The sequence below is a fragment of the Gobio gobio genome, assembly GCF_949357685.1.
Source record: "Gobio gobio genome assembly, chromosome: 6".
NCBI classification, from domain to species: domain Eukaryota; kingdom Metazoa; phylum Chordata; class Actinopteri; order Cypriniformes; family Gobionidae; genus Gobio; species Gobio gobio.
The window spans coordinates 34,275,866-34,799,403 of NC_137102.1; the positions used below are offsets into that span (position 1 = coordinate 34,275,866).

Here is a 523,538-nt window from a genome sequence, read left to right on the forward strand (position 1 = left end):
TGTGGCACTTGACCATGCTTCGGATTTTGATGCCTTGGGAGTGAGAAAGGGTTGACAATGCAGGTGCATTGCCTGAACGAGGGACAATTCAAGGCAGGTTTTGCTAAAAAGTTAAATCTCAGTACCAACTGTTCTTGATCCAGCTTATAGTCTCCGGAGCGATAGTAACAGATAATGGATATAAAGTTGACCAGTTTATTAAGCACCCCCTGAAAAGGCATAAGGTCTGTATATATTTGTTTACTGTAAGTTGTAAGGAGTGTTTTTGTGTAATTCACTGTGTATGCTGATGATAATGCAAGGGAGAGAGAGTGTTTATGTATTAGACTTTAGATGGATTAGACTTAGACTTTAGATGCGCACTTCTTGTACTGTGTTTTATTCTGCTCTTACTGTGATTTTCTTGAGTGAAAACAGACGCTTCATCTTTAAGTGTGATGAACAATAAACTTTATAAAATTCATCAGTAGGTTTTGGACATCATTCGGACAGGGTCCGCAACAACAGGCTTGTACGAAGAGTGAAAAGCAACATGGCAACATAAGTTAAAACTTTAAACAGAATTAAACTAAACTATACCAGCTCTATCTCCATGCAGCAGATATTCTCTGACTCTGTAGGCATTATAGTCATAATTCTTGAAAGAACAGGCCGGGAGCAGCTCATTTGCATTTAAAGGGACATACAAAAATGGTGTGTTTTTACTCACCCCCAAACATGGCATGGCAATTTTCCCCCATGGCAATTTTAACAGGCTTTAATCTGTTGGGTATTTTGAGCTAAAATTTCACATACACACTCTGGGGACATCAGAGACTTATTTTACATATTGTAAAAAGGGGCATAATATGTCCCCTTTAAAATGCTTGCTCATGGGCACTCAGTTCCACATACTGGTGGGTTTAAGTTGATCCACCTTTGCCACATTTTTTACTGGCAGAGGGTACCACAAGAATGCACATAGTCTCAAGCCTTTCAGTAGTGATTATCCAGCCACGTTAAACAGCCAAACCTTGATGCTGACAAATACACTGACAAATAGCAGGAGGGGCATAAAGATAATTTTGGAACCTGAAAACAAATCCAAAGATTAGCCTAAGATCTTAAGACAGTGTTTGGTCTTACCATCAGGGGCAGGAAACACTCAGCTTTAATGTTTTGAGTCAGCTTTAATGTTTTGCAGCTTCATTGGGCTTTCCATCTATGGTCATGTTATTAGTCTGCTATACCGTGGGCAGTTTATCTTATGTAATCAGTACAGTAGGATATCCTGTTTTAGAATTAAATGTACTCAAATACCGAAAGAAGAAATATTTTTTGCTTGCTCCTTGTGCATACTGTGCTGAGCTAATCATTTCTAAAATACCGCCGCTGTCGTTATGTGTAAGCAAAAAAAAGATCAGCAACTACAGCTAACATGTCAAAAAACTATTTAAAGGAGATTCATCATTAAACATAATTTTAGCATTCTTGTCATTACCTTACTATGTGTTTTGTGTGCTAATTTCATTGCTGTGGCTACTATCTAGACAAAGCCAACAAACTGGGGATAGTTTTAGGGTGTTTGCCACTTATTTTCTAAGAAGTATGCGCAATTAAATGTTAGTCTCGGAAAAAAACATCCATCCCTCTTGTGAGTGTGTCAACCTTATCTGTGAATTAAATTCATGAATCAAATATTTCTGAAACAACATTGCAGAATTAGTCTCAAAACGTATTAAACGCACATATTTTTTGACAAAAGCAAAAGCTGCCCCCCAATGCCCTCTCTTGGTGACGGGCCTGCCATGGAGAATGACTTTAGTTCTGAAAACAACTCGGATGTGGAAAGGAGTTTGACGAGGCCATGGAGAAAGGCACTTGGTGAACCTCAAAGAGGTTCTGGCATCATGTATCAGGCACTTATGCCTGCATGATAGGGGTTGCATATAGTCAGACTCCGGTTGGATGCTGACAAAGGATCTTTGTCACTGCCCTCAAATTCAATACACCCCAAACTATTCTGCTTAATATTTTTGAGCAAAATTAGATGGACTTCAGGCTCAACCTGGAGGTTACAGTAGATATGAGTGATATGAGTAAAGCCCTAAACCACTTTAGATCCATTTTGTTTCCAATTCATACCACAACTTTAAAATATCCTTTAGCTCAGATAGGAAAAATTGGCCTATATATATACGTGTGTGCGTGTGCGTGCACGTGCATGTATTTATATTCCTGTTTCTTGAGTAAAGAAAACGCCTGAAATACTTGGTACCAAATTAAAAAAAAATATACCTTATATCTTTTTTATAATACGTTGCATCATTATTGATGCAATATTGATAATAAAGTTGAATCGTTGTCAAAGCAGTATATTATTTCAAATGTGACCAAAGCAAGATGGACTGACAGCACAAATAATGTATTTAATAACATAGGGAAAAATTTATTTTTGTTTTGTTTTGTTGAGACAAATTCTTTGGTAAATGAAAACAATAAAAGTAACTCTCTCAAAAAGTGAATGTACTTGTACTTGTTTATCAAAAGTATAGCTGTTGAGCTCTGAGTTTCATCTCCACTGGACAGAGAACTCTCAAACCTCAAGACACTTAAATGTTTATGACCTAAGTATTATGTCAACATGTTCTTGGGCCATGACACCAAGTGTGTGAATAAATAAACTATTTAAAAGGAAGTAAAATAATGAGAAGATTTTTACTCTTGATCAGAAGTTCTCCCTAGCTCTTAAAAATACAAAGTTCAGTCATGAAACTCTATTAATCGCCGATTGGTTCTTTCAGTTCTACGACACCAACCAATCGGAGGTACTTCCTCATTTACGTGGCTTTACTTATACTGTATCCTAGCAGCTATCCGCACGCTGCGCAATTATGAGAACTCCGATAATATATTTACTATTACTATCTACAATCTACTTACTTGGAATGTCTCATCTGGAAGTCGATGAGATATTATCCTTGGTAGACCAAGCTTTCGATCCAGACCCTGATTCTGATATAGAGAACCCAAACTCTCCTTTCACTGGAACGATCCAGGCAGATCCTCACAGCTCCATTCGCCGGAGCGCTCGTCTGGCACAACGCCAGGCTTCTATTAACGACTGGCCAGTGCATAAGATTCTGGAATACCTCTTCAATCGTAACATCACGCCAAAAACTGGATTATCCCACCAAGAACTTTTCGCTCTCTTCCTCTCTATTCCCGAAGCCACTCAAAGCCAGCTTCTTCCTCCTCCATCCAGCCCTGCACCGGCCAAAGCTAAGGCCAAGCGCAAAAATACAACTGCACTTGCTGCTACTCCTCCAGCAAAAAGGCGCAGCGACCTCTCGGATGACAACGATCCAGTTCTTTCTGTTCTCCTTCAAATCAGGGACTCCATCGGGAAACTGGAGAACAGAGTATCAACCCTGGAAAAGAACGGCCCTTCTCCTTCGACATCCAGCGCTCTTCCAACAGATCATCATACGGTCGACGTAACACCGTGCATCATTCCAGCTCCACGGCACACCCTCCCTTCAGTGCTGCCAGCTCCATCAAACGGGTCTCCCTTCTTTTCTTCAGCAGCAGCAATCCCTCACAACCTGAGAAACCAGATCATTGCAGGTAAAGATATCAATCTCGTGAAAATCCTGCTTTTCTCTACTAATGCAATCGATAAACGCATTGTTGATTGTGGAGACATTTCTGTCGTCCTTAAAGATTGCGACCCAAGACTGTCCAAAAGTTTATCTCTAGCCGAATTCAACATAGCTTTTGGCGTTTACAGAGACACCTTATGCGAAGTTTTCCCCGATAGAAGAGCTGATTAGACACTTACCACGCCGTCATTTCCGACCTTGCGCTTAATTATGGCGACTCACTCTTCTACGAATACCATAAGTCTTTCTCAGCAAAAGCAGCTTTGTATAGCTCCCGTTTTAACCAAAAACTCGATCGGTCAGTTATAGACCTCGAACTGATCAGCCAGCACTTCACCGGCCACAGGGCGATTTCGTGCTCAGTTTGCGGTTCCTTCTCTCACACTGAAAGCTTATGCTCCAGAACGGCATACCTTCAAACCCAGCGAAGTTCCGTCAACTCTGCAAAAACACCGTCTGGGACAAAAAACATATTTTTCTCTAAACAGGTGAATGATACATTTAATTCTGCTGTTCCTCTATGTATTAACTTTAACGAATCAGTGTGCCCTTACACCAAATGTAGATTTCTTCACTGCTGTTCTTTGTGTGGCGACAGTCATCCTAGAAATGTTTGTCCCCGCAGGTTCAAGAACCTGCAACATTTCAAAAGATGAATAAACATCCTTCTACTCCTGTCAACAAAGAACTGTCAAAAAATGTATCTTCTCATCCAAATCGCTGTTGGGTTAATTTCCTCATTACAGGTCTAACCCAAGGTTTCCTAGCTGGGCTCAGTCTAATTCCTTCCTCCATACACGTTTGCAAAAATTTTCTGTCAGCCACAAATCAACCTGAAATCGTTGATAATCTAATTCAAAAAGAGCTAGATAAAGGATATATATATGTCAGGATGTGAGAGAGAGGACCCAAAAGGCGAAGGCAAGTTAAACAGTCCTTTAATTGAGAATAAGCAATATGGCCGCTGAGCCGTCTAACATAAAGTCTTTCTCAAACAATGCAATGAGGCAGTAGACCCGGGTAGATGACCGGTCCGTAGATTAGAACAAAGGAGACTGGCTGACGGCCGTAGACAGTGGGGACAAGACAGGATACGAGAGGTCATAGCAGGACGACACATCTGCAAACATAATTAATAATCTGGCAGAGAACAAAGGATAGACAAGAACTAGAAATAGAGACGCTAATCAGAGGGGAAAGGAGGGACAGGTGTGGAATGAATGAGCCTAGCAGTAGTAACGAGGAACAGCTGAGACTAAGTGTATGCGTGCAAGTGCCCGGAGGGAAGCGTGAGTGTGAGAATGACCAGCAGGGGGGGAAAGAGAGGGAGAGACAGGATCATGACAATATAATAGGTCCTTTTAGTAAATCTCTGTTTCCTACCTTCCGCATTAATCCTATAGGTATCGCTACCAGGAAATATTCAGGAAAGAAAAGATTAATTATCGATCTCTCTTCTCCCCACAATTCTTCTACACCGGGGGCCCTATTTTAACAATCTGAAACGCAAGTGTCAAAGCGCGATGCGCAAGTAACTTTGTGGGCGGGTCTCGGCGCTGTTGCTATTTTCCCGGCGGGATAAATGGCTCTTGCGCCCGGCGCAAATCTAAAATGGGTTGGTCTGAAGTAGCTTCATTATTCATAGGTGTGGTTTGGGCGTAACGTGAATAAACCAATCCGAGCGTCATCCCACATTCCCTTTAAAAGCAGGTGCGCAAGTTCCATTATGGATTGCTATTATTATGGCGTATTTACCAGGCGCACGCCAGGAGCGGTTCACAGCCGAGGAGACTGATGTTCTTGTAAGAGCAGTGAAAGACAGAGAAGTGAAGTTGTAATGTTGTACATTATGGTAAAGGTGATTTCACAGTCTTTTTTTTTTCAGTCTTTCAGTTTTTTCAGTTTTTCAGTCGATTTTTTTTCCTGGTTCTTGACGGACAAACCAATTTTTCAGATGTCCTTATATACATATATGTCTTGCCACTATTGGGCAAACAGGTCTTATCCTTAATTATTACAATTAGCCTGAATAATTTGTAAGCTAGATTTATGCCTTCGTGGCACACCACAATGATTTCCGTCATCTCATGTGTTAATATTTTTTTAGTGTAACAATTTATGATTTGCAAAAATAACTGTTGCATCTGTGTAGATTACATGAGCAAAGTGTATGCGCGTTGTGCACGCTATACATTATGGTCAAGCATGCGCCCTTAAAATAGCATAATGAACAACGCGCAACGCGCCACTGACTTTAGACTAAGTTTTTTCTGGTCATTGGCGCAATTGTTTAATGGAACAGCAAAATAGCACCAGGGATTGTTTGCGCCGGAACACGCCTCCTTTTTTGCGCTGAACCGCCCAGGGAGCGCAAGTTCATTCACTAGTTTAGCGACGTGCTTCTGTGGAGGGAAAAGCGCGCTTTGCGCGGGTGCAAAATAGGAATGACACATGCGTCGGTGTACAAAGTCAATTGCGCTGGGTGCAAGATAGGGCCCCTAGTATTAACAGCTTAATTCCAGAGGATATATTCTCTCTTTCGTACGCTACCATAGATCATGCCATTCAATTAATCAAAACAGCAGGTGAAGGCGCATGGTTAAGCAAAGCAGACATAACAGACGCATTTAAAATCATGCCGCTACATCCTTCACAATGGCACCTTTTCGGTGTCAGATGCAGATCTAAAATGTACTTTGCAGTGCGTTTAACTTTCGGCTGCCGCAGTAGCCCTAAGATTTTCGATTGTCTCTCGGAAGCTTTATGCTGGATTCTGCTTAACAAATGTAAACTCCCTTTCGTTTTACATTTATTAGACGATTTTCTTGTGGTCGATTTTCCCAATTCTCCCGCTGAGCACTCTCTATCTAAACTTAAGATAATTTTTTCTAAGTTAAAAAAGCATCCCTCCCAGAAGAAAAGCTCAAACGCATTCGCCAAATTATCTCAGAATTCCAAACTGTTCGGTCTCTTTCGAAACAAGATATGCTGTCTTTATTAGGTCACTTTAATTTCGTGTCCGATAATCCCACCTCCTCCCCAGCGCCACCTGTAGAGATCTGCTTGGGGTTACATCATTCTGTAGCAGCCTTCCTTGTTGTTATCTTGACTAAGCTGAACATTTATGTATTTGCTCAGCAGCAGCAGCAGCAGCAGCAGCGTAGCAGATCTCGTCCGCCAAAATCAAGTCTATGTACATTCCATGCTCTATGCTAATAAAATGCTGGTTGAATCTATTTCACTCCGAGAGTTGTCATGATTGAACAGTGTTTATCTCTGCAGGAGGAACATTCCTGGCAAATGCTCTAGTTATTTATTAAAAATCAAATAATCTTGCTTTCTTAGAATTTTAGCATTGCAACAAACAACATTTCACAATCATACTTTCAAATGTACAAGCTAATAGACAATACATATACACAGGACTGTAAATACAGACTATAATTACAAACAATAGACTAAGTATAAAACAGTGCAAGCATGCTTAATAATGACATCTAACTGCATGGGACCTATATTGGTCCGCAACACTGTGGAGCTGTTTCGATCTCTTTCTCAGAGGTTTCATGTCACTTTTGTCCAATCTAGAGTGAGATGGTTTAATTTGCCCTTTGACATGTCATTCCTGTCTGACAGTGAGTAAGAGGCTCTGGTCTGTGATAGCAATAAACCAGTGTTTTTGAAAAAAGTTGCCAGCCACTGCCAGCATTTTTGATCATTTTCACAAAAGTTTCATGGCCCCCAGAATATTTCGTAGTATGAATATCTGAACATGCAATATGTCAAAAGAAAGAACAGACCCTCTGCTTTTAAACAAAGAAGCCAGTTTTATTCTAGTTTAATGCATTAGTTTTTATCAACACTTGAATATGGGTAATAGCATGTCTTTGTCAAAGACTACATCCAGATCGGGTTCAGAATGATGATCAAAACACAGATGGAGTAGATGGAGTCCATTAACACCCCCAAAACTCCAAAGTCCTATAGATCGTCCTGGGTCAACATATCATTCAGTATTATTAGGCAGTTTTGATTCATATGATGTTTAATGTTGATCACGTTATTTTAAATATGCATATGATTACATATGCTATCGTTTGTTTCTGCTTCTTCTTTTCATGTGTTTTGATCCAGAGATTCAATACTCTTTCAGAAGATGTGTAATAGGTGTTACAATGGACAATATGTCCATTAACATATAAACTAGGGATGCACCGATTATTCGGCCACCGAAAATTTTCGGCCGAAAATGGCCCAAAAGTGCATTTTTGGTTTTCGTCCGAAAGACTTTTATCACCGAAACAATATGGCCGAAATGTTGTAATGACGCAAACAGAAACCGCGACCTGCACGTGCTTGTCTGAAGCAACACGTCTGCGGTGTGGACGTATTTCAGTATAGCTGAGAAACACCCACGTCTGCTCCATGTACAAACACTGACAGTCAGCCAGAGCTCATGCTCTCGATGAGAAGAGGACCAGACTTCACTGTGAAACCGAACGGTTTCCCAACGCAATCTTTAACAGTGGGCATGTTTTAAGCGCGGAACACACTTAAATACGATTTCCCACACCAACATCGATCAACATGTATCACGAAATTCAAACGATAAATGCCGTTTTGACACTCTTTAATGTGGCATCACTGATCACATCACAGTTCAAGCCGCGGCGCGCGTGAACGCGATCATCTGTGAGCGCGATAGATCATTTCTTCCTTAAGAATAAACATGAATAAATAGCAAAGGTGTGTGGAGGATACATAACAACTTACTGTCACGGATCATATGTGGTGTAATCGCTCAGTCAGTGTTTCAACGGCGGAAAGACCTCAATATAACTGAGGCTAAACTAAAAAGTCATGTAAGTTAGCATCACATTTAACGTTACCTCAGGCAGTCATTCAGTGTCCACAGCTGTTAGTTCACTTGGAAAAATCAACTCTTTCACTAAATATATGACCTATATTAGCCGTTATATTCATTATATTCTACTTAACCTGTTAATGATATCTTGATTATTTCATGCATGTTTAAATAAACCTGTCATGAAAATGACAGACACAAATGATCATATTTCAACAACGAATTAGATAAAAAAATATTTTATAATTACATTTAAGTTATTGCAAATACTGCCTTATGTGAAGTTTACATGTTTGCGTACTATGTTATTTGAGTGTTGATTATTAGACCTAAAAATAAATAGCAACTGAATTTAGGCTAATAGTTTGTTAACCTTTAATATTAATGTGCAAGTAAGGGCTCCCTATATAGTTTACAGCAATATCTTCAATAAACATTTAGTTATAATATAATTTATTTAAGGACAGATGTTTTTTTTTTCAGTAAACCAATACAAATAAATCCCTATTCTACAGTTAACATATGGGCTATGGCAGTCTTTGTTTTGATACACTATTATGTTGAAGGCCTACAGAGAAAATAGTTGTATCTTTAAGCAGTTGCACTTGTTCTGAATGCACTTTCTTGTAGTAGTCCTACAGAGAAACATTTTAAATGCACTAGACCTAAATGCACTTTGTTTTTATGAGAGAACATTTCATATTAAAACCTTTCTGTAGGCCTGTACATTATTATTTAATGTACACATGAGTGGGGTCAAGTTAAACATTTTAGTTTGAATTTTATTTTATACTGTGTTGCAATGTGCTAAATAAATATTGCCATAATTTGTAATTGATTTATTCTTTGAAACTTTAATATTAATTTATGCAATTGCAATGCCTTGATTTTAGCAAAGTTGGCATAATTTATTTCGGTGTTTCGGTTTTCGGTTTTCGGCCTTTGTTTCCTCTTTTTCGGTTTTCGGTTTCGGCCAAGAATTTTCATTTCGGTGCATCCCTAATATAAACCATTACTCTCAGAAAAAAAGGTACTGTGGAGGTACAATTTTGTTCCTTGGGGAACAAAACGTAAAACTGTGTCCTTAAATATCAATAATTAAGCAGATCAATTGTTTTGGGAGTGATATGCAATGCTTTAATTGAACAAATTATAAGATTAGATACTGCAATTAAGAATTTGTTAGATTTGCAATCATAAGAGACAATGAAGCAACTTAACACAGTATAGGGGTTGAACTTAAAATAGACATGCTCCACAACATTAGCTGCATCAAACAGATGTGCATTTAAAATGTGCATTTAAAATTTTATTTAAAATGAATTAAAAAGCCATAACCACAATGACATATTACTTAACAATTAGTTAATAGTGATGTGCCTCAACAAGTGAAGTCATAACATAATGATACCTTTGCAAATCGTTATCTAATGATTAATTAAAGCAGACAACTGGAAGTTGAAATACATGGCTTTGACCCATTGTGATAATTAACAGATTAATTTACATTTATTAATTAAAATAACATGTTATTAGGGAATTAATACATTGTCATATTTAATTAATATAAATTAATGTATTACTTAACCTATTAATCATATATAATGTTAATTAGTTGCTGATGCAGTAATCATTAATAAATGATTTAATTCTTCATGAGTCATACATTAACTCTTGATTATCTGTGCATTAGTTAAGCATGAATTAATGCATATTAGTGCACACGTATTGTAAAGTGTTACCGATGCTTTCATTGTGTGCCGCGAAAGAAAAAAGTTTGGGAAACACTGAGCTAACGTTAGTGTGGCAAACCTAGTCAGATTTTCCAAGTCTATCCCCGACTGGATCATCCATGACCGATTGACAGCATGCAGGGAGAACCAGCTTACTAGCTTGATTCTCTCCTGCACCCACGTTTTTTGTTGGTTTGGAAAGCAAGTGTAATAAATACTTGGAGCGGGCATGGGGAAATTTATTGGAGTAAAAAGTAAACTTTGTCTTTAATATTGTAGTGGAGTAAGAGTGAAAGTAGATGCAAATAAAACATACTCAAGTAAAGTACAGATCCCCGAAAAAAATACTTAAGTAAATTAACAAAGTGTCTTTACTTCATTACTTACCACCACTGATTACAGAGCAGATTAACCCAGTCCCTAACTATCTGTTACCTACACGTTACAGAATTGCACTTTTATTCCATGTCACTGTTCAACCGTCATCAACCTTATCCTTCTCCTCCCTTTTACACAGAGCCTGGTGAGGTTTGTGATCTGTGCCAGAGGGGTCGTTCACTCTTCCCAGACTTTCACCTGTACACAATCACACAGAGAATTAAGGAGTCAATATACAGTACATTATGCTCAACACCAACACTCACTATTGTCTAATCTCACCACCAAGGACTTCCTCGAATATGCTGCATTCCCAGTGGATACTCTTTTTGTTTGCACTTAGATCTTCTCCATATCCAAGTCTTGCTACACATATTTTATAACTACCATTGCTGTAATGCTAATCCATTGTTGCATAGCAGGGCCAAATCCGGCCCGCCAATCATCTCCATCCAGCCTGAGGGCACCCCAACCTCCTTCCTCTTTTCCTGTTGGTGCGGATAAATTTGGTTAGATACGTGGCCGCAGTGGCTCCTGTAGGTGTTTTCCGAGCTAATATTTCAGCAGTTATTATGTGTGTCCCGTATTTCTGTCGACTGAACCAGATATTTGTGAATTAATCATTCTTTTAACTCGATTCTTTCTTTTACGTGAATTGGCCAAATGCGCAGGCATAACAGTCTGAAACTATTAGGATTTGTTCGGACCGCTCTGTCACTGAATCATCTGAAGTGATTTCTGAATTCGGCCCTCGAATTAAGCTAATTGAATAGCCCTGTCCTGTCATCTGTTCTCTTCATCTGCTCTGGTTCATCTGTCATCTGTTTATTCTCAAGTTGTTACTCAGCTGTTCATCTGCTGTTTACAATAAATACTCTGCATCTAGGTTTGTAGCACATCCTTGTGTCATTCACTGCCTGACACTGCACATGCTAAATGCACATACTCTGCTTTTGAAAAATCAACCATTTGGAATTATACTGCAAAAGTATAAACAAATGATTTGTATCTTTCACAAATTTTGTCAGATGGAATGCAGCTGAACAAGGAGGTTGTGAAAGGGGGCAAGAGATCAGTTCAACTACTCTCCCGGTCACGCTAATTGCTATGCCTGATGATACTGACAGAAGCCATGGATGAACAGTGAGGTCAGACTCCTGCTGAAGGCACGAGACATCGCATTCAGATCTGGTGATGCTCAAGTCTATAGCTCATCCAGGTCTAACCTGAAAAGGGGCATCAAACTGGCCAAGCACATCCACAAGCTAAGGATTGAGGATCACTCCAAGAACAACTCTGACCCCCCGACGCATGTGGCAAGGCATATAAGCCATCACAAGTTACAAAACTACTAACTCCTCCCCCCCTGTCACGACACCTCCTTGCCTGATGAGCTGAACCACTTCTATGGCCGCTTTGATAGGGTCAACAAGGAGGTGGTCATCAGGTGGTCATCAAGGCTGTGGTCTCTGCAGATCACCAGCCCCTCACACTCTCCACCATCGAAGTGTGTGCAGCACTGAGCAGGACTAATGGGCATAAGGCTGATGGTCTCCCCGGACAAGTACTCAAGGCCTGTGCTATGCAGCTGACTGAGGTTTGGACTGACATATTTAATCTGTCACTAGCCCAGGCAGTTGTCAGGAGCACAAAGGATGCCATCTCTATGGCACTTCACACTGCCCTGTCCCACCTTGATAATAGTAACACCTATGTAGTGGTGGAAAGAGTACTGAAAAAGCATACTCAAGTAAAAGTAAAAAATGTAGTGCAAGTAGAGTAAAAGTACCTGTCCTAAATACTACTCAAAGTAGGAGTAAAAAGTAGCCCTTTTAAAAGTACTCAAGAGTAGTGAGTAGTGAGTATTATGCTATGAATGTTATTCCACCTTATACTCTGCAAATTAAAAATGTAGCTTACTCTTTTATGGATGATTCTCAGTAAGAACAAAAAAACATGAGTTCCCTTTCAGTCGGTCACTACGACGTACGTCGATATTACAGACGAATTGGGATCACTTTAGAGAGCCCCTATCAGCTTCGAGATTTAGAGAACAGGCCAATGGGCCATTGGCGTGCGAGATTTGCATCTCGCGCTCCGCCCCGCGGGTATAAACAGGAAGCAAGAGCATCGCACTGACGTCATTCACTTCGGAGCCGAACGGCGTTGATGAAGCAAGCCTGCTTTTCTAAAAGAAAGCCTATCTGCAAGAGAGATGCTCCAGAGAACGAGAAGGACGCTCTGTGTTGGCGAAAAGGCACAATCAGCGCGACCGCATGTTCACCGCTGCATCAGCATAACAAACTGCTGTTCTCACAGCAACTGTCGGTTTGGTGAGGGCGTTTGTTTCAGTGAGTGCACCACAGGACTGCACTTACCACCTGTGTGTTGCCGCGGTCTTCCCCTGGGTGCTTCAGCACTGTTTAAAGAGCGTTTCCTCACAAAAGAGCAACACGGGTGCGACACTGCGTCTTTTTCAAGACGTCATTCCACTCGTGCGTTTCTGGATGCGGTTGTTTCCTGTCCTGACGGCCACGATCCCTCTCGCATAAACATGTTGAGACTGTGTCGTGGGTGATCTGGGTTCTCTCAGGGGAACGGGATCACGTCGACGCGCTGGTCATCTCGCCTTCCGCGTGAGGGTTTGAGTGTTTGAGTGTTCAGCGCGCCGTGTGCCGTCTGGGTGCCGGGTGACAGCGCGGGTTGCCACGGCAGCTCAGCGCGCGTCACTCGGCGCCTACGCATGTTGAGACTGTGTTTGTGGGTGGTCTATGCCCTCTAATGAGATCATAGCCACGTCGGCGCGCTGTTCGTCTTGCCTTTTTCATAAGGGCTTGAGTGTTCAGCGCGCCGTGTGCCGTCTCACGGCCACGCCCACTGTCTCACATGTCTGCTGGTAGCTTACAGATGGGATTGCTGGTCCTTAAAAAAGGGACCTAGCGTTTCGTTTGGGGCTCTAGCAGAGGACAGATGTCAATCGCTGCATCGGAGAGAGGGCTGTTATGTGTTGAAAATGAAGATGATGCTGAGATTCCCACTATAATAGTGGGCGCTCGTGCTGAATCCGATTCATACTCGACAGCCATACTTTCCCGGGTGGCTGAGGCATAGTGCAACGCATAAATCGCCTTGCCTGCCCCTTGCCTTTCCCGGATGTGCGTTGGAAGGCTTTTGCATTGTGGAACTATTGGTGCCAAAATATGGAACACCAATAGGGCCATAATCTGTATAAAGTTTTCCTCTATCTCACTACCCTCATCGGTGGGGTGGCAGTGCCACTGGCAGGCCACCTCCGCCCTGCTTAGGGCACGAGGGTAGTTCTCAGCCGAGGTTGAGCTGCGCACAGCGCTGGCCCTTGGCTAGATGATGTCCAGAAACACCATTGACCCGGATTTGGTTCGGAACTGAGGAGGGCCGGGTGAAAACCATTAGTAATTCTGTTCCGCCACTGAGGTTAAAAACAACCAGTGGTACCCAAAAATATATATATATATATATTAAAAAAAAAAAAAAAAGAAGAAGAACAGTTCCAATATCTCTGGGTCTCGGGAGTTCAGGAATGGCAGCGTGTGACGCTACAAGCCTCGCCGCCCTCATTCCCCTCCCCACAAGAGGGCGAGAATGGCAGTGTGTGACGCTACAAGCCTCGCCACTCTCATTCCCCTCTTCTCAGCGGTGTGTGGACGACAGTGCGCAACGCTATGCCTCGCCGCTCTTGTTCCCCGCTGAGGAAGGAGGTGAGGCAGACCGTGTGCAACGCCACAAAGCCTTGCCACGCTCAGCCCCTCCTTCATTTGGAGAGCACGCTGGGCGGTGTACAACGCTCCCATGCCTTGTCAGCCTCTGGTGCCTCTCCAAATCGCCAGCAAGGGGTGCCGGCTGTGGGAAAGCACTCAAGCGGCCTTCCCACACTCGCACACCCCCTCAGCGGATGCAGGTCGTGTGTCAGACCCAGACCCCTACACGGACCACTCCCATGTCGTCCTGGGGTCCCTGCATTCCGCCTCGCTGCCCTGCTGCGGGTACGTCTGTGGTACCGATGACCCCGCTTGTTTGGTCTCTGGGGGCCTGGATAGCGCTCCCCAGCCCGTCTCGCTGGGTCATCTGTACCATCAGACTCGGCTTGCGATTCAGTTCGCCCAGCGTCCGCCCAAGTTCGGGGGCGTTCACTTCACGTCTATTGCGTGGGTGGATGCCCCCGTGCTTCGGGCGGAGATCGCTGTCCTACTGGCGAAGGACGCGATAAAGCCGGTCCCTCCAGCCGATATGAAGTCCGGGTTCTACAGCCCGTACTTCATTGTACCCAAGAAAGGCGGCGGGTTACGGCCAATCTTGGACCTGCCTTACTTGAACCGTTCCCTCCACAGGATGCCGTTCAGAATGTTAACGCAGAAACGCATCTTCAGGTGCGTCCGTCCCCAGGATTGGTTTGCAGCGATCGACCTGAAGGACGCGTACTTTCATGTCTCGATTCTCCCTCGACACAGACCGTTTCTACGCTTTGCTTTCGACGGACGGGCATGTCAGTACAAAGTCGGCCCGTGTCGCCCTGTGACTTCACGAAAGTCGCGGAGGCGGCCATTGCTCCCATGAGAGAGCGTGGTGTTCGTCTCAACTATCTCGTCGACTGGCTGATTCTTGCCCAGTCGCGGGAGCAGTTGTGCGAACACAGGGACATGGTGCTTCGGCACCTCAGCCGGTTGGGTCTTCGGGTCAACTGGGGGAAGAGCAAACTCTGTCCTGTACAGAGGATCTCTTTTCTCGGGATGGAGATCGACTCGGTCGCCATGACAGCGCGCCTCACAGAGGAGCGCGTCCAGTCGGTGTTGAGCTGCTTGAATACGTTCAAACGCAGTACAGTGGTTCCACTGAAACAATTTCAGAGGCTCCTGGGGCATATGGCAGCAGCAGCCGCAGTAACGCCGCTAGGGCTGCTCCATATGAGACCGCTTCAACACTGGCTACACGACCGAGTCCCAAGATGGGCGTGGCACAGCGGGTCCCTCCATGTCCAAGTGACGCCGAGATGCCGCCAAACCTTCAGCCCGTGGTCGGACCCTTCATTTCTACGGGCAGGAGTGCCTCTAGAACAAGTGTCCAGGCATTCTGTTGTCTCCACGGATGCCTCATCCACGGGCTGGGGTGCCACGTACAACGGGCTTGCAGTATCGGGTCTGTGGACGGGGCCCCAACTGCAATGGCATATCAATTGCCTGGAGTTGCTGGCAGTTCGTCTTGCTCTCAGCCACCTCCAAAGGGTCGCTCAAAGACAAGCACGTTCTGATCCGGACAGACAGCACTGCGGCCGTTGCGTACATCATCAAACAGGGTGGTCTACGCTCCCGCCGCATGTCCCAACTCGCCCGCCATCTCCTTCTGTGGAGTCCGAAGTATCTGAGGTCCCTTCGTGCCATCCACATTCCGGGCCCGCTCAATCGTGCGGCCGACGAGCTGTCACGGTTGCCCGTGCTGCCCGGGGAGTGGAGACTCCACCCCCAGGTGGTCCAGCTGATTTGGAGTTGCTTGGGGCCGCACCAGATCGATCTGTTTGCCGCCCCGACACGACCCACTGCCAGTGGTACTATTCCCTGACTGGGTGAACCCTCGGCACGGATGCCCTGGCACACAGCTGGCCCCAGGGCCTACGCAAATATGCGTCCCCCCCCCAGTGAGCCTTCTTGCACAGACACAGTGCAAGGTCAGGGAGGACGAGGAGCAGCTCCTCTTGGTAGCTCCGTACTGGCCCAACAGGACTTAGTTCCCGGAACTAGTGCTCCTCGCGACAGCACCTCCTTGGCCCATTCCTCTGAGGAAGGACCTCCTGACTCAGAGACGCGGCACCCTGTGGCACCCGCGTCCGGACCTCTGGAAACTCCATGTCTGGTCCCTGGACGGGATGCGGAGGTTCTAGGTGACCTACCGCAAGCGGTAGTTGACACCATCACTTCCGCCAGAGCCCCCTCTACGAGACGGCTATATGCAGAAGGGAAAGGCTGTCTCCAAGCTGAGGATGGCCCACTGGATAGTGGATGCCATCGTCTTGGCTTATGAAGCCAAAGACGTGCCCCGCCCGCTCGGGTTCAGAGCCCACTCCACTAGGGGTGTTGCTTCTTCCTGGGCGCTGGCTCGTGGCGCCTCGCTGACAGATATTAGAGCTGCGGGCTGGGCGACACCTAACACGTTCGCTAGGTTTTATAGCCTACGTGTAGAACCGGTGGCTTCTCGTGTGCTCGCTTCCCATAGTCAGCTTCACTGAAGTGCCCGTTCTAAGTGTCGGCTTGCTGCGCCATTCCCTTCCCTATGGAACGGATACGTGCGCTTATTTTCTCCAGTCGAGTTCCCCAGGATTGGCGAACCCTGTTGAGTCCTCCGCACCCCTCGGCAGTCGGATGTGGCGGAGCCAGGTCTGGCACTTGTATGCATTGGTGGAACTTGTGTCGGACTGGGGTCCGTATGTCGTGACCCCTACGGCGGTCCCATACGTGTATTCTCCACGGTACAGCTCCCTACGGCGAGCTTTCCCTGTATAGGCCGGGGCCACCTCTGGGACTTCTGTATGTTGTGCTGCCCACGGCTAGCCCATACGTGTTCTCTCCACATGGTAACTCCCTCCGGGCATGATGTGGCTCCCGCAGCGTCCTTCGGGCACGCTTTCCCAGCGTTATCCAATAAGTCTGCTGAATGGGTCTTGCGGAACAGCAGTGTGACTCTCCCTGCGTGAATCTCCCCGCCCGCATCAGAACGGGGTCTGAGGGGCTCTCGCTGGGCGCTGGAAGTGGTAGTAACTGTGGCGTTTTCCATAGGAATCCCAATTCGTCGGTAATACTGACGTACGTCGTAGTGACCGACTGAAAGGGAACGTCTCGGTTACGTATGGTAACCCTCGTTCCCTGAAGGAGGGAACGGAGACGTACGTCCCGTCGCCACAGTTCCTTACCATCACTGCATGGCCGAGTCACTAGTTCGGCTCCTCAGTGAAAAACGTCAGTGCGATGCTCTCGCTTCCTGTTTATACCCGCGGGGCGGAGCGCGAGATGCAAATCTGGCACGCCAATGGCCCATTGGCCTGTTCTCTAAATCTCGAAGCTGATAGGGGCTCTCTAAAGTGATCCCAATTCGTCGGTAATACCGACGTACGTCTCTGTTCCCTCCTTCAGGGAATGAGTGTTACCATACGTAACCGAGACGATCAACAGTATTTCAATATTTCTCCAAGTTTTATTTTTGACTGCTAGCACTAAAAATACAGCCATGTAATATTTGAGAAAGCAACCAATAATCTGGTAACATTTATGACAACAAGTCTGTAGAGGTTTTCTTGCGGTTAATTAAAAAAGATTGCAAAGCGTTGTACATTAACAATTTTATGTTAAAAAAAGCAGTTCTTTCTTTTCAAGACGCATTCATTGTACTGCTTTAATTTCAATGGATGTTTTCTCTGTTAAAAGAATGAGCCACACTTCAGAAATCAGAATCGGGTAACTCACAATTTTCACCACTGATTATTTTTGCTTGTAATTAAAAATATAAACCTGATTTAAATATAAATCTGATGTTTTATGAAAGTTATTTGCTATATACATGGACTACAATTTTAAATCGCCATTTGAGAACACATTACATTAAAATATGCACTTGTAATGAGTGTAAAATCAACATTGTAATTTTCACTCAAAATCTTTTCTTTATTATTAAAAACTCTGATACTCTTATTTTGAATATATTTTTAGATTTTCATTGGATTGTCTTTTGATTTAATTATGCTGGTATGTATATTTTTGGAGTTTTATATATGATTTGTAATGAAGTGTACCACCCCTTTAAAAAACACTTAACTTTGGACGCGTTCTCTCCTCGCTCAGTTGATAAACTACGCTGATATGAAGATGTATGTTGGCTCACGGAGCAATTTCACGATTTAAGTCATCATACAGTAACCAGCAACAACCCCCTTTCATAAAGCGCACGTGCCTCTCACTGTAGGCTGGTCGCGACTTCCTGCGCTATGGTTGATATGACGGGAGTCACACACGTGACGCATGGAGACAGGACTTATTATTCGCCTTGGCCAATCACATTGACAGGACAAAAATAAACATTAAAGCTGCGAGCAGCAATGACGGGCCCAAGCCGGTGGCATCGCCACCCCGGTGGCATCAGCTTAACTGTGCACGGCACGCAATAGGCATTTAAAAAGGAGAGCATTTTAAAAATCACTCGAATATGCCACATTTACAGCAGCAGCTGGTGCCATTATGACCATAAGCCACACCCATGATGTACTTTAAATATAGATTAATTGTAATGTCATAGGATCTAATAGGTCACTTTCAAATATGTGCAAAGTTATCTTTTGTGGCTCAAAATTTTGTAAGTCCAGAAGGCGAGTATTTAATTCAAGGTGTTTGTATAGTTTTTTGTTATTTAATTTTTTTTTACTTTATCTTTACACTTTCACACTAAAGTGATAGTTATTTGTGAGAGCCTATGATATAAAAGGGTTAAATTATCACCATCAAGAGAGAAAGTGACACACACACACACACACATAGTGGGAGAGAGAGAGAGAGAGAGGACACCCCACCCCACACACACAGAGTGAGCCTGAGAGAGTGAGGGGGAGCAGAAGGACAAAGGCACAGTGAAATGCAAAATAAATATTTTAAAGAAATAAATATGTTGATCTAAAAAATAGTACATTCATTTTAAATTCATCCAGGTTAAATTACCGAACATACAATCTTAATTTAATTTAAATCGAATGATTTAAATGATTTAATTTTATCGAATGATTTTATGATTTTACAAAATGAGACAATTTCTGTTTCCCTTTTTTGTCCTTATTTAATCCCTCACCATAGCAGCACCGTTTGAGATATCCTTTAATCGTTATCAATATAGCATCTTCAGTGTCTTTGTTTCATGTTGACCGAGTTTGGTGTCGATTCCATGCATCTCCTACGAGGAATTTATAAAAACTCAGAGCCTTTTTATTCAAAATTTTAACATTAAAAGTAAAATATCTCACCTCCTGTTGGTCGGAGCTAATGACTGTAAATTAGAAAGTTGTCCGGCTTGAAGAGTACAATATATATACCGAGTTTGGTTTGGTGACTGTAGATAAAACTAACCACCCCACTTTTGTTAACTTCGCAAAGGCCTTTAGATTAGACTGATCAAATATGATGTTGATCTGATTAAATCTCTAGGAGGAATTTGTTAAAGTACAACGTCTGGCAATGGCAAAAAACTGCACCAATTTAGGAAAGAAAATTCAAAATATCTCACTTCCTGTTGGTTTTTCAGATTTGACGCCCAGGGACTTTTTTGTAGGTATTGGGCTGTTGAATGCGTCTATCGAATTTTCATACTCATATATGAAACGTAGCTCGAATGGCGCTTAGTTGAAATTTTGTAGGTGGCGCTATCGAGCCATTTTGCCACGCCTAATTCTGAAACCCATATCAGACGTAAATTTTCACCACTTCTGATGCGTGTGCATAAATGTTTCATGAGTTTTCGAGCATGTTTAGGCCTTCAAAAATGCAATTCACTTGGGATAAGAAGAATGATGGGCTGAGCAATTACAATACGGTCCTCACACCTCAGGCCCTAAATATCTGGTTTCCTGTTGTTCGGAGCTAATGACTGTGAATTATAAAGTTGTCCGGTTTGAAGAGTACAATATATATACTGAGTTTGGTGACTGTAGATAAAACTAACCCCCCCCCCCCCCCCACTTTTGTCAAAAGATAGCGCTACTTTATTCAAAAGATGACGCAACTGAGCTCCTGAACCACGCCCGTTTTTAAGACTTTGTCCATATCTACTGGATAGTATGTCTGATGTGTGTGTCGAGTTTCATGTAATTTGAAGCATTGTAAGAGTCTCAAAAGCATCGAAAAAGAAAATTATAGTTTGATGTGTTGCCATGGCAACAATATTTAGATTATCAAGAAGTGCTTACCAGGTTTTCATCTGCTATGTTTTGACATCATACTGATGAAGTTTGAAGTAAATCGGGTAAAAATAAGATGATGATTATAAAGCATTTTGAAAATGACACACTTCCTGCTGCCAGTTGGTGGCGCTATAACTTTGACTCACAATAGTGACACCCATGTGATCGGCCTCTTAAAACGAACACACAGCTGAAGTTTCATCCAAATCAGTCAATGTTTGCAGAATTTATAACACACTTCCTGTTTCACTTTTCTCGCCATAAATTTGTCTCCTCGCCACGGCCAAACCGTTAGAGATATCACAAATCTGCTCGCAATTTAGCATCCTCAATGCCTTGACCTCATGCTGACCGAGTTTGGCCATGATTGGGGGAATCTTCTAGGAGGAGTATATCAAATTCCAGAGCATGCGTTTTTCAAACAACCCATAATAGCTCACTTCCTGTTGGGCTGACGTATAACATAGAGCACAAAAGTTGTTCGGCCAGATGAGCTCCATATGTGTACCGAGTTTCATACATGTATGTGCAAGTGTGTTTGATATATGGACCAAGTTTTCAGACCCCACTTAAGGGGGCGTTGTCGAGCCCCCCTGCCACGCCCGGGTACCAGCTTTGGTCTGGCCTTGATGGCCGCAGATTCCGATGTGTGTGCAAAGTTTCAAGAGTTTTTGAGCATGGTAAGGGCCCCAAAAGTGCCCGAATAGTCGAAAAAACAAAATTGTCCTTAGAAGAACAATAGGGCTCTGCCCCCTTTCAGGGCTTGGGCCCCAATAATGTAGCGACTGCAGGTTTAGGGAAAATAGCGCAGTAAAAGTAACGATACAGCACTTAAAATGTACTCAAGTAAAAGTAAAAGTACACTGTTTTTAAACTACTTAATAAAGTACAATTCCTGAGAAAAACTACTCAATTACAGTAACGAGAGTCTTCGTAATTCGTTACTTTACACCACTGCACCTATGTGAGAATGCTGTTCATTGACTTTAGTTCGGCTTTCAACACCATCATCCCCTCCAAACTGATCATTAAACTAAATGAACTGGGCATCAATACCTCCCTCTGTGACTGGATTCTGGACTTCCTAACCAACAGACCTCAGTCTGTTAGGTTAGATAATCACACCTCCTCAACCATCCCACTGAACACCGGTGTACCACAGGGTTCTGTGCTGAGCCCTCTCCTTTACTCCCTCTTCACATACGACTGCACACCTGTACATGAATCTAACACCTTTGTGAAGTTTGCAGACGACACTACATTGATTGGTCTCATCAGCAACAACGATGAGACGGCCTACAGGGAGGAGGTCCAGCACCTAACATCGTGGTGCAGTGACAATAACCTGGCTCTCAACTAGGGATGTGACGGTGAGGAAATTTTCCCACCGGTTAATTGATGTGTGACAACACCGGTAATACCGGTATCACCGGCGGAGGCTTTTAAATCACTAATTCTATCTAACCGAAAGTAACATGCACACGACCGCTCTGAACTGAAAACGCGCCAGTGCGCGCACACCGTGAATGACAGCTCGTCTGTAAATGCGCGCTCTGTGAGGCCATGGGCGCGTCTCAATCAGTTCCCTAGTTCAGAATCAGTAGTCAGGGCACTGATCAAGCATTGATCAGTCTATGATTGAGATGCACGCCATGAATGCACACTGTTAGTTCGCCCGTAAAGCCTCGTTTATACTCGACACGCCCGCACGAGCGCGAGGGTGCGCGCGGCAAAAATAAATGCGCGCAGTCAGCGTAGCGCGGAGGCTCGCACTGCGGAGCTAGGCGAAAGTAAACAATGCGCGCTCTGTGCGGCCGTGCTGCCCGTGCACATTTTACTTTCGGTTTTTAATTAGCGCCAATTCGGCTGCGGGTTGCTTGAATTGTGGGTTCATTAGCCTATTATTTTTAATGAAAAACACAACAACAAAACAAATGACAAACTCCCTTAAATAGGCGCTTTTACGTTTCGCTTTGAAACCAAATCTTCCGCGATCATCTCAGTCAGCTCCTCACTCTTAAATCTGATGAATGACTCCTGCCGCCTCCGAGACTCACGGTCGGATCCTGCTTTATTAAGCAGATACGTTCAGTTTTTATTTGTATTGTCTGTTCTCTAACTGAACTAAATTATTTTATTACTATAAAAAAAAAATCAAAAAGACGGTGGGCGGTGCCACGGTGGGCAAGTGATGTAACCGGTGTTGAGTCTGGACACCGGTAACACCGGCAACACCGACTATCGTAGCAAGCCTACTCTCAACATCGAGAAGACCAAAGAAATCATTGTGGACTTCAGGAAGTCTAAAGCTGGCACACACACACCCATTCTTATCAACGGAACTGAGGTGGAGCTTGTCTCCAGCTTCAAGTTTATAGGTGTCCACATCTCTGAAGACCTCTCCTGGACTCTTAACACCTCTACCCTGATCAAGAAGGCTCACCAGCATCTCTTCTTTCTGAGGAGACTAAAGAATGTCCACCTGTCTCTTCAGATCCTGGTGAACTTCTACTGCTGCACCATTGAGAGCATCCTTACCAACTGTGTCACAGTTTGGTATGGAAGCTGCACTGCATACGACCGTAAAGCACTGCAGAGGGTGGTGAAAACTGCCCAACGCATCACCGGTTCCTCACTCTGTTTTTCTTATAATATATTGTAGGGATGCACGATATTTATCGGACCGAAAAATTTATTATCGGGCGATATGAGTGAAAATGACGTGATTTTTATTGCTCCGATAAATAAAATAAATCCGATAACTATATCCGATAAAGTACGCTTGGTGGTAAATCAGTCAATCAGTCTGATTTATCCGAGTGTGCGTTTCAATCAGCTAGTTCAGTAGTCAGGGCACTGATCAGAGAGTCAACCCATTGTCTGATTGCCTGATCAGTTCCCTGACTACTGAAATAGCTGATTGAGACGCACCCCGAGATTCGTCTGCTTTCCAAGTGTAAGCGAATGTGTCGCGCAGCTCACAAATGCATCTGTGAACATGTCTTCACCGGTCTGGGAGCTTTTCTCTGTGGCAGCGGAGGACAGTGCTATTGCTATTTGCAAAGCATGTTCAACAAGGATTCCGAGAGGAGGAAAAAAGGCGTCAAGTTTTAATACAACAAATCTTATATCTCACTTGAAAGGCCGTCATCGCGGCGAAGCTGTATTAAAGGGGCCGGCTACATACTGCAAGCGTGGCGTGAGCGTCTCAGCTCAGCTTGCAGTGTGTAGCCGGCCTAAAACACGAAGCGACGATCCCCATTCAACTGGCATTTGAACATGTAAAAAGTTTTCCAGAGACAGCGAAAAGGCTAAAGCCATAAACGACAAAGTAATGGATTTCATAGTCATTGATGACCAATGCATTTGATCTATTATGTATTTGAAAAACACTTAAAGATACCTTCCTCATCCCTCATATTTCTTTTGTTAAACTATATAATTTCAGAGAAATCTCAACAATGCCCTATGCCCTTTGGTTGAGGATGCATTTTTTCCCCCCTTTTTTTTCTTGAGGTTGACAAATGAAATGGCAATGCATTTTATTCATGTATTTGATGTATTATGTATCCTCATCCTCATGCACTAAAGGTTAATATGCAGTTAAAATTTAAGTTTAAGTATAAATTTGTTGTTAATGAGTTAAGTGAAGATAAACCATAATTCTGTCATAGTTCTGTTAAACACTTTCTGTTACTAAGTATTGTGGTGTCTTACACAAAAAATAAAAACATTTGAAGAATTAGGACTGATATTTGCCATTATAGTTAGGCCAAAGCTACTAAAATATCAGTTTCTTCAGTGCATCTTAGATTTTCTATTCTCCTGGGTGCACAAACTGTAAACAATATGGAAATGATCATATACAAATATGAACTGGTTTGAATGGTTATCGGTATCGGTAAAAAAAATGAATATCGTGCATCCCTAATATATTGTTAATACACTGTATATATCTTTATTACTCTTATTACATTGCACATATCCGTACATGTTGTTCATTCATCGCTAATATGACATAGCCCTATTTATTATGTTATATTTATTTATTCATATTTATACTTATTTATATTACTCTAAAGCACCTTCTGTAAACCAACTATACTGTACTGTCATATACTTTATATATAACATTGCACTTTTCTGCTTTTTTTGCACATCTGGTTAGACAACGACTGCATTTCGTTGTCTCTGTACTTGTACTCTGCACAATGACAATAAAGTTGAATCTAATCTAATCTAATTGGGCTTTTTTCACCCTTAAACCATTTATGTACAAACAATCCAGGTCACAACCCAAATGGGCCACTGGGAAAAGTCCTTTAAAAATCATATCTGTAGGGGTACAACAGCTTGTCACTGTTGCAGTACCCTTAAAGTGGTCATGACATTAATTTGTTTTATTATTTTAATATGTTCATCAATATTCACAATGTTAATGTTTTTTGCACACAGTCATATAATTGCAAAAAATATTATTTTCAACCCCTATTCTGGTCCTATGTCTACTACAGAGATCCATTTTAGGCTGCTTATCCCTTAAGGCTTGACAGTAAACAGCCACTGTTGTGACTGACACAATTGCATAGGAAAATATATCAACACCCTCACTATTGCATGTGAGTAAGGTGTTTTAAAAACCATATAAAACCTTCATCTACAGACTATGATCAGATGTTTTCTTAACTGCTCTTATTTTTGTTGTGTTTTTTGTGTTATTGAAAGGAAAGCATGCAGCACATATGTACATATTCAGACCCACTTTATATTATATAATTGTCTTTAACTGCTATGTACTAACATTGAAAAGAATCATTTGATACAATTTACAGTTATACTTTATTTTAATGTGTCATTGTTACAGTGTAATTATATATTTAAGTACTGAGTAATATTAATGAATGTAGTGCAAAACGTCTAAGGTTACGTATGTAACCTCTGTTCCCTGAGAACAGGGAACGAGCGCTGCGTCTAGCTGACGCTATGGGGAACGCCCTCGGCGTGACTGGTGTCTGAAGCTACTATCGAATCACGGCAAAGTCTTTGACCGACGTCAGCCTATGACGTCATCAACGTGCGACCCGGAAGTATAAAAGGGCGCCGTGCCAACACATACACATCTTCTCGTCTGAAGGGACTGTATGGCAGATAGGCCCTGAAGCATGGCAACGCGGCGCAGCGCTCGTTCCCTGTTCTCAGGGAACAGAGGTTACATACGTAACCTTAGACGTTCCCTTTCGAAAGGGAACTCTCGCTGCGTCTAGCTGACGCTATGGGGAACGATATACCAACGCCGCCATGCTGAGGGGAGTGTCTGCCCATTGGCAGTGACAACTGTCAACTCAAGTAATTCATAGAAAAACCTGAGCGATTCCCCCTCAGGTCCTGGGCTGACAGTGACAGCACTCCCTACGGTCATAGCCCAAGCTATACAACTAAACGGAACCCTAACGCACTGCGTGGAGTTCCATCTAGACCGCTCGAAGGCCCGGGACCACTACTTCCAATGAAGGGGTCCCTTCAAGGGAATGTGGCTAGGGGACCCGAAGGAACCCCAGCCAGTCACTACTCGGGAAAAAGTTCTCCCGAGTGCCACCAGGGAGGCCTGACCTGGTGCCCTAAGTGTTATGGACACTTCGGTTTAGCCAACCCTGTCTGTTCAAAACAGAGCCTCTGGATGGTGCCCAAAGGGCGTCCAAGCTAAGGGATTGAAACACAGGCAGTCTTACTTAGCCCGGAACTCAGAGACGGGTTATCCAAGAGAGCAACACTCAGCGTAGTGCTTTTCAACCCTTGCTATCGAGGGGAGTCTGCCTGCTCAAATCAAGGATCTACCAGGTGCTTGTGTTTCAAAGCAGTAGGGAGGCCGAAAGGGCCTAAGGACTGATCTAACAGGGAGGCCTCATGAGAGGCCTACGACCGTCTGACCAGGCTCAGGCGGCTGAGCACTCATAGACGACCCTCATTGAGGGGAGCAGCTGAGCCTGCCTGGCGAGTAACCTCCAGCTATAGGCCCAACTACCACAAGTTCTCACAGAGAACTGGTAATCAAAGTGCCTAGCTCAGGAACTTCAACTTCAAGGAGGCCCTGTGGGCCTACTACTTGATAGCGGGTATTCCAGGGAGGCCTATAGAGGCCTACTACCTAACCGCAAGCCATACTGGAAACCCAAGCATCCAGGCTCGGGACTCCGTCCTCAGGGAGGCCTTAGTGAGGCCTACTACCTGACAGCAATACCGCCTGCTGAGGTTACCCATGTTTTCTCAAGGAGGCCTAATGGAGGCCTACTACTTGACAGTCAAGCTACGCAGGCTAGTCGGGCATCCTGTTTAAGGAACCCGTCCTCAAGGGAGGCCTATTAAGGCCTACTACCTGATAACCAGCCTTTAGGGAGGCCTGGAGAGGCCTACTACCTGATTGCAATACGTGCTAAATGACTGGGTCCCAGGAACACCTTAGGGAGGCCTGATGGGGCCTACTACCTCGTTCGAGTGACCACCATCTGGGACTCGACAGTCAAGCTACGCAGGCTTTTCGAGCATCCTGATTAAGGAACTCGCCCTCAAGGGAGGCCTATCAAGGCCTACTACCTGATAAGCAGCCTTTAGGGAGGCCTGGAGAGGCCTGCTACCTGTTTGCAATGCGTGCTAACTGTTTGAGATGACTGGACCCCAGGAACACCTCAGGGAGGCCTGATGGGGCCTACTACCTTGTTCGAGTCAGGGAGGCCTGTTAAGGCCTAGAATTAACAGCAGGCTTTCAGGGAGGCCTGATGAGGCCTACAACCTGCCTCTGAGAGCGACCACAATCTGGGAACTCACCCTCAGGAAAGCCTAGTAAGGTCTTAGAGTTAACAGCAGGCCTTTCAGGGAGGCCTGATGAGGCCTACAACCTGCTTCTGGTAGTGATCACAACCTGAGAGCTCACCCTCAAGGAGGCCTAGTAAGGCCTTACACCTACCAGCGGGCCTTCGGGGAGGCCTGATGAGGCCTACAACCTGATAGCCTCCAGGCTAGCTGTCCTGATGTGCACATCGGTACATATCTCCAGTGAGGCCTGTTTGAGGCCTTCCAACTGATAATGCGCCTTGTTCAAGAGGCCTACTGAGGCCTACAATTGACAGCCGACCTTCAGGAGAGCGTATTTACCCCTATTTAACCTGATAGCCAGCTAGGCTAGTAGTACCTTGATGCTTAAGCATTGTCACCTGCCTTACTAGAGGCCTGATAAGGCCTACCACTGTCACCGTTTACTCTTGAGAACGGTGCAATCCTTCCTGCTAACTGGGACAGCCATATTTGAAAAATGTGGGTTGTCGTAATATTAGACCGTACGGCTCGTTTTCATGGAGGCCTGCTGAGGCCTAACACATGATAGCTACCCATTACTATGGGGACCCGTTCCAGGGAGGCTTGTAGAAGCCTACAAGCTGTACGAGTTTCGCAAAAAACGAGAAATAACTGCCAGACAAACAAACTGACTGCTATTAAAACCAACGACTCTCAATGAGAGGAGGCCTCCGATCTAAGTACAACAAAAAGGTGACGGTGCCTCAGCAATGCGCCTCCTTCATCCACATACCAACTGACGCCGTAGCGCTCAGTCGTAACAGTGACAAACTAATCCAACCTGCAGTGGCTTTAGGGAACCGAAGACACATAGTAACCCTAGGCGGTAGACAAACACTACATTCTATCAGAAAAGTGTGCTACCGCCTAGTAATCAGCAAACATTTCAAAGAAAAGAGCGGCGGCCTAAACACTACTCTCAAAATGAGAGGAGGCCCATTTTCTGATAACCATAAGCGGTGGCCTATCTGGCGCCATCTTGACCAACCAGGGAAAGCCAACACACGCTCACAAACATAGCCCAGATAATGGTGCTGTGTTAAAGCCTAACTAAGCAGGGGAATAGACAGTTCTCTCTGATGAATATCCAACTCTATACAGGAACCTGGGGTCTGTAAGAAATACATATTTTTAGTATAACACACAAAAATGACCACTCTCACCTGCGGCATGCTGAGCGAAGACTCATTGTGCGGTTCTCACCACCATGTTCTACCGCCCTTGAATGCCTGAAAGGGGCGTTCTCACTGAGCCAGTCCGGGCGGGCCATCAGAACATAGTTCTACTCACCATAGGCCCGCCTCAGGCCTGATGTAAGAAGCGCCTGGGTAAAAATTTCATAAAAAGACATTAAAAAGGAAAAAGGAGAGGGCTATGATGTAATCGCCCTTAAGGGAAGTGATCCATCACCAACTCCTTCGTTGAGAACGTTTGTCCTGGATCACCTCCCTTAGATCCTTTTTCCCGCGGGAATCCCATCTCCTCTGTACCCTGCTCCTCCAAGGAGGGGGGGGGGGGCACAAGAGGAGACGCTAGACCGTGAAGGACCGTGAAGGACCAGGTCCCGCCTGCCTGGGTGGGGGCGCGGATCTCAGCGGTATGCATGTTTTATTCTTAAATGCCGCTGAGCGCGCCTTCGCCTCCCTGAACTTTCCAACCACCGCCTCCACGGAGGTGCCGAAAAGTTCAGTAGGCGAAACCGGCGAATCGAAGAGAAAACCCCTTTTCTCTCTCCCCGATATCAGCCAGGCCCAACCACAGATGCCTCTCCGTAACCACCATAGCCGCCATAGAGCGGCCGATAGCAGCAGCAGTCTGCTTGGTGGCCCGGAGAGACAGATCTGTGGTGCGGCGCAGCTCAGCAACCGCCTCAGGGGACAGCCCGGCCCCCTGGTCGAGATCCTCCAGCAGGTCCGCCTGGTACGCCTGAAACACCGCCATGGTGTGAAAAGCAGCACCAGCCTGACCCGCTGCCGTGTATGCCCCTGCCATTAAAGCACAACGTGATTTAGAAAGGCAGAGTTTGAGCTCTTCAGTGTTGATGCCCACGAGATGCGAGAAAAGTTCGCAAACTTTCCTCGCCAGTCGGTAGCCTCGACACATATCCATATTCCCCTATCCCCTCGACATCAGCGAAGTTAAAACGCTGATGTTGATGAACATTGGGTAGAATATGGATTCTTCCATGCCCTCTCGATCTCTGTAAGAAGATCAAGAAGGAATGGAAGGCTCATCTGAGCTGATGGTTTATGGCCAAGGAGAAATCGATCGTGCAATTTATCACGAGCGATCTCTCCTCTAACGCGCCAACATGGCAGCAGCAGCCTGCCCGCAGCACGTTCCATAACATTCATCAGCTCAGCATACACGGTCAAGGTGGCTGAGAGGATTCATACCACTCTCACCAGCCATCCCTAAGAGCACTTGCTGTTTAGTCTCGTTAGCCGCCAGATCGTCGTGACGATCTGCGAGCTGCATCTGAGAACCCATGATGTATGCCAACGCTCAGCCTCAGCTTGAGCGGGACAGCATCATCCAGTCCCAGATGCCAAACTTTCTTCCCTCAGGAAAAAAGCCAGACTAGAGTGGAGCGATCTCAGATTGAAAACCGCTCACACTCACACACAAACAACTTCAAATGAACTTGACTGTGCATGCTCTTGATCCCAGGCAGTAAATACACACTCGTGTGTATTAATAATTGAATTTGTTTTACCTTAACTCGTATAGCAGTTCAAACAGACAGTCCCTGAAGACGAGAAAGATGTGTATGTGTTGGCACGGCGCCCTTTTATACTTCCGGGTCGCACGTTGATGACGTCATGGGCTGACGTCGGTCAAAGACTTTGCCGTGATTCGATAGTAGCTTCAGACACCAGTCACGCCGAGGGCGTTCCCCATAGCGTCAGCTAGACGCAGCGAGAGTTCCCTTTCGAAAGGGAACAATTGCTACACGTGTTTGTGTTTGTGTGAGTGTAAGTGCACTGTATTCCTGTCACATAAGGGTTCAGTCACTAGCTATGTTTCCAAGATCCATTTATTTTTATGTGAATTTTGAAATATTGCATAAAATATGCAGGATGCAAACATAAAAATGTGCATATATTCTGATAATGAGCACAAAAAACGTAATTAAAAAGATTTTTTTGGTAAGAAGACGTGCACATAAACTATGATGGAAACACATTTACTAAATAAATCCCTCAATATGCAACAACAAAACTCACGTGACTTTGCCTCAACAGAGAATGTGATTGATAACTGGACTCATTCAAATCAACATAGGGGTTGGTTGTAACAGTGTTCCTTGAAGCAGAGACCAGGAGACTTAAATAGGTTCTTCAGCAGGATTCTTTATTGAGAACACGTGCTGTCTTTCGGCTGAGGTCATCAAGTCTTCCAACAAGTCTAACTTAGTCATACTTAGAAGTGAGAGGTTATTATGTGAGTATAGGTGACCATAAGTCTGAGTGGACATCCATGACATGCGGAGTCCCACAAGGGTCAATTCTTGCACCACTCCTATTCAACCTGTACATGCTGCCACTGAGCCAAATAATGAAAAATAACAAAATGGCTTACCACAGCTATGCTGACGACACCCAGATCTACTTAGCCCTATCACCTAATGACTACAGCCCCATTGACTCTCTATGTAAATGCATTGATGAAGTTAACAGTTGGATGTGCCAAAACTTTCTTCAGTTAAACAAAGACAAAACTGAAATCACTACATTAGGAAACAAAGATGAAATTCTCAAGGTGAACGCATATCTTGAGGCTAAAGGTCTAAAATCAAAAAATCAAGTCAGAAATCTTGGTGTGATTTTGGAGTCTGACCTGAGTTTCAGTAGTCATGTCAAAGCAATAACTAAATCAGCTTACTATCATCTAAAAAATATTGCAAGAATTAGAAGCTTTATTTCCAGGCAAGACTTAGAGAAACTCGTTCATGCTTTTATCACCAGCAGGGTGGATTATTGTAATGGTCTTCTCACTGGCCTTCCCAAAAAGACCATTAGAAAGCTGCAGCTCATACAGAACGCTGCTGCCAGGATTCTGAGCAGAACCAGAAAATATGACCATATCACACCAGTCCTCAGATCTTTACACTGGCTTCCAGTTACATTTAGGATAGATTTTAAAGTACTATTACTTGTATATAAATCACTCAATGACCTAGGACCTAAATACATTGCAGATATGCTGATTAAGTACAAACCCAACAGATCACTCAGATCATCAGGATCAAGTCAATTAGAAATACCAAGGGTTCACTCAAAGCAAGGAGAGTCTGCTTTCAGCTATTATGCCAGCCGTAGCTGGAACCAGCTTCCTGAACAGATCAGATGTGCTCCAACAGTAGCCACTTTCAAATCCAGACTCAAAACACATCTGTTCAGCTGTGCATTTACTGAATGAGCTATGCCACTATACGTCCGACTGATTGCACCTTATCTTATGCATTTACTGAATGAGCTCTGTGCTTTGTCCGAACTGCTTGCACTTTAATTATGTGTTTCAATTTAACCCTGTTTTATTTTTAGTTTTTACTTATACTTTTTATTTTTTAGTATTTTTTATTTTGTTAAGGCTATCTGGGTGGAAGAGGTTGAGAGACGGGGGAGCGATAAATCAAAATCCCTCCGGTGCGAGGACGATCCGTTTAGATCTGCTCTGACGGATAGATCTGTATAGCCTTGGTGGTAAGAGGAAGGACCGTGTAGATCCGCTCTGACGGTCGAACAAAGTAGAGATAGCCCTGGTGTTCCTGTCCAGGAAGATTTGTCTGTAAGGGTAATGTTTAAATGCACAGTTACCTGACAAATATTTTTTTGAGTACTCCCTCCGGTGCGAGGAAGACCCATTTAGATCTGCTCTGGCGGGTAAAACATCTAGAGAACGCCCTCAAGTTAGGCCAAGAAGATTTGTCTGTAAGGGTACTGTCTAAACGCACAGTTACCTGACAAATATTTTTAAAGTAAACCTGACTCTCCATTTTCTTCCACCACAGATAGGGGATTTCATCTTTATTTTTTATTTCCTTTTAATTCCTATTATAACTGTTATACTATATATATATATATATATATATATTTTTTTTTTTTTTTTCACTTATGACTATTTTAACTTAATTTCTATGTAAAGCACTTTGAATTGCCACTGTGTATGAAATGTGCTATACAAATAAACTTGCCTTGCCTTGCCTTAACTGGGAGCTGTACATTGTATTTTATAGGCATTCAGTGGGAAGTCCTTAAAAGTGTTCGTTCACACAGTAGCTCTTTTTGACCTGTCAAACTTACAGTTACATCTAACCCTGTGTTACAACACGTGTTAACGGTCTCCCCTAACAAATGTCTGCAGAAGGTGCCAACAGCCTGGTGATTGTTGTTGTTACACTTTACAGCATGATCAAATCCTTGTTTGAAATTGGGCAAACAGCATTTAATTCAAATGTCCACTTAATCTTAATTATTTGGTCAATTCTTCACGACTGAAATGCTACAGCCACTGTAATTTCTTGAACAGACATCAAAACATGCCAACGTAGAGCGAGGGTTTAAAATTGTATTTAAAAATGGCTATGAACAACAATTTGCATATTTAGAAAAATATTGACATATTTGTCACGATTATGTTCACTCTGAATTTGTTTTCTGTCTTTGCTTTCTCTTTTAGTTAGCATTACAACTAGTTACTTACTAATAAGTAACCATGGTTTCTGATTTGATTCATCATTCTGTTCAGCTATGTGTGATTCATTAACTTTGTTTGTCTCTTGTATTTAAAGGTAGAGTAGGTAAGATTTGGTTAAAAAACTTTTTTTACAAATTTGTTTAAACTTTCTTTATATATCAATACATAATTAAAATTTACTCTGAAAAAGAAAGTATAAAAATTGAGTGTCTGTAGACCTCTCACGACTGTTTTAAAGACAGCACATTATTTCCATTCACTCCACCTTCTCCCTTCTGGGCTCTTTCCAAAGCCACGCCCCCAAAACACATGAACGCGCTACGCCGACTGCTCAGCTGAAAGACGCATTATTTACCTGAGACTAGCGGAGAAGAAGTGCATGTAGTGACATCATGTCAGAATCACATGTAATAAAAAATCTAACTTTATCATTATGAATATAAACAAGTAAGATGTCTTTTAGTACTCACTATCAAGCTAGAATAACGATACTGGTAAAGTTGAAAATACACACACAACACAGTGTCTATGACACACACAGATACAAGATAAAAACATCAGTAAACATAGGTAGAGAATATAAAAACAAACCAAGGGCTGAAATAAACGTGCAGGTAAAGTTCCCGGTGAACATGGTAAAAGAGTTTAGACAGAGGGTAGTAGCTAAAGCTAACTTAGTTCTAAAAAAAGTTCCTGGATGCGGTGTACTAGCTTTTACACATGCATTTTGTTATCTAAAGTTACATTTTGCGAAATTCAACACGACAGCGATCAACTTGATCTAAGCATATTGAGTATTTATCATCTCTACTAATGGCTCGCTAAGTGTATAACATTGTAACTTTATGCTAAGTAATGTTATGTTAGCTATATTAGGCAGCTATGTGTGCTAGTGATACATGCTTCATGAAAACATAAACCAAAAAAATGTATAATCAGAATGAAAGATTACCTGTCCAGCAGAAATACAGCCTCTTGAACTCCTCAAATCAAACGGGTGCGCCAGGATTGCCAGGTTTTCACAACAAAATCCGCCCAATAGCTACTCAAAACTAGCCCAAAACAAGCCCAATTGTGTTTCTCTGGTAAAAATCGCATTTGGGGGGTAAAATATGTCTTTTTGGTAGGGCTGCCTGCTAAAATTCGCAAATCCCGGGGCAAAATATCACATAATTGGGGTCGCTTCAATCCGCGGACATGAAAAACAACCCGCGGCAACAGTGTTGAAGTAGCCCGACTTGGCAACACTGGGGTGCGCGCATGTGGGCAGATCCTGTAGCAAAAGGGGTGGTAGCCATGGTAGCGAGAGAGAGTGACAGTCGCCCAAGCCAATCACCTGTTTCATCCCAGACGAAAAAATGAGCGGTGTTTATTGCAGATTAAAAAGTCTAGAGTCACTCGATTTTTATACTCTCTTTTTCAGAGTACTTACATTTTAATTATGTATTGACATATAAAGAAAGTTTAAACAAATTTGGACAAAAGTGTTTTAGATCATTCTTACCTACCCTAAGTTCCTGTGATTCTGTTTGCATTTGTCTGGTCTTGTCTATGTACTGTATAGCGGTTGTTACCTTGCCTGCCAGCTTCTGAGTTACACCGTGTGGATTATTCATCAAATACTTTTGAATCTCACCTTCTTCATCATGTGTGCTAAACTACCATTTATGACAGTATTATAAGTAATAAGCAACCCAAACTCACAACATGTGCAGAGATGGAGCTAGTTAACCAAGATGCCAAGACGCACTCCAAGCATGTATATGATAAAAGTCCAACACTTCGCAATAAAACACATAATGCGTCAGACCCTATACTCGTGATTTATCGGGAATTATCGTGATTTATCGTCCCCCGCACTCCACTAAGGACAGCATTTCACTGAACTGATTGGCAATATTGCGACAAATTACGACCGCTTCCTATTGGTGGGCAACTTTAATATTCATGTCTGCTGTCCGTCTAACCCCCTATCACATGAGTTTCTTAATATTATCAATGCTTTTAATCTCTCCCAGTGGATCAGTGACTCTACACACATTTTGGGTCATACGTTGGACCTTGTACTTGTATGGGTTTGATGTGACTGATGTTGTGCTCTCAGATTTTATGATTTCTGATCATAAGCCTATATTATTCACACTATCCCTTCCAGAGCTCTCTCATTCTCCTAGTACAACTGTAAGTCTTTCTCGCTTCTACTCTCCTCAGTTTAGCACAAGTTTCAACTTGTGTTTTGATGAATGTTGCTCACAATAGAACTTGGATCAACCATTATCTGACTTGGATGCTGATCAACATCTGAGCCTCCTGAACTCTGCCTGGCTTATGGTAGCAAATGCAACTGCCCCCCTTAAGCCTCATAAACAGAAAACTAAATCTGTACTGTGGCAAAACTCTGCTACCCGTCTCTTAAGACAAAACTGCAGGAAGACAGAACGTAAATGGAAACAAGACAGGCTGCATATCTCTCTTCAAATGTTCAGACTCTCTTACATCCGACCAGACTGCAGCCAAGTCTGCAAAAGCTGCATACTTCTCCAACCTAATTGAAGCTAATCACTCTAAACCGAAGGTTTTGTTTTCAATTATTCAATCTGTTACCAATCCTTCTGTGAACACCCTGCCTGTGGTTTCTGATGCTCTCTGTGAAAACTTCTTGAGATACTTTAGTGACAAAATTACGAACTTAAGACTTGATGTCTGTCCCACCTTAACGTTAGACAATTCTCCAATCATGTCACCCGCCTCTGCATTTTTGGACGCTTTTGAACCCGCCAATCTCCAGGAATTGAAGGAGGTGATTGACAATCTTAAACCCTCATTTTGTCCTAGTGAAATTATTCACCCCAAATTTTTTAAATGTATTATTGATTCGATTGGGCCTGGTCTGTCATCTCTTGTTAATAAGTGTCTCCAAACGGGCTCTGTTCCTGCCGACCTTAAAGTTGTTACAGTCACTCCTCTGCTCAAGAAGCCGTCTCTGGACCCCACTGTCCTAAAAATGTTTTGCCTTTCATTTCAAAAGTTTTAGAGAAAATTGTGCTGAATCAACTTCAACACTTTATGACTAGCAATTCTATTTATGAGGTTTTTCAGTCTGGCTTTAAGTCTGCTCACAGCACTGAGTCCGCCCTTCTGAGAGTTGTAAATGACATCTATATCTCCACTGACTCTGGGGACTCTGTGGTTCTTATTCTTTTAGATTTATCAGCTGCTTTTGATGCCATAGACCGCTCCTTACTATTATCTAGACTTGAGTCTTGGGTAGGTCTAAAAGCAAACGCTCTGAAATGGTTTCATTCATACCTATCTGATAGAACATTTATAGTGAAATTGGGTAACTTTTCATCTTCCGACGCTCCTCTGACCTGTGGCCTTTCTCAAGGCTCTATTTTAGCTCCCTCTCTATTCTCTCTGTACATGCTGCCTCTGGGCTCTATTCTAAGAAAGCATGGTGTGTCCTTTCATTTCTACGCAGATGACACTCAAATCTATCTTCCAGTAAAGAAAACAACTCCACTGCGATCACCTCTCTTCTCCAATGTTTAGAGGAGGTTAAATTATGGCTAGCCCAGAACTTCCTCTTCTTAAACGAGGACAAGACTGAGGTGATTGTATTCAGTCCAAATGAAAACTCTCAGTGTATAAGCCCTGAGATAGAAAGTTTATCTGCTTTTAGATCGACACGGGTGAAGAACCTAGGTATAACCTAGGTACAGACATATCTCCTCTGTTGTTGGATCCAGTTTTTATCAGCTTCGTCTACTGTCAAAAATTAAAAACGTTCTCTCCCCAAAAAACTCTCGAAATGGCTGTTCATGCATTTGTTATGTCGCGTCTAGATTACTGTAATTCCTTATATTGCGGTATATCTAAATCTCAAATTACGCGACTTCAGCTTGTCCAAAATGCTGCTGCCTGACTGCTTTTAAAGTGTCGTAAACATGAACACATCACTCCGATTCTTAGATCCCTTCCCTGGTTGCCGATTTGTCAGAGAATAGACTTCAAAATTCTCCTCTTCGTTTATAAATCCCTACATAACAAAGCTCCTGTCTATTTATCTGAACTCCTTCACTCCTATACTCCACCCAGAAGCCTCCGTTCTTGTGATCTGGCTTTGTTGGTCGTTCCACGCGCTAGAGTAAAACGTAGAGTTGAGCGTGCATTTGCGGTGGCAGGGCCACGACTTTGGAGAAGTCCTGCCTTTAGAGATTAGGCTGGCCCCTTCCTTGTCTATTTTCAAGTCCCTGCTAAAAACTTTTTTATTTTCCTTAGTGTACTGATTACGGTGATATGTTAAACTTTTCTATAGGTGGTTTTTATATTTTTATGTGGTTTATTTATATGTATGTGTGATATTCTTGCTCTTCTGTAAAGCACTTTGGTCAGCCTGGGGGCTGTTGGAAATGTGCTATACAAATAAAACTGAATTTGAACTTGAACTACTCGTTCCCAAATGCACTGAACAGGCAATATGTTAACCTAGAAGTGCCATTATCATTGCATATCTGCTCTCTGTACACAAACAGCTGCTGTTTTAGAACTAAGCAGTGTTTATTTCAGATCTATTTCAGCAGTTTGCTGCATTAAGGACTTTGGCATTCCAGACTTTTGGACCTCTTATTTACATTTTCTCCATTAAAAAATAGTTTTACATATTATTTAGCGACAACAGAAGACTATGTTCCCGAAATCTCTCAGGGAGATCGTTGAGAGTTTTTTTTTTCTTCAAAAGAATTCAGAGGTCTGTTGCAGTTTATATGCCAAGCATTTTGATTCACTCAGGAAAAGGTGTTGCCAAATAATCTGACAGTTGGATCATTTTATTTGGTTTCACAATGAATGTTTATAAACAAATGCAACAATAAACACAATAATGGCACCACTGAGGCGAGGTCATTACATTCACTGTATGCCAACATTGTTATCTGGAGACAATTCTGCAAAAAAAAAAAAATTTTCTTACAAATTCTCTAAAAATAGCTTTCTCTGAAGAATTAGCTACACTCTAAATAAAAGAATCAACACTTTAATAAGATTTTTGAGATGTTATAAGATTTCAAAAGATAATACAAAAAAGATTTGCACACTGTTATTCTCCCTTTCTTTAGAAAGAATTAAACGTGGCAACATTTCGGACAGTGAAACGTTGCCACTTTTAATCCTTTCTAAATAAAGGGAGAATAACAGTGCAGATTTTTTTTTGTGTTATCTGATAAATTTTTTTGATCTTGCACCTGGCTAAGATGCTTTGGATGTGCTTACCTTGACCCTTTTTTATATAAAAAAGCCTCCAACACAACCACACAAACACAGAGAGAAAAGAGACGATGAATCTATGAACCATGACAAGATTACGCTTTGAGGGAGATCGGTTTCACCATCCAGAGATGTATGAAGTTCAAGAATCATGTTAACGGATTAGGTAATTAATTAGTTTTTGTTTTACCTGTACATTTGATCACACTATTTTATGTCATCATAATGAATTAGCTGCAAGGAATGTGGAATGAACAGGAATGTAATGCTATATTTGTCACATGTCTGTCCTGTCTTGTGTAGCACATGTGGTGTTTTGTTATTTAGGTCATATACTCCTGTCCTTGTCTGTTCCCTCCCCTCTTGTTATTTAATTAGTGTTTGATTTTCCCACTCAAGGATATTTGTTTTGTAGTTCTGTTCATTTGATAAATCTTTTGTTCCTCTGCAATTGAGTCTTCATTCCTTTTCTACCCATACATAACATAACGAACCGACCATTAGGGGACTCAGCAGGAGTTGGTTTTTCTTTGTTTTATTTGGCTATCCCCGTCCTCCCCCATGGAACCCGTAACATGGCTACATATTATGCGATATGTGAACTTCGGAGGCCCCAGCCATCTGAGGACTCGAGGACGGAGAAGGAGGGTCCCGAGTCCGGTGGTCCCAGTTCCGGTGGTCCCAGTTCCAGTGGTCCCAGTTCCGGTGGTCTCAGTTCTGGTGGTCCCTAGTCTGGTGGTCCCAGTTCCGGTGGTCCCAGTTCTGGTGGTCCCAGTTCCGCTGGTCCCAAGTCCGGTGGTCCCTAAACGGAGGAGGAGGAGAAAGGCTTCCTCCGTGGCAGTTCCGGTAATCCCGAGTCTGGTGGTTCCAGTTCCGGTGGTCCCGAGTCCAGTGGTTACAGTTCCGGTGGTCGCGAGTCCGGTGGTCCCAGTTCTGGTGGTCCTGAGTCCGGTGGTCCCGAGTCCGGTGGTGCCAGTTCTGGTGGTCCCGAGTCTGGTGGTCCCAGTTCCTGTGATCCCAGTTCTGGTGGTCCCAGTTCCGGTGGTCCTGAGTCCGGTGGTCCCTAAACGGAGGAGGAGGAGAAAGGCTCCCTCCGTGGCAGTTCCGGTGGTCCCGAGTCCGGTGGTTCCAGTTCCGGTGATCCCGAGTCCGGTGGTCCCAGTTCTGGTGGTCCCAGTTCCGGTGGTCCCGAGTCTGGTTGTCCCAGTTCTGGTGGTCCCGAGTCCGGTGGTCCCAGTTCCGGTGGTCCCGAGTCCGGTGGTGCCAGTTCTGGTGGTCCCGAGTCCAGTGGTCCCGAGTCCTGACACGGCCTGGAGGGCTGTGCTGGGGTTTTCGTGGTGGCAGTCCTACGTGCCTGGGAGGAGCACAGGGCTTCCTCTGGAGATTCGGGGCCTGTTACTGGACAACCCGCGGCCGTCTCGGAGGAGTGTCCAGAGCCACCCAAGGTTATTGCCTTGCCGTGGCTAGCCCATGCACCGAGTCCGGGTAGGACTCTGTCCCATGCACCTAGTCCGTAGAGGACCCCGCCTCCGGAACTTTGTGGGTCGTCCTGGCCTCCCGAACTCTGTGGGCCGCCCTGGCCTCCCGACTCTGTGGGCTGCCCTGGCCTTCCGAACTCTGTGGGCCGCCTGGCCTCCCGAACTTTCTGTCTCCCCCTGGTCTGTCCTTCCCGTCCTGCCCTGGTCTGTCCCTCCCTTCCCGCCCTTGTCTGTCCCTCCCTTCCCGCCTTTGTCTGTCCCTCCCTTCCCGCCCTGGTCTGTCCCTCCTGTCCCGCCCTTGTCTGTCCCTCCCTTCCCGCCCTGGTCTGTCCCTCCCTTCCCGCCCTGGTCTGTCCCTCCTGTCCTGCCCTGGTCTGTCCCTCCCGCCCTGCCCTGGTCTAGTGGAGCGTCTGGTAGCCGTTCCGTAGGGAGGGGGTAATGTCACATGTCTGTCCTGTCTTGTGTAGCACATGTGGTGTTTTGTAATTTTGGGCCATGTGCTCCTGTCTTTGTCTGTTCCCTCCCCCCTTGTTATCTAATTAGTGTTTGTTTTCTCCCACCTGTTCCCTTATGATTAGTTACCCTTTATAATCTCCTTGTGTTTAAACAGATTGGGTGATTGTGCTCTTCTAGGCTTTTCTATGTTCAATGTATTATTGCACCGTTGAGCAATATGATGATTTCTTGAATGCAATGGCCAATCGTCCGTGTTTAAAACGCCAGAGTTTTTGTCCAGTGCTGAGATCTTTATAATTTAACATGTAACAAAAACATGTAGACATTATTTAGGCTAAATAAGATGTTCAGTACAGTCAGCTTAATTGATTAGCAGAACTTTGTGAGATCGCGATGAATTAAGATGAGCCTATGGGAGTTTTTATGCACGCTTTCTAGGCGAATTTGATGAAAACACGTAGGTTTTGCTGCATTAGGTAAGGCAATGGTTAGCCTATTTATTATTCAAACTGGCTGCCATGCCAAATACCGCATATGCTTGCCTGTTCATATTATAGTGGTTTGTAAATAACCACTTTAATAACAAGAGTGTCGCTGATAGGTGACACGTGAATTTCATGACATTCTGTTTAAATTACCCTAGAGTTGATTCACCTCCATCTATGGACGGATGCGTGTTTTTGTAGTTTACACAGAGATGATAAAGGTATTGTTTTCAAAAACTTGCATTTTAAAACCCATTTTGAATGACCAAAAAGCTATTTATTTTTTATTTTTTTAGTTGAAAACAGTGTTGTGTAGTCATCTTGTCTCTCCCCTATTGTTTGTGTACTCGGATAACCTTTAAGACAAGCTCAACGTTACCATCCTATTCCAGTATTGCCAATTGCTCTCTATTACTCATCTTAACTGTTTGTGGACTGTGTTCACATCATTAATTTTGAACAAGACACAACTCTAACCCTTTATTGTGGTTTTTAAGTGGATGATTCATTGCAAAAAATTTACCATTAAATGTATTGTTAACAAGGACTGTCCAACTTTATCTTTATTTTAGAAAAAGTGGGATAGCTGCTTTCACATAAATGTAAACACTTTTTAAGTATTAGCCTGTTGTGATGTTCGTGGGATGGTAAGGAAGAAGACAAAGAGGTCGGCTTACTGGAACTCGTGGGGGTTTTATTAACTCAGTTTTACTCAGGTTATAATAGCGTGCACTTCGCACAAACATAAGGTTTCTCATACAGTATCATAAATTCTCAATCGTCGGTTTCTCTCTAGCAGTTCCTCTCTGCTTCCTCCCCCAGCCGAGTTCCAGTCTGTCTCCCCGGCCCAGGTCTCTCCGTCTCCAGCTCTCTCTCCTTCTCTCTCGTTTCCTCCCGATCTATGTACTCTCTCCACGCCAATTACTGCAACAAGAGACAGGTGTTCATCATTTGTGCTTGATCCACTTATGTGCCGCTAGTCCTCTGACTCTCTCTCCCGTCACAGACTTTGCTAAACCACGCCCCCCTCGCCACATACCCCCACCGCCCGACTCAGGCCGGGGAGCCATCCGGCCTGCAGCCTCCCCCCCCCCATTTCTGGAAAGGAAGTCAGCCACAAACATCTGCGCCCCCGGCCTGTGGACCACCTTGAACTTAAACGGCTGTAAAGCTAGATACCAACGGGTGATCCGCGCGTTGGTATCCTTCATGCGGTGGAGCCACTGCAGAGGGGCGTGGTCCGAACAGAGAGTGAACTCCCTCCCCAGGAGATAATAATCCGACCGAATTACCTCATAATCGAGATCCCCCACTCGCCGTGTGACCACAAACGGCCCTTGCCACTTGGCGAGTAATTTTGAGCTAGAAGTTGGGAGTAATATAAGAACTTTATCTCCCGGTGCAAATTCGCGGAGTTTAGTTCCCCTGTCATAAAGCTGGCTTTGTTTGTCCTGAGCCTGTAACAAATTCTCCATAGATAGCCGCCCCAATGTGTGGAGTTTTGTTCTCAGGTCCATGACATACTGAATTTCGTTTTTCGCTGGCGAAGGTCCGTCCTCCCAAGCTTCTCTGAGAACGTCTAACACCCCGCGGGGCTGACGTCCATAGAGGAGCTCGAACGGGGAAAACCCCGTGGAGGCTTGCGGGACCTCGCGCAAGGCAAACAACAGGGGATCCAACCATCTATCCCAATTTTTGGCGTCTTCCTGTACGAACTTTCGAATCATTGTCTTCAACGTGCGATTAAATCATTCCACCAAGCCGTCCGTTTGTGGGTGATAAACGCTGGTGCGAATCGATTTAACGCCCAATAATTCATAAAGTTCGCGTAGTGTACGTGACATAAACGCCGTGCCCTGATCAGTGAGGATCTCTTTCGGGATCCCCACTCGGGAGATTAATCGAAACAACGCATCCGCAACACTTTTAGCCGAAATACTGCGGAGGGCAATTGCTTCGGGATATCGTGTTGCATAATCCACCAGGACTAATGCAAAACGATGCCCTCGTGCAGATCGTTCTAATGGTCCGATGAGGTCCATATCAATTCTCTCGAAGGGGACCTGCATCAATGGAAGAGGGCGCAAAGGCGCTTTTGGTACGGCCGGCGGATTTACCAGCTGACATTCACGACACGACACGCACCACCTGCGCACATTCTCGTGAATGCCCAGCCAAAAGAACCGGACCATTAAACGATTCAGTGTCGCCGCTTGCCCTAAATGCCCTGCCATCGGATTAGAGTGAGCCGCCTGGAAAAGCATTTCCCGACGGCTCTTCGGAACTAACAACTGAGTTGTATCCTGTTTTGTCTGAGTGTCTTGGACCACTCGATACAACCTGTCTTTTATTATGGCAAAATAAGGATAAGAGACCAGTTGGTCAGGGTGGATGAACTGACCGTCAATCGCTCGGACCTGAGCAAACGCATTTTTTAGGGTCTCATCCTGGGATTGTTCCAGAGGGAAGTCATCACGTTCGGTGAGGTTTAGCCTCTCCACAACGCTCGGTCCCTCTGAAACAACCCCCGGGGGTCCCGGTTCAGTCTCTCCCACCTGCACAACCGCTCTCTCTCCCCGCCTTGTTTCCCCCCAAGAAACATCCGCACATAAAACCCCTAATAATTCTCTAAAAGCCGGCCAATTAGTTCCCAAAATCAGTGGATGTCGGAGGTGCGAGCTAACCGCCACCTCCACTCTATGCTTTTGTCCCCGTAATTGAACGACGGCAGTCATCAGCGGATAATTCACCACATCCCCGTGCACACACCGTACCTTAACCATGCGGCTCCTATTCAATGCCAACGGCTGTATCAGGCTTTGATAGATGGAGGTTTGGTTACATCCTGAATCCACCAAAGCCGGATAGGTACCCCCCTGGATACTCACTGGTATCTGGTACAGCCCGTCTCGATCGAGGGCAGCCTGTGGCGCGTCGGGGACCCGGATCAACGTCCCCACCTCCATCACTGGACAGCGATCTATGAAGTGGCCCGGGTCCCCGCAGCGCCAACAGGCCTGCCCAGGCTTCCCCGCCGCCCTGGTGGCAGCAAGTGGATCAATGAATTGGCGTGGAGAGAGGGAGGAAACGGGACCCGCAGACAAGTGCCACTCCGTCGGCTCCACGCCCCTGGGTGGCGCTTGTGCTCCCAAGAACCGCTCCGGGAAACCTCCAGCCCTTCCCCGAGCTGCACCCCGGTTCTGCAAGCCCCCCCTCGTCCTGGGAGCCGGAACCGGCCTGTAAAGAGACGGGGAAGAAACAGAAGGGGTGGGGAGAGAGAGTGAAGCCGCCGGAAGGGATTCGCCGACCCCCGGGCACGCCACCAGCTGGTCCTCCGCCAGTTCGATGGCCTTCGTCAGCAACGCCGGCCGGTGGCACTGGACCCACCGCGCGGTTTCCCTGGGCAGCCGCGCAATGAACTGCTCCAGCACCACTCGTTCTACGATCTGGTCGACGTCGCTCTGGTCGGCCATCAGCCATCTGTGGCAAGCATCCCGGAGCTGCTGGGCCATCACGAAGGGCCGGCCGCTCTCCCCCAAGGTCAGCGATTGGAACCGCTGACGATGTTGTTCGGGGGAAAGACCGACCCGTTGGAGGATGGCCCGTCGAAGGTCGTCATATACCAGGAGGTTCTGGACTGGCAGTTGCTGGGCGGCGATCTGTGCCTCCCCTGACAGCAGCGGGATGAGGCGAACTGGCCAGTCCAACCGCTGCCACCCACACGCTTCAGCGGACCGTTCGAAGAGGTCCAGGAAAGCCTCCGGATCATCCTGCGGTCCCATCTTGCTGAGCTGCATGTGGGTGGCCTGGGCCGGGGAGACAGACTGGAACTCGGCTGGGGGAGGAAGCAGAGAGGAACTGCTAGAGAGAAACCGACGATTGAGAATTTATGATACTGTATGAGAAACCTTTATGTTTGTGCGAAGTGCACGGTATTATAACCTGAGTAAAACTGAGTTAATAAAACCCCCACGAGTTCCAGTAAGCCGACCCCTTTGATGGTGTTCCCCCGGCCGGAACCTCCCGGTCTATCCAGCTCCGGATCAGCTTGCGGTCCTGCTGCTGGGTCAGGAGGAGCGCCTGGAACCGCCGCTCCTGCTCCTCTCTAACCTCCAGCATCGTCTGGTGGTGTTCCTGGTGCAGGCCCGCGAGTGACTGGATTATCTCCGCAAATGGCGTACCGGTCGTGGACGGGACTTGCATGGTGGCGGCTCTGGTCTTCTTCCTTTTCTGGGTTTCGGCAGCCAGTGTTGTGATGTTCGTGGGATGGTGAGGAAGAAGACAAAGGGGTCGGCTTACTGGAACTCGTGGGGGTTTTATTAACTCAGTTTATGAGCCTCCGGATCATCCTGCGGTCCCATCTTGCTGAGCTGCATGTGGGTGGCCTGGGCCGGGGAGACAGACTGGAACTCGGCTGGGGGAGGAAGCAGAGAGGAACTGCTAGAGAGAAACCGACGATTGAGAATTTATGATACTGTATGAGAAACCTTTATGTTTGTGCGAAGTGCACGCTATTATAACCTGAGTAAAACTGAGTTAATAAAACCCCCACGAGTTCCAGTAAGCCGACCCCTTTCAATGGTGTTCCCCCGGCCGGAACCTCCCGGTCTATCCAGCTCCGGATCAGCTCGCGGTCCTGCTGCTGGGTCAGGAGGAGCGCCTGGAACCGCCGCTCCTGCTCCTCTCTAACCTCCAGCATCGTCTGGTGGTGTTCCTGGTGCAGGCCCGCGAGAGACTGGATTATCTCCGCAAATGGCGTACCGGTCGTGGACGGGACTTGCATGGTGGCGGCTCTGGTCTTCTTCCTTTTCTGGGTTTCGGCAGCCAGTGTTGTGATGTTCGTGGGATGGTAAGGAAGAAGACAAAGGGGTCGGCTTACTGGAACTCGTGGGGGTTTTATTAACTCAGTTTTACTCAGGTTATAATAGCGTGCACTTCGCACAAACATAAAGGTTTCTCATACAGTCTCATAAATTCTCAATCGTCGGTTTCTCTCTAGCAGTTCCTCTCTGCTTCCTCCCCCAGCCGAGTTCCAGTCTGTCTCTCCGTCTCCAGCTCTCTCTCCTTCTCTCTCGTTTCCTCCCGATCTATGTACTCTCTCCACGCCAATTACTGCAACAAGAGACAGGTGTTCATCATTTGTGCTTGATCCACTTACGTGCCGCTCGTCCTCTGACTCTCTCTCCCGTCACAGACTTTGCTAAACCACGCCCCCCTCGCCACATAGCCATAAAGCTAACTTTCTCTAATTTCCTCATTTTTAGAAGACTTACATTATAGTGTAAAACAACATGTCCACACTGTTGAGTTATTACTGGACATGAAAAGGTTTATTATATATATCAGAGCATCTCCAAAACTGCAGCTCTTGTGGGGTGTTCCTGGTCTGCGGTGGTCAGAATCTCTCAAAAGTGGTCAAAGGAAGGAACAGTGGTGAACCAGTGACAGGGTCAGGGTCAACGCTGGCCCTGGGGAGCGAAGGCTGGCCTGTGTGGTCCGATCAAACAGACGAGCTACTGTTGCTCAAATTGCTCAATAAGTTAATGCTGGTTCTGATAAAAAGGTGTCGGAATATACAGTGCATCACAGTTTGTTGCGTATGGGGCTGCATAGCCGCAGACCAGTCAGGGTGCCCATGCTGACCCCTGTCCACCGCCGAAAGCACCAACAGTGGGCACTTGAACATCAGAACTGGACCACTGAGCAATGGAAGAAGGTGGCCTGGTTTGATGAATCACGTTTCTTTTACATCACGTGGATGGCCAGGTGTGTGCGTCGCTTACCTGAGGAACACATGGCACCAGGATGCACTATGGTAAGAAGGCAAGCTGGCGGAGGCAGTGTGATGCTTTGGGCAATGTTCTGCTGGGAAACCTTGGGTCCTGCCATCCATGTGGATGTTACTTTGACACGTACCACCTACCTAATCATTGTTGCAGACCATGTACACCCTTTCATGGAAACAGACTTCCCTGGTGGCTGTAACCTCTTTCAGAAAGATAATGCACCCTGCCACAAAGCAAAAATGGTTCAGGAATGGTTTGAGGAGCACAACAATGAGTTTGAGGTGTCGACTTGGCCTCCAAATTCCCCAGATCTCAATCCAATTGAGCATCTGTGGGATGTGCTGAACAAACAGGTCCAATCCATGGAGGACATTGTTTTTTTGTTTTTTTTTAAACCTCCTAAAAATTCTTCCTAAATCAGGAAATCTTGATCCTAAATCTTCCAAAACATGGTGGACTTTAGCAGGTTGGGTGTTAGCTTAAAACATCCAATCTGTTAAAGTCCACCATGTTACACGTTGCATAGTAAAAATGTCATGTAACAGGGTGGACAAATTTCCTATACCACATTTGAAATATTTGACTGTTATTAGGTTATACTTCAGCTTGAGGCCTGAGCTTGACCATGCAGTGTATTTTTTGATAGACTGACAACAAACTTGCTTAGTCTAAAATCCACCAAACTGTTGAAGTGACCCTCAGTCTTGACCCTCAGATTAAAGAATTATGCAATACTCAAGCATAACAATTAAGCTTTAAGCCACTGAATAATACTGCATTACTGCCTCTTATGGACCCCACTTTCTGACACCTTGCCAAAGAGGATGCAAAATGTTGGAGCCAACAAAAACAAAGAACTGTGCCTCCTCAATTGTATACTGTTTTAATGAGTTAAACACAGCAGATATTACTAATGGGTACATAATTCCTATAAGTTTTGCATACCCAGCCCAGGATCTTTACGTAAAGTCTTACACCCTTTTAGATTTCTAGACAATGTGAAGACAATGGATGGAAGGGTTGTGATTTTAATTGAGTCCTTCCTATTCGACTCATTATAGTGTATCTGCTTTTCACATCAAACCTGAATTAGTAGACATTCCTAGAACAAAAAATAACCAGTGTTCACCTTCTGATGAAAAATGGCTTTATGACATGAGAGTGCAAGTGAATTTCAATGTCCTACAAAATCGAAGAATGAAATATTTCTTTATATAAACCATTGGTAGACAAAATGCTATGTGTACAACAATAGGATGCCAACAATGTTTATAAAATGCTATGGTAAAACACAAAAACAACAACTGTTAATTTGTTAGCTGTTCCCAACACTTTACTATAGAAATAAACACAAAATGAAAGTTAAGCAGGCAGCCCCTCACGGACGGCTGCCACACACACATAAATCGGAGGTAATTAGAGCTCCACGTCGGCAGCGACTGCGGAGAAGAGGCCGGAGAGGAGGTGTACGACAACGGCTACGGAAAAGAGGCAATCGACCCCCACTGCTATCTATGATCCTGATTAATGTAAGGTCGCTGAGGAATAAGATGGACGAACTCTGAATTCTAACAAGGGAATGCTTTGAGTACCGTGGGTCCTGCGTTATGCTTTTTACCAAGACTTGGATACATCCAGAGATCCCTGATGGTCTTGTTGAAATTGAGGGGTTCTCACACGTTCGCTCTGACAGGAGCTAGCTGTCGGGAAAAAGCAAAGGGGGCGGGCTTTGCTTGTACATTAATGACAAGTGGACAGCACACAGTTCGGGAGAAAGTCTGTAACTCTGATGTAGAACTGTTATGTGTAAGTCTTAGGCCATTCTACCTACCACGTGAGTTTGGTAACATCCTTATCTGCTCTGTTTATGTACCCCCCAACGGCAATGCCCCAAGAGCCACGACACAGGTGGCAGACTGTGTTCATGAACAACTACAGCACACCCCAAATGCCCCAATTTTCATCATGTGTAATTTAAATATTGCATTGCCAGGTTTAGAATAGTATATTAAATGTAATACCAGGAAGAATAGGACTTTGGACAAATGCTATGGCAATTTAAAACATAGCTAAACCACCTCTGTCAAATTCTGACCATAAGACTGTTTACCTGATTCCTACATACAAGACAGCCCTAAAGAGCTGTAAACCCTTGGTTAAATCCATCAATGTATGGTCAGAAGACAGCATTGAAACACTGAAAGGTTGTTTTTTATGCACCAACTGGGATATTTTCACTAGGGAGTCAAACCTGGACAATGCCACAGAATTTACCACAGATTACATACAATTCTGTGTTGACACTATTATCCCAAAACGTAAAATAAAAATCTATCCCAACAACAAACCATATATCACAAAGGAGGTGAAGGACTGTTTAAATATGAAAAAACTGGCATTTAAGACCAAAGATCATTTACAACTTTTGTTTTGCATTTACAAAACTGTACAAAAAGAGTTGAACCAGAGGCTCAAAGAAGGGAAGGAACATCACAGGGAGTCAATAGAGGAAAACCTCCAAACTATGAACAAACAAAAAAAACTAAGGGACTCAATGAAAACGGCCAACAACATAAAACCCACAAACAAATATTTGCATATTTGCATGTTGTAGATGAATTGGCTAAAGCACATGAATTGAAATTTTTTTATAAGAGGTTTGACAATCATAATGTTTCAGCTGAATGTGACATGGTGCTTGATAGTATTGCTATTGAGGATGCTGATAGGCTAGAGATTAACACTAAATCCATTAATAAGGTCTTAAAGCAAATCAGTAGGTGCGTTTACATGGAGCACTGTAATCGGTTTAAAAGTCCAATCCAAATAAAAATACTCCATATAAACACCTCAATCGGAATAAAAATGGCCAAACCGAATGAAATTGTAATCGGTTTGAGAGGGGTGGGATAAACCTTTTCATGAACCGATCAAACGAAAAATTCCACCATGTAAACGATCTGATCCGATTACTTTGAGTGCACGTCTTTCTGTGACGTGATATACAGCGCGCGCCTCCTCAACTGAAGAGCGCGCGCCGCGCTCACACAAGGCTAATGTTGACAAGAGAGGAAAGTTCATTTTTCTGAGGTATTAAACTTTTTATTTCGTAACATGTTATGAACATGATATTGGAATAATGACAGACATACCCTGGCTACACCATCTTATCTTGACAGCGTTTGTATAGGCTTCAACTGCGCCTGACAGTAGTGACAGAATCATTTATTTTTTTGAGGTGATTCTTACATTTTACGACAAATAATAAATAGCTTTCATAAAACTGTACAAGTCCTGGTGGCCGTTGAGAGCTGCCATTTCAACGGGGAACGGTTTCTCGTCAGTTAAGTTAGCTATAAAAAAAAATTCAACAACTGCTTCAAATTGGTTAAGTAACGTTACCCACAGTCTACTTTAATTAATTTTGTTAATATTTATACCTTTGTGATTATGGTATCTTTCCTTAATCATCTGAAATATATATGTTTAGTACTAATGATGCTGAGCACGTCTTGAATGCTTCATTCATGTTTCACCGTATATCCTATGTTTTTAATAATAATTTGAGTGCATTTTATTGTTAATTTTGTGTTTTTCAAAATAAATGAATTGAATTCATTTTTGATTCCGCATTCATCATTCACAGCTGTTGAAATAGCCATTGTATAGGACATAAATTAGGTTAAACTACTGCATGTCCGCCCACAGAAAAATAAATAAACAAAAAAATTACCAACACAGAACTTTTGATCCACGATACGTAACGAATCTGAGGCGGCAGACAAACTGTGTGCGCATGTCACAAAATGATTCCTACTGAAAGTCAGCACATGTAAACACCAGATCGGTTTAGATAACGTCTCATGTAAACAGTCCACCGAATCTTTCAATCGGAATGATTTTAATCGGAATGAAAAAAAAGTGTGCATGTAAACGTGGCTACTGTCAATAAGGCCACAGGCCCAGACGGCATCTCTGCTTTTCTATTAAGAACATTTGCAGATGAACTGATGCCTGCATGGTGTCCTATTTTCCATAGGTCCCTGCACTCTCACACTGTACCCACACAATGGAAAAAGGCAATCATAACTCCCGTCCCTAAGAAATCCTTCCCACTGGAGAATGATGATTTCAGACCTATTGCTTTAACTTCTGTTGTGATGAAGTGCATGGAAAAGCTCATTGTGAGCAAACTACAGATGGATGTAGGCCCACAGTTAGATAGATCCCTATATGTTTGCATACAAACATTAGAGAGGCACTGTTGATGCGATCGAAAGCTGTAGCTTATATGGAGAAGGCTATGAAGTGGCCAATGATAAGGGTTGATGACATTAATGCTCTGCAGTCCTTTTCAATCTTTTTAAGGGATTGTTGCAATATTATGGAAAATTTGCAGCATATGGAGGAGATGAACGTGCCATCCAATCTTCGCCTGATAATGATGAAGTTGCCATATAAACTGAGGGAAAAATGGAGGTCTGTCGCCTGGGAGCTGCAGGAGCACCGTGGTTATAGAGCTATGCTCCCAGATCTTGTGGCCTTCATTGAGCGTCAGGTAAAGATTCTGTCTGATCCTCTCTTTGGTGACCTACAGGGTATTCCACCAGACCCTTCCTCTAAACCCAAGAGCAGATATACTGGAAGAGGCCAAGCTACTGTTGCTGCCATCAATACTGCCTTCGGACCAACCACATCAGCAGCTTCGCACCAACAGCACAGAGGGCCGGCTTCACAGAAAAATGATGAAGAGTCATGCTGTGTGTGTAAGAGCCAGCATTCAGTGGAGAAGTGTTCACAGCTTGATGAGATGACACACAGGGAGAAATTGGAGGCTTTAAAAGTAGGCAGAGTGTGTTTCAGCTGTCTGAGGAGAGGTCATATGAGCAGGGAATGTGACAAGCCCTTGACATGTGATATATGTAAACGCAAACATCCAACTGTCTTACACATAGAATCTAAAGTACAGGAAGTATCAGTCAATAATGCACTTGTGTCATTGGAGACGTGTGGCCATACTGGGGCCGGAAGTGATGAATGTGTTCTTCTATTGTGCCTGTACAGGTGAAGGCCAAGTCCGGAAGTACGATTATGAACACCTATGCCTTTCTAGACCCTGGGAGTTCAGCTTCTTTCTGTACCCATCGTCTCATGAGAGAACTGAAGAAACTTGGTAGCGTCTTATTCGTCTTGTAAAAAGGGTCCTCTCTTCCACGCTCCGACTTAGGGTTGGGCGATGTCCCCTAAATTGGCAGTTGATGATGTTTACAGTAAAACATCGTGATGGTCGATGATATCGTCGTTTTGGGGGGGGGGGGGGGGGGGGGGGGGGGGGGGTTTATACTTAAAACTATAATTTCGTTATTTTTACTAACCCAAATAATGAATCATCCGCTATAGGTTGCACGTGAGGGGAAAAAAATAGGTTCCTTCCACTAAGAGTTGAGCTCTTTTAAAAAAAAAATTATATCTCTTTACATAAATACTATTTTCTACTCTTAAAAAATAATTTCGTTATTTTACTAACCCAGTGTTTTGTATGTGAATGCTGTTGCAACTTGCACGTGAATATTACTACAGGAGTGAAGCACAAAGCTTTTAGCCTAGAAAGGAAATAATGGTCAGATAGCACTTTTTCATTCTGCTTTGCAATCTGGATCTGGTCACTCGATTTTCCGTGAATTTTAACAATAGGCCCAGTCCATTTTATCCCAATGGACATGGACATTTCGTTTCTTTTCCTAAATCTTCACTCACGTCGCCATTTTCGCAGGGGATTATAATCGTTTCTTCCTTTCGTTTGCTTATAATTAAGTCTATTAACTATTCACATCCTTTACTGCGGTAAAGTATAAAAAACACTGAAGGACGAATACCTTTTTACTTCAAATTGTATTTAACACAGTTTGTTCTTGTTATTAAACTTGGTTAGGCGCGTCAAGAATAGCGGTCTATTTGAAAAGCGCATTTCACACACACGCCGCGGTGATTTTAGTTTCGTTTTCTCTGGCAGTGAATAATCAAACATTGCCTAAATGTCTTGCCCTTGTGGAAGATAAAATCCGCTCTTCAGAACTTTTACAACAAGTGTTGCCTTGCAACATCAGGAGAAAACTTGAAGATATTCGAGAAGGTGTCTATCCAGCTCGTGTCCCACATTCCTCTCAAAGCGCAGAGCGGTAGGCCTATATGACGCATCTTTGCAGGGAAATAGTATGAATAAAATATTTTTCTAACTAATATTTAATTTTCTTATATTCTTGAGGTAACGATTATTTACTGAAAATCGTTTAAATGTTTTATAGGCTGTGTTGTTTCACTGACGGAAGTGCTAAAATAAACACGCATGCATATGGATGTTTCAGCCTCAAATTATTTCAAAATGTAGGCTATGCATATATCTGGCATAGACTACAGTATTTAAAATAGCATAGGCTATATGCATTAGTTACATTCTCAATTTAATTTACAGAGTAATTCCTGCTAAGTTTTTAGTTTAACTAATACTATAGAAGAGATTAGTGTGTGTCGCACTCGCAACGGGGGCGTGGCATCACGATGGTCGCGCTCCATCGTGATGTCGGTCTGCCATCACGATGGACGATGATATCGTCCATCGGCACAACCCTACTCCGACTCCAAACACTGGATGATGAAGGTTTTTATACTATTCTTTGTGAAGTTGAAGCCATTCTCAATAGTCGTCCTATAACAAAGGCCTCTGATGATGCAAATGACCTCGAAGCACTTACACCTAATCACATCCTGCTCTTAAAGTCAAAGCCACACCTTCCTCCTGGGCACTTTAGTAAGGATTACCTGTACATGAAGAGAAGATGGAGGCAAGTGCAGTTTCTATCTGACCTCTTTTGGAAGCGCTGGGTGAGGGAATACTTACTGCTGCTCCAGGAGAGACAGAAGAGGACAAGACCAAAAAAAAGCTTCTCCATTGGAGACATTGTGGTCATAATGGATCCTGTCGCTCCACGTAGGTCTTGGCTGATGGGAAAAATTACGCAGATGTACCCTGACAACAAAGGCTTTGTCTGCTCGGTTCAGCTGAAGACAAAGACGGGTCAGCTGGACCGGCCTGTAACGAAGATCTGTCTTTTGATGGAAGCCAAAGTGTCATAGATGAGATCCGGACTAGATGACCTTACCAAAGATGCCCTAGGCTCAAGAAAAGATTTCACTTAGATTAGCTCAGCACAAATGGCTCCTTTAGTTTAAATTAGGTAATATGGGTAATTGTGGTCAAAGTAAATATTCACAATTATGGGTCCGTTGTGTAGGAGCCATTTAAATTCACTTTTAGACAGGTTAATTTAGTTATTACTTATTTTAGCCACTGGGGGGAGCATTGCACTAGGTGTGGCACTTCACTGGGAGTTGGGTATATTTACAGGTGTGGTAATTAGTTAGGCAAACTGTAGTTCACTGACAAGCTGAGCCATATCGCATTAATTATCGCAGGCGATACATCCGTGATAATTAATGCGATATGGCTCAGCTTGTCAGTGAACTACGGCTCTGTGTAGTAAATGCCGCTCTATCTGAAAGCAGGTGATGGCGATTTACTACTAATCAAGGAACCGGCTTTACTGACGAGATGCGCCTAACAATGTCATGCGATATATCGCCCAGCCCTAGTACCACGACATTCTCCGCAAATGTTAATGCCAGGGAGTCTATGTTTTTTGAATTTGCATCTCTTTGTTCTGCAGTCTTTCTTGCAACTACAGGAGACTACATCTAGTATTTCTGGTGGTGCCGCAGGCTGATCGGTCATTATTGGCATAAATCATCCCAAAACCCCCATTCTTTTGGGTCCATACGTTCACTTCCCCCTTTCCACTCCATCATTTGGTAAAAGACCCAAAGACTATGGAACTTTGCAGCTGTTGACGTTGGAGGGAGAGTTTGAGGTTCCACTGGAGATGAATTCTGAGTTACTTTATCACAGAATCAAAATTTCACCTGCTGCAATGATGATGCCTTTTCCCATATTTTCCAGTGACTGGCTGAACACCTTAGCTTGTTCGAGAAAGCTAGTGTCATTCTTTACTTTTTTCAGTGCCATTCCCTTTCCTATGCCAAATAGACGAGACATAGAACCACAGCCTAAAATGGCATGGATAAAGAGGAGATTGTCACACACCTTGGGACCAAGTAACTCCTTTGTCTGGTTTATGCACCATATCTGTCTTGTTTTTGTTGCTTTCTTTGGTTCTGGTGCCAGAAACAGCTCCTGTGCATTCAGATCAGCATGATGCAACAAGAGTACTAACAAGTCTGTGTCATCACCAACTAAGACTGTGTCTTTTGTTCTGGCAGAGGCGATGGCAGTTTGGACAATGAGCACATCTGCATTGTGCTTTGCATGGTCTGTGATACACCCAGCCCTCTCAAGTTTATCACTGAGATAAACCAAGAACCGTTGATTGTTTTCCTTATTGTTAAGGAACTGGTCCTTTTTTAATTGAATGATCATGTCACCAGAGAAGTGTACAGTCACACCGAGAGTAACAACTGTTTGACGCAGTTGAGTGGCGTCTTTTATTGCTGGTTCTTCTTTGTACCCATCAAAGACTATGTAAGTAGCCGTACCATATTTCTGTGTGACATATCTGACATACATTTCACTCACACTGTCATAAGTGGACCCTTTAGATTAGATTAGATTCAACTTTATTGTCATTACACAAGTACAAGTACAAGGCAACAAAATGCAGTTTAGGTCTAACCAGAAGTGCAATAGCAGCAAGTGCAGGATATACAACGGTTGCATAAGTGCAGGATATACAATGGATGAATAAGTGCAGGACATGGATATGTACTGAATATATATATATATATATATATATATATATATATATATATATATATATATATATATATATATATAGAGAGAGAGAGAGAGAGAGAGAGAGAGAGAGAGAGAGAGAGAGAGAGATGGTTATAACTATAAACAGAATTTAGAGGTGAATATGTACAATGAATAAATATACAGATGGCTATTATTATAAACAGAATTTACAGGTGAATATGTACTATGAATACAATATAATATACAGATGGCTATTACTATAAACAGAATTGTACAGATAGAGGTATACGATGGTATGTTAGGCTAAGATGAGCAGTATAGCAGTGGATTAAGGTAGTGCAATGAAGTACAGAAGCTATCCGAGAAAAAAAAGTGTAAAAGTGCAGTGGAAGTGATTGCATATTACAGTTAGAAGGACAGTGCAAAATGCAAATATAAACAGTTTTTTTTTAAAACACAATTCCATTAGTGCAAATAACAAAGTGAAGGCAGATGTGAGGGGGGAGAGGAGAGTTAGCAGTATATGAGGGAAGTGGATCAACGGGGGTTCAAGTTCAATAAAGAGACAGCTCTGGGGAAAAAACTGTTCTTTAGTCTGCTGGTCCTGGTCCGGAGGCACCTGAAACGCCTGCCGGAGGGCAGGAGAGAAAACGGGAGAGTCGAAGATGGTCCATAAAACTGTCGGAAATTCGCAAACCAATATCCAAAATCTCACAACGGGTGTACGATGTAAAGGCACAACTGTTCTGTTCAAACAGACCCGAGATGAGTAAGAAAAATACCGCAAAATTGCAGAATCTGGAGAGACACCGAGCCTCGCGATGTACTCACGCCGTCATCTTGTGGCCATGGTAGACGATGTAGTAATGCACCCCCATCAAGGACATGCTGGACATCACTGCTGGGTTGTCTTTGCTGCTGCTCAATAGATTTCCAGAGGACATCTGCAAGAATTGCCTTGTTTGCCTGTAGGGGGAGATAATATGATTCAAACAAAGCAGGCGGGTGACTGCAGAGTTCATACTTGAACAGTGATGGCAAATCTTCACAACGGTCTCTCACTGCTACAAGCCGCTGGAATAACAGCTGTGGATCCACTACCACTGTCTCTCCTTTGATCTTGACAGTTGATCTAGATGCAAGTGTCACTGCTTGGTCAGCTTTACTGAAGGTGAATTCCTCCACTGGTTTCCCTACCATAGACTCCAAAATCTTGCACCCAATTTTATGCATAGGTTAACTTAAATGGACAAAACTAAACTGAATGGACATGAATGTGTTAGATATTTGGCCCCTGTTTTTTTCTACTTGTGACTTTATGGCTTCTTGGCCATAAGTCAATTAGGCATAGTGTTGAGTTCATTTGCATATTTATAATAGATTTTTCCAAGAAACTTGTAAAACAAAAATGTTACTTATCATGTATACTTTCACTGTGTGAGGTTTGATTGTGATAGGAGTAAAAGAAACAAATAAGCCCATTAGGGTGTATTTTGGGCATATTCGATTAGTATATTGCTCATTTGCATATTCAAATTCATTTTCAAAGAAACTTCTAATACAAAATGTTTTACTTTTGATGTAAACTTTCATCGTGTAAAGTTTATTGTGGTAGAAGCAAAGAAAAAAATTAAGCCTATGCGGGTATATTTTGGGTAGCCTTTATTCGATTAGTGTTTAGCTCATTTGTATATTCAAATTCATTTTCAAAGAAACTTGTAATAGAGACAGAGCGACACGCGTCATAATCTGAAGACCACGCCCACCGGGGGGGAAAACAATCCAACGCTCACCATTGACTTTGCATTGCGGGAGGCTGCCTCCTTGTCAAAACAGAACAATGTCTAAAAGCTGATTTGTGACAAGGTGTACAGAAAACAAGCTAAAGAACCCAGAACCAAGTTGTCAGAAGCTGTCGACTCCAAAAAACGAGCGTTTAAGGACACAAAAGTGAATACAGGCATTTGAGACAAAGCGCAACGCGTCATTTTACTCTGAGAACTACGCCCACTCGAGGGGAACATAATCGGCGACAGGATATGCTAAAAATAAACATTACTACTACAAAAAAAAACCATTCATTATTTTTAACCATGTACAAATTATTATTTCACCAGCCTGTGTGAACCTGAAAGAAGCAGATATATTGATAAACTACATTTTATAGGTCTTTGTCAGTGCCCTTTTTCCTTACCTTCCTTTTGTTGGAGAAATTATCCAACTGAATGGCCCAACGTGAAATACCCTGACATCTACAACTATTTGATCGAATCACCAGGTTACAGCATCATTTAACCTATCTAACAAAGAACAAAACACATAGCTTAGATACCTTCAACCCTTAACTTATGTAATACTAATTAATGCACATAGCATCTGCTTTGTGAAAATTAGAGGGAAGCAGGGGTGCAGTTGATTACTACAATGATAGGACAGGTAGCTAGTAGAAAGTATAATATTAGCTAAGTTTGTTAGCAAGTTGCCTGGCTAAGACTGAGTTCCTCATCTTTCCCGCCAGTCACACTATGCAACATGACTTCACCATCCAGCTGGGTGCATCCCTGATCTCCCCTTCAAAATCAGTCAGAAATCTTGGAGTTACATTTGATGACCAGTTGTCCTTCAGAGATCACATTGCTAAGACAGCTCGCTCTTGCAGGTTTGCGCTCTACAACATCAGGAAGATCAGACCGTTCCTAACAGAACACGCAACACAGCTTCTTGTCCAGGCCCTGGTTATTTCTAGACTGGACTACTGCAATGCGCTTCTGGCTGGACTCCCCTCTTGTGCGATCCAAACACTTCGAATGATCCAGAATGCAGCGGCACGTCTGGTCTTCAACGAGCCCAAAAGGACCCACATCACACCACTCTTCATCTCTCTGCACTGGCTACCACTCGCTGCTCGCATCAAGTTTAAGTCGCTGACGCTTGCCTACAGAGCCACCACGCACTCAGCTCCTGCATACTTTGACTCGATTCTACGTCGCCACACCCCCACCAGAAGCCTTCGTTCAACCAAGGAGCGAAGGCTTGTGGTACCTTCACAGAGAGGCAAAAAATCCCTTTCCAGAACATTTTCATTCAACGTTCCCTGCTGGTGGAACGATCTGCCCACCGCCATCCGAAATGCGGATTCATTGACAACATTCAAAAGTCAACTAAAAACTCATCTCTTCCGTGAGCACTTAACCTCCTAAAAAAAAAAAAAAAAAAAAAAAAACTTTCCTTTCCTCTTTTCCTCCTCTTTCCCGCCCTACTCTAGCCTGTGCTACACTGAGAAATGTACACGGACTAAGTATTTCAGGCACTTGTTGCGCTCACTCGACTCTTCACGACCAATCGCTTATTGTACCCCCAAGTTGTAAGTCGCTTTGGATAAAAGCGTCTGCTAAATGCATAAATGTAAATGTAAGTTGAAGTTTGGGCCAATTGGTATTCGTCCACTTTGAAATGTACAACTTAATATGAACTTTGTCTTACCTTTTGCTAGGAATTTATACTCATACAACTATGAAAAACTACCGTTCATTGGATGCCCACAACTTTTTTATAAGTGGATGGGTGCAAGTTGTGTACCACCACAAACCAGCTAACTAGTTTTTAAGTCTGATGTAAAGCCATCCTGGAGGGTCACAGATCCATCACATCACACATGGGCTACTGTAAGGAGTAATGGAACAGTTGTGGCAGCCCATTGTGACTGCATGGCAGGTTGAGCTAAAAGCAGATACCAGCAAAGTAGAATTTTACACTTTGTTTTAAGACCCATTCCAATTAATTGTCTTCCTTTCCCTATTAGGCTTGGCGAGACATGTTCTCATGTGGGGGCTGTACTTTTTAAGCTAGAGGCATCTGTCTGTCTTGGCTACAACAAAGTGGCATGCACTGATCTTGCATGTCAGTGGAATAAGGTGTGCACTAAAAAAGTAGAGCCAGGCTTAATTAAAGACATTGAATTCTATAGTGACTCAGCCAAGTCAATACCACCTGCCAAAAGATGCAAATATAAAGGACCTGTACCTCCAGCTACAGAAGCCCAGCAAATTCACCTATTGGAGATGTAGTCCTCCACAGGAACCAGTGCAGTGGCTCTTAAAACACACAAAACATTTAAAAGATCAGCAAAGCCGTGGTTCCTAAACCTTGATGGTATATCAGATGATGATGTATTGAGCATCGACAGAGAAACTGTAAACCAAGCGAGCAGTGCCTTATGGCACAGACATAGAGTTGGGAGGGTCACAGGATCAATTGCACACAGAGTTCTCCACACCTCTCCCATCACTCCTGCTCCATCACTCATTCCCAGCAGGCACACAACGTCATAAGACGTTATTTGGTTACATTTTGGTTGCGACGTCAGGTGACCAAAATTCAACGTTAGCTCAACGGCTAATGCCAACGTTAATTTGACGTCCAATACCAATGTCAGCTGATGTTGATATTTAGTTGTTTTTAGGTTGTGTTGTAAATAACCAAAATCCAACATCAAACCAACGTCATATTGACATCAGATTCTAACATCATTAGACGCTGTTCCTTTGTTGGTTTTAGGTTGTGGTGTTGTCAGACGCGGCACGCAGTAGGCGGATGTTTGTATTGGTGCATTTCTACAGTGAGCTGAAATGACAAGAGTGCACATTTGGTAAATAAATATAAAACAACATTTATTCATCACACAACTATTTACAACACAACCAAGGAGGCTTTGCTTGAGTTGTTTCTCCGAATTTTGTTGTTTTTAAGAAAAAAAAACAAATTTTGTCTGTTTGGTATTGTCACCTTTACCGTTCTACATGGAGCTCACGCGTCCGTTGTTTTAAAGAATTTTTTTTTATAAGGACTCATTTTTTATATAAGGATTTTTTTCTACTTGCCCTACCAAAATTTTCACTGGCCTCACCACAAAAAAAAGTAATAAATAAAATGAAATAAGCCCAGTATTGTTTTTGATCCATGTAACCTTAATAAATAAGGTTATGACTCCAAAAACTACTAGCCTAACTATATATATTTTAAATATTGTTAAAGACAATCAGTAATAAAATAAGAACAAATAATCAAATTACGAGCAACAGCACAAATCAGTACATTAGAACAAACATACAAATTATGTAGGCTAATATAGGTCTAAACTAGATTTTCAGGTACACAAATAGTAATCAAATGTAAAATATTACTGTCTGCATTAGTCTGCATTAAATTATATATCACTGCATATAAATATAGATTAACCCTTATTAAAAGTTATTCCGTCAAGAGTCGTGAGTGATTTTTTAGTCTTTTGTTATCTCTACGATATTTTCCACTTTCCATGTTATACGGTAGGGGGCGCTATTACACATCTCCTGAACGAGTACAGCATCTCTTGATTAAAACAGGCGAAGAAGAAGAAGAAGAAGCAGCAACGACAACGATTACAGACTGGTGATATCACTGAATTCATAGTGTGAAATATCCTAAACCATTTCTTATGGTTCCATCTAATAATTGCTCCGTCAGTTGTTTGTTGTTTCTTCTCTTTTTTGTGTACATATTCACAACAGACCTAAGTAAATGTTTAGAGATTTTTAGGTTTTAGATTTTGGAATTGCATGTTATCACTTGTGTTGCCAGAAGATAAAAACCTGGCAATCTGGGTGAGCCCATGACCTTCCATCTAGCACCAGAGTAGAACCAGTGTGACATCTCCATTAGATATGACGAACCTGACAAAAACTATGACAACTGGTTCATAATGTGTTACGTATTATTAATTATTTGGACATTTAAATCCTTTTCTTTTTATATCTTGGTCATGCAGAACCCTACGTCAGATTGACGTCAGATTGATGTCAACATTCAACGTTGGACGGACGTTGCAATTTGGTTGAAAATGAAAATCGGGTTGACTTCAGAACCCAACGTCAATCTGATGTTGTGTTCTGACGTCAACCCTGATTTTCATTTTCAACCAAAATGCAACGTCTGTCCGACGTTGGGGTCCAACGTCAATCTGACGTCATATTGACGTCCGGTGCCTGCTGGGTTAGTACCATATGTCAACCTAAGAACAGAGCCATTAAGACCCCATGTATCCTCTGGGGGAGGAATCATGAGCGTGACACCCTTGAAACATATAAGATAGCATTAGGGATTGGCCAACCAAAACAAGGGACCTCGACCCAGATTTATCTGCATGACCAAGTGGGAACATCGCATGTCAACTTGCAGGTGAAGAGAGCTGGGTTCAGAGTCTCACTGGACAAACCATTCATTGGGGCATCTTGCGATGGCTATGTAATGTGTGACTGCTGTGGGCCAGGAGTTGTTAAGGCCAAGTGTCCCTACAACTGGGGCCAAGACATGGGCGGCAGTCTAGATCAGTGGCTCCACGACCCCAGAGGACACATGCAGAGTGCAACCGGTTTGAAAAACAATCACTCCTACTTTACCCAGGTATAAAATATATTACAAAAATGAACAGCTTAAATGTATTTGATTGCAAATTGCTCCAAAACATTTTCTCCAATGTTGAAGGTTGAAGAGGGGTGGGAAAGAGCAAGTTCGTTACAGTATGGATGTGTACAGTACCTGTCATTATTTTACAGGCACAGATGGAGATGTTTGTGACAAAGAGTTCCTATTGTGACTTCATAACATGGACTCCACAGTTGTGTGTACCCAGAAGTGAAGACTTCATCTGCGCTGCTGTGGGAACCATCACAAACTTCTGGACCTGCCACATTCTACCAAGACTGACTCTGAACAGTCAGGTACATGGTGCATTATCATCTGTTTTAGAATGGTCATGCATTTGCCAGATTATAAAACTCAAATACATATAGTATGTTTTAACATTTGACTTTAATTTCAAACACAATTTAAAAACAAATAAAACACATTGGCAATAAAAACTATTTATTTGAATATTCAGTATCTACTTCATCATCCCTCTCACTGTACACATATTAATTACACATACAATTAATCTATAATTGTATACATTGCTTTTTTATATTAGTACTTTCCCTGTGATTAGGGACTGGAGCACAACCCTGGCACAACCCTGGCAGGTGTAGTAGTGGCAGTATTGCAGGTACTGAGGCAGGGAAGAGTGGAGCAAATGAAAAGAATGCAGTCAAAGGCAAGAGAAAGGGCAGCAGAACAGGAAATGGTGGCAGTGAAGGCATCATGACAGGTACCAGCAGAGCAGGGGAGGAGCAAAGTGACAGCACTCCAGGCATCATGGCAGGGACCAGCAGAGGAGGAGCAGAGGGACAGTTAGACCTGTAAAGAAAACAATTCATGCTAAAGTTCATGATATATGAGCAATAGTTTAGGGCACTGTAAATAAGCACTATTGACCTCAGCAGGTACGGGGATTGTCATTTGCTATCCATCTGTTTAGACATAACTGTCAAAATAAAATCCAAATTAGCGATCTGCATTGTCCCAAACTGTAGCCACGTGTATAATTTTATTGTTAATTTACAGAGGTGTCAAGTAACGAAGTACAAATACTTCGTTACCTTACTTAAGTAGAAATTTTGGGTATCTATACTTTACTGGAGTAATTATTTTTCAGCCTACTTTTTACTTCTACTCCTTACATTTTCAAGCAATTATCTGTACTTTCTACTCCTTACATTTTAATAATAGCCTCGTTACTCCTATTCCATTTCGGCATGTTTTCAATCCGACTTATCAAAAAAAAAAAAAAAACTAAAACTATCCAGATAAATCGTGCCATCCGGATAGAATGAATTTGATTGTGGTTGGATGAGAAGGATAAACACAAACCATTCCGACACCCTATTGGTTGTACGCGATCAATCACGCCTGCACCTGCACAAATCACACATCATGTTGCCAGATAGGGCGGGTTCTCGCCGACGAGCACGCACTTTCAGCCAATCAGCGATCAGCAGGCAGACGTGCTCATTCATGACTTTAGCCGGGGTTTTAGTGTGATGACTCGTAGCTGTATATTCCAGTGATCGCTATGCCAGTGGCATAAATATACAGTAAGTTGAATCTACAATAAAGAGTGGGAGAGTGACTCAACTCTCAAACGTGAATTACACCTGTGACTCAAAGACTCTTTATAAATATAACCGTGACTCCTGTCCATCGTCATATACACACTTAGGACATCTGCAACTAGCAACCCCGACAGCTGCTGAAAGAGGTTTAAATCAACCATTAATCCATTTTGACTGCTAAGTGCACGTGCCGTGTACTTCACGAAAGACATACTGTAGTTTTGTCAAAGCAAAGTGCAACACAAAGGTAAGCGCATTGTTATTATTTTTTGTTGGCGGATTATTGTACAGTATCAATGAATTACGCATTTTGGCAGTGGTGTATGTATTAACGTGTGAAATGCCTGTTAATTACATTGCTTTTTCCAATCTCTATATTGGGCACTATTTGCACATAAATTGGCTTCTTAATGTTGACAATGAAAATGATGCATGTGTTTTTCTGAGGGATTTCTGTTTTGACAGTTTCTACCTGGACATATAGTCATATTTGATCCGTTTTACTGGGAAATAGATTTTTTTTTATCATCAATGTTATGTTTTAAGGAGATAAAATGGTAACTTACCTATAAACCTTGATTGGTATGGCAATAAATAATATCTAATTATTTTGGCAGTTAAAGTTTTTTTTTTTTCTTGGAGTGACTAGTTGCCTATAAGTATTGTAAAGGTGCAAAAAGTCAAAATTCAGAAGCATGTTATCAATAACCATTTTTTTTTTTTAAATTTAAAGTACATTTGGTGAGTTTTTGGGCTGGAAATCGTCGACCCAATCTGGCAACACTGATCACACATTCAAATAATGGTTATTGATAACATGCCTCTGAATTTGAACTAACCCTTTAATGGCATTTTCCCCCCTTACATTACTTTTACTTTTATACTTTAAGTAGTTTTGAAACCAGTACTTTTACACTTTTACTTGAGTAAAAAGCTTGAGTTGATACTTCAACTTCTACAGAAGTCTTTTTAAACCCTAGTATCTATACTTCTACCTGAGTAATGAATGCGAATACTTTTGACACCTCTGTTAATTTACCACACTGCTGGACATGTTAACTAAAGCTGCACACACATGAACAATCTTGTCAATTGTTGCTTTCATACATTAGTCTCTTCACCAGCCACATCGGAATTGGGCCATCCAGGATGTGGAACTGTCCTTTCAGGACCCCAATCACTCTCTTTTTTTTAAAAAAAGGAAAAAGAAGACATCTCATCTGTTTTTTGTTGTTGTATTTTATTGTTCTTGTAATTCTAATGAATTATTTCACATATAAAAATATTGACAATGTGAATAATTCACAACCAGTCTGTAGTTCTTACCTATGTGAATTCTGATATCCGTTTTCACACGTGACTCCTCAACATCTTTCCCAGGCAGCGGTTTCCGGCGAGTGAAAGCTGGCATGACCAAATGGGCACTGAGAACAGCAAAATCTTCCACAAGAGTAAAACCCCTATCAGCCAGTATATGTAATAGAATTACAAGCTCAATTAAAAAAAAAACTCAATTACAATTGATTAAAAAAGGTCAGGTGTGGAGTGCAATAAGTGAGGAGACAAGAGATGGAGATGCGTCGAGTCAGCTTTACTCTCCACTTTATACCAAACTCAGAACTCAACAGCGAGCGAGATCAAATATCACAACAACCGTTTTAACCGGAACACACATATCAACCACTTCTCCCTTAAAGGTACAGTCCCTTAGTGAATGTCTCTAACAGTCCTCTTTGTGGGTCACCACACAGGCCCCCCTAGAATTCACCCATAAAAACAGGGCCAGCCGAACACTATTCACTAGTGCAAAACAGAACAGTCCGGCTCCTAACAGTCCCTTCAAGAGTCAACGTATAGGGGGGGCGGACCTGGCGGCCATACCGGCTGCGCTTAACAGGAGGAGGGCAAAGGGAAAAAGGCGGGGCAGGGACTGCACCAGGGGCCGGGGTCGAGGCTGCCGCAGGGGGGCGCCCTTGCCGTGGGGGCTGGGCCAGCTGAAGCAGTTCACCAATATCCACATGAGCAGGCTTGAGATGGTCTATAGCCACCCGCTCAGGCCTGCCCCCCATATCCACAAGGAAGTTCTAAGACCCGCGACCAGGACACGGAAAGGCCCATCGTAGGGGGGCCGCAGTGGGGTATGATGGCCATCGTGGCGGATGAAAACCTACTTGGCTGACGGTAAATCCTTGGGCATGTAGGACTGGGGAAGGCCATGGTGAGATGTCGGAATGGGAACTAAAGCGTCTGCAATATCCCGGGACACGGCACGATGGGAGGCAACCGCCTCTGGAAGAAACTCCCCAGGGATGCGCAGAGGCTGGCCGTACACCAGCTCGGCCGATGAGGCTTGAAGATCTTCCTTGGGGGCGGAGCGAAGGCCAGGCATAACCCATGGGAGGCGGTCAGCCCAGTTGTTGCCCGTAAGGCTGGCCCTGAGCGCGGCCTTCATGTCGCGATGAAACCGCTCTGGGCTCTAAAACTGCAAGGCTGGCGACACTGCTTGGCCTTGGCCCCAAACCTGGAGTGGTAGTAACACCACCCGTCCTCACGCTGACGGCGGGCCGTCACAGCAGCTGCGGTGTCCGGGTTGTCCACCAGGGGTTGAGGCAGGGCAGACGTGTGCTGGGGGGGCAACAGCGCATGGACAAACTGCTGTCGGTTGGCGAGGAAAATCCTGTCTGCCTCCACCGCCAGCACCCGGTAGTCTCTGGAGGAAGGGAGGGAGGAACTGGCCAGTGCGGTGCGCACGGGTGCTGGAAGCTGCCGCAGGAAAATGTGGCCGAAAAGGAATGATGGATCCGCTGCGCCCAGTACAGCCAGCATCCTCTCCATTAACTCGGACGGCTTGCTATCGCCAAGGCCATTCAGGGACAGCAGGCGATCTGCTTTCTCCAGCTCTGACAGTTCAAAGAGGCTCAACAGGAATGTTTTGAGTGCGTTGTACTTGCCGTCAGCTGGAGGAGCCTCTAACAGCGCCATAGCCCTGGCTGTCGTCGAGGCATCTAAAGCCGCTACCACATGGAAGTACTTTGTAACATCATGTGTTATTCCTCTCAGCTGGAACTGAGCCTCAATGTGTTGAAACCACGGCCGTGGATTGTGCTGCCAAAAGTCCGGTAATTTGATGGTGGCCACATAGATTGCGCCGACATTAGCCGCGCCGCTAACAGTGGCCGGCGCTGCAGCCGCAGCATTCTCACCACCGTCGTTGTATGACATAATTCAGCCGTATCCAACTTGCGTGGGGGTCACCAAATGTGGAGTGCAATAAGTGAGGAGACAAGAGGCGGAGATGTGTCGAGTCAGCTTTACTCTCCACTTTATATCAAACTCACAACTCCATAGCGAGCGAGATCAAATATCACAACAACCGTTTTAACCGGAACACACATATCAACCACTTCTCCCTTAAAGGTACAGTCCCTTAGTGAATGTCTCTAACAGTCCTCTTTGTGGGTCACCACACAGGGATATTTTCAGAAGTAATGTCAACACCTACATCTACATAAACTAGTACATACCTGGTCTCCTGGCTTGTGGTAGTTGGAGGATAAAAAGCCAGACTGCCTCACAATATGAACATTAGATGCCCGACCCCCTCAGCCTTTTGAAAGGAAGGTGATGCATCCAGATGGATGACAGGCAATTAAATATTTAGCTGTTGTCCACTTCTTATAGTTTGAGTAGGTCTTGGCACTGAAACACAAAAATCATTGCCAAAATCGTAAGTTCTATAACAGACATGCATTTTTGAATTTTTACAAACGTGCTTGAATTTCTGATTGTGGTACAGTGATAGATTGAAAAGTCAGTCTACTAACCGGCTTTCAGTTTCTTTGGACGCTCGATCCTTATTTCGTAACAATCGATGATGCTTGTCAGGTGAGGAAACTGGAATCTCATTTCCGATGGTATTGTGTCTCGGATGCACTCTCTATCAGGCCAGCGTACTAGGAATGTCATTTTGGCATACATGACATCTACCCACTTTGTGAACACACATAAAACTGTTGATCTATTTAGCCCAAACATTTGAGCCAGAACAGGTGTTTTTGGCGCAGCTTTAGCAGTGTAAGAAATAACTGGTCTTCTGAGGTCAATTTGCAGAGCCGAGTGAATGTAATGAATAGAGCAAGAAATGTATGAATCGCAACAAAAGTGGTCCATAAAACACCGGTCATTAATTTGCATTGTTCATCATCCTCTTTCAAACTGCTTGCTTTATACCGCTGTTGTGCCCCATCTCTCTCTCTCCTGGCAGCATCCCTTTCCTCTCTTAAAAGCTTAATCTCTTGTTAAAGTTGTTCTGTTGAAGGCTGGTCAGGTAAATCTGAGGTGGGTTCAGGAGGGTTTTCAGTGGTGGGCAGAACTGTTGTGGTGGCACCTTGAGTACGTTTATTTCTGTTTTGCAGCCTCAGTAGTGAAGTGGCTGCTTTTACGTACTTGTGAGGCAATAATGTTGGTATATAGTCTGGATGAGACTCATCATCACTTTTGGAGCCTGAAACAACATAAATCTAGGTAATAATAGCTTAATTAAAAAAATAAAATACAGTAGTAGTAGTAGTAGTAGTATTTGAGTTTATTGCCATATTAGGATCACTGGCTATTACATGGCAGATACATATTAAACATTTAACAACATATTTTCATAATTCCAATATAAGAAAAACAAACATTTAAAAAACAAAAATAAGAACGTACAAAATGAGTAAAATTTTATAAAAGATTCTTTAAATGTTGGATTTTCTGGATCCATAAATAAATCCTTAAAAGTTTATCCTGATAAAAAAAAATGCTACAGCTTAGCTAACAGAAATATAATACATAAAGCTGATATTGGATAGTTGACTTACCAGTGACAAAATGTTTACTGCACACGTAGACATACTGAGTGTCAAGGATCCCACAATTTACCCATTCTTCCGGCTGAAGCTTCACGTTGTCACGGTCGTATCGTGCTGCAGTGAAGAGGCGATACGGGACTTCAACAAAGACAGGTATTTATTCAAAAGAACGCTGGACAGAACACAAAGCTGCATCAACACGACATGTAAACATAACTGAGACCAGACAAGGAATGAATGAACACGAGGGAACTAAATACAAACACTGATGACTTCCTAACGAGGGGCACAGGTGATACAGATAAGGATAACTAAACACAGCTGAACAGAACTAGACTAACGAGGGTAACCAAGGAAACAGAGAAAGTGGCGGAAAACATAGACAAAAGGAACATGTGACTAAAGCAAACAACATGACAGAAACACAGATATGTGACACACGTCTTATTGCCTGTATCCACTTTTGTCTCCTTAAAGGCTGGCTTTACAGCAGCTTTTAGGCATTGTTCTGTTTTTTGTTATAATTCAGAAATGATTAATGGTTTTTTTAGTAGTAATAGTAGTAGTAGTAGTAGTAGTAGTAGTAATGTTTATTTTTAGCATATCCTGTAGCCGATTACGTTCCCCTCGAGTGGACGTAGTTCTCAGAGTAATATGACGCGTTGCGCTTTGTCTCAAATGCCTGTATCCAATTTTGTGTCCTTAAACGCTCGTTTTTTGGAGTCGACAGCTTCTGAAAACTTGGTTCTGGGTTATTTAGCTTGTTTTCTGTACACTTTGTCACAAATCAGCTTTTAGACATTGTTCTGTTTTTTTTTTTTTAAGTCCGAAATGACAAGGAGGCAGCCTCACGCAATGCAAAGTCAATGGAGACTGTTGGTTTGTTTTTCCCATCGGTGTGGGCATGGCCTAAATACGCTCTGTCTCTATATAAAAATGTTTTACTTTTCATGGATACTTTCATTGTATAAAGTCTTATTTTGATAGGAGTAAAGGAAAAAAATTGCCAGATTGGGGTGTATCGTTGTCTGGCCTTACTGGCACACATCTTAGATTGATGATAATTTAACATATTTCCTCAACTAGGATTTCTTAGGACTTTTAGTATGTTGTTCTGGACACCCAAAAAAAATTATTTTACAATTAGTTCTATTTTTGGCTCCAAAATTCGTTACTTTGCCTGGACTAATCGAGCAGAACCCTTTGAAGCCCTTTGAAACTGTATTGATTTGGACCTTCAACATTTTGGTTGCCATTGAAGTCCATTATATGGGGAAAAAACCTGAAATGTTTTACTCAAAAAACGTAATTTCTTTTCCACTGAAGAAAGAAAGACATGAAAATCTCTGATGGCATGCGAGTGATTAAATTTAGAGATCGACCATTAGTGGATTTTACAGATACCGATAACTAGGTTGGACCGGACTTGCCGATAATCGATTAATCGACCGATCGTTTTATACTGGATTTAAAAAAAAAACATAATTAAAACAGTGCTGAACTTTGAAAATGTGCTAAATTAAAAACATATAAATATGAATCTTAAAATGAGAAGTTCTAACAAAACAAATTCTTCAGAAAATAATTTAAACATTAAAATATTACAGATCAAATTTGTTTCTTCACCTATAATCTAGAAACATGCATGTACATTTCATAGGTAACACTATGCAAGTCCCTATGCAACAAGGATGTGTTAGCTTACATGAACTATGAATTATGCATACATTTTTACAGCATGTATTAATATGAGCAATACAATTGTACCTTGATCATTCATGTTAGTTCATAGATAAAAATTCAAACCATTTTATGTTGAAATGATCATACTAACGATGAACAATACTTGCACAGCATTTATTAACCTTAGTTAATGTTATAAATGGAATCTTATTGTAGTGTTACCATTTCATACAAATACGAACAGTCTGCTTTTTTAGAAGGTGATTATCAAATAAAAAACAAATGCGTTTCTGCTTTGTTTATCTTTCTGTGTCGGCAGCATGATGATACAGTTTGCTTTCTCACATCACTGAATTTATACATGCAACATTTAGGTCTGACTTGCGTGTGTTTTTATTACATTGTTTTAACTGCTTGAGGTACTGCTAATGTTAGCGTCCTCTCAGCCTTGATGACAAACATACACACTGCTGTTATTTACCTGTTAATGCAGCATCAAGAAATTAATTACTTTATAATGATTTGGAAACAAGTACTGTAGTGTTCTGTATTCATACCGTTTCGCAGATGTTTTAAACATGTTTTTAAACATCTGATGTGTCCGTTCAGCGCGCAGCCTCACGTGGTTTTTATTTCGCCTCTAGAGGCCGCTCTTGTGCTATATCATGCCAGCAGACCTTCTCAGAGCTCTTGTACTGTGTAATAACAGCGCTCCCGTCTCAGCCGCTCCAGCAACCGACGCAACACTGGAAAACTATCAGTGAGGATTTTTGCCGATAACCGATTGTTCCACCAATCAACTATCGGTGCTGATTATTCAGCAAAACCGATGAATCAGTTGACCTCTAATTAAATTTTCAGGAAATTTTCATTTTGAAGTGAACTAATCCTTTAAGGCTTACACTTCACCTTCAACAATACATTATTGGTAAAATAATGTTCTTTACTGAAACAAATGGAAAAGTTATCATTTTATATCAACTGAATATCAAATGCAATTTTCATTACATTTATATATTCTGAACAGTATATAATAATGTAATATATAGCTAGTAATATAACAGATAAAGTCATAGAACATTAAGACTGTGTCTGGGCTTACAAGTGTTAAATACAAGTTACAAGTACAAAGGAAGAGAGAAACACAAAGAATTTCCTCAAAAACTTTGTACAAGAGATATGAACCTACCAAGAAATGAGAGCCTCTGATTGCTTCTCTTCCCATGCCTACACCTCCTGGAGTGTGCCAGTTCTATTAAAAATGCAAATGTGAGATAGTAAGTGTGGTGTATCTGTCAATGACAGAAGTCACTCGCTCACTGTTCATTATTTTCATTAACTGATTTTACTAACATTTATTTTAGACATATATGGAGTTTCTACGTTAAGTAGTTTGAGCTGAATTAATTTTAAGCCTATTATTTTGGATAAAAGGGTTTAACAAAGCCAAATCAGAATGTTTGTGGAATATCAATACAGTGCTACCTTGCAATCACTGTGCTTTTGTCACTCTTAGTGTCATCCAGTCCTAAACACAAAGCTGCTGCAGCACATTAGGCTTGCAGATCTCCAAGTCTGACAATGTTCTTATTCATTCACATGGGCCACCGGAAAAAAGGTTTAGACACGTGCATGTTGGATGCCAACTAATAGTTCATAAATTCAAGTGCAATGCAGACAGCAAAGACTGGGACTACCGGTGAGAATATTCAGTCAATGAGAGGTGGACTCTCGTGTCGTGACAACAGAAATAGATTAGGGGAATCTCACAAAGACCATCTCTAGGGAGACTGAATTGTCCTCTTTCTCTAGCTCTGTGGCCATCAAGGGCTTTTCATGGGAAGGAAGCAATCTGGAATCTACTTCCCTCAATTGTATATTTCTTCTTCAAGCAAACAGAAGATGCAGCAAAGAGAAAGAGCAAAGCCAAAGCTGTGGCAATACTTGGGGTTACCAGTCATTCAGTTACATCATTAATACATTTATCGTCACTGTCAATGCATTATGAAGAAGCTGTTCTGAAAAAAACAACAACAAAAAAACAAAAAAACATAGCAAACATATGAATACTGTGAATGCATTGTAACATTCACACCGTCAAGATAATTAATTCAGTGATTTAGTTATTAATATATATACATTCCTGATATATAATATATATATATATATATATATTTTCCTGATAAATAATAATTATAATTTTGTCTGCCTGTGTCATGCAGGTTTGGGGTGTTGGAGCAACATTTTAATAGTCTACACACAAAATCCCAGGTTCACTCAATGGACAGCCAATAATGGAACATTGTTCAGTGAAAACCCAAGCTATTCAGTTCATCTTGGCAACAGAACTAGACAGGAAGTGCCAAATCAACATGGAAACCTTGATGTTAACTGACCATTTGCTTGCTATGTGTCAGTGTTTCAAAGAACCGTCTTTTTGAATTGCACTTGTCTTTGCAGATATTACACACTTAAAACACAAAGAAAAACACAGTCAGCATCAGATTCAAACACAGACTTGTGGTAGATATGAAATTTAGTGGAAGTGTTTGTCAAAGCATATTGCTCTGCTGTGACCATTAATGGCATTGTTTTTAAGTGAAAGCTAGCTGTAAACACCTCTGAATGTTCTCCAGGCTTTTCACTATAGTACAAACCAGTCTTTCACAGCAAGGGTAAAAGCCAAGTCAGTTCACTTCCTTGAGCCAGAGTTGTCAATGGTAGATAGAAACTTTGTCATTTCTGAAGGTAACTATTGGATCATTTTTGTAACTTTATATATTATATATATTTTCTAGATTTTTAATTTACAATAAAGCCTTGACACTATTGCCATTTACAGCATCCCATGCTTCATAGAAGTGTTAAAGTCTAAATTTGAAGAAAGAAAAAAAATGTCATGACTATCAAAAGTAGGCTACTACAATAATATATACAGTTATATATTATACAGTTCAAGCTTTGCTACAGTGACCCAAAGTATTTGGATATTTAAGATTCAAATTTAATTGAATATGATAACAAAATATACAGCCATATAGCGGCATCTGCTAATAAATGGTGCTTTGTCAGATTTTTTTTAATTAGCCTTATTTATTACTTATTTAATTATGGATCACTTATTATTAATTACTTATTTAGACTATGTATGCATTCCTCTCAAATTCACAGGTGTCCTAGTAGAGTAACCACAGTAGTAGAATGTAGAAGAACTATGAATGTATTTTAACTATATACATGATGCACTCTTGCTAAAGGAGCAAGGGAAATAGTGCTAAATAGTGAGGAAATAGTGAGGAAATTTCATGAATGGAGTTATTGCACCGGTGGCAACCTATCACGGTACCACGCTTGAATTCACTGAGCTCCTGAGAACGACCCATTCTTTCACAAATGTTTGTAGAAGCAGTCTGCATGCCTAGGTGCTTGATTTTATACACCTGTGGCCATGGAAGTGATTGGGACATCTGAATTCAATGATTTGGAGGGGTTTCCCAATACTTTTGGCAATATAGTGTATAGTCTATAGCCTATAGCTTGCATGTGACATTGTTTCTCAAGTTAAAAATTATCACAAAGTACTCTAAATGCTGCAAAATTCTATTTAAGCAAACAGTTTACTACTGTTGCTAAGATATAACTTATTTGCACTGTTTAATATATTTCAGCTGCATGTACTATCTTGAAGGTGCGGAGGCACCTTCCACACCCCCCCTCCCCTCCCCTCCCCTCCCCACTGGAACACAAAAACAAGAACCACTGTGAGAGTGGTTGCCCCTGACTGAATTGAAAGAGGCTACCCTGAGATTAATCCCTTTAGCAAGAGGCACAGCAAGATCCCCCATCCCCCGCAAGGGGTAATAAATGCATTTAACTAAGTGTGATTGTTTTCAGAAACATGAATTCACAAAGGCCCAGCCAGTAATATTTAGAAAGATTTACCAAACCCTTACACCTTGGAATACACCTGCCAGAGAAAATCTAATGTAATTTTTATTTTCCAATTAATTATACATTAGTGCTTTATTTTATTCTGCCTCCAGCTTTGTAGTTTTTTTTAAATGCCAAGGACACTCTACGACGTCATGGTGTTTTCAGAGCGCATTGTGTAGAGGAGAGATTAGACTTAGGATTCCCTTAGGAGCAGCCGCTGGTTGCTTCCTGATATAGGACACTGCATACAAGATGCATGCAGAGGAACTTCTCATTTCCTTGGCTCTCTCAGATCCATTGTGCCCCTCACATGTTACTACGTCATTAGAGCTTATATCTTCTCCTACCAGAGGAACTACCAACTGTTGCATTACTCGTCCATTGTTGGTCACTCTGGATGTGTTGTATTATTTAATTTATTTCAGTGGAACATAAAAGAATTAAGAAAACAACTGGAAAACGAAATTTTAAGAATCTATAAGACATTTCCATACAAAAACCACAAGGTTTAAAAAGGACACAATACAATCATAAAGTAGTCCATACAACTTGTGCAACAATAGAATGAAGCCATAAAATAGTTTTGTATGAGGAACAAACCAAAGTTGAAGTTGTTATTTACTTAAAATCTTCATCAGCCCTGCAGCTCTCAAATGTCATTATCCATTTAAACTGCATATTGAAATTGGCATTACAAGTCCAATGTTTTGCAATGCACCATCAATCTGAACAGTCGGAATTCATGTGACTTTTCTGTCACTCTAGATTGACATTAGTCACAGTTCTTCTAAAGATTTTACATTGATGATCAAAACAAAGTAGATTAAGTTCATCAACACCCCCCAAGCTTGCAGAGTTGTATACTTTTTTGAAGGTTCAACATTTCATATGGTAACATTAGGTAGTTTTGATTTATGTGCTGTTGAATGTTTGTGATCATGTTAGCTTTATTAATGCTTTAACAACTTCTGTCTGCTCTTTCTTGTTTACTCAGATCATCATCTTCACTTGTTTTTGGATCAGTGTTAATTTTGACAGCATATTTTGATTTAGTTTTAGTCATAGTCTTTTGACTAAAATGCCATTTAGTTTTAGTCCTATTTTAGTCACCTGAATTGTTTTTAGTTTTAGCCTAGTTTTAGTCGACTAAATATCGTAAGATTTTAGTCGACTAAATCTATAGTAGATTTAGTCTCCTAAAATCTAATGAGTTTAGTTAAATTGTAATACATTAAGCATTTAAGTATTACATAACCGACTGTCACTTGAACTGACATTTTGACATCATTTTGTTTTTGACATTAAAAATACACGAAAGAGCTCAAATCACTTTTTTGTTTGTTTTTAAAAACATCTATATAGTTTTTATAACTTTGTATTTCTGTTTTAGTTAGTATATCATGTTAAGCTAAAGCTTCAAATAAGTTTGTTTATTTATTTTTTAATTTCAGTTAACATTTATGTAATTTCAAGTAACAACGATTTTTTTTAATGGTTTTAACTATTATAACCCTGACACTTTATTGAATATGTGTTAAATACTGGTCTTTCCTCCTGACTATGAATTAAATGGGAATTAAATTAAATACAGTTTATTGTGTATAGCAAAAACTAATATATAATGCATGACTTTTAATTATAAACCAGCTGGAAATACACCGGGACTCTTATTTTGAAATCTCGCCTTACTATTGCAGTTGCAGGAGCTCATTCAAGTTCAGATGAGGAGATAAAATATGCATTGTTACAACCGTCTAAAACACATTACTATATAAACATCGTAAAGTAAACATTGTCATTATTCATCAGCATTAGTTCATAAACAATTGCCTGGCATAAATGTGTGTTATTCATTGATTGTGAGCCAATCTGGAGCGCTGGATTGGGGATGAGCCTGTAGAAGCGCAACAGCGCCATGTTTTCCAGCGGTTAGATCACGATCAAATCAATTCTGTTACACAGGACATCAGTTATTACTGGATCTCTTCCCTAATCGTCCCTCCCTAACATTTTTGTCTCGTTTTTATTTGTTGACGAAAATGACAGTTGATTTTCGTTTTAGTTTTTGTCATCCATCACTAGTTTTTATTTAGTTTTCGTCTCGTTTTCGTCAGTGAAAAAAGGTCGTTGACGAAAATTATGACGAAAATTATTCGTCAACGAAATTAACACTGTTTTGGATATAGAACAAATGTTTTTCCTTCTTTTGGAACAGTGCCCCTACCGTAAAGGTGAAAACATGGAAAAACAAAAATTGTCAATGGCAGGAAAGCACATTTTTATTAAACATGGCTTATTTCTGCTATAGGCTTTGTAAATTGAATCTATTAATTTGGAATAGCGCAAGCTGGGTGCCTGTGAGAGACGCATCTGCTCGGCCAGAATCATCTCGATGTTGTGCATCCTCGAATGCGGAGCCACGAGCAAAGTTACAAAAAATGCTGTGCACACCAGCACGCAATTTGGGGTCTTGCGCACTCAATGCACACAATTGCCCACACCACGTTGCCTTCGGGGGACATTTCAAGGTAGGAAGGCATCAAGGCACGTTTGTATCTAATGTTAGCTTCACGTCCTGCCTCCTGAGAGACCTTCATCTGATTGAGTTTCCTTCGCTGCCTTTGATATCCCACAATCCTATGCATTCCATTCGATGACAGTTGAGCTAGAAAAAGAAGGTGGCGAAAGTATGTTTTTGATCAACGTTTTCCACTTCTAATGTCATTTCCAGCGATAAATTACTATTGTAGTAATTCAATATTTTAGTTTTCACCAAAGCTCACTCTATTTTGCTGTATATCATTAAACTTACACTGCCTCAGAAGTCTGTCCGAAATCAGTTTCGTGAGGAACCTTTTGTCACGCGGATAACGCAGGAAACAGATGAGGATCCAATAGTGAGTGCAAAAGGTCTTTATTTCTGACACAAACTCAGAAGAACAAAAATGTGGCAGAATGAGTGAGCAAAGTCCAGAGCATGCAGGAAGCCAGGAAGACAGGAACTCTGCAGAGCGAGACGTGACACAGGGACGCAGTGGGTGAAGACCAGGCAACGGAAACTCCAGGAAGCGGGAACCCACACACGACACCAGGGAAGACGAACTGCACACAAGGACACTCAGGGACAACTGCAACGATCGACAAACACACCGATGGCAGATAAGGCAATAAATAGGCAGGTGAAATGAGGTGCAGCTGGTGGTGATGATGAAGATAGCAGTGATCAGTGACCATGCCTCCAACACAACCAAACACACATCTAAGAGAAATGAGCCAGTGAATCCATGAACCGTGACACCTTCATGCCTTACAAGTCATTGCCTGATAAGGCAGCGAGGCAACAAGTCAGCTGCCGAGGTTTTCGGATACAGCTGGCGAGTATAAACCAAGCTTTATTGAGAAGACAAGGATTGTCATGCATAAATTATGGTGCTTTTTTGACCCTTTCAAACTGTTTCACATTGTGTTTAACACATTTAGGCATGGGTATTTTCAAATATGGCCACTTGTACCATATTGCTTAAATATGAACATGTCAATGTAATCAGTAGAATTTAATATATTGCCCTTATGCAGTGATACAGGTGCATATGCAATAGCTTTAAAATTGAGACTTACTAAATTGACTGTTTGCAAAGACCCACCATTGCTATGTCTGACAAGCCATGGCACTCACATCACACACGTTGTCACATAGAGAAAATACATCACGGAGCAAAGAGGAGCCTTACAACACACCAACAGACATTTTTAAAGAAATTTAAACAACCAATACCGTTTTGTGGCTCTTTAATGTGTTGTGATCGCTGGAGCACCTCAGTTAAAGCTGCTCGCGAACCGATCATATCTTCCTTGTAGTTCATTGATAAGCATTATCATTGGTAACCACCCCACTGAGAGGAGGTAGAAGTGACACAGAGGGACTGATGGGGGGTGACGACGACTGAGTGGCAGGAATGACAAGAAGAATAGAGAACAGCACAAAAAACAACAAAAAACAGAGCATTCCTGATGGCAGTCTGAAGAGGTGGTGGGAGAGGGGGGCTGGATGGGGTAAGCAGGACTGAAGAGGATACACATTCTGGCAGGATCAAGGGACACAAGGAATTCATCTCTCCACACTCACATAAACTGTCCATTAGGTACAGCCGGTACTCAGTCTCAGTGGCGGGAGGGTGGACAGGTCTCACATCCATACCCTCAAACTCCATGAGGACTCCCACGCCAACTGATGCCCACAGTGATGCCAGTTCACAACCCTGGTCAGACTCTTTCTTCGGCTCCAGGGCAATATTGGCCACTGTCCTCCCTTCCTCAGACATAGGCTCATGTCGCAGCTGGCAGAAGCTTCCAGTCTGCGGGGGGCTCTGGAGTAGTATCCGTCAGGGTGGTGACAGGTTGGGCTCTGGGTCAGGCTGTGAAATGGACTGGGTGTAGACACTCTCCAGACACCTGATGATGGCCTCCCTCCAGATAAGTCCTTTGGTGTGATGACCACTCCAGGCCAAAGCAGCAAACTGCTGCAAAATCCTTAGTAGGTCCGGTCTTCTGTCACGCTGGGTTGCAGAGAACACAAGAAGAAGATCAGATTTAGAAAGTCTAATAATCCAGTAAACTCAAATCAAGGCAGGCGAACAATGACAACTCTATCATTAACAAGACCAGAAAGACTAAAGAACTTACATACTTACATATACATGAACTTATATACAAACGATAATGAGGTGCACACACCTGAAAAGAATAACAAATCAAATGAGTTACTATGACAACTAAAGACTGACGGACACTAGAACAAGAGCAAAAGAAAACTGGATAGAAACAAACTAAAGCTCCAAGAAAATGAAACTAAGACCAAAATAACTGAATATATAATTACATTGTAAACAATTGTATCTTTTATATTACAAACACAAATTGACCTTTTCAAATTTTGAAACAAAACTAAATGAAACAGGAAACAACCTTTAAAAGAGGAAACACTGAATTGACCACATTTTTTATCCAAAAAAAAACAGTGTTGCTTTTAGTTAAACTAAAAAAAAGTTTGAAAGGAGGTGTAGAACATGAATGTTTCTCTAACCCCATATCCTGTCATTGTAAGCATGAAACCATAGAGGCAGAGACCATCAAGCCATCTGGCTGCCTACTTATCCAAATATGTGAGATATTCCCGAGACCTAAGTGTAGTGCTGAAGAATAGTTTCTCTAAACGTAAGTGTTCGTCTCCATACGGTCTCCTAGCTTTCACCATGAGAGCATGTGGGCCTCCAAAACTTCTACATATAGGGTCTCAAGAGCAATTACCCGTAAATATATCTCTAATTATAATTGTGAGAGCAGCTTGAAGCATATAAGCTTTTAAGAACTCACAGTCTTTGATTACATGGTTATATTTTTGCTTATCAGAACATTCATCACATTCATTCCAGGCTATATTGAATGGAAAATCTCTTAGGCTATATCAGATGTTTTAGACACATTATTTGGATTTAGATGTGGTTACTTCTTCATTCTGTGATTACTACTGCAATAAGTTTTTTTTTGTGTGCCTGTAGAAAAATGGACATATCTGAGAAATATAAAGCTTGCAAATAATCTCCCCTATGACTGGTGTCTAGTTAATGAATAAATATAAATAAGGTTGGCAATAACAATAATAATAATAATAAAATCTCTGGAGGGAGCAGATCATGTATTGCAGATATTATTATAAAACTAATGGTACTTCAATCAAGGCACACTTTTATAGAAAAAAGCTTAATTGTTCCACAATGCATTGATGTAGTGCACTCACTGTCAGAACACCATGATGTTAATTCGAACAAATAGGGCTAATGGATCCACGTTAAAGCTGTGAAAATATTGAGAGGGCCCCATATCACATCAATCCACAAGTTTCCATGTTACTAGACTCCATGTCAGACTGTTTAGTTTAAAAACAAGAAACTAAATATGTCCTCAGCAATGTGAGTGATAACGTTTTTCCTACTTCTACCCCATGAGAGTGGGTTGAGTATGACACCAAAGCCCCACTTTGATTTATGAGAGTATTTTAAATAGGCTACTTGAAAGCAAATTTTGTAGCAATTAATGTTTAAGCCTTATTTATTCAGTGTTTGGCCCTTTCCCAGTATTTTGAATTGACAAATATATTCCGCAAAGTTTTACTTTACTAACAGTATAATAAAGTTGCAATAACCCAATTGAGGATGTATATTATGTACCTCAGTCAGGGTATGCATAACACCACATTTACTCAGACTAAAGTAAAAAAAAATAGGTTGCAAGGGATAGATGTACATTGTATAAATTAAGGTCATAGGACACATCTAATTTTTACAACCCAAATTTTCTGGATTTTTTGTCTACTTGAATTTTTGGCGGCACGGGCTAAACATATTTTTTTCAATACAATGAAAAGGTCCATATCAGAACCATATAATGAAAAGGTCCCACAGGTCCATTGATCAGACTTAAACTTGGCTAACCATTCAACTAACTATCAACCTTTGCAGAACACAAGTTTTTTTTGTAATAAATCCTGACTTTTTAAAATGTATTTAATTGGTTAGTCAATACAATATATAATTAGGCTCGTTTGAGATCAAATGACCCCTATTTCTCTCTTCTCATAGTGGATCAGACACCTACGAGATCAAAGGCAGATATTGTGGGATTCGCACTTGTTGCTAATAAACTGGATGTAATTTAAGATCTGTTGCTTTTATATGAAAATAAATATGAGGATGACACCCACAGTACTTCTTATTTAATTCCATCATAAAGACGTGTTTTCCGTTCATTTTTATTTTAATACAGACATGTATTTTAGTTTTTTTAGAAATATGAAACAATCACATATCCTATAGAGATCACTGTGACAGAGTTTGGGAATATTCACAAATAATTTATACACATAAAAACCTGATATCAGAGTTTCAAAATCAAATTTTTTTGAGCATTAAGTTGTGTCGTCAGCAAGTCGTTTCACATCGTGTTTTTGAGCAGCACAGTTGGTGAATTGACTGCGGAATCCCGCGCAGCCGGCGTGCCAAAAGTTTTTTTATTTATGTCACAGCAAGTCGGAACACTTTCGGACATATTTCTAACCGGCATGCATCTCACGGTGATCACTGGTGATTGGTTCGGTGCAGATTTTGCTAATCTCAAATAAGCCTACTGTCACGTCTGTTGGGGTTTTGGTTCATGTCTTATGATTCTATAGTGATGGCGTCACGTTTAACACAAAGGAAAACTGGTGCGAGGACTCAAGTGCAGGAGAATAGAAATTTATTATGAAATAAAACAAACTCAAAACAAAACCCACGAGGGGGAAAAAACATAACATAACAGAAAACTGAACATACCAGGGAATCACAGGGAACGGAGGACGTAGACATTACAACGTAACCACAAAGACTATGAGCACATGGGAACTATATAAAGGGGAAGAAATCAGGAGGGAACAGGTGGAAGAAATCAAACACTAATCAGATAACAAGGGGGAGGGATCAGACAAAGACACGAGCACAGCCCAAAACAACAACACACCACATGTGCTTCACAAGACAGGACAGACATGTGACATTACCCCCTCCTTAAGGAGCGGCTACCAGACGCTCCACCAGAACAGGGCGGGACCGGGAGGACAAACCAGGGCGGGACGGGAGGGACAGACCAGGGCGGGGCGGGAGGGACAGACCAGGGCGGGGCGGGAGGGACAGACCAGGGCGGGGCGGGAGGGGAGGGACAGACCAGAGAGGGACGGGAGGGACAGACCAGAGAGGGACGGGGAAGACAGACCAGAGAGGGAAGGGGGAAACAAAAAAGTTCAGGCGGCCGGGGCGGCCCGCAGAGTTCAGGTGGCCCGCAAAGTTCGGGAGGCCCGCAGAGTTCGGGAGGCCAGGGCGGCCCGCAGAGTTCGGGAGGCCAGGGCGGCCCGCAGAGTTCGGGAGGCCAGGGCGGCCCGCAGAGTTCGGGAGGCCAGGGCGGCCCGCAGAGTTCGGGAGGCCCGGACACGGCAGGAACCGCCGGGATGGTCTCTGGCCTTGGGTCCACTGGAACTGGGCCCGCCGGAGCAGGGACCACCGGAACTGGGTCCGCCGGAGCAGGGACCACCGGAGCAGGGACCACCGGAGCAGGGACCACCGGAACTGGGACCACGCCAGGGGAAACCCTGTGCTCCTCCCAGGCACGCAGGACTGCCGCCATGAAGAACCCCATCACAGCCCTCCAGGCTGTGTCAGGACTCGGGACCACCGGAGCAGGGACCACCGGAGCAGGGTCCACCGGAGCAGGGTCCACCGGAGCAGGGACCACCGGAACAGGGACCACCACCGGAATTGGGACCACCACCGGAATTGGGACCACCAGAACTGGGATCACTGGAACACGATCCACCGGAACTGGGACCACCGGGGCACGATCCACCGGAACACCATCCACCGGAACTGGGACCACCTGCTCTCCTACCCCCGAAGTAGGATCCTCTCCAGTGGAGGTGTCTGACAAGGTAGACCTGCTCTTCCTCCTCCGTTTCATCGGAGGACTGGGGCCTCCACTGACAGTCGATGGAAGGGAACTGTCAGTGGGCTGGGATTCTGTTAGCCGCAGATGTTCCGACTCACCAAGATGGTAGATGTGGTGGACAAAGTCCCAGAATCCCAGATGCCCCAGCTTTTCCATCTCCCCCGGGCTGAGAGGCATGTCCAAACAAATGTTCAATACCTCCTTAATCTCAGCCTCAGTGTAAGTCATGTGGTCTACTTTAATGAGGAGACTGCAGGCGAAGTCCCTCACGTCAGCCCCCTGCTGACGGATGTAGTTGAAACTCACATACTTGGCAATTTGCAGGTAGTTGGAGGGAGATGAAAAAAGGAAGCTTCCCATCTTCTGCTGAGTCCTCTAGTGGTGGTTACGTTCTGTCACGTTTAACACAAAGGAAAACTGGTGCGAGGACTCAAGTGCAGGAGAATAGAAATTTATTATAAAATAAAACATAAACTCAAAACAAAACCCACGAGGGGGAAAAAACATAACATAACAGAAAACTGAACATACCAGGGAATCACAGGGAACGGAGGACGTAGACATTACAACGTAACCACAAAGACTATGAGCACATGGGAACTATATAAAGGGGAAGAAATCAGAAGGGAACAGGTGGAAGAAATCAAACACTAATCAGATAACAAGGGGGAGGGATCAGACAAAGACACGAGCACAGCCCAAAACAACAACACACCACATGTGCTTCACAAGACAGGACAGACATGTGACAGATGGGTGCTTTCAAAACATGCTTTGTGAAGCTTCAAATCCTTTGCAAATTATTTGTTTCGAACAAGTGATTCAGAGTGCGTATTAAAGTGCCAAAGTCGCGTTATTTCAGGAAACAAGGTTGTTACTTCATAACTGTTTCAAAACATTTAGGAATTTCAGTGGTTCTAGTGTCTTTGTGGTTGTTTTTTTTAAGTTTATACATTTGCAAACATTTTTAAGAGACGTGTTTAAAGCTGCAGTCCATAAGTTTTGCCTCTTTGTCGCCATCTCAGTTTGAAACCAGCAATTGCATTAACTTTACGTGGGTTGTGCATCGGCACAGCTTCTCAGCGTGGATGAATCTAATGTTTTGAGGAGTATGTGTGGCTGCCTGTCAGTCAACGCATCGTTGTGGATACTGTACTTCTTGGAGTATGACCAAAATAAGAAGGGGGTTGGGGGGATTTTTATTTTATTTTTATAAAGCATAAAGAAACAGAACAGTGAACGAAAATCTAGGTCTAATTCTAGTTGGGAAATAACCATTTTGGGACTATTTGCAAATGATATTTGCATTCATTTGCATCAAATATATTGTTAGCCCTGAGATTCTTCAAGTTAGTGAATAAATATATAGATCCGCTGTCACTATACAAAGTCCCTAGTGGTCTGGTGGTGGAATTTTTGGTTTTTTTCTTAATTAAACTGAAAGATGTTCATCAATGATTGTATATTAAGAGCAGGGACACGTTTGTGTGCAGTTTGTTTTGTGATTTCACCAGAAAGAAGAGTCTCCACTCTCTCCGCAATGGCATTAAGCAGCAATAGATTGACGTGCATTGTCAGTGTGAAGAGCCAAAAGAGAATGTAAACCCTGCCTACTTTGATTTGATTGGCCATCTCAATCATTTTGACATTGACGAGCGCTGTTAGACCGGTGAGGCCGACCAGACTAAAAATATAACTTTTAACCTTTTTGTTATCCTAACTTTCAGAGAGCTGCATAATGAAGTGCAGCAGAGCAGTGCAAGAATTTTTTTATTTTTTTATTTATTTATTTTTATTCTCATTATTGGGGGGGACTTGCCCCTCAATGTCTATGGTGGTTACGGCCCTGATCTGAACAAGTAAGTAACATGTCTGTCACTTTTGTTCTGACCAACAAAAAAAATAAAGCATTACAGTAAATCACGCTACCAATGGTGATTAAATCTAACGATCGCTTCGCTAATATCACATCAAACCGTGCAAATTATTATAATTGTTATACATCAGCATTTGGTGACTGCGTGTATTTAGTGTGTATTAGCATTACCTGTAGATTTCAATTTCTGTACAGTCTAATCTTTTGCTTTTGACTACGGGTGAATCTCCAGTTGTCACTGATGATTAGGGTTGGGCATCGTTTTGATTTGAACGATTCTGATTCCGATTCCGATTCTTAGTTTCGATTACGGTTCTTTTCGATTCTCGATTCCGATTCTTTGAGGGGTGGAGTCACAACATGTCACAGGCTCATTTCACAGAGGAAATTTGCATTTTGATTCAATAATGAGTTTTAGTTTTGGGACTTTCTCCGCTGGCATTTTCACTTGCTTTGCTGCAAAGGTGAATGGAGTTTCACACCGAGTCCCGGCTTAACAATAGCATTAACAGCAGTCATATTAGGACTGCTACTAGCGTGGGCAATTTGCGTATAGCTACATTTATCTACGAGGGGGAAAAATAATTTCAGTAACGTTGTTGTTCACCACAATTCGCAATTTGGTCAAGGGCTTTGTTATTACACTACAATCACTTACCTGATTATGACGAGGTGGGATAATGTTAGTTCACCCTGAAATGAAAATAAAGCCATCTTTTACTCACCCAGCTGTTGTTCAAATGCGCGTGTTCCTGTGTGTGCGCACTCCAAGCCGCAGTAGCCTCGTGCAATATTGTCATGACAACCGGTACACAATATTCACTTAAGGAGGTTATATTATTAGTATTATTTCTTATCATATACGTTATAGAAAAGACGAGAATCGCGTTTTTTTCTATTGAGCTTGATTTCTCAAAATGGATATGTGTGTGTGTGTGCTTATCCTGTTTGCAATGACAACAGTGCAAGTTATTATAGTAGGCATGAGCTCCGGCGGCTGCTGACGGCTCATAGTGCACACATAGGAGCGCGCTCAGAATAACGGCCGAGCTCAGTGTTTTGACTGAATAATACGGGTTCGTTCTCGCAAAACCTTATAGTGTGCCCCCTGAACACTTTCCATATGGCGCGCGTCTCCCTGTATCGTTGCGTGATACATTTGTTTATTTTTTGTAATGTTTTAGCTGATCGCCATTCACTGCCATAATAGGAAGGAGCGCGTGCAGGAACAGTATTTTAAATGTCATAGGACATAGGGCACTGGGACAACATCAGGGTAAGAAAAAGAAGGCTTTATTTTCATTTCAGGGTGAACTATCCCTTTAATAGCGTTGGTTAGCGCAGGGTTGCCCGAGGAGGACAGACCTGCGCAGCATTTCAAACACGCTACACTCGTTAATTTATACACCACATATTTGTAGTACATCCTCCCGTGCGAGAAATAAGTTTGTCATTTGTGTTGCACTGTGCCGACCCAGGCTTTTTTTTTTTTAAGTGAAATAAAGCCACACTTTTGAGCGCCGCTTACCGTGCTCCATGGCTGCAACAGAACAAACGGGCGCGCCAAGCACTTCCGAAAACTTGCGCGTTTGGAACCGATGATCGGAATCGAAAACAAAATTTCTAAACGATTCTAATGGCATCGTTATTTTTTAAACGGTTCCAAGTTGGAACCGGTTCTCGATGCCCAACCCTACTGATGATTGTCGTTTGGACCTTTCTGGATTACAATCCGCCATCAAAATGATAAGTTTAATTATTTCAGCTGTTATAAAGGCTATAAATGATCCGCCACCTGCAGCATCCTCACATGCGATAGCCTACGAGCTAGACTTTTTTTTATGTATACAGATATGATGTAATGACGCAAAGATGAACGGCGCCATGATCGATTTTCCCCGATGGAAAGCGTCTCTGGTTACGTATGTAACCTATGTTCCCTGAGAACAGGGAACGAGACGCTGCGTCAGCTGACGCTACGGGGAAACGCCTCCAGCGTGACAGGTGCCTGAAATCACAATCACAAAACGTCAATCCTATTGACCGGCGACAGCCTATGACGTCATCAAGGTGCAAACAGGAAGTATAAAAGGGCGCCTTGCCAACATGACAGTATCTAAACGTCTGAAGGGACTGTTTGGCAGGCAAGCCTTGAGGCATGCCAAAGCGACGCAGCTTCTCGTTCCCTGTTCTCAGGGAACATAGGTTACATACGTAACCAGAGACGTTCCCTTTCGAAAGGGAACTCACACTGCGTCAGCTGACGCTACGGGAAACGATATACCAACGCCGCCATGCCGAAAGGAGTGCATGCCCACTGGCAATGACAGCTGTCAGGACAAGCAAATTCAAGTGAAATGCCTGAACCTCTCCCCTTCTGGTCACATAAGGCTGTCAGTGACAGCATTCCCTACGGTCAAAGCCCAAGCTATAAACCTGAGAAAGAACCTTCGCATACCATATGAAGTCCTACCCTGGCCGCTCGAAGGCCTGGAAGCAGCCCATTCGACAGAAGGGGTTCCTTTAAGGGAACGTGGCAAGGGGACCCGAGGGAACCCGTGCCAGTCACTATTCGGGAAGAATTCACCGAATGCTACCAGGGAGGCCTGACCTAGCGACCTCTATGTGGGACACGTCAGTTCGGTCAATCCCTGTCTGTTTAAGTACAGAGCCTCTGGTACTTGCCTCCGGAGAGACATCCTGCTAGGGTACTGCAAAAAGGCAGTGTCCTCCACCAGCCGGACCTCAGAGACGGGCTATCCTGGACAGCAGCGCTCAGCGAAGTGCTTTCTAACCCTTGCTAGCGAGGGGAGTTTTAGCCGCTCGATCCTAGGATCTACCAAGCACTTATTTTAAAACGTGCTCAGGAGGCCGAACAGACCTACAGGCTGATCCTAGCTGGGAGGCCTAGAGGGGCCTACAACCGATGGATCAGTGCCAAGCGGCTATAAGCTCACAGAAGACTCTCTCTTGAGAGGAGCTCCCAAGCCTGGGAGGCCTAGTGAGGCTTACCACCTGTTTAGTCGTTGGGCGTTCCTCCAGGGAGGCTTAGTTAGGCCTACCACCTGACAATAGGTGCGCAAGAGATAGCTTTTTCACAGTGACTAGACTCATCTAGTGACTGCGAAACCGGAACATGCCCTTAGAGGAGGCCAGGTGAGGCCTACAATCCAATAGCGAATCCCCCAGGGAAGCCCGTGCCGCTTGCTACCTGTTAGCAACCCCTGCTACCACGTGTCACCGAAACTGGGGACCGGGGAACGATCTCAGGGAGGCCCGGTGCCTACAACCTGATGGCAGAATGTGCTAGCCTCCAGGGACCTCGGCCACCTAGAGCCCGGGAACACCTCCTCAGAGGAGGTCAAGTGAGCCTGCTTACCCCACAGCAGGCCCTTAGGGAGGCCTGGTAACGCGTTCCACCTACAAGCAGCTCGTGCCAGCCATCGAGGGACTGACGCCTCAGGCATGTGTAACCGGTGTTAGGGCCGAGGGACGATTACCACACTCCGGAGGAGCAGACACCTGAGGATACCAAGAGGCGGACAACAGAATGACTTTCAAAGGTAAGTTTTTTTTTTATTAATTTAAAACAATAAAAACAGTGCTGAGAATGTTCGTGGCTGGAACCCGATTTGGGAAGAGGAACTGGGGGGGATATTCCTCTTCTCTACTGACTCGTGGGTGGGACAGTAATTTCTTCGACTCGTCAGAAGGTGCTTGTAGGACGGACAGAGGCTTCTTCTCGCCTTCAACTTTCCCCACGGACAGAGCAGGTAAGTATTTGGCCCGTGAAGGTGTTCTTAGGACAGCCGATCGAATGAACAGTAGCTTCCTCACCTCTTCTGAGGGACAGACAGTGACGGTGCTCAGACTCGGCTTGTGGACGTGTTCATAGAACAGCCGATCGAATGACAGCAGCTTCCTCACCTCTTCTGAGGGACAGACAGTGACAGTGCTCAGACTCGGCTTGTGGATGTGTTCATAGAACAGCCGATCGAATGACAGCAGCTTCCTCACCTCTTCTGAGGGACAGACAGTGACGGTGCTCAGACTCGGCTTGTGGACGTGTTCATAGAACAGCCGATCGAATGACAGCAGCTTCCTCACCTCTTCTGAGGGACAGACAGTGACGGTGCTCAGACTCGGCTTGTGGATGTGTTCATAGAACAGCCGATCGAATGACAGCAGCTTCCTCACCTCTTCTGAGGGACAGACAGTGACGGTGCTCAGACTCGGCTTGTGGACGTGTTCATAGAACAGCCGATCGAATGACAGCAGCTTCCTCACCTCTTCTGAGGGACAGACAGTGACGGTGGATCAGGCAATAACAAGTGAGACAGGACCGTGGTAATTTACCCGCCTTTACTCTCGTTCCATGCGTAGCAGAGCGGCGTCGTTGGGAGAGTTCGTGAGACTGGACTTTCGTGGACGTGAGAGACAGTGCTCGTGGAGTGTGGTACTCGGGGTGCGTTGAGCTTTTTCCCTCCACACCGTACACTCAAGTGGGAACCTGGACACAGCTTTAGACAGATCAATTTGAAGGGATCTTCACAGTCATAAGTCAATATTCATCCATCAAAGTTTCAGAGGGAAACGCAGTCGTTTGATCTCACCACACTTGTGCATAAATCACTCTTATAAATCTTCACACGTGTGCACTTCACTCTTTCAGACACTGCAAACTCACTTCATCTCCACAGTGATTAATCGACTCGTTTCTCTTCTCTCTGTAGGGTGGATGACTCGAGGAATAACGTTTTCAGAAGATCAGCATGAACACAGCAACGATCCTCCCAGCTGTTCCAGTTACTGCTTCGTTCTGTCAACAAGATCACACACACTGCCCACAAACAAAGGTTAGTTGCACTCTGGTGATGGTCAATCTTCAACTGTGGTTTTCTCAACGGGTAATCAAATGAAGGGTGCACTTAACTTTTCCTCGGTGAGTCACTCAATATCCTGCAGTGGTTTCCTCTCTCACTTACTTCATTACGTTGCTGTTCGTGGTTTCTTCAGAAAACTCACTAAATGAGCATGCCTCGGGGAATCTCACAGTAGAACTCCGATCCGGCATTAAACCTTCAGCCTTTCTCTTTCATCGCCGCTGTCAGAACACACACACTGTGGCTACTCACAACCAGCTGGCCTTCTCACGCCCGCACCTGGGGCTGGCTCCATCCCAGAGGCTAAAGGGCCTCCGCGATAGCGCAGTCTCACAGGGCAGTGCCTACAGACATGAACCTAATCACATTGCCAACAGCAGTGTACTCAGCAAACAAATGCTTAGGAACCCTCTAAAGCGAAGGGAGTACAACTTACGTCACCTGCTTCAGGGCGGCCGCCTTACTTTCTCATACAGCGGCCTGCCGTCGTGCAAGGACGTCAGCCATTGGTAATGCTCGGGCCTCAGGGGAGCATTCAATCAAACCGCCATGCAGAAGGTTGCGATGTTCAGCTTGACCCGAGCCCTAAAGAAGGTGGAGCAGAGGACATAGAGCAGAGGGTAAAAACACATCATACAAAAATGTAACCCACTGGCCGTACCACCCTCCAGGATGAGGCCGGGGGCCGCCAGAAGGTGGCGGCCACACCAGCTCTGAAAGGCGGGGCACAGCAAAACTAAAGTCTTAGACCCGGCCCCACGACAACTGGCAAGGTCGCTGTCCCTGCTGCAACACCTACACAGCATTTCTTATACTTAAAGACAGGCCTGGGGCGACATTACCTGCTTTTAAAGGAAGCGCCCCCCATCCTTAGCAAAGCCTAGGCCAAGTGGTGTGGTGCTAAACCTGCACTAGATCTACCCAGGGCTCGGGAAAGAAATATTATCACCCCTTACATAAACAACGGGGCCCCGAAACCCACTTAAAAGCCTAACAGGGCTGGGCGCAGATCTCACTACAGCTCACGCATTAGTGCTTAACCCGGTCGTAAAGCTACTTTATACTTAAAGCTAGGAAAACAAACAACTCGCCCCCGCACGCCACAAGCCCGCGAGCAAGAGCGGCAAATACAAACACTCACGTAAGTGAGAGAGATAACACGGAGAGGCAGTAGATCTCTACTAGCTAAAGTATAGCATTATGCACAAACATATAATGTTGCAAAGAAGATCGTTCTTAGCTTACTCACGGGGAGCTGCAGGCCCTGCAATGTCCAGCGATGTTCCATAATCCCCCGAGCCCTCTCAGGAGAGCGAAAAACGGAGTCCTGAAAACATAGTAGAAAATGTTTCACCCTTCTCGAGGGGGACTCACCACTCGCTCCTCTCGGCGCTTCAACCCAGCCATCAAGCTAGTATACGACCACCATCCTGAGGGGGGCGCTTTCACCAAACAAACCAGGCGGGCCGTCAGAATCTTACATTTTCTGCTCATCATTGGCCCACCGGCCTGATGTACAGCGCCCAGGGGAAAGCACAGGAGGAAGGGAGCACACCCTCAGCAGCGCTCATCTGCGCTGTCTAGGAGGCGGAGTCCGCTGCCTACGCTGGTTCCGGTTACCAGCACCGGCTTCCTTCCTCTTCTTGTTGAGGGTGTCCCGCCTTCTCTGCGCACCAGTCCTCCACGGAGGGGGCGCTCGAGAGGCGACGCTGGTTCACTGGTCCCGTCTCCAGTCCTCAGACCGTGACGGGCCAGGGACACCCGACTGCCTGGGCCCGGTCCCGGACCTCAGCGGGATGCATGTTCTAAATGCCGCCGAACGCGCCTTCGCCTCCCTGAACTTTCCGACCACCGCCTCCACGGAGGTGCCGGAAAGTTCTGAGGGCGAAACCGGGGCATCCAGGAGAAAGGACTTCTCTTTCTCCCCGATGTCCGCCAGGTTCAACCACAGATGTCTCTCCATGGCTACCATCGCCGCCATCGAACGACCGATGGCAAATCGGTTTGTTTGGCAGCCAGGAGAGCGAGATCCGTGGTCCGGCACAACTCGGTCACCGCATCAGGGGTTAGTCCCTCCCCCTGATCGAGGTCCCTCAGCAGGTCCGCCTGGTAGGCTTGTAACACCGCCATGGTGTGCAAAGCCACCCCAGCGTGACCCGCTGACATGTACGCCCTGCCGTTCAAACGTGATGTTGTCCTAAGAGGTTTGGTCGGCAGGGTGGGAGCCCTCAGTGTCGATGGCCGCCCAGAGGCGAGATAGTTCGCAAACGTCTCGTCCACGGGCGGCAACGACACATATCCAGCCTCAGCCAGTCCCTCAACATCAGCAAAGTTAGCTCGCGGATGCCGATGGATGCGGGCTGAATAAGGCTTCTTCCATCCCTTCGAGATCTGTTGATGGAGATCTGGAAGAAATGGAAGACTCCCAGGAGCTGGGCGGTCATGAGCGGAGAGAAACCGGTCATCCAAACGATTAGGACGCACGACCTCTCTCCTCGCGCGCTGCCACGGCAGCTGCAGTCTACCTGCAGCACGCTCCATGACCTCCACCAGCTCCCCGTACATGGGACAGGATGGATGTGAGGTTTCAGCCTCAGCTGACTCACCAACCTCTCCATCCATCCTTTGCTCAGTCGGAAGAGCCGCAGACGAGGAGGAGGAGCCCGCTCCTCCTCCGATGTCTGCCCCTCGTGATCTGGATCGTCATCTGCGAGCACCACACCAGTCTCCAGACGACGAGCCAGATCCATCTGGGAACCCCAGGACTTCAGATGCCGCTCAGCCTCAGCTCGAGCGGGGCCGTCCCCAGATGCTGAACTCTCTCCCCTCGAGAAGAGAGCCAGACGAGAGTGGAGCGTTTTCAGGGGAAAACGTTCGCAGTTTGCACAGGAAGCTCCCTCGAGAACTTCCCGTGCATGCTCCTCACCCAGACAGTAAACACAGAGTGTGTGTGTATCCTCAGGTGTAAGATACCTGGTACACGGGTCCACACATCTGCGGAAGTGGCGTTGCTTGTGAGCACACTTCATTCTCTCGATTGTAAAACTTTCTTTGACGCTTTACGTGCTAGATAGGCAAACACTCCCTGAAGACAAAAAGATACTGTCATGTTGGCAAGGCGCCCTTTTATACTTCCTGGTTGCACCTTGATGACGCCATAGGCTGTCGCCAGTCAATAGGATTGACGTTTTGTGATTGTGATTTCAGGCACCTGTCACGCTGGAGGCGTTTCCCCGTAGCGTCAGCTGACGCAGCGCGAGTTCCCTTTCGAAAGGGAACTACCAGTACCACTCAAATTATAACACATTATTAAAAGCTTTAGTGAATCGGGCTAAGGTAAGGTGATCGTTTTGAACACTGGCTGGTTATGTACTTGCTCAAAAATGTATTTTGGAAAAAAATAAGTTAACTCTGAGTCTCTCTAACTTTAGTTAACCCTTTCCCCACCAAACACTGAATTTTCCGTTATTTGTGAGAAAACGCCTCCCTGCCAAACACAGAATTTTCCGTGTTTTCACTGTTATACGCTATTACGCATCTTCTAAATGAGTACAGAATCTCCTAAAGAAAATAACAGGCGAAGTAGACGCAAAAAAATAAGCGATCGCATGTAAGCAGATGCGTAGGTAAAATAACGTGATCATCAACATTAAACAGCATATAAATCAAAACTGCCTAATGTTACTGAATGAAATGTCAATCCAGAACAAGCTATTAGGGGTGTTGATGACCTCGATTTACTCCATCTGTGTTCAATCATCGTTCTGAATCTGATCTGGATGTAGTCTTTGACAAAAACTTGATTTTCTCAGCTTTTTGTTCAAAATGTTGCTTTTTTTTATGAAACCCATATTTAAATGTTGATAAAAAAGGAATGCATGAAGCTAGAATAAAACAGTTTTTTTTTTTAAAAAGCAGAGGGTCTGTTCTTTCTTTTGATATATTGCATGCTCAGATATTCACACAACATAATATTCTATAAGCCATGATTTTTTTTTTAACCCTGGCAGTGGCTGGCAACTTTTTATTTTTTTAAACTGGCGGGGAAAGAGTTAATAGTCTCTTATTAGTCTACCAATAATTAATAACCTTATTAGTCTACCAATAAAGTGGGTCAATATTTGTTCATGTTTAATTTTGATAAACATTAAACAAAATAACATTAAGATTACATGAAAAGAGTTTTTACTGTTATAAAAACACAAATTTGTGAGCATCAACTGAGCTCAGTGTGTCAGAATAAACTCAAAACAGCTGTGTCGTCATCAGATCTTGAGCAGCCACTCTGAAGAAGTTGCACAGAATGAACAAGCCAGCTGCTCTCTCGCTCTTGTAGTACTTCGATGGCATATACATTACAGTCACGTGGTGTCGACGCCATCTCAAGACATGAGAAGTATATGAGCGGAACAGGGAATCATAAGGTGAGTTTAACTTAATGCGGCACTTCGCAGACAGATTGGTGCCTGACAAATCAATGTATTCTGGTTAAAAAGAGACCTGCCTATTGTAATGTCATGTACCTACACACTATCTCAGAAAACCAGGTTGTCTATAAGAAGATGAAACCAAAGTGCAGACATGCTTGAAACCTGAAACTACTGTTGCTGAGCTGAGGTATTTTCTACAGTCTTTGGCTGAGCAGAGCAGTACTGACCACACACACATAGAAATTAGGCGGGTCGTTCAGTAGAAGACTGATGATGTGCTGGCGTGCCAATGCGATGTTGTCAAGGTGGAGACAATGGCAATTTTATGATTCAAAATGGAACATACACAATCCTTTCAACAACTTCCTTAGACAGGGAAAAGGAAAGCTCCTACTGTTTCCGACTTAAAGATGTTGATTGATGTGGGCCGCCACATTCCTCATACATTGACATGACCATTAATGTCTTGGACGAAAAGACCATACTCCATACATCACCAAGCCTTCAAACTCCTCATACAAGTTCTTGAATCTCCGCACCAGCCCAGGATCCCAAATAAAGCACATTGAGGTGGAGAACATTTACATTGGTTTGAATTCGGAGCTGGAGTTCAGTTTCATAGGGGGCTACATATCATAGGAGTTTCATATGAGATGGATAGCCTAATTGTTATATAATTCAGGTTATTTTTGGCCAAAAAGTGTTTATTTTTAAATGTGATTGATTGTACATTTTACCAGTATTTACCATACTTTCAAGACAAAAAATTAAATGTGAAAAATATGCAATATGAAAATTATTTTCAAATAAAATTATTTTCTTTATAAAAAAATGTTCTTTATACAATACAAAAGCCTTTTTCTAAAAGGTACATCTTGAAAAAGGAGAGTTGTCTTAAAATCAAGGTCGTCTTATATTCAGAACAATACAGTACTTTCAATATACCCTTTGAAACACATTTGTGGAGTACTAACTGTCAGGCCAGAGGGATGTGAGTTTTTGAGATTTGCTTTAAAATAATATTTTCAAACGTTAACACACAGGTAGGTATTTTGTTATTTGTCATACAAAGGTTTTATTTTAAGCCAACTTGTATTATTTGTTAAAAACAAAACAAAAAACACCAACAACAAAAAACACCAACAACGTGAAGTGGTTGAAATGTATTTTTATTATGGCATTGCCCTTGCTATATCACATTTTAGCAATAAACATTCGCTTTTTGTTCAATAAAAAAAAGTTTTTAAAAAAAATGTTGTGAGATTAATTTGTAAGGTCAGTCGTGGCCTAATGGTTAGAGAGTCAGACTGTCTCTGGTAACACGAAGGTTGCAGGTTCAATTCTTAATAGTGGCAGGAAATGACCCCAAAATCGCTCCCCAGGTGCCATAGCAAAAATGGTGTGTGTGTGTCTACGGTTTGCAGTGTGTGTGTGTGTGTGTGTTCACTACTCCTAATGTGTGTGCACTAATTGGATGGGTTAAATGCAGAGGACAAATTCCGAGTATGGCTTACCATACTTGGCCTTCACATGTCACTTTCACTTAGTTGTGCTTTCTGTAGAAAGTAGCAGCCATGAAAAATGTGTATTATAAGTTGCATTTGATGATAATTAAATCTGACAAAAGTAAACAAAACCAGTGTAAAATGAATATGCCTTGACAAAAGAACACCACCTGTTTTCAGATTATTCTGGAGATGTTAAACAACACTGTAGAGCTCCCTTGGTTTGTAGAACCAGATCTCACAAAAAAACGCAGTGATACTTAAAAAACAAAAAAACAAAACAAAAACCATAAAGACAACATTAGTGATGGGAGAAACTAAGATTTTTGAAACTTTGAATCAACTGAACCAATTGCTTCACAAAATGATACATTTTTTTGAAGTGCTTGTGACTCCTGCTGGTCAGAACAATGTAAATGCAGCAAAAACTCAGCCCAAACATGCATAAAAACACCTTTTACAAACCAAGTGTAAATGTTTTATTGAAGATGAATTCTATTAGATGCAATTAACAATCATCTAATAACATTAAATATAAGTGTCTCTATAATATGCTATTTTATTGTTAAATAGTAGGGCCTGTTTTATGGAGAGCTTGGTTAGTCAAGCCAATAAAAAACTATTAACAATTCATTTTTATTATACAAATATGTCATTAAATGTCTACAAATTTTAAATATTAATCTGAGATCAGGGAGAAACCATGTATAGACACAGGTTCATGGGTTCACAGAGATCGACTAGTTATGTGGTGTTATGCAGGAACCCTATTGTATTTGCAGTTTTACAGAATCACACTCCCTAATCAAACACACCTGATTCAACTCATTAGTAAAGACTACAGTATATCAAATGAGTGTGTCAGACACATAAAAAAAAAAAAAATTCGAATAACTTTGAATCCAGAAATTAACAGATTTTTCTAAAATATCAGTCATTTATATCAATGGGAATTATATACACTGAAACAGCCCTGGGGCCCGTTTCAGAAAGGATATTAAGTGAAAACTCTGAGTATGTTAACCCTGAAATGAGGGAAACTCAGGGTTTTCGGTTTCAGAATGGGAGGTAGGCCTATGTCAAACCCGAGAAAGCAGGGTAAGTCAAGACAGTTTCTGACTCAGAGTCAGTTACAAGGGTAACTTACTCTGTGAACCTAACCTGGTCGGGAGCAGGTTTTCTTTGGTAAACCCAGAGTTTATTTTGATCTCATCCCCCTTCTTAAAGTGCCAGCAGTGTTTAAATACTTTATTCATTCATTCAAACTGCACAAATGTATTTTGTCGTATTTCAAGTACAAATATCAAAAGATTATATCTAAATCTAAAGTAAGCAAAGTTTACTAAAAACAAATTAAATTATCTGCCACTTGACAAAAATACATAGTAAGAAAAGCATTCTTTGCAGTGCAGGAACATTCATTCATTGCTCATATTTCATCACGAGGACACTGTCAAAGTGACAAAAATGGTATGTCTTTTTATACAGAATCCTGACATTCACTAGATAAACCTCTAGAAGTAACCTAATAATTCGATTTTCCTTTAGGATTTCCAGTGGTTGGACGCATTGATGACACTCATATTCCCATCATCACACTTTCTGAAAATGGATTACTGTATGGGATGGAAGGATGCTGCCAGATGGTAGTAGCTACGAGATAAATGGCATAACCACCACCACAGCTGTTAAATACATTTATTTACAATTTTTATAGTCATCTTTATTTCCTACAAATACTTTATTCTTTTTCCTGTTGGATTTTGGCTGGCCTGAGTAGAAGTAAAATGTTAATGTCATTACCCTAATTAATAAATGTAACAGGTGGGATCAGAGAACATTTCATTATGTAAAAAGAGCATAGACCCTTTTCACATCTCCGGGTTTCTTAGAAGCTGAAGTTGTTATAGTTGGGTTAACTTTTATAGCGGTGAATGAGAGAATAAGAGAATACATTAAATATATATATTTTTTTTTTTTGTGTCTCCATTTGCTCAAATAGCAAAAGAAAATCGCCACAGTAGTGATTTTACAACTTTCAAAAAGAGGGAAAAAAAAAAAAAAAAAAAAAAAAAAAAAAAAATAGAGATTGATAACAGCAGTGAAAGATGTTCATTTTTACCATCACTCCCATAGACGCTATATTACTGTAACGTACTGCTCAGAGACAGAGGTTGAGAATCCAAATGCAGCTTTATTTGTAAGGGGTAATCCACAATCGTAGTTAAAAACAGGCAACAGGTAGTGATGTTACGTATGACACTGAAGCGTCGATGCGCGTATCGCGCATGCGACACATTTTGTAGTGAAGCTCCGTATCGGGGTGTGTAAACTGTGTATTGGTTTCCTAGAGTCACGTGACCGATGACAAATGAAGCCTCACTTTCTGTCCAATCACGTGCGCGTTTCACTTTGCGTGTCAGAAGCTTCGTTCGAACCCCCAGATCTTACTTAACAAGTGGGGGGATCCAAGATGGCGCTCTGATCAGTCACATTTTGAGGAGCTCCGCAAACTCAATTGTTTACTTTGGACTGTTATGCAGTTAGAAAGGCTTTAAGATAATAATTCTGTACCAGATCACATTTAGTTGTTGCACTAGCTGTCAAAAATGGGAAAATCCGAGAAAAGAAAAAGTAGAAATGGACCTCAAGCTGCTGCTAATGCTAACAAAACTGTTAATGAGGCCCGCCAAGAACCTTTGATGGACAACATGCACGACTATTTGCTCCAAGACACTGACTCCACAGAATTCATGCTATGCGAGGAAGAATTCCCATGTCTTCCAGAAACACCATGTAAGTCCCCTGCCATCAAACAACGCAAGACCGAGAGCGCTGACACAACTGCCATCCTCTCACAACTCGGGGAGCTTTCGAGACTGATAAATAATCGTTCGGATGCTTTGGAAAAGATGGTAGGGGAAAACTCACGTGTGATCGCTAGTATGAAAGAAACGATCAATGAAAATACCAGGCAGATCTCTGGAGTGAAAGATGTTATTGACTTTATGAGTGCCGAAGTAAAAGATTTGAAAGTCAAAATCGGCGCGACTGAGTCACTAACCAAAAGAGTTGAGTTTAACTCACACGAACAGGAGAAACGGCTTATGCACCTTGAGGCTTACTCACGAAGATGGAGTCTCAGAGTTCATGGGGTACCTGAAAGTGAACGAGAAGATGTCCGAGACAAGATCATCGACGTTTGCCAGCATCTTCTGCCAGACGCGAAAGACAAACTCCCGGATGTCGTGGACACCGTTCATCGCTTGGGTCGCAAACGGCTGAACGATAGCAAGCCCAGAGGAATCATCGTCCAGTTTACTTCTCGTTTTCAACGCGATGCGGTCTGGCGTGCAGCTAAAGATTCGAGTTTTCTTAAAAGCAACAACCTGAAAATATCAGAGGATCTATCTACAGCGGATAGAGAACGAAGAAACAAGCTATGGCCCGTCGTGGAAAAGGCGAGAAAAGAGAACAAACGAGCTTACTTTGTGGGTGGAAGGGCTTTTGTAGAGGGGTCTGAAATATTTCCTCCTGACTGATGTCTCTCGTTTATTATTAGCGTCTCTTGACATTAATATCGCGTCCACCCTTTTGACTGGTTGAAGCTCTTCGATGTTCTGGACTATCATCTTCAGTCAACAGTTCTTCCCAGGACACTGAAGACACTCATCTGGCGGTACTACACTCTTGATTATTATGCAAGACATTTAAAAATACTGCCATTCACATGGCTTAAATAGTTCTATTTTAGAGCGTTTTACAGTGTGTTGTGATGTATATTGCGACGTTCTAGCCTATACTTCAGACATGTGCTGTCTGGCTGGTATTACAATACAATCTCCTAATAACTTAAACGATCTGGTATTATACTTTTATGTTCTAAATTTAAGGTTTATTTAAAGTATTACTTAATTGGTATTTCATACTGTATTTCAGTATATTGTTCATATTTTTTGAGTTGCGGTTCTCATCCTAGTGTTCAATTCTTGACCGGTTAAAGGTTTGTACAACAAATTATTTGTTTTGCTTATCTAGGTCTATTCAAAAAAATATAATTTTTTTTCTCTTTTTTTTTTTTTCTTTTTTCTTTTTTCTCTTCAATTTTCCTTGTACGTCATGTCTTTATCTGTTGTTTCTTTAAATGCTAGAGGGCTAAGAAATCTCACTAAGCGAAAGGCTATTTTCTTATATCTCAAACAATTTAAGTCAGATTTTTGTTTTCTCCAAGAATGTCACTCAACTGTAGAGGATCTTAATTTCTGGAGGTCACAATGGGGACTGGACATATGGATGTCTCATGGTACGACGCATTCAGCCGGGGTATGCATTTTAAAAAATCAGTTTAAAGGGAAGGTGTTACTTAATGTAAGTGATTTAGATGGACGTTATATCTGTCTCGTTACTGAAATCTCAAATTTGACGTGTATTCTTGTTTGTGTTTACGGTCTTAACCAGCAGAAAGAAAATGAAGCCTTGATTAGTCATTTAGAGGAACATGTGTTAAAATTATTGACTAAATACCCAAATTCCATGCTTATATTTGGTGGAGATTTTAATGTGGCTTTAGATGGCAGCATAGACAGATGGCCTCCGAAACTCCCTGACAATTCTAGTTTATACTTGAAAATGTTTATGCAAAGATTCTCTTTGATCGATAGTTGGAGAGTATTGCATCCCTCTCAAAAGATGTTCACATGGAGTAATAATTCTCTCTCCTCCCAGTCCCGAATTGACATGTGGCTTATCTCTAAAGAATTATGCAATACCTCTACTGATATTTTGCCATCACCATTTTCTGACCACAAGAGCATCTTCATTCGTACCCATTTTCTTGCCCCTGATAATGTGCGCGGATTCTCCTCTTACTGGAAACTTAATAACTCCATTCTCTCTTACAGTGAAGTAGAAAATGAAATTAATAAGATAATTCACAAAAATTGGAATAAAGCAAAAGAGGAGAATAGTTACAGCAGCAATTGGGAATTTACTAAATATGAAATTAGCAAATATCTTAGGAAATTCAGTACTGATTTGGCAAAAAAGAAAAAAACTGATGAAAATTCCATTATATGCAAAATCACCAATTTGTTATCTAAAAATGTGGATGATTTACTTGATTGTGAAAAAGCAGAATTGGTTGAATTACAGTGCAAATTGGACAATATATATAAACATAAAGCGGAAGGGGCATTTATTAGATCACGCAGAAAATGGATTGAAGAGGGTGAACAAAACTCTGCATATTTTTTCAGATTGGAAAGACAGCAAGCTAAAAACAACCAAATTCAAAAACTAATGATTAACGGTAATATTAGTGATGACCCTAAAAGTATCGCAAAGTTCTGTGCTAAATTTTACAGTGATTTATACACTTCTAAATTTTCCGAACAACATATGAATGATTTCTTTAAATCATTACCTCATGTAAACCAGTTAAGTAATTTGGATAGTAATTTTTGTGACGCCTCTATCACATTGAAAGAGATAGAGGAGGCTATTAACTGTTTAAAAGCCAACAAATCTCCTGGAACAGATGGACTCAGCTCAGAATTTTATAAGCTATTTAGTCATAGCATAGCCCCATTCTTGTTAAAGGTGTATGAGGAAAGTATAGAAAAAGCATTACTTCCAGCCACATTATGTCAAGGATTAATAACTCTTATCCCAAAATTAAATAAAGATCCCCTCTTAATAGACAATTGGCGTCCAATTACACTATTAAATAATGATTATAAAATAATAGCTTTAGTCCTAGCAAAAAGATTAAAATATGTTTTGAACTCTATAATTGATGAAACACAGTCAGGGTTTATGCAGAAAAGACACATTTCTAATAATATACGGTTAGTACTAGATATGTTAGACTATTCAGATTTAATTGACAGTGATGGCTTCATTTTCTTTTTAGATTATTACAAAGCCTTTGACACTTTGGAACACACATTTTTATTTCAGGCTCTTCAAAAAATTGGCTTTGGCGACTCCTTTTGCAGGATGATCCAAATGTTATACATAAACGGAAACAGCTCAATTAAATTAAGTAATGGTACTTCACCTAGATTCTTTTTAAAACGAGGAGTTAGACAAGGATGTCCAGTCTCCCCTTACCTATTCCTAATTGCAACACAGTTCCTTAGCGCTCATATCAATAGTAGTCCCTTAAAGGGTATCACAATTGGCAACACTAAAATAAAAATGACTCAATTAGCGGACGATACAGCTTTATTCTTGAATGATTCGTCACAAATTCCAGTGGCTCTGGATATTCTTCAGTCCTTTTCTAAAGCATCTGGATTAAATCTAAATTTGAATAAATGTGAATTGCTACCAATTAAAAATTGCTCTCTTTCTTCAATTCAAAATATTACTGTTAAAAATAGGGTAACATATCTAGGTATACAAATTACTAAAGATGAATGTAGGTGTGCAACAAACTTCAAACCTATCATTACCAAAACACAAAAAAAATACAATTGCTGGTTACAAAGAGATCTGTCCTTAAAAGGCAGAACACTGCTCACTAAGGCAGAGGGTCTATCTCGTTTGGCCTATGCAGCTCAGTCTCTGTTTGTGGACAAGCCCACTTCTAAAATAATTAATGAGGTTTTAACAAAATTCTTATGGAAAAATAAGTCCCATTATATGAGAAAATCAGTCATATTAAACTCTTATAATAATGGTGGTTTGAACTTTATTGATTTTGATTCCCTCAACAATAAAAATTTAAATTATTATTTAAATTAAATTATTTTAAAATGAATTGGCTGAATCAGTACATAACCAAACCATCTTCTATTTGGAATGTCTTTCCTCAACTTGTTTTTTCACGACTTGGTGGCATTCATTTTCTCTTAATGTGTAATTATGATATATCCAAACTCCCTATCAAACTCTCCAATTTTCATCGCCAGGTTCTCTTAGCATGGACTTTAATTTATAAACATAACTTTTCACCGCATAGATGTTTTATTTGGAACAATAAGAACATTTTATTCAAGAATAAATCTCTATTTTATTATAATTGGTTCAGTAATGGTTTATTCTTGGTGGGTCAGTTGTTTAATAAGCAAGGTCTTTTGTTCAGATACTCAGAATTTCTTTCCCAATACCAAATACCAATAACCCCAAAAGAATTTGCCACAGTAATGGGAGCTATTCCCTCTGGTTTATGTATGCTTTTTAAAAACTGTAATTACATCTTCCCAGTATCTACTGCATCCTTTCCCAAACCTTGTGATACCCCTGTTGGTCAAATCTGTTTCTCTGAGTCGAAAGCTAAAAACTATAAAATAAGATCTTTATTTCTTAAGAATTTGATTTCTGTTCCACCTGTTATTTCCTTTTGGAATAATTTGTTTGTTAACCTTAATTGGAAAAAAATCTGGTCTTTACAGCAGAAATTCTTTCTTACAAATAAAGTGAAAGAAATTTCATTTAAGCTCATACACAGGTTCTATCCGGTTAAGAAATTTATACAAAGATTTAAATCTGACATTGAGCTAACATGCTCGTTCTGTTTGATTTCTGATGAAACAGTGGTTCACTTATTTTGGTCATGTCATTATACTCAGAAATTCTGGAATGATATTGGTGTATTTGTCAAGTGTAAAATTTTGCCAGGTTTCTCACTGCATATGAGGAACATTATATTTGGGTACTTTGACTCAGACCCCAGAAACGAAAATATTTGTTTTGCTATTAATTTAATTTTTTTCATGAGCAAATTTTACATACACAAATGCAAATTTACAAACTGTAAGCCTGTCTTCTCTCTCTTCTTAAAAGAAATGGAAAATTATTTAAATGTGATTTCAGTATCTACTAATAAGAAAGCTATAAAGACTGTTAGAATTTGCACTGCCTTTGATCTCTTCGTGTGAACTTTTTTATGTGATGTAATGGCCCTCTTCTTTTTATTTATTTTTTATTTTTTTTCATTATCTTTCTTCTTTCTTTTTTTCTTTCTGCGGTTGTCACATTTACTATTGTCGTAGTTGATATTATGTGATGTACACCTCTTTTTTGTATGGTTCCGTTATCAGCAATAAAAAAAAAAAAAAAAAAAAAAAAAAAAAAAAAAAAAAAAAAAAAAAAAAATCTTACTTAACAAGTCCTTGTTGCCTCAGTCTGGTTGATGGTTTTGTGAGGAGAGTGCTGTACTTTGAAAGTTAAATAATATATTACATTTAGATAAACATTTATTTGTCACTATTTACTATTTTTTGTTTGTTGGAGTTGTGTCTTTGTATTTTGGTAAAATATTTGCCTTACTGTCATTCCTACTGTTACACAAGCACTATCACTGCCAAGTGTCATAAGCACATTTAATTACAGATGATCCTATCACACAATGTCCTTATTTTGTGTGTGTGTGTGTGTGTGTGTGTGTGTGTGTGTGTGGAGAGAGAGTAGGCCTACGTTACATCTTATTGAATCATATAAGCTCATATTATATTTTATTGACACACTTTAATGGGTAAATTAATTTATTTACTGGACACATTAAACACAAACATAAGCTTTTATTTGTACACATAGCATTGAAACGATGGAGTGTGTTGTGGTTGCTTCATCTGACAGAGGTTCTTCCACAGACTTCTGCCTGCTTTATTTTAAATAAGCACCAGATGGCACTGTTCTTGACACTCTCGAAGCTTTGAATCTTTTCCCGAAACAGTCAGGGTAAAGCCTCACTGCTTCATGAGGCTTCATTTCCACATCACTAGCAACAGGTCATACACAGGCAAGCAGTCCAAACAGGCAAACAAGGCAGGAGAGACAGGCAAAAGGGTAATCCACGGAACGGGCAAGTAATCAAAGACCAAGATACATGAAACCAGGGAAACGCTCAGAATTGCAGTAGAAACACTAAACAAGACTTAGCAATGATGACAGAATGAACAGGCTATATATAGGGTGAGCTAACTAGGTAATGGGGTGCAGGTGGATGTAATCAATGGGTGTAGAAGAGTCCGGGCAAAGGATTATGGGAGATGTAGTCCTTGATGGAGTGACAGTCTGGAGTGGAGTGCCCTCAGGTGGTTCTCATGGGCACTCACGCAGCAGTAACTTTTTTTTTTATTTGATGCAAAAGTAATATAATACAAGTATTAGTGTTATAAATGTACATACATTTTCTTTTTTTAAATGAACATACAAAAAACTTTTATGATATTTACGACCGTTAAAACACGTCATCACAGTCTGTGAAAAGGGTCTATATGGCAAAAGCTGCTGCACATTGGACACTGAATGATATTTATTTAATATCTTAAATGTTTGTAAAGTCATTAAACCTACACCCATGAACATTTTATTCTTAAAGCTTTACCTGATTTAATTAAGTTTTTATTTTTCATTACTAGCTGCGGCCACATTCTTTTTTTGCCTTTTGGATACCATGAAAACTTAATTTAACTAATTAAGAATTAAACTTACATATTGACCCGGAAGTTTGCAAACGTCTTTTTGTTGGGCGCTGTTGCCATGGTGAATCATAATTTCGGAGCTCCATTGATTGTGGCTTTTCATAGTTGGGGTGCATGTGCTTAACTCAGAAGTCTACTCAGAGTTGATTGAACTACCTCAATTCAGCTGTTCTGAAACCCAAAACTCAGTAAAAAAAAATAAAAAATAAAAAATTCGGTGCAAAGTGCAAATAGCCGCTGCCTTTATTGTCCCATTAAGGCAGAATCCATTTAATAATTTTAATGAATATAATCATTATTGCATCCTCTTAATGTATAATACTGAGGTGCAAATAGTATGTATATGTCAAAATAAAGTATAAATTACATGTAATTACTATTTACATATATTGCAAAGAACTGCTACTTTTATATGGTGTTGAATATAACAACTTATATCGAATATATCAACTTAGTATGCTATTTAACTTAGTAAATAGCATCTACAGCTATTTAGTGTAAATATCATCTATCGCTAAGAAAACATGTTATTTTCACTTAGTGTAAATAGAATCTATTTGCTATTTATACTCGGTTTGAATAGCATCTATTGCAATTTGCACTTAGTGTAAATAGCAATTATCATTAAGAAAATATGCTATTTATCACTGAGTGTAAATAGAATCTATCGCTATTTACTACGGTCAGAAAAATCCCTGATTAGCTATAAAATAATTATGTATTCAACAGGAAATCTCTCAACAACTACAGTCAATAATAAATATGGTTTTACCTCAAATAAACCTTAAATAAACTGAAATAAGCCCATCGTAATTATTTATTATTGTTCATTGTGCAATATGTATAAAAGTAGATACGGCTATAGGAAAATAAACATAGGGGCTTTAAAAATATTTTCAAAAACTTCAGTATAATCAGAACTGATATACTTATCACTTTCATTCTCTATTATTTTTTGGAGAATCACGGTTTATTTAGACTTTTACGTCATTTATCACACCACACATGCACAACTGTTAGTGACAGCAGCCCAATAAACCTGCTGCTGTCTGTTATGTTAAATCATAGAACAAAAAGAGATAATCAGGCAAGTAAATTGACATAGATTTGCATGATATAAAATTGCTGTTATTTTTTTTTACCTATTTGTCATGACATGCTCAGAGACCCAAGAGGGTTGAGGATCCAAATGCAGTAGTCTAGTTTATTAAAGGGTAATCCAAAGATATAATAGAGAAGAAGAAAAAGGCAAAGGTCAAAACACAGGCAAACAGTCCAAACAATAACAGAGGCCATGGCAAAGGCAAAACAGATAAATCCAAAGGAACCGGGCAGAAAGTCAAAAACCATGAACATGAGAAACCAAAGACAGAGCGCTCAGAAATGCAGTGCTGACACATACAAGACTTCACAAAGAGTGACTGAGAGATACAAGTGTCAGGGTTCTGCCCTGGTAGCCTTGTCTGTGTTGTCATTGGCCGTTTCTCAATATGCGTTCTTGTCTGTACTTGTGTTTTCGTGGACTCGTGGTTCTCGTGAAACGTCATCAGTCACTGCCCATGTACTGTTCCAATTCAAAGTTCAGATCTAGCCATGTACTGTTCAAATCCCCGGATGTGTCCTTGATCCGCCCCTTTTATCAAGGATGTGTAAGACCGCATAAATTCGCTGCAAGGATCGGTAGCGAACCGCTGTGAAGGCCGCACGCGTGTTCAGTGTTTCAGCTGGAAAAATGGATTTAATTAAAATATTCTTTATCTGACTCCATTTATCATAGTTGTCGAATTTAGAAGAGAATGGCAACTGGTTGTTTGGTCATTTATATTTGATAGTCAATCATACATTTATTAATTCCGTTTTAACCCTTTGTTGCAATTATACCGTTCCGTATTGGAGATAGTTAATAATTACAGATTAATTCAGAAAGGATTAAAATGTAAATATTTATTAACAATCAAGTAAATGCAAAATGTCAATTACATCATAGACAGAAATCTATTTTAAAAGGAAATACAAATTCTAATTATGGTTACACTTAAAATAGTTTCAAATAGATGTAAACTTAAACCCTTAATTATACTCAGTAGGCCTCGGCCTAGAATGTTACCTGTGAGATAGAGAGAGAGAGAGAGAGAGAGAGAGGGAGGGAGGGAAGAGAGAAAGAGAGAGTCAAAGAGCAGCTCTCTCTGGAGAAAGCAGAGAATCAAAAGAGCCAGAGCTACAGTTAAAATCCTCTTTTATCCTCCTCCCTGATGTCACCAAACTCAAATATGACTCTTTTAAAACTGACCAATCAGACCAAACCGTGAGACGTTTGAAAGTAACCAATCAGATGAAACTTCTCCCACTGTACCAAAGGTGTGAAAAGCATTTAGCCAGCCAGCCATTCTTTTGTCCTTAGAAATCCCAAATGGCCCTTCTGATGGTGTTAAGGGGGGAGGTTAATAGATAACACCTATTCGAAAATTTTACCTGGTGTTTTCGGAGTTGTGAGATCCAGTAGATCACTCAGCCTTTCCTCGGCTATAGTCCTTCTGACGTTTGACGCTGGCTCTGATGTCTCTGTAGTGGTTAAACACGAGATATAATTTGTCTTGTGTAGACTTAACTTTAACATTGCAGTCTATAGCGCTGACTTTGTATGTTTGACTGAATTGTTTTCTTTATTTCTTTTACTTATACTTTTATAATGGTTATTATTCATTAAAACTGACATAACAAAGAGACTGGGTTGTATTTTATGTCATATTTAATTTTATTACATTAAAGATAATATATATATATATATATATATATATATATATATATATATATATATATATATATATATATATATATATATATATATATATATATATATATATATATATATATATATATATATATATATATATATATACAGTATGTGCATGTGCACACAAACTTATTGCCTGAAGCACATATTAATAGGTTTAATATTTTTTTAAATGTAAACAAAAAGAGGCAGGGTTGTGTTTTATATTTTGTTTTGTTATAAATATACATGCAGTGATTCTGTGTACAGAAGATAATCAAGATACCCGTTGTCTGAAACACATTTGTGTGGCTATTAACATGTTTAAGAATTTTTTTTTTTTTTTTTTTTATGAAAATGAAAAGAGGCAGAGTGCTGTTTTATGACATATTTAGTTTTATTGCATTTGTAGCTTAAAATATACATACAGATATAACCGGAGTAGCCAGAGTGAGTGAAACTATCAAGAACGCTGCTGTTCCATTTGCAGATTTACCGGACTTGTGTCCTCCCGTCCTCCGGAGTTTGTTCTCCTGAGTCAAACTTGGCAGGTCTGAACTACCAAGGACGCAAGTCCGAAGTTCACGTACTTGGTATTGATAAACCATTACCATTGTTTAATGTCTCTATGTTTGTTTTGTGTCTAAGCACATGGCTCTGTCTTTGTTTGTGTTTGCCATGTGCTCCTTGTGTCCCGCCTCATTGTTTTCCGTTACCACTAGAGGTCGACCGATAGTGGATTTTACAGATACCGATAACTAGGTTGGCCACACTTGCCGATAACAATTAATCAACCGATTATGGGTACTGGATAAAAATAAATGAATCAATCAATAAATAAATAAACATAACACTCTAAGTAAAACAGTGCTGAACTTTATTAGAAGAAAAAAAAAAAAACCAGTAATGAACCATGAAAATTGCTAAATTATATATGTAAATATGGATACATTAAAAAAGTTCTAACAGAACAAATTCTACAGAAAATTATTTAAACATTAAAAAATATTATAAATAAATGTTCCTTTAACTATAATAGAAAAATGTATGTAAATGTCATAGGTAACAGACAGCAAGTCCCATTTGTTAACAAGGATGTATTAGCTTATTTAGCTAGCTCACATTAACTATATGCATTAATGCAATATACATTTTACAGCATGTATTAATATTTGATCAATACAATTGTACCTTGATCATTCATGTTAGTTCATATTGCATGAACTAAGGTTAATCGATAAAACTAACAATAAACAATACTTATTAATGTTACAAATGGAATCTTATTGTAAAGTGTTACCATTTCATAAATCCAAACAGTCAGCTTTTTTAGAACATTTGGCAATTATCTAATCAAAACAACAAAATATGTATTAAAATCCAATACGTTTCTGATTTGTTTATATTTCTGTCGGATGCTTGACAATACAGTTTGCTTTCTCTAGTCACGAGCTGTTACATTGTTTTAACTGCTTGGGCTACTGCTAATGTAATCCTAATGCTAATGTCCTCTCAGCCTCGACTACAAAGTGCATACATTCTGCTGTTCTTTCCCTGCTAATGCTAGCCTGGTCTTACCAGACTCTCGTACATTTAATTTGTACATAGAGTCTGGCCACTCTCCATTGACAAGCATTTACTTCCTTGAAGGCGGGAACTCTGTTGAAGTTTAAAACTATCGGATCTGCCAAGAGTCACTCTGGATCTGCCTAACCAATCGCTAACGTTTGGTCGTGACGTATGTCACGCGCCGTTCGCCTTTGATTCTCACATTAACTGTGCACACCACCTCAGTGTCAGTGATAAAACCTTGTGCATCCGGATTGTGATTTATTCACGGTGGAGAGGAGAGTTTTGTGATCGGAACGCGCTGCTCTCGTGGTGCATATCTCGTGCAATCATAACATGATTGTATATGCTGTAAATAAAATGTCATATGCTTGGTATGATAAGAATAAATGCTGCCGTAAATAACAGCCCAATTCAAGTGTTTACGTGCTTTTCTTCTTTTATTTTTTGAGCAGTGATGAAATATTTTGCTCTTGTAAACACTTGCCAGCATTTAAAGAAATACAAGTCTAGAAATGCATCCAAATTACAGCTCACGCAACCGCAAGGTTCTCTGCAGTGGTCAAAAAGGATATAAACAGTGAATTTTTAAGTGATATATTCTTGAAAACTCAGAGATGTGGATTCGGAGAGCAATTAACCACACAAACACCACACAACCTTGGTGTTTGTCAAAAGCAGTCAGTAATTCAGCCTGGGATTTTTCCGTGGGTGGTGGGAGACGAACGGCTTCAGTCAACTCCTTCACCACTAACAGAGCGAGCTGAAAAATAGTTCAAGTTCAAGTTCAAGTTTATTTATTTCTAAAGCACATTTACTACCGGCTTTTGGCCGACCAAAGTGCTGTACAATAGTCACATACACAATACACATTGAACTAACGACATCACAATCCTCAATCTAAATATGGTGCCTTAAAAACACGATCAGGTTACACATTAAAAGCTACTCTAAACAAATGAGTTTTTAGCGCTGTTTTAAACTCAGATAGAGTGGAAGCCTTTTTCAGTTCAATAGGAAGATTATTCCACAGAGTGGGGCCCACCACTTCAAAAGCACGGTTTCCCCTCTTTTTCAACCGGGTTCTAGGAATATGAAGGAGGGATTTGTTTCCTGATCTCAGTTCTCGATTTGAAGTATATGGGTGAAGTAAATCTGATAGATAAGCTGGTGCAAGATTATTTAAGGATTTGTAGACTAATAGTAAAATTTTATAGTCGATTCTATATTGAACCGGTAGCCAGTGAAGGGATCTCAAAAGTGGTGTGACATAATAAAATTTTTTACCTCCCTTCAGAAATCGCGCTGCTGCATTCTGAACAACTTGTAATCTAGAGATTTGGCTCTTCGAAACTCCAGAGTACAGAGAGTTGCAGTAATCTAGCCTGGATGTTATAAAGGCGTGAATAGCAACTTCTAGAGAGGCATTAGATAGGAAAGATTTGATTTTGGAAAAAGAACGCAGATGGAAAAAACTAGAGCCCACTACTGAGGCAATTTGCCTATCAAATTGTAAATTGTTATCAATTACCACACCTAGATTACGAACTTTTGCTGAAATAGTGAAGTTTAAAAGATCGAGATTAGGTAAATGTTGCCTGCTATGTTCGGAGGGGCCAAAAACAATAGCTTCACATTTATCTGAGTTTAAAAAAAGAAAGTTTTTTGAGAGCCATACATTTACATCATTCAAACAAGCTGATAGATTACTAACAGCATCCTCATTACCGCTGGTTAAAGGCAAATAAATTTGCATGTCATCAGCATAACAATGGAAGGCTACATTATGTTTCCTGAAAATGGATCCCAAGGGAAGTAAGTATAGAGAAAAAAGAGTGGGTGCAAGAACAGAACCTTGTGGTACGCCGCATGATAGCTTGCTTGAAGAAGAAGTAAAATTACCAATTTTAACAGAAAAAGATCTGTTGGTTAGGAAAGATTTAAACCAGTTTAACACTACTCCCCCTAAACCCACATAAGACTCCAGACGGGAAATGAGAATTCCATGATAGACAGTATCAAAAGCTGAGGGCAAGTCCAGCATAATTAGAATGACAGAGACTCCTGAATCGGTAATCATTAAGATGTCATTTAAGACTCTTACAAGGGCTGTTTCAGTACTGTGTAGTGATTTAAAACCTGATTGGAAGATCTCGTGAATGTGATTAGTGGATAAGAAGGACTGAAGTTGCAGAGAGACAATTTTTTCCAACACCTTAGAAATAAAAGGAAGGACAGACACGGGGCGAAAGTTTGCTAGAATAGATGTATCAAGTGTGGGCTTCTTTTACTTAAATACTTTTCCCGGACCACAACATCATGGCCACCCAAAAAACTCAGCAGTGATTGTTCTTGCTCCGGGTAACGGTGTTCGTTTGTTCAGGGAAGAAGGAGGCGGGAACCGGCGAACGTTTAACAACTTTTAATCAAATAATAAACACAAAATGAAAGTAAAAGTGGCAGCCCCTCACGGACGACTGCCGCGCACATACATAACAAAACGTAAACAAAACACAACTTAAAATCCAGGCCTGGTCCTCTCTCGTCCTTCACCGGTGTCGCTCGTCCTTATATGCCTCCGTGCTCCCTCATGAGAGGACTCGAGACCGGTCTCATTCTCAATCACGCACACCAATCTCGCTCGCTCCTCCCATGTCTCACTTGCTCGTCCACCTCGCCACACTCCGGCTTTAACTTCTGGGCATTCGTCAGCGGTGCCTGTGCCACACCCTTGCATCTTTAACCGCCGCCATCACTGAACTACAACTCAAACTAGCGCACAACGTCATCGCTCTCAGCCACTCCCTCTGTTCACTGATTGGACCGGTAAAAATTTGTTCGGAGAAAACCTAAGAATATAACGCAGTCCCAGACGGTGCCTGGCCACTCTCCATTGAAAAGCGAGTGAGTACTCTGTTGAACTATTGGATCTACCCAGAGCCACTCTGGATCTGCCGTAACCAATCGCTAATATTTGGTATGTCTTGCACCGTTCGCTTCATTTTCTCACATGAAAATCCGTAAAAATAACTGCAGATTGTGCATGCCACCTGATAAAACCTTAAAGTTGTGCATTCGGATTGTGATTTATTCAGTTTTGTGATCGGGAACGCGCTGCTCACGTGGTCCGTAACATGATGGTATGCTGTAAATAAAATGTCATATGCTTGGTATGATAAGAATAAATGCTGCCGTAAATAACAGCCCAATTCAAATGTTTGCGTGCTTTTCTTCTTTTTATTTTTTGAGCGGTGATTAAATATATTGCTCTTGTAAATACTTGCAAGCATTTAAAGAAATACAAGTCTAGAAATGCATCCAAATGACAGCGCAACCGCACGGTGCTCTGCAGTGGTCAAAAAGGATATAAACAGTGAATTTTGAAGTGATATATTCTTGAAAACTTAGAGATGTGGATTCGGACAGCAATTAAATTACCACACGCCCTTGGTGTTTGTCTAAAACAGTAGGTAATTCGGCCGGAGATTTTTACGTGGGTGGTCGGAGATGGACGGCAATAAAATCACTGACTAGCCCCTGTAAATGATGACAATGCCTTCCGACCCCACGAGAAACAATTACCGTCCGAATAGGGATTCAGCCAACTCCTTCACCACTAATGGAGCGAGATGGAAAGGCTTTAACTTCGGGATATTCAGCAGCGGTGCCACAACGGAATGAATGGCTTCACTCGCATCTTTCTCTGCCGTCATTACTGAACTACAACTCAAACTAGCGCACAACATCAACGTCATCGTTCTCAGCCACTCCCTCTGTTCACTGATTGGACCGGTAAAAATTTGTTCTGAGAAAACCTACGAATATAACGCAGTCCCAGACGGAGTACTGAAGGAAAATGAAAATTGAGCGGAAGCACGTAGGTGGGCGGAGCCAGGCTAGTGGCCTGTGTCCCACCCACCACCTTACAGTACACACCCTAGTCCTAAATCTAAGTGTTGACTTGGGGTGAACGGCCAGCTTTACTAAAATATCCAATGGCGTTATGGGGGCACAAAGCTGGTCAGTTCCGCCCAGAGTGCTGCACCAGAGCTAGGAGCCAATATGACAAAAATGCCAATTTTCCACAGATTTTGTATTTTAAAATAATTACATCTGGGCATTAGTTTTGCTTTTAGCCATTTTTTTTTTTTTAAATAACTGTTTGTCGTTTTTTGGCAACCTAGGGTGTGGCCTGTGTACCCCCCAACCCCCTTACAGGAAACACCCTAGTCCTAACTCCAAGTGTTGACTTGGGGTGAAATGCCAGCTTGACCGAACAATCCAACGGCGTTATCGGGGCACAAAGCCGGTCAGTCCCGCCCAGAGTGCTGCACCAGAGCTAGGAGCTAATACGACAAAAATGCCAATAGACTTGGTCGGCATTACTCGGAACGCCCACAAAAAACGTCATATCCATTTATGCCGTGGGGAAAAACAAACCCATACAAATGAATGCACATAGACTTTGTTAGATGCTTTATCTATACTTTTGTAATGATTACGATTGATTTTGTCTTGGTTCAATGCCGGAAAGTTGATGTGTGGCTTTCTGCACCTCTAATAAGTTAAATCTAAAGTTTTATACTGCCGGATAACAGACGGAGCCGTTCGTCAATTCCAAAAGCCTGTGCAATACGTCCATTACAATTAAACATTTGCACTACTTGATGATTTATTATTGTAAAGATAAAAACATAAGAGATTTAATTACTGCAATCGCAAAAGTTTGTTTAACAAAAACGCTAATATGGTCATAAGTTTGTCACGGGACTCAAACTGCGTCAAAAAGCATTCAATTTATCTTTAAAGCAGCTTTCACGCAAGCTATCACATAGTGTGTGAGGCTATTAATGTACAAAACATTCAAAAGTCTTCTTTATTTCATTAAGGGAAGGGCTGGTCTCATGTTTGTGCTACAAGCTGATATAGTCACATTACATGTACTACACTTGAATGACATTTTCTCGTCAGAATACATGCTGCTTCCCCAAATATTATATAATAGCCTAGCCTACTTCATAAATCAACCAGTCTTTCGATGAAGACGGTTGCTATAAAAAAAGCAAAAAACGTTGCTATAGTCAGTAAATGAGAATAGTATTGTGACACTGACATGTCAACTCCAAATTTGCTTTGTAAAATGTAAATGCTGAACTAATTAATTTGTGCATGGCTGTACTATCAAGAAAAACAAATAAATAAACAGATACATGCATGCAAGACAACAGTGATGTATGTCTAAACTTTATCTAAACCTGTGTCATTGATGCCAAACAGCTCATCATATAACTGGATTTTAGGCTTTTGACAAATGTTTGTTAAACATAGCACTACGGTAAATTAACGTTTGACATTAAACTCTGCGCATTTCATGTACAGACAATCCAACCCAATACGGCTCAGTTTTTCTATGTATCTTGCTCTGTCAAGCGGCAGAAGTGATTCTAAATAGGCTATGCTGGGTTAACGCCATGCATTTCCAGTGTGGGGGAATGGACTGTTTTCCCCCACGCTGACTCCACCCCCACACCACGGCCCCAGCAATGACATGACACCGACCAAGTCTATTCACCACAGATTTTGTATTTTAAAATAATTACATCTGGGTATCAGTTTTGCTTTTAGCCATTTTTTTTTTTTAATAACTGTTTGTTGTTTTATTGTTAATCTAGGGTGTGGCCTGTGTCCCACCAAGCACCTTACAGGACACACCCAAGTCCTAAATCCAAGTGTTGACTTGGGGTGAACTGCCAGCTTAACCGAAATATCGAAAGCCGGTCAGTCCCGCCCAGAGTGCTGCACCAGATCTAGGAGCCAATACAACAAAAATGCCAATTTACCACAGATTTCATATTTTAAAATAATTACATTTGGGCATAAGTTTTCCTTTGAACAATTTTTTTTAAAATAATTGTTTGTCGTTTTTTTGGCAACCTAGGGTGTGACACCCACCCACCACCTTACAGGACAGAATAATTATATGCTGATTAGTTTTGCTCTGTCATTTGAAAATGTATTTGACTGCGTGTTATTATAAACTTTTTTTAATATTTTTTTTTGTAATTGTTTGTCGTTTTTTTGGCAACCTAGGGTGTGGCCTGCGTCCGACCCACCTACTTACAGGACACACCCTAGTCCTAAATCTAAGTGTTCAGCTTTGCAGAAATATAAAACTTGCCAATGTGTGCAGAGTGCACTGTTGTCCATTGCTACAACTGACTGTGCTATGGGCGCAAAGCTGCTCAGTCCCAGTTTTATAGGTTAGTTATTTCTAAAAATCGTACTTTTTGATGACTCCCGCCTGCTTGTCTTGTTCTTGTACAGATGTTCTTGTACTTTCTTCTTGCCTGAAGTTCTCATTGTGTAAATCAATGAGGCCAAGAAATCAATATAACATGATGAGATAACGGTTGAAGAAAAAACAACATTTGTGCACACAATGCAAGTTTTGAGCACTTGTGAATGTGATCCAAATAGGTACGCAATATCGAGAGACCATCTCGAAAGGTTTTAGCGAGACATTCTAAAGCACTGTCCTTTTATTTACTGTGTACTGTGAAGTCACAATTGACGTCACAACTGGTGACAGACACTGAGACACTGCATTTGATTCTCATTAACAGAATAGACAGCTAGACAGAATAGACAGGTACTGTACATTAAGGTGCTGTCGCGTTAATACACAGATCTAATTTACATACAATTTCTTTCCCAGTTGTTTACATTCACAGACACTATCGACTGTGTTTATGTGAACTTTGTGTGGTTTAACCTTGTGTGTATTGACATTTTAAGGGCAATAAGATGCGAAAGAAAACTTAGTTTAGTACTTATGACACACGCCTTGTGACAACAGGGGAATATTCCAGAAAGCAAGGTTATCGTACCGTCAAACATTCACTGAACTCTTGGTTTATTAAGCCAAATCTTGGTTGAGGTATGCTGGTTCCAAAAATGCGTCTGGGAGTAAGTTCAGCCAACCGATTAAAGGCGAATCGATGAGTCACCATGGAAACGGACACTGGCGCCTCATTTGACAACTAAACGCATGCCAGTCAGCTCAGGCAGCGCGAGAATCAAGAAGCGGCAGACAAAACATATAGGCATAGCATTGTTTTAGGCAAATTAAAACATGTCTACCAACAAGGGACAGTGGAGTAAAAGAGTCCTGTACTCACGCATCGTGAAGCAAACCACCAAAATGTAGTCGTCATGTGTAATCAATTGGCTTTCGCAGTATGTAAACTTATTTTGAAGAGACTGGCAGATCAGCGCTGCTAACCTAGAAATCTAGAGGGACCCAACCTTGCGGCAGCAAATGTAATTTGCAGCCAGGGTCGTCTAGCAACTCTCCGTTTGCTTGCGAGCAGGAAAACCAACCTCTGGTCAGGCCAATCACATCGCGTATAGAGTGGGTGGGCGGGCTTAATATAATGACGGCAGAGTTGCAGCGGTTCTGAGTGCTACTTAGAAGCTGGCGAAGAAGCTGGCGAACATCGGTCTTTCAAATTGGCTTTGGCCGTGACTCTGGAAGACTTGGAGTTAAGCTTTTCTTTGAGAAAAGAACAAAGAACGGCACTGAAGTCATTCTTAAGAAAGGAAGATGTGTTCAGAGTTTTGCCGGCCGGATACGGCGAAAGTTTCATCTATCAACTAGCTCCGCTTCACCTTCTTCGTTGCTCTGGTTGGTTGAAGCGCTATCCTATTGCGTGCAGAGGGAATTTGAAAGACAACCGTTTATCCTGTCCCTCGGATTGAGCCCTGACAATGGTGTGTTCCCAGACCCAACATCTTGATGTGGGATTAATAATTCATAATTTCTTTGTAGCGTTAATTTTATTAAGAAACAGAAAATAACTGTCAGTACAGAATTATGACAAACATCAAAGCGTGAGATGCACGCAGAGGAAATAATTCAACATTTTGTATTTTTATTTTTGTTTTTATTATTATTTTTATGTTAAACATTTTACAACACTTCATTAAAACTATAGTTTTAAAATAGTGAATGTTCAAAGCATTGTTTCCCACCATTTTTATTCCTGTGTAAATGCATTTATGCTTCAGATTTGGTTTCTTTGCCGATTTTTAAAGATGTCTTTATTACTTGTGTAAAATGTTACATGGTGAATATCGCCACCTAGTATTTGTTGGTTGCGCAATCATTTTTTAATATTTTCGTTTAATAATCTTTAATCGCTGAATAAAAACTGTTGTTTGTTTAATGCAAATTATATATTAAAAGACTGATTAAATTGTTTGTGCTTGCAAAGATATAATGGCTGTAAAAGTAAATTTTTTATGTTTAGTCATTTTGCTTCAACATTGCTTGAAAGGTAAGATATATATCATATATGTTTTATTATAGAAATACATAGCATAGGAAAGGTCCTGTTGCAAAACAAAAAAAACGTCTGAATGCAGATCAATAATGTGTGAGATGAGAATTTATATATTATACTTATTATACAAGGAATCTTCCAACTGGTAACTAAAGGGAGTTATCTGAAGAAATTGAAGATCATTTAATAATGAGTATAATGAAAAACAATAGCCTACCTCAATTAATACTTTTTTTTGGGTATTTTTTTTTGGGTCAATTGAGTGGTCCCACTTTATATTAGGTGGCCTTAACCACAATGTACTTACATCCAAAAATAAGTACAATGTACTTAGGCCCAATCCCATTTCTACCCCTTAGCCCTTCTCTATTCCCCCTTCGTTTTGCGCATTCACATGAAGGGGTAAGGGTGTCTTGATTCTCTTTTGGCTGGAGTGGTAGGGGTAAGGGGAAGGACCAGTTTATCCATGTTTGAGTGATTTGAACCCATATTAATAATAGTTAAATATATATATATCTGGTCATCCTTCATAACGCAGTCGATATTTACATCACATATCGTCTGTAAACTCTCGCGTTACCAAGGCAATGACTTGACGTATAACGTATGATCATTATCACAGCACCACAGTATAACAAAAACATCTGTACCGTCCGGCTCGGATCAGCACGGAATGGAACGGTTAATAAACAAAGAGAACAGTTTGACCCGATGGAAAAGTGGCTTCACAAGTAAGGTGACAAGATTTCTGAAATGGAAACCGGGGACTTTTCCCATTTGAGGGGTCAAAATCACTAAAAATCACATTTGTTATTATCTATTAATTAAAAACGGGGACAATATATTTTTGAATGTTTTTTGTTGTCTTTGTTGTTGTGGGCTCCCTAAATTATCATTAACATTAAGAATTATTATGATTTAGTTTGATTATTAAGATTTTTGGTCTGGTTTTAATACAATTCACCAAAACAAAAATCAAACAATGAAAACAGTAAATAGTAACCACTGTAAATCACAAGCCGTTCAAAACAATATTATAACGTGACTTAACAAAAACACATTACAAAAATAAAACAACATAAATATGATATGATGAATAAAACTATTTAACAAATATAATTGTATTTAATACTTTAATTTTCACAAGTTTATACTGTATAAATTATTATTTATTTTTTTACTTCAAATGTTTTGTTACGTTTGTGATTGAAAACAACTCTTACTATCTTTAATTGGTTTTGTTATTTTGCAGTTTAGGCTTATTTTAAGCATGTGTTTGAGTATGTATATTCTGCACATGTATGTGTTGCGAGTGTAATTGTTTAGGTGTTTTATAGTTCAGATGTGTATCACTGCTTTGTGACTGCGGAAGTTTGGCAAAGAACCTGGGAGTCATTTGCAAAAGTAGGTTTTACAAAAAACCTAAAATATCTCGAAATTGGCGCCTGAAGGACGAGCAAATCCGAGGTATGCATTTTTTCCGTCTCGAGCTAAGGATTCCAGCGATATAATACACTCGAGGCTACGCTTTACGTTTGAGGAGTTATGAGCCGTTTCGTACTTTTGATCGCTGTAGCGCCCCCGTCAGGCTGATCGGGGCGGGCCTCGGTGAGACGTCTGTAGCCGTTGTGAGTACTACCAGCCCTGAAAGTTTCAAGTCTCTACAACTTACGGTTTGGTCTGCCCGATCAGTTTTAGCTGGAGAATGATGCATCATGGGAAAATGAACAGTTACAATAGGGTTTCAGCCTGACACCTGACTTTGATTGGATTTTACTACCCCTTACTATCAATATTTTGACATTTGGGCTTCCCTTCGACCTCTGTTTCTGAACTTCAGACGCTGGTTTCGTCTCGATCGGACTAGCGGTTTCGAAGATATGAGCTATATTTTTTAAGCGCTAAATGTTATAAGAAAAATAGCAATTTTTTATATCTCCTGACCAGTAGGTGGCACTGTGCCGAAACGCAGAAAGTTGCTTCAGGTCATGCTTGTGATGACATGTACCAAGTTTGGTCTGAATACAATAAAGCGTTGCAAAAATACAGCCTTAAGGCCTGTTCACACCGGGATGATTTTCGCAGGCGTTTATCGCCGACGTTTAACGCCTCGGGACTAAACAGAGGGCGCCAATGTGAGTGTGCACACCGACGTGCAAAACGCCAGGCGTAAAAGTGTCATTTAAAAAAAAAAAACGCCTCGGGTTCGTTTTTTTATTTTGACGCGGCGCGTAAAAACTGGCCGACCAATGAGATCTGCGCTTTTGTTCACGTGCCTGGAGCTGCTGAAGTGACATTAAAATACGACTGGGTGGCGCTGAAGCACAAAACGGTCTTGCCGAGCACACATTGATACGACGAAGAAGTAGTATGTAGACAAAGAAGAAGATGAGCAGCTAATGCTGCTTGCCAGTTAGTAAAAAGTGTGTGAATGGTTTTGGCCATATACATAATATGTCTATGGTTTTGGCAAGCACGTAAATACTGTCTCTCTTCTCCTTCTGTGTGACAAGCGAGTGTCAGAAGCGTAAAGTGCCGCAGCACCACCTTGTGCACCGGGAGCGCATCTACTGAATGTGCACGTTCACTCGGCGCAGCGCCAGTGGAAATCGCTTGGGTGTGAACACTCAAGACGCGCTGAAAAACGTCACGAAAAACGCTGGCGATAAGCGCGCGCGATATTCGTCCCGGTGTGTACAAGCCTTTACGCCTGTTTTTGCAAGTGCTTTGTAAAATTTGTTCACACGTTTATCAATAACAATTTGACGAATCAACTTGAATTCCTTAACTTTTTGTCAGCACTGGCTGAAGATGATCTGGTTAAATTTTCATGCAAATTGGACGAACCGTCTAGGACGAGTTCGCAAAAGTAGGTTTTTGGGAAAATTCCAAACAGCGAGAAATTTATAATTACGTGAATTTTGTTTCTAGCCCTTAAGGTTCAAAAGTTATTAGCATAAACATGAGTACAAATTTGGACAGGTGGTGGTGCTAGAGGGATTGAGTTAGAGACACCGAAATTGCTATGGTGACAGATCAGACTGTCCTCTATTAGTGTGCCAAATTTCACAACTTTTTACCATACGGTTCTATGGGCTGCCATAGACTCTCATGGCGGAAGAAGAAGAATACGGGAACGGTTTCAATAGTTGCCTTCACACCTTCAGTGCTTGGCCCCTAATAAGGTAACAGAGTACAGGGGGGTATTCCAGAAAACAGGTTACGTGACATACCTGGGTATGTTTAAGAGCAAGTAAGCATATAACCTGAACATTTGGTTCCAAAAACGAAGGTAACTTTCAGGGTATGTAAGTAGCCATAGCAACTCACTCTCTGAACATAACCTGCTCCGGAGCAGCTTCAGTTCCAGGGTTAGTTCGTTTGTTCAGCGCATACGTGCTCTATTGATAAAGCTCCACTGGGCATAAATATCTTATATTATTACAGGTTATTTATTATTATATTTTTCAATGTTTTATAATATTTTTTTTTTTCTATTTTATTATTTATTATTTATTTTATTGTCATCTCACACATAATGAATCTGCATTTATATGTTTTTTTTATTTTCTTTTTGCAACAGGAAGTTTTCTTTGCTATAATGTATTTCTATAATAAAATACATATGTAATATGTCTTTTGTAATACTGTTTGCAACTAAAAACCTGAAAACATTTAGTGCTTTTTTTGGCCGTTCATTTACATGACAACAATGTTTTGCTGGCCTGAGAATGCAAACTTTGAAATAGGTTTCAGAGTGCAAGTCTTTTGAAAATTATATCCTTATCATTTCTGTATAAACTTCAAAAACGTGAATCTGTGGAAACGGTGATGGCATGCACATGCGCATTATGCATTTAGTTTATAGGTATGCACGTTTGAATGCATATGTGCGCAGACACGTAGTCTTTCTTTACAAAGTGATTAATACAGCCTGCATAATACAGTGTTTTTTAGTCGTTTCTGCGGATCAATGTAAATGAGAATCATTTTGATAATATTTGTATCTGTATGGAGGAAGAGGCCTTCACAGGGGAGAATCTAGTTGACACAGTCTCTGCTGACACTTCAGGGCTGTGTTGTGGTCGTGTCTAGGCGCAGGTCCTAGGAAATTCCATTAATTTTGTGAATTGGTAAGTTTCGTCAGGGAGCGAAGAAATATAGAGCTGAGTATCATCAGCCTGTGAAAACGAACGCCATGCTTCCTAATGATATCTCCCAAGGGTAGCATGTGGTGAAAAGCAACGGTCCTAGTACTGAGCTTTGCGGTACTCCATACGGAACTTGTGATCAGTATGACACATCTTCATTTCCAGCTACAAACTGTATACGACACAATATACAATATACGTCAGCATTTTGACACCCAGACGGAGCCAAGTATGCCAAATTTAGCCTCCAAGAAGGAAATGCAGGAACTAGCAGGAAATCTAACAACACAGCTGGCCAAAGAGACCCACAGTTATCTGGCTTTTTCATTAGCACAGACAACACGGATATAGCATAGCCATCCATTTTTATAAGAGGCGTGAAGCCGGACGTAGCTGCCATGCATGGGACAGGGAGGGACATTTCTGATGCGGTGGAGAAGTCCGCAAGTGTACAAAATGCAAAAAAGTAACTGCCACACAACTCTGATTACATATCATTATCCATCAAGAAGCTGTGTTGAAAGGTTCTGGAACTGGAGGATATAATGACCACGGTTATTTGTTGAATAAAACAGGAGTCACTGATAAACTCTCGCTGTTTTACTGACAGGTTCAGCGCGTGCTGCTCCAATTATTGCAAAGGGAGCTTTCTTTGATCGCTTTCTTTATAGAATTTAATCACTGTTAAATAACAGATTATTTTCATCCTACTAAGAGAAACAACACAAGTTGACGTTTAGTCACTGGTTTGATTTACTGACACACAGACAAAGAACATCTGACTACATGAACCATTACATTTCAGATCAGGCATTAGAATGAACACAGATACTTACATATTGCATTACTGTCGAGCCCAAGCACTGCACACTATTTTGTAATCCTCAACAGCATGTTTATTGCTCGGTAGCACAATCCGTTTAGCTCCATGAGTCGGTGGGCACGGCTACAGCAGCAGGTGTAGGCCTACATATTTATCTGTTGAGACGGCGTTTCAGCATATGATGATATCAAGGGTCCACATATTCTGAGATTGAGCGTTTTCTGGGCCTGGTCTCAATAAAAGCTTTTCTTTGACTAACAAGGAAGTTTTCAGCTCCGACAATTACAGGATATTCTTATATCACAATTAACTTTTATATATCAAAGGCTCAAGGGAAAGTGTATTTCTCAATTCATCACCCCTTTAAGAAAGACATTGCTCTTTTCATGCAAAGTAAAGGACAGCCCTTGCCTGAATTGTCTGATCCAAATTGGCTTTGTGATATTGCTATGTTCTTTGATAACTGAAGATCTCACCCCAACTGAATCAGAGGCTGCAGGGATGCAAAGTCATCTAGCACGCGGTCACTGTTAGTGGTATTCTAACAAAGTGGAAGCAATTGGGAACAACAACTCAGCCATGAAGTGGTGGGCCTCGTAAAATCACAGACCGGGGTCAGCGCATGCTGAGGTGCACAGTGCGCAGAAGTCGCCAACGTTCTGCAGAGTCAATAGCGACCTCCAAACTTCATGTGGCCTTCAGATTAGCTCAAGAACAGTGTGTAAAGACTTGACTTGACTTTGAATTTTACTATCCCCTTGGGGAAATATAGTTGCAATTTGTTTCAACATGTGTATACACAATACCAACAATATACATAAAACAATAAAACAGCCTCCACACACACCCACACTTCATCACCACTGAGACCTGCTCAGTAGACACTACAAAAAACAAAAAAAACCTCTCTTCCATTTAAGCATTTAACTGTTTGTGCCAGGAAGGATCCCCCCCCCCCTATTTAACAAAAAAAACAACCAAAAGAACACTGGAATTCTAAATCTCCGACCTGATGGTAGTCTCTCAAACTCATTAAACAGAGGATGCCTATTATCTAATATAATTTTCAAGGCTTTACTGAGACTTTGTTCTTGTTTGGCATATTTGTTAAACCTGTCGGAGAGATGCCAGTTAACTTACTTGCAGTACTTAAAACTTTTCTAAGTGAACTTTTGTTCCACTGTGACATTTCCAAACCAGCAGGTGATATAAAAAGTCAAAACACTTTCAATAAAAGAATTATAAATCAGTCTTGAGTATTGAGACACTTACATTAAATGACACCATCTTCCTAAGGAAGTATAATCTTTGCTGTCCCTTTTTGTACACAGCTTCAGTCCATTTATCCCACCAAAGTTTGTGATCAAGGACAACCCCGAGATATTTATACTAATTTTACACTCTGAATCGGCTCCCCTTTAATAGTAGTCACACTCATTGAAGACTGTTTTCTAAAATCAATACACATCTCCTTCATTTTTGAAATATTTAACTTAAGGTTTGACATGTCACACCAGGAAATAAATTAATTTAAAACAGGTTCATGATTGTCCTCATCCCCCTGAAGGAGACTAACTAATGCTGTATCATCAGCAAATTTAATTAAATATCTCTCTGGATGTGTACTTATACAGTTGTTTGTGTACAAGATAAGCAGTAAGTTTGTGTACAAGATAAGCAGTAAGGGTGAGAGGACACAGCCTTGAAGGGATCCAACATTAATAATCTGTTTCTCAGACAGTGAGCCACCCACACACACACACTCGTTGAACTCTGTTTCTTATAAAGTCCTGCAGCCACAATATAAGTCCCTCATTCAAGGAAAACTATATGGCTAGTCTTTCAACCAAAACAGACAGCAGAATATTATTAAAAGCTGAAGAAAAGTCAGCAAATAGGATTTCACAAGATTTCTGGGACCTTCAAGATGTTAATAAACAATGTGCAACAATGTTAAAATTGTATCATCCACACCCTTATTTGACTGATAAGCAAATTAAAAGGGATCCACTAAATGTTATGCTTTTGACACTACATACCTTTTAACAAGCCTTTCAAAGCTTTTAAACATCAAAGAGGTTAATGCAATTGGCCGATAGTCACTAAGCTCTGTTGGTTTATTCATTTTTGGAACAGGTATAATAGTTGAAGTTTTCCATATAGGCAAGTTGGTACTACATGCTGGTCCAAAGATATTTGGAACAGCAAAGTGAAAACCTTGAATAATTGCTCAGCAGTTATTTAACACTTGTCCACAGATGTTATCAGGCCCTGTGCTCTTGTATCTATAACAGCTCTGAAAGTTCTCTCATTATTATTATTACTATCTTCACTAGTACCCTCAAAACGAAGAACTGGTTTAACCTATTTGCTAATTCAAATGATCTGTTTCTTCCCTCTATGGCTGTCATATTTGTGTTATGCTTTAATTTACCAGCCACTCACCTAGTGTTACAAGTTTTAGATTCCGTTTTCAAAGTAAGATGATAACTTTGATGTTCAGATCCAAGTTAAATCTATATGGATTTGAAATCAAAATTAATAGTTATATCAGATGTGGAGAAATGATTTGAGTTTGTAATAAAAACAAAGGTAAAGAGAAGTTAAAACATACTTCAATATCCGCCCTGCCACTCGATCAGTAGGACTACTACTGAATTATTAGCCTACCATTTATATACACAATGGTGCGTTTATTTATTGATTTTGTTAAAAAAGACATTTCGGTGATTATGTTTCACGTTTCTGTAAAGATTCAAAACAAATCCCTAGTCATTTGAACTTTATACTGTTTGGTGACTGTGCTGCAACACTGACTGTAATAGTGTGCGCTCATTCATCTATGTGAGCGATAGATGGCAGTAAAACCCTTCTAATGCAGCTATATCAGATCTCTCTGAAATGGCGAATCTAAATCCATGCACTTTTACTTCGTATTCATTCAAAACAACATACATAAACTAAAAGCGGTTGCAACGATCATACACTGTTAAAATAACGGTGATCACAATCAGTCACTTTGATATTTAAATATGGAGAAAGAATACTTTCTGACTTGTTGAATATTTTTATACGTGATAAATCTGGTTGTGTTCAATTTGCTGACTAGTGTTAATTCACTGATGACTGCGGCTGTTTTATAATTCAGGAACATAAACATGGATGAACATGAATGACTGTGACGCACCAATAAAAACAAACGCCCCAGCGCATCATGGGAAATGGAGTTGTGTGTTGAAGATACGCATCTCCGATTACTTGCAGAGTTTACTAATATTTCTCTTCCCAAAATAAAGGGTAACAACGACTCAGTGACACTATAAATGTAGTGTTCCAACGTGAAAATTAACCAAATATGTACATGTTTTAAGGAGTTCAAAATACTGATGATCCAAAATAGCAGCTTCAGGGGCGTTAACTGTTTCTATTCTCGCGAGCCTTGCGTGCAGCGTCGCGTCTCCGAGCTCTTTTTATTTATTACAGTAAAGAAAGCTGTAAAGTTGTGAGAACGAATGGGAAAATTGTTTAAAACACACACATATATACAAACAATACCAGCTTCTGGATACAACAAGTGCCAGCCTTCTTTTCACATCACATCTCTGGAGCGTCAGCCTGAGGACGTGAACTCTCGCGATGATTTGCTATCCCTTCTAGCTTACAGTAATATTTCTTTCCTTTTTCCACATTTTTTTTAATCATCCAAAGAACACCACATATATACGACATACCAATATAAATTACAGGATGTGATTAAAAAAACAAAACAACGTTCTTGCTCTCTTGCATACTCGTTTCAGCTTTCAGGGCGACGTGAACTCTCGCGTGTTTCTCGCGCGCATCTCGCGAGATTTGCGTCGTTCGCTCTCAGACTCCATGATCTGATCCCGAGCAGAGCGGCGCGATCATAACTGCGTGTCCCGCGCGCGTTCATGAGCGTCGTACGGCGCTCATATCTCTGCTCAAATGGACTAAGAGTGATCTCGTGAGGATGGAGAGTGTTAAACTGAAGAAGAGCAGTGCTCTGAGTGTGGCCTTGAGATCCACAGCAGATGAAGAAGATGACGAAGGCCAGAGAGCATCGAACCCCCGACAGACGAGCTCAGACCAGCCCCGGACCAGAAGCCAGAGCCCAGCTGAACTTAACATGGTCAACAAAGCCTGTAAGAGCAGCTCCAGTCTGCTGCTGAGGAAGAGGAGGGTGAAGAGGCATGTGTCCGGTATAAATTCATCTCATAGTCGAAGTCTGGACCGACAGACCTTGCTGAGACACCGAGTCAGTCCTCAGCTGCAGCTGTCAGACCGCCAGTGGGTCCGCCAGGACCTGCGCCGGGGCTCCATCCACGTGCACGACCGGCTGCTGGCGTGGTCACACCCGGCCCGGCCAGTGCTGTGCACTGTGGACAGCACCTCGGGCGAGATAGCGCAGCGCCTGCAGCAGGCCGGGGGCAAGACGTGCTCGGTTCTGAGGCTGAGCGCTAAGAGCTACCTGTCCACCGATGTGAACGGGAATTGTGATGGAGAGTACCCGCTTAGGCACCTTCACACAGGGACCGAGAGCCTCCCGGACCAGCCTGGTGACCGGTTACGGCTCCTGCTTCTGGAGAAGGATCATCCGTATCACCAGCAGGAATACGACATCTACGCACACTCGGAGGCTAACGTGGACCGCACGTCCCCTCAGGATGAGGACTCCATGAAAAGGTTTGCGGGCTCCGATGTGGAGACCAGCAGTGCTTGTGATGACCTGAGCTCCGGGGCCCGGCTCAGCCAGCACCGGGACTCGCTCAGCGACGACATGATCCTGGGCACAGATGCCTCAGCATTCGACAGCAGTGCCGCCGAGGGTCTGGACACATACGGGAGCTCTTCGGATGAGCTGGAGCTGGACTGTCCAACAGAACCCATCTTGCCGAGGCCCGTATCAGTTGGGGCCGAGACGGCTCTCGCCATTGGTGCTGACCCGTCTGCTCTAGGGCACAGTCCGGATTCAGTAGGCACACCCCCCGATTCGGACTCCAGGCCGGCCCTGTATGTTCAGCTGCACGGCGAGGCCGCCCGGCGCCTGGGCCCCGATGAGAGGCCCCTACAAATCCAGAATGATTTTCTCTTTAAACTGGGATTTAAGGACCCGTGGAGGGTCCAGGAGGAGGGGATGAACACAGAGCTGGGATCACTCCTGCGCTTCTACGCAGGTAAATGACAGATGATTTTGCTGTTGTCTACTTCATGAATGCGGCCTGTGTGAGAGTCGTGGGGCTGATGTTTACATCATCCTCCATACATGAAGATTGCGGAGTTTGCTGTCAGCTGATGATGTGTGTTCATGAAATTGACACACCTGAATTTAGAGTAAAAACACTGACTGTGGCCCATGTACACAAGCTGCTGCGTGTGTTGACGCAGGCAAGATCGGTTCACCGTCTGTGTGTGTGAAGTCACAGTCTACTGTTAGTTATGTGACAAATCCCTTTCAAACTTCCTAGAGAATTTCATTGAGTTCTCAGTTGTTTTATTTAGTGTCAGGGTTTGTCTCTTTTTCACTTTGTATTACAAGCACTTCTCATGTTCATCGCCTCTTTAAGATGAATCGCTTGTTGTATTCGTCGATTTGGGAAAAAGTTCCTGCTAAATGAATAGTGTGGTCGAGAAGCTGAGAAGTGCTTTAGTTCAAAGTGAGATTTGCAGACTTTGGCAGCTTGGCACAAATCTGAGCGCAGCTGAGCTTCTGACACTGACAGGCCAGAGGAGACACGTGAGGTCTTTAGGCTATCTCAGGAGAAGACATTTCAGTTGTTAAAGGGATAGTTCACCCATCATTTACTCACCCTCAAGTTGTTCCAAACCTGTATGATTTTCTTTTCTTCTGCTGAACACAAAAGAAGATATTTTGCTAACCTGAAAGTTGATGGCACCCATTGCCTTCTATAGTATTTTTTTTACTACAATGGAAATCAATGTGTGTCTGGTTACCAACATTCTTTAAAATATCTTCTTTTGTGTTCAACTGAAGAAAGAAACTCATACAGGTTTGGAACAACTTGATGGTGAGTAAATAATAACATTTTAATTTATAGGTGAACTAGCCTATCCCTTTAAAGAGATGATTAAAATGGCTTTGAATACCTCCTTATACAATTTTTTACTTTACAAATTGCTCAAGCTTGTTTTAGAAACACTGAATATACACGTGCATGCATGCAGAAGATTTCACTTGAGAGATCAGCTCGCAGAGTTCACGTGACGTCAGGGTCGAGCAGTTGTTATATGACACGTGCATGTCAAAAATAGTGCCACAACCCTTTAATTATTTACTTACTTTAGAAACGTATTTTCTCAGCGTTACAAATGAATGACTGGTCACACTTTATATTAGGTGTCTTTAACTACTATGAACTGACAAAAAAAGATTGTGTTGATGTAATGCAAAACACTTGCTGCTATTGCAGCGGGATACGGGGTAAAGTTAGGAACAAGTTTAATGGTGCAAGGAAAAGGACAATGTGTAATCATTGATGTAATTACTGAAATGAATTACATCTGTAATTACATGCAGGTATACTTGTTGGTCGTTCGTATATATATATAAACTTGGGTCTCCAGCCGACAAAGTTTAAATCCCTAAATCCAAGTCTAGCTAGCACGCTTTCGGTAATGTTTACACATTAGGTCAGAATTTGGAGCATCTTAATACCAGGTGTAAACAGGGCCTAAATCTTACTACATAGTAGTTAAAGGCATTTAAAGGGATAGTTCACCCAAAAATGAAAATCAGCCCATGATTTACTCACCCTTAAAGGATTAGTTCACTTTTAAATAAACTTTTGCTGATAATTTACTCACCCCCATGTCATCCAAGATATCCATGTCTTTCTTTCTGCAGTCGAAAAGAAATTAAGGTTTTGGATGAAAACATTCCAGGGGTTTCCTCCATATAATGGACTTCACTGGGCTGCAAACGGTTCAAGGTCCAAATGACAGTTTCAGTGCAGCTTCAAAGGGCTTTAAACGATACCAAACGACACCAGACGATGAATAAGGGTCTTATCTAGCGAACCGATCAGTTTCTGCCAGAAACCGAGCAGTATTTATGCTATTATTTTACCTCTTAACAGAGGAACGCAATCGTCTCTGAGCTCCGCCATCACTTCCGGGGAGTGAGGTCAAATTCGATTGTGGTTCCAGGGGGTTAAAAAAGGCCTTCTGAAGTGAATCGATGGGTTTGTGTAAGAAAATTATCCATATTTAAAGCATTATAAAGTCAAATATCCAGCTTCCGCCAGACCGCCTTCCATATTCAACTTACACAGAAAGTGTAACACCTCTCACTGTTCAAAACGCTTACGTCAGACGTCATACTTTACGCCAGTTATGCTTGAAGTTGAATATGGAAGGCGGTCCACCGGAAGCTAGTTGTTAAATAAGGATATTTTTTTTTACACAAACCCATCGATTCACTTCAGAAGGCCTTTATTAACCCCCCGGAGCCGTGTGGAGTACTTTTATAATGGATGGATGCACTTTTTTGGGCTTCAAATTTTGGGCTCCCTTTCACTGCCATTATAAAGCTTGGAAGAGCCAGGACATTTGTTAATATAACTCAGATCGTATTCGTCTGAAAGAAGAATGTCATATACACCTAGGATGGCTTGAGGATGAGTAAATCATGGGGTGATTTTCATTTTTGGGTGAAGTTACCCTTTTAATATAATTTTGGACCGAATAACCATGCAAATTTTACTTTACTGAAGTGTTTCCAAAGTTGCTGTAAAGTTTGCATGAGAAATCAGTTCATGTGTTGTCACTGTGGCTATAAGATGATCGCATGCCAAACGTGACCCTACAGCTACTCTTTAAAACTTCAGCAGAAGTGAACAAGCATGAATTCACAATGATCCTCCATGTTTATGTTCCCATGGATCTCTTGCCTTCTCTCTCTCTCTCTCTCTCTCTCTCTCTCTCTCTCTCTCTCTCTCTCTCTCTCTCTCTCTCTCTCTCTCTCTCTCTCTCTCTCTCTCTCTCTCTCTCTCTCTCTCTCTCCCTCTCCCTCTCCCTCTCCCTCTCCCTCTCGTCGTTGGTAATAAACATGGCAGCGTTCTCTGCTCCCACGGATGCACATGACATGGCCACAAAACCATTGTGAGCCGCTCTTGTCGTTTGGACGCCGCTCTTGTTCCGGTCTGTTCATTATCATTCAAATGAAAGGCTGAATGCTGTGTTGGTGCAGTGGAGGGTGAAGAGAGAGGGGCGGCTCATGGGTTCTGGATATTTAGATGCTGTTCACCCGGCCTGTTCTTGGCTCGCGCTCCCTTTACCGTCTCACGCCAACGTCCATTGGCCCGTCGGCCAACAGTGGGCTGCAGGAAGCGCTTTCATTCCCGCCGCTGAGAAAAACAGGGCTGTGAGGAATACGGATGGGGGAAGGAAAGGGCTGTGGGATTTGTTGGGCAGAGCAGGAGTGGATCTTAGCAACTGTTGGAGCTGTTGTCTTAGGGTTAAGAGCTGATTTAATATGAGCTGCAGACAGATTCAGAAATTTACAGTGTTGCTTTAACCCTATAAAGCCTACTGTATCGTAAAAAAGGCCTCTAAATGATCGACATGATCAAAACGTTACTGAAAAACCTGTTGCACACAATTTGCTTCATGCCTTCTGTTCTCTGATTTATAGTTCATACTTTTTTGCAAGTAAAAGGCATTTTAGTATAATTGTAAAAATGAAATGGCCACCTTCAGCTTGTGGTTATTTTTGCTGTGAAATCTTTACTGATTTTTTTTTTTTAAAGCAAACATAAGATTAACTGATGTTGTTATTTCAAGATGAACACTTACTGGATTTTTTCCACCAAAAAAAATCCCAAACAAATCATGTTAAAATGTGGGTAAAAAAATTATCCATCAGGCTTTTGAAGAACATATATTTGTTCATTTCTCAATTGCTGTTGTATAGCATTGCATTGCATTGCATTATAAGTTTAGAAACTACAGAGCTTTTATCATAAAACTAAAATGTAAATGTAATACATTTAAATGAGTCTACATTTAAATATCTTACTAGTACATATTATTGGGAACTATTATATTATATTTTATTAATTTTATTATTGGGAACCTTTTATGTAAGGAGTCTGCTATACTGTTATAAAGAGCTCTTTTTTTAAAGAAATATTTGGTGTAAAGGTTCAATGAACTGTCCCATTTAAAAAAAAAAAAAAAACCAAATGAAATGTTCTATTTTTGCATAATAGAACATTTAAGTGTACCGGCATGGAAAATATATAATCATGGGTAATGATAAAGATCATCTTTGAAGTTCCTTTCTGGTGAGCCTGACGTGAAGGTTTGCATTGGTCTGGTATCTTGGCAGATGTTGGCTAGATTAAAGCTGCTGCCCTCATGTGATCTGGATTAATGGCCGGTCACCTGATAAGACCTATCAATCATCACTCTGCTGCAGTCAATATAACATACAGTGTTTCTGCAGTGTCTTCCAGTGTTGTTATCATTCCTGGCATTGCTGCAGAGGTGTCCGGAAGCACGTTCCCTCCCCCGTCTGCAGGCATGTGAAGTATGTACTCAGACTCTTAGGGAATGTCAGGCATGTACGGCTCAATGTGGCTGGAGGAGGAGACGCACTCAGTCTGAAGTGTGTAATACTATATAAACATCATGGAGCTGTAATTGCCCCACTCAAAGTAACTTTTTATCCTGCACATCTGTCAAAAGAACATGGTGCATTTCATTTGACGATGCATGATCATGAATTATATGATAAATGGGAAACAATTGTATTTCATTGAGTTGAATGTTCTCAAAGTCATTTAAAGCTACTCTGTGTAACTTTTTTAGTTTATTCTTAGCTTAAAACACTTAGTTCTTTCAAAAATATATGTGCTCATTAATGTATATTTACTTCTTTCAAGTAATAAAGTATTCTCGTAAGTTTATAATATGCCATTGAAAATACATATGGGTGAGGGGTTCGAATGCCGGTCGCCATGTTGCCCCTCCATCTTGAAAGTACATTAGCCAAAGAGGGACTTACCCGTAAATTCAAGCTTCGCCTTTCGCGTTTTAACACTCGATGTCACCGTGTCGAATGTGGACGAGGTCGAACTGGAAGTCATGTTAATCTTGGACTAAATCGGCCACCGTAGGAGTTAAAACTAAATCGGAATTGAGAGGAACAGAAACTAATATTCACTGGATGGTCATATATAGGGCTGTAATCAACCAAAGAAAATCTTGGTCGACTGAAGTCCTGAAATTTTCGACTAAAAATCGACTAAAATGACGTGAGGAAAAAAAAACGTTAAATTAATAAGCTGCACACTGTGCGCAGTACTTGGTAGCCTTGTTGTCTGCCTAAATTAATTATAAATAAACATAAAAAACTAGTAGGCTATTTGCAGAATATTAAATAGTTTTTGAGCGGATTATTTTGCACTGAAATGAGTCTGACACACGAGTCGGCTCTGACAGCGTTGCATCACGTGCACCTGCGCAATATCATAGCCTATGACTTCCGAAAATATAGTACTATGTTGTCAACTAGATATCATCACAAGAACTTTTGAGGAATATGCAACATAATTTAGACAATTGTTTTTGTCATATGAATTATAATAACTGACAGACAGTATCATTTCAGCCGCTCTGTGCAGCTCGAACAGGAGCTGAGCTCAGCTTCGCGGCTCAGACACGAATAGGCTATTAACTTAAAGCTTTTACTCTTAAACACAAAAGGCACGTCCACTTTAATAAAAAAGGAATATTTATTAAACAAGCCAGATCAAGAGCAGAAAAAACGCTCACAATTAAATAAATAATATACAAGAAAACTAGCCTTCTTCAATCTGTCTCTCTTCTCCAGTGGGTTGGGCTAATCCAAAAGAAGTGGAAACAACGGGGGTGTTCTGAAGGCAGACTGTTACCAGTGAAACAGGGGTGCTCTGAAAACACCCCCATTAGCAATTAGTGCTTTCCACCTGATGAAAATGAACGCGGCGCGGCAAAACTGATTAAATTAACGCAGCAAAACTAATGAAATGGACGCAGCAAAAAATCGACCAATCAGAATTTTGGTTGAGCCAGAACGTATCGACTAATAATCGACTAATCGACTAATCGACTGGGAGATTACAGCCCTAGTCATATACCTTTTCACCGCTAGATGGGGGGAAAACATGACACAGTGTAGCTTTAATGCTTTCTTTGTGATATGTTTTTGTCAACATGTAAAACAACTTTGTTAGATAAACATATAATATCCTAACCAAAGAAATTTTAACAGGAATGTGAACAAAAACAAAATCAAGTTTAATCAGAACAGAAACGCTTATTTGAAATCACCATTTATCGGTTAATAATGTTATTTTATCGTTCTGTTTAATATTTTAATTTGGCAGTCAACCAATCATTAATTCAAATAGTATGGCCTATGTGAAAATGCCCGCGCTCAGCTGTCAAGTCATCAAGTCTCTGGCATTTGCTTTTGGATCTCAGGAGTTTTTCAGAGGATATTTGACCAACCGTTAAAATATTATGAAAATGAATGGCTGGTAATATCCAGCGTGGTGTGTGTTTGAAAATTGCAATTTAGTGTAGAACCGCTACTATTATTTTGTTTAAATAATTTATGTATTGTAAGCTCCTCCCCTCAAACGCAGATGACAGTTGAGTATCAGTTGCACACAGACCGGAACTTGGTCATCTTTAGGTTTCAGTGCCATAGGGAAACATTGGAAGATCCAAAGCTCTCATCGGTTTGATGGTGTTTATGCTACAAAAATGTTAAAATGATGTGCCTGGGGTACTGTAACACTGATTCCAGGTATCCTGGTTGTCATACTCCAATTAAGTTACAATTAAAGTCAGTCCATGCTGACGTACAAACCTAAATGGCTAACTGTTCACATCATGTGTAACATTAGGTCAAAAACACAAACGAAGGTCTACAGGTCTACATCCAGTATAATGTAAAAAAAACAAAAAAAACATTCATTCTAATTTTTAGCATTGATTTCTTCTCTTTATGCCGCATTCACTGGGGCTCCAGTTAAATCATTTATTCATTTTATTATAAAACTGAAGAAAGACCTTCAAAGACCTAACTTTTTATGTAGCTGCCAATACTTTTTACATATATATGTCCTTCGTTATAAATCTGGTGAAGTGCTGTCATCTGTAATCCTGAGCTGTGTTAGCTTGTAGTGATTAGAAACCTTTGCATGAATGAATGGAAATATGAATGTGGATTTCGTGTAAGCAGTGCTGGGAACAGTATTAGTATTGGTGATTATAAAACAAAACACCTTTAAGCTCTCATTCCGTTTCTGTGTTCGTCTGTGCACCATTAGCTGTGAACTATTGTTCACACATTGTCATATTCTGAGCGCGATTCATAGTCCACAACACATGCTCAGCATGCCACACCTAGAGTAGACAGTAATGTAGTAAAGAGAGGCGCTTAGTTATGTGCATCCCGTCACCGTTTAAACTGGCCTGTCAATCATCTTGTCACTGTTAAAATCCTCTACATTCAATATAATTTAATTTTAGAAATTAATGTTGATCTGCCAGTCGTGGGTCTGTCATGCAGAGACTCTCCTCATGTGTTTGCAATTTGCATAATGATGCATTTAAAAGTTAATGAGCAAACATATCCTTATATATGTTCACATTGCTATTGTGATCTATCCATCTATATATCTATCATCTAATCTGTCTGTCTTCAAAATTCTAGCTTCTATAACTACTTCAAACTGATTTCAAACTTCAAGATTCTGAAACTTCTTTTTGCCTGGCTTTATCAATCCATCATCAGCATTTGTCTTGATAAACTTTATTTTATATCTAGTTCTTGATTGTTTTGTGCAGTATTATATGCCATGTGTTTAATTAGTATCTCTCTGTCGCTGTCTCTTCACCAACGTACACTCACTCGGCCTGTTACGTAATCGTGTCTCCTGACAAACAGCTCAATCCACTCAGGCACGAGTGTGTGTGTATGTGTGTGTGTGTGTGTGTGTGTGTCATGTACACACACGGTGTTATTTTGCTCTTTAACACTCTCACACATCTCATTTTCTGCGCACACAACAACTTTTTTTAATGGTTTGCACTTTGCAGTGTGTTTGTGTGTTCACAACTCTCTACTCCTAATGTGCGTGCACTAACTTTTAAATGCAGAAGACAAATTCTGAGTTTGGGTTACCATACTTGGCCTTCACATGTCACGTTCACATTACTTTCAAACTACTACTGTCAGTGTGCAGTACAGACATTTCCAGCAGGTCTCATAAAAAGGTTGTAGGTTGTTCTGAGCTCCAGCTGCATGATCCATTTTCTTGAATGATACTGTTGTGTAGCATTACTGTGAGTGTGACTGTGGGCTACAGGTGATTTCTTTATAAAACTGTAATTAAAACACACACCTTACACATTGTATTTACTTTCCTAAAGAGAAAAACATTTATACAAAGTAAAACGATTATTTAATATACTGAAAAGGCTAGTTTGGCCAAAAAATTAAATTATCCCATAAATTACTCCCAATTACTCAATTACCTCACAATTTAAATTATATAAACAAAATATTCTGGCTCTTCCAAGCTTTATAATGGGAGTGAATGGTACCTTAGATTTTGAAGCCCAAAAAAGTGCATCCATCCATCATAAAAATAATCCATACAGCTCCGGGGGGCTAATAAAGACCTTCTGAAGCGAAGCGATACTATTTTGTGAGAAAAAATATCCTTATTTATGACTTAATGATTATAAACTATTATCACTGGCTTCCGGTAACAGCTGTACGCAGGTCTTGTTCCTGCAGAAGTGTGACCTCTGACCCTACATATGACGTATTGACGAACGTGAAAGCGCAGAGTATAGAGCAAAACAAAACACCGGTCACAAAGTCTAAAATGAAATTTTTTAAAAAGAAATGTGGGAGGAGCTTGACTTTGTTGACAAGATAATCAGTTTTAAATGCTGACAGGATGCACATAACAACAGAGCTGTCTGTTAAAGACGCAATTATGACGAAGCAGTTTGTCCCAAAGCTTGTCTACTCAAAAGTATGTACTTTTTCTTCACAAAAACAGTACATTTAGGGCATAGTATAAGGGGAATTGCGACACAGCAAAAGACACACTTCAGTTGTAACAGATTACAGTCTTTACACAACAATCAATAATTTTGGTTCATAAATTTGGTCTTTTGTCTTTTGCTTAAATTTTTCTTCTGTACCACACATTTTAGTTTTACGGAAGGGATAATCTACAGCTAGCTGTGCATTAAAGATTTTAATGCACAATGCGGAGGCGAAGAACCACCCAGCGCAAAGCTCTGCTCTGTATACGAGTGACAGGCCTATGTGTGTGTGTGTGTGTGCGTTCAATGAAAACAGCGCATTAATATTGAACGGTGATTCAACTAACTTGTGCTTTAAACGATTTTATTGCACACCTTCCAGCCAATCAGAATCGAGTATTTAGACAGACCATGGTATAAGAATGAATAAGTTCTGAACTATGTAAATCGTGTGTGTGTGTGTGTGTGTGTGTGTGTGTGTGTGTGTGTGTGTGTGTGTGTGTGTGTCTGTGTCTGTGTGTGTGTGTGTGTGTCTGTGTGTGTGTCTGTGTGTGTGTCTGTGTGTGTGTCTGTGTGTGTGTCTGTGTGTCTGTGTCTGTGTCTGTGTCTGTGTCTGTGTCTGTGATCAGCGATCAGCGAGGTGCGAGGTGCGCAGTGGGCTGGTGATGTGTTTGTTGAAGCGCTGCAGTAGAGGCTCAGATGGTGTTTGTGTGTAACTGCTGTATTGAGCATCTGGATCCAGATGAGATTTCAGGAGATTCAGCAGCATCTGTGTGCTGAGCTGTCTGTCTCTCCTCTTTGTGAGAAACTTTAGAGGACACGATGACACTGTCTGTGGGGATCTGAGTGCACTGTGTCATCAATATATATGTACTGTAATTGACCTATCGGTAAGCCCCTCCTCTCGAACGCAGATGAGCCAATGGCAGTTGAGTATCAGTTGCGCTGGGACCAGAACTCGGACATCTTTAAGTTTCAGCGCCATAGAGAAACATTGGAAAATCCGAAGCTCTCATCGGTTTGATGGTGTTTATGCTACAAAAATGGTAAAACGATGCGACTGGGATACTGTAACACTGATTCCCGGTTTCCTGAGAGGATTTTCTGGTTGTCAAACTCTCATTAAAGGGTCATGAAACCCCCCTGCTGCAGCGGGGTTTTTTCACACCTTCGATTTGAAAAGGCTTCCAAAAAGGGGCGTGGTCGACTGCGAAAAGGTGGGATGAGTATTGTGTGGAAAGAGGGAATGGTTTGCATAAATAGGGGAGTGTCATTAGGCGCATTAAAATTAGCTAACTTGCAAACCGGCAATGCACAGACACAGGTGACATGGATAGCGATACCGACAGCAGCAGTGACAGCGGTTCTGAGACATGTTCTTGGTTCACACGTGGGCAATGCTTACAACAGAGAGAGGAGATGAGGGATGAGTACAGCGAATGAGAGAGCTCTGAGATCATAAGTGGCGTGCAGCAGGAACAGACAGAGATCGCTCTGAATGTCATTCAGCTCTTCAGATCAGCATAGGCTAATTCAGTGAGAAATTAAAAGAAATGTTATTCTGTATGACGAAATATTTTGCAAACGTGATAATAAATCTATATTTGTCCAAATGCACACTGTTTGGCAAGATGAACAACGCGCCGACGTGGTTATGGGCTCATGAGAGAACATGAACCACCCACGAACACAGTCTCTTCATGCTTGCGATGCGGAGTGGGGGGGCCCACGGAGATGTACTCGGCAGGGAAGCCTCACTGTAATCCTCAGGTCACCCAGGCTTATCAAGCGAAGGGACTCAACCCCATTTGAGGTTTCATAGTATCGACCACGCATCTGAGGCGGCGCGCGCTGGGTTGCCCGTGACAACCCGCGCTGTCCGGCAGCTAGAATAAATCTATATTTGTCCTAATAATAATTAATTACATTTATATAGCGCTTTTCTAGGCACTCACTCAAAGCGCTTTTACATAGAAGGGGGCAATCTCCTCAAACACCACCAATGTGCAGCATCCACCTGGATGATGCGACGGCAGCCATATTGCGCCAGTACGCCCACCACACACCAGCTGATTGGTGGAGAGGAGACTGAGGGATGATACCAATCGTATATATATATGGGGATGATTTGGAGGCCATGATGGACAGGGGCCAATGGGAAAGTTTTGGCCAGGATGCCGGGGTTACACCCCTACTCTTTATCGAAGGACATCCTGGGATTTTTAATGACCACAGAGAGTCAAGACCTCGGTTTAACATCTCATCCAAAGGACGGTGCTTGTTACAGTATTGTGTCCCCATCACTATACTGGGGCGTTGGGACCCACACAGACCACAGGGTGAGCAACCCCTGCTGGCCTCACTAACACCTCTACCAGCAGCTACCTAGTTTTCCCAGTTTGGTCTCCCATCCAGGTACTAACCAGGCTCAGCCCTGCTTAGCTTCAGTGGGAAACCAGTCTTGGGCTACAGGGTGATATGCTGCTGGCAATATGCACACTGTTTCACTAAGAGCCCGAACATATGCGGTTTAGTGCATGTCTGTGACCACAAATAAAATGGAGAAGACGTGGCTTTTGATTCTTGTTGATATTTCATTCAAAATATTGTTCATTACCTACAGATCGGTTATTTTGCACTCCTGACATAAATTAAGAAATTAATGTCAACGCTTGCAGGTTCGCCGTGCGATTCCTCAAGTTCATTTTACTTTACCGAACCTTTAGCAATGGCTTCCACAGACGGCGTCCCGGTTACAGCTCGCTCAGCGCCCTTACTTCGTATCAACGCGACCATCCGCCTCGGTTGTTCCACTGCGGATTATCAGTCATTACCCACACGAAAGTAATCCAGGGAGCACCTTCACGACACGCTGAAAGCAACACCTCACTTTCCTCCTTGACTTTTCCGCACGCTGCTTCCAAAACTTCCCCAACAATAATGATGGAAGACGAACCTGACAGAAGTGACTGTCTCATGCATAATAACTGAATTATATTTTATGCATACTACAGCGCAGTGATTGGATTGAATGAGCTTTGTCATGAATATATGTGGAGAATCACTCGAAATGGTCCACGTAAGCATGTTCGAGCAGCCCCATATTTGGGCCTACGGTACACGCTGACGTCAGCTTCTGTGACGTTGCTCAGACTCAACTTTTCAAACCTGAAGACAGAAATCGCTCTGAAAAATGCAAAAATAACTATTTTCACATATGAATAACATTAATGAGTACCTTTAGTGTTTTCAATGATTTGCAGCCTATACATATCTGTTTACATCTCAAAAAAGTGTTTTGGGGTTTCATGACCCTTTAAGTTGCGATTTAAGTTAGTGAGTCCCTGCTAACATACAAACCGAAAAAACTAACTGTTCTCATGTCATGTAAAGTTAACAGTGTAGGTCAAAAACACATAAACAAAGGTCTACATTTCAGTGCCTCTCCATATTAAACTGGTTAAATGTAAATTAATGTAATTTTACCCTGCGGTTGATCCTGGATGTTGTCATCTGTGATCATGACGACTGTAACATGAGGCTTCTCCCGTTTGCATTGTGATCTGTAAACCATCGCTTCCAAATTAATCTCACACCATATTTATTTTAAAAATCTTTATATATTTAAGTCCTCGACGAGAGGTGGTCCTTCTGTGTCACATACTTTATTGTAATTTATCGTCTAATTTGTTTTTGTATCTATTTTTTTATATTTCTGGGAGTTTAGATATGTTTAATGTCTACATTATCTGTCTTAGGGTGCTTTCACACCTGCTTCATTAAGGACGGTTGAATCGAACTAGAGTTCGTTTTCCCCTTTGGTGCGGTTCGTTTGGTCAGGTGTGAAAGCAGCAATCGCACTCTGGTACGCACCAAAAGCTGACCAAACAAGCGTACCGAGACCTCCTCTGGAGCGGTCCGTTTGTGGTGATAACGTGATCCGACCTCGAACAGACCCAACTGCAATGTACTGATCATTTTTGGACTAAACCAGTTGCCGTAGTCAGCTGCGCTGTGCATTGTCAGTGTTTCCCCTAGGTTTACAGCTTTGGGGGGGGGGGGGCTCCCGAAACTACTAGTGTCGCGGAGCGGGAGTGTTACGGATACGTGGTGTTGCCATAGACAATTAATTAATTTGGTAAATAAATAAAAACAACATTTATTTATACATCACACAACTATTTACAACACAACAGAGGTTGGCTTTGCTTGAGTTGTTGCTCTGGATTTTGTTGCTTTTAAGAAAAAAAACCCTAATTTTTGCCTGTTTAGGTTCGTCACCTTCTCCATTGCATTTTTACATTTTTACCATTAAAGTTCTACACGCAAATCCGTGTTTTTGTGTTTGTTGTTTTTTTGGGGGGAATATATTTCAGGGCTCAGAATTTTCACTGACCCCACCACAAAAAAAACGACAAATAAAATAAAATAGGCCTAGTATTGTTTTTGAGCCATATAAGCTTAATAAATAAGGTTATGACTCTAAAAACTAATATCCTAACTCATATATATTTTTTATATTGTTAAAGACCGTCAGTAATAAAATAAGAACAAATAATCAAATTATGAGCAAAAGCACAAATAAATACAGCAGAACAAACATATACAAATGAAATAAACAGTTATTTTCATGTAGGTCTAAACTAGATTGTCAGGTACAAAAATAGTAATCAAATGTCAAATATCACTGCATAGTCTGCATAAACACTGCATATACAGATTAACCCTTATTAAAAGTTATTCAGTCAAGAGCAGTGAGTAGTTTTTTTTTGTTGTCTTTTGTTATCTCAATATTTATATAGCCAATGACGATATTTTCCGGCTGTCCATGTGTTTTTTTCCCCTACTGTTATACGCTAGGGGGCGCTGTAGCGCATTTCCTGCACGAGAACAGAATCTCTTGATCAAAACACAGCCGAAGAAGCAGGAACATGCGTTATCATAAGCAGATGCATATGTAAAATAACGCGATCATCACCATTAAACAGCATATAAATCACAACTGCCTAATGTTATTGAATGAAATGTCAACCCAGGACGAGTTATAGGACTGTCAAGCTTTGGGGTGTTGATGGACTCGATCTACAGCATCTGTGTTTTGTTCATCGTTCAGACGTAACGTTAGTCTTTGACAAAAACGTGATTTTTTTCAGCTTTATGCTCAAAATGTTGCTTTTTCATGAAACTTGCAACATTCAAGTGTTGATTAAAAAAATAATGTATGAAGCTGGAATAAAACAGTGGGTCTGTTCTTTCTTTTGATATATTGCATGTTTAGATATTCTGTGGACCATTAAAACTTGTGAAAATGACCATAAATGCTGGCGGTGACTGGCAAATTTCATGTTTACGTTCATTTAAAAGTCCTAACCGACTATGTTTACGATGATACTCAACAAGACAGTCATTTTGATATAATTTTGTGTTTATATTCGCGCGCTGTGAGACACGTGGCCGTGTGTGTGTGTGTTGTTGCTGCGCCTCGCGAGTATCAAACTGAGAGACACTTTCTCGTCTATGAGCGCTTGAATATTTAAATTGGCAAGGCTTAAAAATGCGCAAATGATCAGTTTCCGTGAAGATGCAGCTTTGGCCCGAGTGTCTTTCACGCTGGCACTGAACCATCGGGCAATTCTTATTGTCGACCGTAATGACAAATATTTTTTGTCATTCATTCAGGGGGGGCGGGAGGTCGTTTTGGGAGGGCGGGGCGCCCCCCCAAAACAATGGTAGGGGAAACACTGATTGTGATGAGGAAGTGTTTGTTGACAGTTTGCACTTTAACATGGCAGCTCGCGGACAAACTCGTGGAGTAGTGAGGAGGTGCGGAGCCTCATAGAAATTTGGTCTGATGACAATATTAGGTCCCAACTTTCGAAAAGTCACAAGAACAGCGCGATCTTCGTTTGAAGTGACGAGCGATGCGCGCTCGCCGTTTGCAGTGCATTAGAACGTTGTTTTCAAGCCGCATCCGCGCTTCATTACAGAAATGTATTGTTTGCATATGTGGATGCTGTCATGTGACTGCATTTTGGTTCGTTTCAACTGGTTCGGACCAAAGCAATCAGTGTGGTGTGAAAAGGAACCAAAAAAGCTGAAAAATGCTACAATGTATAATTGTTTGCCCTTGGTTTGGACCAAATGAACCAAACTAGAGATGTGAAAGCACCCTTACTAAGGAGGACTCCTGTTTTGATGGTATTATAGTCTACGGGTAGTGAAAGTGAGAGCTAGCAGTTTATCGGAGTTGTTTTCTGATACAAAGTTTACAGTTTATTAGCACCCCCGAAAAGGCATACGGTCTGAATATGTTTGTTTACTGTTAGTTGTATGAGTGTTTTTGTATAATTTGCTGTGTATGTTAATGATGCAGCGGAGAGAGAGAGTTTGTGAATGAGACGTTAATATGCACTTCTGCTTTGTTTGTTCAACTCTTAAGGCCTGTTCACACCGGGACGATTTTCGCGCGCGTTTATTGCCGACGTTTAATGCCTCGTGACTAAACAAAGGGCGCCAAAATGAGTGTGCACACCGGCGTGCAAAACGCCAGACGTAAAAGCGTCATTTAAAAAAAACCCGCCTCTGGTTAGTTTTTTTTTATTTTGGCGCAGCGCGTTAAAAACTGGCCGACCAATGAGATCAGCGCTTTTGTTCACATGCCTGGAGCTGCTAAAGTGACAGTAAAACACGACTTGGTGGCGCTCAAGCACAAAACAGTCTTGCCGAGCACACATTGATATGACGAAGAAGTAGTAAGTAGACAAAGAAGAAGATGAGCTGCTAATGCTGCTTGCCAGTTAGCAAAAAGTGTGTGAATGGTTTTGGTCATATACATAATATATCTATGGTTTTGGCAAGCACGTAAAAACTGTCTCTCTTCTTCTTCTGTGTGACAAGCGAGTGTCAGAAGCGTTAAGTGCCGCAGCACCACCTTGTGTACCGGGAGCGCTATCTACTGAATGTGCACGTTCCTCTCGAATCATTTTTCTCAAATTATGTGTCAATTATTAAACATTAATGATATCTGCAATACATTTATTTTGGTTCTGTTCTGTTTACCCTAAAAGAGTGTTATCGCTGCGCTCCCTGCTCTTATTCATGCTATGCATAGATGGGCAGGGAATTTCTTGCCCAGAACAGAACCACACGCCAATCCAAATTGTATGCTAATTGTCAATCATCTTTGACGATAGTGGTTCTGACAGAATTCATAATTTCATTTAAAGGATTAGTTCACTTGATGAAAATTTCCTGATATTTTACTCACCCCATCTCATCCAAAGTGTTCGTGTCTTTCTTTCTTCTGTCGAAAAGAAATTACGTTTTTTGAGGAAAACAGTTTCAATGGGCTTCGAAGGGCTTCAGAGGCTCTGCACGATCCCAGACGAGGAATAGGGTCTTATCTAGCGAAACGATCTGTCATTTTCCCCCCAAAAAATGAATATACTTTATAACCTAAATTGCTCATCTTGCGCTGATCTGCGGCTCGTCACGGATTGCATAATCACGTTGGGAACGTGCGATGACTAATACAAACAACCTTTACCAAAAACATTCCATCTTCAACTTCAAAATCGTCTGACATCGTTGTTTTACCTTTTTTTTTTGCTAAAGGACGTTTGTATTAGTCTTCGCATGTGCGCTTTTTAAACACGGGGGCGGAACTTCTGCCTATGTCTAGCATGACCTTTCCGACGTGATTACGTAATCACTGGCGTGTGCAGAGAAGCACAAGATGAGCAATTTAGGTTAATACACTTTTATTTTTTTTTAAAATGACAGATCGTTTATCTAGATAAGACCCTATTCCTCGTCTGGGATCGCGCAGTCTCTGAAGCCCTTTGAAAGTGCATTGATTTGAACCTTCAACATTTTGGTTGCCATTGAAGTCTATGATGTGGAGAAAAACGTAATTTATTTTCGACTGAAGAAAGAAAGAAAGACATGAACATCTTGGATGAGATTGGGGTGAGTAAAATATCAGGACCTTTTCATTTTTTAAGTTAACTAGCCTAATCCTATATAATAACAGTCAATCATAGCATTTTTATTTCTGCTACCACTGTTCAGAGCAGCTAGAAGATCTGACTCTACTTATGAAGGTGGCACATTTTTAATATTTTCTGTCACATATTTAATATTTTAGCCACATTCAGCTGCAGTGAGAGGACATCATGTCTTCATGATGCTGTATAACACACACATGCCATGTGTATTCAACAGTGTACGTCATGATAGGAAGCTGTAAATCCTTTGGACAGACGACACTGTCACTCTGAACATCTGGCTCTTTCTGAAGAGTCACGAATTAGCAGGAGTTTCATTAGTCCCCTGGTGGTGGGACGTCCTTTGACTCTGAGTTTGAAGCATAGCTGCGATTGAGAACATGATGAAGCAGTATTTACTGTTGATCACAGAGCCGCTTTTCTCACTAACACGCTGTCCATATGAAATCAGTGTCATTTTTAGTCGTGATGGTATTCAGGAAAACAGCACTCTTGGTTCTGTGACGTTGCTTAACTGTAGGCTGTCATATGTTATAAATATAAAAACTCCACAATTTGTCATTTTAACCATGTGTTTTACCAACCATTTAACCAATGTTAACTGAGTTTCTTTCTATGAGCGGCGCTCATTTGTTGTGATTCTCCTCCAGAGGCTGCACGAGCATCAACAGCACAACATTGTTACCGTCAGTTTATTATGCATTATTATCCACTATCGATCGCCACTTACACTAAATGAATGCAGAATCATTCTTGCATTTTGGTGATTCCCTAGTTATTTTTTGTTATTGATGTTTTAATCAGGATACTTGTCCGGTCGGGCAAGTAAAATTCTCTTTCACTTGCCCCTTCAAAAAATCCACTTGTCCCGGACAAGCATTAATGACAAGCCCTGATACTATTTGTTATGTGTTGAATTCATGTTTGTAAAGCGTAAACGTGACGTCATATCACGACCATTGCAGTGTCCGAAGACATTTTGCAAAGTCTACACTTATGAAAATTATTCTGTGGTGAAGTAAATAAGAAAAACAAATGTAATTTCTACATGAAAAAGTTAGTTCAGGCAGTTTAAGTAAATTCTAAATTAGTACTCAATTTAAGCATTTAGAAATTAAAGCGTAAATATCAACGATAAAAAATTAAGTAGAACCTACTCAACTTTTCTGATACTGGTGTTCCCATCATGCACTGGGGCATGACTAATTAATAAGGTTGATTTATTTTTGTAGCTGTTTTCCAGTTAAATTTCCAGTTTTATCATTGCTTTTGTTGTTAGGTTTAGTAACTTGCGATTTTGTGACATCTGAGTTCATTTTCTACTGAAAATGGCACATTCATACTCAAATCGATCTATCGAATGTTACCGTCATTGTGTATTGTGTACCAAGTATTGAAGTCTCTGTTCGGGTGAGTGCCGAATTACTTACTTCTTTTATGTAGATATGGTGTCTACACAATATCTATTGTATTATTTACTTGTTTACTTGTTTATACAAGTGAAGACGAGCGGAGAGTATAGAAAACTATATTTAAAAATTAGTTAGCTAGTGAATACGTGCATATTAACAGCATAAACATGAATTAACCATGGGACCATGATATGATTAAATGTTAACAAATTAAGTGTATCAGCAATCACAAATCAAATAACAAATTTCTTAGAAATATATTTTACCTAGGTGATGAGGATCGCTTTGTGTAAGTTCTAGGGCCCACCTGTGCTTATTTATGATTTTCTGATGGTAAAAGCAAATTATAATATGTTGTATTACTTATCAATATATTATTAACGTTTTACAAAAGTCAAATTTAAATGCAGGGTTTTTGACCAGTGAATGTGTGCAAATGTGCAGTTTGTCCATCATTAAAACGGCGGCATCACATTACGTTTCCATTAACAGTTACAAAGTTTGTTGTAGCTAACGTATATGGGCACTCAGTTTTCCTGTTGTAAAATACATTTGGCCAAAATCTAATTTTAGAAAAGATATTTAAGCTATTTAAGTCTAGGCTATTGGCAATGACTATATGGCACATGCTAGCCCTCTCTCTCCTGTCCCACATGTCTCAGACCTCAAATACATAAAATATGAGCCTTTATAGACAGTGTTTCTTGCATAAAGAAAACGCTGTACTTATTCAAACAAGATTATCTTTATTTACCCTTGCAAGACTTTGTTCAGCTGCTGTGGAACTTCAGTTCATTCAGTCACGATAGAGGGGGCGGAGTTATGAGGTTTACTGACAGTTTGTGAATCCAAAAACATTTAGTCACAAGCTCTTTTTAATACCTTTCATTGGCTCAATATTTGTAAAACAGACAGACAGGCGTAAAGGGTGACCAATAGCATTGATTTATTGTAGAAGAAGAAAAGAAAAAAAAACACCACCACCACCACCATCAAAAACAAAGGGCACTTCGGAGTGTAAGGGCAAAAAGGGCATATGCTCTGTTGGGCCCTATCTGTGCACGTTCCTGGTCTGCTACGTTATTTCCAAAGCTGTGTGAACGTTTATTTGATTCTTAAAATGGCTGATAATGTTGGTTAATGTTTAACTGGAGTTTTGTCCTTCTCTCTTCTGTCATTCTACACTTAATTGAATTGATGGTGATTTTTTTTGGTAACACTCTAGTTTAGGGTCCAATTCTCACTATTAACTAATTTTTTATTAGCATGCATATTACTAGATTATTGACTGTCTATTAGTACTTATAAAGCACATATTAATGCCTTATTCTGCATGACCATATTTTACATCCCTTAATTCTACCAATACCTACATTTAACGACCACCTTACTAACTGTTATTAATAAGTTAGTAAAATGTCTGCAGTGGACCATCTTAATAAAACTTTTTTTATTGCAAAGAATAAACAGCATTTAAAATACAAATAACAAAAGGAAAGGAAAGGAAAGGAAAGGAAAGGGAAGGGAAGGGGGGGGGGTGATAAGTACTAAGAGGCAAACAAAGGAAGCATCAGTCTGTACGAAAGAGAAGTTCATAATGTTCTTACTATTATGAGTTTAAGAGATTTTACAGTTCGGGAATTTAGGTTGTTGATGTGACATGGCATTTTCACTGTCACACAAGATACAAGTCAATATAATTAGTATTGTCATCATTTAAAATGCAGTAAATGGTTAAACATTTCTTTGTCTTACATGGACCTGTTATAAGAACTGCTTTATTAAATCAAAATTTTTTGAGCCAAATCTCAAAACCGTCCTATGGTTTGACTGTCTCAGCATGGTTCAATAAATAACAAATTTGATCAATTAAAAAGAAAAGCATACACATTTTAATAAATACCTTAGGCATAATCTTACATGTCTATTTTAGTAAATGGCAATAATTTTTTTTGTCATCCATATATTTCTAAAAGCATAGGAACTTGACACATTTTGTCACTGAAAACCATGTCCTCCAGTGTGACACCATATCTTTAACCATGATTTTAATTCAGGCAATTCCACTGACAAGTTTAATTAGTTGAAGGACCCCATTCAAGGTCATGTTACTGAAGCCCCCTGTGAAGCCCATGACATGTACACATGGTAAGTTATTGGGCCCTATTTTAACGATCTGAGCACATGTTCTGAAGCGCATGGTGCAGGTGCACTTAGAGCGTGTCCGAATCCACTTTTGCTAGTTAAACGAGGGAAAAAACGGTCAGCGCGCGCATGGTCCAAAAGGGTTGTACCCAGTCTCTTAATGAGTCATGGGTGTGTTTTGGGTGTAACGTGCAATAAACCAATCAGAGTTTCTTCTACCATTCCCTTTAAAACCAGTTGCGCTGGCGGATTCACTATTTACATTGCGGAATTTGCTGCGTCCCCGTGTGTGCAATAAGCAGCGTGTACGTGCTTTGTGCACCCGCCTATAGTCGCATATTACTAACTCTAACACAAAAAATACTGCGCTAATGACTTTAGACCAGGTTTTTGTTGGTCAGTGGCAGACCGTTTTCAGTTGTGTTAAAATATCAACGCGCCAACAATGAGCCTGAACACACCTCGTTTTCAGACACCGTGGGGGAACAGATGGGCGTGAATGCATTTTAACTGTGTCGGGCTGAAACTAGCAAAAAATACTTGCGTCGCGCCTGTCACCGCATTGCGTCAAATGTATGATATGGCCCATTGTCTCAGATGTGTTCAAATATGTTATACTATCACTATAAAAGTGTTACGTTTTGTTGTCCTTTGGTGTGACACCCCTATATTCTTAATTGTTCCTATGTCATAGGACACATTTCAGTAAAAAATTTCAAAAAACAGTGAAAGAATTGACAAAGTTAGTGACCCCTTATATTTTCGCAAACATCAGACTTATTTTTTCTTTCTTCAAAAGTAGTGTTTTACAAAAAAAAACATTGTTTTACTGCATAGTCAGCTACCTATTTTCAGCAAGAAAGTTGTCAAATCTAGGTAAAGTTTTGAGAAATGTTGTTCTTATAGAAATTAGCAATAAGTTCAATTACAATTACTGTCAGAAAAATCTTTCAGTGAAAAGTTTAGATCACTTAATAAAAGGAGATAAATTGAATCAATATTGTTATGTGGTATCGTTAGATTGGATGACATAATCTGAACATGCAATATGTTGAATTTACACCACTGGTTATATGCTTTTCTGTCTTTTAATAGTGTTCATTTAGTGACAAACTGTGAAAATATGATGATTTAAGATAGATTCTTACTGCTTCACTTGCATTCTGAATCTCATTGACTTCAGCTACTGTTTGGTTGAAATGATGCTTCCTCTGATAATAAAATACTTAAATGTCAAGATATATCTAAAACCTTGTCCAAAGAATTAACAGTATGGAGGCATCAGCTATAAGATGCTTTGAAAAAAGAAAATCGTCAGATTGCGTAATGCAGCTGTGGTGGTGTGCCGAACCTCTCCAGATTGTGTCAATCATAGTCACAAGCCTTTTAAACTCCTGAAAGAAATTATTCAGGAGTTTTTAGCCCCAATATGTCACACAGGCGGTTTCTCCAGTGCATTAGGCCACACGAGCAGAACGTGGACAAATATAGCCTGGACACACACCCTCTTCTGCTTTCTGCCGGATACCCAGAGGACTGGATCTGCGTAACCACTCAAAACAGGATGAGGTGTGTAAAAACAGAGCCCATGTCAAACATCGGACAGACTGCCGACCCATGAACACAGGGTCTATGTCCTTGGAGTTATTCATAGGGCCGGGAGACATGTTAGTGGGGCGTTCCATTTACTATAGCATGGAATGATCCACTGTCAGCAATGCAGAAAATTCATATGAATTCCGGGTCAATGCGGTACCTGCTGATAGGCACTGCTTTCAAACACGTCATAAGTTTTTATTTACAATAGGGATGCATGATATTTCTGCAAACATGTCGGTATCGTCGATATATGTTCATTTTTAATGTTATTGTTTTCGCCCCATAAAGTAAATTTGGCTAAAATATTAAAGCCTGATAAATATAGGATTATTCCTTGGCGTACTGTTCGCCATGATGGTTTTGAATTTCTTGGAATATGTTTGGAATTACTTCGAAAATGAAGATATAGTTGCAAGTGCAACATGTGCAGTTCAAATCTATCATATAGGATACATACAATTATAATGACAACATGACTGTAAAAGAATGTTGTGGTTTCTCTGTACGCCTTTGTTTTAGAGCGTTATTTGTTACACCTTCATGACTAGCCCAGTTCACTTTTGCATTAGCAGCCTTTTGTTTTGTGCAATTGTAAGTTTTAATATTTTGTTTATTTTGTGTGCGTGTGTATATATATATATATATACCGGTGTGTGTGTGTGTGTGTGTGTGTGTGTGTGTGTGTGTGTGTGTGTGTGTGTGTGTGTGTGTGTGTGTGTGTGTGTGTGTATATATATATATATATATATATATTTATATTAGTGGTGGGCATAGATAATTTTTTTTAATCTAGATTAATCTCACTGTAATCTTGGAATTAATCTAGATTAATCTAGATTAAAATGGCTCATTGGAATTCTGCCGAAGGCATTCAGAATATGTGTACTCGTCATAGGTGCTCGTAAGTGATCGTTTGTCTTTTTGTAGTTTGAATAATAAATAACTTCTGTCCCTTTAAGACCTGACGCACGCATGGATCCCACTGTTCCTGTGAGCTGGTTACGACTGTGTTTACGTTAAAACTCACCAAGATGGGCATTGAGACATTTTTGAGTGTGTTTGACCATTAATAAGATGGAAAAAGGAGCTCATTTTTGCACTTGTATGTCAGAGGCGTCTTTATTACGGTATGTGTGTGTGCGCTTCAGATGCGAGCACGAAATCTGTGGGTATTAGTAGAATTAAAGTTATGTGCAACCCCGCGCAAAATTCAGACCGGGCACACCAATACTAACACTAACATGCTGTCATGAAGAGAAATCCAGTAGAACACCCGTTCGCCATGTTCAGAGGATTAACTGGACTTAATGAGAGGAGGCGGGTGCGTGTCAACTCGCTGTCGGTCGGAGAGGAGAGCGCAGCTGATATCGATACTGTAGAAAATGAGTATTGTATCGTTTCAGATATTTCAGTATCGATACATAGCGAAATATCGATATTTTTGACAACACTAGTAGGCATACAGACAGGTTCGAAGACTCGTTCTCTCGCCCCCTACAGTTAAATTCGGCTAGGTATACATCCGCGCTAAAATATCAAGTTGAAAGTCATCATAGCTTGCGTAGTATAGACCCAGCTCCCAACCCAACTTTGAGAACAGATTAACGGCAATATTTTTTTTATCGCCCGATAAGTCTCACGTTAAAGCCGATAACAGCCCACCACTAATATATATATATATATATATGTGTGTATATATATATGTGTGTATATATATATATACACACACACACACGCACACACACAAAATAAACAGAATATTAAAACTTACCATTGCACAAAACAAAAGGCTGCTAGTGCAAAAGTGAACTGGGCTAGTCATGAAGTTAAAAAAAAAAGTACAAAAGCTTTTTACTATGTACCGAAATTGTTACAGAGAACTGTGAAATTTGACTAGTATTGGGTACCGACTACTGACATTTTGGTACTGTGACATCCCTAGTTCAGGGTGTATGTCAGTCAGAAACGAGCTCTCACGCAGGAAGGGCTGTGGTTTCCTTTCGCCCTGGGAAAAAGCACAACACGCCTAAATCATGCTTAAGATCCATGTGAGGTCTGTCTGTCTGTAGATTTATAGGTATCTTTTTTTTGTTCTATTACTTCCTCCACTGTAACAGGTCACTACATAACACAATATATAACACTGTACCTAAAGCGCTCGAGGGAGACCATGAAGTAGCTGTTCATTTTTAACAACAACAATAGAAACCTTCATGAATACAGTAATGTAATACTGTGGTGAATCAGTATGTTCTCCAACATGAAGCTGAATCCTGCAGACTTGTCACTCACCCTACACATCAATGTCTGTATTTCCCTCTTCTGAAGAAGGTAATGTTCTTCTGCAGATCTGAGGTGTTGTTGTTTGTGAATAACACTGGGTGTCATGTTAAACCTTTGCTGATAGTAGTGCTGTAAATTGGGCTGCAGCGCTCCATGCGGCATACCGTGGGGTCCTGACCCACATACTACTGCTGCTTTTGGGTCAGATCTTGCTTGCTCTGTCTCAGAGGTGAAAGCCGAAATGTTGCTGAATAGTTAGTCAAGAATATGCAGAACATATTATACATTTGTTTCTCTGTGGCTGATGTAAACTCAGTCCATATAGAGCATTCTTATATAGAGAATCTTTACATATGAATGCAGTTCCCAATCTAAACTACTCTATTCTACTCTTTTCTAACACTTACTGCTTAATTTTTTTATCTTTATTAGTACTGACTGCCGGAGTATGCTCTTTCTAGCATCTTCTGCTTAATTGTAATCTTTACAAGTGCTGTCTGATTAATTATTTTGCTCGTAAATAGTAGATTGTATAGACTGTTCTATAGACTGCTCGTAAACAACTCCTGAATTCTGCTCTTAATAATAATGGCTGCTTAATCCTACGCATTACTAGTGACTGCTGAACTCCACTTTCTCTCATCTTTCACTGCTGAACATCACTCCCTTTTTTCTAGTTCTTCTGTCTAGAAAAGTCCACACATTACTAGTTTTAACTGCTGAACATCACTTCTAACTGCTGAAATCTGATACTTACTAGTACTGACTGCTGAATTCCACTCATTAATTGTACAGTCTGCTTTATTCTGCTCTATATTAGTACTGACTAGACTACTGAATTCCACTCATTAATAGTATTGACTGCTGAATGTCACTTCTAACTGCTGAAATATCATCTTCACTCTCTTTTCTAGTTCTGACTACTAATTTATTATCTTTACTAGTACTGACTGCTGAATTCCACTCATTACTAGTAGAGATGCACCGATTGATCGGAATTGGCCGATTTTCTGCATGATCGGCCTGATCGTGATCGGCCGATCAGTCTCGCGTGTTTCCGATTTTGAGCCGATCTGTCTACATGCGACGTTGACGTCAGAGCCACACTCGCGCTCACAGATCATGCAGAAAATCGGCCAATTCCGATCAAACGGTGCATTTGTAAAACTTGTAAGGTTAAAATAAACCGCGGGGGAACCACCAGGAAAGCGCACAACACGACAAACCTAATTAGACACTTAAAACTCCATCACCACGCGGAACATGCCCAGTTTGAAGAAGGTAACGTTAGTAAAGGTAAAACGGCTAAAGCTAGCCAGAGCTCAGAGCCAGCCACAGGTCTGCAGCCTCTCCTATCTTTCCTTGGTATAAGCAGCGAAAAGACCAAAGCAATTACAAAGAAATTATGGACTTCATGGCGCTGGATGATCAGCCAAACGCATAAACCGTCACTTCATGAGAATTTACCGTTTCAATTTGAGAGAACTGTCATATCATGAACACAGACACTCAAGGGCAACGGCAACCCGTCAAAATAAAAGTCGGTTTAAAAAATGTTTAATAGACCCTTTTCACATTTCCGGGTTTCTCAGAGCGGAAGTCGTCATATTTGGGTTAAATATTATAGCTGTGAATGAGAGAATACTTTTTTTGTGTGTGTGTGCCCATTTGCTCACATAGCAAAAGAAAAACGCCACAGTAGTCATTTCACAACTTTCAAAAAGAGGGAAAAAATAGAGTGAGATTGATAACGGCAGTGAAAAGGGAGAAATATGTTAATTTTTACCATCACTCCCATAGACGCTATTACTAAACACCCTCACTGCAGCGGTAACTTTTTTATTGTAATTTGATGCAAAAGTAATAAAATGCAAAGTATTAGTGTTATAAATGTACATATATATATTTTTAAATGAAAATACAAAAAACGTTGCAGGATTTACCATATTGATGACTGTTAAAACGCGTCATCACAGTCTGTGAAAAGGGTCTATTGACAGAATATGTATATGTAGAATATGTAGATTTAGCACCGGCTCTATATAATAATAATAATAATACGTCTCTACTACTAATAATCATTATGCTTAAATGGTTGATTATTTTTCACTTGATCTTTTTTTATAAACAATGTTTACTTTTAAACAGCATACAGCCTTTAAATGTTTATGTATTATTTACTGTGATTATCATCATAAATAATAAACTTAATACATTTAATAATTTTTTTTTAATGGTTAAATAAAATAAAATAAAATATATATATAAAACATTTAGCTGTGGTACCGAAATTGGTACCGAGTACCATAAAATTTTTATGGTATTGGTACCGACTACTGGAATTTTGGTACCGTGACATCCCTAGCTGGCAACATTTATTACCCAAATTACTAGGGCTGGGTATTGACACAAATTTCCCAATTCGATTCGATTTCGATTCACAAGCTTTCGATTCGATTCAATTTTCGATTCAATTCAATATCGATTATTTTGGATATGTATCAGGTATAATACATGGAACATTTTCTCAAGTAAAACAAATTTCTGAACTAATGTTGTAAACTATGGGAGTCAGTTGATACTACATTAGCCTACTAATATTGAAGGTACAAATTAACAGATTTGTATACAAACACTTAAATGACACTAAATTATGTTTTTTTATATATATATATAATAATGAAGTTATAATATTAACTTTACAATTACACAATCATAATTCTACTCCAATTAGGTTTTTGAAATATAAAAATTTAAATGGTGGCTGTCATAAAAACTCACCAGATTTATACATACATGCATTTAATATTGAAGAACATGGACAATGAATATCCTATGTAACGTGGTGTATATAATTAGCAAAATGCTCCTCTCTAGAGTTAATTTTTTTAGCTGACTAACGAGTTTATGGACACTGGATATGGTTTGGTTTTTCTGAGGTAAATGTGACGTTACATGATATTGTTTACAAGCCGTTTTACTTACATCTTTCTGCGGTTGAAACACTGATTGAGCTATTCTATGGCCCCGTTCACACCGCAAGTCTTAATGCTAATGTTTAATAATTTATTTTAGAATAAAAAAAAAATTGCTTTGAAGAAAAAGGGGATTTTTGTTTGTATATGCTGTCAATTATAGTTCTTAGAAAGAAAATCGGAATCGGCAAAAATCGATATCGGCCGATATCATCAACCAAAAATCGGAATCGGCCAAGAAAATTGCAATCGGTGCATGTTGTAGTCTGCTTTATATTAGTACTGACTAGACTGCTGAAGTCCACTCATTACTAGTACTGAATGCTGAACGTCACTCTCTCTTTTCTAGTTCTGCCTGCTGAATTCTGATGTTTATTAGTACTGACTGCTAAATTCCACTCATTACTAGTACAGTCTGCTGTATTCTGCTTTATATTAGTACTGACTAGGGATGCAACAATACAGTTAGTCCACGGTTCAATACATACCTCTGTTTTTTAACACCCCCCGAAAAGACAATAGGTGTGTATGTGCTTGTTTACTGTCATTTGTAATGAGTATGTTTGTGTATTTCGCTGTATTGTTTGTTATTGATAATGCTATGGAGAGAGAGTTTGTGAGTTTTTTTTTTTATTCAGCTCTTACGGTGATTTTTGGAGATAAACGGTTTCAATTCCTGAAACATCAGTAAAGTCTAGCCATCATTCGGACAGGGTCAGCTACATTTATTGTAATGTACTGAGTTGTTGAGAGCGCTGTGCTTTTAGCGCGAGCTTATTTGTATCTGAGAATTCTGAATAAACAGTCCCAGTCACGTCGACTCTCTGTCTTTCACCTTTGTAACACATGTAATGTACCATTACAGCCATCGAGATGAACGAATCGTCAAAGTGTGGATTATAGCATTATTTTATGATCTATTCCTATCACATGAAAGGCTGCAGTGATGAGCATTGAGTACACAGACAGTCTGTTGATCGCGTGAATGCAGTGATCTTGTCATTGCAACGCGTTTTCTCTCACAAAATGCTTTCACCACAACTAACAGCAAACACAACATCGACAGGAATACAGTAAGAGCTTCGCTGTGCTGCATAACAGCGTCATTCATTATAACGGCAGTTTGGGCAGGTATGCAGATACACTCGCGACGTGTGGTTGACAGCTCCGGGCATTATAAAGAGTGTTCCTTGATGCTTTCTGTAGTTTAATCACTTAAAAACGCATTTGTTTCATGCTACTAACAGAAATGATCGTTTAGGCCCCGTTCACACTGCAGGCAAAAGTGGCCCAAATCAGATTTTTTTTGGGGTCAAGTGACCAGGTCAGACTTCTTCAGAGGTAGTGTGAACACTCAAATCTTGCCCAGATCTGATTTTTTCAAATCAGATTTAGACCACATACATATGTGGTCCTGAATCAGACCCAGATCAGATTTTTTTCAATGCGGCCGCAGTGTGAACAACCAAGGCGGATTTGATGCGACTTTTAAGTCAATCTACGTCGACATTTGTCACAATTATGCGCCTGCGAGTTAGCCCTAGACACAACAGACACAGACAGTAACATTAAAAACTTGACTAGATATGGAGAACAGCGATGGAGCGAGTCAATGGAGGGAGAGTGAGGTGTTAGACCTAATTAGTAAATGGGGAGATGCTTCAATTCAAGCTAAACTAGAAGGATCCTACCGTAATCAGTGCCAAAGGAAGGTAAAGAGTCTTAAAGGTTAATTTAAAGAAGCAAATGATTCTAACAACCGAAGCGGTCGTGGTCGCATCACCTGCCCATTTTATAATGAGATTAGCCGTGTTATGGGCGATTAAACCCAGCTGTCAGCCGTTAAACCTGCAAAAGGCCAAAATAACCAATTTTGCTCTCTTTTCGTTCTTGTTCTCTTTAGCACCTGCTCATTAATGTTACGGCTAGGGCTGTCACTTTTGAAAAAAATTCCTGTTCGATTTTTGAGACACAAGTGTTCATTGAATCGATTCTAAAATCGATTTTAAATGACGTTTTCATTTTCAACGCTAAATATAGCCTACGCCAATCCACGGACAACTAACGGGCATTAGGATGAAAGTAAAGAGGGCGCTTGAGACGCACAAGTCAGCAATATTTCTGATGATTTATTTTGTGCACAATGACAAACAGGAGTGCAACATTCTGGGAAAAAAAACATTAAGCAGCGTGGACTGCCATAACGTCAAAGAAAAACATTAGCTACAGGCTTTAACATGGCTGTGTTTACGATTATAAATTCCACAACAACAACAAAAAATTGTAGCCCATGAAAAGAGGTTGATAATAAAGCTTAAAAATTTACTAGCCTACACTGAATGTGAAGTTCGTGTGGATAATAACTTAACATAATTATTCAACCGTTCAAAATGAAACTTTGAATGAACTTAGCTTGCGAACAGGCCAAGTGTTTTTTTAATTGACCGTAACCGACACTTAAGCTATGCGGGCGTTACTGATGAAACGTGCAAATAAGGCTCTATTACAAATTATTGGACAGGAAAACAAGTCTATCAACATTTTCGGGGTCCAGAGCAGAGCGTTTTTTTATTCACTATATGCCCAGCTGTTGAGAAGACGCGCTCCGACCACACTGATGTTCCAGGGACACTCAGGTACTTCATTGCCAGCTGCGCAAGGTGGGGGTATTTCGAACTGCCAATCTTCCACCACAAAAGCGGGTCGCTGTCAGCTGGCAAAGGTGGTTCCTTTTCATAAATCAACATCTCCTGTAAGAGGTCGCTTTCGACATCATTCACTCTTTCGTAGCCCCTAAGGGCATTTCGGGTTGAGCGAGCGGCGCTGAGAGGAATGAGAAAGCTGCTCTCCCTTCTGGAGGAAATAACGCTCATTCTTTTCTACGCACACAGCATTGTCACAATATGAACACATGCAAGTTTTAAAAACATATTTCAACATATTAATAATACCTGTTAATAACTTTTTTATTTGTTTAATTCGTTCAAAAATAATAGCGTACATGTTTGGTTAAAATCGATTCCCTATTTTCGTTTTCGAAACTTGTGTTGGTTGGTCCGATCGATTGTGCAATCGATTTTTGAACGTAAAGTGACAGCCCTAGTTACGGCTTCCATTACACAAACATTTTGAAATAAAAGCGAAAATGCTTGCTTCCTCCATAACCTCCCGAACTTTAGTGCAACAGCGTTCTGCGTCTGATGTCATTGTTATTGTTCTTTTGCGCATACGGGTTAGTTTGAAACCTCAAACAGTTCACACTGGAATCAGATATTGGCCACATTTTAATAGGTAATGTGAACAGTCAAACAAAAAAATCGGATCTGAGCAACAAATCAGAATTGAGCATTAAGACTTGCGGTGTGAACGGGGCCTTAGTCACTGGCTTGATTCACTGATGCATTACGCTTAGGGCATCAAGACGGCGATCATTAAACCAACTAGAAAGAAAGTCTGAGTGAACTTGAATGATTAGCTACACATCAGAAATCACTGATCACAGATCAGGCATTAATGAACACTGTTACTCACTGTTTGTCACGGTGCTGTCGAATCCATATCGTGAAATCTGTTTGTAAACCTGTGCTGGCATAAACTGAATCCCTTTTCTCAGAGTGCTCTGGGCGGGCAAAGCGGAGGAAGGGGGAGGTAACCTTTCCTGGTATGATGTCATAACAGGAAAATTCCAGATCAGCTCGCCTGTGCTCTCATTTTCTCAAAGGCATCGTTTTACACCAATCAAAATTTCTAGCCACTTGGGGACCATATACAGGCTAGGGGAACTCATATTAATGTTAAAAAACCTCATAAAATGAAATTTTCATGCCATGGGACCTTTAAGGATAAAAAAATACTATTTTTAATTGCAATACTCTTTCTTTATTTTACTTAAAAGACTTGAAAAACCTTACTTAAACTTAAAACTTTACTTAAAAAAAACCCTTGTACACATTCCTAGTGTATAGTATAATATAAAAAAAATATATATATAAAGATTTACACTGGCAGCTCAGAGCTGTACAGCAGCATTTAAGTATGAAATTGAATGAATAAATGTAAAAATAAAACACTACATAGACTTCACTATAAAATATACATTGATTCTTATTAAAGCTACTGTATTAAAGTTTTTCAGTCAAGAGCAGCGAGTGATTTTCTTTGTCTTTTGTTGTTTTGTTAATAGTTCACTCAAATGTCATCGATTACTCACGCTCAAGTTGTTTTAAACCTGAATAAAGTTCTTTCTTCTGTTGGACACAAAATATATTTTGAAGAATGTTGGAAACCAAACAGTTGCTGGTCACCATTGTAGGAAATAATAATATGGAAGTCAATGGCTACCATCAACTGTCTGGTATTCAACTGTCTGTGTTCAACAGAAGAAATGAATACAGGTTTGGAACAACATTAGAGTGAGTAAATAATGACATAATTTTAGAGGTGAACTGTCCCTTTAAGGACAAGTGGCAGCATGTTCACTAGGCTGCGCTGTCAATTTAAGACCTGCCCGCATCTAATATACAGACACACGCTGATTTTACTTTCTCTTTAGACATAACCGACTGTGTTTATGTGAACCTTTTGACTGTATTAGCGCTGTAAGACTACTTAGTCCAGTAATCACGTGTTTGACAGGCTTTTAGTGTGAGCGCTCAGAAAAACGCATGTGCATAAGCACGCGAATGAAATATTTAACCGGCAAGGCTTTAAAATGCATGCAAATAATGAACTTTCATGATTGTGAATAACTATATTCCGTGTTCCGTGAGTATAACTCTACCACTAACGTGTGATGTGAATGTATGTCGCGTTGTTCAGTATTGGGATGGAGGCAAATTATAGAATGTGTAGAAAAATTATTATTTAAATGAAAAAACTAAAAAAACGCAATTCACAACCACTTATTGAACCGTGAATCTCATACCGAACGGTTTAATATTATATTGAGAATTGTGGTATCCCTATTACTGACTGCTAAATTACACTCATTACTTGTAAAGTCTGCTTTATATTAGGACTGACTGCTGAATTCCACTCATTACAAGTACTGACTGCTGAACGTCACTCCCTCTTTTCTAGTACTGACTGCTGAAGTCCACTCATTACTAGTAGAGTTGTTCCGATTCCGATACTAGTATCGGCAGTGCTTGAAGTGGAAAAAATAAAGTGCCGGTACTCACCAGAGGGGGCGGGGCTTTGTTGGGGGCGTGGTTATGGGGGGATTGTTTAGTCAATAATTCAAGAAGGTCCGTATTTTAAAGCTCTTTCTAACTTGTTTTCAGCCTTAGAACTAACAGTTCTTGTAATTGTTTAACTATATCATTTGTTACAATAAGGGTTTATTTACAAAGCAAGACCATTGACGGCACCTCATTAGGCCTACCATGCAGGCCAATGTTAACTTTTTTCTTTCTTTTTTCTAATCAAATAGCAACACAGTTAGAAACTATAGCTACAACATGCGGCTGTTGTCATCGGTAGAAGTAGTGTCACTCTCGTCCTCGTCACCACTTGTGACCGTGACCGCGACCGCGGCACAAGTGCTTTGTATTTTAACCGAGCAGGTATGGTTGTGCGTTTCACATACCCTCTCTGGACCACATTGAGTTGTTGACACTAACTAGGCTTGTTTGAGATGAGCAAAATCTGCGCAGAACCGATCACCGGTGATCAGCGCAAGATGTGCCGGTTAGAAATGTGTCCGAGGGCGGTCCGCCTTGCTCTGATGTCATGCTGACCTATGTCAAAAAACTCTCGCGAGCGAAAGGCGGATGTGTCGGATTCTGCAGTCGAGCGCAGTTGTTCTCCACCGACTGCGCTGAGCAAAAGCATGATGGGAAACGACTTGCTGACGACACAGCTTAATGCTTATTGGTTTAAACAACCGTGATGAATGGTTCTTTTTTAAAATGTTTGATTTTAAAACTCTGATATATCATGTTTTTATGTTTGAATATTCCCAAACTCTCGGACAGTGCGATCTCTCTGTGGGTTATGTGATTGTTGTCATATATAAAAAAAGTATATAAAACGTTTGTATATACTTTTTTATATATATGACAACAATTTTTATTAAGTTTTTATTAAAAACTAGTATATAATTAAAGTAAAAATGATTGATAAACACGTCTTTCGAATGGAAATAAATAACAAAAACTTTAGGTGTCTTGTTCATCATATTTATTTTCATATATAAAGCAAAAGAACTTAAATTACATCCAGTTCATCAGCAACAAAGCGCACAAGTGTGAATCCCGCTATATCCGCCTTTGATCTCGCAGTTGTCTGATCCACTACGAGAAGAGAGAACTGTCCGTTTTGCCTGCACTTTTTTCACTCCTCTCCTCACTGCAGCCGCATAGTCTCGGCTGAATTTCAGGCGAGGCGCATCTCAAACAAGCCTACTGACAGCGGCAAAAGCGATGCATGCGCTTTTCACTTGTAAAACTCAAGGGTGTATGGGCAATGTAGTCTCTGCTCACAAATGAGCGTACCGGTACGCTAAAAGCACGCTCAGGGCACACGGAGAGGTGGCGGTACACTCAAGAGCTATATTTGGAAGTGGCGGTACTGAGTACCGGCGCGTACCGGCCCACTTAAATCACTGAGTATCAGAAATATCACAGATACCACAACAAAGTCAAAGTAAATTTAGAAAACACTTCTTTTTTTTTTTTTTTTTGCGTTTTCCATACTGTCCCAACTTTTTCTGATTTGTGGTTGTACTATACAACAAATAAAAAGCACTTAATAACTGGGAATAATTAGCTGTTATTAATAACTGGTAATATTAAATAAAATATGGACAAATGTGGTATTTTGTAGGGGTTGAAACTATTACAATATAAATAGTTATCTCTAATGTTCAAGAATCCCGATGTGCAAACTAAATCCAGCGGTGTAGATTCATCATTAATTGACGACGCTTTGAAGTGACGCTAAAGGGAGAGAGGATATATAATTTCACTTAATTCAATTCCTCCGTCCTCACGTCTTTTCCTTGCATCCTTCCCTCGCATCCTAAAGGGGTGGAGCTAAGACGCGAGGAAAGGAGGCAAGGAAAGGAAACGAGGATGCACAAATAAGAATTGAGAAGCACCCCATGTCTATGGTGTGGATGGCGGGCGGGTTCCCGCGCACACGCACACGCACGCACGCGTGATACTCGCTCGCTGTCTTTGTAATATCTGCTGTGTATCACTATCAAGCTAGCGGCAATCTCCCCCAGTTTCTCTTCGTCCATTTTTTTTTACAGTCTATGGTCACCTTTTTCCTGGTGAGCGAATTTACCCATGATTCATAGCGGGTTTGAACCGGAAGTCGGTTGTCCTTTTCCGGTTCGAAGCTTGTGTACGTTTGATAGCTTGCTATCTTGTTTGCTGTAAAAGCCGGTGTTTCTCCATGGATGAAGCACAAATGGACAAAAAACGGAGGTGGATACACACCATGGATGTTTTAAGAAGTCGTGACAACAGTACCGTAACAGTCCCTCATCCATCCCGTCTGACGGAGTGGCTATATGACATGAAGCAATGGCCATTTATAAACACCTAAATCGGAATAAAAATGCCCAAACCAAATGAAATTGTAATCAGTTTTAGAGGGGTGGGATAAACCTTTTCATGAACCGATCAAATTAAAAATTCCACCATGTAAACGACCTGATCTGATTACTGAGTGTACGTCTTTCTGTGACATGATATACAGCGCGCGCGCGCCTCCACAACTGAAGAGCGCACGACGCGATCACATCAGGGCAGGCTTATGTTGACAAGAGAGGAAAGTAAATTTTTCTGAGGTATTAAACTTTTTATTTCGTAACAAGTTATGAACATAATGTTGGAATAATGACACAGACATAGCCTGGCTATAGCATCTCATCTTGACAGCGTTTGTCCTAGGCTTCACTGCACCTGACAGAAGAATACATTTTTCTGAGGTGATTCTTACACTTTACAACAAATAATAAACAGCTTTTATAAAACTGTACAAGTCCTGGTGGCCGTTGGGAGTTGCCATGGCAAAGGGGAACATTCAAGCTGCTAGAGAGGACGTGTCGACATTTCTCTCTGTTTCTCGTAAGTTATATAAAATAGTAACTTACTGCATGTCCGCCCACAGAAAAATAAATAAATATTAAAAATACCAACACAGAACTAATGAACTTATTCTAATCAAAGTAATTTTGCCTTCTCTGTCGATATCATGGTACACTAGTAGAGGTTAGCCGCTGAACAGGAAACACAATACCGGAAAGCGGAAGTAGGTCAGCACCCATTGGTTGCTGGAGAAACAGGCGGATATGAGGACACGAACGCATAAACTGTCACTTCATGAGAATTTACCGTGTAATTTGTGAAAACTGTCATATAAGGAACACAGACACTCTTTTTTTTTTATTGACAGAATATATTAGGCTAACATCACTGTTGTACAGTAGATTTAGCTACGTCTCTATGTAACAATAATAGGTCTCTACTAATAATAATAATGCCTAGATGGTTGCTTATTTTTTACTTGTTTTGTTGTAAAGAGATTATTTTCTGATTAATATACAATTTTTTTTTATTCCTACATTTATTTGTTGCACTGTTTTTTATACAGTTATATTGTAAAACTAAAATACCTTTTTCAGTTTGCAAAGTTAGATTGTGGCTCCATTTGAAGTTCTTTTTCGCTTGAGAAAAATAAATAATATTACTGTCAAATGCATGTCAGATAATAAAAATACTGTAATAAATACAGTAGTTCACCATGTATTTGTTCATGTTTTATTAAGGGATAAGTCTGAACTTGAAGCACACCATAAAATAATTCTAGCTACCTCTAAATATTCTATCACTACCTCTTTTCTAGTTATGCCTCCTGTATTCTGCTTTATATTAGTACTGACTGCTGAAGTCCACTCATTACTAGGGCTGACTGCTGAACGTCACTCCCTCTTTTCTAGTTCTGACTGCTAAATTCTGATCTTTACCAGTACTGACTGCTGAATTCCACTCATTCCTAGTAAGGACTGCTGAATTCCTTTCATTAGTAGTTCCGACTGCTCAGCTCTTACAGCTGAATTCCAGGTGCCATAGTCACGGGCATTTGCTAATGTGGAAGATAGTAATTGATTTCACTCAGTTCATTTACTGTATAGAGCAATGCAGTCAATAATTTTGCAGTGTGAAATGTGATGTGCGTCTGAAGCTGCATTGGATATGTTGTTGACAGTAGGAGTGGAGCAGGGTAATCAGACTCATATTTTTCTCTGTTTTTCAGGAAAACCTCACAGCATTGAGAGCTCAGAGCGCATCCAGCTCTCTGGAACATATAACGTTCGGAAAGGAAAGCTGCAGCTACCGGTGAACCGCTGGAGTCGACGGCAGGTGATTTTATGTGGCACCTGTCTCATGGTGTCCTCAGTGAAGGCCAGCCATACAGGCAAGATGCACATCCTGCCACTGATCGGAGGAAAGGTACTGAACCCAGGCTTCTCATCCTGCTCATTAGGCAGAATGTATGTGATCCTACAGCCATCCCTCCTGAAGTGCACTGGGCAAGAGTAGTCAAAAAATAATTGATATTCTTCTGCATTTTTACAGTATTCTATGTATGGCTGAAAATTATTGATCAGAACTGAATGTTCATAGACCTTGGTGTAAGACAATTTAAATGTTTTATATAGGAACATAAATACAGTATAAATATAATAAAATAATCAAGGGATGTTTAAGATAATATTCACAGAGTTCCTTCACACTTTATATTGCCTGTGTGTGTTGAACACCAGGCTAAATTTATAAAGCATCTTACAAAAAATCCTGGTGACTTTAACAACGAGCAACACTTAAAACGAGTTCAGTGAGAGTACAGACATAGCGGACATTGGTTAGTGAGTTGTAAAGTTTTATGGTGGTTTTGAGAGTTGATGAAGTGCTAAACAAACAGAGGTGCGTTTAAAGTCTCGTACTCTGTCAGTGTTCATTTATGCTCTAGACTGCTAGACTAAATATTGAGTGCTGTCTGCCATGTTAAACATCTCTGCTGCTGTTGCTTATAGTTTGAATTCTCGATGTAAACAGACCTCTGACACTAATGAAGATGTGTTTTCACCTCACTGTATGAGGGAGCATGTCTCGTTCATGTGTAAATTTGAGTGTGTTTCTGTTGTTTTCAGGTAGAAGAGGTGAAGAAACACAGTCACTGTTTGGCCTTCAGCTCGGCGGGACCTCAGAGTCAGACTTACTATATCAGCTTTGACAGCTTCACTGAACACCTGCGCTGGCACCGACAGGCTGCTAAGGTGTGTTTGTGTGTGTGTGTGTGTGTGTGTGTGACCGCCTCTCTACTTCTACCTAGTACAAATAAGATGACCTGACACACTAGAGCTGATCCAAACTCTAGTGAGCTGCCTCACTTGCCCACATTTTCATACAAGCAAGCAAGCAAGTATCGTGGTATAGTGATGGAGTTAGACTTTGATGCAGACCATGATCTTGGATGTTACTGTCTTTCTGTAATTTGTAAATATTCAAAAACCATGGAACTACTGTGGTACTTTTCATAGTTTTTTTCCAGATCAGTGACTTCAGGGCTTTGTGTTTGAATGCTGCTTTAGGTCTGTGAAAAATTCAAACAACAAAAATGTGTACCAAGGTTCAATAAAATACTACTAATAATTTATAGGTTGACAGACAGTCTCACCAGGAATTCCAGGGACTTTTTGTGCAGATTTCTGTAGCTTTTCAAAAAAAATTTGTGATATCTTGCACCTTTTTTTGTGTAGATTTGCAGTAAAAACCCACCCATAAAATAATCATTAGGTAACTAAAAATGTATGGCTGAAAAAAATTAAGAATTTTCCTAAATGATGACGTTTGATTATTGCTTCTCTGATGATACTCTGATTTCTCGATTATAATCAATCTTCATTTTGATGATCCAAGATTTTTTAGGCCCCGTTTACACTAGTGTAGCGTTTTAAAATGAAAATGATCATCGTCTACACTGGCGTTTCCATTGCGTTTCAGAAACGATCTCTGTCTACACTGCATGACCGAAATTGCATGTCACATGACTGTTCATTCACACTGAGTATGCGCATGCAAGTGTAAACACTATACAGTTGCCTTGTGCGCATGTAGACAGCTGCAGTATTAAACAATACAGTGTTTAACTGCACAACGGTTGCTAAAAAGGACCGCAAAGTCAGCAAAGCATGCAGTTCACGGTCGTCGAGGCTGGTATGTTACAGAGCCGTTGAGAGAGACGGCCCAGGGCTGCGTTTCCCAAAAGCATTGTAAAACAATAGCCACCAACGGTCTCTACGATCAACTTGTATAATGCTTTTGGTAAACGCTGCCCTGGTCTGTTATTTCAGGTAGCATAATGTGGGCAGCCACACGATCGTTTTCAAAAGTGTCCGTTTTGGTCCATTTACACTGAAACGCAACCTAGGATTTTTCATACCAAAACGGGGTCTGCAGCATTTTCAAAAGTATAAAAACGGCAGAGTAGTGTAGATGGCAGGCGTAACCGCATTAAAAGAAAATGCACTATTGTAAACGGGGCCTTAGTCTATACTGTTTTCAGTTGATGTCGACATTATTTGTATTTTATGTCGGCATCCCATCCAATAATCACAATAAGCTTTGTGCCTTGTAACTTTTAAAGTCTCAGCTTTCGAATTCTGTTAATTTTATAATAATATTCAAACAATAAATGAGGTTTTGGCGCTTCTTAATGTGGTATGACGGATTGCTGTAGCGCCTCAGTTTTTTGGCTTTTAGTATGAATATATTGTTAGTCTTACTGTTATCTATAACAGGGCTCCAGACTAACTTTTTTCACTAGGAGCACAGTGGACCCCAACTGAAAATTTTAGGGGCACAACCAGAAAATTTAGGGGCGCACACCGTAAATCAACATGCTAACCAAATCTACTAATTTCCACTGTATTACTAATAGGGATGGGGATCGTTAAGGTTTTAACGGTATTACTACTCTTACCGATACTGCTTATCGATCCGGTACTTTAACGGTATTCTTATCGGTTCTTTTTATTATACTGTATATATTTTTTTTTAATGAAAAAAAAAACATAATTAAGAACATAATTAACATGGCTTTATAATCTGAAAAGTAAAATATCTATAGCAAAAGAAACATCAGTGTTTGAACAAAAATATAAAACATCTATTTGTAAATGGACCAATGTGCAGGCATTCGGAAGGTCTGCTAAAATTAATATTACTTAGAAATAACAAACCTACAAAGAAATCTGATAAAGTAGTGAAATGTAAAATAACACTGCATAGTTTTCACTGTATAAATTGATAGATTAATGCTTATAAAAGCTAAAGTTATTCATTCAAGAGATGTGAATATTTTCTATTTGCCTTTTGTTCGATAGAAAATGAATGGCTCAATCGTCAGCAGGTTAATTAGACGCTGCCCCTTTAAGACCGAATGCAGAACTAATAATATCATATTCTCCTATTTCTCCAAACGATTTACGCCCATTTAAGCTATAAACTGTTAAAGTAACTACTCTCCAATCTGGTCATTTTGACACAGGCTGTTTGTTGCTTATTTGATGGTTTAGACGCGCACACGAAGCCTAAAATATAAAGTCCAACTTAGTCTGTCCATTTCGCAGCACACACACATTAGCCGCCTTGAAGTTGGAAACAGCGTCTCTTGCGCGGATTATTGTGCATTTAATAGCTCTTTATTATCAAACACATCATGCAATTTAGCAACAGTAGAGACTGCAGTTTACAACAATCGCTGATTCTTATGTTAAGTTTAGGTTTAGGGAGAAATTACAGCGCAAGGCTGTGAAGGGAAGGATGTTGCGCTCGACGGAACACGGCTATAGGAATAGTTTCACCTCATATCATCTTTTTATAATTCTTGGAAGCCGAAATTGAAAATAAAATTAGATTAATATCACAGCACATCCCTAAGGTTTAAGCAGACTAAACTTTTGTTTAGTTCTCTTGGCCGTCGTCACTCATTAAGCTGACTGACGTTGTGTTAGCTGGTGCTCCACGTGAGAGAGGCTCGCTCGCTCTCTCTTCTGGATTGCGAATAGCAAAAATGCATCGCGGACAAATGGTTTAATAATATCTCATATAGAAACGGCTGGCAAAGATAGAATTTGCCAGATATAACGTCTATCAATTATCAATTATAAATAGTAAGTGTATTTTCTTAATTTCTCCAGTACCGACAGCAGGCAAATTTACTGGTCGCACATGTGTGACTGGATGAAAAATTCAGTCGTACACTCTCAAATTTTAGTCGCAAAATGCGACCATTTGGTCACAGCCTGGAGCCCTGTATAAGCTATAGTGTACTAAATTTGCATTCAGAAGATATAAGCATTAAAATTTCTCTCTCACTTCCTACAATATGGATCTATGATTTTCATGATTTTCTGTCCAATCAAATGCTCTCTAGAATCTGAAGCCCCGCCCCCTACGTTAAATTGGTCACTTGTTCACACATTTACTGTTTTCTACATGGTGAATGGCACATAGTGCACTATATAGGGGATAGGGAACGATTCAGACAGTGTAAATATGCTTTCCATTGAGGCGAATTAAGTCTGGTTTCACGTTATTGTCAACCACCGCAGCACACACCGTCTGTCCTGTCCAGAGACACGAGAGCACAGAGCAGATCATATGATCGAGCACATACCACAAAAATATTGGACCCATTTTAGTTCTGCACAGAATGTTGTATTTTAAAGTGATATGGAGAAGATCAGGAGGAAACTTCTGCGTTTTACTTACCCTAATTTGCAAAGCAGCCTAGTGTACATTTGTCACACGTAAACATGTTCTGAAAACATTCAGTAAACGTAATGGAAGGACCTAAATGGGACCAACAAATAATATTGTAGGTTGGTCCCCTAAAGATCCTGCAAACGTTATGGGAATGTAGTGTAGAGTAGAGGTCTTCACGGGTCCAAAAATTCATACCCGAACCCGAAGAGACCCGTAATGTGCTTAACGGAACCGACCCGGACCCGTCTATTATTTAAAAAGCTGGACCCGGACCCGTGAAGATCCGAGAAATGCCAAAAACGTAGTACCCGGAACCGACCTGGACCCGTCTATTATTTAAAAGCTGGAACCGAACCCGGCGTGAAGACACAGACCCGACTGGACCCGTTTGTCACATATTCCACAATAACTGATATTAACAAGTCAATAAACAAGTTATGAAAAATATAACTTTTTGTCTTACCTAGCCGTCGTCTCCCTTCCTTGTAACATTACTTGTGATGCATTACATCCTTGCCAAAAAGTTAAATCCATGTTATTCCTCTCTTGTTATTCCAAGCATGCTTAATTCACTCATCATTTCAGCTTTAAAAGTCCACTTTATGTCACGGTGACGGATGACAAATGCGTCTTTGCAGATTTGCATTTCGACTCGAGTTAACTCGCATAATAACTTTGACTGTTTGCCTTTTTGAACTATAATAACGATTGCTCGTTCGGTGGCTGCTGACGAGCCGAGCCTGACCACCAAAACTTTAAGAAATAAGACGGTTCATTCATATTATTATTAAAGTCAATCACAGCGGAAGCTCGGGTTGCCATAGAAATGACACGCGCTTGATACTGCACATGCGCGGTGGCTGGAGCAACCTGAAATATGAGCTTTTTTACGCAATTTGAGCATCATAGAAAACATTTGTGACAGTTCAACTGAGATTTTGTTGCTGATTTTAAATATATTATTTAAATATAATTTCAAATCAAACTTCAACAGTGCGTCACACGTAGACAGCACTTACTTTTTTCTCATGTTTGTCCACAATATGCATGAAGGATGCCCGGACAGAAGAGGTGCCCGTGGGTTTAACTTCTTTATATTCGTTGTTTTTTAGCTTTTTTCACACATCACTCATGAAGGTAACCATTATTATTACCGTGCGCTTGCAGAGAGAGCGAGAGAGAGAGAGAGAGAGAGAGAGAGCGAGCGCGTGAGGCGAGCGAGCAAGAGAGAGAGAGATCGCTCGTGTTTTTCTTCTTTCTTTTTTTTAAACCTTATTTCCCGGCTCACACTTTTCTTATCCTAATTTTACAGTTGCAAGTTACAAAAAACACACAAGCAGTGCTGACTGACTCTGATCACGGGCAGGTGTTCTCCGAGTCCGGATCGACTCGGGTATTGCACACAATGTTAAACAGACCCGGGACCCGTAGTAATAGATTGGGACCCGACCCGGACCCGGCTGATCATTTAAAATATAGACCCGAACCCGTACGGGTCCCGGGTCGGGTCCCGGGTCCACGGGTCTCGGGGGCTCCGTGAAGACCTCTAGTGTAGAGGGAACGTCCTATAGTAATGGTCCCCTAAACATTCCCAGAACGTCCTGAATGTTCCCCAAAGGATACGCCAAATAACATCCCCAACCCTTAAAAGAACTCCACATCGTGATCGCCTCGGAATGTTCTGGGAACATTATCAGGCAACGCCCTTGATACCAGCAGGGATTTTCTGAGAAAGTTCTGGGAACATCAAATTTCCAAATAAAATATGGTCTCCTAAACGTTCCGAGAACCCCTGAATGTTCCATGAAGGTCCGCCAAATAACGTCCCCCAAACCTTTAAAGAACTAAACATCATGACTGTCTCGGAACGTTCTGGGAACGTTACCAGGCAACTCCTTTGACACCAGCGGGGACTTTCTGAGAACATTCTGGGAACATCACATTTCCCAATAAAATATGGTCCCCTAAACGTTTCAAAAACATCCTGAATGTTCCGTGAAGGTCAGCCAAATAACGTCCCCTGACCCTTTAAAAAAAAGTCCACATCATGACCATCTCGGAATGTTCTGGGGACGTTACTAGGTGACTTCCTTGACACCTGCGGGGACGTTCTGGGAATGTAAAATTTCTAGTGGGGAATGAATCAGTAGAATCTTGAAGACTGAACGATTTAAATGTCAGGTCTTATTTACTCACATAGACTACATTTAGTTTGGAAACACACACCTCATTTTAAGCTTTCAAGAGTTATCAACAGACGTATGTCTGAAACACAGCTGGCCTGAGGATGTTTGTTAAACATTTATGTTGTGACTCATGTGACTCCGTTCTCACAGTGCGGTGAACTTTGCCCAGTGTCATTTTTCTTGCCGTTAACTTACATTTATCTACTGATGTGCGTCCGTTTCAGCTATGAACATACTGTAAAGGGCTCATGGGAAATAAATTCTGGCAGGATCTGGCACATGTGCGTTATTCTGATCATGGACTTCAGACCTCTGTGCTTCTGTAGCACATTTACATACACAGTCTCACCTCTTTACATACAGTGGGGAGAACAAGTATTTGATACACTGCCGATTTGGCAGGGTTGCCCACTTACAAAGCATGTAGAAGTCTGTAATTTTTATCATAGGTACTCTTCAACTGTGAGTGATGGAATCTAAAACAAAAATCCAGAAAATCACATTGTATGATTTTTAAGTAATTTAAGTTATTGCATGACATAAGTATTTGATACATCAGAAAAGCAGAACTTAATATTTGGTACAGAAACCTTTGTTTGCAATTACAGAGATCATATGTTTCCTGTAGTTCTTGACCAGGTTTGCACACACTGCAGCAGGGATTTTGGCCCACTCCTCCATACAGACCTTCAGGTTTCAGGGCTGTCGCTGGGCAATACGGACTTTCAGCTCCCTCCAAAGATTTTCTATTGGGTTCAGGCCTGGAGACTGGCTAGGCCACTCCAGGACCTTGAGATGCTTCTTACGGAGCCACTGCTTGGTTGCCCTGGCTGTGTGTTTCGGGTCGTTGTCATGCTGGAAGACCCAGCCACGACCCATCTTCAATGCTCTTACTGAGGGAAGGAGGTTGTTGGCCAAGATCTCGCGATACATGGCCCCATCCATCCTCCCCTCAATACGGTGCAGTCTTCCTGTCCCCTTTGCAGAAAAGCATCCCCCAAAAATTGTTTCCACCTTCATGCTTCACGGTTGGGATGGTGTTCTTGGGATTGTACTCATCCTTCTTCTTCCTCCAAACACGGCGAGTGGAGTTTAGACCAAAAAGCTCTATTTTTGTCTCATCAGACCACATGTTCTTCTCCCATTCCTCCTCTGGATCATCCAGATGATCATTGGCAAACTTCAGACAGGCCTGGACATGCGCTGGCTTGAGCAGGGGGACCTTGCGTGCGCTGCAGGATTTTAATCCATGGCGGCGTATTGTGTTACTAATGGTTTTCTTTGAGACTGTGGTCCCAGCTCTCTTCAGGTCATTGATCAGGTCTTTCCGTGTAGTTCTGGGCTGATCCCTCACCTTCCTAATGATCATTGATGCCCCACGAGGTGAGATCTTGCATGTTGCCCAAGACCGAAGGAGATTGACCGTCATCTTGAACTTCTTCCATTTTCTAATAACTGCGCCAACAGTCGTTGCCTTCTCACCAAGCTGCTTGCCTAATGTCCTGTAGCCCATCCCAGCCTTGTGCTGATTTACAATTTTATCCTTGATGTCCTTACACAGCGCTCTGGTCTTGGCCATTGTGGAGAGGTTGGAGTCTGTTTGAGTGTGTGGACAGGTGTCTTTTATACAGGTAACGAGTTCAAACAGGTGCAGTTAATACAGGTAATGAGTGGAGAACAGGAGGGCTTCTTAAAGATAAACGAATAGTTCTGTGAGACGGAATTCTTACTGGTTGGTAGGTGATCGAATACTTAGGTCTTGCAATAAAATGCAAATTAATTGCAAATTAAATACAATGATTTTCTGGATTTTTGTTTTAGATTCCGTCTCTCAGAGTTGAAGTGCACCTATGATAAAAATGACCGACCTCTACATGTTTTGTAAGTAGGAAAACCTGCAAAATCAGCAGTGTATCAAATACTTGTTCTCCCCACTGTAGTTCATACCGCAGCACCTTTAAAGAGGCTTGACATACAGCTGTTCAGATATTCTGGCACTCTTCATTGGTCTGATCTAAGCTACATTTGCCCTGAAAATGACACCTCATCATTCCATCACAGAAAGAGTGTGAAAAGCCCTAGTTGGGAGTCCTACTTTAGCACACTTTACTATGAACGAACCATCCTAAACAAACGCAAGTAGGGCAAGCCTGGCCAGCCTATTTTACTGTGCCGTTCCCAGAGACAACCTTGTGCCGTGAGAGCCGTCCTGCCCACCGGGAACCTCAGATTAGAAAAACCTCACAAGAGGGAGGAAAGGAGCTTTCAGGCTGCTGTGTTAATGTGATCGTGTCATGTTATGAGTGACATGTGCTGTGTTATTAATGAATGCTGTTCACTTCGTCACTCGTGAATGATCATTTACTAAGTGACTAGAGACACCATTTTCACCAGCTGTACCAGAAAACCATTGTTTGCCCAGCCAAAAAGAAAAAAAAAAAGAAAAAAAAAAGTCGCTGTTTGGATTTAAATAGGCAAATACTTAAGAGTCTATGACCTGGATCATTATTGCAGAGATTATTATGTTTCTAGCATGTTCTATGTTTGGCAACAGTTCTTCTAAATTGATAGTGCGTAGCTTTTCATTTCTTACACAACCATGTAAGGAGGACACATCATGGCCATATTCCAGGATGACAATGTCAAGATTCATCAGGATCAAATTGTGAAAGAATGGTTGGGAGGGAGCATGAAGAATCATTTTCACATATGAATTGGCTCCTCTGAGTTCAGACCTTAAATTTATTGAAAGTCTTTGGGATTTGCTGGAGGAGACTTTACAGAGTGCTGGACTCTTGCATTGACAATACAAGATCAATATAACATCACAATATATATTTCCATCAAAAGGTGCATCAAATTTTGGTCAAGATCTACTATTTCTCCCTCCCAACCATTCTTTCACAATTTGATCCTGATGAATCTTGACATTGTCATCCTGGAATATGGCTATGATGTGTCTTCCTACCTGGTTGTGTAAAAAATGAAAAGCCACACACTCCATCAGGGTTAGAAGAACTGTTCCCAAATATATAACATGATATAAAAATAATAATCTCTGCAATAATGATCCAATCACAGACACTTAAGCATTTGCCTATTTACCGTATTGTTCTGAATATAAGACAATGTTTGTTGTTTTTTCTGTGTGCTGCCCTCTTAAGTGCTGCCCTCTTAAGGTTAACGGTTGCTACTGCAGTTGAATTTTCCTATTGGACGTTGTGGTACATCGTGACGTAGGATGGTACTTCCAACGGCTCCTACCAAGCCCCTGGCACGAGCTCACCACGCCCTCAGAAATGTTTTCCTCAATCACATGATGAGAACGGCTTCACTCCAGTATGAACTGTCATGTTACATGAAGTAGAAACATGAATGAAACTTGCTTGAAACTTGCTTTAACATTGTAATAAAGAAAATGTGGTTAAATAATGCAGTTGTCAGTACACGTCAGGATTTTCTTGCGATATTATTGCCGCCCGTCATGTGTGTACAGGTAAATTTCATACATGAGACTCACTTTCAAACCCTGACACGCAAGTGATTGCCGCGGTAATGAACAACAATACCGTAACGTGCTGGCATATATAGTCTTTTATTTGAGGAAATCTGTTTATAATAGGCTATTAGGTCTGAAATTATTAGTCCTGCGCTGCTTATTGATTCAGTTAATTTGAATGAAAATACATTGTATGTATATCAGTGTAGTAAACGTTGTTTGTACGGGAAGAAGGAGGCGGGAACCGGCGGACATTCAAAATAACTTTTAATTAAACAAACACAAACTAAAATGGCGGCGACAGCCCCTCGCGGACGACTGTCGCCTACATACAAATAAAGACAAAATGAAAATAAAAAGCTGCAGCCCCTCACGGACGACTGCAGCGAACACAAAATAAAACATAACATAAAATCCAGGCCTGGTCCTCTCTCGTCCCTCACTGTCGTCGCTCCTCCTTTTTAGTCCCTCACTCCTCCGCGAGGGCCGAGATCGCTGCGGCGCGCAGCTGGCGCTCATCCTCCCTGATGAGCGCCGCCTCGACCCGCCCTCACGGTCCCTCGGCCTCGCTGCTCGCCACATACCCCCAATGCCCTTCGCAGGCCGGGGGGCACTCCCGAGTCTCCTCCTCCACTTCAGGTCAAGGTGGGGGAGAATGACCGCTCTGTTGCAAAGCTACTGGCGTCATTCCAGTCATTCTCCATCTTTGCGACTCGCGAGTCAGACAGCTGTCAATCAATCCGTCACTGCTTGTCTCAGGTGCACACCCTCCGCTCAGTCCCGCCCTCGGTTCATCCCCTCTGTCTCCGCTGGGCTCTGGCCATTTTTCCAGCATTTTTCAAAAAATGCCAGTGGGTGGAGTTAAGCTCTGAGCTGGGGTTTAGTTACCCTTTAAGCTGCCAAGAAATACAGTGTGTCAGAGTGTAATGTTAGAAGATGGCGAGCCCAAAAAGACAGACAAAAAAACTTCAACTTTACCATAGTTTAAATAAAAAAATAAAACATTTAAATATGAAAAATATGCAATATTAAAATTATTTTTATAAAAAGTATTTTCTTTAAAAGATCAGATTTGGTCCCCAAAAACCGTTTTATATTCGGAACAATATGGTAATTCCAAACTTTTTTTAGTTTTTTTTGGTCGGGCAGTGTAGTTTTCATTAATTTTATAGTTTTTATTGTTATGTATTTCGCTTTAATTTAAATTTTAGTTTAAAGGTCCCATTGCATGACATTTTCATTTTATGAGGTATTTCAACATTAATATGAGTTCCCCTAGCCTGAATATTGTCCCCAAGTGGATAGAAATGTTGATCGGTGTAAAACCGAGTTCTGGCTGTCTTTCTCTGCCTTTGAGAAAATGACAGGCCAGACTAGCCAATCCTGAAGTCTCCTGGTTTGACGTCCACACAGGAACGGTTACCTCCCTTTCCTCCGCCCAGAGAATCTGGCACACCCATGCAAGCGCTATATTTGTCCTTGAGAGATCATGGCTTGTGAACGAGTGAATGCTGGCAGTTTCTCAGTGTTTGGATGTACAAATGAAAACAGAAGTCTTTTTTCAGTTCCTTCTGATCTGTGATCAGTGATTTCTTATGTGTAGCTAATTATTTATTATTCGTGCACACACTGCGGCTTCTCTCTCTCCCGATAGAACGGTGTTTCCGTGTTTTCTATCTTGTCAGTGTTTTTGTACGTCCTCGTCACGTCTATCTGTTCTACAATGTGCATACAGTCATGAGTTTCTGCTCAACATCGGCAGACTCACATCTCTTTAGAGATAAACCTCACGCACGCCGAGGCTCGGGCTGCACTGGCCGGTCGGCCTTCAACATCCCCGACCCCCAGTACTGCATCTGGCCCACAGCGGAGGCACCAAACGCGGCGCGAGATTAAGCAGAAGGGGGGGTAAGCGTGAGGGTATCCGGCTAGGCTAGCCAGCTTTCCCCACAATAAACTGGATTACATTCGATTACTGCTGTTGTGTCTTTGTTTGCGCTGTGTACTCAATGCGCGTCACTGACGCTTTTCATATGATAGGAACATATCTAAAAATAATGCTATAATCAACACTTACTAACTCGTTCATCTCGCTGTAATGGTACATTGCATGTGTTACAAAGTTGGTAGAATAATGATGAAGACGGACTCGGCGTGACTGGGACTCGTGTTTATTCAGAACTCTGATACAAACACAATAAACTCGCGCTGACAGACAGCGCTCTCACAACTCAGTAGTTACTATAAAAAACTTTGTTGGCAATCGCTCCGTCTCCGTGATGTCCGGTTCGCGAACTAATCATTCTTTTGAATCGGTTCTTTTTAGTGAACCGAACCAGTTCACCAAATCGGACTGAATCATTCTAAACGGTTCGCGTCTCGAGTCAGCACTGATCCATAATTTACTAAAGTTACTTACTTTCTGACATAAGTGACAGCCCCTCCGACTTGACTCCGGACCTTTAAGTTTTAGTCATTTTGTGGTGTTTTTGTAATTTTATTAAGTTATTAAGTGTGTAAGTGTTTTTTAAAATATGTTAAATAATTATTATTTCAGTTTTAGTCTGCGTTATTTCAGTACATGTTAAAGGAGTGGTTGATTGCCCCTTTTTACAAGATGTAAAATAAGTCTCTGATGTCCCCAGAGTGTGTATGTGACGGTTTAGCTCAAAATACCCCACAGATAATTTTTTATAGCATGTTAAAATTGTCACTTGTTGAGGGTGAGCAAAAACGTGCCGTTTTTGTGTGTCCCTTTAAATGCAATTGAACTGCTGCTCACGGAGCAGAGCAGCTTGAGCCACTGCCCCTTTGAAAGTGAAAGTGCCCTCTTCGATTGCGCCGCGGTGCCCCCGCGAACGCGAAGCATACGAACGCAGAATCCTCCCCGGAACGCGATTCATAACGGCACCCCCTCCGGAACGTGATTCATACCGTCAACACCCCCCCTCCAAACGCGATTCATACCGCCAACCACCCCCAACGGCCCCGGCCCCAGCGGAGGTCTGTGCACGCCACTGGCTGGCAGTGTTCAGCTCCCTTATGGCATTGGGGTAAAAACTGTTCTTGAGTCTATTGGTCGATGATTCAATGGACCTAAAACGTTTACCGGAAAGCCAGCAATTCAATCAAATGATGTCCAGGATAGAACAGATCCTTTAAAATGTTTTCTGCTCTTCTAAGGCAGCGTACGGTGTAAAGTTCCTTTAGGGAAGGCAGAGGGCAGCCAATAATTTTTTGTGCTGAATTGATTAGCCCCTGGAGAGCTTGCTGATCTGCCGCTGAGCTGCTGGCATACCAGGTAGAGATACGTAGGTAAGTTAGTACACTCTCAATAGAACAGCGATAGAAGGACATTAGCAGATGCTCTTGTAGATGGTTCTTTCTGAGAATCCTCAAGAAATAAAGTCGCTGTTGTGCTTTTTTGACTGCTGCTGATGTGTTTGTGCTCCAGGTGAGATCCTCAGCTATGTTCGTACCCAAGAATCTGAAGGCTGGAACCCTCTCTACGCAGACCCCACTGATGTGCAGTGGTGTGTTTTGTGTTTTGTGCTTTCGGAAGTCAATAATGAGCTCTTTGGTTTTTGACGCATTCAGGGTTAGGTTATTTACCCCACACCATTCTGTCAGTCTCTGAATTTCTTCTCTGTAAGCTGATTCATCTCCTGAGATGAGTCCAACTACAGTTGTGTCATGTGCAAATTTGATGATAGTGTTGTTGGTAGAATGGGTTGGGGTGCAGTCATGAGTGTAAAGGACGTAAAGAAGTGGACTCAGTGGATGTCACTAACCCGGGAGGAAGCTTGTGTCTCTACCAGCCGTTTGTTGTAGTCCTTAAAAAGCAATTTCTTTAAAAGAAACTATCTCCCTTTGCTTTGACCTTTGAGCGTTGTAACTTTGGAGATGTTGTTTATGCTCAAACAGCAACATTACAAACAAACTAAAGTTTAACCCCTAGGAGTCTGAGCTGTTTTGGGGCCCTTTAGAAGTTTTGACATGCTCTTACATTTGTGTTTTTTTCAGCTGCTTATAAACACATTGATGGCAAAAGTGTAATTACACTGTATTCAGCACAAACTGGGCTACCATAATATCTAAGCAACATGTTGGTACATGCTTGTATTTTTGAGAGAAAAATGTTTATGCATGATTTTTGAAAAAAAATGTTTTACTTATCTAGTAAATGCATCTTGATTTAAGAATGTTTAAATTTTTAGACTAGAAACAAGACAAAAATGACTAAGAAAAGCATTTTTTCTACTTTTTTTTGTACTATTTTTTATGTTTTTAAAAGTAGTCTCATGCTAAAAAAAAAAAATAATAAATAATTGAAATTAAGATACAATTTATACAAAACGAAATTCACTTTAAATAAAGCAATTATCTTTCTAAAAACAAAACAATTAGTGCACAATTACCATCGCACACCTGTAGGTAATAGATATGTGCGTAGGACAAAGGATAACCAAATCCAAAAATCTCAATGAATAAAGGGAAATCACGCACACTATCAGTACTTGCAAAAAATATGAAAACTTTTTATTAGCAACGTTTCGATCTACTGACCTGGTATATGCCTGGTATACCGTGTATATGCCTGATGAAGGTCAGTAGACCGAAACGTTGCTAATAAAAAGTTTTCATATTTTTTGCAAGTAGGCCTGTCATGATAACAAATTTTGCTGGATGATAAATTGGCCAAGAAATTATTGCGATAAACGATAATATTGTTCCTCTGAGACCATTTTCATCTAAAATAATGATAATGGCATTATAATGCAGGTACACCTTTTCAAAGATCAATAAACTTTTATTTCTAAAGACTATTTAACACTGAAAACGGAAAGCATTTTAAATATCCACAATAAATGAACAAAACAACCAAAACAAAAAAAGCAATGGACTCTCAGTCTGTTAATAAAAAAATGCACTTGAATAAACAGCTGGAAACGGATGATTGTGCTTTAGGCAGTGCCTGGAATCGATAAAAAAAATTAACGAATTGATCACATTTTTCTGTAATTAATCACGATTAATACATTTTTAATGTTTTGATATTGTATTAATTTCAGTTACTCTCCAAATTAATGTAGAAACAATTTATTGACCGCATATTTTAAATATGTGTTGTAATGTCAATATGTATTTATGAATGAAGGCCAGTATCACTGATGTCTCTATGAAACATTAATGACGTTACATTACAGTATAACTGAAAGCTACCATTTTCAACATTTATTAGGCTTTAAAAAAAAAACTTTAATTTAAGTGAACTTAAAACAATCTTTACATAAAACCATTATAATATATATTATTTTACATTTGCCTTCCCTGTTAGACATATACATAAATGTAATAGTTATCAAACACCTTTCTTAACTGCATAAATAAAACATGAAATATAGATGAATCATCATTAAAGCTACAATTTTCTCTGTTCCCGTTGTTCTTTGATGAACATTAATGACAGGCATCATCAGTGCTACTGTCACTTTAAGAACAGCCGCGGATCTCCCGCGCATCTCATTTCCTCACAACTCTTTAAATTAATTTAAGGCGTTATTTAACTAATTTAAGACTCCTAATATGAGAATACTCAAAATTCTCTGTGTTGTTGTTATTGTTTGTTAATGCGCAAAAAAGAACTCGATGTGAGTAGGAGACTGACGTGCGTCGAGTTTGTGTGTGTGTGTGTGTGTGTGTCAGAGTGTCCCTCGATTAGCTGACATGAGACGCAGCCACACACACACACACACACACACACACACACACACACACACACACACACACACACACACACACACACACACACACACACACACACACACACACACACACACACACACACACACACACACACAGAACATTGACATACAGTGCATTCTCTTGTGTCTTGTCGCACTTAGAAGCATTTACATGTGTAAGAGCGTGATCATATAATGTAACGCTCGGCAAAAATGGATATAAAAATGGCCGGAAAAATTATCGAGCTAATTTTTTTTAATCGTGCGATTAATTGATTTATTGACTATCGTGACAGGCCTATTTGCAAGTACTGATAGTGTGTGGGATTTCCCTTTATTCGTTTACAAAACAAAACAAAAAATCACTTTCTACAAAACAAAACTTCAGAATCATTTCTGACTAACTTTGATATTAAACAAAAAAAATACCATTAGGCTATTATAATATTTAAACATCAATATGAGGCAAAATACGTTTGACTGGTACTATATTTATAGCATATGAGTAGGCATTTGAGAATAAAAGCTTTATTGATGTGACACTAGGCTCTTTTACAATAAACAATAAATAATAAATATAAATAATAAATAAATAAATCTTGTCTAAACAGTCTTGCGTGTATGACATTTGTTGCAACAGGATTCATATTTAAACTGTCTTTTTGCATTTAATATTCACAGATGCTAACAGAATAAACTGACCTTACAATCAGCAGCGGAGTCCTTTTCTCCTAGAAATGAACAGCTTTGCATGAGGAGAATAAATCCAGGATTATTGCTCAAACGCGTCTCAAAACTATGTTGCTGAAGTAACGGCACAGCGCTTCACTAGATGTGTTTGTATGAGTTGATGTGTGGGCGTTGATGCGTGGATCGTCAGTATTTGAATCTCAATAGAATGCGCGATCCGTGGGCGTGGTCGCCTTAGCACTAATGAAGTGGCTCGCGGGTGACTGACATGTACCGCTTTTCAAACAGATTACATAAACAGAGAATATTTGTTTTTGATTTGGTTTACATTGTTTAAAACCTGACATTTCAACATTTCTTTAGACATATGTCTCATGTTTGTGAGACAAGTATTCACTAAGCTTGAGTTCCTTTTCTGAAGACTATCTGAATGAATGTCTTTGAGAGAGAGCAAAACAATTTTTTTTTATTGTGACTGTACACAAAAAAAATAGAAACTTAACAGATTATAATGATGTATAACACTTGCCTGAATGATAAAAAACGACAGAGTTATTTGAGTCTCTATGGCACTGATTAGAAAAAAAGAGAGCCGATCGCGCCGGCGCGACTGCCGACTCGAGAGGGTTAAAAAGTGAAACCATGATAAACCCCCCCTTTAAAAAAAATGCAAATGGAAATTCTGTCTTGGCAACTACTAACTGAAATGATTTTATTTGAAATAAATCTCATTTTATTTCAGTTAAGGTTTTTTTTATTTCAAGCAACACAATTTTTTATTTTATTAACTATTTTTAGTTTCGGTTAACTACAATAACCCTGCAGAAAAGAGCTGAAAAGAATTTCACAGATGCACAATTCCTTGTTGATCTTGCTGTGACCCCATGCCTTGATGAATGACCTGTCTGTCTGTCTGTCTGTCTGTCTGTCAGATGGTGTCTCAGAGGATCAGTTCAGTGGATCTGTCTTGCTGTAGTCTAGAGAAACTGCCGCCCAACCTGCTGTACAGTCAAGACCTGACGCATCTCAACCTCAAACACAACTTCCTTCCTGCTGACCAAACGCTGCTGCAGCTCCAGAGGTCAGTGTGTGTTTCACAGATCGGCTCATCTTTCCCCTGCTTCAGACACACTATTTCTCATCCACCTTTTATTTTAAACAGTCAACCTCTCTTGTTTGCTTTTTTTTGTTGGCAAAATGCATTTGATAAAATTTTAAAAGATTAGTTAAATTAAAGTTTTGTTCATTAATTTGATTTGCAGCGTTTTTATAATATATATCATTAACAGAAAATTACAAAAAAATATATATTTACTGCCTTTCATAGGCCACTATTAGTGTGACAATTTTAATAAATTGTTACATTTGTATTCATTCAATCGATTTTTTTTATTTTTTTATTAATTTATTTTATTAAAATTTAAACGATTACAATAGAATTCAGAAAACATTTTATTCCAGCAATTTGGGTGGGTTGGGGACTAAAACAAAACAAAAAAAACAGTGCCATTCATATAAAATGAAAAGTAAGAAAATAACTGTTTAAAGTGAATTAACCTAAATACATGTCTGGGATAATATTAATCCAATTACTTACTGTTCCACTCAGTAGAATCTACTGTCATCTGCTGTTGGAAATGGGAAATGCATGTCTGACCAGAAGTGGAGATAAAAGCATGTTGCCGAAGCATTTAAATAAAACAGTGTTCAACTGCACGTTGTAGCCAGTATTTTGTAAATGATCAGCTTCTGTATGATTAGGCCAGGACAATATTTGGTCACTTTAGAAAACTGTCAGTTTGCTGATTAACAGACGTTCTTCTGCATCAGTTCCCAAATCTACCAACATCTTTGTCAAAGGAGAATATGAATATTTTTTTGTGAATTTTCTGTAATACTGATGTAAGGAGGTCATAATCGCGAACTGAAACTATCCACTTTATAAAACATACTAAAACAAGTATTAAGGTCACAATGGATGAAAACATGACTTTATGAAGTAAACTAAAGTGTCATTCCTCTATAAAATCTACAGACATTGTGTGAGGGGAATAGTTGCTGACTGTGATGTGATGTGTTGAACTGATGATTTAATTTCTCCTGATGTCCTCTCTTCTCCTGCAGATTTTCCCGTTTGCGGAGTCTCAATCTTTCTAATAACCAGCTGGGAAGTTTCCCCCTGCACATCTGCTCCATTAGCACGCTGACAGAGGTCAACCTCAGCTGCAACCACCTGACCTCCATCCATCCTGATGTGGGCAAAATGACCAAGTGAGTGTGCATTTAAGTAAATTGTTTTCCTCTCTAACTTCCCTCCATTTTGTTCACTCGGATGTACGTCATTGCCATAGATTGTAAAAAAATCTAGACGTAGTGTCCGTGGCGTCACCCGTAGGTTTCAGAAGAGCATTTTTGAAGCCTAAAGTGGGCCGTCGCCATCTTGGCAGCACATTACCACGCGTCACTCCCAGATAACTGAAAATGGGCAAAGAGGCGGTGGGTGGGTGGAGCTGAGGTGCCCAGTTGCTGAAACCATGCCCACCTAGCTCGACCATAGTGGCAATCCACCTGTCACTCAAGTGGCCACGCCTTTAAATATGCAGAACTTTAAGGCTTAGTATAATTTAAACGGATGAGTTAAAAAATTCACCCCCTCACAGTTGTCATGAAGGGCAAAATTAGCTATATAGACCAAAACCAATTTTTGTATCAGGCTGTAAACATATTTTTTTCTGCTGTAAAGTTGGGTATTTTAACATAGGGGAGATACAGATTTGACTCCCTTTTGGAGCCTGTCTCTAATTGCAGTTTAAGTCACTTCCATGTTGGCTTCAAGAGAAACCACGGGAGGTTGCTGTTTGGTCATTGCTTGTGTTGAGTGCCCACTACTGATGCAACCCTTGCAATGTATTTAAATGCAACACCCTGACCTTGACCACTTGGAATTTGCATTGTAGCTGATTTATTATTTACAGTTTTTTTTTCCCCCCTTATGAATTTCTTTACATACCATTCTATAGGCCTGTATGTATGCTTGGGCTGTTAAAAAATAAAATATAAACAAATATTAATTATGAATATATTTATATTAAATATAAAATATTTTTAAAAAATAATACAATAAACTATAACTGTATTAAATGAGTATTAAAAAAGTTTTAAATGCGATTTAATGTCAAAATAACTCCATTATCATTTACTTGAGTTGTGTGGGGTAGGGGTAAATTAAAGGGGCTATATGCAACTTTTTCCCCAAAATAAACGTAACAATAGCCTTTTTATTTTACCATTTATGACTCAAACATCTCCTGATGAGCATACTGACACCTTGTCCGCTCACAGTGGGTGCACCTATAAGCCTGTATCCTATTTTTCCTATTTTCTGGCGGGTAGGTTTTTCCCGCGCTGTCTGCGGATGTGACGTCACCACCGCTGCGAGAGCGAGCAGAAAATAAGAGCAATTCTATTTTTTGGCCAAAGGTGTCAGTCGCGAGTTTAAATTTCAGAAAAACGCATATAGCCCCTTTAAAGGTGGGGTAGGTAAGAATTGGTTAAAAAACTTTTTTTCCAAATTTGTTTAAACTTTCTTTATACATCAATACATAATTAAAATGTAAGTACTCTGATGTAAGTATAAAAATTGAGTGTCTGTAGACCTCTCACGACTGTTTTAAAGACAGCTCATTATTTCCATTCACTCCACCTTCTCCCTTCTGGGCTCTTTCCAAAGCCACGCCCCCAAAACACATGAACGTGCTACGCCGACTGCTCAGCTGACGCATTATTTACCTGAGGCGAGCGGAGAAGAAGTGCATGTAGTGACATCATGTCAGAATCACATGTAATAAAAAATCTAACTTTATCATTATGAATATAAACAGATAAGATGTCTTTTAGTACTCACTATCAAGCTAGAATACCGATAGGCTACTGGTAAAGTTTAAAATACACACACAACACAGTGTCTACGACACACACAGATACAAGATAAAAACATCAGTAAACATAGGTAGAGAATATAAAAACAAACCAAGGGCCGAAATAAACATGCAGGTAAAGTTCCCGGTGAACATGGTAAAAGAGTTTAGACAGAGGGTAGTAGATAAAGCTAACTTAGTTCTAAAAAAAGTTCCTGGATGCGGTGTACTAGCTTTTACATATGCATTTTGTTATCTAAAGTTACATTTTGCGAAATTCAACACGACAGCGATCAACTTGAGCTAAGCATATTGAGTATTTATCATCTCTACTAATGGCTCGCTAAGTGTATAACATTGTAACTTTATGCTAAGTAATGTTATGTTAGCTATATTAGGCAGCTACATGTGCTAGTGATACATGCTTCATGAAAACATAAACCAAAAAAATTTATAATCAAAATGAAAGATTACCTGTCCAGCAGAAATACAACCTCGTGAACTCCTCAAATCAAACGGGTGCGCGGCTACGCTCATGTGGGCAGATTCTGTAGCAAAAGCGGCGGTAGCCATGGTAGCGAGAGAGAGTGACAGTCGCCCAAGCCAATCACTTGTTTCGTCCCGGACGAAAATAATGAGTGGTGTTTATTGCAGATTAAAAAGTCTAGACTAGAGTCACTCAATTTGTATACTCTCTTTTTCAGAGTACTTTCATTTTAATTATGTATTGACATACAAAGAAAGTTTAAACAAATTTGGACAAAAGTGTCTTAGATCATTCTTACCTACCCTACCTTTAAGCTTGACCTGCTGTGACGTCACAATAATATTGCATTGTGATCTATGGATCCGCCTGAAGTGTACATGCTGAGTAGACTCTCTCCCTCTGTCAAAATTGGGGGGTCGAGGGCCTGTCTAAATAAGCGTCTTATCGTCCACTTGAAAGTTGAAAGCAAAGTTGAACTCACTTAAAACAGCAGTGGGGATATCCCTGAGGGGAAGTGCTTGGGGATGTTCACGAGTGTATATCTAAAAGTGGAGTTAAACACAGCCAAAGTGACAGTAAATATGTGATGTGGAGTCAGGCAGTCATGTGACACTCACTGCACTGCTGCCACCTGCTGGACACACTCGTGTTTATCCAGCCCTCTCAAGTGTCAAGTTTCCAGTTTTACTGTAGACTACAGTAAATCTGTGGAAACTTGACACTTGAGAGGGCTGGATAAGCACAAGTTTGTCCAGCAGATCATTTCTGCAAAGAGGCCTCTTTGCTGAAAGAATGTTTTGCATAGTAATACCCAGCCAACAGGGAACATTAGCTAACGTTCTCAAGTTATGAACAAACGTTCTTCCAGTAACATTTAATAGAGTGTTCGTTAAAGGTTATCTGGTGTTTAATAATGTTCTCAAAACATTAGCACTAAAACGTATGCATTTTCATGCAATCTTTTTTTCCTGAAATAGTTTTAGTTGGATGTTCATCTAACATTATTTAAATGTTACTACTTGTTTCAGAATGTTCAAAACTAATGTAGGTTTTGATTCTACATTCAATTCTAATGTTGGTGAAATGATAAAATGGATTGTTTCGTTCTCTTAAAGGAGTAGGTCACTTTAAAATGAAAATTACCGCATGATTTACACACCCTCAAGCCATCCTAGGTGTATATGACTTTCTTCTTTCTGACGAACACAGAGTTATATTAATAAATATCCTGACACTTCCAAGCTTAATAATGGCATTGATGGGGTCCTTTGAGTTTGAAGCTCAAAAAAGTGCATCCATCCATCATAAACGTACTCCACACGTCTCCAGGGGTTAATAGGCAAGGCAAGGCAAGTTTATTTGTATAGCACATTTCATACACAGTGGCAATTCAAAGTGCTTTACACAGAAATGAAGTTAAAATATTCGTAAGTGAATAAAATAAAAATAAAAATATATATAGTATAACCCGTATCTGGAGTGGAAGAAAATTGAGAGTCAGGTTTACGTAAAAAATATTTGTCAGGTAACTGTGCATTTAAACACTACCCTTACAAACAAATCTTCCTGGACTGAACCACCAGGGCTATCTCAGATCTATATCCGTCTTTAAAACTATTTAAAACTTTATAAAGTAAAATATTCATATTCAACTTGCACAGAAAGTGTAACGTCTCTCGCTATTAAAAACAAGTCGCGTACATAATTTTTTTTTTTTGGGGGGGGGGGGGGGGGTAATTTTCCTTTTAAAATGAACTTCTCGTTTAACCAAGAAAACACATTTTTAAAACATTCAGAGAACATTCAGAAATAACTTTTCGTAACTTCATAATGCGAATGTTAGCAAAACATTCATAGAACTTATTTTATTTTGCTTTTTGTTGACTTGTTGTTGTTCATGAGCTCATGTCCAGCTCTGTGTCAGTCTGCAGACGTTTGTGCTGGACGGGAACCTGCTGTGCGCACTTCCTGTGGAGCTGGGCTGTCTACAGAGGCTGGCCTATCTGGGTCTGTCCTTCAATGAGTTCACACAGGTGCCATCAGTGCTGGAGCGGTTGCCCGCTGTCGAGAGGCTCTGTATGGCTGGAAATAAAGTGACGGTGCTGACGCTACAGACCTTCCGCCTGCTGACGCTCAAACACATCGACCTCCGGTGAGCACAAGCACCATCACACCATCCAGACCGAATTAAATAAACTTATAGCTGGAATACACTACAACTCTTTTGCCCAGATCTATGCTCCGATATGCAGTCTGGATGAGTCAGCGCTATTCAGAATCAGTCTGCATATATTTGGCAGTCAAAGTTGACAGATTTTACAGAAAATCACATGATGCATGATGGGCACAGACTGTTTTTTAGCTTCAGACTGTGATTCCATACAGTCAGAGGAAATCAAACATGTTTGATATTTTGAGCCGATTTTAGAACACATTGTTTTAATTTTTCATGCATCTCCTGGCAAAATGGCACATTTTTCTGTGCGAGTTTGCTTTGAAAGTCTACTAGCGTGTGATTCTCAATCAATCAGTGTGTGATGCACATTTATAAAGTAAGTTCTCTGTAACTTACATTAACAAAAAATTATTAAATGATGAAAAAAAATAATTTCTCATTGTTACTTCTTGTTAGATAATGGATTATCTAATGTTAACCATGTAAAGCCTGACATATGACAGGGCTCGACATTAACGCTTGTCCGGGACAAGTGGATTTTTTGAAGGGGCAAGTGAAAAATGTTTTTACTTGCCCGACGGACAAGTATCCTGGTTAAAACGTCAAAACAAAAAATAACTAGGGAATCACCAAAGTGCAATAATGATTCTGCATTCAGTTAGTGTAAGTGGCGATCGTTAGTGGATAATAATATAAAACGAACAGACAAGGTTGTGCTGTTGAGGCTCGCGCAGCCTCTCGAGGAGAAAATCGAAAACAAATGAGCGCCGCTCACACACAGAAACTCAGTTAACATACACTGTTAAAATTGTGCAGTTTTTATATTTATAACATATGATACATTACACATTACAACATTACACTAACAAGAGTGTTGTTTTCCTGAATACCATCACGACTGAAAATGACACTGATTTCATACGCCAGTTCCATAAACAATTATTTAACATTGTCACTTAAATTTTAGAAGCAATATGGACTGTTTTTGTTCTATTTCAGCAGCGAAAATAGTTCCAAACAAATATCACAGCAGAACCGTAACGCATCTCACAGCAATAGTGTGTGTTGGTGAATGATTCAGCGTTTTAATGAATCGGTTGAATCAAAGATTCAATGACCTATTCGTAAACGAACGCGGAATTCTTGAACGAATCAGCCGTTTCACTGAATCGTCTCAATGACTCGCTCATTAAGACGGTCACATGCTGCCACCTACTGGTGGTTTAGTTTCATCTTTCCAACATTTCTTATTTGTATATTCAAAAATATTTAAAATAATCTCATAACATTATTTAATGCAGCTGTAATGTTTCAGTGTAAATTATTTAATTTGATTGGTAACAGCCTATAGTGTCTTGTTCTAATTGAATTTAGATCAAATTTAAGAATATAAAAGGAGAGCTGAAGCATATCCTATATTTAATAAGATTATGGAAAAATTACCTTTATAAAAAGGTACAAATATGCATATTTAAATTTGTCAAAGCTGATTAAACACTGGTGAGAATATTGCTTCAAAATAGATTATATTTTACAAAAACAATCCGGACAAGCAAATGTTTTACTCGGACAAGTGAATGACAGATTTACTTGTCCGAAGGACAAGTGTGTGAACAGGCTTAATGTCGAGCCCTGTATGAAATAATAGTCTAAATGTCTTTTTTTTTTTAATGGAACAGTTTATTGAACCTTCAGACAAAACTAAAAACTTCAGATAAAATCTAAAAAAAGGCCTTTGTTGAGGATAATATTTGCTACAAGGGGATTTTATGGCTCATGTAGTATGATATTGTGAGAATATGGAGCTCATACTTGGAGGAAAAAAACACCTCAATTTTATCCAGAGCAAAAAATATGCAATTTGGTGCAGATGTTGGTATTTATATCGGTAAAAAGTAAAATGACATTCTGATGCTTATAATATAAATCAATGAGATCTTTATAACAGTATAGCAACTACTTGCATAAAATCAAATGAATTTCAGTCTTCACTCTATATCTGCCAATAAAATGTCTTAGTAAGATTGTATTTAATGCTTAGTTTTATGATCAAAGCTCTATAGTTTTAAAGCATATAATGCAAAGCAATACAATGATGATTGAGAGATGAACAAATAAACCTTCCTTAAAAGCCGGATTATCATATTTGAAAGTCACATTTTAACAAGATTTTTCTAAAAAAAGAAAAAATTATGTATAGATAATCAAGTAAAGCTAAGTTGCTTTAGTCCAGTCAGTGTTCATCTTGAAATATTACTAACAATATAAAAGTTATTCTTATATTTATTTGAATTTTCCGTCTCATCAGTCTGAACCAGATCTCCAGTGTGGTGCCGGACGAGCCAGAGTTTCTGCGTCACGTGACGCTGCTGGACATGCGCGATAACCGTCTGACTGAGCTGGACGCGTCCGTCTTCCCGCGGCTGGAGGTTCTGCACTGTCAGAGGAACCGGCTCACACGGCTGCGTCTGCGTGGCTGCGCGCTCAAGGCTCTCTACGCATCTAACAACGGTAGCGCACACACCATTATGCCTCATGTTAACCCACAACATCCATTTGCTCGCTTGATGCTTTATGACATCTGTTCCACAGAGCTGCAAGAGTTAGACGTGAGTCCTGTGGCCTCCAACCTCACGTACGTGGACATCTCAAGGTTGGTTTGATCGCTTCTCACTCGCATCTTTGTTACTCTCTGATCACTGCAGTCAAACCCACATCAGGACATGAAGTTTCCTCAAGTGTGTCATCAGCTGTGTGTGTTCGCTCTCTCACAGGAACTGTATGACGTCTCTGCCCGACTGGTTGAGTGACAGCAGGAAACTTGAGGTTCTAGACGTCAGTCACAACAACATCGCTGAACTTCCTTCATGGTGAGTGTCTGAGTGAAACTGCAGTGGTTTGTGTGGATTGTGTGGACAGCCACATTTCAGTCACTCCTGGACTCCTGATGATTGACATATTCATCACCATAGCAACAGATTGACATTATGCAAACACATTGATGCCAATAATTAATGACAATTTAACAATTTTAAGGGAAATAATCATGTCGTTTAAAGTCTGCATAATTTTAATCAATGTGATTTGTGTGCCCTATGATTTCCTCAAAGCAGAAAATGCTGAGAATTGTGGAATCCAGTCATAAACATACAATTTACCTTATAATTCATAGTTTTCACGTGACGTCACACGCTTATAGGAACGCCTATCTGGAGGGCAAAACAAGGCTCTCCTCCATTGCCCGCCAGTCATTTTTACCGGGTTTGTTGTCAGTATTAATGCAATAAGACAGTGATATTAAAATACCAAATTCAATATACACCTTATTGACTTTCCATACTTTGTACAGGAAAGCAGATGAACGCAGAATATTAGTGCAACACAAGGTTTCTCGTTAAGCGTATTTTTCCCATCGAAACCCATTATAAAGAAAACGTGTAGCGTTCATATTCTTGGCTCATCTGCTCGCCTGTATATAGCATGCATCATCAAAAAGATGTAAACTGAATTTGATCTTTTAATATCACTGTTTTAGTACATTACGGCACTTACAACTACGGGTACAAATACGGGTGGGTTGCACAAATAAGGATTCTTTAGCCTGTCGTCAGTTCACCCTCCGTCTACTGCTTGATCAGCCCTTGAAGTATTTGATACACTGCCGATTTAGCAGGTTTTCCCACTTACAAAGCATGTAGAAGTCTGTAATTTTTATCATAGGTACTCTTCAACTGTAAGTGACAGAATCTAAAACAAAAATCCAGAAGATCACATTGTATGATTTTTAAGTAATTAATTTGCATTTTATGTTTATGTTAGTATTTGATACATCAGAAAAGCAGAGCTTAATATTTGGTACAGAAACCTTTGTTTGCAATTACAGAGATCATATGTTTCCTGTAGTTCTTGACCAGGTTTGCACACACTGCAGCAGGGATTTTGGCCCACTCCTCCATACAGACCTTCTCCAGATCCTTCAGGTTTCAGGGCTGTCGCTGGGCAATACGGACTTTCAGCTCCCTCCAAAGATTTTCTATTGGGTTCAGGTCTGGAGACTGGCTAGGCCACTCCAGGACCTTGAGATGCTTCTTACGGCGTCACTCCTTAGTTGCCCTGGCTGTGTGTTTCAGGTCGTTGTCATGCTGGAAGACCCAGCCACGACCCATCTTCAATGCTCTTACTGAGGGAAGGAGGTTGTTGGCCAAGATCTCGCGATACATGGCCCCATCTATCCTCCCCTCAATACGGTGCAGTCGTCCTGTCCCCTTTGCAGAAAAGCATCCCCAAAAAATTATGTTTCCACCTTCATGCTTCACGGTTGGGATGGTGTTCTTGGGATTGTACTCATCCTTCTTCTTCCTCATAACACGGCGAGTGGAGTTTAGACCGAAAAGCTCTAATATTGTCTCATCAGACCACATGACCTTCTCCCATTCCTCCGCTGGATCATCTAGATGGTCATTGGCAAACTTCAGACGGGCCTGGACATGCGCTGGCTTGAGCAGGGGGACCTTGCGTGCGCTGCAGGATTTTAATCCATGACGGCGTAGTGTGTTACTAATGGTTTTCTTTGAGACTGTGGTCCCAGCTCTCTTCAGGTCATTGACCAGGTCCTGCCGTGTAGTTCTGGGCTGATCCCTCACCTTCCTAATGATCATTGATGCCCCACGAGGTGAGATCTTGCATGTTGCCCAAGACCGAGGGAGATTGACCGTCATCTTGAACTACTTCCATTTTCTAATAATTGCGCCAACAGTTGTTGCCTTCTCACCAAGCTGCTTGCCTATTGTCCTGTTGCCCATCTCAGCCTTGTGCAGGTCTACAATTTTATCCCTGATGTCCTTACACAGCTCTCTGGTCTTGGCCATTGTGGAGAGGTTGGAGTCTGTTTGATTGAGTTTGTGGACAGGTGTCTTTTATACAGGTAACGAGTTAAAACAGGTGCAGTTAATACAGGTAATGAGTGGAGAACAGGAGGGCTTCTTAAAAAAAACTAACAGGTCTGTGAGAGCCGGAATTCTTACTGGTTTGGTAGGGGATCAAATACTTATGTCATGCAATAAAATGCAAAGTAATTATTTAAAAATCATACAATGTGATTTTCTGGATTTTTGTTCTGGAAAATTACAGACCTCTATATGCTTTGTAAGTAGGAAAACCTGAAAAATCAGCAGTATATCAAATACTTATTCACCCCACTTTAATTCTACCCGTTTTATTGCGTAATTAATCTGTTTAAAATTAAGTGGTGCAACAACTCGATTTAAAATAAAAACTATATCAACAAATCCTAGATTAGCGTTAAACTTTACTTAATTGAATCCTTATTGGGGCAACTCAAACTATAGTGTTTTTGACGTTAAGCGTTTTAAAAACTATGAATACGGAATGAGAATATTAATGCTTGTAGTCTGTCTATGAAGTACATGTCTCATTTTCGTCTAAAAGCCTCAAGCATGCATGGCGCTTGTGGTGTTTTCAGCACCTGCCATCTCACTACACGAGGACATATGAAATTGATCTCCAGAGCTGCTCTAAGAGACACTTTACCAGCATTTCACTTGAGAAAACTATTGTCAGATACAATAAGAAACTCAAAGCTCTTCACTACAACTTGCCAAAATAAAAATTAGGTTTAAATTATGATAGAAATATATTACTATTGGCAGTAGAACGTACTTCTAACCACCACGGTTAAAGGACGTAACAAAGGGACCATTGTAAATCATTCCAGTACGTCAGAAATAGAACAGGGCAGTTTACAACCCGTGTAGACAGTGGCACTGATTATAATGGGTTCTATCTGCTTTTGTCGTGTTGCGTCACATCACGCCACTGAAGGGGTAATATTAATAATAATAATAATACATTTATTAAAAAAAAATGTTTTTAAGGAATATTACAGAATATAAAATGTTTTGTCTGTTTTAATTTTAACTGTAGTCAAGTAAAGTCACCTTTATTTATATAGCACTTTATACAATACAGATTGTTTTAAAGCAGCTTTACAGTGATAACAGGAAAATAATGCATTTCGACTATTGTTCAGCTGAAGTTAGTTCAGTGTTCAGTTCCGTTGTAAAGATCATCAATTATTAAATTTGTTCATTTCATCTATAAAGCAGTTCTGCAAAAAATGTGGTCATCTTCCAGCTCAGCTCTTTTCTCATCCAATAGTGCACACAGTCAGATCAATAATATTGTTGTATATTAAGTGTCTCCAACTTGTCCAACTTATGAGGTGACAGTGGCAAGGAACCCAAACTCCATCAGGTGACAGAATGGCAAAAAAAATCCTTGGAAGAAACCAGGCTCAATTTGGGGGCCAGTTCTCCTCTGGCCAACGAACGAACACGGTGTGATTATGATTCAGGCTGGATCAGATTGGGATCGGTAGTGTTACAACCCATGGCTCTAGGCAAGCAAAGGACACAAAGACTGAAGTCAATCAAAAATAGTTTATTGAATTATAAAATAAAACGGGGACTGTAGAGATAACAACACTGCTACTGCAGTACTGGCTGCAAGAACAGAGAGAGAGAGAATGAGCATGTGTCCTGAATTTAAAATGGCTCCCTTCAGGTGACACCAATTAATCAGTTGATTGCAGGTGAGCTACCAGGTAACTGCAGCAAAACACAGGTTAGAACACTCCCACATTACAGGTAGCATTCAAATATTCATCCAGTTCCTTTTGCTTGAAGATCGGATTCATCACGCCGGAGCCAAAGCTGGCCATAAGGTCTGTGCGGACGACCTGTCTGGTTCTTATGGTCTCTGCTGAGGATCCGTGTCGATGGCTGTCATGTCAACGGGGCCTTCACAGGGGATTGCCTAGTAGACACGGTCTCTGCTGACATTCAGGGCTGCGTTTTGGTCGTGGCTAGGTGCAGGTCCACCATCTGATCTGGATTTGGACCGGATCCAGCTGACTACGGTAACCTCGGGATAAGGATGAGACAGACTAATATTAGTGTGGATGCCATTCTTCTTACAATGTAGCAAGTACATTGGGTGTTATAGGAAGCGTTCCCGGCTCCGGTTGAGCTAATTTATTCAGCCTAACAATTGTTTTGTGTATGCTAGGTTAAAGGCAGATGTTTTAGTCTAGATTTAAACTAAATCCTTTCCCAAACAAGGCTGTTCCAGAGTTTGGGTGCAAAATAGAAAAAGGATCAACTGCCTGCAGTTGATTTTAATATTCTAGGTATTATCAACTGGCCAGAATTTTGAGATCGCAATAGATGTGAAGGACTATAATGCGTTAAGAGCTCACTCAAATACTGAGGAGCTTAACCATTTAGTGCTTTGTAAGCAATTACCAAGATTTTAAAATGTATGCATTGTTTAATAGAGAGCGAATGCAGTATCTACGGAACATGGCTAATATGGTCATACTTCATGGTTCTAGTAAGAACTCAAGCTGCTGCATTTTGGACCAGCTGGAGTTTGTTTATTAAGCATGCAAGACAACCACCCAGTACAGCATTACAATTATCAATTACAATCTAGCCAGTAGCCACTATATCAAATAAATACCTAGGGTTGTGTTTGTTCTCTTCTAAGAGAGTCGAAGTAAGCAGATCTAGTTGTTTTTAAGGTCTTTCTGTATGCAATTTCCTTCCACAAAATGCGAAATGTGAATATTTAAGCGCAAAGGTCTAAAGTGCTGGAAAAGAGAGAGTCAATCATTTTTGTTGCAACATTGAGTTCTTCCAAGCTAACTCCCATTGAAAATCTGCAAATTCTTTGATAAAGTCTGTATGGTGCCCTGGTGGCCTGTATACAGTAGCCAGTACAAATATCAAACAGGATTTATCACCTAGACTATATAGAGCTACATAAAGCACTTCAAAACAATTATACTTGAAACTAGACCTCTGAGTAATACTGAAGATATTACTATAAATTACAGCAACACCTCCCCCTTTGCCTTTCAGACAAGGCTCATGTTTATAACAGTAATCTTGGGGGGTGGATTAATTTAAAGTAATGTAATCGTCTGGTTCTAGCCAGGTTTCTGTCTGACACAGCACATTTAGGTTATGATCTGTGATCATACCATTTACAAAAAGTGCTTTTGTAGAAAGGGATCTAATATTCAGCTATTTAAAAAATTTAATTTTCAAATGAAAATAACATTTTCTAAAGTGTCTTCACATTCCATCTTCGCTGGAGGAAAGCAATAGTGTGATAAGGGGTGAACACAGCAAAAACGTTTCAGTGGATGGGAAACTTGTCTTGTATCACTCCTGCATCACATTATGTAAATGGAATTTATTACAAAGAACTGCAGATGCAGATCTGTCACGTTTTGAGTTTGTTTTTGGTCTGTTTTTCTGTTCTATTCTATTCGAATTTCATTGTTAATCCTTTAGTATGTTGATTAGTTCAGTTCATCTTCCGTTCCCTACCTGTTTGTCACCATGGTCCCTAATTGATTAGGTTCCTTAGTTCAGGTATGTCATGTCTCGTTTCTCCCTCTGTTGTTGCGTTGTTAATGTCTTTGTGTAACATGGTTGTGTTTCTACTCGGTATTCTCCTGTTTATTTTGTTTATTATTCAATTAAAGAACTATTTTGTGTACTTCCTCGTTGTGCGCTTCCTTATCAGCCATATGCCTTTACAGAACTCAAGACCTAAAAACAAGACTCAAAGATGGATCTGGCAGAAATAAGAGAACAGGCTGGGTATCATCTCCTCTTCACCATCCGTCAAAACGGACATCCTCTGGAGCAGTATGTGGAGGATTTTTTTAATTTTCCCATCTAGTGAGTTGGAGCAATACTACGCTCAATGCCTGTTTTCGGATTGATGGATGATGGGGTAATTCAGTTCCTGTCTTCTGGTCGTTGTTATTTACCATGAATTGATTCCATTAATTTAGTCCTCTGGCTAAATGGTTCTGATTTTGTGGTGGATGAAGTCTCATCCCGAAAGCCAGTGGGCGCTCCAAATCACCCCGAGCCTGCGATCAATCCCTCCATATCCTTGAACATCTGGACTATCTCATCCATTGCTCCAGAGTCCGCTAAAACCTCAGCACTCAGTTCCAGACTCACTGTAACCCCAGCCCAAATGAGGAGGCTGAGGAAGAGATGGTCTACTGAATATCCAACCCCTGAGCACAGTCCAAAGTCCGTTCCAGTGGGTGAAATCCCTGAGTCCGTTCCAGTGAGAGAAATTCCCCAGTCCGTTCCAGTGAGAGAAATTCCCCAGTCCGTTCCAGTGAGAGAAATTCCCCCTTCTGATCCTGTGAGTGAAATCCCAGAGCCTGCTCTTCCTGTCTGGCCTGGTGGGATCGAAGAGATGGTCCTTACCATTTATGTTGCTGCTGTTGTTATGTGTGTTTGGGTCACACACACATCCACTCCAGCCACTGACCAGAGTCCTGTGATGGCTCCAGCCCCTGACCAGAGTCCAGTGTCGGCTCCAGCCCCTGAGTATGCTCCAGTGCCGGCTCCAACCCCTGAGTTGGCTGTAGCCCATGAGCATGCTTCAGAGTCCGCTCCAGTTCACAACCCCATATCTCCTCCCAAGAAAATTTCCACGGAGGCTGATCCTGGCACCCTGCATGGTTGGCACCTCCCTGGCTCCCTGAGTTACTTGCATCTCCCTGGCTTCCTGTATTGCCAGTCCCGCCCGGGAGGCTTCCTGCCCCACTTAAGCCACCTTGGCCACCCCCCTCTCCAGTCCTTCGTCAGCCCACCCTCACTCCCTTGTTGGACTTTTACAGTGTGAGGATGCTCCTTCCGGGAGGGGGGTGTACTTTCTCGTTTTGATTTTGTTTTTGATCTGTTTTTCTGTTCTGTTCTAGCCTGAGTTTCATTGTTATTACTTTAGTATGTTAATTAGTTCAGTTCATCTTCCGTTCCCTACCTGTTTGTCACCATGGTTACTAATTGATTAGGTTCCTCAGTCTAGGTATGTCTAGTTAGTTTATCACTGTGTTTGCTCTGCATGTAAGCCCTCTGTTTCAGTTAGAGTAGAAAAAGGGCCATAGTGAATCATGGTAACTATTTATTTAACTAATTATTTAAATTTTGTTAATTTGGAACAAGAAAAACGTGCGTAGTGTACCTTTAATTCAATTCATTTTTAAAGTTTTGTGAATTCAGTTGATTAGAAATTATTTTTAATTATTAAAGTTTGACCTCTCTGATGATATACTTAGTCCTCTTAAACCCCTTACTTACAGTCCACTGCAAGTTCTCATTTAGATCATGCTCCATCCAATCAACAACTGACAGAACCATTTTTTTATCTTTTCAGTAATCTGTTGGAAAAACAATCTGTCACTACTTCCGTTTAATTGAAACTTTAATAATGTAGAGGTTGCTCTTTATATATGATACTTAAGAAAACAAAAGCACAGACTCAGTATTGACTGCTGTCACTTTAAGACTTTAAAGTCCCTGTAAAGGCAATTCTGAGATTTTTTTCTAAACACATTATAAATGTTAGAAATGTATTGCTGAAACAAATTACAAAGACTGTGAACTATGTAGTACTGAATTCAGAAGTTAGACCGTTAAACAGTTTTTCACCGTTGCTGTGTTCAGGATTTTCTGGGCAGGGCTAAAACGGTGGCTCGATGACGCACTGGAGCCACCGAGCCTGGCTCCTCCCCTAACACGATCATAACTAGAGCACATTCGCATCAGTTTGCCCGCTCGATCGCGAGTTACTGTCAGTACTTTTAGTTACCATAGTCTACTCTACAACATACAAAACAGCTTTCAAAACAAAAACGATGATCAAGAAGAGGTGGATTAATTTTGTGAACAGCCATCTTGATGGAGAGCTGAGGATCACCACCGCGCCTGCCTCTGAGTCTGCAGTGACAATACACCGGATCGTTTTACCAACTTTCACCGGAGACAACTAGGATTCACTGATAATCCGCTGCAGAACCGACTATCCCCCGCCCCGGCCTTAGTCCTCCCGTCCCACCAACATCTGGTGCGTCGTGATCATAGACGGTGACGGTCGTGATCAGTGAGTGTTGTCTTGTGTGCTACGCCAGCTTTCCCGCGAGTGGGCGTGGTTTCGGCGCCGACAGCGGACACACCCCCAGCGTTTGAGAGCAGAGAATGCTGCTCATTTTTTCAAGTTTTTGATAAGCTGTTTTATGTACTTGGCGGATTTTTTAATGATTCAAATTTGGCTGGGTGGTTAATAACACATTTATCTCTGGTGTGAGAAACTCAGAACACATGTTTAGTTTTGACTTTACAGGGACTTTAAGGATCCAATACACTGATGCACATCCGATATTCTCCCAACTGTTTACGTTCACTTAAGACATAATCAACTTTGTTTACGTGAATACTTGCCAAAACTGGCAGTTTGACTTGTGTGTATTGGTCTGTTCAAGTGCGAAAAGACACAAACGATAGCTCTATTCAGTACTCATGCTCTGGCATCTGAGAGGCGGCTTTCTGTGCGCGCACAGAAAACCAGACTGAACTGTGCTCTTGTTCGAGTCATGATGATTTTTCAGATTCATCCATCTGTCTGCTCTTCTTTTTCTCCCAGACATTAACATTTTTGAAAATTTAATGAGACATGCATCAAGTGTATGCCAAAGAAACTAATCTTTAATCTTTTCAGAAAACTGAAATATACATTTTAAGTATGGCCATGGGTGCACACACTGCGCTGAGGAACCGTCTTCCATTTTGCTATAAACTGAGGACCTTGGTAGAAATGTAGTAGAGTAAGAAGTACAATATTTGTCTTTCAAGAAGTTAAAGTTAAAAGTTTCCAGAAAAAAAATAATACTCAAGGAAAGATACTCAAAAAGTGTACTTAAGACAGTACTCAAGTAAATGTACTTAGTTATTGTCCACCTCTGCAAAAACGTGGTTTGAAACTGCCTGTTCCTTACCAACACAAATATGTAACCAATCCTGTCAATGTGCAGAAGAAAAAATAGCAATATGGCGGGTGAATTGTGTATATGATGTATTCCAATGTCTTTCTCCACTCCAAGCATGGGTGTAGAGTTACATTCAAGCTATTTTAAAGGTTCAATATGTAAGATTTTTGCAGTGAAATATCAAAAAACCACTAGGCCAGTGTTATATATTTTGTTCAATTGAGTACTTACAATATCCCAAATGTTTCCAACTATTTGTAAATCGTGAAAAAATTGCGATTTTAATCAAGGAACCGGGATGTGTGAGGGAGTCGCCTGTCAATGGCGTCATATCCGCGTTACCCTTGGTTTCCGTTTTTACCGCCGTAGAAACCATGGTAACAGATGTGGACAACTGCGTAACGTCTAGCGGCATGCTGTTGTAGTTTCGTTCAAACATTATGGACCATGGCCATTAGAATATTAGAATATCATCAGTATGATATTCTAATGTTGATGTAGCTTACTGCTCGTCTCATACAGCCAACAAACTGACACACAGAATAACATTAGAGGTCGACCAATAGTGGATTTTAACGATACCGATAACTAGGTTGGACCGCACTTGCCGATAACCGATTAATCGACCGATAAATGGAAAAAATGGATACTGGATAAAAAAAAACTAAAGTAAAACAGTGCTGAACTTTATAACTAGAAATAAAAAAAAACAGTACTGATCCATGAAAATGTTCTAAATTAAAAACATATAAATATGAATATTAAAATGAGAAGTTCTAACAGAACAAATTCTTTAGAAAAATAATTTAAACATTAAAATATTACAGGCCGAATTTGTTTCTTTACCTATAACCTAGAAACATACATGTACATTTCATAGGTAACACTATTCAAATCCCTATGCAGCAAGGATGTATTAGCTTACATGAACTATATGCATTATGCATACATTTTTACAGCATGTATTAATATGAGCAATACAATTGTACCTTGATCATTCGTGTTAGTTCATAGTGCATTAACCAAGGTTAACAGATAAAAATAAAAAATTCAAACTCAATTTAATTTTGAAAGTAACCTACTAACAATGAACAATACTTCCTCAGCATTTATTAACCTTAGTTAATGTTACAAATGGAATCTTATTGTAGTGTTACCATTTCATACAAATCCAAACAGTCTGCTTTTTTTAGAAGGCGATTATCTAATAAAAAAAACAACGCGTTTCTGCTTTGTTTATGTTTCTGTCGGCAGCATGACGATACAGTTTGTGTTCTCACATCACTAATTTTATATAGGCAACATTTAGGTCTGACTTGCGTGTGTTTTTATCACATTGTTTTAACTGCTTGAGGTACTGCTAATGTTAGCGTCCTCTCAGCCTCGTTGACAAACATACACACTGCTGTTATTTACCTGTTAATGCAGCATCTAGCCAAGAAATTAATTACTTTATAATGATTTGGAAACAAGTACTGTAGTGTTCTGTATTCATACCGTTTTGCTGTCATGTTTTAAACATGCATCTGATGTGTCAGCACTCTCCGTGCACCGCCGCGTGCAGCCTCACGTGTGAATGTAAACAGCACAAAGATTGTTTTGATTGTTCCGATTGTTTCACCAATCAGTTATCGGTGCCGATTAATCGGCAAAACCAATTAATCAGTCGACCTCTAAATAACATAACTTTCAACAAACTCAAATGCAGTTTAGATCAAGTGAAACAGCATTGCGTTTCCTCACAATTTTAATTCGTCAAATAAATTGACCTGTATGAGTAGTAATTCAGCACTTGTGGGTAGTTCAGTAGAATGAAAAATCCTAATTTCTTTAAATCCCCTGGGACTCAAGCGTGTGGCACTGATATCTGTCTCTCATTAGTAATCGCGCCCTGCTTCATACCACAGTCATGTTAAAAAACATGAATGCATTCACTCACCAATAAACATTATTTTCCCATAAATTATTAGATACATCGGTATGACGTATCTACATCAATTCACTGCCTCATCAATCTAGACCTTTGTTATTGTTTTGAAGAGTTTAGTGACCCCTAGCTGCAAAAAAAATACATAGTATAGCATAAAGGCATGAAGAAATAATTTTCACAGGGGAAAAAAAAGTTTAAATGTGTCATTGTGATTATCAAAGATGAGTTGCAAAGGATAAAATTATTGACTGCATGGGGACTAATAGAGATGCATAACAGAAATAGCTGTGTGATTTCGTGAACATTTACCCATGAGAATACAAGCATGCAGTGTAAGCCAGTGTTTCCTACCGCTTTTACCCAAAGCAACTTACAAAATAAATTTGTCAAAGAGACAACAATATTTGTACAAAGAAAGGTTTAGTTGAGTTAGACAAGTACATTAGGAAGCTAGAGGAGAAATGCAGAGAAAGAAAACATTTAAAGAGTGTGTGTTCTTCTCTGTGTGTGTGTGTGTGTGTGTGTGTGTGTGTGTGTGTGTGTGTGTGTGTGTGTGTGTGTGTGTGTGTGTGTGTGTGTGTGTGTGTGTGTGTGTGTGTGTGTGTGTGTGTGTGTGTGTGTGTGTGTGTGTGTGTGTGTGTGTGTGTGTGTGTGTGTGTGTGTCTGTGTATTATGTGAGCTGCCACACTGACCTCACTGTAATCTCCTCCATCAGGTTGCTCTGCAGTGGTAGCTTGAGGAAGATCTTGGCCGGTCATAACCAGCTGAAGCGTTTGCCGGAGCGAGTGGAGCGTCCTGTTGTGGAGGTGCTGGATGTGCAGCACAATCATCTTGTCGAGCTTCCCTGTAATCTCTTCCTGAAATCAGACAGGTGAAACACAAACACTGAAGAGCAGCGGCACATCAGAGCTCTCTTTCTACTACACTAGTGGGCCACCACATCATAAACATGTTCCTGTAAACAATCCCAGTATGCAGTGCTACAAGTTCCTTGTGTAACGTTAATTGTAAATATATGTACAGTCCATTCAGTGCCGATAATATCCAAAACAAGGGTGATCGAGTTAAACATTGACTATTTTACTCAATGTTTGTGTGTGCCCTGCTGAAAAAATAAATGATTCAAACCGCCTAAGCTCGTTTGCTGTTCTTCGCTGGTGTAGGCTTTCCTGACTAGATGAAAAGTCTCTAAGACACCTCTAAAACCAGAAGACCAGCCGAACCAGTTGAGATCTGCAAAGCAGCTCAGGTTATTAGACTAGCAACATGTTAACGTCAAAGTTACTGTCTACGCAGTGTTGCAAAGCACCCACTTTTGAGGGTCCAATTGAGTCAGGATGCTGTCTATGTAGAGCTCACGGGAGTTTAGATGTGCTGTTCTCACACTAACCTGTCCTAAATCAGTTAAACTACTTTAAAAGTCTCTTCTGCTCATCAATGATGCATTTATTTGATCAAAAATGCAGTAAACACAGTGAAATATTACAATTACAATTTAAAATATGTCCTATTTGAATATATTTTAAAATGTTATTTATTCCTGTGATCAAAGCTGGAAAAAAATTCAGCATCATTACTCCAGTCTTCAGTGTCACATGATCCTTCAGAAATCATTCTAATATGCTGATTTGATGCTGATGAAGAAGCATTTATGATTATTATTATCAATGTTGTGCTGCTTAATATTTTTGTGGAGATGGTGATTATATATTTTTTCAGGATTCTTGGATGAATACAAAGTTGAAAAGAACAACATTTATATGAAATAGAAATCTTTTGTAACATTATAATGGCTCGTTTCCACCCAGCGGTACGGTTCAGTTCACTACAGTCCAGTTCAGTATGATGCTAAACCCTGATCCGCCTTGTGTTTCCACCGCCAACAGCGCCCTTACTTGAAAGGCATGACATAGCGATCAACGTCATTGTCACGTGAAGAAGAAAGCGACACAGTAAACAACAGTGGATGACATACAGCAGATCTTGTTCTTGCTTCTCGGCATGTGGCTGTTGTCACAAGAAGAAGACACACTTTGTTTAAGCCAAGGCTGCAAGGAAAAACAGCAGAAAAAGCATGCGCAAGTGGCGATTCTCTGTCAACCAATCAACGTTCTGCAGTGAGTCTAGCTCCACCCTTTAACACCGGACTACTGTGCTAGGTAACCCAACGGAAGGGTGCCAAAAAAAGTAGTACGGTACAGTTTGGAATTAGGGTACCATTCACAACTTCTGACAATGGAAACGGCAAAAATTGCGAACCGAACTGTACTGAACCGTATAGCTCGGTGGAAGTGAGCCGTTAATATCTTTACTGTCAGTTTTGGTCACTTTAAAGGATCTTTGCTGAATAAAAGCATTCATTTCTTTTAAAGAAAAAACAAAAGAACTTAAATAGCCCAAACTTTTGAACAGTAGTGTATGGATTAAAATCGTGTATGAACAGGATGATTTAGTTTGGTCATGTTGATCTGCTCGCTGCAGTGTAGACACAGTGTGCACTGCAAACTAGTGTATGTTTACACAACAACGATGTACTAAATGTGTACAAAGCGTTTTTTTGTTTTGTTTTTTATTTGAAATGTTTCGCATACACACGACATGTCACTTTGTTTGAGCATATTGCATTCCATTGAGACTCCTCTGCAGTGTTGGGGAAAGTTACTTTGAAAAGTAATGCATTACAATATCGTGCTACTCTCTTAAAAAGTAACTAATTGAGTTACTTAGTTACTTTTTAAGAAAAGTAATGTGTTGCGTTACTTTTCGTTACTTTTTCTCACCTGGGCTGGGCTTGTTTTTGTTTTTGTTTATAACAAAAAAGTTATATTTTTGTGCAACGGTAAAGACCTCTTCATACCAAAATTTAAATAATAGGTAACAAATGCAAATTCACGCATGAACAGTAGAGGGCGCAGCTCTGCTGTGCTGCCATTCTGGATAATGGTAGAATAGGATGCAGGAGAAAAAAGTTTTACCAATAAAAACAAAAAATCTAGTAATTTTCATCATCAAAGGTCAGCAGCAAGACATTGGTAAATTAAATATAAAGGTAGATTATGCATAAAAATAGTTTTTATTTTATATTTCATTACTGGAGGTTTGCATAGTACTCTGATTTTGGATTTGACTGATTATATTCATTTTGAGGAGCACAGAATCTTTATTGTGCAAGTGAGATAAATAAATGCTCACATTTAGTATGGAACTACAATAACCATCATGTTCACAGACAACGCCTCTGCACTTATTTTTCTCAACATGGGGGCAGGAGAGCTGTCAGTCAAATTAATGTGAAAAAGTAACTCAGATATTTTGTTGTAAATTTGAAAAGTAATGTGTTACTTTACTAGTTACTTGGAAAAAGTAATATTATTATGTAACAAGTTACTTGTAATGCGTTACCCCCAACACTGCTCCTCTGTGTCAGATCACTGTCAATAACATTGTTTTTTATTTGTCTTCAGTTTACGGTGTCTGAATGCGTCAGCCAACAAGCTGGAGAATCTCCCAGCATCCAGTCTGTCAGAAGAGAGCAGCAGTATCTTACAGGAGCTTTATCTGACCAACAACCACCTGACGGACAAGTGTGTGCCTCAGCTGACGGGACACACACACCTGAGGATCTTGCATATGGCCTACAATCACCTGCAGACCTTCCCAGCCAGGTGACAACCTCAAACATTTATTTATGAATTATTGAAAAATGTAATATTAAATAATTGAAGACGTCCCCAAATGGAGGTTTCCTCAACTTTGGCAAATGTATTCCCAGACTAAAGCTACTACACACACACACATGAAAATACTGTTGATAGCCCAAGGTCACATCTAGGGCCCGTTTACAGCTGGTATTAAGATGTGTTTTGGTTGGATTACAAGGGGACGACACTAAATACATGTGTAAGCGGGGTCTAAAACGCTTTGAGTTGGTCCATTTTTGACCAGTTCCAGAGGTAGTCGAAAACACATTAGATCATATTGCTTTCATAGTCTAAACGCTCATGTTGGTTGAATGTGTTCGAACAGCCACAAAATAATATCTACTGACCTAATGCGTAAACATTATGGGAAGAGCTCTAGCCAGACGGGATTTAAACTTTGGCTGGAGATCCAAGTTTGGTTTGAAGATGAAAACTGTACCAAGCACAATGTTCACCATTCCTGATTTCTAACACACACATGCTCTCCGTATTTTTTTCTGTTGTCTCTAAGCGTGTTCATGTAAATTGTGCAAGCTTATTTTGTCCATTAGATCGAAAACCCCATACATTTATACATTACTCCCCTTGAAGATATCTGGACAGAAGTGGTTAAAAGTGGACAAAAGAGAAGGATTAAAACATCAAGTGTAAACAGGAATGTGTCTCACTCATCTGCTTCTGATCTGATCGACCAAAACGCCTCTTAATACCAGGTGTAAACATGGCCTATGACTACATACATTATCTGCGTGATTACATTTTATTACTCATTTAAAAAAATCCTCAATTAACATTTACCTTTTTTGCGTAATCTGCAAAATACCAGAAGTGACGCATGCCACGGACGCATGCCAAATTTCACAGGCACATTAAGCTCATTCAAATGAAATTCAGTCTGATTCATAGAATAAAGTTTACAGCGTGTATACATTATATTCAATATTCTCTGTTCTGCAGTAAAATGGCCAAGCTGGAGGAGCTGGAGGAGGTGGACCTGAGTGGGAACAGGCTGAAGGCAGTGCCCACCACCATCCTGAACTGCAGGCGCATGCACACGCTGGTGGCTCACTCCAATTGCATCGAGGTCTTCCCAGAGGCCATGCAGCTCATGGAGATGAAGGTCTGATTACTCATGCTGTTGTTGTTCTCAGTTTTCTTCACATTACTACATTTCAGTTGACAAAAGCTTCAATTCACACATTTTTGACTGAGTATTTTAGTATGGCAGAACGATGCATGTGAGAGAACTGTTTACGGAAACAAATCGTACCATAAAAATGATTCAGTTGCGAGATTCCCAACCCAAACCTACTGTCCACACTAGAGGCAAAAAGAATGCAGTTCACCAAAACTTTGCTATGTCATGTTTAAAGGATTAGTTCACTTCAAAATGAAAATGTCCTAATATTTTACTCACCCCCATCTCATCCAAGATGTTCATGTCTTTCTTTCTTCAGTCGAAAAGAAATTACGTTTTTTGAGGAAAACATTCTAGGATTTTTCTCCAGTCCATTGACTTCCACAGCAACCAAAATGTTGAAGGTTCAAAACAATGCAGTTTCAAAGGGCTACGAAGGGCTTCAGAGGCTCTGCACGATCCCAGACGAGGAATAGGGTCTTATCTAGCGAAACGATTAGTCATAAAAAAAAATAAAAAAAACTTTTTAACCTAAATGCTCATCTTGCGCTGCTCTGCGACGTGCCAAGGATTGCTTAATCACGTCGGAAAGGTCACGATAGACGTAGGCAGAAGTTCCGCCCCCATGTTTACAAAGTGCTCGTGCGAAGACTAATAAAAAAATCCTTTAGCAAAAAAAAGATAAAACAACGATGTCAGACGATTTTGAAGTTGAAGATGGAGTGTTTTTTGGTAAAGGACATTTGTATTAGTCCTCGCACGTTCGCTTGGGGCAGTACTTCCGCCTACGTCTAGTGTGACCGACGTGATTGCGCAATCCGTGGCACGTCGCAGAGCAGCGCAAGATGAGCAATTTAGGTTAAACAGTATATACATTGTTTTTTTTTTTTTTTAAATGACTGATCGTTTCGCTAGATAAGACCCTATTCCTCGTCTGGGATCGTGCAGAGTCTCTGAAGCCGTTCAAAGCCCTTTGAAACTGCATTGATTTGAACCTTTCAACATTTTGGTTGCCAGGGAAGTCTATGATGTGGAGAGAAATCCTGAAATGTTTTCCTCAAAAAACTTAATTTCTTATTGACTGAAGAAAGAAAAACAGGAACATCTTGGATGAGATAGGGGTGAGTGAAATATCAGGAAATTTTCATTTTGAAGTGAACTAATCCTTTAAAGGGTTAGTTCACCCAAAAATGAAAATTCTTTCATTAATTACTTACCCTCATGTCGTTCGACACCCGTCAGACCTCAGTTCATCTTTGGAACAGAAATGAAGATATTTTAGTTGAAATCTGATGGCTCTGAAAGGCCTCCATTGACACAATGGCACGGTTCACTCTCAAGACCCTTAAAAGGTACTAAAGACGTCGTTACAAAGTCCATCTCACTACAGTGGTTCTAAAATAACTTTATGAATCGGCGACAATAGTTTTTGTGCGCAAAAAAACCCTAAATAACGACTTACATAGTGATGACGATTTCAAAACAAGGCATCATGAAGCTTCGAAGCGTTATGAATCAGCGAGTCGATTCAGCGGTTTGAATCGCCTAATTTCAGCCGTTTGGCGGTTTGACACGCGATCCGAATCATCATTCGGCTCACTGATTCATAACGCTTCGAAGCTTCATGATGCCTTGTTTTGAAATCGTCATGTCGTAGTGAAATCGTAGTGAGATGGACTTTGTAACGACGTCTTTAGTACCTTTTAAGGGTCTTGAGAGTGAACCGTGCCATTGTGTCAATGGAGATGAACGGAGGTCTGACGGGTGTCGAACGACATGAGGGTAAGTAATTAATGACAGAATTTTCATTTTTGGGTGAACTAACCCTTTAATATGCAGTTATGCAAATTATGTTATGGATAATTTGGAACTAGTTTGATAATAGTGCAAATAATTGCAATTAACAATTTAATAGTTTTTTTTTTTTTTTTTAGTTTTTTTACTGTAGCTATGTTTCCATCCACCTAGTTTTATGCACATTTTAGGATATTGCTACGGAGCCTCTAAAGGGACATGGTGGTGGAAAAAATATAGGATGGGAGGAAGAAATATTTTTCAAATCTGCTTTCCCTTGCAATGATATTTGCGTTCCCTCACCAAACTGTTGTGTTCCCTTGCAAAAATATTGCATTCCCTTGCAAAACTTTTGCGTTCCCTTGCAAAGATATTTGCAAAAAAACCCATTCTGATTTTTTTTCACCACCATGTCCTTTTAGGGGCTCCGAATATTGCATCAAAAACTCCTGGACGGCAATGCCAAAATGCGCATAAATACTAAAAATGTGAATACATTTTTTTTTAGCAGATAAGAAAACATGCCCTTAAACTACGATTTTAAAAAAGTCTGTGGTCAAAGTGGTTCGGTATAATTCCCTCCTCACAGAACTGTCTTACAAACAGCAGCATCTGCCTCCGAACGCAAGATAACATGTTTATTGTGTTTCGTCTGCACGCTCTGAGGCGCAAGAAATTTTGTGATTACAACTAATACATTAATAATGCACTCTGATTAAACCCACATTTTGTATGAAGGAAGACCCTTGACTATCTTTTATGTACTTTACAACAGCGTGTTTTCATAATCTTTTGCTAATCAAATGTTATATGAAATTTATCTCAACTGCTGTTAGATTGAATAACTATGATCAGACGATTAATCAATCATCGGGACAGGCCTACTGTGCGCTACACAGCTTGAATGCCGTTCATATATTTCCACTTTTGTTGTGTATGTAGTGTGTGGATCTGAGCTGTAATGAGCTGAGTGAGATCACCTTACCGGAGAGTCTACCTCCCAAACTTCAGGAGCTGGATCTAACAGGAAACCTGCGCTTGAATCTGGACCACAAGACCCTCGAGCAGCTCAAGTAAGGGGACACATGCATGTTCTTCCACTTTTGTCAATGCCAAAAATGTAAAATCGATTATGAAGCATTTTCAATTTCTGCTGTAAAGCAGCTTTACAGAAAACTGTACTGTCATTATTCAGATCAATTCAGTTCCTTGTTGATTCAGTTCAGTTCAATAACAGTGTCAAAGTTAGTGTCATCATCCAGCTCAAGCCAATAATATTACTGAATATTAATTTTGTTCTAAACCTAGGTGTTTATCAGTTTGGTAGTAGTCATGTAATAAGCAGGACAATGTACAGTTAGTCTCTGGGCGTTTTCATACCTATAGATCTTTTGTTTTGTTCCAAAACAGGGACTTAAAGGGATAGTTCACCCAAAAACGAAATTTTTATGTTTATCCGCTTACCCCCAGGGCATCCAAGATGTAGGTTTCTTAGTTTCTTCAGTAGAACACAAATGAAGATTTTTAACTCCAACCGTCGCAGTGTCATAGTCGTATAATGCATGTCAATGGGGATATTTTAGAGTATGAGAGCAATGAGAGTAAAAACACATAGACATACGAATCCATATTAAACCATGCGGCTCGTGGCCAAACATTGATGTTTTAAGACACGAAACGATCTGTTTCTGCGAGAAACCGAACAGTATTTATGTTTATTATTTTACCTCTTATCAGACGAATGTCATCTAGTATTCCCAGCGCCATAACTTCCGGGTAATAAGGTCAAAATACTGACGCGATCAAAGAGATATATACGTAGATTCCTCATTCGACCGATCCGCGCAGGCACTAATGAGGAATGTATATATCTATGATCGTGCCGGTATTTTGCATGTATTTTGACCTTATTCGCCGGAAGTGATGGCGCGGGGATGGCTGATGCAGAGCCATAGAAAAAAATGAAGTAAATTTTAAAAAATTGATATTTTTCTTACACAAACGAGAGTTTGTGTAAGAGTTCTCGTTTGTGTAAGAGTTTCCTCTGCATCATCCATCAAGATGATTGACAAGTTCGCTCCATGAGATTATTGCAGTTTTATTTGTAACTGTCACGACACGAATTATACGAATGTAGGCGTCATTCCCAGTGTTAAATTATATGCTACATTCGCATTAATGCAGCAAATTCAAGCACGCTATCTCTGGATCTCCTAGCGCTGTCTAGAGGTTAACTGTGTCAAGGCATGCAAACACTATAAGAATGTTATAATGCAGCTATAGCAGGAATCAAGGCTTCACCGGGACATCACTCTCGCACGGAGAAGCACAATTACACAACATTTTAAGATGAAGAGGTGCTCTTTTAGTTTTCAACTGATAATTAACGCTCACTCACAGAATCAGACACTGCTGCTATTTATATAGCACATTTCTACGTGATTGCAAACAAGCTATTCTAAACGGCTTGCCAAAGTGAACTTTCAGGAACAGTTCACTACGGCTGTTATACACCTTCGAACTACCATTGGTCCATGGCGATTACATAATAGGTGGGTGTGCGCAGAGGCTCCGCCTTCTTTCACGTTGAAATCTTTTCTGGCTAATTTCTCCTGTTCAGTCGGTCGAGGTCAGACACACAGGAGAGCTACTTAATAGTAGAAAACAGTTATACTTCTGATGAAACGAGACACTGACACTGTTTTTTTATGTTTATTACTCACTGTGGGCACCATTGGCATGTTCGCTAACAGTATATCTCTGGTCACGTATTTCGAACTTCTTTTTAGCCCTAAGTGAAGAACGAAGTAGAAGTGAGGATATTGGAGCCTTTACTGTGAAGCTGTTTTGCAACAATCTGTATTGTATAGAAATAAAGGTGACTAGACATGTGCTTTTGACCTACTGAATTCATATTTGATAATACTTGATCACTTCCATATCTTTCAACTTATAGTAACATTCGCTGTTTCCGAATTGATGCGCCTCCCTCATCGTTCTCAGCCAATGAAACAACAGGAGGGCCAGCCGTCTGGAGTCACGGCTACACTGAAGCCTCAGGTGTCAAAAACAAGTGAGTAACTACTGGATACACGACTTCAGAGATCCTCTGTGTCAACGGTTACTGAATGTCTGATGTGTGCTGTTTGCATTGCACAGACTGTGTGTGGCTGCACTGTCGGTGAACAACTTCTGCGGCAGTAGAGAAGCTTTGTACGGTGTGTTTGATGGCGACAGGAACGTGGAGGTGCCGTATTTACTCCAGTGCACCATGAACGACATACTGGCAGAAGAACTGCACAGGACCAAGAGTGAGGAAGACTACATGACCAACACCTTCCTGGTCATGCAGAGGTGAATGCACGTGTAAGAAGTGGTGACATTCGGTATGGAGGGACACTTGATTAATACTAAATATGTCTGTCTCTCCATTAAATAGGAAGTTAGGCACTGCAGGGCAGAAGCTGGGCGGTTCGGCAGCGCTCTGTCACATCCGCCATGACCCCACAGACCCTGCTGGCTGCTTTACCCTGACTGCCGCTAATGTGGGCAAGTGTCAGGCCGTGCTGTGTCGTGACGGCAAGGCGCTTCCGCTGTCGCTGCTGCACAACATCAGTATCAAGGAGGAATACGACCGTGTGCGGCAGCATAAAGCCATCATCACCGAGGTATGAGGAACGGTTATCACTGGCATTTAAGTCAACATGAAATGAAAGTTTGTTTCACTGTTCCTGATCCTATTGTGAATTATTCTATTCATCTGTGCACATTATTTCAGAGAAAAAAATGTCTCTTTGCACCAAAATGTACTCTGCACAGCCGATTAGTTATCTTAACCAACAAACAATAGCTATTTAGCCATTGTTTAAGGTAGAGGTGTGCAGTATGCATCTTCTACAATAATATGGTAATTATTGCTTTAACGATGTGGAAGCTGACAGTATTGAGTGTGTCACTCACTTTGCGAAAAACAAACCATGATGAGTCCTATTAGATTTATATATGATATACTTAAGAAATATCACATGAACAAGCATGCTGTTTTGCCCGAATATTTTTTCACAGCAGTTCAGTAAACAAAAAGTTAATATTGTGAGTTTTAGTTACTGTTTTTGCTATATTTTGGCATAAAAAATAGTTCCAAACAAACTCACAAAAGAACTATTTGCATCTCCAATCAACACTGGTGTTTCATTCATGAATGAATCTGAGTTTTTGAACGAATCAATGATTCAACAATCCATTCATAAAGACTGATGCTGCATCCCACTTTGCCTTCTTATACTATGCTTTAAAAGTATGCACTCTTTTTGTGAAGAAAAAGTAGATACTTAGGAGTGTATTGCAGAAGAGCAGGCAAACAAACTAGTAATACGCATTCTGTCACCGTACATCGCCCTTGTCAATCATCCTGTCGCAGTTACCATCCTCATATACACATTTTATTTAATTACATTTATACTCATGACACAATTCTTCCTACTGTATTGGAGAGATCTGCACTTTCATTCTGAGAACTTTGCTTATGTTTTTTTTTTTTTGTGCAAAATTATGCATTTAATAGCTAATTGCCAAACGTATCTACAAACGTCTTGCTATTGTGTATCTTAATAAAAGTTCACAATCTTGTTGAAGATGAAATATAACACAATGACTTTGATAAATATTTTTCTTCAGGGTAGGTATTGCTAAATTAAATCAATCAAACTCCATTCAGGGCGTCTCTACTTAACCGTCGGTCTCACGCACATCCACCATGCCTGTAGTTCTTTTTATTAATTTTTGTAATTCTGAACCAAATCCTCCTTCAAAGCGCAATGGGTTGTGGCCAATATTAGCCGAGTGTGCACGGATCCACACTTTGAAAGTCTACTGGAAATAGAAGATCATCCGGGGAATTTTGGCATACACTTTTCAACATACTATGCATTAAGACACACATATTCTAATCTCACATGATATATATTCTATATAATATGTACGTTGGGGCGACATACAACACTTGCTTAATTCCTGAATGAATCGGCTGTTTTGAACAAATCATTTGAATGAATGACTCAGCGACTCTCTAAGTTAAGACAGTGACTTGCTGCCACCTACTGGTGGTTTTAGTTTCATATTTTATTTAAAAAAAAATCATATTTCAATATTCAAAATATTATATTTTATATATGATATTTTAATATATTAATCATTATTTATTCAAATGTAATTGCAGTGTAAGTAAATGCTGCTTTAGATGCTGCTTTTGTGCCACAAAATGGACTTTGTTGATACTGATTTAATTTGATTGGTAACAGCAGCACTATAGTGTCTTAATAAATATTAAAAAATCTTAAGATATCATTTTTGTCAATATCGCACACCCCTAGTTTGAGGCTGTTGCCTTTTTAAAATCTCGCCAATAGTTACTGCGGTTATTGAATGCTAGTTAAATAAGGATAGATTGAAAAATGGCTGCTCACATTCAGCTCTGACTCCATTCCGATATGAAATGCCCATTTTACATCAGCACACCAATTCACTGTGAGAAACTAAAAGCCTGTCTAACGTTTTTTTATCTCATTGAAGAGAGTCACGTTAAGGAAGTGAAATACCATTTCATGTTGACTTTAAGGTAGATTCTGCTTATCTGTTGCTTTTATAGAAGTTAAATGGATAGTTCACCAAGTAACTCAATTTCTGTCGTCATTCATCATGCCCTTACTCGTGTCATTTTTTTCCTTCTGTGAAAAGATGTTTGAAAAATCTTTCAGCTGTTTTTGTCTGTAAAATAATAGTCGTTTCAAGCTCCAAAAGGACATAATGGTAGAGTAAAAGTAATCCGCACAACTCCACAGAAGCAACAATCAAGTTGTATGATGAACAAAGTGAAATTTGAATTATGCACGTCCTGAAACAATTGAATAATACTGAACTTAAGTGATCGTATCGCTTCAGATGATTAAACCACTTTTAAACTACTTTTATAGTATATGCTTCCTGGGGCTTGAATCTGTTGAATCCCAGTGACTGGATAAAAACAGCTAAACGATTCTTCAAAACGAAGAAAGAAAATCATACAGCTCTTAGGCTGAATTTTGGGGTGAACCATTCCTTTAACTCACACAAACACAGTCTTTGACCATTATTGTTTTAGTATAGCAATTACAAAGAGCTATGTTCACTCACCAAAGTACGCCACTACGGCAAATTCCTCTTCTTAAACAGGACAACAAAGTGAATGGCGTCACAGACTCAACACGCATCATGGGCTATTCATTCCTCTACCCAGCAGTCTTACCTCGCCCGTACGTCAACACACTCCCGCTGACCCCCAGAGATGAGTTCTTTATCCTGGGCAGCAGAGGTCTCTTTGAGGTCATGGACCCTACCGAGGCGGTGGAAGCCGTACGGAAGGTGCCCGACGCGTTGGCGGCTGCTAAGAAGTTGTGCACATTGGCGCAGTCGTACGGCTGCACGGACAGCCTCAGTGCCGTGGTGGTGCAGCTCAGCGTGGCTGAAGACTGCTGTTGCTGCTGCTGCTCGGCATCCACGGAGCCAGGCTCCGGAAGCATCCATGTGCCTCCGCAACCTCCGCCGAGCCCCGGGCCAGGCCTATACCCAGCCTCCACTGCCGCCATGCCCCCGTCCTCCTGCAGCGAGATCAGCTCCGAGGTCAGTGCTTCCGAGATGAGCTCTGAAGTGGGATCCACCGCATCCTCGGACGAGCCCCCGCTCCTTCTGCAGGACACACACATCCACCTTCATCCACAGAGCCATCCGCTGCAGCTACAGCAGAACCAGCGACTCCCCTGCTGCACGCTCCATCTAGCTCCCAATGCCAACAGCTCTTTCCAGAGACAACTTTCCAGCGCCACCTTTTCCAGCGCACTCTCGGACAACGGTCTGGACAGCGAGGACGAGGAGCCGATTGCTGGCGTCTTCTCCAACGGCAGTCGAGTGGAAGTGGAAGCTGATGTCCACTGTCTGGTTCATCTGCTGCCACTGCCGCCACCTCCACCTCCACCTCCACCTCCACCTTGCACCCCAGAAACCCCAGAGAAGCTTTCGGAGCCTGTGCTGGAGACGGACAAGATCGAGAACTTTGCAGCAACGGATGCTTGGAGCAAGACCTTGGGGAAGCGGAGGGGAAATGGCTCGGTGGCGCCGCAGGAGCAGAGCCACAACTTGATTGAGGTGGCCGAAGCTCCTTCCAAGAAACCTGGGGGTTATTTCACGGCCCCCGCTCAACCCGACCCCGATGACCAGTTCATCATACCTCCAGAGCTGGAGGAGGAGGTGAAGGAGATCATGAAACAACATCAGCAGGACCAACAGAGGCCCAAGAGTGATCGACCCGCGGACTACTACGACACACCGCTCTGAAGGAGTTGTTGCATTCTGCCATCATCTACTCACCTTCATGTCGTTGGCTTTATTCTGCAGCTTTATTCTTGAACATGCAGCCTTTGGCCTAATACTGAAGTACTCTGGCAGCATTGCTTGCACTAATGCCGCCACTTTTGAGTGAATCAGTTAGAATGACATGAGGATGAGTGAATGATGACTGAATGTTCACTCAGTACTCAAGTGGAGTATATTCTGGTCACTACTTTACTGCAGTCAACCAATATGAAGCTGTCAGTCATCTACCTACAATGGCTCTGAAAGGTCACGAAACTGGGCCAAACAGGCAACGTATTATGACGCCACTTCCCACAAAGTCCACCAAGATCTCAACCAATCCCTTTAAGAGAACACAAGAGTGACCTGCACTCTACCGTGCCTCACCTGTTTCACTAGAGTTTTAAGACCAGTTCACTACTGATTACTGACTGTTTTAACTTTTATTTACCTTAAACCAATACCTATATAATTCAACACTAGTATTGCGATGTTAACTGTCATTACCAACATCAAGTCTCTGGATATTTTAATTTTGTTTTTTTAGTTACCATATGCGAGAGAAGCTACAACAGACTTTAAGTTGATTTAAAAACAGAGATTGCGTTGACGTAAAATTGTGTTGTACGGTACACACTAGTAATACCACACTTAACTGTTGTAGATAGGGCACTTAAAGTAATACTGTATCTCTTCAGTAAATCAAGGCTTCAGGCCTGTATAAAAACTAGAAATTTAGTGGAAATTTGAAAGACTAACTCCTAGGAGTTGCTTACTCTTTTATGGTGACTTCGTCACTTTTTACTAATCTTCTCTGCGAGAAATGGTGATTTTTTTTGTTTCTTTTTCTCTTTCCAATGATTGTAAATAAGAAAAATATTGTATACCAATGCTTTTTAAGGGAACTGTGTGTCTAGAACAAGATGACCCTTTATGCATACATGCCAATAGATGTATATGTATCAGAAACATATACACACACACACCACTTGTAAATGAACTGTGCATTCTGCCCAGTGCTGTCGTCACTTGCTGATCAATGAGCCATACACACACACACACACACACACACACACACACACACACACACACAGAGACACACATATAAACACACACACTCATCCGCCTCTTTACACCAGCATGACTGTGTCAAGTCCTGTAATGCAATCCAATTTATCTGTTAGGAATTATGCTCAAACCAACCACACAAACAGTTCCTGGTTTTGTTACAATAAATCTTAAATTTATGACTCTACAGTGGCTTTTCTTGTGGTGCTTTCTGATATGAGTGTTTGACATCATTTATTTTCAAAGACATTGGCCCAGATTTACTGAACTGGGCAAATTAGTGCGGGAGTGTCATTCCATAAAAGCGCCGGTGGGAGTGGAAAGTTCTGCGTGTGATCTACTGAAGATGTGTAAATTAAAGAACACAGATGCAGCTGGATAATTTCCATAATGACCAACACAATCTACCAAGAGCAGAGCAAACTAGTGTCTGGTTTAAGACATGCTTTTTTGGGGTGTTAAATAATAGAACAAACACCAGTAAATTGACGAGCACAAACCTTAGCAAATCACCTTACATGATTTATTTAACCCTTGTTCATCAATTAAAAAAAGTTACACATAGGCCCATAGAGGACAAAAATGTCCATGTCGAAAAACTGTTATAAGAAAATGAGCACAGACTTAAGTTTGGTCTCATTTTAAAGAAGACCCTTGGCAGATTATTGTTGAAGTCAAAAAAGTTTAAAAAGTGAAACCAAAAAAAAGTTTTAGAGGTTTAAGTTTGTGAAAATGATTTATGAATTATATTTTATTAAAAAAAAAATATATATATATATATTTTTTAGACATGTTGAATTCTAAAACTGCTAGAAAATCAAAGCCATACATCTAAAGCTGAGGTTGATATCTCAAAAAATTAGCTCTCAGTAAGATTTTGTTTGGGCGCAGTGCCAACTTTTCCCCATTAGATGCCAGCAAAACTCCACTAATACACACAGCTGTTGGATTTGTGATTTGCAGATGAGTTTTTCTCTCTCAAATAGCACTGCATGTACACCCACACACAATTTTTTTATTACATACTAACACACCCACACAGTTACAGCTGCATAATTTATCAATTGTCTTTATAATATGCATAAACAGAAAACAGGAATAAAGTGAGTATTTGTTTTATACTCCAAACCTGAAAAAAAGGCACCATCTGGTACAAAATAGTACAAATTTAAATAAATTAATTTTGACAACAGAATAAAAGCCTATTAACAAAGATTGCATCATTTTATAGTTAAATGGCAATGGGATTAAAATTGCAGTTTTAATGGGTTTCAACAGGGACATTTTTGTTCAAACGATGCTAAGAGGAAGTATTTTGTGTACCTAGTGCAAAAAAAAAAAAATGTTTTAAAGGAAATGGGGTGAAATAGTAAAATTCCAATAAAAATACACACCTGTAGCAAATTTTATGCAGTTAGCATTACCACAGGCAAAGTTATTAAAAAACTAAACTGAAAAAGCCAAAAATACTCTCCTCTCACAAATTTTGCATCTGAAAGGGAAACTCCTACAAATGCAAATGCAATGTCAGCCGAAATTCACTACGTGTCTAATAAATCCTGACAGTAGCCAAAAAAGGGTTTGTGCTGGCACAAGCTGTTAGTAAATCTGGCCCAAAGTGCATGAATTTTTTTACATGTATCCCAGGTTTTTTTTTTTTAGGGGGAGGGGTTTGCACCATCGCCAGGACCAAAATTTGCTACATTTCTACAGTAACACCATATTGCAATATATTTCAATTCTAAAAAAAAAAAATTTATACTATCAAACACCTACGTCTTTCAATTTCATTACCATCTATACAAAAGTAATTTTGTACTGTAATGTAAACATGGATCGTGTAACACACTGCAGTGAATTCTAAACAGCAATTCTTGTTTTGCAAAGAAAACTTATTTACAAAAGAAAACTGCGTAATGCTACCCATTGTTAGTATTTATGTCATTGTTTTATGGGTTACAAAGTGTGTTAGTTGGTTGACATTTTTGCTAGTGTTATAGAAGAATGAGTTGATTTGAGACATGTTTTTATAAGTGTTTTGGAAGCTTTAGTGCATTTTGAATGAGAAATTAACTGCTCTGTCGAGTTGAAAGTTGGTTAGGAGACCTGTGTGAAGAGTTTTGAAAGTATTGAGAAATGGCACAAGTATTGAGAAATGACATAAGTATTGAGAAATGTGTCCTAGCGATTGTAAAATTAATAAAAAATAAAAAAAACTAATATACAAAGGTAAGTACACTCAAAAAATAATTTGTTTGTCTAAATCAAGGGTCTTCATCCGAGGTCCACAGCAGTACTGCAGGGGTCCGCCAATTAATGTTTAATCACAAACAATTTTTTGTTAAAAAATTAACACATGGGTAAAAAAAAAAAAAAAAAAAACAGTCACATTTTATTATAAGCACCCTCAAAAGAATCCAAGAGCATCCTCAGTTGATACTGCAATAATATCATACTGACTATTTGGCAAACGCTCCAGTGCCTTTTTTGTGTATGCATCACTTGTCTCCAATTGCAGCGATAAGAAATGTAGCTAATCACAGTCATGTTTGTTGATATCTTGAACGCAATGGCCAATCAGATGTGTTGAATTTAGTCAGAAACCACTCACTGCTCAAAACGCCAGTTTTTTTTAATCCTCTCATTAACAAACAAAGACGTAAGATGTAAGTAAGAGATTAATTATGCAGTGTAGACATCTTCATTGATTTAAGGGAAGTTTGTGAGATTGTGAACTGAGATGAGTGACAGCTAGTAATTGTAAAGGGAGCGCTCTTTACACACTTTCAAAGCAGTAGGCTATACAATACATTGAATAAAAGTTTTGTTTTTCGTGCTGCCAAGAGGACCGACAGCCAGTTACACGCACATTTCAGAAGTGACATCTACATATAAATCTGGGATTCACTCTTGAAAATGCAATTGACAGTGAGAACTATAGCATGGGACAAAAATATTCATTGTCAAAATAGATGCTGCCAATGTAAATGCAGACGATTGATAGATAAATATTCGTATCAATATATTTTTGATTCCAATTATTTGTAAAATGACTTAAATGACTAAATAATAAAAACATTTCTCACAGTTCATTGTTGTTGTTGTTAAGGTAGAGCCATTGCTTACACATTACATCTGCACTTTACTACAGAATCATCACTAATTTCAGATTCTCAGTGATTTGATTTTTAATTGTCCGTCACACAATACAATTAATATGAGAAGTTTCAGTAAACTTTAAGCTAAAGTTCAAGTAAATGTTGAATTGTCCATCTGACTAGTAAAATTAAAATGTATGAATCTGTAAATCCTTTAAAAATAACTAACAGCCTAATGAATTTTGATTTTTATCACAACATATGTTTGTTATGATGCATAAATAACAAATAATAAAAGTAATATATAGACAATTATGCATGTGCAATAATAACTTGCGTAGTTTGTAATCTACTATCTTAACGAATGATCATGTCATTTATTTAAATGCATTTTTATATTGGTCTAATCAGAAATTATTCTGGTTTCAAACTGTTTTGTTCAATGGTTCTAGCATACAATAATTTATAGGAGAATATATATATATATATAATTATATATTCTGTAATTATAGTTAACTATAATAGAATTATAGTTCTCTAATTCTATCTTTCAATTGATGTAATTCTATACATGTGAATCTAATACTCAAATAAAATTGAAGGAATTTAATTTCTGTCAGGAAATCATATAAAATCACTTTGAGGATACTTAATTTGGTCACTCAAAAATAACTTAATCAATTGGTTGCACGAAAAATGGTGCATGTTACTGATGTACATGGTTAAATCATGTAAAAAAAAACAATTCTGTTTATTGTCTTGATTTTACTTTGTATGAATGTAATTTATTGTATTTGGAAAAAAATTTTTTTTTGATTAATATTACATTAAAATGTAAGGTTTAAACCAATATAATTTAAAAACTAATCAATTTAGCTTTAACAAATTATAATTTTATTTTTATTTGGTGCATATGATTTTTTCCTCCCCTCTTTGGTAACCACAAAAACATCTAAACAACAGAAACTCTTTTAAATGTCAAACATAACTGTGTACATTAAACATTAACAGGTTTCCCCCTTTACTCAATAACACATACAATAATAATTTATAACGTAATTTAACATTTACTCTCTTAATTCTGCCCTATTCCAAGCATGCTGAAATCCACTGCCTAATTTTTAATGTATAACAGAAATTATTCATGTGATCCCAACACAGATGGACCAAATTTAGCTCATTTCAGTGAATCTTTTCGAGTATCGAATCTTCTGAGCGAGTAGATATGAATAAGACATTCTTAGGTTAAACATGGATGATGGATTGTAACACTGACAATTAATCAACTTGCTGATGATTTGTGTCTCTCTCTGAAAGACGAGTCACAGGTTTCTACCTTTTGAAAGCTTATAGTGATACAGGAAAGTGAGTCGGATGAAACTTCTCTTAGTGGAACAGATGTGAAACATTGTTAAATATCTTTGTACTGATAGGCTATATGCAAATCAGGCTCCAAACAACTTGACCAAAATTAGATTTTAAAAAAGACACGTCTCCTTACTAAGGCTGACACTGACAGTCTATCCGTTTCCTGCTATTTGGCGACAGAGAATTTCCAAGTATGTTGAATTTTTATTGTTCAATTTTATTTGGAAAACTAAAATGAAACCTGTTCAAAGAAAAACTCTGATAGGAAGTTATAAGGATGGCAGTCAACCAGGATTTAGAAATGTGTTTCTTAAAGTGACTTACCCTGGTTCATCAAATTTTTTATTCAGACAATGAACAAATGCTTTTGTGGCCACTGAACAAACCACTGCTTGTCCTATCAATTACATCAAAGAATCAACAAAAGCATTATTGTGGAAGTCACACATTAAGTCCCATTCACACCAAGAATGATAACTATAACGATAAAGATATAGTGCTAAAAATCACTCTAAATATAAAGGTCACACCACAACTATAAACATAACGGCACGGAGAAACAATATCTTTGGAGTCACTTTCAGAAAGATTTTTTTCCTGCTAATGAAAGATAAAAACACAGACAGCCAATTAGAATCCATCCCGCTTTAAAAAGATTGAGTATTTAAAGCGGATGATGACAAAACTGCAGCCCGTGCTTATAAGCAGATGTCGTCTGCTAGTTTAGTATATCATCATAGTTGTTTGTATAGTTTTCATTGTTGATGTAAACAGACCTTTAGAGAACACATCAGATGCTCATGCTTTGAACGAGTACATGTTTTCCATGGTGATTCCCTCTCCAGCCAGCTGCACTTTTCTCTGTTTCTTCTTCACACAGACCACACTGACGACCGTCACGATCAGCATGACCACAAACACCACGACAGACGCCAGTACAGCGGTGAGGATGTTGTTTTGGGCAGAGCTCTTAAACTGGCACCTGTCGCCGTAGTGCCACCAGTCGTCACCCACCGCGCACCTGCAGGGAGACACAACACACTCACGTGACAACAAACACAACTTCTATTATTGAAGACTAAACACAATCATGACATACACGCTCATCTCTTTTTCAATTATCCAGGTCACATGCATCCTCATATTGAGATTTAGGCAATATTGCATTTAGACTTTACCTCGTGTAATCACAATACTTTGATCAAATTGGTGTGATTTAACTACCATGATTGTAGTAAAATATGTGGCGTATGCTGGTTTTAATAATAAACAGGCATGTAAACACTTTAATCGCTTCTATTACCCGAGTCCATGTTGACAACCAGGGCTTGACATTCACTTTTTTGCTAGCCAAATTTTGACATTGATAACATGGGGAAAAATATTGATATTTTTAATATTATCTCATAGTTCGACAGCAAATATATTAGACTTCTGTCACTTTAAGACCTGACGCACAAATCCATTACTGTTACACATGCGTGTATAGGTCAGGGTTTTTCCTGCATTGAAAATTTTTTGGCGGCCGCCAAGACAAATTTTTGGCCCGCCAAAGCCTTATTTGATGAGTTATTGTGATTTATGAGTGTAGAATAGATGACTGTTGCACTTGTGATACGGCCGTGTTAACTGAGTGACAGAGAACGAGCAGAGAGAGAGCTCCTCCCCCGTGCGCGAGCGCTCTCTCTGTCTGTCGATGTCTTCTCATATTTCACATATTGGCTCATATTTCACATATTAATCAAAATCAAAAGGTCGGAAGACCGAATCCATGTTGCACATGCCGCATTCGGACAATTTTTTCCTTGAATTCTCACTGGGTGTGAACTGCGCTCAAAAAACATCGACTCTTCTCTGACCAGCTGACATAAACCATAGTTTCAATAAACGGGAAAACATTATATTCTGTTATGAAGTGTATTCTGTATTGACAAATCTTTCGCGATGTTCTAACAGACGAGATTCGCACACAATGCGTCTGCTAATGTCCGATTCGCGAACCAATGACTCCTTTGAATCGAATCATTTTAGCGACTGGTTAGAACAACTGATCCGTCCAACACTGAACGAACGAATCAGTTTAATCATTTACTCAGAACACCTCTGAAACGAGAACACAAATGTGCTTACCCAATTTAGCAAGAGTGGATAGTAAGAATTAGTTTAATCATCCACAGTCATTCAGTTTATTTATGTTGACAATGTGTAGTGAAATATAATTTAGTGTAGACTGGAGTTAGGTGAGACCAGAACAAAGTTGTTAGCTAGCTGATAATTTTACAAAATTGTATATGATAGAAAATTAGGCTATTTGTTCATTTTTAATGCTACTTTTTAATATTGATATGATTATACCAAAACAATTATCAGTAAATATTGTAAAAAATGAGGATCAAAAGAAACAAACATCAAGGTAGAGATCATACATAATATCAGATGTCAAAATAAGATAAGCAAAAATTACAAACGGTTTCTTTGCATTTATTTTAAATGTATTGTCAGTATTGCGCTCACAGATCACGTAGGTAGAGTACTTTTTTACTGTGTGTGTGGATGACCATGTCTGTCAGACACCACCGAAGACCATTTTTGACCCAGGAAAAACCCTGTAGGTTCACTGAAAACATAACTGACTGTGTTTACGTGAATATTCACCAAGACCGGCATTTTTACATTATTTTGTGTGTTTGACTGTTTAAGTGCAATAAGCAGGGAAAAATAACTCAATTTAGTTCAGAGAGGCAGCTTTATGTGCACACACTTTGTGTGTGAGCACAAAATCTGTGGGAATGAGTAAAATTATGAGCAATGCCACGCTGAAATCCACGCCTTGTAACAGCAACAATATTCATCCGGAGCAAATGAAGTGAGTGAGTGAGGGGAGGCAGCTTTGTGTGTCACTCGCTGTTGGAGAGATGAGAGAGAGAAAGAGCAGCTAGTGTCGTGTATCTATTCTGCGGAAAATGAGTATTGGAAGCGTTTCAGATATTTCAGTATCGATATGTACACATTTTTTTTTGTTTTTTGACAACACTACATTGCACTTAGTTTATTATTTCAGATGCCTTTTTAAAAGACTATAATTGAAAAATTTATATATTATAAAATTCAACCTGCCAATGTTGCTAGTAGGTGTGGCATTTGGCGGGTTTTAATGTCAAACCCTGCTGACAACGTTGCGCTACATTATATTTAAAATATAACATTATATTTTGATTGTCGAAAATATCGAAGACACTTTTAGGTGAGTCACACAAAAAAATCCAATTCGTCCATAGAATATGTATTTTGCATTCGACAAAAGTAGATTAAAACAGTGGCTATTAACACACCTACTATTTGAGCTCATCATTTGAGCTGAGCATTGGGTTATGTGAATAATGATGGTAAAAATAACCAAAATTCTTAGCCAATAATCAGAATAATGAAAATTGCACGTTAACGAGAGTTTCATGTAAACGTTTTACAGTGACTCTGGAAATAACCACATTATTGGTGCACATGTAAACATATGCTGCGGCCCAATTCTCATATTATATGTTCTAAATAGTATTCGAAATTAGAATTAGTGTGTCCCAAATCGTAGTATGTTGAAATGAGTGTTCCAAAGATACCTGGATGGTCTACTTTTTCCGGTTAGAATCTGAAATGCAGATCCGTGCGCACTTTAATGGCTAATATTACCCACAACCCATTGTATGTTGGACGAGGATTGAATTCAAACTACAAACACGGATAAAAGGTCTTTAAAAAAACTACAAACATGGCGGATGTGTGAGTCCCACGGTTAAGTAGAGAGGTATAGATAAAGGGGTTTAAGTGATTAATAATCAGTATTAAACTGACGAAAATATGTTTATTCAGTGTTATCCACATTATATTACATCTGCAACAGCATTTGTCAAGAAACGTTTGGAAATTTACTTTTAAATGCATTATTATGCAAATTGCAAAGAGTCTCAGCATGAAAGACCCACGACTGGCAGGTTGTTTTCATTCATGGCTTACAATCTTTAGTGGAGAATTTTTGGAAAACCCTATGGAAAAAAATTAACTGGAAAAATACTTCCAAGAACCAAAGTGGTTGGTCATGGCTGCATTTCATAACTTTACTACACACTAATCAATGTAAAAAAAAAAAAAAGAAGGTGAACTGGCCATGTATTACCTGCACAAGGCCTTTCCTGCATCGTTCAGTACACACACTCCATCATTTTCACATTGCACTGACACACACAGGTCGTGAGGTGCAGTGGTGGTGGCAGATGTAGAGGAGGTTGCAGTAGTTGTGTTGGCTGACGTGCTGTTGTCTGGATTTGTTGGACCGGGTGTTCCAGGAGTTGAGCTTGCTGGAGTCATGGTTGTGGAAGGGAAAGGCTGTGAAACAACCAGATGAGAGATATCTACAAGAACACAAACAGATGGACAAACGTAAGCACACAAGTAGCATGGCGAGTGATGTTGGACATTACAATACTTTTTGGTGTTTTTTTGGCTCTTCGCTGTCAGCTTTGATTGTGTGCAATAGAGCAACGTGAACATTCTGCTAAACAACTCCTTTTGTGTTCAATGGAAGAAATACCTTCATACCCAGCAGGCACTGGAGACATTGCAATCATAAGACATTGCAATTTGGTTGAATAAAATTTCTGACTTCGGCAACCGAAATTCAATGTCAATTTGATGTAGACTGCTGATGTTGATATTATGTTGGTTTAAAGTCAGAGTTTTAAGTAGCAAAAGCCAACATCTGTTGGACGTCATAAGACGACTAACGTTCACACAACGTCACAGTATACCATTATTAGACATTAGAAATTACATTGTTAGTTTTTAATTGTGATAAGTAATCAAAATCCAACTTCTTCAAAAACGTCTCATGCAAATGGCATATTGGTGTTGCTACTAGACGTTTAGAAGATGTCAGTGTTGTCAGTACTGCGTTAGCATGAGACAATTAGATGTCATCAGGGTTTGATATCAATGTTTGGAAGATGTTGGACATATTACCACAACTTAAAACCAACAAAATATTAACGTGTAAATGATGTTTTAATTTAATGTTGTGTGGACATTAACACTATGACATTTAGTAGACGTTGGGCCATAAGAATGTTTGTTTTGATAATTCACTGCATGCCTCATTAATCCAATACAACCATAAAATATTTGTGAATAACTTTCTCTGCTGATGACAGTGGATCTTGACATTTGTCCGACCTCTGAATACAGAGTTTCACAGTTTGTTGATTTTCATTTACAACAAAAACCTGGCTTGGTCGTTGCTTGACGTAAAAAAAAAAACGTTGGGTTTAGACATCAACTTTATTTTCATTTTCAAAACAAAATTTGACGTCTGGGCAACGTTGGAGTTACAACAGCCCTGTCCCAACCGTGTTCCAATACACATGCCTGTAGTTTTCAAATAAAGCCCAAAGTATACTTCATTTTTTACGTGTACTTTAAAAATAAAAAAATCAAATGTACATGTGCGACCTGCACGTACAAAGGGGTCAGCGTTACAGTGCATATTTTGTGTGCGCAGGTCGCACGTGCATAATTTTTTTTGGGTTGCAGTATTTACATGGGTTGTAAACTCATGGCGAGAGATTCCTCAAAACGATTGCTGTGTACATGTACGAGTCAAAAGAAGTATACTTTGCAAGGCTGTGCGTTCGACTGTGTGTACGCTCGAGTAAACGTAAACAGTGAAGTTTGGCCTTTAAGGACTTGATGAGCTAAATCAGGTGTGTTTCATTAGGGTTGAAGCTAAACTCTACATGGCTATGGCCCTGGGGTTCCCATCAAGGGATCATTTTATGGATTTAGTTTTAATTAATTATTTAGATTTTTTTAATTATCACATTTTATGAATTAAACAGCTTGTAAACTTACTTTATTTTTTCACTTAAAAAAAACTGTTATGCAATGTTATGCAAATGATACAATCATTTAAGACATTTCTCCTTTTATGCAACTATTTTGGCATAAAGTGTTTATTTTTATTTTTATAGAGTCTTTATAGAACCCCATTGAACCTTTTATTTTAAGAGTATAGGTTTAGATTGAAATGAGAGTCAATACGATTTCATTCTATTCCTTTGTGCACTTAAAGTCTTTTTTAATAAATTATCAGCTAATGAGAAATAAGTCAACCAAGTTTATAGTTGACCAGTTGTCCTTAGTTGACCAGTTGTCCTTAGTTGACCAGTTGTCCTTAGTTGACCAGTTGTCCTTCAGAGAACACATTGCTAAGACAGCTCGCTCTTGCAGGTTTGCGCTCTACAACCTCAGGAAGATCAGACCGTTCCTAACAGAACACGCAACACAGCTTCTTGTCCAGGCCCTGGTTATTTCTAGACTGGACTACTGCAATGCGCTTCTGGCTGGACTCCCCTCTTGTGCGATCCAAACACTTCGAATGATCCAGAATGCAGCGGCACGTCTGGTCTTCAACGAGCCCAAAAGGACCCACGTCACACCACTCTTCATCTCTCTGCACTGGCTACCACTCGCTGCTCGCATCAAGTTTAAGTCGCTGACGCTTGCCTACAGAGCCACCACGCACTCAGCTCCTGCATACTTTGACTCGATTCTACGTCGCCACACCCCCACCAGAAGCCTTCGTTCAACCAAGGAGCGAAGGCTTGTGGTACCTTCACAGAGAGGCAAAAAATCCCTTTCCAGAACATTTTCATTCAACGTTCCCTGCTGGTGGAACGATCTGCCCACCGCCATCCGAAATGCGGATTCATTGACAACATTCAAAAGTCAACTAAAAACTCATCTCTTCCGTGAGCACTTAACCTCCTTATAAAAAAAAATAAATAAATAAAAAAAAACTTTCCTTTCCTCTTTTCCTCCTCTTTCCCGCCACTTGTTGCGCTCACTCGACTCTTCACGACCAATCGCTTATTGTACCCCCAAGTTGTAAGTCGCTTTGGATAAAAGCGTCTGCTAAATGCATAAATGTAAATGTAAATGTAAATGTAAATGTAAGTTGTGAAATGGCTCTGTGTTTCTCAGTGCTCATCACCTTCCATTGTAAGGAGGAAGATGGCATCTCCGCCCTTGATGAAGTCTCGGCTCAGGGCTCTGGCCTGGGTGAGGTAAACAGGGGTCCCGGCACCTGGACCACGGAAGTACTCTATCCCAATGTCATCAGTTACTTTCACCCCAACTTTACGTGGATCATCCCAGAAGAAATGTTCAGTCCCTAATGAGGAAATTTGAACAGAAGAGTGATGATTCGGTGTATTCCACCGGATTATGTCAGATCTGATAGCCTACAACTTGAGATCAAAATTAAGAGCTCCAACCCCTTTTCCGTGACCAAACTGAACAGAGCAAAATGCTTGAATTGACTTGTAGAAGGATCTTTAAATGGATTAAAACTTATTTTAGTTGTTATATAGTGTCTCAGTCCACATTATATTCACACTGCTGATTTAGGAAGCAAAACAATTTGAATATAATAATAATACTTTTATATTAAGACACTAATATGCTACTATTTTAATGCAACTGCACTGTATAATAAATGTAAATGAGAAAAATGTGTGTGTATATTTATATACAGTATATATATATATATATATATATATATATATATATATATATATATATATATATATATATATATATATATATATATATATAGTACATTAAGTATATTAATAATTTTTCTTTACATTACAGTAGAAAAATTATAATACTAGAGGTCTTTTTTTTTTTGTCTTTACTTGCTAGAATTAAAACCTCAAGCTTTTATTTAGCCAGAAAACTGCAGGGAGATCTTTTTAGTGTCTGTGACAACAGATTGTTACAGGTGATTGTTACACTAGATTGTTACATCTAGTGAAATTCTGCGTTCATCTGTCCTGAAAGGGGATGTTGAGGGGCTGACGGTATATCGATTTCGATTTCAGTATCAATTCATAGCCTACTGTACATATAAGGAAATAAGGATATGTATGTTATTAACATTTTAAAATTTCACATTTAAAGAAATCTAGTGTTTGATCATATCGAAATATTTATTAAAATGCAAAACTGCAATACTTTTTTGAGCAACTAGATTAGATACATGTATATTGATTAAAAAGCCATAAAAGCACCAGTGGGTAATGGCATTACAAATGGAAATTATTATTTTTCGAGCCACAAAATGACTCTAATTTGCCTCTTTGAATAAGAATTCTCTAATTTAACCTTAATTACTATACTACTTGTAATATAAATAATACAAATATTAGAAGAAAAATATTTTAAGTGGTCATTAATGGACCATAATTATTGCACAAATAGTTTTTAGTACCAAAATATCTCAAAATATTCAATACATTTTATTCAAAAATGTATTCAATTGAAAAATAGTTAAGGTGTATGGTCACATTTGACCATCAATGAGTATAAGTGTGAAATACCTGAGGGCTAAATACAATAAAAAACATTAACATTAAAGGAACACTCCACTTTTTTGTGACTTTGGCTTATTCACTGTATCCCCCTGAGTTAGATAAGTCCATACATACCATTCTCATTTCCGTACATCCCATAACTCTGTTTGACGCACCCACCGTTAGCCTAGCTTAGCAGAAAGACTGGCGGTATTTGGCTCCAGCTAGCCTACTGCTCAATAAGTGACAAAATAACACCAACATTTTCCTATTTACATGTTGTGATGTGTATAGTCACAGCGTGTACAAATAACAAGGTTACATGAGACACAGCCATGTTATAAACGTATACACACTGGGGACTATATTCTCAGAAGGCGCAGCACTGCTCTACTTCTGCGGAGGGCGGAGTGATTTACTCGCAGGACCGGAGAAGCCCCGCTGTTACGTCTGTCAACAAAACCAACGTGACTAGGAAGATAGTAGCGAACGTGACTGTTGCATGGCTGACTTTGAGGAATTGTCAGAGGATTTTTACTTTGTATCAAACCAAAATCCAGAACCATATCGTTTTGAGCCAGAATACACAGACAAGGGGCCCTATTTTAACGATCTGAAACGCAAGTGTCAACGCGCGAAGCGCAAGTAACTTTGTGGGCGGGTCTCGGCGCTGTTGCTATTTTCCCGGCGGGATAAATGGCTCTTGCGCCCGGCGCAAATCTAAAATGGGTTGGTCTGAAGTAGCTTCATTATTCATAGGTGTGGTTTGGGCGTAACGTGAATAAACCAATCCGAGCGTCATCCAACATTCCCTTTAAAAGCAGGTGCGCAAGTTCCATTATGGATTGCTATTATTATGGCGTATTTACCAGGCGCACGCCAGGAGCGGTTCACAGCCGAGGAGACTGATGTTCTTGTAAGAGCAGTGAAAGACAGAGAAGTGAAGTTGTAATGTTGTACATTATGGTAAAGGTGATTTCACAGTCTTTTTTTTTTCAGTCTTTCAGTTTTTTCAGTTTTTCAGTCGATTTTTTTTCCTGGTTCTTGACGGACAAACCAATTTGTCAGATGTCCTTATATACATATATGTCTTGCCACTATTGGGCAAACAGGTCTTATCCTTAATTATTACAATTAGCCTGAATCATTTGTAAGCTAGATTTATGCCTATTTTTTCACATCTTCGTGGCACACCACAATGATTTCCGTCATCTCATGTGTTAATATTTTTTTAGTGTAACAATTTATGATTTGCAAAAATAACTGTTTCATCTGTGTAGGTTACATGAGCAAAGTGTATGCGCGTTGTGCAGAATGTGCACGCTATACATTATGGTCAAGCATGCGCCCTTAAAATAGCATAATGAACAACGCGCAACGCGCCACTGACTTTAGACTAGGTTTTTTCTGGCCAGTGGCGCAATTGTTTAATGGAACAGCAAAATAGCACCAGGGATTGTTTGCGCCGGAACACGCCTCCTTTTTTGCGCTGAACCGCCCAGGGAGCGCAAGTTCATTCACTAGTTTAGCGACGTGATTCTGTGGAGGGAAAAGCGCGCTTTGCGCGGGTGCAAAATAGGAATGACACATGCGTCGGTGTACAAAGTCAATTGCGCTGGGTGCAAGATAGGGCCCACGGAGTTACAAACTTTGGAAGCTGATAAAGATGCCGAATTACCTCTGACACCGCTCATTTATTACTGTGACAGTCAGAGCGCGTTTGTGATGTAACACAATACTAACATTACAGGGGATACATGGAGCACGGGAACAACTGCACAGTTGTGATCACCCTATTCATGTAATAGTGTCACTAACGGTACATTATGTATTGAGAATGAGGAGATACGTCATGGTCGTGGGCGGAGTCTGAGCCCTACACCATTCCGGGATCCGACGCTATCGGTTGCCAGGGGTAACATTGTAAGAGCGAAACAGAGATCAGAGCAGGAAAGACGGCTCGAGGAATTATCATCGCGGCGTTTAAGCGGAGAAATTACGAGAAAACTTGAAATGGAGAAGAAGAGGTCTCGTACAGGGAGAAACTTACTACCAGCGCCAAGCTGAGGTATTTAGAGAAGCTGATATCAAAAACGTTGACCCATACGAGCTGCCACGGCAGAACTCTTTACCACCTTGCACTGAAATGTTTCTATAAATATATTTCCTGTGCATTCTGAATAATAAATATATCTCCCCACTATCCTGCAGCAGTCCAGTGCTCGTCATCCTTAGCAGTGTTTTTCTCTTACTGATCATATTTTGTACCTGTTGAGTTTATATTTTTAAATTAATTTGACTAAAAATTTAAATGATCGTTTGTGTGCGCTGGTGCTTTTATTCCAGCCTTCTTGAGTAGAATGAATGCTCGGTACGTGCTTTAAATGGATGTAATGTTAACCATGTTAAATATTGAATTAATCTTAAACAGTGATGCACAGTAGAGGAAAATGACAGTCAACTAGGCCTACCTTGAATATTAATTAAGCGTTTTGGGCATAAACATGTTTATAGCATACAGTAAAATGACCGACAATGAAAAATGACAGAATAGTGATCAACATGTTTAATACAAATAAATAAAGGTTCGTATTGATCAAGTGTCTCACACTTCAGCATCGCGCTCACTAGTTAAGACCATGACTGACACCCTGTGGTGAAATAATGGCGTACGTTTACCAGCCGCTGCTTTCTCAGATCGGCTTGGGTGGATTAAAACTTAATGTTCAGTTGAGTTTGGAAAACTATGTACATAGTAATCATCAGAATATCTCTTCTCCAGTCTCTGTCCGAATTCATTACCTGGCGGGCAGACCCCCAAAATGGCGGAAGGGGGGCGGGGCGCTGTGTCGTGACGACATCTCCTCATTCTCAATAGCTGATTACACTGTTACAGGAGGCTAGTCATCTAAAAACATAAAGGAAGTACTTATGGCAGCTGCTCTGGATATGGATCCAAAGACACCTGTAGCCATCATCAAGTAGCCTACCATCGGGTTTGCTCAGAACATTTAACCGAGGACGAAATGGAATTTGCCACACGGATCATGAAACGTTGGCTGAAGTATACGGCCATCCCATCAAGACAAGACAAAGCGGACCACCTGTGGCTGCGGTAAGTGTTCCGTTATGTTTTTAGATGACTAGCTAGCCTCCTGTAACAGTGTCATTAGCTAGATCTAATGTAACGTTAGTGACACTATTACATGAATATGGTGATAACTACTGTATTGCAGTTGTTCCCGTGCTCCATGTATCCCCTGTAATGTTAGTATTGTGTTGTCACGAACGCGCTCTGACTGTCACATTCAGCGTCTTGTCTATCAGCTTCCAAAGTTTGTAACTCCTTGTCTGTGTATTCTTGCTCAAAACGATATGGTTCTGGATTTTGGTTTGATACAAAGTAAAAATCCTCGGACAATTCCTCAAAGTCAGCCATGCAACAGTCAAGTTCGCTATCTTCCTAGTCACGTTGGTTTTGTTGACAGACGTAACAGCGGGGCTTCTCCGGTCCTGCGAGCAAATCACTCCGCCCTCCGCAGAAGTAGAGCAGTGCTGCGCCTTCTGAGAATATAGTCCCCAGTGTACGTTTATAATATGGCTGTGTCTCATGTAACCTTGTTATTTGTACATGCTGTGACTATACACATCACAACATGTAAATAGGAAAATGTTGGTGTTATTTTGTCACCAGTAGGCTAGCTGGAGCCATATACCTCCAGGCTTTGTGCTAAGCTAGGCTAACGGTGGGTGTGTCATACAGAGTTATGGGATGTACGGAGATGAGAATGGTATGTATGGACTTATCTAACTCGGGGGATACAGTGAATAAGCCAAAGTCACAAAAGAGTGGAGTGTTCCTTTAATGTTAACATTGTTGCATCTCCACTCTCCATTATAAAACGATCCTGTATGGTTGACGTAATAATCAATGCACACTATGCTGTACTGTTTACCAAAACTTGCAGCAAACACCTGTAAAGTGGAGCTGTTGCGTATCAAGCCATTCACATGTATTGACACAGCGCTAGAAGGATTGAGAGCTCCGTGAAGCACGTGACCGTGCGCGCCACCGGGAGATGAGAGAGAGAATGTCGCAACTCCGTTTTTCAACACTCTGGCTTTAACTGTTATGCCATATTAGCGCCAAAGGGCTATTTATTGTTTGAATTTCGCATTTAAACTTAAAAAAAATTAAAAGCTTAGACTTTGTTTAATATAAAAAGCAGTTTTGGTGTGAGATTAAATTGGGCAGCGTGAGACAGAGCCTGAAAGCGTGAGTATCACGCCAAATGCGTGCGAGTTGGCAACCCTGGCTTATAGCTGAATTGAACTCATTTCATAATGAATTAACTTTACACAGGTATTGAACGGAATCATCACTGAACTGAATTGAGATGAATAATGACACTATTGTCTTGCTACAGCTCCTTTACAGCAGAATTTGAAATCTTGTATTTAATCAAGTTTGTATCATTAACACGGTTACTTTCCTAATTATTATTGTAAAGCTGCTTTGAAACAATTGTTTGTATAAAGCGCTATAGATGATTTGACTTGACTTGATTAAATATTTTGTGATTTGATAAGGGCTCTAAGCCAAAAGGCTTAACTGTGCAAAATACAACATTAGAGATCTTTTATGTTATTATGGGAATTGTAAATATATTTTTGGTTCATTATGAAACTGTGGTGGGACAGATTAGATTAGTCTATGTAATTAATTGGAAACACTAAATCTTTGGCATGTAAACATTTCAGAAATTTTGCAGGACAAGATGGGAATCATGGTAACACTTTACAGTAAGGTTCATTAGTTAACTACATTAGTTAACATAAACTAATAATGAACTGCACTTATAAAGCATTTATTTATCTTTTAATGTTAATTTCAACATCTACTAATGTATTATTAAAATATTGTTTACATTAGTAAATGCACTGTGAACTTACATGAACTAACCATAAACAGCTGTATTTTTATGAACTAACTTTAACAAAGATTAACTAATGCTGAACAGAGGTGTTGTTCATGGTTAGTTCATGTTAACTAATGCATTCACTAATGTTAACTAATACAACCTTATTGTAAAGTGTCACCGGAATCACACCCAAATCAACAATACCTCACCTTCCACATTCATTGTGGGGTCTGTTGTAACACTCCTCTGGTTGGACATGCGTTTGCGGATATCTGCGTTCTGGTCCATCAACATCATTGTCATCTGCTTCCAGCGAGCAGGCCAGACCAGACTGCTATCCACAGCATCGTCCCCTGATGTTAAGTGAGCATAAACTCCCAGCTCACCTGGGTATCCAGCTGTGCCATTGGGATACAGGCCCATTTGGAAGGTGTAGCCATCCTTAGATCTGAAACGCGGGCTGTAAATGGCAGTGTTCATTGGCGTGTTCTCCAGAACACTTGGGAAGTCCTTGATCATCCATACATGTTCAGGGCAAGTGGTCTCTGAGAGGTTGATGTCGTCTAGTGAGAGTCCGCCTGTGTTTCCGCTCCCTTTAATTCCCTCAAACACCACACGAAACTTTTTGGAGACGTTTAGGCTCACGTGCTGGATTTGCCACAGGTCACCGGGAGGAGCTTTCAAATAAAAGACATAAAAGAGTCCCTGTTAATGTATAAAGCAGCTGGTTGTGTTGTTGAGTCAGTCAATCCAGTGTTTCAGTATGTCACAGCACAGCACTCATAGAGGCCAACTATTAACCTTAGACCTGTTAGTGAAAGGACAAAACCGATCTGATTAATCTGATTTTGTCCAAGTTATTATCTGCTTTATCAAATCAACAAGTCACTTTTCTTGTGCTTTTTTTCTGTTGAGAAGCTCCTCTGTATTCAGGACCAATGGACTCTGATGATGCATTTCCAAAAAATGCAACAACAAAAATGTATGTACATTTATAAAACTATACTTTGTGTTATAGTGGCTTTGAATGAAATTACAGAAGGGAAAAAATGTTAATGCTGCTTCCTGAGTGTTTCTAATACAGCTGCAATATGACATATTTCTGTATTATGAGATGACCAATGTAATCAATCTCTCGAAATGTTGGTCCTTTTTTGTAAAGTCGTCCAGCTATAGTGGATTATTTATTTTGCTAAATGGGAACACAGAAATGAATTGTATTTCCCATTGACCACTACACTCTAAAAAAAAAAGGTTCTATATGGCACCAAAAATGGTTCTTGGCTCATAATCATAGGGGAACCTTTCTAAGTGCTATATAGCACCAATTTTGGTGCTTCAGTGGTTCTTCAGAGGTTCTTCACCGGTTCTTTGACTAAGGTGCTATTTAGCACCGCTAACTAAGGTGCTATATAGCACCGCTAACTAAGGTGCTATATAGCACCGCTACCATATACAGAACACGTAAGATATGATGCTATATAGCACCAAAAGTGGTTCCTCTATGATTACGACGAAGAACCATTTTTGGTGCCATATAGAAACTTTTTTTTTAGAGTGTATAGATTACACAACTATGATGACTTCCACTTCTGTGAATTCCAGAAATGTGAAAAGGGTGCTTGCTCTGTGGGCCAAAAACCCCTGGCCGTTTGGCCCAGAGGAAGACCCGATTAGGCCTGATCAAGCCGTGGAAGTGACAGTGGAAACACGACTGGTCCTGGCATGGCTAATGTCAGTGTTGCAGGCCTACGAGGCTGACCAAATGAAGGACCTGTATAATAGGCAGGGATTGTCGCCTGAAGCTGTTGGCGAACTGCGCCATACTACAGATTTGTCTCTCCGGGCTACTAAACAGAGAGCTGCTGCCATTGGCCACTTCATGGCTGCTATGGTGGTTTCATAGAGGCATCTCTGGCTCAATCTGTCAGGGATCATGAGAAGGATAAATCTTTTCTCCTTGATGCCCTGTTATCATCAGTTTAGTTCAAAACGGGGCACGGTTTGCATGAAAAATTGTTAGAGTGAAAGCTGTTATGAAGAGACTATCTTACTGAGTTAAGCTGCACTAGAACTGTAGCGTGATTTGCGTGAACGAGAAAGCAATTTGGACAAGCCGATGACGATGTCATTAGTACATCAAAACACATTAAGGGGTGACAGTGGTGATAATTTACCTTAGATACGAGTGAGCATGCAGTGTAACAGTACAAGTGCAATCAGAGGAAATGAATGTCTCACAATCCGCTGTCTCCTCAAAAGAGTCTGTCCGCTCTTCATGAGACACACATACATACAAACTTCAATAAGCTGCTACAGTAAACCCAATCAGCTGTGCATAATACCACCAAAGTAATAAAAAACCCAATATATTGACCCACATCCCATCCTTTTTTCTATCATGCAGCAAATGCGCAACAGAGTCCGATAGAATCAAGTTGAGTGTGAAACCAGACCAATGCTGCGGGGGCACCGGGAACAATCACGCTCGGACCACAGCGAACGTGTCTAGTGTGAAAGCCCCCTGTGCAGAATTCTCCTTCATATGCACAGTGCTGAAAGCTGTTTTTATTGTTCTTCTCTATTTTTTGGAGCTTGAGGCACATGGGTATACCCGGCAATAAAGATACTTCTACTTCAGTATGAAGTGCTACTTCTTTGTTCTTTCCTAGGGTTGGGGAATTATTTTGGGCATGTTCATATCGTCCCATGTTCTCATTCTGTTTTCCTCCCCAATTATTGTTGCGTTCTAAGTAGGATCTTATGCTCCCCTGTGTAAGGGTTGCTATATGGTATATTTATAGGCAAACAGAGATATGTCTTGTGTGCCCCCCTCTGTAGAGCCACTTCCTAAGTGAAAGTGGTTTGAGATGGAAGAATGAGAGTTATCTGGGTGGGTTCTCCAGTTCCCATTCTCTCATTTCATCCCCCTCTTCTATAGTCAAAACAGTTTTAAGTAGGTTTATGCTCCCCTGTTTAAGAGTCGCTTTCTGCAGAAGAGACATGGGTGCTTGTGTTAATAGAGTTTAGTGGTTTCGTAGAGTTATACTCCAAATTCCTATTGGCTTGGTGTATGGCTAGTATATATTCCCTAGCACCTATCGTCATTGGCTGTTAGGGGAAGAGGCTGTTATACAAGTCGCAGGGGATGCGCCCAGTAAAGTGTTGATGTTTACCTCCAGATTTGTCCATAGAGTTGTTATGCCTAGCTCACTATGATTGTGCACAGTTCACAGTGCCAAAAGGCATTCCCTCAGCATGGCATGGCATGGGTATTATTGTTCCAAAAGCTCCAACACCATGATGCAGTGCCGAGTTCCCTCAAAAGGGAACGTCTTAGTGTTACACATGTAACCCCTGAAAGTGGAATGAAATGCTGCGTTCGTGTTGTCATGCCTCGGGCAAGCCTGTGTGTCTCCTTCAGACAATGAATCTGATGACATTTAATGCAGGCACCCTTTTATACGCATGGGCGCTATTCCTTTCAGCCAATCAAGATTGTCGTGTTCAGACAACGGTCACACCTAGATGCGTTACCATTGCGTAAACACCATGATTCAGTGGAACCGGTGTTACATACTGTAGATATAACCCTAAGACGTTTTGTGTCATTTAACCATATTAATATGATCACAGCAGTGATTTTATAATGATTTAAAAACAATAGTTCTTCATTTCTGCTGCTGCGATAGCGTTGATGAAATATTTTTATAAAGATGATATTAATTTCTCAAGAATACAAATGTGAGTTAACCAAGGGCATTCTTCCTCCTTCTTGTCACCCTCTTCCTGCAATGGCAGATTCAAATGTCCTGCAGGAGTCTAATTTAAATATGAAAAGTTTAATTAACTTTTGGGCCTCGTTGTTTCTATGGGTATTGTGTGCACTAATAATTCATTCCTAAAAAGGCCAGTTAAATGTATTAAAGGAAACAGTTATTGTTTCATTCAAAAGCAATTCAAATTTCATTCAATTTGAGCTCACATTATATTGTAAATATAGTAACTAGGGCATGTAATTAGTAATTAATGCAAAATAAATATATAAATAACCTGCATGGGGCAAAGAAACTGTCTTTGACAACAGTCACATTTAAAATAACATCTGCTATTCATTAATCCCAAGCTGAACATTTGTACCTTCAATCTTCTGAATGAGATGCAGGGTCCCGTTTGGGTTTGCCACGTCAAACTCTCTCGTCCAGATCCTGAGCTGGTCACTAGCATGACCGCTGTTGTAGAGGAAGAACTGCAGGCACTGGAATCCTCGCTTGGGGTAAAGAATCCTGCTCTCCAGCAGCACCTTGTTCCCCACCATCCCAAACGCTGTGCTGAAGTGCATGAAATAACCCTTTCCTGAAAACATGATGGATATCAGTGGTTATACAGAGAGTATATGAACTGACAATTGCAAGGCCTTCTGTGTTTCAAAAATGCTCATGTTCAATCGTTATGAGAGGCGATTGTAGTCAAAGTAAAGGAGTGTTTAACTGTACTGAAATGATTTTCTGCATGTTAGAATTTTAGAGATTATTTTCTCATTAATTTAACTTACAAAAACTTTTTACATTAACCTGTTTAACCATGTAGTAAACCTGCAGCAGCTGTTTTTATTGTTCAACTTTTGAGTTGTTTATTGACTGATCATTACCTGTCATCACAAGATCTAATGATTATAACTGTGTTCAAAGACATGTTTAGTAAATGTTAAGTAGGGAGATTTGATTGGCTTGTGTGTTTAGTAAAAATGGGCAAAATATATAAAAAAAGGTGTCAGGATATATATATATATATATATATATATATATATATATATATATATATATATATAGAGAGAGAGAGAGAGAGAGAGAGAGAGAGAGAGAGAGAGAGAGAGAGAGAGAGAGAGAGAGAGAGAGAGAGAGAGAGAGAGAGAGAGAGAGAGAGAGATGGATCAGTGAACACAGTGGTTTTTGAAGGTACAATGTAATGAGATGATGAAGGCAGGTATTAAACTTCAGCTCTTAGGTTTTGCAAGTTAAGATAGAGATCTTGACTTCAACAGGTGAGTAAATCCACACACACAGCTTAAGATGCTGTTTAGCAGGCTGAATAGTAATCAAAGTCTTTGTCTTACAGGTCTTGAGGAAACGCTAGAGAAGAGGACAGGCACAGAAGCTAAACTTCAGACAGGAACTTAGGAATCACAGGAGGTAGTTATAGACCATGGCTGTGTCCGAAATCGCCCCCTATACACTTAGATAGGGAACTATTTGAGGAGACAGCCATTTGTAGTGTTGTCTGAAACCATAGTGGACGTTATTGTGTGCACTCATTCAATCCCACAATGCCCTGCAATAACGAGTGTACAACTGATGTATACGCTCAAACGCTGGGAGAATACCCAGCTTTTCCAAACCGCTGATCCAATGTGGCTACTCCATTAATCTTCACCCACAGATTATCCTTTTAAAGGGATAGTTAGAAATTAAACTCATTTGCACTGTCATACTGTATAATTTTCTTTATGACAAAAGGAGAAGCTACACAGAAACTGAAGTGAAGTGCTCTTTTCCATACAACCGGAATGAATGAGTGAACTAAAAAGCACCATAACAGTTTTAAAAATGTGTGATAAAAGCCATATAACTTTGTTTACAAAACAGACTTTTTAAGTTGTTATTCAATGAAAATGGTTATTGCTGTCATGCTAGATTTAAAATTAATAATGTCAAACGGATTTGCAATTACATGAGTGCGTCATGAGTAAATTATTAGAGAAATAACAATTTTTTAGGGTGAACTATCCCTGCTTTTCAATTATAAAGAATGCATTTAAGTTTTTAAATACTAAAAATCAACAAGACTTGCCATCACAGCGCCCCATGTTGGTGTAGTCTGTGTCTGGACCACCTGTAGCATTGGAAACACGCTGCCAGCTTGCAGTGCTAGTATTTTCATGGTTTTGGATCATTCCACAGATATTTTCAGAGTCAAAGTTACAGGAGTCCATAAACGTAGAGGAGCTGGCTGTGAAGTAATCACATACTATCAGATGAACCAGTAGTACAGGCACAGAATCAAGAATCAACCAGCAAGAATCAAATCAAATCTTGAAATTTGTACCAATACCTAGCCCTAAGCTAGAAGTGCATCAGGCTCATGACGTAAACTAGTGGTTCTCAACCCTGTTCCTGGAGCCCCACTTAGGGTACATTTACACGACAACAATGTACTAAAACATGGTAAAATTTTCCTTCGCATTTTTCGCATACAGACTACACCACTGTCAAAACGATCCCCATTCACACGGATCCGAAAAAATAATTTAAAATGCTGTATCATGCATGCCAGGCCAGTAGTTGGCGATGTAAAGAAACACTACGTGCCGATAGACTGAAAACGTAATACGCAATGTTTTTTTATAAATTCGTGTTTTTGTTGTTTACTTGGGGATGATAATTGTATCATTTTCAAAAACTTGCATTTTGAAACCGGTTTTCAAAAGTTAGCATTTTCAGGCCTCCAAAACCCTGTTGTCATGTAAGTGAATGGTTAAACACGTTTAAAAAAATCAGTTTTTTGTTGAAAACGGTGTAGGCTAGTGTAATTTACCCTAACACTGCTCGTCTCCCTTATTAAACACACCTGATTCAGTTAATTAGTAGAGGCTCCAGAAATGTGTGTGCCAGACAAAAGAGACATTCGACGTGCAGTTTCAGTCGGGTCCAGAAACATGGTTGAGAACCATTGCCGTAAACTAAACATCAAATTTTATGAAGGAAAGCAGTTTTGTATCATTTCAGATTTTGATAGTGTGTAAAATGCATTACTGCAGTTGTAGAGTCTGTTGAGTTTGAGCAAGTCACTGTCGCTAAACTCCATACGCTGGCCTATGACGTCACTGAAGGCAGGGATCTTGGTGACTATGGTGGGCTCAGTGCCATTCTGGAAAGCTTTCTTGCTGTAATGCATCATGGAACCATAGTCATAAGGTACGTTCAGGGCACTGGATGTAGTGTCGTTGTATTTGTTGAAGTTATGCTCCTTGCCTGTGAAATGAATGAGTTCTGAAAATAAATGTCCATCCCTGAGAATATCTCCTTGTACATAACAATAAGGAGATATTACAATTATCTGTTTGTTAATAATCTTCTGAATTATAAGGTTTTATTCCGCAATGTAAATACTTATGATACACAATGTAAATGTCATATATTGTTTGTGTTTTGGTTCTTTGAGTTTAGTGTTTAGACCCTGTGTCCTTGGTTAATAGTTGTTTGTTAATTGATTAGTCCTACCTGTTCCTTGTTCCTTGAAAGAAAGAAAGAAAAATACCTTCTAAAATGCGGTCCCAGATGATGGAGACATAGTCATCTCGGTCAAAGCGGGACTGCTCATGCCAGAAGCCTAATGCATGGAGAAACTCATGCTCAATTGTTGCAATACGATCACATCCACTGCCAATGGACAGAGTCTGTTTGCCAACTCGCCGGTTCCCAACTGATGAAAAGCAGCTAGTCACACACACACACACACACACACACACACACACACACACACACACACACACACACACACACACACACACACACACACACACACACACACACACACACACACACACACACACACACACACACACACACACACACATGTATATGATACATGATACATACAAAGATACATCAATATCTATACATGGTTAATATATGGATATATTATGGTTCCTACACAGCTCATGTTGTGTGGAGCAGCATGTATAAGTGTTTAGTAGCTCACCCGTTGCCTTTAAATACTGAGATATAGTTTTCTTCTCCATTCCATGGTGTGTAGTCAATGCATGACTTCAACCGATACTGTTCAAAGGCCTTTAGGATAACCCCTTTTGCATTGATATCTGTCCATAGAGAAATTGATAGGGTCTAAGTAGTATGGCATAGCCTGTCCACTTATGACAGGAAGATGATATCTGACTGACATGTAAAGCGACCTATAACATTTTGTTTTGTTCAATGTCATGCATGTTGCTACAATAAGGGTGTATTCACACTTGTAGTTTGTGAACTAGATCCACAGTAATGATGCTGAAATTTCAGGTTTGATTCACAGGAATAAATTACATTTTAAAATATATTACAATATATATATTTTTTTATATTACATTATTATTTTATTGTTGTACTATTTTACTGTATTTGTGATAACATACATTATGGACTAAACAAACTCACCCAAATCATCCTCAAGGTAATAAGGAATCGTTTTTGGCCATCTGTATTTATCCCCGATTATAGAATTTCTCCCCAATTCCTGAGACAGAAACAGGAAATTCTGTCACATACGCAATTCACTGCTGAATTATTTTTATTTACACATACAGCATTAGTGCTATGAGAACAGCAAACCACACACGAACAGATGGATTTTATTTGTTTTTCAGGTAGTTAGATCTGCTGATATTAACCAAATATCAGCTCTTACCTCATCATGTAAAATATCTCCCTCAAAAAGATCAAGACCTGCATCTGAAAACATGACAAACAAAATCATGGTCAATTCATGCAAACTAAACAAACACGTATAAATGGCATGTTCACCTTACCTTCATTAACATCAAACAGATCCTCTTTTCCGCCATCTACATTATATTCTGCAAAATCAATGCTAATGCAGTTAGGCATAGTTTTTACATATTCTGTACATTAAATATGTTTTTAGCAAAGAAGAGAGGAAGAAAGTACCCTTACCGATCACTCGTTGCATTGCCTAATAGGCAAAACATGAGAAAAGATTAAAAAAATATGTGGTGAAATATCAATCATCATATAAACAAGACTTTTCAGGTGACAGTACTTCATATTGACACATGCCGAATTACTTCAGAATAAGTAATAGTTGTTCTGTTTGCTGTTTTGTTGCGCAAAAACCTAAATATACATTATAACTTCAATGATGTGTGTAAAAGAATCACTCACCTCACATCTACCGTGAAAGCCAAAGAGATACAAGACATGCAAAAGAAACAGAATTGTGTGTGTCGTGGCCCCGGGCCCCATGCTTGAGCTATGAAGCACAAAACAACTGACAGAAGAGTCTTGATCTGATATCAGCCCAACAATGTTGTAAAAGATGCATAAAATGATAAAAAAGTGCAAAGCTGGTATGATGGACCTGATAGGGAGTAACAGCTGATCAATGATTGACATAGCAGTAAATGCTACAAGTTCATCTGATTGGTTCTCTTTTCAATATCAAGTCTGATAATAGAGTTGTGATAGATCTGATCAGAAACAACATGAGAGAAGAATGTACATTAAGAGACAAGAGCACAGCAAAACATGGCTGTTTGAAAATAAAAAGAAGAACCATAACTTTAGGGAGTATGTTTCCTATAAACAATCCTACCATAATTTGTCCTTCCAAGGAAGAGCCCAGATTGAGCAGACACACTTCTCTTAAACAAAAAACTGACCATATGCTAATTAACATTATTAATGTTACAACAAGGATACATAACAACAACAAGAATACATAAATTAATCAGTTAACAGTGACAGAAGGTTGTCTAGTCTAGTTTTTGAAAAAATTAGGCAGATGCGGCTGGTGAAGAATCATTCCGGTCTGGCATCGATTAGGACTGACATCAGACGGGACATAACTGGGGTAAAATGAGCCAGTGGGTGAGTTGGGTGAACTCCTTGTTTATAACTCCTTGTCAACCAACTGGTTGGTTGAAGCTGAGTTTTGCCGACCGGATACTGCTAAAGTTTAATCTATCAACTAGCTCCGCTTCACCTTCTTCGTTGCTCTGGTTGGTTGAAACGCTATCCTATTGCGTGCAGAGGGAATTTGAAAGACGACCGTTTATCCCGTCCCTCGGATTGAGCCCTGCCAATGGTGAGTTCCCAGGCCCAACATCTTGATGTGGGTCTGGCTTGTCAGGCTAATATCTAGCATGACTATAATGTGAAAAGGGCAATGCATTTTTAAATGGTCTTTTTATTACTCTATCTGTCCATTTGAAAGTGAACATTTCTACCCACTTCTTGAGGCTTGAGCACTTGGTGCAGGGCATTTCTGTCATAATATGAATGTCCTAAAAAGACGTAAATCAATGACACTTTATTTTGAATCAAAAGTTTACCTCGAGGATGGAGTAGCAAAGTTCCTATGTTCAGCTGTTAAGATAAAACTGTTAGATATTCAGGGAAAGAAGTGGGGCCATATTTCCCACACCTCAAGGGATGATACTTTTACTCTGTCCATTGCTCAATGAGATAAGATAAAACACAAAGGAAAAGATCACATGTCTTAATGACAACTATATGTGCAATGGATCATCACAGGCTCTGTAATGCTGTCGATTCTGAGGAAACTTTTCAATGGGGGTAAAGAATAAAGAAGAAAAAAACCTTATTCCACATCCTTACTTATGAGCTAAAAACAGCGCAGGCCCTTCAATGCATGTGTGCTGTGGTACCTGGAACAAAGATGTTGGCTGCAGTTCCTTTAAGGCTGCTGTGGATTTACCTTGTTCGTCCAGCACAGTCCACAAATGCTCAGTTGGACTTAGATCTGGGGGATTTTGAGGGGACAACACCATGAACTCTTCATTACTTTCATCAAACCATTCCTGAACAAAGTGTGCAGTGTGGCAGGGTGCCTTATCCTGCTGAACAAGGCCACTTCCCCCAGGAAACACGTCATGAAGGGGTGTACCTGGTCTACAACAATGTGTAGGTAGGTGGCACGTGTCAAATTTACGTCCACATGAATGGCTGAACCCAGGGTTTCCCAGCAGGACATTGCCCAGAGCATCACTACATTGGTTCATCGTCCCACAGTGCATCCAGGTGCCATCACTTCCCCAGGAAAATAGCGCACATGTACATGGCTGTCCATGTGATGTAAAAGAAAACAGGACTCATTGAACCAAGTGAACTTCTTCAACTGCTCCAAGTTTCAACACTCACATGCCCATTGTAAGTACTTTTGACAGTGGACAAGGGTCATCATAGGCACTCTGATTGGTCTGCAGTTACACAGCACCATACGCGTGTTGTGACACATTCCTCCCATAACCATCATTAAAATGTTGTGTGGCTTGTGCCTCAGTAGACCTTCTGTTGGCTCAGACCAGACGGGGTAGCCTTTGTGCATCAATGAGCCTTGGGTGCCCAACACCCTGTCACCGGTTTGTGGTGTCCCTCCTCGGACCACTGTTGGTAAATTCTTATTTTTTATATTTAACAGTAATTTGTTATTTAAAAGCAATTGCAGCTTATCCCATTAATTAATTTGTTGCACAAGTGAATAATGTTTTACACTTCTGTTGAAAAATTACTTTAGCATTTTCTTTTATTAACAGTCATTGTAACAGTTATGTAAACACAAAATTGTAATCAGAGAGCATATCTTCATCTGAAACCAAATAGATAAAAGTTTTCGTATTCATTGAAAGCTGTGTGCCCTCTATGACGTTTTTCATAAGGTATCAACAGATTTTTTTTAAAGAAATAAAATAGTGAAACAAAATTACGAAGATTGGTATTGAATGATTAAGTTTTTTCCCCACAAACATACTGTATTGTATTTACTGTATTGTATCAATGTTAAATTTTGTCAGAGGAAATTATAAATTAGTGCACATTTCAAGTGCGCACATTATTTCCCAACCATACTGAACTTTTTTATCTTTTTTTCTGTTTAAATGTAATTGTCATTTACAGTGTTTAATATTAACAGGAAAAATGTTACGCAAAAAAAAAAAAAAAGGCCTTGTGTGACCTTGATCTAATACAATGTAATTATTGCCCATTATTGCTAACTGGCTGCTCTTGACAGACTGAAGCTGTGACTGTTTTCAGTATCACCATAAAAGTCATAAAAAAAGTTTACACAACGTTGTTTTCAACTAAAACCTGAAAGCTTTTTATATTTTAGCTATTGATTTACAGGACAACAACAGTGTTTTGGGGGCCAGAAAACGCAAACTTTTGAAAATGGGTTTGAAAGTGCTCGTTTTTTTAAATGATACCAATATCATCTCCATGTTAACTACAAAAACAAGGATTTGTGAAAACGGTGACGTCATGCATATTATATGTTCAGTCTATAGGCGTGTAATGTTTCTTTACAAAGTAACATTGCCAACTACTGCCCTGGCACAGACAAATACAGTGTTTTAGTCATTTTCACGGATCAATGTGAATGAGGATCGTTTTGACGATGTTGTCTTTTTAGTACATAGTTTTAGTACATAAACGTACCAAAATTCTGTTTGCATTATACAGTTTGAGGTGATGGACCTCGGGCAATGACCACAAGTCTGCGATGATTAATTTTGAAAAGATTTGAATAACGAAACAACTGACACAAGATTGTGTCAAGTCATTGACAATTAAATCATTTAAGCTGATCTTAAATAAAATATTAATATTGTATCCTAAAATAATGTTTTATTTAATGAAGAACTGAGATACAACATTTACATTAATTTTGATTGAAACTGACATAAACCTCTTCTGTGTTCATTAACCATTGTGTATCAATCAAAAAAAGTGTCTCATAGGTCCATAGAGGACAAAAATTTCCATGTCAAAAAACTGTCTAAAAAATTTGAATCTTGAGAGCAGACTTAAGTTTGGTCTCATTTTAAAGTGCACCTTCAGTAAGATTGTGTTTGGGTGCAGTTTTTCTCTCTCAAATATTACAAGCACACACTCACAATTGTTTTATTGCACACATACAAACCACATTTTGACATCCATACCAACACTCCCACACAATTATAGCTGCATAATTTATCCAATTGGCTTTATAATATGCAGAAGCAGAAAACAGAAACAAAGCGAATATTTGCTTTGTAGACTAAACCCTAAATAGTAGGCCAACACATTTTTATTTTGATGCCTTGCCAACAGAATGAATGCCTATTAACAAATATTGCATAATTTTATAGTTAAATGGCCCTGGGATTAAAAATTGCAGTTTTAATGGGTTTCTGTGGGGAATTTTTTTTCCAAATGGTACTAAATAGATTTTTTTTTAAAGGAAATGTGGGTGAAATAGAAAATTTCAATAAAAATACACACCTGTGCCAAAATGTATGCAGTTGTCATTAACAAAGCCAATATAATAAAAACAAAACCGAAAAAAATGTCCATAAGGTTGCACAAGGGTTCCATAAGTCACACACAGTAGAAGATTAGTGTACCTCTTTTATTTTTGGAAATGGCATATAGTCACACTATACGTCTTCAAATATAAGATACAGTACGAGACAGGCTATTCAAATATGACCCCATTCCAAAGCTAGAAAGTTAGAAAAACGGAATGACCACCAAAATAACCTTATTTCTTTAAAATTTTCAGCCAGAATGATTGATTTATTCCAGTGGAGTAGCTAAGACCAATGGAAGGAAAGAATAGTGGTGCAATTACAAAACAATTAGTAGTATTTCTACTCCCATCACAGAAGTTCCTACAAACTTGTGGCATTTGACGGTGACAAAACACCTTACTTTTCTAAAAAGTTTGCTTTGTTAAAACTAGTTGTTATACAGAAGGACAGCTTATTCAGCACAACTGCAGAAACTGTGTTTTTCTGAACTTCTCACTGTTTAAACTGCAACCGAAGATGAACTTTGTTCAATGTGTGACAACATTGGACAAGGCTTTCTTATATGGTTCTGTAGATCACTGGATTGGGTGAAACTCCTCCCACATGCAGCGCAGTGATACGGCCTTTCTCCAGTGTGCACTCGCTCGTGTCTTTTCAGGGCTCCAGAATGAGTGAAACCCTTTCCGCAATATGAGCACTTGTAAGGTTTTTCTCCCGTGTGGATTTTTTGGTGCTGCTTCAAGGCACTAGACCTAGTAAAAGTGTCCCCACACTCAAAACATATATGAGCTCTCTCGCCAGTGTGGATTTTCTGATGATCATTAAAACAACCCAAGCGCAAAAAACCCTTTCCACACACAGCACACACATAAGGCTTCTCATTTGTATGAATTTTCATGTGAGCCTTTAGGTTTGATGCCAAAATAAAAAGTTTACCACACTGATCACATTTAAATGCCCTTTCTCCAGAGTGCGAGCGCTGGTGATCTTTGAGGTTCGTTGCACATTTGAAACTCTTCCCACACTGATTGCACGTGTACGGCCTCTCTCCAGTGTGAATCCGTATGTGCCTTTTGAGGTGTCCTTTACATGTGAAACTCTTTTCACAATGAGGGCAGTTGAAAGGCTTCACTCCGGAGTGAATTTTGATGTGTTCGTTGAAGTGTCCTTTATGTGTGAAACTCTTCCCACACTCAGGGCAGATGAAACAACTGTTAGCTTCTGTTCTCAACGTAGGTTCTTGTGAGAGATTCTTTTTCAATTCTGAGCAACTAAATGCTTCTTCTCCACTTCTGAAACTGTGAGCTTCCTGATACAGATATTTCTCCTCAGTGTCATTCACTTGACTTTCTTCTTTCACTTGCACCAAATCTAAAACAAACACAGTATACGTTTAAAAAAAAATTCACAAAAGGTGAAACCAAAAATAACCATGCATCCAAGCATAATGGCAGAAAGCAACAGCCGTCAACGATCTATTTTTATCAGATCTTTGATGTGATGAATGATGCTTGGCTATACAAATTAATGATCCTTGCAGTATCTTTCCTCATATTATTCAACAATATTATTTTAGTAGGTGACCGGTGAAACTACAGGGATGAAATCGAATACATAACCATCAGATGTTGCAAGTGATATTTCACTTCTGTGCTATAATTTGATGTCATAATAGTAGGTTTTTATTCGACAGAAAGTGTACGTGCACCTGCATTTATCTCCAATTTAAAGCTGCAGTCTGTAAGTTTTGCCTCTTTGTCGCCATCTCTGCTTGAAACCTGCAATTGCAGTCATTTAACTATTAACAGAATTATCATCTACACATGGGCTGTGCATCGGCACAGCTCCTCAGCGCGGATTAATCTAATGTTTTGAGGAGTATGTGTGGCTGCCTGACAGTCACCGCACCGGTGTGGATACTGTACTTCGGAATCACAGATTTGAGTCTTGGAGTATGACCAAAATAAGAAATTTCTCTAGAAAATATAATCTGAACGAGTAAGTAACATGTTTGCCAGTTTTGTTCTGACCAACTGAGAAAAAAAAAGCATTACAATAGCGATCGTTATATTTAATCACAACGGTGATTAAATCTAACAATCGCTTAGCTCATATCACATCAAACCGTGCAAATTATTATTGTTATACATCAGCATTTGGTGACTACGTGTATTTAGTGTGTATTGGTGTTACCTGTAGATTTCAATCTCTGTACAGTCTAATCTTTTGCTTTTGACTACAAGTGAATATCCAGTTGTCACTGATGTGACCTTTCTGGATTACAATCCACCATCAGAATGATCAGTTTAATTATTCCAGCTGCTGTGAGAAAAGGCAATAAATGACCCACCACCTGCAGCATCCTCACATGCGATAGCCTACTAGCCAGACTCTTCTTTATGTATACAGACGTGATGTAATGACACAAAGACGAACAGCGCCATTCACGAATTTCCCGCAGAAAGCTACCAGTACCACTCAAATTATAACACATTATTTATTTTACAAGCTTACCGTTGTCAATCGGGCTAAGGATAGTTTTGAACACTGGCTGGTTATGTACTTGTTCAAAAAAATATTTAAAATATTTTATAATATAAAAAAAGTTACAGACTGCAGCTTTAACACAACTAAACCTTTTAAATAAATGTTAAACTTAGAAATATGGCTGAGTGATTGGTACACTTTCCACAAAAAAAACCTCCCCAGTCTCTCCTACTGCCATGTTTACTAAACCAACTCTAGTTGAACTTGATTAACACTGTTTAGTGAAAACTCACCAACCTATTTGTTCTTCAGTGTCTTCATCTTTCACTCTGCATGCTTCTGCATCACTCACATCTTTAATAAACTCCATCCTCATGAGAATGTCAGGCAGATCTCAGCATTTATTTCTATAGCCCTTTATACAAGACCGATTGTTTCAAGCAGTAATAAACAGGAAAATTACGATAAATGATGCAAACCACATCAAATATGAGCTGTTACGTTACACCTGGACTTGTCCTGTTTGTTTGATAAGGAGACTTTGCCACGTTTACAGAGATGGAAATATTCGTGCCATTTAATGGCCTGAATGCTAATTCGTACACATCTTCTACAGCCTAAAAGCACGTGCCGCGTTTGTTTACGTTTTGACCTTCGCGCTTCACATCATTAAACTAGTTAACAACACGGATCCTTTATCGCGATCTAGATCGGAAATGCTTTGCAAAGCATTCCTCCTCTAATGTAATGGGCGATACGTTCCTTCTTCTTGATATTTTATAGAGGTTTGCAAACGAATATAGATGTATTTCCGCCATCTACTGGATGGAGTGAGGACGCTGAAAGAAAAATAAAACCAGTTTACTAAATTGACATTGTATGCTCTTATAGCTTCGATACATCAAAATATCACTGTCGCGTTTGAATATATGTCACCAAATGACCCTCTGACTAACAATTTGTATTATTTCCTAGACCTTTATTTTGCTGCTTTCGCGGTGACGTCATATGGGCTGCGGCGGTATCAGACTGGTGTAATATTTGGGTTGTGTTTACGGTTAAGGTGTTTAAATAGTTACAAAACCTTCAAAAGTAGTTCGTGTTATTTACAAATGTGCTTAAACAAGATGGCTGTATTATGCATTTAGCGTAATGTGTTCTGTGAACGTAGATAATCGCCATATAGGTGATATTGTAATGTTTTTTGTTAACGTTAAGTGCTGTTGGTCTCTCTCAAATGGCGCAACATTTGTGAGTTATTATGGAGCAGGGATTTATTTTGCAGATTTATTTCGCTTCTTCATTCCGTTCAAATGTTCTCATAATCTCAAACGTGACAAAGTACAAGCAGACAAGTAGTAGGCTACAACCCCAGATGAGATCTGAGTGACGTATTACTGTAAAGATGGAGTTTATTAAAGAGGAGAGAGAAGACATGAGTGATGCAGATGCATGCAGAATGAAAGATGAAGATGCTGAGGAACAAAGAGGTTGGTGATCATTATTGATTTTTCACTGCTGACATTGAACAAATTCTTAAATAGCCTAGTTCACAGGAGCTGTAAAATGAAATGGCACGTTTTAGTGAAAAAGTTACAAAATGCATCTAAGTGATCATAACAGATCAGATGGCATTAACCCAGCAAACAAAAGCATGTTCTTAGAACGTTTTGCTAAGGTTCCCATTAAGTTATGAAAACTTTATTTCTGAATGTTCTCAGAATGTTCAAAACATCCAGTTTTTAAATGTTTTAAAAAATTTTTTTTAACATGTTAAAGGAATAGTTCACCCAAAAATAAAACTTCTGTCATTAATTACTCACCCTCCCTCATGTCGTTCCAAACCCGTGACTTTCATTCATCTTCAGAAACACAAATGAAGATCTTTCTTCTGTCCCTCCATAGACAGATGGAGCTACCACTTTGATGCTTCAAAAAGTTAATAAATATATCGTAGCCTACACTGCAAAAATAAAATAATGCTTTTCCTACTTAGTCCAAATATATCTAAAATTCTTAAATCAAGATAATTTTACTAGATAAGTAAAAATACATAAGATATTTTTTTCTTGTTTTCTGGGGAAAAAATAAAAATGAAGTGAGTTTTTGCTTAAAACTATAGCAAAATGATCTGCCAATGGGGTTAGGAAAGTAATCTTATTTCTGTGTGGGACAGAAACCAGAAACAGGATTTCAATCAGAAACAAGATTTTTCTTACCCCATTGGCAGATAATTTAGCTTGTTTAAAGCAAAAACTCACTTAATTTAGATTCCCCCCCCCCCCCCCAGAAAACAAGAAAAAAGACAAAAATACTAAATAAGAAAAGCATTTTTTTGCATTCTTAAACTCCATAATAATAGTAATAATAATTTTAGTCCAAACATTTTCTTTAGAGACTCAATCACTTTAGATTAAATTTAGGCTTTTATTCACATGTAAACATTCATCAACTCACACATCAGGGCTGCGTTCAGCCCCGACAAAACGTTTTTTAAACAGCAACGGTGCAGCGTTGAACATCCTGTTCTGTTGACGCAAGAGTTGTAACTATGGCTGCCGAGAAGGCCATTCTTTGTGTTCTTTTTGAGGAATTTTCGGAGCCTGATAAAATCGATATAAATACGTGTTTAATACTGCAAAATACATGCAATCACTTCCCTTGCTGTCCAGAATAAATGACAACACCCCAATCACATTTATTTAACTTTTTTATCTCCTGGTAATCAATTCTAATTTAAATCATTTTATTTCTAGTTCTTACTTTTTTAATAGCTTGTATTTTCTTTCTCACTTTATGTCAAGCAATTACCATATATGAAATTCGGTATATAAATAAACTTGCCTTGCAATGAAGCTAAATATATAAATAAATACATCATCATGTTGATTATATATATATATAAAATACTCTTACGACAATCATGTCTTCTAATATCTTCAATTGTTGTGTATACCGAGCTGCAGCGGACACATTTGTAAACATCTTTACTTGGACCCATTGTGTGAGCTGTCTCTTTAATACCGCGTGGTTTATATACATGCTGCTGCTGATTGGGCTGACATATTTGACACACCCACCAAACGAAAAAACGCATCTCAAACCCGTTGCACACCGTTACAAACCGTTTCCAGGAAACATGACGTTCAACAGGAAACCGTAGCAAAACGTTGCGCACCGGTTTGAGCTTTGAACGTGCCCCAGTTGTGGTAAATGGAAGCTCAAGCTGGTTCGCTTGATGTGCGAGAACCAATGAGGTTAATCCTCGTGTTATGCAGCACGTTTGAACTTTTGCAAGAACCAATGAGGTTCTTTCTCATGTTACACACCACATTTTAACTTCAGCGAGAACCAAAAAGGTTAATTCACGTGTTACACAGCAAGTTTGAGCTTCTGCAAGAACCAATTAGGCTAATTCTCGTGTTACACAGCACACTTGAGCTTCTGCAAGAAACAATGAGGTTCATTCTCATGTTACGCAGCATGTTTGAGCCTCAGCAAGAACCAATGAGGTTCATTCGTGTGTTACGCAGCACTTTGAGCTTCCACAAGAACCAATGAGGTTCATTCTTGTGTTAGGCAGCATGTTTTGAGCTTCAGCAAGACCCAATGAGGTTCATTCTTGTGTTACACAGCACGTTTGAGCCTCAGCAAGACCCAATGAGGTTCATTCTCGTGCGTTATTCAGCACGTTCAAGATTCTGCAAGAGCCAATGAGGTTCATTCTCGTGTGTTACGCGTGCTCAGACTTTTGAGTTTGAGCTTCAGCAAGACCCAATGAGGTTCATTCTTGTGTTACACAGCACGTTTGAGCTTCAGCAAAACCCAATGAGGTTCATTCTCATGTGTTACGCAGCACTTTGAGCTTCCACAAGAACCAATAAGGTTCATTCTTGTGTTAGGCAGCATGTTTTGAGCTTCAGCAAGACCCAATGAGGTTCATTCTTGTGTTGCACAGCACGTTTGAGCTTCAGCAAAACCCAATGAGGTTCATTCTCGTGCGTTATGCTGCACGTTCAAGCTTCCACAAGAACCAATGAGGTTAATTCTTTTGTGTTACGCAGCACTTTGAGCTTCCACAAGAACCAATGAGGTTCATTCTCGTGTGTTACGCAGCACGTTTTGAGCTTCTACAAAAACCAATGAGGTTCATTCTCATGTTATGCAGCACATTTAAAATTCTGCAAAAACCAATGAGGTTCATTCTCGTGTGTTGTGCAGCACATCTATGGAGGGACAGAAAGCTCTCAGATTTCATCAAAAAGATCTTCATTTGTGTTGGAAGATGAATTCTAACGGGTTTAAAACGACATGAGGGTGAGTCATTAATGACAGAATCTCCATTTTTGGATGAACTGTTTTTTTAAGGGAATATTACATTCATAAATTTGCAAACATGTTTTAAAACGTTACATTTGATTGATCATTCTGAAACGCTTAGCAACATAAAAAAAATGAGACAAACTAAAAAAATATATATATATTTATTTTATGTTTTTGTGCGAGCATTTTGAGAAACCTATTAAAGACCAGATAACTTTGTACAAACATTCTATTAACGTTACAGGAAGAACGTTTGTTCATAACTTTGAGTTCTGAGAATGTTCCCTCTTAGCTGGGAAATTGTTAGATTGCATTACAATTTGTCATTCTTGAATTGATTTGGACAATTAAAAATGTTTTAGGCCTGATAGAAGTGAAAGAGGAACATCAAGAACTGAATGAAGGGGAGGAAGATCCGTATGAGGTATCTCATCATTTCATAAATGGAGAACAATCTTGTAGTTGGTCACGGAGTGATAATAATCTTTCACAAGAAACAGCTCAGAGAACAGAAGACAAAAGCACTTTCACTTGCTCTCAGTGTGGAAAGAGTTTCACACGCAAAGGACACCTGAAGATTCACATGATCATTCACACAGGTGAGAGGCCATACACGTGCCCTCAGTGTGGGAAGAGTTTCACATGCAAAGGAAGCCTAAAGGATCACTTCAAAATCCACTCTGGAGAGAAGCCTTTCACATGCCCTCAGTGTGGATGGAGTTTTGCACGTCAAGAAGACCTTAAGAGGCACATAAGAATTCACACTGGAGAGAAGCCGTTCACATGCTCTCAGTGCGAAAAGTGCTTCACAAGTTCAGGAGACCTTAAGAGGCACTTGCGAATTCACTCTGGTGAGAGGCCTTTTACCTGCCCTCAGTGCGGAAAGAGTTTCACGCAAAAGGAAGGACTTAAGGAACACACCAAAATTCATTCCGGAGAGAAGCTTTTTGCATGCATGTTGTGTGGGAAGAGTTTCACACATCAAAGAAGCTTGAAAAGGCACATGAAGGTTCATTCTGGAGAGAAATTACACCAGTGCTCTGAGTGTGGCAGGAGATTTGCAGAAGCTGGAAATCTCAAAACTCACCTGCTGTCTCACACTGGAGAAAGACCATTTAGCTGTGAGCGGTGTGATAAGAAGTTTTTTCTGGCCGTTCACTTAAAGACACACATGAGGATTCATGAAGATGAAAGACGTTACGTGTGTTCTTTTTGTGGGAAGAGTTTTTTGTGGCTTAATGGGTTTAAAGACCATCAGAAAACACATATTGGTGAGAAACCGTATGTGTGCTTGGAATGCGGAAGCAATTTTACTAGAGCCGGTGAACTGAAAGTTCATGAACGAATCCATACTGGAGAAAAGCCTTACAAGTGTTCACATTGTGATAAGAGTTTCACTCAGTCAGGAGCCTTGAAAATTCACGAGCGAGTGCACACTGGAGAGAAGCCGTACCTCTGCCCTTCATGTGGGAAGACTTTCAGCCGATATGGAAATCTAGGGAAACATTTAAAAAATGCTTGCCCAAAGTTGAGAAACTGAGCAAAGTTCACCTTGAAGTAGAGCTGCCCGATTCTATATAATTTTTTTTTTCAAATGGAGATCACGATTCTGACTAGACAACTAAACAAAATAACATGTAATTTACTAGAGGTTCTGACAAAATGTTAATTGCTGCATTCTAGTTGAAATGTTTAATTAATTTGAATGAATTATCTTTAAAAATCGATTTGAATGAATGATTCAATGGCCCGCTCAAAAATACTTCACTTGTTTATTACTGGATGAATCAGCCTTTTTGAACGAATCTCTTGACTGAATGATTCAATGACAAATACATTTTTAACAGTCAAACTCTATTTTGTTCGCTTCCATAGACTTCAGTGTTTATTTCCAAACTATAGACTTTTATCCCAGTACTTCTGTGATTATTTGGATATTTGCGACACACAAATAATGATACTGTGTGTTTGAAAAGACTGTGAAGCTGTTTCATACCTATACATGACAACTGCTCTCTCTGGCTCAGCGGCAACACAAACGCAGATCGCTTTGGTGTTTGAATCAAGATTGTGGTCTTTAAATGATTAATCGTGCAGCTCTACCTTTAAGTCAAATTCTTGGGCAGAATATCATCCAAAAAGCATTTTTTGGATATTTAGACAGAGACAAATATTAAGGGAGGACAAAGTGTATTTCTGTGAAATGCTACAAAATGTGTAGGGATGCTTTAAGAGAATAGCAATATTCTCAATTATTACTGTTTTGCAAATGCCTTGGTCAAACAATGCCAATATAAGCATGTTATTCATTCTTATTTCCTCTTATCATATCTTTAAAATGTAATTTTGGTCCTCATAGTTCTTCAGAGAAGAACTGAAAATACTTTAAATTAAATAATTTAAAAAAATTAAGTAAGCTAAAAAATGTTTTAGTAAGCTTAACCAGTCAACTTGTGTGGGTGAAGAGGGTCTAAGGAAATTTCAGTATTCCTACTGTTTTTATCTGCAAAAATCATGGAAAGAAAACAAACATATAGTTAAGGTGGAACAATTTTATGTGAAAGTGTACATGTGTACATTGAGACATCTGACTAACTCACAGCCAATCAAATGCATCCTTTTCTCTCCCTTTTATGTGGGAAGATTTTTTTGTGGCCATCAGAAAACACATATTGGTGAGAAACCTACGTGTGCTTGGATTGTAGAAGTACTTTTACCAATTCACTGATTCACTTTTCCTTTTTTTTTTTTTTTTTTTTTTTTTTTTTTTAAATTATCTTTTTATTTAGAAAGGCAAATTCCCATCACATACATGAATTACAGCTTTAGTTGTTCAAGTACATAAGTAGGGATGGATTCAGATATTTTAGATAAATTGTCCATATTGCCCTTCTGAGATTTTCTTTTACGGACCACTACTTATTCCAGTTAAGAACATTAACTAAACAGAACAGAACCGGAATGCGCACCATTTCACATAATTAAAACATCACATATAAAGAGGGCAGGTCTACACAAAGCACCAGTATATTCAAATGAAATCAGATCTAATTGGTTTTACATATTCAGTCCATTTAGTCCAAATTTTATAAAATTTTTCTTTTTCAACTTTGAGGGAAAAGGATATCTTTTCCATAACATAAATCTCATAGACAATTTCAATCCATTCATCGATGGTGGGTGGGTCTACTTTTAACCATTTCCTTGTAACAGATTTCTTACTTGCTGCCAATAGTATTGCCAGCAGTTTTTTATCATTAATGTTCCATGTTTCAAACTCTAGATTGCCCAAATACACAGTTTCACATTTAAATGGAATGTTTACATTAAATATATTGTTTATATGTTTATGGATCTCTTCCCAGTAAGGTCTTATTGTCTGGCAGTCCCAAAAGATATGGAAGTGGTTAGCTCCATTAAATCCACAAAGTCTCCAACAAGCATCTCCACTTCCTTGATATCTTTTCTGGATGGGTGTGATAAAAAATCGTACAATGTTTTTCCAGCAGAACTCCCGCCATGTGTTTGACCCGGTTGATAACCATTGTAACTGGCATATTTCTCCCCAACTCTCCTGTGTGATCTCCACGTTTACCTCCCTTTCCCATTTTTTCTTTATATATTCTGTATTTTCTTTTTTAGATAATTGTATAGCATTGTATAATTTGGAAATAATTTTGTTGCTTGGTCTGGGTTTAGTTAATGATAAAAATACTTCCAGAAAACCTGAATCAGTTGTTCCTGACATCCCTTTAAGATTTTCATTAAAGTAATGTCTTACTTGCAGGTACCTAAAAAAATCTTCATTTCCCAGTCCGTAATCTTTCTGTTGGGTTTCAAAACTCTGGAATGCCCCTTTGTGAATAAATGAATGATAAGTAGTTAAACCTTTTGAGATCCATATCTTAAATCTGCCATCGATTTTGTTTGGTGCAAAATCTGAATCGTAGGCACACCATCTCATCATTTTAGATGTTTCTCCTAATCTGCACATTTTGTCTATTGCCTGCCAGGACTTCAGAAAGCTGCCTGATATAGAATCATCTGGGATGTCTTGTTCTTCTAGTAATTTGTTATCACTTATTAGAGCTGTTATTGGGATTCCATTTAACATCGTACTTTCTATTTCTTTCCATGTTGCCGTATATGTTGGTGAGCACAGGCAGACTAAGGGTCTCAATTGGGCTGCATGGTAGTAATCCTGTAAGCAAGGAAGGCCCATTCCACCCTTCTCTTTTCTTAATTGCAGTGTCTTAAATTTAATTCTGGCCTTCTTCCCTTGCCACAAATACCTTGCTATTAATCTGTCCCATTCTAAGAACTGTTTAGATGGTATTTTGGTTGGCAGACACTGAAAGAGGTATAGCATTCGTGGAAGAATATTCATCCTGATTGACTCTATCCGGGAACTTAAATTCAAAAAGGGAATAACATTCCATCTATGTATATCAGATTCAATCTTTGAATTTAATGGGCCGTAGTTGATGTCATACAGTTTTGAGAGGTCCCTAGGTAATAAAACACCCAAATATTTAATAGAGTCCGCATCCCATTTCCAATTGTACATGGTCTTAATCGAGGTTGGTGGGTCATAGTTAAATTTTAATATTTGAGTTTTGTTGATATTAATTTTATAACCCGAAATGAAACCGAATTCCTCTAGTAATTTCATAAGTTTTGGGAGTGTCTGAGTAGGTTGTGTTATACTTATCAATAAATCGTCAGCAAATAGGGCCAGTTTTTGCTCTCTAGAATTCACCATTACCCCTTTTATATCCGGCCTCTGCCTAATCAGTTGACTCATGGGTTCTATAAACAGGGCAAAGAGGAGCGGCGACGCACAACACCCTTGTCTCGTTCCTCTCTCCAGAATAAATGAATTGGTTAGATCACCATTGATTTTGATTCTAGCTGTTGGTTTATTGTATAGAGCTGCAAATGTGTCAATTATAGTCGTATGGAAGCCAAATTTCGAAAGTACTTTATATAAAAATGACCACCTCACAGAGTCGAATGCTTTCTCTGCGTCCAAACTTAATATCAGTGTCTCCAGTTTTTGTTGTGTGATTTGTCTCATAACGTGTAGTGTTTTCCTGATGTTATCCTGGGTCTGTCTTTGTCTAACAAAGCCAGTCTGGTCCTTATGTATTAATATTGGTAATATCAGTTCAATTCTTTTAGATAATATTGAGGTGAATAGTTTATAGTCATTATTTAAAAGACTTACAGGGCGGTAATTCCCACAATCCAATTTGTCTTTCCCCTCTTTAGGTATGACCGAGATCATTGCCTCCCTCCATGAGGGGGGGATATTTTTATTTTCCAAAACCCAATTAAATGTTTTTAATAGTGTTGGAATTAGTTGGTCCTGCATTGCTTTGTACCATTCTGTGGGAAAACCGTCTGTCCCTGGAGACTTCCCCCCTTTCATTCTCTTGATTGCTGATTGAATTTCTTCTTTTGTTATTTTAGATATTAATTTTCTATTTTGTTCATCAGTGATCTGTGGGAGGTTGATCTGGGCCAAAAAAGCATCGATCTGATTGTCGTTGCCTTTCTGTGGCTGGGAATATAATGTCTTATAGTATTTTAGAAAGCATTGTTGGATTTTTTCCAGACTAGTTTCTATTTCATTTGTTGCAGAGTTTCTTATTTTGTGTATAATTCTATCCGCTTGTTGTTTTCTTAACCTATATGATAATAGTTTCAGTGATTTTCCACCTACCTCATAGTATTGTTGCTTTGTGAAAAGGAGTTTTTTTTTAATTTCCTGAGTGTTTATTTCATCTATTTCTTTTTTTAATTTTTTTATCTTATGTTTGTCGTCATCCTTGAGAGACTTTGCATGTTCTTTCTGATGTCGCTTCAAATCTTCCTCCAACTTTTCAAGTTTTATTCTTTTTATTTTCTTTTCATATGAGGATATAGCTATTATTTTACCCCTAATCACCGCTTTTAATGCATCCCAGAGAATAGGTGGAGTCACTTCTTCATTATCATTATTATCTAAGTAAAGTCGAATTTCGTTTTTCAATTTACCCTTAGTAACTGGATTATTCAGAATGTTTGAGTTCAGTCTCCAGAGAGTGGATTTCCTTTTATTATTCATGTGGACTGACATATAAATGGGACTATGGTCTGAAATAGTGCTAGTTTTTATTTCACAATTTTCCACCCTACAAAAATCTCCTTTAAGCATAAAAAAGTAATCTATGCGTGAGTAGACATTGTGAGCGTATGAGTAGTGTGAGTAATCTCGGCTTGTCGGGTTTATCTCGCGCCACACATCCATGATCCCCACTTCACGCATCCAAGTATTTAATCGTCTACTAATGTTTTTGGCGCCAGATTTCCCGTTTGATGAGTCAATTTTCGGGTTTAGCCGGATATTAAAATCTCCGCCACATATTAATATCCCTTGACTTTTTGTTGTCATTAGATCGATTATATGTTTATAAAAGGACCAGTCACTGCCCGGGGGGACATACACGTTAAGGAGACTCATCACAATTCCTTCTATTTTGCCCGTAACCATAACAAATCTGCCTTCGCTATCCTTATGTTCTGATATGTGTTCATAATTTACCGTGCCGGATATCAGAGTCGCCACCCCTCTCCTCCTTCCCGATCCATGGGAAGAAAAGTAAACATGTTTAAATCCTGATTTGTTCAATTTGGCATGTTCAGAGTCACCGAGATGTGATTCTTGCAAGAATGCTATCTGAATTCTATCCTTCTTTAATTTTGATAAGATTTTCCCCCTCTTTACTGGACTGTGTATTCCGTTTATATTAAATGATGCTATCTTTAAAGACATGTTTTGCATCTATGTGATTCCCTCCTTCATCCCGCTTAGAAACCTGGTGCGCTTCCCCCTCCCTGCAAGAACCGGCAGGAAATGAACGACTAACATAATAATGAACATAACAGTGAACACAATTTGTCCGTGTGACTTCCTATGTAGGGGTCTGTTAACCTGACCCTTTTGAGCCTCACAAGGTGGCTCGAAGGGAAAAATCCCCCTCCTCGATCCGGAGGGAGAGGCCCTTACCTGCAGCAGTCGCATAATGAAATCATACAAATAATGATGATAAGAAAAAAAAATATAAACAAAAATAAGAAAAAGTATCAAAGTTGAAAAAATTTGTTCCGAACGAACCAGTCAATCCTGTCACAAAATTCCAACTTTAATTACACTATAGTTCAAGAGAATTTCCCAATTAACTCCGCCGTCCTCAAGCTTTGGGTTAAATCCTTTAGGTCCCGGAGGGGGTCGGTGATGTTCTCCTGAAGGTTCTGAGCTTCTCCCTGTAGGATGCTTCCCGCCCAGCTTTGAGTGTGTCCTTCCTCGCTCGTCTGTCCACTCTGGTCCATGATAACCGCTGCACCTGCTCCATGAGTGTCTCCGGAGGTCTGGTGGTTGTCACGGTGTAGCCTCTTCTCTGCAGGTCCTCTGATGCCTCCTCTATAGTGTCGTAGATTTTGGATCCATCGTCGTGTCTCACACGCAGCCTGGCCGGGAAGAGGGTCTGGAATGGAACTTTGCTTTCCTTCAGCACTTTGCGGATCTCTGTGTATTCTCTTCGTTTTTTGAGTATCAGAGGTGGATAGTCGTGATCCAGGTTTATGTGGTTTTCTTGCCAGGTAAACCCTTTCCTCTGCCATGCTTTGCGGAGTATTGACTCTTTTGTTTTAAAACTTAAGAACTTAATTATGATGGAGCGTGGCGGCGCATCCACCGGTGGCTTCGGTCCCAGGGACCGGTGGGCTCTTTCAATCTGCAGGTCGGGCATGTCCTCTGTTAACGCGAGACCTCCATGTAATAAATCTTCCACGAACGAAACCATCGTTGTTGATTCCTTTTCGGCTTCCTCCGGCACCCCGTAAATCCTTATATTATCGCGTCTGGAGCGACTTTCCAGATCCAGCAGCTTGTCCTCCATCTTAGTGTGCAGCTTTAGCATAGCCGTGATAACTTCCTCAGTATTTTGGATCCTCTCTTCTGCTTTTTCAATTCGCCCTTCTGCCTCGTCCAATCTGGCATTCACCTTCACAATTTCTTCTTTTATTGTCTCTAATTGTTCTTTATTTTCTTGGCGAAACTCTCTTAGTTCTTGCAGAATCAGCTCCAAGTCAGCCATTCCTCCACGTTGTTTGCTAGCTTAAACCTGTTCGTTGCTAATGTTGTTGTAACACGTCTTTTTCACCCCTGCCTTCGGACGATTTGTATTGCTCTAAGTGGTGTTATGGTTCTTGCCCCCTTGTCTATGTTTTTATGAAATTATTTATTTGGTTTGTATGGGGGAAATTTCTCTAATTTCTCTGGTTCAACCGGGAGCTCTCTCGTTATGCGGCCATCCTGGCGATGTTCCGACCGGAAGTCTCACTTTTCCTTTTAGATGTACTTTTCTTTTTACACATTTATTTATTTAGCAGACTGAAGCGATTTACAAATGAGGAATACAATTATTAATCTTAAGGGGGCAATAACACAAGAAGTGCTAACTATACAAAGTTTCAGTCATTGTCTAGAATGAGAAGGCAATGATTGAAAGTCTGAACAGCGAGGCACTTAAAGGGATAGTTCACCCGAAAATAAAAATTCTGTCATCATTTACTCACCCTCAAGTTGTTACAAACCTGCATGAGTTTCTTTATTCTGCTGAACACAAAATAAGATATTTTGAAGAATGTTTGTAACAGAGCAGAGAGAGCAACCATTGACTACCATAGTATTTTTCCCCTACTATGGTAGTCAATGGTTGCTCTCTCTGCTTGGTTACAAACATCCTTCAAAATATCTTCTTTTGTTTTCAGCAGAACAAAGAAACTCATACAGGTTTGTAACAACTTGAGGGTGAGTAAATGATGACAGAATTTTCATTTTTGGGTGAACTATCCCTTTAAGAAATAGTGAAAGCAAAGAAGAAGAAATTTATTTAATGCAAAAGTCATTGAGCTTCAGAGGTTTTTAGTGCATACTTGTCCTTTTCATGAGAATTTAATGGGCGTGAAGGAATATGCATGACTTTAAAAGCATTGTCATGATACACAGCAATCATTACCTCCCGTCAGAAAATTTCTACAGCTTGACATCATCTCATACATTTATTTTTTTTCACAGGAATGTACACCTCCGCAGTTTTATGGAAGTCCTTGTAAATAATCTCATTAGAGGTATGATGTTTGTCGGTATGTTTGTAATTAAATTCTATGAGATGGTGTTATGTATTTAGATGTAGAACTACAACATTTTAATTATTAATACATAGAAATATCATCGGAAGTGTGAACGGAAGTATAAGTTCCATCAGAAAATTATTGTTAATATTAATGCTAATAGTAAAATAACATCATGTGGTTTCAGAATATGGATAGTGATGTAATAATTTGTCTAATAATCCAATGGTTATACAATAAATTACAAATTGTTACTTTTATCCACTATATAACTATGTTTCCAAATTTAGAAAATGGCCAGGGTTTATACATGATGCATAATTACCTGTAGGAAGAGATTATGCCTTTCACAGAATATATATATAATCTCATTCCCTCTGTGCTGTTAGAGTATGATTAATTATTTATTGGGGACAAAGGCTGCCTTCCTTCACTGAAAAATCTCCTTCTCCATAATTTAATCTAGCCTACTGGTGAAGGCCAAATTTGAACACAATAACCCAATAGACTTCAGAGATGGCAGGCTGATCAGAGACTTGATGTGCTAGCATCACTTTAATTTTTGTACAAAAACAAATGCATAATAAATACTTTCACTTTAAAGTTTATTTAGTAGTTTCTTTTTTTAATGCAATGTTTATTTTATATATATATATATATTTAAAAAAAAAAAAACTGTTTTCATTGCTGTATCATTTAGCAACAGCACCAGGGGCCAGTTGTTCAAAGGTAAACTGATCGGATTTTGGTTATCGGAATGGACCAAATCTTGTAAATGGGTTGTTCAAAAGGGAAAGAAGAAATCTGAAATCAGATTAGATCACAGAATCCAATCCTAGTTTTAATCTGGATCAAACCTTCAGTTTGTGTTGTTCAAAACTTGTCAGTAGGATTTAGATAACTTTGATCCAAAAAAACAGGATCATCCTGATCCCAACAGGGGATCAGGGGACCCAACAGGGGATCAATCCTACCGTAGCAAAAGTAGGATTTCAAGGTGGATTCCAGGAAGAAAATGTAGTAAAACGTTAAAACTGGTAAAAAAAAAATTTTAAATAAAAAAAAGTATCATATAATACAAACACATATTATCTTATTTTGCTCTTGATTAGTTAGGCTAATGTTAAAGTAATAAATTAGAAGTAGACATAGGCTACCTATTAAGCCTTGGTAGCCTACAGTCAAAGTAAAAAAAGATTTAGCCGCCATAAAATAATCCCCAAACAGCTGTAGATATCAAACAAAAATATTATATTAAATTTAAAGTGTGTTTTAAAACGTTTTACTTCTTATCAATTATAAGAGATTAACCATTATTTGCGAGCGAACGAAAGGTTTCTCGGGTGAACGCTACGCAAAACTTTTCTTAGAGAACGCAAAAGCATTTGATATGAGTTTTTTTTCCAACTCATATTTTTTCCATCACCATGTCCCTTTAGGGGCTCCGTAGAGCTAGTAATCCAGATTTCGTCATCTGAAAAGGTGTGTACCTGGATCAGGGTGATCCAAACCAATTTTGCTTTGAAAAACCGGCACAAAAGTAAATGGATTACCTGATCCTGGATAGCAAAACATGGGATTCCAAATCCAGATAATTTTGATCCAGACTAAATGTTTTGAACAACTGGCCCCAGAAGATCATCCACTGTTAGCTAGGAAAGCAGTTCAGTTTACAGATTGTGTCCTTCTGATCAGCATCTTCTAGCTCCATCTGAAGCTTTAGGGGCATAAACTAATGCAGGTAGTTATAACACACATGGTTTAAAACTTTCCACGCATGCCAGCATAACGAAACTGAGTGTTAGTTGCCATATCAACATAATATAGAGAAATTTTAAAAATCTTTGGACGATATCACTGAACATTCATTTAACCGTAGCAAAAGTACATTTCTTAATCAATTTTTCATCTTGTATAAATTTAAAAATAGACAAATTTGATATTATTTTAATCTTATATCTGTTATTTAACAGTTAAGATAGTTCTAACCAGCAGAAGACATGAGCCGGGTGTAAATCCCAGTTGTGCAGGTGGGGCATGTTGTCACACTGCGTTATAATGAGCCCCTATTAGAACTACGCTATTCTATTCTATACTTTTATGAATTCTATTGAGAAACCATGAGAAAAAAGGTGAATAAAGACAATGTTCAGAAATGATCAATTATTGTTATGTTTTGAACTATGATGTAGGCTTTAGCTGTGTTTTGGGGTGTTTGTTGTCAAACTTTATCAAAGTTGATTTTTAATAAATGCAATTAAAAATGCCATTATTTATATGAAAAAGTTGATAATTGTATTTTATTGACAAATACTTTAGTTTTTGTCATTTGTGTATATGTGTGTGTGTGTGTGTGTGTGTGTGTGCGTGTGTGTGTGTGTGTGTGTGTGTGTGTGTGTGTGTGTGTATGTATATATATATATATATATATATATATATATATATATATATATATATATATATATATATATATATATATATATATATATATATATATATATATATATACTTTTCTGTATAGGCCTACACTTTTATAGCCTATATATAAATGTTTTGTATTTTTTTATTAGATCTAACATTTTAAGCGTTCATATGGTATGGGGTATGTTGTCACATTTCAATTCTCACACTCACAATACTTTGAACCTCAAGCGGATTTACACAAACTGAGAACGTCAAAAAGGTGTTAGGCTGTGCCCCGCTCTGTGCCACTTTATTATTATAATCGAATACTCTTCTTTTTATTATTTTTTTTGTTATTTTACTGTCTTCCTCTATCTCTAGGTTTCGCTAACAGATGGTGGCGGCAATGCACTGTTTTAAGTGCGCTAACCGCCGTTATAAAGGTTACAGAAAAAACTTGTATCGCTTGTCACAGACGTGACGTCATCAGAGCTGCGCCAGGTCTGCTGAAAATCGGCCGAGCAAAGGTTTGTTTTTGAACGGAATAATATGCATGCAAGGTGCATAAAACGACATTAAACGTTCAAAGAGAGATTTATGCTTTACAAAAGTATCCTAGCGACATTATTGTTCTCGATAATTAGATCTAATAGGTTATATTCTCGAATGTACTATTGTAATGCTTTATTTGTTGAGTTCTTGTAAATATCGTAACTTATAGGGCTATTTTTCTAGTGAAATGCATCCTTATATGGAACAGATTGATATATTTCGTCTTTTATTTTCCTTTGCATTTATATTATCATCCTGAACGTGACGAAGACGCGAAAGTGTTCAGTTGTGACTGCTCTACCTGACATACTGTAATGATGGAGGTTGTTAAAGAGGAAAGTGAAGACATGAGTGATGCAGAAGCATGCAGAATGAAAGATGAAGATACTGAGGAACAAAGAGGTTAGTGATCATTATTGGTTAATAAATTGTGAACATTTATGTAACAAAAATGGTAAAATTAAAAATGGACTGCATTTTTATAGCGCTTTCAACAGACCCATGGCCATCCAAAGCGCTTTACATACTGCCTCACATTCACTCACTCATTCATACACCGACGGCGGTGTCAGCCATGCAAAGCACCATCCAGCTCGTCTGTAGCAGCTGGGGTTAGGTGTCTTGCTCATGGACACCTCGACACTTGGTCAGGTGGAACTGGGGATTGAACCACCAACCTTCCGGTTTGTAGACAACCTACATGAACCACTGGCGCCCCTATAAAATACCAATACAATACAACAAACCTCCATCAAAGTATATTAATGCTGTTGTTCCATGTCAGACCGGGTGGGGCACAAATATCGATTTCGATCTTGATTCATTATCAATTCAAATGTATATAGCCTACTGTACATATAAGGAAAAATCTTGGGTTAAATTATATTTGCTAACATTCATTAATATTCACTTGTGTGTGCTTATATAAGTAGCCTATCATAAAAAATATTAGGATGTAAGTTATTGTTAACATTTTAAAATTTCACATTTACAGAAATCTTGTGTTTGATCTTGTCTAAATATGTATTCAAATGCAAAACCTAAAAATAAGTAAGCAGTTATGATCTGCAATACTTTTTTGAGCAACTAGACTAGATAGGCCTACATGTATATTTATTAAAGAGCCATACAGGCACCTAGTGGGTAATGGCATTACAAATGGAAATTATTATTTTTCCAGCCACAAAATGACTTTAGTTCTATTCTAACCTTAAATACTACACTAATTTTAATCAAAATAATACAAATATTAGAAGAAAAATGTTTTAAGTGGTTATTAATGGACCATAATTATTGCAAATAGTATTTAGTACCAAAATATCTACTCAAAATATTCAATAAATATTATTAAGCTAAAATAGAACCTTTATTTAATTGAAAAATAGTTAAGGTGTGAGTCAACCAATGAGTATGAGTGTGACCAATTAGTAAGGAATACCTGAGGGCTGAATACAAGAAAAAACATTAATGTTAACTATGTTGCATCTCCATCACTCTCCATAATAAAATGAAACTGTAAATATGATTGACGTAATAATCAACGCACACTATGCTGTACTGTTTACCAAAAATTGCTGCAAATACCTGTATAGTGAAGCTGTTGTCTATCCTCTTAAGCAATTCAAATGCATTGACAGCGCTGGTTTGTTTAGAACTACTGAGAGCTCCATGAACCACGTGACTGTGTGCGCCGCCCGGAGATGAAAGCATGTCGCAACTCTGTTTCAATGGCTCTGGCTTTAACTGTTATGTCACATTAAGTGCGCCAAAACGCTATTTATTGTTTGAGTTTCGTATTAAAACTTAAAGGCTGCTGTCACTTTATGGTCTGCAGCACCCCATTTTCTCACAACTCTTTACTTTCATTTAAGACTTCATTAAACTCATTTTGTGCTTGCGAGGATAATAGGCAAAACGTGCATTTTGGCATAATATTGTGTGTTTTCGTCCGTTCAAGCGCTGTCTGAAGCAGCTTTCTGTGCGCACGAGTGTGTGTCACTCAGACAGGAGATTCACAGTGCACCAGTACCGCACTGCCTTCTCTTTTGTGTCTTGTCATGCTTGAATGGTTTTAAAGCATTTGCATGGTCATACAATGTAACGCTAGCAAAAAGACCAAGATTTAAATATTTTTAACGCGTTAAACTGAAAAAATTAATTGCATGTGTTTACGCGTTCATTTTGACAGCCTTAATATTTATATATCAGTTATCATCCTGATTTGATGGAACACATCAAATGTCAATCTATATGTGATTATTTTGTTTAGTTTTTAACCGGCTTGTTTTATTTGTTGTACTTAAATTGTTTTTTTGTTGTTCACTATGTTCATTTTAGACCCGATGGAAGTGAAAGATGCAAGTCAAGAACTGAATGGGGTGAAGGAAAAGCATCATAATTTAATAATTGGGGAAAAGTCGTCAAGTTGCTCAGAGACTGAAAAGAACGTTTCACAGAAAAGCTCTTTCACCTGCTCTCAGTGTGGAAAGAGTTTCACACGTAAAGGACACCTTGAGGTTCACATGGTAATTCACACAGGTGAGAGGCCGTACACGTGCCCTCAGTGTGCAAAGAGTTTCACATGCAAAGGAAGCCTAAAGGATCACTTTAGGATTCATACAGGTGAGAGGCCTTTTAGCTGCCCTCAGTGTAGCAAGAGTTTCACAAATTCAGGAGGCCTTAAGAGGCACATAAGAATCCACACAGGTGAGAGGCCTTTCACTTGTCGTCAATGTCGAAAGAGTTTCCCAAGTTCAGGAGAGCTTAAGAGGCACATAAGAATTCACTCTAGAGAGAGGCCTTTTACCTGCCCTCAGTGCGGAAAGAGTTACAAACAAAAAGAAGTTCTTAGGGAACACGCGAAAACTCACACAGGAGAGAGGCCTTTCAAATGCATGTTGTGTGGGAAGAGTTTTACACAGCAGAGCACCCTAAAAGTTCACATGAAGGTTCATTCTGGAGAGAAATTACACCAGTGCTCTGAGTGTGGCAGGAGATTTTCAGAAGCATGTAATCTCAAAACTCACCTGCTGTCTCACACTGGAGAAAGACCATTTAGCTGTGAGCGGTGTGACAAGAAGTTTTTTCTGGCCGTTCACTTAAAGACACACATGAGGATTCATGAAGATGAAAGACGTTACGTGTGTTCTTTTTGTGGGAAGAGTTTTCTGTGGCTGCATGGTTTTAAAGACCATCAGAAAACACATATTGGTGAGAAACCCTACGTGTGCTTGGACTGTGGGAAAACCTTTGCTAGAGCTGCAGAATTGAAAGTGCATGAACGAATCCATACTGGAGAAAAACCTTACAAGTGTTCACATTGTGACAAGAGTTTCACCCAGTCATCAGGCCTGAAAGTACACGAGCGAGTGCACACTGGAGAGAAGCCGTACCTTTGCCCTTCATGTGGGAAGACTTTCAGCCGATATGGTAGTCTAGGGAAACATTTAAAAAAGGCTTGCCCAAAGTTGAGGAAGTGAGCAAGAATCACCTTGAAGTTAAACTCTTGGATGGATCCCCCCACCCCACCAAAATTCCATTTAGGATATTTAAGAGAGGTCAAAGTATTCAGAAGAAATTTTTGTAGGTGAACTTTTATATTAGTGAATAGAACTATTCTAAATATTATTATTATTTGCACGTGGTAGCATTTATCAACTATACAGATATCAGTGTATGGTAAAATTTCACAATAAGGTTCCATTTCTTAACATTAGTTAACTACATTAGTTGACATGAACTTACGATGGAAACTTCTTAAGCATTTGTTAATCTTAGTTCATGTTAATTTCAACATTTACTAATATATTATTAAAATCAAAAGTTATATCTGTAAATATTATTTAATGGACCTGAGCTGACATGAATTAACAGTGAATAGTTGATTTTTTTTATTAAATAACGTTTACAAAGATTAATAAGTGCTATAACAAATGTATTGCTCATTGTTAATGTTAATTGATGCATTAACTAACGTCAACGTGTGACCTTATTGTAAAGTGTTACCCAGTGTATTTATCTTTAATGAATCAAGTGTCATTTTGTAAACCATAGCTCTTCAGTACTGCAAAATGATTTAAGTATAATTTGTTTTTATTGCAAAAATCAATCAAGCTTGAAATGTGTTAGTTTATGCTTGTATAGGGTATATTAATCATGTAAATGAGTCACTTAATATACTAATAAACAAGCAGCTAATATGTAGTTTTAGTGTTTCTAGCCATATATACAATTACCAGCAAAAGAAAGCAGCATGCAATCAGCACAGAGAACAAATTTACTTCAAATGAACATTAGTATCTTCATTTTAACTTTATTGTAATACTGTTGATTCCTGCCTTGATGGAAGCATTAATTGTTGTCGTTTTATATTTAATTAACCTGTACTGGTTTATATATAAAGTGGAACCATGTAATAAATGTGCCTTTAAATTCCCCTTTACACCACCAGATGGAGCCCTCACCTCACTCAAGCCTGACATTGAACAGGAAGTTTGCTATTTCCTATTAGCTGATTTGCTTCTTTTGTCATGTGTTTCTAGAGCCTGAACATTCTTACCACTATTGTCATATTCACAATCATCTGTATCTTGCCTGTAATACTCTTAAAGGAACACGCCGACTTTTGGGGACTTAAGCTTATTCACTGTATCCCCCAGAGTTAGATAAGTCCATACACTGCACAAAATGCTCTTCTTACTTGGTATTTTTGTCTTGTTTCTAGTCTAAATATCTAAAACTTCTTAAATCAAGATGCATTTACTAGATAAGTAAAATTACATAAGATATTTTTTGTTTGTTTTCTTGAAAATAAAAATTAAGTGAGTTTTTGCTTAAAACAAGCAAAATTATCTGCCAATGGGGTGAGAAAAATAATCTTGTTTCTGGTTGAAATCTTGTTTTTTGTTTCTGTCCCAAACAGAAATAAGATTATTTTTCTCACCCCATTAGCGGATCATTTTGCTTGTTTTAAGCAAAAACGCACTTTTTTATTTTTCGCCAGAAAACAAGAACAAATATCTTGTCATTTTACTTATCTAGTAAATGCTACTTGATTTAAGATTTTTTTAGATATTTTGACTGGAAACAAGAAAAAAATACTAAATAAGAAGAGCATTTTTCATTCTCATCTCCGTTCGTGCATTAACTCTGTCTGACGCACCCACCAATAGCCTAGCTTAGCCCAAAGACTGAAGGTAAACGGCTCCAGCTAGCCTGCTGCTCAATAAGTGACAAAATAACGGCAACATTTTCCTATTTACATGTTGTGATGTGTATAGTTAAATCGTGTACTAAGACCGACGGAAAATTTAGAAGTTGCGATTTTCTAGGCCGATATGGCAGGAACTATACTCTCATTCCTGCGTAATAATCAATTAACCATGGCCTTACCATGGGTGCAGCGGCGCAATGATATTACGCAGCGCCTGAAATTAGTTCCCAGCACGCTCTCTGTGCAAGCAGGTTGTCACGTTGGTTATGTTGATGGATGTTAGTCTATTTTCAGGCGCTGCGTAATATCATTGCGCCGCTGCACTCATGGTACGGCACAAAGTTCCTATACACATCACAGCATGTAAATAGGAATATTTTGGCATTATTTTATCACTTATTGAGCATTAGGCTAGCTGAAGCCGTTTACCTCCAGTCTTTGTGCTAAGCTAGGCTAGTGTCAGACAGAGTTAATGCACGCACAGAGATGAGAACTGTATGAACTTATCTAACTCTGGGGGATACGGTGAATAAGCTAAAGTCCCAAAAAGTAGGCGTGTTCCTTTAAGATAGAGTACTCTTTTGGATTTGTTTGCCTTGTCTTTCTGGCTTCAGTGGCTCGTGTTTATGAATGTTGCCTGCCTTCTGACCTTTGTTCTGAATTGCTTGTGGTGAAATATTTGACAGTCACTTTAATAAAAAGGACATGCTTTCTAAAAGTTTCTGTAAGCTTCATCTGTTGCAAACCAAGACTGGCTTTGTAGTTGATTTATGTGGAGATTCTGCTATGGTGAATTTGGTGGCAAATATTCCCCAGGATTTGAAATGACTGATATGGGATGATATCATGCTCGGCTTGTCAGTTGAGTTCAGTGGTTCACCGACTAGCTTTTATTCTCTTCACAGACTGTGACCCATATAACAGTCAGACCATTAAAAAATATTAATAATAATCCTCAAGTATATAATGAAGAATGATTTAACAACAGTAGACATGTGCAACATCTCTCTCTTTCTCTGTCTACTCCGATCAGGTATAACATTATGACCACTGACAGGTGAAGTGAATAACACTGTAAAGTGATTATCTCTTCATCAGGGCACCTGTTGGTGGGATATATTAGGCAGCTATTGAACATTTTCTTGTCAAAGCTAGAAGCAGGAAAAATGGGCAAGCATAAGGATTTGAGCAAGTTTGACAAGGGCCAAATTGTGATGGCTAGACAGGGTCAGAGCATGTCCAAAACTGCAGCTCCTGTGGGGTGTTCCTGGGGTGCAGTGGTCAGCATCTATCAAAAGTGGTCCAAAGAAGGAACAGTGGTGAACTGCCGACAGGGTCATGGGTGGCCAAGGCTCATTGATGCATGTGGGGAATGAAGCCTGGCCCGTGGTCCAATCAAACAGACAAGCTACCGTAGCTCAATTTGCGTAAGAAGTTAATGCTGGTTCTGATAAAAGGTGTCAGAATACACAGTGGCCAGAGGAGAACGGGCACCCCCGACTGAGTCTGGTTTCTCCCAAGGGTTTATTTTTCTCCATTATGCCACCTGATGAAGTTTTGGTTCCTTGCCACTGTTGCCTTTGGCTTGCTCAGTTGGGGACACTAAATTTTCAACGAAATATTCAAATACATTTTCAACTAAATTACTGATCTGCCCGTATTGTCACTATATGATAATTGAAATGCACTGGATGACATCACCGTCTTCTCCAGAGCGGCTGTACAGCCAAATCAAATTCTGTTGCAGTTAAAAGTTTTGTTCACCCAAAAATTTAAATTTTCATTAAATACTCACAAACGTATTCTCGTCGCTTCATAACATTAAAGCCTTGTAATTGGTAATGACATTGTTTTCTATGGGGGAGTCAGAAAGCTCTCGGATTTCATCAAAAATATCTTAATTTGTGTTCCAAAGATCAACGGAGGTCTTACGGTTTTGGAACGACATGGAGGTGAGTAATTAATAACAGAAATTTCTGGGTGTAGGCCAAACTGAAGATCAAGCATCGTAGCCAAGTAATATACATTATGGTTGAACTGGTCCTCTTTTTTCCCATTCCCATTCTCAACCACTTTGGTTCTCACTAAGGCCTAGTCCACACTTACACGGGGAGTTTTTCCCTCCTCCGTTCTAAAAAACAATCGCGTCCACACAAGCACGGTTTAAAAAAAAATCTCTGTCCACATGAAAACGCAAAACTGCGCTATGATTGGCTGCCTGATATCCACATGGGTCCCATCCACGGCACCGATGCACTGAGGGATGCCATGGGCTCAGTGAAACCCTTCTACAAGTTTACTCTGGACTCAGTGACAGGTAACTGTACACAGGGGCAGGGCCCAAGTGGACTGAAGCTTCACACACTTGCCTTACAATGTTGTATTATTGCATTCTGGCGCCTCTGTTCTGCAATACAATGAGTTATACTATGGGGCCGTTGAATGCTTGAATCTGATTGGCTAATGAACGTTCTGAGGTGTGCAGTTTTTTTCTGGGAGACGCACAGCGAACGTAGTTCAAGGCTGCTCTCTTGACCGCATTACAGTTCCATATCACTGCGCATAGTTAACTGTAATAACGGAAATTACAGGACTAAAAAACAACAATATGACAGACGATTTTCCTAAAGTAAATCTTAATATTTACAGTGAATATAAAACGTTCAACAACTGGGCCGCAGCAGTATTAGACAGTCCAGATGAAAAACAACAAAGGCAAGCTTTTCTGTCTCATTACTGAAATCACACATGCTCGCACACGCACTACAGTTTGCACAAAAAGCTGTCAGCGCTGCCCTGACGATTTGATCAGTTCGCCTATATAGTGGAGCAACTTAAAGACTACACGTGACATTTTTTCACTAGCGAGGTAATAACAGCGCTGTTTAGAGACGCACAGAGGGAGCCTAGTTCACACAAGCGCTCTTTCTTTCTCTCTCTCTCTCTCTCTCTCTCTCTCTCTCTCTCTCTCTCTCTGTCGCTCTCATTCTCTTTCTAATTACTTTATTAATAACTGCAGTAGAATGCTATCAACGGCTCAAGCCTTCGTTAACAGCTTTAAAATGACGTTTCGGAACTAGCAAAAGAGCTGTTGGATGAGACGCGGAAGAAATAGTCCTACTCACAATAGCGATTTAAGTACAAAAACCGGACGAATCCCATTAAATATATAATCGGATCGATGTCTTGAGGTGTGGTAACCGTAGTATAAGCGGAATAATTGACGACGGGCCGTTCAATTATTAGAATGATAATGCACACCCGAGGTGTAACGGCCACTCCGCTTCGCGTCGTGACCGCATCACCACCTCGGGTGTGCATTATCATTCTAATAATTGAACGGCCCGTCGTCAATTATTCCTTACATATCCGTGCATGTATCTGTATACATGTGATAAGTGCTGTTAACAGAGTTATTAAAAGCTACGTCCGCCATTGCATAGACTCCACTCATGTAAACAAAAGCGATAACGGCTCACAATCTGACGTCAAACAAAGGAGAGAATGGCGCACACTTCGACTTAACAAGCCGAAATCTCCGGTTTCACCATCTACATGACACAGCTGTAACCGGAGTTTCTAAAAATCTTCACCATCTTTGCCAATTCTGGTCTTGTAAATCCAGATTAAATGCCACTGTCTTTTGTTCTTGAAGAAAAATGTTATCAATTCTTACTAATTCAAAATGAGTAGACTTTATAGAGTGCTTGACCCATGTATTGTCAATGTAAGTGTGTGATGTGTGTGTTTTGTCTGCAATCATAAGATGCTACTGCTGCCTGCCTGTGTGGTGCCGAAAAATGACTGCTTGTAGGTGGGGAGAAAATCATTTATTTTCTTAATTTTATGCTGTTTTTTGTCTTTATTTTAATGTTACACATGACAGGGACTCAAGAGTCCAAAATGTCCAAGTCCGAGTACAAATTCACCCGAGTGTGTGACAACTCCAAGTTGAGTCCGGACTCAAGTCCGAGTTTTAATACCCCAACTTTTTCGATTTCATCACACTCTGGGAAGCTACTGTGTACACTTTTGAGTCCTGGAGCCTCCTCCTCACCAGCATCAAAAGAAAGCATAGATTTCCAGAGGAAAAATGTATGGCTCAGTGGTTGCTTTTCCTAAGCTCAGGAGCAGTGCCGTGCACAGACATTTTATAAGGGCAACCCTCGTATAAATATTTATAAAAAAATAAAGTTACATATTGTTGATCATCATTTAATGAATTATATTAGTCTTACCATTTATCAAATCCATTTACAATGCATTTACAATTGCCTAAATGTTGTTATGAGATTAATGTTGGAAATATAACATTTTGAATATAGAAATACGAAATGTAGGGAAAATAAAATTATACTAAAAACGCCAATAGATGGTGACAAGTCGTCACAATCATGTTGCATTGTGGTCTATGGATCTGCTTGAAGAGTACATATTGGCTGTGTCCAAAAGCTGACTTGTTGCATTGCTGCCTTATCAGACAATAACTTTGTAGGCAGCATTTTCGCACAAAGTTACCTAATGAAACTGAGCTGACATGAATTCTAAGGCAGCGTAACAGTTTAATGATCTACAACAACAGTGCGAGCTTTGGTGAGAACTAAGCTAAATATTTTATTTCTACAATAGTCATTTCTTGCTAGAAATGACATCAAAAGTGAACGTACATTCACACACAAACTGACTACCAACCTCAACTTTTAGAGATCATCTTAATTTATTTTAGCTCAACTGACACAGAATGGAAATCACAGGATTGTGGGATATCAAAGGCAGCAAAGGGTTACATTTATGCTGCCTTCAAAAATCAATCAGATGAAGGTATTTAAGAAGACAGGAAGTGAAGCTAACTTTGGATTCGTGCCTTGATGCCTTCCTACCTTGAAATGTGTTGTTAGACAGCATTTTCCAGTTTTTAGATGCAACCAATGAGTAGACTCGCTCCCTCTGTCAAAATTGAGGGGTCAAGGGTCTGTCCAAATAAACTTCCCTTGCTCATTTGACCAAGTTGGAAGCACTTAAAAATGGTGGGGGTGATTTCCCCGAGGGGAAGTGCTTAGGGAAGTTAGCGAGTGTACAGTATGTCTGAAAGTGGAGTTAAAAGCAGCCTAAAGCCCAAAGTATACTTCGGTACACACACCGTCCGTGTGCAGCTCAATTTTTGAGACCGTTCGGACGGTCCACGTACAACAGCACATGCGCAAGAAAGGCAGCCCAAATTTTGACACCGCGTGGACGGTGCACGTACAACAGCGCATGCGCCAGAAAGTCAGAAGATTCACAACAATTGTGCTGCGCATGTGTCGAACTTGGCCATCCACGTTGAGTATACTGCTGTGCAGGCACGACTGCACGCGAGACGTGTCCGGACGTGGAAATTAAAGTATACCCGGGGTTTAAGTGTCCAATGACTTTATGAATGGGTCATTGAATCACTCGCCCGATTTTTTCAAAGAATGAATTAATTTGAGAGATTCAAGAAAGAAACACCACCATGTTTTGCTGGGAGACGCAACTTTTCTAATAGATAATTTTCTAAAATTTTTCTTTAAGACTGCAAGCCTGGGTCTGTGAAGAGGAGAAAACTATAATATACACTCACCTAAAGAATTATTAGGAACACCATATGCTGCGTTCACACCAAACGCGAATGGAGCGTCTGGTGCAAGTGATTTCAATGTTAAGTCAATGGAAAGGCGCGTTGACGCGCGTCTGGAGGTCCCGTCGCTGTTTTTGGAGTTGTGAGATCCAGGCGATCAGCGGCGCTCATAACCCCGGCGAGAGCAGCCTTTCCTCGGCTAGTCCTTCTGACGTTTGCCGCTGGCTCTGATGTCCTGTAGTGGTTCGTCTTGTGTGGATCTAACGGGCGATCTTTGGTGTCATGAATCTATAATTTGTTGTCTGCCAAATAGTTTTGACTGAGGGCAAAGAGAAGTTTCATAACTTTATTTTTTAAGGATATTTAAATATACATGCAGTGAAGATAATGTAGGAGTCGCCTGGACCACATTTGTGTGGTTATTAATGTTTAATATATTTATTTAATGAAAATGAAAAGAGGCAGAGTGGTGTTTTATGACATATTTCTCCTGGAGAGCCTTGAACGCGCGTCTATTTCGCTTCAAACGCTCGATTTCTACGCACATTCAAAATGTTCACGCGTCAAACTAGACGCGGTAGACACGATTTTGACGCTCTATTCGCGTTTGGTGTGAACGCAGCATAATACTGTGTTTGACCCCCTTTCGTCTTCAGAACTGTGTAGCGACTATGAGTCAGATAAAATAATAACTCAACGGGGAATTGAATTAAAATGAAAGAGACTCGAATTACATTATAATTTATAAATAATTCAGAATTAATGTTTACACCTTAACTTATTCTTCCGCGTCTCATCCAACAGCTCTTTTGCTAGTTCCGAAACGTCATTTTAAAGCTGTTAACGAAGGCTTGAGCTGTTGATAGCATTCTACTGCAGTTATTAATAAAGTTATTAGAAAGAGAATGAGAGCGACAGAGAGAGAGAGAGAGAGAGAGAGAGAAAGAAAGAGCGCTTGTGTGAACTAGGCTCCCTCTGTGCGTCTCTAAACAGCGCTGTTATTAAGTTCTTACTGATATGTAAGAACTTAAAGGGCACTCTGTTAAAGGGAAACAGGTCAATTTAGCTCAAATGAATGAATTAATGAATTCATAGGGAATTTTGAGTCTATTTTACAGCCGAGCAAATGACTCCTCCAGCGTTCATTTGAACGGGCCGTAAATATCAACTCTGCAGGGATATTAATATCCGAACGTCTGAAGGTCTGGTCGTGTCTCTTGATCGACATCTTGGTAAGCCAATCACGTGGCGTGTTGGCGGCTGGATGGAAGTCTTGTGGGCGCTGTTTGAAGTTGAAGCGCACTGTTGGAGACTCGTTGAGAATTTTTTGTGGCGAAACTTAACAGAACCCGAGACTTAACTGAAAGAAAATAAACTTTAAGTAAAAGAAAGGAAAGTGATAGAAGAGCAGATGGCCTGAATGAAATCGTTGTTTAACCCATTTTCTCTGATCTTGGTCTACCACGATCGTCAGATCGTCTCCTGGGAGCTCTCCGTTCAGAACTCAACTCTGGTCAACTGCTAGGACTCAACCCAACTGAACATCTCTGAACTGGCTGCGAACTGGCCGCGAACTGCTGGCTCTGAACTACCTTGAACAGGCTGTGAACAGGCACTCTTCGTCTGTGTTCTGAGATTAAAACTCCAATATTTGCCCATCCCCTGGATGGGTTCTGGCCAATTAGGGTTCAGGGGTGACTGTGTCTCCACCCCTCCCATAAAATTGGGTTATCTATGGTAATTTAGTTTCCTGCTCTTAAGCAGAGAGTAAATTTAGACCTAATTTCTTACTATAAGGACATGATCAATTCTATAAAGATTTCATTCAGCTCATCTGTTGGATTATACCCATACGAACAAAAAGATATCAAACACGGTGCCTTTTCATCCACTCATTCAATAGTTACATAATTTCATGAATTGGGAGTGATATACATGCATAATAGTCACGTGTATCAGTTGTAAACACACTAACAAGCTATGTCGAAGGCTATTTGAATGAAAGTCCAATAATCAGTGATTTGATGCACTCCATATGTAACAGTTTCTGTGAGTTTGCTTGGAGTTTTAGCTGTGTCACGTGGAGTTCATTTACCGGTCATTGAAAAGACAGAGATCTGGTTTGTTTCTTTGTCTTGTGATCACAACGAGTCTTTTGTCCTCTTTGTCTAAGTTTTGGTCAAAAGTCCATAGGCAATCGAGTAATTATTATCTAAAAGTAGTAGCTCCGGACAGAATGGAGCCTCCATCTCTCTGGTGATAGATGGTCGATTTCCTGGGGTCTGGAGCTAAATTGGGCTTTGTTAAGGGGTCATTTCTGATCAAATCATTTGGAAGATTCATTAAACTATGTGTCTGTGCCCACAATTCCTACAGACGCTACAAGTGCCTTAATTCTACGTGGCATTGATTCAACAAGGTGCTGAAAGCATTCTTTAGAAATGGGCCCATATTGATAGGATAGCATCTTGCAGTTGATGGAGATTTGTGGGATGCACATCCAGGGCACGAAGCTCCTGTTCCACCACATCCCAAAGATGCTCAATTGGGTTGAGATCTGGTGACTGTGGGGGCCATTTTAGTACAGTGAACTCATTGTCATGTTCAAGAAACCAATTTGAAATGATTCGAGCTTTGTGACATGGTGCATTATCTTGCTGGAAGTAACCATCAGAGGACATGATCAGAAACAATGCTCAGGTAGGCTGTGGCATTTAAACGATGCCCAATTGGCACTAAAGGGCCTAAAGTGTGTCAAGAAAACATCCCCCACACCATTACACCACCACCACCAGCCTGCACAGTGGTAACAAGGCATGATGGATCCATGTTCTCATTCTGTTTACGCCAAATTCTGACTCTACCATCTGAATGTCTCAACAGAAATCGAGACTCATCAGACCAGGCAACATTTTTCCAGTCTTCAACTGTCCAATTTTGGTGAGCTTGTGCAAATTATAGCCTCTTTTTCCTATTTGTAGTGTAGATGAGTGGTACCCGGTGGGGTCTTCTGCTGTTGTAGCCCATCTGCCTCAAGGTTGTGCGTGTTGTGGCTTCACAAATGCTTTGCTGCATACCTCGGTTGTAACGAGTGGTTATTTCAGTCAAAGTTGCTCTTCTATCAGCTTGAATCAGTCGGCCCATTCTCCTCTGACCTCTAGCATCAACAAGGCATTTTCGCCCACAGGACTGCCGCATACTGGATGTTTTTCCCTTTTCACACCAGTCTTTGTAAAACCTAGAAATGGTTGTGCGTGAAAATCCCAGTAACTGAGCAGGTTGTGAAATACTCAGACCGGCCCGTCTGGCAGCAACAACCATGCCACGCTCAAAATAGCTTAAATCACCTTTCTTTCTCATTCTGACATTCAGTTTGGAGTTCAGGAGAATGTCTTTACCAGGACCACACCCCTAAATGCATTGAAGCATGGTGTTCCTAATAATCCTTTAGGTGAGTGTACAATCACTGGTCACCTTATTAGGTAGTCCTTGCTACCAGGTTGGAACCCTTTTTGCCTTCAGAACTGCCTTAATTCTTTGTTGCATAGATTCAACAAGATGCTAGAAACATTCCTCAGAGTTTTTGGTCCATATTTACATGATAGCATCACACAGTTGCTGACGATTTGTCAGCTGCACATCCATGATACAAATCTCCCATTTCACTACATCTCAAAGCTGCTGTGTCTTCTGTGCTGCTGTGAAGCACTCAGCGAAGCCATCCACTGCAGGATTGAATAAGCCCAAAGGAGAGACCGGGTAATCGAGGAATGCTGTCTTGTCAGCGTCTTAGTGGCACGTAGGGCGAGATCGGTTGCGCTGCACAGCTCTTTGAAGGCAGCCGGGTCAGGGCTGCTCTCTTTTGCCTGGTATACTTGGAGACCACCATCATGTCACTCAGCATGGCTTGGACGGGTGGGAGGCTTTAGATTTCCAGCCAAGGGCCGTGGGCAGTAGAGATACGCGGCAGCGGCTTCCTCTAGTGAGGGAAGTTTCGTGTAGCCCTTTTCCTCCGTGTGGTCAACTGTGGTGAGGGGCGCTGAAGAGGAGGAATGGACAAGAACTGAATAGGGGTTAGGGTTCTTCATGAATTTCTGGGCTGGTCGTTGGCGGGGGGCCTGCTGGTGGTGCCCCGGCTGCATGAACCATTCATCAAGGCAGCTGAGGATGGGCTCTTTCAGAGCTGACCAGTCCAAGCCCAGCTCAGTCACTCCCTTGGTAAGGACACCCATGAGTTCCGAGTCCTGCTGAGGCCTCTTTAAACAGGTGTGGGTCCTCTAAATCAAATGCCACTAGAGACTTTAAATCATCACAATCCTCCTCTGAGACGCCGATTCAGCACAGTGTGGGGAGAGTGAGACGCGGGCACTGGGCCGACATGAGCTCATTGCAGCCCTGTTGCTCTGCGCCATGGCTCCGCTATTTTCTTATATATATTTTCTTAGGTAAAAGGGAATAATATGTAATGTTTGGGGAATAAAGGGGTAACCAGCTAAATTTAAAAATGATTTATACTGTATGTATTTTAGAATTAAGGGGTAATTATTCCACAATTATAGGAAACAATCTTACATTTGGGAGCAATTTAGCGAGAACATACACTGAATACCTTTTTGTAGTAATAGTGTACCAATACATAAAGGCTTTTTTAAAATGATGGGGTACATATCAGCACATTTATAATTTGCGCAGTAATTTGTTTTGATAGCAAAAGTGCATCCAGTTTAGTTTGGGCTTTCGTGTTTCAAGTCAAGTAAAACAGTTTTTTTTTTAAATACTGGAAAATATAAGAAGAAGTCCTCTCTGGACTGTGGACGGAGGAATAAGAAGTCCTTTCTGAACTGTGGACGGAAGAAGAAGAAGTCCTCTCTGGACTGGGGACAGGAAACGGAGCCCTCGCTGTACTGGGGACAGTAGACGGAGCCCTCTCTGGACTGGGGACAGGAGAGAGAGCCCTCGCTGGACTCTGGTCAGGGGCGGAGCCGTCGCTGGACTCTCGACGGGGACAGGAGCCGTTGCTGGACTCTCAACAGGGACAGGAGCCGTTGCTGAACTCTCGACGAGGACAGGAGCCGTTGCTGGACTCTCAACAGGGACAGGAGCCGTTGCTGAACTCTCGACGAGGACAGGACGTCGCTGGACTCTCGACAGGGGACAGGAGACGTCATGGGACACTTGACGGGGACTGGCTGTGTTCTGGACCTGGACGCGACGCTCTCCATATCCACAGGGTGATGGTAATTTGCCCCAGAACAGGGACTTCAGTGTCTCTTCGTCAGAAGGGCAGTTGATGGCAAGATGGAAAAAATCCTCCAAAAAGGCTAAAAACTCATGCAAACCTTGCAGCATAATCCATTTTAAGGTCTGGTCTTCTGTCACACACAGAAGAGGACAGACGAGGTAAGTAAGTAAACAAGTCTTTATTGTAGGAGTGCAGAGTGATACGAGTGGGAATGCAACACAGGTAAGTCAAATGGCAGTAGATGGTAGTAGGTGACTGGTGGCTGGCTGGTAACACGGTGTAAAACTCTGCATGTGATGGACTGGTGCAGTAGATAGAAGACGGTTCAGGTAATTCAGGTAGGTTCTCAGGTGAATCTTACAGGTAGGTTCTCAGGTGAATCTTACAGGTAGGTTCTCTGGTGAGTAATACAGGTAGGTCATGTGTGCTTGTCCTAGACGAGACCAAACAATGGTGAGTTAGAAGGTGACTGCTTAAATACAAGTTGTGATGAGGGTGATTGCTGGCAGGTGCGGGTGATGGTGGAGTGTGTGCAGGTGGTGAGCAGAGAAGATCATGGTAAGTGTAGTGCAGATGCGGTGAGTGAGCTGGTGACTGTGACAACTATAAAGTTATATAAAGCGCTATATAAGAAAGTTTGTTTTGACTTGACAACAGAAAATTTCCCAACAATTTAAAATAGAGGAAAAAAGGAAGGACAACGTTTTGCATGTGAAAAGCAAACAGGAAGCTGTGGTGAATAATGATAATCAGATGAGCTTTAAAGTTAAGCAAACTCTGTCTGCTTAATTGCATTTACAGTAATACTCTAATGAACCATCTTGGTCTCTTAACTGTGTTAATCCTGTCTGAGGTTTCTGCTGACCCCCATCCAAGACCTCTCTACAATAACATCATCCTGCGGTATGTTCAAATTTTTTCTCTGTTTAGGCATGTGCACGGATGATTGTAAGCATTTTGAGTCACAGGATTTATCATTGTCTGCATTTTGTTTCCATTACATTCTAAAGGCTTCTTAAAAATACATGTTATAGGGGAGAGCGGGGCATGCCAGGATGACGAAACAGTGTATTTACTAGTTCTTTTGGATCTCAGTGAACATTTATTTAACTGCAAAAGTAAATTTCTTACTTAAGTTTATTTTTCATCTCGGTTTTTTGTGTTTATTTAAAATAAGACAAATCTGATATTATTTTAATCTTATATCTGTTATTTAACAGTTGAGATCGTTCTTTAATGCTGATCTAACCAGCAGAACACACAAGCCGCGGTTTAAATCCTAGTTGCGCAGAGGGGGTGCGTTGTAACACTGCGTTACAATGAGCCCCTATTAGAAATATGCCATTATATTCTATACTTTTATGAATTATTTTGAGAAACCATGAGAAAAGGGTGAATAATGACTGAGAGTCAATGTTAAGAAATGATTCATTATTATTATGTTTTTAACTATGCTGTATAGCTGTATTTAGCAATGTGTTTGTTGTCAAACTCAAAAAATGCCATTATTTTATTTTAAAAAGTTAATAATTGTATTTTATTGACAAAATATTTTAATTTGTCATGGATATTTTTTCACATTTCACCTCCATTCTTTCGGGGTAAATCAAGAAAAAAGCATACACTGTATTAATGAAACAAAACCACATAATTGTACTAGACATGTGAAATTAATGTGGGAAAAAATAAATACTCTGAACCCCATGTGGATTTACACAAACTGAGTCAAAAAGCATTAGGTTGTGCCCCGCTCTCCCCTAGTGTTGAAGATTAACTGGAATTACTATATTAAACAGGAACAGATCTCATGCACGTATGATCTCACACTTACATAATAATTGATGTTTTAGTAGAAATGATGACTTCACAATGACTTCCATTCGCTCATCCTGCATCATCCATTCATAAGGGTTGTCAGTTATTAATACTCAGGAAAATCTTGGTGTTGATTATTTAAACCTGCTACAGTTTCATTCAGGACTAATAATGGAAATTTTCCTTGAAAAAAGTAGCTTGCCATGGGGCACCTGAGCATGTCACTGCATGCCCTCTCCAACAACAAGATTTATTTGGAAAACGTGGAAAGGGTTGTGGGAAGAGCAAAGAACATTGTGGAAATGAGAAGAGTCAGCAATTAGGTTCATGTACATCGATTTAGGCATAACATTATGACGTGAAGTGAATAACACTGATTATCTCTTCATCAAGGCTCCTGTTAGTGAGTGGGATATATTAGGCAGCAAGTGTCCTCAAAGTTGATGTGTTAGAAGCAGGAAAAATGGGCAAGCGTAAGGATTTGAGCATGTTTGACAAGGGCCAAATTGTGATGGCTAGATGACTAGGTCAGAGCATCTCCAAAACTGCAGCTCTTGTGGAGAGGCAGGGTGTGTAGAAAGAAGTGATGAAGAACAGTACAAAGGTGTTGGTGGGATCTTTGCATCTTTTTGTCACATGACAGTTCTGCTGTTCATCATTTTTATGTTTCAATTTGCATACAGACCGTAGCTATTCAGAATGTATGTGTGCACATGCTTTTTAAATGAACAGTGCTGAACAATGCATATGGATTGTATTACAAGAAATTTGGAGCTCTAGGGCAATTAAAAAATGGAAAGGTTTAACTAAATACAGACAAAAACTTGGTCATGTCATATCGGTCATGGTCATATTTACTGACATATTATGATTGAATATGAATGAATAAAGACTATCTTGTTAAAATTAAAAGAAAAGGACCTGTGAGCAACAGGTGTGGATCAAGAACCATATGATTCATCTTTTGAAAGAGAAATTATTCAGATTTTTTGACAACCTAATTGCTATCTGGATATTGTAAATTGCACCTTAAGAATTTGTTTAAAATTCCTCAGTCTATATTCAGTTATTAAGTGCATCCACAAATTATTTAGAAATATTTGTGTGTAAACTTTAGTTAAAGTTTCTCTATAAATAATAATAAAAAGTAGCTGATACCACTTTGCAAATGAGCTAGTTATGATACATTTTTTCCATGACTGAAATTATTTTCAGTATTTTCCAAAAGTATCGTTTGTTTATTAATGTGTAAAACTTTCTTTAATGAGGGAAAATTTACTTGGTGAACCTCTAAATAAAGGAAGTAAATTGGACAGGAATTGTCATGAGTAGTGGCTGTAATGAAGAGCACAACAAAAGTTTTTTTCAAATAAATCCAAAAAATCCAAGTCACAGTTGGTTTGGACTTATGTTTCATCATCATCACTCATTTGTTGTCATGGACACTAATTATGTTCAGCTGTGCACTCATTAATCACCATAATTTTCACCTGTATATATGTTTGGTTCTGTTCTCAGTTCATTGGTCCGTAGTCGTCTTATGTGGTAAGGTTGTACGTCACTCTGTTTGTATTGATCATCATGTGGATTTATTAAATCGTACCAAGTCACTTCATCTTCGTGTATGTTTATACAATCAGCCGTGGCACACAGGAGATATCAGGGGAAGAAATAACTTAACCACATTAACATTGATGACATGGAACAATGAAAAGACGGAACTAAGGGTTTAAACACACAGGGAGTAATAAGGGAACAAATTACCAACATTTGGATGTAATTAGTAACTACGGGAACTAACTAGGGACTAAGAAAGGCAAAAACGGAACAGAACCAGGCAATTTCCAGAATCAAATCACTGAGAGTTCTTCTGAAATTACTGAGGGTGCTCTGGTAAAGTGCAGGCTAAGCAATGGCTCCACCACAGCAGTGTGCAGTGAAACATTTAAGATTATTTACAAGTTATCACTTTTACCAATAATTGGAATAGAATTTAAAATTATTTTGCTACAAATATTTTTCTATTAATCGATTAGTCTGCCTTTACATTGCTTTAATGCCTTACTATTTTAATGTCATATTTCTGTCCTGTGCAGAGTCAATCCAGCATTAAGGGCCCTATTTTAACGATCTGAAACGCAAGTGTCAAAGCGCGAAGCGCAAGTAACTTTGTGGGCGGGTCTCGGCGCTGTTGCTATTTTCCCGGCGGGATAAATGGCTCTTGCGCCCGGCGCAAATCTAAAATGGGTTGGTCTGAAGTAGCTTCATTATTCATAGGTGTGGTTTGGGCGTCACGTGAATAAACCAATCAGAGCGTCATCCAACATTCCCTGTAAAAGCAGGTGCGCAAGTTCCATTATGGATTGCTATTATTGTGGCGTATTTACCAGGCGCACGCCAGGAGCGGTTCACAGCCGAGGAGACTGATGTGCTTGTAAGAGCAGTGAAAGACAGAGAAGTTGTGTTGTATGGGGATGGGAGAAACCCACCCAAAATAGCGTCGGTTAAACAGGCGTGGGAGGAAATAGCCACAATTGTTTCATCAGCTGGCATCCCCAGGACGTCGCACCAGTGCCGCAAGCGCTACAATGACATCAGAAGACGGGGAAAGTCCAAGCTTGCCAGCATCAATCAGGCACGCCGTGTAATGGGAGGTGGATCTGCCTCTACTCAGGACCTGACGCCAGCAGAGGACATCGCTGCGTCCACTCTCACCGATTTTTTTTCCTGGTTCTTGACGGACAAACCAATTTGTTAGATGTCCTTATATACATATATGTCTTGCCAGAAGTTGCCACTATTGGGCAAACAGGTCTCCTTAATTATTAGACTACAATTAGCCTGAATAATTTGTAAGCTAGATTTATAGTGTAACAATTTATGATTTGCAAAAATAACTGTTGCATCTGTGTAGATTACATGAGCAAAGTGTATGCGCGTTGTGCACGCTATACATTATGGTCAAGCATGCGCCCTTAAAATAGCATAATGAACAACGCGCAACGCGCCACTGACTTTAGACTAGGTTTTTTCTGGTCAGTGGCGCAATTGTTTAATGGAACAGCAAAATAGCACCAGGGATTGTTTGCGCCGGAACACGCCTCCTTTTTTGCGCTGAACCGCCCAGGTAGCGCAAGTTCATTCACTAGTTTAGCGACGTGCTTCTGTGGAGGGAAAAGCGCGCTTTGCGCGGGTGCAAAATAGGAATGACACATGCGTCGGTGTACAAAGTCAATTGCGCTGGGTGCAAGATAGGGCCCTAAATGTAGATGTCTCTTCGGAAACCTTGCAGCATGCAATTTGCCGTTGGTCCTCTTAGCAGCATGAAAAACAATAGTTTTATTAAATGGATTATATAGGCTGTAGCCTCAAAAGCGAGCCAAGACTGCTCTCTTTACAATAACTAAAATGCTGTCGCTGTCAGTTCATCGCAATCTTACAAAGTTCCATTATAATCAATGAAGCTACTAACAATGCACAATAAATCTTTAACATACATTGTGTCAACACTTTGCCAGCTACACAGTCTACACAGCCGGGACGTTGGCCTACGGTAGAGTCGAGGAAGGGAGGAGCCACGGTGGAGACTTGGCTGATGACTCCAGGGGAATGACTGATGGAGATGTGGCCGATATAAGTGGAGCCCTGGGCACAGACAAAGAGCCAGCGAGACCAGGTGACACTGATGGTCCTGGAGGCTGAGGTGGAGTCAGAGGTGGTGCCAGAGGAATGAGGTGGAGCCAGTGTGACTGAGGACCAAGGCAGAGCCAGAGGGAAGGTGGAGCAGAAGGGGTGGAGAGACGAAGCGTAGCTGAATTTCCGTAAGTCCATGACACAGGCAGAGCAATGTCTGACCAAGGCGTAACCGGAGGGACGAGGGAGCCCGGTGGAGATGTAAGGATGATGATCCCAGGTGGTTCCGAGGAAGGGAGGAGCCAATGCAAAGCCGACAGGTCGACTGGCCGAGGTGGAGTGAAGGGATCGATGACTGGAGGTGGAGCCAGGGAATTCCTTTGACTGGGCGGAGCTGGAGACTGGAACACCTGAGGCAAATCCACACAATAGAGTGGTGTCAGAGGAGGGGCTGGAGGGAACCAGTGGAGGTGGGGGCAAAAAAAATTGATGAACTTGTAAGACAAGGCGGGATGGGGAGATTTGGCGGGAACTTTTTTTTCACATGAAATTTCAAGCTGGACAGACCCAGCTGGGACGGGAGACACAGAGAAACATCCTCTACCTAATAATGAAAATAATATGCAGATGCCAGCTGCAGCTTACTCTCAGCAACTGGAGTGTGGGTGGGGCTTTCCTCCATGCCCTCAAACTTCACGAGCAGTCCCACGGCGAAGCACGGTGTGCCATCACCAGTGGTTAAATTGGGCCGGGGCTCTCGGGGGCTCAGCCCCGGCACATAAGCCTGCTTGTTTGTGTCCTGATGTGCCTGTTTGCAGTCATTTGCCTACTGGAAATTATGTCACATAAAATTTGATGAAAGTGATGCTTTCGAAAACATATTTCTGACAATAAATGAAAGATTTTTTGAAATGGCATGTCTCTTTTGTCTCGGCGGAGCTGTGATGAGATTAATCAGAAAACACGGCTGTAATCTTGTTCAGCTGCTTAATCTCATTGTCAGTCGACCATGATCGCGCCCTGCTCGCGCATGCGCATCTAGGTGACACGGATAAATGTACGCAGCAATATATTATGAATGTTCCTGGGAGATCCGTAGTTGCGCGGGATGTGGAAGCGTGCAAAAGTTCCAGAAATGTACAAAAAGTGCCCTAGCCTTGAAAGACAAGGTAAGGAAAATAAGACTAAATCAAAATTAAATAACCAAGACTAGGTTGACCATGTGATTTTTCTCAGATGTTTTGAGCATTTTACTTTAGACAATGGATTATCAGCAAACTGCCAAGTGAACTGCTAGCTGGCTACTCAAAATAAACTAGCAATCTATTCAGTCAGCATATTTGTGTTTGATCTGTGTGAATTACAGTAATATAAGACTTGCTAGACCTACTTTTAGCTACCAAGCAACCTTTCCACAAGGATAGACTGATTTTATTTTTGTGACTTGTGCATACCTTGATGTGAAATGACGCAGAGTAGGCTGTGTGTGTGTGTGTGTGTGTGTGTGTGTGTGTGTGTGTGTGTGTGTGTGTGTGTGTGTGTGTGTGTGTGTGTGTGTGTGTGTGTGTGTGTGTGTGTGTGTGTGTGTGTGTGTGTGTGTTGTAGTAGTAAAGAGAGAGAATGGGAGAAGGAAGTTTGTGTGAGGTGGACCTGGTCACCACAGACCCAAATCTTCTCAGCTGTTGCTACTGTCATATGCTGCACTGTCTCTTCATGTGGCACATTATGTACGGGTCACTATATCATAACAAGGTAATACAATGTGTAGTCAAGTGATGACTGATTAACAGTAATTTAAATGCTAAATGTCCTAATACCTGTTGATACTACAACAATGCAAAGTATATGCTCTTAACCTCTCAGTTTTTCACATATTATGTAAGACTCAATTTCTCCATTTCTTTGCGCAAAACTCTCCAGAAAGTGCCATATAATGATTTTTTTTTTAATTAACGGGGGAGCATACCCCCGGGCCCTCCTAGGGAGAGCCCCCCCACTTAATAAATCACAATTTAACCACTGGTCATCACACACCTGGTCAGACTCTCTGTGGGGCTTGGGCTATGGGCCGATGGTTCGCTCAGTCCTCTTTACTGACTAGTACATTGTGGTAGGCTCAGGCTCACTGACTGCGGTGGACTCTGGTGTGCGCTCTGTGCAGTGTGTGGGTGGTGGCTGGCTGGGCTTTGGGTCATGAGTTGGGCTGGTGATGTCCTCCGTTGGGCAGATGGTGAACAGCAACCCATTGTTCACCAGCAACCACTCCACGAATACAGCGAAATCTCCCTGAGGACCAACACCAGGCAGGCGTGTCTTGGATCACTCACTGAAGCTAATATAATAAAACATACAAAGCGAGCAATCAGGATAATGTGTGAGGCATGCCAGATCTAAAAAGTCCTTGGTGTGGTCCTCTAGGCAGCGATCTCCTTGCTCCAACAACAGGAGACACACAGCAGGTATGTCCATGATGCGGAAGAGAGAGAAAAAAAGGGGGGAGGGGGGGGGCTTAAAAAAAATATGTTATTGGTTCTGTGTTCTGTCACGAGTAGTGGCTGTAATGAAGCGCACATTGAAAGGAATAGGGAACAAAAGCAGTTTTTAATAAATCCAAAAACAGAACCCTCAGGAGATATCAGAAGAAGAACATAACTTAACCACATAAATTAACACTGATGACACGTAAGAATGAACAGAGGAAACTAAGAGTTTAAATATACAGGAAGTAAGGGAACAAATGACTGACGGGTGAATGTAATTAGGGAACTAACTAGGGACCATAGCAGGTAAAAACAGAACACAGTCAAATCGAAACTAAAACAGACTACACATTACAAGAATAAACATTGATGAGATTATTAAAAAGTCACAATAGCTTATTATAAATGTATTGCATAAGGAACATTCATTGAACTTGTAATGACATACAGACAATAATTTTTTTGACTGAACAACTTCCTGAAGTTTCTGGGACTTCAACGTGAACAGGTGTAGACTTATTGCAGAATGTGACTTTTGTTTCCAAAGATTATGATATACTGGAAAACTCTTTGTGGGAGTGGGGCCCACAAATGCAAATGAAAATAAATGTAATTTATTAATAAATAAAGTTTTTATGTGAATGGTTGGTCGAAAGTTGGTCTTATGGATTGGAGCCTCACTCAACAGTAAGTGTCTAATTAAAAATAACTCTATGAATGTGTTCCAAATGACAATTATTTTTGAGCCCCAAACATTTAAAGGCTCCAAAGCTCTATAGTGAAAGAGTAAAGATTAAAAGAATAGGGTGATAATTTCTGAATGTAACGCATCCTCGCATCCTCAAACTCTCTCTCTCTTCTCAGAATCATCGCTCATCCCTTACAGTCACAGGTACAGAGAATACAACATAATTTCTATTGTTAATATAAGAAACAAAAGGCGAATAAAAAAATCGGACTTTTTTTTATTAAGGGGGGGGGTGAAACACTCAGTTTCAGTCAATCTCATATCAATCTTGAGTGCCTATAAAGTAGTATTGCATCCTTCATATCTCCGTTTTTAGTTTTATTATATTTATAAAAGAAAGATAGGCTGTACCGAGTCTTTCTGAAAAAAACGAGCGGTTGGAGGCGTATCGTGTGGGCGGAGCTAAAGAATCACGAGTGCGTGCAGCTATTGCATTGAGAGCGTCTGAAAGCTGTGACATCCTTAAACGTGGAAAAAAAACGTTATCCTAAATAAACCATGGAGATCAATCAGATTTAGCGATACATATATGATCCAGAATCAGATCTAGAGGCTGGAATTGAACAGGAGAAACAGCAACGACGACTACAGCAGGACATCACAATGGTATATACTGTAACTTATATACTTGCTTAGCGGCTTGTCATGCGCAAGTTTTACAATATTTTTGTGTGTTTACTCGTGGTTTATGAGGACATCATTTGGTTTATGTACTATTGTATGCGATTTAACGATAGCAGTAGAAAGCGGAATGGTTTTGCACATCAGACTAGTGCATGTTTACATAATATAGAATAGTAGAGTCGATAGCTAACAACACAAAGACATTTGAAGCCAAGACTAGGTTGACCATGTGATTTTTCTCAGATGTTTTGAGCATTTTACTTTAGACAATGGATGATCAGCAAACTGCCAAGTGAACTGCTAGCTGGCTACTCAAAATAAACTAGCAATCTATTCAGTCAGCATATTTGTGTTTGATCTGTGTGAATTACAGTAATATAAGACTTGCTAGACCTACTTTTAGCTACCAAGCAACCTTTCCACAAGGATAGACTGATTTTATTTTTGTGACTTGTGCATACCTTGATGTGAAATGACGCAGAGTAGGCTGTGTGTGTGTGTGTGTGTGTGTGTGTGTGTGTGTGTGTGTGTGTGTGTGTGTGTGTGTGTGTGTGTGTGTGTGTGTGTGTGTGTGTGTGTTGTAGTAGTAAAGAGAGAGAATGGGAGAAGGAAGTTTGTGTGAGGTGGACCTGGTCACCACAGACCCAAATCTTCTCAGCTGTTGCTACTGTCATATGCTGCACTGTCTCTTCATGTGGCACATTATGTACGGGTCACTATATCATAACAAGGTAATACAATGTGTAGTCAAGTGATGACTGATTAACAGTAATGTAAATCCTAAATGTCCTAATACCTGTTGATACTACAACAATGCAAAGTATATGCTCTTAACCTCGCAGTTTTTCACATATTATGTAAGACTCAATTTCTCCATTTCTTTGCGCAAAACTCTCCAGAAAGTGCCATATAATGATTTTTTTTTTAATTAACGGGGGAGCATACCCCCGGGCCCTCCTAGGGAGAGCCCCCCCACTTAATAAATCACAATTTAACCACTGGTCATCACACACCTGGTCAGACTCTCTGTGGGGCTTGGGCTATGGGCCGATGGTTCGCTCAGTCCTCTTTACTGACTAGTGCATTGTGGTAGGCTCAGGCTCACTGACTGCGGTGGACTCTGGTGTTCGCTCTGTGCAGTGTGTGGGTGGTGGCTGGCTGGGCTCTGGGTCATGAGTTGGGCTGGTGATGTCCTCCGTTGGGCAGATGGTGAACAGCAACCCATTGTTCACCAGCAACCACTCCACGAATACAGCGAAATCTCCCTGAGGACCAACACCAGGCAGGCGTGTCTTGGATCACTCACTGAAGCTAATATAATAAAACATACAAAGCGAGCAATCAGGATAATGTGTGAGGCATGCCAGATCTAAAAAGTCCTTGGTGTGGTCCTCTAGGCAGCGATCTCCTTGCTCCAACAACAGGAGACACACAGCAGGTATGTCCATGATGCGGAAGAGAGAGGAAAAAAAGGGGGGAGGGGGGGGCTTAAAAAAATATGTTATTGGTTCTGTGTTCTGTCACGAGTAGGGCCTGTAATGAAGCACACATTGAAAGGAATAGGGAACAAAAGCAGTTTTTAATAAATCCAAAAACAGAACCCTCAGGAGATATCAGAAGAAGAACATAACTTAACCACATAAATTAACACTGATGACACGTAAGAATGAACAGAGGAAACTAAGAGTTTAAATATACAGGAAGTAAGGGAACAAATGACTGACGGGTGAATGTAATTAGGGAACTAACTAGGGACCATAGCAGGTAAAAACAGAACACAGTCAAATCGAAACTAAAACAGACTACACATTACAAGAATAAACATTGATGAGATTATTAAAAAGTCACAATAGCTTATTATAAATGTATTGCATAAGGAACATTCATTGAACTTGTAATGACATACAGACAATAATTTTTTTGACTGAACAACTTCCTGAAGTTTCTGGGACTTCAACGTGAACAGGTGTAGACTTATTGCAGAATGTGACTTTTGTTTCCAAAGATTATGATATACTGGAAAACTCTTTGTGGGAGTGGGGCCCACAAATGCAAATGAAAATAAATGTAATTTATTAATAAATAAAGTTTTTATGTGAATGGTTGGTCGAAAGTTGGTCTTATGGATTGGAGCCTCACTCAACAGTAAGTGTCTAATTAAAAATAAAAATAACTCTATGAATGTGTTCCAAATGACAATTATTTTTGAGCCCCAAACATTTAAAGGCTCCAAAGCTCTATAGTGAAAGAGTAAAGATTAAAAGAATAGGGTGATAATTTCTGAATGTAACGCATCCTCGCATCCTCAAACTCTCTCTCTCTTCTCAGAATCATCGCTCATCCCTTACAGTCACAGGTACAGAGAATACAACATAATTTCTATTGTTAATATAAGAAACAAATGGCGAATAAAAAAATCTGACTTTTTTTTATTAAAGGGGGGGGGGGGTGAAACACTCAGTTTCAGTCAATCTCATATCAATCTTGAGTGCCTATAAAGTAGTATTGCATCCTTCATATCTCCGTTTTTAGTTTTATTATATTTATAAAAGAAAGATAGGCTGTACCGAGTCTTTCCGAAAAAAACGAGCGGTTGGAGGCGTATCGTGTGGGCGGAGCTAAAGAATCACGAGTGCGTGCAGCTATTGCGTTGAGAGCGTCTGAAAGCTGTGACATCCTTAAACGTGGAAAAAAAAACGTTATCCTAAATAAACCATGGAGATCAATCAGATTTAGCGATACATATATGATCCAGAATCAGATCTAGAGGCTGGAATTGAACAGGAGAAACAGCAACGACGACTACAGCAGGACGTCACAATGGTATATACTGTAACTTATATACTTGCTTAGCGGCTTGTCATGCGCAAGTTTTACAATATTTTTGTGTGTTTACTCGTGGTTTATGAGGACATCATTTGGTTTATGTACTATTGTATGCGATTTAACGATAGCAGTAGAAAGCGGAATGGTTTTGCACATCAGACTAGTGCATGTTTACATAATATAGAATAGTAGAGTCGATAGCTAACAACACAAAGACATTTGAAGCAGTTTTACTCACCGCCTGCTTCCAACGCACAAACGTGAACCTTTATTGTTGGGACTGCTCCACCTTTCAGCATTAGACGAGCTACAAAAGTTGAACTGGGCCTTGTTTATAAACCATCGTCGCCGAATTGCAGGGAGCAAACAAAAAGACTTGCACAACTCCGTTGCTGCTCTGGAAAAACAAACTCCATCCACTGTCCCATTAACGCTGGGTTCTTTGAGAAGCTGTGCAGGGTTGTCTTGCCCTGACAACCAAAAACACACATCTTTGGTGACATTGTTGATTTCATGAAGTCCTGTGACATGTTTAGCGCAGCCGACGACTTCCCTAAAGCCGATGGGCATGCGTTTTCTCTCTTGCTCTGGTCGACGTGTGCGCGCGCCCTTCCGGGAGAAGAACCTGTACGGCCCGTACTTGTTGACGTCACTTTGGCCCATACTCAAAAAAAATATATAAATACAACATAACATAAATACAATCACAAATTACACTAATTGTAAACAAGCTGAAATACATGAGGAAGGACGGTACAATTAATTACTGTATGCTGAAGAGAGTCTCGAACAGAAATCTGATTAGATTACAGATTCCAGCTAGGTGGAATTGGGGATGGAGGGGAGAGTTAGATGCAGCAAACAGCTAAGCAATAGAGAGAGGCTGAATGAAGGGGGATTTAAATGAACCGCTGTGATAAGTGTTACGACTGCATTGTACACGTCGGAAACAGCTGACTGCCAGCTGGTGCAAGCTTGACTGACGTGGCCACTTTCGTCAAATGTATATTTATTATAATGATAAATGCATACAGTTACTGTTGAAGGTATGGTTCTGTTCTGGGCAAACTCCACATGCCCGTCCATGCAGCCATGCTTGGACAGAGCAGGGAGACTAGCAAATTAAAACCCCAAAACCAACCATATGCCAAATACCCCCAACATAACTGATGCTGATAAAGATTTAAACATTCTGATGCTAGCGGCAAATTGTGAGCACAATAAACCTAATTTTATTGCGGAAGTATCACCCCAAAGCTGAAGCAGGGACATATTTGCAACAAGCGTGTTGCTGTAGCCAAATTATAATAATTGTAGGGATCTAGTGGGGAAAGCTTACACCCCTAGCGGCAGTAGGCCTAGTCCTCACCCTAATAGCTCAGACGGCAGCAGCAAAATTTGTTACAACAAGCATGTTGTATGATCTCAGATCTAGTATAACTAGTAGGCCTAGTCCAGTCGGGGAAGCATACACCCTGCAGCAATAGCTTTGACTACCCTTTGGGACATTAGCATACAAACACATAAGAAAAAAAAAGAAATACTACAGCTGATTACATGTACCTTAAAGAAACAAGAGGAAATCAAAAATGAGAAGCAACATCTCAGATATATCCAATAGCTTTTTGTGCATCTAAAATGTCCTTAACTCCAGGACGAACGTAACGTTCATATGCGACAGAGGACCATCGTCCCAGAGCTTTCAGTGTGGGAGTCGTTGTGACGGAGGCTGCTGTTGTTGCTGCTGCGACGAGCGGAGACCATGCGGAGACGAGCAGCAAACCAGGATTTGGACAAAAAGCTTTTCTCTCCATTGTGATAAACAGAGGTTCATCAGGACAAGCATGAGGGCGAAAACTCAGGTACCGGGACATGGAATAAAAAGGGCAAACAACTGTTAGTACGAGCAATGACAATTGGAATACCTTTAGATTCTTTGTCAGACTTAGAATGTTTAAGCGTAATGGTAAAAAATTTGTCAAAAGTGATATCTGATACAGTGAGATCATAAGATAGACTGGGTAAAACCAGCCTGATCTGCCAGCGATTTGATTTCACCCTGCAACTCAGTCCTTCTGTTACACTTTTGCGGGAACCAATCACAAACTGGCTTTTCCACCTGGTGTGCTATTGGTGGGTTTAACACGATGATGGATAGAGAAGCGATGGGTCGTTGCCCGTTGATCACGCCTCTTGTGGTCTGATTGGTTGAAGGACTATCCAATTGCATACAGAGTCATTTGAATTATGCTCGTTTATCACGCCTCTTGTGGTCTGATTGGTTGAAGGACTATCCAATTGCGTACAGTGATTTAATTTATGCTCGTTTATCACGCCTCTTGTGCAGTAGAAAATACACAGCAGACTCCCCAGACCAATGTTCAATCTTAAATTGAGACAAATCATAAGAGGGATCAAATGTATTATTGCGTGTAGTGAATTCACCAACTCTGAGAAACCCATAAAAGGCACAAAGAAACAGCCTTCAGTAAATTCTCGTATTGAAACACCCCTGTCTTATCACCAGTTTTTTGACAAGAGAAAGAGTAAGGGGAAGGCATTTGTCATTGCCATTTGGTGCTTCTTTTTTGAAGACATCGAGGAGCAGACAAAGAGATGGATGTCCCAACAAGCTGCAAATGGATGGATCCAAGTATCTTAGATGAAACTGAATGCCTGAAACCTGACTTTTAATGAAGGAGGGCTGCATTTTTTGCGCTAAATGACAATACATGATGTATGAGCATTCAATAGCTAAATTAACAGGCAAAACTGAAACTGAAATGGTAGAGCGAAGAGTGAAGCGAAGCCAAGCAGAGTCATAAACTTTTAATGTAGATTTGGCCAGACTTGATCTCATATAATGTGATGCTGGCGTTTAGTTGAGAACAGTCAATGCGAATTCTGGGCAAGTTAGGCTCGAGGGAGAGGCATCTGGGCACAGTATTTTGAACTCCTGAAATTTAAAACGAGACAGGCTGTCAGCTATTTTGTTGTCGAGGCCAGGTATGTGTGCAGCACGGATCGTAAAATGATCATTAATACATGTCCATGTTAGACGCCTTAAAAATCTATTAATAAAGGGAACTAAGGAGCGCCCATTATTAATAATGTGAACAGTAGCTTCATTGTCGCAGTACATGAGGATTTGTTTCCTGGACCATTGTTTGCCCTAAAGAATGCAGGCCACGACCACAGGATATAATTCTAACAGCGCTGTTGAATGAGAGTTAGATGGAATAGCCGACAATTTGTTTGGCCAAGCGCTAGCAAACCACTGGTTATTGTAAAAACCTCTATAACCAATTGTAGGAGCAGCATCAGTAAAGAATTTAAGTGCGACAGATGTGTCGATCTTGTCGTTGTAAAATTCCTAATATTGTGTTGGTCCCCCTTTTGCTGCCAAAACAGTGCTGACCCGTCGAGGCATGGACTCCACTAGACCCCTGAAGGTGTGCTGTGGTATCTGGCACCAAGATGTTAGCAGCAGATCCTTCAGATCCAAGTCCTGTAAGTTGTGAGGTGGGGCCTCCATGGATCGTTTGTTCAGCACATTCCACAGATGCTCGATTGGATTGAGATCAGAGGAATTTGGAGGCCAAGTCAACACCTCAAACTCGTTGTGCTCCTAAAACCATTCCTGAACCATTTTTGCTTTGTGGCAGGGCCGCATTATCCTGCTAAAAGAGGACACAGCCACCAGGGAATACCATTTCCATGAAAGGATGTGCATGGTCTGAAACAATGCTTAGGTAGGTTGTACGTGTCAAAGTAACGTCCACATGGATTTCAGGACCCAAGGTTTCATAGCAGAACATTGCCCAAAGCATCACACTGCCTTATTCACATAGTGCATCCTGGTGCCATGTGTTCCCCAGGTAAGCAACGCACAAGCACCCGGCCATCCACGTGATGTAAAAGAAAACGTGATTCATCAGACCACGCCACCTTCTTCCATTGTTCCGTGATCCAGTTCTGATGCTCACGTGCCCACTGTTGGGGCTTTCGGCGGTGGACAGGGGTCAGCATGGGCACCCTGGCTGGTCTGCGGCTATGCAGCCCCATACGCAACAAACTGCGATGCACTGTGTATTCTGACACCTTTCTATCCGAACCAGCATTAAGGTCTTGAGCAATCTGAGCTACAGTAGCTCGTCTGATCGGACCACATGGGCCAGCCTTCGCTCCCCACGTGCATCAATGAGCCTAGGCCGCCCATGACCCTGTTGCCGGTTCACCACTGTTCCTTCCTTGAACCACTTTTGATAGATACTGACCACTGCAGACTGGGAACACCCCACAAAAGCTGCAGTTATGGACATGCTCTCTCTTCTAGCCATCACAGTTTGGCCCTTGTTACACTCACTCTAATCCTTACACTTGCCCATTTTTTCTGCTTCTAACACATCAACTTTGAGGACAAAATGTTCACTTGCTGCCTAATATATCCCACCCACTAACAGGTGCCGAAATGAAAAGATAATCAGTGTTATTCACTTCTCCCTCATAATGTTATGCATTATCGGTGTATGTATGTGTGTGTGTGTGTGTGTGTGTGTGTGTGTTTCAACATTTTGTTATATTTAGTACTCTCTCTTTTCCTTTAATTTGTCTACTGGTTTAGTTAGTTTCGTTTTTCCACATTAATAGAAATATAGCATTTTGTCGCACATTATTGCTCAACATATGGCTGTATTTTCATAAAAGCAGATTAATGATTGAGAAAAGGCATACAATGAAAATGTCTATTACTGTTCTTAGATAACTTAAACTAAGCATTAGTGGTGGTATTTATTTATTTATTTAATTATTGTGCAGGCAAGCATTAATAAATTACTTAATTGTATTCTTCTTGACTCAGATGATCATGAAGTCATCAGTGCCCATCGTGGCCCTGATCGTACTAGTAGTGCCCAGGGTGCAGGCATTTATGTCAGTGGGGGGTAGCGGAAACACCCATGTGACCATTACTGGTCATGCTGTGATGGCAAAGCTCCACGAGGTGTGTGAAGCAGTGGCTGAATCAAAAGGAAGACAATTCGATCCAACGGTGAGTTTGTGTACAAGTAGGGGCATAAAAAACTCTATAAACAAGCCATTAAAATTGTGCAAGTCTTCTGAAGACAAACAATAGCTTTGTTTTGAGAAATGTAAGTCATTACTCAAAAGGATGACAAATAAATTATTTTTTCCACTTTAACACAGGGCTCATCACCTGAAGAGCTGCTGCATGCATGTCTGGGCAGGGCCACAGGTGAGGTTTCAGGAGCCAAGTTCCGTACAGCACTGAATCAGATCTACATGCAGAATGGATTTGTGGACCGTGATTTCATGGCCAGTGCACCGCACCACTTCAATAATGAGGCCTTCACTGAGGGGCGCAACCTCATCATTCAGGGGACTGCAGCCATTAAAGCTAATGTCCGCACCGGCAACTTTAAATCAGCCAGAGAAACACTGGGGCGAGTGTGTCACACACTGCAGGTGAGTAAGAGGGAGATACAGTCAGTGACTATGACAAGCATATTGCTGCAAAATTGCTCAATAACATGGTTTCACTTATTAACTATTTGCACTATTTAACACATTTATATTGTTATGATAAGAATTTTTTTTTTTTTATGGTTGTCATGTTTTTTTTGAAAGATATGTTTTCAAGCTAATAAATTTCAAACTGCGTTTTTGAGACTTTGGCCCTATTTTAACAATTTGAGCGCATGGTCTGAAGCACATGCAGCAGGTGTACATGTCCGAATCCACTTTTGCTCCAGAGCAGCTGTACAGCCGAATTAAATTCTGTTGCATTATTTTCCTGTTACCACTGTGAAGCTGCTTTGAAACAATCTGCATTGTAAAAAGCGCTATATAAATAAAGGTGACTTGACTTGACTTTAAAAGCTGGTTGCATTGTGTCATGGCGGATTTGCTATTTACATTGCGGAATTTGCGAACGGAAAGACTGAACGCTTCTCCAGAGAGGAATCTAATTACTAATGTGCCCTTTAAATGGGTTTGGGACAAGGTTTTTGTTGGTCAATGGCGCAGTCGTTTTCAGTTTCCTCAAAATAGCAACGTGCCAATAATGCGCCTGAACACACCTTGTTTTCAGACCAGCATGCCCATGGGCCAACAGATGGGGGCGAGTGTATTTGCTATTTAAACAACGTGGTGCTGGACGTGAAAATGATTACTGCATCGGGCTGAAATTCTTTTTAAAGATACAATAAGGAATATATATATATACAAAAAGAGAGTTATTTAGTATATAACCATAAACAAAAGAAATGCCTTTCTTAATTAAATAAAATGCTTCCTTTTTTATAAGAAATGCTTTTGTTTCTGGTTGTGTCACATGTTTCTCTAAAATGTCTTTAAGCAAAAAAAAAAAAGTTTAAAATTTTAATGTTATGTAAAACATTCAGTTAAGAATATTTGTCAGCAGATGTCTATATATATATATATATTTTTTTTTTCATGCATATTTGTTAGGATGCATGTTTTATATATAAAAGCTTTAATATACCTAACTTTTAATATTGTTAATATTATGTTATACATTAATTTTAATTAATGTTTTTTTTTGGGGGGGGGTTCCCAGGATTTTTACAGCCACAGTAACTGGGTTGAATTAGGGAACAAAAGTCCATATGCCAACCTCATCAGACCGGATCTCAACATTGAGAACATTGCAGGTAGATAAAGCCAGTGGGTGTGATTTATGAGAAAGACACATATGTGGAAAATAAATGCAGTTACTCCATTCTTTTAATGTTGTCATGTCCAGTGTTCATGTGTAATAGCTCTTAAGGGGTCATGAACTGAGAAATCAAATTTTCCTTGAGCTTTTGACATATAAGAGATCATCATACTATAAGAATATCCTGTAAGTTTCAGAACTGAAAACTTCTTTTTTTAGTCCATAAAAGCTTTTATTGACACCAGGCCCAGCAAACGACAGGTTTTTCTAAGTGGGAATCTATGACATCAAAGGGAGAGCCCCGCACACCAATTCACGAATGACATGCAATAGAATAGGTAGCCTTTAGTAACATAGGCCACGTGGCGTTAAACCAGATCAAGCTACCAAGCAATAAACATGCCGTTGAGGATTACAAAATATTGTGCAGTGCCTGGGCTCGACAGTAATGCAACATGTAAGTAACTGTGTTAATTCCAATGCCTGATCTGAGACCAGTGATTTCTGTTATGTAATGATCTGAAATGTAATGATTCATGTAGAGTCAGATGTTCTTTGTCTGTGTGTCAGTAAATCAAACCAGTGACTAAACGTCAACTTGCGTTGTTTCTCTAAGTAGGATAATAATAATCTGTTATTTAACGGTGATTAAATTCTATAAAGAAAACGATCAAAGAAAGCTCCCTTTGCTATTGTTGGAGCAGCACGCCCTGGAGCTGTCAATCAAACAGTGAGAGATTATCAGTGACGCGTTTATCAGCGTGTGGCAAGCAGCGAGGCGAGGGACCGCGGCCTCACCGGGCTCTTCTCACGGTTGAGTGACGGGGGCATAAAAGGAGGAGAGACGCCAGTGCAAGACGAGAGACGACCAGGCCTGGATTTTAAGTTGTGTTTTATTTATGTTTGTTTTGTATGTAGGCGGCAGTCGTCCGTGAGGGGCTGCCACCGGTATTTTATTTTGTGGATTTATTTTATTAAAATGTATGGTTGAGTGTTCGCCGGTTCCCGCCTCCTTCTTCCCATACGAACTAACCCCGTTACGTTCCGCCGTGAGACGAGCCCGGTGTGGCGCACAGCTGGCGCTCATTAACATTCGCCACCGGCCCACTCTGCTTGCCACACAGCGACTCCCGTTTTATTCAACAAATCTCTTAACTATCACATTTGCACTGCTTTCATGCACTCAACATGTCTGTGATCGGCTACAGTGTTCACCTCGGCAATAATATAATGCCATAGATCTAAATATAATGCCATAGATCTAAATGTAATGCAACACTTTTCATGATCAGTTAACCATGAGAGCTGTAATAGTAAAAATGTGCTAAAAGAGAGAGTAATCCTTAGCTTAGCTTTCAAATAGAAAGACGTTAGCCAATCACAACAGTGGGCGTTTACACTGAAGTCTCACAGCAGACACGCCCCTTAAAACAGAGCATTCAGAGAAGAAGGCTAAAATCAGGGTAGGAAAAATGCCTTTTATTTATAAATTATGATCATTTTTGATTGGAAATGTTTCCCCAGGAAACATAATAAAACAATAAAACAACGCAGTTCATGACCCCTTTTAATAATCAATATTTTAAATGAAAACGGGAGATAAGTAGATGACTTGGTGCATAACTGATAACAGGTTACAGCGGAGAGTATGAGATTTGTATGTTGACTGTTCATTAACAGTAAATTGAGAGCATGTTTGTGATTTATGTGTGTTGTATACTGCTGTAGACGGAATGCATGTGTATTTGTTCATGTGCAGACATTGCAATGCCAACATGCAGTGAATGTGCCAGTGGTCCAAACCAGCTGCTGCCTGCCATTCTGAATGGGAAGCACCTCACTTCAGGATACATGGTCTTGTTCTCCCCTAACAAACCTCAAGGTGAGGAGACATATGTAGAGGTTTATACCAGAAACACGCATGGGCATACATACTGGTGAACTCAAAATGTATTAGTAACAACTTCTACTGCTTTTTAAGCTAACTGATTAACTTACAACAAATGTTGGTGTTTTATCAGCCTTCCTAGAAGAGAGGTTTTAAGTTATGTGTAAACAACTGAAAAATGTTGTTGTAACTAGCATGTTGATGCTACGGGTTAGCGTTATGCTGTATTAACACCGAATGCGAATAGAGTGTCTGGCGCGAGTGATTTCCATGTTAAGTCAATGGAAAGGCACGTTGACGAGCCTCTGGAGGTCCTGCGGCGCAATAGACGCGTTTCGTGCGGCAGTTTGAATCATGAATGACGTGAATTGGACACAAATTGAGCGTCTTGTGCGATACGCGCGTAATGCGCGAGTGGTGCTTTTTGTGCATTCACGCGTTTAAAGCGAATTCGCGTCTGACGCCCAAGTTGAAAAAACTGAACTTTGGCGTCAATTCGCGCCACGTTAACCAATCAGGACCCTGGTTGCTGCTGTCACGTGGTAAAGTGACGTGATGAGAAACCCTGCATAAATTAAAAATACTACTATTGTGTCACAAAAAGTCCTTCTGCCGTCTGCCGCTGGCTCTGATGTCCTGTAGTGGTGCGTCTTTGGTGTCATGAATCTATAATATGTTGTCTGCCAAATCGTTTGACTGAGGGCAAAGAGAAGTTTCATAACTTTAAATACATATTTAAATACACATGCAGTGAAGATATAATGTAGGAGTTGTTTTAAATATATATTTTTAATGTAAATGAAAAGAGGCAGAGTGGTGTTTTATGACATATTTCTCCTGGAGCGCCTTGAACGCGCATCTATTTCGCTTCAAACGCTCGATTTATACGCGCGTCCAATTCACTGTGGACGCGCGAATGGATTCAAAATTTTCAAGCGTCCAACTAGACGTGGTAGACGTGATTTTCACGCTCTATTCGCGTTTGGTGTGAAAGCAGCATTAGGGTTAGGTCAGAGTTAGGATGCTTTCACACCGGACGTGAATGACGTGATTGATTTACATGTTAAGTCAATGCAAAGACGCAAATAGACATTCTGCTGCGTGATTTGCGCGAATGACACGGCGCGAATTGAGCGAATTGAGATTTGAGCGAATTGTGCGAATTGTGATTCACGCGTTAACCAATCAGGAGCTTGCTCTAGTAGTGACAACCATAGATATCCATAATAAAGGCTAGATGTCATACGGCGGAGTCTCTAACGTCATCACCGGCGGCCATCTTGTCACAGGCAGGGCTCTGTGGTACCTGATGATCTGCATGAACACAAATACTCATATCTCTCTGAAATCTTGACGGATTTACAAATGATTTGGTTTCTTACAAACGTTATTAACGTGGCTATAATTATGGATGCTTGAACAAATTATGAATAATTTTTCATAAGTATGCAGTGTCATAACTACATCTCTGACGTTTATAACAAACCAAACAGTTTGAAAAACGGTAGAAAATTTAGCAAGTTATGGTTATTTTAAAAGTGCAAGCACCCATGAAAACAATGTTACGAGTGAGCAAGCTGCCTGTGACAAGATGGCCGCCAGGTGCGGACGTCGACCTCCATTGGCCAGCAGCGCGGACGAGACATCTAGCCTTTATTATGGATATCTATGGTGACAACAATGAGGAGAAAATCTGTAGGCTATATAAATATCTGGTTCAGACAATATTATTATCTCTGTGATAACATTAAATGACATGAAACACAACCCAGTCTCTTTTTGTTAAATGCAAGTTTATGTATGATCAATAATACAAAAGTATAAGTAAAAGGTATACTAAGCTATACATGAAATAAAGCAAACAATTCAGTCAAACATTCAAAGTCAGTGCTAGTTGGCTACAACTGTAACGTAAAGTTATAGCCTAAAAATAAAAAAGTAATGAAACTTCACTTTGCCCTCAGCCGATTTGCCAGGGAACAAATTATAGATCCATGAGACCAAAGATCACCCGTTACATATACACAAGACGAATTATAGCTCAATGCTCAATTCAATGCGCTCCAGGAGAATTGTCATAAAACACCACTCTGCCTCTTTTCATTTTCATTAAAAATATATATTAAACATTAATAGCCACACACATGTGTTCCAGACAATTCCTACATTATCTTCACTGCATGTATATTTAAATATCCTTAAAAAATAAAGTTATGAAACATCTCTTTGCCCTCAGTCAAAACGATTAGGCAGATTATAAAAACAAATTATAGATTCATGACACCAAAGATCGCCGTTAGATCCACACAAGACAAACCACTACAGGACATCAGAGCCAGCGGCAAAAAAAATTCATGTTCTGTCATTGGTTCATTGTTTGATCATTGTTCACAGGTGTCCCTCAGTGGATCCATGTTACATACACTAAGTTTCGTCACCCTGGCATGTGTGGAAAGTTTTAAACCATGCGTGTTACAACTAACCCCGCGTTAGGTTGTGCCCCACTCTCCCCTACATTTTAGCAACATTTAGTGGTGAGGTTGCGAAACAACCGCCCACCGCTCACCCCTCCCTTTTGAAGCACATAGGGAAGCAACGGGGGCTGACACAGGACAAAGATGTCATCGTCTGAAACAGCAGAGAGTAGCTAGCGCTCTGTGGATCAGTTTGTCCGTTTAGGGCTACTGTAGAAACATGGTGGCGCAAAATGGAGATTTCACTGTAAGGGGACCCCCAGTGTATGTAGATAGAAATGGCTCATTCTAAGGTAATAAAAACAATGGTTCATTATGTAGGGACTTTATAAACCATTGAAAACATAGTTATGTCTATTATATTGTATTTATGTCAATAGATTTGCATAAATATTACACACCTTTAAGAAACATTTTAATAGTGATTAAAAGTGATAAAGTTTATAATTATTTTTATTATTTTTAATTAGTGTGGGTTTGGAGAGAAAATATTCTTAAAAGTGTTACAACTTCATTTCAATTTTATTTTTATTTATATATATATATTTTATGCATGTGTGAAAGGTAAATGTAGCCATGGTGGAGAGGCTGATCTCAGCAGTACCCTGAAGCCTCGAAGTGGGATCAGTAAAGATGAGCGCTCCTATAATGCTGATCTACACAATAATGCAGTGAACCTAGCATCTGAAGCCACCCTGGAGCTGCTGGAGGACATCCGTGGTGCTATAGGAAACAAGGACTACCTTCGGTATGGGCATTGATACATGAAAATGTATTTAAAGTTAAAGTACAAAATACCTCATTTGAAATTTATCAAAATAAAATACCAAATACTGTGTGGAATTTTTTTTTTTCAAATACAGTATTTCGTATTTTGAAAATCCACAAAATCAGGGCTTGACATTAACCCCTGCCAAATGCGGGTGTATTTCAGCAGTGGTGTGTAATGCAGTCACTCCTACTAGCCACTTTGGTGGGTTGAATTTTATATATAATACATACATTTTACAATTGTAGTCTTTTAAAAAGGCATCTGAAAAAAAAACTATGTTGTCACGGTTCTGTTAGTGTTTTGGATTTTCAGTTTCTATTTTGATTCATTCCTTTGTTCAGTTGTTCCCATGGTTACCCTCGTTAGATAATTTGTCCCAGCTGTGTCTAGTTAATCATCTTGTTTCTGTTCACTACTTAAGTTGCACCCTCACCTTCAGTCTTTGTCTAGTCACTGTTATGTTAACCTGTTGTGTAAGGTTGTGTTTCCGTTGACCGTCTTCATGTTCCTGTGAAGTTAAGATTAAAGTTTATGTTTGATTGTGATCTTGTTGAGTCTTCAGCCTTTTCCTGGTTCACCCGTACCGTTACAGATGACTAGACCAACACCAAAACTGACTGAAGAATTTCTCCTCTCCAGTGCCGATCCTGACCTCCCTGGGGCCCTAAGCAAAATTCTGCTAAGGGGCCCTCTAACTGACCCGTGACGCCGTGAGCTATTTTGCCATTGCCACACAGTCACACCTGACACTTCAGTGATCCCAATACAATCCTCCCTCCTTTAAACAAAACAGTCGCAATACAGAATGAGGTTCAAACAAACAATATTTATTGAATAGAGTATTTCCTATAGAATATTAAGATAACAAGCGAATATTATTAAGTAAGTGAATATTAACGTAAACATAAATAAGAAGAAAATAATAAATTATAACTCTGAGCTTTGGCTTTTGGGATTAACTTAGGTTCTCTCTACAGCCTGGGCATTTTCGGCATCAGTATGGGCAACACCAGTCTATTTTATTATTAGTATTAGCTATTATTGACTAACTATTAGTAAAAATAATCAAGAATTCACATTGCAAATAGTAAAAAAATGTAATGCTTGATATCAAAAATGCATAAACTGTGAATGAATAAAAGCTAAAATGGCTTGCCATAGCACGTTAAAGTTTTTTTTTATTTTTGTAATACATATGGTGAAGCAATTCTTGATTTATGGTTATTATTAACTGAGGGATGTGCATCCACACATTGACCAGTATGTCCAGCTAATCAACATTTAAATTCAATATAGCCTATAAATCAAGTCAATCACTGTCAAATTATCAATACATTGCTTTCCATCTTGCATAATTAGTGCAGTGCAGTTGTATAGAGTTTTTAACTACACATTGACTGAGACTAGATAATCAGTGTCTTGTTTTAAAAGTATGTATGTATAATGTGCACTTTTGATGAGGAGTGCCATCATTCACGCCCATATATTGTACAGTCTGTCTGGTCTCCACATATATTTCTGCTTGAAAAATGTGCATTTCATTTCGTGCATATGAATGAACGCATGATAACACACGCGACGCGGTTATCTTTTCCGAGCTGCAGTAAACAAACACCGTTGCACTTTGTCGTTTATCAAAAACAAACGTAATAAATAATTGTATTTTACTCACTTTTGTCAGGCAAAGTGATGCAAGAGATGCACTGCCTGCCTGTACAGCTAGGTTAGCAAGACCGAAAAAACACAACAGAAATGCACATAAACTTTACTTTGCTGACATCAAACTTAGAGAGAAGACAAGTTTACCTGATTGTTGTTCCCGCAGTTCACTTTCATGGGTTTTTTTTTTTCCTCTTTTCATGACCAGAAGGATAGTTTCGCTTAATTTTGTCATGGATGTTGTAAACATTAATTGACGGTGACGTGACGCGCTATGACACGGGAGGAGGCGGGGCCTTGAGTAATTTGCGGGGCCCTACGCAGCTTGCGTAGTGAACGTATAGGGCTGATCGGCTCTGCTCCTCTCCCTCCAGCAGGTTGGTTGTCCTCTGGAGCAGTATGTGGAGGAGTTTGTAAGGTTTTCCCATCTGGTGAGTTGGAGCGATTCTACGCTCAACGCTTACTTTCAGATGGGACTGGATGAATCTGGAGTAATTCGTTTTAAATCTCCTGAGTATTGTTTGTTCTTAGTCGAGTCCATTAATTTCATCCTCTAGCTTAATGGTTCCGATTTCGTAGTTGAAGAAATTAAAGAACATAACAGCCCTCTTCCATTCCCATCTGAAAGGCACTTGGGTGCTCCAACTCACCCTAAACCTGCACCCTTCACATACCAGTCCATTGAGACGAACACTCAGCCTCGGTCGCCCCATTCAACTCCAGCCAAGATGGCCACCGACATGCCTGTGGCAACTTCACCAGACATGAAACCAGCAGAGGAAAACTGGTTATTAGACTTTTGGATGGCACCTGTGACACGTTGAGTACCTGTCCTTAGTCCCATGACGTCTCCAGTCCAGCCCGTGACCAGAGTCCAGAGAGGGCTCCGTCTCCTTCCGTGCCGAGTCCAGAGAGGACTCCGTCTCCTTCCGTCCTGAGTCCATAGAGGACCCCGTCTCTCCTTCCGTCCCGAGTCCAGAGAGGACTCCGTCTCCTTCCGTCCTGAGTCCATAGAGGACCCCGTCTCTCCTTCCGTCCCGAGTCCAGAGAGGACTCTGTCTCCTTCCGTCCCGAGTCCAGAGAGGACTCCGTCTCCTGTCACGAGTCCAGAGAGGACTCTGTATCCTTCCTTCCCGAGTCCAGTGAGGAGAGTAGAGGAAAATAGAAGGAAAATAAGGAAAGGAAATTTTTTTTTTTTAAAGATAAGGTTAAGTGCTTGCGGAAGAGGTGAGTTTTCAGCTGTCGTTTGAATGCTGTCAGTGATTCTGGAATTCAGATGGAGGTGGGAAGATCGTTCCACCAGCAGGGAACGGTGAATGTGAATGTTCTGGAGAGGGATTTTCTGCCTCTCTGTGATGGTACCACAAGCCGTTGCTCCTTAGCTGAGCGAAGGCTTCTGGTGGGAGTGTAGACTTGTAGGAGCGAGTCAGAGTATGCAGGAGCGGAGCTCGTGGTGGATCTGTAAGCAAGCGTAAGTGCCTTGAACTTGATGAGAGCAGCGAGTGGTAGCCAGTGCAGAGAAGACGGTATGGTGTGACATGGGCCCTTTTGGGTTCGTTGAAGATAAGACGTGCTACTTATCTTACCTTACATTACCAATGCAATGCAAAATGTCTGATGCAGTGGTGTAAAGCACGCCGCCACTGGACTGGAGACGTGTTCTCTGGAGTGACGAATCGCACTTCTCTGTCTAGCAACCCTCGATGGACAAGTCTGGTTTGTACTTGCCTGACTGCATTGTGCCAAGAGTAAAGTTTGGTGGAGGGAGGATTATGGTGTGGGGTTGTTTTTCAGGGATTGGTCTTGGCCCCTTAGTTCCAGCAAAAGGAACACTTAATGCGTCAGCATACTAATACCTTTTGGACAATTCCATGCTCCCAACTTTGTGGGAACAGTTTGGGGATGGCCCCTTCCCGTTCCAACATTACTGCGCACCAGTGCACAAAGCAAGGTCCATAAAGTCATGGATGAGTGAGTTTGGTGTGGAGGAACCTGACTGGCCTACACAGAGTCCGGACCTCAACCCGATAGAACACCTTTGGGATGAATTAGAGCGGAGACTGCGAACCAGGCCTTCTCGACCAGCATCAGTGCCTGACCTCAAAAAATGTGCTTCTAGAAGAATGGTCAAAAATTCCCATAAACACTCCTAAACCTTGTGGAAAGCCTTCCCAGAAGCGTTGAAGCTGTTACAGCTGCAAAGGGTGGGCCAACTCCATATTAAACCCTATGGATTAAGAATGAGACAGTGGCGGCTGGTCAAAAGAGGGCGCTGGGGCGACGCCCCCATCAAAATTCCAGAAATATACATGTATACAAAAATGATATAAAAATGAAATAAAAATAAAATAGTTTACTCATACGACGTGTCGGCTGTTAGTAAGAGCCTCAGCATTTAATAAAAACTGGCTTTGATCGGTTAACTATTTTATATGTTCTTCAATATGTTTCATGCGGTTTCATGCGCGAGGGACGCCGGACAAATGAACGTCTATCTGAGTACAAAAATCTACGGGCAGCATGTGACCTGAAGCTGGTCTCTAATTGGTCTCTTAAAGATCCTCCTCCAGACGCAGGTCGCTGCGTCCCTGGCGAATCAGGATTGGATGCGTGTTATTTTATCCAATCTGATTGGTTCTCGTCACCTGTCATTCAACTTTCCGTTCTTGGCAACTAAAGCGAAAGTGTGCGGGCGACACAGTCACTCCGACTCCGCCAAAACCTTGTTAGGATGTTCACTTTCGGAGAGAAAGCAGCAGTTAAACCAAATTCTTTCACAAGGCGTTCGCTGGAAGAAAAAAAAAGGATAAAGGATCCCGGACCAACGCGATTTACAAATCCAGCAGCAGGCCAGTGACAGAGGATGAAGCTGCACTCGGAGCTTCACGCGCTTGTAATGAGAAACGTAGGTGGCTGGCTGGATGTGTTGTTAGCAATGCCCTTTATTGCTTTCCCTGTCTTTTATTTCAAAGTGTCGGTACTGAAGTTTTGTGGAGAACAACGGGGGTAAGAGACCTCAATATCTAACTGAACAATGCAAACGTCATGACACTACTGAGATGACTGACTTTAATCAGAGAGTCATTGAGAAATTTGCTGGCCAGAAAGAAAGGAGAGCAAAATTTTATGTTCAAGTAGTCAACATGTCTGTTGTTGCTGTTTTCTTTTGTTTTTCTTTTCCTCATTCAATTATATGTGGAAATGAATGTGTAAAAAGATTAAAGTGAAGACACTGTTTTCTCTTTAATGCTTGAATTTAGTCAACATGCATCTTGATACTGCACCAACTTTTCAATGAATTCCTATGAAAGTTTAGCTTCCATAAGCATGATCTGAAAATGCGCCAGACTGGACTTCATCCACATGAGACAAAAATAAAATGTCTGTCTTTTCTCAGTCTAGAAGGCACCAAATTCAAAAATAATTTCACATTTCTACATAAATGACCCAGTTTAAATACACATTCATCTTCCCAGCGCTGAAATACCCCTTTAAAACAAAAAAATACCAAAAAAACATTTCCGGACAAGCAAATGTTTTACTCGGACAAATGACGATGCTTGTCCGAAGGACAAGCACGTGAACAGGCATAATGTCGAGCCCTGCTTTCTTTCCAGTCACATGAATGCTTCACTTTGCGTGTCAGAATGCTTGAACCCAGACCACTACTCTACGGGTTTTTGGAAGTTGAAGTCCATTTATTATATATATTTTTTTACATATATAAGCCTATATCCTATATTACATGATCATATATTCTGCCATAAACAATATAAACATAAAATAATTAGAGTACTGTTTACTTGCATCAAACAACTCTGTTGGTATTATTATAATTATAATTGTTACATTTAATTTATTGACACACTTTAATATGTGAATTAAGGCCCTTTCACACCGGATGCGTAACGAAAAAGCAAAGCGGAAAAAGCTAATATTTTGTGTGCGAATAGTTCGCGTCAAAACCATTCACATCAGCCGTGATGCGAGTTTGCGACATTTCAGAGCTCCAACATTCCAAAACATTCGCAGCGACAGCTGAGAAAACACGGACACTTCATCATTCAGTGGAGACAAGCTTTTCATTTTCTTTAAAAGACCGAAAAGAAGGTTTTGGGTGCACCCAGTCTTAAAGAACAGAGAGTCTGAAGAGTAGTATGCTAATCTTGTACAGGAGCTAAAACTTTATCATGGCCGGTTCCGCACTTACTTTCAAATGTCCGTGGGACAATTTGAGGAGCTCCTCCAGAGATGGTAGCAGCGCATTTGACGAGATAAACCACACACTTCAGGAACCAATCGATCCGGAGCAGCTGTGTTTCCAGCTATGCTTCCAGTTGAGTCACAATGTAAACATTTAAGTGCCACAGTCGTACTGACGGAAACACATTCACTTTCCATAGTCGCGGACACAATTAGGTTAGAAAAAAATCAACGTATTGATTATAATATCGTAATCTGTAGCCTATAGGCTAGTAGACAAAAACAGCTGTAAACACAGAACTACAGCTGTAATCTCATGAGAAATGCGATACCTGGCAAAGGTTCATGTTAGCCGCGTTTCCACCGAAATTACCCGGAACTATTTGTACCAGGAACTTTTTTCCCAGGAACTTTTTCTCCCCCAGACCTGCTACTATCTGCGTTTCCACCGCGGTCTAAAGTACCGGGAAGATTAGGCAAATTAATCCGATGACGTGGGAATGCGCGCAACTGCTCCTCCCAGTCACCGACGGACAGTAATCACTTTTGCGCGATACTGTCTGCAACAATAACAAGTGGAGGAGATGCAAGCATTCTGCTTTTGCTGGTTATGTATACACATTACCAACACTGCTTATTTAAACGTGCACTTTCACCTGGTTTCACCATTTTAATGCAAAATGGGATGATGGGCAATCCAAAATCTGAATGTGTTGTAATAGCTCAATTCCAAAACAAAATATTTTCTATAAAAGGATAATGAGGTTTCAGTCATTCATGACAGATGTGTGAAAAGTTAATTGAATGAAAACAAAAGACTGAATTAAGCGGTTGAAAGATTAGGTACTAGACTGCAAGTATTTAATTTTTTATCACAATAACATCTCTTAGCATTCACAAAAAAAAATAAAAAAAAATAAAAATTCACATGACTAGTATTACAATATGCTTCATTAAATGCATAATTTTAGAGACTTCTTCCTCAAATTTTAAATGAAGCAGGACCACACTTATGGCTTCACTTAAGTTGTGGTTATAAGTTATTATACTACATTCACATAGTTATACATTTAAAAATATAATATTTGAGTTTTCTAGATATGTTTATGTGCATATTCAGAAAGACTTGCGAGCAGGAGCCCTTTTATTTGCTTCCTACACTATATGAATACAATTAGAATGTGGTTATATAGTTAGAATGTGGAAATTAAAGACACAGTGACATTTTACACATTTGACTTTATTTTAGACAGATTAGTTCTTACAAAATTAAAATAAAAGTGTGCAAAGACAAATAAATTACTAGAACAATAAAATGAAAATATAAAATGTGAAAACAACAATATAAAAAAAGTGTATTTTTCAGTAACCTGTCCAAGAGCTGTGCCAACACGTACAATATATAAAGTACAAATGTGGTAGTGCAAATGCTTCATTCAAGCAGCTGGTCATTGTGGCTACTTCTTGAACGACTGGACAAACTGTCCAAGAACATACAGAAACCAGGTCTGAAAGTCCCTCTGCTGCCGTCAGCTTTCTTCCGCTTCTGACTGGTGGAATGCCAGCTCTTGCCTCCTCATCTTTCCTCGGCCTGGCTCTCAAGTAACAGCTGAATATATTGGTCACGCTGTTCTTGTCCATGCTGCAGGACGGCCGGGTTAGCATCCTCCATGTCCCTCAGTGCATCAAGAAAGTCACAGTCCCTTTTCCTTTTCTCTAAGTAGAAAAATTGCACAGAAACACATGGAAATTAATACACAAGGCAACCATGAAACAATAGAAACCATCAATTAATTATTTAAAGTGTTTTCACTACAAATAATGAACAATTGTTTATGCCCAGTGTGCAATTTTTTATCATGGGCAATTTAAGTTTACAATTAAAAACAACAAAACTACTCAAAACCATTAAGGATTACACATCAGTTTTTAAATATATACACATTTTTGTCAGCTTTATACCTCGGCGTGTGTGTGTTTCGGCAGGAAACACGGGACGAGGGTTAATGAACTGGTGACCGCGGGGGAAAACACGGTGGTCTCCGTTGCCTGCAATTCATTGGGGCCACTCGTTACGTCTGGAAAAGCACGTTGAAAAAAGTTACTGCAACGTGTTTAAACACTGCAACGAGTTTAATAGATGATACCAAGATGAGATATTTACCTTCAACCCACTCGGATTCCTGGATGGTTTCCAACAACGCACTAGCCAAGTCTTTCGTTACCGCTGCACCAGAAAAGGACGGTCTGTGTCCCAACAACGCGTCCAGACGGTCATACCACTTGTTGATACGCCGGTCGGAACCGCTCCGGTTGTTATGATCCTTCAATTTCTTGTAATCTTGTCTTAATTTCTTTAACTTCTCTCTGCACTGTTTCCCAGTGTGACTGGAACCGAGTCGATATCTTCAGGTATACCTTTTCATTGCGGGTCGCCGTTTCCAGTTCCCGCTGGATGTCCTCCTCTGCATATATGCTCAATAAAGCCTGAACCTCGTCGTCAGTCCATCGGTCTAATTTTTTGTTGAACTCCATTGTTGCAAAGAAAATATTTACTGAACGCAGAACCCACCACGCAAAAGACTTGTAAAAATGGCGGTGGAAAAAAAAATGCTGCGAGAGCTCAACCAATCAGCATGTTCAGCGCCCAAGTCCCACCCCCGAAAGTTCCCGAACTTTTAAAAAGTACCACCTCGCAAGCAGGGCCGTTTGGAGGGGGAAATATTTAGCCGGAACTTCATTTAGACCCTGGTTCCTGCGGTCGAAACACACCGAGTTCCCCCCCAAAGTTCCTAGTTCCGGGGGAAAGTTCCTGCGGTGGAAACGCGGCTGTTGATTGAATGGCTAGTGACATAAACTGGACATTTCGTCACCTTTGTTTCCTTGTATGTGATTGGTTTAAGCCTATTCTATCGCTGCGAGTGTTACAAAAAAATTGACATCGAAACGGAAAAAAATAAACGTTTTTTCGCCTCAGCACATTCGCGTTCGGTGTGGAAGCTCTCATTACACTGATCAAAAAAAAATTAGCTGATCAAAAAATAAAACCAAATTCGCGCGTCAAAATCGCATCCATTGTGAAAGGACCTTTATATTATCACACAACTGAACATTTTGCATTGTTAGGCTTTTATTTGTGCTCAATAGATAAAACAACGGGTTTATGGCTGTTATCAATTTGACCTGCCACAAGATAGAACTGTTTTCGACACTCCTGATGCTTCGGATATTTTCCAGAAACAATCAGGGGAAAGCCTCTGTGGTTCATGAGACTTCATTTGCCCATCCCTACTGACAAGGCAAACATGAGGACTATATATACAACTATGACAACCAATGAACAACCAGACCTCAAACACATGACAAGACAATTAACCAATCAGAACAAGACACATGAAACAAGGGAAGCACATGAAGTGATCACATAAGGGCAAGGGGGTAACATGACAAGAACCAAGAAACATGACTGAGGCAAAATTACAAAATAAAAAGACATGAAACAAACAAAACCCAAAACCAACCGTGACAGATATTCCATGTAACCTTAATCAACAAGTAGAATCGACCATGACATCCTCACCTTACCTTATTCGTTATTATTGCAGAAAATTCCCTCACCTGCTGGAGTCGTACAGCTGCAGCTTAAATGAAAGTTGGTTTTGGGGGGCAACCTAATAAAGAGGTTGACCGGCACACTGTATTTTATGTATTTTGAAAATACAGAAATACTAAACTTAAATGTATTTCAAATTGTTGATTTTGTTCAAAGCCGTTAAAAAATATATACAGTATTTTAAAATAGATAGATTCCATATCTTTAGACAAACTTTCTTAAACATTTAAGAGATATTACTTGCAAAGCTGGGAGCAAATGTCATGTTCTCTTAACAACCTGTTTTCTACACTACCGGTCAAAAGTTTGGGGTCAGCAATTTTTTCCCCCCAAAGAAATTTATACTTTTACTCAGCAAGGACTTTTAAATTGCATTTTCAATTGACACTTACAAATAGAATGATGATTTCTGAAGGATCATGTGACACTGAAGACTGGAGTAATGATGCTGAAAAGTCAACTTTGCCACAACAGAAATAAATCACATTTAAAAATATAATTATAAAAGTTATTTAAAATTTTTGCTGTTTTTACTGTATTTTTTATCAAATAAATGTAGCCTTTGGTGAGTATAAGTTTGTATAAGGCCGACCCCAAAATTTTGAATGGTAGTGTATGTAGCATTCCTAATTGTTTTGTCTAAATAAAGTATATAACTATAAATGTAATGTGAATACGTTAATGTTTACATTTAAAATGCATTAACCAGAATAATTGTCCCCTCTTTTTCCCTCCATCAGGCTGATGGGTATTGCACGATCTGCAGTGCTGGCTTTTGTGATTGACACCACAGGCAGTATGGCAAACGACATTGCAGAAGCCAAGAGAGTCGCTTTCAGCATCATTGACAGTAAGAAAGGAACTACAGATGAACCATCTTTATATATTCTGGTGCCGTTTAATGATCCAGGTGAGTGCAAAAAGGGTTTCCATTAAGCAGGGGTGTAGCACAAAATCCTGGGCCCTATGCATAGGCAGTCCTGATGGGCCCCCATGTTCCATGTTAAAATATATTCCAGACTTTTCAAAGGGCCCTTTCCCTAGACGGGGCCCTGGGTAGTCAGGTCCACTTTTCCCCCCACTACCACGCCCATGCCATTAAGCATTGAAATACATAGCAAATAGAAATATTTGAAAAATATAATCCTTTTTAATTATACTGAACTCTTTTATTGATACTTTTCATTATTGAATGCAAATTAAAATAGGTTTATTTAATAGCAACATTTGTTTGACATTCCCCCAATGAGTTTGTTGGTCTCTGTGAAGAAAACATGCAATTCTGCCTTAGAATTTGACCAGAATTAGGTACTTTTTGGAGCAGCCTTCGTGTACCTATATGGTTACTTAAAATGTTGCCTCTGTATGCAGCTCACTAGGTCTTGGAATAGAGCAATGATGTACTTTTTTACTCTTATTATGGCAAAAGTGGTCTATGTTTTTACAGAAACAATTTGTATGAATTTTGTATGAATTTCCAGATTTTGGACCACTAATAAGAACCACAGACCCAGATATAATGAAGTCAGAGATCTCCAAGCTCAATGCTAATGGAGGAGGAGACCTCCCAGAAATGTGCCTGTCAGGAATTCAGGTACTGTACTGTGTGGCCGTTAAGCCAATCACCTCAATCTTGTGAGTACATACAGCTCAAGATTAGTTCATCCCCGCTGTTAGAAGGAGCATTTTAGGAAGTCTTTTTTACCAACCGCTATTAGATTGTACAACCAACGTTATAAAATGATAGATTATATTCTAGGATTACTTGGTTGTATTTAATCTTTATGCTTTGCGAAATTGATACTGGAGAATAGGTTTTGTTGCTGTTGTGAATGTTATTTATTTATTATATTGTTGTGCTGCTGTGACATGTGAATTTTCCCTTGGGGATTAATACAATTGTCAGTATCAGTATCAGTCATATCTGATTAGCAACCAGAATAGTCTCTAGTTAAAATTAATAAATATTGAATATTATAAAGAATATTATAGAGAATATGTGAACCTTCATCCACAACTAAATTGACTGAAAAGATCCATTCTTTGTTTTAGTCAAAACACTAGCAGCAGTCAGTGTTTATTGACCATTCTACATAGTTCTTCTCATTTCTAACCTTCTGTCTCTCCAACAGTTGGCTCTGACAGGCGCTCCCTCTTCCTCGCATATATACGTGTTCACTGACGCTCCACCGAAGGATACATACCTGGAGAAAACCATCACTGCCCTAATCCGCAGCACCAAGTCTACAGTAAACTGTCCAACGTTGCTTCACATACAGTCTTTGCATCAACATTTTCACCAGCCCTCCATTTTACATATCTTGCCCTCTCTTCTCAGGTGTCTTTCTTCATAACAACATCAAGTAGGAGAAGAAGGGCATTGAATGCACCATCACAGTTTCGGGGATATTATGACATGGGCTTGGCCTCTGGTGGACAAGCCATTGTGGTCACCAAGTCCAGACTCTCTCTAGCCACTGAAATTATTGTTGATACCTCTACTTCAGCACTGGTATGATCAGTGTCATATAGTCATTTTGAAATTGTAAATATCTCACAAACAAAACATTTACACCAGCTAAATGAGTAAAGCCAAACTTTTTTCCTTGCAAATGTTTGGACACTCTTTCTTCTTATGTCAGGTGACAATTCTTCAGCGCTCCAGGAATCCAGGATGTGTAGAGAGTTTCTCCTTCCTACTCGACAAGTCTGTGTCCAACACTACTATCTACCTCACAGGAAGAAGCCTCACATTCAACCTACGCAGCCCGGCAGGTAAATTCAGGGGCACTTTTAGTAGAACGCGAACCACATATTATTGAAAACTAAATGAAAAAAAAAAAATGTTAACTAAAATAAAAATATTTTTTGTAACCAAACAATTTTCATGATTATCATGTTAATGTAGAAATTAGAAATACAGTGTAATTCATATAAATGAAAAGTAAAAATACAGAAAATGTCTGTTTAAACTGAATTAACTTAAATACAAATTTACTATTTAAATTATTGACTATACATTTATTTTAAAGATAAGTGCAAAGTCAATAAGTTATTTGTTACATTTTTTAAAGACAAGCTGTCAAACATTTTGAATTTCAACAAATGTTTGTATTATCTTCATTCCATCTTAGTCCAGGATAAATCATAGTGTCATGGACATTTTACCAGGCTGTTAGCAACTTTATACATTAAATCTGTAACAGAAGATGAAATGAGAATCTGGTTTGGTCTCATGGAAGAGTGGCGGTAGCAACAGTATGTTGCACTGACTATAGATAATCTCGCCTCATGTTAAAGGGTTAGTTCACCCAAAAATCAAAATTCTGTCATTAATTACTTCCTCTCATGTCGTTCGACACCCGTAAGACATTCATCTTCGGAACACAAATGAAGATATTTTAGTTGAAATCCGATGGCTCAGAAAGGCCTCCATTGGCACAATGGCACTTTACACTCTCAAGACCCATAAAAGGTACTAAAGACGTCGTTACAAAGTCCATCTCACTACAGTGGTTCTACAATAGCTTTATGAAGCGACGAGAATAGTTTTTGTGCGCAAAAAAAACCTAAATAACGACTTATATAGTGATAACCGATTTCAAAACACTGCATCATGAAGCTTCGAAGCGTTATGAATCAGTGAGTCGATTCAGCGGTTTGGATCGCCAAAGTCACGTGATTTCAGCAGTTTGGCGGTTTGACACGCGATCCGAATCATGATTTCGACTCGCTGATTCATAACGCTTCGATGCTTCATGATGCTTCATGATGCTGTGTTTGATGCTTCAATAAGTTAGGAGCACCAGCAAAAATGTTGGAGCACCACAACATAATGTTTAAATGTGCGTGTGTCATGTGCAAGAAAATCTGTCATTCAATTGTCAGAATAAAAAAGTTGCTTGTCTGGAAAAAAAAATATATTTTTGTGTTATAAATATAATTTATTCTGAAGCAATATTCTCACCAGTGTTCTACCAGTTCTATATTTAAATCTGCATATTTGTGATTTACCCAGAGGACTTTCTTTTTACCTTTATAAAGGGCATTCTTTCCCCAATCTTATTAAATGTATGCTGCGTCATCTTTCATTTAAAAACGACACTATAGAGCTGTTGGCAATCAAATTAAATCATTTACACTGAAAAATTACAATTGCATTGAATAAATGTAATGAGATTGTTTTAAATATATTTTGAATATACAAATAAGAAATATTGGAAAGAATGATGGTATTAAGACATGAAACTAAACCGCCAGTAGATGGCGCAGTGGCCGTCTTAATGAGTGAATCATTGAGTCATTCATTCAGACAATTTGTTCAAATGACTGATTTGTTCAAGAATGAGGCAGTTGTTAATGAATGGGTCATTGAATCTTTGACTCTTTGACTGATTTGTTCAAAACACTGAATCATTCAGTAACAAGCTTTTGCTGTGAGATGCGCTGTGGTTCTGCTGTGATCTTTGTTTGGAAATATTTTCGCTGCTGAAATATAACAGAAACAGTCAATATTGCGTTTAAAATGTAAGTGACTTGATTTTAACTGTTTATTGAACTGTTGTATGTAATCAAATTCACATATTCAATCTTTGTGTGTGCTGATTTGTTTTGATTTCTCCTCGAGAGGCTGCGCAAGCCTCAAAAGCGCAACCTTGTTACCGTCAGTGCATTATAGTATGTACATTATTATCCACCATCAATCGTAACTTACACTAAATGAAGTCAAATCAGAATCATTCTCGCATTTTTGGTGGTTCCTTAGTTTTTAGTTTTTTTTGTTATTGACGTTTTAATCTAGCCTGGATGCCAGCCAAATTTTTCTTCGACTTCTTCCAGTGTGCGTGAGAGTTGAGTTCTGTTGACAACTATGCGTTGCTTACCATACGTCACTTACTCCGTTGCTCGGATTGGTTGTAGGTCTATCCAATTGAGTGCAGAGGCATTTTCTTTCCTGGTTTGGTTGAAACACGCCTCATAATCACAGCCCAATGGAGCAGTATCAGACTCATATTCTGACTAGAATCTGAGTATGACGACGTCAGGCTAGTTTTAATCAGGCTACTATTCCAGTCGGGCAATTCAAATTCTCTTTAACTTTTCCCTTCATAAAACTACTTCTCTCTTCAGCTCTTTACATGTTGTGCGCTAGTTAGCTCTAGGGCTGAAACGATTCATCGAGTTACTCGATTAACTCGATTACAAAAATTCCTCAAGGCAAAAATTCTGTCTCGAAGCCTTGTTAAATTCCTTTGATGCGCACTATACGCGCAGGTTTCTGATTCACACGGACCGTTGTTCAATGTTCAGAAAGCACACCATAGCGCATGATACATTTTGAATTTAGTTGGCGCGATGGCGGAGAGTAAAGATGTCCATAAACGGCAGAGAATGTCTAAAGTTTGGGATCATTACATTCTTAAAAAAGAAGAGAACAAGGTGCAATGTGTCTACTGCAAAGTAGACCTGGCATTCCACAGCAGTACGACTTCAATGGTAACGTAGCCTATACATTGATGTTCGCTGATTTTAATCCCATACTGTATTTGTAGCGATGTCGTGAGGCGGTTTGACTAGATATGATGTTTAGCTTTGATGTTTTTAAGTAGTAAACATATGCACGTTCAATTGCAAGAGAGTATAGCCTAAAACACACACACACACACACACACACTCACACGCATCCTTGTCTCTCTCACGCGCCAGTCAGACCAATCGCGGCAATGCATCACATATGCTTAAACTTTTATGTAGTCACGCAACAATAATTTCAGCATGCATTCACTCTATACACCAGGACGTGATGTTGTGATGCGATTGTTCGAACGGATGCATCACCTAACATGCACCGCAATGCAAGTGATGCAAGCCAAATGCAGCGTTCTATTGAAAATTAATGTATGCATTTCTGCCGTACCAAACTGCAATGAAGCAACTGGTCTGACTGACTCTTCCTCACGCACGGCGCGATTGCGTGCACACACACACACACACACACACACACACACACAGGTTGCTAGATTACCATAGCAAATAGGCTCACCCCAGAATGGATATATTATTTGTTAGTAGCATAATGGTAAATGCTGCAGGTGTAGAAATCTACATTTACTTTGATGTCAGGGCTAGATTACAGCATGAAACCTGTTGTGCATATTAATAAAATAAATAGATTTTCCTCTTCATTTTCATTATGCATTATTTGTTTTGGTTGTTTAAAAACACACAAATTGTTTTATCCGATCAATTGATTAATCAATCGATTAATCGATTATAAAAAGAATCGATAGCTGCAGCCCTAGTTAGCTCCCTGTCACATGACAGTGGAGCGCAGTGAAAGGGAGTGATTGACGGCTGATATTAATCAACCTAAAGTCTGCTTTAAAGTTAAGATTAAAGTTTAATTGGTTATGTGATAGAACAGTGGATCGCTTTAATGTATCAGCTCACAGCACATACTGTGCAGTAACTAGCGAACGTTTTATAGAGAAAGGAAAACTGGTCATACCTCAACAAATATTTGCACTCGCTCAAATGCTCCCAAATAGTTTGAGGTCGCACAGATCAAATTTCGGGCGCATATGCGACCAAAATGGTCGCAATTTCAAACCTTGGGTGGGGAACTCTCCTGGGCTGCGTTTCCCAAAAGCATCGTAAGCCTAAATTGATCGTAAAAACGATCGTACATTGATCTTAATATTAAGGTCTGTTTCCCAAAAGCATCGTAACTTAAGTAGCACTTGAAAATGATCGTAGATCTACGAGTGCTCTGGAGTAATCGTAAAGCTCTAAGTGTATCGTAAGAAGACAGAGTTATGAGGTCACCTACAGGACAACCGGCAGATTACACCTTTAACTTCATTCAAGTGCATTGTGATAATACTATACGGTTTTGATTGTACTTTATTGTACACTTTTTTATTATTTTTTTTATTTTAATATTCTCATTATTATCAATGTTGATAAAAAAACAGTTCTGCTGCTTAATATTTTTGTGGAAACTGACTTTATGATCACTGGATTTTTTATTTTTTTTTTTTTATGAGGGCAGGTAACAAACAAAAAAAATTATAAATACACATCTGAATTAAATGAGGATATTTATTTCGTCTTTTTGAAAGGTATCTTTTCTTGGGTTTTTTTGTTCAGCCTTTTGTCAGTGCCTCAGCCTGAAGGTAGTTGCTTTATATAGACGTGTTTTGATTGCTAATCCACATCAGATGACAATTATTAGGTGAAACGTTCAGAGGAAACGATTCCATATAAGGTTATATTTCAGCACTTCGCAAATGGACAGCGACTCTTAAGTAGCACTTAGAGCGCGTTCTCGCGCGTTCATGTTAAGTACATTTTTGGGAAACGCACGTGGAATTGCTGCGAGTGATCGTAACTTTGCTCGTAGAACACGCTCTTTAGAGCTAAGATACATCGTTATTGGGAAACCCGGCCCTGGGGAGGAAGATAAGCGCTCGTATCCTGTCCTTAGAGGGGAATGGCACTGCAAGCAAGCCATCAAGTGAGTCCTCTCACTTACTAGCTACTTGTAGCCAGTACAAAGGAGGACACACATATGTTAGGCGTCACCCAGCCCACAGCTCGACAAATGTCTGCCAGCGAGGCACTGTGCACCAACACCCAGGGAGAGGCAACACTCCGAATGGAGTGAGATCTCACCCCCAGGGGGCACAGCTTGTCTTGAGCCTGATACGCCAAGACTATGGCATCCACTATCCAGTGGGCCAACCACTGCTTAGAGACAGCCTTTCCCTTCTGCTGGCCTCCATAGCAGACAAAGAGGTGGTCTGAGGTACTGAAGCTCTGCATGTAGTCCACGTACAAGTGCAAATCACAAACAGGACAGAGCAGAGCAAAGGTTGGATCTGCCTCCTACAGGGATAGTGCTTGCATGTTCACCACCTGGTCGCTAAAGGGAGTGGTGTGAACATTGGACATGTATCAAGGCCAGAGTCTCAGGATTCCGTGAGAATTTGCCAGCCCGAACTCCAGGCATGACCGAAAATGCATGCAGGTCAGCACTGTCTTAAGAGACAGGTTTTTAAGTTCTACTGACTGTAGCAGCTCCAAGGCTGCTCTCTGCAAGGCTTACAAGAAAAAGTAAAGGTCTTAAAAGGGTACAAGGTGAGAGCAGGGATGGTTCAACCTCCTTGCCACCCTCAGGAACCTGATGATCAGGTTGGGTTTTTCCCACAGACTTGTCATCTACTGCATTGTGATGTGCAGCGATGGCGGCAACATACACTTTCAGGGTGGAGGGAGACAGCCTTCGCTCCAACCCCTCTTGCAGGAAGGACAGCACCGATCTGATTCCAACAGGTTTCACTCCAAAGCGTAAGCGCACCTCGAAGAGGGCGCTCTCACTGAAGTGACAGTGTCTACCACTGCTGGGGGTAGGTCACTCAAGTCCTCCATGTCCCATCCAGAGACCACACATGAAAGTTCCATAGATCTGAAGGTCCTTCCTCAGAGGAATCATCGCGAGGAGCGTCAATTCTGGGAACCAAGTTGGGCCAGTACGGTGGGACCATCAAGACCTGCTCCTCATCCTTCCTGACCTTGCACAATGTCTGTGCGAACAGGCTCACTGGGCGACATGCCCAGTTGCGACATGCATGGGGAGCCTAGACCACCCTGACTGTTGCCGATGAACTTGGGGGGATCGTATAGCCAAGTCTGATAGTCCGAATGAGCCAGCGAGATGGGTTGGGAGCGCTAGCCAGGCTTCAAGATGCCGTACAAGCTGGGTCAGAGGGAATAACAATGCACAGTGCCCTGGAGTGGGGACCGAGTGTATAGTGCAACACTTACATGGCTCCTTGGTTCCCGGTGGGGATTGGGAGGGGGTGTGTGAGAAGGTGCCACATCCTCAAACCACACACTCCTGCCTGCTGGTAAAAGAAGAGGGGAAAGAGAGTGGCAATGCATAGCGTCACATTGTCATCCGCACCCTCTTGGGAAACTGATCTTTTAACAAGAATTTGGGTACCGCTAGCCATAAAGCCAGCAGCAGAACAGAAATTTGACTCAACAAAGGATTCTCCGCCCAGCCCTCTGGGGGAAGGTGAACGCACCGTCTCCTAAAGAGCTGCTTCCTCCATCCCTAGGTCGCCTGTCTCACGCTTGGAGGGCCTGGCAGTCGGCAGCAGGCTGGACGCAGCAGCAGGATGTGCTTGATTGTCTCGTTGTCAAAGAGGACGGCCTGGGAGACGGGGTAGTCGAGAAAGTGAACTTTGTCCGTCTCCCTCATGTCAGCCAGGTTCAGCCAAAGATGGCATTCTGGACCACACGTGTGGACATCGCCTGCCCAAGGATCCGTGCTGAGGTCTGTCTCTGTGTGCAGTTCCTGCATCAACCCGGGGCCAGAACTACCCTTGTGCAGCTATTTGAGTGTCTTGGCCTGGTATACTTGTAGGAGGGCGATGGCGAGCAGGGCGGAGGTGGCCTGTCCAATGGCGCTGTAAGCCTTGGGCGTAAACACGGACAAGATTTTCAAGGGCTTGGATGGGAGACAGGGATTATCCTGCCAGGCAGTACTTTGTGAGCATGACTGCATCACAACTACACGCTCCACCTGGAGGATAGCCACATACCCCTTGTCCACTCCACCATCAAGAGTAGTGAGAGCCTTGGAGGCGCCGGAGCGGTTTCGGGCAGAAAAAGTTGACTTCCACGACTTTGCGACCTCCTCATGCACCTCTGGGAAGAAAGGCTCTGGAGTGGGATGCTGCTGTACAGCATGCCCTGCCCTGGTATACCAATATTCCAGCCTTGAGAGTTTAGGACATGGTGGAGGATTCCACTCAAGCCTGTCACTCTCAGCGGCCCGGGAAAGCATGGCCATCAGCTCTGGGTCTCGAACAACACTACTCTCCCTGAAGGGGACAGCGCAGCTGAATCATCATCTCCGGAGGACTCTAGCCCACCTTCAGGTGCAGCGATTGACCTCTGATCCTCCGGCGGAGCCCCGACTGAGATGCTGGGTCCCCCATGAGAAGGACCAGCAATCTCACTGGATGCTCCACAGCCTGCAATGCGTTAGAAGAGTGGGGGAATGGGGATTGACCCGACGGGAGAGACCCCACTGGGATCCTCAAGTCACCCCATGTATTAATCAAAGAAGCTCTCTGCTGGGGAGAGAGACTAGATCGGGGAATAGCAGATGAGACTCCACCTCTTTCGAGGTACTCGAGACTCGACCGCTGCACCACAATGGTCATACATGACTCATCCACGAATGCCACCTCAGCAGGCTTTTGGCCCAGACACGTGAGACAGCGATCATGACTGTGAGATGGGGACGGGTAACGACCACATCCAGAATCACATGGGTGAAATACCATCTTGAAAAAGACACAACCTCGTGCTTGCTCTTTTAGGCAAAAACTATGTTAGTGCTGAAGTGCACAGGGGAACGGTTGCTGCAAAGCATACAAGACTGTTTTAACAAGCCTGCTTGATGGAGCTTGCATAAAACGATAGAATGCGGTAATTCTTGCATAAAACTATAGAATGCGGTAATACACGATTTTAGTTTTTAGCTACTTGTTAGAAAAAGTAGTTAGCTACTGGAAAAGCTACACTGTTTTAAAAGCAACCGAGCCACTGTTAAGACTGCTACTGAAAAAATGTAGTTAAGTTAGTAGCATCTCTACATTGATTTAGCTACTGCCCATCACTGGAGCTTTTTCCGGGTTTGTAGAAAACTCATAGAAGGTTGATTGCAGAGCAGAATCAAACAAAATGCTCACCTAAAGCAAAAGCTTAAATGAGTGAGTGCTTCAAGCTTCCTTAGATACCCGCTTCATGGGGAGTGGCTTTGCAATGCAAATCTCACTCGCCAATGTCCATTGGCTTGTTTTGTTTACACTCAAAGGGGATTGGGCTCTCAAGATCCCAATTCGTCAGTTCGTTCTGACATAACATCGAACATTACCAACTGATAGGGAACAAAGTATGTTCCTCCACTATTATCTAATGGAATTAACTTGCTTCCAGGTGTGTCTCAATCTAACACTGTTGCCAACGGTACTCTGGGAACAATTCAGGAAGTAGGAAACCTGCAACGGATCCAATTAAATGAAACTGAGATGGGCCTGTGGCACATTGACATGATGACAACTCAGTCCTACACCATAAAAGTGATTGGTGAGCCATCGTGAACATATTTCATAAACCACCACACTAAAGTCTTTGCCAACCGGTCTTTTGGGCCTTTATAAGAAATTGATTTACATTTAAAGAATGTGCATTTTTCAGGTCAGAGTGCAATTACATTCATCTCTGAATTTGTGAAGGAATTCAAAGGACCTCATCCTGGATATGCTGTCGTTAATGGGCAGCCATCAGCAGGTTTGAACCGCTGTTGTGTTGAACTGAGTCGATTTTTATAAAATTATTTTAATGGAGGTTTAAAAAAAATATTTGCTCTTTATTCAGGCTCACCAGCTAAGCTGCTACTAACACTGACTGGAGAGAACGGTCCAGATGGTCTAGAGGTGCATGAAGTTGCTCTAATGGAGGTGTCTGGGGTCAAAGTGTCTAATGGAACCATAGAGAAAATGGGTGGTGGAGATTTCCTAGTTACTGTGAAAGAAGTGCCAGAAGGAGAGTTTGTGATATTACTGAAAGGAAAAGACAAGACCTTCTCCAGCCTGTTCCAGAGACAGACCACCACACAGATGTCTCAGTCCAAAGTGACTGTTAAGGTAAAAACTGCACATGACACTTATTTTCAAAACTATATTAAATTTGATCCATTTTGACATTCACTCTGATCCAAAACTTAGTGAGCTGTACCAAAAGGTAGATATAGTATCTTCAAATATGCTGCCTCCTAAGATAAATCTTCTCATCAAGATTTGACAGAGTTTATTGCATATATTTTTCACAGAGAATGGCATGACATTCCCAAAATGCATTGCACCAGGTTCAGTGAAAAAATAAATCCAATAAATCCATGGTGGATAAGTGGAAAACACTGGGTTACATTCATTAATAATTGCGTGGATTTTTCATATTTATACACACAGGAGAGCTTCTCATGAACTTCTCAATTCCGCCTAATTCACAATACATAAATACACACATGAATTTGTTCGTAACCTTGATTTGAATATATTTGGAGTATTCTAAATAAGCGACCACATACCTAAGGTTAAGAATTTTTATAAAACACGCCCAAATCTCTATATAAGCACTTTGAGATTACTTTTGATTAAACTACGTTTGGTCTTCGTCTTTCTGCCTGCACACACCCGTGACAGATGACAGGACCTCCAAAATGGATATAAGCGTTCAAATTATTTCGGTGGCTCAGGAGAGCACCGATTTCCTCACCTTTGCCACCCACTTCTTTCGTCTTGCCATCACCTGCCCCTACGACGACGAGACCCTGAAGAACTTGTTCTGGATCAGGGCCTCTGTCCTCCGTCACACCGGCTTCACCTCAGCCCTCGGGTACTCTGGCTCCATCTTCAACTTTCGTCGCCACGGCATTGCCGAAATCTCCAGAGCCAGCGATGTCTATCGGCTCTCCGTCTGTGCCTATAGATCCATCTGCTTAGTCTCCATTGGTCGTCCCCAGGTGCCGTCAGTTGTAACATGAATCACATGGCAAACATGAGGGCTTAAATACACAGAGACTAATGACAAGATGAGGGACACCTGTGAACACTGAGGAGACAATGAACCAATGACATGACACAAACACATGAGGGCATGGAAATCACATGACAAGACCAGGAAGTGCATAGCAGTGAACAAAGCAAACTAAGAAACATGACAGTGAACATGACAAACTCAAAAACATGAACATGAAACACAACCCAAAACACCCTGTGACAGTCCCCCAAACGAGCAAATGGGCTCGTTTAACCCAAATCTAAAAATGTCCTTAAGCGCAATATCATTAAAGTCAACATGATAACAAAGTCCACAAAACTCCTCCACATAATCCATAATGGATCGATGGCCTTGGCGCAGACGAAAGATTGCAACTGCTGGGTTCATTGTTGTAGGTCTGATATTCTGTAACATGAATCCACTGGAGGCAAGTATTCAGAACCCATGTGTAGTTTATTTTACTCAAAAATCCAAAACATAAAACAGACTTGGCAAAACAATAAACTAAACTTGACTAAATTAAACTTGACTTGACTTGACTTGACTTGACTTGACTTGACTTGACTTGACTTGACAACAGAAACTCACCACCAACGGGTTACAACATCATCAATATCAGACAAAGACACATGGCAAACATGAGGGCTTAAATACACATAGACTAATGACAAGACGAGGGACACCTGTGAACACTGAGGAGAAAATGAACAAATTACATGACACAAACACATGAGGGCATGGAAATCACATGACAAGACCAGGAAGTGCACAGCAGTGAACAAAGCAAACTAAGAAACATGACAGTGAACATGGCTGTGAACATGACAAACTCAAAAACATGAACATGAAACAACCCAAAAAACCCTGTGACATCAGTTTTCATTTGTCATGTGTTTTCTTTTCTTTGTTTCATGAGTTTCTCCCGCCACTCGTCTGTCCCCATAGTTACCGTCATTATTAGTTCATATGTGTCAGCTTGTATGCCTGTTTGAGATTACTTTTGATTAAACTACGTCTGGAATTTATTCTGTCTTCGTCTTCCTGTCAGCACACACCCGTGACACCACCAATCTAATAATTCCCCAATGGACAAAATTAAGTCTCACCCTACATTTATTTCTTGTTCGAGAATCCATGTCACTCAGCTATACGTCACAATAGGGAAGAAAAGACTATCGCAATTTGTGTTTCATGCCGGCTTTAAGAACTGTATTAGCTTAGCAAAATGCTAGCATAAATCGGTAACACTTTAGAATAATGGTCGATCATTAATAAGTAACTATGCAGGAAGTAATGCAGGACTAATGAGTACTACATTAACACTTCAGCTACTACTATTAACTAATATATAAACAAGTTTAACTATTCATTAGTAATATCAAATTTAGGAGATAGTTCCTTGTTAAGTAGGCTAATCAATAATTACTGAATGAGATTAGCCTCATGAATAACTATTAACTAACTGACAAATTATAAAGAACATTATTGTGTGTCAGATGTAATTAATCATCTTTTTTTAATCTGAATAAAGTCATAAAATACATCAATAAATTTCTCAAGTGTTACCTGGTCACTATGCAGGAACTACTAGTGATCTGGACTATTATTTTAAAGTGAAAAATATGTTTTTTCACTTTAAAATAATGGTCCAGATCACTAGTAATTCCTGCATAGTGACTAGATAACACTTGAGTAATTAGTAATGCGACAACATTGAGAGCAAAAAAAAAAAAGACAATTGGTCACATCTCAGACACGTTAATGTTGTGATTACTAATTAATTAGTAATTCTTTATAATTTGTTGTAGTTACCTATTAGTTCTTAGTGATGCCAATCTCCTTCAGAAATTATTCATTACCTAATAAGGAACTATTTTAGTCCTAAATTCAATATTACTTACGGATTAGTTAAGCTTGTTTCTGTATTAGTTAATAGTAGTAGTTGAAGTGTTAATGTAGTACTATTCATTAGTCCTGCATTACTTCCTGCATAGTTACCTATTAATGACGGACCATTATTCTAAAGTGGTACCAAAAAATTGATTAAAATCTATTGTGGTCGAGTCTCTCGTGTGGAAATCAATTCTAAGTTTCCATGAATGAATACTTCCTTTAGAAGGCAGTAGGCAGCTCACTAGTTGTTTGAACAAATCTATTTTTAATACAATGCTATTTTCTGGAACTGAATGTCTTCTTTTTTGTTTTTCCTCTCCATCTTTAGGCAATAGCAGACAGCTCCATGCTGCCAGGACAAGTGTTTAAACTAAATTTTACTGTTACAACCAATGGACCAAGTGGTTCCTACACAATTTGTGCAAGGAATGACAAAAACATCCCTATGAAACATCCATTAACGTAATTTCTCCACTTCTCAGTTCACTCAGTGATGATTGACATACAAGCTTTTAAAGTTTTTCTTATCAGGAACAAAACTCTGTGCCACAGTTCTGTTTCTTTGTCATGACAGGCTCAATCTTGAGGGTGGCAGCAGTGCTCAGGGGACAGTTTCTCTCACTCCTCCTGCTGATATGGTATCAGGCACAGATGTTACACTAACCATCGAGGCAGAGGGTCCTGGAGGAAATTACTCTAACTATGCTGTCCTTCGCCTTTCTGTTCTCTCCAAGGTAACCTCACATGGTTTCAGACAGACTATATTTATATGTGAAATTTTATTTTTCAACAAACCACAAGCCACATGAGTCATTTCAGTCATGGGTTCTCTGCTGATTTTGCAGTAGTACCAACCCAACACTGAATTAAACATTTTTGTGTATCAAACAATTATATTTATTAGACCCACCAAAATGCCAACAACTTAAAATTCATCATTTAGACCTTTAAATATCTAAATTTCTATGGCAGCCACATATTCTCCACACAAAACAAGTTGTGATTTACCTATATTTAATATACCGTTCAAAGGTTTGGGGTCAATTTTATTATTATTATTTTTAATATATATATATATATATATATATATATATATATATATATATATATATATATATATATATATATATATATATATATATTTTAATCAGCAAGGAAGCATTACATTTTTCAAAAGTGACAACTAATTTTTTTATATTGTGACAAAAGATTTCCATTTCAAATAAACTGTTCTTTGCTAAACTTTTTTTTTTTTTTTTTTACCAAAGAATCCACAAAAATATTAAGCAGCAACTGTTTTCAACATCGATAATCAGAAATGTTTCTTGAGAACCAAATCAGCATATTGTTATAGACTTCTAGAGGATCATGTGACATTGTAGTAATTATGCTGAAATAAAAATGTATTTATTTAAAGTGTATTTTAAATTGCTACAACAGTTCACAATTTTACTGTTTTTACTGTATTTTAATCAAATAAATCTAAATGTATATTATAAATATTCTATAATATTATGTATATGCCACATTATTCTTCAGTAAGCTATTGTTTTAAATCATCCTTTACTGTTCCGTGCAGGTGACTGACTTGACACCTCCAAAATGTGAAATTGTCTATGTACAAGGTACTTGCTACTCCTCCTCTTGCAACTCATCAAACTGGGAACTGTCTGTCAGCATCACAGATGGTAATGGCACAGGCATCGAGAGTATTTCCATCCAGCAAGGCAGTGGAAACTTAACCCAGAAGAAAGTGGCAGACAGTGTAAATGGTCAATATGAGGCCTCATGTTGTTCAACTTCCGTGACTTTGTCCGCAGTTGATAAGGTCGGGAACGTGGGAAGGTGCAGTTACACCATGAAGTCTAGTGCAGGCTCTTGCCTCATCAGCATGTCCCTTCCTCTGTGGGCATCTCTGCTCTTATACGTTTTTCTACGTGATACATTCCATCTGTAATGATATCAAGCGTATAGCGTCAGTTCTGGCAGTTAGTCAAGCTTGCATCAGCTGACTGTCAGCTGATCACGTCTACCTATAGGAATACGACGTCTATCACAGCATACATATATATAGCTCCTCAGTACTATCAGCAGCTATTGCGTTTCTCCAGAGCTCATTTACCCTCCTCCACCCCCAGCTCCTCCTCTTGTCCATTCAGGATTTGGTATTCTAATTCCCCTTGAATCAGACTAAATTCCTAAATTATCAACATTAATGATATCTGCAATACATTATGTTGGTTCTGTTCTGTCTACCCTTAGGGGGTTATTGCTGCTCTCCCTGCTCTTATCCATGCTAGGCTGCATGGACGTGCAGGGAGTTCTTGCCCAGAACAGAACCATACCGGCAATCCAAATTATGCTAATAGTCAATCAATCATCTTCGACGATAGTGGTTCTGACAGAAATGGAGTTCATCAACCAAATAATCATTCTATCATTCTCTTTCTCATCCCATCCTTCTATAAAAAATATTTTACAACAGCTTTCTCAGAGCTGTGTAATAATGTAAAGCAAAGCATTTCATCCCAAACATACCATTATTTGTATTTCCAACTATGCAGGACTACTAATGAAGAACCATGCTACTTATTCAGAACCTTAAAAAAACTTTAAAGATCGACTGAAGTTTTATGTGACCTTGTCTGACAGGTAGATAAGGTTTCTGTCATGAAAGTCTTTGTCTCATTAACATGGATTACATTTTTAAAGTTATTACTTTTTTCTGCCCAAATTGTAACACTTTAGAATACTGTTCTATCATTAATGAATAATTAAAAAGGAACACACGAGTAATGCATTATTAACACTCTAGTAACTGCTATTAACAAGAAACTCTGATTAACGAATTAGTAAGTAATAGCGCAGTTGAATATGGTAGTTCACTATTAGTTAATCAATAACTACTACTTTTTCACACCACCTAGAGGACTACTAACAATTACTATATATAGATTCATAATAAATGTGAATAATGCATAATATATAATTAATTCTAAAGTGAAGGTCATAGTAATCCATTAGCAATGACTCAAGTTTTACCAATTCCTTCAGAAGGAATTACTAATTATTTGGATCAGTATTCTAAAGTGAGCATGATAACTGTCTAGTAATGACTGAAGTCATTGTAAGCTTTTGAAATTTTAAGTAGAGTTTTGGATAGTAATCATCAATCAATCGTCAGACAAATCGTCATTCGCGTGTGAATCGTCTTGGATTTGCGTGTGTATTTTTGAGACATGGCAGTGCTCTCCTTCCACTCTGGTCAGTCGTACTCTTTAGCCAATCAGATTTAAGCTTAATCATAATCACGTGAGGGTGTGCCTACCTGAATGTTACGTCATCAGACCACAGTTCAAGTCATGGCTGAGCAAAGGTATGTGCAGTTGGTCAGTTCGTTTCTGTGTGTTTACTGAAATTAAAGAAGTTAGAGATCAGTTGAAGCAATAGTTTATGCTGTTTAGTCCATGTATGAACAAAAACATTTATTTTAAGTATTGATGGATTCTTTTGTTTATTTCAAAAATAATTATTCATGTGCATACAACAAATTTTAGATTCATAAACTCCATTGAAATCATAAAAATGTTTTGACTGATGAGAGATTTTGTAAATTAATAGACGATTATGAAAATAAGTTTTTGGATATTTTTTAAACAATCTCTTGTATTATTTAATGAGGATAGTAGCAGTCACAGCAGTGTGTTTGTACCTGTTCTTGCATGTCCTGTCCACCACACATTTAACTGATGATGATGATAATGTATGTAAGGACATGCATACATTGGAGACCATTTACGTTTCATCTACGTTTTGTTTTAAGCTGCATGTAGTTTTATTGTTTCAGATTTCCGAGGCAGATGATGTACAAAGTTGTAGAGGCAACCAATTGGTGACCTTACCATTCCTACTGTAATTCTTTCAAAGCAGTCATGTTGCAAGCCATCCATTTTGACAGTTGTTTCAACAAGAGGTTGAAAGTCATGCATTGTTACTATATTCATTTATATCCTGCTGACTTCATGTATAGGTTCAAGGCATAAACCCCTGCTGCATTATTAAATATGTTTTATGTCAGAATTAAAAGATTCAAAGACATTTGTTACAGTTGGTGTATAAGTTTTATTCATATGAAAGTTTCTAAATCATTTGGGAATACAACGACCGACAGCCTACATATTAAGACCTACTGTACCACATGGATCTAAAATAATGTTACACTGTAAAATCCAATAGTTGTTCTTACTTAGACTTTTTAATTAACTTTACTTAATGTCCAATAATTTATTGAACTTACTTTGAAAAAAAAATTAATCTGAACTATTTGCATGCTAATGCATTTGTTACTCAGAAAACCCAAGTAAACATTACTTGACTGGTTTGAGTACCACTTTGCCAAAGCAAAAAAAACAAAAAACAGGTGGGCTTTCAAAAGGTTTTTGAGACGGGGCAATTCTTAATAGACTTTTCACTAATTTCCTCCACTTCTACAGTCATCGTTCTTCTTAGTTGCATTTACTCATTTTCCAGTCATCTTGAATGTTATTGACAATACAACTACGTATTTTGGGAGAGCGGCACATAAGCTGACTTCATAAATTTATGTTGATTTTCTAAATTAGTAAATTAGTGTTCCCTTTAGTTGGGCACTTGGAACTTCATTTATATTATTGTAACTCTCTTCCTGTTGATGCAGCGATGCAAAAAGAAATCACAGTTATCTGATTTCAAAGGAAGGGAAGTAATATATATACATTTATTATTTTATTGCTAATACTTATGACAAACTTTTAATTGTGATATAATCCCTCTATATTTGTGACAATATCTTACAGTTGATCATGCTTGAGTCACACACAGACTTCAACATTCAGCATGTTTTTTTTCTTTTTTTACACTTAATAAGACCATTACAAGTTAATTTGCTGTCGTTATTGGGGTTATACTGACAAAAGACAGCAAATAAAATGGTAAAATAAAGCCAAAAATAATAAAACGAAGCAATTAATTTATTCGTGCCACAATGCATTCTGGGAGTACACTTCCTCAGATCAAGTCACCATAGCTGAAAATGACAGATTAAAACTATGTTGAATATAATAGTATATAAGTGTTGCCTAGCAACGAGGGGGAGAGGACGCTGGCGTTGTCTGTTCGCCGCTTTTCCACCCGACTTTGGTTTAAATTGTAATGTTAGATTTAGATTTTATTTAATTTTTTGTTATCATAACTAGTCAAATCAGTCAGTGCTAATATTGGGACCGTTTTTTTTTGGATCTTATCGTCTCAGATGACTCCACTCGGCTGTTTACAGTTGGTCGTTGGCAGTTTGAATGGATTTACTCATGACAGGAGAGGACGCCCGTTGTTACGTCTAAAAACTTTTTTATTTTTATGGATTGTTACGGCTTGCTTCTAATCTGAAGGACATTTACTCACCTACCAAACTACACATTTCAGCTGGAGTTCAGATCAGACACTCGCCCCTTCTCCGTTTTCTCTAACTGAAAACCCTCTACCGTGCTACAGTTGTTATTATGGTATAAGCATAACGTTTATCAACCAGTAATACGTTCAGTAAGTCTTACTAGTGTTGCTGCTCACTAGTAAACATTGTGGATTTGTATGTTCTGTACGGATTCCACCGACTCAAGCGGCTGTTTGCCTACCAGTTGCTATCGCTTGGGGATTCCCGTGACTGTTCGTCGCTACCCGTTGCCGTGGGGCTTTCGCCAAGGGTCGCTGCCGATGATCGTGAGGTGTTCACCCATTGTCACGGTTGTTTGCTTGCTGTGTCTGTTGGCTTTCCTATGTGCATCACGGGCGTGGCTTGCGGCTAGCAGACCACTCTCCACGAATGGCATAATGCTGAACTACTCAGCCATTCAACTTCAGAAATTCAACAACTATACCACTCCATCGTGTACATCAGTCATTAAACAACTTGGACTCCTTCGCCGGCCCCGTTACATTCACAGAAGTTGCCGTCGAAAGTTTGTTTTCTCCCGGTCTGATCACAACGGCTGCGTTCGAAACCGCATACTCTTTGAGTAGGTACTCATTTTCAATAAGTACTTACTTAACGAGCTCTAAAAGAGTAGGTACTATATTGCCTGATCTCGTTAAGTATGAATGCGATCCGCACTTTATGCGCCATGTTGACGTTATCATGTGACCTACGACGTTATCTCAAGCGCAACGACTTGAAAGACGAGTGACAGGTTTAATTAATCGAGCTATAAACATCTTAATATTGATTAAACTTGCTAATTGTGTGGGCTTGTTGAAGAAACAGCTGCCCATTTATTTTGTGATATTAACCCTACTAATCTGACCCAGTTTTATCCTTACCAAAACCCACAATCGTGATCTCTTAAATATGTTGTTAATTTCTTTATTTTATATGCAAAACATGTCATCCACAAGCAAAATTGGCCTAAATCTCCTTTATATTTTCCTTTTTAAATTTAACTCCTGTTTTATCCCTCAATCCCTTATTCAAAGATATCTAACCTTGTTATTGTTTTTTCTTTGGATATAATGTATGCAAACCCATGATATTTGTTTTATTATTAGGATTGTTAAAGACACAACCATGTAATTATAAAATAAAAGATAGGCCTATGAGTGACAGGTGCAGTAACAGCTCAAAGCATCAGTAACTCCACAGCCCGACCTGTGCAGTTTCCCTCAGAGTCTGCAACGAGGACGTCTTTCAGCTGCTCGAAGATCTCACCTTGGGAGAACACTGTTGATTTTATACTCTTAAAATGTAAGTTATTACTATTCAAAATTAAGATTACCCCAGAATGAATTGCATTGCTAGCCCACTAAAACACTTACAATAATAATAATAACAAATGCTGACCAATACTTAATTATATTACTTTTTTTTTTACTGAAAATTATATTGTTTTAGTAAAACAAGCAAAATGCAACTTGTTGTCATATGACATAGCGATGCATGAAAATACACTAGAACAAATGCAGCCGATGTGAATACCAATTTTCAGTCAAGCAATGAATAAATGCATGAGTTAATAAAATATTTTATTTACTGACAACAATAGGAAACATGAATTAATGAGTAAAAGAATGAATAAAAGTAAACATCACAAATGAATAAGTCACCATGAAACAAAGCTTTATTCAAACGTATTGTTCTAACAAACCATCACACATTTACAGACGGTGAAGCCCACATCTGCTGCCATCTCAACACAGCTTGATGAAGCAGTTGACCACCGTGAACACCTTCGCCTGTCCTAGCCGTCCCTCCTGTCCCTTCTGAACCCCACAACCTTGAAGCAAGAGTGTGAGAACATGTGCGGGACAATCTCTGACTGCTGATGTCTACTCTAAACATCTGTGTGCCTGCTCTCCATCAGCATGACTACTTAAAACGTTTTACAATTCATGTTGTCAGCATCCCATTTCTTGCCATATTTGATTTAATATTTTTTACAATTACATGCTACTTGTATTGTAGCTTTATGACTTTTGTGGTGTAGTGGGCTAAACACTGAACTGATAAGCAGAAGGTTTCTGCTTGGATCTCCGCAGCCGTCACCACCAGTGTGTCCTTGATCAAGGCTCAACCACAGAAGCTCTGCAGCAAATGCACAGACATCAAGAATCAGAAAAGTGCTGAAATAACTCTGTTTGAAATTAAAATAAAATACAACTTAAGATTTAAATGCATGTTTTATTCATTTCTGTAGTATACTCAAAGCCTTTGATGACAGCCTTCCTTCATCAGCCTCTCTCCAGTCTCCACCAGATAAACACACACGTGCTCTTCTACCCCTGTAACATCAGACAACTTTCACGTTACCTCTATCTTAAACAACACCTTGATAAAAGCATAAATGTTCCTCAATTCATCAACAGTACTAATGGACAAATAAAAAAAGATAACTTATGTTTAGTTACTTTATGTAGATCTATTAACATTACTGACGTTCATGTAAAGCAGTGTTGACCACAGTGAACTCTACATTATAGCACACACACATCACTCTGATCAGATGTCTATTTCATGCTGTGATGTCATCTGCAATACTTATCGAAAATGTTCCTGTCAGATGTTAAATAAACATTTAGTAAGCATCTTTATCTTTAAGTATATCGTTTATGTAAATCCACTTTGGAGACGTGTGTGTTACTGGAGCTCATACATAATAAAACGTGTTTTTACAGCCCAATCACAACTACACTATACTGTCTGTCGTCTTTACACTTTTAACAATTCAACAGTTTAACGTTACTCTACAGTAGTCCAACAAATGCGATTTTAACACAAGGAACGGTGATTTTGGTTTGTAATACTCACATTTGATTGGCTTTTCTCCGCCTGACGTATCCTTTCCTGTGGCCTCATGGGAAGGCAGGGATAGAAAAGTATCCGACGATGGGTACTTCACAATCTGGGCGGAATCAGTAAGCCATCCGGGAACTTCTCGCCTACTCTTTTATGATTACTGAGGTTTCGAACATACTTCTCCTTTCACGTACTGTTTTCGCCTACTATATAGTAGGTAAGTAGGCATATTCGAACGCAACATCAGTATACGCACGTCCGAATCTCGCGAGAAATACTCCAAAACCCTGGTAGTTCTCGCCTACTCTTTTATGAATACAAAGGATTCGAGCATACTCTTCGCTCGCCTACTGCTTTTTACATACTATATAGTAGGGAAGTATGCGGTTTCGAACGCAGCCAACATCTCATCCATCTGGTCCGGCGTGCGCACCGTCGCTTCTCGAACACGTCATCAGGGCGCCGTCACTCCTAGGACTAGTAGCGCTGGAGTTTCCGTGACAACGCTACGCACTGACTTGGATGGAAACCGGAGAAAACATGGAGTGGATCTCAGTTTACTTCGGCCAATACAGAGACACACTGTTGCAACGAATATCAAGATTGAACTTTTTAATGCACAATCCATCACAAACAAATCTTGCCTCATACATGATCATATTCTAGAAAAGTGTTTAGATATGATGTGCCTTACAGAAACCTGGCATCAACCAGATGTTTATTCTGTTTTAAATGAGACCTGTCCCCCTGGTTACTGCTATTTACAGAAAGCCCGCAGCACAGGGCGTGGTGGTGGTCTGGCTGTCATCCACCGAAGTGATCTGATCTTGTCCCCTATAACCCTGCCTGAGCTGTCTTCGTTTGAATGCCTTGCATTTAAATGTAAGCACCCTCTTTCCACTACGATACTTCTTATTTACCGGCCACCCAAACCAAACCCATCATTCATCCCAGAGATGTCCAATCTTCTTTCAACTTTCTGTATAATGTCTGCTAATATCATCATACTTGGAGATATGAATATTCACGTCAACTCTTCAACCTGCCGTTTTGCAGCAGAATTTCTCCAATTACTCGACTGTTTTAATCTGACACAACTTGTCGATGCCCCCACTCATAACAGGGGTCACACTCTCGATCTAGTCATTACAAACTCTGTTTCTCTCAGCAATCTTCTGGTGTATGATCTGGGAGTTTCTGATCATAAGGTCATCTCCATGAAGATGTCTTCACTATCCAGCCTCATCAAGCCCAAACGCCAAATCTGCTTCAGAAATCTGAAAAACATCAACCTAGAGACTATGGCATCCGATCTCCAGCATCTCCTTTCTGTAAACTGTCTACCACTCATGGATTCAGTGGACTATTACAATAACACCCTCAGAAGCATTCTGGATCTTCATGCCCCGGTAAAAACCAGAACAGTCACTTTCACCCGATCAGCACCCTGGTTTACCAGTGAACTACGAAAAATGAAGACAGCTGGGCGTGCCATTGAGAGGAGATTCAAAACCACAGGTCTCACTGTGCACAAGCTTGCTTTTCGGGAACACCGAAAGGACTACTCAAAGTCACTTATGGAGGCACGGTCAACTTACTACTCAAACCTCATCAGAAATAGTCCCGGAAACTCCAAACAGCTGTTCTCCACCATAAACCATCTACTCAAACCACAAACCCCCTCACTTACAGAAACTACAGAAGAGCACTGTAATAATTTCCTGGACTTTTTCAAAACAAAAATAGACTCAATTCACTCTACCTTTCCTGGATCCTCACCACTATCCACCCTGACTATGCACTCACAGCCTGTAATTTCGGAGCCCCTACATCGCTTTCCAGAAATCTCACTGCAAGAGGTTGAGACGATAATTAAAAAGATGAAACCTACCACCTGTGCCCTCGACCCTTTTCCTTCAGCTCTAATGAAAGTAAACACCTCTGTCCTAAGTCCTCTGATTACCACAATAATAAACAACTCCCTCCAGTCTGGCAATGTTCCATCTGCCCTAAAAACTGCCATAATCAGACCACTTCTCAAAAAACCCACCCTTGACCCAGATGTGCTTGCAAATTATAGGCCCATTTCCAATCTCCCATTCCTCTCCAAAGTACTGGAAAAAGTTGTAGCTTCCCACCTCCAGGATCATCTCAAATACAACAATCTTTTCGAAAAATTTCAGTCTGGCTTCCGCTCTGCACACAGTACGGAAACGGCCCTGGTTAGAGTCACAAATGACCTACGGATGACAGCTGATGCAGGTTCACCATCCCTCCTCATTCTCCTCGATCTGTCTGCTGCATTCGATACAGTGGATCATGGTATACTCCTTAACCGGTTGCATCAAACCACTGGACTCACTGGCACTGCTCTTAACTGGTTTAAATCGTACCTCACTAGCAGAACAGAGTACATTTCACTTGGAAGTGCAAGGTCCCGGCAACACACAGTTACCTGCGGGGTTCCTCAGGGGTCAGTCCTTGGCCCCATTCTCTTCATCATTTACATCCTCCCCCTCGGCCATGTCATTAGCCGCTATGGAGTCTCATTTCACTGCTATGCTGATGACACACAACTGTACATGAAATCAGAAACACACAACTCCATTTCAACAACAACATCTCCGTCTTCAACACTCACCGCCTGTCTGGAGGAGATAAGGATGTGGATGAAGCGCAACTTCCTCCAGTTAAACAGCTCTAAAACTGAGGCAATTCTTGTTGGCACTCCACATCAAACCCAGTCTTCCTCCATAACTGGTATAACACTCTCTGGTCATGACGTTCCCCTCTCCACAACTGTCACCAATCTTGGTGTAAGATTTGATCCACAACTCAGCTTTGAAGCCCATATCAAAAACCTCTGCAAAACATCTTTCTACCATCTCAGAAACATTGCAAAACTCCGTCCAACGCTATCCTTAGCAGATGCTGAAAAACTGGTCCACGCCTTTGTCTCCTCCAGACTGGATTACTGTAACGCACTTCTCACCGGGATCCCTAACAAAAGCTTGCAGAGACTGCAGTACGTTCAGAATAGTGCTGCTAGGATCCTGATGAGAGTTCGAAAATACGATCACATCACACCCATTCTCCATTCACTTCACTGGCTTCCTGTTACCGCCAGGATTGACTATAAGGTCTCCCTTCTAACCCACCAGTGCATCTATGGAAATGCCCCCCCCTATCTGAAAGAACTACTCACACCTTCAACTACAACTCGATCAACAAACTCAAACCGCCTCCTTCTCCCCAAGACAAAGCTCAGCACTATGGGTGATCGGGCTTTCTGTTCTGCCGCTCCTCGGATTTGGAATGCCCTCCCCGACCATCTGAGGGCACCTCAAACTACTGAGACTTTTAAAAAAGGACTAAAAACATTTCTTTTTAGGAGAACTTATGACTTTTAACCATTCAATCTATTAGTATTTTATCCTTCTTAAATGATCTTAACTGTAGCACTTTGAGATTTGTTCCAAATGTAAAGTGCAGTACAAATAAAATTTATTATTATTATTATTATTATTATTATTATTAAGTGTTTAATATAACACTGTTAGTTAAATGGAACTACTCAAGTATTCTTACGATTAAATTTTAAGTAAGATTAGTAAATATCTAGAGTATGTTAACTAGAATTGGCATTAAACCAACTTGATATGTATTACTTAATTCACTTGGGAGGTGTTAGCTTTCTTTACTTTTAGCTGATTATTAAATTAACTTCAGTTTTCCCTTTAAGTTTGCTTTGCAAAAATAAGGCAATCGGTTTCCAAACTTGTTTTAAGTAAACTTGTTAGAATTTACAGTGTACACATCAGATGTTTTTTCCCCAACAGTTTACTAAACGTTCACTTAAGACCCACTGTGTTTGTAAATCCACTTGTGGTTCAGAGTATTTATTTTTCCCACTTTAATTGCACACTTCTAGTACAATTATGTGGTTTTGTTTCATTAATACAGTGTATACTTTTTTTCTTGATTTACCCCGAAAGAATCGAAGTGAAATGTGACAACATGCCCCATAGGTGGGGTACATTGTAAAATGTGAGGGGCACATTGTAACATGACCAATTGACAGCTTAAAATGTTATCTGATTTAATCAAAACAATATCCAAGACAAACTAAAATATTTTGTCTATAAAATACAATTATTAACTTTTACAAATAAAATAATGGCGTTTTTTTTTATCATTAAAAATATACTAATTAATGATTTTGACAACAAATACGCCTTAAAACACAGTTATACAGCATACTTCAAAAAATTATATTTAAGAATTTCTGAATATTATGCCCTCTTAGCACGTGACTGTGTTCCATTAGACAGATAGCAAACATTTAGAATAAAGTCCCAAGGCGTACTTTTCTTGGTTATTATTCTTTACTGTAAAACTGCAAATACAGAAAATAAAATATGTAAATAAACATTACAGGAAAACATTAATGCAATAATACTGTTCAATCGCAGTGTACAAAGTTTTAACATAAGGCGCGATGATTGTTACAATCAAAGATCCATAACAACTTGATTCAATTCGTAAATTACTTACAGTCAAATGTTTTTCGAGGATAAACTGTTAAAAGATCGCATATATGAGTTCCCTTACAAGAGTACTCTCGTATTGCGTTTTGCTAAAACGCAAGGGGAATTCCTTTCCTCGAGATATTGAAGCAAATTTTTATCCAAAAATACCTTTTATACGCAGTGCAGCTGCACAACTCTCAGCAGGAAGCAGCTGCGTGGTGATTGGCTGTGCTGCTGCAACTGCAGCAACCTATAGCGAGACCGTGGGGCGGGACGGACCAATCAGGTCCTTCCAAATTCCCGCCACAAGGGGCAACAGAATTTGCATAGCCAAGGGTATATAAGACCTACTCTCGCAAGGTTAGTCAGATTAATTCTTCTTCAGCGACTTGCAATCGTTGAGCTCTGGATCGAAGCCTGCCATCGACACGCACCCAGCGGAACACTGCAGCCTGAAGACGTCGGATTCTCCGCCTTCAGCCTGCCTTCCAGCTGCGCCATCCGGCACTATATCCTTTTCATACCTTACTGTGTTTTACACATTCAAAAAGAGCCGTGACGTTGTTTCAAATGTCTCGTTCCTGCGCCTCGTGCAGAGGTTTTATCGCGGACGAGGATCGGCACATCATCTGTGTGTCATGTCTCGGACGAGACCACACGCAGGCTGCACTCAACCAGGGCGGCTGCCCGGAGTGCGACGAGCTGACGCTGCAGACCCTTCGGGCTCGGCTCGCCAGTTTCGACTCAGATCCCGTCCCTTGCTCCCAGCCTCTCGAGCCACGGAAGAAAAAACGTTGCGACCAGAGGCCACCGGAGCGCTCTGACGAGCACACGCCGGGCATGTCCCCGCGTGCCTCGCCATCGCCCGTGTTGTTCGTCGAGGAACAGCACAGCTCCCCTCGCATGGCGGCTGCTGCTGTTTCCTTCGGCGGACCGGAGGAGGAAGAGGATGACAGCCTTTCCCTTGCTGCATCCGGAAGCGGGTGGTCGGATGCCGCCTCGGAGCACGCCACTTCGACGCGGACGGCTAGCGGTGTTATAACCTCAGTCGACGCTGAGCTTATGCGCTTGCTCACCAAGGCCGTGGACGACCTCGGCATTGACTGGTCTCAGCCCGAGGAGCCCACGAGAAGCCGACTGGATGAGTGGTTTTTCGAGAACCGCCGTCAACCGACCGATCAAAGACCCGCTCCCTTCTTCCCAGAAGTCCACGAGGAGCTAACAAAATCGTGGAAGGCGCCATTTTCTTCTCGCGCCAAATCCTCCTTTTCTCCAGCGCTCTCGGTAGTCGATGCCGCTCAGAAAAAAGGATATCAAGTCCTTCCTCCCCTCGAGGAAGCCGTCGCTGCACACCTTTGCCCGCCCTCCGCCAGAGGATGGTAGTCAAAGGCTGTGCACCCTTCCAAGGCCTGCCGCACTACGTCCAGCCTCGCCGGTCGAGCATTCGCCTCTGCCGGCCAGGCGGTGTCAGCGCTACACTCTATGGCGGTGCTTCAAGTCTTCCAGGCCAAACTCCTCCGTTCCCTGGATGAGCCTGTTCCTGACAACGAGGCTCTGAAGGATCTGCGCGGCGCCACTGACTTGGCCCTGCGCGCCACCAAGGCCAATGCTCAGGCGATCGGCAGATGTATGGCCAGCCTGACGGTGTTGGAGCGCCATTTATGGCTTAACTTAACCGAGATGAAGGATGCAGACAAGACCGCTTTCCTGGACGCGCCCATTTCGCCTTCAGGATTATTTGGTCCCGCCGTGGTTGGGTTCACGGAGCGCTTCACTGAAGCACAGAAGGCTTCGCAGGCAATGCGACATTTCCTGCCTTAGCGTTCCAGCTCCTCCGCTAGCCGTCACGCTAAAGCTGGACCAGCCCAGCCCGCCAAGGCGCCGCCTTCAGCTCGCCAGCCTCACGCGGCTTCCAAGCCCGGACAGCGTTCCCGCTCTACGAGCCGCAGCAGACCGCCGGAGCGTCGAGGTCCACGACCCAGCAATGTGTCGAAACCTGAGCCTCCGAAGCCGTCCTAGCCAGAGGTATGAAGAGAAGGCGGATAGTGCCCGCTTCGGCCGGTGCACCGCCTCTCTCTCTTCTAAAACGTTCCCCAGCTCCCTTCAAGGCGGCTGGGAACGCCACATTCACAGCCAACGAGCCCGCAAGCAAGCACGCTCGCCTGTACACAAACGCCGTTTTCACGGCGACCCATATGAGTCAAAAAAAGAGCTTTTTCTCTGTAGGCAGTGTGCCAGCATTAAAGCATGTATCCCTACACTCAAGCACTCCCCCATGTTCCCCAGCCCCCTGCACTCAGGTGGCTGGAAACATTATTCTCACAGTCAACGAGCCCGCACTCAAACGCGCTCGCCTGTACACAAGCACCAATACTCTATGTTCCCCGGCCCCCTGCACTCAGGCGGCGGGAAACATTTCCCTCATAAGTGCCAACTTAGCGCAAGGTTATCGGGCCACCGAGTCCCTGTCACTCAGCGACTCGCCCCACAGATTAATTCAGCCCCTGGCTTCGAAGGCCGAGGCCTGGCGGGCCATTCCCGGCATTTCGAAATGGGTGTTGAACATAATAGAACGAGGTTACTCGCTACAGTTAGCTCGCAGACCACCGCGCTTTTGCGCAGTGGAAGAGACAACGGTGAGAAGCGACAAAAGTCACGTGCTTCGAACCGAGATATCAAAACTGTTAATAAAGGGAGCGGTAGAAGCCGTACACCCCTCACAGAGCGAGTCGGGCTTTTACAGCCGTTACTTCCTTGTACCAAAAAAGGACGGTGGTCTAAGACCCATCATAGATCTCAGACATCTGAACAAAGCCCTTATGAAGCGCCCGTTCAGAATGTTGAGAATGAAACAAATCCTCGCGCACATTCGCCCGGGAGATTGGTTTTTCACTGTGGATCTAGAGGATGCCTATTTCCACATACAAATAGCCCCCCATCACAGGCCATTCTTGAGATTCGCCTTCGAGGGGAAAGCTTACCAATACAAGGTGCTACCTTTTGGTCTATCTCTAGCCCCTCGCACGTTTACAAAGTGCATGGAAGCGGCGCTAAACCCGCTGAGGCTTCGGGGAATGAGAATTCTCAACTATCTCGACGACTGGCTCATAATAGCTCAGTCAGAGATACAGTTATTAAACCACAGATCTTGGCTTCTCAACCATTTACAATGCTTGGGACTCAGAATCAACGTGGCAATGAGTTTATTATCTCCCACACATAAAGTTTCGTTTCTGGGAACAGTATTGGACTCACTGCAGATGAGTGCGCGGCTGACGTCACAGCGCGCGCTCTCTGTTCGGAACCGAGCGGTTTCCCTCAGGTCCGGTGCACGCATTTCTCTCAAACATTTTCAGAGGATGTTGGGTCTCATGGCCTCGGCGGCGCCAGTTCTCAGACTGGGTCTGTTGCACATGCGCCCCCTACAGCGCTGGCTAAATCGCCGCGTTCCAGCTCACGCATGGCTTTCGGGCCGATTACGAATCAAGGTAGACCACAGCTGTGTGTTAGCTCTGGCTCCTTGGAAAAATCCCGTCTGGTACAAGACGGGCGTGAGTGTGGCCACTGTTACGAAGTGGAAAGTTATCTCGACAGATGCATCCAACCTAGGTTGGGGAGCCCTTCACGAGGGCAGGCCTATCTCCGGTCTTTGGTCAGACTCGGAGAAGAGCCTTCATATAAAGTGTCTAGAGATGAAAGCTTGTCACGATATCGCTAAGAGCTTTCCTTCCGTACATAAAACACCACCATGTCCTGATCCGAACGGACAGCAGGTCGGTGGTAGCCTATATAAATCGCCAAGGCGGTCTGAGATCTATCGATCTGCACTCAATGGGAAGCCCTAATATGGGCAGAGCACAATCTGAGCTCGCTGAGAGCGACTCACGTGCCAGGCATTCTGAATTTGGGTCCGGACATGCTGTCCAGGGGCAGAGTGTCCCCTGCAGAGTGGTCTCTTCACCCAAATATAATTCAGACAATTTGGGGCAAGTTTGGAGAGGCAAAAGTGGATCTTTTCGCCTCACAAGACAATGCTCAATGCCGAATATATTTCTCCAAGCACGAAGATGCGTTGGCCCACGAATGGCCCAACCTTCCTCTTTATGCTTTTCCCCCAATCTCAATGTTACCTCAGGTCATAGAGAGGATCAGGGAGAGCAATTGCGCTGTGCTTTTAATAGCCCCGCTTTGGAGAAATCAACCTTGGTTCTCACTGCTGAGTCAGATGTCAGATGCAGCTCCGTGGCCGATCCCGCTGAGGAGAGACCTCCTCATGCAGGCGGAACGGCAGATCTGGCATCCCCGTCCCGATCTATGGGCGCTTCATGTTTGGCCCATCAACGGGTACATGAGAACCTTTCTGAAAGCGTAATGAATACTATTACTGAAGCTAGAGCCCCCACGACTAGGCGGCTCTATTCAGGCAAATGGTCAGTCTTTTCAGACTGGTGTAAAGCGCGAAGTCTGACCCCACATGATTGTGCAGTGTCAGAGGTGCTTACATTTTTACAAGAGCTTCTGGACGCGGGTCGCTCCCCCTCCACGCTCAAAGTTTATGTGGCTGCTATAGCAGCGTATCACATTCAAGTGAACGGACTGTCACTAGGAAAGAACGATCTCATTGTTCGCTTCCTTAAAGGGGCTAGAAGGCTTCACCCACCTCGCCCCCCTTCAGTCCCTATATGGGACCTGTCCACGGTCCTGGATGCCATGAAGAGCTCTGCATTTGAGCCTCTGCATTCAGTGAGCTTAAAGCTTCTGTCACTAAAGACCGCTTTTCTGCTAGCGATCGCATCAGTTAAGCGAGTGGGTGATCTGCATGCGCTCTCTGTGAGCGCCTCGTGTCTGGAATTTGGGCCAAACGACTCCAAAGTCGTCCTCAAACCAAGACATGGTTACGTACCTAAAGTGCTTTCAACTCCGTTCAGAGCACAGGTCATTTCACTTTCGGCACTTTCATCACAGTTAGATGAAATAGATGCTAATTTGCTCTTTCCTGTCAGAGCGCTGAGAATATACATAGAGCGTTCCGCTGCTTACAGGCAAACTGAACAGCTCTTTGTATGCTTTGGCGGCCGCACCCGAGGGTGCGCGGTTACAAAGCAGACCTTGTCACGTTGGAAAGTGGATGCTCTCTCACTGGCCTATGAGTCTAAAGATCTCTGCTGCCCCTTAGGCATTAAACCCCATTCTACTAGAGGCATGGCCTCTTCGTGGGCTTGGTCTACTGGCATTTCTCTGAATGATATCTGTGCGGCGGCAGGCTGGGCCTCCCCGTCCACTTTTATCAGATTCTATAATTTAGATGTTCTGGCTTTACAAGCTGGGCTTCTTGCTGTGTAAACAGATTTAACCCCTTAAGGCTCGATGAGTCTGGCCTGGGTTGAATATTGTATAAGTCATAAGCATATTCCTTATACGGCTCGAATTATCTGGCCACTCATTATTCCTGACCCGACTATGTCTGGTCTATTCTTATTATTGCACGTATATCGTGTTTATTCTCATTAGGGCCCGACTCAGGTCTGGCTCATTCTGAATTATTGATATCATATTACGGGCCCACCTAGGTTGGCCTGGGTTTGGTGTCGTCGGCTTTAGAGCCGTTAAGCAAGCACGGCATTTTGCATTGGTCCCCCTTGCGTTTTAGCAAAACGCAATACGAGAGTCCTCTCGTAAGGGAACGTTTCGGTTACTAACGTAACCTCGGTTCCCTAAGAAGAGGGAACGAGTATTGCGTTTTGCTTGCCGTGCTTGCTCACTTGCTCAGGAGTCGCTTCAGTCGATTAACCTGACTAACCTTGCGAGAGTGGGTCTTATATACCCTTGGCTATGCAAATTCTGTTGCCCCTTGTGGCGGGAATTTGGAAGGACCTGATTGGTCCGTCCCGCCCCACGGTCTCGCTATAGGTTGCTGCAGTTGCAGCAGCACAGCCAATCAGCACGCAGCTGCTTCCTGCTGAGAGTTGTGCAGCTGCACTGCGTATAAAAGGTATTTTTGGATAAAAATTTGCTTCAGTATCTCGAGGAAAGGAATTCCCCTTGCGTTTTAGCAAAACGCAATACTCGTTCCCTCTTCTTAGGGAACCGAGGTTACGTTAGTAACCGAAACGTTGTGCTGCGTCAACTTCGTCTCCTTTCTGCGCGTTCTGGAACATGCGCACTTCAGTGATATCAGATCGCGATTTTCTAAATAAAAGTCCCGGGGAAAATAATTCGCAATCTTTACAAATAAAATAGTAAAATAATACACAAAAAATAAAAATTTGATTTCTAAGAGCAACACACTGAACATTGACTCTCAGTCTTTATTCACCTTTTTCTCATGGTTTCTCTATAGAATTCATAAAAGTAATAGAATAGCATAGTTAGTAATGCAGTGTAACAACAGTCCCACCTGCACAACTGGGATTTAAACCCGGCTCGTGTCTTCTGCTGGTTAGATCAGCATTAAAGGGGGGGGGGGGGGGAAACACTCAGTTTCAGTCAGTCTCATGTCAATCTTGAGTACCTATAGAGTAGCATTGCATCCTGCATATCTCCGAAAAGTCTTTATTTTAATCATAATTATTAAAGAAAGATGCGCTGTTCCGAGTCTTTCCGGAAAAAGCCGTGCGGCTGGGGGCGTATCGTGTGGGCGGAGCTAAAGAATGTCGAGCGCGCGCCGCTGTTACTGTGTTGAGTGCGTCTGAAAGCTGCGTCATCCCTAAAAGCGGGAAAAAACTTTATTCAACATAAAAAATGGCTTTTAATCGGATACATCCATACATCTATGATCCGGAATCAGACCCAGAGGCTGAAGTTGAACAGGAGCAGCAGCAAAAACGACTAGAGCAGGACATCTCTATGTGGTAACTGTTATAAGTTACACTAACTATATAATATGCTTAGCGGCTTGTGTTATTTACACATTTATACTTTAATTATATCGTGTGTGTGTGTGTGTGTGTGTGTGTGTGTGTGTGTGTGTGTGTGTGTGTGTGTGTGTGTGTGTGTGTGTGTGTGTGTGTGTGTGTGTTTACGCGTGGTTTGTGTAGACATGATTTGTAGTAAGCGGACTGGTTTTGCGCGTCAGGCTAGTGTTTACATAGAAAGATATGGAATAGTAGCGCATTTGAATGAAGAAGCGCGCTTATTTAGTTCAACATATTTCCCCATTCTTTGTGTATTGTTGTTTGGAGTGCTTTTACAATACACAAACATACACATATAGTGGCCAGCTAAACAAATGTACACACACTATACATCGCATGCTCCATTGATCAATACGTGGTCATGTTTGGGCTACTTGATGGGCATAGGCAAAAACAGACATTTGAAGCAGTCTTACTCAGTGCCTGCGGTTCCAACGTTGGGACCTTTATCGTTGGGACCGCTCCATCCTTCAGTATTAGGCGATTTGAAAATCCGGAAAAGCAAATTCCATCCACTTTTGCCTTAACGCGGGGTTATTTGGCTACGAGCCAGCGCTTTGATGGGCGTAGCCTATTGCTTTCACGCGCTCTCTCTCTCTCTCTCTCTCTCGCGCGCGCTCTCTCGCTCTCTCTCTCTCTCGCGCGCGCGCGCTCTTCCGGTAGAATTGTCCGGACGGCCCATACAAGGAAATTCCGCCCTGTTGACGTCAAGCGGACCCATGATCGAAAAAAACTTTCCGAAACTTATGACTAACAGGAAGTACTAATTTTGGCAAAGAAATACTCCCATCAAACGTCCACCTTAGCTTTTGAAACTGTGTCCATGTTTAGCATGGGAATCCAAGTCTTTAACAGTGCAAAAAGATCAGTATGCATGAAACAGCATTTCACCCCCCCTTTAAATAACTATCTCAACTGTTAAATAACAGATAAGATTAAAATAATATCAGATTTGTCTTATTTTAAATAAACACAAAAACAGACATGAAAAATTAACTTAAGCAAGAAATTTATTTTTGCAATTTTCTCTAAATGTTGTCAAAATAATAGCAACTAGTAAATACACTAAGTTTCGTCATCCTGGCATGTGTGGAAAGTGTTACAACTTACCCTTAGGTTGTGCCCCGCTCTCCCCTATTTATTAAAACAGATGCAAAGTAAACAACGTTCCCTTTCGAGAGGTCTCTCATATTGCGTATAAGAAAAGCTCTTTTTCTCGAGAATATGAAGCAAAAACTTTATTCTATAAAGTGTCTATGTAAAACGCAGTGCGGCTGCACAGCAGATAGAACAGCACGAGCTGTGCGCTGATTGGCTGTGCTGCGGCAACTGCAGGAACCTATAGAGACAGAGCGTATTTAGGCCACGCCCACACTGGGGGGACAATCCAATGCTCTCCATTGACTTTGCATTGCGGGAGGCTGCCTCATTGTCATTTCGGACTTATAACAAAAAACAGAACAATGTCTAAAAGCTGATATGTGACAAGGTGTACAGCAAACAAGCTAAACAACACAGAAATAAGTTTTTATAATCTGTCGACCCAAAAAAACGAGCGTTTAAGAAGATAAAAGTGGATACAGGCAATACGAAGTGAAGCTTCAGCAGGCAGAATGGGTAAATTTTGGGATCCTGACACTCAGTATGCCTCAATATGTCTATGTGTGCAGTAAACATGTTGTCACTGTTAAGTCAAATATCCAAATGTCCGTTTTATATATTATATTTACTGTCGCTGATTACGTTCCCTCTAGTGTGTGTAGTTCTCAGTGGAATATAACGTGTCTCAATGGCCTGAATCCACTTTTTTGTACTTAAACGCTCGTTTTTTGGGTCAACAGCTTATAAAAACGTCTGGGTTTTTGCTTCTGGGTTTTGTTTAGCTTGTTTGCTGTACACCTTGTCACATATCAGCTTTTATACATTGTTCAGTTTATTGTTATAAGTCCGAAATGACAAAAAGGCCGCTTCACGCAATGCAAAGTCAATGGAGACGGTTTGATTGTTTTCCCCCCCGGTGGGCGTGGTCTGATTATGACGCGTGTCGCTCTGTCTCTATGGCGAGGCGGCTGATAGAGCAAACCAATTGGGGTCGCTAGAAAATTCCGCCGAACAAGGTCGCTAGAATTAGTACTCTCTCTTCTTCTTCTCTTACTCCCGCCACACTGAAGAAGCACCGCGGACAGAGAATGCTAGAGTTGACGAGCGAACTCAAGCCGAAGCTCTCCTCACTAGCTGAAGAAGCGCCGCAGACAGACGGAGCTCTCCTCACTCTTCCTCTTCTCTCGTTCCCGCTGCGCTGAAGAAGCGTCGCGGACAGAGAATGCTAGAGTAGACGAGCGAAGTCAAGCCGACGCTCTCCTTACTCTTCCTCTTCTCTCGCTCCCCCCGCGCTGAAGAAGCGCCGCAGACAGACGGAGCTCTCCTCACTCTTCCTCTTCTCTTGCTCCTGCCACGCTGAAGAAGTGCCGCGGACAGAGAATGCTAGAGTAAGTTAGACGAGCGAACTCAGGCTGCTGGATATGTCGAGAACACGGCTTACGTCACAGACGTTCTCACTGCAGCGCGCATTCGCTGACTGGAGCGCAACTTGCGGATGCCGTGTCGATGAGGCAATTTCAGGGGGAGTCTAATTGACACGGTCTCTGCAGACACTTCAGGGTCATGCGTTGGTCTTGTCTGGGCCCAGGTCCACCATCTAAACTGGATACGGCCCGGATCCGGCTGACTGCAGTAGACCTCGGGATAAAACAGAGACTAACATTAGCGCAGATGCCATTCTTCTGATGATGTAACGAGTACATCAGGTGTTATGGGAAGTGTTCCCAGTTCCGGCTGACCTAGTTAATGCAGCCTAACAATCATTTAATTGAAAAAGTGTTTTATGTGTATGCCATAGTAAAGAGATGTGTTTTTAGTCTAGATTTAAACTGACAGAGTGTGTCTGCTTCCTGAACAATGCTAGGAAGACTGTTCCAGAGTTTAGGTGCTAAATAGGAAAAGGATCGACCACCTACCGTTGATTTCGATATTCTAGGTATTATTAACTGGCCAGAATTTTGAGACCGCAGTAGACATGATGGAGTATAATGTGTTAAGAGCTCACTCAAGTACTGGGGAGTTAAACCATTTAGTGCTTTGTAAGTAATAAGCAAGATATTAAAATGTATGCAATATTTAATAGGGAGCCAGTGCAGTGTTGACAGAACTGGGCTAATATGGTCATACTTCCTGGTTCTAGTAAGAACTCGAGTTGCTGCGTTTTGGACCAGCTGGAGTTTTTTTATTAAGCGAGCAGGGCAACCACCCAGTAGAGCATTACAATAATCTAGCCTTGAGGTCATGAACGCATGAACTAACTGTTCAGCATGTTGCATTGAGAGCATGTGCTGTAATGTATATATATTTTTAAGATGGTAGAATGCAATTTTACAGATGCTAGAAACGTGACTTTCAAGCGAAAGATTGGTATCAAAGAGTACACCCAGGTTCCTCAATGACGACGAGGACTTGACAGAGCAGCCATCAAGTGTTAGACAGTATTCTAGGTTATTACTTGTGGAGTTTTTTGTCCAATAATTAAAAAAAAAAATTTTCTGAATTGAGTTGCAGGAAATGACTGGTCATCCAATTTTTTATATCAGCTATGCATTCCGTTAATCTTGTGAGTTGATAAGTTTCTTCAAGGCGCAAAGAAATATAGAGCTGAGTATCGTCAGCATAACAATGAAAACTAACGCCATACTTCCTAATGATATCTCCCAGTGGTAGCATGTACAGGGTGAAAAGCAACGGTCCTTGTACTGAGCCCTGCGGCACTCCATACTGAACTTGTGATCGGTGTGACATCTCTTCATTTACTGCTACAAACTGATAACGGTCTGATATGTATGATTTAAACCATGCCAATGCAATTCCACTAATGCCTACATAATTTTCGACTCTATTCAAAAGAATATTGTGGTGGATAGTATCGAATGCAGCGCTAAGATCGAGTAACACTAATAGAGAGATACAGCCACGATCGGATGATAAGAGTAAATAATTTGTAACTCTGATGAGAGCAGTCTCAGTACTATGATATGGTCTAAATATTGGAAATCCTCACAGATACCATTTCTTTCTAAAAAAGCAACATAATTGTGAAGACACTGCCTTTTCAAGTATTTTTGACAGAAAGGGTAGATTTGAGATTGGCCTATAATTGACTAATTCTGTAGGATCAAGTTGGGATTTTTTAATAAGTGGTTTAATAATAGCCAACTTAAAAGTTTTCGGTACATATCCTAATGACAAGGATGAATTAATGATATTAAGAAGAGGATCTATGACCCCTGGTAGCATCTCTTTTAATAGTCTAGTCGGTACAGGGTGTAGCATACATTTTGTTGATTTTGATGATTTAACGAGTATAGCCAATTTTTCTTTTCCTATTGCAGTGAATGAGTGTAATTTTTCCTCAGTGACACTACAATGCTCTGTCTCATGTGATACTGTAGTAGACGGCTGCATGGTTAAAATTTTCTTCCTAATATTATCAATCTTACATGTAAAGAAGTTCATAAAGTCATTACTGCTTTGCTGTTTACAAACATCAGAAGTTGAAGCTTTATTTCTGGTTAATTTAGAATCGAATAAATACCTAGGGTTGTGTTTGTTTTTTTTCTAAGAGAGTCCAGAAATAAGCAGATCTAGCAGTTTTTACGGCCTTTTTTTATGCGATCATGCGCTCTTTCCACAAATTACGAAAGACCTCTAGTTTTGTTTTCTTCCTGCTGCGCTCCATTTTTCTGGCTGCTGTTTTAAGGGCCCGAGTGTGCTCGTTGTACCACGGCGTTGGACTATTTTCTTTAATCTTCTTTAAGCACATGGGGAGCAACTGTGTCTAGAGTGCTGGAAAAGAGAGAGTAAATAATATCTGTTGCAACATCGAGTTCCTCAAAGCTATCTGGGATGTTGAGGAGATGATACTGATGAGTAAGATTATTTAAAAAGCAATCTTTAGTGGCGGCAGTGATTGTCCTGCCATTTTTAAACGAGGGGGGCGGCTTTGCAGCCTTAGCTAAATTAAGTATACATGATACTAGGTAATGATCTGAGATGTCATCGCTCTGCTGCAGAATTTCAAAGGTAATCCCAATGCGTCTTTTTCGTTGTCTACATGGATATTAAAATCACCAACAATAAGTAATTTATCTACGGCCAGAACTAACTCTGATAGAAAATCGGCAAATTCTTTGATAAAGTCTGTATTGTGCCCTGGTGGCCTGTATACAGTAGCTAACACAAATGTTAAACAGGATTTATCATTTACACTACATAACGTTACATAAAGCACCAAAACTTTGAAGGAATTATATTTGAAACTAGACTTCTGAGTAATACTGAAGAAATTGTTATAAATTACAGCAACCCCTCCCCCTTTGCCTTTCAGACGTGGCTCGTGTTTATAACAATAATTTTGGGGGGGTGAACTCATTTAAAGTAATGTAGTCGTCAGGTTTTAGCCAGGTTTCTGTCAAACACAGCACATCTAGATTACTATCTGTAAAGATATCATTAACAATAAGCGCTTTTAGGGAAAGGGATCGAATATTCAGCAACCCGAGCTTTATCAATTGGTCATCTGTATTATATCTGTTGTTTATTTGTAGGACATCAATTACATTTTTACTGTTGAATGGTTTTGATGTTTTTTTGTATTTACTAATTCGGGGAACAGACTCTATGTGATAATATCTAGGTGAAGGAGTCTCTATGTGCTGGGATTTATCTGACTCCAGTGACGTGAGACAGCTAGCAGACAGTCGGTTTAGCCAGTTTGTCTGCTTCCTGACCTGGGCCCTAGTGAGTCAAGGTTTAGCTCTAAGACTATGTGCCAAATTACTAGAGAGAAGAGCGGAACCACCCCAGGAGGGATGGATGCCATCCTTCTTCAACAGGTCAGGTCTGCCCCAAAGCTTTTCCAATTGTCTATGAACCCTATGTTATTTTGCGGACACCACTTAGACAACCAGCCATTGAGTGATTCTAGTCTGCTAACTATCTCATCACTCCTTTTAACGGGGAGCGGACCAGAACAAAAAACTGCATTTGACATTGTACTAGCGAGTTCACACACCTCTTTAATGTTAATTTTGGTGATCTCCGACTGGCGAAGTCGTACATTATTAGTGCCGACGTAAATAATAATCTTAGAGAATTTACGATTAGCTTTAGCCAGCACTTTTAAATTTGCTTTGATGTCAGGCGCTCTAGCTCCCGGTAAACATGTGACTATGGTGGCTGGTGTCTCTATTTTCACATTCCGCAGCAGGGAAACTGGGTGACAGTGAGACGGCATAGTGGCGGATCTAAAAACCGCTTTTCCGTTTCGATTAGAACATCAAACAGGTTCTCCCCTCTCAGTGAAGCACCCACTGAGTATCCTGTTGAAAGTGCCCTAGTGATTGGCGATTCTATTAAATCTGGAATGGAGCAGCGACCACCGGAGCAGGGACCACTGGAGCAGCGACCACCGGAGCAGTCACGGATGGCGCCTTCCTTCTCCTCCTCCACTTAGAGACCACCGGAACAGGGTCCACCGAAACAGTGTCCACCAAAACTGGCACCACCGGAACTGGGACCACCGGAACAGGGACCACCGGAACACAGACCACTGGAACTGGGTCCACCGGAACACGGACCACCCGAACTGGGTCCACCAGAACCAGGGAAAGGGCCCTCTTCCTCTGGCCAGTGAAATAATCCACCGCCGCCTCGAATGTTGTCCCCTCCAGCGCTCTCATTACGACCCAATCAAACGGTTCATCGAGGGCATAATTGAAGAGCTCCTTAAGAGTCTCATCTCTGTATCCAAGTCCCTTTGCAGCCCCTTTAAACTCCAGCGCAAATTCCCTCATATCAGTCCCCTCTTGCCGCATAGTGCTCAGGGAGCTAAACTGGACTATGCGGCCCCAGAGGGGACGGGAGACAATAGAGGGAGGTGATTGCGGTGACCTCCTTCTCTGCTGAGTCCTCATAGTGGTCGGATCGTTATGTCACGTACAAAAAATGAAAACTAAGGTGAGGACTCATTAGCAGGAGAAGTGAAATTATTTACAAAAATAAACATAAACACAAAACAAAACCCCACGAGGGGGGAAAAAACACATAATCCAACATACAAAAACAAACTCAAAACACATCATGGGAATCACAGGGAAAACGGGAGACGTAGGCACGACAACGATCCAACAAAGACTAACAAACACAATGAGCTTGTAAAGGGGACAAATCAAGCAGGGAATGAGGGAACACAGGTGGGGCAAATGAAACCAATAACGAGATAACAAGGGGGGTGGGATCTAGACAGAGACTGGAGCACATGACCCAAAATAACAAAACACCACATGGTCTATTACACCACAGGGTCTATTACACATACACCCCCTTCAACACTGGTTGAATTCCCACATTCCAGCTCGTGCATGGCGATCAGGCCAGTTTCGCATCAAAGTGAACCACAGCTGTGTCAAAGCTCTGGCTCCTTGGAAGGCGACCACCTGGTATCAGACAGGTGTGATTATGGGTACAGTTACGAAACGGAAAGTGGTCTCGACAGATGCGCCCTGCACGAGGACAAGCCAGTCTCTGGCTAATGGGCAAATTCAGAGAAAAGGCTGCACATAAACTGTCTAGAGATGAAAGCGATCATCCTATCGCTAAGAGCTTTCCTTCCGTACATAAAGGGTCACCACGTCCTGGTCCGAACGGACAACATGTCAGTGGTATCCTATATAAATCGCCAGGGCAGTCTGAAATCAGGTTCTCTACATTCCATGGTGAAACACCTCCTTTTATGGGCAGAGCACTACCTGAGCTCCTTGAGAGCAGCTCATGTGCCAGGTATCCTGAATCAGGGTCCGGATATGTTATCCAGAGGCGGCATTCCCCCGGGGAAGTGGTCCCTTCACCCGCAGACAATTCAGTTGATTTGGAGCACCTTCTGCAAAGCGAAAGTAGATATTTTTGCCTCAGAAGACAATGCTCACTGCCCAATATTTTTCTCCAAACACAGGGATGCCCTGGCCCATGTGTGGCCCAGACACCCTCTGTATGCTTTTCCTCCGATCGCGATGTTGCCACAGGCCATCAAAAAGATCAGGGAACCGAATCCACAGTGCTATTAAAAGCCCCGATGTGGAAAAACCGAATATGGGTCTCTGAACTGACTCACATGTCAGACACAGCCCCATGGCCGATTCCGCTGAGGAAAGACCTCCTCAGCAGGCGAGAGGGAAAATCTGGCATCCCCGTCCCGAACTGTGGGCCCTCCATGGATGGCCCATCAACGGATACCCGGGAACCTCTCTGAAAGAGTTCTGAATACTATTTCTGAAGCTAGAGCCCCCGCAACCAGGCGGCTCTATGCATTGAAATGGTCGGTATTCGCTAACTGGTGTACAGCACAAAACCTTGATGCACACTCGTGCGAGGTGGCAGAAGTGCTCGCCTTCCTTCAAGAGCTAATGGACGCGGGTCGTTGTCACGTTTAAACTAAGAGAAACTGGTTGAGGACTCAAGTGCAGGGAATGGATTATTTATTAAACAAATAAACATAATACAAAAACAAAACAAACCCACGAGGGGGAAATAATCAAACATGAAATAACAAAAGACCAACTTGGAACAGAACACCAGGAACACGGGAACATGAAAGACAACGCAACATTGACAACGTACCAGCACCGGACAGAAAACAGAAGGAGATTAAATAGGAGACAAACAAGGCAGGTAACGAGGACCACAGGTTGGGCAAATTAATCACTAATTAGATGACAAGGAGGGTGGGGTCAAGACTGCAGACAGGAGCACATGGACCAAAATAACAAAACACCACCAGTGCTCAATGAGACAGGACAGACATGTGACAGTCGTTCCCCCTCCACGCTCAAAGTATACGTTGCCGCCTTAGCAGCTTATCACGCTCAGGTCGCGGGACAATCACTGGGGAAAAGCGAGCTTATTGTACGCTTTCTTAAAGGGGCCAGGAGGCTGAAAATGTATTAAATTTTTTGCCAACGTAAATCACAGAACAAAAATACGGACAATACAGTACGAACAATGAACAATACATAGGCCTACTTATAGTACAGAAAATAAACGTCAGTACAAACAATAAACTGTACATACTAAAAATAAACAATACATACATACAAACAATAATAAACAGTATTAATGGTAAACAATACATATTTACAATACAGACATACATCATCATTCCATGCTATGGTTCCATATGCTAGTTTACCATATACGTCTTCCTTTTTTTTTCCTTTAACTTTTATAATACATTTCCTAAATAATCACCCCATTCATTCATTTACTAAATAAATAAATATATTATATTTATATTATATTATTATATACTATATATTCCTATTATACAACATAAGTCATACAAGATAAGCTACAACTACTTTTACGATACATTTTACACAATATACACAATATACCCCACCTTACCCTGCACATGACCTACACATACCAGGCTACTCTTCACATTCTAATGTCTCGTAAAATGCTTGGGCCTCCGCTGGCATGTAGGCTAGCATTGCCATAAGGTCACGGTGCTTCTCCTTCTTGATGGGCAGAGGGTCCTCGTAAGCACAAGCATACGTGGTGGAGAACAAGGGAGCTGAAGGTGGTTGATTCTTCCTCTGTTTGGTGATCAGCCAGTGCTTCCATCCCTCGTAGAGGCTGTGGCTCCCTTTTGTGTGGACACACCGTAGATCAGCAGCTGAAATCATGATTCAACAAGAAATTTAATAAAGATTCACATATCCCCAACACTGTTAATCTCAGAAAACCAGTTTAGTTTTAGTTTAGTTCTTTGATTTTTTTACCTGTCACTTTCAACCACATCATGGATGTGATTAGGAAGCCAGGTGGACGCTTTAATGTTGCATCAGGGAGCTGCATGGAGTCTGCACATTTCATCTCAATTACTTTAATGGCTGCTGCTGCCTGGCTCCACGGATCATTTCGGCAACATCACTGGGGGTGTGGAGTGTGGACACCTTATACCTCTTGTCCAGCGTGGCAAATGAACGGTCACAGGGAAGGAAGGAGTGACCAGACACCATGAACTTCTGCTCTATCTGACTGAAGTACCTTCTAGATACATTTTGGGCGTTCTCGATATCCGGGGCAGACTCGTCATGGAGACTCACTAGAAGCCTAGCCTTGTTGTTTAAACTGCGCGCTCTTACCGGTAGGAGTGGCCTCCTAGGGCAGCAAAGCAAGTGCATTCTGAGAGGTATTGTCTTTCATCCCCATAAATCAAAAATTCTTGTTTTGGCTCTTCTTAGTCTAGAAGGCTCCAAATTCAAAAATAATTTCACATTTCTACTACATAAATGACCCATTTTAATTACACATTAATCTTTCCAGAGCTGAAGTTTGTTCCCTCAGACTGACTGCCTAACTTTCCTTGAATAACCTTTTCAAAGATATGTAACTTTAAATAAATATGTTATGGACAATGTATCAAATTAAAATCATGCATGTAATAAGTTAACAAATGGAAAATGTTAGGCTATATAAAACTTGCCTGTAGGCGACTGTTGGTCAGTTGAAAGACTGACATAAATGTGAGCTTACAAACAGCAAGTCTTTGGCCTCCGTGTTGCACATGGTACTTGAAGGTATACTTCCTCTTGGCAATCTCAGTCGCATGCCCACGTGGTCGTCTGCGACTCACCTTGTGCTAGAAGTAAAAAGACATGAAGTAAAAATAAAAATGTACCATAGCGTAGCAGGCTAGCCATCGTGCAGAGCTGTCAAGTTTGGTTTGGAGGCTTTGGCTTGGAGAATGAATAAGCCATGTGTGGGCCTTTTAGGGCACCAAAGCGCTGTGGTCTTTAATGCTCTTGGTGGCCTACTTGATGCCGATCATCCTTCATCCATCCTCACAAAATTTTACATTTACAGTGATCAGGCACATGTGCAGTCTTAGTGAATTGAAGGCATACAGTAGTATTCAATTCACTGGTTATTTCATGGGCCCAGTGCTTTAAGTGGGCCGGTACGCGCCGGTACTCAGTACCGCCACTTCCAAATATAGCTCTTGAGCGTACCGCCACCTTTCCGTGCGCCCAGAACATGCTTTTAGCGTACCGGTACGCTCATTTGCGAGCAGAGACTACATTACCCATACACCCTTGAGTTTTATATTTGTGAGATGGTGGTCCAGTGGGTTAAACCATGGAACTGATATGCAGAAGGTTGCTGGTTCGATCCCAGTGGTTACCACCAGTGTGTCCTTGAGCAAGGCACTTTACTTTGCCAAATGCATAAAATATTAAAAATATTAAAATATATTAAAATATATTTTACAAGTGAAAAGCGCATGCGTCGCTTTTGCCGCTGTCAGTTTGCTTGTTTGAGATGCGCCTCGCCTGAAATTCAGCCGAGACTAGGCGGCTGCAGTGAGGAGAGGAGTGAAAAAAGTGCAGGCAAGACGGACAGTTCTCTCTTCTCGTAGTGGATTGTGATAAAGTAGATATCCCGCTGGGCACAGCACACACACATACACATATATAACACACCACACACACTTACCACGCTGTTCTCCCCTCCCTCTGTTTGGTTGTCAGAGCGGGTGCACACGCAGCTGATATCCCATGGACAGTTTTACACACTACATGCTCCATTTCCCTGCAATAGTGGTTTCCCGATCACACATAGTACATCACAAACATGTTGTCCCGTTTATGTTTCGTGGGTTTTGTGAGTTGTTTGTAGTGTGTCCCGAGTGTTTTGTCAGAACTGGCTGATGGCACTGACGAAGCCGAGTGATTGAGCGGCGCCGGCTTATGACGTCACTGTTAGCGCCATACCTGCGCACGATGCGCAAGTCCGGTTAAACCATGTGTGTTGTTTAGGGGGGGGACTGACAAATTAAGAAGATGTCAGTAATGTGTTATTTTGTTATGATTTTGTTTTGTTTTGTGTTTTATTATGTGTTATATGAGGATTTGTGTTTAAAAATGTCTATTGTATGTGGGGAAAGTTTTTTGGACAAGAGATTATTTTAATGACCAAATTAATGGTATGTCCGTTGAAGGGGCGGAGTCTGGTCTACAAAAAGGGAGACCAGACTCAACACAAGCACTTGTTAACCAAGTCAAGCAGGAGCAACTGTGGTGCTGAGAGGCCAATTGACAAAGCGCGTATATTGTAGTTACCCCTTTGTGTATATTTTATATATTTTTTTTTCTTCTTTATTTTTCCAGTTTGTTGTTTCTTTGATACTTTATAATTTAGGAATTTGAATTTTACACTGTATATATCTTTGCACCCTCACTCGTGGACTTTTGTATATATTCGGTGCTACAAATAAATGACACCTTGCACAACAGTGCTGTTGGGGGTAAAGCCATCTTTTTTTTTTCTCTACACACGAACCCTCATGTTACCCAAAGCAGATCCGTAGGGGTCGCTGTGTGACATTTGGTGGCAGCGGTGGGATGGCTACCCGCAAGAAGGCACCGAAAGGCAAAAGAACCCGAGGTGGATTACGCTCACAAATGAAAGCAGGAGCAGAGGAGGATTCAGTCTGGGACTCCTTAGAATCGGCGGAGGATGAAGAGGGGGCAGCATTTCCTAGAGCTTCATCTGAGGACCACATACCGCATGTTAAAACAGACGCAACAGACGTCAACATCCAGTGAAGGGCTGCTGGGCCTGATGCGTCAGTTTCTTGATGCACAGGAACAACGGGAGGAGTGGCATCGGATGGAACTGCGGGGGCTAAGAGATGTGATCCTGCAGACAGTTAGGCCTGCAGAAACCCCTAGTGAGACCAGGAGCTTACGGATGGATCTTCCGACACCAGCTTCTTCTAGATTTGCACCTGCGCACCGCCCAGACACACCAGACAGTCAAGCTGCCGTCCAGCCAAGTCTAAGGAGTGAACGTCCAAGGATACCTGCCTTCCAACAGGGGGAGGATACCGAGAGTTATCTCCGGTGCTTCGAACGCCTGGCCAAGACTTGGGGGTGGCCATAGGAAGAATGGAGCCATCGGCTGGTTCCATTGCTGACTGGACAGGCTTTGGAGGCATACTTGGCAATGGATGAGGAGCAAGCAGGAGTGTACGCTGATCTGAGGGAGGCACTCTTGGAAAAATTTAACATCTCGCCAGAGACCTACCGACAGTGATTCCGGGCATCCACGATCCCTGCTGGTGAGACCCCGACAGAGACTTACAACCGTCTGAGGACCCTCTACCGTCGGTGGGTGAGACCTGATCTTCACACTAAGGAGGAGATTGGGGAGACCATCATCTTGGAGCAGCTGCTTCGTGTGCTTCCTTATGACAGCCGAACCTGGGTGCAGGAACACGAACCGACAACAGGACTGGCAGCAGCGAAGCTGGCTCTTCAGTATTTGAATGCTAATTGCGGGAATCCACGCTCTCAACCACTCAAAGGTACTGGGTATATGAGATCAGACACTGCTGGGGCTGGAACCGTGCAAGGTCCAGCAGAAAGCATTAACAGTGGACAAAAACCTAAAAATACAGTGAGACAAGAACTGGTGTGTTTCTATTGTCAACAGCAGGGGCACAAAGCTTCAGTGTGTCCTGTGCGAAAAGCCAAGTTGACAGGATGTTGTTATGTTCCAAGGGAAGAGGAAAAAGATAATCACTCTAGAGAGGAGAGTCAAGCTTTGTTTGAGGTAACTGTTGATGGACATTGTCTGAAAGCACTTTTGGACACTGGTAGTTCCCTGTCACTACTAAAGCCATGCTTTGTTTCAAATGTTGACTATGCTACCACCACAACTGTCCAGTGTGTGCATGGGGATGTAAGGCAGTACCCCTGCGCTGAGGTAGTTGTGTGTGTACAAGAATGTGCAATTACACATGTAGACGCTAGTAGGCAGTGTCCTCGGGCATGTTGGTGTAATCAAGAGAACAGCCGAAGAAGAAGCAGCTTGTTGTGTAGAATCTGTACATTCATGTCGGAATATCAGCAGCAGTGAGAGAGCGGCTTTTCTTGCAGCTTGAGTTGTTGTATCTAATACAAATTAAGCATCTCTAGTTGATTAGTAAAGTTAAATAAGGCAATCTGGCGCTGGAATGTGTTTGTGAAATCATGCGAAGCTCGTGGCCGCTGTTTTCAGCAGCGGTGGCTCGAGCAATCGATTGCTGTTGCGGAGACTTCATTCACGAAATATACCCTAATGTGTCCCTGTTCTTGATATACAATTACTGATTAACATCTTTGGTTTTAATGAGAAAATAAATAAACTATACTCAGCGGATCTATGTATTTATTTACTACCATAAAGAATCGCTGGACTGCAAAATATTGTGTTATAGCAGACGTAAAGAACTATCATCCAATTTCTGGACACACACACACACACTCCTATCGCAGATTTTTTATTTATTTATTGACCTGAGGCGGGAGAGGTTCTGGCAGCCAATCACAGCGCTTGCGGTCCACGTAGAATTGACGCGTTGTTACATTTTTGGAGAGGTGCGCGTCAGGGTACGGCGTAGGGTACGCCGTATCCAACGCGTCTATGCGTAGGGTACGCCGTACCCTCTGCGTGCACTCGACGCAGAAGTATAAATTGGCCTTTAGGACAGCAGAAAACATACACTCGCATCAGTTCACGTTTTCATTGGCCGTCACTTTACACTGATGTACAGACATACTGCAACACATGTGCAACCTGTCAGAAAACCAGTGCTGTGTCCCAGCGAGGCCGAGCACCTTTGTACCCTCTCCCTGTTATTTCTACTCCCTTCAGGCGCATCGCCATGGATATTGTGGGACCACTTGAGAGGAGCAGTGCGGGACACCAATACATACTGGTGATATGTGACTACGCGACCAGATATCCTGAAGCGTACCCACTCCGTTCCATTACCACGACAAAGATCATCCATGCCCTTGTGCAGCTGTTCTCCAGGGTGGGAATCCCTGAAGAAATTTTAACGGATAGAGGTACAAACTTCACATCGCGGCTAATGGGACAGCTTCATCGGCAGCTGGGCATAGCGGCCATCAGAACCAGCGCATACCATCCACAGACAGACGGCTTGGTGGAGCGGTTCAACGGGACATTGAAGAATATGCTGCGGAAGTTTGTGTCAGACACGGGACGTGACTGGGACAAATGGCTTCCATTTCTGTTGTTTGCCTACCGAGAAGTACCTCAGGCTTCAACAGGGTTTTCTCCTTTCGAGCTCCTATACGGCTGGCAAGTTCAAGGACCCCTCGACCTGATACGGAAGAGCTGGGAGGATCCTGCTTGCAGAGAAGAGGAGAAGGGCATTGTTCAGTATGTACTGGAGATGAGGGGCCGGCTTGAACGTTATCAAGAACAGGCGGGAGAGAACCTGAAAGAAGCACAGAAAGCCCAGAAAACCTGGTACGACCAGACCGCAAGGCAGAGACAGTTACAGCCGGGACAGAAGGTACTACTTCTAATGCCAACTTCGACCAATAAGCTGCTGGCCAAATGGCAAGGACCGTACACCGTAGTGAGGAAGATGGGACCGGTGACCTACGAGATCCACCATCCAGATAAGGGTAAAGCCAAGCAGACATATCACATCAACCTGCTCAAAGAATGGAAAGAGCCACCTGTGAAGCAAGGGACAACGATGATGGTGAGAGAAGTGATGGTTGAGACAGATGAGGAACCAGAACCAGAATCCAAGGCACAGAGAGAACCAGCTGAGGTGAACATTGAGCACCTGGAGGACTCCAACAGGGTTCAGCTGCAAAGCCTTCTGGAACAGTTCCCTGCTTTGTTCTGCCAACGGCCGGGAAGAACAGAGCTAATTCACCATACAATCCACCTCACTGACCCAACACCATCAAGACAGCGACCTTACCGAGTGCCAGAAAGGCTAGTGGATCCCTTGAAAGAGGAGGTAAAGACCATGCTAGAAATGGGAGTGATTGAGCCGTCCAGAAGCGAGTGGAGCAGTCCCGTAGTCATTGTCCCGAAGAAGGATGGGACGCTACGTGTCTGTATAGACTTCCGAAAGCTGAATGCACAGTCCTGTTTCGATGCGTACCCCATGCCGCGAATTGATGACATGTTAGAGCGGATTGGACAGGCCCGATACATTACCACTCTGGACCTGTGCAAGGGGTACTGGCAGGTGCCGCTCAATAACGAATCCAGAACATATACAGCATTCAGAACACCAATGGGGCTATACCAGTTTACAGTTCTTCCCTTTGGTCTGCACGGGGCACCTGCCACATTTCAAAGACTGATGGACCATGTTCTTCAGGGATGTGAGGGTTGGGCATCCGCCTACTTGGATGACGTGGTGATCTTCAGCAACTCCTGGGGAGAACATCTGGAGCATCTGAAGGATACCCTGAGACGAATCCAAGAGGCAGAACTTACCCTCAATGTGAGGAAATGTGAGTGGGCAAGGTTTACCGGTGTGCCGCGGTCGCGGTCACAAGTGGTGACGACGAGGACGAGAGTGACACTACTTTTATCGATGACAACAGCCTCATGTTGTAGCTATAGTTTCTAACTGTGTTGCTATTTGATTAGAAAAAAGTTAACATTGGCCTGCATGGTAGGCCTAATGAGGTGCCGTCAATGGTCTTGCTTTGTAAATAAACCCTTATTGTAACAAATGTTATAGTTAAACAATTACAAGAACTATATGTTAGTTCTAAGGCTGAAAACAAGTTAGAAAGAGCTTTAAAATACGGACCTTCTTGAATTATTGACTAAACAATACCCCCATAACCACGCCCCAACAAAGCCCCGCCCCCTCTGGTGAGTACCGGCACTTTATTTTTTCCACTTCAAGCACTGCATGGGCCTACATTGTAATGCATTGCATACTGTTGACATGATATGGTCACAAATTGCTTAAGTTAGCCTACCTGCTCCAAACCAGAGAGAATGATAGCCTGCTGCCTCTCATAAGAGATAGCATAATACTCTGTGAAGAGCTGGAGTTTTCTTTGGTCTGTTTGGCTTGAACACTGTCTGGGACACGTCTCCTTGCACACCTTGCCCTTAACAGAAACAAAGTCACATTAACGTTTTTTTTTTGTTATAAAACACTAGAGCTATTAGCAGCTATTCAGGTTACTTGCTAGAATATATAAAAGCTTAAACAATCAATGTATTTTTTTAATATTACCTTTTTTTATTTATTTTTATTATTTATTAAATAACAAGTAACAAACAAAGCATAGCATACAATATTACAAAACAAAGTGTTGGGTTAAAATGGTAAAAGGGGATCCAAAAATTATATCAAAATATTTGAAACATGTCAATGACTTTTAATTTTTTTTTTTTTTACCAATTTCAGTGAAGACATAAAGCAATCAAATTCTACTCTAAACATCTTAAATATTGGGGATGAATTTACATATGCTTGTTTATGTATATAAAATTTTGCCAGCAGTACATAAAACACGATCAATTAATTATAACATTAGCCTCCGTGACGCAGCTGGGCTGGTGTTAGAGACGCATCTAAAGCGTTTCGATTAATTTCTCCGTGGTTATAAGGAGTAGAGACATGTTTAAAACGTCCCCTGAATCATAATTTTCTCTTAATTTCCTCAGCTTTCATTTCGACCCATTCATGACTTGATCTTTTAAACAGAGTAAGCTATATGAACTGTAGTAGACGTCGCCCAGTAGCCTACACGCCCCTTTACGTAAACGCTAACTTTACGTAGATACTTTGTATACGGTTTTTCACTCACCTCTTTTGGTGGATCTTTTCCTCGTTTTTGCTCTCCTCTCCGGTTCACATATGGTTTCCCAGCATCCCTCAAAGACTTCCTTGCTCTGTCCTTCCATTCATTCATGTTCGCTCTCCTTTTTTTGTCGAGGTTTTGCCTATTAATGTCCGCAGCGGACATGAAAGCAACCGGCATCTCCATTTTTTGTTTGTTTAAAATACAGAGTTTTGGTCACGCGAACACACCCCCAAAGTGATTCTGTATAAAAAGTGGCACTCATACATTTAAAGGTCCTGTTCTTCGTGATCAGGGACAGAAGTTCCCTTTCAAAGCCTACAGCAAACGGCTGGTTAGGACTACATCCTGGTATTTCCTGCTTTAATTACGTCAGTAGAACAGTTTGTCGACTAACCTCCGCCCACAAGAACACGCGAAAAAGGGGGCGTGGTCTTGTTGCTCCCGCGTGGAGAATAGGAAGTGTTGCGTTCGGTTGCGCTCGTATAGTTTGTTTGTTGCCATGTCGTCGAGACGCTGTTATTTTCATCTCGGAGTCAAGTCACCTTTGTTTGGCTTTCCCAGGGACGCTGTACTTAGAGATCATTGAGCGCATGCATCCCCGTTATGGTGAGAGGCGTGACCTTTCCGGTAACGTGCGCTCTGCGTGCCCTAAGCTGCTGTCGAATCACAACACGGGAACCGCTGGCCCAATCAGAACTCGTTACGTGTTTCTGAAGGAGGGACTTCATAGAACAGGGAAATCTTTCAAGCCGTTTTGAGGACAGTGAAAACAGCAGTATACAGATAAGTAAATTGTGTGAAAAATACTGTGTTTTTTTACACGCGAAACATGAACACATGTTATATTGCACACTGTAAACACAATCAAAGCTTCAAAAAAACTCGAAAAACGGGACCTTTAAGTCACATGGTTATCTTTTTTTGTTGTTTTGGACTTATACGGTTGTTCGTCACATGATCACATATATACATTATGCCCTTATTGGAGGCCCACTTTGTTGGCCTCCCTGGGGCTCTCTGTTACCCATCTTATGTGCCTCAGGTTCTCCTCAGGCCACAGTTTGGGTCGGTTAAGCACGCACAGCGTTTTAAATGGGGTTCCCATACGCAATACGAGAGACCTCTCGAAAGGGAACGTACTCGGTTTACTCACGTAACCTCGGTGTTGCGTAACGCGCCGTGCTTGTGCTTCTCAGGGTATCGCTTCAGTCGATTTTAAACCTGAATTCCTATGGCTGAACACAGTCTTTTATAGCCTCAATATGCAAATTCTAGCAACCTTTTTCTGCTGGATTTTCTAGCGACCCCTTTTGGTTCGCTCTCTCAGCCGCCTTGCCATAGGTTCCTGCAGTTGCCGCAGCACAGCCAATCAGCGCGCAGCTCGCGCTGTTCTATCTGCTGTACAGCCGCACTGCGTTTTACATAGACACTTTATAGAACAAATTTTTTGCTTCATATTCTCGAGAAAAGGAGCTTTTCCCATACGCAATACTCATTCCCTCTCTCAGGGAACCGAGGTTACATGAGTAACTGAATACGATTCGGCTTGTTTAACACATGAACTGGGGTCTGTTCTTCGTATGTTGCTAACTCAGTTAGCCGGATTTGATGGTTGACGATTTGGGATGATCTTGGATTGTTTGGTTCTTCGAAGCTCATCCTGGAATTGCTGTCATAGCAACAGGATTAGATTGCATTTTTTAAGTGGGGTTGATACTTAAAACTCTCTGAGACCCTTCACCTTGTTTTTTTTTATTATCAGTGAGAAAGAGACAAAAAATGCTCAGTATTTTGGTAATTCAGGCAAGTGTTACACATCATTATGATCTGTTAAGTTTCTACTTTTATGTGTGTATAATCACAATAAAAACAAAATGTTGTGCTTTTTGCAAAATAAAGAAAACAAACATGATGCGCAATCTGTAGCCTCTCTCTCAATGAAGTTCCCTTTCGAGAGTACTCTCGTATAGCGTTTAGCTTAAACGCTAGGGGATTTCCTTTCCTCGAGATTTTGAAGCAAATTTTTATCCTAAAAATACCATGTAAAACGCAGTGCAGCTGCACAGCTCTCAGCAGGAAGCAGCTGCGTGCTGATTGGCTGTGCCGCTGCAACTGCAGGAACCTATGGTGAGCCCGCTGGGCGGGAAGGACCAATCAGGTCCCTCTAATATTCCCGCCACAAGGGGCAGCAGAATTTGCATAGCCAAGGGTATAAAAGACCCTGTCTCGCCTTATTTCTTCTTCAGCGACTCACCTCACTGAGCTCTGGATTGAAGCCCGCCGTCGAAACGCTACCAGCGGAACTCCCTGCCTAAAATATCCTTTATACTGTGTCTATGTGTGTGTGTGTGTGTGTGTGTGTGCGTTGCCATGGCAACGCCACTTCTAAGAGCTTACTAGCTCTCCCCTCTCTTCTCTTGCGTCCGCCGCGTTTGTGAAGCGCCACGGACAGAGAACGTTATGCTTCCGCCGCGCTAAATAGTGACACGGACATACGGAGCTCTCCTCTTCTCTTGCTTCCGTCGCGCTGATAAGCGTCGCGGACAGAGAATGTTATACCCCCGCCATGCTAATGGCGCCGCGGACATACGGAGCTCTCCTCTTCTCTCGCTTCCGCCATGCTGATAAGCGCCACGGACAGAGAATGTTATACCCCCGCCGCGCTAATGGCGCCGCGGACATATGGAGCTCTCCTCTCTTCACTCTTCCTCCTTTCTCGCTCCCGCCGCTCTGAAAATGGCCGCGGACAGAGAATGTTATACTTCCGCCGCGCTGATAAGCGCCGCGGACAAAAGACGAGTGAACTCAAGCCTAAGCTCTCCTCACTCTTCCTCCTTTCTACTCTTCTTCTTCTCTCGCTGCCGCCGCTCTGATAATGGCCGCGGACAGAGAATGCTAGAGTAGACGAGCGAACTCAGGCTGCTGGATATATCGAGAACGCGCTTACGTCACAGCCGTTCTCGCTGCAGTGCACGCTTGCTGCCAAGGGAGTTATAAAACTGCCTTATGGTTCGCTGACTAGAGCGCGTCCTACGTCATAACACGCGCTCTCCGTCTCGTGCATAACAGTGTCGTAAAATGGCGGCCAAGCCTGCGCCCTTTTTTCACTATATCACTTCTCCCAGTCCCCTCTATTCAGGTGGCTGGAGTGGTTCAACACTGTAGGTAATGTGTCCACTACATAGTGTGCACTCCTGCATAAGCACTGTTAATTCAGTGCCACAAAATCACTCAATAAACCTGATATTCTCCCAGTTCCCTTGGTTCAGGTGACTGGAGATGTAAATATTGCAATTAACTAGCCTGAGGCCAAACATGCTCGGTTGCACACTAACGCTGTTATGCGTTTACCTCTGTGAACTCGCTTGCCGGCTTACGCCATGAGTACGCCATGAGTAAGTGGCTCCCACTACACAGTGCTGCCACCACACATTATTTACAATGAATCAGAGCTTTTTCTAGTGGCCAGGCAGACCCGCGCCTACAGAGCATGTGCTATCCATGACTGCCAGAGCCCTGCCGCTGAGTGTACACGTGGACTAATCTTGCAAGAATGCGTCCACTTTACAGTAACACTATCCTACAAAGTGTTACGAGTTCATCTGTAGGCAGTGTGCCAACATCAAAGTTGTACCCCTACACTCAAGCACTTCCCTATGTTCCCCAACTCCCTGCACCCAGGCGGCTGGAAACATTATTCCCACAGTCGACGAGCCCGTAAACAAACACGCTCGCCTGTACACAAGCACCATTTCCCCGGCGACCCAAATAAGCGTTCGCCCGCTATTCTGCATTCCCCGGCCCCCTGCTCTCAGGCGGCTGGAAACATTATTCCCACAGTCTACGAGCCCGTGAGCAAACGTGCTCTCCTGTACACAAACACGATCTCCTTGGTAAGTGCCACTTCCACGGCGACCCAAATGATGCGCGCGCCGCCATTCAGTGCACGTCGCCTCTCACAGTCCCACTAGCACAATGCAACCGGGCTAACAGGTCCCTGTTACTCAGTGACCCGCCCCACAAATTAATTCAACCCCTGGCTTCGCAAGCCGAGGCCTGGCAGGCTATTTCCGGCATTTCGACATGGGTGTTGAACACAATAAACAAGGTTACTCGCTACAGTTCGTTCGCAGACCACCGTGCTTTCGCACCGTGGTAGAGACAACGGTGAGAAGCGACATGAGTCACGTGCTTCGAACCAAAATATCAAAACTGTTAATAAAGGGAGCGGTGGAAACCGTGCACCCCTCACAGAGCGAGTCAGGCTTTTACAGTCGCTACTTCCTTGTACCAAAAAAGGGCGGTGGTCTCAGGTCATTCTAGATCTCAGACCTCTGAACAAGGCCCTTATGAAGCGCCCGTTCAAAATGTTGAAAATGAAACAAATCCTCGCGCACATTCGCCCGGGAGATTGGTTTTTCACTGTGGATCTAGAAGGATGCCTATTTCCACATACAAATAGCCCCTCATCACAGGCCATTCTTGAGATTCGCCTTCAAGGGGAAAGTTTACCAATACAGGGTGCTACCCTTTGGTCTATCTCTGACTCCCCGCACGTTTACGAAGTGCATGGAAGCGGCGCTAACTCCGCTGAGGCTTCGGGGAATGAGAATTCTCAACTATCTCGACGACTGGCTCATAATAGCTCAGTCAGAGATACAGTTATTGAACCACAGATTTTGGCTTCTAAACCATTTGAAATGCTTGGGCCTCAGAATCAATGTGGCAAAGAGCTCATTGTCTCCCACACAGAACGTTTTGTTTCTGGGAACGGTGTTAGACTCACTACAGATGAACGCGCGACTGACGTCACAGCACGCGCTCTCTGTTCAGGACCGAGTGGTTTCCCTCAGGTCCGGTGCATACACTCCTCTTAAACACTTTCAGAGGATGTTGGGTCTCATGGCCTCAGCGGCGCCAGTCCTCAGACTAGGTCTGTTACACATGCTACATCGCACTACATCGCTGGCTGAATCTCTGCGTTCCAGCTCACGCATGGCACTCGGGCCGATTAAAAATCAAGGTAGACCACAGCTGTGTGTTGACTCTGGCTCCTTGGAAAAATCCTGTCTGGTATCAGACGGGTGTGAGTTTGGGCACTGTTACGAAGTGGAAAGTTATCTCGACAGATGCATCCAACCTAGGTTGGGGAGCCATTCACGAGGGCAGGCCAGTCTCCAGTCTCTGGTCTGACTCAGAAAAGAGCCTTCACATAAACTGTCTAGAGATGAAAGCGGTCACACTATCGCTAAAATCTTTCCTTCCGTACATAAAGCACCACCATGTCCTGATCCGTACGGACAGCAGGGCAGTGGTAGCCTATATAAATCGCCAGGGCGGTCTAAGATCTATTGGTCTACACACAATGGCGGAAAAAGTCCTAATATGGGCGGAGCACAACCTGAGTTTGCAGAGAGCGACTCATGTGCCAGGCATTCTGAATCTGGGTCCGGACATGCTGTCCAGGGGCAAAGTGTCCCCAGCGGAGTGGGCCCACAAACGATTCAGACAATTTGGGGCATGTTTGAAGAGGCAAAAGTGAATCTTTTCGCCTCGCAAGACAATGTTCAATGCCTAATATATTTCTCCAAACACAAGGACGCGTTGGCCCACGAATGGCCCGACCTTCCTCTTTATGCTTTTCCCCCAATCTCAATGTTACCTCAGGTTATAGAGAGGATCAGGGAGAGCAAATGCGCTGTGCTTTTAATAGCCCCGCTCTGGAGAAATCAACCATGGTTCTCACTGCTAAGTCGGATGTCAGATACAGCCCCGTGGCCAATACCGCTGAGGAGAGACCTCCTCATGCAGGCGAAATGGCAGATCTGGCATCCCCATCCCGATCTATGGGCGCTTCATGTCTGGCCCATCAACAGGTACATGAGAACCTCTCTGAAAGTGTATTAAACACCGCGACCAGGGGGCTCTATTCAGGCAAATGGTCAGTCATTTTCGGACTGGTGTAAAGCACGAAGCTTGACCCCACATAATTGTGAAGTGTCAGAAGTGCTCACTTTTTTTACAAGAGCTACTGGACGCGGGTCATTCCCCCTCCAAGCTCAAAGTTTATGTGGCTGCTATAGCAGCGTATCACATTCAAGTGAATGGACTGTCACTGGGGAAGAACGATCTTATCATGCGCTTCCTCAAAGGGGCTAGAAGGCTTCACCCAAGGTCTTTTCACTTTCAGCACTCTCATCATTGTTAGATGAGGAAGATGCTAATTTGCTCTGCCCTGTCAGAGCGCTGAGAATATACATAGAGCGTTCCGCTGCTTTCAGGCAAACTGAACAGCTCTTTGTGTGCTTTGGCGGCTGCACCCGCGGGTGCGCGGTTACAAGGCAGACCATGTCACAATGGATAGTGGATGCTATCTCGCTGGCTTATGAGTCTAAAGATCTCAGCTGCCCTATAGGCATCAAAGCCCATTCTACTAGAGGCATGGCCTCGTCGTGGGCTTGGTCTACTGGCATTTCAATGAATGATATCTGTGCGGCGGCAGGCTGGGCCTCCCCGTCCACTTTTATTAGGTTTTACAATTTGGATGTCCCTGCCTTACAGGCTGGGCTTCTCGCTGTGTAATACATATTAACCCCTTAAGGCCGACAGTCTGGTCTGGGTTAAGTATTGTATAAGTCATAAGCACATTCCTTACATGACTCGAATTATCTGGTCATTCAATATTCTTTGGCCCGACTATGTCTGGTCTATATATATATATATATATATATATATATATATATATATATATATATATATATATATATAATATACGTATCTTTGCGTGTTATTCTCATTAAATGGCCTGACTCAGGTCTGGCTCATATTGGGGACTTCTATGAATATCACATTTACGGGCCCACTTAGGTCGGCTTGGGTATGGTGTCTCCAGGCTTTCAGAGCCGTGAAGCGAGCACGGCGTTTTGCATTGGGTCCCCTAGCGTTTAAGCTAAATGCAATACGAGAGTACTCTCGAAAGGGAACGCTTCGGTTACTAACGTAACCTTGGTTCCCTGAGAAGAGGGAACGAGTATTGCGTTTGCTTGCCGTGCTTCGCTTGCTCAGGGAGTCGCTTCAGTCGATTAACCTGACGAACCTGGCGAGACAGGGTCTTTTATACCCTTGGCTATGCAAATTCTGCTGCCCCTTGTGGCGGGAATATTAGAGGGACCTGATTGGTCCTTCCCGCCTAGCGGGCTCGCCATAGGTTTCTGCAGTTGCAGCGGCACAGCCAATCAGCACGCAGCTGCTTCCTGCAGAGAGCTGTGCAGCTGCACTGCGTTTTAAATGGTATTTTTAGGATAAAAATTTGCTTCAAAATCTCGAGGAAAGGAAATCCCCTAGTGTTTAAGCTAAACGCAATACTCTAACCCTCTTCTCATGGAACCGAGGTTACGTTAGTAACCGAAGCGTTCATTCTGATACTCTTCAGAAAACTGTAACTTAGTGAATACTTGTCACACAAACACAAGACAAATGTCAGGTTTTAAATAATGTAAATCAAATCTAGGGATGCACCGGATCCAGACTTTTGGGGTTCGGCCGAATACCGAATCCACTGGTTAAGATTCTGCCGAAACCGAATACCGAATCCTACTCCCAACACATTAATGAAGTAAACAACATCCACAGCAGTGTAGGGATGCTCATATTGACCGTTTAACCATTAACCGATTAATACTATCAGTTAAACGGTTTAAATGTTTTTTTAACGCTTTTTTGTTTGTTTGTTTGCTGCATGGTTAAAGAAAAATAACCAGACATATTTCGCAAAATTAAGCAATGGGAAAGAAGAAGCCTACATTTCGACAGAAAGGGCGATGAAGTTACTACGCTGTATTAAATTACACTAGCAGTAGTACAAGCTCCTGACTGGTGGAAAGCAAATGAAAGGCGCTGGCCACTCTAGTGAGGCGTTATCTCTGTATTCCCGGGGCATCTGTGAAATCTGAAGCCTTGTTTAAGGCTTTTCTTAGTGTGGTTTTGGTCAAGTTTACTAAAGTAAACATTGTCACGTATGTTCTTCTCGCAGCTGTTTTCTGATGGTTTATAGAACAATTACCCGGAGTCACCCTCTGTCATTTCAAGGAACAGCACAACGGAGAGTGCAGAAGGTGCGCGTACAGTCATTTCTGCCGTGGGTTTAGCTGTCAACAGGTTGCGCTCCAGACTAACCCACATCACTTAGACATGTTACTTAAAAAAAATCCATACAAGGTGTAGATTGAGGTAGGCCTGCTATTTTTATTTGACAAAAAAAACTATTCCGGTTCTTCAAAGCTTCAAATGGATTCAATGTATTTTCGTTTTGTCATCTTAATTTGGTAATTATTTAAGCTAAAAATATTTAGTGTAGGCCTATTTATTTTATTATTTTTATTTATATTTTATCTGATCTGCATGCTGCTGTTTGCATGGTAAAATAAACCTGTGAAATAAGTGTCTTTTTAAGTGACTTTCACAGACACTCGTCAATCATATTTTTATTTAATGCCAATTCAATAATATAATCTTATCAGTTAACTGATAGTAATCGGATAATGAGTGGCGGTTGTCGTTGGGAAAATTAACCAAGACAGCTCCCCTACAGCAGTGTATTTTTAATTTAATTTTAATCAAGAACAGGCAACATTATGCCAGGATGCCTTTGCCGTACCTGAAGTTGCTGCATTTTGGCTGCTCTCTGTAGATTCCTTCATGCACAACTCGTATTCTTTCGGATGTTTAATACACAAATGTTTTAACAGCAGCTATTGTTTAGGGTCCTTGCCACCACGAGACAAATTGAACATGTATCTCGACTTGAATCGCCTTCTTTTGACAGAGTACTGCCAAACAACACGTTTTCTGTGCACGAGTTCCATTTTCCCTTTCTCACAGCCTGTATTTGAACGATCCACCTAGTAAACACCTTCCCGTAATCAACGGCGGTGTCATTCAACATTATCCGTCTGTAATCCTGGAGGCTGCACTTTCAGGACGGCAATTCTAGGACCGTATTTTTTTGTGACAGCGCCATCTACCGAATCGGAGAACCGCAATCCCAGGAACGCATTTCCAGGACCCTAGTTTTGGAGATCCGAAACAAGTGCCACCAAGGCAGTATTTTAACCCTTTTTTTTATTTTAAAGGTTTTTAAAGATTTATTACACCCAAATACTGCTTTCTTTATTGCAATTAAATCTGGTTTCTAGGAATGTTGAGTAATTATTGGGTTCAAGTTGCATAACTTTACACATTTTCAAGTACAGAGGGAATACACAAGGATGACTCTGGGGGTAGATTTAAGATTGTGTATATTTTATAAAATAATATATTGCAACAGTTGAATTTGAACACACACAAAAACAAATTTGTTCATGACGTGAACCACATAGGAAGAACTACATGGACAACGTCTTCACTGACTCTAAGGCCCCGTTTACACGATGGGAAAACGCAGATATTTCCCTGCGTTTTGGCCTGTCATTTACACGAAAACGCCGTTTTTATCCCAGAAAACGATTATTTCTAAAAACTCCGGCCAAAGTGGAGATTTCTGAAAACGCCGGGTATTTGTTGCCGTGTCAACGGGGAGAAACGGGGTTTTAGGTTCTCAAACGTCACATTATGCGCCAGAAAATGCTTACGTCATGTGAGCGCCCTATGTTTACAGTTTGTTTGATCATGGATGCTGTTAAGGTGGTACTCATTTTTACTTTTGTGCAAACGCTTTTGGCCTGTTTGCATTTGCAAACACAACTGCTGTACTATATCGAGGAGCAGAGGCGAAGGAGTACACGAAGGTCAGCATTTTTACAGCAGCTTTCCCTTCCAAGACGCCGGTACATTGCCTGCCAACGTCGGAGACGCCGGTTTTGGATCCGACCTGGGCGATCCGCGGTCTGGTGGGAAAACTTTGAGAAAGAAGTCGTGCTCCCGGAGGAATGGCATGAGAACTTCCGAATGTCACGGTCATCTCTACTGACGCTTTCCGAGTTACTACGTCCGTCCATAGAAGGTCAGACTACTGTCATGTGGTCGCCGGTCAGTGTAGAGAAAAAAGTTGCCCTCACCCTACACTATTTAGCTGATGAGGGTAGACTACGTAAGACGGCCAACGCATTAGGCCTGTCTAGATCAGCCGTTTCAATAATAATCCGAAAAGTGTGTAGAGCAATAACTGTCCACTTGGGTCCTAAGTATATAACACTGCCGAAATCCGAAGCTGCTGTCCAGCAACTTGTGCAGGGATTTGAAGAAGCTCATGGCCTTCCCCAATGTCTAGGTGCTGTGGATGGGACGCATGTAGAGATAAAGCAACCACCAGCCAATTCCAGTGACTACATCAATAGGAAAGGGAGGTTTACCTTAAACATTCAAGCCACCTGCGATTATAAATATGCCTTCATGGATGTGGTAGTGAAATGGCCAGGGAGCGTGCACGACGCACGTATTTTTGCTAACTCCACACTGAACACGTCCTTGAAAGATAGAAGCATCCCTCCCTGTCCAAGGCAAATCATCGAAGATGAAGAGGCCATACCAGTTTACATACTAGGTGACCCTGCATATCCACTGCTCCCATATCTTATGAAGGAATATGTCAATGGGGGAAGCACTGCCCAGGAGCAGTACTTTGGACTATCTTTGTGCCGAGCAAGGATGGTGATAGAATGTGCGTTTGGGAGACTAAAAGCCCGGTTCGGAGCCCTGAGAAGAGGACATAAATCTGGCTGATCTACCCTTTGTGATTTATGCATGTTTCGTGCTGCACAATTACTGTGAGGCTTCCAAGGACAAGGTAGACGACAACACGGTTGCTGAGGCAATTCAATACGACAGTGAAAACCAGCCAGACACACCACCAGATACCAGAGCAGATTGCATGACATCAGAAGGGAAGAGGGTCAGGAGAATCCTCACTCAATTCCTGGATCCATAAAAGGGACAATTTTCTCTCCATTGTGTGTGGGGTATCAGACAGTATGACATGTCAAAGTTTAAAGTTCTTATTGTCATAGTTCACAATATTTTGCTTTTGCTCATCACGGACCTAAACACTGTGTGCTCCTTACATACCAGTACGTTTTGGCTACATTTCAATGTGTTAAACATTTAAATTTACATGTTAAAGCAAATTTGTTTACAGTTTTCTATTCTTTACATTGTACATGTTTACAAGTCACTTGGATGTAATGTATCGACATTGCCAAGTGTAAATGTTATTTGTTTTGTAGAATGCCATTATCCAAATAAAGAATGAGAAATTCTAAATGGACCTGTGTGAACGGTTTCTATAATAGGTTGATCTGGTTTTAACTAAATTGAATAAACACAAACACATGTTTTAATGATTTTATTTCTGAAGAGATGTTTGTTATTAATCCAGAAAATCAGACTAGCATAGAAGTGCAACAAAGTGGCATGTGTAGTGCAAATGGTCAAATAATAAATAAAGGCATATTTCAAGTAAACTTAAGACGTCAAGAGGAATTCACAAATTGACTAAAGTAGTGCATATAAGCTGCCTCTTCAGTCCTGCTTTTTAAGCAATAGGCACTTTAAGTAAAAAAAAAATCAAAAGGCCTTAACTCAAGGCTACCTATTTAGTACCCATTTTTAAACTCTTGCTACAAAAATATTGGAACTGCTCAGGGTAACATTTCTCACTATAAAAACATCCAGAAACATAAGGTTATGAACAAAATACAGTACCAGTATTTGAATATTTTTTTCCTACAAATTACAATTGCACATTACATTGAAACTTCTGATATCTCAATATCGCTAATCCTCCTTAAGGGCTTGGGTATATAAAAACTGAGCCTGCATGACCTCAACAGGTATGTGTGCCAAATCAGTTATGTTAATGGTGCTGAGTGGAACTGTGTTAGGTGCTCTGTTGTCAGCTGACGAGTTGGGTGGGAATGAGTGCTGAATTGGTGCTGAATTTTGGAAAAAGGAGTGAGTGTGTAGTGGTGGCGTGTGTGCATAAACTGGTCCATAAGGACCTCTTCCATCAAATGGGATATTGTAATGTGGCGGTGTCTGCACAACTTGCCGCATTAGAGCAAACCCATCTGCAATCGATGATGTTAGCCTATCCAGGGTATTTGTTATTTTAGAGAAATTCTCGGATGCCTGCTTTTCTGAAGTCTCAATAATTTCCACAAGTTTCTTCTTGACATTTTTGTCATCCTCAATGGCATTCAGCCACTGGTTTTCAGATGGCAGCTTCCTCTTGAACCGTTCATGCCGGTGTCCCTTCAGTTTAGCCTTTACAGAGTAGAACAAAGAAAATGTATTAAAACATGCTCATTTGCAAGTAAACCTATACAAAAATAATCACATTTCATATTACCATGATGAATGATGGCCTATATTCCCTCAGCATAATCAATCTTACCAGTAAACGTCACGATTCACAACAGACTATAGGAATACAGAAATTAAAACATACTTTCAATGGAAGGCTAATCTTCCCAAAATGTAGATGACAGAGGCAGGACTCTTTTTTTTTTTGCCAATATACAAAACTGTGCAACATTTCCCCGTTACTGTAATGTTGTAGCACATGAGAACGACTGATGTGACTTCTCTTCATTACTTTTTTTATTTTTTCCTTTTGCCACTACTATTTCTTGTATAATCTTATATTTCACAGATACATACACATATTCATTTAAACAAAGCCAACAATACATACATGACAATAAATGCATACCTGAAGCAGTTCTCTCCTCTGCTTCACTGTGGGGGTGATGGTCACACTTCCATCAACATCTTGAACCTCTGCTTCAGACTCAACGTCCAAGAATCCCGCCAAGGATGAAGCAGATGTGGCGGGGGAAGGAGAAACGGAATCCTCCAGTTCGCTGGTCTCGATGCCGGAGGCGATGGTTGTAGTGGCTGGGGAACCACCCCAAACCTGCTCGCACAGTTCAAAGTAGAGGAGCACTACTCTTCCGTGACCGCTCCTGCGTCCAGTGTCCACTGAATTTCTGTATTTCCCTCTTATTGCCTTAAGTTTCGTTGTCAGATGGGCTCGCGTTATCTCCTCCTTCACATGAGGAAACTCATCATTGGTCTCAGACGGGTATTGCTCCAAGAATTGCGCCAACATGTCGACATATTTAGACTGGCAAGATTCCCAGTCGACATTGTCTTGGGCTTTACTTGCCTTGTAGTCTAACGCGACATTTAGGAGTAACTCCACTTCGCTGTCAGTCCACACGAACGAACCTCGCACCATGTCTGTTGTTTTGAAAGGAACAGGAAGTCGATCGTGCTATTCGTTGTTGTCGATTTTGAGGATTCTGATTGGCTTGCATGGCTTTATCCTTCTCCCTACACTGCCACCCATAGGTTTGGCATAGTTATGATGGCGCTCGGCGGCGTATTTATGCGGGTTGATGTAAACGACAACTTTTTTGAAAACGATGTTGTGTGCACGATGTTATTTTTGAAAACGGAGGCGGGGAAATATTCGGTTCTCTAAATACCCGGCTATGTGTAAACGTGGCCTAAGAGAGAGAAAGATAGAGAAGTTAATGAAATAAGGAACACTGAGTTGAACTCAAATTTTTTATTTAAAATTTTAATTTTTCAAATCTTAGTCACCACAGAGCACACACATTATATACAATACAAAATTATATCAATCTTCATTCCAAATAATGTTCATATTACTGTTATTGCATACTGTTCAAAGATTGGGGTGAACAGGTTCTTGAAACATTCATGTCAATAAAGCGTATCTGAATCGAGAAAACAAAAATAGAGAAAGATGCAAGAAATCTGTTACAAACAGAGGTGACATGGAGAACTGATAGCAGGGGTAAACAGAGTTCATTAAACAGAACCAGGAAGTGAGCAGATGAGGTGAGTATCAGAAGAGAGTCCAGCGGAATGGTAAAGTCAATGGGTAATACTGTATGTCTGATTGCAGGTGAACAGGACGATGGAACGATGGAGACAGAAAGCCAGGAAGCCAGGAGACAAGACGAGGAGACACTCAGGAGACTGGGAGAACAGGTAGGTAACGCAGGTGAGTCCTTGGAAGCAAGCAGTAGCGTAAGCGTGTGCAAATGAGACCAGACAGTGACTGAGGGTGCGTCTCAATCAGCTCCCTAGTTCAGTAGTCAGGGCACTAATCAGGGAGTCAGCCCATTGACCTATGTCCTGATCAGTGCCCTGACTACTGAACCAGGGAGCTGATTGAGACGCATGCTGAGTGAATGCGTGGGGCTTAAGTGCAGGTGGTGATTGCTGTGTTGATGACGTGCGTGTAATCAGTACTCTGGTGAAGGTGCACGTTAGCTGTGTCCCAAAGTGAAGGGTGGCACTTCGAAGGCCAGACCAGGCCACGCCTTCGAAGTGCACGAAGTGCATGAAGGGCGAACCGAGGGACAGGGTTGCCAGATCTACACAACAAAACCCCTCCAATTGCTAATCAAAAGTAGCGGAATCACGGCCAAAATGGGCCAGCATATGCCAAAACGCGGGGGGCGCCCAGTACAAATATTGCTAAAGTAAAGACAACTTACACCTGTGGACTATAGGCTACAAACAAAACAACCCACATCAACAGTAAATGCCACCCAATTCCAGACTTGGCAACACTGAACCGAGCGTCGTTGAATGGGCTGTAGCATGTATGTGACAACTGACAGCGGACGTTCGTGAGGAGATTTTAAAAAGAGAAATGGAGCAGAATTTATTTATTTATTTTTTGCTTTTTATGAGTTTTATTGGATTTTGACATGCTTCAAAGCCTGTGATGACGGGAGATAAGCACGTAAATCTGTATATGGTTAAATATTTAATCGTTAAGTTGCAACTATTGTTTATTTATTATGTTAAATGTAACTGTTACAATATATTTTAAACATTTATATATTTACGTCCAAGTCTTTATTTAAGTACTTATTTTTATTCAACTCACATAATCTCAGATGCAATTGTAGCTATACTTTTTATGACATGCCAGCCGTCGACCGATTCAGCCCCGCAAACCTGCGGACAGTGGAAATATGCACTCATCCCAGATGAAGATGATGATGATGAAGATGAAGATGATGTCCCGCTGGCACAGGCCTTACCAGGGTTTCTATTGTGCATTACCATCCCGGTCCAGCTCCACCAGCGTCTCCCGCTCAGCTCAATGAAAGTGTAGAAATGTGTTCTTCTGTTTCAGCTGTTAATTTAAATTTCTGCTGTTTCTGATGTTTATTGTAGGCCTATGAATAGTTGTAAAAAGTACTTTAAGTAATGGAGAGACCAATTTATTTTCATTTCCACATTTTAATTTACATGACAAGAAAATATATGCATGAACATATGAATTTCTACAAATTATAACTTGCATTACAAAAATAAACAGAATGTAGGCCAACAAAACAACCACTTCTCTTTTATTTAGCCTACACATTTCAAGTTAACGAAAATGACAGCAATTACTTGGTTTAATTTACAAATAACTTGCATAAAATAAAATAATAATAATATAGATAAATTGTTCTGTGCATCCCGGCCACAACTTTACATTCAGCCTTTGGAGGAGACTTTCGGTATAATGGACCGTCGTCAGTGAGCGACATTATTCATTCATTCATAAAATACTTTATTTTGCAGTAAAGTCAGCAGTTTTCGTTTATTTGCATTTTGACTTATAGTTTTGAGTGACAGATGTCGTATTTGATTTAGCCTATTTTTGTCTGTGATATTTTAGGTGTTGACAGTATGCCTAGGCCTATAAGAAAAAATAAATAAATGATTACTTGGCCAACATAGCCTTTTACTTCTGTTATCCCAGTCTCTCTCTCTTTCTGTAGAGGACATTTAAAAGAGAGATTCTGGAAACGAAATCTAAATTTAGCTGGATCGGTCGGGTCGGGAATAAAATAATTTATAGCGCGTGAGCACGGAGTGAATTTGAAGCGTGAGCGGGAGGGTGCGGTGCTTAATAGATCTTATTGCGGGAGCGGGACGAAAAAACAGCCCCGCGCAGATCTAATTTGTATTTAAAGAAAGTGCAGAAATAAGAGAGATAAAAGAAAAAAAGAGCAAAAAAGGAGAGAATGGACTGATTCCTCTTCTTGAGAGAATGGTTGAGAAATAAATAACACTTTTGCAAGTTAAAATTGGGAAATTATCTTGCCAGGTTGCTCTACCACGAATACACTAAACGTTTTGTTTACTTCAAGTTCAAGCGGTTGCGCCAGGCTACACTTGAGTTACCGACGTCCGCTACCGTCTTTCACTGGGAAATTTAAACCCGCGCCGCAAGAAATCTGATCGCGGGAATGCGGACCAGTCAAATCCTGTAGTCACCAGTGTGCCATGAATTCTGGGATAGGGTAGGCTGCGAAGTTGTGGTAAGGTTCCATCTGCTGTACCCTTCCTTTGCCTGAGAAACAGAGGGCGCATTTTGAGTCGCTTTCGACTTGCGGCAGCCTTCGTCGCGCTGCTGTGACGCGATCGCACTTCAAATGCGGCCTTCAGAGGTGCAGCTTTCACATTGGGACACCCTTCGTAGTGCCGTTGTGACGCAATCGCACTTCAAATGCGGCCTTCAGAGGGTGCAGCCTTCACATTGGGACAGCCTTCGTAGTGCCGCTATGACGCAATCGCACTTCAAATGCGGCCTTCGAAGTGCGCGCCCTTCACTTTGGGACACAGTGGTTGTGTCTGGGAGAGGGTGGAGCCTGGCGTGCTTGTGACAAAATCTGAATAGAAATAACATGTTATTTCTACAATAATATGAGTTTTCCTGTCCTTTAAATATTTAAAGCACACATTGTGATGTATGCAGCAGCACTACCTACAACTGGATGCTCTCCCCTCTTTTCAACAAGTTCATTTTATATAAATAAATAGACATAAATTAGGGCTAAGTCTAGGACACTAAGTCACCACAAGCTTTCATGCAAGTTTAGTTAAACGAATGTGCTAACAATTCATTTACAGCACTATCTAATATACGTATGATAGCTATGCATTTAAGACTATTTAGCAAATCACGATCACTTCGGCCACGTTAACTTTCCAATTAAATGGATCACGATTGTTTTAAATGTTAAAATAAAAACTGATTCACATGTGATACTTACACTCTGATCATCATCCATCTTTGCTGGTCCTCTAATTGCTAGGTGGTTGTCAATAAAAATCTAGGGTCCTAGAAATGCGGTCCAAGGACTGCGTTCCTGAAAATGCAGCCTCTGGTTGTGCAGGCAGATGCTACTCGCGTCATTACGATGACCAGCGGAGGCGCGTAGTGCAAGCCTAGGGTTCACGGCCACGCCCACGGAGCGTGTGTTCTTTTGAAAGTCATATACACATCAACTCCAAAAAACACATCAAGTTTTTTGCATGTACTTTACATTGTTTTGAGACACGGTGAGGAATAATCCTGGAATAATTTCAGTGTTGGGGCTAACGAATTACAAAATAACGGATTACAGTAACGATATTACTTTTTTGGGTAACGAAGTAAAGTAACTGTATGTAACGCATTAAACTAAAAATATTGGTAACTACACTACTTTACTAGACTATAGGAACGCGCTTTCCTGCGTTACTGAAACCGTGTTTGTGTGTAAAGATCTGATATGTTTAAGTGCTGCGTGCACCGTTGCCATAGAGCAGTGTTTCCCAACCGAGGTGTCGTCTGACAAGAGCAGGGGTGCCGTGTATAAGTCCTTCAAATACTCTCTTTGTAAACTTTGTTCAATGCATGCGAGTGCTGCCGTATGTTCGAATATGACCAGTCATTTTCACTGTCATCACAAATGAGAAGTCGCGCACGCTGTGAGAAGATTTTAGGCGTTTCTCAATGTCAAGGAAGGATCCTCGGAAGCCAGAATTCCGAGGATGCTACGTCATCGACATCCGTCGAAGGACTGTTCCAATGTCGAGGATCCTCGGAATTTCAACCAAGGTCTGAGTCCTTTGTTCGAAAAATATGCCATATACAGGAAAGAATGCTTACGAGTAGACTTCGCGCACTTAGCGTTCTCAAATCACCCACAATCCTATGCGCGCAGCTTTGCTATCTTGTTCAAAAAACAAGCAAACTCACACAAACTCACACTAAATAAACAAAAACACAACATGCCCATCTTGATGAGTATCCTAGCAGACATAGTCTGTTGAGCCTTAAAACGACGCATATCCGAGCATTAGGTCTTAAAGGGGCAGTAGCATTAGGTCTTAAAGGGGCAGTAGCATTAGGTCTTAAAGGGGCAGTAGCATTAGGACTTAAAGGGGCAGTAGCCTTTACTGCTGTCTGTTTCATGTCAAACAACAAAAGACAAGGGCATCACTCACTGCTCTTGATTGAATAGATTTTGTAAATTTAATAGGATTAATCTTTAATTTATATAGTCAAATATGCAATGTTATTTTACATTTGATCAATTTCTGTATCTAAAAAAAACTGACGGAAAAGCATTGTTTATTTTATTAGTGTCTTTGCTCAATAGTATTTATTTGTGCTGCTGCTTGTATTTCAATTATTTGTTCTTATTATTTTCTTTATCTTTATTTGACAGTAGTCCTTTTTGTTTGTTTGGGGAAACACTGCCATAGAGCCATATGATGTTTGTCCATATATCTACACGGTAAATTAAGAAATGGGAAAGTAAAGTAATAAGTAGTGAAGTTACTTTTCAAATACAGTAACTAGTAAAGTAATCTCATTACAATTTACAGATGTAACTAGTAACTAATTACTTTTTTTGAGTAACTACCCCAACACTGAATAATTTAACCCAGAAGAAAAGCTGTTTAATTTCAAATAGCAACGGATCCAGCCAAGGATTGTGAGGTAAGTTTATTCTGTTAGTGTTTGTGAATATTAAACAGCAAAAAGACAGATGTAAAATGTCAGATGTAAGACTGTTTAGACAAGATTTATATGGCCTGTCTTGGACAGATTATGAAGTGTTTACTGTAAAATAGCCTAGATAAAAAAGAAGAAAGCCTAAGAAAGCTTTTGTTCACAAAAAAAAATCAATTTTACATCACCGAAATAAATGATCTTTTAAAGTATATTAAATGTAGGAGCCATTTATAGTCACCTATACTATTTTAATTTAGCTACTACTTATTTTAGCCACTTGTGGGAGTATTGCACTAGGTGGGGTACAGGAAGTGGGGGTGCTGGAGCAAAATTTTTGTTCATTTACATTTATTCATTTTTAGAATTTAATAATTTATTTGTGATAAACATTTTATTAAGGCCCATTAAAAAGTATTATTTATATGTTGTATTATGTTTTTAAAACACAGGCTACATGAGGTCATATTGGGACCGTTGCGGTGTGTGCGTAGAAAGAGCGGTAATATTTCCTCCAGTGGAGAGCGCCTTTTTGAAGATTCCATTCATTTCTGAAGCTCATTCCGCTCAGCACCGCGCGCTCAACCCAGAATACCCTTTGTGACATGCTGGATAAAATATAGGCCTATCTGAAATAAATAGCTAGGGCTGTCCCTGCCTAAAGTTTTTTCTAGTAGTTGTTCATTTAAGCCGTTGTTCACGCGGCCTAATTTAAAAAAGATTCCTTTCATTTCTAAAGCTCATTCCGCTCAGCACAGCGCGCTCAAACCAGAACTCCCTTTTTGTGACATGCTGGATCAAATATAGGTCTATATGAAATAAATAGTTAGGGCTGCCCCTGACTAAGGTTTTTTCTAGTTGTTCATTTAAGCTGTTGTTCACGCGGCGTCGCCACCTCCATGTTATTGTCTGTTATAGGCTAATTGCTTATTATTTATTAAATCCGGGCAATTTGGTTGATAAAACATTGATTAAAATTAAGATACAATTTATACAAAACAAAATTCACTTTAAAGAAAGGCTTTCAACAAAACAAAACTTATTCAAAATCATTTCTGACCCCCATTTCTTCTGACATATTATGCATCTTATGTGTCCTGTTCACTTTTCAACGTAAATAAAATAAAAAAATACCATAATATTTAAACTGAAACTAAATACGTGTTTTAATGGCTACAAGTAGGTTAGTAGGCTACAGTCCTGTAAAATTGTGGCGCTGGAGACTAAAGGGTTCCTGATGGTTTCGCACTTAATTCTTCACCTTAATTCTTAATTATTTTGCAGTTAACAGGTGTCTTTTCTCCGCCACATGTTTTTGTCTGACCCTGCTGACCCAATGAGCATTTCACTGTGCAATGGTCATGCTTTAACTGCAATGTCTAGTATTGCATTAGTAATGCAATATTAGACAATACTTTTCAGTCTGAGTTAAATCTCTTTTTTGGCTCATTAAGGTGTTTTTTGGCTTTTTTATCTGTAAAAGAAAACATGCCTAATAATTCTGCACACCTGAATATAAGGTGTTTTTCATTTCCAGCCTTCATGAACAATTATATGTCACTTATACATTATTAAATACTAAATGAATAGTAGTTATTAGGATTACTGTGGTTTGGATAAAAAAAACAAAATGTGATCAGAAAATCAACGTGCCTAATAATTCTGCACACAGTGTAAAATGACATGGTTACAGTTGTGTTTTTGTCACATTTGCTTTTGTTAACACTATCGGGTAGGTTTAAGGTTTAGTGTAGGTGTACATTAAAAAAAAACAATGTAACAAAACGTCAGATTCATGCTCATCTGTTCCGGAAAATAACTAAGCTTTTAGCGCCACCCAGTGGACATTTCACTTTGAAACTGCAGTGATATGTACATATTTTGGGGTTTGCAAAAATGTTGCCAGAGGTACATTTTGGCAATGAGACCAGGCTGGAATATATACTCGGAACACAAAGGGGAATGGTTAACAGAGTTTATTCGAGACAACACGGAGCAACTTGCAATAACAACAGGTGTGTATAGACACTCAATGGAGACTTGATGTCCAGTAGATGTGAGAGTGATGGAATGTTTTTTTCTTACAGGTGCAGGGATTCAGTGAAGAGGAAACCAGGTTGGATGCACACACCTCGACCTCTGACAGATGAACATGGAGAATGAAGGTAATGCTTGGAGGTAAACGCTGGAGAACAGGACACAGGAGAAATCGCTGGAGAAACAGGTAGGTAGTCCGTGTAGCATGAACGAGACCAGACAACTAAATGAGATGAGGTGTGTGCTTATAAAGCCAGTTGATGAGGGTGCAGATGAGGTGCAGGTGTGTGTGATTAATACTCTGGTGACTGGGTGTGCTGTGGTTGACTGGTGAGAGAGCCTGGCAGGTCTGTCACAGTACCTCCCCCTCCACAGCCCGCTCCTGAGGGCCGAGGACCCAACGTCGTGGTGGTCGACCTCTGCCACGGGGAGACCAGTGGTCGATAGCCAAGGAACTGGTTCCAAGAGTTCTGGTGGCCATGACAGAAGGTTTGTAGGCTTATCTCTTGGATCTTTCCACCTGCCCGTTCGATTGAGCCTAGGAGGTAGTTGCTTGCTTGCTATGACAACTAAATAGCAGATTTGTCTAGTTAGTTTGCTAATTAGTGCAGCAATCTAAATAGTCCATACATGCATATGAAATCTCTCATTTATGGAGTAGCCTAATGTTTTAATTTGTATTCATTAAGGAGATGAAACTATTGAGTGTAGTATACATTTAGAAAGCTAGAAAGTCTAAACTTTGTACTTGTTGTTACGTCTTGCAGGATACTATGAAAAGAAAGGCTGACCTCCAGAGTTTTTTTAAAACAAAAAGAAAAGGGAAATCAGAGTCAGATAATGTGGGAGTGGAAAGTACAGATAAGACAGAAAAAGGTATATGTACAAATTAAGTTGTGGAAGGCAGCAGAGGAGAAGATGGAGTGGTGGAAGAAAGAAATATAGAAATGGATGACAAAGAGCTAGATAAAGGCGATGAGACAGAAGAAATACAGCATGAAGTGAATGAAGAGGAGGAAGAGAGAGGGCTAAGGGAGGAAGAGCGCTCAGACATTGAAAGAGAAGAGAGAGAGCTTGAAACACCAGCACCCTGTGTGTCAGGTGCCCATGGTATGTTGTGTTCAGTGTGCCTTTTCAAATATTTTTTTTTTTACATTGACATAAAATAGTCAAAACCTATTCATTTTTATAACCTATAAGTAAAGGACCATATGTCAATATTGTTACGGTTTGGCTCAGGCAGGAAGACAAGGAGAGGCTCAGGCAGGAAGACAAGGAGAGGCAGAGGAGTATCTCAAACGTAGTTTACTGAGGGTAAGTTCAGAAACACATACAGGGATTGCATAACAGGTATAACGGATCTGCATAACGGTGACCGGACAAAGACAGAGTGAACAAGAGGAACTTATATACAAACAAAGATGACTGAAATAACGAGGGGCACATGTGACACATGATGATCATGAACTAGACACAGCTGAACAGAACTAGACTAGAAACGACAGAAAACACAACCAAAACAGACTGGACATGTGACAAATATATGTTTACCTTGCTTATTATGGTTACAATCAGTGCTTTTGTTATTAGATACTGGTGAGACTTGGCCTATGTTAAAAATGTCTTTGCTAGAAATAGAGATTTCAGGTAACTATAATTAAAATATTAGGTGTTAAATGTTGGCATATTGTAGTATTTGAATATAAGTGATTTTTATTTGACTTTATCTGACATTTTTAATTTGTCTTCTAGATATGTCAAAATTTAGGTCTGATGGCCCGACCCACCCAAAACTACTGTTCCCAAAGACCTTTCAAGGCAGAGTCCAGTGGAGCTTCCGTGCTGACTGGTACAAAAAAACATCCATGGCTTGAATATTCATGTAACGTACTGCTCTGAGACAGAAGATTAAGGATCCAAATGCAGCTTTATTGGAGGGTAATCCACAATCGTAGTCAAAAAACAGGCTAAAGGTCATACACAGGCAAGCAGTCCAAACTAGTGATGGGCAGACTGAGGCTTCGTGAAGCACTGAAACAGTTGAAGCAAATGTGCCATATTGTTTCGAAGCTTCGAATCAATCCGACACCCATCTCTACGGCGACATCTAGTGGTCACTTGCATGTGTTGCTCTGAAATACCTTGACAATGATCCATGTAAAAAAATAAAAAATAACTAGATGAAAAATAAAATAAAACAGCTTTTAACATCTGTCTGACAACTACATGATCTTGGTTTTGAAACATGTAGCCTCCTCATTATGAATAACTATAGTTTTTTTTGTGTGGTCATGAAAAATGAACATTAATAAAATAAATAAAGCCACAATGTGTCACATTTGTTACATAACATTTTTATTCAAAAATATTATTTGCTCTGCTGTTGAAGGAGTTAGCTGACTTCTTTTTTTACATATAATTTCTTCAGCCTTTGAAAAAATCCTCTCACATGGGACACTTGTTGTCCTCTGCACCCTCCAAAATGCCAGGATGAGTGCTCCTCAAATGGTGCATCAAGACTAGCTGCCAACACATCTCACTTTATTTGGTGTTTCCAAATGGATATGCTCCCACACCACAGATGTACAGCATCTCTTGTAATGGACAATAACAAAGATAACTTCCTGATTAACAACATCCTCATGCTGGGAAAATGTTATATAGCCTACACAAATGCTCTTAAAAGTTCTTAAAGGTGAAACCAAGATTTTATAAATTTCATAATGAGTTTAACTCTTATACAAAAGCCCTCAAAGTTATGAAAATGCAATCAGTCTTTTTTCCATTATAGAAGAATATGATCTTCAAACAAAACCCTAGCCCCTTTAATGTTTTTTTCTTTTATTATGATTTACCTGATATATTTTTCTACTGTACTTTCAAGCACCTGATCTGTATTTTGTAATACAAAAATGTTCTGTTATTGCCATGCTGTTTGTAAATGATTATTTGTTCAGCAATAAAAAAAAATGTACGGCATCTCTTATACTATGTGGAGCCTCCATTTTGATCTATTCTATTAATATATCTATCTATATATCACCTATTAATCTATATAAAACTACATCTCTAACTTATGCTGTGCTATCTGTCACTAACTTAGCCTATATGAATGTGTCACTATATCTATCCTATCTGTCACTGTCTATAGCCTACCTATCAGTCAATATATCTAATTTGAATCTAGCCTAAATATAGCCTAACTAACCAAAGCGCACTATAAATCTCACTTATATCACAAAATCACTGCTATCACAAAATCTCTCTCCTCTCACAAAAACCGACGAGGTGAAAATGGATTTACTTCACTTTTAAACTGTCGTGAATTAGGTTTATACAGATGTGTGACTGTGTGGTTTGTTCCCGCCCCCTTTAATCAACGCAGTTTCGGCAGACGCCACCTGATGAAACACTTCGAAGCTTCATTTAGCCATAGTCACGTGACATGGGTGTTTTGAATCACAGTTCGGAGCAGTGTTTCGAAACATCTGCGCTTTGGGATCTCGGCAAAGCGCCGAAACGTCAGTTTCGCGTCAGCCATCCCTAGTCCAAACAGGCAAACAAGGCAGGAGAGACAGGCAAAAGGGTAATCCACAGAACAGGCAAGTAATCCAAGACCAAGAGACAAGAAACCAGGGAGAATGCTCAGAAATGCAGTGATACAACAAAGACTTTGCAATGAACGACTGAGATAACCAGGCTTATATAGGGTGAGTTGAACAGGGTAATGAGACACAGGTGGATGTAAACAATGAGTGTTGATGAGTCCGGGCAAAGGATTATGGGTAATGTAGTCTTTGATGGTAATCAGGGGCACTCTCACTGAATCGTGAGGGGGGTGGAGCAGAGGCGGGATGGAGGGCCAGGCCCGTGGAGCGGAAGAGGGCCTGGAGACTGAGGCAGAGCAGGAGGCCAGGACGGAGCAGTCCGGACAGATGACCAGGGTGGCGCAGACCGGACAGATGACCTGGGTGGTGCAGGTGGAGCTGGCTGAACAGACGGGCCTGCAGATGGGCTTGAAGCCCCCCACGGCGGAGCAGACGACCGCCTCAGTAGCGCAGATGGTCTTGAAGACCCCCACGGCGGAGCAGACAACCATCACAGTAGCGCAAACGGTCTTGAAGCCCATGGCGGAGCAGACGACCACCACAGCAGCGCAGTTACTAATTGATGATTACCGTAAATCCTCTAATATTGGCCTGTATTCCATTAGCGGCCGGGTCTCCAACATTGGCCGGTCTCGCTGTCACCGAAGGTAAATAAAGGCCGGTCTCTAATAGCGGCCGGGGCTATTATTAGAACCAACGTTTTTCTGGGCAGGCCTCAACATTATGCTTGCTTGTGATAGTAACATGCAAGTACCACAGGGTACTGGTCATGTCAATCACCCAGACATCCCAAGTCTCCCGCATATTTATAGCGGCTCCCTGATGCCCGCAAATTAGTAAAATTCTCCCGCAATCTAGAGCGAGCGAGCAAGAGCGCGCATGCGAGACACAAACTGTGCACGCGCGCACGGCAGAGAGGGAGAGAGCGAGAAACCTTACGTGTGTGTGCTAGTGTGCACCAGAGCCATAGAGAGAGAGAGTTGCGACAACGGAAGTTCAAAACGCTTGATAGTCACGTGATTCATGTAGACCTCGAATAGTTCCATGAAGTGCTTTGACGGGCAATTCAAATTGATAGTCACAGTGACAGAACTGCGCTTTTTGGTAATTAATAGTCAATAAATGCATTGATTTTCAATAATTTTATTACACATCGACATGTGTATGTAGCATGAGTATGTAGTTACAGCGATGTTGTTTTTAAAATATATATTTTTTTAATGATGAATAATCTACACAAGCAGGCTTTAATGTACAAGTTATTTTGATTAAAATGTGCTGATCATTTAAAATCTTACTGATTAAACATCTTACCTTTTAAAAGTGCATCACAAACGGTCTGTTCTGCTGTAACTCTATGGCGCGGCTGCTACTTCCGGGAACTATTGAGAGTCTCCGCGAGCCGCCATTGCTGTAAAAAAAACCGTTCCATTGGAGTCTATGGAGTTGTCGCAACTCTCTCTCTCTATGGCTCTGGTGTGCACCTAATGAAGCAATGAAATATAAATAAAAGCAGTTTACATAAATAGTATAAGCAGCTTATGTAAATAGTAAAAGTGATCTACATAATTTTAGGAGAGATACCTCCCTGAAATGACTTTTTTCAGGTTGGGATGTCTGATCACCTCACTCTTGACTCGCACGTGAGACTTCAGTCACCGGGTCCGGTAGGCTAACGTTTACGGCGCGAGGATGAGAACAGACGCGCAGCGGTCAGCGGAACATGAGGAGGACGAAGAGGAGCTGTACAATAATTAATTTGTTGTAGAGGCTGGCGCGAGTGATGAGGAGTTTACAGGGAGAGATGAAAAGGAGGAGAAAACTGAGGAGGACGAGGATTAAACAGAATTGGAGAATTTTTTTTTATAACTTCAAACCAAACGAGACAGGAATGGTTAAACTTTGGAGCGGTAAGGTGTCTGTTGCCTTTTGTTATGAATCAATAACCTAATTATCACCGTGTATGGTTAAGTGTTTACAATGCACTTCCGGTAGCCTATGTTTGCTACGTTTTTGTTACCATATTTCTACACTGGAATTTAGCCTGAATTACCGGTATTTGTTGTTAATGTTCTGTATGCATACCATAATGTTATGGTAACTGTACGTTTTCAATAAATGAACCTAGTATTTTATAGGTTGAAATAGATGCAAAATCTCATTTTTAGTCTTTCTACTGGTAGTTTGATTTGCTCAAATAGAAATTGAGGCCTGCCTCTAATTCTGGCCTCCTTCCAATAAAGGCCTGGACCGCGATGCGCTTGAGTAAAATAAAGGCCCGGGCCTATATTAGAGGATTTACGGTATTATCCCCCCGGAGCCATGTGGAGCAGTTACATGATGGATAGATGCACTTTTATGGACTTCATAAACGAGGCAACAATTATCTTCCATTATAATGCTTGGATTAGCCAGGACTTTTTTAACATAACTCCGATTTTATTTGTCTGAAAGAAGAATGAGTAAATCATGTGCTAATTTTCATTTTTGGGTGAACTAACCCTTTAACTCTTCTACTAGTACAAAAGGTGTAGACCAGTGGTTCTCAAACTTTTTATACCAGGTCCCACCTCAGAAAATATTTGGCTCTCCAAGTACCACCATAATGACCAACATTAAAATACAGTAGCGTACAGGGCCTAACTATTCAGCTACAGCTCTGCACAGCTCAAAAATAAGGCAGTTTATTCCTAATAAGAATATTTATAGTTGTCAGCCACTTTAACATTTAACATATTAACACTGCACTGTGCTTACGTACGGTAAATAAAATAATGAAATAATGATCAAATTAAAATGTGTTGTACCTAAAAGTTCAATTAAAACTTTACTGTACTTAAATGTAAAAAGAATTTACTCAAATAAAGTTTAAACTAAAATGTATTGTTTTAACATTAATTAATATTTAAAGTCCCTGTAAAGTCAAAATTAAATATTTGTTCTGAGTTTGTCACACCACAGAAAAATGTGTTATTAACCACCCAGACAAATTTGAATGATAAAAAAACTGGCAAGCAAAATCTTGAAAAAAATAAGCACCACGCTCACTTGCGAGAAAGCTGCAGTAAGCACACAAGACAACACTGGTGGGCACGTACCGCAAAGGATGGCACCAGATGTTGGCGGGACGGGATGGTGAAGTCCGGGGCGGGAGATAGTCGGTTTGGACCCATTCTGCAATGGATTATCAGTGAATCCCAGTTGTCTCCGATGAAAGTTTGTAAAACTATATGGTGTAAAATTATCACTGCAGAGGCAGGTGGTGATCAAGGTAGCTGTTTACAAAATGAATCCACCTCTTCTTGATATCATCGATTTTGTTTTATAAGCTGATTTGTAATTTATCGCAACTAGGTAATATGCATTTACGTGATGAAGGCATACTGTAACTAGCTAGCTAACTATAGGCTGTAGCAGAGCCATAGAGAGAGAGAGTTGCGACAACTCCATAGACTCCAATGGAACGTTTTTTTTTACAGCAATGGCGGCTCGCGGAGACTCTCAATAGTTCCCGGAAATAGCAGCCGCGCCATAGAGTTACAGCAGAACAGACCGTTTGTGATGCACTTTTAAAAGGTAAGACGTTTAATCAGTAAGATTTTAAATGATCAGCACATTTTAATCAAAATAACTTGTACATTAAAGCCTGCTTGTGTAGATTATTCATCATTAAAAAAATATATATATTTTAAAAACAACATCGCTGTAACTACATACTCATGCTACATACACATGTCGATGTGTAATAAAATTATTGAAAATCAATGCATTTATTGACTATTAATTACCAAAAAGCGCAGTTCTGTCACTGTGACTATCAATTTGAATTGCCCGTCAAAGCACTTCCTGGAACTATTCGAGGTCTACATGAATCACTTGACTATCAAGCGTTTTGAACTTCCGTTGTCGCAACTCTCTCTCTCTATGGTAATAGAGAGAGATGTGTTATTAACACATATACGACCAAGATGGCGGCGCGAGTAGATCGCGAGGCTCAGCGTCTCTCCAGATTCTGCAATTTTGCGGTATTTTTCTTGTTCATCTCGGGTCTGTTCGTACAGAACAGTTGTGCTTTTACATCGTACACCCGTTGTGAGCTTTTGGATATTGGTTTGCGAATTTCCGACAGTTTTATGGACAATCTTCAACTCCTTCCTGAGATCGCTAGGACGCCCGAGGCGATGCGCTCTGCCCGGCCGGGCGGAAGTGCTAGAAGGCGGCGCTGTGATCGTAAACAAAGGCGGGGTAAGCGTGGAGGTCTAAGAGCTAAGCTAAGGCTAACTCCTTACCGGCTCTCTTTACCCAGCATTTTCCTTGCCAATGTACGATCGCTAGTGAACAAAATGGAGGAGATTCGACTCAGCATTACACACAGTAAGAAACTTTTGAACTGTAACGTCCTAATCTTCACTGAAACCTGGTTAAACAGCGGTTTATGTACCGGAGCTAGCGGGACGCCACACACTCCGGGCGGATAGAACACTAGATGGCTCCGGGAAGAGCAGAGGGGGTGGATTGTGCATTTATATTAACAAAGCTTGGTGCACAAACTCTGCTATTGTTGGGAGTCATTGTTCAGCTAACCTGGAGTTTCTCATGGTTAAATGTAGACCGTTTTATCTACCGCGGGAGTTCACCTCCACTATTATCACTGCAGCCTATATTCCCCCTGATGCTGATGCCAAGCTTGCTATGAAAGATCTTCACGCAGCCATCAGTAAACAACAGACTGATCACCCGGAAGCTGCGTTTATTGTTGCAGGTGACTTTAATCATTCAAACCTAAAGTCAGTGCTACCCAAGTTTCACCAGCATGTTTCCTGCCACACCAGAGGAAACAAAACCTTAGACCATGTATATACAAACATGGCTGGCGCTTACGTTGCGACACCCCTCCCCCACCTGGGACAGTCAGACCACCTCTCTTTGTTTCTATCACCCAAATATTCACCCCTCATCAACCGTGTGAAGCCATCAGTAAAGACCATCAAGGTGTGGCCTGCGGGGGCAGACTCCACACTCCAGGAAAGGTTTCTAAACACAGACTGGAGTATGTTTGCTTCTCAAGCCACCAGTGGCGCTCACACGGACATTGACTCATTCACTTCCTCTGTATTGGATCATATCAATACCACCATCGACAGTGTTACAACCCAGAAACAGATCACCACATACCCTAATCAGAAGCCTTGGATGAACAGGGAAGTTCGACTCCTGCTGAAGTCACGCAATACTGCCTTCAGATCAGGTGATGCACAAGCCTACAGTACGTCCAGGGCAAACCTGAAGAGGGGCATCAAAAAGGCCAAGCACTGCTACAAGCTAAAGATAGAGGGTCACTTTTCCAACTCTGACCCTCGACGCATGTGGCAGGGCATTCAGGCTATCAGTGACTACAAACCCACCCACTCCACCCCCGCAGCCACTGATGTCAAATTCCTGAACGAGCTAAATTACTTTTATGCTCGTTTTGAAAGAGACAACAGAGAAACTGCCACCAAGCTCAAACCCTCAGCTGACCACCCACCAATCACACTCTCCTCCACAGATGTCTGCAAGGCACTGAGCCGGATCAGCGCACACAAGGCTGCTGGACCAGACAACATCCCTGGACGTGTGCTCAGGGCATGTGCGGAGCAGCTCGCTGGGGTTTTTACAGACATTTTCAACCTGTCTCTTGCCCAAGCAGCTGTACCTTCATGCTTTAAACGCACTTCCATTGTGCCAGTGCCAAAACACTCTAACCCGAGGTGCCCTAATGACTACCGCCCTGTAGCACTCACACCCATCGTCATGAAGTGCTTTGAGCGGCTGGTCCTGGAACACCTAAAAGACTCTCTACCATCCACATTGGACTCACACCAGTTTGCCTACCGCAGCAATAGGAGCACAGAGGATGCCGTTTCCATGGCACTGCACTCTGTGCTCACCCATCTGGACCATAAGAACACGTATGCACGCATGCTGTTTGTTGACTTCAGCTCCGCATTCAACACTGTCATCCCATCCAAGTTAATAGCCAAACTTGGAGACCTGGGCATCAACACTTCAATGTGTAACTGGATTTTGGACTTCCTAACTGACAGACCCCAGAATGTTCGTTCAGGATTCACCTGCTCCACATCCATCACACTCAACACTGGTGTACCACAGGGCTGTGTGCTAAGCCCGTTTCTCTACTCCCTCTTCACCGCCGACTGCAAGCCTGTGTATGGATCTAATTCTATCGTCAAGTTTGCGGACGACACTACGGTGATCGGGCTCATCAGCAACAACGATGAGACTGCCTATAGGGAGGAGATCCAGCACCTGGCCACATGGTGCGCTGATAATAACCTGCTCCTCAACACCACCAAAACGAAGGAGCTCATCGTGGACTTCAGGAAAGAGTCAAGAGGCACACACGACACCATCCACATCAATGGAATGGCTGTTGAGCGTGTCTCCAGTTTCAAGTTCCTGGGGATCCACATCTCGGCGGACATGTCGTGGACGACCAACACCTCCAGCCTGGTCAAGAAGGCTCACCAGCGCCTCTTCTTCCTGAGGACACTGAGGAAGAATCAGCTCTCCTCGGCTATCCTGGTGAACTTCTATCGCTGCGCAATAGAAAGCATCCTGACCAACTGTGTGGCAGTGTGGTATGGGAGCTGCTCTGTTGCGGAGCGCAAGGCACTGCAGCGGGTGGTGAAAACTGCCCAGCGCATCACAGGGACTCCACTGCCTGCCATCGAGCACATCCAGAGGAAACGCTGTCTGCATCGAGCTCACAGCATCCTCAAGGACTCCTCTCACCCAGCCCACAGACTGTTTTCTCTCCTGCCCTCCGGCAGGCGTTTCAGGATCCACCGGACCAGGACCAGCAGACTAAAGAACAGTTTTTCCCCCAGAGCTGTCTCTTTATTGAACTCAAACCCCCGTTGATCCACTTCCCTCATAAACTGATAACTCTCCTACCTCACATCTTCCTTCACTTTGTTATTTGCACTACCGACTGTTTATCACAGTAACAACTGTTTACATATGCATCTTGCACTGCCATATCTTAACTGGATTATGCTCATTTGCACTGCCGACTGTATTTATAGTACCAATGTTTACATTTGCATTTTTGCACTGTACTTCTAAATGTAATATGCAACCACTTTCCACTGCACTTTACACTTTTTTTTCCAGATAGCTCTGTCCATAATTTATTGCACTACCCTAATCCACTGCTATTCCTCATATTAGCCTAACATATTATTGTATACCTCTATCTGTAAAATTCTGTTTATAGTAATAGCCATCTGTATATTGTATTCATAGTACATATTCACCTGTAAATTCTGTTTATAGTAATAGCCATCTGTATATTTATTCACTGTACATATTCACCTGTAAATTCAGTTCTGTTTATAGTAATAACGTCTCTCTATTTATACATATTTATACATATTCAGTACATATCCATGTCCTGCACTTACGCATCCATTGTATATCCTGCACTTGCTGCTATTGCACTTCTGGTTAGACCTAAACTGCATTTCGTTGCCTTGTACTTGTACTTGTGTAATGACAATAAAGTTGAATCTAATCTAATCTAATCTATGGCTCTGGGCTGTAGTAACTAACTGTACTGACAGTAACTCACGATTGAACAGGTGAACTAATGCGAATGTGCTCTAGTTATGATAGTGTTAGGGGTGGGGCCAGGCTCAGTGGCTCCAGTGTGTCATCGAGCCACCGTTTTAGTACTACACAGTTCACAGTCTTTGTAACGTGTTTCAGCAAAATATTTCTAACATTTATAATGTGTTTAGGGACTTTCATTTAGTGATTCCTCTGATGTCTGAAACTTGAAATAAACATGATGTGGTTGAAAACACTGAATAGTTGTCATGAGTTGTGATGTGACCAGCGCTGAGCGTGTCTGTCTCTGGCTCGGTGCCAGCCAAAGCGCGAAAGCACGTTTGAATTTTGGCACCGAAATGAGGAACCGAAATCTGCGTTCTGATTCGGTCCGGTACATACCGGTTATATAAGCCATATTGGCACCGGGTTTCAGTACCCAACCCTACTGGCGAGTCAGGGACATTGTACAGCCGCGCTTTTTCCCACGCACGGTGACACGGGACGACTCTACACTCATCACTGAAACCACTTCTCGTTGGCAGCAGCTTTCTGGCCCCCGACAACCTTCAGGCTTGTGTTTCTACCATGCAAAGTTTGGAACCAAGGCTAACAAATGTCGTTAACCATGCAGTTTCGGCAGGTCGGCCAGTAATGGCCATTAGCATCGGCCGCGTAGGAGCAAAAAGGAGCTTCCTGCCTGTATCCCATTTGGACATGGTGACCGACAGCCACGGCCCCCCTATGGAAGCTGCAAATGGTAGCCCCATCCTCAAATATGGAACGAGGTATGTCGAATTGTGTTTTGGAGGACAGCAGTTCGGCTGGGACTTTGTTACAGCAAAAGTTGCCGTCCCCCTCCTCTGCGCTGATTTTTTTGTGTGTACATGGACTGAGTTCACAAACATGGAGCACATGGGCATAGTCCGCCGATCCGACGGCCCGTGGGCTTCACCCCTCCACATCATCCTCAAACCTGGCAGCGGCTGGTGCCCATTTGGTGACTACCAGCGGCTTATTGAGGCAATGCGACCTAACCGATACCCAGTCCCGAACATACAAGCTGGCAAGGTGATTTTTTTCCAAGGTGGACCTTGTCCGGGGATATCATCAGGTTCCGGTACAACCGGTACTGTTTGAGTTCCTGCACATGCCGTTTGGCCTTAAAAACACCACCCAATCTTTCCATGGAAACATTAAGGCGACGTGTTCTAAAATATTTAGCCAGAGAATATGATCATATTTCAAAATAAAGCTGAAGCTCGAAGCTGGTTTATAGCATACCAAGAATACAGACTACTGCTGTTATTACTGTAACTGTTATTTAGAGTTATATTAGGCCTGTCGTAGTTGGGTTAAGTGGCTTAGGTTTTACTGTGAATTTGTAAATAAGTCAATAATAATTTGTAAATAAGTCAATTGTGTTTTGTTTTTATTTATATTCATATATTTAAGTATACATTAAACTTTTAATAAATAGTTCAATTTAAATAAAAAAAATAAAATAAAAAGCCATTTAATGTCATCCACCTCGTTTTGTGGCCTTTTTTTTTTTTTAAGTATCGGTTCAGGCACCGTTTAGGCACCGGTACCGTTTTAAAAGTATCGGTTTGGCACCGGAATCGGAAAAAAACCCAAACGATACCTAACCCTACTCGCCAGCCTACAGTCCATGAACTCGGACGGTTTGCTGTCTCCCAGTCCTTGAAGGGAGAAAAGCCTGCTGGCTCTCTCAGCTTCCAACAGTTAAAAAGTTTTTAACAGATGGGCTTTGAGTACTGTATACTTCTCAGTTGCTGGAGGATTTGTAAGAAGGCTCACCACCCTGGAAGCCGTTGAATTTCCAAGAGCCGCCACAACGTAGTAGTATTTTGTGGTATCCGCGGTGATCTCATGCAACGTGAACTGCGCTTCAGTCTGGGTGAACCATGCCGAGGCCGACGATTCCCAGAATTCAGGGAGTTTGAGACAGGTCATGGTCGTGTCGTGTCTATGGATACGTCCAGCATAATAATTTCGGGGTCACCAGTGTGGAAATTGCAGTAAATTACAAGAGACAACTTCTTACGTTAAACACACGCGTATGTGTGTCATTTATTTTTAGTAGTTGAAAACTCAAAACCAAAATGGCGCTGACAAGCATCCTTGTGTCATCACGCATTCAGAACATTTAAAGGGACCGTGATTCCTGAACTGTCATGAAGAAACACGCTAAGAACAAAGTGCTGCGTTTATAATCAACAGTGTATAGAACTACGCTTAACAACAAAGGTGAATTATGTATGTCACATTCACTACAGCTTGATTAATCCTTGAGATGACAATACAGCACACAACATAAGTAAACAAATATTGAATATATTATGTATTAATGTTATTCATAAATAGATAAAGATAAATATAAAAAAGAATAAAGAAACAACATGAATGAAGATGTCTGTGACTGCAATCCAGATGTTGCACCAGAGGTTAGGTGTTTAATTCTGAAAATGCAGGGAAACAATTAGTGTGTAATGATTTAAAACTGCATACTACAATCTCGATGAGACCAGCGTTAGGTGGGAGCTAGGGTGATTATTCACCACCTAGATGATTGAGAGAGCTGTCAGCCTCCTAGCTCCTTCATCACCACTATTTCCGCCCAGCCCCCTGACTCCGTCTCCACTGGCTTTGTTCATTTCCCTGGCTCTGCCTCCTCTGTTGGTTTTGTCCAGTCTCCTGATTCTTTCTCATTCACTGGTTTTGTTCAGTCCCCTGGCTTCACCTCCGTTGCTGGCTCTGCCTGACCTCTTGACTGGCCTCCACCTCTGGTTCCGCCCTACACTGTGGCGTTTGAAGTGGTGGCCTCAGATTTGGGACCCTTTAGCTCCACCTCATTCCTCCAAGCCTATTGACCCACTGGCTCCACCGCAGCTCCCCACTCCCTCTGCTACATTGTGGTCTGCCAGCCCACCAGCTTCACCGGGGTCCCTCATCCTGCTGACTTCACCTCGGCCTGGCATCTCCCTAGCTCCACCAAGGATTTTCAGGTCTGCGGCTCTGCCATTGTCCTCACTCTAATCAGCTCCACCTCATCACTGGATCCTCCGGCCTTGCCTTGGTTTCCAGCCTGCATGATAAAGTATCCAACATGGATAGATCTATACCTGTCGCGATAATATATAAAACTCCTGATATTAGAACAACAATTACAGAAGAATAAAAGAAAACATATTTCGTTACCTTTTGGAGCTTGGAAGGGTTCAGTTTAAGCAGATGTTTTATACCATCACCACTGTCCTCGTCAGAACTCATTTCCCAGTACATTCTGGATCATATTCGCGATCTCATGCATATTCTCAAAACTCATTTTCAACGTCTTGAAAATAAATATTTTGATCACTGACAGCTTCCTTCACCAGATCCATCATCAAGTGACAGTGACACTAATATTTGATTGTGTTCAGTACTTGCTCTGCAGTAAATCGCTGAGCCATTTCAAGTTTTGCAGATCATAATTATTATTGTTTCGTTTTCAGTCTGAGGGTAACTATGAGTGAAACGTCATTTCATCATTGTGTATTATTTTGACAAAAAACTATTCACTAATTCAATTATAATTTTTTTTTTCTTGTTATATTGTTTAAAATGGATTGATTGAGGAATACTAAGAAGGTTGACGTCTAACTTAAAAAAATGAATGAGGAGGAGGGTAGTGAATGATGTCTCGGGTCGCTAAAGACCCGAGGTAAGCATTTAAGGGTTGACCGCATTATTACCGCTCTGACCAAAGTGCGCATGTGCTCGGATGTACATGGATGCTGTGTGTTGTTCATACAACTTCATGAATTATCTCCATGACATTATTCTGAAGTTTTCTCTTCTCCAAATCACTAAACTCTGTCAACACATCTCGCTGCAGTCTCTGCTCCGTATCTATCTTCATCCAGACGGCACGAAGAATGTGACAGCAGCGTAGGCAAACCTCGAATTGTGATGTTCATCACTGCGCCAAATAATTTCCAGTACGTCCATAAAAATTTATTTTGACTTTGATGTGAGTAGATTAAAACAATGGCCGGAGTGCAGTATAACAATACTTATTAGCAAATAATCAGAATAATGAAAATGACATGTAAACCGGAGTGAATAATTTGCTTGTGTCATGTAAACATCTTACTGCGATTAAGACCTTACTCGGATTATTCTAAATAATCACATTATTGGTGCACATGTAAACATAGTCTATGTTAGGATATGTAAGAGTTAAAAGGATTGTTCACCTGAAAATTAAAATTCATCATCATTTTGTCATGGTACAGGCGAGACACTTCAGCGTATGTATTACAAATGTCAAAGCACTGAAATCGAAATAAAGATTTATGTCTTGTAACCTGAAATCGCCTTGTACTGTTGTGTTTATGTATTTATGTTGTGCTGTAGTATTGTCTTTATTCATAAAGTAGGCTAACTGCAAATGTTTCAACAATGATTTCGTTAACAGCATGCATTTCGAAGCAGTTAATGATTTAAACAATGATTAAATTAATAATTCAACAACATGGCATACATAAAAATGTCCTCATAGGGACACTGTAAACGCCATAAATTTGCGTTGTCTTTAAGAGTCTGTAATAGATGTTGCTCAATCAGGAAATAAAATACAAGCATCATAACTTTTTCAGACAGATAATACTGACAGCTTTTATTCCGAGATGATGCATGGGAAACTTTGAATTGTAATACAATATAGTGCAATATAGAGGCTTTTATTAATATTTATTGTATAAGCTATTCAAATCTATTTCTGCAGCTAAACACAGATATATATTAAAGGGTTAGTTCACATAAAAATGAAAACTCTGTCACTAATTACTTACCCTCATGTCGTTCGACACCCGTAGGACCTTTGTTCATCTTCGGAACACAAATATGACGTAGAGCCGACGTGGATACTCAAAGGTGAAAAACTGGGAAGACACAACAGACAAATTCTAAGGCCGGTTTCACACTGCACACGTTGCAGCGCAAGCAGCGCATATTGTTTTTCGGCGCCCATGTTAACAGATTAGAGCATTCACACCTCGGGCAGAGACGGCCTGGCAGCGCAGGAGCAGAGCAGAAGTGGCAGTGCCGCGATCGTTTCGGTGTCTATTTTTGCTGCCGAGTCTATTTTTGCTGCGCTGCTCACACTGATTTTAAGTCACAGTGGATTTTTCTTGATCAAAACTGACTTTGGTTAACATGAAAAATATCAAATTTTATGATATCATGTAGTGAAGTGTTCCGTGTGTTTCACAATCCCTGTATGACATTCCAGCGATGTGAAAAAAAATAAATAAAAAAAATAAACGAAAACACGTACTGCCAGAAGTTTTTGCCCACACTTCAAAGGCCCATTTAGATCATTAAACTAGAGGCATATCTTAACTTTAATGTTACTTTTATCATGTAAACTACCTATATATATATATATATATATATATATATATATATATATATATATATATATATATATATATATATATATATATATATATATATATATATATATATATAGATATGTATTAGGGATGCAAAAATACAGTTAGTCCACGGTTTAATACATACCTCGGTTTTCAACCACGGTTTTCGGTTCGGTTCGGTTCGGTACGTTTTTTTTGCCATTCTATTCTTAGGCGACAGGAACAGCAAGAGGTTAAGGAGGAAAAAGACTATTTTTTATTGCAATACTCTTTCTTTATTTTACTTAAAAGAATTGAAAAACCTTACTTAAACTTACTTACTTGAACTTTACTTTTAAAAAAAAAAACCTTGTACACATTCCTAGTGTATTCATCATCGTCATCAACTTTATTTATATAGCGCTTTTAACAATGCAGATTGTTTCAAAGCAGCTTTACAGTGTTAAACAGGAAAATAATGCAGCATAATTTTATTCAGCCGTCTAGCCATTCTGGAGAAAACGGTGATGTCATCAGTTCATTTCAATTATCATACAGTGACAGTGTGGGCTTTAGATTAGTAATTTAGTTTATATGGTTAATTTAGTTTAATAATTAGATTTATATCGATATTTAGTTGAAAAATGTAGAACAATTTTGTGTCCCCAACTGAGCACGCCAAGCCAGAGGCAACAGTGGCAAGGAAACCAAAACCCCATCATTGTAAATGATGTATTGTATAATATAAAATACATATATATAAAGATTTGCACTGGCAGCTCAGAGCTGTACAGCAGCATTTAAGTATGAAATTGAATGAATAAATGTAAAAATAAAACACTACATAGACTTCTCTATAAAATATACATTGATTCTTATTAAAGCTACTGTATTAGTTTTTCAGTCAAGAGCAGTGAGTGATTTTCTCTTTGTCTTTTGTTGTTGTATTAACATTAAAGGGATAGTTTGTTCAAAACTGAAAATTCTGTCATCGAGAAATGAATACAGGTTTGGAACAATATTAGCGTGATTAAATAATGACATAACTTTAGAGGTGAACTGTCCCTTTAAGGACAGCGTGTTCACTAGGCTGCTGCTGTCAATTTAAGACCTCTGTGCATCTAATATACATATACACGCGATTTTACTTTCACTTTAGACATAACCGACTGTGTTTATGTTAACCTTGTGTGTATTTGACAGTATTAGCGCAGTAAGATGACTACTTAGTCCAGTAATCACGAGTTTGACAGGCGTTTAGTGCGCGCTTGGAAAAGCACATGTTAAAACCGCGCACGCAACTGAACCGGCAAGGCTTTAAAACGCATGCAAATATAGAATGTTCGTGATTGTGAATAACTATAGTGTTCCGTGAGTATAATTCTACCACTAACATGTGATGTCAATGTATGTTTTGCTGTTCAGTATTGGGATGGAGGCAAATGATAGAATTTGCAGAAAAATAATTACTTCAATGCAAAACCGAAAAAAACGCAATTCACAAGGGCGTATTGAACCGTGAATGCCGTACCGAACGGTTCAATATTATATTGAGAATTGCGGCATCCCTAATATATATATATAATAATAATATATAAATGCGAGGTCATTATCTAATAAATCGTTCATTTTAAATGACTTTTTCATTACAAATGCACTGATTGTGCCTTTTTTAGCACTCCAAGACTCTCTGGTCAGGGTGGAGGTGTCGCTACTTTTTTTAAAAACATTTTAAAAACAAACAACTACAAACGGATGTCAGTTTAATAAACAGTTTAATAAGAAGATCCAACTCACTTGGCACAGCGTTCGTGGCTCGACTCGTCGAGACTGTTTTCCAAGATGGCCCCTGTCTGTATACGCGTAATGTTCTGTCTTTATAAAGTATCTTCTTATTAAACTGTTTGTACACTTACAAAGTTCTCAATGCTTCGGTTTGCATGTAGGGACCCTCATTATGCTACTGTGTTAGTGTGAGGCTATTTTGAGCCTTGCTAGTGGTATTAACTAGCGATTTAATTTTACTTATTAAAGTAAGCGTTATAAGCTAATCTGTTTTTAGGGATAAAACTCTTTACATTCGATTTTCATGAAAACGCATCCCAGAGAACGATCTACTCGGTAACCATGTGTTAATTACCCCTAGGTTCATTTTTCACCGGAGTTGTCCTTTAAGCCAGCAATACATCATCCCACCTTGATCTGTTCACCAACCGATTCACTAACTTGTTTTCATCCAGTTACCTCGGCTCAGCTTGTTGATTGTTTCTAAGGCTAAATGTTCCAGCTGTGAGTCCAATGTCATCCCAACTGATCTTTTTAAGGAAGTGTTTGAAACTTTGAGCCCAGCTGTAACAGCTATTATTAAAAGTTCTCTAGCGAATGGAATTGTCCCTGCTAGTTTTAAACATGCTGTAGTTCACCCTCTGCTTAAGAAACCCATCTTGACCCATCTTTATCTGTTACAATCCACGCCTGGCCCGGACGATCCCATGATCCTCCCTGTCCCACACCTGAACTCACTCTGTCATCATCTCTACCGCTCTCGCCGGATTCCCTGCACCTGGTCTTCGTCATTTGCACTCCATTTATATTGGACTCACTTCCCTGCACTCCTTGTCCATTCTTATTGTTATGTTTACTTTGGTTGCTGTTTATTTCTCTCACTGAATAAAACCGTCTTTTGTTGTAAGTCATATTTTTAACTCATCCCTGCTGCACCACGCCAACCGTAACAGAAGAACGGACCCAAAATTGCAAGGACTTCTGTCACAGGCCGGGGTTGCCTCCTCCCGTGTCTCACACCACCCCTATTGAGAGTACCACCTCGAGGAGTTACCCAAAGACACCACGAGACCAGACAGGGTAATCAGTATTAAACATTGATTACAAACCAGATTTCAATAAACTCCGGGACAGTTTCACCAAACTGTTGTGTACGGCGGGTACTGAAGGCATTAGGGTTCCTAATAAGGATTCCAGATGACACTTAATTGCTTGACGAAGTAACGTAGATCCACTGCCTCTCTTCCTCAGTTCCCTTTATGGATCCCGATCCATCAAACCGCTGATTTAAGGCTTCTTCTTCCTAAGATGCAGTCTCTCCCCGCTCTGTCTGACCTCGCTCTCTCCACACAAAACATCCTTTTATAATCCCCCTCGCAAATACATGTCTCTCTCGCAGCTCAATCTTCGCTCGTTACACAGCTGGTGCTCATTTCCCCCTCAACTAAGCCCGGCCGGACTGTTTACACGGAAGAACCTGGAACCAGCCTGGTGTTGCACCGAAATCGCTCCCATAGGGAAACAAAATTGGGCAACAATAGTTCCGCTTTGCGTCACCCCGTGACACTTCTACAGGGATGGGAATTTTCCTGTCCCATTCTCTTCCGTGCTCCCAAAGGGAGATGGTTCAGTGGTGGATCGTCTGTGGGGGCCTCGGCAGGACGGTCACCCGCTGGAGAGGTACGTGGAGGAATTTTCTGAGCTTGCTTGTTTGTTGAACTGGCCAGATGCCCCGTATCGGGGGTTTTCTGATGGGCCTGGACGAGGACACAATTCGTTATATTGAACCTGCCTGTTTCTTTTCCCTAGTCGAGTCTATTAATCTGATTCTTTTTTAAATGGTTCTAATTTCAAAATTGAGGAGGTTCAAGAGAAAACGTGTCTTCCTCGTCCGGTTCCCTCCTGGTTCCAAAACCTGGTCAGTTCACCCACAGCCAGTTTCCTCCACGTATCCCTCTAGTGGGTCTTCCCATTCTGTCCTCCCCGTCCCAAAGACCAAACCACAAAGGAAGATGGCCGCCGCCAAGTCTGAGCCTTCACTAGAGGAGGAACATTGGCTCATAGACTTCTGGACTGACCCTGTTGATCCAGTTCTCCTTGAGCCCGCACTAGTCCTCCACGAGCCCGCTCCAGTTCTCCATGAGCCAGCTCAAGTTCTCCACGAGTCAGCTCCAGTTCTCCACGAGCCTGCTCCAGTTCTCCACGAGCCAGCTCCAGTTCTCCCCGAGCCAGGTCCAGTTCCCCCCCAAGCCAGCTTCAGTTCTCCACGAGCCAGCTCCAGTTCTCCACGAGCCAGCTCCAGTTCTCCACGAGCCAGCTCCAGTTCTCCACGAGCCAGCTGCAGTACTCCCCGAGCCAGCTCCAGTTCTCCCCGAGCCAGGTCCAGTTCCCCCCCAAGCCAGCTTCAGTTCTCCATGAGCCAGCTCCAGTTCTCCACGAGCCAGCTCCAGTTCTCCACGAGCCAGCTCCAGTTCTCCACGAGCCAGCTGCAGTACTCCCCGAGCCAGCTCCAGTTCTCCACGAGCCAGCTCCAGTTCTCCATGAGCCAGCTCCAGTCCACGAGCCCGTTCAAGCCCATGAGCCCGCTCCAGCCCACGAAGCCGCTCCAGCTCACGAACTTGCCCCTTTCCACAAGCCCTTCCTGCCATCCCTGAAACTCCAAAGTAACATGATTTCAGCAGTTTGGCGGTTTGACATGCGATCCGAACCGCTGAATCGATACGCTGATTCATAACACTCCGAAGCTTCATGATGCAGTGTTTTGAAATCGGTCATCACTATATAAGTCGTTATTTATTCGCACACATATATTTTTTTTTTTGCACACAAAAACTATTCTCGTTGCTTCATAAAATTATTGTAGAACCACTGTAGTGAGAAGGATTTTGTAACATCTTTAGTACCTTTTATGGGTCTTCTGAGTGCAAATTACATTACTGCCAATGGAGGCCTTTTCTGAGCCATCGGATTTCAACAAAAATATCTTCATTTGTGTTCCGAAGATGAACAAAGGTCTTACGGGTGTCGAACAACATGAGGGTAAGTAATTAATGACAGAATTTTCATTTTTGGATGAACTAACCCTTTAAAGACAGAGCCTTCTCATTGAGCATGGGGAAGTCTTCTTAGTCAGTTCCCCTATGTGGTGTGCCCCAAGGATCCATTTTAGGCCCGCTTCTCTTTTCAATTAATATGCTGCCATTGGGTGCCATTTTTAAAAAATATAGGATCTGCTACCACTGCTATGCTGACGATACACAGTTTTATCTTCCGGTAAAAACTGACAGCTCTTATCCCTTGGACGTACTGGGTGACTGTTTTGAAGAGATCAACTGTTGGATATCTAATAATTTTTTGCAACTAAATGAAAGCAAAAGTGAAATTTTTATTTTAGGCCCATCCAGGTCTTCATCTCCTTTTAATTTAGGTTCTATCTCCGCCACTGTTCAACCTAATGTAAGGAATCTGGGAGTTGCATTTGATTCGTCACTAAACTTTGAAAAACAAATCAGTTCAGTAGTAAAGGGCAGTTTCTTTCATTTGAGATCAGTTGCGAAATTAAAAAAGTTTTTGTCTCCAAAAGACTTAAAGACCATAATCACGCCTTCATAACATCAAGTCTGGACTACTGTAATTCCCTGTACTGTGGCCTGCCTCAAACTACTATCTCTCACCTGCAAATTGTCCAAAATGCTGCTGCGAGACTTCTTACCGGCACAAAAAAGAGCTCACCTCTCCCATTTTAACGACCTTACATTGGCTTCCTATTAAGTTCACAATCGATTTTAAAGTTCTAGTGTTGCACCAAAATACATTAGTGACCTTCTGATTCCTTACACTCCCCAAAGAACTCTTAGGTTGTGTAATCAGCTTCCTTTTAACTGTCCCACGTTTTTGCTGTAAAACTAAGGGCCTTCTCTGCTGCAGCACCTAAACTGGACTGGAACAGTCTGCCCATCGATGTGAGGTCTGCTCCTTCATTAGCCAGTTTTAAATCGGCTCTTAAATCTCATCTATTCTCTCTGGCATTTGATTAGATCGATATTGGTAGATTTTATATTATTTATTATCTTAGATTGTATCGGGTCAAAAGTGTTTATATTGTGTATCTGCCCATTGTGTATCTGCCTTGTTTCTTTTTATGCTTTAATTTATATGCTCTTTGTCTGATTGTACAGCACTTTGGCATAACTCTGTTGCTTTTAAATGTGCTATATAAATAAAATTTGACTTGACTTGATATCTATGCCTATATACAGAATGTTATATGCATATGTGTTTTGGAGAGAGGGGGACACGGTCGCATTTGCAGCAGATATGCTGCCCATCATAAATCAAAGCACGAGACAGACAGGGGTCGGGGGAGAACACTGGGAAAGGTGACACAATAGACGATATTCGTCTGTATAGCTGCTCCATATACGCACTGCCACCGCACTGCTTGTGCGTGCGGTGTGAAGCCAGCGTAAAGCACAATCAATGTAGAATTCAACAGCTTAGATACAGTCTTCCTCTGCTTGTAAACAAAGTTCCTCGCTTTCAGGTCATGTGTCAGAACCAGAACGCCGGCTCTACGTCATATTCTTGCGCATGCGTCGTGGTACTTCGTGAGTTCACGTCAGAGGCCCAGACGGAAGACAAGAACTTGTTGAATAAAGTTGTTATTTAGATTTCTTTTTGCGCACAAAAACTATTCTCGTCGCTTCATAAAATTATTGTAGAACCACTGTAGTGAGACTTTTTAACAACGTCTTTTATGGGTCTTGAGAGAGGAAATGTCATAATTGCTTCCAATGGAGGCCTTTCTGAGCCATCGGATTTCAACAAAAATATCTTAATTTGTTTTCCGAAGATGAACAAAGGTCTTAAGGGTGTCGGATGACATGAGGGTAAGTAATTAATAACAGAATTTTCATTTTGGGGTGAACTAACCCTTTGATGTTTAATATTTCCTCCATAATTACATACATAAAGAAATATATTTTTGTGTTATTCTGTTACGTTACCTGTGTCGGCAGTGTGCAGTAGTATACACACCCACATTAACGATTTCAATATATGACTTGTACTCTCTAAAAAGGCCATAAACATTGAAGTAACTATTCATTTACATACATATATCGTAAAACTAATCCTGTGAGACTGATATGCTGCAAATTGTGTGATTTTAAAATTGTTTGTTCATGTTCTGTCTTGGCCAAGGGCGCCGTAAAGGGGTGGAAGGTTAGGACGATTCTAAGGGCCCAGGCTGATTTAGGGCCCAGAAGAGCAGACCCCCTTTTTCTTTTATTATTTCTTTTCTCTTTTGTATACATACATTAAATGTGCTAGGGCCTCTCATGCACTAAATGTGTATTTTGTCCGTTTTGACCATAGATTTTATATTTAAAATACAAATTTCAAAATGTCAGTCACAACTTTATGAGATAATAAATGTTCTCCCTTTTATGTAAACAAGTACATCTTTCTATTTTTTTTTCTTGTTTTTGTAGGCTTTGTACTCATCTTTAGACATTTTAACTATGCAATGTGCTAAGTATCTTTTTTAAAGTATACAGGGCATGCTTATTGGGTTAAATTTTACCTGTAAAAATTGTAGGGGGCCCAGAAATGTTGTTTTCCATAGGACCCAGAATTTCTGGCAGCACCCCTGGTCTTGGCCTACTTTTATTTTATTTTATTAATGTATTTATTGCAAGAGAAATGTCAATAGTAGCCTACAAACAGTAGGCCTACATCTTAGAGGATCTTGAAAAAATATTTAAGCATATACCAATCTAACATGTTCGCTTATTCTTGCACAATGTAACAATCTCATATTGGACGAAAACAGGAAAGAACTAAATAAATTTAAAAAAATAATAATAATACAAAACTAGTATAATTTATGATACATGAAATATCTCTTCATATCTCCTCAAAAAAAGTACACTTTTTTTCTTTTGTTTTTGTTTTTTTGCTAACAATTATTTTTAGGGATTTGATTAAATATTCTAACTCGCATAAGAAGTCTATACAAGTAGGTATTTTGGCGGACCTTTATTTTGATCTTCCGCTTTGTGTTGTTGTGACGCCATACGCGCTGCGTCATGCGCGGCTCCCAGGCTCCGGTATGCGGAAGAAGTGATTTGTGCTTTTGAACGCTTCTGCATTGGTTACATATAAACAACACGAAACTTTCGGCGTGGTTTAAAAAAAATTCTACGTGTTAGTTACATGAAATGATTGTAGGTTATTGAATGTACGATTGTACAGCTTTATGTTAAGTGCTAATAGAATATTTCTTGTGAATGGCGAGATATTAAAGCACTTTGGTATACTCTTGTAAAGATGGAGTTTGTTAAAGATGAGAGTCAAGACAAGAGTGATACAGAAGCATGCAGAATAAAAGATGAAGATACTGAGGAACAAGGAGGTTGGTGATCATTCTTGATTATTTCCATTGTTCTTTAATGACTGACAAACAAAGTAAGGGGAACAGCTAAGTTTTCTGGCCACCAAGTTTGTGATTAGACACGTAAAAGCTGTCCAACCATATCTGATGAATAAATAACTTTAAGCACATAAAACATAAACTGAAAAATAAAAATTTTGTCTCTGGAAGACAGTTTAATTGATTTTTAACTATTTCATGTGTTCATTTTAGACTTGGTGGAAGTGAAAGAGGAAAGTGAAGAAGAGAATGAAGTGGAGGAGAAACAGCAGTTTCAGAAACCTAATCATTTCATAATTGGAGAAAAATCTTTTAATTGCTCCCAAACTGAAACTTCACCAGAAAGAACAGAACAGAAAAATAGCTTCACCTGCCCACAATGTGGAAAGAGTTTCACAAGTAAACGAGACCTTAAGAGGCACATAAGAATTCACACTGGAGAGAAGCCGTTCACATGCTCTCAGTGCGAAAAGTGCTTCGCAAATTCAGGAGACCTTAAGAGGCACTTGCGAATTCACTCTGGTGAGAGGCCTTTTACCTGCCCTCAGTGCGGAAAGAGTTTCACACAAAAAGAAGGTCTTAAGGAGCACATGAAAATTCACACGGGAGAGAAGCCTTTCGCATGCATGTTGTGTGGGAAGAGTTTCACACATCAAAACAGCCTAAAAAGGCACATGAAGGTTCATTCTGGAGAGAAATTACACCAGTGCTCTGAGTGTGGCAGGAGATTTTCAGAAGCATGTAATCTCAAAACTCACCTGCTGTCTCACACTGGAGAAAGACCATTTAGCTGTGAGCGGTGTGATAAGAAGTTTTTTCTGGCCGTTCACTTAAAGACACACATGAGGATTCATGAAGATGAAAGACGTTACGTGTGTTCTTTTTGTGGGAAGAGTTTTCTGTGGCTTAATGGGTTTAAAGACCATCAGAAAACACATATTGGTGAGAAACCCTACGTGTGCTTGGAATGTGGAAGTACTTTTATTAGAGCCGGTGAACTGAAAGTGCATGAACGAATCCATACTGGAGAAAAGCCTTACAAGTGTTCACATTGTGAAAAGAGTTTCACAGTTTCAGGAGCCTTGAAAGTACACGAGCGAGTGCACACTGGAGAGAAGCCGTACCTCTGTCCTTCATGTGGGAAGACTTTCAGCCGATATGGAAATTTAGGGAAACATTTAAAAAAGGCTTGCCCAAAGTTGAAAAAGTGATCAAGGTTCACCTTCAAGAATAAGCAGATTATGATTTATTGAAAATGTGTTCTGTGATCACTTTACATTTTCATCTGTGGATTAGTTATTTTATTGGAACAGGACTTTTATTGTGACATTGCTGAGAACCCCAGTGCTTCAGCGCAGACACACAGGATCATCCATCCTCTTTCTCTATTCGTTTTTGTTTATCAGTTCTGTCAAAAAAAAGTTTTTTTTCATATAATGTCGACAGGTGGACAGGAGAGTTCAGCTTGCCGTGTAAACAATCAAGGTGGAGCTATATGTTGCCTAATATGATCGTCAGAGGCAGCCATTGCGATCCAAAAGCCTGCTTCAAACAAACAGTTATAGCCCCCCCCCCCCCCCCCCCCACACACACACCCCAAAAACAAGGTATGCAATGTGACTGCAGATACTTTATTATCTCTGTTATATTTAACATTAACTTTTTCACTCTTAATTGTATAATGCATTCTATTCTATCCATGCATTACAGTTACAAACTCTACTTTTAAGGGCACCGACCGAATTACGTCGGTACAACCATTACCGATTACCTGAGAATGCATCTGGTGATATAGACTAGTGTCTGTGAATATTAAACCGCAAAAACACTATTTAAATAAGAATCCTTCATGTTCTGTGTGTCTCTGTGTGAACGAATGGCGCAGACGCGTGGTTTCATTTACCATACACACACACACACACACACATACTGAAGCAAGCGTAACGCTCTTGCGTTTTCAGTCTCTGCCATCTCACAATATGAGGACATGAATGCATGAACTTCATGTCCAGAGCCGCTCTGAGAGTCACTTCATGAGCATTTTACCATTTCATTTGAGAAAAACTGTCCTCATATCATAAACGCACAGAAACTCAAAAGTCTTCACGGCAATTCGTCAAAATAAAAGTTTGGTTTAACTTGACAAATAAATTACTGTTGTACAGTAGAATTTAGATATGTCTCAATGTAATAATAATACAAACACTAATGTAGTAATAATAAATTATCAAAATGTTATTTTTTAATTAATAATCACTATGTATCTTTCATGTTTTAATTTGATCTCTTATTGTTGTGTTCAGTTGATATATGGGCAAGTGCGGACAGTTTTTGTTGCAGCATGGTGGACCACAGGTAGGATTTTGCACAAGATATAAATATAGAAAATCATTGTCTTAACAAGTGAGTAATTCAATCATTCAGTCAAACGATTCCTTTGAAACGCGGACTCGTTCAGTTGCTCTGAAATGCGCAATGGCTCTACTGTAGATTTGTTGCGAAATAGAGCAAAAAAGACAAGGTTCGAAGTCTAAAATAAAGGTCACCTATCATTAACTATTGAACTGTTGTATAAAATCACATTTACAATGGTGCTGATATTAGGGAAAACAGCACTCTATATCCTGTTATAAATATTAAAAAACTTATACAGGGACATTTTTGCCCCATATCTTGATTTTTGGAGGGCATTTTTATTAGTTTTGGTGGTATTTTTGCCCCAATCCCTCTTAATTTCAGTGATGGTGGCGGGTGACGGACAGATGTCCCTTCTGTTGCGTTTCAAGTGAAATGGGCGAAACATAGCAAAGGCCCCTACTGATGATAATTATAAAAGTAAGTAAACCTTATAATAAATGTACTTACACATATTTGAGGCTCAGAATATCAAATATTTTACAATCAATTTAACAATAATTTTAATAATAAAAAAGCAGGATGTGTCACATGATAAGCTTGATGCATTGCTATGGAAATGGAATATGATGCCTTCTATAGTTCTACAAAAATGGCAGCATGTTCTTAAAGTCCCTGTGAACTGGAAGTTGCAGCTGATTTAACTTCAGTGTTGTGAAACAGAAGATTGAATAGAGGGCAGGGTTTTATTTTAGTCCCCCTCCTCTCCATCCCTCGCTCACAGCAGACTGACAGTTGGAGGGGAGTGGTTAAGGATTTTCAACCCAAGTGGTCAAACTGATGTCATCATTTTCAGATTTTGATTAAATATTACCACGGAAAAAAAAAATCCAGTGTATTAACTTGCACGGATTAATTGTTCACCACAAGACCTGTAATGTGTGCTAACAAAGTAAATAGGGTCAATTTGATTTCATGAGGACTTTAAAAACAATAATAGGCTCCATCCGAAAGCTTCGGCAGTGACTTGTTGCCCCGCTGCTCTATCAGGCAGCGACATTGCAGGCAGCGTTTACGCATACCTGGTGAAACTGATTTCTGACAGACTGGGCTGGGCAATATGGCCAAAATAAAATCATATCTCTGTATTTTTTTGGCTGAATAGCCTATGTCATATTTTCTACTTTTTTTGTATTTATTAAAAAAATTGTATCATGTAGGCTGTGCTATATATATTATGTGCAAAAAAGGGTTAAAATTACATTACATTCTAACATTGAAACAACCTTACAATTGTGTCAATAAATCTTCGACTCTAGCTGCTTTTCCACCCTTGGGCCAAACCGTTCACTTTACAACCGTTTGCTTAACAGTTCCATTCCATGCCGATACGGCCAAGCCGTTATGGATATGGTTTAATTTCCCACTGTGGGACTGATAACGGAGCTCTAATACAAATGCGTCAGTCGTTGCCTTGATAATGCAAGAGTTTATAGACAGTATGAGATCTAAATAGCGACCACGTTATGTAGGAGGATCAGTTATTTGAATTTTATTATTGTATTTACATCACTCAAATAGTGTGTTTGTCCAGCTACAGAGGAACTGCCAGGCAACAGACAGGTGTAGCCAACCATGCTAAAAATTTTGTGCGAGAACAGTTTGTAATCATGCGCCATGCCGGACCAAGGTCAAGTGGCCTATGCTGTAAAAAAGCATTAAAAAAATGTCTTGAATAAAGAGAATCTTATCACTTTCTACCTCTTTTCTGAGATGTCATCCTGTGATTCTGAAAACCTTGAGATGAAGACATTCCCTTATACTTAACTTATTTGCGGTAACTTATGAAGGTAAAAAACTCGAGAGCATGTAAATGTGAATTTGATGCACATTCATACTTGTACGCTAACATTTACACTCACAGATCCAATGTGAAAACCTGTCAAATAAAAATCTGAAGTTGAATGTTGAGTTTTGCACTCACAGACAGTAGTCACAAACCTGTATTCTGAATTTGAAGCTGCAGACAAGTAGTCGCAAATGTGTAAATTGCCATTCACAAAAATACAATGACAGACACAAACTTGTAGTACATATTTTCACTCATTCTTACATTCACATTCACAGTACAACATCAATTACGCATTTGCGAGTGCAAATTCAGAATACAGGTTTGTGTCTGCGAGTGAAAATCTTCAGATTTTTTTTTTTACAGCTTTTCACATTGGAGCTCTGAGTGTACATTTTAGCTTTCACATCTATTCACATCTACATGCACTTGAGTTTTGCTACTCTTTTACCTTCATAATAACTAACCCTAACAGTAAATGCCAGATTTTTAAGATGCCAGATGATACCAAACATGACAAAATTATGTGTTTGAACACAGGAGTTAATGGGGAATTCTGAAGTTTATGACACAGGTGTGTAGTACTAGAGATGCTAATCTGCTTCTTTAGACAGGACCGTCCTGTCCCTGAATTGTCACTAAAGTCCTCAATATGCATATCAATGAATCTTTTGCACCAGATAGGTATTAGCATACTGTGGCAATCAAGAGCATTGTTCCATGATCAATTCACATGACCGAATTACGGTATGTCGATAACCATTACGATTCACATTAAATCAATCAGTGCCAAATTTTGGTACCTGAGAATGCATCTGGTGATATAGACTAGTGAATATTAAACCGCAAAAACACTATTTAAAAAAGAATAATTTGTGTTCTGTGTGAACGAATGGTGCAGATACGTGGTTTCATTTACACACTGAAGCAAGCATGACGCTTGTGTGTTTTCAGTCTCTGCCATCTCACTCTATGAGGACATGAATGCATGCACTTCATGACTAGAGCCGCTCAGCCTCAGAGTCACTTCATGAGCATTTTACCATTTGATTTGAGAAAAAACTGTCCTCATATCATAAACACACAGAAACTCAAAAGTCTTCACGCAATCCGTCAAAATAGAAGTTTGGTTTCACTTGACAAATAAATTACTGTTGTACATTAATTTAATTTAACGTCTCAATGTAATAATAATACGAACACTAATGTAGTAATAATAAATTATCAAAATGTTATTTTTTAATTAATAATCACAATTTTTCTTCCATGTTTTAATTTGATCTCTTATTGTCATGTTCAGTTGACATCTGGGCAAGTGTGGACAGTTTTTGTTGCAGCATGGTGGACCACAGGTATGATTTTACCAGCTACTGGCACAAGAAATAAATATATAGGATATAGAGTATAAATATACAGGATATAGAGTGCTGTCCTGTCCCTCAATTGTCACTAAAGTCCTCAATATGCATATCAATGAATCTCTTGCAGCAGATAGATTTTAGCATACTGTGGCAATCAAGAGCATTGTTCCATAATCAATTCACATGTAGCCTATACTGTTAAAGGGATTACTGTTACAGAAACAGAGGGCTGTATTGCACCCAAATATGCTCAGCCCTACTATCAATTAATCAAATGGGAAGAATTAAAATGATTTATATCTTCCATCCACTCAATGGTGCAGATTTTGTAGTGGGATGGTCTGCGTCTGTTGTGTAAAATGATAACTTTTCTGAAGGAAACACATGCAGCAAATATATATTAGCCTTTTACTAAATAATTATAACTCAACTGTATATTTATATAGCACCTTTCACTGTTAATATTGGTCCAAATCAAGTTTTTGTTTAATTTGCAGCCCACTGAGGGTGAACCCTGAACCACATAGAGGAGACAACAAATTCTCCACTTTCCACCACTAATTTCCATACTTCTACTTCTTGTAACAATGTCAAATGAGTAAATAAGCACAATATTGTATCATATTCTACTAAAATGTTCAAATCTCACATTTTGATTATGATAGGCACTTTCAAGTTTGCATACACTATATTGCCAAAAGTATTGCGACACCCCTCCAAATTCACCCCTCCAGACCCATTCATAAAGGTAACCATCTAGATTAAATGTTCAAAAAGAGAAAAGATGATATCTTGAAGCAAAATAAAGGTGTATTAAATGCTAAACAAGAGACAAATACTCTACTAAATGCTGAATTAACTATATCAGAACTTAAAATGGCTTTAAATAATACTGGGTACTCCTCACCAGGAATAGACAATTTATGTTATGCTACAGTGCCTTGTGAAAGTATTCGGCCCCCTTGAACTTTGCGACCTTTTGCCACATTTCAGGCTTCAAACATAAAGATATGAAACTGTAATTTTTTGTGAAGAATCAACAACAAGTGGGACACAATCATGAAGTGGAACAAAATTTATTGGATATTTCAAACTTTTTTAACAAATCAAAAACGGAAAAATTGGGCGTGCAAAATTATTCGGCCCCCTTAAGTGAATACTTTGTAGCGCCACCTTTTGCTGCGATTACAGCTGTAAGTCGCTTGGGGTATGTCTCTATCAGTTTTGCACATCGAGAGACTGAAAATTTTGCCCATTCCTCCTTGCAAAACAGCTCGAGCTCAGTGAGGTTGGATGGAGAGCGTTTGTGAACAGCAGTTTTCAGTTCTTTCCACAGATTCTCGATTGGATTCAGGTCTGGACTTTGACTTGGCCATTTTAACACCTGGATATGTTTATTTTTGAACCATTCCATTGTAGATTTTGCTATATGTTTTGGATCATTGTCTTGTTGGAAGACAAATCTCCGTCCCAGTCTCAGGTCTTTTGCAGACTCCATCAGGTTTTCTTCCAGAATGGTCCTGTATCTGGCTCCCTCCATCTTCCCATCAATTTTAACCATCTTCCCTGTCCCTGCTGAAGAAAAGCAGGCCCAAACCATGATGCTGCCACCACTATGTTTGACAGTGGGGATGGTGTGTTCAGGGTGATGAGCTGTGTTGCTTTTACGCCAAACATAACGTTTTACATTGTTGCCAAAAAGTTCAATTTTGGTTTTATCTGACCAGAGCACCTTCTTCCACATGTTTGGTGTGTCTCCCAGGTGGCTTGTGGCAAACTTTAAACGACACTTTTTTATGGATATCTTTAAGAAATGGCTTTCTTCTTGCCACTCTTCCATAAAGGCCAGATTTGTGCAGTATACGACGATTGTTGTCCTATGGACAAAGTCTCCCACCTCAGCTGTAGATCTCTGCAGTTCATCCAGAGTGATCATGGGCCTCTTGGCTGCATCTCTGATCAGTCTTCTCCTTGTATGAGCTGAAAGTTTAGAGGGACGGCCAGGTCTTGGTAGATTTGCAGTGGTCTGATACTCCTTCCATTTCAATATTATCGCTTGCACAGTGCTCCTTGGGATGTTTAAAGCTTGGGAAATCTTTTTGTATCCAAATCCGGCTTTAAACTTCTCCACAACAGTATCTCGGACCTGCCTGGTGTGTTCCTTGTTCTTCATGATGCTCTCTGCGCTTTAAACGTGAGACCTCTGAGACTATCACAGTGCAGGTGCATTTATACGGAGACTTGATTACACACAGGATTCTGTTTATCATCATCAGTCATTTAGGTCAACATTGGATCATTCAGAGATCCTCACTGAACTTCTGGAGAGAGTTTGCTGCACTGAAAGTAAAGGGGCCGAATAATTTTGCACGCCCAATTTTTCAGTTTTTGATTTGTTAAAAAAGTTTGAAATATCCAATACATTTCGTTCCACTTCATGATTGTGTCCCACTTGTTGTTGATTCTTCACAAAAAAATTACAGTTTCATATCTTTATGTTTGAAGCCAGAAATGTGGCAAAAGGTCGCAAAGTTCAAGGGGGCCGAATACTTTCGCAAGGCACTGTATGCTTAGGAAATTACCAGAAGAAATATTGAATAAGATTCTAGAATTTGAAGTATGGAATAAGGGCAAACTGCCAAAGATATGGAAAATGGCAATTATTCTTCCATTTTCTAAGCCAGGAAAAGATCCAAGCAATCCAGGGAATTACAGGCCTATAGCGTTGACATCACATTTAGGGAAATTAATGGAGAAAATTATAGTGGCCAGACTAATTTATTTTTTGGAGAAAATTTTTTTACTTAAAGATTACCAAACTGGTTTCAGAAAAAGTAGATCTACAGTGGATGCTTTGGTGAAGTTATGTGTAATAAAGTGGTGAAAACATTGATTATGAAAGAGGTAATGGTGGCTGTGTTTTTAGATAGAGAAAAAGCATATTATACTATGTGGAGTGACGGGAATTGGAATTGGTGGGAAAATGTACAATTTTATATTGGACTTCCTTTCACAGCGTACTTTTAGAGTTAGAGTAGGTTCTGAAAATTCAGATGAATTTACAGTAGAGAATGGAATTCCTCAAGGAAGTGTAATCAGTCCCATTTTATTTAATTTGATGATTCATAATATTTTTGTAAAATTAGGACAAGAAAGTGAAGGATTACTGTATGCAGATGATGCTGTAATATGGAAAAGAGGTAGAAATATTCCATACATAATAACAATCATGCAAAAGAGAATTCAAATACTAGAACAATGGGGAGTTGATTGGGGATTTAAATTTTCCATACAAGAATCAAATGTGATGTTCTTTACAAGAAAGAAAGTTGCTGATAACCACAAATTGTTTATTTACAAGGAAAGTCTGGAGAGAGTCATGAAATTTTAATATTTAGGAGTTTGGATAGATGAAAAATGTACATGGAAATATCACATTAGTCACATTGAAACTAAATTTAAAAAAGTCATACATATGATGAGAATGAGACATAGCTGGGGAGCAGATAAGCAATCTTTAATGGATATATATGTAGCATTAATCAGGTCAGTTATAGATTATGGCTGTATAGTATATAGCACAGCATGTCAAACGAATTTAACAAAGATGGATAGAATTCAGTTTAGAGCACTGAGAATGGTCATTGGTGCTATTAAAATGACTCCTACAAGTACTTTACTGGTAGAGACAAAAGAAGCCCCACTTACATTAAGATTAATTAAACTAGCATTAACATATAGGGTTAGGTTGCAAGGGAGTAATAATAATCCAGCAATGTCAGTATTAAATGATTGTTGGGAATATCAAACAAAGGCTAAAGGGTTTGGATGGGACATACATCATTTAGCAGAACAGTACGGCATTAAAGAGTTAGAGTTTAGTCCTGCAATAGTTCTGAGTGAAGTTCCTCCCTGGATGCTTCCAATGCCAGAAGTAAACATAGAATTATTGAAAGAAAAGAGAGAACACTTAGATGAACAGAGTTTTGCATGGTATAGTGAAAGATATTGTCTACTTCATTTTATGGTTTTATGAACATTTACACAGATGGATCAAAAGACCACAATGGTCATTTAGGTATCGGAATTTACATTCCTGAATTTAAGAAAGGCCTGAAGTATAGACTAAATAATTACCTTTCAGTATATTCTATTGAAATGACTGGTATAATAACTGCATTAATGTGGATAGAGGAGACAAAACCATTAAAATCAATAATATGCTCAGATTCAATGGCTGTATTACAGAGCTTAGAAAGTGGAGTTTCAGTCAGAGATGATTTAATAGTAGAGGTTAGAAATCTTTTTTTTTATTTTTATTTTTTTATTGAATAGTCAAAGATTTACTACAACACTCTACACACTCCTGTACAGTAGGTGGCGGTATGCAACAAATGAACGATGCAATCTGCCAAGAAACTAAAAGAAGAAGAAGAAGAAGAAGAGCGCAACTGCCCGACTGCGCAATATGAAACCGCCGCGAGGGTTTGTTGGCACATGTCAGCATGACATCAGAGCAAGTCGGACGTAACTCGGACACTTTTAACCCGCATGCATCTCGGGGTGATCACCGGTGATCGGTTCTGCGCAGATTTTGCTCATCTCAAACGAGCCTAATGCTTCACACTTCCAGTTCAGTAGGCGGCGACAACGTAGCAGAAGTCAACCGTCACTGAAACTCGAGAAGAAGAAACAGCGTTTCCATCTTGTTACACTGTTATCATCAGTGTAGCGCTCAACAACAGCACGCTTTACAGTGGAAAACAGAAGATATTTTGTAAAAAAAAAAAAAAAAAACACATCTGACTTTTGATATTCTCAGAAGGACGCGTGTAGGCCTATCTAGTGGCTAGTAAGAGTATGCGAATCGGATCAAAAATATCGCGCATATTCCTTAATCTGAACGTGAAGACCCGCATTTGAACAGGCCCAAATAACTCATATTATGTCTTCGTCAATTGTAAAGATGGACTTTATAAAGGAGGAGAGTGAAGAAATGACGATTCCAGAGCCATGGACAGTGAAAATTGAACCAACAGATGAAGAAAGAGGTTTGATTCTTAACTATTTTCTGCGTTCGGTAACGAAGCTTAACTGCCCGTTTTGGTGGCTGTGAAATAACAATTAGATGGCATAGATTGACATGTAGAGGGGAAATGCGTGGCCTACATGACTATAGTTTTGTATGCAAGTAATGTGGCAGGTTTGATGGCAATAATATTAGAATGACAAAATCGATTGAGGAAGGACAATGCGACTCGAGCTGCATATTCCAAGTGTTCTGGAGGCATGCCATAGGGTTTGGCGAAAATCAGTGTAATCTAAAAAAAAAAAAAAAAAAAGACAGTTTTTAGTCTGTGCGTTCTTGAGTGCAGCATTTCGCGGACACGCGCCTAGGAAAAGCACCACGCGCACCAATTTTGAGAAAAATAAATAAATAAACAAACACTAGCCTACGTCTAAACACCCAAAACAAATGCACGTACTAGTACGACTCCCGGTTTCACAAATGAGGTTTAAGCTAGTCTCAGACTAAAATGCATGTTTGAGCTGTTTTAACTGAAAACAACTTCCACTGAGATATCTTAAAATATGCCATTGTTTTGTCTCAAGATGCACACCAGTAATGCACATTTATAAAAGCTTAACAGAACTAAGGTTGAACTAATCTGGGCTTAATCTAAGTCCTATCTGTGAAATGGGGCCGTAGGATACAACAGGACTAAAGGACACCCTAATAAAAATGTGCTTTTCACTACTCCCATAGTGGCCAGAGGAGAACTGTATATGAAGGTAAAATGATGACAAAGAATCTCATGCGCAGGGTAAGATTTGTGAATGTGTACATACGATTGCAAGCTTAAATTAGATTTGCATGCACAAGAGTTTTTTTAAAGGTGTAAATCGCCTTTCAAGTGTAAGAAAAAAATATTTGCAACATTTTACTGATCTGTAGAGAGGTGAAATTATGCATCTAGTGCAGATACTAGGCCTACTCTCTCAGCAGCATCAAGATTACAAACTAATATCATGGCCTGCTGCTGCTGATGATGATGAGCAGGATACATGCACTGCATTCACAGCAATTTTCTCTCTTAACACACCATCTCAAAATTCAGTATGAACATATATAGTCAGGCTGGTGCATAGCTTATTAAGCAATCATGCTTTATTTATTTATTTTATTAACATGTATGTGTTCATTAAAAGTACCATTTTGGCAACGAGAACGACGCTGAGCCAAATGAAGATAAAGATTTGTTCTGGCGTCTGGGGTGTTTATTGAACCAATCAGATTAAATCGAGAGTCAGCGACAAGCTCATTTGATTGGCTCCAGAAGAAGGTGGACCCGCCTTCCTCTTTGCACTTACAAAACTCAGTGAGTGAGAGAATCGTGCCAAAACTGTAAGCGCAGCTAAAAGAAAGACGGAACTGTGCAAATCGGTTTATTTCGGGGACTTTTTTCATTTAGACATTTGCAACAATTCATTTTTCTTACACAAAGGTTGGTTTTTCCCAGTCAATCTGTTTTGCAGTTCCTGACTGTTGTTTTCGCTTGCAAATCGATGTTCACAGGCGTGCAATGATTTTAGCCGTATTTTGGCGAAAGAAACGTGTCAAAAGTGTAAGTGCAGAAAAATGGAAGTCGGAAGAATACAGATCATATTTATTTTGTGTTAACATGAAGCTGCAGTTTGACACTACATGAATTACACTTACGAATAAAAGTAAAAAGCTGCAAATATTTTTTTCTTACACTTGAAAGGCGATTTACACCTTTACAAAACTTCTCTTGTGCTTGCAATTTACACTTGCAATCGAATCTACTCTTTCACAAATGTTACCTTGCGCATTAGATTCTTTATGGCATCATTTTACCTCCATAGAACTAATCCTTTAAGGTACTTCTATGAACCTCTTTGTGGTAAAAAAAAAAAAGGCTTGCTTAGTTGGGGACACTTAGGGTGCATTCCATTCGACAGAGTCCCTACGCACTGTTCACTGCTCCCTACTCCCTGAGCACGGTATATCAGTTGAAGTGGACTTCGCTGACAATAATCGCTCATTTGGAACGCCCTGCAACGTCATCAAAGAAAGGCAACGACGGGTACAGATTATGATATAGCCTAACATAAATTAATATTGTAGTTTACTTTACTTTCAAATTGAAAACTAGGGATGCACGATATATCGGCAACATATCGTTATCGGCCGATAAATGATTATTTTTGATGTTATCGTTATCGGTCCAATAAGAAAATTTGACCGATATAGTCAAGCCGATAGATAATGTATTATTTCCTTCAGCTGAGACGAACGCGCTGTCTACCATGATGGGTTTGAATTGCTCTAAATATGTTTGGAATCATTTCGAAAAGGAAAATACAGTTATGTGCAACATGTGCAGCGCAAGTCTTCTATAATCTACATAAAATGATAATGAGAATAGAATAGGCTGTAAAAGAGCGTTGTGTTTCAGCGCGTTTGTTGAGGGAAGAGCGCGCCCACGGAGTTACACCTTCATGACGAGCACAGTCAAGTTCGCTTGTGCATTCACAGCCTTTTGTGCCATTGTAAGTTGTAATATTATATTTATTATTATTCTGTGTATGTAATATCATATAGGATGCGTTTGGTTGAGTTAATAAACGATGCAGTAAAGCACTTCATTGTACCGGTTAGCTTCAGCGTGCGCCCACGGAGTTACACCTTCATGACGAGCACAGTCAAGTTTGCTTGTGCATTCACAGCCTTTTGTGCCATTGTAAGTTGTAATATTATATTTATTATTTTGTGTATATAATCCCATATAGGATGCGTTTGGTTGAGTTAATTAACGATGCAGTAAAGCACTTCATTGTACCGGCGCGCGCATTTCAAACAGAAATGCACAGCATTAATAACTACTGGGACTGTCCTATACATAATACTGCAATGAGAATATTTCTGTTATAAAACGTAGTGAATTCTCTGGGTTTAGTTGTTTTTCAGCGCGCTGTTGTGGGAAGCGTCAACAACGCATTCTGACCACCAGCACAGTCAAGTTCGCTTGTGCATTCGCGTCATTTTAAGCATATGTAAGTCGTAATATTACGTTTTTGTAGTATAAACATCTGATTAAAGTCATATAGGATGTGTTTCGTTAAGTCAATAACCCGCAGTGCTTCACTGTACCGGTGATCATCTTAAGTTTCAGCACGCTCTCAAACAGGGGAAGAGCATCCACAGGAGTTATAACCCTTCACCTATGCGTGATTTTGTGCTAATATAAGTTGTAATATTATATTTATTTTGTATAAATATCTGATTGTTCTCATATATGATGCGTTTAGTTGTTAATTAAACTTCTAAGCGCTTCAGTTTATGGTTGTTCGTTCATTCTCTCCAGCTTCAGCGCGCTCTCAAACAGCAACATTATTCCTAATAGACTAGACTAATATTACAGATGTTTACTATTACTGTAATATTAAACATATTTTTTTTTTCAAAAACACAGAAGCATTAATTTTTATAATTAGCACTTTTATTGTTCTCGTATCATTTCCATCAACAATATGGTTTGATTAAAACCATTTCTTTATCGTCTGTGCGGAGGTTATTTCATGCACTTGCATTCTGATTCTTTATTATGCAGCCTCAGTAATGCTGTTCAATTACTTGTTTGCATTATTTAGGTATATTATTTGTATTTTTTAGACAATATAATTTTTGGTAACATTTTACAAATAAGGTCTCATTTTATTAATGCATTAACTATCATGAACAAACAGAGAGCAATAACCTTTGTTTCTTTTAGTAATAAAATGTTTGTGTTTTGTAACAGTCCATTCACAGTTCATACCTAATGTTAAAAGACACAACTTTGGGTCTGAATATGTTGAGATTAACATGAACTAAAATTAATAAATCCTGTTGAAGTATTGTTCATTCATTGTTGGTTAACTAATACTAACAAAAATTAAACCTTATTGTAAAGTGTTAAAAAAAAAAATTTGGCCATAGGAGTGTAAAATTAATTTGAAAAGGTAAGGAATCTCACACTGGTTCAAATAGGCTACTGTAGTGTATAGGTTTGATTAATGTTGAAGTGTTTGGGACATGGCTTTTAATGGTGAGCCTTTTGTTTTTGTAATCAGACTCTCAGAGTTTATTAAAATTTGTATTTAGATTTATCGGCCAATATATCGGTTATCGGCTTTCAAATATTAAGAATTATCGGTTATCGGTATCGGCCAAAATGTTCATATCGGTGCATCCCTATTGAAAACCATATAACAAGCATATACATTTACAAAAACACACAGTATAGGCTATCTAAAACATATAATCAAAACATTGTCCATTAGTTTTATTAGTTTACTTATGACCTGTATTGACTATGAACAGATTTGAAGCTGCACCTGTCATTCAATATGAAAATACTTTGATTTGGTTAACTATGTAGGCTATTCTTAATGGTCTTTAGCGGTCTCATCTCGTGCGCTTTCTTTCCCAAGTGCAGCTGCACAGTAAACATTCCTGAGGTAAATAAAGTAAAATATAAAACATGACAGCCCTCAGATGCTTCTCAACACTTTTAATTTGTTTACATTTTCATAAAATATAATATACAAATGTAACAGTTATTGCCATAACCATTCATAAATACTCTAGTTTGTATAATAACTATGAATATTCAAATGCATATGTAAACTCCTTAATCACAGAGCTGTTTAAAAACTCTACCAACCAACGGCTCTGCACTTTCATTAGTTCAGACAGGTGATGCATGCGACGCGCAAAGACATTTGGGTGATTTTCACTCTCCACTTCCTGTGAAGTGATGTATCGATGTTCCCTTCTTCCCTGCGCCGTTCGCAGTACCCTTCGGACTGAACATGTTTGCTCCCTTTGGATTGGAATCTCACTTAAGATGGCGGAATACCCTCTGAAGTCCACTTCGCAGTCCACTTACGGTCGAATGGAACGCACCCTTAGGGTGCTTTCACACTAGCAGTTTTGGTGCGCATGGATGATGTGAACGCGGTCTTCAAAACTCGGGTGCGCACCCGTGTTTTTGTGGGTTGATACCGATATTGGGGAGTAAAAATATCGGCCGATATTCTTTGTGTATTTTATAGTACAGTACCAGTCAAAAGTTTGGACACGCTTTCCCATTTGTCCAAACTTTTGACTGGTACATAAAATAGAATACAGTTTATACATAAACAGAATATAACAGAACAAACACATTTTGTGGTGATCAAACGCTTCTAATGATGTGACAAAGATATGTAATGGAGGCAGGGTATTTAACAATAAACTTTATCCAAAATGAGTCTGACATCAGTGCACTGAACAGTAAACTTTACTTTATGTATTATAAATAACTTTAAAAGACAAATAGAAAAAAAAAAAATATATATATATATATACCGTAAATCCTCTAATATAGGCCCGGGCCTTTATTTTACTCATTGCGGTCCAGGCCTTTATTGGAAGGAGGCCAGAATTAGAGACAGGCCTCAATTTCTATTTGAGCAAATCAAACTACCAGTAGAATGAATAAAAATGAGATTTTGCGTCTATTTCAACCTATAAAATACTAGGTTCATTTATTGAAAACGTACAGTAACCATAACATCATGGTATGCATACAGAACATTAACAACAAATACCGGTAATTCAGGCTAAATTCCAGTGTAGAAATATGGTAACAAAAACGTAGCAAACATAGGCTACCGGAAGTGCATTGTAAACACTTAACCATACACGGTGATAATCAGGTTATTGATTTATAACAAAAGGCAACAGACACCTTACCGCTCCAAAGTTGAACCATTCCTGTCTCGTTTGGTTTGAAGTAAAAAAGAAATCCTCAAATTCTGTTTAATCCTCATCCTCCTCAGTTTCCTCCTCCTCTTCATCTCTCCCTGTAAACTCCTCATCACTCGTGCCAGCCTCTACAACAAGTTCATTATTGTACCGCTGAGCGTCTGGAAAAACGTTGGTTCTAATAATAAAGGCCAATATTAGAGGATTTACGGTATATATATATATATATATATAATATAATATAATATAATATAATATAATATAATATATATATATATATATATATATATATATATATATATATATATATATATATATATATATATATATATATTTATTAGGGCTGGACCAGATTATTCGAATATTCGTTCGATTGGTTGGTATTCGATTTTCAAATTTGTGATTCGAATATTCGTTGTTGTTGTTTTTTCGCGAACACCTGGCATCCCGCTCAAAACGGCTCTCATTCGCGCTTGCATATGTTTACACTATAAAATCACTATAAAATACAATATTTTTTTTCAATTATCTTATAGCCAAGCCATTTTTAATAGCCTCGTTATACTTAATAAATATATTTGCTTCTTCTTAGTGTTCCCTGCAGCAGAGCGCACAACTGCACAAGCTTATGTGGCAGAAGCCATGCCTGAGCTTGCATTTTGGGTTAAACTGCGTTCGTTTGACATTGTGGAAAATAGAATAATATAATCAAAATGTATTATCCTTTTTATACGTTAGGGATGTGACGGTGAAAAAATATTCCCTCAGCGTTTCCCTCAATGCTGTGCTTGTGCGCTGAGCGGCTGAACGCATGCAGCCCTGCGCCGCGTTTACTTTCGGTTTGCCAATTCAGGGGCGGGTTGCTTGAATTGTGGGTTCATTAGCTATTATTCTATAATGAAAAACATAGCAACAAAACAGTACAATGACAAACTCCCTTAAGTAGGCGCTTTTACATCGCTTTAAAACCAAATATTCCGCAATCATCTTGTAATTTAGCTCATCGCTCTTGTGTAGAATATTATCTGACTGCTGCTGCTGATGTGCTGAGACGGCCGTTAGTTTGGCTCGAGTGGCACGTTCAGTTTTTTAATTGTAGTTAGTCTTAGACCCTAGCCCGGCCATGTCCTACAGCTTACCAAAACTATCGGCCCGAGTCCCATGAATGTTTTTTAAATTGTATTTCATTTTTAAAAAAAAATTGTATCCTCCCTATTAGGCCTACACATCGTTGCAGCCATTAAAATAGTTCAGTTTTGTTTTTAATGTCAAAGTAGTTATATTTCGTATAGTTTCTAAGTTAATTTAGAAAAATGTTTAAAGCATTTTTTTGTTTGTTAAATTAAAGTTTTAGTTGTTTTAAAGTAATGACCAAGCGGCCAGCAGCTGACAGTGAGTTAACCGCATGTTTGATCAATTTAGCCTCTCAAATCAACACTGGACTTGTCTTACTTATAATGAGATACATAGATATAAAACACTTCAAGCATCACAATGTTGGATTAAACATTTAGCCTACTATCACCACCACAGTAAAAAGGCATTTTTGACAAGCTGAGGCTAATGCTGCTCGCAACGGCGCAAATTAAACAAATAAAATTAAGTGACGTGACTTGTTTTTTTAATTAATTAATTTATTTTTTATTTAATTTGTTTTTTTATTTTAGTGCCATATAGAACCTTTTTTTTGAGTAAACATTCCTCCCTATTACACATTGTTGCAGCCATTAAAATAGTTCAGTTTTGTTTTTAATGTCAAAGTAGTTATATTTCGTTTCGTTTCTTTATTAAGTTAATTTAGAAAAATGTTTAAAGCATTTTTTTGATTGTTAAATTAAAGTTTTCTTTTTTTTAAGTAACGACCAAGCGGACTGAGTGAGTTAACAACACATGTTTGATCCATTTATCCTCTTAAATCAACACTTAACTTGTCTTGCTTATAATATTTTTTTTTTTAGGAAACGTGTTCAAAAATAAATAAATAAAAATTAGGCAGGTTGTCTTAAATTACAACTCTCCGTAAAATTAATATAAATCCGATCTTCAATTCTTGCGCTATATGCACATTTAACGGAGTTCATGTCAACAAAAGCAACAGATATGAGCTGCATTATAGGCTATTCATCAGCTCATTTCAAGATCAAAGACCGCAATATCAGAACGAGTGACCTAAGCACTGTAAGAGCATTTAGTCTCATTCATTTTAATGAAGATGATTGTGTTTTTGAGCATCTAGGTTCGGCAGTTTGCGTGTTGGCTTGCTTTACTCATTTGCGGCGATACTCTAAACACTGCGAGCCATCTTGACAGTGGTGTTGTCATAGTCTCATGTTGTTTCCACCAGCGCAGCACACCTCATTGTTTCTTTTAATTAATGAATGTCTAAAATATAAAATGAAGGAAAAAGCCCGCGTTTGAGGTATGACGTGAAAATTGTCCCGAAGCCTGGCCCCAGCGGCAGAAATAGGGGCTCTTAGTCTGTTCTATAACTGAACAGAATTATTTTTACTAGCTACTATAATATATCAAAACTGGGACGTAACAGATCTGTGTGTTTTGTATCACTAGTTCATTGCCCGTTCGCGGAGCATAAAAGCCCTGCCCGCGTGAGGCGCGCCGCTTCTCCAGATTCCAGCCTTTATTAGAGAGAAGGATATGTTCAGCTCCTTCCCTCCGAAGCTTCGAATATTCGATGTTGATTACTACAGAAGCTTCGAAGCTCAAAAAATGATATTCGGACCAGCCCTAATAAATATATATATATATATATATATATATATATATATATATATATATATATATATATATATATATATATATATATATATATATATATATATATATATATATATATATATATATATATATATATATATATATATATATATATATATATATATATATATATATATATATATATATATATATATATATAACTTGAATTAAGAAAATAGACAAGGTAACTGTGTAGGGCAAGCTGCTGCCAATCCAACAGTGGCAGGTTTATGCAGGAGGCACAGATTTTCCAAATGTAAACCTCTAAAATTTATAAATAATAATAATAATGAAAAATAAAATGTATCTGCAAAGAATTTGGTAATGTGTTGTGTGGGGCAAGCTTATGTAAATGTAATTACATTATTTAAGAATTAGAGTAGTAACTGTAAAGGATAACAGCGTGTAATTGAATATAAATGTAAGACGTTTCTTATAGCCTATTTACAGGATAAGGTAATGACAGTAACAGGTTTTTGTCCTGCAGAACATTCCTCTTTTCTGGTAACACTGAGTTTGTGTTTTTGGTTTAATGTAATTTTAAAGTCCCAGTGAACCGGAAGTTGCAACCGACTTTATTTCAGTGATTTGACGTATTTCCGAGAGAAACGGAATACTAAATGAGCAGAACAGAGGGCGTGGTTTGTTTTTTCCTCCCTGTGACCTGATTGGATATAGAAACGTAGGCGTTTCATTCAAAAAACGCACCTCCTCGCCATCTCTGTTTATTAGCTCGCGGGCAGTTGGATGGGCGTGTTTAATGATGGCATGTCGGTGTCGAAGCCCAAGCCGTCATACAGACGTCATCAAAAAAGGCCTGCCAATGTAGAGGGGAGGAGCATTTTCAGATTTTGATTAAAGATTACAAAGCCAAATAATTTTTTGATGCGGATTGACTTGCACGGATGGATTGTTCACCACAAAACTAGCAATTTGCGCTAACAAAGTAAATATGATCAATTTTGATGTTTTGAACTTTAATGTAAGGATTTAAACTGTCCTTTTGCGTAGTAACTTTTTTTGCACATAGATATACCCTTACGGAAATTAACCATGGTTCTATTAGATAGTAAAACCATGTTTTTTTTGCGTTTTGTATTACCATACAAATACCATAGTTAAACTATGGATTAAAGCGAAACTATGGTTAATTTGTGGTGACCATGGAATAACTACAATAACCCTGTTTATTTATTTATTATTATTTGTTTTATTCGTTGTAAAACCATGGTTAATTTTTGTAAGGTATTTTCGCTATGTATGTTTACAAAGCACTCAGCTGACACATTTGTTTGATAGACAGCATTGGGCAGAATGTGGAATAGTGCTTTGTCAGTAAAAAATAATCGGCCAACTAATCGATTATCAAAATAAGCGTTAGTTGCAGCCCTAAACAATTGAATTTCATTTTGACAAATCCATGATCTTGATAATCGTGATAATTTTGGTCACTATAATCGTGATATGAAACATCTTGAAAAGCGGATGTTTGGAAAGTGTTTTTGTGCCATAGTGGTTTAGAGGAAAATAAAACCAAAGGTGTTGTACCCTACTGTATCTGAGGTGACCTGTACTTTAAGCTCTATCAAGTCAAGTCACCTTTATTTATACAGCGCTTTATACAGCACAGATTAATAAACAGTAGAATAACGATCAATGATGCTATCTTGATCAAATAAAAGACATTCAAATTCTGCTGTAAAGCAGCTTTAAATAGACAGTGGTGTTATTTAGCTCAAGTCAGTTAAGTGTTGATTCCGTTCAACAAAATGCATGGCATAATGTTGATGACCTCAAAAAAAGCAAAAATCAAGACTTTTTTTTTTGTTGTTGAAAATTTTAAACATGCATGTACTGTATATACTTGTTAGCAGCACTTACATGAATTGTCCTGTATTATTTGAGCTGTTTAAGTTGTAAAATGTTATTTAACTACGTCACAGGTGGAAATTACTTTTCCGGTCTCAAACACTGCTTTCAAATCTCCAGTGTGTATCTATGTAAGCACTCTATGTGAAGAGCGTCATTGATGTATATTTACAATTTGTTTTTGAAGCACTGATCATTGTAGCCAATCACAGATATATTTGATGAGCGTGTGAGCACAGTGGGCAATCAGAGGTGTTTACGACTCCGCTCAGCGCTCAAAGCGTCACAATTTTAAAATGCCGACTTGGTACTGAAGTCGGTACTTTTGACAACATTAACTTGTACTGAACATGGAATATTCTTTTAAATTGGGGCCAGTTTTATTTCTATTACCTTGACAGTTGTCAGTTTGTGATTTTTAACTTTTTCTTATTATGTTCACATTAGGCCTGACAGAAGTGAAAGAGGAAAGTGAAGAACCGAATGTGGACGAGAAACATCAGCATGAGGAACCTCAGGGACTCCTAACTGCACATAAAGTTTTAAGTTGCTCAGAGGCTGGGAGGAGGTTTGGGCACAAAAGAGCTCATAGAAGTGGATTTTTCTTCACCTGCCTTGAATGTAAAAGGAATTTTGAGTCTAAAGAGCACCTAATGGATCACTTTAGAACTCACTCTGGAGAAAGTTGCTCAGAGACTACGACAAACATGTTTCCAGTGCGAACTGGAGCTCAAAAAACAGTCAATTTGCCCTTCACCTGCCATCAGTGTCAGAAGAGTTTTGTGTGTAAGGAACACCTGATGGAGCACTATCGACTTCACACTGTGGAGAAACCTTTCCCATGTGATCAGTGTGGGAAGAGTTTCATTCATAAGCAAAGCCTTAAGAATCACTTAAGAGTTCATACTGGCTTGAGGCCGCACGTATGCCAGCTGTGTGGGAAGAGTTACATACATAAAGATAATCTTACCGATCACATGAGAATTCACACTGGAGAGAAGCCTTTTGCATGTGATCAGTGTGGAAAATGTTTCACACATAAAGGAAGCCTTCTGCATCACATGAAAATTCACACTGGACTGAAGCCTTTCACTTGCCGTCAGTGTGGAAGGCATTTCACACACAAAGGAAACCTGAAGATTCATATAAGACTTCACACCGGAGAGAGACCTTTCACATGCCCTCAATGTGGAAAGAGTTTCATCTATCACGGAAACCTAGTAGGTCACATGAAAAAGCATTCAGGAGAGAAATTATACCACTGCTCTCAGTGCGGAAAGAGTTTCGTTGAGGCTCGACACCTCCAGAAGCACGAAAAGACTCATGAAACCGTAAGGCCCTTTGTGTGTTCTGAGTGTGGCAGAGGTTTTCTGTGGCACCACAATTTCAAAGAGCACCAGAAAATCCACACCGGCGAGAAGCCTCATGTGTGCTTTGACTGCGGGAAAGCTTTTACGAGAATCATATACTTGAAAAGGCACCAAAGAATTCATACTGGCGAGAAACCTTACAAGTGCGAACGTTGTGGAATGTGTTTCACGGTTTCTGATTCTCTGAAAGCCCATGAGCGAGTGCACACTGGAGAGAAGCCGTACAAGTGCCCATTGTGTGAGAAGTGTTTCGGCCGATTAAGTACTCTGCTGACTCATAAGAAAAAGCATTGTCCAATGTTGGCGAAGTAAAAGTTTGCTTGCAGGGATGCTTTTTTAGTGTATTTTGGACATTAGCAGTACTATATCTGCAATATCCTTAACAATTATAATTATACACTTTATCATATTTGATGTAAGGTGATGCATGGAAAGAATGATGTTGGAAGCTTTAATAGTAGGTTTCCACAAAACTGGGAAGGTTCTTACAAACTTGAGACTTTTGCAAAACTGAGATGTTTAGCAGATTGTCCAGAGTGCCGTCAATGGGAACTGTGGCTGTCAAGCTCCAAACAAGAACCCAAAAAAAAGCACCATGAAGGTAGTCCAGTGTTAAGGAGTATGGTCATTATTTGCTGTAAATTTTCTTCTCTGCTGTAGCTCTCAAATCTCTGAAGTAATCACTGACCTTTTGAGTATAGTATGTCACGCCAGGTTTAGCATCAGAGATGTCAAATGTCATTGGTTCTCACATGTCTTGTAATTAATGGCACAGCTGGTGTGTTTTTAAATGCAATGGATCAACTATTTCTTAAATCCTTGTGCTGTGCTGAAAACCATTTAGCTAATTTGGTGTTCCCAGTCAAAAGTGACTTTGGAATTTCCTTGGAAATTTGCTCGTTAAATTAAAAGAAAAAGAAACGGATTGACCGTAGGCCTCGTTGATCTGCGCTCATGCAATGATGATCAAAAACTGAGGTGCATAAGCTCAGATCATTGAGGCCTATGTCAGATCCAAAAAGAAATACAAAACCTGAAAAACAAGTTGATAAAAAGATTTAATCCAATATTTGGCGATAATATCGACATGATATTTATAAGCAATTTTTTGTAGGTAGGTCATTTTTTTTAACCATGACCACAAGTGTAACAAGGTGGTGAAAAAAAAAAAAAAAAAACAGGAAAAAGTACAAACAATTTTGGGGAAGTTGTTCTACCCTGTGTGAGCAAAGTCACTAATTTAGTCCAATGCGATAACATTAGCATTTGGGGGAAGAAAATAGAATAATCTCTGGTTCAAAATAAACACAACGTATTACTAATAAAATAAGGTTATTTTGGGCATACCAGGGGGGTATTCCAGAAAGCAAGGTTAACTTGCTGTCACATATGCCATACACTCCCACACCCAAACCTTGCTTATTCAAGGTTTGCTGGTTCCAAAAACGTGCCCGGGAGTAAATTCAGACAACGGAGTATGTTCCCGGGTTAACACACAAGACATTTTCAACAGAGCGACGAATTCGATGATTCCCCATGGAAACGAACACTAAGAAAAAGTGCGCCATACTACTTCCTCTTTTTGTTTAATGGCGATTTACATAAGTGCATATTGCCACCTATTTGGTGGTTGTGTAATAATTTTTTCAATCTTGCATAATGTAATATTGTATATTATATAACTAACTTGAAATAATATATAATATTGTGCACAATCTGTCACGGCCACTAGAGCTTCGTCAATGTGGCAACCATGCGCTGAACACCCCTTAAGCAAACTAACCCGGGAACTGTAGCTGCTCCGGAGCAGGTTATGTTCAGAGAGTGAGTTGCTATGGCTACTTACATAACCTGAAAGTTACCTCCATCTTTGGAACTGAAAGTTGAGGTTATCCGCTTACTTACTCTTAAACATACACGGGTATGTCACATAACCTGCTTTCTGGAATACCCCCCAGTATTCACACTGTTGGATTACAAAAGTCAGTCAAGCCCAGGTGTGTGTGTGTGAGAGTTTATGGTTGAATAGGGTGCATTAATTGCATTTATTTAGTTGTTTTATAACCGAGGCCACAAATATGTAGTGTGCAAACTGTACATAATGAAATTAACAAATAAAAAGGGGCAAAATCATCGTGTGTGTTTGTAGTATTCATGAAACTGAAAGAGTGGTTGTGAAATATGTGTGTATACTCTTATAAAACCATAGTTTTTTGGGTACATTTTTGCAAGCTTTGTTCAAACTGTTCAAAATATATATCATTGATTTCTATAAATGTGATTTAATACAAGGTGTTAAGGAAGATTAAACGCTCAAAATTGTTTATTGCACCAAAAGTAATTAAGGAAACACAAGAAATACATATAGGATGCCAAGCGTGACCCAGTTGGGTAACAATAATCTGAGGAAGGGAAGGAACATTTTTAAGAAAATAGGAAAATATGTGATATTTTGTAGAAAATTGCCTTTTTATGCATTTCACAGGGTGAATCGCTGAAGTGAATTACGTCTGTTCGAGTCCCACCGCAGACAGGGCTGAAATTACACAATAATCTACAAAGAATGCTGATTGTGAATGAAAATAAATCACTTGTCACCCAGATCAATTTCTTTGTGAACCGATACTAATATTTAACTGGAAACTACATAAAATATATGCATTCTTTTCTTAATCAATCAATCATTTCATATAATTTTATGCCTTAACACTGAATTTAATTTTCTCTGTGTGGGATACATTTTTATATCTTGTGGCCATATGAATGAAAGGTTGCTTAAAATGAGCTATACAAATGATATATAGGTATATGTTATAATATTTATTGATTATATTAATAATAATGTTTATGCCCAGGTACACAATGATTTTCAGTTCTTTTAATTTGTGCGCCCAAAACAGTACAACGCGCTTCGAGTCCTGCATGATTGCACCGTTAAATGAATTTCAGTTGTTTTAATTTGTAATAATATTTTGCATTATTACTGCCTTGGTGAGCACGAGAATTCTTTCAAAAAAATATATATATTAAATAGCTCTCTATTGGCTGAGACCTTCGCTTATGACCATGCAACCCTGAGCACGCCCGATCTCGAAAGCTAAGCAGGGTCGGGCCTGGTAATGGCCCATGACCCCTCCAAGTCCCTATCCTGGGTCCTGATCACCTTGGGAAAAAACAAAGTAAACAGATCAGCAGGATGGAGGAGAGAGGGGATGGGTTAGTTAGGGGAGGGGTCAAATGGAAAGAGAGACCAATGTTTTCACACTTCAGTACATCAATACTAAGTCTTGTTTACCTCTGAAATGGTTTACTGGGGCCCGTTTCAGAAAGGAGGTTAAGTGAAAACTCGTATGTTAACCCTGAAATAAGGGAAACTCTGGGTTTTCTGTTTCAGAATGGGAGGTATGTATGTATTTAAGTCAAGTCCGTTTCTAAAAGACAGGTAACTTATACTCAGAGTCAGTTACCATGCAGGGTAACTTACTCGGTGAACCTAACCTGGGGCCCGTTCTTCGTACCTCGCTAACTCAGTTAGCTGGATTTGATTGTTGACGATTTGGCATGATCTTGGATTGTTTGGTTCTTCGAAGCTCATCCTGGACTTGCTGTCATAGTAACAGGTCTGTGAGCTTAAACCTGCTCGGGAGCAGGCTTATTTCATGTAAACAGGATTAGATTCTTGAGGTGATACTTAAAATCTGTCCCAGCCACTGCTACTTTATTACAAGAGTTCATTACTGAACCAGTAATAATAATAGCAATAATAATAATTTAAAAAAATAATATAAAAATGTTATATTGTATATGTATATGAGAATGTATAATGTTGTGTATAATACTATAGCCAGACACTTGATTGAGCGATTTATTTGTGATGGAATAATTACTTTATATAATTTTATTTTTATTGGTTTACACACATGTTGTACAGTTAATCTGAGCCGTGCATTAATTTAAGCGATGACTGATATTATGGGAGTGGCTTGATGCAGCGCAAGAGAGGATAATTTGATCTTGACCCATAAGAAACTTGAATACTGTCACGTTACAAATCTGCTTCAAATTGAATTAAAAATTAGATTACAACATTGAAATAAAAATGTAAAGGATGTGCAAATACTGTATAAAATCGTGAATATAAATAATTGGTAATCATGTTAAAAAAAAAAAAAACATTTATCATTTATCAATTATAACTTTTATGTTGGTTTGGTCGTTTGGCTGTTTCCTTATAAAGGTTCAGAAATTCGTGGGGTTTTTTTGCCAGGTGGCTTTTTTAATTATATGATGTCATTACGTTGCTGTCTTGACGCCAGCCAATCGCTGCATTGCTGATCGTGGTTTCGAGTATCGATGCATCTGCCCTCTTCAGGGAACACAAGAACGCGCAGTGATCTTAGATAATTTAATCCAGATATTTTAATCCAATCCGCAAATTCGTCTGAAGAACCAAATTAGCCAGACATCAGTTATCACGATTAAAAGATCTGGGATCTGTCAAATCATCTCAGATGTATTAAGCAAGGTACGAAGAACAGGCCCCTGGTCAGGAGCAGGTTTTCTTTGGTAAACCCAGTTTCTTTCAGTCCCCTCCTCTTTTTAAAGCGCCAGCAGTGTTTAAATACTTAATTAATTTATTCAAACGCCACAAATGCTTTTCTTACTGAATATTTTGGTCGTATTTCCCGTACAAATATAAAAAAAATTATACATTTAATCTAATCTAAAGTAAGCAAAGTTTACTTAAAACAATTAAAATTATCTGCCACTTGACAAAAATACATAGTAAGAAAAACATTTTTTGCAGTGCGGGAACATTCATTTATTGCTCATATTTTCATCATGAGGACACTGTCAAAGTGACAAAAATGGCTTGTCCTTTTATACATGATCCTGACATTCACTTGATAAACCTCTAGAAGAAATTAATATTCCTATCATCACACTTTCTGAAAACGGATTACTGTACAAGATATATGCCATAACAATCACCACAGCTGTTAAATACATTTATTTACAATTTTTATGGTCATCTTTATTTCCTACAAATACTTTATTCGTTTTCCTGTTGGATGTTAATATTCTTCCTCCATCTCCTCTTCATCTTTCAGTGGTGCTGGTGTTTGGCTGGCCTGAGTAGAAGTCAAATGTTTAATGTCATTACCCTAATTAATAAATGTAACAGGTGTGATTAGAGAACATTTCATTATGTGAACTATTTTCTATGTTATCAGACCTTATTTTAGAGAACGCAAATTATTTTTGATTCAAACATTTTAGTATAGAGCCGCTACAAAAAATATAGGCAATAGTTTGAAAAATATTGTAAAAAATCCAACATATCACATCTTCAAATTAAATAGATTTTTGTAAGTGTTATCTAAATGGCAAAAAAACATTTAGACATTAAATCTGTTACACTGAAAACGGGCAGCTAGCTTGATAATATCCGTCACCCTGCTGAAAATTAAAGTGAAATACTAAACCGTCGTCATTGTCGGTGCCATAAAATGGGTGATATTTCGGCAGTGTATTAAGTCAGATGTTTGAAATACATCATTAAGAAATGAATTGGAATTTTAAAATAGAGTTATGGCGTGTTAAATGTAAATTACCAGCAGCTGCCAACAATTCAGCATCACTGGCATAGTCAGGATCCTGCTGGAACTTCGAAAAGGTAGATTCAGCCTTTTTTCCTTTGTCTTTCCTTGACTCCTGTTCATGCAGAAAATAAAGAAATTGTAGAAAAACACATACAAAGTTGTATTGTACCACATAAACACAAGTACTTACCCTGTAACCACTTCCTATGTCTAAAGCACAAGCTTTTGTGCAGAGTAAACATTGATAATTTCACTATTGAAGGTACATTACATGTGCCTAACTGATTTATACATGCACTACATTTTTAAATAAGCAAAACAGTAAATATAATTTAATCTCAGTTAAAGGGTCAAAGTTACCTTTTGCGTTTGTCAAGATGAGAGGTGACAGGCGGGGACTCTCTGGCATAGCCTACTGCAGCAATCGCTCTTTTTGCCACTTTAGGAGATCGTTCTTCTCACAATTCGGGCAATATTCAAACAGCAGCCAGATGACCCAGCCCACATCATTTTCAAGCAGCCACCTGAAAGACTGTCCTGCATATTTGCTGAATGTGACAACTAGCTGTTCTTTCCACATTTCCCCTCCAGCTTTCTTTGCAACAGCTTCCGCCTTTCCGAATCCAGACAGCTGGGGTCTACTGCTTTGATGGGGGCCATTGCCACACTCTTAGCTGCATCCATACACTGCAGCTTGGCCTCTCCCTGCCTGTACAGACGGATGCATGGGTACAGCCTAGGTGCTGTTTTTGGTGGCTGCTCAGCTATTTCAACTAGCCGCGTTTCCATTACCCTTTAAATTGCAAATTGAAATTGCGAATTGAAAATACGCCCAATGGAAACGCATTGATTTCGCAAAAACTCCCATATATCGCAAGAAAGTTTTTACGCTCGCTTGAGTTGTTTTTTCAGGCAATTCGAAAAAGGAAATTTTCGCAAAACTGCAATGGAAACAGTTTTCGCATTTACAGGTCACCTGGTACGGTCACGCATTGCTCTCAAATAGGGCCTAGGCCTACATATAATTGTTTTTCCACTGAAGTATGTCGTAATAACAAGATCTCGTTAAAAACAGGCCTATATTTTCTCCTAATAAGGAAAGTGGCGTAACTTTATAAATGACAGACTCCGGTGCAACCACAAATATCATAACTATCTATAGGCCTACTGTAATTAAGACAGATATTCAAGAAATGTATTAAATAGAAATACGCTATAGTTTCAGCCTTGCTCAAAGACTGAGGAAACAGGCCAGTCAATCCATTCCCGACGATCTTGGTTTGCTTCCTATTTATTAAATATACAGCCAAATAGTTGATTAAACATTGATCAAAATTCAAATACAATTTATACCAAACTAAATTAATTTTAAGGAAAGAACTTTCTAGAAAACACAATTCACAAAATCCATGTCTCCAGACATATGCGCATCTGATTATGTGCCTTACTCATGCTGCTCACTTTTCATAATCAACATATGAAATTAAAAGATTATAATATTTAGACATAGCCTAACTATATGAAACTAAATAGGCTACGTTTTCTTTAACCCTCTGTCTGACGAAGTCGTCGGCGCCTTTTGATGGATTTTTTCCTTATTCCATTTCCAGCGGAAACTCACAATAATCCGTCATTTTTAGCCATACAGATAAGTGCAATACATAATTATAAACAGTAAACTGTCTACTTTTATTTGTGTACACTCAATAACAGCAAAGGCCGTGGACTCAGGGAACGGATTATTTTGCACTCCACTCTGTGGTGAACGCTCCATGAACGCTGTTCATTTCAAAAATATCGATTTTGTTTATTAAGCGCAAAGTTTCTCTTTTCGAAAGCATTTCTAAATTCAGTTTATATTTCCAACAAACCAAATTCCAAGCCAAAATAACGAAGTGGTAAAAAAAAAATCTTTGAGTTACCACCATGCAAATTCAAACATTTCGCTCTCTGCATGTGGCAGGCTGGCAGCAATGAGTCACCATAACCTGGCGTATGTAAAAGTGGATCATTCTTTACAGATGATGGTATGTTTGGACAGAAGACGAGTTCTTTGTTAAACTCATAAAAAACAATAGAATATAAAATGCCACAATTTATCTTAACACCTCATATGTGCCGCTCAAGTATAAGGTGCTTTCCTTGCCATCAATGCTTGGATAACACGCACGTCTCTTTCCATTAAAAATAATGGTGTGCGGTTGCTGGGATAAACCTAACAACATATGTAGCTTAATTTTTGGAATGATTTATCACGAGAGGAAAAAAAATTTGTTTTTGTCGCATAACATCAGTTAATGGAAACGCTGTCATTTCGCAATATTTTTTTATCGACTTTTAGAAAATATCGCAAAAGTTTTGCGCAAATCTGTAATGGAAACGCAAGCTTTTCCCACACACTTCACACACATGTTCCTTTGGACCAGTAAGCTGCATGTGCCGAGTTCAGTTGGACTTCACAGATAAACTCCGGTCACATACACTGCACTTGTGTCCCTCCAAATCCATGCTTTTTATCTGTTGTAATAAAACAGGAACAGATTCAGATTAGTTTTATTCTTTTCAAACTGTACAGGGGACTAAACACTGGAAGACCAGGAGATGCAAAACATGTACACAAGTAACAGTACTGCTATTTATATTACTTAAAGTAGAAGTAAAAAAGGTATTTTGTAAAATAATAATAAAAAAAAAACACTACACAAGTACTGAGTAATCTTTATGGATGTCATCTGATTTACTTTTTAATGTGATATTTCATATGATTAGCTGAAATTTCAAAAGGTAATGTTTTTTTTTATTTTTAGACTACATTTTTGCCTGCCTTGTGTTTTCAGTGTTTTAACATGTTATTGACTGTTAATGGCTTATCAGTTACTAGAAGACAAAATAGTTTAGATTATTGGAGATAGCCGTACAAAACAGGCCTTTAAATGTACAGTATGCAGTCAGTCAATTCCAACAGGACAAACTGGCAAGTGACAGTAGTGTTACTAGCCCTATAAGTAAAATCTACGTGTATTTTGATAGTAGGTTAGTCCTAATGTCCAGCCCTGATTGTGTTTGGGTATTTCCAAAGTATTACTTTTTAGTTAAACAATACAAAGACTATCAAGAATTACTGCAGTTTACAATTCATGTTAGTAGTTAGATGAGCAATTATATTTGCCCTATTAATGATTTTAAAACTTTAACAGTTAATAACTTTGTAATTACTGCACGTCAATCCATGCAGAAAAAAAAAACTGTTAGAAAGCATTTATATGAATATACTGGAGAATATACTGGACTTACCTCTTGTTTGTTGTCACCGATCTCAGTCCACTGATGATAGTAGTTTTGTTTACGCTTGTCACTCACATGATGCACTTGCCGGTCACGGTCAGTCAAATCAAATCAATGGGGCCATCTGATTGGTGGGTTGAGGAAGCAGCCTGCTCAACAGAGTTCAGTGATTGGTGGATTGAGCTGCTCAACGGCGCTCAATGATTGGTCAGCATAGGGACTTAGAGGAGAGAGCTGTAAGCTTTTGCTTTATCTTAGGGAGGACGACCACTGAGATCAGTCCAGGGAGACCATGAACTTGAGGATGCTTGGGAGGCAACACCAGGCAGATGGTGGGAAAACCCAGGCTGGAACACCAGGAAACTGAGACTTGATGCCCTCTCCCAGAATCAGCTCCAGTCTTGACTGCCAGGGATAAAGAGACAGTGGCCAAGGGAGACTCAGGACACAGGGCAGGAACCAACACAAGACACACACACACACACAAGACAACAAGAGATAAACAAGAGCAAAAATAAAAACTAAGAATAGGGAAAGTGCGACTAAGTATCAGAAATCTAAAAAGAAAACAAAAGAGATAAATATATAATTCAAAAATAAACTATAACAAACAAGGGGCGCTAAATAAATACTAGAAATAAAAGACTGGAACTAGAAACAAAGAAAAATAAAACTGCAACCTTGCAGGAAACTAGAGAGGGAAAAATAAGACCACTAAACTAGAGAGAAACAAAATCAAAGCTAGAGAAAACCAAAAAATAAGGCTAGGGAAACTAAGGCTAAGAACTATAACTAGGCAAGAGCAACAGTTATCACAAGGACAAGATAAGCCAGACAACGAATGCACACAAACGCAACGAACCAGCAAGGACATGAGGGAAAATAGCACAATATAAAGGGACCAGAGCACATGAGGATCAGGTGAGCACAATTAGTGAAATGAGGACTAGACAGGGACTAAACAAGGGGGCGTGGTAAAGGGAAACAAGGAGGCAGGACAAGAGGAACACACAAACAAAGACACAGCTCAAGCACAAGACAAACAAAGAAACACTAAACAAGGACAAAACAGACAAGACTGTCAGGGCAGGATCCTGACAGTACAGGGCTGTGAAGGGCCTATTAATATTATTTTTTATTATATTAGTTTTAACTCTAATTATAAAAAAATGAAGATATGGCTAAATATATTATTTTTGTAAATTACAACTGAAATAATTTTAAAGAAAATGAATATTTGATAGGCCTCTTAGATAACTATTTGTTAGCTAACTTAGATAACTATTAATGAGGAAACATGACAGTGTGACAAATGTGGTCTAGCAGAATCAGTAGAGTATATGTGATAAAATGTGATGTAGCCTATATGAAGCAAGATTTAGATCGCTGGGAAATGAATGATTTGTCTCTTCAGGTTCTGTTAGGAAATGGCCCAATTTAATCAAGAATATTTAATGAATTATCTTAAAGAAACAAGACTGATCAATAGAATTTAAGATACCATATGATTGTAGTAGTTTTTTTTTTTTTTTCAATCTTCACAACCATTATGCGCTCCTCACTCCTATCCAGTAGGTGGCGGGAATGCACCATTTTAGTTGGTCTTCCAACTGCCATTAAAAACCGAGGAAATAGTAATCGACTGAAAGCGGGAAATTCAAAAAACATTGGAAATACTGTTTTAGGAGCGGTTGAGCACGACTGCTCCGTGAATGAATCAGACGTAGGTAGGTGGGAGGAAATGGATTACAGTGAAGAAGAAAATGAGGGAATATTGAAGGGAGAGTTTTCAAAAAAGAGAGTCAGTCATGTAAAAGGGAATAAAAGAATAAGAAATGAAAATGATGAGATTTCGGAAAGTGAGGAAGAAGGACATGAGCTAAATAAGAAGGAAATGCATGATAATTTTATAGTCATAATAAGATTCAATGATAAAGATCAAGCAAACATGAAGATAATCAACCCGTTTGTATTAACAAAACATCTGGCAAGTAAGATAGGGGAGATCTTATATGCTAAGGTCCTAAATGATGGAAATCTGTTGGTCAAATGTGCTAATGAAGATCAATTTGAGAAAGCAATCAAAGTAAAAGAGATTGGAAAACTGAAAGTGATAAACACACGAAGAGTGGGAGCACGAAATGGTGGAGGATGCAAAGGAGTGATCTCAGGGGTACCAATGAATGTAGGAATGGAAGAACTTAAGAAACATCTTAAAGGGGGGGAAATAGTGATGGCACACAGATTAAAAACAACAAGAGAAGGAGTGAAAAAGGATTGTGAAACGGTGTTGATTGATTTTGAGGGGGAAAATATGCCAAAAAAGGTATACCTTGGTTATATGAGTTACCCAGTGAGAATATTTGTACCAAAACCATTGAGGTGTTTTAACTGTCAGAGGTTTGGACACATAGCCAATAACTGTAAAGAGAAGAAGAGATGTGCTAGATGTGGGGGCGAGCATGACTTTGGAAAATGTGGAACAGGAGTACAACCAAAATGTTGTAATTGTGGAGGAAGCCATAATGTGGCATATGGAGGATGTGAGGTGATGAGACAGGAAAACAAAATCCAGAAAATAAGAGTTGAAAGAAGGATCACTTATGCAGAAGCAGCAAGAGTACACGATAATATCACCATAGAACAAACAGAATTGGGGGTGAAAGAACAACAACAAAGAACATGTGATAAGATTTATGTGGACAAAAAGGACTTGGTGACGTTTATTGCAGGAGTGATAAACAGTACAGCTGAAGTTAAATCAAAAAATGATAAAATACAGCTGGTTGTCAAAGCAGCAGTAAATCATTTAGGATTAGTGGGACTGACGTGGGAAGAAGTGAGGGAGAACCTCACCAATCAGTCAAGCCAGGAAGCACCATGTATTGGTTAATATTAATGGTTATCATCTTACAATGGAATGCAAGAAGTTTACTGGCCAATGGCCAGGAATTCAAACATTTCATTAAAGACAGGAAAATAAATCCAGATTTAGTGTGTATCCAGGAAACTTGGTTAAAACCAAATTTAGAGTTTGTGATTCGTGGATATATAGGTATAAGAAATGATAGAGAAAATGGGGGACGGGGAGGAGGAGGAGGATGTGCTACATTTATTAAGCAAGATGTTCCATATAGGGTACTGGAAAAGGGAGAGGATCTAGAATACATTATGGTAGTATTGTGGGAAAGAGGGGAGGAAGTGGTTATAATAAACTACTATAATCCTTGCAAAAGGTTGGAAGTAGATAAGTTATTAAGGATACAAGGAAATAATAGACACAAAGTAATATGGTGTGCAGATTTTAATGCTCACAGTAAAATATGGGGGGGTTCACATACAGATGTAAATGGAAGGGTAATAGAAGATTTAATGGATGATAAGGAATTAGTGTGTTTAAATGACGGAAGAGGAACAAGAATAAACATAACAACAGGAAATGAATCGGCATTAGATATTACACTATTCAATTCAATTCAAATTTATTTGTATAGCGCTTTTCACAATACACATTGTTTCAAAGCAGCTTTACAGAAAGTGCATTTCATAGATGTACAGTAAAAATGTTAAAAAGACAATGTTAAAGAATAATGTTCGAAAAAGTTAATCAATCGTGTATTAATCTAGGCCATAACAACGCTGGCGTTGAGTCGTCTCTTCACAGGCGTCGAGTCGTCTCATCACAGGTGTCGGGTCATCCGAAGTCTCCATGAGAGGCTGGATACAAACTGGAGCTGATGAACTATTTACCTCGGGACTAGTGTCCCGAGATGACAACAGAAAAGCAGATGGGAAATGATTAGCGTAGCTGCTGTTCAGAATATTATATTAATGCTTTTGATCCGATTTAACTGTAGTATAAAAAGATAATTATAATGTGAATGCTTGGCTAAAGAGATGCGTCTTTAATCTAGTTTTAAACTGGGACAGCGAGTCTGAACCTCAAACAATATCAGGAAGACTATTCCAGAGTTTAGGAGCTAAATGTGAAAATGCCCTCCCTCCTTTAGTGGACTTAGATATCCTAGGAATGACCAGAAGCCTAGAGTTTAGTGATCGTAAAGAGCGCAATGGATTGTAGGGCGATAGAAGATCCGTTAGATACACTGGAGCTAAACCATTTAGGGCTTTATAGGTTAGTAGCAATAGTTTGTAATTGATACGGAACTTCACAGGTAACCAGTGTAGAGATGATAAAATTGGTGTTATATGATCATATTTTCTTGACCTAGTAAGAACTCTAGCAGCCGCGTTTTGGACTAACTGTAGCTTGTTTATTGATGATGCAGGACAACCAGCTAATAAAGCATTACAGTAATCTAATCTCGAGGTCATGAATGCATGAACTAACTTTTCTGCATCAGAAATAGATAGCATGTTACGTAGCTTAGCAATGTTTCTAAGATGGAAAAATGCCGTTCTTGTAACATATGAAATATGATTTTCGAATGTCAGGTTGCGGTCTAATATAACACCCAGGTCTTTTACTGTAGTGGATAAAGTGACAGGACATCCTTCCAAGGTAAAATTGTATTGCGAGAGGTTTTGTGGGCAGTTTTTTGGACCAATAAGTAACACCTCCGTTTTATCTGAATTTAATAGCAGAAAATTACACGTCATCCAGTATTTAATATCTTCAACACACGCTGTCAGTTTAGATAATTTAGCGTTTTCATCCGGTCGTGATGAAATATATAATTGAGTGTCATCAGCATAACAGTGGAAATTAATTCCATGTTTTCTTATAATATTACCAAGTGGCAGCATATATATAGAGAATAGCAGAGGGCCTAACACGGATCCTTGCGGCACCCCATAGTCTACTGACGTTATCTTTGATTTTTCCCCATTTAGACAGACAAAATGGTAGCGGTCTGATAAGTACGATCTAAACCAGTTTAATGCCTGTCCCTGAACACCAGTATAATTTTGAAGTCGATCTTAGAGTAGTTTATGATCTATAGTATCAAACGCAGCACTAAGATCGAGTAGAACTAGTATTGAGATACAGCCTTGGTCAGAAGCTAGAAGTAAATCATTTGTGATTTTAACGAGTGCAGTTTCTGTGCTATGATGCGGCCTGAATCCTGATTGAAATTTTTCATAGATATCATTTTCTTGCAAGAAAGCGCACAATTGAGCGGACACAACTTTTTCTAGTATTTTAGACATGAATGGAAGATTTGAAATGGGTCTGTAATTTGCTAGGTTATTATGATCTAATTGTGGCTTCTTAATGAGAGGTTTTATGACTGCCAACTTGAATATTCTTGGAACATGACCTAAAGATAAAGATGAGTTAATAATATTGAGAAGAGGCTCTTCCACTACAGGTAACAATTCTTTCAGTAGTTTAGTGGGTATTGGATCTAATAAACATGTTGTTGGTTTAGATGCAATGATAAGTTTGTTTAGCTCTTCCTGTCCTATAGTTGTAAAGCGGTGTAGTAGTTCTTGACGGGCGATAGTTGCGGTTGAATCATAAGACATCATTAAAGATTGTACATTTACAATTTTGTTTCTGATGCTTTCTATTTTCTCAGTGAAGAAATTCATAAAATCATTACTACTAAACTGTGACGGAATATTTTGTTCAGGCGATGCTTGTTTATTTGTTAGTCTAGCCACGATGTTAAATAAAAACCTTGGGTTATTTTGATTATTTTCTATTATTTTGCGGAGATGCTCAGCCCTGGCTGCTTTTAGGGCCTTTTTATAACGTGACATACTATCTTTCCACGCGATTCTAAAGACCTCTAAATTTGTTTGTTTCCATTTACGCTCTAAGTTACGAGTTTCTCTCTTGATAACATGTGTAGCACTGTTGTACCATGGTGCTTTAGTTTTCTCTCTAACCTTTTTTAATCTAATTGGTGCAACAATTTCTAATGTACTAGAGAAAATGGTGCTCATACTGCTAGCCATTTCCTCTAGTTCATCTGTTTGTTTGGGTTCACTGAGCAGCTGAGCCAGATCAGGTAAGCTATTTGAGAATCTATCTATAGTGGTTGGAAGGATTGTTCTGCCTGGTCGATAACGTGGCGCAACATGACAGATTTCAGCAGTACGCAGTATGCAAGTTACCATGTAATGGTCAGTGACATCATCACTTTGCGGTATAATATCTATATCGGTTGGGTTGGTTCCATGTGATATAATTAAATCTAGTGTGTGATTAAGACGATGAGTGGGACCAGTGACGTTTTGCTTAACCCCAAAGGAGTTTAATAGATCTGTAAATGCAGCCCCTAATGCATCATTTGTGTTATCTACGTGTATGTTAAAATCTCCAACAATTAATGCTTTATCGACGTTGACCAATAGATCTGAGAGAAAGTCTGCAAACTCTTTTAAGAAATCAGCATAGGGCCCTGGAGGTCTATACACAGTAGCCAAGGTTAGAGATAATACGGATTTCTTTCTTACATTTAAGAGCGTAACATTTAGCACTAGTACTTCAAACGAATTAAACCTGTGACCTGTTTTCTGAGTAACATTAAGAATATCTCTATAGATTGTTGCAACACCCCCGCCACGACCAATCAGACGGGGCTCATGCTTATAACAGTATCCTGGCGGAGTAGACTCATTTAGACCGAAATAATCATTTGGCTTAAGCCAGGTTTCAGTTAGGCAAAGTACATCGAAACTATTATCTGTGACCATTTCATTTACAATAACCGCCTTAGGTGTGAGCGATCTAATGTTTAGAAGACCTAGTTTTAGAAATTGTTTTTGTTCACTAATATTGAGATTTTCTGGTTTAATCACAATTAGATTTTTCCTAGATCCTACAGTAGATTTAATGTTTGACCTCGCTAAACGAGGAATAGACACAGTTTCTATATAATGTTCTACACAGTTATGTTCAGACACAGTTTCTATATAATGTTCTACACAGTTATGTTCAGACACAGTTTCTATATAATGTTCTACACAGTTATGTTCAGACACAGTTTCTATATAATGTTCTACACAGTTATGTTCAGACACAGTTTCTATATAATGTTCTACACAGTTATGTTCAGACACAGTTTCTATATAATGTTCTACATTGGTACTTATGTCAATTAAGTTTGGACAGCATTGTTTTTGTTCACTAATATTGAGATTTTCTGGTTTAATCACAATTAGATTTTTCCTAGATCTTACAGTAGATTTAATGTTTGACCTCACTAAACGAGGAATAGACACAGTTTCTATATAATGTTCTACATTGGTACTTATGTCAGTTAAGTTAGGACAGCAAATACTGTGATTTGGACTTTGACTTACTAGTCATATGGTGGTGTGCAGCGCTCTGGAGATGTTGTCCGACAGAAGAGCCGCTCCGATTCTGCTGGGGTGAAGGCCATCAGGACGGAAGAGCCTAGGTCGCTCCCAAAACAGATTCCAATTATTTACAAAGAGCAGCTTCTGTTCATTACACCATGACATTAACCATTCATTTAGAGCAAATAATCTACTGAACTTTTCATGTCCTAGTCGGTACGTGGGAAGCGGTCCAGACACGATGATCGATGCTTCAGGCGATGTTCTGCGCACCGTCTCGATCAGGCTCCTGTAGTCCTTCTTCAGAACCTCCGTCTGCCGCAGCCTGGTGTCGTTCGTTCCCGCGTCTAGCACGACAGCTCCGATGCGCTCGTCACCGTTCAGGATCTCGGGAACCTGCGCAGCGACATCGAGAACATGAGCACCAGGAAAGCAGTGAGTGATTACCTTGCCTTTACCTGAGGTAGCGTGGACATGTCGGACGATGGAAGTACCGATGACCACAGCGTCGCGTTCCGTCTCGCGAAGAGGGGAGAAGCGGTTCCGGGTGGAGATCTCGAAGACCGGGAGGGGCGGAGAGGTCCTAGCTCTGGTCCTGGCTCGCGTCTTCCGCTGTGGAAGCACCCAGGGTCGTGTCGGCGCCGGAGTGAACGAAACCAGGGATGATGATCGCGTCCTGGGTGCTTTGGTCCTGTGCAGAGAAACACACGGAGTAGACGAGGTCGGAGTCAAGAGGTTACTAACCGCATCGGCGCGTGATGTTTCAAGCGCTGATCGTCGCTCTCTCAGCACGGCTCGTCTCTCTAGTAGATCGCTAATCTGCTTCTCCAACGACTCCAGCTCCAACTGCACCGAATGCAGCTCGAACGTGTCCTCGCCTGCACTCAAAGGTAACATTAGACACACATCCGAGTTATTCGTCATTGTAGCAGATGTGCTGCGATGACGAATTGTCGGTTTCAGTGGTGACCGGTGTAAATAAGTTACCACGCGTGCAATGCTAGCGGGCTACCGGTGTAAATAAGCTACCACGCGTGCAATGCTAGCGGGCTACGGTTAGTAGCGGAAGTTCGGATATAAGTAGTGATATCAAAGCAATCCGATTGTTTTTTATAGAGAATCGTATCGGAGATATATTCACACGCTGTAAATAATAGAAAATAATCGTTTGTAAGCGAGTGATAAGGAGAAAATCAAGGATTATGAATCAATTCGACGGAGCTCTAACATCAACAACGCGCTCACAACCCGCGCATGCGCATGCCAAGTGTCCAACACTAGTGTCTAATACCTTGGCTGGAATAAGTAACTGGCATGTTTGGAATGATACTACAGTGGGCAGCGATCACTACCCAGTATCATGCTCAGTGGGAGAGCGAGTGGAAATAAGACCAGGTGAAGGAATACCAAAATGGGGTTTAAGAAGAGCAGATTGGGTAAAATTCCAGCAATTAAGTGAGGAATCATTTTCAAGGATAGACATATCTGGAAGTATAGACGAAACAAACAAACAAATAACATCAGCCATTATTATGGCAGCAGGTGGATCCATTCCCAGGAGTAAACAAAGGAGGATTAAAAAGCTGGTACCATGGTGGACAGAAGAGTGTCGTCAAGCTGTTAAAAACAGGAATAGAGCATTTAAACTAGTTAAAAACACCCATAATATGCAGCATTTGATTCAGTATAAGAAGGCACAGGCTAATGTGAGAAGAACAGTGCGTCAAGCTAAAAGGGCAAGTTGGAGGAAATTTTGCAATGAAATAGGAAGATCAACACCTGTAAGTGAGGTTTGGGGAATGATAAAAAGGATGGGTGGAGTAAGGAGGGAATGGGAAATTCCAGTTATAATAACTGAGGAAGGTACAGCAATCTCCAATAAGGATAAGGTTGAAATAATGGCAAAAGCATTTGTAAAAATTCACAGTTCAGATAACTTGTCAGAAGTAAGTAAAATGAGAAAGGAAAGAACTAAGAATGAGTATCCAGGTGTGTTAGACTGGAAGGAGAAAACTGATGATAAAATTGATGAACCTTTTAATATGGCAGAGTTGATGAGAGCAATAAATAAAGCTAAACCAACATCTCCAGGAAAAGATCAGATATGCTACGTGATGATAAAACATCTAGGGAAAGGAGCGCTCTTAAAGTTGCTGCACCTTTATAACAGAGTGTGGGAGGAGGGAAGATTACCGAATGAATGGAAAGAAGCAGTAGTCATTCCAATAAGAAAACCTGGCAAGGATCCTTCTAAACCCACAAGTTATAGGCCAATAGCATTAACATCAAATGTATGCAAAATTATGGAAAGTATGATAATAGAAAGGTTATCATATGTACTAGAAAAAAGTAGAAAGCTAGCAAACTATCAAAGTGGTTTTAGGAAAGGGAGGAGTACCATGGATTCGGTTATAAGACTAGAAAATGAAATAAGAAAGGCTCAGGCAAATAAGGAATCAGTCATTACAGTGTTTTTTGATATAGAAAAAGCTTATGACATGATGTGGAAGGAAGGATTGTTGATAAAGTTGCACTTGATGGGTGTAGGTGGAAGAGTTTTTAATTGGATAAAGAATTTTTTGTTTGGAAGAAAAATTGAAGTACGAATAGGGTCAGTCGTATCAAATCAGTTCGATGTGGACAATGGAACACCTCAAGGCAGTGGGATAAGTCCGCTACTTTTTATCATCATGATTGATGATGTCTTTACAAAGGTGCCAATGGACATAGGGAGGTCTCTGTTTGCGGATGATGGGGCTTTGTGGAAAAGGGGAAGGAATATAGAGCATGCAATCAGGAAAGTACAAGGAGCAATTGATGAAGTGGTGGAGTGGGGATATGATTGGGGGTTTAAGTTCTCAATAGAAAAAACTCAAACAGTCTTTTTCACCAAGAAACAAATCAAGGAAGGGATGAAGTTAAGTATGTATGAGAAAGAATTAGAAAGGGTTGGAACATTCAAATTTTTGGGAATTATTTTCGATTCACGGTTAACATGGGCAGATCATATAAAGAAAATAGAAGGAAAATGCAAAAAAGTAATTAATGTGATGAGATGTTTGACAGGTAGGGAATGGGGAGCTAGTTGCTCTGCATTAAAAACAATATATGTGGCATTGATTAGATCAGTATTGGATTATGGCAGTGTAGCTTATAGGTCAGCAGCCAAATATCTTTTAAAGAAACTAGATGTGATTCAGGCTCAGGCATTAAGAGTTTGTAGTGGCGCTTTTAAAACTTCACCAATACCTGCACTGCAGGTAGAAATGGGAGAAATGCCGTTAGCATTAAGAAGGAGGCAGCTGATGACAAATTATTGGGCTAATTTGCAGGGTCATAATGATTGCCACCCCACAAAAGTAGTGTTGCAGGAGACATGGGAGAATGCAAGATATAACGGAGATAATTTTAGTAGAATAGGCAATGAGGTAGCAAGAGAATTTGGAGTATTTTATATGAAGATGAGCCATACTGTAGTATATCCGATGGTGGCTCCATGGTTACTAGTTTGGCCTGATATTGACTGGTATTTGTTGGAATTAAAAAGGAAAGATAAAGATCAAACAGATTTGGTAAATGCATTTAAGTACCGTATAAATAAAGATTATAAAGAATTTGTACATGTGTATACGGATGGTTCTAAGAAACCTGAGACAGGAGTGACAGGGTATGCGGTGGCAATACCTGCTAAAGGAATAGGAATTAATAGAAGAACATCAGATTTTTTAGGAGTATATACAGTGGAAATGGTGGCAGTATTAGTTGCGTTAAGGTGGGTGGAAAAAACAAGACAAGAAAGGGTTCTGATATGCTCCGATTCATCCTCAGTCCTTGAGAGTTTAAGGTCTTTTCACTCAAAAAGCCGTCAAGATGTATTATATGAAGTCCTTCAGTCAGTAACAAGGATTACAAATCAAGGAGGACAGGTACAATTTATGTGGGTTCCAGCACATGTAGGGGTAAAAGGGAATGAGCAGGTGGATGAATTGGCAAAGAGGGCTTTAAAGAAGGGAAATATAGAAATGCAAATTAAAATAAGTAAAGCAGAGGTCAAAAGTATCATCTGGGAAAAAACTAACCAAATTTGGCAAGAAAGGTGGGACAGAGAGGAGAAAGGAAGGCATTTATATCAAATTCAAAAGAGTGTAAAAATAACTAGGATAGGTGGGGGGCATAGGAGAGAGGAAATAGTATTGACAAGGTTAAGGCTGGGGCATGGTGCTCTAAACAAATCAATGAAAATGATAGGAAAACACGAGACAGGCTTGTGTGAGTGGTGTCAGGAAGAGGAGTCAGTGGAACACATAATTATAAGATGTAGGAGGTATGAGGTACAGAGAGTGATAATGAGGAATAATTTGAGGGAATTAGGGGTGCAGGAATTAACATTAAAAGGAGTGTTGAACATAGGTGACAGAGCACAGGTTAGGATATTGTTAACTTTCTTAAGGGAAACTGGTTTGTTTCATAGGTTATGAGGATAAAACAGGGAGACGGGTGAAGTGTGTTGGATAGTGAATGAATGTGTGTTGTAAGATTTTTTTTTTTTTTTTTTTTTTATGTGAAAACTAGATTGTAAACCTATTGTCTGATTCACACTCCGGAGCAGAAGGGGGCGGTAATGCACCAAAAGCTGGTTGCCAACCGCCGTTAAAAACAAAGAAGAAGAAGAAGAACCACAACAGACAAGCTCCAAAACACAGATTGGAAATAAACGTTTAGTAAATGCTTCTAAGTTTTACGGAGCAATTAATGAAATCTCAAGCATATTGAATTGTAAGAATGGAGCTCATGGACATGAGTGAGGCAGAACCCCGCAGAGTGAACACTGAGAAACAAAGAGGTTGGTGATGATTCTTGAGTCTCCATTATCACTGCTGGTAACATCAAAAGCATTTATTTTAACAAAATATGTGATCTGTGAAATAACATTGAAAAAATGTATTCCAACGAATCGTTTTGTTCATTTTAACCAGATAAATTGTTCACAATTGCAGAGCTGCCAACTTTTCAAAAAAACTTCGAGTGAGATTTGGTGGGGCCAACCAAAATTTTGCCGCGTACAAAGCAAAAATTGCAACAACAAAAAATTAAATAAATAATAATCATTATATATATATATATATATATATATATATATATATATATATATATATATATATATATATATATATATATATATATATATATATATATATATATATATATATATATATATATATATATAATAGCTATATACACACACATCACAGAAAACACTCTCTCTGCATTAGCATTTGAGTAGTATTGTTTGTTGTTGATTTCTTTTTTGCCTTTGATAAGGTTGATAATGAATTCTGTCTATTAAGACCAAATGCATCTTTATGACGCTTTGTATACAGTATATCCTATAGACACACACACACAATTTTAAAGCACTATGTAGAGGCATGGTTTTGTCTAAATAAAGCATATTGATTATACATCAACCTACAGCATACTGCATTTACAGGGAAGAAAAAGGAAAAAACTGTCAGTCCTGTCTGTTGCTCTTCTGTCTGTTGTGTGGTTCTTTTTTGCTGTGGCTGATCTAAAAAAACAGTGTTGTAGTAAAAACTACTTTAAGTAGTTAAGTTACATTCAAGTTACATACCCTTTTGAAAAAGTAGCTACACTACAAGTTACTGTCAAAAAGTAGCTGGCTACATTGAAACCACTTTTTTCTTTTTCTTTTTTTTTTACAATGAGATTGTTACAAATAACTGAATAATTGTTAATGAAGAATGTTATAATATTTGGGGTTTCATAATGCAATGTAATTATGATTTCAAAGAGTATAGGGTGAATTCAGGGTTATTGGCACACTTTTCCCCAGACATTTCAATGGAAAAAAACTGTCAGAATCATTACACACAATACTCAAATATAGCCTATATCTCAAACTGGCTGTTAAAGTGCAAAATGGCTACAAATTTAACATCAGTGCAAGAACAAAATGTATGCAAATCAACTTTGCGATGCTGTTTGCGAACGTTCGTTGGAACTATGGGTTCGGGAAACCCAACTCGTTTAACTATGCTTATAATGACGAAACTTGTGACCATAGTTAGCGAACAACGCTTTCGGGAAACGCACCTCTGAGCGTCACAGCGCTCCACTTCGCTCAGTACAGGCTCGTTCTCGTCAGAACCCAAAAGAGTACCGGTATGTAGTTTTAGGTCGCGCAACACCGTATTTTTTTGCCCATGAATCTTGAACCCCCTCACCGAAAGCATAACTAATCGATCAACATGATCGGCTCAACATGTAGATCGATGGGTTACTTAACGTAATCTCGGGTTCTTTGATAACAGAGTGAGGTGTTTCACTATGGGAATCATAGCTTCTACAATCCAATGGGACAGTCGCTGACGTGACAAAGGCTTCCCCTTGCGAGGAGTAGCCCATGACACAAACAGCTGGTCATTTACCCTGAAACCAGCTGTCCTTTCCACATACACACGAAGTGCTCGTACAGGACACAAAGAATTCAACCTCGTATCCTCCGGAGAAGAGAACGGAGGAGGGTGAAAAGCTGCAAGTTCTGTAGTTTGACATCTATACGACGAGTCCACTACTTTAGGTACGAAAGCAGGATTAGGGCGAAAGGAAACCCTTGTGAACCCTGGAGAAAACTGCAGACAAGACGGGCTGACCGACAGAGCCTGTAAGTCACTCACCCTCTTAGCTGAGACCAGCGCTAACAGCAGTGCTGTCTTAAGAGAAAGAAACTTTAACCCTATAGCTTCCAACGGCTCAAAAGGGTGTTGAGAAAGGGCCTCTAAAACCGTAGACAAATCCCACAATGGGACCATCCGTCTGGCCACTGGCCTCTTACGTCGTGCCCTCTTCATAAAGCGACTTATTAAAGGGTGCTGACCTGCGGTCTTGTCACCAAAACCCACATGACAAGCAGATATAGCCGCTAGGTATACCTTTAACGTAGAAAAAGCTTTCCCTTTATCTAACAGATCCTGAAGGAAACATAAGATGTCCCTCACTGAACTTTGAAAAGGGACAATATGACTCCGCCATACTCCGCCATACACCATACTTCAAAGACTCGCCATTTATTACTATAAAGTGAGCGAGTGGAAGAGGCTCTTGCACTCTGTATAGTGTGTACGACTGATGGGGGCAGACCTGCTGCACTTAAATTCCACCTCTCACGGGCAAGGCCCAGAGAGCTATCCTGTCTGGGTGAGGATGGTAGATCACCCCCCCTAACCCCCCCCCCCCCCCCGCTTGTGATAGGAGGTCCCCAGGGAGGGGCCACGGCTTACCCGACAGTAGTTGAACTATCTCGGCTACCCAATGTCTGGATGGCCAACGTGGAGCTATCAGTGTCAGCGACAATTAGTGATGGGCAGACCGAGGCTTCGTGAAGCACTGAAGCAGTTGAAGCAAATGTGTCATATTGTTTCAAAGCTTCGAATCAATCTGACACCCGTCTCTACGGCGCCATCTAGTGGTCATTTCCATGTGTTGATCTGAAATACCTTGACAATGATCCATGTAAAAAAAATTGTTTTTAACATCTGTCTGACAACTACATGATCTTGGTTTTGTAACCTGTAGCCTCGTCATTGTAAAGAACTATATATATTTTGTTTGTTATACAAAATGAACATTAATAAAATAAATAAAGCCACAATGTGTCACATTTGTCACAAAACATTTTTATTCAAAAATATGAATTGCTCTGCTGTTGAAGGACTCCGCTGACTTCTTTTTTTACATATAATTTCTCCAACAGATGAATATTGTCCATTATGTCACATTTTCCGGTCTTCTCCTCCGACGCCTGTCTGTCTCTTGCTTTGATTTATGATGGGCAGCATTTATCTGCTGTAAATTCGACCTGTTCTCCTCTGTCTCATACACACATGCATATAACATGTTGTATGTTAAACGCACTGCAACGCACCCCCGTCCCTAGGAAGGCTGAACAAAGTGGACCTGCAATCCGGATGAAAATAACAGCGTTTCGTCGGCATTGCGGCAACAACACTCCAGCCTACTAACTATAACACAACAAACCTTCCCCGCGATACAAAATGGCCTTGCCCCCCCTTAGTTAATATTCTCAGAGGAGGGGTTTATGTAAATATTGGGGCTGGTGATGTCAGAGACCCTGGAGGAATGTCTAGTAGTCCCTACCGGCCGTTTGCTATAGTCCTTAGAAATTGACTTCTTTAAAAGCAAACATCTCCCTTTGCTTTAAACTTTGAACGTTGTAACTTTGCAGATGTTGTTTATGCTCAAACAGCAACATTACACACTAGGTAAAGTTGGAAAAGTGAAATCGTGGTTTACCACCCCTTTAAGTTCTGTTTTTTATTTATTCATTTATTTGTTTTGAAAATGTATTGAGTTTATCAACACTTGTATCTAAATATAAACATCAGCAATAAAATGCAGGAAAATGTCTCTCTAGAATTTGTTTTACAGTTTACTAAGTACTTTTTTTTTTTAATCCAGAGAATAAGCCCTTGCATAAAACAAAGTAACATTTTGTTGAAGATAGGCACTATGCAGACAAATCTGAAAATGAGTGCAGTCAGTATCTGTAGATGACAGCTCATTTAAAAAAGAAGTAACCTGGATCCCAATGCTGAAGGATTTGATGATTGTATTACAAAATGTAATGTGCAATCAATTCTGCTGATTTCTGCAATCTAAAAACCACTGGGTTAAAAACAACCCAAAAATATAGGACAGAACACATGTTGGGCTAATTTTACCCAGCAAATTGGGTTGTTTATTTAACTCAGCATAATGAGATGATAAATTATTTCTTTAATACTACACTCCTAAAAAATCCATAAAAATAGGGCACGATGTAGTATTAATTTAAAGTAATTATCCATAGTTATTTTTTACAGGTGTCTTACCTGTATTTTGAATTTTGCACTTCATTGTGTTGTGTTTTGGTGTTAATGGAAATGTCCGTAAAATTACTGGATATTCGGGTAATTAGCTGCCAGTACTTTTTCTGTTATTTTACAGATTTATTTTTACAGTGTAGCTTATTTCTACTTCACACATGAATTAGTGTTTACACATTACCTTAAAGGAGTACTTCAGCGCTGGGAAGATGAATGTGTATTTAAACTGGGTCATTTATGTAGTAGAAATTATTCTCTTTTTGCTAAGGGCTGTAGCTTCTACAGTCCCGGGTGCAGGAGATCTAGCAAGCACAGCATTTTAGATGGGTTCCCCAAGCGTACTGCTACACAATACGAGTAATTCTCTCGAAAGGGAACGACTTGGTTATTTAACATAGTATTGCATAGCATGCCGTGCTTGTGCTTGGCTCAGTGTGTCACTTCAGTCGATTTTAAACCTGAGTCCCTATGGCGTGACAGGGTCCTTTATAGATGCAATATGCAAATTCAGGCAGGCTTTTAGGTGGGCGCTCAGGTAGTCACCTTATTGGGCTTCTCGCTCAGCTGCCTCATCATAGGTTCCCTGCAGTTGTCGCAGCACAGCCAATCAGCGCGCGTATGCGCTCTGTAGGAGCTGCTGTGCAGCCGCAATGCGTTTTACATGGATAAAATTATTAAATATAATAATTTCTGCTTCATATTCTCGAGGAAAGGAGTTTTCCCCTAGCGTACTGCTACGCATTACTCGTTTCCCTTCTCTCAGGGAACCGAGGTTATGTTAAATAACCGAGTCGTTTCCATAACCCCAAAATGCCACTTTTTCACTTTATTTTGTTAATTTTTAAATTAGTGTGGTGGCTACCTTATAGTATTTTCAAAAACGGCTATTTAATAGCTTTAACTTATAGGCCTATTTATTCATCAGTATTAGTCATGTTCATACAATTTATGTGGAACATTTACTTGTGTGTGTGTCATCAATTTTTATGAAGTAAATGTGCTTGTTTTTTTTTTTAAACATTATGGTAAATGGTAAAATTAGTAGATTATTTCTGACTAGTCTACAGTGCATACATTTATTTCATTTTAGTTTACTCAGGTATGCTAACTGCTCTATAGGAAATGTGAAGCCAATGTATAAAGTTAATAAAGATAAAGTTAATTAAAGCTGCAAGCAGCGATGACGGGCCCAAGCCGGTTGTATTGCCTCCCCGGTGGCATCAGCTTAACTGTGCACGGCACGCAATAGGCATTGAAAAAATCACTCGAATATGCCACATTTACTGCAGCAGTTGGTGCCATTATGACCATAAGCCACACCCATGATGTAATTTAAATATAGATGAATTTGAATGTCATAGGATCTAATAGGTCACTTTCAAATATGTGCAAAGTTATCTTTTGCGGCTCAATTTTGTAAGTCCAGAAGGCAAGTATTTAATTCAAGGTGTTTGTATAGTTTTTTGTTATTTTTATTTTTTTACTTATTCACACTAAAGTGATAGTTATTTGTGATAGCCTATGATATGAAAGGGTTGAATTATAACCATCAAGAGAGATGAAGTGAAGTGACACACACACACACACACACACACACACACATAGTGAGAGAGAGAGGAGAGGACACCCCACCCCATCCCCCCACCACACACACACACACACAGTAAGCCTGAGAGAGTGAGGGGGAGGAGAAGGACAGACAGAGAGAGGCAAATTGAAATGCAGAAGAAATATTTTAAAGAAATAAATATTGATCTGAAAAATAGTACATTCATTTTAAATTCATCCAGGTTAAATTACCGAACATACAATCTTAATTTAATTTAAATCGAACTATGATTTTACAAAATATGAGACAATTTCTGTTTCCCTTTTTTGTTCTTATTTAATCCCTCGCCATAGCAGCACCGTTTGAGATATCCTATAATAGTTATCAATATAGCATCTTCAGTGTCTTTGTTTCATGTTGACCGAGTTTGGTGTCGATTCCATGCATCTCCTACGAGGAGTTTATAAAAACTCAGAGCCTTTTTATTAAAAATTTTAAAGCAAAATATCTGACTTCTTGTTGGTCGGAGCTAATGACTGTAAATTAGAAAATAGTCTGGCTTTAAGAGTACAATATATATCCAGAGTTTGGTGACTGTAGATAAAACGAACCCCCCCACTTTTGTCAAAAGACGGCGCTACTGAGCCCCTCCACCACGCCCGTCTTTGCTAAGTCTTTGCCAGCATCTTCTGGATGGCATCTCTGATGTGTCTGTCGAGTTTCGTGCAATTTCAAGCATGCTAACAGTGTCAAAAACACCCAAAAAGATTATTAAACTTGGACATGTTGCCATGGCAACAGTATTTAAAATATCAGGAATCCACTTATAAAAGTGGATGCCGATTCAGCAAAGTGCAACAAATGCGATAAGAATATTGCAACCAAAGGCGCAAATGGAAAACTTTCTGTGAGACGTAAGTTCACAAACAGCGCGAGTGAATCACTGCGTGCGCGGCTCTCTCTCTCCCTTTCATTATGCTCAAATAGCTTCACATCAGCTCATCGCATCTGCACTAAAATCGAGCTGCACAGTTGACACAGGATTTGCCACTTGCACAATCGAGGCAGTGTCGCATCGTCACTAGTTTATCATTTGCATTTATTTTTAAGTCTTGCCAGTGTTGAAACCGCTCAGCACTCGCGCGCTCTCCAAGAGACCGTGAGCGCGCGCGCACACACAGGCCATCTCACAAAAAGCTTGCGAGTACAAATTGCGCTGAAATGGTCAAATACACACAAATTTATGTACTAAATTACCGTCTTGACGAGTATGCACGTAAACCCCGTCGTGACTTGCGAGTGAACATTTGTGCAACTGCATGTAACCTTATCTGTTCGACGCCGGCACGGCGGGTAGGAGTTGTCTTGTTGTGGTTTGAGCAGGCGGTAGCCTTTTCCCGTCGTAAAGGTCCCTCTCTGCTCTACAGCAGTCGAATAAGTTTCTGAGTTTCTCTGTCTTGTGTTGTTTGATGAACCTTTATGACACTCACTGCTCTTGAATGACTAACTTTTGCAACCTTAATTCTAATTTAATTTATTCAGGGAAGACCAATATTAATTTACATTTGATTTCTTATTAAATGTCTTTAGTATTTCTTACCTCAATACTGATGTTAGACCTACATGAAAATTTGTCTTTAAAAACCAAAATGCACTGCATGATTAGGGCTGGGACGGTATGGATTTTTTCTTACCGCGGTTGAAAAGCAAGAAATTCCCGCGGTGCAGCGGTAAACCGCTTTAAAGGGCTCCCGATCGAGTTTCGCGCACAGCCGCACACGCACACACCAGCGCAGGCAATTGAACATAGGCTATAATAAGGAACATGTTTATTTTACTTTTTTTTTTTTCACGTTTAGAACAGGTATAATTAGAACAGAAATGGAATGATATCTGAAAAAAAAAGTGCTGGCAAAACGAAATCTATATGGTTTATATCCCAGCCTTCATATTTTTTGCTGAGAGAGCAGATCAGATCCCGACTGAGAGATCTGAAGATGGAACAGCATAAACAAAGACAAACAAACACATTTTTATTTGTTGATCAGTAATATATATTTATTTGTTCATGTTTATTTATTTCCCATATTTTTACTTTCAGATTACAGTCGCCGTCATCAAACAATCACTTAAACTATAACGACTTTCGCGCACACCCGCCCATATAATATAATATATTATTTATATAGTATTTATATTTTTAAATTACATATTTTTACAAATTCAGGCTATTAATTACATCTCGTGTGCGCTTTTGTCTCAGTGTTTAATGAAGACTCAACGAAGGCTCAAGGCTATTTAATTTAACAAGCTAGTCACTCGCTGCTCACACTACCGTGATTGTATATTATGCTACGTTTATTATTTATATTTATTTTTTATATTTTATAACATTTACATGTTTATATTATTTTACATATCTCGTGTGGTGTGCGCTTTTGTCTCAGTGGTTCAAGGCTATTTAACGAATACTTTTTAATTTAACAAGGCTATTTAGGCTAATGATTGTATATATTATATTATTTATGTTATTTATATTACATAAATAATTTTTTCATACTATATTATTATATTATATTAGACCTATTTTTACATATTTATATTAATTTATATATAGGCTATATGCCTATCTCGTGTGCGCTTTTGTCTCAGTGGTGCTATTTAACGAAGGCTATTTAATTTCACAAAGTGTCCCTGCTCACACCGTGATTGGATATTACTTATTATTTATATTTATATTACATATTTTTACATATTCATATTAATTTGTATATCTCGTGTGCGCTTTTGTCTCAGTGGTTCAAATATTTAAGGAAGGCTATTTAATTTAACCAAGTGTCGCACACCGTGATTGTAAGCCTGCCAGACGGATATCTTTTTCGATAGCCTTTTAATGAAATTGGAATTTCAGAATCACATAGCCTACTTATATTTAATTGCCTACGATAGATTATTTATTGATTAGGCCTATATTGAATGAAATTTCGCAGGCCCAGCTTATTTGTAGTCAATCTTTCCCAAACAGAGTTGGAAGAGAGTTAAAACTTACCAGTACTAAGGAGGGCTGAGGCAGGTCCAGCTCAGTTTGTTCTTTCTGAAGCCGTTTTTTTTTTTCACAAACCCATGGCCCGGGCGGTGCGTTCTTTTTCTGCTTTCATGACTTCTATCTCCCTACCCGCTATTGTCGGCTGCGCAACCATGTGAGAGAAGTGTTAAGCATGTGCAATTAAAAACCTGCTTATGCGCCTGTATTTTATGCTTTAGTAAAATTTAATTCAAATTATAGGCTACAAGACATTACACGGATACAAATGGAATGTTATAATGGAAAATTGTGCTCCCCAACTCGCAAAAGGTCGGATTTGCTCCATCTTTTGATTCAGTTTTGTTTAGAAAACCTTGAATCCATATAAGACACGCATGTCATTAGACACAATCCATGTCATTAGAATCAATGAATCCATGGAATTAGACACAACGTGCACACGTGCCTGCACGTGTTTTTTTTCACGTCAATGTTTTTTTTTTTTTTTTTTTTGCGGTGATGGCGGTGACGGTCTCAGACCCGCGGTAGGCGTCACGTGACCGCGGTAATGCGGTAACCGTCCCAGCCCTATGCATGATCAAATATTTAGGTGAGATAATTATATATATGACAAGTCACCTAAAGGGGGGATTCCCCCAATGTCAGAAATAAAATTCAGGCCCTGAATGAATGTCTGTAAAATTCCCTATCAATAACTCTACATGATAAAAAGAATGCTTCAAATAGATCGGTATCGATAATCGTATCGGCAGACACTGCTTCCTGTGATCGACGATCGGTGATCGGCTCCAAAAATCCTGATCGGAGCACCCTTACAAAAAGCACAACCAGTTTTATTAATAATGAGTGAGAAGTGTTACCAGAATTTTTAATTAAGGTGAAAAATAAAAGTTTTGTGTTTAATGTATTTTTGTTGATGTTGAAATGGATTTTAAAATATATTGTATCGAAAAAAGTATCGTTAGGAACCGGTATCGAAATTGGCACCGGGTCGAAAGATTTTGAACAATACCCAGCCCTAGTTGGAGCTCTGAAACGTCATAGACGTCACGTCGCAAACTTGTGTCGCGGCTGATGTGAATGGTTTTGAAGCGAACAATTCGCACACAAAATATTTGCTTTTCCGCGGCGCTTTTCCGTTACACGTCTGGTGTGAGAGGGCCTTTACTAAACAAGCCAATTAGCATGTGATGATTGCATCTGCTGCTCTGCCTCACAGTGCGGGTATAAATTAGCAGCAGGTGCATCACATCTTTTGGTTTTCGCTAAGGAACCGTTAAAGCCCTGCACTCTTTTGCTTGGTGCAACCAGTTGTAGAGGTGTTTAGTTACTGTAGGCTGTCGAGCTTCTGATTGAAAACTGTTAAGCACGTTCCAGTTTGTGCTTCTTTGACAAAATTTATGTAGGTCTTGCGGCCTTCTGCTGACACAGGTTTTCTTATCAATTGATGCCAGGTCACAGTTTCTTCCACCTGGGATTGTGCAACTTCTATTTTAGATAACACTTTATTTTAATAGTCCCTTTAACACATTCTATTGACTATACGTAACTGTCTGTCAACTAACTCTCATTAGAGTATTAGTAGACTCACTGTCTGCCTAATATCTGCTAACTCTTTATTGTGATGGTCCTCCAACAGACATTCTACTTACTAGAAGTAACTTTGTCAACTTCTAGTACATGTCAACTTATTCTAACCCAGTCTACGAATGCGCTACACTCTAATGAGAGTTCGTAGACATGTAGGTGCAACGTTACTTATAGTCAACAGAATGTGTTAAAGGAGCCATCAAAATAAAGTGAAACTAGAGATGCACCGATTGATCGGCCAGGGATCGGAATTGGCCGATTTTCTGCATGATCGGCCTGATCGGTGATCGGCCGATCAGTCTCACGTGTCTCCGATTTTGAGCCGATCCGTCTACATGCAGCAGTGAGCACGAGCGTGGCTGCGACGTTGACGTCAGAGCCACACTCGCGCTCACAGCCGCATGCAAACACTAGAAGACACTACTTATGCCATTTGTAAAACTTGTAAGGTTAAATAGACCACGGGGGAACCACCAGGAAAGCGCACAACACGACAAACCTAATTAGACACTTAAAACTCCATCACCCCCTTGGAACATGCCCAGTTTGAAGAAGGTAACGTTAGTAAAGGTAAAACGGCTAAAGCTAGCCAGAGCTCAGAGCCAGCCACAGGTCTGCAGCCTCTCCTATCTTTCCTTGGTATAAGCAGCGAAAATACCAAAGCAATTACAAAGAAATTATGGACTTCATGGCGCTGGATGATCAGCCGAACGCATAAACCATCACTTCATGAGAATTTACCGTTTCAATTTGAGAGAACTGTCATATCATGAACACAGACACGGAAGGGCAACGGCAACCCGTCAAAATAAAAAAGTTCGGTTTACTTTTTTTTTTTAATTGACAGAATATATTAGGCTACTGTTGTAGCCTACAGTAGATTTAGCGCCGCTCTATGTAAAAATAATACGGCTGTACTACTAATAATCATTATGCTTAAATGGTTGATTATTTTTCACTTTATCTTTTTTTATAAACAATGTTTACTTTTAAACAGCATGCAGCCTTTAAATGTTTATGTATTATTTACATATAATGATTATCATCATAAATAATAAACTTAATACATTTAATAAAATAAAAAAAGGTTACATTTTTATTTAAATAAATAAAAAACAAATGTAAAAAATGTTATGGTTTTGGTACCGTGACATACCTAGCTGGCAACATTTATTACCCAAATTACTGAACTATTATTTGGAGGAGTATTATACACTTCAGGTTTGTTCATTCATAGGATTTTTTGTACTTGAGAGTAAAAAAGAAAAAAAGGTCAATTTATAATGTTTTGTTTCATAAAGCAACTGATTTTTAGTTATTTGTTATTTCTACTTCTTTTCAGGCACAGACCACTTATTTTTTTAGAGTTGTTTAAGTGAGAGAAGATCCTTATGTAATGTTTAATAATTTATTTTAGAATAAAAAAAATGTAGCTTTGATTTATGCTGTCAATTATAGTTCTTATGTGGCGTTCACACCGGAACTGAGTCTGAGTTGTGAGCTCCAGCGGATCAGCGGCGGTCAGCGCTTGTCAACGCCGGCAAGGGCAACCTTTCCTCGGCCAGTCCTTCTGCCGTCTGCCGCTGGCTCTGATGTCTCTGTGGTGTGTCTCGAGCTATAATTCGTCTTGTAACGGGCGATCTTTGGTCTCATGGATCTATAATTTGTTCCCTGGCAAATCGTTTAGGCTGAGGGCAAAGTGAAGTTTCATTACTTTTTTATTTTTATGCTATAACTGTACGTTACAGTTGTACAGTTGTAACGTTAGCCTACTAGCACTGACTTTGAATGTTTGAATGAATTGTTTGCTTTATTTCATGTATAGCTTATTATACCTTTTACTTATACTTTTGTATTATTGATCATACATAAACTTGCATTTAACAAAAAGAGACTGGGTTGTGTTTCATGTCATTTAATGTTATCACAGTGATAATCATATTGTCTGAACCAGATTAATATACAGATTTTCTCCTCATTGTTGTCACTACTAGAGCAAGCTCCTGATTGGTTAACGCGGCACGAATATCCGCCAAAGTTCAGATTTTTCAACTTGAGCGATTCGTGCGATTACCGTGATCCGCGCGAATTGCGCGTTAAAAAAACGCTCAATTCGCGTCATTCGCGCCGCCTCAATCGTGCGAATCGCGCTGCAAAATGCCATTTCGCGTCTCAGCATTGACTTAACATTTAAATCACTCGCACGAATCGCGTCCGGTGTGAACGCACCATTAGAAAGAAAATCGGAATCGACAAAAATCGTTATCGGCCGATCTCATTAACAAGAAATCGGAATCGGCCAAGAAAATTGCAATCGGTGCATCTCTAAGTGAATCCCTTTTTATTGCATCAGAATTTTGCACAGACTTGGTATATGCATGATTTGTTGTCTGGACTACACTCAGTTGAAGACAACAGGTGATAAATTCTGCCAAGAGTTTGACATTCTCATGGTCCAAGTATGTACAAGTGTTTTTGCCCCACACTTTTGGCTTTATGAAGAATGGACGATAGAGAACAAATTGTCTAAGACAGCCTATGGGACGTTTGCACTTCATAATTATACTGCAGATAGAGTTCAGTAAAGGGTTTAACTATTTTCATCGCTAAAAAAGAAGTCAACTGCTCTCTTTTCTCAAGATGGCCAATTTCTTTGCAATCCTTCATCTGTTCCCATTAGTTGGTTTTGCATCTCAGACATTTTTTCTTTAATATTTCTGTGTGCTTTCACAATTTTTCAGATCCCATTTCTCTTTTTATTTTGAACATTTTTACGGCACAACTTTGCTTTTTCTCTTTGCCATTTCATGTTACTGCTTGCTGCTACTCTGTGGTGTTGATGATGCTTTGGGATGCTGTACATCTACATTAACTTAAAACTAACATTTTAGAACAATACATTTTAGATCAATAATAAAAATTACAATATTGGCCAAATAATTTTCAGCTTAAAATTATTTCACTTAATATCTTTTTTTTGCTTTCACATAGGGACATTCATCTGTGTAGATCCGCTCTGATGGATAAATCCGTATAGATCCACTCTGACAGACAAAGTAAAATCGAGAACCTGACTCCATTTCTTTCACTCCAGATAGGGGTACACTGATTTTGTTATTTTATTTCTTATGCATATGCTGTGATTATTTTATGAATATTTTAATTAATTTTCTGTGTAAAGCACTTTGAATTACCATTGTGTATGAAATGTGCTATAGAAATAAACTTGCCTTGCCTAGTCTGTTAATTTGTGTGGACAGTTGCGCCACTTGACATTTTGGAGTTTTGTAAGATACCAAAAAATTAAATATTTATTATTTGAATGCACTGAAGATGCATTCAAACTAAATAGGTTTTATAGAATAAAGGGTAGTGCTGCTGTGTGTTTTTAAAAAAAAACAAAATTAAACAACACTTACAGATAAACATGCAAATGAATGGGGACAGAATTATGAGAATACTCAGAACTATAAAAACGGTTATAAAAAGACTGTATATTTCACTACACGGTGGCAGCACAAAAACCTGCATCTTACCTCCTTGTATAACAATTATATAATAAAGTTTATAGCAGTGGCTGCTTAAAATAAACGTGCATAGGTCAGCAGAGAAATGCTGTATATTACTCTTACCTGACACTGATATTAAAATGGTTACAATGATATAAAAACAGTCTCCGCGATTTGGATATTTTATAATGCTATTTTTTTTCATCTGATATTATCCATATTGAAACGAAATCAAAAAACACACTAGAAGTGTTGGGATAATACAACATCAGCAACTAATACAAAACAAGTTTGCTGAAAAACAGTAGGTAATTGTCCCTGAAATTTTTACAGAGGTTGTGGGAGCAAAACACTGACTTGGCAGATTCGGACAGGATTAAAATTGCACGTAAAAAAGTATGTAAAACATGAATTTCTGGAATAGTCCCGTTTGAATAGGGCTTAAGTGTCAGATGAGTTCTGAGGCAGGGTCCACCTCGGTTAAATAAAAAGTGGGTACGCTAGAGATTAAAATATAGGGTTAGACTTTATTTTAAGATGTCTGTGTTACAGTGTTATTATACACTTAATACTGAGTAATAATAATTAACTACATGTACTTACTATAGGGTTAGGAATGGATTGGGATATGATTCAGGGCTAGTTGCATGTAATTATGCTTAATTTATAGTTAGTACTACAGTAACTACATGTAACGTGTATCAAGGACACTGAAGTGATACCAAATATAGAAGTGCCTGTACTACCAGCCTACTTCAAGCACTGATTAACATTAAAAAATAAAAAATTAATTTGGGGTTACTATTATTTCATTGTTGCTTGAACTAAATTTTTACAATTTTATGTGTTCACTTTAGGTCTGATGGAGGTGAAAGAGGAATGTCAAGAGCTAAATGAAGTCTGGGAGAAACATCAGTATCCAGAACCTCATGATTTTAAACCTGGAGAAAAATCCTTGACTTTTGAGAATAATTATTTTCAGTTTTTGAGCAAAAGAACTCAAAGAAAAGAAGTACAAAATTCTTTCACATGCAATCAATGTGGAAAGAGTTTCATTCGTAAACAACTCCTTGTTGACCACATACGAATTCACTTGGGATTGGAGTCCTTCACATGTGATCAGTGTGGAGAGAGTTTTGTGCGTAAAGCACTCTTGAATGATCACATGAGAATTCACACGGGAGAGAAGCCGTTTGCATGCCTTAAATGTGGAAAGAGTTTCTCTAATAAGGGAGACCTTAAGCTTCACAAGGGAATTCATATTGGAGATAAACCTTACAGCTGTGATCAGTGTGGAAAGAGTTTTATACGTAAAGGACTTCTCAGTGATCACATGAGAGTTCACACTGGAGAAAAACCTTTCTTGTGTGAACAGTGTGGAAAGAGTTTCATTCGTAAAGCACTACTGAATGATCACATGCGAAGTCACACCGGAGAGAAGCCTTACAGATGCTCTCAATGTGGGAAGGGGTTCTCACTTCGAGGAAACCTTAATTGTCATATGAGAATTCATACTGGACAGAAGCCTTACAGATGTGAACAGTGTGGGAAGAGTTTCACATTTAAAGGAAAACTTAAGCATCACTACAGAATTCACACTGGAGCGACACCATACATATGCAATCAGTGTGGGAAGAATTTCGCACAGTCAGACAGCCTCACATATCATCAGCGCTCTCATGCTGGAATAAAGCCATTTAAATGTGATCAGTGCGGTAAAACATTTATTTTGGGATCACGTCTGACAAAACACATGAAAGTTCATGCAAATGAGAGGCCTTACTTTTGTTCTGTTTGTGGAAAGACTTTTTCGCGACTGGACTGTTTTAAAATGCACCATAAAGTTCATGCTGGAGTGAAATCTCATGTGTGCTCTGAGTGTGGGAACAGTTTCAGCAGAGCCGGCGACTTGAAAATTCACCAAAGAATCCATACTGGAGAAAAACCGTACACATGTTCACATTGTGACAAGAGTTTCAATCAGTTAGGGCAGCTGAAAATACATGAACGAGTGCACACTGGAGAGAAGCCGTACCTCTGCCCTTCATGTGGGAGGGGTTTCACTTCATCAAGTGCTCGACTGATTCATGTAAGAAAGCATTGTCCAAAATAAGGAAGTTGTCAAAGTGAGCTATCTGATCTAACCCAAAGATTTTTATTTTTTTATCTACAACAATGAGCAAAGATGAGCAGCTTCATTCATTGTATATTTGCTTAAAAAAATCATTTGTATTGGTGAATATTTTGCTTGTTTAAAGTTAATCTAATTAAAGTTATTTTGGTCATACTGATATTTCCACTGTATCATCTATTGCAGTGTTTCCCAAACCTTCTCCTAAAGTTTTATTGCACAATTTGCACTACAGTTTTTGAATGTTTCTCTGGTCTTATACACCCATTTCACATATTGGAGTCTTCACTGATGGGCTGCTGAGCAAATCAAGTGTATACGAAGAAAATTGCAGTGTTGGGAAAACAATCTTGACTTCTGAATCTCCTTACAGTTATTTAAAACTAGGCCCACACACTACAAGAGTTGTTGCCCAGTGCATACTTAAGCTCAGTGGGTCTCATTCTCAAAAAAACATGGGTTTTTTTGTATTTTGAATGCACATGAGAATAATTCACAAAAAAAACTGTGTATGCACATGAATTTCTTAACCTTGCAACAGTGGTTATTAATTTGCATAAACACCCCAAACAATCTCCATATAAGGGCTTTACGCACAACCTTTACAGACATTCATTATTATCATTACTACAAGCTATTGAATCATGAGTGTACTTACTTTTTCGCAAATGGCTTCTCCATTTTGGCCTAATTTTTGTTAAATAAATAATGGCACGGTGTAATATGTCATGTTTTGTTGTTCATCTGAGATTTCATAGATGCAAACTCCTCACCTTTAAGTGAGAATTCACCTTTTTGAGATCAAAATAGGTCACCTATGAGATTGCGTAGATCCAATGAGAACGTGTTTTTGGAGAGGGGGGTCCGTTCAGGCTGATCTTTTTTTCTCTCTCTCATTTTGTGAAGAGTGACATTACAAGGTAATTTAAAAAAAGGAAAATAAATGCATCTTGTGCATGACCATGACAACAGCAATAATTAGGCTGTGCAACAATATTAAAGGGTTAGTTCACCCAAAAATGAAAATTCTGTCATTAATTACTCACCCTCATGTCGTTCGACATCCATAAGACCTCCGTTCATATTCGGAGCACAAATGAAGATATTTTAGTTGAAAGCTGATGGCTGAGAAAGGCTTCAGATAGGCCTCCATTGGCATTCAGTACATTTACACTCCCAAGACCGATAAAAGGCACTTAAAACGTCGTTACAAAGTCCATCTCACCACAGTGGCTCTACAATAATTTTACGAAGCGACGACAATAGTTTTTGTGCGCAAAAAAAAATCAAAATAACACCTTTATCCAACCTCTTCTTGTCTTCCGTGTGTGCCTCCACGTCGCATTCGCGAGAATATGACGTAGCGCCGGGGTTCGGGAATCCATGAAATGCACACTTTAGACCGATTTTGAGCATTACGCCGAGACCTAAAGCACGATCAATGTAGAATCCAACAGCTTAGACACGCGCGTCTTCCTCTGCTTGTAAACAAATCGCTTCTGGGTCATGTGTCCGAACGCCAGATCTGCGTTCGATATCAGCCATGGCGCTCCCACTGTCAATTCGTGCACTCCCTGGGGAAATAGTAAATCATTTCTACCCCGGGAGCAGGGCCGTTTGGAGGGGGAAATATTTACCCGGAACTTCATTTAGACCCTGATTCCTGCGGTCGAAACACACGAGTACCACCCCAAAGTCCCTAGTTCCTGGGGAAAGTTCCTGCGGTAGAAACGCGGCTTAACAAACATTCTAACTGTTTCATATATAAATGTGTCTTGCTTTAAATATTATGGATATTTTTCTTACACACACCCATCGATTCATTTCAGAAGGCCTTTATTAACCCCTGGAGCCGTGTGGGGCACTTTTATGATGGATGCACTTTTTTGGGCTTCAAATTTTGGGCTGCCATTTACTGCCATTATAAAGCTTGGGAGAGCCAGGACATTTTTTTTTATATAACTCTGATTGTATTCGTCTGAAAGAACAATGTCATATACACCTACGATGACTTGAGAGTGAGTAAATCATGGGATAATTTTTGGGTGAACTATCCCTTTAAATATAGCCAATTTACATTTGGAAACAATATGCAGTATTTATAATGTCACACTTACTATTTATCTAACAGTTTTTAATGTTTTTCATACATAAAAAAAATTAGGGCTGTCAAAAGATTAATCGCGATTAATCGCAGCCAAAATAAAAGTTTGTGTTTACATAAAGGGGTGGTAAACCACGATTTCACTATTCTAACTTTAGCTAACGTGTAATGTTGCTGCTTGAGCATAAACAACATCTGCAAAGTTACAACGTTCAAAGTTTAAAGCAAAGGGAGATATTTGCTTTTAAAGAAATCAGTTTCTAAGAACTAGAGCAAACGGCCAGTAGGCGACTACACACATTCCTCCAGGGTTGGTGACATCAACAGGCTCAATATTTACATAAACCCCTCCTCCGAGAATATTAAATAAGGGGGGGTGAGGCTATTTTGTATCGCGGTGCTGTTGTGGTAAAGTTAGGCTGGAGTGTTGTTGCCGCGATGCCAAGGAAACGCTGTTATTTTCATCCGGATTGCAGGTCTGGGGTACTTGCTCTGTTCAGCCTTCCTTGGGACGGGGGTGCGTTGCAGAGCGTTTAACATACAGCATGTTATATGCACGTGTGTTTGAGTCAGCGGGGAATCAGGCGCGCGCGGGGCTCCTGCAGCTAAATAATCCTACATCTAACAGAGGAAAACATCCACCGTCTTCGCGATTTCAATGCCGGATTTGCACAACGTCAGCTGCGTGAAAAAAACACTGCCGGTGCGTGGATGCACGACGCGCGCGCTGCACATTTCACGGAGGACAACACAATCTTCCACAAACTTCGCGAGTTCAATACAGGATATGCACAACGGCTTGTCCTGAAAGCTGGATTTACAAACAGTAAGTCTGATTTATTTTTCATCGATGTGTTTTCCTGTAATGGGTTGTAGCAAGGAAGTAAACAGATGACAACGCTGTTCTGCAAACCAGTCTGTTAAAAGCTCATTCATACTTAACGTTATCCGACGAACACCTAACGTTACAAACACTAACGTTAAAATCTCAACAGCGAACCTGGCATTAGTGTAAATGATTCTTTGATTAGAGCTTTTATGTATTGTAATCTACAGGCATGCTAAACATGGTTCTGTGTGTGATTTGGCTAACTTACTAGTTAAAGCCAGTGCTTAGTGTTTGTTTTGGGTTAGTTCTTGCGACAGATATTTGGCTGTAATCATTCTAAAAATACAAAAGTTAAAGTGCCATTCAGTAGCGATCATTATAGATCCGCAGTCTTTACTCTTGAGGACTGAACAGGTTCTGCTCGATCATCTTCACTCAAATGTTCTGGATCTGATTCAGGCTCATATGGTTTTATTGACGCCGTTGTTTCTAACACTGACCAAAGCACAGCCTCCGGTAAGGGGCGTGACGTTTCCGACATACGTGCACTGCGGTTAGCGAATCACAACACACTGGGCCAGCTAACCAATCTGAGCCCACTGCGTATTTTTGAGGGACTGGCTTCATACAACCCGGAAAGCATCAGACCGTTTTACAAGGAGGGACAGAGCAGTGTAGAATAAAGGTCAAATATATGAAAAATAAGGCCATTTTTTTTTAAACGAAGCATGAACACATGTTACAGTGCACCCCACAAACACAGTCAAGCCTTCAAAAGAATGTGTTTTACCACCCCTATAATATATGTGTGTGTACTCTGTTAATTATTATTTATATATAACTACACACACATTCATGTATATATTTAAGAAATATTTGCATGTATATACTGTATATACATTTATATAATCTATAATATATATAAATATAAATGTTTTATATATAAAAATAAAAAAATTGTCTTAAATATATACATGCTTGTGTGTCACAGACACGTCAGGTTCCACCCTCCACCAATCACAGCGCACTCCTTCCCCAGAGTACTGATCACCATCACCTGCACCTCATCACCACACTCATCACCAGCACTACAAGACTCACAACCACACAGCAATCCACGTCCGGTCTCGTTCGCATATACTTCAGGCTATGCTTACCTCAAGGACTCTACTACTGATACTTACCTGTCTCCAGCGTGTCTCCTTCCTTCCGTGTTCCTTGTCTGTTGTGTGGGTGTGTTCCTGTCCGTCCCTCAGTACTCCAGCGATCTACAGTCTCCAACGATCTCCAGTCTCCAGCGACCTCCAGGCTCCAGCGTCCTTCCATCTACAAAACAAAAGACAGTAACTCTCTCTTTCTCGTATCACCTTCTAATCTACCAACAACCGGTTTACTCACCTGCTCCACAACACCTGCTCTACTGTGGTCTAATAAACTACCCTTACCTGTTAACATCTGTGTCTGCCTCCTGTGTACTTGTAACAGAAGACCGGACCATACCGAAGACCCAGTATGAGCCAACCGGATCCATTCCAGGAATTGGTAGATGCGCTTCGGCGTACATTTCCTCCACAACCCACTCCAGTTACTGTTCATTCACCTGCACCAGCGAACACTAACCCATCTGTCAACAACACTCCTTCACTACCTCCGTATGCTAGTCCCATGGCCAAACCGGCGCCCTACTCAGGATCGGCGGAGAATTGCAGCGGCTTCCTGCTGCAATGCACACTGGTCCTGGAGATGCAGCCGCACTTGTACCCGAGCGACACTTCCAAGATCGCCTTCATTATCTCTCAGCTCAGCGGCAAAGCATTAATGTGGGCCGATTCCATCTGGTCACAACAGGGTGCGGTAACGCAATCATACGCAGCGTTTATTTCCCACTTCCGGGAAGTGTTTGGAAAACCGATCACAGATTCTTCAGCTGGTGAGAAACTTTATAATTTAAAACAGGGATCCATGTCTATTTACGATTATGCTTTAAAATTCAGAATGCTTGCAGCAGTCAGCGGATGGAATGAACAGGCGCTGATAACAACATTTCGGCAAGGATTGGAACCTCGGGTACGGCTGCATCTCGCTGCATGCGAGGACTCCATCGGCCTTGAGAAGTTCATCCAGCATTCCATTCGCTGCGCCACTCGCATGCAGGCGTGCATCCAAGAGCACCAGGACCAGTATCCCTTCAACGTGCCCTTCCGCCGATCCGAACCCGTCAGCACCCCAGAACCAGCCCACGAACCCATGGAGTTAGAGAACTCCCGACTAACCCCTGAAGAACGCCGCCGTCGGCTGACCCAACGTCTCTGCCTGTATTGTGGTGAGCCTGGGCATGTCATAGCTGCATGCCCCACACGACCTCCGCGACCCATGGTGAGTGCCATTATTCCTGCTGATCATAAAATGAAACTGCCTGATCTGACTCTCTGTGCCACATCCATCGAAAGTCCAGTTGAACAACGCTCTGTCGATGTCCCCAAGTGTTACGCCCCCTTCAGCGATGTCTTCTGCCCGCAACGGGCTTCCAAGCTGCCTCCACACCGGCCATGGGACTGTGCCATCGACCTGCTTCCGGGTGAACCAGTACCAAGGGGTAAGATATACCCACTATCCATCCCGGAGGAGAAGGCCATGGAGGAATACATCCAGGAAGCCCTCGCCCAAGGTTACATCAGGCCGTCTACTTCCCCTGCTGCATCCAGCTTCTTCTTTGTGGCAAAAAAGGACGGAGGCTTGCGGCCATTCATCGATTATCGTTCCCTCAACAAAATCACTGTTAAGTTCCGGTATCCCCTTCCTCTCGTCCCAGCAGCCCTCGAACATCTCCGTGGTGCCACTGTGTTCACCAAGTTGGACCTCCGCAGCGCGTACAATCTCATCCGGATACGTGAGGGGGACGAGTGGAAGACTGCCTTTATTACCCCTACTGGACACTATGAATACCTCGTCATGCCGTATGGATTGGTAAACGCCCCCTCCGTATTCCAGGATTTCATCCATGAGGTGCTCCGGGAGTTTCTCCATCGATTCGTCCTAGTCTACATCGACAACATCCTCATCTACTCGCGGAGCCAGGCCGAACATCGCCAACACGTTGCGGAGGTCCTCAACCGTCTACGTCAGTTCCATCTGTTCCTCAAGGCAAAAGTGTTCTTTCCACCAAGCATCCGTTTCCTTCTTGGGATACCACATAGATCACAGTGGCATCCGGATGGACGAGAGGAAGGTGGAGTCCATCACAACCTGGCCAGAACCCACTACCATAAAAGAACTCCAACGCTTCCTAGGTTTCTCCAATTTCTACAGACGATTCATCAAAGGTTACAGCTCTATCACTCATCCACTCACCAGTATGTTACGCAATAAGCCCAAGTCTCTGTCCTGGACCCCGGCAGCAACCAACGCCTTCAGCGAACTCAAGAAAGCCTTCACCACCACTCCCCTACTAGTCCATCCAGACCCGGAAAGGCCCTTCGTCGTGGAGGTGGATGCTTCCACAACCGGAGTGGGAGCGGTGTTATCGCAGCAGCAGGGGACGCCCAGTAGACTCCATCCATGCGCCTTCTTCTCCCGCAAGCTCAGCCCGGCGGAAGTCAACTACTCCATCGGTGACAGGGAACTCCTTGCAGTCAAGCTTGCCTTGGAAGAGTGGAGGCATTGGTTGGAGGGAGCCAAACATGCGTTCCTGGTGCTAACAGATCACAAAAACCTTGAGTATCTTCGATCAGCCAAGAGACTAAACCCCAGACAAGCCCGTTGGGCTATGTTTTTCTCCCGTTTCAATTACACCATCTCCTATCGTCCCGGTACCAAGAATCTTAAAGCTAATGCTCTCTCCCGTCTGCATGCTCCTGACGAACAGACCGAAGAACCAGAACCCATTATTCCAAGCTCCCTCATCGTAAGTCCTATTACCTGGTCCGAAGAAACCATCCCCTCCTCCAATGCCTCCACGAACCCTCCGCCGGGCTGTCCACCTGGCTTGCTGTACCTCACTCGGACACGACGCACTCCCACCATTCACTCGGCTCACACATCACTTGGTACTGGTCACCCGGGGGTCAATGAAACCCTCTCGTTGCTAAAAGAACGCTTCTGGTGGCCAGAGATGGCTAAGGATGTCAGAAGGTACGTGCAGGGCTGTAGGGAGTGTGCCATTTCCAAGTCTCCGCGTCATCTTCCAGCTGGTAAACTCCTTCCTCTGCCCGTTCCAGAACGCCCATGGTCACACCTAGGAGTAGATTTCATCACTGACCTGCCGGTCTCAGACGGTAATACCACCATTCTAGTAGTGGTAGATCGTTTCTCTAAATCTTGTCGTCTGATCCCACTCCCAGGTCTGCCTACTGCCATGGAAACAGCTGAGACACTCTTCAACCAAGTTTTTAGATACTTCGGAGTACCAGAGGACATTGTATCAGACAGAGGTCCCCAGTTCATATCCAGAGTATGGAGATCGTTCTTCTCACTCCTAGGTGTGGCCGTTAGCCTGACGTCGGGGTATCATCCACAGTCAAACGGGCAGACGGAAAGGAAGGTACAGGAAATTGGCCGCTTCCTACGTACCTTCTGTCATGACCACCAGGACACTTGGAACCAGTTCCTGGGTTGGGCCGAGTACGCCCAAAACTCTCTGAGACAGTCGACCACAGGACTCACCCCGTTCCAGTGCGTACTCGGCTTTCAACCTCCACTGTTCCCCTGGGATGGGGAACCCTCCGACGTTCCTGCAGTGGACTACTGGTTCAGAGAGAGCGAGAGGGTCTGGGACTCAGCCCACCATCAGTTGCAACGGGCCCTTCGCAGACGCAGGATGGTTGCTGATCTCCGACGTTCTGACACCCCTGTCTTCCAGCCTGGTCAGCTGGTGTGGCTATCTACCAGAGATATCAGAATGCGTCTGCCTTGCAAAAAGCTGAGTCCCAGGTTCATTGGCCCATTCCCCATCACCAAGCAGGTCAATCCAGTCACCTATCAACTCCGTCTGCCACAAGGGTATCGTATACATCCCACTTTCCATGTCTCACTGCTGAAAGCTCACCACCCCTATGTTTCTCCCACAGGACCTGACGTAGTTCCCGCCGAACCCCCCCTTCCACTCATCCTGGAGGACGGTACGGCCTACAAGGTCAATGAGATCTTGAACTCCCGACGTCGTGGTGGTCAGCTGGAATATCTAGTGGATTGGGAAGGATATGGTCCCGAGGAACGCTCCTGGGTCCCAAGGAACGACATTTTAGATCCCAGTTTACTCCAGACCTTTCACGACAGTCATCCTGAGAAGCCAGCTCCGCGGGGTAGAGGACGTCCACCACAGCGTCGGGGTTCTCGGCCCTCTGGAGCGGGCCGTGGAGGGGGGGGGTACTGTCACAGACACGTCAGGTTCCACCCTCCACCAATCACAGCGCACTCCTTCCCCAGAGTACTGATCACCATCACCTGCACCTCATCACCACACTCATCACCAGCACTACAAGACTCACAACCACACAGCACTCCACGTCCGGTCTCGTTCGCATATACTTCAGGCTATGCTTACCTCAAGGACTCTACTACTAATACTTACCTGTCTCCAGCGTGTCTCCTTCCTTCCGTGTTCCTTGTCTGCTGTGTGGGTGTGTTCCTGTCCGTCCCTCAGTACTCCAGCGATCTACAGTCTCCAACGATCTCCAGTCTCCAGCGACCTCCAGGCTCCAGCGTCCTTCCAACTACAAAACAAAAGAAAGTAACTCTCTCTCTCTCGTATCACCTTCTAATCTACCAACATCCGGTTTACTCACCTGCTCCACAACACCTGCTCTACTGTGGTGTAATAAACTACCCTTACCTGTTAACATCTGTGTCTGCCTCCTGTGTACTTGTAACAGTGTGTGTATTTATATATAAATAATAATTAACAGAGTACACACACATATATTATGTAAACACAAACTTTTATTTTGGATGCGATTAATCACAATTAATCTTTTGACAGCCCTAAAAAAATATAAATTTATTTTAGGAAGGGGGTCCCTCATAAAAGGTTCATCATATTGGGGGTCCTTGGCATCATAAAGTTTGAAAACCCCTGAGCTAAGAAGCGAAGGCTTGTAGTACCATCACAGAGAGGCAAAAAATCCCTTTCCAGAACATTTTCATTCAACGTTCCCAGATGGTGGAACGATCTACCCAACGCCATCCGAAACGCAGAATCATTGACAACATTCAAAAGTAAACTAAAAACTCAGCTCTTCCGTGAGCACTTAACCTCATAATAATAATAATTTAAAAAAAAACTTTCCTTTACTCTTTTTCCCCCTCTTTTCCCCTCCCTACTCTAGCCTGTGCTACACTGAGCAATGTATACGGTCTCAGGATTTCAGGCACTTGCTGCACTTACTCAACTTCTCATGACCAATCGCTTCATGTACCCCCAAGTTGTAAGTCGCTTTGGATAAAAGCGTCTGCTAAATGCATAAATGTAAATGTAAATGGTGTGATTTACAAACGCATACTACAAACAAACATCTCCTCAATATCCACTAGCTCCTTCTTATTAAACTCATCTTGGTCACTTCATGTGTTTTTATTGATGGGTTAACTATCTGGACCTGGGGCCCGTTTCAATAAGGAGGTTCAACCAGTTAAACATGAACTCTGAGTTGACTTATCCTGAAATGGGAAACTCTGGCATACAGCCTGTTTGCTTCTGTAAAAGACAAAAATACGAGAGATGAATGCTTAATGTGACACATTTCATACACATTGGTAATTCAGTTACCTACTACCCTTCAACAGGGAGGAGTTTTCCCAACACTTTCTGCCTCTGATGGCTTTAAGTGTCCCCTCCGACCCCACAATGGAGTGTATTTATCAAGCCTCAGAACACGGCTAAGAATTCACTTAAGAGTAAAAAAATGATTGGCTCAAAGCTAAGCTTAAAAGTTAGTTATCAAGCATATCAGTTGTAATTAGGGGTAGAACTAAATTTTCTAAGTGCGTGCATAATCCTCATGGCTAAAGATATAGGACTTCCAGGATCCAATTGTACAAGATAACCACAGACCATTATTAACAGCAAAGAACTCTCAATACTCTAGGGCGTAATAAGAAACATAGAAAATGCTCACCTGTCGCAGTGAAGTAACGAAGTCAATAGACCAGTTGAACGTTCCCGAGATCTTCTTCTTTAGAATTTAAATTGTGGTTGAAACACATACCAAGAGTTCAATTTTGAATACCATCATGAATGAAAACGTGACGCCGATTTCACACAACAGTTCAATAAACAAGTAGTTAAAATTAAGTCACTTTTAGTTGCAATATTAACTAGTTTTGTTCTTCTTCAGCAGTATTTTTTTCTAGTGTAAGTGGCTTATTTTGATTGGCAACAGTCTGTCTTAATATTCTGATATAATGTTTAGTTGTAATATCTTTTTTATAAATACCTGAATTTATCAATAAACCGTCTCTCTCTCTCTCTCTCTCTCTCTCTCTCTCTCTCTCTCTCTCTCTCTCTCTCTCTCTCTCTCTCTCTCTCTCTCTCTCGTTCTGATTCCTGACAGTTAAAAAGTAATTGACAGTCAATTATTTATTAGTAATAATTTAGCAAATAATAGGATCGTAATAGGTGAATTATAAACCCATATATCAGATATTAAATATGGCCTGAAAAATCTAAAAAGAATACTGGAAAAATATGAAATTTGACATGGCAAATATAGGAATCCTGATTATTTGCAGTAGAAATTATTTTAAGTGGGAATGCAAAAAGTTGCAAACGAAACATGACTAAAACATGAATTAAAATAATTTAAATACAATTGAAATAAAAGAATAATTTATAAAAAATATATATTTATTTGGTTTAACTTGGAAAAATAATCAAAATTGGTATTGAAATATTACAAAGTTAATCTTACTTTTATAAAGTTATTCCAACTAAATAACTAAATAACTAAATTTACCAAGCTGAATTTATCATACTTAATGTTCTAAGTACATGCAACGTAACAACATTTAACAACGTATTAACAACATATTAACAACGTATTAACAACAATGTAAAACAAAATATCATTCAAAAAGTTGAGTTGAGTGAACAAAATAATATTTTTGCAGTATAATATTATGTAGAATTACATGTTTTACAGATGGCTTACTTGAAAACATGGCGAGAAAGAAAAAGAGAACTGGATGAATTTCTGCAAGATTCAGATAGTGATGACTTTCCACTGAGCATGCCAATTGTTTCTGACAGTGACAATGAGCCAGAGACTTCAAATAGTTCAGACAGTTTCAAATGCAACAATGATGACAACCATGGGTCTACAGAGTCAGAAAAAGAACCAAATGATGAACAAGTGAATGTAAATTTAGAAGATGACTTGAGAGAGTGGGCCACGACAAACAGAGAGACTCACAGATCTGTGAATCAGTTACTGTCAATATTATGAAAGCAATGGCACCCGTTGCCTATGGATGCCAGAACACTTCTTGCTACACCACAAGACAAAACATCTGTGGCTAAATGTGGCGGGCAGTACAAGTACTTTGGCTAAGAAAAGGGGATCTGCCCATTTTTAAGCCAGACAGAGAGTAATGAGGTACACCTCAGTGTTAACATTGATGGCATCCCTCTTTTCAAAAGTACCGGCATCCAATTCTAGCCAATACTGGCAAAATTTGGTAATTTTGACCCATTTATCGTTGCTATATTTTGCGGACAAAAGAAGCCAAGTCCCCTTGACAAGTTCCTATCTGACTTCTTGAATGAGTACAAGCATCTGAAGGACAATGGACTTAGTTATCAAGACCAGACTTACACTGTCAAAATTAAAGCTCTGATCTGTGATGCGCCAGCAAGAGCATACCTGAAATGTATCGAGAATCACAATTCTTACGAGAGCTGTGAAAGATGTGTAATCAGAGGCGATTATGTTGAGGGAAGAATTGTGTTCAGTGAAAAGGAATGCCCCTCTCGATCAGATGAAGCGTTCAGTAGAGCAGAGTACAGCAACCATCAAACCAGTGTCAGTCCCTTAATTGCCGCAGGAAAACCTTGTGTAAGTGCCTTTGTATTAGATTACATGCATTTGGTCATCTTGGGAGTAGTCAGGCGCCTCTTGACATTCTTGACTCGTGGCCCAAAACTCTGTCGTCTATCTGCAAGGCAAAAGGAAGAGATAACCCAAAAATTAAGTGCGCTGAGAGGAAAGATGCCAAGCGAATTTGCACGGCAACCCCGGGGTTTGCACGAACTGGACAGATGGAAGGCCACAGAACTACGTCAGTTTTTGTTGTACACAGGACCTGTGGTGCTGAAAAATGTGTCTCCTGAGAAGTACCAGCATTTCTTGTCATTGACAGTAGCCATGTCAATAATGCTGGAGCAAGATGACAGGACAAGGAATGCTTTCCTCCAGTTCGCTCAAGAAATGATGAAGCACTTCATCATGTCCAGTGCTGACCTGTATGGAAACTGTTTCCCTGTGTACAATGTACATGGACTATACATCTTCATGAAGATGTCACACACTTCAACTGCTCACTAAATGAGATTAGCTGTTTTCCTTTTGAGAATTTCCTGCAACAAATCAAAAAATGGGTGAGGAATGGAAAAAGTCCTGTTGAACAAGTCACCAGGCGTATGTCAGAAATTGAACATGCAAAAGTGAACAAGAGCAAAACACAACCTGACATACAGCCTGTGTTTGCCACTGTGAAAGACAAAGACTGTTGTTTTCTCTTGAGAGATGAAAGCTTTGCTTTCATTCGAGAATAAAATGCAGACGGAACTTTTGATTGTGAAATTCTGAATCAGCGCCACACGTCAACACTGTTTCATCAACCATGCAGTTCCCGTCTTCTGAATATAGTGTGCACAGAAAATGGGCAGGGCATGAAAAGAAGACTCCTACTTCAAAAAGATCTTCTCCGTAAGGGGGCCTGCCTTCCACGAGAATCTGGAGGTTATGTCCTCATACCCCTACGCCATGTCATGGAGCACAGATCATAAAGGTTGAATTTAGTCTAATCAATATTTTAATTAACTGTATAAGAGTATATAATCAAGAGTAATCATGGCAGAGCCCACAGTATCATTGAAAGAGATCATGTTTGGAATTACTGGATCGAAGCAAAAGGCGGCACTCTCAGGGAACTGGCTGAGGAGGCAGAGAAAGAGAGATTCTGGTTATGGCTCAGACGGAAAGACCCCAGGTGGGGAAACTAAGGATCATTGGGCCACATTCTGATAAAAATCTATACTTTCTCCTATTCTACAAGTTGATATGGATATTTAGATTAGATTAGATTAGATTAGATTAGATTAGATTAGATTAGATTAGATTAGATTAGATTCAACTTTATTGTCATTACACAAGTACAAGTACAAGGCAACGAAATGCAGTTTAGGTCTAACCAGAAGTGCAATAGCAGCAAGTGCAGGATATACAACGTTTGCATAAGTGCAGGACATGGATATGTACTGAGTATATATAAATATATCTATAAATAGAGAGATGGATATTACTATAAACAGAATTTACAGGTGAATATGTACAGTGAATAATATACAGATGGTTATTACTATAAACAGAATTTACAGGTGGATATGTACTATGAATATAATATACAGATGGCTTTTACTATAAACAGAATTTACAGGTGGATATGTACTATGAATATAATATAATATACAGATGGTTATTACTATAAACAGAATTTACAGGTGGATATGTACTATGAATATAATATAATATACAGATGGCTATTACTATAAACAGAATTTTACAGATAGAGGTATACAATGATATGTTAGGCTAAAATGAGGAATATGGCAGTGGATTAAGGTAGTGCAATAAATTATGGACAGAAGCTATCCGAAAAAAAAGTGTAAAAGTGCAGTGGAAGTGATTGCATATTACAGTTAGAAGTACGGTGCAAAATACAAATGTAAACAGTTGGTACTGTAAAAACAGTCGGCAGTGCAAATGAGCATAATCCAGTTACGGTATGGTAGTGCAAAATGCATAAGTAAACAGTTGTTACTGGATATGGACTTATGCTAAATAAAAAAGTAACATGCATCTTAAAGCAACATGCATTTACTGTCTTTTTCAGGTCATGTATGCCAGGGCTGTGTTGGTGGAGAATGGAAGGGAGACGGAGGGTACAGTTCCTAATAATTGGATAGACATAAATAAGAAAACAGTTAGATGGCCAAACACTAAAGTAAAAGAAGCATACAAGATGAAAAAGGACCCCCAGGACGACTGGCTGATGTTCCAACTAATTAAGATAAAAATTACTTCAGGTATGAAGTATGAGGTATTACTTCTAAGAATGGTTTGAAATAGTGTTCATTACATTATTAGTATGTTTAATACAGTTGTTACAATGTTTATTACAAAATTGCATGTGACTTCTAGGTAATATTCATGACTGTGAAAGCTATAACCTGACCAGCCAAGCTGAGGAGGAGGAGGAAGAGGTAGTGTTTGGGGGCAAGAGGAAAAGAGCAAAAATACCTTTTGATGCCTATGTTGTTGGTATGTTTCTCACTGAATAAAACAAATCTCAAACATTGAAATCTATTAATTGAACACCATTTTTAAACATTTATGCTTTAAAACAAATGTTAATTTGAACAGATTCTGATGAGTTGGAGGAGGAGAGCATGATGGGTAACTATTTCATACAATGGCATTATATTCATTATACATTAAGTTGGAGATGGATATTTCTTACTTTTGACTTAAATTGCATCTTTGTAGGAAACAAGCTGCCCCCCTTTCCCATTGCACCAACAACGTTAAAGCCAGTAGCGTAAAATTCAACTTGTGAGTATTGATGACATAATTTGAAAAATACAAAAATGATTTATTATACATAAAATAAAAGCCATTACACATTTATTTTTTCATGTTTCAGACACTGAAATTCCAGCCTTGCCCAGTCCAATTGAGTTTGCTGGTGGGTCTGGGGGCGGAATGTCCACATCCAGTGAGTATTTATTCATCATATTAAATCAGCCACTGTTTTGTTTAAAAAAACAATCATGCTAAATGAGTTCTTTGTGTGTTTTTCAGACTCTCAACATGCAAAACAAAAGAAAGCTGGAAGCCCTAAATCCAATGCTGGCTCCAGGCACAGAGTCACACCAGGGCACAGCATCACATCAGGGCACAGTGACAGTTCAAGGCACAGCATCACATCAGGGCACAGTAATGGTTCAAGGCAGAGCAACCGGTCAGATCCAGTCACAGTGTTATATGATAAGATGAGATAAATAAACAAACATGTTTAAGTGACAAAAATGAATATAAATAAAATAACAGGTCCAATGATGGCTCCAAGGACTACAGTGTCAGGTACAGACACAGCACTGGATCCAGGAACGACAGCATCAGGTCATTGTCAGGTGTCAGGTCCAGGAACGATAGTGTCAGATCCAGACACAGCACTGGATCCAGGAACGACAGTGTCAGGTCCAGGAACGATAGTTTCAAGTCCAGACACAGCACTGGATCCAGGAACGACAGCATCAGGTCCAGGGACGATAGTGTCAGGTCCAGACACAGCACTGGATCCAGGAACGACAGCATCAGGTCATTGTCAGGTGTCAGGTCCAGGAACGATAGTGTCAAGTCCAGACACAGCACTGGATCCAGGAACGAGAGTGTCAGGTCATTGTCAGGTGTCAGGTCCAGGAACGATAGTGTCAAGTCCAGACACAGCACTGGATCCAGGAACGAGAGTGTCAGGTCCAGGAACGATAGTGTCAGATCCAGACACAGCACTGGATCCAGGAACGACAGTGTCAGGTCCAGGAACGATAGTTTCAAGTCCAGACACAGCACTGGATCCAGGAACGACAGTGTCAGGTCCAGGAACGATAGTGTCAGGTCCAGACACAGCACTGGATCCAGGGACGACAGCATCAGGTCCAGGGACGATAGTGTCAGGTCCAGGGATGACTGCATCAGTTCCAGGCACAGCATCAGTACGAGGCATGGTAGGCATGAGGCCACACATATCAAAAAAATGCTTTGCAAGTTGCATCAGTGCACCATATATTTTACACACACAAATAATAATAATAATAATAATTCCAGATTTTTTTATCAAGTACAATTATGATCTCTGTTTATTGGCGCCTAGATCTGTTGAAGCTTTCCTGAAAAGACTTGTTTTCTAATACAGGTACTGGAGATGCAGGCTGTCAGCAGTCAACCGATATATTCCCAAAGCCAACAGCAAGTAAGTGTTAAAGTTTTTCAAGCAATGTCAAACTGTACCCAAACTGAACTAAATAAGACACATTGTGCATGCAAACTAGGAGATGTTCTTATTAATCAAGACTTACAATTGTGGAATATGGTGCTGTTTTGTATCATTATGGTAATGTAGAATAACATTTATCTTTCTTCCTGAAAACAATTAATGTATACTACAGGTAAATAAATATGTTTACAATACTATAAAATAAATACTATATACTGTAAGTAGGTTCCCCTCACTCCACAGTAAATCTTTTAAATTTAACGGTATTCGGAACAGAACAAGAATGAAAATAAAAGTAGCAATAAACGTCAAGCCAAAACTAAGTAATTTAATGCTAAATTAAGGCTAACTGAAACAGAAACTGGGATGGGCTCATATAATACCTTTGGCATAATGTTTCCATATTTACAGTATATTTAGATGCTAAATTATTATTTATTTAAATAAATAAATTATTAATTCATTATTATTTATTTTAATAAATTATTGGCTTTGTGCTTCACTCGGATTTCATTATCCACATAAAACATCATCCTTTATATGCGCAAAAATGTGTTTTTGGCATTACATCATGGTGTGGCAGTTGCACTTAATGGCACAGATTCTAGGCTATACAGACTTTATACTAATTTAAATTGAGCAGTATGCTATAGCTTTTTATATGTGTCATGGTCACGAGTTCAGTCACTGCATCTGCACTACATTTCACATCTTTCCTTCTGCTCTCCTGCTCACTGTCTGCAATCACTCAGTCACAATAAACAGCAGTTAAAAGGACCTGCCACACACACACACACACACACACACACACACACTTGTCTAGTCTCATCATATACTTAGACTGTATATTTGTGGATTGTCCCTTACCTAATGGATACTTACCTCCTTGTAAGTCTCCAAGTGTTCGTCCCTCAAAGAAAAGAAAGTTATTCTTAAATTATTTCAGTGATAATTGACCGTCTCCATTCAACTCATCTGTTTTGCTATATTGCTACGTTGATTCCATTATCCTTTTTGTAAATAAAAGCTTAGGAACTTACCAGTCTCTCCAGTCTATGTTCGCTGACAATATGTCTGGTTGACTATATTTTATTTTTATAATGAACAGTCTGTGACACAGTGAACACAGTTAGCAATGCTAGAACTGATATTTTGTGTCTGTGTCGAGATCATCATCTCAGGGAAGTGAGGTTCTTCCCCCCCACCCCCCAAACCATACAGCCCTAATAAATGTGTTTCTTTTTTATTTCAGAATTTCAGAATAAAGTCTTGAGTAAATTAATTGAAATTCACATGGAGGTCAGACGCCTTGGCAGAAGTGAGCCTGCCTTTTCACCCACTCATTTTAAGAGGTTGAAGTCCATGGAGGATTTCCAGAGAGAGGAGCTACTCCTCAATGACAGAAAAGCTTTTGATAACCTGCTAGGATTTACAAGAGAGAGTCTGAAAGTAATGATTGGTATTACAAAGTATACAGTGCACTTGTTCCCCATGATTTTGGTTTAGTTATATCATGGTCTGTGAAAATATTAAATCATCATTAGCTGGAAGGTGTGCATTAAAACCGTTTCCGTTAGGTATAGTGTCAGTAATTGAAGTGAACACTTTTCTAATGAAGCATACACTTCATTTGCGCAAAGAAAAAAATGCATTGCCTGCTGAAAATTTCTCCCCATACTCTTCTGAGAAACATATGTGTCGGGGCTCTTTCACCAATTAATGTATATAAAATTATATTGTTGCGAAAAGTTGCTGTGGATTATAATTTGTTAAATGCACTCAATTTGCTTCACCATGCTCAGGCATAATGAATATACAGGTGCTGGTAATATAATTAGTATATCATCAAAAAGTTGATTTATTACACTAATTCCATTCAAAAAGTGAAACTTGTATATTATATTCATTCATTACACACAGACTGATATATTTCAAATGTTTATTTCGTTTAATTTTGATGATTATAACTGACAACTAAGGAAAATCCCAAATTCAGTCATTCTCTAATTATAAGACTAGCACCTGTATATGAGTACTGTTATTAATAGTTTAGCAATAAAGTACACTATTTGCTTTTCCTAGGGTATATTTCGGTGAAAATTTTAGTTTTTTGTGGACTTTGTATGGACTTTCAACAGGTGCTGCAACTTGCTCGAATTGGAGGAAAGGATGTAAAGGACTGTGTCCACAAAGTCTTTGACCGGTATGTTTCAAAATATTAGTAGCACACTGATCAGGAAATCTGAGGCTGATATGATCACTGATACTTATTTTTAAAAGGTCATAGAACCCCCCTTTTTCACTTGTCTTTTAGCTTCTCCTTTGCCAGAATTTTAAATGTTAAAGGGATACTTCACCCAAAAATTTTAATTCTCTCATCATTTATTTACCATCATGTATATTCCTTTCTTTTGTGGAACACAGTTTAATAAAAATAGAAAAAATCCATCTCTTTGGGTCGTATGAGTAATGATCTTTGAGTTCCACAGAAGAAAGCCATATAACAATTTGCTGTATTCCAACTTTATTTAAATTTTAAACGGCTGTTCCAACGCCCTGGGCTTGTAACTTTATTTTCAAACACTCAATGTTCTAGTGTAAGTGGTTCATGGAACACAACACATAGGTTACTGAAAATCAGGGTTGTGGACCTGATAAATAAATAAAGCTAATAAATGTATCAAGACCAGTGAGAGATCGCTGCAAAAAAATGTTTTTCTTACTTTTTATTTTTGTTTCCAGTCCAAATATCAAACAAATTCTTAAATCAAGTCAAGATGCATGTCCTAGACAAGTAAATGACATAAGATAGTATGTCCAATTTCACCCCCTCCACCCATAATTTGCTTTTCTGAGTAAGAAGAACATTTATTGCAGTGTATTCATCATCAGAATCAATCATTGTGACACACGTACATTTTTGGGTCTAACAAACATAAAAGGAAGAGCCAGGATGTTATTTAATATAGCTCTGATTGTATATAATTATATATATTGTATAAGTCATATACACCTAGGATGACTTGATGGTGAGGAAAATTATGATATCATTTTTATTTTTGGGTGAACTATTCCTATAGGCCCATGGTCAGTGATCAATTCAAAGCTTGACTTAAGATTGTAATTTAAATTTCTTAAGGCTCTTCAGTAATTTTCTCATGGCCCAGTTCAACATGAAGGGAAAAGGGAAAAAAGACAAGATGGCTCTGGAGACCACATGCATTTACAGAGCAATTGAAGGTAAAAACAGGCTGTGACAAAATGTGTCAAAGGTCAGATGACTAATCCAAGTATTGACTAATATAAATACTCTTGAGACTTACAATATATTATGGATGCAAGCATGAAACTATCATGTTAAACAATTTCAAACATTAATTATAGCCATTAAACATTACAGTGTAATTAAACTCCAAAAAATATAGCAACTTTTAATTTAAGTGAACTTAAAACAACCTTCACATAAACCCAACATAAATGCCATATTTACCTGTGCCCTTCTTGGTAGGAAATATACATAATTCTAAATAAAGTAATCAGGACATTCACAGACAGCGTGTACTTGGTGTATGACAAGAGGCTGCTTTTGCATATTTAAATTTTTTTGTCTTTTCACTCTTACAGCTGCAATAATGAAATGGAGCAAGGAAGCAACTGAGGAGATAATTTAAAAAAATGTTTCGGAGCACCTCAAGCACGCAACAAGGAAGGGAGGAGGAGGACCCACACAATAAATATAAAAAAAGGATGTTATGGATTGTTGTTATTTGTTTTTGTATGTTATGTAAGATGTTTTAAAGGTATTTTTTTTCATTATTTACAATCATAAATGGACTTTACATTTAAATAAATTAGTTATAATGCAATGTGTGACTGTTTATTTGGCCCAGAAACAGTATAACTGATGTCTAAAAGTCTGCAGTTGACATTTTAAGACGTTGAAAATACATCCACGACCACATTTTAACTAAAATGTAAACTACTACAGACATCCTATGGACGTCGATATTGGACGTCCAAAAGACGTCATAAAAAGACGTCATAAAAACTTTCATTCTGGCTCCTCAAGGGACGTCTGTTGAACGTGCGACAATGACGCCCAAACGACGTTGGAAAAAGACGTCCAAACGACGTCATAAAAACTTTCATTCTGGCTCCTCTAGGGACGTCTTTACAACATCCGACAAAGACGTCGAAATTACGTCTTTTGGACGTCCCTTTGCTCAGTGGGAGGGTTGGGCGATGTCTCCTAAATTGGCAGTTGACGATGTTTACAGTAAAACATCGTGATGGACGATGATATCTTCGTTTTTTTTTAAATAAAAATATATAATTTACTATATCTGTATTTTACTATCTCTTTACATAAATACTATTTTCAACTTAAAAACTATATCATTTAGTTATTTTACTAACCCAAATAATGACTCATCCGCGCTAGGTTGCACGTGAGGGAAAAAAGTAGCTTCCTTCCACTTAAGAAGAGTTCTGCACTTTTTATTTTAATATAGCTATCTCTTTACATAAATACTATTTTCTACTTCAAAACTATAATTTAGTTATAAACCCAGTGTTTTGTATGTTAATGCTGCTTTACGTGAATAATACCACAGGAGTGAAGCACAAAGCTTTGTTTACAAAGGAAATAAATTTGCAGATAAATGTTACATCGCAGCCATTCTATTTTGCGTTTTCCGTTAATTTTAACAATAGGCCTAACGTTAGTACATTTTATCCCACTGGACATGGACATATATCTCGTTTCTTTTCTCAAATCTTCACTCACATCGCACCCGTTTTCACAGGGAATAATAAACGTTTCTTCTTTTCGTTTGTTTATAATTAAGTCTATTAGGCCTATACCCATTCACATCCTTTACTGTGGGAAAGTAGAAAAACACTAAGACGAAGAGGCTACCTTTTTACTTCAACATTTATTTAACACAGTTTATGCTTGTTATTAGACTTGGTAAGGCGCGTCAAGTTTATTTGAATAGCGCATTTCTCCATTTCTCACACACACACACAGGCGATTTTACTTTCGCTTTCTCTGGCAGTGCATAATCAAACATAGCTTAAATGTCTTGACCCTGTGGAAGATAAAATTCGCTCTTCAGAACTTTTACAACAAGTGTTGCTTTGTAACATCAGGAGAAAACATGAAGACGAAGATATTTAAGAAGGTGACCATCCAGCTCGTTTCCCAAACTCATCTCAAAGCGCAGAGCGGCTTATGGCGCATCTTTGCGGGGAAATATAGGCTATGAAACAATTTTTTAAAAACTAATATTTAATTTTCTTATATTCTTTAGGTTACCATTATTTACTGATAATTGTTTAAATGTTTTACAGGCTGTAGTGTGTTGTTTCACTGACGGAAGTGCTGAAATAAACACGCATGCTTATGAAATGGATGTTTGAGCCTCGTTTATTATTTCAAAATGTAGGCTATATCTGGCAAAGACTACAGTATTTAAAATAGCATATATGCATTAGTTATACTCAATTTAATTTACAAAGCAATCCCTGCAAAGTTTTTAGTTTAACTATAGAAGGGGCATCGCACTCACAACAAGACTCGCAATGGGGGGCGTGGCATCACAATGGTGGCGCTCCATCGTGATGTCGGTCAGCCATCACGATGGACGATGATATCGTGTGTTGCTTCATTCATTCATGTAATCTCATCCTGTCTGCAAATCCAGTCTCTTGTTTACAAACGAATCGGTGGTAAAATGAAGGAACAGACGCGCAATGTCTTCCCCACCTGAGCTGGATATTCATTAAAAATAAAGTTAACTTTTTTTATTTACTGCTTAGAAATTCAATGCGGTTTAGCTATATGATAGCCTACGTCATGTTAGTAGCGGTGTTGAGGCGGTGCTTCACCACACAATGACGTCAAGGTGTGGCATATTCTGAAATCAATCGTTTGCTGGGCCTGGTGCCTATAAAAGCTTTTCTTTGACAAACAAGGAAGTTTTCAGCTCTGAAACTTACATGATATTCTTATATTACTATGACCTTTTATATATCAAAAGCTCAAGGGAAAGTTGATTTCTCAATTAATGACCCCTTTAGGTTTAACCCTCCTGTTACCAAACCTCCAGAATATGATTTTTATTTTACAAAGGTTTAGGTCTCAGGTCATTAATGGCTGACAGCATATCAGGTGGGCCCTGGAACCATTTTGATGACATTAGCAGCACTATGTCTACCCTGTCGTTCAAGTGGGGAGCGGGACCATAACGTGAACTACTAGTGGATCTCGCAATACTACAGGTAAGGTTAGGTTAGAGAGCTAAAATAGAGGGAAGTTGTTTGAATATTATATATATATATATATATATATATATATATATATATATATATATATATATATATATATATATATATATATATATATATATATATATATATATATATATAAAATATGTTATAGTGACCTCAATAAAACCAAAACAAATTTGTGTAAAATTGTATACAGCTAAACAAGCCTGGGGTCAAATTGACCCCAAAGAACACCGATGCTACAAAATATGTTGGGACATTGGAAAAATATCATGTTAAATTTATGTTTACAGAGTTGTCCCCAATAACTTAGGAAAAGTAATCTGAAGCAAAAAAAAAATTGTCAATCGTAGACGTTACACATTGATCGGGGTCAAATTGACCCCAGAGATAATAGGAGGGTTGAGTTACAAAAAAAAAAAAAGTTAATCAACTTTACACAAATTATGATCTTATATGATTTACTTGCCAACTAATAAAATAATTTATAGCAGGTTGTTTTTAATATAAAGTATTTTTCAAAATATATTTTAATATCCTTTTCTCACCTTTACCATCTGATAGTTGGATCTGAACTCAGTAAGACCGGACACTCCTGATTCATACAGTAACACCAGAGGACATTTATAGGAAATCATATGCATCTGTTTATTAAAGAGGCAGTCAAAGACAACGAAATCAAAATTCAGTAGAAAAGCAAGGCTCATAAACAAAAGACAAATCCAAAGCTGAAACAGGCTGAGTACTGAGGTCCATGATCTAGGGGTGTGCACGATTAGTCTAATATTCAAATACAATATCTTTGAGAAATGCCCATCCCTACCATGAACATGAGGCCTGTTTCACGCACAGCTGTGACAGCAGTGGTAATGAATAGCAGCAGTAGTGTGCAAAACTTGTCACAGTGAAACATGTTTATCTGATAAAAATAGGGAACATGAAATGGAGAATGATAGACCTGGATACAAGTATTGTACACTTCGTAAGAAATCATTAATCTTTTTTTCTTTCATTTTAAATGGTTAAAACTACATTCTAGTAATCATGTCTAAATAATGCAAGTCATAAAAATCTAAAAACTGAATCTACTAAAAGGTTAACAAAAAAGACATTTTTAGGGCCCGATGAAATCCTTTTAGTTATTTTCCAAATTCTATTTTCCCCAAATTCCTGTTTTCCACTTTAAAAAAAAATCTGGATTCTGCTTATGGTTTAATTAAATTGTAATAATCAAAAAGCATGTCTAATCGATTTATTTATTTTTAATTGAAATTTTTCTGGATTCCGTTTTTTTTCCACCTCTGGATTCCGTTTCAATGGTTACTTGAACAATTTAATAATTTACTTACATTTTACAATAATAGGACCCTATGAAATCAGCTGGAATTTTTACCCAAATTCTATTGTTTTGAATTCCATTTCAATGGTTAAATTAAATGTTAGTAATCATGTCCAATAAAGTTATTGTCAAGAAAAAGCTGAAACATCCACACTCATTTATCTTATTTAATTTTTTTATTATTTTGTAAATAAGATAAAGGGAGTGCTGATCTTTCAGTTTTTTCTTGAAAATGCAGCAATTTTCATGGATCGACGCAGTCAGTAGATTTCATCTTAACTGAAGTTGTAAAACTTTTACAATTTTAAACTCAATTAATGTGTATGGATTTAAACAAATTAATCAAAAAGCATGTCTAATCATTTTAAATTCATAAAACTTTAACCATTTAATAATTAAGAATCTTAAATATATGGTAATACTTTACAATAAGGTTTCATTTGTTAACATTAGTATTAACTAACAAACTAACCATGCAATACATTTGTTAACGTTAGTTAATAAAAGTACAGCTGTTTATTTTTCACAGTGCATTAACTATGGTTAAAATACAACTTTTGATTTTAATAATGCATTAGTAAATTCTAAAATCAACATTACTAAAGATTAATAAATTCTGTAGAAGTGCAGTTAATTATTAACTAATGAAACCTTATTGTAAAGGGTTAACAAATATTTTTCAAGAAACTGCGTTGTCTTGAAAGTATGTAGTAGATGAAACTGTGGCGCTTCACATAGAGACACGCAGAACATTTCAATAGCAGTCTTTTTGCGATTTGATATTCACAGACACTACTTATTTGTTAAGTGTACAGCACTAATTTTGATTTATTTATCCACATTCTGTGTTATATGATAAATGTAATTTGTATGTTTATATTGCCAGATTCTGTATTTTGCATCATGGAAATCACAGGGCCCTAGAAAAACAATTTCATCGAAAACATGGAAGTGTTTGGACCTGAGGATGAACTCTGTTCACTGTAATGACTTTGGACAATGCTGTCTTTTATGCATCTGTAGATTACTTGATGTGGCGAAACCCTTGCCACACTGCGGGCATTTGTAGGGTTTCTCTCCGGTGTGCACTCTCTCGTGATCTTTCATGTGTCCTGAATGAGTGAAGCTCTTCCCACATGTGAGGCAGTGAAACAGATTCTCTCCAGTATGGATTCTTTCATGTGCTTTCAGGGATCCCGAAACTTTAAAACTCTTATCACAGTACGAGCACTTGTATGGTGATAATCCAGTATGGGTGTTTTGGTGTTGCTCCAAATAGTTGGCTCGGCTAAACGCTTTCCCACACTCAAAGCACACATGATCTTTCATACCAGTGTGAGTTTTGTAGTGGTCTTTTAAATTGTGGAACCATACAAAGCTCTTGTCACAGAAGGAACACGTGTAGGGCCGCTCGTTTGCATGTACTTTCAGGTGTCTCTTTAGTTGTGACGCGAAAAAAAAAGTTTGGCTGCACTGCTCACAGCTGAACGGCCTGTCTCCGAAGTGATACAGCAGGTGTTTTTTGAGAAGCGCTGCCCCGGAGAAACTCTTGCCACACTGAGAGCAGTGGTGTAATTTCTCCCCTGAATGTAGCTTTGTGTGACTCATGAGGTTTCCCTGATTTGTGAAGCTCTTCCCGCACTGCTGACAGGTGAACGGCTTCTCTCCAGTGTGAACTCTCAAATGACTCTTGAGGTGGCCTTTTTGTATGAAACTCTTCCCACACTGTAGGCATTTGAACGGCTTCTCTGCGGTGTGAATTCTGATGTGGTCGGTAAGATGTCCTCTTTGAGTGAAGCTCTTGCCACACTGGTCACATCGGTAAGGCCGTTCTCCGGTATGACTTCTAATGTGATCCTTTAGGTGTCCGTTGTGACTGAAACTCTTATCACAGTAACGGCATGAGTACTGCTTCTCTCCAGTATGAATCTTTACGTGATTGTTAAGGTTTCCTTTATTTTCTCCACTTATGAAATGAAGTTCCTGATGATGATGTTTCTCCTCAAATTCATTTAGTTCTTGACTTTCCTCTTTCACCTCCACCAGGACTAAAATGGGCATAAAAAGGGGACAAATATAAACAACGGCAGTCAACAAGTCACAAATCTGGGGTCCGTTCTTCATACCTCGCTTTAATACATCTGAGATTATTTGACAGACACCAGATCTTCTAATCATGATAACTGAACTCTGGCCAATTTGGTTCTTCAAACAAATTTGCGGATTGGATTCAAATATCTGGATTAAGTTGTCTGAGATTACTGAGCATTCTTGAGTTCCCTGAAGAGGGCAGATGTATCGATACTCAAAACCACGATCAGAAATGCAGCGATTGGCTGGCGGCAAGACAGCAACGTAATGACACCATATAACTAAAAAAAACACCTGTCAAAAAATTGACGAATTAAAACAAAAAGGACACATTTCTGGACCTTTATAAGGAAACAGCCAAGCAACACAAACAACAAAGTTATAATAGAAAACCTAAATGGAATGTGCAATGTGTTTTTTAAACATGATTCCCAATTATTTCTATTCACGATTTTATAGCATTTGTACTAGGGCTGAACGATTAATTGCATTTGCGATAATATCGCGATATGATAAAACACGATTTCCTAACCGCAAAGGCTGCGATTACAGTCTGGTCACGTGACACGCGAGAGTAAAGTCTGCAGAAGAAGCAACTTGGCACGTTACACATCATATGCCTGGCCTAAAAGGGGAAAAAACTGTTTGTGTTTGATCTATCTAATATTGTGTTGTTCATACCATAGGCTACAATAGAGGTGGGAGAAAAGATTCTTCTCCAATGATTCTGGATCGATTCTGAGCTTAGATTTTAACTGCAGGTGCGTGGTGGCGCTGCGTGTGTTTTAGAAACACCGCATTCTGATTGCTTCCATTATCTCTCTCGTTCTCTCTCTCTCTCACACATACACACACGAACCATAAAATAATATTTCATAACGTCTGGAACGGTTGACGGCGCGAATCGCAATGACATTCGCAGGCTTCTTTGCACAGGAAATGCGCTGTGAGAAACTTAGCTTTGATGTCACGCTTACAGTGTGTGTTCTCGCCCGCCGGTATTTTCCTTACAAACGCTCAACGAAGGCTTCATTCATGTCGTTAGGAATGCAGTGTGCTTGTATATTAAAAAATAAGTAACTCACTGACAGAAGGCTTTCCATTTCAAATGCTCACACGGCGCTTTGTGAAGAGTGCTCACGAGCACGCGTCTGTGTGAGTCTCAAAATGCTTTTATGACGCAAAATTAATGTAAACACCGTCAGTAATGTCTTAATGAATTAAACAGACAGGACAAAAATATCTTATATTTCAAAAGAGATCTGTGCATTAGTGTGAACGCAGGTCTCCCGCTGTCTATGATGATGTCATGATTAATAATCAAACAACAGTAAAGCTGAGAAAGAGAAAAATCACTCACAGTTCAGACACTCTTAAATACTGAAAGCACTCTTTGTTCACTGCTTGTAATGTGTTTTTTGTTCCTCTTTATGATTTACTAGCTTATGTTTTGCAGCTATTAGTTTATATATTTAAAATTATTAACATGCAATTGTTTTAATTAAAATGTTATAATGTCCTAGTTATTTTAAAAAGCTTATAATTACATATATCATAATAAAAACATTTTAATTATTTAAAAAATTAATAAGATTAATTAATAAGGAAAAAGTTCAAGAATTGTTTTGGAATCAGATCGTGACTACCAGAATCGGAATCGGATCGTGAGGTACCAATTAAAGATTTCCACCATTACTATACAATGATGTATTGTTGAATAATACAGAAGATAAAGAGTTCAAAAAAAAAATAAAAAAAATTGCATATTAAATCGCAATCGCAATATTGGTTAAAAAAAAAAACAATAAAATATATCGCAATTAGATTTTTTCCCAAAATCGTTCAGCCCTAATTTGTACAAAAGTGGTTTGGACAAATTTGAATCACCTCTGCCTAAAAAGATGCTGATAATAAGCTGATAAAATTAAATAAGCTGCTCCCGGGCAAGTTTAAATTTACAGACCTGTTGCTATGACAGCAATTCATAGTAGGGATGCACCGATATGAACATTTTGGCCGATACCGATAACCGATAATTCTTAATATTTGAAAGCCGATAACCGATATATTGGCCGATAAATCTAAATACAAATTTTAATAAACTCTGAGAGCCTGATTACAAAAACAAAAGGCTCACCATTAAAAGCCATGTCCCAAACACTTCAACATAAATCAAACCTATACACTACAGTAGCCTATTTGAACCAGTGTGAGATTCCTTACCGTTTCAAATTAATTTTACACTCCTATGGCCAAATTTTTTTTTTTAACACTTTACAATAAGGTAATTTTTGTTAGTATTAGTTAACCAACAATGAATGATCAATACTTCAACAGGATTTATTAATTTTAGTTCATGTTAATCTCAACATATTCAGACCCAAAGTTGTGTCTTTTAACATTAGGTATGAACTGTGAATGGACTGTTACAAAACACACATTTTATTACTAAAAGAAACAAAGGTTATTGCTCTCTGTTTGTTCATGATAGTTAATGCATTAATAAAATGAGATCTTATTTGTAAAATGTTACCAAAAATTATATTGTCTAAAAAATAAATAATAATATACCTAAATAATGCAAACAAGTAATTGAACAGCATTACTTAGGCTGCATAATAAAGAATCAGAATGCAAGTGCATGAAATGACCTCCGCACAGACGATAAAGAAATGGTTTTAATCAAACCATATTGTTGATGGAAATGATACGAGAACAATAAAAGTGCTAATTATAAAAAATAATGCTTCTGTGTTTTTGAAAAAAAAATATGTTTAATATTACAGTAATAGTAAACATCTGTAATATTAGTCTAGTCTATTAGGAATAATGTTGCTGTTTGAGAGCGCGCTGAAGCTGGAGAGAATGAACGAACAACCATAAACTGAAGCGCTTAGAAGTTTAATTAACAACTAAACGCATCATATATGAGAACAATCAGATATTTATACAAAATAAATATAATATTACAACTTATATTAGCACAAAATCACGCATAGGTGAAGGGTTATAACTCCTGTGGATGCTCTTCCCCTGTTTGAGAGCGTGCTGAAACTGAAGATGATCACCGGTACAGTAAAGCACTGCGGGTTATTGACTTAACCAAACCTATATGACTTTAATCAGATGTTTATACTACAAAAACGTAATATTACGACTTACATGCTTAAAATGACACGAATGCACAAGCGAACTTGACTGTGCTGGTCAGAATGCGTTGTTGACGCTTCCCACAACAGCGCGCTGAAAAACAACTAAACCCAGAGAATTCACTACGTTTTATAACAGAAATATTCTCATTGCAGTGTTATGTATAGGACAGTCCCAGTAGTTATTAACAATGAAGTGCTTTACTGCATCGTTAATTAACTCAACCAAACGCATCCTATATGGGATTATATACACAAAATAATAAATATAATATTACAACTTACAATGGCACAAAAGGCTGTGAATGCACAAGCAAACTTGACTGTGCTCGTCATGAAGGTGCAACTCCGTGGGCGCGCGCTGAAGCTAAAGACCGGTACAATGAAGTGCTTTACTGCATCGTTTATTAACTCAACCAAACGCATCCTATATGATATTACATACACAGAATAATAATAAATATAATATTACAACTTACAATGGCACAAAAGGCTGTGAATGCACAAGCGAACTTGACTGTGCTCGTCATGAAGGTGTAACTCCGTGGGCGCGCTCTTCCCTCAACAAACGCGCTGAAACACAACGCTCTTTTACAGCCTATTCTATTCTCATTATCATTTTATGTAGATTATAGAAGACTTGCGCTGCACATGTTGCACATAACTGTATTTTCCTTTTCGAAGTGATTCCAAACATATTTAGAGCAATTCAAACCCATCATGGTGTACAGCGCGTCCGTCTCAGCTGAAGGAAATAATACATTATCTATCGGCTTGAATATATCGGTCAAATTTTCTTATTGGACCGATAACGATAACATCAAAAATAATCATTTAATCGGCCGATAACGATATGTTGCCGATATATCGTGCATCCCTAATTCATAGAACCAAACAATCCAAGATCATGCCAAATAGTCAACAATCAAATCCAGCTCCCGATTTGAAGAAGAACGGACCAGGGCCTGGTCTCACAGTCTGGTGCACGTGTGTACCGAACGGTACTAATGCAGTCTTTTTACAGTTAAGAGTAGGCTTGTTTCATGCGCTGAACATACTTCAATTCGAGTTCGCACACGAACATATTAAGTATTCAGTCCATTTTATCACAAAATTCAAACAATAAATGCTGTTTGGATGCTCTTTAAATGGGACTGATCACTATATAGGCGCGTCAGTTCAAGTGGGGGCGCGGTGTGCGTGAACGCGATCATCTCTTTCTAAAGTATAAGCATGAATTAATATCTTAAGATAGGTTGAGGATACATTACAACTTACTAAAACGTATCATAAGATGTTGTGTGATCTCTCAATCAGTGTTTCAACCGCGGAAAGACGCCAATAAAACAGCTTGTAAACAATGTCACGTAGCATTACATTTACCTCAGTAGTCATTCAGTGTCCACAGCAGTTAGTTCACTAGACTAGAGAAAAACGTTTTCGCTAAATATATGCACTACTAGCCTATATATTCATTATATTCTACTGAACCTGTTAGTGATGTCTTGATTATTTAATGTTCAAAACTGCTTGTAAACGAAACAGTCATGTAGCTAGCATGACATTTACCTCAGGCAGTCATTCAGTGTCCACAGAATTTTATTCACTAGAGAAATCAACACACTAAATATATGCAGCACTATATTAGCCTATATATTTTCATTATATTCTACTTAACCTGTTATGAATGAATTAATTTAAGGACAGACAAAAAATAAATAAAAAGCAATTTTGTAAAACTGCTGTACCGAACCATGAATTCAAAATCAAGGTACATAACGAAACGTCAGTTTTATGTACCGTTACACCCCTAGGTCACATCAATATTTTTTGTTAAATTAATTTGCCTCCTAAACTTTCATAACAATAATTTCCCCTTCTTTAATGTTGGCATGAGGTCGGGGCTAATTTTTTTCCTCACTCGAGAAGCCATTGAGGTGACAAATCAGGTCCTCCCTCGAAATCAGATCTCTGTTAGGAGCCCAAGCTATCCCATTGGCTCAAAATACTCTTAATAGGCATGATAAATGCTATTTGGACTACGTTATAATGACCATTAATGAATAGAATACAGATAATTTATAATATTAGTTAGCATAAAGAAACCCAATTAGCCTGATAGCTGAAAAAGTACACAGTTGCACGTACCCTGTATTCACAATAATCTTTAATGTAATTACTTGTTAAATTTCCACATTTCAGTTATAACAAGTGTTATGTTCAATTATTCACTTAATAGGTTATTATTATTAATATTAATTAACAGTTTATCAAGTGAAAGAAATACAATTCAGTTTTATCATGCATTATCACTTTATGCCGACTTTAATCCAGATATTTTCATCAAACCTGTAATGCAAAAAAACTAAATAGGCATAGATAAATGATCCCGATCAAGTTTGGTACACAGATAGCATGCTTTGCAATTAACACGTCTGTAATTGTCAAGTGTCCCTGAAGACCCTGAAGACTTGTCCATGTGTATTTAATATGGGTTGGAGATGAACTTAGCAAGAAAGTAGATCTCCAGCACAAGTAACACTCCTGACCTGTGATTATTTAACACCAGCACCTCAGAAACGTGGAGAAGCGTGTGCTGATTTGATAAGAACAGACACCAACCTCTTTGTTCCTCAGTATCTTCATCTTTCACGCTGAATTGCTCTGGATCACTCATATCCACAATCTCTACTTTAATAAACTCCATCATTACAATGTTATCACACATATTTGAGCTGTTAAACGCGGAGTTCATCGCGCTCGTTTAGAGTCTTCGTCAAGTTTAAAATGATGCGAATCGGTGCATTATTTCAATGATACCAACTCGCTTCCGCTTCTCCTCTTTCCGTGCCTTCTTCTTCTGAAATTAATGACGGTTGGAAAGCCAACTTTGGTGCATTTCCGCCACCTACTGGGATGGAGTGTGAAGCGTTCAACAATAATATATATCTTCGTTTTTATAATTAGTTAAAACAATAAAATAATAATATAAATAGGCCCTATACTCGCAGTCCTGTATATATATACATATTCAAATAAAACCAATTAAAATAAAACACTTGCAAAAAAAAAAAAAAAAACGTTACCAACAACATCAGAAAAGCTTTAACATGCGAATAATATAATAATAAGAAAAATATTTAACAACGTTATCACTTTTCTGTCATTCCTACACAAGCAACATCACTGCCAAGTGTCATAAGCACATTTAATGATTCTATCACACAATATGTCCGTATTCACAATGTGTGTGTTAGAGAGAGAGAGAGAGAGAGAGAGAGAGAGAGAGAGAGAGAGAGAGAGAGAGAGAGAGAGAGAGAGAGAGAGAGAGAGAGAGAGAGTGAAGGCCTATATTTATTACATCTTATTGAATCACATAAGCTCATATTATATTTTATTGTCACACTTTAATGAGTAAATTAATTTATTTAATGGACAAATTAAACACAAACGTGTAAGGCTTTTATTTGTACACATAACATTGAAAAGATGGGAGTGTGTTGTGGTTGCTTCATCTGACAGAGCTTCTTCCACAGGCTTCTGGCTGCTTTATTTAAAATAAAGCAATATTACGGTTTCGTTTCTTTTAAAGTTTTCCAAATAAATTCACACAAAACAATGACAAAATAACATATTTGCGTTCCCTGCTCAGTGCATGTGCAAAAAAACACTCTGACTAACAAATTACCCAGTAGTTATTTTTTGAATGTGAGTGGGAGCCTAATTGAAAGAAAAAAAAAGAAAGAAAATTACTGATGGAAGAGATACAATTACAGATTGAACTATGTTCTTATTAATATTAATATTGTGTGATATTATATTGCCTCAATGTTTTTTAAATTCAAATTCCAATGTTTCTTACAGTTCTTTCAGTTCTTTCACAACCTATGCTAATGGTCTAATTAACATACCATGCTAACATTTTATTAATAGAGCTTATTCTTTGGTGTGTAGTAATTTGAGTTATGGCTGTGTAAATTGCAACTGATAATCTAACAATAATATTTTTTACCATTTAGTTTGAAATGCAAGACATCCGAGATGAGTAAAGATCACAACCCATCAGAACTGTGCCAGGCTGCCACAGCAACAGATGAAGGTACCACAGGGATAAAGTGTGCCATATTGGATGGGACATTCTTCAAAATAGTATCTCAAATTCCAAGTGGAAAGATAGAAGCTGAGTGTCAGCTGTGCACAACCAAAAAAGTAATCATATGTGGCTCGTATCAAGCAACATCAAACTTTAAGACACATTTGCGACGGAAGCATCCTGAGAAATTCAGGGAATTTGACGATTACAAAAAGGAATGTACCGGTGGACAACAAAAGAGAGCCAAAAAATCATTGACACAGACTACTCTGTTTGGTCACGTTGGCCTATCAGTACCACAAAGTAAAATTGACTCCCTTGTGACATCCTTTATTGTCAAAGGAATGTACCCATTAGCCACGGTTGAACAGAAAGAATTTACAGACTTAGTGCAGGGACTTTGCCCAGGTGCAGGTGTCATGTCCAGAAGAACTCTCCGAAGACGAATTGATGATGAATTTGCTGCAAAGACAACAAACCTGAAGGAGACACTTAAAAACTTAAAGCATGTTTGTACAACTGCTGATATCTGGTCAACAAAAAAGACCAGTTATATGGGTGTAACTGTACACTGGATACATAGAGATACACTTGAAAGAGAAACAGCTGCTCTTGCATGCAGACGCTTTCCCAGCCCTCATACATATAGCCGTATAGCAGAGCTTTTGGAGGAAATTCACACAGAGTATGGACTGACTACAGAAATGATTGTGGCTACAGTTACTGATAATGCCTCCAACTTCGTAAAGGCGTTTGAAGAGTTTAATATCTGTGTACTATCGGATGGACAAGATGAAATTGAAGAGCAGGAACGTGATCTGTCCTACGTCATCATAGATCCCGAAGAAGAAGAAACGTCAGGGTGTTCTATCATTTTACCACCTCAAATCAGGTGTGCCACACACACACTGAGTTTGGTCTCAACAACTGATGCTAAGAAATCAATCAAAGAGCATCCAACTCTCTCTAGACTGAATCACTCAACCATGGCAAAGTGCTCACCCCTATGGACTGCATCTGGCAGACCAAAATAGTGCTGAGATGCTAAGCCAACTGATTGACCAGCAACTCAAGACACCTTGCATTTGCAGGTGGAATTCTCTGTATGACTGCTTGAGTCAGTTGGCATGTCTTCATGAGAAGCTTCCTGGGATCATGACTGCCTTGCAACTTCCATTATTCAGAGAAGTGGAACTTGACTTAATTGAAGAATATTGCAGAGTGTTGAAGCCTATTGCCATTTCGATAGATCGCCTTCAAGGGCAAAATGCATGTTTCTATGGTGAGCTTTTACCGACTCTCTTTGCTGTGGGGTCCAGTGGGTTAAACCATGGAACTGATATGCAAAAAGGTTGCTGGTTCGATCCCAGTGGTCACCACCAGTGTGTCCTTGAGCAAGGCTTTACTTTACTCCACGTTGCTCCAGGGGGATTGTCCCTGTAATAAGGGCACTGTAAGTCGCTTTGGATAAAAGCGTCTGCCAAATGCATAAATGTAAATGCTGTCCAAGCTAAATTACAAGACCTGCAAGCTTCAAACCTGCGGTGCTGCTTACACATTTTGCAAGCTACCTTAGCTGGCTTTGAGAGGAGGTTCAGCAACTTCCTGTGAGAACTACCTTCATGTGAGAAGAAGGGGATACATCAACTCATTCTGCACGCAGCTGAAGAGCTTGGTCTTCTGTCAGAGAGTGATGCTGCATCAACAAGCACCACTGAGAAGAATGAAGATTAATTCTCGACCCAATAGGTCGATATGGCGTCGGGTGCGGCGGTACGTGGGAGAGGTGCTGTTTGCCCTAGAACAAAATCTGAGAATTCGATTTACAAAGCTGCTGATGGGAAAGTAATAGTGGAGGATGAGTTTTTGAACTTTATTGCCATCAAAATGAGAACATTGTCCCAAGACGAAATTGTTTTGTTAACCTCAAACAATTTTTCGTCTGAGTGGATTGAGGAGTCCAAGCGACTGTTATTTGAAATGTGCACAACTACGATACGCTGCATCAAACATAAAGGCCCTCAAAAGGACACTAATAACATCAAGGATTGTCTGAGGGTGCTTAATGAGTGCGGCGAAAACATTCCGAGGTTTGTTTCGCACTACCTGGATGAACTTCCACCTGTCGGATTTGGTAACATGGACGCCTCGGCGCTACTAAGCAGAGTGGAACAGCTGAGCCGGGAAGTTTTTAGTCTGAGAGAGGCCCTGGAAGCTCAGGCGAGCGTGAATGAAAACTTGGGGGCGGCTACGGCGGTTATGGATCGCCGTGTGACGGCTATTGAGAAGTCCCGCGGATCCCCTGGCTGGGCACATGAGGCTGGTGCTGCGTCAGCGTCTGGGGAGAGACAGTTGCCGGATTCGGAGGCGTCTGCTGGCCAGTCCCAGGGAAAGGCTCCGAGCCCTCTACCACAGTCCCCAGCGTGGAGTACTGTTGTGGGGAAAGGGGTACGCAAGTCCCATAAACCTCCAAATGCAGCAGTACAGCCAGATAATGGTGCAGTGCAGGCTCGACTGAAAAGGGGGCAGCGGAGGAGAATGGGAATAATTGGTACCGGCACGGAGAACAACATTCCAGTGGTCAAAACCAAGCTGGTGAGTGTGTTCGCTACTAGATTTTCTCCTAGTCTTGACGCTGACACTCTATGCTCTTATCTGACTGAAAAATTGGGCAAATCTGTTATATGTCGGAAGATTGATTCAACCCGCAACAGATTCAGTTCGTTTCACGTCACTGCTGAATGTAACGAAGTAGCAAACATGTACGACCCACAACTTTGGCCGGCGGGGATTTATGTCCGCCGTTATTTTGAGGCCCGCAGACCTAAACCTAACGGTGACAGCGCGGCCCACGGATTAGGAGAGAGGGCTGATTTGCAGCAGCAGCGCTCAGTGTCTAACATTACATCTGTAGCCCTACATGAAAGCAGCAATCATGCGGGTACCCGGTTAAATTTAAATAAATGAATATTAATATTGCATCATATAATGCTCGGGGATTGCGCGTTGGTCATAGTGAAGCAGACAAATCACGTCGCTTTGTGGTGGATAAACTATTGGAGACCTGTGATGTACTGTGTGTTCAAGAGACTTTTCTACCTAAGCAGGATTTGGAAAGATTGAACACTCTTCATAAAGATTTCTACGGGGCAGGTGAATCTACCACTGACATGAGCACTGAAATAGTTCGTGGCAGAATATCTGGTGGTGTTGCCATTTTATGGCACAAAAAGTTTGATCAGCTAGTTAACGTGGTCAGATTGGATGTTGACTGGGCTATAGGAATTGAGTTCAGTTGTGGTGGAAAAAAGTTCATCATTCTGAACATCTATACACCCTATGAGTGTTCCAAAAATGAAGATGAATATCTCAACAGGTTGGCTTGTGTTATGTCTTTTATTCAGGATAATGCCTCTACATGCTTTTTTATTGTGGGTGACATGAATGCAGATGTTTCTGATGGTGGCTCTGTATTTGGCAATCATTTACTACAGTTCTGCTCTGATAATGGTTTGATTCTCTCCAGTAAATTGCAGTTACCTGATAATAGCTATACTTACATCAGTGAGGCATGGCACACAACTTCATGGTTAGACCACTGCATTTGCACAGCCGATGCACATGATTCCTTAGAGTCTATGAGGATTAATTATGAATTTGCCACTACCGACCATGTGCCTTTTTCTTTATCAATAAATTTGGGCAATTTACCTACTCTACTGTCTGTGAACAACGATATGTGTGTAGGGAAATTAGACTGGTCAAAATTGACTGCGGAGGATCTTAATGTATACTGTGTTCAGACTGACAAATTGCTGAGTAATATCGACTTACCAATAGATGCAGCTGCTTGCTGTGATATTAACTGTAAGAACCTGCAACATGGTATTGAGTTGTGCTCCTTGTATGATAATATTGTTGATTCCCTTCTTGCCTCAAGCCGGCCTCTGTACAATACCAAGAGGTTTAAAGCCAAGCCAGGGTGGAATGAATATGTTGAAGAGCTTCATGCTGAGGCTAGAAGGGCTTTCAAAGCTTGGGTTGAGTCAGGCAGACACAAATATGGCCCCTTATTTGAATGTAAGAAACGGGCAAATGCAAATTTTAAATACGCCTTGCGTTTTATTAAGAGGAACGAAAACACAATGAGATCGGACTCACTTGCTAGGAAACTGCAAAATAATACTCCAACTGATTTCTGGAAAGAAATCAAAAGAATGAATAATTGTAAAACATCCTTGCCAACGAATATTGATGGTGTAACCAATCCAGAGGAAATTACTCAGTTGTGGCAAAAACATTACTATGAGCTGTTCAACTGTGTTAAAAGTAACTCCTTTGTAGTGGGCAACATTGACAAAAATGAAGATGTGACTGTCTCTCCAAAAGAAGTTTATGATGCAGTTATGAGGTTAAAAGATAATAAAGCACATGGTATGGATAAGATATCTGCTGAACATTTAAAACTTGCAAGTAGAAAACTCTGTCCTATGCTTGCTATTTGTTTTACTGGGTTTTTAGTTCATGGTATTTTGCCTGATTCTATCTTATCCGTTATTTTAGTGCCTATTATTAAAGACAAAGCAGGCAAAATAAATAGTATGGACAATTACAGGCCTATAGCACTGGCCAGTGTTTTGTCCAAGGTCATTGAGAGGACATTACTGAATAAATTGGAACAGTTTGTCCTGACCTTTGACAACCAGTTTGGTTTTAAACCGAAACATGGCACAGATATGTGTATTTTTGCTCTAAAGGAGATTTTAGAATTATATAACAGGCGTAACTCCACAATTTTCATGTGTTTTATTGATGCTTCTAAAGCCTTTGATCGTGTAAATCATGAGAAATTATTTTATAAGTTACACAACAGAGGAGTTCCCAAATTTCTGGTAAGAATTCTGGCTTTCTGGTATGCTCATCAGTCAATGTATGTAAAATGGGGTAACTTTGTGTCTGCACCATTCAATGTATGTAACGGAGTTAGACAAGGAAGTATTTTGTCTCCCTTTCTTTTTAATGTTTATATGGATGATCTATCAAAGTTGCTAAACGAATGTGGAACTGGGTGTATGGTTGGTAATATGATTATCAACCATTTGATGTACGCAGATGATTTGGTCATTTTTAGTCCATATAGTGCTGGTCTTCAACAGTTATTGAAGATCTGCTCTAAATATGGTACAGACTTTGACATTAAATATAATGCAAAAAAGAGTAACATTATGATTATCAGGAGCAGGGAGGACAGGAACTTGTTATTTCCTGAATTCTCCCTGTCTGGTAGTGTTCTTAAAGTATGTGATGAGGCTAAGTACTTAGGACATTACATAACTGATGACCTGTCTGATGATAGGGACATTTTTAGACAGTGTCGTATGTTGTATGCACAAGCTAATATGTTGATCCGCAAATTTAGTATGTGCTCAGGATCTGTGAAGACTACACTTTTTAGAACATTTTGTACCCCTATGTATACTGCCCATTTGTGGCGCTGTTACAAAAAGAGCAGCATGCAGAAACTGAATGTAGCATATAATGATGGAATGCGGCTGCTGCTTAAGGTGCCACGTTGGAGCAGTGCGAGTCAGATGTTTGTTAGTGCTGGTGTACCCACCTGCTCTGCAGTGTTGCGGAATATCATGTACAGATGTATGTGTAGGCTAACTGACTCTGCAAACAGTATAATTTTAACACTGACGAACCCAACACTAAGTTCAGTCAGATTTTTCTCCAGATTGTGGAACCACTGGCGTTTTAGTTTATATGCAAATATGTGATATGTATTGTTTGTTTGTTTTTGTGTTTGTATTGGTATATTTCATGTATGTGTTTTTTGGACCATGTGTCTCCTGAATAAAAGCTTTGATGATGATGATGAATTCTTTGTCTTCTCTGATCAAGGTAAGGAGAAAATGTATCCACTTCAGAAGGCTTGTAGCAAACAGCAATTTCAGGTGTTAATCATTGAATGAGAAGTTATTCATATGTCATATTGTTACCTTGTGAATGAAAGTATATGAATAACAATGTTTGTTTTTTCTGATTCTATTGTCTTCACTCTCAACAGGAATCGACAACCAGATGGACACAGAGGTCTTACCAAGCCACAGCAAAACAGAGTTAGAGACCCTTCACTTCCTGGAGAACCCCAGAAAGAACCTGGCTTCACTGGACTCGTATCCACTAATCAAGCTGCTCTTTGTGAGATTCAACACCACTCTGCCATCATCAGCACCAGTTGAGCGTCTCTTTTCTTTTGCAGGCATGGTCTACCGCCCTCATAGAAGGGGATTAACTCCTGAATTATTGGAGAAGTTGGTTGTACTTAAAAACAACTAGCCTAAATGACAATGGTTTAGTTTTCTCTTTAGTAGCATAGTTGTGTTATTGCTACTATTTCTGTTACTGACATTTCAATAAAGTTCCTCATTAAAGCTGTTAGTGCACATAACATAAATATTGATTCATGGCTGTTTCCCCTCCCTTAGCCAGTGATGTGAATTTAGCTATACATGCCATTTACGAAAGTGGGAGCTATTTCAGGCCCTGTAGAGATTTAGTGAAATGCCCATGCTTTTTTATTTTGCTACTTCGCCATTTTGAATTTACACATTTCTTATATTTGTGTTATTGCTACTATTTGTGTTATTGACCTTCCAGTAATAAAAAAAGACTTAAGATTATTATGGGAGTATTTTTGTATTTTCAAAATACTAATTACCTGTATTTTATTTAAATACATTTTTCACATCAGTATTTTGTATTTTATTTTGTTACATTTCATGAGCCAGTATTTGTAGTTTGTAACAAAATAGTTTTTGATGTATTTGTGCCCACCTCTGCACCCTACGCTACAAGCACCGAGCTAGCCGCTGCTCCACTGTGACAATGCGCAATATCTACCGTGTATTGGCCAGCCAATGTGACCCCCTTGGGTATATCATCCCTTACACCACCATGGCAAAGATATTGGTACAGTGCTTGGGACAAGAAGCGTGACTTGGATGATCTACAGTTGCCTGAGGAACTCCTTACTTTGTGGTCCGAGTGGGAGAAGGAGTTGAGTGTATTGGAGAAGATATCTCTACCCCGGTGCCACGCCAGCTCACAGATGGATCACCAGTCCTGTCGATATGAAATCCACATCTTCTGTGATGCATCGGAGCAGGCGTATGGTTCAGTGGCCTATCTGCGGACAGAAGACAAAGAAGGTCAAGTAGAAGTCACCTTTTTTGCTGCCAGATCCCGCGTTGCTCCCCGCAAGCAACAGTTTATACCCCGCTTAGAGCTGTGCGCCATCCTCAGTGGAGCACAGCTCTCCCAGCTCCTGACTTCCGAGCTTACAATTCCTATCCAGTTCACCACACTCTGGTCAGACTCCATCACCGTGCTTACATGGCTTACATCCAGCTTATGTCGCTTCAAGGTGTTCGTAGGAACACGAGTGGCGGAGATCCAAGAGATGACAACGTCCGCCACCTGGTGCTACGTCAGATCCGCAGACAACCCATCACCCGACGACATCACCCGAGGCAAGCCTCTTCGCGACCTCTGATTGCCTGAAGAGACAAGCAGTGAATTGAGACAGACAGCCTTCGCTGGGTTGACGACCACAACTTCACCTCCATTTAAGTCGCAGCAGTACGATACACTGTCAGAGTGCCTGAACGCCTATGGGCAGGAGCTTCACGGGGCGGCTTACACCTCCAGTGCTGACCTCCAAAGAGACGTTCAACAAGCAGTCCTCAATCAAGCTCAAGCAGAGTCCTTTTCCGATGAGCTGAGACTTCTGAAGTCAGGTAAACTGGTGTCAGCCTCAAGCAGACTGTCTTCACTCACCCCTGAGCTTGACGCTGCTACCGGACTCATTCGAGTAGGAGGACGACTACGCCACTGTGAGGTTCTAGAAGCAGATGCTGTACATCCAGTTGTCCTCGACCCTCAACATCTGACCACAGAGCTAATCATCAGGGATTATGATGAGAGGCTACACCATCCCGGTGCAGAGCGATTGTTTGCCGAAATCAGAAGGACGTACCAGACAAAGATACTTCCATCCAGCCTTCTACTCAACTGGCATGGACTGTTTCGGTCCCTTATTAGTTAAGATTGGCCATCGTAATGAGAAGAGGTGGGGCATTATCTTTAAGTGTATGACAACCAGGGCAACCCATCTCGACCTTCTTACCAGGATCGACTCTGACTCGTTCTTGATGGCCCTGCAACGGTTCATTGCCTGGCGAGGGAAGCCGTACGAGTTATTGTGTGATCAAGGCACCAACTTTAAGGGAGGAGAACGTGAATTGAATGACACCTTCGCCGCCCTCCAAGAGGAATTACAGTGTCACCTTTGCCAGCCAGCAGATCAAGTTTGTATACAACCCTCCAAGTGCCCCTCACTTCGGTGGTTGCTGGGAGAGGGAGATCCGCTCGATCAAGACAGCCCTCAGAGTGACGATTGGGGCCCAGACTGTCACGGAGGAAGTGTTGAGAACAGTCCTGGTCGAGGTTGAAGGTATTCTCAACTCAAAGCCTCTTGGGTATACCTCCTCAGATGTAGCCGACCTTGACCCGATCACACCGTACTGCTTCCTGATTGGCCGTCGAGATGCGTCCTTACCTCAAGTAGTCTACCAAGAGTCCGAGATCCTGAGCCGCAGACGCTGGCGCCACAGTCAACTGCTTGCAGAGCACTTTTGGAGACATTTCTTAAAGTACTACTTACCCAGTCTTCAATCCCGCCAGAGGTGGAAAACCGAGAAGAAGTCACTAGAGATCGGGGATGTGGTTATGATCGTCGATCCCCAACTTCCTCCTGCTCTCTGGCCAGTAGGCAGGATCAACCAGGTCTTCCCAGGCTCAGATGGCAGAGTCCGGACAGCCAGTGTAGACATCAATGGTAGGACTTACACACGGGTCGTGGCTCGTCTTATCCAGCTCCCAGCCCTACCTAAGGAGGACTAGGACAAGATATAAGCCTTTAGTTAGATGAGCGAATTCAGTTCCTGAATTGGGGTGCGTCTGTGCAAAAGGCCAGGTTGTATTTGGACGCTGGATGATATAGACCAACTAGAGCGCTCTATGGCTGCAACGTCATCAGCGCGAAAACGGAACTGGATGGCAGATAGTGATTAGTTACATGTTAGTACATGCAAAAGGGTGAAAAGTTTGTCAGTTGCTTTCTAGTTCAACATCTGCATTTTATCAGTACAGAGCAGCTGGTTTATTCCTCTGAGTAACAAAGTAGCCAATTAGTTTGTATACCTTGCATTACCTGCTTGATTTCATGTATAATAGTATGTTTCTGGTTTATGTTGACAAGACACGTTTGGGTATATGGCGTACTTCACTTTATTATTGTATGTGAACGTTAATCTGAGATTATTATTAACGCGCAGTGATCAGATGCTTATCACCTGCATACCGCATGCCCGTTAAACGTCATTCACGCATTAGTAGCGCCATCTTGTGGATATGTACCGAATTATCAGTCAACATTGTGCCATAAGGTTGTATTAATCATATTCCCAAATTAATATCTAGACTACTACTGTTAACTATTCAAAGGATGGTTATGTTTGCAGATCTGTATATGTATTTATATATATTTATTTAAGTTGATTTTCCTGTTCATTATCTTACAAAACCACACATGTAAGCCCAAGTTTCTTCAGTAAAGAACTCATCTACCTTCCGCCGAGTGTATCTCTTCAATTAAGAATCTCATTCAGTCCTGACCGACTGCCTGCTGTGTTTCGCACCCCTCTATGTTCATATCATATACTTCAACGAACCCCTTCGTTTCAGCCGGACCACACAATGTTTGTGTCTACATTAAAAACACCTAATTTAATTAAAAAATATTTAATAAAAGTGACAAAACAAATAGAGGTTCACTTTAGCCTACCTGCTCACCCCGACTGCGCCTGCACAAAACCAGGAAGTGCTACCGGACCACACGTGTCCACACAACAAATTATTTTTTCGAAAGTTGGGGAGTCAAGATAGCGCAGCTGTTTATGGCTTGCTGTCCACCTCTGCTGAGTTTATCGTTGTTTATTTTGTCTATATTATTTGTAATTCAAAATGTGTCGTCGCTGCTGGTTTATGATCGCCTGACACTGTTAAAGATCCGGGACTCCGTGAACAACTTGCCCGTTCGTGGCATCAATGGAGTTGTTTACCATCAATCACAGCATGTTTCACTACTGCCGCTCTCGGAAATACTCCAATCAGTGGCTCAAGCCAGCTATCCCTGACGCCGGCTGCTCGCTCCCGTGTTGCCGGGCTGTCAGGCTCCAGAGGCGGGGCTGCGTGCTGGGGCACCTCCGCCCGCTCAACCGTGCTGCCCTGCAGTCTGAGAGCTGCACAGCAGTACGTATGGCTCTCCTAAACACCCGATAGCTCACAAATAAGACTTTTATCTTCATCTCCACAAACGATCTGGATTTTCTTCTGCTGACTGAGACCTGGCTGAAACCAGGTGACAACAGCGCTTTCACTGAGCTCCTCCCTCCCGGCTATTCCTTCCTCAGCACCCCGCAAGCATCTGGCTTTTATTCAAGAATTTTCTGAGTTCCTAGCTGAGCTCATGCCGAATTATGACAATCTACTGATTTGTGGTGACTTTAATATTCATGTATGCTGTCCATCTAACCCAGTGGCAAGGGAGTTTTTAAGCCTTCTGGACTCTTTTAATTTAATACAATCAGTAAATCGTCGCTGCCCGATGAAACTCACGTATGTCCAAAACGGTTCCTTTTCAGGAAGTGAAAAAAACACCGTATTTCAAAAGCAGTTGAATGTAGCGTTGTCATACTTGGTACGGAATCTTTACATGTAACCATATTCTTGCCAGTGTAATGATATAATCCACATTTGACCAAAATTGAGTTTAAATGGACATACGTGCATATTTTACAGTAACGGTGGTCGATGCGCGTTCTTCCGATCATTAATTAGAATGGCCATACGTGCTGGACATTCTCAGCCTCTTACAAGTGGTGATAGCAGTATGAGTGAGGCATGTTCTAGTGACAATCATGACAGTAGCATTACAGGCTATAATTTGATCAGTTTGACTAAGAAAAAAAAGGCTGAATCTTATCAATGAGACCGAGTTTATTTACATACTAGCAAGCAAACTAATCTGTGAATAACTAGATTAGAACTAAACTGTGGAGAGCTTCAATGTCGTACTTTCGGCTATCCAGTGCTGAGCTTCGATGAAACTTCACGAGACCGGCGAGATGCTTCCACAGGGCGGGGAGATACGCGACGTGATTGACAGCTTTGACACCAAATGGATATACGTGAAAATCAGATGACATGATTTCACAACTTTTCATTGGCCATTTAGATATGTGAAGCATACTGTATACGGAAATTAACCTGGACATTCAATCCGTCGAAAAATCTCAAAATCTGCAAAATGAACATACGTGGTTTTCATCGGACAGCGACGAAATGGTCACCACATCACAACACTTCCATCTCGGACCACTTCCCTATCATATTTGATTTTGCAACCCCTCCCACAACCAGGTCTGTTACTCCTGCCTGTCGCCGCTGTGTCATTACTCCCTCCACAGCAGGACAATCTGCAGCTGCCTTCATGAACACTAGTTTATACACCCAGGTTGATCTGGCCTCTCCTCCGTGCCCAGATGACCTTATCTCCATTTTCCCCTCTTCCTGCTCAGAGATTTTGGATTCTATTGTGCCTTTTAGGCGTAAATCCACCAGCATTGCACCGGAACCCTGGCTAAACGACACCACCCACACCTTTAGGCGTTGCTGTAGGCAGGTCGAATGCAGGTGGAGGAAAGATAGACTGCATGTGTCACTGGGTATACAGTTTGGTTAACTACCAAAAGGCTGTTAAAGAAGCCAAACGTCCATATCTGTCGAACATTTTTTCCACCAGCTGCAATCGCCCTAGGACATTATTTAACACAATTCAGTCTGTAATAAAACCACTTCGCAATGTCCTGAAAAACGTGTCAGAATCCACCTGTAAAAACGTTTAATTATTTTGTTGAGAAAGTGTCCTCTGTTAGGCAGAATATGAACAGTACCTTTTACACTGACACTGACCCTCCTCCTGTCCCCCTTGCAGTGTTTGAACTGTTCGAGCCCGTGTCTCTATCACGCCTTTCTGAGGTGGTGCAGGGGATGTCGCCCACCAACTGCCCTCTTGATATTATTCCAACAAAGGTGCTCAAACAGGTCTTTGATACTGATGGGCCATGTGTCCTCTCGCTCATTAACAGCTGCCTCAGCTTAGGGATTGTCCCAACTGTCTTCAAGCATGCAGTTGTCAGACCACTTTTAAAAAAACATAACCTGGATCCCGACATTTTATCTAATTTTAGACCCGTCTCTCACTTACCATTTTTATCAAAGGTTTTAGAAAAAGTTGTTTTATCTCAGTTACAGCCTTTTTTTAGAAAATAACTCTATTTTAGAAAAGTTTCAGTCCGGTTTTAGGTCACGACATAACACTGAGTCTGTGCTGCTGAAAGTCCACAACGACATCCTTTTATCCCTTGATGCCAAAAAATCTGTGCTGTTGGTGATGCTGGATCTCACAGCAGCTTTTGACACTGTGGACCACTCGGTCCTTATTGTCCGCCTTGCTCAACAGGTCGGTCTCCAGGGCTCAGTCCTGCAGTGGTTCTGCTCCTACTTGAACAACAGGAGCTTTGATGTTATGGTCGATGACTTTTCGTCGTCCGCTGCTCCTCTGTCCTCTGGAGTGCCACAAGGATCCATTCTTGGCCCTGTTCTCTTTTCACTGTACATGCTGCCTCTTGGTTCCATTATTGCTAAGTACAATCTTTCCTTCCACCTATACACAGACGACCTCCAGGTCTATATGCCCGTGCTTCCAAATGATGGTTCAGCTCTAGACTCCCCGCATAGCTGCCTGTCTGATATAAAACAATGGTTATCACGAAACTTTCTTCAACTGAATGAGTGTAAAACGGAATACATTATTTTTGGTTCCTCTGTTTTCCACCACAATACAACACCAAACACAACCACTCAAGTCAGTGAGGCCGTAAAGAATCTGGGGGTCATTTTTGACAGAGATCTGAATTTTAACAAACTAATTAACGCTGTAGTTAAAGCAAGCTTTTACCAGCTGTGACTTTTAGTCAAAGTGAAGCCCTTCCTGTGCCGCAGTGATCTGGAAAAGGCAATTCACTCTTTTATCAGCTCACGCATTGATTACTGTAACGCAGTCTATATTGGCATCACACAGTCCTCACTCCATCGTCTCCAACTGGTACAAAATGCAGCTGCTCGCCTTTTAACCAACACATCCAGACACAGCCACATCAGCCCAGTTCTTTGTTCCCTCCACTGGCTCCCAGTTCGTTACCGCGTTGATTTAAACATTTTAATGTCTGCTTTTAAAGCTCTTAATGGCCTTGCACCACTTTATTTATCTGAAATTTTAAGTGTCCACCGTTCCAGCAGAGCCCTCCGGTCGGCTGACCAGATGAGACTAGTTGTTCCGAGGTCCCGGTACAAGCAGTGGGGCGATCGTTCATTTGCTGTTGCTGCTCCTAAACTCTGGAACACTTTACCTGTAGACCAGCATGTTCTCACAGACCTGGCCCTGTTCAAGTCCAGGTTAAAGACACACTTATTTAGACAGGCTTTTAACACATTGTAGCACTGTGCCACTTTCAGATTTTTAGGGGGGGGGGGGGGGGGGTGTCACAAACATGCCAGGCTCCACCTTCACCCAATCACAGTGCACTTCCTCTACTGAGTACTGATCACGCACACCTGCACTACATCAGCACGGCAATCATCTCCAGCACAAGAGACACTCTCTCACACTCTTGCTGTCACAATTTTGGCCATCAAGTGTTCAGGGTGAAATACAAGTGGAAACAGGGTCTTTTTATTGGATCACTGAAACATCTATGTACATTAACATTTACATTTAGTCATTTAGCAGACGCTTTTATCCAAAGCGACTTACAAATGAGAGCAATAGAAGCAACTACAACAGTCAGAGGCTACAGTATGCAAGTGCTGTAACAAGTCTCAGTTAATCTAACACAGAACACAGGATTTTTTTTTTTTTTTTTTTTTTTTTTTTTTTTTATAAATAAATTAGACAGACAGAAAAATGTATAGAATGTTAAGTGCTATTCTTGATTGGTCAGGTGCTGCTGGAAGAGATGCGTCTTTAGATGTTTTTTGAAAATGGCTACAGACTCGGCTGCTCGAATTGAGATAGGCAGGTCATTCCACCAGGTGGGGGCAGTCCAGGAAAAGGTCCGTGACAGTGATTTCATGCCTCTCTGGTATGGCACCACAAGGCGTCGTTCACTGGTAGAACGCAAACTCCTGGAGGGTGTGTATGTCTGAACAAGCGAGTTAAGGTATATTGGTGCAGAGCCAGTGGTTGCTTTGAAGGCGAGTACCAGTGCCTTGAATTTGATGCGAGCGGCTATTGGTAGCCAGTGGAGTCTGATGAAGAGAGGCGTGACGTGCGCTCTCTTCGGCTCGTTAAAGATCACCCTCGCTGCTGCATTCTGGATCAGTTGCAAGGGTTTGATAGTGCATGCCGGAAGGCCCGCTAGAAGAGCATTACAGTAGTCCAGTCTGGAGAGAACAAGAGCTTGGACCAAGAGTTGTGTGGTCAGCTCAGATAGGAAGGGTCTAATCTTCCTAATGTTGTATAATGCAAATCTGCAGGACCGGGTTGTTGCAGTAATGTGGTCAGTGAATTTTAGCTGATCATCGATCACAACTCCAAGATTCCTGGCTGTCCTGGACGGAGTTATGGTTGATGATCCTAGCTGAATGGAGAGATTGTGATGAAGTGCTGGGTTGGCTGAGACCACAAGCAGTTCAGTCTTTGCAAGGTTGAGTTGCAGGTGATGCTCCTTCATCCAGGCAGAAATGTCTGTTAGGCAGGCAGCAATACGAACACCAACCGTGGGATCATCTGGTTGAAATGAGAAGTAGAGTTGAGTGTCGTCTGCATAGCAGTGATAGGAAAAGCCATGTTTCTGAATGACCGAGGTAGGTAGTCAGAAACACAAGCGACCACTTTGCATTGTGTAGCATAAATGCTCATCCGTCCTGAATGCATCCCGGACCGACATCGCCTACTCACCATTCATCACCTAACATTATCATATGGGATGAGTTGTGTGCACCAAAACAAGCAATTATTTGTCTGGACTGCACCCAATCATGGATTTGCTGCACTCCTTATTAGTTTATTAGTTAGTTATGATTATACACATACACATATTCCTCGCTGCCTATGATGTCCAACAATCCTGTGCTTTCCATTCTGTGACAGATGAGCTAAAAAATAGTGGCATCTAAAAGTTGTGGTTGGTGGTCAGTTGAGTGTAAATGTATGTTTTTGACCAATTTTTTTTAAATTTTGAAGTAATTTCAAGCTAGAAATTTGTATTGTATATAACCAAAGCTCTCTCTATTTTGTTGAAGATCATTAAACCGCTATGATGTCCGTCTGAAATTGGTTTTGTGAGGTGCCTTCATGCGCAAACGCTGCCTGCAGAGTCATTGCCTGATAGGGCAGCGAGGCAACAAGTCACTGCCTAAGATTTCGGACACAGCCTGTAACTTTCTGGTAGGACAAAATCGGATATAATCGATAATGAAAATAATCGATAACGAATTTTATTATAGATTAGTCATGTCTGCATGCTTTTTTCTCTGTCTGAACAACAAGACTGAAGTCTTGCATACCGGCTCTCCTCAACAGCTTAACAACTCTGTCTGTTGATGGCTCTCTTTTAAGAATTTCAAACATAATAAAAAAAAAAAAAACAAAAAAAAAAAAAACTAGTAGTCATTTGATGCAAGCTGGACTTTAACCACTTAAACTCTGCGGACCCTGGACAGGGCAGAGGTATGGCATCTCTCCAGTGTGCACTCGCTCACGTATTTTCAGCTGCCCTATAACTGATTGAAACTCTTGTCACAATTCTCCTGTAACACTGTAAGATGCCAGGACGTCTAGCATATACATCATCATGTATATACTTTCAATTGTAAATGTCTGTGGAGGAGCTCATATTTGGTAACATTTGAAAGCTTAGAGTCTCTACTTTCTGGAGATATGCAGCACTTTGGCATTCGTTTTACACAAAGGAACTTATTTACACTAAATTACTCTGTTACCATTTCCACCTGGATTTGGCCTACCCAAATTGAAAAGCTTCCCATACCCACATACAGTGGTCTAAAATTTGATTTTTTTATTTTTTACAGGAAACCTTTTGAAGTTACACAAAACACTGCTAAAAGTGATAAACATGTAAGAATATGTTGTCTGAGCTGTTATGAACCCCCCCCCCCCCCCCCCCCAAAAAAAAGAGACGCTTTTTGTTTTTCTTGGTTATAAATTCATTTTTGAAAGTGTTTAACTCAGGCCCTGTGTGCTCTAGCACCCTGCAGACAGTTTTGGATTTTTTTTCTAGATTCCAGAAAATACTGGAAAAAAAGATTTTTGTCTGGATCATGTATGCAAGATTTATTAAATGAATCTAAATGGAGGAATATGACCTTTTTTATGTAATACCCCCCCCATACCCGTATACGGTGGTATAATGCAATATCCCTGTTTTTTTTTACAGAAAACCCTGAAATTAGACAACATATACTTGCTTGTTTATCACTTTTAAGAGTGGTTTATGAAACTTCAAAGGGTTTCCTTTAAAATTACACACAATACACAATTGTGTATTTAGACCACTGTATATGGGAAGCTTTTCAATTTGGCTAGGCCAAATCCAGGCGGAAATTCCAAATATGGTCATGTGCAGAATGCAGTCAAAGCATAATTTTTCCTCTCAGAATTATAGCAAGTCACATCATGTTATCTTTCTCTGTGGCTGAAAAACTGATTAAAATGTTTGTTTTTATTCCTTGCATCAGTTACTGCAATTCAGTATCAACATAGGTACACTATCTTTCAAAATTCTGTGGTCGGTAAGATTTTTCATGAGTCTCTTCTGCTCATCAAGGCTGCATTTTCTGAATCAAAAATACAGGATTGTGAAATATTATTACAAGTTAAAATAGCTGTTTCCTATGTGAATTTTAAACTGTAATTTATTCCTGTGATCAAAGCTGAATTTGCAGCATCATTACTGTCTTCAGTGTCACATGGTCCTTCAAAAATCAGTCTAATATGATGATTTGTTGCTCAAAAAACATTTCTGATTATTATTAATCAGCTGTGATATTTTTGTGTAACCTATTTTTATTAGAGATGCACCGGTCAACTGGCCATCAATCGTAACTGGACGGTTTTTGCTCCAACCATTTTTTTGTTTGTTGAATTTTGCAAATCACAATGTGATTTGTGTGGAAATATTGAAGTCTGTAAATAGAACGTTAACACAAGTCAGAGATGGGACATGCTGAATACGGGAGTAACTCACTGTTTGTGATGCTCGAAATATTGGAAGAAAAATTTAAATATTGAATTAGAGATATCTCTAATTCAATCGCTCTATCTCTAATACCTTCATTATATCTCTGAAGGGAACTGACTGTCTTCAAAATAAAGTTTGATGGCATTTTTTTCCCTTTTCCCTCCGTATAATGCCCATAGACCTTATTCACAGCAGTGCCATCTTTGATTTTTAACGAGAAAAGCAAGGCTGTCAGGTATAGACATTCATCTCTTCAGTGGGTTGTACTGTTATTTAATGTGATTATGGATTGTTCTGCTGATCTCTCCAAGCAATTTCAGAAGACAAAAAAATGGTGAAAATTCAGTGCCAATTCTGGAAGAAAAAAAATTGAGGAGTAAAATAATTTAGGCTACTCCACAAATCCAAAAAC

At 40.3% G+C, this 523,538-nt stretch overlaps 9 protein-coding genes across 11 annotated transcripts; 6 read left to right on the top strand and 3 right to left on the bottom strand.

Moving 5' to 3' along the window:
* The first annotated feature begins 126,076 nt into the window (after positions 1-126,076).
* phlpp1 (PH domain and leucine rich repeat protein phosphatase 1) lies at positions 126,077-216,308 on the top strand. The gene is made up of 17 exons (XM_079819467.1): positions 126,077-127,426; positions 164,013-164,209; positions 164,911-165,036; positions 181,581-181,729; positions 182,773-182,919; positions 186,977-187,204; positions 189,537-189,739; positions 189,821-189,881; positions 190,003-190,098; positions 201,755-201,910; positions 204,504-204,704; positions 205,698-205,860; positions 208,615-208,745; positions 210,629-210,745; positions 210,832-211,026; positions 211,112-211,340; positions 213,883-216,308. Exons 1-17 carry the CDS (start codon positions 126,223-126,225, stop codon positions 215,038-215,040), a joined length of 4,761 nt encoding a protein of 1,586 aa, XP_079675593.1. The 5' UTR covers positions 126,077-126,222; the 3' UTR covers positions 215,041-216,308.
* Positions 216,309-220,227: 3,919 nt separating this feature from the next.
* On the bottom strand, positions 220,228-244,701 carry mep1bb (meprin A subunit beta b; the record flags this gene model as incomplete). Its single annotated transcript, XM_079820449.1, has 15 exons — positions 220,228-221,613; positions 224,761-224,995; positions 227,629-227,808; positions 234,123-234,590; positions 238,054-238,269; positions 239,764-239,922; positions 240,726-240,944; positions 241,231-241,409; positions 241,675-241,792; positions 242,127-242,205; positions 242,377-242,420; positions 242,498-242,545; positions 242,643-242,661; positions 244,376-244,528; positions 244,615-244,701. The coding sequence occupies 15 exons, from the start codon at positions 244,699-244,701 to the stop codon at positions 221,391-221,393; spliced, it is 2,427 nt and encodes an 808-aa protein (XP_079676575.1). The 3' UTR covers positions 220,228-221,390.
* Positions 244,702-246,615: 1,914 nt separating this feature from the next.
* Positions 246,616-250,442, bottom strand: LOC307127987 (uncharacterized protein). Its single transcript, XM_079819490.1, has 2 exons — positions 249,803-250,442; positions 246,616-248,389 (listed from the first exon to the last, which is right to left on the bottom strand). The coding sequence occupies exons 1-2, from the start codon at positions 249,879-249,881 to the stop codon at positions 247,518-247,520; spliced, it is 951 nt and encodes a 316-aa protein (XP_079675616.1). The 5' UTR covers positions 249,882-250,442; the 3' UTR covers positions 246,616-247,517.
* A 69-nt stretch (positions 250,443-250,511) lies between these two features.
* LOC307127981 (uncharacterized protein) lies at positions 250,512-271,205 on the top strand. Of its 2 annotated transcripts, XM_079819484.1 has the most exons (4): positions 250,512-250,995; positions 265,793-265,938; positions 266,234-266,365; positions 268,301-271,205. In XM_079819484.1, the coding sequence occupies exons 3-4, from the start codon at positions 266,278-266,280 to the stop codon at positions 269,440-269,442; spliced, it is 1,230 nt and encodes a 409-aa protein (XP_079675610.1). In that variant the 5' UTR covers positions 250,512-250,995; positions 265,793-265,938; positions 266,234-266,277; the 3' UTR covers positions 269,443-271,205. The 2 variants fall into 2 exon arrangements, with proteins under 2 accessions (XP_079675610.1, XP_079675609.1); XM_079819483.1 differs by lacking the exons at positions 265,793-265,938; positions 266,234-266,365; positions 268,301-271,205 and adding an exon at positions 254,191-255,868.
* An 11,602-nt stretch (positions 271,206-282,807) lies between these two features.
* On the top strand, positions 282,808-334,073 carry LOC307127973 (von Willebrand factor A domain-containing protein 7-like). The gene is made up of 17 exons (XM_079819472.1): positions 282,808-282,919; positions 299,004-299,192; positions 299,348-299,626; positions 300,741-300,834; positions 302,599-302,721; positions 305,766-305,949; positions 316,189-316,358; positions 316,930-317,042; positions 317,581-317,697; positions 317,787-317,960; positions 318,091-318,223; positions 326,462-326,611; positions 326,723-326,815; positions 326,903-327,171; positions 330,309-330,442; positions 330,555-330,714; positions 331,560-334,073. The coding sequence occupies exons 2-17, from the start codon at positions 299,004-299,006 to the stop codon at positions 331,935-331,937; spliced, it is 2,760 nt and encodes a 919-aa protein (XP_079675598.1). The 5' UTR covers positions 282,808-282,919; the 3' UTR covers positions 331,938-334,073.
* A 78,812-nt stretch (positions 334,074-412,885) lies between these two features.
* LOC307127986 (uncharacterized protein) lies at positions 412,886-416,133 on the top strand. Its single transcript, XM_079819489.1, has 2 exons — positions 412,886-413,207; positions 413,439-416,133. Exons 1-2 carry the CDS (start codon positions 413,123-413,125, stop codon positions 414,434-414,436), a joined length of 1,083 nt encoding a protein of 360 aa, XP_079675615.1. The 5' UTR covers positions 412,886-413,122; the 3' UTR covers positions 414,437-416,133.
* Positions 416,134-423,207: 7,074 nt separating this feature from the next.
* LOC307127979 (uncharacterized protein) lies at positions 423,208-437,746 on the top strand. 2 transcript variants are annotated; one of them, XR_013816709.1, is made up of 3 exons: positions 423,208-423,841; positions 434,698-436,551; positions 436,622-436,779. XR_013816709.1 is itself a non-coding variant. In XM_079819481.1 (2 exons), exons 1-2 carry the CDS (start codon positions 423,736-423,738, stop codon positions 435,930-435,932), a joined length of 1,341 nt encoding a protein of 446 aa, XP_079675607.1. In that variant the 5' UTR covers positions 423,208-423,735; the 3' UTR covers positions 435,933-437,746. The 2 variants fall into 2 exon arrangements, 1 of the variants encoding a protein (XP_079675607.1); XM_079819481.1 differs by having other exon boundaries at positions 434,698-437,746.
* An 18,680-nt stretch (positions 437,747-456,426) lies between these two features.
* LOC307127980 (uncharacterized protein) lies at positions 456,427-473,788 on the top strand. Its single transcript, XM_079819482.1, has 2 exons — positions 456,427-456,623; positions 471,238-473,788. The coding sequence occupies exons 1-2, from the start codon at positions 456,563-456,565 to the stop codon at positions 472,491-472,493; spliced, it is 1,317 nt and encodes a 438-aa protein (XP_079675608.1). The 5' UTR covers positions 456,427-456,562; the 3' UTR covers positions 472,494-473,788.
* A 21,848-nt stretch (positions 473,789-495,636) lies between these two features.
* On the bottom strand, positions 495,637-504,445 carry LOC307127984 (uncharacterized protein). Its single transcript, XM_079819487.1, has 2 exons — positions 504,206-504,445; positions 495,637-498,391 (listed from the first exon to the last, which is right to left on the bottom strand). The coding sequence occupies exons 1-2, from the start codon at positions 504,336-504,338 to the stop codon at positions 497,322-497,324; spliced, it is 1,203 nt and encodes a 400-aa protein (XP_079675613.1). The 5' UTR covers positions 504,339-504,445; the 3' UTR covers positions 495,637-497,321.
* Between the last annotated feature and the right edge of the window lie 19,093 nt (positions 504,446-523,538).

Coding starts and splice junctions, on each gene's coding strand:
- LOC307127981 (XM_079819483.1), top strand. CDS start 250,911: ATGGAGTTTATTAAAGAGGAGAGAGAAGACATGAGTGATGCAGATGCA. Junction 250,996..254,190: donor AGATGCTGAGGAACAAAGAG/GTTGGTGATCAT, acceptor AAAATGTTTTAG/GCCTGATAGAAGTGAAAGAG.
- LOC307127980 (XM_079819482.1), top strand. CDS start 456,563: ATGGAGCTCATGGACATGAGTGAGGCAGAACCCCGCAGAGTGAACACT. Junction 456,624..471,237: donor GAACACTGAGAAACAAAGAG/GTTGGTGATGAT, acceptor TGTTCACTTTAG/GTCTGATGGAGGTGAAAGAG.
- LOC307127987 (XM_079819490.1), bottom strand. CDS start 249,881: ATGAGGATGGAGTTTATTAAAGATGTGAGTGATGCAGAAGCATGCAGA. Junction 248,390..249,802: donor AGACACTGAAGAACAAATAG/GTTGGTGAGTTT, acceptor TGTTTGTTTTAG/ATTTGGTGCAAGTGAAAGAA.
- LOC307127986 (XM_079819489.1), top strand. CDS start 413,123: ATGGAGTTTGTTAAAGATGAGAGTCAAGACAAGAGTGATACAGAAGCA. Junction 413,208..413,438: donor AGATACTGAGGAACAAGGAG/GTTGGTGATCAT, acceptor TGTTCATTTTAG/ACTTGGTGGAAGTGAAAGAG.
- LOC307127984 (XM_079819487.1), bottom strand. CDS start 504,338: ATGAACTCCGCGTTTAACAGCTCAAATATGTGTGATAACATTGTAATG. Junction 498,392..504,205: donor AGATACTGAGGAACAAAGAG/GTTGGTGTCTGT, acceptor TGCCCATTTTAG/TCCTGGTGGAGGTGAAAGAG.
- phlpp1 (XM_079819467.1), top strand. CDS start 126,223: ATGGAGAGTGTTAAACTGAAGAAGAGCAGTGCTCTGAGTGTGGCCTTG. Junction 181,730..182,772: donor ACGCTGCTGCAGCTCCAGAG/GTCAGTGTGTGT, acceptor CTTCTCCTGCAG/ATTTTCCCGTTTGCGGAGTC. Junction 211,341..213,882: donor ATAAAGCCATCATCACCGAG/GTATGAGGAACG, acceptor CTTCTTAAACAG/GACAACAAAGTGAATGGCGT.
- LOC307127979 (XM_079819481.1), top strand. CDS start 423,736: ATGTCTTCGTCAATTGTAAAGATGGACTTTATAAAGGAGGAGAGTGAA. Junction 423,842..434,697: donor ACCAACAGATGAAGAAAGAG/GTTTGATTCTTA, acceptor TGTTCACATTAG/GCCTGACAGAAGTGAAAGAG.
- LOC307127973 (XM_079819472.1), top strand. CDS start 299,004: ATGATCATGAAGTCATCAGTGCCCATCGTGGCCCTGATCGTACTAGTA. Junction 300,835..302,598: donor CAACATTGAGAACATTGCAG/GTAGATAAAGCC, acceptor GTTCATGTGCAG/ACATTGCAATGCCAACATGC. Junction 330,443..330,554: donor CCTATGAAACATCCATTAAC/GTAATTTCTCCA, acceptor TTGTCATGACAG/GCTCAATCTTGAGGGTGGCA.